This window comes from Numida meleagris, chromosome 4, assembly GCF_002078875.1.
Source record: "Numida meleagris isolate 19003 breed g44 Domestic line chromosome 4, NumMel1.0, whole genome shotgun sequence".
NCBI lineage: Eukaryota > Metazoa > Chordata > Aves > Galliformes > Numididae > Numida > Numida meleagris.
Window position 1 is genome coordinate 13,410,763 of NC_034412.1, and position 453,878 is coordinate 13,864,640.

At 37.2% G+C, this 453,878-nt stretch overlaps 3 long non-coding RNA genes across 4 annotated transcripts; all 3 read left to right on the forward strand.

Moving 5' to 3' along the window:
- Nucleotides 96,213–391,227, forward strand: LOC110398557. 2 transcript variants are annotated; one of them, XR_002438459.1, is made up of 8 exons: nucleotides 96,213–96,399; nucleotides 263,194–263,258; nucleotides 347,170–347,266; nucleotides 366,105–366,252; nucleotides 366,684–366,856; nucleotides 376,772–376,949; nucleotides 387,712–387,821; nucleotides 388,437–391,227. It is a non-coding gene; the product is annotated as an uncharacterized LOC110398557 (long non-coding RNA). The 2 variants fall into 2 exon arrangements; XR_002438460.1 differs by lacking the exon at nucleotides 366,684–366,856 and having other exon boundaries at nucleotides 388,437–391,226.
- Nucleotides 276,973–279,514, forward strand: LOC110398559. Its single transcript, XR_002438462.1, has 3 exons — nucleotides 276,973–277,226; nucleotides 278,485–278,571; nucleotides 278,663–279,514. It is a non-coding gene; the product is annotated as an uncharacterized LOC110398559 (long non-coding RNA).
- LOC110398558 lies at nucleotides 422,723–437,623 on the forward strand. The gene is made up of 4 exons (XR_002438461.1): nucleotides 422,723–423,012; nucleotides 425,267–425,331; nucleotides 430,763–430,944; nucleotides 435,972–437,623. It is a non-coding gene; the product is annotated as an uncharacterized LOC110398558 (long non-coding RNA).

Below are 453,878 nucleotides of genomic sequence, written 5' to 3' on the forward strand. Positions count from 1 at the left end.
CAGAAGCAAGGCAGAGTACCCCAAAAGGGCCACGTATACAGGAGATAAGGACTGCATAAAAAAAGGGCTCAAACCCCGTTTAGACTGCGAGCCGTTGGCGGAGCACTGACTCCCCAGCTGCCCAGCACTATTTTGCTCACTTTGCCGCTTGCTTAGTTGAATAAACTCTGTGTTGCAAATTGAGACTGATCTCATTTGTTGCGGGACTTTTATAACAGTGATAACAGCAAGGGAAGCAACTCTGCTCCCTGCCACCCTGCAGTGTCACCTTTGCCCACTCTTGCAAACCAGAGTCATGGATCAGGCTGTGAGAGGTGCTGCTTGCCCTGCACAGCAGAAGAGCCAGCACTGAGGGCAGTGGGGGCATTTCTGACCTGCCCCATCTGCCTGCTGATGTACAGGCCCCTGGGGGTAGTCTCTGCACTTTGAAAGTCCCCCTGGGTCTTTTACAGGCTTAGGAGATAGGTGGAAACAAGGTCTCCTTAATGCTGTAGGCTTGCCTGGTAAGATTACATCCTTCCTGGCAAGAAATCAGATATTGCTAAGGTCCTAGTAAGATTCGATTATTGGTTGGTAAAGATTAGAAAGAGTTTTCATGCAATGGGCGATGTCAGTCCCTGCTACGAGCCACAGTTCTCCCAGCTGTGCAGAGCACAAGGGCCTCATGGCTCACAGCAGACGAGGTGCCTGCACCCGCCTGTGTCCTGCCTCTGCCCGGGGGCTGTGTGCAGTGCTCCCTGCAGCCCCATACAGCATTTCCTCAGGCAGAGTGTGTGGGCGTTCAGTGGCAGAGCAGCTGCAAGAGCACTACAGCAGCGAGGTCTGTGGCTTTCTGTACAGATATGACTATTGTTGCAAAACATCTAATTTTACATGCACAAAACGTTTTTGCCTGTACTTAAAACTGACAGTTGTGGTGCGTATGAATGTGAACACTGGTTTTTAAAAGTAATTTTTGCTAATGTGGTCATCATTTCAAAATTCCATCTCGATGTATCATCAGAGTGATACACGCAACACCATCAGCCAGCATACCACGTTTCAAAGCAAATTATACAATGATGCGAGCGTGAAAGCTAAGCCATGCTTTATTAAAAGCCAGCTTTTATCTGAGAGAGGTTTTTCTCACTAACGGCAGAGAATGTTTGCACTGAATAAAAATAATGGTGCCTCTGAAAGTTATCTGGGCAAATTAATACTGCCAGCTTCTAGGAAGCTGTATGAGGAATTTTTTGTTTCATGTTTCTCCTCGCTAAGCTCTAATACCATTTTGTCCCACTTTGTGTTCATGCTTCTGCAATGCTTATGATTTGACCACTGAGGGCTAATCTGGTGCATAATGTATAAAGTAAAAATATTTTCATGTTATCCATTTTTATCCTAATTTAAATTCTAAAATAGCTGTTGGGCTGGCTAAATGATGGTTTACTGGCATTTCTTAACTTGTCACATGCAAGTTGGAACTCTCTATTTGTTACCCTAGACTGCTAATGCAACTGTTTGTAGTATTTTAATCACAGATTACTTCTTCCAGGAGCCATAAAGAAGCAAATATGTAGTATATGCATGCTGCCTTTAAATATAGGGGAGGTATGGCACTGAAGATGAATGATAGGAACATAATTATTTTATGCAACAAACTGATCAAAGGGAAGTTTCTGGTAAAATATCAGTTGATACAAAATTGTGCTGAGCTAAAAAAAAAATCAGCACATTTGTGAAGTCTACTGAGAGCCGATTTAAAATGTGAATTAATCTAGTACTGGCAATCATAAAAACTAAAACTAGAGAGCAGAAGAAGGAGGCTGTATCAGCATGTCAGGGCAGTAAGAAGATTAATTTTTTTTCTTCATTGTTGGATTATAAAAGTAAAACCTAGTAGTCAGCTGACTGAGTGAATGGTAAGATATTATCATTAGAAGTAATGATGGCATGAAATCCTATCACCCATTTTTGCACATCTTTCTAGTTGGGAGTATAAGTATTCAAATTTTGAAAAAAAAAAACCCGAAATATTTCTCAAAACAAAGCTACTCTATTTTTTTCCTCATCCAGTGGATACATAAATGGTTACTAATGAGGAAAAAACAAAGACTTGAAAGCATGACTTTGTCTGCAAGTCCTGGGGAATGTTATGCTATGTATTATGTATTTATTTAGGAGAATTGGAATACTTTCAAAAGCAGAGACCTATGACTTTGCTAATACTACTAATTAAAACTTCCTGTCAGGAAGCATCTCAAAACTAATTTAGAAGGACATCTAGGACTTGCTAGCACCATGCCTGCCTGTGTCACTGTGCCAGGATCGGCACTTGCTGGTGGCAATGTGATCTTGTACTTGTTTAGCAAGGGCTGCAGTGTGCAACACCCATCAGCACCGCCATTTTCTCTCTTTCTACCTGTCTTGACCTGTACAAATTAACAACAGATATCCTAGTATCAAATTAAAAAAAAAAAAATCCCATTTTATGACTTCCTGATGTTAATGAGTAAATGAGGTGAAGAGGGAAATTTTATAATTTTTAATTAATTACACTTAATAACTTCAATAAGACTTTCCAGGTATTTATTTGCTGCAGTGAAATAACCATCTTGTTTCAGCAATTTGTTTGCATTACTTTCCTCTGATAACACCGGAGGTGCTTATTTTTATGAGAAAGTAAAGTAAATGGGCTAATAGAAGCTGAGATCAAGTTCTGTATTCCTTAAAGGCCTCAGTTATATGTCCCCTGCAATGCCCGTGCGAAGTACATGTGTGTGGAGCTCAGCAGCCTCCCATTTCCTTGCTCTGAGGCCCAGTAAATTGCTGAACCCACCACTGTCACGGAATCGTAGGATATCCCAGGTTGGAAGGGACACACAAAGTTCCAACTGCTGACTCCACACAAGACCACCCGAAACTGAATACATATTTCTGACAATGTTGTCCAAATACTACCTGAACTCTGTCAGGCTTGGGCTGACCATGACCATTGCCGTGTGGCACAGTGATCCTTTCCACAGACGCCCACACCCTGCTATTCATTTTTGAAGTCATGAGGATCTGATGGCCTAAAAGCACTGAGTTTGCAGTTTCCCGTTCTGAATCAGTCTCCTGACTGCTTTTTTTAAAACTATACTACGTGGAATATCTTTCAGCTTGATATGACCATTTCATTAAATCATTATCTTTTACTGCTTGTATTAACTTCCCATTTATTTATTTTAAAGAGGGAGCAAAATGTAAGTAATTCATTTTTCTAAGGGGAAAAAATAGTTATAAGACAGGAAGAAGGATTTTGGACTTGTGTAAAACTGAAAAAAAAGGAACACTTTGTTACTCCTGACCCTTTAGTGAGGAACTTCAGAAAGAAAAAAAAAATCATGACTTTTTGTGCGCAGGGTGTTTATGTGCTTAACAGTATTCGGCTTCATAAGCTGCAATAGAAACTTCTTTTGGTAGGTCTTTCATCTCTATAAACAGCTTACTGCAGCCATCATGGTTAATTTGATTAGTAGCACTCAGACGTAAAACCAGTGAAATAGCAGCTTAAAAGCACTTTTGCAGCTAGCAACTATATTGGGAATTCTAATCTTTGTCGGAGCTGCACAGGAGGACATCTACTTCTCACATTTCTGAATGTTTCTAAACTATTTTGAACACTTCTGTGCTGCAGGAATGACATACAAAGGGTGAGAAAGATTATCACCTGACAAAGCTTTCTTGAATTAGGTCACTGGAGGCTCCTTCATTTAACAGTTGTTCTTTTTCTTATGTGCTAAAATCAGGCTTTCTGTCTCCACTCTTGCATAAGACAGGGCGGTATTTCTTGATGTGTGAACCCAGCATGTGTGACTGTGGTGTGGGAGAAGGAAAGGCAATACCTTTCTCAAATGCCCTCTAAAGGAAGGAGATCTGTATTTCTTATATCATTTAGATTCTACATATATTACAGCAGCAGCATGGCACAATGTTGTGAATTGTCTTCTCAAAGTACCAATGCCCATTATAGGTAGCATGCATTTGTTCCTTAAGTTGGGTAACATAGCAGATTTGCCTGCAGAATTGATGAAATGCCCAGATTTTTGAATTCCTATAGATTTGTAAATTGAAAATATGAAATGCAAACTGTTGTAGTAGTAAAGAAAGTGAGAGAAGAGGCAGGTTTTTACAGCTAATTAGGGGAGGCTTTTGGTACACAAGGACATTGGCATCAATTTTATGTTTGACACGTAGGTGGCAAAAGCAAATGCTGGTACATGGGAAAGGATATATTTCCTTTCTCTTCTCTGTTATGGAGGCATGGTTATAAAATTAAATTTAAAGGCTGTACCTCATTGTACTTTGCTACAGGAAAACTGAATGGAATTAGCTCTTACCATAAAATCTCCATTTTCATCAAATAATAGCGTAGTTTTAATAATCACTGGTTAGTGTGTCTGCTAAAATGATCAATAGTGAAACAGTTAAAGTGAAAGTATTTAAGCACTGCCACTTGATTTTACAGTTAAGACCTGCTGAGATACATTCAAACTGCTAGCATGAGCTGCATTCAAAAATTAAAATATACATATATTTAAATCAAAGTTTAACTTCATTGACTTGACAAATATTAGTAAAGAGAAAACTAACCAGCAGTTGATATGATGGAACAATCATGTCATCCATATGAAATGAGAATTACATATGCTGCATGGGATACCTCTTGATCCAAATAGATTTAATATACAAAGAGATGTCTTCCAGGAGCCATGTGTATCTGGGAATGATTACATGCTATGGCATTATAGAAGCCATATCTGATCAGTAATTTTGATCTGAAATTTCTCTGTTGTTTTTATGCAGTATGTCCTTTCCTTGAGTATCTAGAATTGACTTTCTAATGTTATGCGTTTAATTACTGACCTATTCGTACTTCTGTCAGCCTCGTGCCACAACAAGCATACTACTTTCCTTTCAATTTAATGTTAACTAAATCAGATAAAACAGTCAAAAGTTATGGCAAGCTTTCTTCTGATAGCATGTATGGTAGACAATATCGTTGTACAAAATGGTCATTTCAGCCTTCTTTTTGTAAGCACGTGCTGCTAGTGAAAGAAGGAATCTTGTCCTTGAGAGCTGGCTTTTCCCAACCAAAAAATTCATAATTTGGATCAATCTATTTTGTCTGAATATATTCAGAATACTTTAAATACATTCTTGGTATATACGAAAAATGTTTTGGCTATGTTTGTCTATTTATTTTAGATAAACAGGAGCTTAGAAAATTCCATCTGATTCACATGCAGTGTGCTAGCAGCAGTCAGGTGACACTACAAAACCAGAGCTTCTTTAAACAAAATATTCAAACTCTCAGATCAACTGCACTCTGTTGTCTGACTAGCAACAGCTTTAGCCTTCTCACCATTCTCTGGGAAAGCAGGAGAGTCTGAATGGATGAAAAATGGAGATCAGGTAAATAATAGTGGGACAGGGCTGTCAGAACTGGCCATGTCTTTTGAGGAGTGCCTGACTCTATTGAAATGTATGTGGAATTACACTGGTATATTATATAGTACTGAAACAAATCATTCAGTCCTAGAATCAATTTGTGGTTAAACAAAGACAGATTGTTGCATTATACTGGCCAATAATGACTACTCTATATATTTGGATTTTGCTACGCAGCTCAGTTTCAGGGGCCTGAGCAAATGACAGTGAAGCAATGTAAAATTGGATGGCTCAAAGGACTGCTTAATAGGATACAGAGCGTCTTATCTCCAAATAGTATGTGTGGGTTTAATAGGACCCAAATGTTGTGACAAACACTTATGCAGACACCAGAGCAAAGTGTCCTGATTTTTTTTAAGGAGCTACATACTCCAGTCCTACTGATGTTGATGGAACAGCAGAAGTCTCAGTTTCTTATAAATGACTTGCAGTTGCACTGAAAGATCTAATTTAGACTGTCTGGTTTTCAACTCACAGCCTTGTAGAACTCTATCATAAGACGATTTATATTTAAGACAGTGCTACCATTGCCAAGATCCCCTTAGTACCAAGAGGAATCTTGATCTATTTGGAAATCCCAGAGCTAGTTCTTCTTGTTGCTCATCAGCTGCTGATTACAGAAGTGGGCATGGTGTGGAAGGGACAGACTGTGACTTCTAACTCTCAGACTCACTGCCAGCATGAGAGGAAAGGTTAAATTTCAGAAGTCTGTAAGATGCAGCTTGCCTTTTTGCTCATACCAGGGATTCTTGGGGTCCTTGTAGACGGACAAAGTACAGTGTTGCCAGCATCCATACTTAGTAGAACAAGAGACGGTTTCTCTCCAGGATTCTTAGTCTTAGTCCTTTGTGGGTACTGACCACAGAAAAGTTAAGAGGAAAAGGAAATAAAATGTTTACCATGAACCTCAATAACAAGCTTGGGTGAATGCTGCTGCTGCTGCTGAAGAGAGATGCCATCAGACACCAGTTTTTCAAGACTTCAAAAGCTCTTTCATTAGATCACTGAAAAATTGCTGTATTGAAATATACCTGGCTCTGCTTACATAATATATCTACCTATCATAATTATGTATTGTAAAATTCAGGTTTGGCAGGTTCAGCATACTGCAAGTACATTCCTGCTTGCAAGTACATTGTGTGTTCAAAAAGTTACAAGTACAGAGAAAGAAGAACACAAAAATCTTCTTGAGAGAGTTTGGAGGATTTCATGGTTATTCTGTAAATACTGCAGAAGAGACTGATTCCCTGTCTTAAGCTGCCTACAGAGCTCATTCTCGGAAAAAAATAGTGGTACTTTAAAACTAAGTCCTAGGGCGGCACAAGCCAGCAAATTCAGGCAGCAAGCCCATCTAAGAAAGGAATTTTTTCTAATCACAGAAAGCCTGAAGATAATCCTGTGAGTATGAAAAAAAACGCTTTTTCCCTTTGCATTTATATCATGTGGAAAACCATCCTACTGAGGAGTCAAAAAAAAAAAAAATCTGACACCAATCTCTCGATCTCTCTCCCACAGACCAAGAATGGTATCCATTCCTTACTTCACCCAAGACCTCTTTCTGCAATGTTTAATGGAATCTATTGCAGTGTATTTCAATAAAAACTTATAGAAAAGCACTTGCTTCCATATTTTTCTGCTTTACAATTGAACAAAAAGCCTTTCAAAATTTTTCTCTATGCTCGTATATAAGTACTGTCTTATATGTATGTACATGCGTGCACTCATATAACAACTGCTCCCTATGTTGCACTCACAGTGTGTTGACCTGCTTCCCATTTATGAATGATGGGATTTCTGCACACAATGGGGTAAAATATGAGATTTTCTGTCATCCTGCAGAGCAGTTTTTATGAAAGGTGCTGTTTCTCAAATTGCAGTCAAAGTTTGGGAACTGCAGAAACTTTGAAGAGCTGGTAAATACCCATTTCTTGAGCAGAAATCTTTATCTTTCTGATATCTCATTTTAGTTTTTTCTGCTTCTTACAGAATGTGTCTCTGTCCCGTTTGGGTTCTATAGTTCCTAAATTGTTGCTTCTATCTGTATCTACAGTTATGCATCACAGTGGTGTCTGATTTGCAGGGAAAAAGCAGTGGCTGTGGTTTTACTTCTATTTATTTTTTTTTAAAGCAAACAATTTCCCTACTCTTACTGATTCAATCTGGGAATATGTAAATATGAGTCTAAGAAGCTTAAAGAACCTATAGGATACCTATATGAGGAGAAACTGTAGTAGCATGTATCTACGGAAATGCATGTTATCATATGCTGACCAACAACAATTTTTCAATGAAAAATGAAAGAATTTGGTTTTCCAAATTGGTTTACCGCTCCTGTAAGAGCAATGGTAAACTGGCTTTGTCTTCTGTGCATGCAGCCTTGAACATCAGTAGTCTGCAGAGGCCAGCACGCAACACCCCGAGGCACGTAGGCTGATTTTGATGATAATCTGAGGAGTGCCCTATTTAATTTACCTATTCAGTAGCAGCAGTTAGGGAGTCAAACCCAGATGAAAGTGTAATTCAGTGCTGCTTTTTTTCTGCCTTTAGAGAAAGCTGAAACAATATCCACCTGTTGCAGAGCATACTTGAACATTTTCAGTTATTATTTCTGCTCCATTTAAGGGGCTAATACCATGCTTGAGGGAAAGTATTAATCATGCACCAAGTAATACTGGAATTTGGTTAGTAGCAGGTTAGTTCTTGTTCATAGCAGATGCTCTTTGTAGCAGGGAGGCTTGGGAGGTGAATTCACAGTTAACAGAGCACTCCTGTTGCTGCAATTGTTCTTTTTTATCTTTCTCCCTAGTCAATCTGTATTACAGTCATGCAGGAGTACAGCGTGACTAACACACTTCTAAGAGAATTCTTTCTCCTTTCTGGAGCTCAGCGTGTGGAGCAGTGGCTGGCATTGTGGTGAGGGCCTTCCCCTGCACTCTGGGTGCCAGATCCCATCAGTGCCCTCCTGTGCCCTGTGGGAATCAGCATGCCACAGCCAATATGAAGGGCACCACGCAGAGCTAAGAGCTTTGCACATCCTGCTTTCCTCCTCTTTTCTGCTAAAACAGAATGTAACCAAAGTATTATTTCATTTATATAGTGCTGTCCGCAGTCTTGGCACTTCTAGCAAATGGGTACCAAAAGGAACGCTGGAAGTGATGCATTTATGCACAAGATGGATTTCCCATGGAAGTCATTGGGTAACTTCCCTCAGTTGCAGCAGGCTGAGAGAGCTGCTGTCACCAGCTCATTTCCTCTGCAATGACCCTACTCTTTCCCAGGTTGTGCCTGTTTTTATGCCCAACTTTCACAGTAATTTTTATTGTTTTTGTGTACTTTGTGTAGCAGTTAGCGGAGAAGTTTTTGTTTACGTAGTGTAAGACTTAGAAGGCATTGTGGTGTTTATCATCCATGACGCTCATTTCACATCTCATCTGTTACTCAAGGGAAATGTGAAAATAATTATATTTTTCTAGCTTATAAAATGGCTTTCAACCAACAGGAATGGCTGAGGCTATCTTCAGTCTTCTGTGTCAGTGTCATTTAACACCCAAACACTGGAAACACTTTCCTATTCTCATGGCTTTACAAGTGGCAAAGCTACAAAACTACTGCAGCTCACAAAGCCACTATATTCTCAATAGCAGTGTCATGGTTTGGGGTTGTTTCTTTTTTGCTTGTTTTTTAAACTATTGTTTTTATTTTAATATGGTATCCATGGGCTAGCTCAGTATTTTTGGATTGCCAGCCCCGCAAAATCACAATTGGCCAAATTTTGTTACACTGAGTAAAGTTCTGACTGCTGTACCTTGTTCACTGAGCAACAGCGCTGGGGTTGTTACCTGATCTCTAGTGAGTAAAGATATTTGACTGGAAGCTAATTATATTTCTTTTATTTCGCACTAGAAAAGACAAATTTTTGGAAGGAAGGGAAAAGACAAGACTGTACTGTCCCCTATAGAGGATAGTGTCAAATTGCAGCCAACATGCTGTTTAAAGATTCAGAAGGTAAATGAATTCATGCTACAAATCTCATAAGAGAGGCACTGCCATGTCAAAGCAGAGTCTAAGAATGGCAAAGTTAGGAAGTGTGTAATTTCCTAAGGAGTATTCATAACTTTCTTTGAAATGAGACAAAGACTTAGGATTTATTTATTTATTTATTTAGGATCTTCTTGAGAGCAGAATGTGTTTTAATTTTGACATAACTTCCATTGTGAATGCAGTCATTATAACCCTCTCAATTACAACTCTAGAAATGATTAGTTCCTTAGGGCAACGCTTTGATGAAGTTTGCACTGTAGTTGAAAAGTCTTAGGATAGTTCTCTGTTGAAAATTATAAGCTTCAGATTACGTATCTGGTGCAAATGTCATAATGAATATTAGGACGACCAATTTGGTTGCATACCTAAATACATTTTAACCAGTGAGCTTCAGGCTTGCCTTTATGTCTTTAGATATCTATTATACATCAAAGGGACACGAGAGTTGTGCTATGAACCAAGAATATTCACAATTACAGAAAATAAATGATGTCTACTCAACAAAATCACAGTGCAACTGATTAGAAATTAATTAAGGAATTCACTGTGAAATCCTTATAAAGACAAAACTCCCAAATTCACTGACCCAAGCTCACTGCTAGCCTAGAAGAGTAGCTTCTTGAAAGCTGAATTTATCTCAAGATTTAGATGTTAGAAGACAGCGTGAGTTTTACATGAGCAGGGATTACAGAATAAGACACTAAAATTGAGCAGGAGATATTTCTTCTCTCATTTTGGGAGTAATCTTCAGTAGTCATACTTTTTAAAGTTGAAGAAAAGACAAAGTCAGATTTTTTTGTTACAATACTAATAGGATAAAGTAGGATGCAAAAGTCATTAAGGGTTTGGGTTAATCAAGATTTCTGTCATTTATAGACAAGTTAGGCAATTACCATAAATTCAGTATAATGGGAGAGAGATCTCTTCAGATTTAAGTGAGCTATGCTCAGTGACTTTCTGGGAACATCATCCAATGAATCAAGGTCCAAATTCAGTTCACTGTAAGTATGTATCCATGTAACTATGTGAATCATGGTCAAATTGTATTGCTCCCCTTCACTCCTGGATATGTCAAACTTGTCCTTCTAAAGTGTAGATTTTCAGATGGGAAATTATCTATCAATATCTATACATTAATCTAAGACTCACAATTTTTTTTGTCATGTTTGAGGGCAACTTATTAAATGGAAGACTAACCTGAAACACGTACTAGAGAAAAAAAATAATGGAAAGTCTAGAAAGGGGTTTCATGGAACTTGTATGTCAGATTCACAGATTGTTTCAGACATTCAAATGTGTATCAATGTAGCTAACTGAAACTCAAGGGTTATGCTGGACTTAGTTTCTCTAGATGTATATGGTAGTAGTTCAAATTGTATTTTTTATATGGAATTGATCATTGCTAAAGGAGATAGTGATTGAATGCAGCGGTTACGTATGAAGACAGAAGTATCAGCTGGAGCCTATCTTCTTCAGTCAGATTTGAAATCTCATCTCCTTGATATACACAGATGTATAGTTCTTTTTTCTAGCTGATGTGTTAGTCCTAAGTTCAAAGAAACACTTTATTGCTTTTTCGTCTTACCTCTCTGAAGTGTCTCTACAGAAGGTGTTCAAACAAGGTAGTCCTGGTTTTCTGATTTACAAATGAAAACTAAGGTGTCTTCACAGCTTGTTACTTGTTCCATGCGAGACATTTGTTTAGGATATATATGCATCTAAGTGTTGGATAGGAGCATTAAGTCTATCCACAGTTTTAGACAAATGTCTTATGCATTTTTGGGGAACACGTCTGACTTTTACTCATGTATTTCGCTCTCAAGCATTTGTGTTGAATTAGTTTCAGACCTCTTACACTGCTTACTTTACTGCTTCTCCATTGCAGGACACACCTGATGACATAAGAGAAAGATTCATGCAGTCCCACATCACATGGTGGGACTGCAGCTCTGATTCCTTTCTTTACTAAGAGTCTGAACAGATAGTTTCTTTTTTTATCATTAAAATCTTTCAATACATATTTGTTTTTGCCATTTCAGATGGCTATCCTAAGTGATGGGATGTTATTATACACCTGTGGAAAACATAAAACTTGTAGTATGTTAGTCATCTATCTACAGTTCTACATAGAACATAAAGCCTTTATAAAAGGGTACTATTTATTTCTTTTGAGATCAATGTGATGCTTTTGCTGGAGTGAGAGGAATAAGTGCATAAGCCACTTTCTATAGCTGTCTTACAAAGAATAACACAGACAATTTTACATCTTAATTATTGAGTTTAACTAACTGATATCCAGAGATTTGATGGGGGGGAAAATGACATAGAATAGTTTATGGAACTTAGGTACCACAGTGGATAAATTGTGCTTCCAGTTATGTCACTGAAAATCCTTTGGAAGCCAATGAAGTTAAAGATTGTTGCATGGATGTGACTGATGGCGGGATAAGGCCTATTAACTCTGCATTAAAGAAAGGAATAATCTGAATACCTTTAATTACTGTGGCTGCCGAAAGCTGTTCCTGTGGAGTATAGAAATTAGTTTTTCTTGTTATAACTCTAACTCTCAACAGCAAAAATAAAGTAGGAAAGCCAGTTTTCTTCCTGAGTAAAGCAATATCTTTAGTTCCCATTTGCACAGAGACTGATGTTTCAGGCCCAAGCAAATAAATTAATGCATTTTTACTTAGAGATATTGCCAAAGCCTTAACCCTAAAATTATGGGACTCTCAGGGAGCAACTAACCTCCTCTATAGTTATAATAATGCTCTTTCTTTCTTTCTTTTTTCTTTTTTTTGGTAGTATTCCAAGCCTCAGAGATGCTGTAGATTCCAAAGTAAAGCATTAAGAGTATCTATAAATAGAAAATAAACCATGATACAGCTGCAATGAAAGGGTTTCTTTTTCTCGATTTTAGTGCAGGCTAAAGTTTGTGAGCTGTCTTAGTCTTTTAAAAATAAGCTTTGCAGGATTACTAGCCTGAAGTATTCAGGAAACAATTTTGCAATCCACAGGGTCTCTTCTGAGTGTTGGAGATTTTTTTTAATATAATAAAGATATTTCTGTTTTTCTGTTTCATGGAATGTATATCTCTTTTAGAGTGGAAATGGAAGTGCATATAAGAAATAGAAATACAACTATGAAATAAATTGATCTTAAAGTTTTATAATTCATTATTTTGACATCATCACACACAATAATTCAGAAATCCTGGGAAGAGGGTATCTCAAGCATCTTCTGTGAAAGGTTTACTAATTTACTTCTTCTTGATCTTCTAACACATTTTCTTAGAGGAAGTAGTTAGAAAAGTAGGTTACAACATAAACTTGCTCCTTGTATGTGAAAGTACAAGTATTATTAATTGTGTTTCACAGCTATTCGTATCATTTTCTGTCTTATTTCTTAAGTCTAAATTTTCCATAAGTAAGAAATTAAAATGCTTAGCAGTTCTCCCCTAATCGTCAGGATAATTTAGTGAATTGGTAGTGTTCAGAGTGACTGCATCTGAAATTAGGTATGTCTTTAAACAACAAAGAATCCAGTAGCATTTAACTTAAGGAATTTTGTACTTGTTATGAATTTGAAATAACTATTTTTAACAGCTGTCTTTGCAAGGCTGTGTGTTTTACAGATCTGTACGTGTACCTGGCTAACTGACCATAAGCAAAATACAATTTAAGCCTGGTCTAATTTATTCAGGCAGTTGTACTTTTCTGCTCTAAGATTCTTTTCTTGACACCTGGTTGGCAGTTAGCAGGTATTGCAGAAATAGGACATTTGAATTTTGCAGTAGCATTTGCCTTTGATGTATGTTTCTGCTGCCGCTTTCCTCATGTGGTGTTTTGTCTTTGGTTTTGGGATGGGTAGGAGCGTGGGAAAAAGTCAGCCAAGCCCTGCCAGGAATAGAACGAGCAAAACTTTGTGCAGTCCTTGTAGAGCCAGCCTGAATAACACAGCTTGTTCCTGCACAGACTGATTCCTTAGAAAAATTAGGCAGTTCAAGGCCTTTTGCACTGAAGATGGAAAAAAAACCCAATCCATTATCATGGGGTAGCCCTGTCAGACTTTGTGCTAGAACATGGATTACAATGTGACTATGCTGGAGAGACCTTGTTTATCTGGCAAAATGAGCAGAATTTTACTCACTGCGCTGCGCAGTGTTTTATCAATTCTAATACTCACAAAGTCTTCCCTATGGATCTAAATATTTATTCAATAGGATTCAGTGTGCCACTGGATGTCAGGTTTCTCATGGTTTCTGTTTTAGAATCTTAGAATCATTTTGTGTCAGTTTGGTCAAATGCAGATTTTCTCTAGCTTTCTAGTTACTGGGTATATCTGGAACCACTGAGTCATTCTTTATGCGGTTTATTTCATACTAATTTTCTTTTTTCTCTCAAATGTCTGCCCAGAATTTGCCACTTAGAGTCTTTTCTACTGACAGTAACAAAAGAGAAGATAATGGTTTTTATTACAAATGACTAACAGAAGGGTACGGGAAGGGGGTGAGGTGTAGGACTGGGAAAGAATGCTCTTGTCAGCTCAGATTCTGGTGCCTGGAAGAGAAGAGCCATGGTTATGTATTATTTCCTCAGAGGAGCCACTCTTCTCAAACAAGAATTGCTCACAGCAGAAATGCTTCTATTATGACAACAGTGATGCTGCAACTAAAAATAATTTATTAAATAGGCATTAAGCTTCAGGTCTTATCAGTTCTCATGCCAGCTAGTACATTTGAGTAGCTAAGTGGAATGTTAATATTAGACTTCTGTATATTTTCTTCGGACTCTTGAAACTAACTTTAGGCTATGGTGCGGTAGGAGATGGGAACCTTGCACTTTTATTAAAATAGTTTGTAAAGTAAGGAGAAATAGGTAAGAAAATTAAAAATCACTACTGAAAAGAGAATGAGAAGGTGAATCTATTTTGATCTTATTATGGCTTGACAAGATTTTGCATAATTGAAATATAAGATGGATCAATTGCGTTAGAGCAATTGTATTTGTGCTTTCTTACTTTACTGTAAAACTAATTATTAAAGAGTTTTTAATAAAATATTCTGTGGCAAATCCAATGTATTTTACATTGTCTTTGATACAAAATAAATAATCTCTTATGCCATAGTTTTAAATTCTTTATCACATTCTTCATTTAGACTCCAGGAAATAAATGATATTAGATTCAACTGTCTCTTTAAAATGGTTTTCTTTTCTGAATAGCTCAGGGATGTGATGAAATGCTTCCATCAGTGTTGCCTGAGTGATTATATAGAAGCTTTTTCACAACAGTGAAAGCACTTTAACTGTGATGTTCCTGGCTACCTGCTTATAATATGCCCTAAACGCTAAGTTGTCCTAACATCAGTTGAGTATTTTTCCTAATGTTGTTTATCCTTACTAAGTCTCAAAGCTGACACATTTAAAGAAAATCACCAGTTCTGAGGGTAAGTCTAAAAGATTCTTAGAAGTAATCTAAGACAGACCATTTTTCTACTAACCTAACAAGAGAGGTAGAAAAGAGATAAAACTTATTGCCAATTTCATCTCTAATTTCTCAGCCTAAGAATTTAAAAAAGCTGTGTTGATTTAGTTACTCAAACTCCACAGCTTTGTAGATTAGAGGATTTAATGGAAAGAAAAGGAAAATAGAAGTAGAAATGTATGCAGTTTGGTTTTATTCCTCTCTCTCAGGCTAATCTAAGTAAGTGTCCCATCAGGGATTTCATTGAGCATCTAATATTCAGACAGCATTAACCAGAAACTCTTTGAAAATGGAGTTTAAAAAAAAATCTTAAATTGAGGCTTCCAAAGACATTTGAATATTTGCTCTGACTGTGCTCGGTCCTATGCAGCTGCAAAGACAATCCATGTCCTGGAGAACTTGCACAGCAGATTGTCTCGGACAGAGTGTTATGTGATGGCATACTGCTGCCAACACTTGATGACAGCTTCTGTCTATAAGCAATCTCACTGACTTCAGTGAAGTAAGATGTTATTCCAAGTGAGCCACAAATGGGACATAAAGTCCTGTAAAACTGAGATATTTTTTGTATAAAGATCTTAGTTATGCTGGTAATTCTTGAAGTCTGTCAGTGTCTTTTACTTCAGATAGTTGAATTTTCCAGCATTGACTCGTATAAAGATGACGTCTTTGTAGTGCCGTATACAAAAATGGTATTTCTTGCCTCACTGTGACATTTTATTGTATATCAGCCCAAAAGGAAAATATTTCCAAAGGCATTTTATCTGCACATGGAAAATACAGCTGCATGCAGGGAAGGCTAATCAGAGACCTGTATTCTGTAAGACCAGAGCCCACTCCATCCTCTGCAGGCTCCAACCACAGAGCATCACACCAGGCTCTCCCTTTACAAATCAGCTGGGCAATTTCCTCTCAGCCAGGCCATGCAGGAACTGCCTTCTGGATTTGCTGGCTTCAACTTTCTTCTGAGGTGCCTGTGAGCAGCCACCCCAGATGTTTCATGAGCTGCATCAAGGTGCTCAGTGACAGAATCCTTCATACTGGCAGATTTGTCATTCTCATGCTGTCAGGGTCAGGCTGCTCACCAAGCTCAGGGCAAGGCGGGGGTTTCTGTCATGTAAGTTTGAATATTTGCATCTGCTTCTGATCTTTGCTCCTCTTGATACTGTATTTTGTCTTAAAACGGTCTATGGGCAAATATATGGGATGATAATTCACTATATAGAAATTCTTAATGGTGAAATCTAAAGGAAAGCACGTATGATATATGTTTCTGACCTGAAAATCTACAAAATCTGTTATAGGGAGATACAAAGTAGAAGGCAGTGTGTAAATATCCTGCAATACAATTAATCTGTCTGAGTCTGAGGAAGCTTTATGGAGGAGAAGGAGAGGATGAAGGCATGCATGAGAGCAAATGAGTGAAGCCACACTGGTGGAGGCCCATTTGGGGTTAGGAGAAAGTAGGGGACTGAGACTTGCAACACAGAAGTTCAATGGAGTAAGGGGAGGACTGGTAGAATTTGAAGATAGTTTTTACTGAGTCTGCCAGGTGAAAGAAAGATATGCAGAAGAATGGATCATCAGGAAAAGTAAGTAATACAGAACAGCAGAAAGGAAAGATAGTGGAGCTGAAAACTAAACCTGGAAGAAAAAGGATGACTGAGAAATGAAAAGTCAGCTGTTGAAAAGCCCCAGCTCATATGTGATATACCAAAGACAAGACAGCTAAGAGATCCTTAAAACAAACTCTCAGAGCAGGTGACTCAGCAGTGCAGGAGCTAAACTAAGGAAGAAGCTGAGGAATTTTGTGATAACCCAGTTGTGTGTGATGGGATCAGTGGTGCAGGTGGTGCTGCTGTGCAGGCTCTTCAGGAAGGAGGTTGATGGGATTTGCTTCTCTCCTCAATTCCTGTTCTGTGGAATCTCCTACTTTATAACTCACAAAGATAACTGAAGATGAGATTGTGACCTTGAAAATGGAAAAATAGATCAGCTGCTTGGTACAGTCCAAGAAATGCTTAATTTCTTAAGCCTGTGACTGGTGTTACATGCAACCAGTTAAACATATTGTAGGATTTGTTCCTTACTACTAAATAGCTGTAGGCCTTTGCTTTGAAATACTTACTTCATGCATGGGTTTTTTTTGTGGGTTTTTTTTTTTGTTTTTTTTTTGTTTGTTTTTTTTCTGGCCAGGCATTCTCACGAGGCTTCTACACAATCTTTTGATTGGGTTTATCATTTTCAGTAGTCTAGTTTCTGGTAGCTGACAGTAGAAGCAAAATAGAAAGCTTGTTCAGCTCCTGAATCCACCTGGCTTGTGTTGGCTATTCCCAGAGAGAAATGTCAGTGATGGGGAAAAAACAAAGTTTACTGAAATCACGGTAGCTGGAATTTACATCCTTCCAGAAAGAATGGGCATTAAGGTGTAAGCTAGCCACATACAGATGTCTCTGCCACATCCAAACAAGCTGGGCTCCTGCAACCTTGCTGAGATAGGAGGGATTCTGTGCTCATTCTAAAGTTGGATTAGAACTACTGGTGACTGAGTAGGAGACTTAGTTTAAGTAATTTCCTAATGCTGAGTTAGCACAGCAGGAATAACTGTAGTGGGCTATGGGCAAGACTAAATCTTGTTCATGCATCTTTGGCAAAGAATCCATCATCCCCGGATTAGTCAGAACTGATCAACAGTTTTCAAGATATGAATACTGAACACTTGTCACAGTCTGAATCCTAAAATTTATTTACTGAAATTATTCAGTGAATTAATTGAAGCGGTACCTTTGAGAAAATTGTGTTTTCTTGCAGGTAGTATTTGAACAGGTAAAAGTGAAATTAATTGAATGAATGATTTGATAGGAAGTAATTTCCCTGTAATAATCTAGATGTAGGAAGGTTCTATTTCTTTTTCTGATTTCACTAGGGAAAGTATGAAATGTTTCTGATGTAGAAATACATTCCCAGAGTTGCCATTATTTTCACTTTATTTAGCACTTTGCTTTGATTGTCAAACTCTTTAAAAGTGTATTCATGAAGCAACCTATAGCTGATATGCTTTTGGAGTTTGTAGAGATTATTATTTAATTAGAAATAGAAAATATTCATTTTATTATTTTTGATTGTTTCCCAGCTGTACCATATTTACGTTAGCCTACCATATGATGCTAGGAGGTGAGATTGTTTCTAAGCAATGTTTTGATGCATTAATCGAATGCAGATTTCTGCCTGATATCTAAAGTAATTCTACATCTAAAATATCATTAATATTAACAGCTGCCTAACAGTTTTAGAGAAATGAAGCACTCTGTCCTCAGTGATTAGCATAAAATTTCCATTTCCCCAATGTAATGTGTTGTGGTTTGCCTCAGAAAACAATTGTTCAGTCTTTATTAATGAACACTTACTTAGATTTAATAATTCAGCAAAACTACAATGTGTTCTGACTTGACTAGATTGAAAGTGAATGCCACATACCTCCCAGATATACCGTGTTCTGAATACAAAGGTACTTTTCATTATACAGTCTTGGTTTGACTGTAAAATATGTCCAAAATGTAAAACGAAATCCTATTTTCTTGTATATCTGTAAGGTATCTGCCAAGATGACACCTTAACAGTGACATTGGAGGAGGTATATTGTTTAAGCCTGACTGCTTTTCACCTACTTTCCTCACAAATTCTTCCTCCTCTGCAGTGGATAATGCTAGGTGGTTAGAGAAGTTTCATATTTGGAGAGATTTTGACACATTTAATGAATTCCTCCATCCCTGATGTTTTTATACAAAATATCGGCTATGGGGAGCATGTTTAGAAGTAGCTATTGGCCTTTTCCTCCTGAAATCACTAGAAATTTTACTGTCCCTCTCTGAGTTATGCTAATATGAATTCTTTTGAAGATCTCATTCTACCTGTCTGTACAGGAAAAAAAGGATTGTGGCCTACAAAGATAAAAGCTTGCTCAGAGAAACACTGGCATCTCTATATCACACTTGGGAAATTCTTATTAGTGCTGTATTATTCAGCTTTGGAGAGCAAAACCAGGTTGCTTTGCTGTCTCTGCCAAACTATCTGAGGAATCCTAGAGCAGGATAGAATAAATATCCTCAGGGCCTTTGAAAAGATCAGAGGTACTATGACTGAGATTTGAGACTGCAGTTTCCTAGGTCCTCAATTCTTGAAGCTCAAATTAACATTATTTATACTAGAAGCTTCCTCCTTCTGTGCAAACAGTTTTAATTTGTTACAACAATGCTACAGAAGAGTTGATTAAGGAACAATTAAACATCCTCTTCCCTTGCCCCTATCCTGCCTAGGATCAGTTGAATTATACTCATCCTAACTAATTGCAGCAATCTTGTGTTTGTATTTCCAACAAGACCTATAGTGAGGAAAAGCTTTTAACTGCTCTCCCACCACACAGTCCCAATTCTGCTCTGAATCTAGAATACTAACCTCTATTGTAAAGCAACACAAATAGAGAAATACTAGCATTTTAGCTTTCATTTCAGCTGCAGCTTCTGCCTGATTTGACATTATTCATTAAAGTTAATGTTTCCCTAGAGACGGTGATGTGTGCTTATAGCAGGGACCATGCTGTGGTCTGTGCATCTTTTTAGTGGATGAACTCATTCTTGTAACGTGTTATGAAAAAGGCACTGCTGAACAGGAAGTAAAATGTGTTCCTTTACCTGCATTTTCTTGGGTTTAATCTGAATAAAGATGGATATAGAAAGTTTTCTTGTTTGCTTTTAATGAAGCAAATTAGAATGATATATGTAGGTAAGGCAGACAAATGAACTGGCCTGTAGTCAGGGGTGGCTGAAACAGTCTCATGTTAGCTTTTCCATGGGCAGCTGTGGGAATGCCTTGCCTGCTGCCTGATGGCTCTCTGGAGGAAAAGTTTCTCACTGATCTGTGCAGTCCTGGCTGCTCCTAGGCCTCTTCACCCACTGTTCCCAGATTGCTGAACCGTAGATTTGTTTCAGCTTCTCTTAGCTCTAGAGTTTCTGCAAATATGACTATCAACAATTATCTAATTATGATGACTTTGATGGTGCCAAAATACTCCCTTTGGTTTAAATGTGCTTCCCAGTCATGTTCTTGCTGCCTTTGCAAAGTTCCATAGAATGGGGATGCTGCCAAGGAAGGCAGGAGCTGGGCTGGAAGTGCTGGCCCTGATTCTTGGCTTTCTCCCTGGCAAATCTGCCCTGATGCCGTGGATATGAGGTTCTGAGGCACTGCTCTGTAAAACCATGTGTATTTCCTTTTGAGAAACTAGGTAGTTTCCAAAAGCTCATCACTGATGAGGTTTTTCAATCTATTATTTGGATTCTATTTGTGTTTTCTGCAGAGCTTTTCTGCTGAAAATACATGGTAGTTGTAATTCTAGTATCGTTATCTGCTTTGAAGATAGTGCAGTAGCGTAGCTAAAGAAATTTTAATTTCCCTACTATGTTTCCAAAAGAAGCGTCATATTCGCTAACTGCAAACAAGTCAGTATATTTGTTTTTATATGCTGAATTTAAACCAAGTCAACTCTAATTGCCTTAAGCTAAGTTTCACACCAATGAAAGATACAATATTTGTGAACCATGTAATGGACAACAGAGGCCAACTTTAAATTATTAATCTTTTTTTAAGAGAAAGAGACTTCAGAGACCCAAAGAAATGCTTGAGTGAGATAAATGGGACTTGCATTTTACTGAGTTCAAAAACATTTTGCTGTTTCTGATGTGCATGTTGTTCCAATCCCATTTTTTTTCCCTTGAGTCTCAATGCAATGTTGCCACATGATAAGGAGAATGGATCATCAGACAGTGCATGAATGCTGTGAGGGGTTCAGACTCATAAAACTATGGGCATATTACTAATGGACATACATAACTTGACAGCTGTTCCACCAGCATTAACCTTGGAACATGCTGACTTGTTTAAAGCTTTCGAAATTGTAAATTCAGAGTAAAATATACAATTATTTCAAGCCCTAATTTGCCATGAGTTGTGATTTAATCATATTGTGTGTGCATAAAACAGTTCTGTAATGTTTTCCACTGACTAAGGTAGAACAAAAGACCAAAGGCTGCATTTGCCATTATGCATTAGCTTCCAGCTTCATTAAACACAAGACTTTATCTCCAGGGTGGGCCAATAGCTTATTATTCAAAGTCAAGCTAATGCCACTACCTCCGTTTTTCTATCAAATTCCATGTTTTACTGTTAGAACAAAAACAAAAACTAAGCTTCAATTTTGCAGTAAGATTTGCAGTTCCTGTACCATGAGATAAATTTTCTTGTTTATGTACAAACAACAGATTTCATTTCTGATCATTTATCAGAAAATCAAGTGTTTTTTTTTAATGTAAGTCAAAGTTCCCCAAGAATACTTGTTTAGACTTCAGGTTTTTTTTTTGTGAAGAAACAAAGCAGCCTTTGCAGGAACACTGTCTCCTGACTAGTACTGTTCTTTTGCTACCTTGGAGCTGTCACAGTCTAATGCAAGAATACCAGAATAATGCTATACTGATTATTAGTTGGAATGTAGCAATGAAAATGTACAGAAAAATGTTGCCATATGAAACATATGTAAAGGAAACAGTCAATAAATCTTTAAATGTATTTGGAAGTGAAGTGAAAAACTGAAGTGGATAAGCCATTTACTAAGGGCAAATTCAGCACTTGGTTTTGTACACCGCATGAAGCATGGGTGCAAGACGAGTGCTCGCTGAGTGCTGAGAGGACTTGCCATTGTTTCCCAGGAAACTGTGATAGCTAGGAACATTCAGATGTATGAACTTGTCACCTCATTGTATTAAAGCTCATTGCTTTAGACACGACTGTGCCTTGATAGGAAAGATCAGAACAGGACACTGATTATTTTGGTATTCCCTTAAGAAGAAACATTTATAAACTCTTAAGATTTTGGCTTTTGCCTCAGACCAGTTCCAAATGAGCTGTGAGCAAATGCTTGAGTTTCATCTTGCCGTCTGTCTCAGACTTTCATGCCAGGCCACCCAAGAGGATGCTTCGTATGTGGAGGGCTTTTTCCTAATCTCTGAACGGGTGTTTGGATGCAGAACTTGGGCTGCTCTATTTTGGAATTCAGAGCTGCATCTGCCAAGTGAGCGCTACAATGGTGTTACAGAGACATGTCTCTCAGGGAAGTTCTTGGGTACACCTTAAAGAAATTTTCAACTATTGAAATGAGCTCTCTCAATAGATTTCTGTAGGTAGGTTAAAAGTTATATGTTGGAATGCCATGTAAAATTTACTAGCCATATGAGTTGCTTTCATGAAAGATTTACTTTGCTAGATTTTTTCAATATTTTTAATTTTAATATTGCTTTCCATTCTAATAATGTATAGTCACAGAGTATCTAGGGCTTTCAGGGCACTGAAGAGCAAAGCCCTGCAAATTACAAGGCAATTAATTTTTGAATTATTTGGTAACTACAATTAGAGTTACTAAATGCTGTACATAATTGCTTCATTATATGTAAGTATGTATTTGTGAAGTAATTACTGAGTGTTACATGTCCCAGGTAAACAGTGAAAAGAGGAAGAATACACATACATGAATTTGACTGAAGATATAAAATAACCTCCAGATAAAGCCAGTCTGCTTTGAATTGCTTTCCTTTATGTCTGGATGTCAGAATTTGAATTTATTTGATATGTGCGTTTTTCTTTCTCCTAAATTAGTTAGCAAACTAGCCAGAGGGAGACTGCTGAGCCAGTCTGGTGGGTCTTTTTTGTTCATTTGTTTATTGTTTGGGTTTTTTTGATGTCGTGTTTTGTTGTTTTTTTCCTTCTTTTTAAAATACTTGTTCTCATGTCTCTCCCCTCCAAAATGTTCAATAATTACCTGAATAGTTATGAGAAATTTTATCTTTGGCAGGTATGATGTTTGAAGAACAAAGCAAGTCTGGGGCTTTAACATTTACTAGCAACAGTATAAACTTTACCACCCTCATTTTGTATCCCTCTTGGCATTATGGTAATGAATTCATTTTGCAATTACCTATTCTCATCACAAGCTTTCTCATAACAGCAAGGGAGCAGGCTGAAAGCCAGATATTTGGTAGGGAGTGCTATCCTGTGCTCTGTAATAGTAATCCTTGGCATCTTTGTTTCCCCTAAGTGGAGCTTTGGTGATAGGTTGCCAGCTTATTATCATGTGTTTTTCCTGCGATAAAGGTGTGACATCAGTGATCATACCAAAGTGGGCATGTTTGAAGGTCAGTTTTATGAGGCTTAACAATTTCTGTTATCCAGATGAGTGCAAAAAGAAATCTTATCATACTGGGACCCATGATTATACTCATGTATTTCTGCTCAAATATGAAGAAACTTCTAGGAATTTCAAGAAAGGTTGTCATAGAAATGTCATTTCACTGTCATCCCAAGTATGACCATACAGCGTCCAAGGAAGTGGGAATGTGTGAAAAAGGGAGAAGGAAAGCTTGGCTTCCTTCTCAGTTTTTCTTTAGCATCAGTGATAGGCCCTTACAAATTTTAAACCATTGTGTCTTGCAGAAATACAGCGAGATAAGAAATGTATTGTACACGTGACTTGCTAGTGGTAGACTGGAGCAGCCAACACCTCCTTTTGCTGAGAAGCTTTCTGACAGAATACACTGCAGATCTCAGACAGCATTGCTCCCCACAACTTTCAGACAGAGGTCTCAAGAGACAGAATTTATCTAATCCTTACCTGCCATACTGCTTCTGACAATGTCTCTCAGAGGTGTTTGTATTCCAGCCTATTAACTGTATTGTAACCTACAAGCACGTATTTGAGGAACACCTTGTTTCTTCCAAGGATTCAAGGCAGCTGAGCATGTGGACCTGCTGTTCCATGGGAGATTTAAATGGTCAAAGACAGAAGAAATACTGGGCAGCTTTTACCAGAGAGGCTCTAAAAGTCTTTTCTGCCTGTCCTAACACAGAAATTATAATCAGAATGCTTTTCAGAATTGGCATAGCTTTTCCTACTTGGAAAAGCACTTTTCTAGCAAAGCAAATGATTTCTTTACTACTTCAAACTGTAGCTCCTTTTGAAATGTAAATTAGTAAAATGGAGGTCTCAGTGCTGGGAAGAGCTCTGATGATTCATTTGTTATGATGTACCTCCCTGCTGTGCTATACCTAGAGCCATACAATGGATCTGCCTTGCAGAGTTCAGCTGCATCAAACAAGGGGATACCACATTTAAAAGATAAATCTACAGGGATGTGTGCTGCTGCAGTTTATGGAAATGACACCTGCAAACAGCTACAGCAATTAGCTGTTTCTGCTTTAAAGTTACAAATTAGCGAGCTTGCCATTTTATCCACTTCTTTCAGCAAAGGAGTGATATGCCACCTGAAAAGGAGTCCAGTTTTTGGCCAATGTAAATGCAGAACTAAGTGTGCAAAGAAATTTCCCATTGCTTTATCATAAATAAGAGAAAAGGAAATGATAGTGAGCGATGTGAAGCTGCTTTCCTGACACCTCAATTTCTGTAATGCCAATTATGTGGCCGTGTTGTATAATCGGAGACAATGATCATTAGTGAGTTGTAGTTAAACACTTTTGTAACATTTTTGTTTTATTTTTAAACTTGTAGAACATAGACAAAATGATTGCTCCCCTGGGAAAGCGGGCCAGCCAGCTAACAATTTTATGAAGTAAACAGCTGCTTTTTGTGAGAGTTCTTTCTTAGTATGGTAGAAATATATTATTCTTAATGTATTTCTTATTATGAACTGGAGAAAGCCCCTGCTCTAAACTGCAAAATGACGCTGGGAAGTAAAATGTTGATCTGTGAAGGTTATCGTGAGGCCTGCAAATGGCAACAGATGCTATTCTATACAAATGCATCTTCAATTTTTTCTTGGTATTTTTGAGGTACCTTTTAGATTAAGATTTCAATGCACAGCAGGCCATGGGGAGTGCTCAGGAAGGATAAACTGTTGGTCCATCAGGCACCTTGCTGTGGGTCACACTGCAGAAGCTTGTGCTCTTGCTGTTCTCCCTGCTGCTTCGGGAAAGTTTATGCACTGATTTGTGGAAATCTGGCTAATCTTGCATGGTATGGCTTTATGATGCTAGCATGTGGCAAAATACTGACTTGAGACATTTTTTTCCCCACACCTCAGGGGGAAACAGATGTCCTTGTTACCAGTGAGTGGAAGAGGCACTGCCTGTTATGTCTGTGTTAGTGTCAAGGTAAGAAGGCAGATTTGGTAACTTTTTTAGATCTAATAGCTTAGTAGAAGCACTCACTATGCTATCAAAGTATTTTTCTGTCATTCACCTCAAAGCAGTGTTAATCTAGCCTGATCAGTTAATTAAATAATCTCTCAGAATGGACCATGACAATTATTGGATGAAGCTGTAGAAGTAAGTGTACACAGTTTTGCACAAACTTGCCTATTCCTCAGCTGGTGCTGGTTAGCAGTATTTCTGAGATGATGATACTAAAAGCAGCCACTGTATTTAAGTATTTTCAATGAGGATCTCGGGCATACTTAGCGGTTATGTAGCCAAACAGGAGCTCAACTCCAGTTTCCACTGGAGTTTTTTTTAATTGTGTGGGAAACCGTACTGAAGCGACAAAGTATTGTTGTGTGGGAAGAGGAGGAGATTCCATCACATGAATTAACTAATTACTTTAGTGGGTTGGAGTGGTCTGAACCAATGGTAGACAATTTCTTTAACTTTGCAATGGTGTGGCAAGGAGCAGCATTCACCTTCTTACAGCTGTCAATGGCCATTGTACTTCTGCTTCTAATTAAAACATGAAAGGTTACAAAATAAAGCAAGCTGGGAGGCAAACCTCATGGACATAAATGGCAGACTCAGCATTTTGGTGTAATGGATCTTCTAGTGTTTTGGTGGTGTTGATGAATACTCTCTCTTTGAACTCTTAGCTAAAAGCAGAGTTTCTTAGCCCCTTCCTTTTTGGTGTGAACTGATCCAAGGTGAGAAACCTCACACGTGGACTATTGCCCTCTAAGTACCAGTTTAACTTTGTTTTCTTTGCTGATACAGTAAAAAGTACCATTACCAGTAATGTATTTTAATGTTAATCCTGTGCCTCTAAAGTTAAATCCTTCCACATACACGCAGCTTAGCCATACATGCCATATACTCACAGAAATATCTCCTCCAATCTTCAAAACGTTTAAGGACCTACATAGAGACAGTGGGAATTATGGATGTGCTTAATTTTTAACTTTTACAAATCCTATTCCCTTGCAAGCACAAATTCTCCTGAATCAGCAGATGCTTGATTATGGCTGAATTACCAGAGGGACAGCCAGTGAAAGCTGAAAAGATTATGTACAACTGAAAAGTCTTAGACTGGCATGATCCTCTGGTTGTTCCATCATATGTTGTTTGCTGTGCGACACACATGTGCTGAAGAATTTCATGAGCTGACTTTGGGTGGCTGCGGTTCGCTTTTTCAGTATATTTTTTTTGATGATGCATTAGACTGTCACAGTAAGGGTACTTTTAATTTGGTGTATGGTATCACAGTTTTGAGATGAAAGTATGGGATAGAGATAGACTAATGGACTTAAAATAACATTACTCGCTACATATTTTGCAGGATTTATCATAAGTCCCTTAAATTTCAAGATCACAAAAACCCTGAAGCAATGTTAAGTGCACTAAAACCTTTTGAAATTCAGTCCATTCTGCACTAGATGGCTTAATACTGTGACCAGCCCTTGACTCTCTGCTCTGGGTGCAATGTAAATATCTGAGTTAGTGGTAATTTACAGGTGAGTTGATCTATTTTTGTCATGTTCATTGGTTCTCATTTCTGATTCATTAATTTTTTTCTAGCTAGATACAGCTAGATACAGCTAGATACAGCTGAAATGTTAATCATAAAATCTGCAAGCCACAGAGAGCAAAGCCCCTTGAGACTGCAACAGGGAGAAAGATTTCTGCTATTCCTCTACGTGAAAGTAAAAGTGGTTTTCTTTCTGTCACTGCAAAGAAGAAAAGACTATGGAGTCTTGCTCTTGACCAGACATGTCTAAGATTGTTATTCCTGACCAGAATCTGCCCTGTCAATTAGCAGTCAGCATGGCAGATACTGTCAGGGACAGAGCTAATGCACTGTGTCATGATTATTGTACTCCTCTGAGCATAAATTGAATGGGGAATGGTTAGTAATTAGCTCAAGCTAAATAGACTCCACACTTGTCTTCTTTTGTCATTAAAGTCCAGGCTGATAATGAAAGAAGCATCAGTAATTAGCACAAAACTATGCAAGGGGTTTGACTGTGCTTCAAGAATGCTTTTGCACATACATTTTTGTTCTAATGAAAATTTGACTTGAGAAAACAATGGTCAATGGTAAGATAATTGAACATTAATATGCAATTTTTTTTAAGAAAGAAAATCAATTTAAGAATCCTTTCACTTTATGGCAAAGAATAATTAATAGAACAATTATATACAGGTTCATAGCTATAGATCTACAATGAAATAATGTATACGTGCAGCCCTCCCCCCAGCTCTCTTGGGTAGGGCAAAAGAGGGAAGAGCTTTTGCATTTTACTAATATTCCACACTCCCATTTGCAGAACTGCATTTGTGCAGCTTCTTAGAGAAAAGCTGTATTTTGAATGATTTGTGACATATAGGAATGCTTTTTGGTTTTATTTTCTTCAAGTTGATCTTCAAGAGCATAGAAAAAAAAACTAATATTCTTTTTGCCTGAAAAGATCAGAATTATGCGTATTTTCATTGACTCACAGTTCCAGGAGATACATAATAAATGTTTCAAACCGTTAAAATTGCATAGTGCAACTTTTTCTATGCATAATAATATTATAATTGTATAATTGTGAGATCTAATTTCCCATTCTCACTAGAGGCTCAGCTATCAGAAAGGTGTCCATACCGGTCCTCAGAGTTGCTGCTGGTCCTGGTCAGAATATGTTCTGCTCTTCACTATAGCCCCATGTAATAATGGGCTTGATGTGCATAGTATGAAATAGTATGTTAAGTCAAATGTTAACAATGATAATGTGGTGATAGCTAATGGTTTGAAGACTCCAGCACTCTTTCAGTTCTGGAAGCTCAGTAGAAACTTACGTCATCCTTGAGTTTCTTCTACCTCCTTTATGCTAAGCAGTAGCAAAAGCGTATGGCAAATGTTCAGCTGCATTTTGTTCCCATCTCTCCTCACCAGCAACTAAGACTTAGAGTAGAGTAACCCTGCACCTGGACCAGTAATGATGAAGCCTTAATTTCTACCTTCACAAATAGTGAATTAAGCCCTCCAAATGCAGTAGTGATATCCCAGAGGGTGGTTTAACAAGCTACGCTAACTCTGGACTGGATAAAGGCTGTTGGCAGGGCTAGTCAGTATTGTTATCAATAGGGCGGGAGGGAGTTTTGTTTCTTTTAATAATGAGCTAATTTAATTTTAGGAGTGTGAGTTCCCCTTATGTTGACATTTAGTGCATTGAAAATAAGGTGAACACTGATGCTTTGTGAGATGTTGAACTCTCCTTCCATTTACGAAGATCTTTATAAAACCCTCATTGCTGTTTCCCTTGTTCTCCTGAGTGTGTCCATAACTAATCAATAGGAACAGCCTCTGATTTCCTATATGTATCTCAGTGTCCAAAGGAATGAACTGCATTCCTGAGGTTCGTTCCTAAACGGTACTTAGGATTGGTGCTTAGTCCCAGCTGTAATTGCCTTGCGCCCTGAGTTCAGGCTTCTGAGTGCACATTGGGTGCTGCACAAAATTTCACCCAGGAATTTCTGGGTCTTGGTATTTATTGGGATTTTTTTACAATCCCTGCTTAGTTAACACCCCTCTAGGTCCTGCACAGCAAACAACTTGAAAAGAATGAAGCTTCTTTCATGTGTGAAGTCCTTTATTTGAAGAAGAGGTGGCCAAGAGCTGAGCTGTAGCTCCGAAGGAGCTACAAGAATTTTGAAATAATTAGTAAAAGTTGAATACTGTCATGGTTTTATGATTTTCGGTTATTGGTACTCCACATCATAACATCATGTAGTGAATGTACCTAGTTCTCAGAAGAGAAGGACTACTACAGTCCCCACGTTACTTTGCTCCTCTGTTACCATTTTCCAGCCTGAGGGAAAAGATAAAAGCTCGCAGTATAAAAACTTGCAGATCACGAGACTTCCCTTTTTCTGCCGTCTCTCGTCTTGGCAGCACCTCGCTCTCCAGCTGTCTTATCGTCAGTAGTAGAGTAAGGCCTACCTTGATTTTGGGACATTCTCTCTCTCTGTATTGGATTTATCAGCTTAAATTGTAGTTATTGTGTGTTGTACTATAGTGTGTTGTTTTGCATTCCGATATCTTATTTAGTAAATTAGTTTGTTTCTCCTCAGATTGTTGCCGCTGTTCTTTGCTCTCAGGGCCATCTCCCTACCCTCCCTACCCTTTTCCCGTTTCCCCTTTTCCCGGGACGTGGGCCCTTGGGTCCCCCGTCCCCTTTGTCACGGAATCGGGCCTAACGCCCGTAAAGCGTTGACAAATACTCATGCACTTTGGGGATTGCTATGTAATTCTGAAGTACTAATAGCTGTGGGCTGATTTTAGCATACTGACCATGTGCTTTAGTGCATATTTTTTTTATTATTATTGAGGGTATAATCCATGTTTCCTATCTATTTATAGTTATTCAGAACTTAGTAGGTTGGGGGCTTCACTACAAATTAAACTGAGTCAAAAGTTCTAGATGTTTAAAGCAGCACTGGAAACTTCTGTAAACTGCTTAATACTTGTTGCCCCAGCAAGACTTGGAAAGAAAGAGACATATGAAATTTTCTAGATTCCAATTTGTTTGAACACTAGGATGTCTAAATTTTTCATCCAAAGCAACACTACTTTTTTCAGGGAATGATTCAGTTAAGGTTTTGTTGTTGCTATTTTTTCTGTTCACTTGTTTTTAACTCATAAGAAAAACCCGATGATTCCTTTTTGAGATAATCTATCTGAGCTTTCTAGAGCAGTAATTGAATTGCACATTACCATCCTTGTGGATTATAACCATTGCATCCCAAACTAACATAAAAGAACATGGTGCATATTTTAGCAAAAATATTTTCTTTCTGTGCCTCAAAGCCATTGCAGCTTGCTTCTTCACTCTGATAAGAATGTTTACACTTCAGATAGCAACAACTGGTACTAAAACACATGAAGTGTACATATGCATGGAATGCAGTGCAGTAGTTTTATCTATTTTGGCAGCTTGGATCTGACAAAGCTTCCACTTTTTTTCTAAAAAGTCTATTTAAGCACACTATTCATAGAGAGATCAATAGCCTCTTCATGTATATAAACTGATGAGTATGGCTTACAAGAAAGATGTTATAGAGGAAAATTCTGGAATTGCTGATGTAAATTCATTAAAATAACCTATTTATCTGATTTTATTGATGTGTTGTAGTTATAGATCACCTTTTATTATAGAAATCCATTGCTGTTTCTATTTGAGTAATTGTTATCATTAGTTTTTGTCCCTATCCAGATGCTGTAAATCAATTCTCCAAAGATACAGAGATATTTTGGATTTAAAAGAGAAAATACTTCTGCCAGTTTGAATGATAAAAACAAAAATTTATAGCCATAGTCAATGGACAAATATTGTGATGTCTTCAAAAACACTAGAAGAAATCAGCAGGGCAAAAATGATGCTGTTGAAGACTAAACAAAGGATTTTGCAGCTTCATTGCTGTCTGCCGTCATCTCCAGCCTATTGACTTCCATTCATTCAAACCCAATAAATGTGACAAATCACCTTTAAGACTTAAGGGGTCCTCTTGGAGCTCTTATGGGATGTACATGGGATGGCAGTCCCTAGAGCTACTGCTTTGGCTGATTACATTGGCTGAAGATGCTTGGTGCCTGTGTAGAGAGGCTCATGGCTGTTTAATGGGGCTATTCTGCATGGGAAATGGATGCAGACATGCATTTGCTTCATGGCAAACCACAGACTGATTTTTCCGTTGTTATTTGTATCTCTTCCCATATCTATTCTTGCCTACGTTCTCTAGATGTGGTCACATATGTGTAGAATTATTTTTAACTTCAGAGGAGCTATTTTGACAGTGGTATTTCCCATGTGAACATATCTTTGACAAACATATCTTTAAAATAAATAAATATTTGTACCTCTGCCCTTAACATTCCCTTTGTCTGATCAACGTGCTGGTCTTCTTTCACACCAGACACAAGATTTAGATAGGCAGCACTCCATAAGAAAAGGCAGTTTGGATAAAAAATAGGAAGAATTAGCTGTCAATGATGTTTGGATTTTCACATCACTTGCATAAGCTTTTAGTGGCATTGTTTTTGTCAAATTTTTTAGGAAGATGGATGCAGAGATAATGGAGAACCGCTGGAAAGTCAGATAAAATGAGCAAGGAGTAGAATGAGTGCAATTCCATTCTCTGTGGTGTCAGTGTAGGTCAGAGTAAGTTCACTGCCTTCAGTGAAGTGTTACTTCTAGTATACAGCCATGTAAACAAGATCAGAAACTGTTCCTCTTTATTCAGGATTATAATGTCAAGATATCTCATGCGTTACATATATAAACCACCTGTCATACTAGAATAAAGTTGCTTTTATTCAGAGGATACTGATGAGTTCAAAACTACATATATTGATAAAATTTTCACAAACTATCCAGGGAGAAATGCAGGTAATACTTGTCCCCTATATTTTTGCAAAAAAAAGTAAAACTGAGACTTAAAAGAAAAAGTGATTTCTCTGAGGAAAGTATCTTGTCTACCCCTGAAGTACACTTTTTTGAAGCTGTCGGTGTATGATGTGGAATCAATGGTTTGAATAAAACATTGTGATGAATGCTGAAATGGGGAGTGATGCCATTTTTGTATTTAATACTGTCATTGGCATTATGTCACTCTTAGCCCTAAGTTGTCTTCAGAAATTTTATTCATCTGTGTGTTTGGAAAGGAAAATGGATAGAGTTCATGTCATCATGTGGAACCTTGTGTGCATTTTTAAATCCTGCCTTGAAAGAACAAGATGGTAAGGAGTGTAATGTTTAAAGTCAGTGACAGAAGAGATGTGTTTGGGTGGGTGCTGGTGCGCCCAGCTCTGCTTTGGGAGATGCCTGTTTTGCTGAAAGTGCAACTTGCCTCATCATGGATGTGGTCTATATCACGCAAAGCATAGATACGTAAATTCTGGACAACTTTTAAGCTGTGTTGAGAACTATCTGGAACAGTTTTGCAACTTGCTCTCTTCCTTAGAGGGGATGCCTTTCTTTTACAGCATATAAAATGCTAGTCTTAGATTTTGTCATGAGTTTAATACTCTGTTTATAACAGTGCAAATAAAAACAGGAAAATGTGATGGATGGTTCTAATGCTTTTATTGTGCAGTTAGAGCCTACATTAAAAAAATCTGTTTCTAGTTCGTCACTGAAAGTAGCTCTTCAGCATAGATGATTTTATAGCTATCAAGTCACTTTCCAAATTTTTATATGGGTAAATGGCTGGCAGCACCAGAAAACCTTCACACCACATAGAAAAGAATAACTGATGCTATATTAAAACAAGTAATTTTTCATGGCATCCTGGATTTTATTTTCATGTGGCTGGAAGACTGTGTAGAGGAAACAGACCTGGGGTATTGGTCAACATTCAGATGAACATGAGCAAGCAGTGTGCCCAAGTGGCCAAGAAGGCCAATGGCATCCCAGCTTGTATCAGAAATAGTGTTGCCAGCAGGAGCAGGGAGGTTTGATCTTCCCTCTCTACTCAGCCCTGGTGAGGCTGCACCTCAAGTACTCTGTTCTGTTTTGGGTTCCTCACTACAAGAAAGTTGTTGAGGCCCTGGAGCGTGTTCAGAGAAGGGCAACAAAGCTGGTGAGGTGTCTGCAGCCCTAGAAGGAGTGGCTGAGGGAGCTGGGATTGCTTAGCCAGAAGAAGAGGAGGCTCACAGGAGACCTTATCGCTCTCTATAACTACCTGAAGGGAGGTTGTGGTGGGCTAGGGGTTGGCCTCCTCTCCCATGTAACTAGCAATAGGACTTGAGAGAATGGCCTCAAGTTGCATCAGCGGAGATTCAGGTTGGATGTTAGGAAATACTACTTTTCTGAGAGAGTGGTCAGGTTCTGGGATGGGCTGCCCAGGGAGGTGGTGGAATCACCATCCTTGGAGGTGTTCAAGAAACGTTTAGATGTTGTAGCGAGGGACATGATTTAGTGGGAAATATTGGTGATAGTTGGATGGTTGGACTGGGTGATCTTTTCTGTCCTTGGTGATTCTAACTCTATTATTATATGATTCCTTGCTCAGATAATATATATTTGTGTTTAAAAGTGCCTCAATATTCAGGTATTTTGAATGGAAATAAAAGAGTGCTGATGTAATTTCAAAGTACAGGAGAAAATATTTGTATATTTAGCACTTCCACAGTTGCTTTACCTAAAATCACAGACCACTTTCTTTTGTTTCTTTTTTTGTCCATTGTCAGTTTTGATCAAAGTCATTGGAGGCAGCGGTCCGGTGCTGTTGTTTTGGTTGTCAGTTGTTTGCTTTTCCAAAAGCTTTTGATTGTAATCATTTATGAAATGGTTTGAGCACCAGGCACATGGATACAAGAATGAGGGTTGATACTCCAGATGGCATCCGCTAAGAATTTATTGTCTGATTTACTGTTTTTATTTGTCTGGCTTTGCCCAGGCCTATTTTTTTCTGATGAGATCTGACAGATGCTGGTTTATTTGAAGTGCTGAAAGATTCCGACTTAATTATTGTTTGTGTTCTCCTAGGAAAAATTTACAGGTGTTATTCTGAACAAGAAACTAAATGAATTAAAACACATATTAAGGAAAGCCTAAATAGACAATAACTAAGAAAGGATTCTTATTTTTAGCAGTATATTTTAAAATATGTTAGCTGGCTATGCTGAACTCTTAGATGGCAAAATTAATAACACTTAAATAAGTAATTGTTCAATTTTAGCTACCTTCCAGAGTAGATTAAGGCAGGTTGAATCTGAGTGAAACAGCCAGAAGAGCTGATATTCTCAGCTGTTTGCTGAGGAACAGGTATCGTGGCTATTTCTTGCTTTGCAGGAGTGATGAAACCATTCACACAGCATGCACTTTTATTAGGAGTTCATTTTTTGGACACTGATAACTCCAAATTAGGCTCTATTCATGAATTTAGCAATAGAATTAACCTCAAAGTAATACTTTTCTAATCAGGTGGGAATGGAAACAGTAAGCAGTGAGTGGTTTTAAACACTGGTTGGCCATGCTAGGTGTAGCTGGCAGCTCCTGATTCCTCAGGCATGTAAATTGGTTTGGCTTTTATAGGCTTTTACAGAACTCTGCCAGGTGACAACTGAGTCTAGCAAGTACTGAAAAATTGGACAACTCACTAGAATTTAGCAGGAACAGCTAAGAAAATGTAAAGGGATCTCCCTGGATAGACTTTTTTTTTCTTAGAGAGCTCCATTGCAGCAGTGCATGTTATCAGTTCAGTAGCAGCCCTTCCTACTCTGCAGATGTGGCAGACCCACCTGCCCCGGGTCTGTCACTTTGATGTCACAGCTGTATTTAGCCTATTGATTTTGAAGAAATGAGAGAAACTAGCAATTTACTGTGAATTGAGTGGCAGTCAGTGTTTCCTCCTTCATCATCCCCTCATGCTCACTTTTCAGAGAGCATGATTTAGGTATGCAGCAATGGGTATTGCGATGGTTAGCAGTGAATATGCACAAAATACAGGGTATGTTAAAGTGTTTAACATGATTTCCTTGGAGAATGAGTTGAGTAGAAGCTAAAATTTTCATTTTATGGCATTGTATTTAACCCACACTGACAAAATCTTTGCATTCACCCACTGACTCACAGCTCAAAACAGCCAGCAAACCTTTCAAAGGCAGCCCTTACGGTTACACTAGCAGAGGCGATAGGGCATCAAAACTGTTGGCCCAGAGCTGCAGAAGACTGACTGATTTCCCCTCATCCCTTCACAAACCTGGTTGATAGGAGCTCTACAACAGGCCAATCAACAAGAAATATTAGCACACCTAACAGCATTACAACCGTTTAGTATCTCCACCTGCACCACTTGACATTCACAGCTTCTGCTAGAAAATATGGGATAGTGTTCAAAGTATACAGGAGTTTGCAGTAGGTTCTGGTAAGCCATGCAGTTGTGGCAGCTCTTCCCAAAGTAATTTTTAGTCTAAAGGAGCTTTACACTTGCAGATTGAAACGATAAATGCCTATGTGAAAACGGAGTTGTCTGATGCCATAGGGATATATGGATGCATGTGTGGATGTACTTTAATGTCAGAACACTGTTGGTGCTTACATTCTTTAAGGTTATGGTGGGACAACAACACCAAACCTAATTTACTGAATTTTTTTCCTTACATAGAATAAAAATCAGTGGAATCCATTCTGCCTAATCACAGCCCTATATTCTTAAACTGATGAAATAATTAAGAACAGCAGTAACACACACACACACACAAAAGGAATTAATAGAGAATCTATTACGTCACAGTAGGAATTTACTGGAGGTAGGTCTTTAGGCTATCCTTTGTGTTATTTCAAGTGTCAGAATGACAGGCATCATGAAGAAATTAAAATAAACCCCAAGCAAAAGTCTATTCAGTTTAGCACATGGAAGATTTGGAGGGTACTGGGACTTTGGGGAATGTGTGGCTCTTAGGAGGCTTGTTCCTCAGTATGGTTTTGCTATGGAGCAAAAGGTCCAATTTAAATAGCTCTGGAGATGCATTATTTGAATTTATAAACTAGTTTCTGATTTTTTTTAAAAGAATATCACGGAGTTTTCCATGCCACTCTTTCATGAAAGAGAATTGTTAATCTGGACAACTAAGATTCTGGCCTTTGGAGAGGATGTTTTCAGAACAATAATTTCATCAAAACATTCTCAGTATTGTTTATGAATCTGGGAATATATGTCAGCTGAATTGTGTCTGTGCTTTTAATATTAATTGAAACAAGAATAAGAATCCGTATAGAATCAGAGAGATCAACATATCCAGATCTCCAAAAACATTAAAAAGGACACAAGGAGGAGAAAGCTGTTCAGAACAGTCCTCCTTTTCTGCTTTACTTCTATGACTTATGTATGAGCCTTTTCTTATGCTCTCAGGGGGTTTAGGAATGGTGCACAGGAAAATGTGCATTCAATTTCTAGGAAGTAACATGCTTTGTTTTTAAATTACATGACTATTTCTAAACATAATTTTTGATAAAGGCCAGTTAAATCTGCTCAGAAATTTCATCAGTGTTTTCCTTTTTTCTCTAGCCTCATCCAAGGGGAGATTTCAATAGGATTTTTTGGTCTACACAGTGTATTTGGTATAAAACTTCATTTGTGATCTCAAAAAGATGATTCCCGAGCTCTTTTAAAAGAACATATCTTGTCACGGAGTTATCTTTAGATCTATCTGTCCATGATGGGAGGATCTATCTGTGTCTGTGACAGGGGTACAGCAGGCCCCACAGACTAACTGGCCTGAAAAAGGGAGAGGGGAGGGGATGTTTGTGGTTTATGGGCTGCTTTGACCCGGTTCTGTGACTAATGGAGCAGGAGACCCACAGACCCATGCCCTGGGGAAGGGAGAAGGAGAAGGGTAGGGAGATGGACCTAAAAACAGAACAGCGGCAATGATATGAGGAGGAAAGTTAATTTACTAAATACGGTATTGGAATGCAAGATAACACAATATAATACAATATAATTGGAATTGAGGCTAATAAGAGAGTGTCCAAAACTGATGGCTTTACTCTAAGAATTGAAGGCAGGATGGCAGGGGAACATGCACTCCCACGCAGCGAAAAAAGTGAGTATCCCGTGGCTTGCAAGGAGTTTTATCTTTCCCTCTGAACGCAAAGTCCTCTGGGGTATGTAGTTCTTCTCTTCTGAGAACAAGGTACACAGAAAATCGGCAGTCCATGGAACTGGAGCATTAACTTTTTAACTCCCAGTGCACTACATGATGTTACAATGTGGAATACCGATAACAAAAATCATAAAACCATGACACTTGTTCAGGCCAGCTATCAACCGTGACTTTGTTGAATGGTTGATATTAGGTTTTTAAATATTTGAAGTAAGTTTAGTGAGAAGCCAAAACAGCATTGCTGTGAAACTATGCTGGCTTCTGGTAACAGGACCCACACATTGCTGAGAGAGAATCCAGTAGCACCACAGTACCAAACAAGAAATCTCTACACAGTTGTTTTTTATTTGTTGGCATTATGCATGAAATGAACTGTTGACTTATTGTTGGCAATTTAAATACAGTCTGGTACCAATACAGTGCCACTAAACTGACTGTTTCATCCATTCATTTATTTTTCTTGAGGTTTGGAAAGCAAACCCATGACCAGTATTTTCATTAAAGCCTTTACCTTCACACGCTGCTCTAGATCCTCCCCTCTCAGCCATGTACTGACCTGGCCACTGTTTCTACTAAAATGATCAGTTTGCTCTAGCAGGTGCTGGTGCAATTTTGGCTTGGGAAGTTTTGTACCCAACAGGTCCATCTCTCTTTCTACTAGGCTGACCAAATTCTAAATGCATACTAGCAGTATGTGGCTGCTCAGCATGGGATGCAAATTACTTGCAGAGATTATTTTTCTCCCCCCCCCATATGATCCTGACTGAGGAGCAGGCTGCTCTACAGAGCTAACGTTTATCTCTAGTCAGACTGTAGTTAAAATAGTTGCTATTTATTTCTTAAGCTTTTACCATGTTCAAATAGTCATTGAATAAGCCCAGTCAATAAAGGCTTATTCAGTTAAATTGTTGAGAGTGTAGTGGAAGCTCTTCTGGCACCTGTTGCCAAGGATGGCTCATCTCTGTATGCAGACTGCCAGAAAAAGGCAGTTTGTTTATTCATGGAGTATGAAAAACTGGCAATAGAAAATGCATTGTTGTAGCACTTTTTCTTTCAAGATGCAAGTCACAAATTTTTCACAGGTTTTAGAGTATTCTTCAAATAATATCTGAAAAATCTGCTAATGTAAAACCTGTCTTTCACTTATGCTCTGAAATATCTTTCCAGTCTCATGGTAGCATAAGGGGAGGTGTTAACGATACATTTAATCCATTATTTGCTCAAGATTTATGTGAAAGTGTAAATAAGTATCTGATACATGACAGGCACTGCTATTGAGTTTTGTAGGGAGTGGACCAAGAGTTGTAGCTCTGGATGTTTGGAACGATTTGTTTAGAGCAGATGACCTGTGGACTCTGAGCTGCACTACCACTTTGATGATGGGACAATAGACCCGCTGGCCTGGTTTTGACTCCCTGAGACCATTTTGCAAAATGAAGTAATAATTTCATATTATCTTTGCATGAAACTTACTACATCTGCCACAAAGCCTTCTTTGTGGCATAGTTTCAATAGAATGCATCAGTGGGCTGCACCTTAGAGCTCTCAGCTCAAAGTTAATTGCTATATTCCATGGAATTATTGTTCCCCTTCTCCATTTCCTCCTTTGCTCAAGTGAGTTCAAGGGTACAAAGGGGAGCAACAGTTCTGTGAAGGGAATGGAAGAGGAGTCCAAAGTAGAAGACTTAGTTGCTTCCTTCTTCCTAAACCTCCCCAACAGTGAACTCACTCATCTGGAGTTTGGAAATAAAAGATGATTAGGCTGTATATCTGACATGAAAGTTATAATCTGCTTATCTATTGTGTTTGTCTTCCTAATTTAGTTTTTTTGTGTGTGTGTGTGCTCAAATAATTATAATAAAAATGTTTTGTAACTGCTAGTTCTCTGGATTAATAATGCAGAAAGATCACAACATAATGTCTTGAGACTGCATTTTCCTCCTAGAGGCACACAGAAGTGTCAGAGCCACAGAGCTGTTCTGTTTGCAGAGTGGGAACCTGGATTAATAGGAAGCCAGTGAGCTGGGAATTCCTGCTCAGAAACAAACTGAGTGGATAAGGAAAATCACTAAGGCTTCAGCTATAAATACGCCTAATTTAAATTCACATCAGCATGAAGTTTTAAAGATTTATTTCCATAACTTGAAGTAAAAGGTGTTTGTTTTAGGGATGATTAACTCACACTGCCTTATAGGTAAGGGAAAATGGCAGGATAAGGGTAGCTTAAATTATTGGTTGGAGTATGTGTACTAAAAGTGTGAGAAAAGATTTTAGTCCAAATGTTTTTTTAGCTCCTTCTTATTAGCGTACAATTACAGATTTTGAAGATTCATCAGCATTGAGCAGGTACTGATCTTATCACCAAAATAAATAAAATTATCACAATGGTTAAACTAAATTACCCAAATTAGAAAAAAAAAAAAGGACGGACAAGAATAAAGAAACAGAATTTATAAGCTGTTTTGGAGTGAGAAGCATGTAGAACAACTGTGATTCTTAACATTTTTTAATATTGAAAGAAAAATAGAACTTTAATAAAAAAAGAATATCATCCTGAAATGTTGACGATATTATGTATACCAGCTAGAGCTCGGGCACTGGAATAGTTTACCCAGACATGATCCTGCAAATCCATCAGATCAGGTCAAGTGCTCTTGCTGAGCAGAGAATTATTTGTATGAGCTATTAGGGGGACAGCTGTTAGGTGACAGATGTCTGGGAGGGAAGATGTGCTTTCTTTACAAGGCCATTGCTTTTGAGCATTTTCTGCAAGCTTTCTTTTTAATGTGATGGCCTGTGTGTGGTTCTACACTCCAATAACTTCCAGAAAGTTTCACATTCTTAATAACTAATTTAGCAAGTTCTTGTTTTCTTTCTTTCATACATTACTAGTAAAATGCCTGATTTCCCTGCAAGACTGTTCAGAAACTAAAATGAAAAGGACACCATCATAAGTTTTTCTTCTTTTCTTAAAAAAAAAAAAAGATTGGTATTTACGAAGATCGTGGTATTTTAGATTGTGAAGACAATTGCAGTGCCTTGAATATCTGCTCTCCTTTGTCACTCCTGGATCCAAATCAGACTGGAGGCCTCGTTTCCATGGAAGCAATGCTTGTTATTAAAGATATTTCTTCTACAAACAGACTTGTCAATTCTCACGCCTTTGGTTCAAGCTTTATAGTTTCAAGCCTTATCTGGAGCTTTTATGTTCTGTCTTCTTTGATCTTCTGCCAGAAGGCTTTACATTGTAGACTAAGGTTATGATGTTTGCATGTTTTACTTCTCAGTTGCTCTGTGAACAGCAAGTAAGAGATGAAAAACTTATGCCTCACTTTCTTCCTTCACACAGCAGTATTACAAGTCCTCAAATGTGGACAAACCATATGTTTTTATTTTATTACTCTTACTATTTGCCCATTTTTCAAAGCATGAATATCTTTTGACAAGCACCTTACGTTACTGCTAGATTCCTCCCTTGCTTTCTCTCAAGAAAAAACAGTTGTGGAGGATTGAGCTGGGAAGACATTCCTCTGGAATACTTTTCATTATGAATCCTTTAAATTTGTTTATTTTTCTCAGTACAGTTTTAATATTTCTGCAGTTTGGATAGAGGAGTACAGTATACATTTTTAAGTCTGAAGGGCTCTTTCAGACTGTCAAGTCGCATGCTAGCATATAATTCTGTCTATAATATCTTTTTGTATTGCCAGAATTGTATACATCAGTTTTGTTGCCAGAATCATGCAATTCCAACAGGCTTTCAGGTTTTGACAGATGGGAATCCACCACTGCTAGTGATAAACTGTTGCAGTGGCTAATTCTCTCTATGCTTATTTGAGCTTTCCTTTGCTCATCACTCTCTTTTTATGCCTTGTACAGGCTTTACACTGTAGGTTTTCTGCCTATGTGGCTATGTATCTTGTTCTGGGGACCGTTCAGTCCTATCTGATAAACCAAACAGGTTGAACTGTTTAAGCCTCTTACTGTAAAGCTTTTCTAATACCCTAGAATCATTCCTGCTATTCTTTACATATTTTTTAATATGGTTGTACCAATCACATTCAACTGAATCATGCAGTAAATGTTTTTCAGATAGACATTATCATCCTTTTGAATTTTCTGACACTCAGTAACTGTTTGAAAGCTTGAAAAGTTTTAATAGAATTGTTCTTGCTGGAGCACAACTTAATGGTGGTTAAGTGCAAGGAGAGCCATCAGTTTTTGAGCTGAAAGAAAAATATACCTATAAAATCAATATCAATTTTATAATTGAAATGTAAAACAAATAGACATTTAACAGTTTAGAGTACAGCTAAAAAACAATCTGAAGACCTGAAGTAACTGAGATGTTCTTACCCTGAATAGTTACAGAACATTAATGGTACTTGGGATTTCCTCTTTTGGGGCAGATGGATGGATTTCTCAGCAAAACAAGGTACCTGGCAGTCGAATTTTTATTTGTTCTAAGTTTTTAAAATTTGACTCCTAGAAGTCTCATTAAAAATAGCCATAAATACAAAGGTCTCATAAAAAATAACCCATGGTAAATATTGTGAATTAGCAAACTGTTGGGATGACTTTTGCACTTTTGCAGATTCTATTCTCAAGTTTTATTTGGAGGTAATCTTCTCACCACCCTATATCTGTATCACCTCTGTATCTCAAGTTCCTCTTACATACAACTTAGAATAATACCATTTTCCCTCTAAGGAATAGCAAAAATTGGTAATTTTCTGATCAAATGACCTTAATTCTTTCATTGTCAGTTAGAAAGGCAGTTCTAATAAAAAGAAGAGCCTTAGAGCCACCCAAGGTTATTAAGATGACCAAAACAAGAAAGATTAAGTTGTGGGGAAGATAAACAAGGAAAGCTTACTGGCAGGAATAGGAAATTCCTGCTGTGAGCTGGATTCATTGAGATGTAACAGAAAAGATCTTTTGAATCAAATGTCTGAGTAGTCTGAGTCCTTTGAAGGAAGAAAAATTGCACTGGCCTTTATTGTGGTTAGTCGTGTTGATTGATCCTCATCATGACTGACTTCTGAACCAGTTTCTCAGAATGAACTTTACTACTTGAACATGAAATTCCTCACCTAACTGTGAAATCTTCTATGCTACAATTTCCTCTGATTTCCAAAATCAGAGTATTTGGTTGCCTCAAAGTATCTCCATAGCAAATCGAGATCCTGTTTTTTAATAAAGCTATCCTAATCTGTGATGTATTCCACTAGTATCCTGGTAAAGTTGTCAGTCTGTGCTTACAGAGAGTTTGGGAGCTGACTTTCTAAAACTGTTGAAGTTACACATACAGAAAGTGCCATGGTTTTTTTTGCAGATATTGCCTAAAAGTGATAAAGGGATTTTAAAAGTAATGTCTGTAGAGTTTTTAGGATACTTACAGGTTTGACTTTGCAAGTGAAAAGCAGAATTATTGTTTTTCAGGATTATTTTACTTTGATTACTAGTCTGTCTGTCTGAGAAAGAAACTTACCACACTAAGTTCACATGAGGATACTCAGCTTCAGAGAGCCTCTTATAAATACATTTCAAAATCTGATTATACACTTAAGAATGCAGAGAAGTCCATAGCAGGATTTCTAGAAGCCTCCAGGCTCATTCCATGATTAGAATCAGGTGATTATTTCAGATTCTAATTTTAGAAAAGGAACACATGCAGCTCTGTTGTTGCTTCAAACAAGTTATTGCCTGGTAGCTAGGACATCACAATTGTCTGTGAATGCTATAAGGTCTGTTGTGAGCTAAGATATCATGTTAAGCTTTAGTTTAAGAGCTTTAAACAAAAGCATTTTTTCTAACATTTAGGTGGGCACATGGGTTAGACGTAGACAATTATAATGACTCTGCTGCTAAATGCTATCTTGATTACATTCACTTGTGCATCCTTGGAAAATAATGATGTAATTATAAGCTGTTTATAATGATTACATGTACTGATAGAATGTTCTTCAAATATTCTGATAGCTTTTATTCAAATATATTTTGAATGACAGTATTTCTTTATTTAGTTGTTATTCCACCATGCAATTTGTGTAGATGAAAATAAAGCTATTTGCTAAGTGATCGAGTGAATGCAGAGGTTTGTTCTTCTGCTAGAAACTGACTTTATGATCTAGTAGGAATAAGCCTGGGCTAAAATTTGAGGAAAGAATCTCTGAAGAGATAAAAAAGATAAAGAACCATGTATGACCAAAATGGTTACAAGTCAAAAGTTCAGCCTGAGTATTTTACCCATAATTTAGTATTTCAAATGTATGAGTTCTTCTGTTTTAGACAATGGATTTTTTCAGAGAATCAAACAGGTGCCCTGTTTTTTTTCCCTTAAAAATATATATTAAATGTCTTCTTGTGTGGTTCAAGTACTCTGCTTCTTTGAGGTAAACAAGATTTCTTTCGCTCCTTATTTGCAAAAGATCTGAGTTAGATTTTATACTTCATCTTTGCTCTTTAATAAGCATTGCTGACTGGAAGCTTAAACTGAAGGTTAAGTGATCATACACAATTTTAAAAAATAATTTGGGAATAAAAGGATATAAATAGCACTTCCTTCACCTTCTCTGGTACTTTTGTTTGTGAGATACTGTTTAGGCTGATGTTCCTATTGATCTTGATGGACAGATTGGCTACTTTTGTGAGGATTAAGGATGGGAGTAAGTGAAAAAGAAGCAAATCATTTCAAGGTTAGCATTTTCCCAACCGCCATTAAAGCTACTCAGAATTTAAAGAAATTCTATAGACATTGATTATCCTTTTAAGCATCAAAGCATTTTATCCAAAAACTACGAGTCATATTTTCTGAAGTTTCTTTTTTGTTGTAAAAGGCCAAATAATTCAAATATATCTCTTTGTTTCAATGTAAGCCTATTCCTCTACTTGTAAACAAATTGCTTTCATTTTGTTTTTAACTTTTTTGTGTGTGTGGCAGGAGGGAATGGCTTATAATCTAAGATTTCTTTCTTCAAAATCTGCCTTCAAAATAAATTTTGATATAATTTTTCAAAATTAAATATTTTGATAGCTTCAGTGAGATTTTTCATATTAGTAGAATATAATACTAATCCTTCCATGTAGATTTAAACTAGCCAAACAGACAACAAAACAGGCATGTTTGTTAAACTCAAACTAGTACGAAGGTAATAGGGTAAATAATTTCTCAGATGTATAAAGAAGGAAACAAAAAAATTTTGCTGAAATAAGTTACATAAATTTGGAATTTCTACATGGTTCTGAATGTTCTCCTACAGATTGTTTCAACAGAAAGGAAGTATGGAGGTAGGAAAGAGTGGTGGCAAGTGTTAGGATTTTAGAAATATTTTCATGTGAGGAAAAGATGGTTAGGGATGGGGTCATTAGATTTAGGGAGAGATTCACAAGCTTTTCATGATGAGCTCTTCATAGCTAACAACCTAGCCTCGCTGCTTTCTTGGAATGATATTTAGGCTTCTTTTTTTTGTAAGAATTAAAGAATATTAGTGAAATGGAAATGATTACTTCAAAAAGCTATAACAACATTTTTAACATTATCTATGGACTTTTAGAATAATTGTTGCCGTTAGAATAGACTGCTAACACTTTCTAGTCTGACTTAAACTGAAAAATCACAACTGACATTTCAATAAATGATTGAAACAGTATCTTCTGCAGTTTCTGAAAAGTCTTATCTCCAAGTATTCTGCAAAGTTTTGTTGAGTGTATGATCGTGGGGCACAGAATCCAACTCATAAATGTAGTAGATAAAAAAAATACTGCGTTACCTAAACAACCTTTTACAAGCCCATGATAGGTTCCTGGTGCCTATTTTTCACAACCTGCAAGCATGGGATATCACCTAAGTAATACCAGTTTGCAGATTCTGGTTCTTTTATAGAGTGACTGTTTCCTGAAAGTTCTGTAATGTTTACTTCTACTATGACAGGAGCATACTTTTTGAAATTACACTGAATGACAGCAAAATCTGGTAGATGCGGATCTCAGGAGAGAATTTTGATGAATGTCCTTTGGGAAACATCTAGTTTCTAAAACTTATGTTCACTTCAACAATCTATTCTTTTTATTAGAAAAAGGACATTTTATTTACCTAGTATGGTAAGATAATTGTGCAGTTCGGTAATACAGAACACATCAATGGCAGGATAAACGTTTCTGAGTTTGAGTTGTAGGAAGAGCCATGTCTTCATTGAGGACTTGAATTCAGTAACTGGTCATTACAGCTCTCACTCTTCCACCCCACTTGGGTGCTGTAAAGACATTTTCCAGGCTACTTCTGGTTTTGCAAGATTAGAAAACATATCTTTCAATACACTCTCTATTGAAAAATCATCGCATTTACATTTTAATTGTTTATGTGAAAAGAATTGCTTTTATTTCAGAAAATAAATGTGAACATAAAATCTATCTTTTCCCTGAAAGGCACATGTTTGAGAAAGCTTAGAAATGGTTTAGCTTTCAATGAAAACATGCATATTATGTTTTTTACCAATTATAAAATAGAAATTTTATTCCCTTTTGAGTTAAGTATAAGATTGTTAGAAGTTTTTTACTTAGGAAATAGCAATGGAATTGGAGTATGCTCCACTGGAAGAGGCACTGCTCCACAAGGCAGCACACATTCCTGAATGACTTTGCAATCAGATGCACTTCTTGCAGTGCTATAGAAGTGGAATACTCAGAAACCAACTTCAATGTCACTGTTTCATTTGAAAAAAAAAAAAAAAAAAAATTCTAAACGCTACTAAAATACCTGCTTTGACACTGGTTTTCCACAGTCTCTAATTTATGATGTGAAATACTATTATTTTTAACGGAGCAGAAAGATTTCTTACATTAGTCCTTAGATTTTATTTTTAATATCATATTGAACATTCATAGCTGAATGAGTTTCTTTGAGCGTTTCTATTTTATCCCCTAATTTTTCCCATTTGAAGAGCATAAGTGTCCAATTTAACATCAAATTTCTCTTCCATGGTTTTAATAGCACTTAGTTTGGCACTTATGGAAATTTCATAGGTAGAACCAACCTCTGCCAGCTTCCCTAGGGTGGAAATTATAGGGTGTAGGAGAGAATAGGAAGCTATTGATGGAGAACTCCCTGGAGTGATCTCCCCATCTTACTCTCTAAAGCATATTAACAATCATTTCTGAAGTGCCACGGCTATATTCAGTGTTTTTTCCTTCTCAAATGCAAGAAGAGAAGATAAAATCTTCTGTAAAATCTCTTAATCTTAAAGCTTTGCCCTCTGAAGTCTTACTGATGGATCTGCACTGACAATTATGAGCAGTTCCAGTGAAGTTAATAAGACGCCAGCAAGCCCAATAGCATTTACAGCAGTGGAGGTCACTATTGAAGAAGAGCTGTCCTTTTCTGCAGCTGTGCAATTCTTAACACTCAGAATGTGGCAGAATATTTTTTATTATTTCTCTGCTTTTAAATTAATGCATAATTGTTGATTAAACTCAAGGTCACATGAATTCTACAGAAAATGCTCTCAGACTGTATGAATGCTGGTTTCTGTGGCAACATAATTTACGTCAAAAAAAAAAACCTTTTATTGTGAAAGTTACTGAAGCTTTTATCACCATAACCCTTGTCATGTTGTTTTAAAATTGCTTCTTATTCTTCTACAGCAGAGCGTAGTGCAGTCTTTTACTTTATCAATGCATAGAAGCTTGAGAGAAGTTACTAATAAAACGTTTGTGTTGATGGATTATCACCACTAGAAAAACATCAGATGTATGTTAATGAGCTGTCATTGCCTGCCACCTTGACAACACACTGGGGGTAGTGTTCACAGTTAGATCTTTCACTCTTCTGAAATGAGCTGGATGTTGTTCACAAGCACAAAAGTTAAAACAAACAACCATACCCACAGTACGTATGAGGGCTACTTCGAAAGTAATGCCTCCTATTTTTTTATGCTCACCCACAGTGTCAGAGGTGGATGTTGGAGGTACGGCAGTAGAGGCTGAATCTTCCCATAAATATTGCTGCACGTTGTTGCTGTGCGACAGATGGCAGTGGAGGGGCAGTCTGACTGAATGGTGTCTGACATGGAAGTGAGTATGAAGCAAAGGTGTGGAATAGAATTCCTCCATGTGGAGAAAATTGCACCTGCTGACATTCATCAGTGCTTGCTGAGTATTTATGGAGATCAAACAGTGGGTGTGAGCACCCTGAGGTGGTGGGTGATGAGCTTCAATGGTAGCGGCAGCCACATGAAAACAAGCCGTGTTCCTCAGGGCTCTGCACAGCTGTCACTCCATGAAATGAAGAGCGTCTTGATCAGCTCATCCACACAAATAGGTTAATGGTGGTGACCATATTGAAAGGAAAAACAGCTGTTTTGTGGCCGAGAAATTGCTGTATCAAATAGTGTTATTTGTTCTCTTTGTATCTGTTGTTGTTTCCATGGAAATAGGATTTACTTTTGGATCAACCTACATGCATGTATGATATTAAATATGGAGAGATAGATATCGAAGGTATCTATGTTCTTCAAGTACTAGATGATGTTTTCATTTGAATTATTTTGAAACTGCTAGGCTTACATCTTAACCAACAGTCACTGTTAAAAATGAAATTATTTCTGTTTATCTTCATGAGATGACTGCAAATAACATGGAATGAAGTCAGAAAAAAGTGAATGTCTCTATTCGATGTACTGGAGACAAGTTCTTCCCCTGCAGGTTTTTATGGATATTTTTAAATGTGTCACTTCCTGACAGTTGATGAAATAAAGTAGGTTTGTATACACAGCTTTTCCTGCAGATAATGGCAAAATTTTTTAGAAGATGGCATTTCCTCTCTACTAAGCCAGATTCATGTCATATTGAATTCACACGTATTTTATACAGCCATGATTTCATTCAACCTGGTCAGTATCTATCCCTGCTTCAGCAATGTCATTTTTGGGGGCAGTTTACTGTTCTTATTTGTCTGCTTGATATCTTTAAACCCTTTTACCCTATTTGGTGTACTGAGCTCCTGGTGTTCCTGAGCTATTCAGTTCTCCAAACACTGACTGTGCTGAGGAGGGCTATACTGGAAGACTAAGTAACATAAGCAGTTTTTTTAAAACTTGTTTTTAATATACTTACTTGCAGTTTGATAGTGTGAGCTATGCCCCTAAGTACGTGAAACTGCCAATAAGTAAAAAATTCCCATATCTCTCAGATACCAAGCACTGTTTCATCTGTGCTGTTCCTCTGAGGATGTGGCTAAGACTTTAATCTGAGATCACTTCTACATGGGCAGGACTCCTATTGCAGATCACCATTGCAATCAGCTAGAAATGAGATTTCTTTAGTGGACGTCTGATACAAACTCTACAATCACTGCTATACATACCACAATGGGAGGTCTGAACAGGTCACCTGCTTCAGCTGTCAGGAGCTCAAGTGTGAGGAAACAGATGTTAAGAATAGCTAATCAGATGCACTGATAAAGCTGTGTGAATAATTTTTTACACCTTATGCCTATGCAGAGCCTAGCTGAATTATCATTACAGAAATTCTTCTATAATTTAGCATATAATTGCATGTTCAGTCATGTCAAATATCATTCACATGGTATGACTTATGAACATAGTTTTTGCTGCTTCATATTCACATCTGTCCAAACAATGAAAACATGGCTTCTTCCTACAAGTACCACTACTAAGTCTCATCACATCTTGAAAGACGGCCTGCAAGACTGTATTTTCCTCAGTTACAGGCTGATTCTGAAGTCTCTACATGAAGAAGATGAGGTCAACAGTTTCTGACTCAAATTTGTTATTGTGTTGGTCTGCTTCACTAGATCAGTGAGGAATAGCAGGTTCATTTAATAAAATATTTAGGCCTATGTCGAATTTTAAGCAAAAGTTGCCTGATTTAAATCAATGAGATGGTATGTGTGCCCAAATACACCATTCTGGTCTATATTAATAGAATTCAATTCCTATTATTAAGGTCCAAAGTTTCTTAAGTTTCTGTTAGTGGTAGAAAGAAGCTAATCACTGGTATTCTATTGTTCTGTGGAAGGCATTCGTAAAAACTTTCTGAATAATGTTCAGAAAGTAGGGAGACTATATAAAGTACTCTTATCCTGGTAAGTTGGTAGTGCAAAAGCACAACCGCTATTCATGTTTGCTGTTCATCAGTCTGTTTGTAGACAGTTCTTTCTATTTCCTTCTTAATACCATGAAATGTTATTAATCATTTTTTTTATTACATGAAAATATAGGAACAAATTGTAAATTACAATGGTTACATGTTTTTGTTTTTTTTCTTTTTAAACATAGCATTTAGGAAAATCAGATTGTTTTCAGAAATACATAATTCATTTTTCTGGATGATAGTCACATTGCTGGATACTGAAAAATTTCTGTTAATCTTTTTTTTTTCCTAGCTAATTGGGATTTCTATGCCCTTTTCATGAAAGAATATTCCAGTCATAAATCTAGTACATCCAGGGCTTAAGTTGTGTTGTTTTTATTATTATTGTATCACTGTTTCAGTAGTTCACTTTTAGAACTGCAGACATAACTGTCAGGGAGATTTACAATGAACTGTTATCCCAGCATTTTACAGCTCAGTCTGCAATACAGTTTCTTTAAAGACTTTACCCTTATCCTCTGACTTCAGTTTAAAAATACAATTTGCGTCTTTCTGTCAATAAAAGTCTTTGGTACCATGGGATACTGGAGTAATCTGCTGTCTAGAATAACTTTTTACTTATTTTGGATAGAATTCTGAGTATCCCAACAATAATGATTAGCTGCTAAACTAGAACTTCATTGACAGAGTACGCTTCTTCCCTCCATGCTCATCTTTCTTGAGTAGTTGGGCACCAGGGGAGGTTCAGGTTGGATACTGGGAAAAATTTCTTCCATGAAGGAATGGTCAGGCCCAGGGAGGTGGTTGAATCACATCCCTGGAAGTGTTCAAGAAACATTTAGATATTGTACTAAGGGACGTGGTTTAGTGGGGAAATATTGGTAGTAAGTGAGTGGTTGGACTAAATGATCTTGGAGATCTTTTCCAACCTTGGTGATTCTATAATCCTATATTGTCTTAAGATGATCCCAGAACTGAATTCTAACCAGATGATAAAAATTTTGGACTCAACAGAGATACTGCTTTTATGACACATCATGACTTTCCACATTCCATCCTTAACTCTTTCATTTTCCAGAAATGGTCATTTTCTTTCTCTGTCTTAGAGAAACGAAGGACTTAATAACTTCCTCACCTCTTTCCAAAGATAGTACTTGTCCTTTCTGGAGATTCACTACTTGATTAACATGATCAAATTTGACTTAGAACAATCCATACTTAGCTTGAAGCTTACTGTTTCTGAATTGACTTTTGTTCCTGAAGGTTTTTTATTCCCCCCCCCTAAACAGTGTCTGCTGGTAATAAATAAATGATGTGTATTATATCCTGAAAAACTCTGCATCAGTGTAGCCTATATTACAGTAATACAGCAACAATACATAAGGCTGCAAATTAACATATAAAATATTGTAATTCAAATCTGTGAAATAGTGTTTTTTTCTCACTTGAAGTAGTTGCAGAAATAGCAAGTTAAAAGTGCAAATGTATAATTTTTGGAATTCTTTGCCAAAAAAAGTTGAATCTGTTTTGCTGATAAACTTCAGTATCTTCCTTTTTCTTTTTCTTTTTCTTTTTCTTTTTCTTTTTCTTTTTCTTTTTCTTTTTCTTTTTCTTTTTCTTTTTCTTTTTCTTTTTCTTTTNTTCTTTTTCTTTTTCTTTTTCTTTTTCTTTTTCTTTTTCTTTTTCTTTTTCTTTTTCTTTTTCTTTTTCTTTTTCTTTTTCTTTTTCTTTTCTTCTTCTTTTTCTTCTTCTGTTTTTTTTCTGTTTCTTTTTCTTCTTCTTCTTCTTTTTTCCTTCTTCTTTTTCTTTTTCTTTATAAAATAAATATATTATTATATGTATAAAATATAATTTGCTGCTAAGCTTTGACTAAATATGATTCTCTCTTTTACCCAATGTGCTTTTGACTCAAGATGATGTCAGTACATTTAAGAAGGAAGAAAAACTTAATGAGAAATTCATGAAGTATGAAGAATCCTGGGAACAAGCTTAATTTTTTCATCTTGGAGGATCTTCAGCTGACAAGGTTAAAATCATTTCTGTCATTCAAACAGGACATCAGCTTCACAGAACGTCATAGATATCAAAGACTGCAATCAGTAACATGGACTGCTTCAGAATACTAAGAAATAGTCCAGATAGGAACTCAGTACAGTACAAGACTCTTTGCTTCATTCAACAAAACTGTCTACCTTAAGAAACTGTCTCTCAGTCCATTCACTAATTTATCAAATTTTTAAAATAGTTTCTTACTCTTCTTTGTATGAAGGAGTATTTCAAAGTCTCATCTCTCAGTAATTTAGATTTTCTTTAATTTTAAGCCTTAAGGTTTCATGTTGGAATTGTATTTAACACAAGTAGTCTTCTGCCCTGATGTTCATCTTATTCTCCCATCATCTTCACCCTCTTTAAAAGAGGCAGTTATGTCTACTATTCTACCAGAACATATAAATCTTTTTTTTTAATATGAGGAAGTCTGTAATTAAGGTAGTCTTTCTATCTGCCTAAATCAGAATGATATCTTTAATAAAAATAAATGAAAGCTCACAGCCTAGTATTGTTAAAGAACAGACTCAAGACAGAAATAAAAAAAAAAATGAAGAATTAGATAGCTGTCTCTTGAAACTATGTACCTAGCTCCACATAGGTTGTAAATATCATCTCTCTAGTTGCACAAGTAAGCCTGATGGTTTGTGTGTGCTGGATGACAGAATATAAATGTTGCATAATAAAACATTGCTCTCTAAATAACCCAGGCAGACATACCATAGAAATGGGACTCTTAAGAAAGCACAAAAATTCACTTGCTGATTATTTGACTCTATTTCTTATTTCAAATAAATAACATTAAATTGTAATACCTGAATCCATATAAAAAGAGCCTTGAAATTGTAAAAGGACATTGCAATATTAGAATATTAGAATAGATTAGAAATAATTCATACTTCTGGCATGTTTTTGAGTGCTTTGTCAATTTGTTTAAACTATATCAATGCCTAAGGTTCTCTAAATCATTGCAACTATTAAACATTTTGATGATTGCTTTGATTAAGATTTGCTGAAGTCAGGGGATTTCTAGGCATTTGCTATATTATTAATAATTAAACATGGATATAAATGCAAAAACTGAAACAGTGATGGGAATCAGACAAAATTCTCTGGAGAAGATCCCTAGAAGTGTGCTAGCAAGTGCATTTGTCGGGTCAAGAATGCCTAGACTTGTGTTGTCACAAAAAAACCTCATGAGGAAATAAACAAAAAGTTCATTTTAAACATAATTTACAAAGTTAGGCAAACCTTGACTGTAATCTTATGAAACTACAGTATTAAGTCAGAATCTAAAAGCTGCTCAGCAAAGTAGCTGAGAGCACAAACCTCAGGGAAAGGGAGGTAAAAGTTGGCATGAGTCAGAAGGAAGAGGGAAAATTATCTGCAGTTTTATCCCCTTTATTATTATATAATATATATAGTGTAATATGCCAGTGCTGAATACTTACAGTGCTGGAATGAGCCATGGCTTGCACAAGAAAAGATGTGGTGAAAGTTATAGTTCTTCAACTGATTCTTGACAATTGAAGAATATGACACTTGTAAATACTTCTGCTAAAACATATTATTAGGACAATATTTTATTTGAAAAGACCTCATGGCAGAAGCAGTTTCAATAAACATTAGGAAAACTTACTAAAGATTTTAATTCAGGAACAATAAAGTAATATTGTGGGTAGCTGATTGTATGATATTGTATTTAGCGTATGATAAAGGAGACTTCGGTTGAGGTTTGATAGCTACAGTGAATCTTTGTTGTTAGTTAATAATAAACACACAAGGAAGGAATTTGTGAAAAATCCCTCAGATATCTCTCCCAGGGACTATGGAGATTCAGAGCAGTTTTTCTTCCCGGTGGGTAACTTCTATCCTTTGGGGAGGCCTTCTAAAAGACAGTCTCCTCATGCTGGCATTTTTGCCTTTGTTGACCCACTGTAACAGTGATATTTTTCAACTCTGGAATTGCAGTCTTTAGGAATTACATTCCTTTCTAAAGCCATGGATTCAGATTTGCATTGGAAGCAGGAGATTGCTGCCAGATTCTGCTGTTTGTTAATTACTGCCAGAAGCTTGTCTTAGCAGCCTGCTGAATGAACAGTCTGTCACAAACTAGATGTCCTGTTCATTATGTTTCCTTCAGGCATTGCTGGACAATTGGCAACACCTCCTCACACATCTCCTTGCTCTCCTTTTATCATCACTGCAGAAGTCACTTAATGATCTTGTCCAATGATATCTTGAAAGACGTTTTTTCATCAGATTGTAAGAACTAAGGGGAACGCAACAGATTATTTACTTATTTAGTTTAAGCACTGTTATACCTTGATCCAGAGTGTCAGATCATAAAAGAGTGTTTGTTGTAATACCTCAGCCAACTTCCTGCCCTCTCTGGTTCACTTCTCCATTCCTGGTAGGCCAAATGTTCTTTGTTAACATTCTCAGGCAGATTTGAAGATAGACTCCAGTGCAGCTGAGTGTATGTGATCACACGATGTATTTTGCCTTGTGGTTTCTTCTGTGAAATAGGGTGTATGGGAACTGTTAGGATATGGCCTTAACCAGTGATTGAGCACCTAGTGAAGGGGCATGGCCATTCCTAGGAGTACAGGGGCAGGCAATTCACCTGTGCAACCAGGAGTGAACCTTGGGTCCACCCCTCCCTAACCTCATTTAAGGGCTTGCAGACAAAAGGGAAGGATCTCTACTTGGAGATTGTCTCCTTCGGAAGTTTCCAGAGGGCCCTGATCATCAGAAAGGAGTGTGCTATGTATGTTATTTCTTTTTTGTTATTGGACTGTGAATGATATCTTTCTTGGATGACCCGAAAACTGGTCAAAGGCAACTGCATCAGCTGCCTCCTATCTTTACGTGTGTTTATTGTGATGTCCCAACACATCTTAATTCTGCCTTTCATTTCCAAAGCTGTCTAATCACAAAAGAGTGGTAATGTATGTTCTCAGTTCTAAGTATGCAAAATAAAATTTATTTATTTAGGTTTAGAATCTCCCTTGTTCCTATATTGTCCTACAACTTTTGTCTCCTTTTATTTTCTTGTTTGGTATTTTAACCAGTCTTCTGCATGAGCTAAATCTCCATGACCCCAATTACATCATACATCTTTTTAACTACCATGTGTTATATCTAAAAAAAAAAAAAAAAAAAACCTACTAATTTGTTCCTTCTGCTGCTTCTATTTTTGTAGAAAGAGCTGACTCGCACAGGCCTTGAGCTTTCCCTTTTCCTTTCCTCTTATCACCATTCCTCTAACTCACTTTTTCCTTGCTGCTGGGAGAAAGCTTTTGCTTTGTTTCTCACACGTTTTAGTTGGGTCCCTGTTGCTCAAGATTTAAGTCTTGATGAACATATACAATGTTCCATAATAATAAAAAATATTTTAGATAGCTTTTTTCTATAAAAAAAGGAAAAAAACTCATTTTCTGAAAGGTATGGCTATTGATTTCCTTTAAAAAAAAATGTATCTTGGCTAAATTCATTATAGTTCCTCTTCTTTTTCTCTTCTTCTTCTCTTTGTGTTAACCTGTTTGCCTTTCAACATACTGTTTTAAATAGATGCTGCCAATGTTTTCTTGAAATGAAATTTACTGTAACCCAGGAAATTCTCAAAATGCTTTTTCAATAAGCACCTAAATGACTTAGAAAACAAAGGACTTCTCCTTCAACCTAGTGTCTGTTAGATGTTCTTCACTGAAAGCCTGCATTCACCTCTGGCAGTGCAGTACTGCGCGAGGATACCAGGGGGTATGTCTGGCCAGTCGTGTACCTGTGTGTTATTGGTTTTCATCTCCTGAATTATATATGCTGTTCTGAACATTTGTTCATATTTTGTTACAAGGCAGGATATGAAATGTAGTGCTCTATGGAAAACATGAAAACAATTAGCAGTGCTGCAGTAAGATACATTTAATTCTAATAATAGAAGTCCTTGCTCATGAACAGTTCTGGAGATGCATAGTAGGCCTCATCTATGCATGAGTCTGTGGCTGCTCAGTATACGTTGGTTTCTAAATAGTATCTGTTGAACAGAAATCTCTCTGGGAAATGCAGCCATTGAAATGAGTGCCTTTTCCCCCCATTATCACCTCTATTCATACGTGGGGAGAGAATGCGGTGGTGACAGGGGCTGCTCTAAAGCTGCTGGGAAAAGTTTTTCATGTTTCAATTGCCATGTAGAGTCATATCAAGATTCCCAAAGCTGTCGATGTCTATCTGTACTATCTGCACACTGCACAAACAAGTAGTGAGAGTGATCCTTAAAAGCATTGTAATCTAAATAAATGGGGAAGACTGGAGAAGAAATGGACTGACATCCAAGCATCATATACAGGAACAGTAGCCAATAAAGCCTTGATCTTGCAGTAAGGCCTGCAGAATAAGGCTTTATACACTGTTTCTTCCTTTTCCTTCTTCCGTGTTCTGAATGCTCAGCAGATAAAATGCCTGCCAAGTGTTGCTGTTTTTTTTTTTCCTCCCTGTCATCTGTGACTTCTAGGGCAAGGGTATGTTTTTAATGATTGTACTTACATGTGAGTTGGTACTAGAAATCTACTATACATGGGCAAAAAAGTTTGTTTATTGAAATAAACTGAAAAAAAAAAAAGATAAAATACTCTCATGGAGTACAAGAACTGCAAAAAAGATAAAAAATGGGCTGAGGTGGAGGCAATAAGAAGCCCTAGCTGGATCTGGGAGGAGATTGCTGTTGTGAACTAAATGACATTCTTCAAGCATTTCATCCTTCTTTTGTGGGTCCAGCAGCACATCTCTGAACTGCTGCCATGGAAACTAGCATGGCTACAGAGTGCTGTAGTGTGGGCAAGGCACTGAGCGTACCAAAGTGTAGGTACCTGGAAATTCCTTAGCAGAGATATGTGTCCACTGTGGTGTTATTTGTTCTGAATTTTTCTGGCAGAGTCCTGGACTCTGTGGGATGTGATGCACTGATATATCTTGCTACTATGGCTTTACAAGCAGGGTCAGAAAAGGACTTTATTTTTTCTGAAAATTTTCCTTTTTAATTGGTTTTTGGAGACAGAGCAGCTGTATGCTCTCATGGCTGTTATCTGTCCTCTCACTGCCTGAGGTGTTCCTCTCAGTCAGACTGTAATTGTCCCTAATTCCACGTACACTTTGGTGTCCCCTGACTCTCTATGCTGCACATGGATATTCAACCATCACAGGAGGTAGGGCAGATTTGGAAGTGTGTTCTTGCATGACATTTTCCGCTGGGGACATTTACAGGGTGGTGGGAGATGTGTGGGAAATGAGAGAGGTCTTCAGTTGTCTTAGAGCAAAGAACTAGCCTGGCTAGGGGACTAGAACAGCAGTACCAAGCAAGGGCACTGAAATGACACTGTACTTACAGTGAGTTTGTTCTGAAGTCTCACGCTGTTGAGATGGTCTTTCTTTGCATTCAAAATGAGATTCTGAAATCCTAGAAAATGTTACAGTCGTGCAATTCCAAGTAATTCATAAAAGTACCACTGACAATTAATTTTGCATTATTCTGAAGTTATTTTTCATTGTTGGTGAAGAGGTAAACACAATGTAAAATAGAAACCCAGTATGCCTTTTAAAAACTCCTCTAGAGAAATGTTACAGGAAATTTTTATACAGCTCATTTCTGCAATCAGCTAAAATGACATATATTTGGATATAGATATTTTCTGTGGAGGATAGCAGCAACAACAACTTCTGTTTCTTTTTTCTACATTTCTATTTTCCTTATATGACTGTACAGGTGCAATGCAAAGGACGGGAATTCATAATTCCTCAGTACTTGATGATAAGAGTTAATGCAAATCAAATGATTTAATAACGCTTGAAAGCTCAATAACAAAAAGGTTTTCCACCATCTTTCTTGAAAGAGAAAGATTTGAAGTTTCTTCATTAATCTGGGCACATGCTGTTGATTTATTTCCTGATGGAAAAACAATCAGCTCAAAACAATTTCTTACCATTGGCAAGCTGTTTAATGGCACTTCCTTTCCAGCCCATGTTATGACAGTTCTCATGCTGCTAAGCAAAAGCCTGTTGTTATCAATTCATTATTAGTTTTCATTGAGGCCCTGGGTCAGGTCACAACCCTTATTTTTTCCAAAGACCCCATCACTATTAGTTTCTCTCCCAGAGATAAGGAAATGATGGATGAAACTTACTTACCACATTTAAATTATCAGTAGGAAATTCATCAGCCAGTCCAGTAGGGTAAAGAAATGTCATAAATTCAATAAACCACTGGCAGTATAATGGGTGCTTATATATATGAGATGCAATGAAAACAGAGATCAACCGATCAGATTTGAAAGACAGGAGCACATAAAAATGCACAGCTGTAAACTCTGAGGGAGACTGTTTGCTGTGGACAAACCTAGCACAGGGTATCTACGGTATCTATGCTGGCAGCAAGAAGAGCTGGAAATTTTATGATAGTCTTGTGGTGTAAGCAGCTGATATGGAAGTCATAAAAGAGAAGCCAAATGCTTTTAGGCTTATTTCTCTCAGGCCATAGTGACTTTCTTCTCCACTAGCAATAAAGAGAAAGATTTTTCCAAATTATGCTAACATCTTTGTGAAACAAGTATCTTCATGTAACATGAAATGCTTCTCAGTCAGTTTCTGATACCTCTGAGATTGATGAATATGTAATTCCTTACTCATCTATCAGTTCTACTGGTGTCATTATGACTATTTGCCGATGTCTCAGTACAACAAGCATTTAAGACTACAGTTGAAGTTTAACAGCAACTGACTGCTTTGCTGGATCTGGTCCAGAATGACTATTAGTCTGTTTAATGACAGATAGGCCCTCAGGGCCACTCTGTATTCTTGGTGACATTGGTAGCCTGTGGCAAGCAAAAGAAATCTTATGTTTTACTCTGAGTGAAAAAGTCAAGAAAGATTTGGTCTTTCCTAGGACTTGTGACTTGGAGTGTGACTTCAGTAGGGTTTTTTTTCTGTTTCATTGCTGATTGTGAGCCTGATAATTTCCTTCAAATCCACAGTAACTTGCAACCATTCTTGGATGTACTAAATGCTTTCTGTACAGCTGTATTCCTTTTTTTTTTTTTTTCTGTTGAAATGATAAATTGAGTTCCTGTTTTAATTGGATTCTGAGTGACATGAGTTAATAACAAATATGTTTCTGAATGTATAGACATGAACGCATATACTGAAGTTCAACAGCTAGTTAACATTAAATGGATTGGCTTCACTTAGGCCAAGGGAGACCATTTGTTTTCCTTGGGGCAACAGTGAACTTCCCCTTGGGAAGACACGTTCCTTCTTAGTCCAGAAGTACCAGTTCAAACTGAATGGGGGGAATCTCTCCCTTCCTTAGTCTCACTTTTAAGTTAGGATATTTTATGATTAAACTCATTTCTTTTTTTTTTTTTAATTAATGTTTTATATAAAATAGCTTAAATCATTGAGGCAGATATAAATGAGGAAATATTTGAGTACAGACTAGAAGGGAAACCTTACCACAGAGAATTGTTTCCTAGCAGTACCATTTTGTCATCTGTGGAGGAGTGGGAGTCCAGCATTTGTATGGTACAACTCATCCGGTGCTTTAAGTGTAAAATAATATTTGTTTTGTCCCTTCCTGGATGTGTGATTTTTGCCCTGAATCCAGAAAGACATCTTGAGATTTGTGTCTGATGATCAGTAGGTTAGGTTCCATTTAGTGGTTGTATCATATTATCTGTGCTTATAATACATAATAATACTTGTCGTAATACAAGAATAATACATCAAATGTCTTTTATCCCCATCAAAACACAGAAATATTTTAGTATGGAAACCTAGATTTGTGTTGCGTACAGATATATTCCTTAGCATAAAGACTTTGAAAAATATTACTATATAAATAAAATTTTTCCAAGGATGCTATTTGTTTTGATTATGAAATCAAACATTAGTACACAAAAACAATTGTCAAATGTAAATGTAGAAGTGCATTTTAGTAAGCGTAAAATGAAAACTTACCTTCTCATCTTTGTTCCAGGCCTGCTGGCAATATATATTTTCAAAACTGTGTACAAACCTATTCTTACAGGTTTTTTTATATCAATCTTTTTCATGAAAAACTTGAGGACAATGAATTCCCACTCAGTACTCTATTGCAAAGAACATAAGATGGGTCTTCTGTGTACTTCAAACTGATGCTGCTGTGGTGCACGGTTCAGAGAGTACCTTTACTGCGTGACTGATGCAAACTATTTCAGTCTGTACAAATTTGGGAAGAATATTTTGTGTACAGAGTTTCAGACATAAAAGCTGCTGATGAAATATTGGCAATTGCCTTGAGACCTCTTTGAAAATGTGATCTTAAGGAATTTTACACATGGAAAACATTAACAACATCCTAGCAATCAGCATGTCAGAAAGTGGGAAGGATTGTGATGGGAAAAGGGTGACTGTGCTGAACCAACCCTTCAAATACAATTTCATGCTGGGGCTGTGTGCACCATGCAGAAGGGAAAGCCATTGGATACCAGCATCCACAAGTGACCCAATCTCTTCCTGGCCTTAGAGCTAAGAGGATCATAAGTCTTATGTAGAAACACATCTGTTCTTCTCAAATCCACATATAAGTTCATTTGGAAGAGCTAAGGGCAAGGCATTTCACTTCTTTGTCCTTTCCTGATAGGCACCTTTGTGAGTGTGTGTTTGTTTGTTTTTGTTTACAATTAACACAAGAGACAGCAGATCAGTAACAACATCAACAGTATTTTCAAGGTTGTTTTTTCTACTTTGAGTGGTAACTAATCCAGAAGAGATGCCACTGAGAATCTTTGTTGTTGCTGTCTGCCTCAAATACTCAAGACATACAAGTTTATTACTCTTTGTATGAAATAGTATTCACATAAAAGTCAATAGCTAAGCTCCCATTTACATGAGGAGATTAAGGATTTATTTTCTAAGTCATCTTTTGCGTGTTTGCATCGACTATTTATAAGTTCTCAATTTTTACCAGTTTTATTATCGTTTTTGCAGTTAGATTGGTTCCACTCACAATTTAAAAAACAAAAACAAACTATAAAAACCTGTAACATGAGTCATTTCATTTCTGTTACGTTGCTTGCTCTTGAAAAAACACACTGCCAAAGAAAGCATGGAATTGCTAAGGGTAAATTTTATAACAAATCTGGAGGTCTGACCAAAGGTCTTTGCTGAATTGTATATTTCTTTTAATTTTTGTTATTTTTTTCCCCAAGAATAATGAAATCCTAGGTTTTCAGTAAATCTGCATGTTATAAAATGAGGATGGAAGGTGAGCATAGCATTCAGGTTTGCCTAACGGTTCCAATGTTATGTGTCTTTTAGTTGCCATTTCAGTTTTGAGTTGTAAAATTTCAGATTGAACTTGTTTGAATTTATTTCTATTGACAGTCCTGTCTTGAGAGGTCCAAAAATATTTAAGTTTCATCAAACTGTTCCACATTGTATATATCAAGTAAGGGAGAAAATGGCTGTCAGTTGTCCAAGTTACAGGACAGGAACTACAGGAATATAATGTACTGACAAGTTTGTAGATTGTTGAGATTTATCAGAAATTCTAGATTTGACAGTGGAGATAATGTCATGGACTAAAAGATTTTTGATATATTCATGAAAATCTTTCAGGATGATTATTATAATTATGATGGAATTATAAGCATGGCTGAATTTCCATTACTGCTCCTGTGGACAGGACAAAGAAGAATGAATATAGTTCCTGTCTTCTTCTTCCTCCATCGTTCCTTCTTAGGCTAACTGCATGAAGTAATGTTTGAACCTGTAGGCTAAGACTACAGATTTTGATCTTGATGGTGGACTCCGTGACAGGTTATTATTCTCTGGCCATGCCTCCTATCTACTGCATTTTGCAGCACTTGGGCCCCTCTGCTTTCTGAAGCTACAGCAGAAATACTGTCCTTTGATTAGAGCCAGTTTATTGAGATTTTTTCTGTAATAGAGTTTTAAGAAGAATTGGAAAGAAACTGTTTTGTTCTGTTGCACTGAATTTTGGAAATGTTTAGCTTTCCCTTGACAATATGAAATCAGCTTTCTGATGGCAGGCCAGTTAGCTCATCCTTGATTTTTCAAAACTTGTTAGGGCTCTATTCTAGCTGTGATGCGTGCCATCCTTGCTTTGAAGTTTCAGATATTGGGGATTTTGCATTTGCAAAGTAGTCACTGCTATGAATATGCTTGAGTTACTTTTCTTAGTGTTTTCACTACTTCAGTGGGAGCAGCTCTTACTGTCATTTCCACTCAGATTAAGATGTTTTAGGAGAGACAAAATAGTAGCGGTGCCATTAAACTCACTTTGTATCTGTGGGGTTTCAGGGAGAACACAATGTCAATGTAAAACATTACAAATATCTTTGTCCTTTAAGTTGGTAAATACCAGGGACTTCGCTTTTGGAAAGAAATTGCTTTTATGCATACATTTATGTTACTGTTAATAGTGTTTTCACTGTGTCAAAGGTGTATTGAATTTGTTCTATTAAAACTGTATCTCCCAAGACATGGTTTCAGTGGGAACATCTCTTGCTGTCACTTCTATTGAGATCATGATTGTTTGGAAGGCGAAAAAAAAAGAGTCATACAATTTCTGTAGGACTTGGAAAGACTACACTGTCACTAGAAAACAGCACATGAATTTCTTCTGTCTTTAACTTGTAGGGTTTTTTAAATGAATAATAATGTACATAAAAGGTGAACATAACATTTTAAATCCTGTTTAGCTTCTTCAGTTCTGTTCTTTTGAGCCAGTGCCTAAACCAACAGCAACTGTTGAGCTGCATTCAAATACTGAGACCTATTTACACATTTGATACCAAATATGCAAATTAAAGAAACAACAAAATTTACATTTGTCTTGTGTGAGACACCAATGAAGATGAGCAATAGTACAAGAGATCAGATGCAATCGTGTGATTTTGAAAGTGGAAGCACTATGAACTAAAAAAAGATATTGCATTACCCATGAATATTGTTCAACCTAATACATCATCTATTTCTTTGAAAATGTATGTTGGAAATTAATTTTACAAGATATACTTATCTCCATGTATAACTTTTATATTTTTAATTCAGAGAAGCATTAATTTCAACATATTTTCCATGTCTGAATTATCTACATTATTATCTACGTTTCGGATGTAAAGGAATATATGTCACTACACAAGAATCCTTTTCTTCTGTTTGTTTGCAAACAGAGCATTTTGCCTTAAAAAAAGGAAAATAAAACAGAACTTTTTTTTTTTCAGTAGAAATGACTTTAAACGTAGCCAAAATAGTCAAACAAAAACCTTCTTTCCTGAAGGAGGTTGCATCAGTGATGAGGTTGCTTCTAGTGCTGTTAGCTTCCCACATGGGAAATACACAAAGAAAAGTGTGTTTTTATATATTTTTTTTATGTTAAGTTCTCATATTTTTTTATAGGAAAGGAAGACACTGTTTAAGGCGAAAGAATACATTCACTTCTAATTAAATCTTTAAAATATTTTGATATTTCTCCTGTGGCATATAAATGCATATTAGTAAGGTCAAGCACACTGTTATGATGCTAAAACTTTATTACCAAGCTTATTCATATAGAAACTGTTGGGTTTTTTCGGGTCTCATGTAATCAAAGTGTGAATGTGAATAGTCTCATTTCTCTACATTTCTCTGCCTCTAGTTCATGACATCATTGATACAATCTCAACCTTAAAATAATCTGAAAGCAACAGACATCTATGCCACCAGTCATCCCCCTATCTTACATAGAACAGGAGACAATAGATTTGTAATATCGTTGGAAAATACTAACTTATTAATGATTAAGGACTGAAAAATAATTTTTTCATTCTACAAAATATATTAATTTTTGATGAGATCAGCTTTTTTCTAGCTCTGACATTTAATTTATTTATCTTTATAGATAATATGACTGGTTGAAAACATTCTTCATTTTTTGGTAGCCTCCATGGCCATGTGAATATGATACAAATGGATTAGGATTTTTAGGATTAGCTCCAAATAATTTGGAAGTGATCATAGCACTGAGACACAAATACGCATCTAATTTCTGTTGTTGCAGGTACCTAGTCAACACTAAGTTGTTGCTCTTTTTGATATGTAGTTTTGGAATTGATGGTGAACTTTTTATGTTTTTTATGTGAAGCAGGCTGAGGAAAACTGTAATTTGACTCTTTCATTTATATGGATTTGTTTATTGTTTTATTCTCAAGAACAGGTTAAATAGCACTACCAGGAGGGAATCTGACACTAGCTTCAACTGCATGCCCCTTTTCCATTCTGCTTACAAGTCATTAATGATATTGTTCTAATAGAATAAAAACAATTGTACAACTTCACAGAAGAGTCAAACAGCCCCAACTGAAAACAAAATTCAATATTTTACGCTTAGCACTTTTTATGATTTAATTCATGAGCATAGTGTTCTTTGTCTAAGAAAATCTCAGATCTAGACACGTGAAGTTAATGTAGTTATTAGAATTAGCAACTCCCATGTACTGTTGTCTTTTTAAATTTTCCACCTCGTTAACATTTGCGAATGAATATGTAATTCCAAGCCTACAGAAGTCATACTCTTTTGTCATTGAACATGTTTGCTGCTAGCAATAACTAGCTCTTCTAATGATGTCTTGCAGATAAATGAGCATTTATGCCCAAAATACAACAATATGGATAAAGAGCTGTGTAATCAATAGCTATGTTCTGAATTTCTGGGATGGTTACAGATACCTGTTCCAACTCAGTGGCATTTGCCTTAATCACTTTAGATTGCAAGTGGTTTCTAATAAGTAACATTTAGATTAAAAAGTTAATATAATACAGGGGGCCAAAGTTTTGCTCCAAAATAACAATGACCAAACCTCAAGAGAATATTCTTCTTCAGTTTAGCACATCTGATAAGCTTTATATCAGATATCACATTGCCAGGCAGAGATTTTCAGCAATGTTTTCCCAAATAATCTAGTTTGAAAGTAAGTGCAAAATAATTTCCTTTGCAATTCCTACCTGCAGTGGGCTCGGTGAGTTTTCTTCACTTGAAATGCTGGTGGGATACATTAATAAATTAATAAATACCAAGTACATATGTATATAGAATGCAGAATATAATCCCAACATGTGTAAACTATAATTCCTCCACTGTCACTGGATAAATCACACAGTCATTATTATGGGACTGTCATTTACATATTAGATTCTGAAGAGAAGCAACCAGCAGCTTCTCAGCTGTAATTTGAGCTAATGCAAAGTCGTGTTCTAGTGGAAGTGTAAAAGAACCATTTCTCAAAGCAAGGCAAATTTATAGGCACTTCAGTTAGTTAATAGTTAAATTGAATCCAGTAATTTTGTTAATGTGCACAACTGTTCCCTAATGCCATACTGATGTAATGTAGTAACATCTAATAACAGAGCATTGTAAAAATCCTTAATGGTTTACAAAACATAACTTCCTTTGTTGTCCTATGACTAATAAATTTTCTTTGAAAGCTTTTCTATGTGAGAATTGGTTTTCAGGTCTCTTAAAACTGCTGTCATCCACATGTTGCCCAGAATGCAAGTCCCTTGGAAGAGGATTAAGCACTTTGACAAACCAAAAGGAACAGTTTGACCTTTATGGTTTTGACTGTTGTTTCTTAATGCCAACACAAAGCAAAAATAAACAATATCTGATGGCACTCACATATCAGGAATGATTACAGAATGACATTATTTACACTTGACATTTTGAGTGGCAGATGGGAAAACAATTTGAATCCAGCTTTTCTTGTCAATGTTTAATTTAAAACACTTAAGCTAATAAATACAGTGCATTTTAGTTCTACAAAATAGAAATATTCTTATGCTTCTTTGGCATAAATGCTAATATTTTGACAAGAACTAAATCAGAATTGGACATGAAAACAGACCTTTTCCCCCATTTTGATACAGTGAACTTAGTTTATTATAGTGCTGATAAAAATCAGCATCTCATTGTCAAATATTCTCTGTGATGTTTTCAAAACATTTGTCTTAGTATTTTGAGGCATTTCACTGAAAAGTGCTGCAAACCAGTGGCACCAAATATTTCACATTTCAGTTAATTTCTCTGATGTATGGAAGTCAAAAGTTTTAAATTTTAATTCAAACATTAAGGAAGTCAACAGCAAGTCTGTACTGTGTGTGTGTGAACTATGTGAAGAAGAACTAATTAACTGTGTATACCTTGCACTAAGTCTAGAAGCTGCCTAGACCTGTGTCATCACTTATTCCTCCTAGCCAGGTTGCTCTTTCTGTTATTCTCACCTATTCCTGCTAATTAGGCTTGCTCTTTCTGTCAGTGTATGGATTTTTTTTTACAGGGCCTATTCTTACATAATTAAATTTCTCCCCAGTCATTTCCCAAGTGTCTTCCAAAATGTTTTGAAAGTGATTTTCCCTATATTCTGGATACAAAACCTTACCGAATACACTTTTCTATTACTTAAGCAGTGCTAAAACCAAACACTGCAAGATACAAGTATATGGATTTGGCTTGGATTGAAGCTCAGCTGAATCTGGGCCTCTGTGCAATTCTTAAAGTGTATAAGCACCTAAAAATGAAAGGAGACATTTAGTAGATTAAAAGACTCCCACTAGGACTGTCTAAGCACAGCTGAAAATCCCACAATGTCTATTTCCTTTCTCTTACCTGGTGGGACCCCCAGAATGCCTGTACAACCAGGAATACTGTACCAGTGAGAGGGGTCTTATTTAGGCAAATGAACATCTTGTATCAATACTAACTACAATAATGGAATTGTAATTGATATATACTTGATCTCAAGCTCGTCTTGTGTCATGGTTTCTTAGGCATTTTTTCTTTGATCCTTAACTTCTACCTGGAATTTCACCAAGTATAATTATATGAAATAACGTATATATGGATTATTGGAGTGTTAAGTTTGATGCAAATATACTTGAAACTGCTTGGAAGCCATCAGGAAAAGCTGAATTAAAACTCTGTGTTTCCATATTGTTCTTTTTTTCTCATTTGCCTCTACAAATGCAGGCCAATTCAGGTTTAACTGATTATAGAGGTTAAAAGAAGTTACTAATGAATAAAAAACCTGTCAAATGAATCTGATGTTTCTGTTCCTGGTAGATTCTAAAAACTATGCTATTTGCTAATTATCAAGACATTTCTTCATATTAAGTTGCCATATTTGTCTTCTAGTTAGTATCAGTGTCACATAGTTATCATACAGTCACACATTTATGATCTTATTATATGAGATGCTAGTATTTGTGTGTGTGTTTTTTTATGAAGTATTGCTCTTACAGTGCCTTTCCTTTGTTAAAAGTATTAAAGCTATTTGTGACTTTGGAAAACAAATTGTACTACTTAAGTGCACCTCCCTTTGCCACCTGCAACAAAGTTGGGTGGCAGCCTGTCTGCAAATTCCATTCCAGTTTGCCAGCGTGCACTTTACCCAGCTTTGTAGCTTGCACCTTTTCAAGGAGCAGAATAACTTAAGGCACTTCTCATACAGTCATTAATTGGTTGAGTCTAGTGGGATCTCTTCACTGACTATGTGTTAATGTTTGTGATGTGGGTCACAACTCTGCATTGCTATTTTCTCTAATTACCAGACTTCAGTGTTTTTCTCTCAGCTGAAACCCTGTGTTCTCCCAGGCACAGTGTACGTAGAGGTAGAGATATCACAAAATGAGAGGAAAAAAATAACCTAACTATCTTCATGGTCTAGAAAGGTCCAATTAACAATTAGAAGAATGTGTTGAAATAAAAATTTTACAATGCTTTTTTGACTCTGTTTTTAAACTGTTATGTTCACTGCTCAGATTTATCATTGGATTAACAAACTGCTGATAAGAACACTTTTAACACCAGAGCATTAATGGTTCTGAACACAGATGGTTTGAGTTGTTTGAAGTTGCATGAATTACTGAACTATAGTATTATTGCAAGGGTGTTAATTGTTCACTGAGCCTGGACTGGAAATACACTTCAATGCATTCTGCACCATCACTGGATGTGCAGTGATCATAAATGAATGTAGACCACTGCAAGAATGCAAAAAGTGATCTCACGCGTTGATGGATCTGTGAATGTGAAGGTTCTGCTCATTCCTGCTCCTTGCATAAGTACAGAAAAGTGATCATACAACACAGAAAGTACAGTAGGAATAAGGCAATGACATGGCTTCATTCTGAGATTCCATACTTCATAATGATTTTAAGAGAGTGAGAACAACTGACGTGGAAGAGACATACTTTATTGCAGGACTGATGGCAGTGATGACATATTTTCCCTGTGAAGCTGGCTCCCCCCATCTTCAGTATGAACTACACCAGAATTACAAGCTACAAAAGGTACAAGCTGCAAAAATGTTTATAGATGAGGACTGCATTTGAGAAGAAAGTGAAAAATGATCATGCTGCATCTGTGATCCATAGACAAATCCATAATTTATATTCCAAGGGTTGAGGCTTTTAAATAATAGTTTTCATTTATCACTGATATTATTATGTATCTACTTTGGGAGGTGTCTATATCAATCTTTCCGCTCTCTCTCTCTCCAAAGTCCTAGGGGTAGGCGTAGATTGCTGCAAGCATGCTGCCTGAATCTGGGAAGTCTACTTGGTGAAATATTATTTATTAAAACCTCTGAAGGAAAACTGGAAAATATAAATGATAGCAGCAAATAAGTAACAAAGAATTTAATGCTGCTTCTTCTACAGGACAGTTTTTTTTTTTTTTTTTTCTTTTTGTCTAGATGGATTCATGTTTTTGTAATCAGAAGCTATGAAGCTTTAGCTGACAGGAATCTATACTTTCCCCCTGCCCCCAAAAAGCATTCTGCTATCCTCAGTTGAGGTGGGGTAAGCCATACTGAACTGCCATAAGAAAACTTGTAGGTTGCATGGCATGAAAGGCACTGAGGATAATACCTGCATTTTCGTCCTTGTTTTGTACAGAAAAAAACCCTAAAATCATGCTCCCTTTTCCACCATACGTTATGTGTTTCCGTTTTTCCATTCACTGCAGATCAAGCAGGAGGTGGACCACGTGGAGAAGGTCAGTTGGAAAGTAAAGAGATCTAGAAGGAAAGTAAAGTAATGTAGAAAACATGAGTTATGAGAATATGGGGTTATTTTTTTTCTAGGAAGAGCCAATCATATCTCCTTCCCGCACAGGAAGGTACAGAAGGCCACTCTGGTGAGAAAGGGAATAATCCAAGAGATTAGGCAAAAGTAAGGTGGCAAAGATTTCAAATAGGATAAAAAAATAACTACTGGCCAAGTGAAACCCTGCTGCAGCATTTAAATGTGGAAATATGGCATTTCTGTCACTGAGACTTTCAAAAAAACAAGAGAAATAAGCATCTGTCAGAAATATCAAGGAATAGCTAATCCTTCCTTAGGGCAGGAGAATGTATTTGGTCATGTCTTAAAATTCCCTTCACTACTCATTTTTCACTGACTGTTTTAGGATTTTACAGGGAGAGTTTCAGCCCAAAGGGTATACACTAAGAAGTCCAGTGTTGTGGTTTTTGTCTGAGAATTTTTAGATGGTTTTTCTCCAGGAGTAAATGGAAAGTGTCACATGGGGAATGTCTAGTCAAATAAATGAATGTTGAGAACTACAGTGTTTTACAGATGCACACTTAGCATATCTCTGTAGAGAAGATTCCTGTGGTTGCTACAATCAATGTCAAAAATCCTATTGACTTAAGTGGTTAGAGATGAAAACCTTAAGCTACTTGGAAGATCTCAGTTAATCAATTTGAATAAAATTATTATGCTATGTGTATCCAACTAAGCAACAGATTTCTTTTCTAGAGATGTGACACTGTCATGCCAAATATCCCCCACCATTTTTAGATATTCATTTTAATCAATATTAGTTAAATTTGGCTTGAGCAAGTTATTTTGCTAGCCAGATTTTGTGAAAGATTTACCATTTTTGATGCATGCTTGCTTTATCACCCTGGTGCTTCCATTTACAGAAGAGGTAGATACAATATAAAATATTCATTTATCAATTTACTGATGTTTAAAAGCCTTTTCTCTCCTTTCCCTTTGTCCATTTGGGCTCTGCACCTCTGCCTGTTCAGCTGTTAGAGGGTGTCTCAGGGTGACCCCTACTCTTTTTTTGGGAGGCTGGCAGGGGACATCAGGAGGAGCCTGGGGCAGGTGAACCTAGGCTGGGGACCACCTCTGGGGCTTGTCCCTGTCTGCTGCTGTGCAATGGGAAGCAGGTTTGCCTGCCAGGATTTGCAGAACAACCAAGCTTTGTTGTTGTTGTTGTTGTGAGCTTGCTTCTTTCTGTTTCAGATTAAAAATATCTCTTGGGTTTGGCCATTTCTGAGGTGATACCTGCAGGAGCGAAGCAGAAGGCAGAGCATAGTCACCAGCTATGACAGCCTTCAGGTGAGAGTTCTTTCCTTTCATGTGGAGATGGCCAGCTTCTCATATGGAGAAGTTTTTTGGCCCTTGTGAGATTCAGCTGCCCCGCTGAGGAGGTGGGAATTTCTGCACCATCTTGCAGGGTAGCAATGGTGTAAGGAGCTGTGGAGAGGGTAGAGCTGCAGGGAGAAAAATGGCTATGAAACTGCAGAAGATCACACTGGCTTCTCCCTGGAGGGATGCTGTGGGCTAGTGGAGAGCTGAGCCAGAGCCTCCATGTGTCTGGGCCCTGCAAAGTAATCACTGTGCCTGTACCAGAGGCAAATCTCCAGAGAGTGGCTTGTCCCAGATGTGTAGCTGGTGTCTTAGTTTCAGGTGGGTTGAAACTTTTTACTTCAGTGTCTGGTATGATGCTGTGTTTTGGTTCTAGGAGAAAAACAACACTGGTATCACACAGATGCTTATAGCTGCTGCTAGGCAGTGTTATACAGAGCCAAGACCATTCACAGAGAAGGGCCCAAGGAGCTGGGAGGGAACATAATTAGGACAACTGACTTAAACTGGCCAAAGACATATTCCATACCATACGACATCAAGCAGAAGGAGTTTTGAAGGAGGTAGGAGTTCATCTCTCCTATTCTCTTCCACTGCTCAGGGGGCTAGCTGGGCATTGGTTGGGGGGTGGTAAGCAATTACTTGTGCATCACTTGTTATACACATTTATATATATGTATGTAATAATTGTTATCCTTTTCTCTGTCTTAGTGAATGGTTTTGTCTCAGCTCATGAATTCTTTTTTTAATTCTCTCCCCCATCCCACATAACTGTGTGGTGCTCAGCCACCTGCTGGGTTAAACCACAGCAGTCTTTGTCCTCCCTGCCTTTTGGCAGTCTGTGTACGTAGAACCAATCCTGGCAGCTTGTTGGTGTTCTGTGCTGCTTAGGTCAAATAAAAGTCTTAGCTTCTTTACTTTGCTTTTAAGGAGAAGGTAAAAGCGTATTTGCTGTCACAATGAAAGGTTGTTCTGGTAGTCTGAAGAAAACAAATGTAAAGTACATGTTTCTAGGTAGGCTTTAATGATTGTAGTGGGAGGATCTGCATTGTGTGATGGGGAAATACTTTGTGAGAGGAAGAGGCTAGTGAGGAAAACTAATGTCTTTCCTCCCTGCTTTTTTGTGTTAATCTGCACTCAATCCCAGATCTGAGTGAACCGAAGACCAAAATAGTATGAACTTGCAGTTTCTAAAGGTCTGAATCTTTGTGGGTAGACAGCTATAATCCCATATACATTTTTTTTCATTGTTAAAATATGACAGAGCACTGTTCTATTTGGAGTTTATCTCAAAATATAGCATTCCCCTGACTGCTGTATCCTACTATTCTGCATGCGAAGAAAATCTGAGGAAAATCTGTATAACTCAGCCACTTAAACCCAGCTTCTCCACAAAGTGTTACATATATATGTGGGTTGCTCCAAAAATAATGCCTCCTGTTTATTTTGTTGGAAACTACAATAGGTACAAAGAGCACAATAACACTGTTTGACAGAGCAAATTCTCAGCTACAAAACACTTTTTTTTCAATTAAGTGACCACCATTAGCTATGCATTTTTACCACTGAGATGAAGAGCCTGCATGCTGTGCACCTCCACACTAGTGGAGGTGATCCACTGTTTCTCAGCTGCTATGAAGTTGTTGCTAGGAAAATATTGCCTACATAGTCCATCTTTCATTGGCCCACACAGGTGAAGATCAGGTGCCAAATCTAGATTACACAGTGGGTGTGGTAAGATGTCTTGCTGAGATTGACAATGTGCTCCATAGTCTTCAAATTGGCATGAGTATTGGATTTATCGTGTTGCAAGAGGAAGGTTTTCTTCTTCTCTGGCGTGACTCTGGAAGTTTGAGCCTTTAACTTAGTTGGCATTGCAATGTAGTGTGGTCAGAAATGATAGATTGCTCGAGTTACAAGAAATCCAGAAGGATTGCCCCTTTCCTATCCTGAAAGACAGTGAACATCACTTCATGCACTGAGGGCTGCATCTTGACCTTTTTCTTTGATGGGAAATTCACAGGTTGCCACTCCATAGACTCCCATTTTGACTCCAGCTCATAGTGGTGACACCATGTCTCATCACTGGTAATGATGTGATCCAGGAAACTGTCATCTTCAGGCTCATATTGGTTCAGTAGGTTCTGAGAAAATTGTGTATGGTGTTATTTCTGTTCCTGTGTGAACATTTATGGGACGCACCTGGCAAAAACCGTGCAATATTCCAACATTATTACCATTGTGTCCAACACAGTTCTGTGGTAATAATCCACCAAACAGCATGGATGAGCTGATAGAGACTCTATTCATTTTATGGTATGACAGATGTGTATGGCCACCTGGAATGTGGCTTGTTTTCATCTTGCCGTCTCCACTGCTGAAATGCACCACCCACAATATCACATCCACTGTTTGGTCCCCTTGAAAGCTCAGCAAGCATCAATGAATGTCAGTGGGTGCCATTTTTCTGCATGGAGGGATTCAATTCCGCACCTTTGCTTCATATGCACTTCCGTATCAGATGCCATTCTCTCAGACTGTCTCTCTGCTCCTGTCTGTTGCACAGCAGCAACATGTAGTGGGATATTGGTGAGTATGTTCATCCTCTATTGCTATGCCATCAACATCCACCTCTGACGTTGTGGGCCAGCATAATAAGAGACATTACTTTTGGAGCAGCCCTCACATAATAACTCTGAGTCTGACTTCAATTTTTGTTGTGTCCTCTTCTGGTTCAAAGCATAATAGGTTTTAGTTATAAACTTGTATTGAAAGCTGCCTGTGCACTAAATTGGTAAAATTAGCACAGTATCTGTTATGCTATTGATCTTTTAGCATATTGTTCTAGACTTATAAATATGTTCATCTGTAATTTAAGCTTCTTATTGCTTTATTTTGAGTGTTACATTCAATCATGTTTTAAACTGGACATATTCATCTACAGAAAAGTCACTGTAATCTATAGAAATGTTCTTACTTTCAATATAACATGATAAATATTGCTGCAGAGGTATATGCTTTAAGAAAATCTAGATTACTTTCATTAGTGGTTACAAAGCTAAGTAAGATTACATTTTCTTTCATGAATTAACGGTAAAATTAGGCTTTTGAAAATACTAGGAAAAATGTAGCCAAATTTGCAAATTAGCCAAAATTTGTTTTAAAGTATTTCAAAGTAATTGACATACTCTTTAATATGGAGGTATTGTCCTCTTTGAGGATTCCCAAGGTACATATGTTGGTAGTCAGATTATCTTTTGTGCAGGTGGGAAACAAACAAAAAACAGACAACTGTAAAGTAGCACCAATTAATGGCTGATTAATGGCTGTGTGACAAGCAGGTAAAAAGAAAAAAAATTAACACTTGGAGCATCTGTTGCACAAATCCCTGGAGAAATCTAACTTCCCTGCAGACAGTGAGAGTCGTGTTGATTTGAGGGAAGGCAGACTTTCCCCTGGCCCTGTCTCTCACAGAACAGAATGACTGCAGGGGCTCTTCCATGTTCTGCAGTCCACTCGCCTGCCATTGTAAGCACTAGTGACATCTGGTATTATTCATGCTACTTGCTGCCATACACATTTTCCCATGGGTCTGCTGTTCTGATGGTCGGAATCCTATTTTGCTTGTCTGACTTTATTTTACTCCCTTTATTCAGTTCTAGATGAAACTTGCCAATCTTGAATCTATTTTGAGCTGATCTCCAATGCTTCCCTTTCCACTGTCTTTTTTTTTTAAGTGGACAACAATCACCTGTCAGTTCTGTTTTTCTGAGTAAAACAATTTAGGGATAGGCAGTTAATACTGCTGAGTAATCACTCCTAACAAGCTGACTGACTGGCAGTTTATCCGGCCTTGAATCCAGGATGCATGGGCAGAGAGAGTGTGCTGCTGTCTATATTATCCTAGGATAAGACTGCTTTCTTTGCATCGTCTTGTACTTTTCCAGTGTCTTCACTCAGTAGTGCCACTTGATTTCTTTTCTCCTACTCCCCTTCCCCCGCCCCACTCATCTTCCTTTCCAGGCAGCCCCCCAGGACCTTGGTTCCTCCACACCTGCTGCCCCATCTGGCCATGGACAGTTTGTGGTGGAGTGTTCCAGGTGGTACCTGGTTTGGAGAGAGGCAGGAGCAGGTGACCAAGGTGAAGCAGCCTCTATGGCTGCTGTTTCTGCTGTTTATGACTGAGAGTACAGGGCCAACCAAAAGTTTTATTTTACCCAAAAAGTGCAGTAGGCCAGCAAAGTGGCTTTGTAAGATGCATCCAGCTGAAGAGACATTTGTCATGCAGGCCTGCTGCAATCCTTTGAGTGTGGTTCATCCTCAGTGATTGTGAATTCCTCTGTGCTCAGATCTACCTGCTTATTGCCAGCCAGGAATGCACAGAGGTGTACAAAGCCTGGGACAGTCAACACATGCTTGGTTACAGGTTACACTACAGCATATGAGTTACCCACTGAAAACTTCTCTTTTAGTTATGCAACTTCTAAAAATGTTACCCAGAGTTTTGAAAGAGGGGCTGCATGGCTAAATTAGAAGTGGGATCCAACTGAAAGGTCGGTGTTTACTTGCTGCTTAGTAATACCCTAGACTTCTCTGACTCGAATAAGATTAGACTCATGTTTAGCTAGTTTGCTCAGCAGTTTTTGGTTTTGCATTTGCTCTACCAGATCATTTCTTTCTGTAACATGACCGTTCCGAGGAGTTGTTGTTTTTGCATTTGAGAATTGGACATGGGGGATACCAGGCATACCAGCTAGATATTTGTATTAATATCAGTTGGACAATTAAATGAAAATCAAATGAATTGATAAATCCAGCTCAATTAAATCATGTGTGTAAATATATTGTGTTTCATATTTTCAAATAGTGCAATAGAAGCTAAAGTTACAGAGTTCCTCACTCAGTTTTTGCTAGATACTTCTGGAGTGGGAAAAACAGCCCAAGGACAGCTGAGGTTCCTTTATTGGTAAAAGAGGTGCTTAGCAACCTCAGAAATCTGCAGTGAGTCTCAAGATGAAAGAATATTTCAGACTTAAGAGGAACTCCTAGTTGTTGGAACATGACTGTCATTACTTGCTTAGTAATATTTATTACTAAACATTTAGGTTTATTGCCTAGGAAACTTCAAAGGTTGTTTTGTATGACATTGCAACTGGAAGCAAAATACAAACATTTGAGTCTTAAACTGGATTCATGTTCAGTGTTTCTCCTTATGATATGGGATACATACTTTTCTGTGGAGCAATATAATGGGTTAGAGCCAGTTAGAACAGCTACTTGTCTTGAAGAAACATATATGTAGAAGAAGTGATGGCTCTATGCAGGACATTCTAAGTGGAAGAGATTCCCTCCCTTGACTGCAGCCAGTACCCTTTGATAATGCTGTGGCTGGGCAATGCTTTCTGTTTCCAGAATCTGCACATTTCTCTGTTTGCTGTGCTTGCTCAAATGTTTCTCTTAGAATTTATTGCTAATTTCAGGGCTGCCTCTTTGTCCTTTGACAAAGACCTCAGGTTTGTTAGTCCTGTTAGTCTGTTACCATGGCATTTTCTTCATTTATATTCCTTTGTGAAAGATGCTCTCGTTCATATTGAATCTTACAAACTGCATTTTCAGTTAAATGGTATTCTGCAAGGCCTGCATGTATATTTTTGCTAAACTAATTTTCTTTTTGGTTCATTGATCTCTTTAATGAAAGTCTAAGCATTTTTATAAGCCAGAACCTCATTACGCTGTACAGAGGCTGTACTTTAAACCTATTCGTTCTGTTACTGTACATTTTAATAAAACTTTATTAGATTTCTTTTCTGATGAAAGACAGCAGGAAATGTTTCCTTCATTAGAAAACTTGAGGTGTTGGGAAACTTAATGTTGCATTCTTGTTTTTAGATTAATTATGGGTTTTGTTATAGCTAGTTAATGAGCCTTCTGTGAAAGGAAATCAATTCAAATTATCTCATAGAATATCATGGCATTCACATCAAGATTATCTTTACACACCCGATCATGTGCCTCCTTTTCAATGAATAATGGTATTTTTCAGTATTGGAATTAAGGTCTTCCCATTGTAAGTATACTCATTGTATAACGAGATATTTCACCTAAATTTTCCTTCTTACAAGTGATGCTTCACTTTGCTACAGCAGCAGATGCAAATGTAAATCTACTGAAACCTATTTTCTTCTTTTAGTGAAGACTTTAAGTGGCTTCCTATGCAACATGGGGTACTGTAATCTGTACAATTATTTAGGTTGCCAGAATTCTATGAAATGAAATTCCTATTTCATAGAAATGAAAGCATTTTTATGTAACTTAATTTTATAAAATTCTGAGTAGTATCTGTAGGCAAAAGAAATTATGAGGAATTATAAATTCTGGAGGACTTGCTCAGTATGTTGAATACAATCGAAAGCTTTATTTTTCCTCCTATAACCACTGTATGTATTTGGCATACTACTGAGATCAGGAGAACATGCTTAACTGCAAGCTGCAATAGTTTTTTGTTGTGGTGGTGTTTTTCTTTCTTTCTTCTCTTTTTTTGGTTTGGTTTGTTTGCTTGGGATAAGGAGTTGTCTAGACATAAACAACTTTTTCCTCATTCTCACATTACAGTCACATTTTATTAGTATCCTGGCTTAAGTAAGAGAGGTTAGAGAACTACTTGCCTTTTCTTTCCCTGCAACCGCTACTGTGGAAGGCTACAAATCAGGAGTTCTGTCTTGCTTTCAGTTGCAGCAGTTGCTCCTTTGTTCCCAACTTAGTCGTTTGTGGGTTGTTCTTTTTTGGTTGTGTTTCTAAATAGGAAAATATTTAATAATGACTAACTCCATTTGAGCTGATTGCATAACTTTTATATAAATCTTACATATTATTCCTTGTAAAAAAAAAGGAACTGGTGATCAGGGTGCATTTAGCTACACAGACTTGTTTATCTGCAAGTAATTTGCACTAGCAAGAGCCAAATATAACTTTTTGTGTGTGTGTGACAAATAATGTTTAGCCACATGAATATATTCAGAGCCATGAAGTGGCTTGACCTTAGTCTGCAGCCAGACCCCCATCTAGTGGTTTCTCACACCACTTCCCCCCCTGCCCTCAGACTTGACTATTTCTCTGGTACTTCTGTCCTTTCTTCATGGTATTTTCCCTGAGGAGCTGCCAGCGTGCTGCTGGGCCCAGCTGTGTGGCACTGGGGCTGCTAGAGCCAGCAGTGTCTGGCCTGGTGCAGCCCCGCCCTCTCCTCACAGAGCCCCCTGAGGCCCTGCCAGCACCTGTGCACTGGCACTCAGCACAGCCTCTCCTGATGCTTGCTGCTCAGTGGTCTGTCATTAATGATCAAACCCTGTAATGTTTTTGAGCATGGAAGTTTTCCTTGCAACCACAGCCTCTTCCTCATCGTTGCTGTTGGTTTTACCAACCCAAGAGCTCTGTGTAATGGCTCTGATATAAGGCGGTTCCCAGTGTGGGTGGCAGTGCCCTGGTGCACTAGGGCTTGAGGTGGCAAACTGTCATCTAGCAGGGAAAAGAGGTGGGAAATCTACAGGTTGAGTCAGCTGATCCTTTTTGGTGAGTACCCCTCAGCCCTGCGTGGTGGTAAATATCTGCAGAGTGAAGGAGTTTGGGCCCTTTCTCAAAACACTGTGAGAGAAGGAACAATGCCACCTTGTACAGCAGTGGATATCTAGATTTCCTGGAGCCTTTCTGAGGCTTCCAACGACTGGGAGGCAAGGAAGTCTTTGGGCAAGAGGCAGAAAAAATACAGAATAGTTTGATTTTCAGCTGTGTTTTGATTAAGAAATGCATAAAGATAGTGGACTGGGTCAGATTCCACAGTAAATGTTTTCTGTACCTCCCAGAAGGCAATTTATTATTGATCTATATAGAATACTTCAGGTTTTGGTTCCTTGCAGGAGTTCTGTCACAAGTAAGGAAGTACGATTGATACAACTGCTCTAGACGTTGTTCTGAAAGATAGGCCACTACTAATTTGTTGCACAGTGAGTTTAATTCACTTCTGAAGGACTGTTATGTCTGCTAGTCAGTGATTCAGGCCAAGTGTACTGACCTCAGAGGCTTTTATTTCTAGAAAGATGTATTATGTTGTATACTGTGGATTTTAAAATACAATGACATTAGTGTGGTGACTTGAATATCATTGATGTGAATTTAATCAGAAGTGAAAACTGACTGCTCCCTCCTCATTGTTTCTGAAATTGCAGTACACAAAGTAAAGCAACAGAAGGTTTGTTGGTGTTTAGTGGTGAGTGATTAGGACTAATTATCTTCCTAATAATGTCTGGAATATTTTGGACAATATCTGTTTTGTTTATTGTTAATCTGAATTCTAGTAACTGAACTTTGGGCCATATATTCTGCTGGCTTCCTAGAGCTGCTTAATACAAAATAGGACACAAGGTCTCCTGGCTGCAGGTCATTAAGCAAATGATTAGCATTGTAAGAGCTCTTAGCAGCATGCTCAAAGTTGCAAGGCACCTTCAACTCATTCCAACTCCTTTGACTCTTTATTATCTGCAACAAATCATGTTGTCCAGACTCAGAAATGCTCTGAGTTGTGTTGAGTCTTCATTTAAAATTTAGTAAGAGCTCTACAAGATTATCATTAGTGGACTGAATTGGTCTGAAACATCCATGATTTTTGGGGTGTTTTTGTAGTCAACATTTAGTTATATGCAACCTTTTTTCTCCTAAAACGTCAAGAATTGCATGTCCTCTTGGTTTAGCATTAATTTGCAAAAAGAAAAACTTCGGATGTGGTATTTTGTTCCCATACTGAGACAATGTTCTGTATGTGCTTGTCTTTTTCCCTCCCAGCTGCTATATTTGGGAGAAGATTTTACTGAGGTTTTTATTCAAACAAGCTCATTTATCCTTTGTCTGTACTTCTGCTTGACTTGTTAAACTTACAAACACTGCAAATGCATGGCAGATAGTGTCTAATTAGCATTATTTTTAATAAGCTTTGCAGTTTTGAATCTTTTCTAGAATCATTCCGCTGCTCAGTCCAGAAGCTTATCAAAATGCACGTGATGAGACAATATCATAGAGAGCATCAGAGGCATAGTCCTTGACCCTATTCCTGCTCAGCAGTAGCTCTTAATGCTGTTAAATATTCTGTATGAATGAGAATAAGCTTAGGAAGTCTTACAGGGTACGTGGGTTAATGGATCGATACTGACCTTTACCATTACAACTGCAATTAAAGCTGCATATGAACTGAAACAAGGGGAGCGGTTTCAGTGCAAGTGGGGGAATTGAAAATAAAGATGTGCGAAGAATACTGTGAGGATGTGGATAGTTCTAAATCAAATCTGTGTTGCATGTTTTATTATTCCTTGACAATGCAAAACCTCTTAGAATAATAGAATCACTCAGGTTGGAAAAGGCCTTCAAGATCATCAAGTCCAACCCCTCTTTAGCAGTGAGCTTAAGCTGTCTTAGCATTTGCTGAATTTATAGTTTGTTGGGTTTTTTTTATATTTAGTTATTTGATTTTTATACTTGCATTTGCTGTGTACTTTAGATTAAGAAATGATGTTTAGCCCATAGAGGTCTTGCAAAAAGTTTAGCAGACTTGTTTAGCACCATAGTACTGTTTGTGGGCCATGGTAGTGTGAAAGCAGAACACACTCATTCCCTGCTACCACTGATCCTTCAGCAGGCTCCCTCCTCCAGCATGATAGCCTTTGAACACCCTTTGGTGGTCACATCTTGTGTGACCATCTATTTCAAATGTTAAAAGTTATCTGGTAATTCTGAGACATAATGAGAGAATCTTTGTTTCCAGCAGGTAGGAAATGTGCTTATTAAAATGTGACCTCTTTAGCAGCTGGAGAATGCCCAAGCATCATTGGAGGCTTCTGAATTTTTTTTACATGCTTAATGTTCTGATTCATGTTCGTGCCTGAGTTATCAGTTGTTTTATTGTGTTTCTGTTGTTGCAGTTTTTGTTTAATGAAATGGGGTAGCAATATGAGAATACAAAAGTTTCACACACTTTCTGTTAATATAACATGAGAATGAGAATCAAAACAAAAAAGAAAGTGTGGGTAGGCAGCTTGAGGATAGTCAATCTACTTTAGAATATTTTGTTCTTAAAAAAAAAAAAATCACTTTGTACCAAATCAAGTCTATCTTTAAGTGGAAAGTGTACATTTTCTGGTGGCTTTATCATTATTCCTCTTGGCCTCTCTTGACTATCTCTATCACTATGAATTACAGAAATATGCAAAGGGCTAATTCCTTATGAAGAAAGTTGAGCCACTAAGTAGCTGAATTGCATTCTGTATTTTTGAACAGTTTGGTCATAAACCCAAGAAGGCTATGCATATAACTAGAAGGGAAGAGAGGAATTCTCATCAACTCTCATGTTTAGTGCTCACAATGTATTAATTAAAGGATGAAGTGAAACTAGGAGACTTAAAGACTTGAAAGGAAATTTAATAGTATCTAGGTAGCACTAAGTGAATTGATTGACAACAGCACAGTTTTGTCATTGAATAGTGCCGTATTTTTCTACCCTGCATTGCATAGTGTTTTTAACTTCCGCAAAGGATCCCTCTCAAGGCTGCAACCCCCTTCTGATGGGAAAGCTACTGCCAGCACCAAAGTGTGCATTCTCATTTGTCCACAGAAATTGGTATGTGTGGAAGGAAAGTAAAATAAAATGTGCTTTCCAGGAAGAACTACATAGTATTTCCTTCTCAGGCAAAAATTTCTTTCTGCCCAAGATAGGTATCTGTAGCATCCTATCTCTTTCCAGTCTCTGCTACCAGCTGGGTGGCTAACATCGTATTGCAAGGCTTTGTGAGAAGCAAGCTGAAGGGCCAAAAGAGATCTTGGATGAGCTGACAGTGCAGGACGCTCCCCAGTGTGTGTGGGAGAGACAAGTAGTATTGATCTGTTTTGTGAGAATGCTAAACTTGCACTGAGCAGAAAAATCTCATTAAAGCTCCCCAAGATGCCCTTTGCAGCTATTTGTTGCTTTTTAAACATTTTCTGTACAACAGTTTTCTTTAGATTAAATGGCCTCAAGTGTAGCAGGATCAATGCAGCTATCTGGAGACTTAGTTTTGGTAAATAAAAATAATTGTAATACAGCAATAAAACCTATTTGTCATGTTACCTAGTGAAGAGCAGGGCAGAATCTTTAATTTGCTCTAAAGTGCTGAAAATCTATAATGCTATGTCTTTTGGTGATTCTTTCTACTATGCTAGAGCATGCTTTCAGTCTGGCAAATCATCTACCCAATCAAAAATGCTATTTAAAAAAAAAAATCATGTTTGAAAATAACTGCAGTTAAAGTGGGAGTGTAACCACTTGCATCTCTGCTCCATTTAAGCCAATTCTTTCTTTTTTGTTCCCTTGAATTATTACAGAAGCTCTTAAATAAACTCATGTATATTTTATGAATCACAGAATCATAGGGTTGGAAAGGAATTCTGGATATCCAGCCCCCTGCTAAAGTAGGCTCCCTGCAATAGGTTGCAGAACAGAAATAAGTGCCCAGGCACTTACAGATTTTGAATATCTCCAGAGAAGGAGACTACAGCCTCTCTGTTTTGAACACAGCCTGTTCCTGTGCCCTGCCATTCTCAATTTTTTTCCTCACATTTGTATGGAACTTCCAGTTTTCCAGTTTGCATCCATTGCCCCTTGTCCTGTAGCTGGGTACTGCTGGAAAGACCCTGACCCCATCCACATAGCACCCCCACGTAGATATTTATATGCATTGATAAAATCTCCTCACACTCTTTTCCAGGCTGAACAGTCTCAAGTCTCAGTCTTTCCTCATATGGGAGATGCTCCAGGCCCCTAATCACCTTTGTAGCCCTCCACTGGACTCTCTCCAGCAGTTCCCTGTCTGTCTTGAACTAAGAAGCCTCAAACTGGACACAGTGCTCCAGATGTGGCTTTGCCAGGGCAGAGTAGAGGGAGAGAATCACCTCCTTTGACCTTCTGCCTATGCTCTTTTCAATGTACCTCATGAATGGGGTGCATGAAGTTTTCCTTTAGATTGCTCCAAGTAAGAACAATAAAAAAAGATATTTTCTCCTTCTATATATTCCATATATATAGATATTTGTACCTGTGTCTCTCAGTAGATGTCTTATTGTGATTTAGTCTTGAAGTAGACTATTAACCAAGTTCTTAAATTGTTTCTGAAAATTGAAGTTCATGTTGAATTTGATGTATCACACACAAAATAACACAGTTGCACTGCTTTTTATCTAAAGAGTTGAAAGTACTTTGCCATTTATTATGTACTTGTAGTATTATATAGGCAGCTTTATGAAGCTCATGACCATGTTTTCAGGCAAGAGCTATCTACAGAAATCTATGCAGAAAGAGAGCATCTATACTTTTGCACTTATTTTATGGAGGATGAAGCACCCTCTGAGCAGAAGCTGACTGACAGTGCTATTTGATCTAAGTTCAGCAGTGACAGGTAGAAGTGCAAGCTGCTTGCCACTTCAATTTACATTTTTGTTCCTCATTTTGCCTAGTATGCAGACATACCTGTACAAATGCAAGCTGCCAAATCTCACTTCTCTGAGAAAACATTAGGAACAAGTAAACATCCCAGAAAAAAAGCAATTTCATTTTTGAAGCTAGTAAAACAATGGAGGACTTTGTTCTTTTAGAACCATCACCTCCAAAAACAGGAATAAGGAAAGCTTAATGCTTCCTCATTTGATCTTGTTTCTTTTTTCTGTGAATATGGCAAGCTTCTAGTAGTACTGTCCCATAAACCATCATTTTTACTTGACAGCATTTAATTGCTCACATTTCTGTCAACTTTCTGACCTTTAATTGTGCTGCTTTTGACAGCACTTAAAAATGGTGACTGCTTTTAGAGGAAACAAGAAGAAACAAGACATGCATTTCCACTTTAATTAGGATTTGTAGTGCATTAATGACAATCATGTTGTCAGAAAACTTTACACACTCGTAAGGCTGTCATGATGGGCAGTTGTTATTCCTTGTCATCTTCCTTTCTTTTTTCTATCCATAAAAGTGAAGAGTGTCCCCTGGGGTAATGTGACTCGGTGCATAGTACAGAGCTGGTTTTAATAGAGCACTGCTAGTGACAAGAGAGGAAAGCCAATGTCTAATGTTCTCATAGTCTTCATGTAGAGAGAGAGCAATGGGTAAAGTAGGATTTGTGCTAATCCCCAAATTGTGATGTGTCTGCAGGTTGCATGGTGTGCTTGAGCATCTCTTGCTCTGCGTGTATAATATCTGCCTTGGTAGATAATCTGCACAAACAACTTCTGAAGGCACAAGAGAGCTCCATGCTTGTGCTTCTGTCTGAAAGGCCTGAGAAAACACAGTTGAGGCCAACTCTGACCTGTGCAGTAGGTCTGCCTCTGCCACAGAGTGATAGCTGGTAGAGCTGAGAGTTTCTTTTCCCAAACAAGTTGCTTGGTGCTGATGACTGCTGCCAGTACACTTTGCTTTGCTCTTTCAGAGATCTTCTCAAATGCTGGGGCTCCATCTCTGTGTGATTACATGGCTGTTTGCCATGTGTTAGGGAAAAATGGGGATGAGGAGGCAGCTGCCATGGGAATAATTCACTGAGCCTACAGCTCTTCACTGTTGTCACTGGCAAACGAAAGTCTGTGTGTGAGGCTGTGAAACATGCTGATTGCTTGGTTTCTCCTTGCTCATTGTAATACTTGTCTGTAACTTGAGATTTAAGCATGTATGCACACCTGTCAGACCTTACAGAGAACACTCTACCTGGGGCTGTTGCTGATGTTCGGCTTTTTTATTCTTCCTCCTAATGCAGTACTATGTGTGGGAGTAGTTGTATGGTGTTTTTTTTTAAATTATTTATTCTGGTACATGTATCAAAGCCATAGCATCTTGTTATTACAGTCTTATTATCTATATTGTACAAGTCTTTTGAGAGCAGTCAGTTGTCAGTTCTTTGGAAGAATGTTTAGTAGTACTCTAATTATTTAGTCATATACACGTTTTTATTTGCTTGTTGTTCTTTTGCTTTTTTTCACTTTTTTAATTCCCTAAAAGCCTAACAAAAAAGTAACCAGAATTATTTACCAAATTAGTTGATGATGTGGGTTGGAGACAGAAAAAAATATTAAAGGTGGGAGTACTTGTGCAGATCAGTCTCGCTAGATTTGAATATTACATCAAGGCAAAAGCTTATCTCCCAACTGTAGTAATCTCTCTTTGTGAACTGACTCAGTGGAGGCAGGAAGGGATGAAACCTCCATTTACCTACAAGAAAAATAAATCTATTTATCTCCAAGCAAAGTATTCCTTGTAGTCTCCTGCTATAGTCCGGAAAAATCATGGTATATGAGTCAAAGGACACTTGCTGAATATTTATCAAAGCTTATCTGCTTCTGAGAGTTATCAGATGTGCACTCTCTTATCTTGGGAGTCATAGGCTTGAGTTGCTTGTTCTGGAGTTTGCCACAGAAGGGGAATGAGTTTCTGTAAATAATTACAAAACCTTTCTTAAAACCTTAACTGCTCTAGCATCTTGAGGCTGTAAAGAATACCCAATAAAAGTTGCCCCACTGTGGCCCCTTCATTTCACTCTCCTGCTGGATGTATTTCTTGTCTAATAATATCTCTGTATGCAAGGGATTACTCTATAAAGGCACATGCTTCACACACTGAAATGTAGAATAATGGTTTTATTTTTCACTGCTTTTTGTGAGAAAACGGGGAAAATTGATCTTTTTCTTGAGAATGATTCTTTAGCCCAGTGAATTATCCTCTACATTTTTCTCTCCTTCCTTTTCTTATTCTAGAAAAAACTCCCTTCATTGCAAAGTCCTTGGTAACTGTAATCAGTGTATCATCTTCATTTCAGTAGATGTACTTGGAATTCATTAGGAATTCTGGGCCATAATTGCAGTCAGCAGAGAGCTCTAATAGGTGCAAGACATCCATTGTCTGCCTTGTCTTAAGACAAGGTATCTTTTCAGTTTTTAAAACTGAATTGTAAGCTATTCTCAGAGAGGCTGAGCCTCCAGGCAAGGGTATATGATTTCAAGAAATGATCTACAGTTCTGCAAAATACTTGTGCACAGCCAAATGCAATTATCAAGATGGTTTGTGTTACTCTTAATTTGATAGTGTCTTGACATGTTTCTGCAGATATTTGTCTGAGGATTGGGTAAACATAGTAAGTCTGTTACTTCACTGCACTTTAAAGCTGTCTATATATATTCATTTAAAGATTGCCCTCTGAGTTTAATGTCTGTCTGTATCTGCTAATGTTAATTTACCTTCTAGGTTGGTGGAATTCAGAAACTGGGTTTTAAATCTGTTTTTGCCAGAATGTCAAAAATCCTATTAGCCTTACATACTATACAGATGTGCAAAAGTGATAAAAACCTTTTACAGGTGTTTTTTTATTCTTAGTGTTAGACGAACATGCTTAGAGGGACATAACAAATTATATGGAAGTGATGGATGGACAGACAATGGATGAGTGGCTCATGGTGACAGTATAAAAATGCAAAGTTCAAAAACGGCTTGCATACTAAAAATTCCTTTTTCTCCTGAGAGTTACGTCATCCCTGTTGGTTTTTTTATTTTTCCAGAATATTGGAAAATACTTTACATTATTGTGTGTACCAAGCAGTTACCTTTTAAGAGGCTGACAGTTAACCTCACAGTGACTGGAGGCAATGGCTTTATTTCCAGTTCTGAATTTGAAAAGATAGCTGATGTGCAATACAATCTCTTGACAGTGGCTACGCTGTGGTTGTAAGAAACTTGGCAGATAATTAATGATGAATTAACTCTTCTGCTTTGATCTCTCTTTGATAAGATTCTATGGGCAGATAATGACTTCTTTGGATGGATTTGCTGTTCATTTTTTCTTAAAACCTTTTCTTCACTGTAGGTATTTTAAGCTTTGCTTCTATTGTTGCCGTATCTCTGTCAGCAAAAGCTCTAGTAGAGAAGAGTGCTGTATCTGCAAGAACAATTACTTCTTAGCTCAGTAACTTTAGCTCTCATTTTGTAGACTGGTCAAAGGGCAAAAAGTGTAGTAGTGTCAGCATGCATTCTGTTTGGAAGCTCTGCAGTTCTGCTGCAGTCTCAACATTGTATCAGAAAATCATTCTGCCTGATGTTTATGACTTTTATTCTTTTGCCCTTTCCCTTCCCTTCCGTTCCCTTCCCTTTTCTTCTGTTCTTATTTAGGGACTTGGGTAGTCGCTTCAAAACCAGGGTTGTCCACCCATCTCCCTTTTTCTCTCTTGGCAAGGTTTCCTGGTATTCTCTATATCAATAAATACAGCTTTGATTTTCTTCTCTCACACACAATATTGTGGATGCAGATAGCACTATCTAAAATGATTGCAACTATTTCTCATTCTGGTGGCATATTATTTCTTCTTGGCTGTATCTAGGTTTGCAATATGACAGTCACAACATTTAAATATCATTTGTTTGAAATCTGCTATCCTGAATAGCCATGGAAAATCATGTGAGTCGCTAAAAAATAGGAGGTGTTTCAGGTACTTTATCATGCTTTTCTTCATTTAGGAAAAAGTAAAGTGGGAAGTAGAATCATATCAAATAAAAGGGCAGAATTTGCTCGATCATATCAACAACTGAAACAGCAATTGTGGCTCTTGTAGTGTGATGTAAAGCAAAATAAGTGAGGGTAATATATGGACACCTGAAGCACCCAAGAGTGCAGCTGGCTGCACTCTGGAGGATAGTGGCAAATTTTACTGTGAAATATCCCAGAAAGAAATAGAAACATAGAAGAGGATTTCTTTGGAGGAAGCCGCTCTGAAAGAGGGTTATTGTAAAATTGGTTGAGTCTGAAAATGAGCCTCTTTCTAAAGTAACATATCTGTTGCTTTAAATGGCAAGGGTCCATCTCTATTTTCATTCTTTCATTTCAACCTGATAGACTGGCTTTGCCATTTGATGTTGTAAGCTAATAGGGTGGAGCACTAATCCCCAAAGGAGTCCCTCCAGGAGCTCACCAAACTTCTGTTGAGTAGACATCTGACACTGTCTAAAGGAGACCACATCTCTTTTACTGTATGACATGAAATTATGACATAGGGGGCCACTGCATGTCTTCTAGTGCACTGAGATGAAGTAAGTTGGAGTGCAGATCGTTAAAGTAGATATTTTCTATGTAAGTCTTCTGGTAAATGTCTGTGATTTAGGATTCTATGCCCTAAATTGATGCAGAATTGTTAGAGATTACTTTTTCTTTCTTTGTATCAGAGAATCCAGCCTATTTTCATGAATTGCAGTGCTTTCAGTTCTGTTAAGAAATTGAGTCTCAGATTGCAGAAAAGTTCTTATCTGCCAGTGAAAGACAAATGTACTGACAGGGCAGAATGACTTCATCTGAACATCTTGTTTATAAGATTAATGGCAATACAAAAAAAAAAAAAAAAAAAAAAAAACGGCCAGTGATCTGGGAACAACTGATGTCCCATTCAGATGAAAACAGTTATATGAACACAGGACAAAACATAGGGCATCATTAGACAGTTCAGTTTGTTGAAATACTACTTAGTAAAATAGGAACCTTAAGAAAGCTCTGTCTTTTCCACTATAAAGTTCTTCATAACTTGCAGAGTGGCTGTAGCAAGCAGTGTTCATTATAGTAAGTTTACTTAAGGAATTGAAGTTTATTTTAATATTTACCTGGTAATGTAGAGGATACTTGAAAGTATGCCAAACTGACTTTCATTCCCAAACAGTTCTGTTGTATGTGGTGGGATGAAAAGAGCTGCCCAGGAAGCTTGAGTTCTGAGCTCTGTCCTGCTCTTTTGATTCTTCAAGATGATGTTGATTCAAAAGCTCATTAGCACAAATCTTGTCTGCAGGCAGATGGGCTTGTTCCATTCTAGAATAATATATCACTTTCATGCTTATCAAGGTGCACATTTATTTCTACAAGCATTTGTGTAGGTGAAACGTGAATGAGTGAATCGACAATTATTTTCATTCTAGAATATAATTTTCTAATCTATTGAAATGAAACTGTTCTGCAGAAAGAAACCAACTTTGAGGAAACTTTTACTGCAGGCACAGGAAACTATCTTTACAGACAGCTTCTTTGTGAAGGAAGTGAGATCCCTTTGCCACAGTTGTTGGCTGAACTGAAAGGAAGACGTATCCAATTGAATGCTGGTCCCCTGAACGGCCTTTTATCTTTGTTGGAGTGGAATTTCTAATTTTACAGAATTTGAGTTACTTTTGTCTGAACGTGAAGAAAATGTATGGAATTCCCTTACCTTCATGGCCTAAGGCAAAAGTATTTTCTGCTCACTTCTTGCAAGTCATATGTTTGATTTCAGACTCTGGATAAGGGAGAGAGGGAAGAGAGATACTAAAGGGATTGAGGCTTCCTGCTAGCTTCCCCAGTCAGGTGGCTGCTGATCACCTGCTGGGGAAGCAATGGAACCTCAGTGTCACACATACCTTTCCCTTGCATCGGCTATCACCTTCAAAGCACTGTACTGAAATATGGAGAGTGGAAAGAGGAGCAGCATGACACCATTGGCAACTGAATTCTGTTTTTGCTATCGGGACAACTCTTCTAGATGCCCTAGATCTACATATTTTACAGTATTTGGCTGAGTTTAGTGTTACTGATTATGCATCATTTCTTAATAAGAAAATCTCAGCTAGATGTATACCTAATGCTAATTTGGTTGGATTTTGAAAAGTTAATGGTCTGGAAATTGTTAGAGAGCTACTTCAGAACTAATTAGCAAGGTTAATGGCAGAGGACTTGGAATATGCAGAGGTGACTGAAAGTGAGTCTAGATTTCCAGGCATTGCTAAGGAAATGAAACAGAAATTGAAGTATAGGAGAAAAGTCAGGAAACAGAAGTCTGGCAGAAGGGCTGAGGATGACTGAATAAGACTGAACAATAATTTGTTTTTTTTAGTTAGTGAATTTGGAAGGCTTTACTTTTTACTCCTGACTATTTTTTTTTGTTGTTGTTGGCTTACTTTCACAAAGCCATCCCATTTGATTTCACATCAGAAATTCAAACTGAGTTTTAACAAATGTACCCTAAATATTTTGATACATAACTATATCAACAGAAGTTTCTTATGTGATTGTTGGTCTTTATAGTTCCATGATCAAAAATAGGTATAAATCTGCTGCATTTTTTTAACAATTTATGCCAATGGAAAAGCCTTTTCTTTTACTTATCTCTGTTCTTGTGTACTTGTAAGATGTGAAGCAAATCGCAGAATGCAAAGCAATTCTCATTTTCAGATGAGCTGCATCTATGTTTATGTACATCTAACTGCATTCAGATCTAGCAGCTGAGATGATAATCTCTATTTTTACTACATATACCCCAATGTAAGAGAGCTGTATCAAAAGTGTACAAAATTCTGTTGTGATACCTAGCACTGGAATATACAAATTATTTAAAACAGTGGTGTGGAAGGACCACTTACTTCACTGATGATACTCCAAATAGTATTCTTCCCTAAAAGGGAATGTTGAGAAATGGACCAAGGCAATAAATCAGCATGCAATCTTCAGAGGGAGCAATGACACTTGCCACTTTCAGCTTGATGGAATACAAACCAGCCGCCTGTAGGCAAATAGGCAGGCTCACAACCAATCATGTGAGCTAAGCAGGTTGCCAATATTTACTCAGCACAAATATACTTTTCAGGCAAAGTATATATTGCTTTTTTTCCCCTTGTTCATGTAGTTCCCATTAATGTCAAAGGGAACTATGTGTTTGCAAAAAGAAAATGCATCCCCTGAGGGTGTCAAGTTTTGTAAGGTAATGTTCTTCTGTTACATTTTATGCACTGCTTATTTTTATGTGTTGTTGTAATTGTTTAGTGTGTATGATTGCTTCAGAGCCTGCTGTCAGGTGTGGAATCACTGCATAAAAAGGGCTTGTGAATAAAATATTGAGAATACAGAAAAGTAGGCTCATCCTTTTAATGTCAGTAGAGGAAATGTAATATATTCAGAATTGGAACTTACCTAAAGAGCAGCAGAAACTGAGAGCTGCTTGAGAAATGTGAAAATGGAAACCCTAACTGACCAATTAAAACCTACAGTTATTGACATTTTGGTAATTCATTTAAAGTCTGTATCAGCTCTGAAACAACTGGTCCACTGGGAAGAGCGCTTATAAGGGCATCGTTGATTAAATACACTGAACCTGAGAGACCAGATTAGCAGTCATATTTCTAATTTGTAAATCAAACACACTTACAATGTAAACAACGTCTTTATTCTTGTTTTTGTGGAAACCTTTTGACATGAACTTGGAAATGCTGTTATCTGAGCTATGAGCATTATTACAAAGTAATTGTGAACCTTTTGCCTCTGTTTATACCATCAGTCAGTAAAATGGTTATTTCTCATTAATGAACAAATGATTTATTGAGCTGTAATAGTTGGACCTTGTCTTGAACCAAGCAATTAGCATTACTACTGCTACCACTTCTAGAAAACCAATGGATGGGTTTCTTTGTCACTTGTTGGCCAAGAAGATGCACTTTAAACACAGTGAAAAGGTATCTTGGGTAAGAGTTATTCTGGAGGTGAATTAATGATTGATAAAGATGATAACTAGATGGACTAGATGATCTTGAAGGTCTTTTCCAACTGTGGTGATTCTATGGTGATTCCATAACTCTTAACTTTCATAAAGGAAACTTTATAAAACCCAGAAAATTTTCTTGTTATGCAAATCCTTAATCCAGAGAATGCATGTGTGGAAGGATATTTTGAGTTAAACAGGGTGGCAGTCTCCTTTCTGTTACTAAATTCCAAATTTCCTGCTAAATTCTTTTTCCAACTTTGGGTTTCACTGAGTTGTAGCAAGGGATTTAGTTCTTCTCTGCACATGCATTTCTAAGATGAATAACTGTCTTGTCTCCTGTCCTTCTACTTGATAGCAGTTATCTTTGGTGCAAACTTGATTTACTTGTAAACCTGCTCATTTGAAGCTTAATCTACTGAACTGAGTGGTTCTACTGGGTAAATAATAGGTTAATAGAAAAGCCATATATAATGAAAATAATTTGTTTATTAAAATACAATGGTATACTCAATTCTTGGCCATGCGAGTTAACATAGCAAAATCATGAGTGATTTGGGCTCAAGTGAGGAACAATGAATGAAATCTATAGGCAAGTTTAGTCTGTGGGTCAGACTTGTGGTTCATGATTGTGGATCACCAACAGAATGTGGGGACAGCCTGGTCCATGCTGACTTACATACTTAGCTATTGCCTCTTTTCCAGTGTTTAGCATATCATAACTAAAATAAGACTCAGCCTTCTGACATGTTACCAAAGCAGCTTTTTGTGTCTGTCGCAGAAGCTCCTTATTTCATAACTTTCTTCTACGCTCTGAAAACAAAAACCATGCTGTGTCAGCACTTGTGTTCACTTGTGATGAGTTACAGATAAAAAAAAAAAAACAGTCCTGTTGTTTGGCATTGTTTGCTTGATTTTTTTTGAATGGGAGGATCAGTTCCTTTCCCCTGAAAATGTAGCAGTTCACTTTGTCTTTCAAGTGGATCTCTGATACTGTAACTAGGTCACCCAACTGGCGCAATAGGCAAGACAGCTGGCTGGCCAAGTCTGTGTATTTGGCGAGACAGTACTGCAGGTGCAGGAGTAAAAAAAACCTCATTTTCATAGTTTTCTGTGGCTGACTTCACGTCCTTGAGCTTCTTGCAAACAGCAGATATTCTTCTTCTCACTGCACACTAAAGACTAAAATCACAGTAATCCACTTATCCCTAACTTCCTGCTATAGAAATCAATTCCGTCAGAAGCCATCTTTATGTTCCTTTTCATATCAAACTGCTTTTCCATTCTTCCTCAGTAGTTCAAGAAATACTTGGATTGAATGTGAGCTGCTGAATTGATTTCAAATCAGTTTATTACTTCAGTGATCACTTGGGTTCATCACAGTGGTACTTTTCAGTGTTTAATTCAAAATAGCAATCCATAAGAATCAAATTGTTATTGCCTAGTTTGGAGGATCAGGAATAGAAAATCGAAGGGAGTATGTGTTGAGTAATCTTTTCACTGGAAATACTGAAGAAGCTTCCATCTTGAGAGAAACACAATACTCTAAATGCGTTGGCTACTCTTTTAATTTAGTATACTGGAATATAGAATATTCAGTCTCTTGTACTGCTGTTGAACTGGCCTTATCACATATGAGAACTGGATTTTCTAATTGGTGAGTTCAACACTTGAGGCTTAGGCTTACTAGAACGGCCTGTATCTTTCCAGAAGAAAGGAGTATCACTGCAATGCAAGGAAAAACAGCATCCCACTGAACAGTGAGTATGGGCTCTGCTGAGAGCAGTCCCGCAGCCCGGTGGTGCCCGGTGGTGCTAGTTGTGTTCGTCCTTACTTTGTGAAGTCTTCTGAGTCTGGTGACTAGGCATAAGCAAGTGCACAGCAGGAAGGGGTTAAGGTGAAAAAAGACCATAATATTTCAGTGTGTCAGTTGGCCTTACAGCATATAGTTTGACTTCCCTATTTGTAAAGTCCAGGACTGTGAAATTCTCCAAATGCTAAATTTTGTCCTACTTTTTCCTGGCTACAGGATTTCAAAGTTTTCACTAAATGCAGGATTTGAATTAGTTTAGTCCCAAGCATTTTTGAATCTCTTACCCAATAGAACTTCTAAAGAACCAAACTTCTGTAATCTTGTTGTACAGGTTAACTTTTTTTTTTTTTTTGCATTTGCATTTGCAGAAGAATTTTAATTGATGGCTTTAGTACGTTTGCTGGGATGTCTTTCATTCATGTTATTTTGTTCTTTCTGTAAACCTGTTCTAGCAGCTTGCTTGGAAATCTGCTTTTGTTTTGAAATGCATAAGGAAATTAGTTTCCTTTTTCTGTGTCTTTAGCATGGTGTGTACTGATTGGATAACTTATTCTAAAAATACAAGTTGAAAATGACCGATCCAGGATTCTTTTCTGTGCTGGTAAGCTGAGCTATTTAAGTTACCTTTCAGTTCCTATCCCTAAGGGAAAGAAATATCTAAGTAGTCTTTGAGCTCTGTGGATTTGTATTAGAGCATGAATTAAAGATAGATGGGTGTGAAGGAGCAGGGAATAATTTTAAGGAAAATTGTCATAGCCAAGCAAGTATATACACAGAAAAGCAAAGAGAGCTAACTCTGACTAATGAAGTTTGAAGGCAGCAATTAAACAATCAGAAATAGCAGCTAGTCCCCTGAAGAACCCATATAATCCTAAGCTTTTAAAGCTGAATTTTTTTAAACTCTGAACATGAACACTATTCCCTCCTGAGCACCCTATTTCCCTTGCATTTTATTGAATAAATAATGTGATCTCCCATTTTATATCATTCCTTGATTTATTAAATTTGTCCAAGTGGGAGATGGATTTTGGAAGATGTGGGTTGTTTAATTTGTTCCTTTTGTTTTTGAGGAAAGGAGGACTGCCTTAAATGTAGCGATAAGGACAATAGGTAATGGCCTCTTGTTGTGCTAGAGGAGGTTCAGTTTGGATATTAGGAAAAACTCCCATGTCTGAAAGAGTGGCAATGCATTGGAACAGGTTGCCCAGGGAAGTGGTGGAGTCACCATTCCTGCAAGCGTTCAAGAAAAGTGTAGATGCAACACTGAGGGACATGGGATAGTGAGCATGATGGAGATGGGTTGATGGTTGGATTAGATGATCTTGGAGGTCTTAATGATTCTATGAGTCTATGCAAGTTGCTCTGAAAATAATACCTCCTATTTATTTCCATGGAAACTACAACAGATACAAAGAATACAATAACACTGTTTGGTAGAGCAGATTCTCAGCTATTGATTGAGCTAAATTGGCTTGGCAAATAGGTCAGCTTCGGAGCAAGTGCAGTGTGGTTGGAAAGGAGGGAGAGGACAGACCCTCTCAACATCAGTGAGCTATCAGATGGTGTTAACTGCCTTACTAACTGCCTTAGTTAGCTGCCTAACAACATCCTTCTCACTGCTCAAGTAGAGAATGTAGGGTCACACCCTGCTGTATACTCAATGACTTCAGGCCATAGTCTTAGTTTTCTTCAGCAACTGGAACTGATGACTTTAAAATTATCTACTGAAGAGTCGCATGCTTGAGCTGCTCTGGAGCAAAGAGAATGGAGTCTTAAATCCATCAAGTTCATCCTGCATAGTGTTACGTAGTACTATGTAAACCAAATGTACTTGTCTTAAATGCTTGCCCATGGAGTTTTAATAGAGACTTTATAGCATTCAGATTACTGTAATAATGATACTAGAACTTGATTATCTTTATTTATAAAGCAATATTAAAAAAAACTACAAAACTCTTCATACTATGCTATAGGATGTAGTAAAAACTGAACTATACTTGTCAAGTGAGCAAAGAATATACTGCAGCGCATGTTATGCTTTTTCTACTTGTATTTGCTCACTTTTTACCATATTTAGGATATCTATGGGGCATCCCAATCATTAGCGCTAATTAAAACACTTTAATGTTGTTTTTGTGTAAATGAAATTGTCATTTCATGTGGTGATTTTTGTCTTGCAACATATGTCACCTTCCTTTCTCTGTTTGCCTTTTTCCCCCTTTGAAGGGAGGCATATAAAATGGGTAATATCTTCTGTTTCAAGGCTGTTCTTAAAGGGTCCTTTGAATACACTGTATTTTCTTAGACTGATGGGGGGGAAAAAAAAAAAAACAAAGTACCAAAACCACCAAATCATCTTGACCCTTTGAAAGCAAATTCACTGTCCAGGAAAAATAAGCAGGCAAATATAAATGTAATTTTTTCATCCTCTGATTTTTTTTTAATTTTTTAATTATCTGTTCTCATGACCTTGTTTTTTGCCCCTCTCCTCTTCAGTCACCAGGGTGCTTTCAGGGTAGGAACTGCAATATTGAGTAAGAGTAAAAATCTGGAGAGGGATTGGAGGTATTTGGGTGCTCCTCTCTCCCATTCCTATGTAAACCCCGATCCTGTGAATGTGCTGGCTTCCTCAGCTGGCAGTCCTGAAGAGCAAGTCAGGTTGCAGAACACCTCATGCAGGAGTGTGGCTGAGCCACAAGCTTGGGCAGGACCAGATACTTGGAGGTTCCAAGTGGTTACAAGAAGGAGCAGAACTGGGGTGTCGGCTGTGGCCTTGGACATACAGGTGCCTCTGGCTGACCAAGGTTTTGATCTAGTTTTGGAAATGGAGTATCTCCATGATTCGTAGGGCTCAAGTACTTTTTGAGTTTAGCCCTTGTTGGCTAACTTGCAGTGAACTAGGTCCTTCCCTGCAGGGCAACAAAAAAGCCTCTTCTAAAAATCTAGAGGTAGAATCACTACTTCAACTTGTATTGCTGGTAAAAATATTTCTAATACTTCCTTAACCCACTGATATAAAATACTTCCTTTTAACTATTAGGAGTTGGCTTTCATGCCTATGTTGTATTTGTTAATTGCATATAAGCTCATTGAAATACTACAATTCCTAAGCTGAATTTACAGTAGCGCCAGTCTACTAAAATAAATTCTAATTATTTTTAAATGGCTATGACTTGGATACATGAAACAGAATGTATTTTCAATGTCTAAATAAACATTCTGGGTATTTAGTTTTCATAAAAAAAAAAAAACCCTACCTTTGCCGTTGAGATGAGTATCATAATCTTATACATTATCAGTAAAGCAGAAATTGAGCCCTATTCCCAGCTTCCCTCCAACCTTTGCAGCACCTGTGCACAATTACTGAAGTAATTCTTTGATGCAATGCTTTTTGAAGTATAACTTGGTTACTAGATGGCTGTGGTTGTTTCAAATGGGCAATTATTTTTTATCATCATTGTAGGAATGAGGGAACAAGGTAGGCTTCCACTAAACATGTTTTCTTCTTTCCTTTTTTTTTTTCCTGTTTCATGACAGCGGTATTTAATTGTGGACAGTAAAGCTTATCCTGAACTTCTGCCTGGTTATTGCATTTCTTTACTACCAGTGAGCCATGGTGTTGGACAGCTGACTTGATGCTGCCCAGAAGAGGAGATATATTTCTTGCTTTCCTATCCCTCTCTACTTTTCTCCTTTGTTTTATGATCTCAGTTGCAGAGCTAGGGAGAGTAGCATTTTTATGGCTTGAGAAAGATGAGTCAGCTAGAAGGTACCTTAAACTCTGAAGAGAAGAAACTACATGATGTCTCTTTTAAGCTGTAGGCTAGATACTTTGGGGGTATACATGGTATTGAGAAATTTGTTACTACACAGTAATATACTTCACATTCTGGCAGCAATTTATTGAGAGAAAGGCTGCTAATGAGTTCTAGTAGGTGCTTAGAAAAGGGGAATTTTAATTTGGGGTACTATGCTTTCTTAATGAACTCTTTGTGATTTCAAGGCATAGATATTTCGAATGTTCCTCAAACATCCAGTTTCTTATTACAGCAGGACTCTTTGTTACTTCTCTGGTTTTGATGTGCTCTCGCCTTCTCTGGGTTGCTGCCCAAAACACTGGGAACTTGAGTGCAACTCCAAACAGTACAGTAAACCTGCAGGTAACACAGTAATTACAGCAACTAGAAGTCACAGCATTGTTCAGAAGATTACATAATTGCTTATTATTCCCAGGCAACTACATAAGCAAAGCAATGACCTCCTCTGGATGCATTTCGCTGTCAGCTCTCATGATTTATCCCAACCTGCTTAGGGCAGTGTTGTGGCACAGAACAGCTTTGGTCTGCACTCCCAGCAGGGCCTAGCACTGCCTGGCTATCTGCCGTGGCTCGCCAGGTGCCCTTGCCTCACACTGCTGCTGCAGGCCTGCCCCAGTGCATGAGCATCCTAAGGGGGATTTCATTCAATTTAGGCAAAGGTAGGTCTCTGAAATCACTCCCTGTTCTCAACATACCTGTTAATAAAAGTATTCAGTGAAAGATTTTAACTTAGATAAATGTTTCTGCTGGTCTGGTGCCAATTTTTTTTCTTCTGGAGTACCTAAATGTGGCCTGGACAGGGCTCATCTCCCTGCTGGATATCTGAGATATTGGAGCAGTGATGGCCATTCTCCAGCAGTAAGATGGTACTGCTGAATGAGTGAGATGGTGAGACAGTGTTAATGCTGAATACTAATGGTGAAAGGATGGCTGCGCATTCGCAAAGAGGACTGAAGTATTGATTATGTCTTCTGTGTAGGTTTTCCAGCTAGTGTTGATGTTTATGTAAGGAGTTGACTAATTTCCTGAAGATAGGAGCTTATTTATGGGTTATGGTTCTACTGTTTGTGTACAGGGGTCTTGAATAAGCTTTCTTACGTTATCAGTTTATTTTATGACAGTAGTATACTTACTAAACAGGGCAGATTTTTGAGAAATCTTGTCTTTCTCAAACCACGCTGATTCTCTTTATGGAAAGAATTGTGAGTTCTCCTTGCAGTATTCGTTATTCCTCTGTCTCCAGATACATAATTCCTAGTGCTCTTTCCAGGTACCTGTCCTACCTACTTTAAGCTTGGGCAAGTTGTTAGGGAACTCCTTAAAGCTGTGACAGAAAAAGAGTAAGAGCTCATCAAGTTTCTTTCCTGTATTGTCTTGCTCTCTTTTTTGCCAAGTCTTTGTAGTTCCAAGTTTATACAAATTTATGTGCTGTGTGAGGTGCTTGGAGGAAGTATATGCTAAGTAATAGGCCCCTTTCAGCTCAATAGATGATAAATCAAGGGATGATCTATAATGTTCATCCTATCTGAATTGCCATCAGCTGGTCTTTGTCTTGCAGCTGAGTTTCTTAACATGCCACTGGGAGCATGGCAGTGCAGGTAGAGCGCAGAGTATCTCATGGAGACAGGTGTTATTTCATGCTTTGATATTAATCACCTGAAAACAGTTGTCAATTTGCGGCATTATTCTGTTCAAATGCTGACATGAAATAAAAGTTATAGTTTTCTGTAATCTCTACATGCTGTCTCCCCTCTGCTGGGAGAGGAGGGGGTAGGTTTTGTTGTTTCAGAGCACAGTTTCTTCTCTAAATGCATCTAAATCCAATTCCTGCTTGGAAGGCTGATCATGGGAGAGGATCTTCTGGTGCCAGTCCTGGGTGTTTTCCATTTTCATAGATTCAGATGAGTTTTATGTATGACTGTGTAGATATGAAGCACTTGGAATGATTAGATTCTGTGCCCAGAACAATTAATCCAGCACAAACAGCTGTGGCCAAAGATCCTTCATGGATCTGTGATTGCGTGTTGTGAAAATGGAGATACTTTGAGTGCCTGCCTTTTATTTTTCCAGAAGAAAAGGACTTGTAAAAAGTATACTTGTTATTTTCTTCTGTTCAGAAAAGGACAAGAGTGGTTTTAATTTTTGATATTCTTATTGCTAGAGGCTGAATTTCCATTTAATAACTGTTCTTCTACACTATATTCTAATGTTGACACTAGAAATTATATTTCGGGAGAAACTGCATTCAGAAGAGAAATGAATGATTGTGCATTTCAAATAAAACTGTATTGTAAGTCTATCACTTAGCATATAACAAAGCTGTCAGTCTTTACCCAGTGCTGAAAGAGAATCATTTGTGGCAGTAATCACCGAAATCTTGGCATCTAACTGTGGCACCTAGATTAAGAGCTTTGTTAATCAGTAGAGAATAGTACTTACTTTCAGAGTCTATTCAGATCTGTTAGTAGAAACATGCTCTGAAGCTCACTGATAAAAGGGGGATGAGGTGTTTGTCCTTAAGTTGAGTATGGTATGGTCCAGTCCTTTGTGCTCTTCCCCAGTACTGTCTGGACTAGAAAGAGAAAACAATTTGAATCAGAAGGGTCCTTTACAGGCCATCTGGTCCAACTTCCCTGCAAAGAACATGGATGTTTATAACTTGATCAGGGTGCCCAGAGCCCTGTCCAGCTTGACCCTGAGTGTATCCAGGGATGGGGCATCTACCACCTCTCTGGGCAACTTGTTCCCATGCTTCACCTCACTTAACATTTAAAAAAAAAAAAACAACAAGCTTTTTTCTTGTATCCAATCTAAATATCCACTCTTTTAGACTGAAACCATTTCTCCTTGTTCTGACACAACAGATTCTGCTAAAGAGTCTGTCCCCTTTTTTCTTACAGCCCCCCCTTTAGGTATGAAAGGCAGCTCTCAGGTCTCCCCGGAGCCTTCTCTTCTCCAGGCTGCACAGCCCCAGTTCTCTTAGCCTGTCCTTGTAGGGAGGTGTTCCATCCTTTGGTCATTTTTGTGGCCCTCCTCTTGATGCACCCTAACAGGTCTACGTCTCCTGTTCTGAGGATTCCACATCTGGATGTTGTACTCCCGGTGATGTCCCACCAGCACAGAGTTAAGGGGCAGGATCACTTCCCTGGACTTGCTGGCCATGCTTCTCTTGATGCAGCCCACGATACAGTTGTATATTGAGAAGAAATGAAATCCTATTTATATTCCACTATCCCACATGAAATGACTGATGATTGTAGGCAGAAACACATGATATTCTTAGCATATGGCAGTAACAAGGTTTACTCAAGTTACATGAATTACTGATTCGTGGTTCTGAGTTATAGCTGCTAAAGTTTTTTTTTTTTTCCTGTTAGCAGCTGCAGATAACTGGCATCCAAGGGATTTAGAAAATCACAAAATAAGTCCTCTGCTTCTGCAAAATGGCCTCAATGGTTTGGAGCAATAATAAAAAATTAATATTTAATCATTACTAATCTCTCTAGGAAAATGAGAGAATGTTAAAGAACTAATGCAGGTCCTAGCCATTGTGCATTATTTAGGCAACCAAATTTAGTCAACCACACACTTTTTTCTTTTCTTTTTTTTTTTTTTTAAATGAGCTTTTATTCTTGTCTTGCTCCAGCAGAAGTTGAGGAAATGAATTGAGCACTGGGAAATAAAGTTCTGAAAAAGCAAAAGGACCATGACGGTTAAAAGTTCATGATCACCTGGGAAAATTTCTCTGAAAACCCGAGTTCTTTTCCTGGATTTCTAAAAAGGCAAATATTTAGCAGTAGCAATACTTCTTGTATTTGACAATGGTATGAACACTAGTGGAAGCTTCTGAGTCCAGAATGCAAGCAGGAAGATGGAAAATTGGATAATATTTAGGAAAAAAAACCTCTTATGCCTATTGATATTAAGGAGCTGCCTTAGATGTTTAGATATAATGCAGGACAAATATTTCAGTCACATTTGGAAAAAGTTACCTTTTTTTTTTAAGAATATAATCACACTTAAATTTGACACTACTATTGCTGTGTAAATGTTGCTTTCAGTAGCAGAGCAACAAGCAAAATTATACATTTATTTCAAGCAATTCCTTTCTTCTTCAAGAAAATAGGCAGTAAAGTAGTGGAAGAAATGCCAACGGTCAATAAACCATATCCATGGAAGTTATTGGAGCCAATAATGATGCATCTATCACAGATATACTTTTCAGCTATATCCTTCAATACTGATGATAGATAGTTATTGCTTTATTACTGAAGAATGAGAAATGCAAACTAATTTGATAGAGGGAGAGGGGAGAACAAACAAAAAATATTTCACTAAAAATGAGCCAATCTATCCAGAATTATGATTAAATATTTATTTTAATAAACTTCACTAATTAAAATAAAAGCTTTCTGATTACTGTGTTTTGCTGTATGTAGCCAATCAATGAGACTACACTATTTTGGCCTTGTCAGAACCTCAATGCTATCATGTTTGTGTAATGGAAAAAAAAGTTTTGTGCAAACTGGCACACTATATACCATAAACATGATGAGTTTTCAGCTTCTTCAGTGTTTTTATTCGGTGAGCATTAGGCTGGTTTGATTTTAGTTTCAAATAATCCACAAAGGTCACATTTAATTAAAATTTAAAATTTCCAGTTGCTGTTTGATGTTTAACTTGATTAAATAAATAACAGCAGAGTGTGTTTAACTTAATTCCTCTTTTAAGGCTGTGGAAGAATGCGGAATCCCTGTGACATCAGTTCATCTGTTAAACATTTTTTGTGATGAAGCATCCAGTTTATTTGCAGTTAAATATAGTAGAGAAGATCTTTCCATGAGTTACTCTACAAAGTCCAGTTCCACATGCAGATATTCATAAATTTACTTAAAATTGTATTTAAGCAAAGAAAAGGCACAAAGACTATGTTTTGTTTGCCTCTTGCTTAAGCATTTTTACCTCCTGAGTGCCACAGGCCATGAACATGGGATGAGAATTTAATTTATTTTCAAGAAGTTAAAATGTAAGCTATAGACTAAATCCCATTTACGATTATGGGAACAAATGTAATGCAGGTAGTGAGCCTTAAGCAAAATCATGTATTGAAAAACTCCACTATGGAACTAGTCACATTACCTGTCTTTGCCCTGGAGAGAGGATCTTATAGCTCATGGAGGCTAGGGGCAAATGTGTTCCATGTTATTTGTTATCCATTGACCTTTCTTAGGAAGATTTCACTTTATTTCTCATGATTTAGATTTTCATATGTGAATTGATGCAGAACTGAAAAGTGTGCTTAAGAAGAACTGTAACCAAGTAATTAACTTCCACCACAAGTCATTTTAAAAAACAAAATTGTTCTGCTCCAAAGAAGAGCAAGGAGGGTGAAGGGGTTTGTGTTGGGAAAGGTTTTTTTAAACTAGGAACATGGCCATTTAAATTATCACAAGGGTTATATAGATTCTGAAGCAATGTTCTAAAAGAACTCCCAGCTTGTTTTTTGGTATGATGTTTGAAAATGTAATCTCCATGCTTTACAGCCTGATCAATATGAGTGTTGCTTTTGTATTCCGAAGTCATTCCTAATCAAGTATTAATATTGAAAATAAAAGAAGAAGAAAAAAAGGAACAAAAAGCCTGCCTGAACATAAAAGGTAAAGCACCATTGTTGAACATCTTATATACACTGGTGCTCTAGAGTTATTGTGTTAAGGAATTAAATCTGTTTCTGCCAAATGATTCAATCAGTTAAGTGGATACTTTGTATTACCGTGCAAATGGAATTGTAAAATGCAATTGTCAGGTTTAGAAAGTCTAAAACACAGTATTATGAGCTTTTCCCTTCTTTCATTCACTTTTTCATTTCTTACTAATTAATTTCCTGATTAAAGTCTGAGTGATGATCTTGTTTTCAAGGTAGGACGCTGACATAAGAGCAGAGTCATGCAGGTGAAATAGATTACCTACTAAACTTGTACAGAGACTGTTTTTAGCTCATCTGGAAAAATCTTAATATATTTTAATTCTTGCTCATGGTGACTCAAATACAGAACACTAATTCTGCTGGGTTGCAAATATTTCAAATAAACTGTAGAAACACAACTAAATGTTTTCTAAATCTCAGAGGTGATTCTTCAGAGCTGTAGTTACTAATAATGGAAAATAAGGTTTAGATTTAAATGTCTTCCACATGCACAGTCCCTGACTGTCTCCACTTTTTGGCTTATTGACAGAAGAAAAAAAAAAAAAGAAGAACCCAGGACCCCTTAAATTATAACTACTTGCCTTTAGGAAAAGAAGTGCCAGCTGGGTAGTTGGTATTTTTCTGTACCAAGGCATTTATTTGTTATTTTCAGGTTTCCCTGCTGACAGTATTTATTGGCATTTAGATGTCTAAGATGAGAATTCCTGTTTTCATTCCATTTTTCTGGTTGCTGTATCTTTGTTCTGGCATCTCTTATCTGACATATTATTTACATACTGCTTTACATACAGTTCAGTGGTTATAGTTGCTGGCTCCTGACAAATTCCTGCGGTTAAATCAGGGGCCGGATTCTCCAGCTCATAATTCCTTATTTCTGTCATGCTTTACAACAGAAAACTAGCTAGCTTCAAGGCTAGGGGAAATAAATTAGGACAATTTTGCATAAAACGGAGTTCAGATTTGATTGTCCATTATATAACGATCTCCCTTACCCGTCCAAAGCATTAGGCATTTGGCGTTGATAGAGGAGAGGATTCTCAGAACGTTGCTGTAGATCTCCAGGCAGAAGTGGGTGGTAATCCTCCTGCCTAGTTTAGCCCAATCAACAATCTAAACTCAGTGATGGTCTCTTTACATATATTATTGTTTGCCCATCTTTTAAACAAAGAGAATGATCTTTCTCAGGTTTTCTGACTGAGAACAAGTAAAAAATATATATCAGCATAAGGAAGAGGACCAAAATCCCAGCTCTCTCAAGAAGCTATTCAGGATATAGCAGGGTTTTATGTGATAATATTCTGCCCACACCAGAACCAAGTGAATGACAAGATTTATGTGTTTTATACTTCAGGAATTACAATCTTCTCAAATATCAGAAAAAAATATTTTCAGGCTACAGGGAATTAAATGAATTTTTCAGCTATATAACAGGATTTTTCTTGACATGAAATTGAACTATACCTTACATTCACACAATTTATTTGTCATAGGCCTATACTTCTTTAATTTCTTATGTTTATATTTCCTGGAATTGCTTTTACAATGTATGTTTTACTGGAACTGTGTCATTTATCGAGCCTGTACATTTCAACATAGCACATAAAAGAAAAAGAGAGGGGGAAGGAGTAGGAGGAGAAGCCAAATCTATGCTGAGAAGCATGGTTACTGGATCAGCCAACTCCTACGGAGTAGTTAGGCTTTTTTTTTTAAGCTAATAACTTAATTTCCTTTTTTGTTGTTTTGACTGCCTTCAAAATGGAACTTAGTAATGTTCAGGTGTAACTGGCTTAAGAGATCTTAGTTACTTTTGAGATGTCTACCTAAGATAATTGTGGTGTTTGTTATTTCATGCTAGTTTACAACATTTTTGAAATCTTTCTTGAATCAATTCAGCTGCTGTCTGTGGTGGGCTGGGGGAGAGAGGAGTAAGGGATTTCTGTTGTGTAAAGCTGAATTCTACTTGTTGGCTAAACAGCACAGAAGCTGAGAAAAAGGTTTCTGTCTTCAGGTCTTGCTGCAAATCAGCGCAGGCTGCATTGCTTGTTCAACTGCTCACTTCATTTTACAAAGCCTAGTGTAGTGTTTGGGAATAAGACTGGCGTGGGTTTGCTTCAGTTTTGGGCAACAATTACATAAGAAAGGTTTAGTCCAAGATGGACTAACTACCTCTAAATATTGGCAATACCCCAGCCTCTCCCACCTCTGCTGACCTAGAGGTTTGAGAAGAGATCCTGAATTAACTTCTGCCAGCTGTTGGCTCTGAATGCTTTTAGCTTATAGGTTTATATACAGCCTTCCCCCTTTTCAAGAAGTGTGTGTGAAATATAGGAATAAAGGTGCTAGGACCACCGGTGTACTGTATCAATACAAACACTTTTATGAGAAAAGCTACTTAGAAGATATAATAGCATTATTATGCAGTGTCAGACCTCTAAATAAGAATGGATATTTTTTAACTCATTAGCCAATTCTGAAAGCATTCAGTAAATGTGAAAACCATGATCTATTTATTTATTTTGACTCTTCTAAAGATTGCCTTCCTCAACCATGTTTTCTCTTGCAAATAGACTGATAATGTGGCCTTTCTATGACCTTGTGGGCTAATAAACTCTGTACCCATTGCGACTTGATTAGTTAATGATACCTTGATTAAGTTAAATAAATGGGTTGGAACAATACTGTATTCAGTTAATCCTCATTTTCAGCTAATTAGTACTGCTGCTAATGCCTGTAATTCAAGATATGTTTTTGTGTTATGATATGCTATTTGTTTTAAACCGGAAAGCTAGATTTTTCAGACTCAAATGCGCTTATTAAACCAAATGAAATTATATTTTAACCTGTTAATCGGTGGCACTGGGTATGCATTTTTACACACACAGGATAATCTGTACCCTGCTAGCACATAAAGGCAAGGTTTAGCTCAGCCTTGTGGGGCTGTCCTGCATGAAATTCTCTGTAAGATCTGGGGCAGGTAATGGAATAGAATCAGCGGGGTGTGGAGAAAGGAATTCACTGCTTTGTTGGGCTGTTGCTCTCTCTAACTTTTGACTATTTGCTAGACCACAAGAAATTCAAGACAACTTCATTTTTTCTTTGTTTATCTCGTTGTTTTTTTTTGTTTTGTTTTGTTGTTGTTTTTTTTTTGTGGCTACTTCTGAGAGTGCCTGGCATTAATCATATTTTGCAAAACCCCCAAATGGTGTTATTGTGCTGGAGGTACAAATTCTTGCTAAAGATCAAGGTCGGTTAAAAATGCTGTCTCTTATTGCTTGTATTTGCTTCTGTAAAGACAGCAGTTGTTGTGCACTGTTCTAGAAGTGATAGGTGTAGAGATCTAATTCTGCTTCACAGAGAATTTCAGCATGTCAAAATCTGGCAGCACAGACAGTGGTTCTGAAGCCTTCCTTGTAGGGCAGCTTTCAGTGGAGCTCCGTAACTTCAAGATGTCAAGTTTCTTTAAGAAGTGTTTTATTTTCACATTATTATTGGATAAATTTTAATGTTAAAATACAATAATGTATGAGATGTGTAAAAACTGAAAATGCCATCAATGAAATGCCAACCTGATGCACAGTTTACAGTGAATTAGTCATTTTCTTGTTCAGAAATGCAAAAATGACAAATTTAAGCTATAAGCAATGTCTTCTTGTTGTTTGGTATGATGAGTGGTCCTAATCTCTCAATAAGCAACTTTTTCTATCAATAATGGCTTAATTCAGATGTTTACATATGATCGCTATCAGGCAATGTCAAGCGAGTGGGAGGAACTCAAAAGAAAAGACCAATTTGTACCATCTGTTCCAGAAATGTAAGCTGAGGTGATGCTGTAAAGCAGAAAGCCAAACTCTTAAGTCTGATGGGGTGATCGGTAGTTGTTTTACGTAAGTGTTAAAAGTCATTTGTTTTGTTTATGCTTGTCCTGGTTTCAGCTGAAGCAGTGTTAACAAAACACCAATGTTTGGCTGTTACTTAGTGATGGGAGCACAGCTGGGCCCCTGCTGTGGGAGATCTGCTACCATGATGGTGTTGCAACGAGGGGAGTCCAAGCCAGGACAGATGCCTGAATTAGGTTATCCCATATTATGTGGCACCATGTGGATGGCCACTGAGCTGTGGGGAGTTGGCGGGGGCAGCTGCTGCCCTGGGGTTGCTGGTGTCAGTCGGTGGGTGTTGAGGCCTTGCACTGCTGGTGGGCAGTTGTATTGCTGCTGTGCATTGGTCAGCAGGTGGTAATTGCATTGCGGCTACATATATATATATCTTGTTATCATTGCACGTTTGTTTCCATTTTCCTCTTCTATCTTAGTAAATAGCTTTTATCTCAACCCACGAGTTCTATTTTGTTTCCAATTCTCTTTCTCATCCCACTTGGGGGAAAGTGAGCAAAGGGCTGTGTGCTGTTAGCTGCCTGCTGAGCTAAACCATGACAATGCTAGATCTGAAAGCAACAAATCTCAACACAACTGTAGAAACTTTCTCTCTACTAGACTTCACCTTGCTGAACTGACATGGAAGTTTATGCATGTATAAGTAGTGTAACTTCTGTGGAGAACTATAACGAGTTATTTTGCATGTTTTTATTTATAGCAGGTGAATGTTCTCCAATTCCTGGTAATATCAATTGATACTGTGCTCAAATAATGCCCTTTTAGTGTTGATATGTTAATATATAATCTAGAAATTAGAGAACACTGCAGTGCATCCAAAAGGCCTATTGACAACTAGTGATTTTTTTTTTAGTTTGCAAGAAAAGGTTACAACTCGTTTACCAGTCAGTCTTTCCGATACCAGGGGTTTTTGCTAATCTTGAATGTTGCATTTGGTGCGTTATAGCCAAGGCAGCGTGCATGTGTCTTTTATTTACTGTTGTCTTACAGAGGTTTGCAGTAACCTTGAGAAATACTGTCATAAATCGTGCTTGAACCATGACTCTATTCTCAGTTCCTGAGAAATCTGGTTTTTATTGTCTTTCCACAACTATGTGAAGTACACTCGTATCTTTGCCTTTTGTGTATGATCTATTTTTTCTAAGTGAAGTTCACTTATTCACGTCTGATAACTATAATATGGACTTTTCATCATGAAAGTCTCTTTTTATAATTATTTTGGCATCATATAAAATATTAAAATACACAAATAACAAAAACACAGGGCTGTATTTCCAGTCCAGTGAGTCAGTTTGAGTATCTGGCCCTTTTTGAAGATACTGTTAAAAATTTGGAATTTAGACCCGTTTTTCCATCTCCTTAATATGAAACTTTATGGAAATGGCAGAGCTTATTCTAAGAAAGGGCTAATTTCTTTTGAAGAAAGGCTTAATTTCATATTCAAGGAATTAATGTCTACTTGTTGAAGAGCTGACAGTGTTGTGATTGAAGATGCTCTATTAGTTTTTCTTCCTTTCTGCATGGTTTAATAGTAAGCTTAATTACATCTTTCATTGCAGAGGTGATGCTTCATTGTCACAATTCTAGATTTAATTTACAAATTTAGGAATGTTGTCTGAGCCAGAGACCAGGCAAATATGGATAAGAAATACTGTTTTTTTTTGTTCTGATGAAAAGTAATTTTCCCTATTTTTCATTTTGCTGAAGACAAGATGTGCCTGAGTCTCCTTTAGATCATATCAGTTTAACTATTCCCATGATGCTTCTTGTGAAGCTGAGTGACCCTTTGGCTCTGAGATAGTCCAGTTTTCTTTGTCAAGGAGCACATGAACTTTCTCCTTGTGGCATGTACCTTCCTTGTTCCCTCCTTTCCCTAAATCATTTCAGCAAGGCTGGGGACTGGATGAGAAATTCTGCTGTTGTCTCATCAGTTGAGGAGTCCTGGGAAATGTTGAGAAAAAGGGTAAAAATGTGAATCAGATCTGCCTGACTCAGCATTTTGGCATGGTGTATAGAGGTGTTGTGCCAGCTCGAAACACCACAGATAAATATCTTGAACAGACATTACTAAAGGACTTATCACTATTTCACATGTAACACCACTTATCTGAGTGGAGCTCTCACTGTAGTTCTTTAGATATTTGCAAAGAATGTCAGAATTCTGACAGGGCCTGTCATACAACTGACAGTATTTTTTCTTTAAAAGAAATCCACCTTATAGCAAAACCTCAAGCAAAAAGTCACTAGTGACAAGTGCTTTTTATTTTAATAGTAATAAAAGTCTAATACAAAAATAAAACATCTATTTACAATTTTCCCTAGAATTCTAATCTTCTGTGTTTTAAATGATGAATAGAAATTGTAATGGAGGTCCTTCTAAGGAAAATGAATAGCTTCTGTTGGAAGAGAAGAAAGTGAAATAGTCTCGAATGGAGTATTTTACTTTCTGTATTTTACTGTTTCAATTAAAGCAAACTTGGAAAAGGACACTACTTGATTCACTTTGACCTGCTTCATGTAGTGAATTTTAGTAAAAAAGTTACTAATCAGTAAATAAATATATTTTCTTTATATGCCTACTTATTTTGTATATATAAATCAGCTTGTGTTCAATTTAATTGTTGTAAATAACAGAATAAATAGAAGTGAACCAACATAATACACCAATTAATTCAATGTGAATATCTTATATGAACAAAATTTTGAGATGAAAGACCCCACAGATCTTTGTCGCATTGTGTTTAATATTGGCTATAGAACTACATATAAAAATTAGTGAATATTTGTTGAAAGCAAGGAAGGAAAACAAACTCTGTTACTTCATATGAGAGAGTTCATTCAATTCAAGTATCTGCTTTTTATTTTTACAGTTTTACAGTTTTACTTTGATTATTTTGACTTTTTTTATAATGTTTTTTACCAAAAATTATCAAAATTACCTTATCCTCTGAAGTTAGTTCAATTGCACTTGAGTGCCAAGGAAATGTCTAATACTTAATCAGAAAGTACAAAAAATCCTATAGTACTGATAACTTCTTGTTTTTTGAGTCCTACTGACTGGAAACGTTTTCCCTTACTAATTGAAGCATTGCAGTGTCTTGATAGGAAACAAAGGGGATAATTAACTATTTTTGTAGCCTTTGTTATGTAAAGGTTGAGATTAAAATGTATGCAATATGTATGGCTTGTATAGTACAAGTTCATGAAAGTAAAAGAGCCTGAAGCCTCATGCTGGTCTTCCTTCCCAAATTTTCAGTTGCCTTATTTGACTTGTATTTGCTGTCTACTTCACAACATAATGTGTTATAAAACAAATTTGTTATAAAACAAATAAAAACAATAATCTGTTTTTCTTATAATGTTGTGTTACTGAAATTAAAGTAAAGCTTGACATTTTGAATTGTCTTTTTTTCTACTTTGGCAAGAAAAAGTCCTTGTCAGTAATGCAAGACATTTTCTTCACAATCTAATTAAGTAAGCAAAGTAGGTCACTCAGCATGTTTGTACCTAGCTAATACAGAAACTACACAGTCAACATATTTTCAAGCTGTGTAGCTTAACCCTTGCTCCTTGTATCAAAACTGATATTCAAGATTTTGACAAAATCTGACATATTTTAACTGCAACACCTCAAGAGAAAAGGGGATTGGCTGAGGAGAATGAATTGCTTCATACACCAGTCACAAATAGCAATGTGAATTGAGGTGCAGATATTTTTGTCAGACAGCAGTGCACGTTTAAAAATTAGAAATAAAATAAAAATATCCTGACTCCTCCTTCCCCCAATGAAAAGACCTAAGGAAAAACAATCCCTTTTGTAGATGCTTCCGCCTCTATAAGCAATATGATTGCAGTGCTGCTTTTGCTCTTATTTTGAGGGGAAGAAAATAAGAAAAAACAATTAACCCACAAATAGTAATGCATTAATTACAAACGTGGTAATAAAATAATCATACTGGTGCTCTAGAGTAACATTTGCATTTAGATAAAGCTTCCTGCTATGTACAAAAATGAATGTTTAGTAATTAAGCAAAAGCTGATGTTATGGATGTGTCCAATTTTCTTTTAAGCACAAAATTTTCACCATGTAAAGCTGCTTTATTTTTGATGCTGGAGTTTGCCAGAATCTAGAGGTAAAAAGTGAATTGTAAATTATACAAATTCTGTCAATTACTATGCATAATTTGGAGAGATGAGTAAGCCAAAAGCAATAAATAATTTAAAGTTCAGTCAGTCTAACAGAGGAGTAAACTGTGCCTGGGTTGACACTTCATGAATTGGATCCATGTTAGTTTGCGAGGTGATAATTACTAGTTTCCTGACTCATCAAAAATCTTCTAAACCAGTCAGCTGGTGCTGACACAAACATACTGCCTGCATTTGAGGTTATGCCAGTAGTTTCCCATTGTTCTGAATAAAAATTGGAAGCATTACTGTGCTAGAAATGTATTTCTCCTTTGCAAAGGGCTTCAGTCTTACTGTTTAGTCTGGAGGTTTTTGGTCGAGGTGATGATGCAAGTAACGAGCAAACAGAACCATGAAGAATGAATGGTGTGCATTAGCTCCCTGTTCAACTGGCTGTTGTGAAGTGCCACTTGTTTAAATGTAGCCAAGCACATCAGGATACAGGACAGGCTGGAACACTTAAAGATAATGTACAGCTCTATTCAAAAACAGGCTTTCCAGATAGGTGTAGATATAATTTTGAGTTAATAAAATGCATTGGACCTGAGGACTGTATTACACCTTCCTTCCATATCACCACCTTTCTGGAAAGTTGTTCATATCTTAATTTTGTAGATAGGCTTGGGATTCTATCTGAGGTTTGATACCATCCGTTGAGTGGATTCTTGTGGTTTGGAAGAGGACAATAGCGGGCTTGCCCTGGACATCATACCCATGGAATTGAATGCGTCCTTTCATTTGTTCTCTTCCCCTGCTCCATCCCTCAGCTAATCCTGCAGCAGTCCTATCTGCAAATGGTGAAATTGATAGGTGAATTGCACATGCATCTCACTGGAATAGAACATGTCAGGATTTGATACCTTAGCTTAAGATTTATACCAAGGTGAAGCTTTTCAACTATACTCAGAGGGGAACAGATGTCAGAGTGGCATAAGTTACAAGGTTGTCAGTGACAGCCTGGTGCTTGTCTTTGTGGAACAACACATTTCTTATTTTTGTTTTTTACAAACAAATGATAAGAGAATTGAAACTTCATCTGTTTACACGCTACCTAAAGAAAAAATTGTTCTCAAAATTATATGGCCATAGGATTACTTTTAAGGATCTTATAGTGAAGTTTATGAGAGAGTAGCCCCTTTAATGTTTTATAGGAGATGAATTTGTTAATTTGAATGTTTCTATGGTGTGATGTTCCTTTGATGGGAAGATATGGGAATAATTTTTGATCGTAGTATTTTACTAGATTTTACTTAGCTGAACATTTTATTGCTTATACTTTGGTTTAATTTTTTTGTACAGTTTGAATCAGAATGGCTTGGGTTGGAAGGGATGTTAAAGATCATTGAGCTCCAACCTCCTGCCATGGGCTGGCTGCCCCCCACCAGCTCAGGCTGCCCAGGGCTCCATCCAACCTGGCCTTGAGTGTCTCCAGGGATTGGGCATCCACAGCTCTCTGGGCTGTCTGTGCCAGAATTTCCTCCTAGTATCTAATTTAAACCTCCCTTTAGTTCAACTTCTCCCTCTTTTTCTAATGCTATCAGACCCTGTACATGAAGCGACAACCACTTAATTTTCTCAAAATTGTACATAATTTTCAATATTTGAGTTCCTAAAAACTCCTATAAAGTGAAAAATTAATTATACATACATCTGTAATAATCTTATTCACAGTTGCAGTCAGCTGCACTGCAGGGCAACCTTCTTAGGGTGCAATTACTGGTATTTTTTTTAAGATTTTTTTTTTCCTGTATTCTGATCTTGTTCTAAGCAAAAAAATACAGCTAGGTGGGTAAACATTACAGATAGGAGCTATGTTAGATTATTCATCGGTTTATCTTTACGTTTAACTGAAGAAAAGGAGTTGACAGGGAGAAAAAGGAAGGAACACAATTTAATAATTCTTTGTCAGATAACTATTATACTGTAACCAACAATGTCTCTCTCCAGTTCTCCAAAGAGTGCTGGGAAGAAGATTTATAAATCTGCCATAGCCAAAGTTAGCACCATTGCTACAGTGTAGGTGTCCCTGTTTGAATGGGTTTATGGAGTGTCCTGGAATACAAATGACGTTGTTTAACCTTGAACATGGTCTGATTTTACAGAATACCCAGAGAATTTTTGTATACCTTCTCTAGGTAAAAGTTGATATCTATAGTATGCTATTGCTCACTGGCAGTTTAAAGTAGTCAGGAAGAGTGAGAATCATGTACAGCTGTTGGCATGTTTCTTTTTCAAGGAGGAGTCTGGTCTGTCTTAATACGAGGTGGGGAGGAGGGGTACAAAATATCTGTCGCAGTCCTAAAATTAATGCACTCCAGCTGAGTATGACTTACTTCATTCTCCACTTCCCTCCAGACCACCAGCTAACTATAAATTGATTTTCCACTCTCCAAACTTGTTGCTACAGGATACATTTAACCAGCCATTTATGAGAACAGATCATATTAAATTTGAGATGGTCCAATTTTCAGAGTAGGAGTACTTGATGTAGTCTTCATTATTTTTTTTTCCTAGTAATGCTACTTTGTGCATCATAATCTTTTTATGACACAAAATTTCATTGGCTTTAAATGATCCTGAGAAAAACAATGCGAAATGCGGTAACATGCAGGGCATGCTAAAGCTTTACTGTGTAAGACAAAGAAAATTCTGTGGTGTTTAAAGCTGTATAAGATAAGATTTAAAAAAAAAAAAAAAAAAGTCCTGAGAATCCATAGTATTTTCTGCCTTGGTAAGGTGGCTTTCATCTCCTGCTGATTTCACTGTTTGTGTTTATTACTTTACCAATTACAGCTCAGAGCTGACTTCCAAGTAGGGCATGGCTATGTTTTTTAGGTTGGAGATGTTCTGGATGGCTGCAAGGCCAAACAGAATCTCTAGACACAGTAGATATTCCATGGGTGCAGGTCCAGAGTGTGCAGCCCATGCTGCATTTGATCAGCCTACACTAGAAGCTAAAATCTAACACAAATTCTTGTGCTCAGCATTTCTGGTGCACATTGATTGCATTTGGATGCACTCAGTTGCATACTGAGAATCATTTTTCTTATCGTGATTTATCACTTGACTTTCGGAGATGTTTCAAGTGCTTTATGGTATTGGACTAGCCTGTATTTATCATATATCAAGTCTGCATGAACACATACAGTGTCTTGGAAATGTGCCTGAATTTTTGAATGGCATTAACTGTGCTGACATGAAAGAGCTTTGTGAAGCTCTAGCAAATTACTTATCTGCTTCTTTAATGCAGATGGAATTGGAATAGTTTAAAGAGTCTTGAATATAGAATTATGGAATTGTTTGGATTGGAAGGGATCTTTAAGATCATCTAGTTCCAACCCCCCTGCTGTAGGCAGGGACACCTCCCACTAGATCAGGTTGCTCAGTCTCATCCAGCCCAGTCTTGAACGCCTCCAGGGAGGGGGCATCCACAAACTCTCTGGGCAGATATCTGAGACTGTAAAAAAAAAAAAAAAAAAAAAAACGGAGAAGTTTCTTTTCTGAAATGAATCTTTTCATCCAGAAAAAGAAGGTTGGGGGAAGAAATAATTTCCATGGTCATTTTAACTAGGGTAAGGTATTTGTGGCCGGAAAAGGTGCAGTGAAGTAGCCTGAAAGCCCAAGTTACAGACAGGGGTGGCTGAGGAGATGCTGCTCCTCTGCCTGGGATGTTGGGAGGGCAGTTTTTCAGAGAACCCTGGGGTGAGCAGTTGGAGGTGCTATCAGCTTGCTCAGCTGGTTTCACTGCAAGTGTGCCAATGCCAGTTTTTGCTACTGCTTACATTTAGCTGCCCTTGGCAGTCCCTGGTAAATTCACAGCACCTCTACTTGCAGGGCATTAAGGTCCCAGTGTTGCTTGTCTTCACAGGGAGAGAAACTTATGAAGGTCATTCTGTGAGGTGATGCATAATGGAGAAGGGAATACTTTTAGGAGGTCTTTAGAAAGCTAGGTTGTCTGCACTGCATCTCTGCAGTGCATAGAACATGGAAGTTCCACACTAGTAAATACTCATTTTAGTGTTAATTACATCAGAGAGGTTTAAAATTTTCTTTCTTAAAGAAAGAATTCCAATTAGAAAAAAATACAGTTTACCGTAACGTGAGCCATTTCTCATAGAAAACTTTCATAAATAAAATTGTTGTGAATTCTGAAAAATTAAGGAAAAAAATAATTTTCCTTGAGGATTTAGCAGTGTTTAGTGTGCTTACCAATGAAACTTCACAAATTGATATGTAGCTTTTTTTTTTTATTTAGCTATTCTAAGAAAATAAATTTAGCTGAGTAATAGTGACAGGATCTCCAGCTATTGTCTTCTAATCATTAATTTCTCTTGGACTCTGTTTAAAACAACTCCAACAGAATGTTTATTAAAACATTGCAGTAGCTTGAATTCAACTGAAAAAAAAAGTCATTTAAAACCGTGTCTGCAACTTGTTGTCCCCCACTCTAAGCCCCAAAACAGTCTTCACTTATTGAGGCATAGGTGAATGAAAGTACAATAAAATGATGGATATGGTAATCTAGAGGTATAAGAGGTAGCCTGGAAAATATGTTCACTAAAAAACTGATGTCAACCTTTTGAAATGCTGTTCGGAGGACTAACTATGGAACTGTGTGACCAGCCTGCATAACTGCAAGTGCCTGCCTCTATTTTCAGATGTTCCTGTCACTGTACTGTAGTACTGGGTGGAGGCATCTTAGCAGGTGATTCTGGCATCACTTTAAGAGAACTTGAACACTGCAGAAAAGCAAATGCAGCAGTTGCAGAGAAAGATATCTGATTTCAAATGTTATTGCAGTGAAAAACGTGCTCAAATGCTTATTGCATTCTTAAACAGAGAAATTTTGTTTACTTAAGTAGATAGACATAATTCTATTAAATTCTATTAAAGCAAATTACAGCTGAACTCTGACTTGTATGGGTTGAAGCTCTGTCTAGCAATGTATTATGTGTTCCTGAGGCATTCAGTGGGAGATCTGAACCACTGCATACAAGAACAAGTCAAAGTATATGAAAGAATCCTGCTGTGCAAGAACAGTGTTGGACCTTTGCATGAAACACTAGTCAGCAAATCAAAGCTGAATATTTGCAATTGAACAGTTCATTGATGCCACCAGTGTGATATGTAGGCAGAATAGATGCTGTCACTGGGTAAGTAATACCTTTTAACTGTGAAAGGCAAAGCCAAAATAATTTTTTTTAAAAATGGGGAAAATCCGCCATCTCTGACAAAAGTCTACGTTTGGAAATAGCTTAACATGGATGGGAAATCCTCTTGACTGTGTGGTATTTCTTAAGTTTAATTTTATTTTCTGTGGCTTTCCTGAGTTCATCTAACTTCATCAGTCTGGTTCCTGATATGCACAGGGTTTTGAGTAACTCCCGTGTTCGTGCTGATTGCCCAGTTCCAACTGTGACTTGATAGACACTATAGAGGGTGAAGAGTGTGGAGGGGGGTTGAGGTGGAGACAAAGTGCCGAGAGCAACACGAACCTCACTTGTATTTATTTTTAATGATGAGAAGAGAGCTACCTGCTACTACAGACACGGTTCAGAGTCCGTTGTACAGTGAGTATGCTGGGTAAGGGCATACTTTGGTTTGGTTTAGCTCTCTATGGAAATGTAGGTGAAGGCAAGGTTTATGTAATTCCGCTGTTCAGTTTTCTGTGCAAGGACCTTGGCCCTTACTACTTTGGTTGTGGTATTATATGAATGAAGCTGAAATAATTCAGGAAAGACTGACCCTCCTCTACAGCCAGGAATAAGAGCAGATGTTGTTACTTCCCTTATGAATGGATAAAACTCTGTTTCCTAGGAAGTAGTGATTTGGAGCTTTTTTGCAGCTCTCCACTCTTCCTAATAAATCCAGAATTTATAGTTCAAAGAACAAGTTTTATCACAGATAGCGTTTACCCTGTCTCAAGGTCTCGAAGGCTTTACATATAAAGCTTTCCAATAAACCATGAGGGGAACAGAGAACTTCTAATTTTGAAGAAGGGTTAATTAATATTACTGCATGTATTGCTATCCTATCTGAAGATAAGAGCAGGCTCTTAAATAAGGAACAGAAAGCAGAAATCTGTGTTCCCCTTAAATGCTTCCTTTGCTTGCTGCCCCATAGATGAGGGGTTTGCAAACTTGAAATTACAGAGGATCTTGAGAGAGATTGCTATTTCTCGAGTTTGCTGAGTGGACAGAAGATACGTGGTGTGGCTGTACCCTGCCCAGCCAGAAGCACAGATCCAGTGGAACGTGCTATTGTTAAGCTGCCCGATGTACAAATTACCCGTCCCAGGGTAACATAGTACTTCCACAGGAGGGGAAAACGCCTCCTAGCTTCCATCCCTTTGCTTTACTTCTTAAATACTGAGTAAATGGTAAGTGACAACTGATATTTTTTTCTGCTTCCTTACATAAACGATAGAAAACAGCCTTTCTAGGCATTCTTAGCTATTATTAATCTGTGCAATTGTAATCTTGGTAATTTTCTCCTTTCAAAGTATGGAAGACACTGAAATAACAGCCTAAGGAAGTCTGGAAATTGGGACTTGGCATTTAAAGCCTAGTCAGCTTGCACTGCTTTGTGTAGTAATTGCTAGTTAATGTAATAGCAAAACCATTACGGTGACAAAATCTTAGAGTGTATTTCTCTTTTGATGTGTAAATTAAGACTGTCAGAAAGCAGTCCCAACATTAAATAGCCCCCCCTCTTCCATTCTAGTTTGAAAACACTTCGCTTAGTCATCTGCAGCATATATTTTTTACTTGTGTCTGCCATATTCACTAGTATCATCATTCATGCAGATCGAAGATTTACAAGATTTACAAGATTTACAGGGGCTGTGAAATGTTAAGAGTTCTTCTGCCCAAGCAACTTATCTAACTGGAACAAAAAAGTGACAATTTTTAACTAAAATTCTGCTAACATTTTTTCAGCAAACCATGTGAAATTCAAGCTTTGTGGGCTTGAGTATTTGGTGCATTATCTCTTTTCAAATAATGATGCAAGATTAAAGAATTTCAGGAAAGATGATATGTTTCCAGGAAATAAAGAGTTTTCAAGATAAGCAGCTAGCCTGCTTATAGAAATTACAGAAACATCAATAAACCCCAAACAGTAACCATCTGTTTCTCCCATTCTGTAATTCTTAATTGTTTTTATTATGGTGTACACATAAAAAATATAATTATCTAGCTTATTTTTAGCTGCATGCATAAACATTGAAGGAAGCATTATATTATATTTGTTTGCTTTCTTGCTTTAGCAGAATTCTTCATAATTATATTTCTTCTACTAAAGATCTCAAGCAGCTTGTGAAAAGTCTGCATAATATTTCTTCATGAAAGAATGAAATATGTCAGAAACTGTCATTGTTCCTCTTTACGTGCCTTGTTAACATCCTTGTTCTCTTACTTCCTCCACTTCCTTTCCTATTCCTGCTATTTAAAAATTTTTTTTTTAGTAATTCATGTTTCCATAACAGTGAATCTTCCCCATGTGGTTTAATTGAACACTGGGCATCTTATTTCTTGTTAGGATGCAGTGATGACCTTGGAATGACTAGTGTGCTGTGATCCAGTTCAGTGACGCTCAGCTCTAGTTCTGTCGTATTTGGCATCTTTTCTAGCCATTAGAGTATGCAAAGTAATTTTGGGGAGGCTTTCAGGGGCTTATGTAGTCTCCTGAGCTGTTTCCTGTGAAGACGGTAATTTCATGGGATTCACATGTGCTGAAATAATGAATCAGTTCTGGAGAAGGAGAAAAACAATAACAGAACACCGCCCCAAACTCACTACACTACATTTACCAAAGCAGGGAGCTTGCAGTATTAACAGTTTAATGCCATGACAAAAATAAGTAATCATGCTGTTAATATGTGGCGCTACATCAAACGACTAACTTCATTTGGGATTAGCAAAGAAGATAGGAATTGCACTCTTCCATCTTCCACAGCACATCTCTACTTTGCTGCTCTGCTGAAGGCTGTTAGATGAGGCCTGAAACCTCAGCACTGACCTAGAGAGCATCTTGTGTAGTAGTGAGGTCTGTGTCCCATCTGGGATCTTCTGGCTGAAAGCGCCTCTGTGACTGCAGTGGTATTCTGCAGAGCTCTCCAGACAGTGTGCCACATCATCAATGTCAGCCTTGAAAGTCCGAGGTGCCATTTTTTTCTTCCCCAGCGCTTTCACTGCAGTGTGAACTGTTGGGTCCTCTGCACCGCTGCATTAAGTATGAGCAGGTGGTGGTTTGTCCCTGTGTTGCTTAATGCTGTTTCTAGGGCCTCTTTTATCAGCGTACGTAAGGTGATCATGATGAGGCAATTAAAATGAATAAGTAGCGAGTCCCACTGAAGTTGCTGACAGAAGAAGGAGGAATCCCTCCTATCAAAATTGCTTTCATAATTTGTTCTATCTACTAGAGGAATCTAAAGGTTCCATAACGCTTACAATGCTAATACAACAGCATTCAGAAATGCCTTTCTTCTCCCTCTTGGAGAAGGATAGTCATGACCTGTTGTGTACTTTTGAGAAGCAACAAAATATAGAATTGATAGAATCAGTTTATTTATCTATTGTTAAAGAGAAAGTAATAGTCTAAATTTCCAGTAAGCCTGTGGTAAATTAAACAAATCTAAATGTAAGCACCTGGTATCGTTTCTTGAAATATCAAGAGAAGAACATAAAAAACTCGTGGTTATTTTTTAGGGTAAGAGTCTGACTTGTTAGAAGGGAAACCCCCAGCTTCCCTCAGAAGATGGGGAATGCTGAGCAGCTTTTAATGCTGCTCTTTGTACTGACACCTGACTCAGGCCTGCTGTAGCTGCCTCCCTGCCCTGGGCAGTGCAGCCTGGAGCAGTGACTGAGTGCTCACAGGCTGACATGGGGCAGCACTGGGCTCTGCTCGCAGAGACTGCCCTGCAGCCCTGGATACCAAAACCTTGCCAGAAAAACCTAATACATGGCCTTTTGTGTTTTTCTCTCTATAAACACAGCAGGAATGGGAGACGATAGTTTTCATTGTAGAGATTACTTTTTTTTAATGTATTTTTAAAAAAAACCTTACTAAGTATTAGGAAAACTTTTAGTTCAATGTCTTTTTCTGCTTTAACACTCAAAAATAAATCCAGGGTAGAATGTGCATTATACTGTCTGAGATGACTGTTGGATGACTCAGTACTGCTGAGCTTAAGGTCTGCTACAGAAAATAAAGAATAATGTGATACAGAAACCTTTCCTTCCAGCTTCACGACTTGAGCAAAGCAAACCTTTTTCTTTTTTTCTTAATTGCTGTTATTTTTTTTATTTTATTTTCTTTCCTCGATACTGTTGATCTCCCCAACTCCCTTTCCTTTATTAGTAGAACAGTTGCAAAAGTCAGTTGCAAAAGAAGATTCTTGATTCTACCAGAAGAATGAATGAGAGCACTTGAAATGATTACACTGACTTGCTTTCATTTCTTCTGGTACTCTAGTAGGGGACTTTGACATGCTTTTATTTTCTGTTTTCTTAGCAGCTTTGTCAACCAAATCATGAAACCTGATACAGAGCAGGAATTAAGATGTGTATACTTCTCAACTTTTGAACCCTGCAGAAATACCTTCCATTAAATCAGCATAGTTTGAAAGGATTTAGGAAATAACGTGAAGGCTGTGCTAGTGTTTGTTATGGATTGTGCTCATAGCACCCTAGATGGTGTGAAGTTGTATAGCTTCAGTGATTACCTTGCTACTGCAGTCAAGCTACCATACCTGGCCTTATCTTCAGTTCTGTAAGTGTAGCCTGTATCTTGGTGCCATGTCTGATCTCATCAGCATTTGTTTCCCAGCTCTTTGCCCTGAGCCTTTGGGCTTCCTGCCAGGGGCTTGAGGGGTACAGCAGCCATTTGTCTGCAGGTGTGCTTGGTCAAGAATCTTGTGCTTGGCTTGGACCTGGCTGCTGCTGGTTCTGCCAGGGAAGCAGCCCTGGTTCTGCCAGTGAAGCAGCCCTTCCAGGCTCTTAAAACTCGGTAGCTAAATCTTAAGAAATATCTGAAGGGGAAAGTGGGAGAGAGTACTATGATTGTTATAATCCCTTTTCAGGCTTGCACCCACAGTTTCACCCCTTGCACAAGTAGTACTGTCTTTACGGTACCTAGCTCCAAATATTTGGAAGTTGTGGCACTTTTTAGGTTTCTAGATTTTATTTAATCCTGTTTGTTAGTGGGACCAAAGTTGACAGTCCTTCTTGGCCAGAGTACCTTACTGAAGTTTAGTGTGTAGTGCTGTGTTTTCTAGGATAATCTGATGTCACATTAATGATGTAGTAGTGTCACTTGCCATGAAGATGAAATGCAAGTTAAAAATGTATTATGCAGCTTGTGATGCCCTCTGTGTAATACTATTTCTGGAGTACCAGCGCATGCTAAAGATTTAAAAAAAAAAAAAAAAGGAAAACCAAAACCTCAAAGCACTTCAATTATTATTAATTTCATAATAATTTTATATTTTTATAATGTATTTAATGGCAGCTAAGCTGATTTTACTTTACCATTTGAATAGCACATCTGGAATGCAGCATTACCATTTCTGAGTGTTGTAAGTGAAGCAAGAGAGATTTTATTATGTCTTCTTAAAAATGCAACTTTTTTTTCTGTTGGATTTTATCCAGGTTTTCTTGACTGTCTGGAGAGTATGAGTGGAGAGATAAACTGCTTGATGTAGGTTCTGCCTATTCTTATGTGGGAGAGGGTCTGCTGCATATCGATTTCCAACTACAGTCAACAGTTCTTATGCAAACCCGGAAGAACCAAAGTGGTTTTTGAAGGGTTTCCATTTCTGTGTGCTTTCTGCTAGAGGGCTCTGTAGTCTCTTTTCTTAATTAAGTTATACCAAAGCTTGCCTGTGAGATGTGAGACACAAGCCAGAATCTCTAGCAGCATCTTCCCAGAGGCTTGCGGAGATGATTGTGGGTATGGTGAATTAACACCTCAGAAACTGAATACATCAGGCTTTTAGTTGCTCTTAAATGTGTCCCACTTATGTTTTGAGATCCAGTTTCCTGCAATCCAGAGGAGAAAATGTTGGTGCCAAATGTTTTGGAGGAGTGTAAGATTGCTGACTGGTGCTCACTGGGGAATATGCAGCTGGAGCACAGGAGTCTCCTCTCAACCCTGCACTTCTGCAGCTTTTAGTTGAGGTCCATTAAAGATGCCCGCTATAGGGTTTGGATTTCTAAAGCAGTATGAGGCTTTGTGGTTCAAGTGATGCTCCTCTCACACCTGTGACTTTTTTGGGGTGTTTTCTGAAGTGCCAGAAGCAATGGTGCTATTTGGAAGGATCTGTGTGATTTTTATTATTTTTTTCTAATTGTTTTTGAGTGTTAAATGGGAACATTATTCTGTGATTCTTGGAAGTGTGTTGATACTTTTTTTTCCTCTATTGTTTTGTTTTCGTAAATATTTAAAGAATGTCTGTCTCTCAGGTTGAACCCCACAACAGGGACAGCTGTACTGGAATCTTGGATGTTTTTGTGTGTTCTGTCAAATGTTGCAGCAGTTTTGTTTCCACATAGCCTCCAGAGGATTGCATGCCTTGCTGCTTTGATCTTTGGTTTTCACACTGTAACAGTATTGCCCTAACAAAATATTGTGGAAAAATAGTTTGGCTGATGTGATTCTGTGGTTCTGTTTTTGTTTTTTAAACAAATAAAAAGTTAATGGTTTTATTTTTTTTGACCATTCTCCTATAGCTAATAGTTACCCACAATCCACCCAGCCACCAGACCTGTGTGGTTTTCTTGAGCATCATACTCAGCCATTCCTGTTTTTCATCTTCCCCTCTGCGCAGTGAAAGGATCATAGAATCATAGAAATAGCTAGGTTGGAAAAGACCTATAAGATCATCCAGTCCAACCATCCACCTACCACCAATAACCCCACTAGACCATGTCTCTCAACACTATATCTAAATGTTTCTTGAACACCTCCAGGGATGGTGACTCCACCACCTCCCTGGGCAGCCCATTCCAGTGCCTGACCACTCTTTCAGAAAAGTAGTACTTGCTAATGTCCAGCCTAAATCTCCCCTGGCGCAACTTGAGGCCATTCCCCCTCAAATGTGTTGGCTCATGTGGCTGCTTTAATCCAGATAGGCACCACCTGAGGTAACTCATCTCACGACTGAGTGTGTGCTTTTCAAATCTTTTGTCTGCTCAGACCTGTGAAAGGGTTGATGAGCTGTTCTTATTCACAGCCCAGCTATTGTGATAGAGGATAATAGCTATTAACGTGTATACAAGCACACATGATAAGTGTGCTGGATAACAAGTGTACAGTTTGGAAAGAAGGTTTGAGGAAAGAAGAGTCTAATAGGATATTCCTATTAATATCCATAGGAAAAATAAATCCTAGTAACATCAGAATCATAGGATGTTTGAGTTGGAAGGAACCTTAAAGATCATCTTGATCCAGGACCCTACCACAGACAGGGACAGAGAGACACCTTCCACTAGAGTCAAGTAATGAAGCAAAAACTTGTGTGCAGTTACAACATTTAAAAATTTAGAATGATTAGGAATTATTTACTATGTTATTTGCAGTGGTTCCCCCTCCCCTTTAGCTTTAAATATAAGAATATTAAAAACATGGACTGATTGTTATTCACAAACGCAGAAAAAGAAGTAGAATATCTATCTGTGCTTATTAGAAGAAATAGTCAGAAACTCTAATTAGTGTGGGAGGAATTATTAAATCTACCCACGCTCCCTTTTTTTTAATTTTTTGGAATTCAATTATGCATCAGTAAATGTTATCATGCAATCACTGGCAAGGTGCTAATTAGTATTTATGAACTGCTGCTTTTTATGTCTGACCTTTTGATAATTTCCATTTGTGGAGACGATTTTAGATATACAGTGATCTTGGAGAACTGTCTCTTTTTTTTTCACCAGTTCTGAATTTCTGATACTGTTGCAGTATCAATGACTTACAGTCACTTTTAATTTTCTTTATAAAAACAGAAGCTTTAATGCACAGAAAGGTGCCCCTCCCCATACACCACTGAATTAAATGAAGATTCTTAAAGTTAGGCAAGGGAATGTATATATATCAGTGATCACTGGATAGTACTCTGAATGGCCATAAACATGCACATTCTAAAATCAAGCTTCCTGTCTTGGTGCCTAGATTGGTTTCCATTGCCTATGTAGATAATGGATGTAGGTGATATATTTACTAGTTATTTACACCCACCAATATGAGTTTGTTCTGCATTCTGATTCATTCAGAAACAGAAATCTAGTGTTTCTGAAACCCCCAAGCATCAACATGTTAATTGCCCAAGGTGACTAAAGGGTACTGTATGAGCAAGTGCAATCATAGGTCGTCTAACGTATGGATAGATGTGGCCAGTGCAGCTCAAACACTTGTTTGAATGAAGGCTTCCTCAATGGAAGAGAAACGCATTGTTGGTTTGATTTTTCTCCTTGTCCTCTTGTCCTCCTCCCTTTCTTTGTGCTTATGCTAGAGTGTGTTTTCAAGGGTACAACTCTGACAATCTGTTCTAATGTTTTACATTAAAAAAAAAAAAAAGTGAGATGGCTTTGTTTAGCTATAGAAGCGAAAAAGAAGATTCACATTTTTATTTTGTATACGAAGTTATGTATGTATTTATGTTAGATCTGTGTAAAGCGTTAGTGTCAGTGTTAAGATACCTTTTCTTGGTGCTGAATATTCACTGGTAGTTGGAGGACTTCCCCATGCCTCATGGGCAGGATTTCGGAGTGCTCATTCTCTCGAATAAACAAGCTTGTCTGGATAAGAATTGCAGAATCTTAAAGTTGAGTTACCGTGACTCATACCTCTTACATTTTGGATTTTATTGCTTGTCTATTTGACAAAGGATTATTTTCTAGTAGCCTATTTTATCTCCATTTAGGCTCTGGAAGAATTAGGTTTTTTTGGCAAAACTATGAACAGTTTTGGCATCAGAAGTTTCAGGTTAGTCAAAATGAGTTAAATTTCCCTGTTTAAAACAGTATGATGTAGTTCTCTAACAGATTGCATAGTTGCCTTGTGTGCTAGGAACATAGTGACTCCTCCATGTAGTCCATTCTGAATGAGTAGCCTTTAAGTAGGATAAATTAACCATGGATAAGGTTATTTATTGTTTGGGATTTTTTTGAGGGGGAGGGGGACTTCTGCTGCTGAGTGAAATTGGATTTAGTCATATAGTCTTTTGTCATCTGATACAACTATGCCCTTATGCACCTTTTTTCCCACTTCAGCAGTATAAAGTAACTTTGTGGAATTGACTTGATAAATATTACATATTCCATTATGTTCTAGATGTAAAATTAAATTCAAGGACAAATTATTTTTACAGTACCATTTGTCTATGTTCTGAGAGTGATTATGAAACTTATTAAATCATAATGATGCTTCAGCTAGGCAAAAGCTCAGAATTTGTAGGCCTTTTTTGGCCATAATATTGGCTCTGCTTTTAAACTGGATAGGAGGATGCATTGAATTCATGTGCCTTTTTGGGCTTGTTGTTGTTAAGATTTTTTTTGGAGCACTGTTTTTTTAAATTAAATACAGAAACCTGGCAGGAACCTACTGAGATTTAACTAACTACAATAATTCTTTGAACAACTATATAAATAAGAACTCTAACTTTTCTAGCATAGAATGCACAGTACTAATGGATAAAATCAGAAATTTCAACACACTGAGGAAATAATAGATCTGTTGCAGATTAGAAAGTACAATTTCCATTGCTAGTGATGTTGTATTAGAGAATAGTTGTCCAGCAAAGCAAATAGTTACTTAAAGCAGCAGTGAAAAGATCAACGTAACAGAGCAATTCTGTTTTCTTTTAGAATTGATGCCTTCTGACTAAATTGAAGGTTGCCTTTGGGCTTTAAATTCTGTTTTGCCACTTTAGCCAGTTGCTTAGTATCTTTTATGTAGTGCCCAAATACAGCTACTTGGTCAAATGACAAAATGCGTTTTGTCACTTCCAAGAAGAGGTTGTTCTGGCCAGTTTAATTTTGTGATCATAAGCAGAAAAATCGTGATCATCTTCAAAACTCTTTCGTTTATCTTCAATTTGGCCTGCATTGGTTTTTCTTTTACTTTCAAAAGAATTTGATTGTTATACTGCTCAGAGAAAAGTTCTCTTAATGACTTTTGTTTACACACAAAAAATACCTTTTTTTGTTGTTTTTCATTTCAGTGAACATAACAGGTAATTTCACGTGTTTGATCCCTCTTGTAATTGAGCTGTTTTAGCAGGGAGCTAAACTGAGATCCTTAATAAGCAGAGACTTCAGCTGAGTTTGCCTCTTACATCAGGAAAAGAACTAAGTAATACTAAGGAGTTGTGATAAGAGAGATAAAAGCGCCTTTTTCAAACACGACTAAAATGGCTTCATGCTAATGATTTTCAGAATTCTAGGAAAAATATTGTATCGCTACATGATAGATTTAATAAGTGGAAATATGTGGTATTAAACTGTTCATAAAAATAGAACAACTTTTTTCTATATTTGGAGAAAAATCAGTTTGGGTATTACCAAAATCAAGACAAAGTAGTGTCCTCTGTTTTACTGTAATCACTGAGCCTATTCAATAATATAATATATTTTATTCACTACATATATTATATATATAACTATATAATAATTCACTATAACAGATAAGTGCTTTTGCAAGTCACCACTAACAGACACTGTTATACGTTCCTGATGTACTATCAGCATATCGTGATTTCTTACAGCATATCATAAATGTGATGTAGTAGTTTCATGCTGGATCAAAAAGGAGAGCAGTTGTGTGCTGATAAGTTTATGGATTCTCTTCACATGTTTTGCTATGCCAAGATTGCTTATGAGGAAACTGTTACCTTTACTCAGGAGCAGGTTGTGAATGCAGATGGTACAGAAGCTTAAGGTTAATGCCAGAAGTTGTTCTTGGCTGTCTTGGAAGTTGGAGGCATGGTTGAAGAGACTGTTCTCAATAAAAAGCACTTTAGGTTCTAATGGCAAAATACAATCTCCACCCAATGAAGCAGTGCCTTTGTCTTTTGTTTTCTGCACTCTCTATTTAATAATCTTACAATGGAATTTGAACTTTCTGTAGAGCATCTAAGTCTTTTGACCTGCCTGTTCCTGTAGGCCCCCATAGATTAATCTGTGTGGCTCATTTATTTATTTATTTTATTCTGAGAGAGGGTTTTTGAGGGTGGGGAAGGTATTATAAAGTATGTTGGGAGAAATGCCTCAAATGCTTCTTGGCTTTCTGGAAGGCAAGTGCTTTTGCATGAGCTCTTTCCTGAAGATCATATTTATAGGGTGACTAAAACTGCCTCCTTTTGCCTTCAACACTGTATCTTCCACATTAAGTTTAAGTTACAATAATAAAGTAGTGTCACTAAATAATGTTAATTAATAATTAGGGGCATTCTATTGTTGGCAATTATCCCTGAAACAAGATATGAAAGTTATACTGAATCTTTCAGATGCCGTGTTTTTCTACTCTATGATGATTCTTAAAACTATGTGAGATGTGCCCATGCTAATTCACATGGTCTGCAGTTGGCATCTATCAACAAAACTGCTACCTGCACCTTTGTTTGGAGGAAACCCAGAGCAATCATAGGAAATACTTCTTAGAGGTAAAAGAGCTTAGATTTTTGTCATTCATTCTCTCTTCTAGTGATAAACTCTGCACAGTTGAATCTGTGCAATTGTATGGACTACAATTTCTTGGAGGACAGCATCAAAGATATAGGAGGAAGAAAAGGAGCTCTTCAGCCTTGGGTTTTAAATTTTCTCTTTGAGGTTTATTTCAGTTTTGAAAGATTTTTTTTGTAAAATTAAGGTACCTGTTTTTTTGTTTTAACATTTGCATGGCTTTCTCCTCTTAATGCTCATAAATTTGAAACATAGGACCTGAGACATCTCATCTCGAAGACTTCTGATCTGCTATAGAAAGCTGATTAGAAAATTAATATACATTTCCAGATTATACTCCTTTCCAGCTGATGGAAGTTAGCCACTTTGCGTCGTTGTACGGTGAGCTGGGGAAGTGAGGAGTTCAGAAAGCAGAGGAATACAGCTTGAACACATGCCTTTTGGGAAGCAGAACTGGAGAATGAATTATGATCAATGTATTGACCAGCCTGACTTAGAGCTTCCAAAGGGAAACTGAGAATAGGCTTTCTTTTGTATGCTTTGGGAATGGCTCTTACTGCTCTTGCTGTGTGCAAAGTCCTAGTTACAGCCATTTATATGAAGCCGCACATCAGCGTGATTAATCTCATGTAGCTGTGCAAGAGGGAGATGGCAGTTGTGTACAGCTGTAGTAAAAAGCCTGCATGTTTGGAGGAAATTTCATGGAATGGATTTGACCTCTGCAGCAAATGAGATGTGGAGGTCCTTGAAACTCTCATGCAGAAAAGCAGAAAGCATTCATTTCCCTCATCAAATGATATTCAACAGTTTAACTTCTTTTGCAGTTTCTAGAAGGGTAAAAGCCCTTCTATATCAATACCTTTCTATTGAGTCTTTTGTAATTTCCAAATAGTTTTAGCTGCAGCAAGACACGCATGTCATGCTGAGCTTTATAATTTTCTTCCTGAGTGTGATTGTAATGAAAAATATTAGACAAAGGAGTAGGAGGGGAGAGAAAAGGTTTTGGGAATGTGCATGTGGGCTGTAACTAGAACCCCATAGGTGAGTTAATTAGCATGGTGAGAGCCTGCCTCTCCAGCTTATTAGTAGTACTTAGCATTATGGTTTTGGTGCTTTGAAAATGCTCTTGAAATGAAGATTGCTCATAGAGCAAGATGTTGATATATTGTGTTGTTTATACATTTGGGTGCAATACTTCATAATTCCAGGAGATAGCTACTGGTGTTGTACAAGTTCATGCCGTTCCTGTGATTTCCTTTTAAACATAATTATCTCAAACTGCAAGCAAAATTCTGAAAATTAAGAAGCTGAAGGCAAGAAGGGTCTATGTTTCTTCCGTGACTGAAACTTCTCTTTAAACCTTTGTTGTGATTCAGACTCTCTTAGAAATCTCTGAGTCAATTTACTGAAGCTGGAGTCTTCGCTGATCAACTCCTACTAAATTTTGAAGCTGATGAGTAACTTATAATTTCTCTACAGCTTAGTGGCACGGTGGGCACAGCGCAAAAGGTACTATCTTTCAGTTTCTGTCCTAGGTCTGTAATGGTTTGAGGTGTTTGTTTTACCTCTGTCTCAGCACAGATCATCTTTTCAAATAAAAGCAACAAAGAGAGCATGCAATTGACTCAGTGATGATGTATTGGCCTGTATGCCACCAGCATCATCCACACGTAACTGTAATGCTGAAAACTTTTTCCTTTCTTCAGTGAGCAATATGAAGTGTAGAAAAATATCAAATAAGGTATGTAGCTTGCCTGCTTTAGTTTTTACATATAAACAAAATATACGAGCTGTAAATATTCAGGCAGTAAGATGTTTAAGTATTTTTTCCCTTTGCAGGAATTTAAAATGCTAATGAAAGATTAGGCTTCACTAACAAGCTGCCTAATATCACTTGCAATGATTTAACAAAGTGTTTTGCATCTGGAAGACACTAGAAATAAACAGCTCTTAATCCGTGGCAACAAATTAGTTCATTGTTCTTTCTGAGGTTACCTTATGATCAAGCCCTGTAAGGTCGCCGTATTTTTTTCTGGGGAGTCCATTAAGATCCACATGGATAATATTGTTAGAATAGTAAAAATGTATCCAGAAAACTACCAATAAATTCTCTACTGGTCTTGCTGTAGAATCATAGGTTGCATATTATGGTCTTCTTGGCCATATGTTGAAGCGCACTGTTAAAATGCAACTAGGCTTCCAAAGGAGTTTGATGAGTAATGAAGGAGTATGAGAGACTGAGATAATGATCTCTGCATCCACTTGGAACATCTGAAACTGAATTTGCGTTTGAAAGAAAACACACTGTCCTAAAGCCTGTTACAGCAGACTCTGAGAGTGACTTGCATGGAAGAGCTTTAGATTTTAGGATAAGCATCAACACAGGGGATTTGAATAGGACTTGCTCCAGTGGGATTGATAGATCAAAAAAGAATAGCTCGGTTTGGGTAGTGGGGGGAGAAATGGCTGTAGGATTGGGATGTGCATGTGGATATTTCAGGATGAATTTCGCAAGACAAAAAATACGTGGTAAAAGAGATCTTGCATGCTGGGGGAAGACTGCTTTTTGGATGAATTGAGAAGTTTTCTATTCCATCTTCCTCCACCCTCCCATCCTCATGCATTTCCCAAGAAAGAACAATTAAAACTTTAAGATATGATATTCAGAACCTTGAGACTTATTTGTGGAGAACCAATTAGGAAGTTCTGGGAGCATTTTGCAAAACTTCTATAAATACAGCAAAATCTAAAAGGAAATAGGTTATGGATTTTATACCAAAAATACATTGTAACTAAAAACATAGTTATATATTTTCCTGGCTTCTTGGTGCACATTATTCTCATAATTCAAAATAAAACACTGGATTTGTAGTATATGTAAAGAACTACACAGAAGATAAATACCTATTTTCATTCAATCCAGACCTTTTTCTACCTCTTCTAAATAACTTTTTCGCTTAATTCCCATTAGAGTTCTAAAATGTGTCCTTTCCTAAGTTAGCTGTTGTGGAAATGGGAACAAATAGGCTGCTGTTTGGTCTGGTGCATATGTGTACTGATTTTATTAATTATTTTCTTTATCACATTATATAAACTGGATGAAGAATGGAACTGTACAACATAGGCATACAAGATAAAGGATAATATTCCTATGTTCTCCATTGGTATCTCTGTTCTCTACTCAGAGAGAAAAGTTAATATTTTTTTTCTCCCTTTTGTGTAAACAAAATTTTTTGCTTCATGAACTTACTCTTATGTGCTTGATGTGTTTTCTAGCCAGCAAGTCATCAAAATGTGGATGTAACTGTGCACAAAAATTTCTGTTTACTTTGGCTAAGGTTATGCATGTATATAGAGCTACATAGGTCCTTGTATTGCAGTCAGTCAATATACTTGCAGCAATCTTTTTCTCTTATGTGCATGGGCACACTGGAGTAACACCAAGTGATTCTTTGTGCATATAGATGTGCTGATAGTAACAAAGAGTCCTTGCTAGAAATTATAAACCACTCAGATAGGAAAACTGACGTGACATTGTGGTGAATATCTACTTATAAAAGTAAATGGAGTGACTGTTTCATAATTCGATTTGTAATACAGACATATTAGATATTTTTTCAATGTGTACTGCAGAATTTTTCTGCTTATCTGCTATATGTATTGTCGATTCTCCTATTTTTTCCTTAGAGAAAGTTTAAAAATACAAAATAGTTAAAGGCCAGAAGTGCTGTTGATGATTTGAGAAGCAATGCAGAGAAAATATTCACCGTCAATAAATTCCTATTGACTTCAGAATACCTGCGATCGGACAAGGAGTTACTTCTTTCTCGTTGATTTTTAACCTTACTGAACCCGAATAATGGCTCTTGTTTTATTTCTTTTTTGAACTCGTGTGTATGTTTGTGGAAACTATCTCCCTGGCTGTTACTGAGTTGTAGAAACTTTTGTTTTACAGCCTTGATGTTTCACGCTGCAGAGTAGCAAGTGACATAGATCTGAATCACGTTATTTTGCCAAGTTTAAATGCTGATTTTTCTACTCTTTCAAGCTAGAGACAAACCTTAGCTTGCTCCTGTCATTTGCCATACTAAGTAAGGTTCATATGAAAAAAGCTCATTAATGTTAAGCGCAGACAGAAGTAGTACCAAACACAACTAACCATCATAAAGTAATTTTGTAGTTATTTCTTGAAGGGAGTCGGTCTTATGAGCTGCACGTGCATTTTTTTTGCATTTTTTTTTTCGTGTATGTGTTTTTAGGGAAGGGGGGAGGGATACAGCTATGTTGGGTACCTTGCTTGCTTTTCATGCAGTGTAAGGACGGGTTTATTCCCATAATTTAACAATTTAACTCGAAGTAGGAAATTGTACAATAGGTGAAAAAACCCTTCTCATGAATATTAAAAAAAAAAACAAAACTGCCATTCCTTTAGATATTTTAAATGTTACATATAAGTTAATGTTGTTTTCATTAAAAGTTTTAATTGAACCTTAACTGTTTGAATGTACAATGATAATGAATTATTAACATATTTTCCTGTAAGAGAATAGTACTTTACTGACAGAAAAGAGCATTTGGTTTGATACAGGAAATTAAATTACTTTGTGCTTGTGAGACATGTTAATTATAATGGAAGTAAAGGATTTTAATTGATCTCAATACTTGCTGTACAGAATAATTTTTTTCACTTGGATTTGGAAGACTACAAATCTATTTTCATCCTGCTTTTTATCTTTAATGTTGGCTTGAGGTTGGCTTTTTTAATTGGTTGTTTTAAACAGCTGATAAAAATTTGGTACAAACATAATTTACCATCTATTTGGCTTTCTTGTAAATGCAAAGAAATACATCAACACAATCTATAAGTTTAATGCAATGACTTGCATGAAGAAATTTTTGTTCCTTAATCTCTAGGCAGCCTTCATGCAAACTAGTGCAGCCTTAGAATCATGGAATGGTTTGGGTTGGAAGGGATCTTTAAGGTCAGTTGGTTCCAACCCCCTCTTATAGGCAGAGACACCTCCCGCTAGACCAGGTTGTTCAAAGCCCTGTCCAACTTGGCCTTGAGGGGATATCCACAACCTCTCTGGTCATTTGATGCCCTGTCCGAACTCCCTGTGTTGACTCCCAGTGTGATGGTTCTGGTTCAGGAGCAAATTTTGTGACTCCTTATGCTTAGCTGCAGGTCTCAATATGTTTACTTGGGTTTAGACCTTGTAGGATGCCATTTCGTCTTCTTAAAGTTTTGAAAGCAGTTTCAGTTCAGCTAGTCAATAGAGAAAAGAAATAGGAAATTGAGATAGTGACTAGGTAATTAGTAAATGCAGTAATAATTCAAACTGTACACTTAACTTTCTTCATTACCATTCCCTTGGTGAGGTAGGTGGCTGATTCTGCTGGGAGAAGGGAGAATGGCCAAGGTGAGAACTTCTCTTAGTAACAGTCTGTTTTCAGTTTCAGTACAGAATATGCATGTTTTCTGTTCATCACATGTACCAACCAGGCAGCACATGCCTTTCATTTTTGTCCTTTGAGTCTTATAATGTAACTCATTCTTGCTGAAAGTTCCCCCCTCTCCCAAGCCCTTTTGTGTCACAATTGTGAACACAATTTTTCTAAACTTTAGGCTATGTGGATTTAGTCCTAGTAAGCCAGATAGTTACCCCAGTACTTAAAGGAAAAGCTAGTATCTGCCTCTTTAGCCTGAGTAGTGCAGATGGATTTCTTGTTACCACAAGTTTGTATCTGTTATTGCATTCACTGAGCAGATTGTATGGACTTTTCAAGTTTAATATTGCCATATGGCATATGCAATATTTACCAAGATACCTTACGAAGGTTGAGTACTTACAATCCAAATAGCAAATTTGACTAGAAAGTGAAAAAGAAAAGAAATAGAATTCTTTTGCATTTTAGAGATGAGGATGGGATGAAAATAGAAAGCAGAACAGAAGGAAGTCATTACTATTTTCTCTGCTGTTTCTTTATCTGCCTGGGTGCAGACTGTTAGGAGAGCAGAGCACATTTCAAAGGAACTGAGTGCTGGAAACATTCAATCCTACAGTGGATGAATCTACTTTTATGGCCTAGATGGAGGCATATTTACCTATCAAAAGAAGGGATAAAGGAATTGATGGAGCTCAATTCACGAGGATTAAAAGATGTGCAATTTCAAATGTAACTTAAAAAATAATTGAAATGTGGTTAAACTACTTTCATTTGAAAACATTGTCAGGTCTCTGTATATTTTTAATCAAACACAGATATTCTACCTTCTTCAAAACTCAAATTTATCCCTAAGAAGTTCTAATAGTGAAATTCAGTCTAATGTAGACATGAGTCTGCCTGTTTGTTGTTGTTTTTTTTTTGTCATTGAAGTCCATAGGCATTGGATTATGACACTAACTGTGCGAATGTTTCGTGTTATTTATGCCTGGTTTTACCTATCCTTCCATCAATCAGAATAGCTTTACCTAGGCTGTACATGTACAATGTAGGTGACAGGAATTTTTCTTCAGTTGCATGAATGTTTTGCAGTATTTCTCCCCTGGATTGTGGCTAACACCTTAGCTTTGTTATCGTAAGGTAAATGACATTTTAGAGAGAAATACTTTATTTGCCCTTGGAGCACACTGTTTTGTAAGAATGAGGCTTTGAAATTTAGTGAAATTTAGAAATGCACATATCTGTAAGTGAATACATTGCTAGTGAATGTTCTCAGAGTTAAGTATTTCTTAGATGCTTGTTCTGTTTTTGTCCAGTCTTCCTATGTTTGTGACCTGACAGAAGAAGAAAGCTGAGGTTCAGGCTACTTTCCAGAGATTCAGTTGCGAAATTCATGCTGAATTGGGTGTTTTATTACTGAGAAATAAAAATAAAATGGGTGTTTTATCATCTGATAAACATTTAGAGATACCGCACATATGTTTTCCCACTATGACAAACATACAAAAAACAGTTGAAAAAGGGAAAGAAAAAAATAGTTGAGGTGAAAGTCTCCTTTTGGCAAGGTGAGGAACCAAAAGGATTATTCTTTCACTGAATTTGCTATGGGTTTCATTTTCCATTTAAACAAGATTTCTGTTTTTGTGCTTAATGAGGGGGAGTGAGAGGGAATTGATGATGATATGTGTTTATCAGGAATGAAGGGAATAATTTTTGCAGAAGTTAGTTAAAGAAAGTGAAGTGTCTGCTGAGAGATTAGTAAGCTGTTGTCCAGCTTGTGAATAGTTGTGTTTTATAGGAAGCATCTGGTATGAAAAAAGCAAAAGCCACATGGAAGGGTTGCACAAGTCCTTTGCTTTGCTCAGTATGAATCCCCCAACACTTTGTGTGTGGTCTTCATTTAACAAAAACAACCAAAAAAGCTCCAAATGAAATGAACAAAAAAACCAAAGCAGCTACATGATATCAATAAGATGAAATATTGCTGATAACTTAAGAAATCTCTTATTAAAGAAAAGAAGTGTTGCCAACTTGAGATAAAAAGGATCAGGAAAGGCCTTTATTGTGTTCTCCCAGAAAAAACAATTGACAGTCCAAATTTTGAAGACCTCTTTTTGCAGTAGGGGATTGTATGGTTTAGGTCTTCGGCACACTATAACTTCTGGCTTGCCAGAGATGTCTGAAGTAACAACTCTATTCCTAAATGGTGAAATTCTTAGTCAACTAAGTATTTTTTTTCAAAGATCACATTTACCGTATCTTTTGTTTAGTCTTAAAATTTACTTTCTACTGTCTTTTCCCAAAAGAGTGCATGTGTAGTTGGTTTCACAGTAGGTAGTATTCAACATCAGAAAAGCAACACAGCAAACTGATGCATAAAGTAAAAAATCATTAAGATTTTGGATTTTTATCTTTCTGGGAAAACATCATCTGGATGGTGTTTAATGTAACCTTGGTTGAAACAGGGATCATATAATATTAATAGGAGCTATATAGCTGAGAATCAGCATTTAACATACTTGTCTCATCAATCCCTTACCACAAATTCTTCATTTGTTTTTATTCTTAGCAAAAAGAAATAGAGCATTATTCAGAAACGACAGGCAAAAGCTGCCTTCTGATGGTGTTTAATCTATTCCTGTTTGCTGAGTCCTTGGCTAAGGCATTCCAGGCAGCTGAAGTCAGCCTTTGCTGAAAAAAAGACAATGTGTAATTAACACAGAAGTGTGAAGCACTGCACATTTAGTAATGCTGTCTAACAATCATTTAATGTTGAGGGGCTATGCAGAATTTCACTGTTGGGCCTGAAATTTGTGACAAAGCCAGTCTGTCCAGCTTCCTGTAGCAACTGGCAGATTAACACCTGCAACTCAGACTTCAAGAGGGAATTGTTGTATTAAGTGAACTGATGAATAATACTAGGGTTTTTTTTGTTTGTTTGTTTGTTTCTGATGTGATTTCATGTAACTATGCTTTCAACTCCTCCCAGGGAAAGAGCATTTCCCACTGTAGTTATCCTGGGAAGATCATTCTCAAATACCTGTTAAGGACCAGCCTTCCAGCTGTCCTCTAGTGAATAAAAGCTTGCAAAATCATGCAAATTTTTGTGCCAGTGAACGTTCAGAATCTCCATGCAAAGTAATACCCAATTTAACAACCAAAATAAAAATATTAATGACTGATAATATTTTAAATATTAACATTTATGAAATGTTGACAGTAAAACTCAAAGGAGAACAGTGTCCTTTGTGATCCCAGTTATTTGGTATCCATTACTCTGTCACAGATCAGACTAAGCAATCCAAAGTCAATGTATAATCATTTAGTCTAGATTAAGGACATAGGGCTTTTGTATTTGCTTACCATGCTAGAACATGCATGTTGATTACTGGTATTGAAGAATATTGAATCTTCATCTCTTTGGTTCAGACATTGATAATTGACTAGGTGTTTGTTCTGATTCCTGCTACCCAGTTTATGCAAACAAGCTCTCCAAAGTTTGTTGAGGTTATACAAAATAAAGACTGGCAGACAAAACTTATGTTGTAAATCTTATTTGAGGAGAAAAAAACAGTTCAAGCTATTTTTTGGAAGTTTCTAAATGAAACACATAGTAAGTGTCACTTAGTCAAAAGACTGGCATTATATTTTATATAAATTTTTTTCCAGTGTGACAAATGTGCTAATCTGAAGAACTGGTACCAAAACCTGTTATAATCACCGCTAATGTTTCTTCTCAAAGAATTAAATCCCTTTCAAATAGTTTTACCATCAAGTGTTTAGGAAGTGCTAGAAATCTTATAGCAACTTGACACCTTAATACCATAATAATGTGCGTTGGTATATATGCAGTTTTCCAACTACGCTTGTGTCTTGTAATGTGTTAATTTTACGTTATAAATTATGGAACGTAAGTTGTTCCTCTTAAACACTTTAAAAATATGTTTTCCAGAATCCTTTTTTTTTGCATGTTAGTATTATAGCAACCCAGTCAAGTGTTGTGGCATTAACATTTAAAGCAAGAAATTTGAAATAAAAAAGTACTAATTAATTCCATTGCAGTAAAATTTTGTTTATAAAAGCTATAAAGAAATCCTGCAATCCTGTTGTTCTACTAAGGGAGCATTGCAAGAGAAATCTGCTTTATTATAATTATAAAAATACACCCCATGAGAAACAGATGTTTTGAGAAAGCTGAAAAAATGGAGTTAAGTTTTAATGAGAACTATTGTTGTGGTTAAATAATGCATACCTCCAGCTACATAAATGTTTACATTTAGAGATTCTAAAGCCTTATGTTCCGGTGTGGGTGCAATTAAAAAGATTTTGTTATCACCAATTTAAGTAATGCTTGAAAACTAAGAATTTCAAGTTTCTTCCCTGAAGCAAGAAGCTATTCAATCGCAATAACAATGGTTTATTCCCTATTGTACTGCGTGAGCTGCATTTTGTGGCAACAACTTTTTGAAAAGAACTAACCTCCAACAACCTCAATTGCTCAAATCTTGAAATGAAGTGTTGTTTGTAACTGGAGAAATGCAAGGATCTAAGCATTTTGCAGAGCAGCGTATACTGCTCAAATAAGTAGTCATCCATACAGTACCTTATGTTGAAAGCTTGTTTTATGGACCTCATTTGGATTTGCACTTCTCTCAATCAACTCTTCTCTTTCAAGTTTTCACGTGATGTAAATATACGCTAGACACTTAACTGCTTTACCTGCAGTTCTTAATTTGGGCAGGCATCTTAGTCTTTCACTGCACAGTTTCTCCCTTTTCCCTGACTCCAGGAAGGGGCCATGCTTTTAGCTCAGGGGACTCACAGGAGGTATCATTTGCAGACTGTGGCTATGAAGCAAGCCTGGCCCACCACTGCTATGTGCATGTCCAGTGCACAGCATATGATTTCTGCTTTTGAAGACCCAACCGTAATGAATATCAAGTCCCACAGTTGTTTCTGTTAGCAAACTTTTCACTTGTTTTAATTTAAGCAAAACTGCATAATTAGTGTAGGCCAAAAGTGTCCGGAGATATCACATAAAACAGTGAATGTCTCAGGCTATCTTAATTATTGGCAAATCTACCATGGTAAATTGTAATTCAAATTGCAGAGTTCTACACAGTGAATTTTCCCCCCACACAAATCCTAGTTAGAAATGACTTCCATAATTACAGTTATACCTCTTACACAGTAAGTTCACTGTAAGCAATATGTAAAGATGGGATGCATATCTGAAGTATGCTGTTTTCTTAGAATAGGGAAGTTAGAAGCAGTATCAGAATAATACGTTAACATTTTCTGAAAAGTAGTGCTTGTCAGTCTGCTCTCTTGCATCACATACTCTGCCATTTCTTTGAATAAGTTAGAGCAGAGCAATTCAGTCTTCAGTTGCAGAAATCTCGATGGAGAAAGACCATAATAAAGGTCATATTTTTGTATACAATTAATCATAAGTGGGGAAAAAAAAGCCTCACCTCTTAATTGTCTGGAAAAGCTGGTAATTCTTCAGGGACAATGCAGTTAATTTCTTCCATTTGTGCTTTGTATTCATATTGCTATTAATCATGGAGATCATAAAACCAATGTTCCTGAAAATCTGGTAGTTAAATAAATGCAACTGACTTATGATATACATCCTAAAAAGTCTTTGGAGAGCTAAAAATTTTGTTCTGCATAACAAGTTATTATTACTGTTTCTGAGTATGCTGCTGAAATGAAGAAAAGACTGAGGGTGCAGTCTAGCTTTTCCAGGGCCTTGGATGAATTAGGTACCAATGCCTATTCCTCAGTACGAAATGTATTTATTAAGGTATATTAAAATTTGAGTCTTAACATATTCTTGGTGACTTGGTTACTGCTGACGCATTATAGCTTAGTTGATGGCTATAGGGTTGGGAATTAGGTGATTCCAGGCCAGCTCATGTCCGGATGTTTGAGTATTACACAGGGTGAGTCTAAAGCATTTTAGAGGTACTGGAATGGCAATTCAAGTAACAATTTTTTTTTAAAGAAACAATGATCATCTGTATGTTTGTTGACATGTAACTTTAGCTTTCTACAACCTGACTCCTAAAAATCTTAGAATAAAAATGTATTCAATAATTGAGTTGAATTAATGCATATAACCATTTAAATTTACTTACCACTTCATACACCTGCATTAATAACTTGTTTTGCAATGCCCTCCTCTGGATTAATTCATCAATGTAGTTGCATGACTGAAAAGGTCACAGAGGTGTACTGCAAGTGCTGAAGGTCTAAGCTGTATCACAGCTCAGAATTGGAGTACACATACAGACTCCAAATGTGCTGGATGAGACTCTCTCAATTGAAAATGAGAAAGGAAGTGCTTTCTCCAGCATGAATACTTATGAAAGACCTTGGTGATGTTATTGCTATGTCTGCTAACTTTAGGTGTATGTGAGCATTTAACCACCATGCAGCTGTTCTTTCTCCCTGTATAGTTCTTTTCATTCTCAAAATTAACACTTGTATCTTCTTTTAACCTTACGCAGTTTATTAATCAGCTGCATTCAAGCCATAAAGCAAACACCAGTCTAATTGCCTATTTTTATATCTTGCAAACCTTAAGTGGCTGCCTACTAAAGTCAAATTATTCCACTGCAAACAAAAAAGGGAGGGTGGGGAGGAGGAAATGACAAGTTCTTACTTCAGCTGCAGAAAGGAACAAGATATCTCTGTAATCAGAGGAAGATTATTTTTGAACATTCATAACGACTGTCAAAGCAGTTAGTATAACTATGCAATGCTTATTCACTTCATTCCATCAGACACTGATAACTTTGTGAAAACATGTACAGGCTGGCATTCTGATTTCGTTTTCTGTGGTGTCGTCAGGACTTTGAGGTGAATGTGTCTAAAGAATTATTCTTCCAGTGAATTTTTCAAAGAAAGCCAACCTAATTAACAGAGGGGAAAAAAATTCTTGCTAGAAAAAGCAGAGTGATATACAAACTTTTTCTCGTTCTTTCACCTGCTGAAACCTTCGGTGCTGGGTCTTTGCAAGCACATTATTATTCTTGGGTAGAGGTTCATTCAGAGACTTCCTGATCCTCACAGAGTTCCTGCCATCACCTGAGACCTGATCCCTTCAGCTGTATCATGATCCCTGCTAGAACTCTGCTCCACATCTCTTGCTGGCCACACTTTGGTGTCTCTGGATCTTTCTTCTCTTCAAGCATATTGAGTGTCTCACCAGGCAAAAAACATTTTCAGCTCTATGTTTTGACTTAGTTTCTGGATTAGACAAGTGTAATGTAAGCTTTGATGAAGAAAACTGAGTTTCTCTCACTGTCTGTGAGAAGTTTCTCACCTCCCTGGCTGGAAGGATTGGAGGTTTTGTGTTCGTGCTGTGGAAATGTAAAATTATCAGAAGATGTTTACTGGACAGATTTATCCGGTAAAAAAAAAAAAACAACAACTAACAGTAGAACTGAACTGAAACAATGAAAGGAAAATGATGACAATTACCACTAATTTCCCCTAAGATCCTCCTGGTTAAAATATTGGTGCCCAACTCAGTCTCCCGAGAGAAGCTCATGGCTTGATGTATCACTTGGTTATTCCTGCCCACTTGGGTGTAGTGGCAGGTCTTTCTGTGAAAAAGCCACATATATTTTTAATTAGGATGAGAAGCTCTCAGTCGCCTGGCAGTGAGTGAACATCCCATGCTTCCTGTTGTGCCTCTCCAGAACTGTGTGGCCTTAGCGGAGCCACCTGTCCCTCAGAACCCCAGCTGGGTGGGCAGTGCACCTTTGGGGCTCCTGTGATGGTGGGGGGTTGTAAACGCTGATCTCCGTTATCCTCAGGTCATAGACATGGTAAGTAATAAGGTGAGGAATTATTGCTCTTAACTGAGTAAGCTGCACTCAAGGGGCCCTTTCTGATTTATTTTGCGTGACTGAAAAAGAAATGAAACAATTTATTTAAAGTGGAGCCAAAAGCTTTGTTCAGCTAGGAAAGCTTTTTGCTCTGCCTGTCAAAAGCGTGGAGAGGAAATGTAATTGTGATTGCTCTGAATTACATGTATTTCAGATTGTACTTTTTTCCTAGTTATTTTCAGTCCCTGCTTAAGCTTGTAGGCTGGCATGGGCCTGTACCATGGCCTGTGACAGGGCTGGTAGTAGCCAAGCATCGTCTCTTATCTGAGGTACTGAAGGTGAGGAGCTTCCTTTGAAACTAGTTTTTTCCACCTGCTTACCCAGCACATTACTCTTAGTTTGTGCAGTTTTGAGTCAGAACTTATCCTCTTCATTAAGAATGGAACTGTCTTGTATGGCTGATGCACATGGCCTCATGCTGTGCTTGTTTATATATGTGTATTAAAAAAAAGAGCTTTTGGGGAAAGAAAGATGGTACCACTGACTTTGACTCTTTTTTAAGACTTTTGTAATAATTGCAATTTCTTTTTGTACTTGAAAATAAATACTTCTTTATAAAAGAAAAGAATAATTCCTATTGCTATGAAGTCTTATAAATCAATAGGAAGTTTGAAAACTTTGGATTGTTAACATAACCTTTTCCATTTTAATGCAATTTTGTGTATTGACATTAAATATTTAACAGAAACATTTCATTTTCCCTGTGTAAAAGTCAGTGGTGATGTCAGCCCTATTTTCACTGATGTGGCAGCTGCTCTCATCTGAACCTCACAGCATCAGGGCTGTGTAAATCTTGCTGTGTTGGGACTTAGAGTCAGTGTTCATGAGGAGAGATAAATAAAGGCAACTCAAACATTTCTTCAGAATTATTAGTTTGATTGTAGTTTATTCCTATTTTGAATGATTAACAATTTATATTTATCTGTGTCATTAACAGTTTATATGATTTTATTAGTGTCTGGGGATTTTCATGTAGTATGTAGTTTTACTAAAATTTTCCAGTTTTTTTTTTTTATTATTTTGTTGAGTCTTTTTGTCACTTGAGGAAGTCTATCCCCAGCTCGAAGAGTGCAACGTTTTTGCACAATTCCAATTAAAGCTGAAAGTAGTTGTTAGTTATAGGGAGCCTTGGGGTGCGAAGAGAAAAATGTAACCTTTAAGGCATCTTTCTGTGTCAGTTTTATTTTTTCCTTAAGAGGTAGATTCCTAATTACAGCATTGCCTTCTAAACCTGTATAATGACAGAACCCTTCAAGCTGTGTTCTGGGGAATAAAACAAGAGCAAATATACAGGTTTAATATGATTGAAACTTTTTAATAAAAAAACTCTATTTTTGCTGCTGTCATATCAGAAGGTACAGGTAACAAGATCTGTGATGCTTTCCTATGTGAGAAGTGGCTGTAGGTCCCTTGCTGCCCTGCGCTCTTAGGCAAGGCAGGTGGGTGATGGCTGGGGAAAGATACGGGGCATGTGCCCCTGTGTTTGGGAAAGGGAGCAATTCATCAGCAGACCTGGAAAGCTCTAAGTTTCACCCCAGCTCAGAAGTAGAAACTTTTTGAAATAGTAAATACTTTCCCAAGATGATCAAATAGTTCTGTTACCAAGTTGTAAAGCTGCTGACAAACAGAGATAAGTTGTGAATTCACTGCATTGCAGGACTGTAGGTGGATCAACATAAGTACATACTTTTGGCTGTTTTGATGTATTTGGCAAAAAAAAAAAAAAACCTGATGTAGCAGCTGCCTGCACCATGCTGAGCTGGAATATAGCTCATAACACTGCTTATTTCTTTCCACCATCTTGCTGGTTTGACATTGGCAATATGAAAATATTTGTCCATGTCCAAATGTAATTCTGAGAGGACAGTTGAAGGTAAGGGGAAATGTTAGTCGTATGTGAATGTAGCTAATGAGGGTGGTTCAAGTTTTCTTTAAACTGAGCTGGCAGTGCCCAGCAGGAGTGGGTTGAAAACACTCAGAATTGCATTTTAAGAATAAGAAACGAATAGCTACATTGTCTCCACCAAGCTTCATGGAAAATACAGGTATTAGTTTTGAAGTACTTTCATTTAAATATGATGGCAGTTTATTAATATAGTATAACAATTTGTCATTGAACTTTTTGTGACCTTTATAAAAAAGAAAGGTTGCTTTATCATGGAACACTAGAAAAATACTTGAGAATATGTGGCTTAAAATACCTTTTAGCTGTAGGGACCTGAAGAAGAGAAAGTATCAAGATACTGCTTTTTCATTTAAGAAGTGGAGAAGGGAAAAGATGATTTAGAAAACAAAAAGACAAAAAAAAAAAAAAAACCAGCCAACCACAAATAGAAATTATTTAACTTGTTCATTTTCTGAAAATGGCTTTTATGCAACTGTACCACATACATTGCTTCCTTTACTGCAGAATTTTAGTTTTCCTATTGAAAACATGGAGGATTCAAAGAGAATACACAACATTGCTGGAGTGGGAAAAGAAAATAATCAGGACCAAATAGAATAGTTTTTTGTGTATTAGAAGGTTTTGTTTGATCTGTTTTCTTATATTTCATTTTTTACTTTTAGGGGAAAATACACTCTCCCCACCCCTACTCATTCCATCTGTTCTGTATGGGTTGTATCCAAAATACAATTTAGCTAGGAAATAATTAACAGACAGTAATATGGGTCGTGCTTTGATGGGAAAGTGCTTTCATTTGACCTAAGCTAATTCAGAGGTTTGGATGTAGTTGATAGTCTGTGTGGTAAAACACTGATGCTGACAAGCGCTAGCACTACGTTATCTGAGACGTGGTCAGATAACAGCATGAATGAATATGGCGGAAGTGTGTAGATGACACTGTTTTAATCAAACTGAAGTTTAGCAGTCTTGAATTGTTCAGTTAAAATTTAACCACCTTTAAAAAAAAAAAAAACTAACAAAAAATTAAGACTTATTCATACCAAAACCCACATGTTTTACCTTTATAGGAAGTCACAATTCAACTATGGCATGCTTCATTGCAAAAAATGCTATTTCAGACATCAGAAATGTCATTCCCCTTTGAGCCAGTCTGCAGATGAAGAAGCACCAGTAGCTGTTCACAAGCTGATTTAGAGTTAATGCAGTCAGTTTTACTATTCTACAGTACATAAAATGTTGTCAGTGCAAAATGTTTATAACTGGTCATAATGCTGGTAAATATATTTTATGGAATATGTACTTGTGATGTGCAGAAAAAGGCAGCAGAAGAATTCTCTGTTTTATTTTGGTTTATTTTATTTTGAAATTTTAACATGATTTATAGCGTTTGACCATTAAGAACCAACAGCTCTGCTTAGATCTCAGTTATATTTATGTAAACTACAGTTTTTTGCTGTCTTTGGTAGAGTTATTCCACTGTTGCAGAACAACTTGCCAATTGTAGCTATGCCTTATGGTGCTACAGAGATGTAAAATCAGAGCCAATGAAATAAGCGTCAGACTCTTCCTGGAAATTGTTACTCATTTTTTGTCCTGCTTTTAAAAACAAACCAAACTATATGAGATATTTATATTTGTACTACATTTCTACATCCTAGAATAACAGTAATCCCTTCTGATAAAAACTGATTGTTAAGTTTACCCTAGGCTTTTTATTATACTGGTATTGAAGTAAAGGAATCAGTGCCTGGAGAGGGCTGAGTTCATAAATTTTAAGTTTCTTAACTGGTCGTTTTGTTTTAAAATATCACAAACCTTGTGATCCTCCATTAATTATTTCTTGACATCTTTTATTGTGCACATTAGCACAAGGAAATATGAGACTATGAAATTCTAAGTATGCGTAGTCCCATGAGCCCAATTTTTATTTTTTATTTTATTTTCTGTTTTTCTTTAAATAGTTCAGAAAGGCTGTCAATTAAAATTGCTGAATGCTAACTTTCAGCACTGTCAGGGCACCCAATGGCAGCTCCAAAGTTGCCTAAGTCCTACAAGACTTTCCTGATCTCTGAGGATTTTGGCATTACATTCAGAAACTGCCACAGTGGGATAGGACTCGGTTGTGAAGCTGGATTCTAACTCTCCTTCCAAGCAAAAGACAAGGAAGGAGAATAGTAGAAAATGAAAGCTGTTCTTAGCAATATTTTACTGTTCTATTACAGATGTTTCACCACAGCATATCTTCTTAGCTTGCTTTTAGGGATCCTTTGGACTGGAGAAAAGAAAATCTTTTTCACAGTGTTGGTATGATTTGTCCCTGGTGACTTCTGAAGGCACAGGTACAGAATGGCAAATAGCAGACCTGCCTTGCTGTGGATCTCTGGCTGGGAAAGTGTTGTGAGACAAATGCCTTGCAAATCCTCCTTTGTGTTAGTAGGACACTGTCAATACAAAGCTTCAGAATTACCATACTGAAAATCATATGGTTTCCTGTCTCTAGATGGTACATCATGATTATTGAGATTTGTTGTTTTGTGTCCTACTGAAGTTTAACCTATGGTGTGGATTTTTATAGGCTGCATGATGAGCTTGGGAAGCTGTTGACTCGGTATGCCAGAATAGGTTCAGCTTCGGTGTTAGGCCCTAATGATCACGGTTCTGCAAGCCTCTAATGTTTTCTTATTGCAAGGGAGCTGTTCTGGGTGAGCAATGCTGTAGCTAAGTTAGGAGGAAAAGAATAATGTAATACCAATTGTCTTGATTCTTCTCTCACAATGCGCCGTAATGTAGTAGTGTTATTAGATGTGATAATTGCAATTCTAGTTTTAGCATTGAACATATAGGATTTGTTTTACTTCTATCTTTTTTGCATCTCGCTTAGAGTGCATCCCCAGCATGATCAGTCTTAGGGAAGAATCTTGCAGTTCTTCCCCTTGCTGCTGCAGACTGCCCATGCTAGAGCTGTGAGCCACCAATTTGCCTGGACACTCAGCAGAGCAGATTTTCAGACACCCAGATATCCTAAGAGGAGAAACAGGGGTCAGTGTGGTGGTGCATGTGAGGATATTAGAAGCAATAAAAAAACAGTGCAGTTCTAATCTCAGCTAAGCTGCATCTGTGCTACAAGCAAGAGCACATATTTTCCTCTCAAATAAGTACTGCATTTTACTGTCTCTTTTCTGTATATCTACCCACTCAGTTTCATCTGAACATGATTCAGAACATACTGAAAAGATATATATAAAATATATTATGATTATTATAAGAATATATATTATAAATAAATATGTAATGGATTCATGAATTGGAACCACATCCTGAATATGCGTAATGCCCCAGGCTCTGTCTTATTCAGCACTGCTGTAAGCAGGTGGATGTTTGTGAATTCAGGAACATACATCTAAGTATCGTTGTGTTTTATCACAGCGGTGGACCTCAGAAGGTAGAAATAAATCTTTGCTAATGATAGAGCAAGACACAATCAAGACATTTAGCTTTGGCATTGTTTTTTAAGAGCCCTTAAATATGAACTTAGGAGTGTTGCTTTTTTGACTTGCGTGCTAGCAGAAGCTTCTGCTGTGTTACTTCAACTAACAGTTATTATTTTTTTTAAACCCTCATGGATATGTCTTTGCTGTGATGATGGTTTCTCAGATCTGAGTGCTAACAGGGTCTCTGTACTGATAAACACACTGTGAAGCTATGCCCTTTTTAAGTCTTATCACCAGTTTTGCCTTTTTATGCTTGGCTGGGATTTATGGGAATGCTTGCATTACACTTTTGATTCTGTTTTGTTTTTTTCTTCTGAAAAAAAAAAACCTGAACTATGTGGATTTTTCTCCCCACGAGTTGTGGAAGTTGTCTGTCCAAGCAATGGTAGAAGACTAACGGGCAGACAATGTACGTCTGCAAGCATTTTAGCTTTTGCAGAGAGAATTTTCTTGCAGTCCAATCTGAAGTTGTTACCTGCATCTGGATGTTGAATTAAAAGCACTATTGATTTTAGTTCAGTATTTTTGCAGGGAAAGGATCGGGAATAATGGCTGTGGAAGAGCCTGGATTAACTGTGGTATGAATATAAATCCTAGTCAATAGTAATGCAAGGACAAACATTTGCTTTAGGTGCCCAAGTGCCAATAAGGCTGACAATTTGACAGGTTTTTCTAGCTTTGCTCTGGTACATTTTCTTAAAATAGGAGGCATTATTTTCAGAGCAGCCCTCATAATTTGAATATTGTTGCATTAATTTTATATTTACATGTTTTGCAGAACTCAGTAGAAGACACTGTCTCAAAAAAAATAAATAAATCTGAAAATAACCAAACCATCAAGAAAACCCAAAAAACACCAAACACTCTTTCTAACTGTGTACATTTGTGGTGTTTGGCAAGTAATGCCACTGCAGTTAATCCCACTGAGTTTTAGGGATTGTAGCTACTACTATTCATTGGCTTATTTGTTGCTTGTAGTGAAAAAAAGACTGCAGTGTATCTGCACTTGTTGCTCTCCTGGCTTCGTTGTGATTTTTTTTTTTTAGTTCTTTCTTTCCTTTGAGATAGTTGCCGAATTTTTCAAAAAGAGCTGCCAGTTCAACACTAAAATCCTAATACCGCTTTTGTTGGTCGTCTTGCATCCAACATCATCTCTGTAATCAGAAGGAAACAAAAAGTTAAGTCGTTGGAGAATAATAAATTTAACTTGCTTTCTTCAGTAATCAGTTATGCATAGAGAAAGATGTAAGCAAGCAAAAATACACATTTTTAAGCATACTCTTAAAGTTGTGGAATTTGGGCATCTTTATGAAACATTACTACGAAGACTTTTCCTGACATGATCTCAAGAAACTCTTTCAACAATTCTCTCAAACCAGTCTTGGTACTTCACAAATGTTCCTTTAAACACAGCTGATTTTTAATGTAGTTTTTTTCTGCCAGACACATTTCTACACTTGCTGTGTAATGATGCAATAAATTCACCCAGGAGCTCCTTACAGTTAATAACCTGTAAAGGGCAAAGGTATTTGGACAATGCACATTAAATTAGACCTGTATCAATTACGAATAGGGTACGTTATTTCTTTTTTTTTTTCCTTCAAAGAAATATCATTTTATAGCAAAAAAGATACATTTTTACATGCTTAATTTTTACAGCCAGTGACTTCTTGGTGAATAAATAATGTGCCTTGTTCAGGAGACAAGCATCCACTCTGAACAATTATCAAAGGCATTAAGATACAATGCTAATGTATTTCATGCTTCAAAAGCTACAGCTGCCAATACTCCATAGCAATCAGTCACACTTTTTTATTTTTATTTTTTGCTATTTTTCATATATTAGCTACACGCTTGGGGTAATAACTATGACCCTGACTGCTCCCACTCTTTTAGATATATTTACTGGTTATATTGATTTCCTTAATGTTCCTTTGTGGCTATTTCATAAGAAGGCACAATTTCAGAAGACAAACAACATCTTATTTCTATTTCTGTGTAGAGTGCTTTTCTATATTTTTTTCAGGCAATTTAATGCTTTCTTTGTGTTTGAATAGAATTACATTTTTCTACCGTTGTAATCTATAAATTAGAAAGGTGAACAATAGAGCTGAAATAGATAATGGCTTTGTCTTTCATAGCCTGTCAAGTCATTCTTCAATTCTTTAATAAGCTAAGTCTGGTGATCACAATGCAAGCCCTAGTGTAAAGTACACTGTAAGAGAGACCTGTCTCCATTTATTGGAACAAATGTTTCCGCGGTTGAGGTCAGAGAGGTCTTTTGTAAATTCTTGCATATAGAGTGAATTATTTCAAAACGTGTAAAAGCAGAGATGCTGGGGTTTTCTAGGTCAAGGTATATATTATAGGTAGAATTATTTTTATTAAAGGAATTTGCATTATGTGCTACCTCCATTTAAAAGACTTAAGTTTCCAATCCTGTCTCTCTCTTGACCTTCACCCAGAATAGACTGTAATAAAAACTATTTTTAAAAGTGACAGACAGGGAGCACAGGCACTGCGGCACAACGTGAGATTACCTGTGGATTTATGAGTAGGGGGATGTTGCTGCTTTGCTTGTAGCAATGAATCTGTCCTGTGTTAATAAGCAGTATTGTCCCTGCCCTGCTGATGCTTGGGCAATGTCATTTTCATGCTCTGGGACAATGAGCTTAGCTATCTCAAAGTAAAAATGGAAAGTACAACATGCCTCAGCCCTTTCTTTTTTTTTCCTCCTAAACGATTGCATCTAAAATTAATTTCAAAATAAAAACTTTTCTCAGAAAGGGAACTCTCACCTTACGTGGTCAAAGAAAGCAACTGAGGCCTCATAAGTCTCTTACCATCTCTTATTCAGATAAGCTAGGAATAATAGACTGAATAAATATTCCATCTCAGATGGAAGAGGCTGCACAAAGCTGCTTTCCTGCTTATTTTCTGTGAAATTTGGGCTGAAAAGGGCCTTAATATCTTCTTAAGAACCAAGAAAGGGGGGAAGGGAAGGTGACCAGGATGAGACAGCGTGGTATGTCTCTTATTGTCTTTATGCTCTTTGAAATGAAGGAATGATAAATGAGGAGAAACTGCATGAAGAGAAATTAAAAGTCTATTTGCAAGTAGAAATTTTGTTGCTAAAGTTATGCTCTGAAATGCACTATTACTTATGGCATTATATTCTACCTTGATTTTGTGGTTATTGCTATAGCAGTTGTGGGTAAAACATACGTACATTTACAGATTTTAAAAAATACTTTAAAGCTGTTTTAACAGTTGACATTTTGCAAGATCAGTAAAATTTTAATACAGGTTTTTTAAACCGAGCTATTAAATTGAGATGTGACTAAAATATTTTTTTTATGCTGAAGAGAGAAAAAAACAAGTTAATGTTAGAAGTATTGCAGTATTAAAATAGTGAATTCATTTTAATTTACCTAAAATCAGAGGCTCTCACTCTCAAGAGCTACAAAGAGCTTGTAGTTTGCAACCATAGTGAAGAATACACCTTTAGGAAGGTAACTTTGCTATTAGGCAGCTACTTGTGATTTAAAGCTATCTCTGTATGTATTTGTAATTACTTACCTATGAAAAATAGTAATAATAATTAGGAAAAAAAATGGCAAGGCAAGACCAAGGTTGAATACCCACTTTCAATTTTAGAGTACATCAGTGGTTTGCTTGTTGAAATATCGTTAATTGTATTTTGGGAATGTCTGTTGGATATGCACACAGAGCTATGTTCAGAAGGTTTGACTCCATTTTCCTGGTTCCTTAGCTATTAAGGTAATAATATTTTCCAGAAAAATATCTGAATTTTCTTTTACCCAGTGGTTGGTGAATAATTTATTGCCAATTTACTACAGCTTTGCTGTCTGTGACGGCTGGTGAGTGATGCATCAGCTGTGCCCTCACTTAGGAAATGTGAAATGTATTCTCATGCTTTGAGAAATGAGGAATTATGTCTGGGTATTACTTATACAAAACAAGTCTGTGTTAAAAGGTAGTAGACATAAAAACTCCTTAGCAGCTGTATTGAACTGATTAGCTACAATTGAAAAATGGGGTAGGGGGCATAGAAACTTACAAGAGATTAGGTTTAATGTAAAGCTAATGAAAATAGAAGAGTTCTTGACTCCCATTTCACAGCTGTCTTGAAGGTCATGTTTCCTCAGAGATGAGGTATGTAAACAACAGCATCTATTAATCTTTATAGAGTGTCAGGGCAAGTGGAATAAAACAACGGAAAATTATAAATATTTTTATTATACCTGAAATTCTGCTTCCCTTCAATGCCTAAGATGGTGGAAAAAAAAAGTTAATTTTGTAGCATCAGCTGCTCACAGGTAAACAGACTAAAAAGACTAGCTGCAAGGATGATTTTATAGCACATATTGATCTTTTATTTATTAAAAAGGGGGGGAGGGGGGAGGGTAGGTGATACTTGCAACTTATATAACCTAGTAGTGTTGGCCTAGAGACTGCAGCATTATGTCTGTGTGCAGAGCCATTTGCATCATGTTGAAGCCAAATAATTTTTCTAATGTTTTTCCATCTTTGAATTATGAGTTTCTGACAGATGCCTTTGTCAGAACTAGAATTGAAGGATAACATTTTAAAACCTACCAGCCTCCATTCAGTTCCTCAGTTGCCTTGTAAGTCTTAGCTCTTTATCAACAGATGCAAAGTCTGGAGTGCCAAGAGGTTTGGAGCTTGAGTAGCACTTAGCAGTTGAGTTCACCAGCCTGTCTTAGGCCCATTAATTCCAATTTGCAGAGTAAAAGCTTTTTTGTTTATCTGGACATCCATAAAGAGTGAATGGGTCTGCAAGGGATCATAAATTGGTTGCAAAGAAAGAACAGTATTTGTTCTGGATCTCTCTGTCATATCCTATATGGTATCTTGGATGGTAAATTGTGGATAGAATCATGGAAAATATAACACATTCATCTTGGAAATGTGCATAAATAGGAGTGTTAGCTGTGACATGAGGAAAGGCATTTCTTTCACCTGTGTGTTGGTAAGACTTTCAGCAGTGGTGCTACTTATTTTTGACATTGCTCTTCAAGAAAAAGGTGGACCAAGGACAACAGGACAGATACAGGAGTAATCTTAGTTCTGATAAACTTTTTGTAAGAAGGTTAAAGAAGATGCAGGACAAGTCATCATCTTCTTTCTAAGTACCAGAAAAGAAATACAAGAAACGTTCCTCCTTACCCCCTACCCCCCAAGAAAGCCAAACCCAAATGCCCAAAAACAGACCTGTGCTGTGCGTAGGCCTGCACAGTAATTCATGATGTTAGATTACAGCAGTCAAGGAGCTGTGTATGGTGCAGACTGTAGTAACTAGTTGTGAAGGTCTGGGGCCTGAGACTGGCTATCTTGCACTTTGAAATGGCTTGTTGTGCCTCTTGGGTTGTCTGTAGTGTAGTTTGGATTGTCTGGGTTGAACAGGAAGGCAGTTTTCTATCTAAAATGGTCATCATTGCTGCACAGTCAGTCAAATGTGAGTTATCAGTCATCCATATATTAAGGAACAAGCTGGAAAAACATGTCAGGTATGTTTCAGTATCTGATGTGTTTTGAGTGAGGAGATGGCCTAGATGATCTCTTCAGATGCTTTATCTCTTTCCTGTGATTTATAAGCGCAAGATATTTTTTCAGAGTCCTTTAAGCCTAAGGTTACTCATACTGACATCAGTGTTGTGATCGTGGTATAGCTGGCTCACAGTTTATCCCAGAGGCTTGTATATTTCTTTTTATAGTTCAGTGGTGGCTTAATAGTGAGCAGAGTGAGTTTGAATCAGGGTGGAATATTGAACAATGGTATTTGTAGTAGGATTTGCAGCCTTTTTGTTTATATTTCAGTGTTTTTTTTTTTAACTTTTACTGAAACTTTGTTACTTCTTTACCAAAGCATTGGTAGAATTCTTTCTTCTTTGCTCTTCTTTGTACTTGCCTTTTACATTTGGCAGGTTGTTTCTTTCTCTAGTTGGAAGAAATAGAACAAAGCGAAAAGATAGCCAAAGAGGAAGTGAAAAAAGATAGGATAAAAGTAATAGAGATAGATCAATTGTAAACAAGGGGGTGACTAAAAAGACCCTTGCCCATCTAGTAAAAATGAAGCCATTCAGAAGAAATACAACAGAGGGCAGAAAACAAAGACAGACAGTCAAATATGGGAGATGCAAACTGTAATTTTTATCTGATTTTTCTCTCTCTCCTTCCTTTCATATGGTGACAGTGAAGCAATATGTGCTCTAAAAAAAAAGAAGCGTACATCTTGTAGAGTCCTGCAGTTCTGTGTACCGAATGATAAATGTACTTTTATCTAAAATGCACAAAGGGCTGTACTGAACTGAAGTCTTCCACTCTCTAAGTATATAGCTGCTTTGCCTTCAGAGCACGGCTAGGGTTGAGATGCTTTTTGGCCCTTGATTTCCTTTGTTCTATGGAAAATGGCTGCTTTCTCTGCGTGAGTGTTTCTGGGCTGGTCACAGTGGTGGTGAATGCAGAATCTGAACATTTGCCTGGAAGATGTGCAGGAGATCTTTTTTGATCCCACTTTCCAGTAGTTGTGGAGATGTCAGCACTAGAAAGATGTCACCCGCAGGGACAAAAGATGCATGCTCCCATAGCTGCCATTTGGTATTCGTGGGTAGCCTGGCCCTGCTTTTCTCCTCTCCTAAAAGCTGGCGTGGTAGGATAGCAAACCCTGAGGCCAGGGTTACTGTGCTAATGTTTCTGCTCCAAGATTTAAAGGTCACAAAGAAGTGAATTTCTGGAGGGGATTCTGCTTCTGCCTGCCTGTGAGGATGTTTCTTTGAGGATAGGGTGGGAGTATTTATTTTCTGTTATCATTGTGTGTTTTTAGATAATGAGCCCCAAACTTAACAATTACCCACTTCGTTTGCTCTTCATTGAAATTATCTCTGCAATGATGAGTTGGAAGGAGAAGAAACTTATTCTTACAAACTTCTATTAAAAAACAAACTAAAAAAATAAAAAGCCACATGTAACAACCAAGTTCCTACAATGGAGAAAAAATGTTTAATTTCTTTTGCTATTAATGTTTAAATCTGTGAGCGATACTTCCAGTATTTTTAAGCAGCTTTGACACAACCAGAAGTGTAAAGAAAACACAAAAGGAAGATAATGACTGCTGCACTACTGGAGCACTCGGGTAACGCCTCCTAGGACTGCTCAGCTGAGGGCAACATAGATCTAAAGATCTTTCAGAAACTGTCATTCTAAGAAGCAAAACACAAACTAGAGGGTTTTTTGTTATTGTATTTCCAAACAGAACTTCAAATGGCCACAAACGTTTATTTTCTCAATATTTTTTATTATCACTGGTATTTGTAATTATTATGCAATTTAATTTGAACAAGATTTTACATATTTTATAATTATTATTCAATTACACAATACAGTAGTATTATCGTTATCTTAGTAGCTTTTCTCTTGTTTTATTTAGAATCTGTTGTTCTGTTCCTTTTTCTTTTGTATATTTCTCATAAAAAATGGAAAAATAAAATGAGACAAAAGACCGCTCCTTTCCACCCCATTTTATCCCATGATACCCCATCAGTTTTCTCTGTTAAATCACAACTAACAGTGAGCTCTCAGGTAAGGAGTGTGAGAGAGGATGAAAGTGATTTCTGTAATAGTATTATTGAGGAAAATACCTCTGAATTGATGGCGTACAGTGGTCCAGGCTTGTGTACAGCCTGAACACTTAACTCTTGCTTTCAGTTACTCAGTTTTGTTTAGGAGAAGTTGTCATCTTTATCATGAAAACAACAACAAAACTAGAAATCTCATAGAAATAAATGGACTTAGTGCCAAGAATGCACATATAATTATAGAATTTTTTTCTACTTCACTTTATAAAGCCAACAGAAATGCTTAAGAAACCGCAACTTATTTTGGAAGGATGGATATAATTCTTGATTTTCTGTAATGGTTGTGGTAATTAATACATTTCCAGTCACATATTACCAATCTATTTAACTTGTCTTCAGTTAAAATGGCTGCTATGCTTTGTCATTTATGGTAATGGTAATTGATGACAATTAATAACAGGAGGAGACTTTGCTAGCATGTAAGACTGCATTCTAAAGTAATTTTGCTTTCCAAGCTTGAATGGTGATAGGTACTGTTTTTTTTTTTTTCCTGGACTAAAATGTTCATAAATTCTCCAGCCACTTGGAAGAAAAGGAAGCAATTCTTTTGAGTGGAAAAGAAAGCTTCCAGCATAGAACTAAAATGAGTCTAGCTGTAGAATTGAAGACATTTGAATTACTGTACTAATAAAATCTGTCTTAAAAAATTCAGGTTGAAGTGGTTATCTTAACTATGGGTTGTCGTGAAGGAAAACTAATAGCTTGGAACTAGTTGTGCAGCAGCTATATTTACCTACAAATGTATTTAAGACTAAAATTTAACACAGTTGAAATATACTCAATTAAAAAATTATGTAGAAGCTAACTTTCCCTGTTAGTTTTTCCTGTGATTAAGTGGATGACAGAAGTTGTTAAGGAATGGTTCATAAATGTATTAAGAGGAACTTTAGAAAAGTAAGGGAAAGGAATTAACAAACTTATTTGGATAGAAATACAATTTTGGTTTTGGATTTTTTTTGATGCATACAGATTTTTGCCTGATCTCCTAAGCTACTAGCTATGTCAGTGTAGACTTATTTTGAGAAATAACTTTCTAAACATTTTCTTCTTTCAAAAGACTCCTATTAAATTATGAAATATCTAAATCTTTCAGTTGTTAAATGCAGTTTAGTCCTGAGTAAGTTTCCTTAGGATAGCACAGATAATTTTAATATGTCTTGTGTTAATAGTGCTATGCTGTTTTAGGTAGCATTGATCCAACTGTGAGTACTATCTGCTGATATTTAAAAAATGGATTAATAGGCACAAAAATAATAAAGTCAAAAAAAAAAAATAAAAAATGAATGAACATGGAGAAAGATGTATCTATGCTTTGTTCCAGTAATAAAAAATAATTTTGAGTCTAATGTTATATTTTATATGCCATCTGAGTCATCTCACTGTATTTATATGCCTGTAATTTAGCCTAACGTGTACTTTCTGCATTCATCAATATAAAAAGAACCCAGTGAATGAATACCTATTATATGGAAGATCTATGGCTTAGGGACATTTTATTTTACTCATAAATTCTAATATCTGTTCTCTCTACAGTGAAAATAATGAGCATGTAGTGGTTTTGTCCGTCATTACGGAGAACTTCCTTAAAGTTGCAAGAAGGAGTCATGACTAATTGGGATTGACCCACAGATGTGAGACCAGACCAGACCTCAGTTTCCTAGCAAATGCTAGGCAGCCTTTGGACAGCATGAGAATGCTCTTTCTTTTTTCCATTCATTGTAATTTCTTTATATTTTCTTAGAAGTAGAAGGAATCAAATCAGCTTTTTATCTTGACCAGCTCTGAGTTTGGCTTTGCTCTTAAATAGAGCAGTTCATTTTTTTTAGGTTACCTTTGAACATGAATTGCTTTTGAAAAAAAAAATCATATTCTTAAGATCATTAGCAATCAAACTGAGTAATTCTTGATCGATTTTGTTGCCTAACCACCTTAGAGTTTACTGATCTAAATCATAGTTTTCTAATGATCATTGAGAGGAGATAATTGTGGCTTTAAAGTTTCTCCAATACATGTAAACCCACATATGGAAGACCCAGTAGGAGTCAGCCATCACAAGAGCTCTATAATTGCAGTCTCTATTAAGTTTGTATATCAACTCCCAATATTCTGTGAAAATGTATTCACTACATAAACAGAGAAAAGTAGGCATTCCAGTCTGAATGAAAGAAATTTAGTGCTCTAGCCTGAAAACGGTGAATGAGCTGGGTACTTAGGACTCCAAAAATCCTGTTATTCATCTTAGTACTGACAGTGTCAGTACTGAAAATAGTTATTATATTTTATTTCATATTTTTAGATCAAGCTATAATGAACTTAATGTCAGGTTACACATGCATGTGATCATACTAATTGCAGAATTCATAACTTTTGTGTGGATATTTAAAACCATATTAAAAAAAAAAAAAGGGAAGGCATTGGATAGTAGAAGACATCAAGAAAAGCGCTGGCAGACTTTGTCAGCCTTGCATGGAATATATACCTGTTCTGAATATTAAATAAGTGTACCTCGGAGAATGACTGTATTTTATTAGCTAAAAAAAAGCTTTCCTAATTGCAAATCTTACTTTACTATTTTCTATACACTTTCAAAATTAAGGTTTCTTTCCAACCTCAATTTCATTCTCTAGAAATATATATTTTATATATTATGCATATTACTCTAGGTTTTGTGTTGTCTTGAATTCAGAAGTGTTCATTCTTTCTGAGATGTTATGAGACATCTGTCCGAGGACCTGGAATGAGCAGGAAATCAAGCTCATCACTCATTTAATCTCAGATATTTGTGTCCTTAAAATTTGGCCCTATCTTCATTCACTCAAAGCTGCTTTTTTTTTTTTTTAAAGGTCTTAGAGTCCTTTATGTTCAGCAGTTCTTTGAGTAATATATTATGCCCAGAGGGGGTTGGTAAATAAATTTGTCTTCTTTTTCCACTCAACTTATGTAGATTATTACAATTATTATTTGCCTCTGTACTTGCTCTGACCTTGATCTTCCCTTCTCTCTTTCTGAATACAAAGTGGTGGTCAGTCTTTGTCCTGTTGCTGCTTCCATCAGTCATCGTGGCTCTTAATTACTACTAGTGTTCCTTTGTGTTCTTCCACAGATCACACTTAAAAATGGAATACTCTTGATTCTACACCAGAGGGCAGGTGGTTGAGAATCCTTGACAGAAAGAACATTTCACAGTTACACATTAAAAGTCTGCTCCTAAACCTTGCACTTATATTTGAAGTAAACACATTGTTCTGACAGCATCTCAGGTTCTGACATGTATGCACTTTTTTGAACCCATGTGGGCAGTACTTCTCAACCTAATTGACACACTCCTTCCTCGTCCCCTAATGCTGTCTGCCTTGTGTCACTGCTCATGCAGCCAGCAGCTGCTGATCCTCTTCTTTGTTCATAATTTTTGTGAAGGTCACTTTCTGTGGAAAGACATGCCAGCATCTGCTCTGCCAGTGTCCCCTGTTTGGTGTTCAGACACCAGTTTTTTTGCTTGTTTTATCAGCAATTTATTTTCTGCAGGAGTGATAAACAAGTCTTAATATAAGTGATGATTCTAGCTCTAAATATCAGGCAGGCTTAAAAAACCCCGCACAATTATTTGAGTGATAAGGACCATCGGTTTAATATGCAATTATTCATTCTAATTATCATTAACTAAGATGATTAGCTAATGTTACATAGGTCACATTTCTTGGTATATTACATTGAATTGTGAAAATGTAACAACTGGCATATTATCCCCAAATGCAATTAAATCAATCTGTTTGGAGAAGAAAAAAAACCAACAAATTAATTTGCCAAGATATCACAGTAGTTTCTGTATGTCTCTCTTCCAATTACAGACACCTTGTAAATACACTTTTATTTTCCTGATAGGTCTATTTTTTGAAGAAGATTTTAACTGAGGTCCAATTCTTAAAATTTATTATGGATTACAGTCAGTGATTTAGTGTTTGATGTTTAAATTGGTGACCAGTTTTCTTTGATTTCAGTACTGCTTTGATCTCTGCACTTTCATTCTTAAGCAGAACTTCTTTCCTACCCAATAGGGATGCTTAAGTTAATAAACAAGTAAATAAGGAAATTGAATTAGCTCTGTCAAAATATTATCTTAAATTTTTATCTTTTTTTTTACTGTTATTTTTTTTTCATAGAATTGTTTGAGCTAGAAAGGATCTTTAAATGTCACTTTGTGCAATTCCCTCGCAATGAACAGGGACACCAGTGCTTCACTACCCTTACTGTAAAACGTCTTTTTCTTTCATCCAACCTAGATCTCCTCTCTTTCAGTCTGAAACCATTTCCCCTTGCTCTGTCACAACACATTCTGCTAAAGAGTCTGTCCCCTTCTTTTTTATAGCCCCCCTTTAGGTACTGAGAGGCTGCCCTCAGGTCTCACTGGAGTATTCTCCAGAACAGCCCCAGCTCTCTCAGCCTGTCCTCGTAGGGAGGTGTTCCATCCTTTGGACCATTTTTGTGGCCCTCCTCTTGATGCACTTCCAACAGGTCTGTTGTTTCCTGTACTGTCCATCTAAGAGACCACCCATCAAATCCATATCTTTCCAGTTTGGAGAGAAGAATGTTGTGAGGAACAATGTCAAAAGACTCACTGAAGTCCAGGCAGATGATGTAAATGGCTCTTCCCTTTTCCATTGATGTAGTTACGCCATTATAGAAGGCCACTATGTTGGTCGGGCAGGTCTTGCCCTTGGTGAAGCCATGCTGGTTGTCCCGTATCACCTCCCTCTCTTCCACATGACCTAGCATAGCTTCCGGGAGGATCTGTTCCATGATCTTCCCTGGCACTGAAGTGAGGCTAACAGGTTGGTGAAGTAGGCTAACAGGCTAACAGTTTCCTGGGTCATCCCTTCTACCCTTCTTAAAAATGGATGTGACTGCCTTTTTTCCTGTCACCAGGGACTTCATCTGACAGCCACAGTTTGCAGGTGGAAACTAGGGACGGTGGGAAATACCTAGCACAAGCAATGATGGCTGAAGCAATAGTGCTGTTCTGTTAACCATATGTTCCCCTTTCCCATTATGGAAATAGTGGACTGGGTTTTGAAATACTTAATCAACAGCTGGTGAGCCTCAGCTTAGAGAGTGAGAACTGTGCAGATTCCTCAGCTTGGAAGTCTGAGGTATGGCTTTGTGTTCTTTACGACTCAGATGGTGTCAGAAGGACAGCCATGCATGTCCTGATGCTTTGATAATACCATGCTCCCTGGCAGCCCTGGGGACCTGGTCATTTTGATAGTTTCATTTGGTGTCTTTGTTGTGGCACTGTGTTGTTTGTGAGGTGGTATGTGGAAAACTGGTTTTAATGGACTGTCTTGAGTTTAGGTAGAAACTCGATTACTTTATTGATTTGGGAAATTAGTTGTCAAGTTAGAGATATTTTCTGTTTCAAATAGCCATTCTATTTCTAAAACAAAGTGCAAAAGGTCTAATGCTCAGTAGCAGAATAATTTCATGTAACATTTTCAACATACCAATCCTTCTCTTTGCTGCTGTTGGCTATAGACACAGTTGAGTGATCATCATGATCTTTTGAGAGGATTTTAATGTTATGTTTGAATTATGTTGTATAACCTTCAATGCACAACTGCAATGAAAGGCAATGTTTTTATATGCTGAATATATTTCTCCCTAATGGTTGCTTTTATGGAGAAGCTGGCTTCCTTCTGACAGGGTTCCACTACTCTGCTGCTGCTGTTCATGTTTTTGGAATGGAAGCATTTTCATGTTAAATTAATGAAAGCAGTGGGAGTTTGCCATTTGGTTACATCAGCGCTAGGATTTTCCTCTTGGGATTGTACCCAAACCAGTCTCACCAGTCTTTCAAGAACAATTGTTCCTTCTGATTTCATTCTTATGACAATTCTGCCACTGAAGTATCTGGAATTGTAAATGATATTCGAGGCATTACTTATAAATTGTAAAAAAGGATGCAAGTCTAGTCACATTGCTATTGCAGACTACTGTTGTAGCGGCTTTCTTCTTTTACCTCTTAGTATTACAAATGTTTATTTCCTCTTTTACTTCATTATATGAGGTGTCTGTGAAGGATGTGCACCATGAATTTTAAACAGTGCTCTAAGATCAAGTAAAAATACTCCAGTACTCCAAAAGTGGATCCAACACAAGTTTTTTAGTGGTCTGAACTAAAAGAGGGGGAGATTTAAATTAGATTTTAGGAGGAAATTTTTTACTCAGAAGGCACTGACACAGGCTGCCCAGAGAAGCTGTGGATGCCCCATCCCTGGAGGGGTTCAAGGCCAGGTTGGATGGGTCCTGGGGCAGCCTGAGCTGGTGGGGGGCAGCCAGCCCATGGCAGGAATTGGAACTGGGTGGGCTTTAAGATCCCTTCCAGCCCAAGCCATTTCATGATGCTATGATTCCATGAAATGTTCTGAAGGAAAAGTTCTTTCTTCTGTCACTAGCAGTGTAGTAAATTAGGCTTATGCCTTTCAGACTAATAGTATGCTCAGACAAAGTTGGCAAAAGAATATTAAAAAAAAAAAGTGGGTCCATATTAGCAGAGATTTATTTTCTTCTGCAGATTTACTGCTATTTAAAGCTTCTAAAGAGCATTATTAAAAACACTTCAGAGTTGCTCATATTTGAGTAAATATCCTTTTACTGCAAACACTTTGTAATTGAAGCTCTGCAACTACAAAGACTTAATATACAGGTGTTTAAACTTCTTTATTAATTTGAATACTTTTGCTTTGCACAGCCTGAATCATACACCCACTATAGCCTTTTACAACTGCTGCAATGAATCTCTCTAGTATTTTTTTCTCCTTATTTTTAGCTTTTTCATGTGCTTTTTTTTAAAAAATATAGAGCCTCCTTTTCCCATCTTTTAGCATTTTATAACACTCTTCATAAAGTGATCATAAGACTATTTATTTTTGTGGGATTTCAGTGAAAGCAAACAGCAGCAAAACTGTCTCCCTTATGTTAATTCCATCCTTTTTGATTCTGCCAGTTCTGGAAGTGCACTAATTATACAGTTCAAACTGCTTTTTTTTTCCTTTCTTGCAACTTGGAGATGTATTAAAAATAATAATGATTCCTGTATCAAGATCAAAGTAGAATCCTTCAAACATTTTGAGAAGGAAGAGGAGGAATGATAACTCATCCATCCCTGAGGGGATATTAAAAACCTTATTGATTACTGCTGAGGGACATTTGAACTTAGACCACTCTTGTCAGATGGTTTCCAACCAGCTGCAGTCTGAAATGGGAGGGGTGGTCCCCTCTCAGCATCACAGTTGTACCTGACCTGCTTCATAAGTGAATTCAGATTCATGTTGAAAGCAAAGACTGAAATACCTGTTTCACACTTCCTTTGGAAGACCAGAATTAATCAGTTCTTCATAAATTTTTCAGCTGTGAAGTCCTTGCTCCCCGACCCTTGTCATAGTTCAGTGTAGCAGAATAAACATGTAAGGAAGAAATTTATGTGTGATTTCTCCTGTGATTAAAGTATTTTACTGGTACATTGATACTGTGATGTCCAAGGACAGTGCAGTGAAATGATGGTGAATATCAACAGGATCAGTTTATTAAAAAAAAAAAAAAAAAAAAAAAAAGAAAAGGTAAAGTCTTTAATTTTCAAAGCCAATTTAAAAACAAAACAAAAAAACCCACACAAACATGAAGTAAAGGAAAGCAATGCAGAGAGGTGGGTGAGCTCTGCATAGGCGTGACTTTCTGTGAGGGGAATAGTTTATAGGTGGAGAGCTAAAGTAAAGTTATCTGCACAGGAAGTTACATAGATGACCACCATAGATTTACAGATGATACATAGATTTACATCCTAGGAATAAGGAAAAAAAAAGAGATAAATGATGTAATAAGAGGTTCTTCATATGTTGTATTTTCTGCAGAAAAAGCACTATTTATGATGACATGTAAGTATGTCAAATCTGGATACTCTTCCTGCAGGACATAGAAGTGGCAAATTTGTTTTCTAACCACACATCCCAGTTCTGCAAAGACAAATTCTTGATGCACAAAGGTAGATAAATTTGCGCCTGAATGGATGAGTTGGGGTAATTAAAATGGGTTTTAAAATAATTTAAATATACAAACTAATAAGTTAGGATTGTAATTTTCCCTCTTCATTATTCAACTTGTAGCTTGCTATCAGAGTTATCTGTCATTTGCTGGGGAAAACAAGCAAACAAAAGCCCTGTTAGCTTTGGTTTTGATGGTTCTGCAGGTAACTTTGCTAGTCCGCATTGCTGATGATGAAGCACAGGCAAAGAATCTAGGATTTATATTGAGCTGTTTGGTCACACACTTCTAACTATTAACTTTTCTTGAATATGCTTAGTTGGCTGCAAAAGTATCATTGTTTCTTGCACAAGTTGCTCTAATTTGAGCCAACTGGAACATAATTATACTATTTTATGCATAATTAGACTCTCAAGTAGCTTTTTCAGGATAAGGTTATCTCTGCAGCGCTGTATTTTGTGATCTCTCTTGGCTCCACTGCAAGACACAGGTAAAATAAGAGGGCCTCTACATTCAAGAAGTGCTGCTATTTTTAAGTTCATTAAATAACTGTTCAGGAACTTGGCTATTCCATAGTTCATTTCTTCCAGAACATTGGAATGAGAACCATATGGTGGTGATTTGCTGTACTTGCATTACTCAGGTTGCTCCATTATTTCCTTTGTGGTGTTCAATCTCTGTTAAGGCCATACTGTGAAATCTTATGAGAAGTGCCCTTGGAATAGAAATTTCCTCATTATCTCTCATGATGAAGGGTTGTGACAAAAATTATTTTAATTTCACTGCTGTCTTTGTCATTACTTTTAATTTCTCACAAATACCTAATCCAAAAACCACTCAGAATTGCCTGCACGTTCACCTTTATATTAAAGTGTACAATATGATGCTGACTTCTAAATAGTAATGTCTGTGAGCTATGGACTAATTACTTATATATTTATTTTGTTCTTTCTGAACAAATCTGCTCTTACGGGTCTAACTGAAAAAGGAAATAATTGTAAAAATATTTTGACACTGAAAAATGAAGGGGGAAAAAAATACTTCCATGCCTATGAAATTTTGAGTTTTAAGCACCTTTCTGTGCTAAATCTGGTGGAATTGCATCAATTCATTTTTCCCAGTACCATCAGTCTGAATTTGTGCTGCTTTGTTGTTAGCTACAGATATGACCTTTGAGGTCACCTTACCAGTAAAATATTTTTCTTCAGTATTTACTCATAAAGAATAGATACTGCATCTTTTTTTGAACTCTTTTACTTAAAGAAGGCTTATTGAGATTACGTATTCAGTATGCTGAATTAAATAGCAGATCCTGATTTTTTTTTAAATAGCAGTAAAAATCAAACACTTGGACTTCCATGGGATGCTTAGGCATAGAAAGAAAAATAATTGCACTATTCTGTTTCTTAATGGATACTGTGTAGATATTTGAGATCATTTTCACTGTATATCAGTGCTATTATAGTCACTTTGTATGGAAGAAATACAACAGTAAGTAAAACTGTTCTTGGTGGCACATTAAACAAACTTGTTTTCTGTGTTGTGACAAGCTTAGAAAGAAAGATTAGAAGAGACTGACATTTCTAGAATACTTTTGTTAGTTAATCATTGGTATTTCACCTTCCTACCCATCTTTTTAAGGTGCAGGGCAAATAGCTATATTTTCATTTTGTACTGTTGAGGATTGACATTTGCAGTGATGGAAGAGTCTAGCTAGCTTTAGGATTAGGGTTTGCTAGTTTTTCTGTACAATTACAAATGCAATGAACCAGCCAACAACTTACACTGTTATTTTGCAAAGTGTAAAAAAAAAAGTTACTAGAAAATGAGAATTATAGCTATTTTAGGAGATTTTAGTTTTAGATTTTAATTAACATATGTATTCAACTAAATTTAAAATGAAAAATTGAGTATAGACGTGTCATATAACAGGTAAGTGTGTTAGAGTTATACCAGCATTATAGCACAAGAACATGGTATGAAGGAATGATGAGAAACTATCTTTCAGAAATAAGACCTAAATATCTTATTTATTCTGCACAAACAATAGGATTTTTAACCGCCTTGAAAGGCTATGCTACCTTTGTGGGGGAGAGATGTGGGGGTAGCGGTGGGAGGGCTGAACACCAGACACATGTGCCCTCTGTACTGCTCAGCAGAGCTCTTGATCCAGTTCATTTCTTTCCAAATGAAAACACTCCTATGGTGCAATGCAGTGTGCTTTTACTCTGAAAAGTTGAGCTAAAATTTTGGCCAAATGTCACAGTTATGGGAGAATTTTCTCTTGACTGTTGAATCAAAGATTTTTAGTAAAATTTAGCAAACCTAACATCCAGATGGGAGTAGCTTGATACCTGGGGCATTTGGCTGACATGGGAGTGAATGGCTGTTTCAGTGGATCAGAGACAGAGGGGAGAGATCCTGGGTTTCTTCTGAATTACATCATTTTAAAAACCCAGTGTTTTGCAGGTGAGAGTGCAGTTCTCTGCTCAGTGAAGTTGTGAACAGATTCTAACCTCATCAGGGTTAGTGTTGTGCAATTGTGATTGCCTGTGGTTGAAGGCTATCGTGTTGTCTCAGAGAAACATATTTCTTTTTCTGCCAACTTAATTCTAAAGGGCTAGTAACTAGTTCAATCAGTGCCAGTTAAAGATTTTTTGTTATATAGGCTTGAACCAGCATCAGCGCTCTATGCCTCATGTGCCCTGACATATCTCATTTTTTTACAGTGGTGATGGGTATGTGAGCACTACTTACTTCTCTATATCTGCACCAGGGGAGCTGTGAAGAGATATGCAGTGGATATTTTATATTCTTATCCGGCAAAACCCTGTTCAGGAGCTAGATCTTAATGTTTAGAAGGATAGAAGGAGAGAGAAACTTTCACCTCCTAATGATAGATGTACTTATAAAGTATTAGTGTTAAAATGAAATACTTGAACTTCTGAAAAGCTCACATCACACGGAGGAAAAAGGCTCGATCTTTCTCACTGAGTACTTTTTTTTCTTTTATCAGTGGCAAAATGAATCACCATCCTTATGATTAATTGAATTTGAGATTTAAATGTACAGACACTTAAATAGGGGCCTGAGGTTCACCCAGATGGGCTGACATAAAATAGCAGGAAATTACACCAATTCGAGACTGCCCATACTCTAATTACATCTGCTATACAGTATTTAGTGTTACAGATCTCAAATCCTTGACAGAATAACAGTTTCTGAACCAGCTTTTTGCTGCCAACTAATGCACTATGTAATTCTACCTGCCTAGGATCTGTTCTTTCGAGTTTATTTCTCCTGCAGGTGGTAGGGAGATGCTGTGGCATTGCAGTTGTCCAAAAATCTCTGCAGATCCCTGTGAGCTTATTGTCTAGCAGCTGCTGATGGAAACTAATGGCACCCAACTATTTATATACCCAGCTATTATATTTTCTAATTCACTGATTTTAGCAGCAGAGAAAACTGATATCTCTGGCTGCCTGGGGCTTTGAAACCTTGAAGCTTGCTCTTGAGCGTTGCAATTCTTGACCTAGCAGCGCTAGAAATTGAAACAAAGCCTTAAAATGAAATTGTTGAAGTTGTTTTCCTGGCATAAGAGAAGAATATTGGTTGCAAATACTAGAAGGACATGTGCAAAACTGTTGATATAAAATATGATTGTTAGGTTTAGTTTCTACTTCCCCTTCTCTGACGGAATTAAAGAAGAAATAGTGTTAATTTAAATAGTATCCACAGATTGTATTAATATATATATTTATCCTCTCTAAAAATCCAGAACTATTTCTAATTATTCTGATAAACCTCTTCTTAGCTTCAGTCTCTACATTTTTCTTCAATTCTTCATGTTGCATGTGGATTTTCCTCAAATGTAATTATCTTCATTTCTCTGTACCTTTCTGACATGCTACAGTCCTCGATTTGATCTCATTAGTGAAGTCCTAATCTACCTTTGACAAAGGCAATGTTACCTGCATTTTTTCATGTCAATTAGTTTCTATGATCTTTCATCTGATATTAGTGATTTTGAAACAGGAATATAGAAAGTAATTCAAAGTACTTCTTGACAAGTGAATGAATGAGTATGAAGTGTTATAAAGCAAAATTAAGCAAGGCAGGTATTGTTTTCTGAAATTTAGATCAATTAAACACATACCTGTAGCCCATACTAGAATAGCAAGAAATATATTTTCCCCTTGTATGAATGAGCTGAGCTAAGTAATGAAAAATTTACATGAGGAAACCTTGTCAGTTCTCAACTCTGCAAATTACTTTTAGCTCATGCTAAACAAAGCCTGTTAATGAAGTTTTTATTAGCACTTCAATTGTAAAAACACAAAATATTCTTCAAGGAAATATAGCAGCTACTTCTGTGTAAATCAGAAATAATCAGGCACTCACAACTCCGTGTCTTATGTATTCTGGGAGTTCTAGTTAAATGATCAAAACCAGGAGAGCTCAAGTATTGACAATTTTTCCTGATTCCCTACTTTCAGCTATTCATCATCCATACGTCTCATATGTTTAGCAATCCATTTCTAATCCCTTCAGAAGAGAACAAAGTATATGCAACACTTATTTTTCACCAGTTTTTCTTATCCACAATGCGCGCAGACATCTGATTTGTTTCAAAGGGCTTATGTAATTTGGTTGTATGGTATGAAGATTTTTCCTTCAGGGATGTGTGTGCACTAATAAGCAAACAGCTTGCATTAGAAATAATGTAGCAAAGCATTATTTCAGTAAATGTCACAGGGTATTAAAAGGAATTAGAAACAGATAAATGGGTAGTGTAGAAGCATCTCTGAAGTTCTACTGAGAATGTTTATACAATAAAAAGAGTCACTAAGACAAGATTTGTGGCTAATATTGAGTTATTCTAATTTCCAATTCTAGTACCCTTTGGATCTCCCTTCTAAATGTCTACTGTTGAACAGTAGTGTAAGCTAACATTTTTAAACAAGAAGTTGTGTTCTGCATTCTCCACTTAACCAAGCTTTTGGAGAAATTTTCAGCTTAGAAGACACAATACAATGTATACATGACAATGAGTAAAATTGATTTTCTATGAAAATATATGCTAAAGGATAGCAGAAGAAAGTGAGCCAGATATCTGAGTCTGTGTTCAGCCCCACACCACTGGCTAAGGGTGTCACGAGGGTTTCCATCTTCCCTTGAGTCATTCCTGGAGTCCACTGAAATGGCTGGGATGGATCAGCAAGTAGCAGAACAACACAGAAATAAGCAGCCCGCCTCTGTTCTGTCTCTTTTGTAGCCAAACAAATGGTTAGAGAGTAAGTTTGCTGTGTATGAAGTTGCTTGGATGCTGTGGAATTTGAAATTTAAGTAGTTGTAAGTACCCAATTGCTGCTTTTACATTTGGCAAATAATTTTGCATTGCATTTCTCCTTTTTCCCAAGGCATTAAACTAATGCATTTGGATGCTGCAGTTCAAAAGTAAAATGAGAGACATGCTTAGAAGTCAGGAAGCTAGGTCTTTGATTTTAGTAGGTGTAAGGTTACATTAGATGAAGTCAAAATTCCTAGTGGGATACATGCTGCATTTTGTACCCAGATGACTTAAAACATGCCCTTGACTGAATGTTGCTTATCCTTTGGATCAGAGAGGGCATATTTGCAAGCTACCGACTGGTGTATTGCTGGCCTTATCAATGCATCAGTGTTTGAATTCAGAATCTCTCTCTTCAGTGGCTAAATAAAGGGATTCATAGTAAAGGCTAATGGGCTAAGCAGAAATATGAACTGTGTGATATGTGTCTATTGGGTGCCATCCAACATGGTAACTATGTAAGAAATTTAGACTAAGACTCTGCATATGAAGAAGCATTCAGTCTATATCTGGCAAGCATAATTAAACTTGGGTGGGTGTGTACTTTTGGAGTGGTGATAGACTCCCGGCCTAACTAACTGGGCCATAAATGAAATTAATGTCAGCTTTTATTTTCAGTCATCTTAATATCTTAAATATTTATTGATCACTGATCAGTGAAGAAGTAATACAATTCCCCCGAGGCATGTTATGATGCTGACACATCAGCATTATTTACAAACTGTTCAAGGCAGCTCAGCCAAAAATGTATGGGATATTAAATGACATTAAATCACAATAGGATGCAAATTAGCTTTCTCTTCTCTAGTGATTTACAAAGCTTTCACCATTTGTAAATTTTGAAAATTAAATTTCACTCTGGATCACAGAAACTACATGTTCATCTATTAACAGCAAGTACAGTTTCAAGGGCAAAGTGTGACTGAAATAATTTTTTGTTTTGTCAGGAATTCATACTTGGGAGTTCATCATTATTTCAATCAACTAGCACTTTTGAATGCAAGTTCCTTTCTTTGAGGGCTGCTTAGGTAGTATTTCTGTGTCCTTTCTGCTAGAATACAATAATGATCTGGGCTGGAAATTTGCATAGGTGTAAGGATTTTGTGAAATCAAGGTTCTTAGTGTTCTGAACAGAAATCGGAAGCATTCATTTAGTGCTAAGAGTAATGGTTCTTAGGGTTTTAAGCATAGTACTTAGTACCTTAGTGAATTGCAATGATGGTGGAATTTGTTCAATGAAATCACAGGTGTTTTGCCTCAGGAAATTCAAAGACCGTAAGTATGCAGAACGCTAAGCATTTGAGATTCATCACTTTAATCATCCACAGCTCAAATGCTTGTATACAAGATTAATGTATCTCTTTTGGATGAATCCCTCTCTGTGGCCACACTCAGAGTCTTTGCCAAGGGCTGGCATAGGGGTGTGTGGGAGGTTGAGACCAGTTACACACTTAAGGAAACAAGCTGATCCAGATGTTGTCACAAGCCTCCTTGCTGGGAGCTGGTTTTGCATGGACTTTTAAATCATTTTAGAGTGGTGTAAATGGCTTCACTTAAGAAGCCTGAAGATGGCTTAGAGGCAGCCTGTTGGCCTTCATCCTTAAACAGACTAGATTTACCCTCATTCTTGTCTGTCTGTATTTAACAAGCCATTTTGGAATAATAATATTTTGAACTTTGAATAACAATAAGACTACAGTCTCAGTGCAAATGAAAAGGGATTACTTGCACAAGAAATGTATAAAATCAGCAGTTAATTGCGAGTGAAGTTGGGCTTCTGAACTACATTGCATAGCTAAATGTCATACTCTTCTGACTAGCATCAGAGACTGCAAGGTAAACTGTTTTAAGTGGCTGCAAGAAATCCCATGTGGTTTTCTCTTTGTCTTTCCTGGGCACATCGGCCTTGATTGTTGCTCCTATTGAAAGGAGCTTCAGAAGTTATCGGAATGTGATGCGTTGTTTTTTTTCTATGAACATCTAGCAGAAGACATTGGACTAGTATGCTGCTATAAGAGGAAGCTTTGGGGAGGCGCACTGAACAGCATTAGTGCCTATTCCAGTAGACACCTAATGTTTAGAGCATCAACTTTAGCAGTCAAAAAGGATGGTATCAAACAGGGGGGCTGGAACCTTGACTGTTTGTTTCTTTGACATACAGCAGTGCAGTTTGTGAAAGCAGTGTTGTTAACTGTTTTGTTCTTTTCTGTAAAAGTATTTATGAAACCATCCAAATAACAATATTTTAAAAACTGTTTTGTATATTTTATATTTTGTGTTTGATTAAACTTTTATACAGAATACTTGCCGCATGCTATGTTTTTCCTGAGTTTCAGGAAAATGTGTTCACTGCCAAGCAGCACTGCTCTTGAAGGTTTACATCCTTTTTTACTTTCAGTTAGGGCATTTTCTACACTGATATAATATTGTTGGAATCATGTGGAATTGTAGAAGTGAATATTGTGGCAACTGCATTTAATAATGAAAGAAGAAAAAAAAGTTTAAGGAACAATAAAATAAGATAAATTACTTAAATCAGCGCTCTTGAGTTAATCTGTTACTGCAAAATATGTTGGAGAATTGGTCAAAACTTATTTTAATAAAAGGATTAAATGAGCACTGTGTGGCAGTACTATGAAATAGCACTGAGAGGCCCTTTTCCAGGTGCTGATGCTTCCTTGATACTCTGTAAAGGCATTCACCACTTTGGGACCTGAGATTACTGAGCAGTGATATAGCTAGAGAAGAATTTTTTCAGACACAGATACATAGAGCCTCTATAGTGAGATTCAATGGACTGCTATTTTATTCATATTCTCTGCATATGTGTTAACTATGAGAATGCTGTTTCATGTCATGTGTGAGGTTCACTACAAATTCAAGTATTTATAAAACACTTTGAATACTGACAAAACAGACTGTCTAACAGCTTGTGATATTATTCTCTTGACCTTCATAATCTGTATCATCTGGATGCAATATCACTCAACGGCTTCTAGGATTTATGATCCTTCCTCTTGTACAAGGTACAAGAATCTTAAAAAAAAGATGTGATGGGTTCAGCACAACTTCAGAAAAGACTTTCTTGTTCTAGACTATATTACTTTCCACTTCCTGGTGCAGGAATTACTGGATAATTTTTTCATATAGATCACAGAAATCAATGCAGAAAACTGCAATAGATCCTATGCATCCTCTGATCTTGAAATCTGAGATTCAATCACTGCAAAACATGCACTGATGAAAATTTTGCAAGTCTTCTCAGATGAAGTCTGAGAAATACTCAAATCTTATGTTTTATTTCACTTTCAGGGACAATTGGCCAATGCATGAGAAAGGAGAGTGGGAGTGAGTTAAGAGTTTGAGTTTATATGATATTTGAAACTGTAAATAATTATAAAGGAATCAGAGGAACGAATTCACTAATTTTTAGGAGGTACTTCTCTATGCTAGAGAGGCATGCTTCTGAGAACTGTCACTAAAAGTGATGTTACCATGAAGTCGCGTCAGTGCATGGAAGGTAGCTACATGTACCTAGAGAATCCAGTTGGGTCCCTGGGCCAAGTGGTGTGGCCCTAGACAGCCTTCTCTACTAAACTACTGGATTATCTGGTGGCCTCCATACCAACGCAGCCTGTTACTGGCCATGTCTTGTAGCTTTGGGATGGGAGCTGCCTCCTGTGCAAGAGCTGAGGCACGCTCACAGCTGTTCTATGAGATGCTGCTGCCTTGTGTCTCTGAAGAGACCCTCTTCCCTCCCCAGAGCTGTAGATTTTCTTCCTTTTGTAAGGAAGGAGATAAAATAAGTAACTATAGAAATGAACTGGCTGGTCAGGCTACGAATGAAGAAGATAATAGAAGTAAAAAATAGTACTACAAACTAATTAACCAGATAGTATAATTATGGGTAACATAAGTTTAATGTTCTCAATGCTCATCTGGCAAATACCCTTTCCACAGAGGTACTTAATCTCTGTAATTGATAATATGAACAAATAATTGTTTGACAGCCTTTTACCTCTATAATCAGTAATGACCGGATCAATAAAGAGAATGGGTTCTAAAAATAGAGCAACAGATCAGTTCATGTTAATATCCCTGAACTGGCACATATTTGTTAAGAGTTAAGACAATGAAAGTATTAGCAGATGAGAAAGTTTGCCTTGCCTGCTTTCAAACACAGTAGATATGCTTCATAAACACATCAGTAAGTACAGCAATAAAAGCAGATAATCACACCTGAATTGTAAAAATATTTCAGTTTTTCTGTCTGTGTAGGTGTAGCTGCAGTGAGATTAGAGGATACTTCTCTGTTCTCTGACCTGGAAGTCTCGGATGGGGAGCGAAACAAACTCCCCCATGATTCAGGAGGAAACGGTCAGAGACCTACTACTCCACCTGGACTGCCACAAGTCCATGGGGCCGGACGAGATCCACCCGAGAGTACTGAGGGAGCTGGCGGAGGAGATAGCCATGCCGCTTTCTATCTATCTGCGTTCCTGGTCAACTGGAGAAGTCCTAGAAGACTGGAGACTTGCCAATGTGACTCCCATCTACAAGAAGAGTCGTAAGGAGGATCCGGGGAACTACAGGCCTGTCAGCCTGACCTCGGTGCCAGGGAAGGTTATGGAGCAGATTGTCCTGAGGGAGATCATGCGGCATTTGCAGGACAACCAGGGGATCAGGCCCAGCCAGCATGGGTTTGTGAAGGGCAGGTCCTGCTTGACCAACCTGATCTCCTTCTATGATCGAGTGACCCGTCTGGTGGATGAGGGAAAGGCTGTTGATGTGGTCTACCTAGACTTCAGCAAAGCCTTTGACACTGTCTCCCACAGTATTCTCCTGGAGAAACTGGCAGCCCGTGGTTTGGACAGGTACACCCTTTGCTGGGTAAGGAGCTGGCTGGAAGGCTGGGCCCAGAGAGTGGGGGTGAATGGAGTTAAATCCAGCTGGCGACTGGTCACGAGTGGTGTTCCTCAGGGGTCAGTGCTGGGGCCTGTCCTCTTCAATATCTTTATTGATGACCTGGATGAGGGCATTGAGAGCACCCTCAGCAAGTTTGCAGACGACACCAAGCTGGGAGGAAGTGTCGATCTGCCTGGGGGTAGAGAGGCCCTACAGAGAGATCTGGACAGGCTGGATTTCTGGGCTGAAGCCAATGGGATGAGGTTCAACAAGACCAAGTGCCGGGTCCTGCACTTTGGCTGCAACAACCCCAGGCAATGCTACAGGCTTGGGGCAAAGTGGCTGGAAGGTTGTGTGGAGGAAATGGACCTGGGAGTATTGGTCGATGCTCGGCTGGGCATGAGCCAGCAGTGTGTCCAGGTGGCCAAGAAGGCCAATGGCATCCTGGCTTGTATCAGGAACAGTGTTGCCAGTAGGAGTAGGGAAGTCATTCTCCCTCTGTACTCAACCCTGGTGATGCCCCGCCTTGAGTACTGTGTCCAGTTTTGGGCCCCTCACTGCAAGAAAGACATTGAGGCCCTGGAGAGTGTTCAGAGAAGGGCGACGAAGCTGGTGAGGGGTCTGGAGCACAGGCCTCGTGAGGAGCGGGTGAGGGAGCTGGGATTGTTCAGTCTGGAGAAGAGGAGGCTCAGGAGAGACCTTATTGCTCTCTACTACCTGAAGGGAGGTTGTAGTGAGCTGGGGGTCAGCCTCTTCTCTCTCGTAACTAGTGACAGGACGAGGGGGAATGGCCTCAAGTTGCACCAGGGGAGATTTAGGCTGGACATTAGGAAATAGTACTTTTCTGAAAGAGTGGTCAGGCACTGGAATGGGCTGCCCAGGGAGCTGGTTGAGTCACTATCCCTGGAGGTGTCCAAGAAACATTTAGATATAGCGTTGAGAGACATGGTCTAGTGGGGTTATTGGTGGTAGGTGGATGGTTGGACTGGATGATCTTGTAGGTCTTTTCCAACCTAGCTAATTCTATGATTCTAGTGTTAGGCTGAAATTGCTTCAAGAGAGACTTGATCTTTTCTTGGTATTGTGACACTCTGGAACTTGCTCAGATTTTCACATAGATACATAGAAGAGAATTTTAGGTTGGTTTTTTTTTTTTTTACTTTAGTTAAATTTGGCCTCCGTTCAGCTGTTGAATGCGAAACCTAGTGGTGATATTTAAGAAGGCACTATTCCAGAGCTATTTTCTGCCTCCCTCTCCAGGGCAGAGATGTAATTATTATGGCTTAAGTTGGTGTGTTTTCATGGATGTGAATGGCTCATTATTACCTTTTAAAGTCATGAGTGAGAGTCAGTCCAGATCTTTAGCACTGCAATGCCATGTCCTAATCAGAAGGAAGAAAGAGTTGTGTGGAACAGAAGCTCGTGTAGAATACAGCTGAAAGGTCACTTTTTTTGTTGTTTACTTGTTTTCACAGAATAAAAAATTAACATTTTCTTTCAAGATGTGAAATCCAGTAAATTATATTTAACACAGGTGTCTATTTTCTTATGAAACATGTAATACATTTATGAATTGTTACTACTTTCATTACATTTTGTGACTGATTTGCTGCTAGTTATGTAGCATTGGACCAATCATCTGGGTGTAAATAGATGGCCATTTCAGTAGGTTATACTCAAAAGACATGCTAAGGTTGAAGGAAGCAAATATTTATTTATCAAACAGATAATTTAAAACTTCTTATGATTGGGTCAACTGTTGATGGGAAAGAGGTTGTACCTGTCCAGAAGGGATTGATACATATGGTCTAATTTAAGGGTCCACAGGAAGGCTTCCAAATTTAGATCCTTCTCTGTAAATGCAATGTGAGAGTGGAGAGTTGCAGAACTGCTAGCAGTTCTTGTGGTTAGGTATGGAAACAAAGAGAGAGATATGTTTAGTTCAATTTTGGGATATGTAGGCTATGCATGGTTTTATTTTAATCAACTTTCTCATGTCTGGCTTGCATATGTGTAAATAAAGAAACTTCGTCTGGCTTGAGTTAAAGTTAATTTAAAGGTAACTGGCTAACAAGAGAGCTCCATCCTTGTTATTGCAACAGTCCTCAAATTTGTCATCACAGATACCATTAGTTGCCTTTGCTGAGCTGTACTGGGCCCTCTTTGGGACTGCTTTTGCAGGTGTATGGGTGCAGGCAATATTTTCCAGTGGTCAGTATTTACAAAGCTGCCAAGAACCATGGCTGCTGGAAGCCTGGGAGGATGCTTTGCTGTGATAGTCAAGAGAGAATTATGAAATCATTGGGATTGGTTTAATTAAAGATGTAGAAGCCTGGTAAGAACTGCAGATGTTCAAGCTCTCTGTGTGTACTTCAAAACAAACAAAAACTTTGGCTTTCTTTGTGACAGTGATTTAATCACACTGAATTGAGAGTAAAGAGAATTAAACTGTACGTTTGGATTTATGCTAAATTTACACATGCACAACTGAGGTTTTTTGCTGTGACTTTTAGAATATTGTTTCAATATGCTTTTGGTAGCTTGGGATGTTGTGCAGTTGTGATTTGATGCTGGTTCCTTGGCATATATCTATCCCTTTGAAACTGAACATAGAATGTGAAATAGTCCTAAAACTATACTGTACTGATAAAAGATCCCGTAACGCTATGTGACATTTTACCTTGGAAAGCAGAAATTTTCAGCAGGAATGAAATGAGCTTACCTGGATTTCAGCTACCTTCACTGGAGCCTGCTGTCACCATCCCCACCGTATGAAGATTAGGAGATTTCAGGACACTGGTGTAGAAGTGGATTGTTAGCTGCAAGACCCACATTTTACAAGTGGAAAATTGGACTGATATTAAATCTGGCAGCTAACATGAATTGTTTAGATTCTAGGTTGTCAGCTCCAGGGCTTTTATTAGGATTGATAATTTGGGAGCACTTCACAACTCTGTTCAGTCATGACTGGAAAAGCCCTAAAATCATTAGAGACTCCACAAATAATAGAATAGTACTTTCTGTGATCAATTGTTTTTGTAGATAGCTTAAATAGCTATTTGAATCTAGCATTGAGACTGTTGAAGTGACCGTTGGTTTCATTAGCAGCAAGTGGATGCTCCAGAGGACTACAGTACAAACCTGAGCGTGAATAACAGTGAACACAAACTGATCTTCATTCCCAGGTCAGAAATCAACCTGATGCTGTTATTTCAGTGCTTCCAGTTATTTTTAAAACACACAGGTGGATGCTGGAGGTTGCTGCTCCTTCATGATGCCCATGGCAGCCTGGCTCCCTGTAGCTCCCTGGAGCCCTGTGAGCCCTGGGCAGCAAGTGATGCTGGTTGCTCGCATCTTCTGCTCATGCAGCAGTGCCTCCAGCCAGGGATAGAGCTTCCAACAGGCCTGGAAGCTCCATTATCTGGGGAAGGATCGTATTAAATGGCATTAAATGTGAGCTCTTTTAAGTGGCTCTGATGAAACTACCGATTTTACTGTCTGCAATGGCTGCAGCTGCCATTGCTTAGTAGCCTTGATTGCAAAAAGTACCTAGTATATTGAGGGAAAATAAAAGGCAGAAGATGGGGAGATAAATGTTTAAAAAAAGGCAGAACATTTCAGTTGGATGTTTTCCAAATGAAATTTCTTTCTTCTAATTTATGGTTGCAAGACTGATTGTAGGTAGAGAAGGGTTAGAAAAATTCTATTTTGACTGGACCTGAATTAATGTATTATTTTCCCATCAGTAGTTTACACTTTGGTCTGCTATCATTCAAAACTTCTGTATGAAATGTGGCCTGTCTCAGAATTTAATTTTAACATACACTAGCAAATTTGATAGATGTGGCTAGATTCATGTGTTTATTCAGGCAAGCTTGACTGTAAATTCCTAGTTCCTAAAGAATGAAAGCATCTGACAGAGCAAACATCTGACATCTGGACCATTGTTAAAGCTACAAAATTGTTTCTATGCACCCAGTTTAGTGATGAATATAGTTTAATGAGCCATAGAGTACTGCATTGTACAATATTAAAATTAATCTGTTTTTGTTTTATTTTACTATGTTACATAATATTTCAATTTGTCCTATTGAAGTACATAACTATCTACAGGTCTTCAGGAAGATAAACAAATAGCTTCGGAGGAAGGAATTCATAGAATCATTGAATCATTTGAGTTGGAAGAGACCCTTAAAGGTCTTCTAGTCCAAATCCCCTGCAATGAACAGGGAAATTATTTACAATAGTAAAACCCATTTACAGTGGAAAACCCCAGCCTCATCCAGAAGTCTTGCTAGACTTCTACCAAAACACTGAGGATTCAATTTTGTGTGTGTAAAATATCAGACTGCAAGATTTGAGTGATTTTAAGCAAACAGTAAGTAGATAACTCGTCATTTTCATTAAAAAAAAAAAAAAAAGCCTGCATCTTGCCACAGAGAATTTCAGTTAAAGTTGTACTATTCATATATCTTGTCTTGATAAAAACAAGAAAATGCTGTTCTTTTGATCTTTTGTTTTTGAATTGTGCTAGATTCCCAACTGGACCTCAGTGTAATCACTGATAAACATGTAATGGAAAACCCTATAACTACACGTTTACATAAATGGTGTATGTGCTTGTACCTGGAGACATTCTTACACTGTTGTGAATGTGCGTACTGGACATACAGTTATGTTCCTAAATAGAAGACACCATTAATTAATCTGATAATTATTAGTTGCAATCAAGTATACAAACATTATTTGACAGAACTTTGCTCTAACTTTTTGTCAATACCTTGAATTATTTCAGGTTTCCATTGTGAGATCAATGCACAGTAAAAATATGTAGAAAAAAATCCCTTTAGTGTAGTTCTCTTTCAGTAAACAATTTACTTTCTGAGGGATTTCCTGAGCCAAAACTGATTCCTTTACGTTTCGTAATTCTTTTTACTGTAATTTTTTTACCCAAAAAACTTGTCAGTGTCCTCTTTTAATAGCATCCTGGATCAAATTGTTCCACAGCTTATCCAGGGGTTGCATGAAGAGCCATTTTCTTCAGCTCATTTTGAAACTTCACCTTGCAGACGTGTAGTGATACTTCCAGTTCAGCTCCCAGTGATTGTAATCCAGGCACTACATACGTTTTAGCACTGAAAAACACTTGACTGATTTCTTTTAAGTGAATCTACATACTTACTTTTCTTAATCAAAGTTTGGAAATTCTACTTTACTGCACTTTCAATTCAATATTTACAAGGAAGATTTGTGATCCTGAAATTAATAGTCACATCTAAGCCATTTTGGCTTTTTACTGCCTTGGTGTTCAATTACGCTGTGATCTGATCCATTTGCTCTGAAACTGCCAGCTGCTGGGGAACTCTGCTTCTGGGATTCCCTGCTGAGTGACAGGCAGGTCTTACTCTCACCCACTTGCAGCTAAAGCATCTGGAGTGTTAAGCAGTAAGTACAACAGCCAATTCCTCCCATTCCTTCTTGTAAAACATAAAATACTCCCCCTAGAACGATTCCTTTTTCTTCTACCAAATCAGAGCAACACTGTGACCCATACTCCTTGGTTCAGATAAAAATTAGAGTCAGTAAACATAAAACACTCACATAAGCAATAATGTACCCCAGATACACATAGTCATTGTGACCGTGTTGCTTTTTAAGGCAGTGACGTCAGCTTCATAGTGCAGCTTTCAGTGCTTTTGCTAAGCTTGCCATAAAGGGAAACCAGCCATATCTGTAGATTTGTAATGGTGAGCATTGCTAAGTATATTAGTGAGCTGTAAGGATTTATGATTCTGCACATGTTGGTAACTCTGCATTAGGAATTATACTGCAAAGAATTATTGCATAGGTCATCTGAATTTATGAGAGTTGGGATAGCATGAGTTGCTTTCAACACAAGCTGTTTCAAGGAGTGACTTGCATGGGTGTATGTTTGTATTCGTGTATTTATGTGTATATTTTAATTCTTAGTCATTTGGTTATAAAAGACTCAGTTTTCTAGCAAGATCATCAATATGTATGAGGTTTCCTCAAATTAGAAAAGTCATTTCTCTCATCCTGCTGTTACGGTAGGGATTTTAAGGGTTTTGGGTTTTTTTTTGTTCTTGCATATCTTTGATATTTTCTATGACTTTAATCCATTATTGCCATTTAATATGGTAGTACAATTCCATCCTTGAATTTTGAATTAAGGCAGTGAGTACTTTTAGCAGCTTCTTGTACCTCTATCCCAGTCCATTGTTTAGCTCTGAGGTCAAAATCTCGACAGTATGGCACAAAACAGTAAAACCAGCTCAGTCATACTGAAATTGTTTGGTTCTTGCATACATGTGACTTACAGCTCTGCATATCCATGCCTGTGTTTAAGGCGTGAAATTACACAAACTGCAAAGCACCAACACTGTGCTATGTTTTTATGTGATGCGCTCTGATGCACCACTGTTGATTTTAAAGTGAAACAAATTTTGAGGATTCAGTTTCTTCTCCTTTGCCTCTATTTCCTGCATTACTTTGGCATGAACTTTGGGCCAGGTGAGTACTGATGAAATCATCAGAATGAGATGAGCTTTTAGAAGGAGGGTGGGTGCCAACTTCCATTCATAATTTCTTTCTTCTCATTCCAAGCAACTGTAGATACGGAAGAAAGGGATTAAAGTTTACTTGATTTTGTCTTCAATAAGTGCTGACTAAATAAGAACAAAAAGCTTTGAGCTTAGGCTGGAAGTGAAGAAGATGCCAATATATGACTAGGATTTGTAGGAAATAGCTCACATAAACCTAGTCCGGGATGGTTGCATGAGAACAGAAGTTACAAGTGCAGTATCACTTTTATCAAAACTAAAGCTAAATTGAGTAACTGTTAAAAGGTTGGAAGCTTTATTACCTATGAGTTTTTTCTCCTTCCCCCACTCTGCAAACTTATACCACAACAATCACAGTGCTGCATGAACCTATTTTGTTCACAAAGATATGAAAAATAGGACAAACTCACAACTGCATAGTAAAAAATGAAACTTCTGAGTAGCATTTTTCTGTTAAAAAAAAAAAAAAGTAGTATGTATAGAAGTGCTGGTGCAATGCTTATATAAATGTTATACAGACCCCTAGAAATAACGTTGTCTTTCTAACCTACCATACCTATAAGAGCTTGATATTGTGTCTCATCATGTAATTTATATACATGATCTGTGCACAGATATATTTTTATTAATAGTTATGATCATCTGTGGGTATTGTGTGTTTCTCTTCCATACCCTGTGATAAGAATCACTGTTTCTCTCAACATATGTTCTCTTCATACCTTGCTCACAGACAATCCTTGGAAGGACCGTGCCTCCCCCCCCTCTCCCCACCCCCCTTTGGCCAAGTTAAAATGTAATGAAATGAGGCAAGGGTTTTGATATACAAATATAAAACTGTGACTTGAAGTTCATTGGCACTGTGGATTGGTAGGTCTGTGTTTCTCCTGTAGTCCGTTTCTTCTCTGAAATGCTGAGAAGTAATTCCAACCCTGCTGGAAGGAACTGTGCAAATCGAAACTGCCTTGCTGCTTCACAACCACTGTGGCAATTCTAAGAAGTCAAACCTGAGAATGTGCAAAATATCAATTTATGACTCATATTAAACACACTGGTCTAATTAGAGTGATGCATATGCAAATGTAATTAGTGAGGACATGCATGGAAATAATTTAAAATTCATCTTGATAAATAATTCACTAATTCCTCTACAAGAATGACATTTGATCAGGAAGCAGTTGCTTTGAGCTGTCTTTAATTGAAGTGCCACAAACATTTGAAGAGCAATGCCTTGGTTATAGAAGTTCTCTTATCAAGAGGATGAGTGCTGAGTTCAGTTCTTACTTAAAAATAAGACTGATTAGAAGTCAGCTTTTAATGTGCACAGTGGTTTTGAAAACTTCCACAGCTACTCAGCTGTCAGAGTTTTAGAAGACAGTGTGTGTGCAGCCCCTGCATGACCAGCCAGTGACCAGAGAGCTATGTGTGGTACAACAACAGTAAAATCAACAGGAGTCTAATTATGACAGCCTGAAGCTGTTTATAATTATAATGCTTAATTAGGTGAGACACAAACATGGATAGAGTTCATTTGGTCATTGTTCTCTGCATTACTGTGTTCTGATGGGAAACACATCTCAATGCCAACCAAGTAATTAAAACAAAGTTTTAAATTTTTTATATCCTTTGGCAAAATTAAACTTTGTCATTGTTAAACTAAATGAAAAATTAATGACAACAAATTAGATATACATATTTTTTTAAAATAAAAATTTATGAAGAGCAACTCTTACTGTGGCGATGTCCAGGCTGGAGGCCTCTCGTGGCATCTCATCCCCTGCAGTGGCAAGTACTTAAGAAGAAGAATAGAAAAAGAAAAACGTTTGGTAACAATTCCCCTAGAAGACACCTGTCTATCAATTTTGTTCCTTGATTTTGAATCTTACATGCCACTGTCATTGAGGTATTTTTCCATCTTCTATCCATTTTCCTCTCCAAGCTGTATCCTGTCCCAGAGGCACTCCAATAACACAATTCCTGATTGCTGTGGAGGAAGCAGCTCTTACCTTTAGAGGCTCTCAGTACAGGGCAGTAGATAGAAAACTTTGACATAGTCCTACCAAAGGATTAGACTCCCAAACACAGTTTGATTCAGTTGAGAAAAGATGGCTTGAGCTCTGCAAAGTACTGCATACACACTCCAGTTTTCACTGTGGTGGAAAAAATTCAGAGTTAAAAGGAGAAATTAATGTACATATTCTGGATGCAGAGGGCTCTTCTGCTGCAAAATGGCACTTGCTGATTCTTTAATCTCACTTAATTGCTAGAGAGGGACAAAGGACTTTTTTTTGTTGTTTGAAATGTTGTTAGAAATGCACTGATTTACATTCTATTTTTCCCACAAACTTTTCTCATGTTACTTTGATTAAAATGTGAAGGAGCGACAATTCCGAGAACTTTTAAAAGAAATTATCACTTGAGTATCTTACTTAAAAAATAATAATAATGAATGCCAGTGCACTTCAAACCAAAAGGAAATGTTTTGCTGGAGCTGATGTGTTTTTCAGCTATAGAAGGGAAAAAAGCCATTTCATTGGTTTTATGCTGCGATGGTCACCACTCACTGGTGTTAACAGACTGAGCACAATAGTGCATTGTATGTAAAGCAGAGGTAAAAGTGCTGCAAACTGGGGCAGTTTCTGGCTCCTGGCTTCAGTATGTCAGTCGGAGTGAAGTAAAACAAAAACAGAAATATCCCTCACAGAGTAATTTGATCATTTAACTTGTCTCAGAATAGTTTATTAATATTTGTAATTGTGTGGCCATTACAACTGTAGAGTAAGAAAGTTAATAAAAATGACTTACAGTGGTGAGTAGTAATTTATTTATTTTTAAGTAACAACCCATACTGCTCATTTCTGTGCCTCAGTAGTTGTTTCTTCCTTAATGCAATTAGCATTTTTATGCTGAAAGAGGCATGTTCTTACTCAAGCCATGAATTATTGAGCAACACTAAAATAAAAAATCTGAAATATGCATGTGTACATTTCTGTATGTTTCTTGAGGCAATTAATTTTTAATTTAACAACGTCATATATTGGCAATAACTTCAGCACAGTAAGGCTATTTTGTAATTTTCATTGTCATTTAGTAAATCCACTGTAGGCTACATACTCAAGGAACTGCTTTTTGAGCCAGGTTGTTGAACTGAATTATTTTATATTTTTGTACGCTTTCCAGGATATAAGCGTAAAATGGAGTAATAAACCTGACTCAGAATAAACCATAATAAAATGAGGTAGCAGAGGATATTGAGTATAATTAACTGAGTTCCTGAGCATCAGTCTTGGAACAAATACTTAATATTTTCAGGATTGTGTTTGGCACCAAACAGGTAGTACTCTGCTGAAATTTACTAGGGGATCAAAGTTAGGAGGTATTGTTAATAGAGGAGGTGAATTTCTGGGCAAAAAATGTGGAAATGACATTAGACAAAGAAAAAAAAAAAGATGAATTTCCATAATACAGAAAATAAAATAATGTACTTGTGGGACTAAAGGGTATTCTATGTACATTAGTCTAAGTGCCCTTAATTTGAGGAAAGGAAGAGTTTGTGAGGTACAAACCGATCCTGGTATGACTGTGAGTTGCTGGTGTGATGCAGCTGTGGGGGAGAAGGGAAATTCAGTAAAAGATTGTATTGCTTAAGATCCTTGCAGGAGAATTGCTGGTGCGTTAGCTGCATGTGCAAAACTCCATTATTCTACAGGGAGTTGTATACACTGCTCTATAGAGGGTTGTACTCCTGATTGGGAGCATGAATTATTGCTGGTGAGGATTGAATGTGACCACTTGTCACAAGTGTGTGACAACAAGTGGCACACGACTTGTGTGAATGTGAGGAATGAATTTTGACCGCTTAACACCGCAGTGCCTTTGCAATTTCTTTTTTGTTTGTTAAGAATCATGTTAGGTGCTAGTGGAGCACACAAGTTTAGTAGCCAAATTCTTAAAATTCAGATTTTCATGTGGGAAATAGAAGATGCTAACCTTTTATATAAGAACACCAGAATTTTCAGGGGTCACCTGGATTGCTTTCACTTCAGGATGAAGTTTTACTTTTTTTAATCATTTCCTTTCTGAAAATCACTTAGTATTTCAAATTTCAAAATCTGTGCATTGAAGATTTGTATAATCATGTCATGTCACTTCTGACAATTTGTACTTAAGAACAATTGGTCTACTCTTTATGCCCATTAGATGATAAATATACTCCGTGCTTTTTCCTTTAAGAGTGTTGATTTTAACAATCTAGATAATTTTATATACGTATGCAATATTATGTAATAGCTTTCTTTTTATTTAAAAGGACACATGCAAATTACATTTTAATGTTTTGATTTCCCAGAAAAGTATAAAAATGTTCACTGTAATTATAAACATAATTTTCAATATTTTTCAGTATTTTTGTCTAAAGAAAACTGGAGCATTAAGCAGTGGAATAGTCATAAATGGGCATCTACAGACATTAACATCTGCTGTGTTATTTGAATACTATGGAAATATACGGAAGAGTGTGAATAGAAATAATTATACAATAATGGAAGAGATTCAGATTGTGTTTGTTTATACATGTGAACACTGTGGTTTAAACAAAAGTTGTTTATGCTAAAAATTCTTTACACATTATTATTTTCATATCAGTAAAAATAGCTTCAGTCCATGTTGACATTATTTACTTCTTTAAGCCCTATTGTGGATAACTTTCAGGAATAAATGGATTTTTATAGTTTGACTTTTGAGTCATGAAATCTAGGAGCTAACAAACATGATACATGGCCAGAGGAAGGGCAATGAAAATAAGAGAGGTGTAAGATTTATGGAGAACAGGTATGGGTCTTTGCATTTTCAACTTCAAACTTAAAGAGGAGACTTGCTATGGTTTGGGATCTAACCCTTAAGCCCATCTCCTGTCACAGGACAGATATTGTCCAAATCTGTCTTGGACCACTTTTCTGTTCAGAGCCACAATATTTCCATTTCTCTATAATGTTTAAATTGGGATTTGTTGTTGTTTCTTTTTTTAATGCTCTTTTATTCATTATAAGCCAACCAGTGCTGGACTTAATTTTGCAAGGTAAAAATTGGAGAGCTATTGCCATATCATCTCTTTTTTTTATTTTAAACTTGTGACCTATCTGACAAGTATTTGCTTTTTTTTTAATAAATATATTGTCTAATATATAGGATTTTTCAAAGTTTTTCTCTCCATGACCCTTGGTCATTTGTATTTTGTATATCCATCTTGCATATCCACTCGTTGGTGGGAATGGTATCAGAAATTCACAGAACTCAGTCCAAATGTGTTTATATTACTGCTATTGTGTGTTATTAAAGGGACTTTGGGTAAACCATTATGCAGTGAATGACGGATGTTCACCATAGTCCATTAAATATTTTTTTAACGAGGTCATTGGTCACAAATGTTATACTTTTCTTGCAAACTTTGGCTTCCTGTGTACCAGAATCTCGGGGTCCTCTATTATCAATCTTCTGAACTGTGCATTCAGGAAAACTTATCTTGACAACCTGGTATAATGTTCAGTACTCAATGAAATATGCTATTTCTTTAGGTTAGTTTTTTTTTTTTTAATGATTTGTAGAAGTTTGAAAGGCTCAGCTGGAGTTTGAAGCAATTTTCTTCAGTACAGTTGGTGCTTAATCTGGAGAAAAATGGATAAGCAAAACTTATAGGCATTTATTTTGTTAGTACTTTTCAATATTTTCAGTTGTCATAATGTCCACTATTGTCAACCAGAAGTATCTAATTCAATCATAAAAATACTGTGTTAATGCAATCTTGTTGCCTCCAAAAATGCTTTGCTTTTCTTTTTGTTTAAAAGAAGTTTTATCATAGAATATGGGAGAGAGCTGAATTGTTTTTCTCACTCAGAGATAAGCAGCAGATCAACATAATTCTTATTACATTATTCGTGTGTTCTTAGTGGGATCCTTCTGTAGTGAAAGGAGTTTTTCCAACATCTGTAAAGCTTCTTCTTGCCAACTAGAATCTGCGCAACTCTAAATCACAACTCTTCAGCAGCAATCTTAAAATACATTTGAAACATATGGATGATGAAGTATGAGAGTATGGGCCATCTGGTCATCATATGTCTGCTTTGCATGCTTGGATCAGTTTGTCAAGGTTCTCAGAACTGTTTCTGAAGGATTATTAAACAAGACAAAACCAGAAGATTGGTGCAAAGCAGTGAAAAGGTCTTGGGCCTCTTTTGGAATGTGTTTCTTCAGACTTTAGCTGTAATGTAAAATGAATATGTTTAGTGTCTCCTGCTGGATGGTTTCAGAACCATTTCCTTCTGTTTTTGTTGGCTCTGATGCACCTGAAACAAGCGTAATCCACAGGATTTACCTGCGGGCTCCTGGTGCATAGCCTTGCTCACACAGACGGGGCCCTGCCACATGGACGTGGGGAGCAAAGTACAGCTTGGTGCTGGTTCCCTTGCACTGCCTTTGCGTGTGGAGGTCTGCGTGTTTGTTGCACTTAGGCATTGACAATGTCACTTCTGCAGAAGTGCTGTTCAAATTAGTAAAGCTTGTTTAGGGTCAAAGTGTTTAAAATAGGAGGGAAAAAGTAACCCTTTGACTGCCTCAGGTAGGCATGCTTCTGCCTCTTGGTAATTAACATGAGATTTAAAACCTTCAACAATTATTTTTAACTGTGACAAGAGGAAGTTTAGGCTTACAGTTGTCTATTTCTTTTCTGTTGCTTTTTCTTTCATGGTTTCTTTTTTCCAGGAGTATGTTCTGCCAAATTTTGCCTATGTTATAGCAAACCTGTAATACTATTTGGGTAAAAAGTAGAGAGAACTGATGAAAAAGCCAAACTCTCAATTTTATGGTTTGGTATAATTTTTATATAAATATTTCTGTTTTGAGCAGCATGCGTGAGGCTGTGCTCCTTTTTCTCCTTGCCCTGCAGTCTCAGAATCCTGCGATGGCCAGAGTAGGGATTCTTGGTGCTCACTGTGGTGAAGGAAAGCAGGGTGAGGTTTCTGGAAGTGTTTTGCAGTTTAAGTCTGGGCTGGTATGATAGCACTGATTAACGCAAATTCTGTGCAATAATTAGAAGCACCACGTACCCCAAAGCTTAGAGTAAATCTAAAGTGATAAGCACTTGAATAAACTTTCTGGAAGATGATGCTTTAATAGCTTATTACTGTCTTTTTTTTTTTGTTGTTCCGCCTTTTTTAATACTCCATTGTATATTGACCTGCTGAGATTTCAAGAGAGATCTGTGACGGGACAGACCCTTTGCCATAGAGACAGTTTGTGTGAGGTCCAGCATTTTGTGTAACTTCTCAGCAATTCAGGACTGCATTTTATGTGATAAACCAACCCTCGCCTTCTAACTGTGTGGCTTGGTTTTGAACAAATACTGCACCAACCACAAAGCCAGAAGGCTTTCTCCTCACCATTTTCTCTTTGAAGTTGACTTCAGCTACAGCAGAAGCTGCAAAAGCCACGCTGCTATGTCCTGCTCCATCACATGTACCTCTGTGGCTTTTGGTTCCTGCGTCCTGCCTGCATGTTACTGCAGGCTCTTGGTGCTTGCACAGGTATTGGAGGCACCGGAGCTGCAGAGCATGCTGGCAGGCGTGGGACAGGTGGTGGGGTTGGGACGTGGCTGTGAGCAGGGCTCCTGAGCCACCGTGCTGCTGCCTTGAGTGAGGCTGGTGCCAGGATCTGGCTGAAAAATGTTCCCTGTTGTTCTCTCCATGTTTGTCAATTTATTTAGAAAAAAAGTATTTATGCTGCTGAAAGAACATCAAAAGTATTAATGGTGTTTGTGCCAGAAGTGATGAAATTGACAGTTGGGCAAAATCACTGTGCTCATTATACAGTAACCTAAAAGAAAGGAAAACCTGTTTGCAGCTCTAAATTAAGAGCAATCACTGACTGTGAGAATATGTATAAGCATTCATGTGAAATAGACAATTTCATTTATTGTTGTCTCATATTCAGATTACTTTTTTCAAATACTTCTTATTTTTCTCTGAAATAAGATGACTCCACTGATTTAGACAGTGAAGAATAATGATTGCTGTTGTAAGAACCTGTATACAATATATGGATGGCAGCACATCAGTAATTGTTTCTATTGTAACTGAACATAGTTTACATATGTATTTGAAAACTAATAGACATATAGCTCAATACTCATTTGACTTCTTGAAAATAAGCATGAATGAAATGAGATGATAATAGAAAAAAAATAGCTTGAGATCTTGCTTTTCTAAATCCTTTCAGTTCTTCACTGAATATAGATTTTTCTTTTGTAATTTCAGTTTATGACTTCAGTTTATCCACTGGAGTTGAATGTGATACTGATTGCTGAAGTCTCTCAGCCTCCAAGCATATCGTCAGTATTAACCTTGCACCTTTAATAACTTAAGACAGTCTTACTTGTAAGTCCGCTTTCTCTCAGATGCTGTACTGCCCCAGGCTAACAGCTGCACTTAGCTCAGGCATGGGGCTGAAATCCTCTTCTCTGAGTCCAGAGGGGCAACACGAACATTTTCTGTGAAGAGATTTAATTTATCCGTCCACTTCTCCCCTGAAGTCCCTTGCAGCTTCTGTTTCTTCATCCATGCAAAAAAATCACGTCTCTCCTTCTCCTCAGATCTGGCCAGAGCTATGGCTCCTTTGTCCTGGGTAGCATTAGCCTGCAGGTCAGGCTGCAGGCGAGCAGTCCCCTGACTTTTCTCCGTGTTCATGTCCTTATGGGTTTGGCAGCTGCTTGCTCCCTGCCATGCTACTTTTATCCTATTCTGTGTTATGCAATCAAAACATTAATGGAAGGATGCTTCCAGAAGCGGTAGAAAAGTAAGGATATTTTAGAAGATAGTCTGCTTTCTTTGATAATATCTCTCCCATTCTTGGCAATATGCTTTAACATTGACAGTACCAGCCTATTTATAGCTCATGCTTCAGGTTAACTGCTTTAGGTTCAAGGCTAATGGGCTGTGATAAGAAAATGGGTTTCCCAAACTCTGCTGAAATATGACACTTCTCCTTATGCACTGAGTTGTAATGCCACCGGCTAATGATACTGTAGTGAGAAGAAGCCAACTAGTTTCCTTGGAAAGGTCAGAAACATCCACAGGAGTGTTTGATTTCCTTTTCCTTTCTTCTGTGTTTCCTTCTACTAATGAGCAGGGAGTTGCTGGAATAATACGTAGGTGGATATAATTTGATGATTATTTGTGCTTATCTTGCAGTTGGTTTCTTTTTCATGATTGTCAACTTTACAAAGTATTGGATTTAAAAAAATAAAAAAAAGACTAATTCTAAATTACAAAAAAAAGAAGCCATTTATGTTCCATTACTGACAATAGATCAGATGCACTATGCTGCCTGTGATTACTTTTTTAAAATATAAAAGCATGAACATACTAAGCCACATATATAACTGGAAAATTAAGACTGAAGATGTGTATTAACAATTTAAAAATAATTCAAACGACAGAGTAAAAATAATAAAATTGATAACCTCTTTTCATAACATCTGTAACTAGTTTAATGAGGTTTTTACATTTGTTTTCTATAGTTCTGAGTTGATTATTAAGGATTTAGAATGGCAGGCAGGTGAAAGGAAGAGGTGAACAAAAGAAAGGGAAAATTCTTTAGGAGAAACATTGCGATGCTTTATGTAGGAAATCTTTTCCTGGTCAACCAGGATCTTTAATTCAAATTTGTAGTTTGCCATTCTACATGGGATGTCCGTCAGAAAGAGATAGGTAGGTGGGGGTAGAGTGGCATAACAATTGCCTGGTTAATAGCAGGTTACCACTTGCTCAGTATTATTAGAAATATTGTTCCTAACTGTGTGGCTGATTCTAAAGCAGTTTATGAGGAACCTATGTGGGTGGCATTAGATGTCCAAGTAAAAGGACATCTTTGAAAAGCCTCATGTGTCATGAAACCTCAACTTGATTTGTCGTTGATTCTTCTTTCTTGTCAAGCCTATGAGCTGAGACCCAGGAAACCAATACATGTCTCAATTGTTAGTGAAGTGTGATGTTGTAAACACTCTTATCTTTGCAGAGACCTAATAATATTAAAAAAGATGATTGATGCTTCCAGTGCATAAATGCAGAAATTAGAGATAAATCGTCTTTACAAAAATTTCATCTAGTGGAAGGTCTTGTTTGTTTGTTTGTTTATTCTAAATTGGCACTTCTCTTGGGAAATTAAAAAGATTGGTAATGCTTCTCAATACTTCAGAATAACAAATGCCTTCATCACGACAGTGACTTCCTCCGACTGTAGCAGAACAACGTTCAAGTCCCTTCTCACATAACTTTGGTTTAGGATGTGTGTTTGGGCCCTTTGGCTGCCTTCTCTAGTCTCCTACCATTCTGGCACATTATTCCACTTGGGACTTCCGAGACTAAATAAAATCTTCAAAAGCCTTTGAGAATTTTGGTGAATTTTGTTGTTGTTTGCTTTAGTTTTTGGAAAATAAGCTTCCTCTGCAAACAAGTTCCTCTTGAGGAACAGTAGTCACGAGGGAGATTTTTTCTCTTGTAGCTAATCTTCTCTGCATGGTTCTATTTGAGGTATTCCGTTGGATATGATGTAAGACTTATAATAAAGATCAGTGAAATAAACCATGAAAATGAATTACAATACATTTTGCATGACATGACACAGTAAAATTATTTTGGTATAATAATGGTGCATGGAATGTACCCTTGCATTACAAATGTATATTCAGAAAATCACAGCTATCTCCCCAGTTACTGATAAATCTAACAGAAAAGCTATGTGACAGAGAAATGTAACTTACCTGTATCAGTACTGCTTTTTTCTTACAACAGTCAGAATTTTAAATGTATTATAACCAAAACAGTGTTACAGCAGTATATTAGAAAATTGTATTTATAAACACATTCACTGGAAAAGAAATGAAAAATTTGGCTTCATAGAAGACTTCTATTAACAAACAAAGATTACTTTTCTAGCTGTAATGATCTAAAATATTACAGGCTGCAATTTTAAATATAGCTTCCATTATTTGCCAAATTTCACCTGCAGACTGGAGAAAGGGAAATTGTTGATGTGATGGGTGGATTGGACGTGACAGTTTGTAACTCAGGTGTGCAGTGAACTGGCAGCAGGATTTCCAAACTGAATAGGAAGGAATCTTTTTTGTGATCAGATTCCTAGTAGCATAATGGTGATTTAATATTGCTCAGTGATGATAAAACTGAGTACTGCTGCACCTTGTGGGAAAATGAAATTTGGTTGTTTGAACTTCACAGGGCTGTGGATTTTTTTGTTGTTTTTGTTTGTTTTTAGTTCTCAATGGTTCATGCAGGTTCTGACGTGATATTGACGGATGTGTGAGGAAGGGGTTTGGTGCACAGTAAGATGTTCCCTCGGGACAGTTTGTGTCTCAGAGGTGACGCAGCTATGCATATAAAAGATAGGATTCCTACAGCCAGGATAAGCAGAAAAAATCTTGAATCTATGATTATTTGAGTAAGTATAATAATATGCTGTGCATTCCAGGTTATGGAGATTACACAGCTGTGTAAGAAGGTAGATGTTAGGATGAAATCACAATAGAAAAACTTAAAAGAAAATGAGCAGTTATTATCTGTTTCATAGTGCAGCATCTGTCTGTTTATAATAATTTGGCCTAAAACAAATTTTCCTGTGGTTTGAGTTGGTAGATCTCTGTTTCTGTTCTGGTTTGTTTTATTCATGCTAATAGCTCCCATTTTCAGGGCTGCAGTTCCCAGTGTGGCTTTATTGTTTGTGCTTGCAGTGTGCATCAGGCCCTGGGGAGCTCCTGCAAGTTGTAAACTGCAAGTCAGGATTCAGCAGGACTGGTCTCTCTGACATGGACTTAACATGAGATGTCGTTAGATTAGTGCTAGATTACTGACTTTGAGAAAACTTGGGAAAGGATATGTCTGTCATGGCTTAGAAAAAATGAAACAAAACATGTATGCATAAAGCCTATCAGTCATTAGTGCATGCCTCATCTCAGAGAATGAGTACAAAAATTTCTTATGATAATATCCTACTGATTTTGTTAGGTCATACGTCAGTTATTGCCTATTCCATTCCTGGTTTGAGCATGCATAGTGAGAGCCAGTTCAGCCCAGCTGACTGCTTTATTGCTGATGCCTGGGATAGGAAGGAAGAAGAGCCCCAGAGTAGGCCATCGGCACCTGTCCATCTTTTGAGGCAACAAAAGCTGATGAGGAAATTGCTTATTTGCTTCCCTGAACTCAAGAAAATGAGCCTATTGACTAGGGACTTTGCTTATCTTTGTGAAATGTCCAAGCAGTAGAACTCCATTGGCTGCATCTATCTGCAGGTATTGCACAAAATCAGCATCTGACCCTCAGAACTCTTTTAAGGGACCTGCAGAATAAAGGTTGCTTTCACTTGCTTGTCTTGTTAGTTTCAAAGAAGTATGCATCAACTAATGTGTTAGCAAGGATATGCCTAAAACTGGATTTTATTTTTTAGTTGCTGAATTTTGCCCAGCTTATACTTCTGTAATTATGCAGGCAATTCCTTGTATTTTTTATTTCTGTTCTTGTAGCATAACTCTGGTTATTGTGTTGTTTGTTGTCATTTAGTACTTCTAAAGGAACACTGAAAAGTGCATTGGGTATCTTACAAATCAGGATTTGGTGAAGATGTACCTTCCTTTTAATTCTTGACTGTGTTTTGGACAGTGCTTCATGGATAACATAGTAAGTAGAGTGAGCATGGATGACTTCACCCAGTCAGTTCCCTGTTGCCTTAATAAATTACAGGATTACTTGAACAATACTTGGATGCACTCAAAATAAACTTATGAATACATACTGAAAATGAATTAAACATTTATTTTGTTAGGATAAGAGGCAGATAAGGACAATCTTCCATGGAAAAAATTGGATTGTTACTGATGGAAGTTATTTACCCATATTAACAGATGCTAGTTGATCCCACCATTCATTTCTATTTCACAGTCTGTGAAAGAGAGAGTGAAAAATGCTGTGTTTATAACAGTGGAACATGATCTATATTCAAGCAAACTCCTCAGTAAAGCTAGCATATTACTTATGCTACCTCATAGCAGCTCCACTGAAGTGGGTTAAAGCTTGCAGATTTGCTGGGGTACAATGGAGTGCACATTTTATCTTCATCGTTTTTTTTCACATAAATAAGCTCTCCAGGTCCATAAAATCAGCATGAGTTTTATTAAGCTTGAACCAACTATCAGAACTGTGAATAAGAGCAAATGATACTGTTTCTGTAACTTTCACAGGTAAACAGAAACAATGCTACACAAACAAGCTCCATTACTATATTTACCTGCAGAGTAATGTAGTGTGTCAGTGTCACTATACAGGGTTCAGGTAGTGATCACCACAGTTGTAATTACTAAATTTATAACCACCACCATTGTAGGAAAAGCTCAGCAATAGCATAGTGGAGTGAAAGACTGTGTCATTTTGTCCAACCTGCAGACAGGAGGCAACTGAAGGTTTCATCTCCTGTGGCTTTGGGGTGGATACCTGTCGGCGCTTGGTCCCGTTACAGAATTTCCCCAGTCAGTGTGGCATCAGAATAACAAGTTCTCTGAATAGCAAGTTCTCAGAATAGCAAGTTCTCTTAATAGCAAGTTCCTCTTTATTGTGTTTTACACACACCTTATATATCCTTCACTCGTAAGCAGTAAATCCACTCACGGTTAATTATCCTTAAGTTCTTCACAACAACGTAGATAACAAACAAACGGTTGCTTAACTGTCCCAGAAGTGACCACATTAGCTGTGCATACTAAAGAGTATTCTGTTTACACCTTAGCCCTGTCTCCAGACTCCGGGGGCCTCATAGAGATAAGATCTACCAGAGTCTGTTGAGCTCTTTGTTGTTAAGTCTCCCCCCACAGATATCTGCCTGATATCCGAGGCTGCGGAAAGTCTTGTTGCTGAGAAGCACTGCTGCTGCAAACCTGCTGTTCTGGAAGTTTGTGTTTCCCACCAATCTATAACGCTCGTTTGGAGGACTAGAAAAATACTAGTGTTCTGTTTAATCTCTAAGGTATCACTGCCAGCAGCCAGATTCAGAAAAATATTTAGAGAGCTTCCAAGAGAGCATTTGTAGGTTTGGGTGTGCAAGCTTAAAAGTGTTATTGTCTAGCAATGGTAGCATATGCAGATAAAGCATCTTTATCTTGAAGGGCCAAATCCTGTACTAGAGTACAGGCACTGCTGATAGCAGTGTGATAGGACAATGTATGAACATAAGGTATTGATAAACTCTAGTCAGTGCAGACTAAATCTAAATGATCTGTTTGACCGAGGTAACAATATCAACAAATCTTAAGGGCGCTTTTTTTTTTGGTACTGTATTAATTAATATTAATTAATTGTTAGTTTTAACAAAGAATGAATACTCTTTGTTAGTTAAATGTAAGCTTAGTGCTCACTTCACATCTCTGTAAATAACAACAGTATTCAGAGTTTATTTTTTAATAAAAGCTTCTGAAAGTAAAAGGACATTTTGGTACAAAGGGGAAAAACAAGTAAGTATACTGCACTTCTGCAATATTATCATTTTTTAAAATTTAAAATTATAATGTATTATTCAATGTTTCACTGTTAGAGCAGCGCAGAACAGGCATGTTTCCTGAAAACAGCAGCCAGGCTCCATTTCAAGTGTTTTGCTGAACATGTTGCTTACAGCTTTACACAGAGTCATCAGTGGGCTAGATATTCGTTTGAAGCTTGCCCTCATGTGTGTTTTGAATAAATTGCTTTTTAGAGGCCACATCAGAAAGCATATAAAATGAGATACAAGGCCCTTTGAATAACTTAGACATGCCGTAACTGAAGTGTTTGCCGGTCCAAATACAGATACATAAATAGATTCATATGAAACCACTTGCAAAATACATTTTAAATGTATTACATTTTTTTCCCAAAGGGTCATCGGGTTATGAAAATATTTCATTTATTTAGTGTGTGAATATTGAGCATTTACAGCAGAATGCATGGTATTATAATGTATCTGAATGGAAACAGAACATATAGGGATGATTCAGGCAATCAGCTCCGCTGCTGTGCAGTAGATTAATTCGTCTGAAACTGCTGATATGTACCAACTACTGCATATCCCTTATGAAAAATACATAGGCCCACCTCCTCTAAATTTATACTTTATATCTGAAGTAATGCTCAGAAAAGGACTCAAATAGTAATCCCCAAGAAAATACACAGCTGCGCACTTGCCTAAATAAGCCAGAATGCCTTGGGGTAATTAAAAACCATTGGGTTACCCGTGAATGCATACGACAAACAAGAAAATACAGACCACAAGCTGCACCCTTAATGAAGTCTCAACAAAATGGTCATGGCATGTAAAAAGCCTTTTTTCCCAGCTTAGGAATGAGGATATTTACTAGGAGTGAGTTTAGGAAAATATTCTATGGCTATTTTTTCTGCTGTTTTTTTTTGCTGAGAATAAATAAAATGCTTTAGTTACTGGTCTGTAAATCCACTTAAGAAGCACAAAAAAGTAAAAAATAAAAAAACAAAGGAATAAAAAACTGGCAACCGTCTTCCAAGAAGAGACATGGATTAAAAGGAATAACAAGAGCAAATCTCAATAAATCTCTGTGAATTTAAATATAAGGCCTCTAGCATAAAAAGTGAATGTATGCAAACAGTCAATATACACAAAACAACAATTGATACCAAGCATTTGGTAATCAGTTCTGTAGAAATTAAAGATGTCTTCCTGAATAAGTGGGCTGCTAGGACAGGAGTTTCAACAGCTCTCATAGAAGTGGTTCCCCTGTGTCAGGTAAATTACAGATTGACAGAAACCTTTTGTTTGCAGTCTAAAAGCACTTTAATATACAACTTTAAGTGCTTATGTCACAAGAGTTTATGACAAATTTTCAGAAGTCTATTTCCTTTAACACAGTAGTTAAAGTAATGTAAAGCTTCTTTACTGTAGAACTAACCATACATTAAAAACTGAACATGGTACTCAAGGTGGTGACTAAGTCACAGTTCTCCTGCTGCACAATGGCTTCAAGCTCCTCCTGTTTGTTGCCCATGCTGCATACACTGGTGTAGATGCACTTCAGCTGGGCTACTGGTCTCACCTCCAACCCTAGCATGCAGCCCCTAGGTTCATCCGTTGCTAGCCTGGTTTTATCCCATTCCCCTTCATAACTATTTAAAGGCCTCTCAATGAGTCAGAATCATTTTCACCCTTTGAGACAGTGGGACCCCATCTGTTGCCAGCCGGCCTGGTGCTGAATAAACAGCCCCAGATGAAAAAAAAAAAAAAAATTCCTCTGATGGCACCAACTTCTTAGCCATGTGTTGTTCTGGTGGGTTTTCCTGTTCCCTCAGTATTTCTCCCTTTTGCTGTAGGGACTGAGGAAAACACAGCCTGAGCTCCTGCTCCATCATCTAACTATCCCAATGCCCCAGATTCGCCCTTGCTAGCTCTTGGGCTTCTCCCTGCGACCTCATTCCTGCCAACCTGGACTACCAGAAGTGGGTAATAATCAGAGAGCCATACCAGACTGGGGACCTTCCTAGTAATGTGTTAGACCTAGGCCCCAGGGAGGCAATCCCTGGGTGTAAGGGGGTTCCCTACCACCCCGACTAGGGACCTGTTTCCACTCCTCTCTCTCTCTAAGGTGTCCTCCTTCCACCTGATGATGAGGGGGTAGAGGGTCCACTACTACTTACCTTCTGAATGGTGTCTGCACCGAACATCTGTTCTCATTTATAGCTTTCCAAAACTGAATACAGATGTCAGGGAGAACAGCTGCTGCCTTTTTCTCACACTCCTGCAGTGAGCTCATGTTCATCCATGTGGGTTAGGCCCACTCTTCCCTCTTGCCTTTGGCCTCCCTCCTCCTGGAGAGGGCCAGGCTTCTTTGCGAGGAGAGAATTAAAGGATGCCCTCACCAGTACCAATGGATCACAATGTACCACCACTAGCTGGGTGCCTGGAGAACATGAGCAGCCAATCACTAGTGATGTTACTTGTGCCCAGGCTGCCTTAAATGGACACAGCATCCCCTGCTCTTCTGCAGTAGGGTCTTAGCCAGCAGTAGGGCAGGCAACATTGTCTCCAGCCTTCACTGCTCCCAGGGGTGGGTTATTCAGGCTAAGGAAGATGCGGTCTTCCTGCAGGCTGGAAGTGGTGACTGCCCCACACTGTCTCCAGGTGCCACCAAGATCTGACATGGGGTCCCCTGAGCCTTTAACTGGGCATAGCCCTCCTCCTTCTTCCTCCACTATTCCTCCTTAGAGGTTCTGGACAGCTGAGTAAGGGGTTCATAAACAACAATCAGATTGCCAGGGGAAAGAGGATTTGCACAGAAACAGTTGTAAAGGTTCAGCTCCTCCATGTTGGCAGCTGGGTACATGCCTGCCTCTGCTCATGGCTGGATCTTCCAAAGCTCGTAAACTGCCTTTTTTTCCCAGACGCTCAGCAAAAGCTCCATGTTCAGCCAGGCCAGTATTCTTCACTACCAACTCTGCTCTAGAGAAATGGATCTCTGTTGTGCTTTAGACCAGAATCCAAACTGTTTCTCAGGATCTCCTTTCAGGTTGAGAACTTCTCTTATCTGTCACACATCATTAGCAATGCTCCATAGATACATAAACCTGCAGGGGGGGCTCAGGCAGATTAATAGTCACTCAAGGCTTGACTGCTTACTGGTCCTTGCCAGGCCTTTGTGAATTTGGAAATTTAAGCAGAAAATATCACAGAAGGAGTCTTCCTAAGGGACCCTCTCATACAGTTGAATTGAGGCTGAGGTCAGCAAGCCCTCATCACAATTTCTTCCACTTCCTCCACAAAGCACATTGGCAAAGGCAGGACAGATAGAGCCCTCTTCAAGAAGAAACATGAAGAACAGGACAGTGTGGCCTGGTGAACAGGAACACAAGAAGAAACATCTCCGTGAAAGGTTGACAGGCACTGGAGTGACAGAGAACACCCAGGCTCACCTGGCTTCCTGCTGCCTTTCTCTGACCCTTGGCAATTTGAATTTGAACAGGTCATGGAGATGGCAGAGCTTTGCAGAGATGCAACAGGCAAGTGTCTTAAGATGCAGGACAGATCCTGAGAAGAGCAAGGTCTCCTTTGGTAGAGGAAGGTGGAATCAATTTACATGTTCCTTACTCAACGTCATTCTTTAGCCATTATTGAAAATGTTGACACGTTTGTGTTTGGCAGTATTTCTGAGGTTAGCAGACTTCTTGATAAGAATATCCAAAATTATTTGCTCCTGCAAAATATGATTTCTATATTTCTCCTGCACTTGCTTTCCCATAACAAGGGAACCTGAGACGCAATACCTACATATAAACTGATGCCTAAGTTTAAGATTATGGTTGAACAATAATCATTCCTGTCAAACATCAGTTGAAAGAAGTTGAGCAGAAGACACCTGAAATCTCCGTTAGCCTCTGTCTCACTGTGGAAATAATTCACTAATTAATATAAACCAAAGCATTTATAGCTTGGATACGTCTTCCATTTCAAATCAATGTTGTTGCATTTTTTTTACATGTGAATGATGTGATAAGATCTGATTTTCTTTTATGTCCCATTTTTAACCTTAATTTACAGCAGCTCTTAGTGAAATTGAGCCCATTAGATTTGTTCTACTCAAGCACTGTTTTTCTAAAAACACATAAAAATGATTGAAGGCATGAAGTGTTCTTCCCAGCAAACAGTCTTCAGTAAACACTTAAGTCCAATCTTTAAATATGATTTAGTAAATATTGTGAATGTCACAAGTAATAGTGTCCTGCTGATCCTTAAAACTGTGCTAAGAGCCATCACACGACACAATGAACTCAATTCTGTATCCGTGAAAATGAAAGTGCTCCAGGCTTTTCATGATCCTTGGTCATTTTCCCTGTGCAGAGGCTGTTGTGACATTCATGGGTAGCTTTTCCTAATAAATATGCAGCTGAGTTTTAAAACAAAGTGATCATCCAGATTGTTAATGAAGATGTTAAACAGGACTGGAGCCAGTACTGAGCCCTGGGGTACCCTGCCTCTTATTGGCCCCAACTGGGCTGTGCTCTACTGTCTGCTGGGTCTGGCTGCTCAGCCAGTTTTGCATCCACCTCACTGCTGGCTCATGCAGCCCATCATCTTTTCATTCAGTAAATTTCAGAATCATAAGCATGCAAACCTTGCACTGATGTCTAGGACCTTGGTAGCCTGAGTGTGATGATTGCATTTGCTTTTTGAATAGGCATAATTACATCCAGGCCAGCTGCTACCTTTAACACGTTTTTTGGCACGCGCATCTCTGCATCAGAAAAGCTCCTTTCTGTTACCAGCACTTTTCCCCAAGTATCATGGTGACTGTTGTATTCACTACATGTGGAAAAATGCAAAGCATCTTGTGTAAAGATTCAGAGTCTGCAGATATTTTTTAGCCAGAAGATAGTGCTATTTTTGCAATTAAAAAAGGTAATGGTTGGAGAAGTTGAACTCTCCCAACTTCATACGCTGCTTAATATGAATCAAATCAATAAAGTGATTATTAAATCACTTTAATAAAGGTGATGAGTGTGATTAAAGCTGCAGTTGCTTTGAGTCACCGCAGAACAGATTACATTTAGCTTCCATTAAATGAAAACTGGATTTAAAGTTTTTAGCAATTACTGGGGCTTTGGAGAAGAAGCTGTAGCCATGAATGAATAAATAAAGGGATATATTTTTGTATGTTCAATTCTGGAACAGAATTTTGAATGATGCTAAATTAGTACCAAATTCAAAGACAATTTTTATTGAAGTTGTCAGGAGATTTATTTTAGAGGGAAAAAAAAATAGGAAGTTATGTCTTGAGGGAAGTCCTGAATTAGAAGTGAAGCACAAACACAACAAACTGAAGATGAAAGTGAGACTGTGCACTACACAATTATCTTGACAGAATCCTTGCAACAAATAACCCCTGGTTTTACAGTTCTCCTGGAAACTAATCTATAGATAATGCAACTGCTTGTAATGGATAAAATTAGAAGCTTTGCAGTCATTTCAACATGAAAATATTAAACACATCTGGGAATTATCTGGAATTTACAGCAGATGTAAAAGGCAGTAGTTTGATTGCTAGGGAAATAATTGACATCTGTATGATTACATTCATGATTGCATACATGAAATAGTAGCTAAATCACAGCTACTATTTCAGACTCTGCAAATTTCGGATGACATTGATACATTTTTTGCTTTTGTTTCCCTTTGGTAATGTATTTTTAGCAATTAATAAGCCTTTGAAATCTCATTTCTCCCAACCCTAAATACTGTGGCAGGAATTGTGCTGCTTCAGTGATCACGGAATGTAGCCAGTAAATGCAGAGCATGCATTTCCTAAGTGACTTGGAATGAGTTTTCAAAAGAAAACTTCTTTGTTTCCAATAGTACTACTTCTGGATGGCCAGTGATATTTGGATTCGCTACTTGTTAGAACCAATGTTTCTTTATACAAAATGCATACTTAGGTAACCTAATTCCAGAATACAGCCTCTTCTCTCTTGTAACTAGTGACAGGACGAGGGGGAATGGCCTCAAGTTGCACCAGGGGAGATTCAGGCTGGATGTTAGGAAATACTGCTTTCCTGAAAGAGCAGTCAGGCGCTGGAATGGGCTGCCCAGGGAGGTGGTGGAGTCACCATCCCTGGAGGTGTTCAAGAAATGTTTAGACATTGTGTTGAGAGACATGGTTTAGTGGGGTTGTATTGGTGGTTAGACTGGATGATCTTGTAGGTCTTTTCCAATCTTGCTAATTCTATGATTCTGTGATTCACATGTATAAATATTATAACCAGTTTGCGTGAGTGTAGGTGGTCAGTAATGCTGCTTGCTCATTGTAATGGGTTCATTGTCCTGTGTATCAAATACTGTTATTTTTAGTGATTTCAAGGGAGATTGAGATAGAAGAATAAGGGAAGGGTTTTTCTGCACAGACGCAGCTGTGCCGTAAGCCTACTAGGAGGCCCTGCTAAGTATTTGACAGGATTTTTTTTCACTCAAATGGACAGTGACTTTCAATGATTCTTCAGAGATTCAAATAAAACCAGATGGGCACTCACATCCATTGTTTTTTTACACAGTAAAGGGATATGTAGTCAATGCAATTATTGAATTATCATTTTCTTCTGCATTCTTAGGCAGGTTCAATAAAGCTAAAGCTCTGTTAATATCTGGCTTACATAGTTCTTTTTTCCTCCTTTTCCCATGACTGAAATCTAACCATTATTTGTTTTAAATTTAATCTCTTTAGCTTGTTGTTTTTACTGCTGTAACAACAATTGTTCTGTTATTGCTTGTAAAATCTCATAGGGTGGCTTCACAGCTGGAGAGGATTGGAGCACATGCATAGCTTAGCTCACTGAGGGCATCCCTATGACCTGAAAGGGCCACTGAAGGCTCTAGAGCAGCTTTTTGCTTTCAGCAGTTTCGTTCCAGAAGTGCAGCATACAAGCCTCAAAGTGCATCCTGTTATGACCATGTCAGAGACAGAGGAAGAGCGGTAGGAATGCATGGCTGCATAGAATTTCCAGATTATGGAAAAAAAAAGCAGTTTCAAGAGAAGTCTCATACAGCCCCCCCTCCAATCTTCTGGTGTATTCATCATAACTTTGATTCTGTTTCTTAGTCACTGGAAAAGTCCCTGGCTGAGTATACTGACCCAATTATTAACACCACATAAGGAGGGAATATCTCAAACTTCTGCTTGAGCATGGAGTAATTTTTATTAGAAAATATCAAAGCAATATTTTTCATAGAAAACATGAGTCAAGTTTCAGTTTTGTCTTCTTTTCCAATTCTTTTTTGTTTGTTTGTTTGTTTTGAAATATGTTTTAGTACCAAGACTTTTGTTCTTTCTCCATGTGTGGTTTGCCTGTTCCATCCAAAAGCATGCCTTTCTTTTCCAAAGCTAGAACCTAGATTAAAACAAATGCTGAAAGTGGACAAATGCTTCTGCAAATTCTGCTGATAACTGACAGCACTAGTGATAACTTGCGTTTTGACAACTGAAAACTGAACCTAAAGTGGGACAGATCTTTGAGATTAACTCTGCATGACAGTGACTAAACTGACTTCAACTTACTGGCATGTAGCTGTTATGGAATGATGTGCTGTAGTTCACATATGAGCATGACAGGTAGTTTAAATATATATATGTATTGATGATTTAGAGTTGATAGCTATTAGTAATCTTTTAGATTCTCTTTGTTGAACGACAGGATTTTCTGAGGTAAATGGCTCACACAGTGTATAACTGAGCAAAACACTCAGTGAGCCAACATCTACTTTCTTCTGGCTTGAGGTTTTGGGACTACTGTTTTTCTGAGCTTCAAACTGTGTTCCCTGACACCACATAAATTTCGTCTGAGGCTTTTCAGCAGACTTCCTAAATCACCTCTTTGTCTGCAGAGCCTCATTTGTCCTCTGGCACTCTCTTGGCTGCATTTCTGTGACTGGGTGGGCTGCAGTTCTGAGCTGGCAAATGGCACTGGGCAACTATTTGGAGGCATTGCTCAATATAGTCCTCTAGTCTCCTTCTAAAACATCTTGTACGGAGGTGGAATCAGGAGGTGGACCAATATTTCAAAGAGGCCATCTGGGATACAGAGGCTGACTACAATAGCAAATTTTTTACATATTGATTCCAACTGAAAAGACTGAAATACGAACAGCTCAACACCTTGTGCAGCCGGGAACCATCAGCTAAAACCTATTACAGAATATTGCAAAAGGTTCGTCTTATGAGCTCAAATCCAAGCACTGGAAAACCGTTTTTTGTTTTGTTTTGTTTTGTTGTTTGGGTTTTTTTTGCTGTTCTTTTAATTATTTTTTTCCCTAATTTTAGAAATTATTGAGATGATAACAAAATGACTTATGTTTTTGTAGACATTCCTAGGGTTTAATTTCCAATATATTTATGCAGCTTTGCTCAAAATATCTTCTGTACTTATAGGAATAGGGTAAATGCTTCCAAAATCCAACATGATGATTCCCGTGGCCCTTATGATGCTTTGTATGCATCTTCTATTCTCCTAGCTGATTTTTAACTTTTGGCTTCGTACATCTAAACGCCTTGTTTCATTTAGGCCATGAAGGATTTGTCCTGTACATATACAAAATAAACAGTGGATGCTCCTTCATGCACTTGCAATCTAGTTGTCTGTATACAAAAATTGCAAGTCTGAAATTTAACTGACCTCCATCATCAGCATTGCTGCACTGTGCAATTGCTTTGCTGCTAGGGATAAATGAGATCCATAGTGTCTTCCACATATTGAAGAAACCAGCTAGACCATATTCTAGCAAGATTTTAGATTTCTTCTTTACAGCTCTAGTGGGCAAAAATCATTTTTATACATAGTTACTGAATCAAGAAGCAGGAAGTATTTATTTGTATTTTAGTTTTCTTTTTTCCTTGGAGTACTTTACAGGAAGATTGTCATGGAATAAGAGACATATGAAAGTATGTTCAAAATAACTACAATCACTTGAAGAATTTAAGTTATGATAGTCAACTGGCATGGAAAATTTAATTTGCAAGATAACTGTGTATAATTAAAATACAGTTCTAGTGGGGATTAACTTCTTCACATATTATTACTTGTGTAGGATTTATTAAATTAGCAGGTAAAAATGTGCTGCTACCCCTTCCCTGTGAAATGAAAATTTGACCTACTTTTTTCCTTAAAACAATCATTGTTCTAGAACATTGAAAAAGTGAAAGAAAATAAAAAGTAGCTTTGATGAAAATATTTATTTAAGAATTAGTAATTTTTCTTATAAATATCGGTCTATATTAATTACAAAAAAAAAGAAAAAACTGTAAACTCCTTTTGATTAAAATGAGAAAACATTTCAATGGTATGTACAGATAAAAGGTCTAAAGAAAGGAGGTGGTTAATTTTAGTTTTCTTTTTAATCAATTATGAGACAAATAAAAGCTCTAATTTATTCAGCTAGTAGCTTAAATAAATTTTATATGGACAATATAGGCATTCCAACAACATACAGAGCTTGCTGCAATATTTCTAGCAAAGGCAATATAGTCCATATGTGATGCTGCCTCCAAAACGCAAGAGACATAGTTTACTTGCAGGGGGAAGCAGGTTCATTAAGAAGGGCCATCTTGTCACAGATGACATTAATTAGTTCTGACACAGTTTCCAGAAGAGCAACAAGAAGGAGTAGTTCACAAAACCAGAACATGCATTGGACTTAATTATCTTTCCTTTTGCTGTTTGTTGTTGTCAGTTCCTCAAATCAGAGCAGACCCCAAGCCAGCTCTGCCTGTTCTGCATCTTCCCTTTGAGCTGCGCAGCCAACAGCGGCTTTGCGTCTTCCCCATGGCTCATTTACTTGTTAGTTGCCACTAGGTGTTAGATTTAGCTTCTAAGGCTCTTCCAACATAGAGTTTTGCAGTAAAAAAAAATGGTGTCAAATGTCAGAATTGGGCAAAGTCATTTTAAGGGTGGAGGGATGCCTTGAAGTAGGACACAGTTGCCACAAGCTCCCTTTTAATGGGCACCTTGAGAGTGGTTGTGGTGGCCTAAGCAGGCAAGGTCACCTAGAGGTGTGTGGGGTCAGCATGGCTCATACAGATCCGACTTCTGTCCTGGGAAGCTGGTGTTTGGAACACGACTTATCAAGCCACCTGTCTGTGTAGGAATATGAAATTCCAAAATATGTAAAAGAACAAAATTTCTTCTCTCTCTACTGCAACGAATTTCTGGGCAATAATGTTTTACCATGAGCCCTGGTAATCTTTCATCTAGTCAATCAACCCAAGGTTTCATTCACTATCGGGACAGTGTAGAAGTTGAGTACAGTAAACATTGACATGTTTACAGACTGTATCCCATTCAATGGAGCTACTGCTGTGATACCGAGTCATCTTGTCACACAGATGCCTCTGAGCTGTTCTTTTTATTTAAAATTGACTATTATTTTTCAATTTTTCATTTTCCATTTTCAGTTTTATCCGAATTTTCATAATATCCCTTTCTTTCAGTGTCCTGTTTATTCATTTTCTATAGTCAATACACTGACAAAGGCATTGTTACGTTAGGCCCACTATCTTCTGATGTAAATCTGCTGCATGTCTAATTTTTGGTTTAATACATGAATGAAAGGCTTAGTCAGTTCTTGAATGAAAAGCAAACCTTGTGACTCATACTGGCGTCTAAACAGAGGACAGGCCACAGAGTAAATCATCCACATCTCACAGTAACATTGCCATTCTCCCTCTAAAAATCTCACATTTCTTCAAAGAGAGGTGCTTTGCAAGAGGCTGTGGGAAGGTAATGCCAGATGCAACTTGACGTTCATATCTAGCAGCAAAAGGTGCACCTGTATTGTTTATGAGCAGCCTCATAAATGCAACAAAGCTTTGCATCCTAAGACTTGTTTGCATCCCTGTCCCAACTGTTAACTCTGCTCATAGTGTTGTTCCAACCTGAGTGGGAGTTTGTGGTATCTGATAACAGCAAAGGGAATTAATAGTTGGAAAGTTGGAAATGTGGATTATTGTAGGTATTTTTCTATATATTGCCAAGCTGTCATATGCCAATTATTCCTCTGAAGAATGTTTGCTATTATTGTAGTTTTCTCCCCGTTATTCTGTCTGTGGTTTCTTAAATCTGCTTAAATCTCTATCAGAACTATGGACATGTAAAAACTTGGCTGCGAAGAGGTGCAGTCACGTGAGAACTGGGCTGTGCCTGGTCAGTTTCCTTACTTTTATTGTAGTCTCCTGGTATAGGCTATGTCTTCCTCTCCTTACAACAGCAACAGAGTGATATCATGAAGCAGCATTAATGGCTAATTATCAAATCTCATGTATAACTGCCTGTGAATTAGGTGTAATTCTACTCATTTTTTTCTTTGGTACTGTGGACTATAATGTTTTTTATAAACTCATTTTTCTAAATTACATTGGTAAAAGCAGGAAAGAAAGCTATTTAAAAGATATTTGGTTCATACATATGACTTTGTAATTATAGAAGAAATATCTATAACATCTACAGAATAAGAATTACCAGATTATCTAGGTGCTTTTTCAAAATAATGCTTACTTAGAATATAAAGAAATACTCATGTTAGTTTAATGGCATTTAAAATTAGCCAATGCATTAGAGACTGTTTAAGTAGGTAGGTGCAACTTAATGTCAAACTTCTGACTAGAGCATTTAAATTTAAATGTAATCCATGAAGCGATAAATGCATCTCTAATTAGCATTAATGTAACATGATTACAGAATAAACATTTGATTAGTGCATTTAAATTTCAGTGTAATAAACTTCTGAACTAATTAGTAATAAAGTGCTGTTAATGCTAGCCTTTAGATGAGATGTTTATCTGTTGTATAAAGAGAAGGTGTTTATACTTGAAACTCAAAACAGAACCCTATCCTTACCTGTGGGCGTGGATGCTAAATAGCCCAGTCAATAAGCAAAACCTTTGGAAATAACTTTCCAGTCCTCACTTGGATTATTTTTTTTTAATGCAAATTTAGTAACAGATTCAGAAGACTCATGGTTTTATAACTGACAAATGTTCAAGCTGAGAGCATGAGCAACAGCCCCAGATCCATGCCCATCACCTGGGCAGAGAGAGGTACGGAATCCCCACCTGATCAATTAGCTGAGCATCTGAATCTGCTGTTCAGTGTGGTCTGGAGGAAACGTGGTGCTATGAATAAAAGGAAGACTTGATGAAAAGCACTAGGTTGGTAGCAATATTCATGACTCCGACTGGTGATTCTTCCAACTGACTGTTAAGTCTTTGAGAGGCCTAACAATGTGAAGCCTGGAAGGAGTGAGCTGCTGGCTCACATAAATCAGCGCTGAAACGTGGACTGGGAATCTCAAAAGGCATCAGTTATTCTTTGAAAACCAAAGTGGAGGTGGCATTGTTAAAGGTTTTGACCACATTTGTTGCAGCCAATGGCTTCAGTTTTTCACTTTCCATTTTAGGTAGACTTTTGTCTGTAGAGTTGCAATTTCACATGGAATCTGTCTCATGTTGCACAGCAAGGCAGTCTGAGCTCTGTAAGAATATCCAAATACTGATTATTGAATGAAAGGAAATTTTAAAAATCACCCTAGAGAGAGTATTAGTACGATCATTTAAGAATACTGGATACTGAGTGAAAAACACTAAACAAAACACAGCATTTATTTATTATTTTGTAATTACTTTGTTCTAAAGCATAAGCTCCACACAGGAACCCCATACCATAGTGCAAACAAAGCCATTTTGCAGTTCTTCAGCCCTACACTGAGTGTCTGTTCAGAAGCATTTCAGGAACAGCACACATATCTTTCAGTACACAAAAAGCTTTCTTGGACAGCGCTCTTACTCTTTGTAAAGCTTTATCTCTTTGGTCTTAGGGGCGTTCAGAAACTGTAAGAGAAATCTTTGTTGTAGTCATTATTTTCTCACTAGCTTCTATCACTGAATGTGTTTGGATTCCCTGTTATAAGAGAAACTTATTTGAGCATTTTATTTTTGCAATATGATTTAAATCAGTTAACTAATTTAATAGAAGGAGAGAGCAATTCTTCCAAACAGCCTTTTTGGGTTCCCAGTGTCATTTGCAGTATAAAGTGTAGCTATAAATAAATCAAAGCTCTTTTCAGTGGGAAGTCAGTCTCAAGAGACAATATCTTTGTTGCCATGAAGTATTAGCTATTCTAAAGTGACTTCAAATCTGTAACAGGGAATATATAATTAGCTCATATCAAGAATATTTACAGTGGGATTGAGTTTCAGTCTATGATCTTCTGGGATAGAGGCACTTATTTACATTGCACAAGCATATATGTTGTGGATGTAAGGTTTTGTGCACTAGTTACAATAGGCTTTATAATAGCTGCAAACATTCTCATGTGTGTTCAAAATGGAGATTCTCAAAACATTAATCTTGGGTGAATAGTGAATTTCACTGTTTGTATATTCAGAACTGACTGTACTTTAAATGTACATTAAGTAGAGCTTACAGCTTTAACCTGCAGCTAAAGCAGTGTCAGTGCCAACTCTTCACTCCCACTCAAAATATTGTGTAGGTGCAGTTTTCCCACTCGTTCTTTGGATCGGTGTGAGGCACTGTCCTCTGCTGTCCTCTTTCTTCTCCATTCTCATTTTCAGAAAAATCAGTCATTTTCCCTCATCTGAATTTCCCTCATTATTTGGAATCATCAGCAAATGTGAATTCAGTGGCACCGTGAAGTAAATCAACTCAGTGGGAATGACATACCTGTTCTAGTAGCACGGTACTGTTATGTTTATCCCACCTACTCCTTGGTTATTGAGTCTTTTCATGAGTGTCAGATTTTGGATGGGGACATGGCTTTGTGCGTGGAGAATGGTTCTCACACACACGTTGGAGTCCTTGTTTTTCTGGAGTCTCAAGGCCATAGTGGAGCTCAAAGACATTATCCTATCTGCTGCCAGATAACAACTGATAGGCTGCAGAGCTGTTACACGTAAAGGGTTTGTGATTTCCTCCTGGACAGTCATTAGCGTACTGCTGACATCTGTACATTGGGCATACCAGGACAGATTCCCTGTTGAGTTTTTTTCTCCTCACTTCTTATTGGAATGGTGTGGATTTTCCTAGATATAATCTCTTTTTTTTTTAATGATACAAGTAAGAATTGCTTAGATAAAATCACATGGATAAATTAAGAACATTAAACTATTTAATAAATGAGACTATCACAGTATCAGTTTTTTCAGATGTCTTTACTTATGCACATGCTGTGTAACTACCAGATTGTTTTCAGATAATATAACTTCGGCAAGTATAAGTTCTGAATTTTTAAAACTGAAGCAATGGCAATGCATTACAATGCATTAAATATGCTACTTGTGCCAAAAATATATATTGGATGCATTTGATGTTCGGGAGTATACATTTGGATCTCATTCTATGGCCTACCACTTTTATATTCATCTAATTTATCTTTTGCTACTCTTACTATGTTAACTAATTTTGATATATTGAATTTATGTATATCCCTGCTACATTTGGACAGACGTGTTTCCTGCTTGATGCAAGACAGCTCAAGCAGGTTTTCACAGGGCAAAATCTTATATTTTAAAACATTACATTCGTTAATTTGCATATTATAGGTTGATGTTTTAGATTGCTTTTCCTTTATCAGCTTTGAACACTTGTCACAATGGATGCTGGCATGTTAAGCTGAAGATGAACTTTGGCAGCCAGATGAACTCTCCATGAGGGAGTGTTCATTGGCCTTATGTCTGCTGTGCTACTTGGGGAAAGTAGCTCCAATCTTGTATGCTGTAGGAAGATGCTTATCCTACTGGTATTTTCATGTTCATCTGTGCATTATCTCTGATCAATGAAGTAAGAATTACTGGATAAATCTGGGGAAAGTATTTTGTTATTTGTAGTTTGATTATTAAAGCTCACTCACATTTTCCAAAGCTTTTACAAAATGAATGCATTTCTGAAAATCCATACTTAGATTTTCTAATACATTTGGGTCTTCAAGACACCAAATCATACTTAGACATCATTTTGTGCAGTTATACTCAAGGCATGTCTGAATATTTGTTTAAAAAGTTTCAGTTATGTTTTAGGCAGATTATAACCTTCCAAATCAGAAACAGACTCAGCACAGTTTTTCTCTCTGTTTCTTCTTCAGTACAATTAAGATAGCAAGTGGTATGTTTATTAAAAAAAAAAAAAAAAAAAGTTGGTTGGTGGTAAAAAAAAAAAACCTAGCCCCAAGAACACAGTCTGAATTTGTCTGAAGAGTTTTCTCTGAGCCATTCTTCATTCTACTGCATTATTCAGCAGTAGAAAAGTGAACTATATCATACTGACACTTTCTATTAATTTCAGTTACATTTAAACTCAAGATCATACCACCCATAGTGGTATGTGCTTACTATTCAATGTAGGTATCACATTGCCATAGATGAGATAATGATCCAGAATACAACACTTTCTATTTAGAGATGCCAAAGTGCTTTATAAACTTCAGAGAACTGACCATCAGTGCCACTGTGCAGAGCAGCCAGTCTCTGTTTCACCACACAGGGTTCTGAGGGAGTTACTGCCCCTGCTCAGGAGTGGACATTTACCTTGTAGGCCTCAGGGGGTGTGAGTGGGGTGAGGGGTTTTCAAAGTAAAAGTTTTACTTTCTGAGTAATCTGGAACAGTGGGTTGTGATTGAGCTGCTTTTCATTCTAACTTTTTTTCCAGAGACTGGCTGGCAAAATTATTTTTGCTCTTTGTTCATTTTCTGGATGCTAAATAAAAAGAAAAAAAAAAAACAGCCTTTTTTTTTTTTCTCCTCCTCTTAACTTTTCTCTAACACAATTGGCTTTCTCCCTTGATTTAAACAGTCTTCACCTGTGCTTGCTCTTCAGCTGCTCAGCCAGCTCTTCAGGTGCCTATTGTGCAGGCTGCTTTCCACATCCAGTGGGATATCAGTGATACCATTGTGTTAATGTGCTTTAGCCTTCTGCAGTTTTTACTGCCAGATTTTCCTCCTCTGTCTGCATCTGACCTGAAATTTCTGGTGCGTTAGCAGTAAGTCAATCTACATTCAGATAAACATTAATTACTAATATTGATATTTCTTTCAAGGCTGACTCCTGGGAAGGCACTTAGGGCTGTGTCTTAAGACATTTTTTTTCTCCCTTAACTTTTGGGACATGTCTAAATACAGAGGCCAGTTGTTTTGCATCTTTCTGTTCCTCAGTGATTTGTCACAAAAAGCTGGTCACCATCTGTGATTTGTACATGCATTTATCCTGAATCTTTCATCCTCCTTTCTTCCTCCAGTTCTTCTCTAACCTTTGGTAAGCCTTGTAGCTAGCAAACAGGGCATATGGAAGAAGGTCAAAAATGGTCAAACCCTATGGTAGAGAAGGAAATAGCAGGTGCTGAATGCTAGGAGTTCATGTGAACAGGGCATGGGGTACAGAGGTAAATCTGCAGTGTTTCTGCACATACAACTCTGGCTGGACAATTTCTAGAATGCATATAGCTGGAGAAAGGAGCTGTGCCAAGACAATGACACATTTGCATGGTTTCATAAATCAAGTCAAAAGATGCTTGAGATGATGGCAGCAAGTTCTCACTGCTTTTAGCAGCACCTTCTTTTGTATTGAACCTTTTAGAAACAGTCCCTTCATCAATATATAGAACTCTTAACATGAAATAATCCTCTCTAGAGTAGCCACAAGGGAAAGATATGTCTAGGTTAGAAATGTAGAAATGCCAGAGGGTAGAAAGGCACTACAGAGGGACCTGGATAGACTGCATCGATGGGCCAAGGTAAACCATATGAGTTTCAACAGGGCCAAGCGTCAAGTCCTGTGCTTTGGTCACAACAACCCCAGGCAACCCTACAGGCTTGGGGAGGAGTGTCTGGAAAGCTGCCTGACAGAAAGGGACCTTGGTGTGCTGATGGACAGTCAGCTGAATATGAGCCAGCAGTGTGCCCAGGTGGCCAAGGAGGCCAGTAGCATCCTGGCTTGTATCAGGAATGGTGTGGTGAGCAGGACTAGGGAAGTCATCCTGCCCCTGTACTCAGCATTGTTGAGGCCCCACCTTGAGTACTGTGTTCAGTTTGGGGTGCCTCAGTACAAAAAGGACATACAGGTGCTGGAGCAGGTCCAAAGAAGGGCAACAAGGCTTGTGAAGGGTTTGGAGAATACGCCCTACGAGGAACGACTAAAGGAGCTGGGGCTGTTTAGTCTGGGGAAGAGGAGGCTGAGGGGAGACCTCATTGCTCTCTTCAAATACCTGAAAGGTGATTGCAGTGAGAGCGGGGCTGGTCTCTTCTCACTGGTGACAGGTGACAGGACAAGGGGAAATGGCCTCAAGTTGCACCAGGGGAGGTTTAGGTTGGATATCAGGAAAAACTTCTTTACAGCAAGGATTGTTAAGCACTGGAACAGGCTCCCCGGGGAGGTGGTTGAGTCACCATCCCTGAATGTGTTTAAAAACCATTTGGATGTGGTGCTCGGGGACATGATTTAGTGGTGGGTTGTTAGAGCAGTATGGTTAGGTTGCGGTTGGACTTGATGATCTTGAAGGTCCTTTCCAACCTGAGCAATTCTATGATTCTATGATAATTCTAATCTGGAGAGCAGATGTTGACTGACTGATTTATACACCCTTATAATTTCACTGAAGGTTTCCAAAGGCTGACCCTGGCCCTCAGTAGCTTGAACCTGTCTCATACTTTCACTTGCAAGAGCATCTCTGCCTCTGTGAGTCCTTTATACCTTTTGACTTCCCTGTCTAGAAAAGGTCATTTAACCGAAAAGGGGCCATTTCTTCTGGTGTTTGGTGGGGGTAGCTTTAGTATATTTGGCATACAGGCAGCTCCCATGAAAACAACCTCAGCCCCTCATTCTTTTAGTATTCAGTAAACCCAAACCAATTAGATGCATGGAACCTGAGGGGTTATTCAGGTGCTAATTAGAAGCCTCCCAGAGGACAACGCTTGTATGTATTAGTGCAGGTAAAGTGGATGCAGCTTCAGCTCCTTATTGTTGCTATTAGTTTTGTGTGAGACAGTTTGAAATAATTAGATGAAAATCCAGTAGTTAAGGAAAACAAATGTAAACCAGTGTGCAAAATTTAAAGTAATTTATGACTGAACAGCAAGCACATAGTAAAACTTGAATAGCCTTCATCGCTTTCTGTGTGAACTGAAGGTTCATGTATTTATGCTAAATGGCTCATGATAATTCTTTTCTAAAAGAGGTGGTTTGTAAGCTAAAGCAATAAGCTGAAGATCCACTTTTTTTTTTTCTACTTTTTTCCTCATTAAGTTCTTCTGAACACTTCTTTAGAGCTGTTTGCACTTTATAATTTATACTTTGCTATCGAGGTAAGTCATTTGTAAATATAGGCTTCCAGTATTTGGTGTTACTCAGATTTATGTATCACTTGAGTGGAATATTGATTCTTCTCATCTCTTTATTTTTGTAGCCTGGTTTTTAAGGATGTAAAAACGGAGGTGACATAATTTTCTGTTTTTACATTCAGGCTAAATAGAATTTCTGTACTTATGTATGTCTTTACAAGTTTGAGAATGTTCTCTAGACTTACATAATGGAAAGATTAGATTAGGGGAAAATATACTGTAGTCAAAGAAAAGTATGAAAACACATCATATTAAAGACAAATTGAGTCTCACATGTGATTACATCTTAACTTGTGATTTTATTAGTTAAGTCATTTTTTTGCTATTCATAAATTATTTGTATTTATCACTGCCCCTTACATAACTGATCAGCTGATTTAACATTTAAGATGTGCTGTTTGCCGGATCAAATATTGGAGCAGTGTGAGAAATCTCAGTGCATGTGTAAATTCTTTATATTTCATTGTCCGTTGTAATACAATTTAGTTCTTCTGGATGCCTGTGGGACTGTTTGCAATATTTCCAAGTACAGCCTGACCCAGTATGTTTTTTTTTTTATGACATACAATAAAGTGAATAGATTTTTAAGAAGCAGGAAAGGCTGTCCTTAACAGTATGTTATTAAGACAGTATTTTATTTGTGAGAGCCTTTATTTTGGAACCAGGTATTTCAGGGCATAGCTTTCTATCCTGTTAAGTGATTCCTATTTCTCTCTCTAAATATTTCTTTTTGGCAACAGTACTTTATTTGAATTTCTTTTAGAAGGCTTACTCTTGATGTGCATTCTTCTTGGTCAACCCAAACAGCTTTACCTTGAGACAGCTATTGGCAGCAGTACAAATTATCTGGCTTCTGTAATGATCCGTTAGAAGAAGAGTATGAGAATCCAGTGCAAATTAGCAATAAAAAATGCTAAAGCTATATATCACTGGCAACAATTTAGGAATAATATCTCTGCCTGAAGCAAATTCTGGCGATTCACTGGTAATTTGCTAGAAGCCTTTTAACTTGATTCTCATTTGTAAAGTTAATGGTAGGTTATTTTGCGTTGTGATTGAAAGACCCGAAATCTTAGTTATTATTTAAGAGTATTGATTTCTTAAAATGGAATTTTACCCTTATATTAAAGATCTTCCTGTCATAAATGATAAAGATAATAGTAAGAATGTCACTTCCACATACTTTAAAATACTACTCTGGTGTAGATGGTATCTTTGTTTGGCATGAGGTTAGCACCTGCTGGTTGGCAGATAGAAGAAGGCACTGCTCTCAGTTTAGAACACCTGCTTTTATGACAAAAACATAAGAACCAGTATTTTTTGCTATATGAAGTACAGGATTCCATTCTGATGCAAAGGGTTTATGCAATTTCTGCAGTCAGGACTAGGAAGACAGGCAGTTGCCTGGAATGGCAGGCTGCTAAAGGCAGCAAAATGGATGCTGTGATTTTTGCCTGTGCTGCAACGCTGCAGATCCATCTTTGTGATGAGGAGAGAGACTGCTGCAGCAGGAGGAGGCTATCTCAATACAGTCACTGTCTTTCCTGCTCTTCGTTGAGCACCACAGGGATCCAAAGCTCCAGGACTACTTTGTGGCCCACTGACCCTGGCTGAGGTTGTCTCCTTCCCATTGCTTGGCAGGAGCAACACAGTTCTGGCCCATGCTTTAACCCATACTGATAAAGAACCTTGAGCTGACTATTAATTGTGCTCTGTATATTTGTGGGGTGTACAGAGGGATGTTGGTAGTGATATAATCAAGCATCCCTTAGCACTGGGAGAGCAGGCAGTCAGGCTTTTCTCCAGCTCTGCTGATGGGCACAATGCAACTTAGAAGTAAAGTAATCTGTTGCCCGTGAGGGGAATATGTGTCCTGCTGGACCTTTACAGAACTCTTCAAGCTATATCACGGGGACCAGGGGATAAATTATTGACATGTATTTGACTAATTCTTCTATAAAAAGTCAAATATAAAACAGATAGTTTTTACATAAATGTTAAGTCTTTAGTATAATGAGCTCACACTGAATAGAATGTAGCAGAGATGTCTCTTTGTTTCATTTCACATAGGAGTTTCTGACTTAGTAATGAATTTCAGCACACTTCCACAAAGACAAATTCTGTATATGGCTCTTCTGATGCTTTTATGCCACGTGGGCATGCAAAGGTGGAAACATACAGAGGTGGAGAAGTGACTGTGAGGGTGCCAGATTAAATTGTGGTCTACAGGAGGGGCAATGGGCACAGAGGATTCCTAAACACAAGCAGTGGCACTGGATTGGGCCAATGAGCTCTCTGTGAGAACTATACTACTGTCACGATGCTGCATGGGCTTTCCAAAGGTTACCGAAATAAAATAACATCAACTGTTTGGGGGAATATATAGAGTTTGGTTTTCAAAGGTCAAATCCACTATGCCAGCTGCTTTGTTTAATTCTGCTCATTATTCACGGAATAAAATCAGTCATATCTGATTGCGGCATAATGCAATGAACTCTGTATAATGGAGTTTATTTGTGCTACAGAAGAAGGCTCATAACACTTAACATTTAAAAAATAATCAGTTCTGTGACTTGTCCCTTTCATTCATTGTCTGATATATCCATGCAAAACTTGTAGGTATGTACTTCTGTTTAGAGGTCATGAAATCACCCATTCACTGTGTGTGTTTTTCTTAAATAGTGTTAAAGGCAAACAGGGAATTTAATCACCTTCCCACTGAAATGCACTCTCACTTCCTTTTCCACAGGAAGGCATCTTCTCTGTGTGCTGTGTAATTCGTTTAGAAATACTGCAGTGAACTGAGGAATCTACGTGGTAGAAAAGGAACCTTTTCATAATGAGGCATGGTTGAAGAACTAATATTTTCTTCTCTGTTCCTGGTTATACTGCAGTAAACTCAAAATAATACTTAGCAGAATTTTTTCTCTTCTTACACAATGATAACCCCTCCAGTCTTTGTCACTGATTTCCAGTCAAGCTGACAGAAAAGTGCAAACTGGCATGAGTTGTGCATGTATATATTTATATATCTTTACTCTTGATTTCCACATTTTGATCCTTGTTAGCAGAGAGTTAATATGCAGCTGCACTTTTTAATATCTTGGAGGAAATCCTGACTTCAGTGAGGCCAAGACCGTACTCCTAAATGCAGGATGATATACAAGGAGAAAATTTGTTTGCCTTTTTTTCAAATGTTTCAGTTCTAATAGCTCTGTTTTTGTATTGCTCAAGTGTCAGCCCGTCTCTGTCAGCACTGTGGATGAGGAAGTCCATACAGCAGAGCACATCATCAGTTGGGCCTTATCTGTCTTGGGATCAGAAAAATGCTTTTTGGTTTTAATAGATTCTGAGATAATGTCATCTTAGTGGTTTTGAGAAATGAAGCGCTGAGTGAGTCCTAAAGCTGAATAGACTATTATTAATATTAGGAACTGAACACAAAATTCTGTTTTCAGTGTCCTGGAGGATGCTGCACATCCTCTTGATTCCTCGGTTCCTATAATGAATTAGCTGCTGTCAGTATAGCACACTCTGACATATGTCTCATTGAACAAAGATAAATAGTTGTGGTGGTTTATTTTGATTTTTTTTAAAAGTATTTTAGAGAATAATTTTGTCTTACATGAGCATCTGTGCACATTTTATGATAGAAAAGTATTTTGAAACATTTAAAGTACAGTAAAAGAGATTGCAAAAAAGGTCATGTGTGTCTGTTTTTCATATTTCCATCAGAAGGGAAATATTCTTACAGGCACATTTTCTGGTGTCTTATCATTTCAAATTTGTCTTTGTGTAGCCCGTTAATTAAAAAATTTGGGGAAACTTAGTAGTTCTGTAGTCAGTTTAAATGTGGAGGTTTCTAAGATGATGCTGTTAGTATCTATTGTTCCCTTGAAGTGCTACACTTCAAGGAAACAGCCAGATGCTGTTTCTATAACACACAAGGAAAGTGTCATTTTCTCCCTAGATATCTAAGTTCAGTGTCGGGAAAATTTACCAAATCTAGAAAAATGCTAAAATCCCTGAAATTAATTTATAATAAGGTACCTTCTTTTGCTGTAATGCTTTCCCCAGCGGAAGTGACTTTTTAAGCATTACAGATGGTATCAGCAGAAAAACAGTAATTATAAGGATATGTCTTAGACCCAGGAGATCTGGATTTTAATTCTGTTCATCATCTGGTTGCCCATAGGCAAGTTACTTTGCTTCCAGTTTTGTCACCTGAGACCTCTGGGTCTGATTGTGATACAGATAGAGTGGTAATAACTTTTGTAATGATTTAATAGCAATAAAGAAATGTAGTTTATCCATCAGCTCTTTCATGCACTGTGCACATTACTGCTTCTTTTACAACTGTATGCTTACATCCCTAAGTTTCTTTCCCAATATGAATTAAGACCACTGTACTTCTAAATCAGTAGATGGTCTAAACGCTTAGCTTGTATGTTTGCTTGTTTGTTTGCTTTGTGGTATTTCAGATTTTTTGCAGAGTAGCACTTGGCCCCATTTCAGCATCCTGAAAGCTTTATTTGTGCCTTTGTGTGGAGGATCTGTATTCCTCAACAGAAAATTTCAGTAGATGTTGCTGAAATAAATCTTCATGACATAATGGGGCATTTAGTTTGTATCTCCTTGGGTGAACTTTTTGTAGTAGGTAATGAGTAGGTAGCTAGAACTGGAGAATCAAAGTAATTGTTTTTTAGAGACTATGTGGAACATGTGTAGCAGCTGCTCAAAGGGTGTTGGGCTTCTCCTCCAGCACAAACCTGGAGCCCCTTGCAAGGAATGGAGCACCTGGTCCTTGGCCTCTGCTCTGCTTAGACAGGAATTAAATTATTGGCAGGAGAGCTGGAGCCTTCAGGCACCGAGCATTACAGCAAGACAGATGTAAAGCCAGAACAGCTCATGGCAGCAACTCCTGCTTGCTACCTTGCTGATTTAAATTCCAGGTGGCATCTGTTGCAGGGTCTGTGACCCGGTCAAGCAGGTGCTGTTGTGTGTTGTTTCTGCATCGCCTATACATGTATCTGGGTAAAAAGATGTGTGAAGAAAATGATGCATTGTAGTCTCTTATTTGTCTCTAAATGTCAGTGGGGTAGACTCAAGTAGCCCTTTTTAATTCCTGCGTAATCAGAATAAAAATTAAACCTTTCCTGTTCTTTCTAGACTTATAGATGGCCCTACTCACTGCCAACATTGGGTACTTTTCTTACTTTCACCATTAAAAGATTACCAAAATCTCATCAATAATTTTCAGAATTCCTTATAAATTTGGATAGAAAATTCAGAGGTTTTAGTACTCATTCCTGAATGAGAAAAATCCAGCAGTTTTAATTTTTTATAATCTAATCCTCTGAGATTTCTAACCCTTATCACCCCACCTTGTATTCTACCCTCTCTTTGTACTTGATAATGCATCACCTGGTGAAACTACCCTAATTTTCCCTCTTCTTGTGGTTTGAAGAAATCGATATGTAGGAACTTAACAGCAAAGTTTTGTTACCGTTATGCAAGGTATTCTTTATTGGTTGCGCTCAGGTATCATCAGGATAACTCTCCAAGAATGCTCCACCACTTAATTGTTCGTGAACAGGTTATATTTTCACATGTATTACATATTCATTACATTCCCAAATTCATTATCCTATCCACCCCTCAATGATTGCCTAACAGACATAGCCTTGTTTGGCAATCTTTGATGTCATCTAGCATCCACTGTCAGTCCATTATTAGTCCTGGGGGAGAGGGAATGTTGTTTACTATCTCCCAACACTCCTTTTGTCCCAAAGATTGCTGTGGAATGCAAGGACAATCAGAGAAGTCTCTGCACACACAGATAAGGAATACAAAGGTGAATGTCTTGATGCTGTCACGTTTTAGGTGAATGCCACCCGGTATGTGTGGATCCTGTTTTATAAGGACTCCACTAAACAGGCACAGTTTTCTCCGTTCTTGTTTCTTTTGCCTTGTTACAGCAGAACAGTCTTACAACGTCTCCCTTCTACAATGCTGCCAGTTATCATCCACAACATCTAAAGGCTACCGTGGTGTTGCAAGCAAGCATTAACAGAATATTTTGTGTAATTTCTTCTTCAAATCACTTGCTAGAAGAGCCCTAAAATTTCGCTGTAGGTCAGTCCAGTTGTTTGGATAGTCATGTCCGCTCAGTATGTTTCTCAGAATGTGAGAGTTAGGATGACTATCAAAGGGAAGGAGCCTTCCTCCTTTCATGGGGAAGTGAAAATACCAGGCTCTGAGTCTGTACTGACTTATGCGTGTGGCTAAACCTAAGCACATGAAATAGCTTGCTGTATCCTCTTAAGTGTCAGTCTTTCCATAATTAAAACTTTAGAATTTTTTTTCTCAAAGAGGATGATTTAAAAGTTGTCACTGTGATTAAAATCACCACTTTTGCCTTGTAAATGCGACTGGTGATCAAGAGGAAAAAAAATAGTTAGAAAACGATTGTTGTCATTTTTCACGTCAGATGTTTCCATGCTCTCAGAATGTTGCCCTTGACTTTTGGAAACAAACTTTACAACCGGGGAAGGTTATAAAGCAGGTATGTTTATTACGGCGCTGCGCCCACACACCAGGTGCAAGGGGGGTATCCCTATCCTAGCTTGCACAACGAAAGGCAGAAAACTTCCATATCTAAAGATCAAAGGCATACATATTTATAGCATCCCTGAGGGAGGGAGAGACTATGACAATTAATTCAAAGAAATCATTATAATATGCTCCACCCCAGAGTCACACCCCTTGAGCATGTGTAGTGCCTCCTGGTGATCATCTTCAGGGGTATCTCTTCCTCACTGTGTAGTCTTGACCTTGGCATGGTTGAAGAGGGTGATCCAGCTTCGGCTGGTTTTCTTCAGGATGTAGTCTCCAGTTCAGTTCCAACAACCAATCAACTACTTCTAGGTTTCCTTGTGTTGGAAATATCCAAATAATTTATCAGGACGGTATCTCTGATAAAAGCAGATTTTATTCGCAATTGCAATGGTGGGTGCCCTGCAAGCAGGCTCTCCTGCAGAAAGCAGTGTTACATCTTTTATGCCCTATTACCCGACGCTGATCTTTTCCTCCCCTGGTTTCTCATTGGCTGAGTACTTCAGGTTCACAGTCTTCCTGATGCTCAACTAAACGTACAGATACTGGTTGAACATAAATTGTTGCTAGCTAAGCTCATTTATTGCTAATTAATTAACTTCTAACACTTGCTTATTCAGCACTCGGTCATTATTTCAGGACACCTGTTCATCCTTGGATAGAGATAAGTGTGGAAGGAGGATAGAGGGGGGCATCCTGATGCCTGCTTCTTGTATCCCGACCTACCCACAGAGTGAGGCAATTTGGCCTTGTGTGGAAGCCCTGGCTTCCTGGATGTTTGACAAGTCTGCTTTTCTTTTGCTGAGGGTCTCTTATCCAAACAGAACAGCCTTACAGCATGCTTTCCAGTCCATAATACTATTCCCATACTATTCACAACTATTACAGTTTTACAAGTGAGAATTATCACATTATTCAAAACTATATTTCTAAAATATGTTACTGAAATATATGGTATTTCTACTTTTTCAAACTAGCTGTTTCTAAGGGCAAGTTACAACATATGTTGTGCTCTACCTCTTTAGATCAAGTCCCCTTTTTTGATATCTAATGCAGAAACAACATTCAATTCCTACACTTGCCCCATTAGCCCAAATCCAACTTTTATTGTTTATTTGAAACTGTATTCTAACCCTTTCCTCCCTCACCCTACATAACCAGTATTCACGTAACTGCAGAGTGGTAACAAGTAGCAGATAAAATGGTGGGGAGTGACAGGAGAACTGTATGGTGTTTCCAGCCCTCATGAAGCAAGTTTCACTTCCATCCACTTCAGCTGGTTCCCAGATTTCTCTCTAGCAAAGAGTGTCTTTTGCCATTCTTCCTCTTCAAAATATTGCTATGAATATCTGCTGAGTCAGTTATCTTACTGTCGTCTTTTTTTTTTTTTTTTTTAATTACACTCTAGTGGATCTGTTTGGTCATCTCTCATGAACGCAGTAGGTTTTATATGGATAGAAAGAAGCTTTACTTTATTTCATCAGTAACGAGTCCTTAATTTTAAATGTTGCATTTCATAAGATTTGAGGGAATGTTTCTCTTCCAGCGCAGCCACTTTTCAGAGCCTGCCTCCCAATTTGCACAAATAATTGACAGCTCATTAACAACTCAGTAGGAGCTCTGAAAGCCAACAGAGAAAAATAACTTCAGTACAACAGGGGGAACAAAGTATCTGCTCGTCAATTATGCTGAAAGTCTCCAACCAGATTTAAAATGAGATTACGAAAACAGCCTAGGTAATAAATTATATAGGCAGAGAAAATTATGCCTGCATAGGCAACTCCTGCAAGCTTTCACCAGGCTGTGCTTGGTAACTCCTTTGAAGTGTGTGGCCGTGCAGTGCTTCCTGGTTGCACTTGTTTGCAGGCTCTGCGGAAAACTGGGAGAGGGTCTGCGGTTCTTCTGCACCTGCACTGGCAATGCTGGAGGCAGGGGAAAGGCGGTTCTTTGCGCTAAACATCTGCTACGCTTTCTGTTGGATTTCATTCCACAGCTTGTCAAGTTAGTTAATTTTTATCAGGATACTGAAGCTTTAGGATAATTTATCAGTGTTGTTGCTGTTATTAGAGTGCTGGACTCAAGGAAGACTTCTTGTACATATGGAAAAGTGGTGTCCCATATGTCAGAGACAGTATCAATAGAATCTGCATCTAGCTCTGCTCCCAAATACACTGGTTTCTCTTGCTATTTGACAGTTCCTCTGTGTGTGAAATGTAATTTGATCCTCACTTCTTCCCCTGGGAAATGGACCAGCTCTGCCCACAGCCCAGCACACAACTACAGGTCCTGGCAGTTCCTGGGAGCTTCTGCCAGCAGGAACTTGCACCAGTTTTGCATTGGCGAAAGGTAATCCCATCCTGCTTTTGCTTTCCTTTTGTGGAGTTCTGTTAGTGTTGTTACACTCATGTTGAAGATTTAGTCTGGATGCTACAAAAAGGAGAAAATATTTTACTCAGAAAGAAAAGGTTTTTTGAGTAGCCTTCTGAAAAAGAAATTATGACCCTTATCAACAGAACCAAATTAGTAATTCACATGCAGTTTCATGGCAACATCCCCTCAGTTGTTAGTCTGATATGATGAACAGAAAGACATTCAAGAACATCAAGAAAAATTCAACACAGCGCTTTCTAATCTTGTAAAGAGCTTAATTACTGGCAGGCCTGAGGAGCTGCAGCCCCAGTTGCTGCCTGTGTTATTTCAGGAATTCAGCACGCCCACAGAACTTGAGCTTTGGGCCTGGGACATTTAATTCAGATGATCAGAGTACACTGGTGAGGCAAATACATGAGCAGAAAGTTGAATTTAGGGAATAGGTACTCTTTTCTTTCATTCATTTTCTGAAGTGTACTAGCAATTAAGTGCCGTTCTTAAAATAACTTATTTCCCTGGGAATCAAATGGAGATTGCAGCAGCATGTGTTTTTAGCCATGGTAAATGAAGAAAACTGTAGTTAATGATTTTATCAATATTTTATGACCTTGTTCTTTAATGTGTAATTGGTGATCCATGAGGCACTGAGTAAAGCCATTCCCATAAGCAAATATTTTGATAAATTCAAAAGGCAATGGGCTATGCAGAACGAAAAGAAATATTACTTGGAAACATAACCATTGGCACTTCTTAGAGTATTAGCATTGATTGTTTTTGTGTGGTACTTTTAATAATACAAAGACATTGAAAGGAAACCGAAGTATTTAGTCCAGGAAAAGGCTACTTTGCATGTTGAAGTGGTTTTTAAGAGGAAGGCAAAAGCAAAGTGCTTGTTCTAGAATGTAACACAGTGATTGGTGTCCTCAGCCCAGAGCAGAGGAGCTGAGGGGAGGCCTCATGGTGGCTGCAGCTCCTCACAGGGAGCGAGGGACAGCGCTGAGCTCTGCTCTGTGTGACAGCGACAGGGCCCGAGGGAACGGCATGGAGCTGTGTCAGGGGAGGGGCGGGGGCGGTTAGGAAAAGGTTCCGTACTACAGGGCGGTGGAGACGGAATAGGTTCCCAGGGCAGTGCGCACAGCCCCAAGCTGATGGAGTTCAAGAAGTGTTTGGACACTGCTCTCATGGAAGATTTGATTTTTGAGTGGTCCTGTGTGTAACTGGACTGGAGGATCTTTGAGGGTCTCTTCCAACTTGGGATATTCTATGATTAATGAATTGAAATGGTATAATGCTATTGCAGTAAAATAGTACAAAGTGGATAGTTTTCCCAGTAGTTACCAAAATTGTTTACTACATGATGATAAACAGGATAACATTTATAACTAGCTTTATACAAGGGATGCTCTGAAAGTAATGCCTCTTATTTTATTATGTTGTTCCACAGCATCAGAGGTGGATGGTGGTGGTGCAGCAGTAAGAGGCTGAACCTTCCCGCCAATAATCCCACTACGTTTCATTGTCAGATGGCAGCAGAGAGGTGGTCTGGCAGAATGATATCTGACATGGGAGTGCGGGTGAAGCAAAGATGTGGAACTGAATTCTGGCAGAAGGAAAAAAATGCTGTGATGATGGAGTAGGCAAAGAATTTGCTGCTTCTGATGCTGTCAATGAAGTAGTTTTGAATTTCTTGTATGCAGATATGTTCTAAATTAAAAACCAACAGAGCTTTACACGATTATGTATGGCATAGAGAAGTCTGGGCCTGTTCTAGTTACTTTACTTTGTATGCTACATTCTTGTCTCTACTCTTCACCAGGCAAATAGCGGTTTCTTCATTATTTTTTGTTTTCAGTCTTGCATTATTCACAAACTTCTGTGTTGAATCCCAAAGCGCAGGAAAAACTTCATCATGCATTCAAATCCACACATATATTATAAGAACATCCACTGGTGATGAGCATCATTGGCAGCTTTCACAAGCTAACATTAATTACGCACATAACTAAAAAGCACCATGACTGCGAATCATCATTTCTAATAAAAACACTGACTTCTAGTCATGGATCATTTTATCCCTCCTTGGGGCTATATATCACTCATGTCAGTAAGATATATGCTTCTGCTCATTTTACTTTTTTCATTATAGAAAGCTGTTGCTGGCTATATGCTGGTGTGTGAAGGGAAGAGGAGGAAACTGTCTCATTTGTTTTTTTGTGTGCGAGTGTCTTGGTCTACAGTGAGCTGCCAGGGTGGTTTATATGCCTATGAGCTAGCACAGAACAGCAAATGCTGAGACCGAGTCCAATGAAACAAAGTAAAGATACCAGATTACAAATATTTAGCAGTTCATTTTCTTTCTCTCAGATGCTGCAACTACTTTTTCTTTCTGACCTATTCTTTTAAAGGCCTTCTGCTTCTTCCCAATCCTATTGCATTACATCACGACTTCATGCAGTTTAAGAAAGGTGCAACAAGGAAGTACAGGGTAGATTCTGAGCAGTTGCTACACTTGCCTTCTAAAGGCAAAAGTTTTGCATAGGAGAGAGTTATATTTTTAGTATTTAGAGCTGTGACCCATCCTTCTTCTGCTCTTAGGCTTGTGGGACAGAAAGCAGCTTGCTTTTTGGCATAGAACCTTTTCCAAAGGAAGAGATTCTTTTGGTATTCTTTGAAGATGAACAGGCGTAGGATTAATTAGCTGTTCACTGAGGGCCTGCTTCCATGAGACATTTTTAGTCGAGCAGAACTTTTCCCTAGCTACTTGGGCTCCTGAACTTTGTAATGTAATATTATTTAATAAAGTGACCTCATTGAATTAATCAGTTGAGAGACAGAAATTCCAGGTTTCCCTCAGTATATCAGACAAGTCCTTTCTGTATGTTTCTTATCTATTATTTGTTTTCTTACTGTTCTAAGAATTTTAGGATTGGGCATATAGACAAGTTGTTCTAATCTCAGTGTGGAAAAATAGAGTAAAACTTCTTTATTTTCTAAGAATCAGAGTTAACAAAGCACATTTCTTACTCCTTTTTTTCATCTGTAACTTTTTACTGTAACAGTTTTATAAGATTTCCAAGTCCTCTTTGCAGTATTTACTGGTATGATCTATGTTTAGAGAAACTGTCTGCTTTAAGTTGGCGTTCGCTAAGTGTGAAGACCTCATCTGGTCCACGATCCTGGTCTAGCTTACAGAAAATGTACAGTTATTTTAAAACCTGTATGCTTTGTATTACAGCACCATTCAAGCTGTGAACACACTTTAATTGACTGTGATCCAAGCAGTTGAAAGTGGAGAGCAATGAGCAGTTAATTCCACAAATATCTGATGTTACTTATTACAAGCAGAGCTGAGGACTTAAGAAAATGTTTCCTGTTTAAACATCAGGCCCTTGAAACACATTGAAGCAATTTTTCTTATTAAAAAAAATATATATAAAACTTTGAGTTTATAAGCCTTAAGGTGGCTTAATTAAAACTGAATATAATTTCATATTATCAGAATTTAGGGCAAGAGAAAAAGAAAGGATAGGTAGGAAATTTCAGGCAATACTAAGACAAGAAATAGCTTTAAGTCTCTTGGTAATTGTAGAGTAAAACTTATCTTGTGTGTTGGCTCAGATTATTAAATGACCCAAATCTCTCTGAAGCATTGAGGTCTTAACCTAAAATTAAACATTTAACGTATGGTTAGTTCTATGATACAGTAACTTTACATTCCTTTAACTATTTTTGTTAATAGAAATAGGTCATGACTGTAGTTCTTCAAGGGCTTTTATATTAAAAACAACTGGTTTCTGTCAGTCTGTTGTACTGAAAGAATACTGTTTCTCTTAAAGATAATAGTTTGTGTTTTGCATAAGCCTTTGAATGTTCCAGGTTGCTTAATCATCTGAAAGTGAGACTCAGCTGCTGACCTTTTGTGTTTTGCCCATAGCTGGTGCCTTACATATTTAATTGCTGTGAACTTCTTCAGTTTGATAACAAGATACGTAATGAGGCATCTGGCTATCTTTGTGTCTGTGTACATAGCAGCCTCAGGAACATCTACATTTCAATAAAACTGTCTAACGATATAACTTATATATGTATCTCTAGGTATTTTCAAAGTACTTCTTTTAGTAGACTATCCTTGTTCTCCATTTCACCAGTCGTAACTGAAAATACACTTGCCTTGGACAGGGTAAATTATATTTTACTGCATTGTGTAAATTGAGATGCGTGAAAATGTCATGGTAACAAACATAACTTTTATTTGACAACTCTCAAACTGGCCTTGTGTCCTATTAGAGGCCTGCCTGTGCAGACCACAGAAAGAGTGGGTGTCCTTGCATGAGGTGACTGTTACTTTTTTGTAATTTCCAGCAGACTGAAGTAAATTGGGGTTCTGTAACATGTAAAATAACTGTCATTGAATGCCTCTCCCTTTTGGTCTTAAAAATGTGATCTTCGCATATTTTGCTGTCTGATAAGAAATTACAGTTAACAGCAAACTAGGAATTAATATTTTTGTAAAGTTTCCCACTCTGTTTTTTATAGCTTTTCTGCCTAGACATGGCTGAATATTAATGCAAATAATAGTAATGACTACCTTCATGAAGTTAATGTTTTCTTTAGTGTTTAGCATGTACACCTTTATTCTTCATAAAAGAAAGCAAGCAGACTTTTTTAGTCTACTGCCAAAAAATGTAAATCACCGTTAGAGTACTCTTTGCATTCATTGCAGGATCAAAAATTATCTTTTTAAAAACAATTTCAAAGTATTGCTCGCTTTTATTTCTGTCCCTTTTTGCCACCCAAAGTCTGTCAGTTTTATGTTCCAGAAATAATTTGTCTTTTATCTTTCCTTTTTTAGTGTTTGGTCCTTGTGAAGAATTAAAGTATCTTGCATAATTAAAAGCCGTATGCAATATGAACTGAAGTTGATTAGCTTACAGCTCTTTCTTCTGGGTTGGGTTACTGCAGCTGCTATAATTGTTAAAGGCAAAATTATAAAAAGGGAAGAAAACAGAATGCCATAATCAGTCTTCAAGCTACCAGAATAGTAAAAAGGCTTAATTGCCTTGGTTGGCTGCATCACTAATGAGTACAGTTTCATTAGAAGTTCCAGGGGCTATTTAATTACAACTGGTAACTTGTATCTGTTTCTTCCAAAAGATTACATTTCCTTGGTGCACCTCCCTGGTGAAAACCATATGGCAGACCCAGGGCTGTTACATTTGGAAACCTCAGGAGGTTAGAGCCCATTTCTGCCACCCTGATTCAGTGACTGTTTCAAATTTGGAAAACAATTTTAGATTAAGGGAGATAATTAATGCCTACACTAAAAGTTGTTTTTATCCTGCTTTGTGCTTATCCTCTTCAGAATGCCAGAATTGAGCAGGTCTGAATGCTTAAAACAATTCTTTGCTTTTGTCTTGTAACTTTTTTGGATAAAGGGAAAAAACAGATTTAAAAAAAGAGATATATAGAAATATATCTCCCAAATAAAACTGTCCTAATGTATTCACTTTTATGTTCAGAGATCTGAGCATACAAGGAATAGGAGAGCAGAACTATCCAAACATTCACAAACCAGTTCAGCATTAGATAAAATTAAGGAGGCTAATTACATGAACCCTTTTTGATCCTCTTTTAAAATATTAATTATTAATCCCCAACCCTAGTCTTCAACTTTCCCAACCCCCCCAAAATAAATTCTGACTTATTTTGCTTTTATGTAAGTAAGCTTTTTCGTTCTCCCCCGGTGTCTAGACAGACTTCTAAAATGGGTAGGTGACTTTTTTCAAATGATAATTTTATCTACAAAGTGCCTGGCATAGCTGCATTTACCAGAAAGACAGTGGTATCGGCATGATCTCAACACTCTGACTGTTAACTAAACCTCTCAGCAAATTCAGCTGGTCCTGCCATTATTCCAGTTGTTGGTTTGTTGTGGTTTTATTTGGATTTTTTCCTCCTCTAGTTGCCTGTCATCATCAGCGAAAGAGAATAAGATATTCGGCATTATCAAGAATTTTAGGAGGAGATTGCGAACCTTAAAACCATCTGTGGACATCTGTCGTGCAGTTACTTGCACCGATCTGTTACAGCCCTCTCCCTACCCAAGCCTATGTACTGTTGAAGACTATCACATTTCTGCAGGGTCTTTTGCCATGAAGAACTCATTCTCTGATCTACAGCCTGTTACTCCTTGTGCATCTCAGGGTGAATCACGTGATGGTGGTGACCATAGGCGTTGTCTCTGCCTTGCAATACAGATATCTTTGATTCTGTTACCTGTTACTCAAAGGCTTGCTGTAGCCCCCAGGGCTGCTGCAATCGTATTGGTGCTAAGAGACAGATGTGTAAGCTTTCAAAGTTGATAGATCACTTTCTTGTTTCATAAAACGAGCTCTAAGGAACACGCAGTGATAATATATCGAAAAACAATTAACAGTGAGGTTAATGACAGTGATACATTGAGCTGTGACTCCATCTGGTAAAATAACTGGTATTCTTTGAGATACATAGGATCTTTTTTTTTTTCTTCCAATAGAATTAAATGCATAACTGTTCTGCTGCTGTCTTGCGGTCTCATAGTTTTCCTTCCTTCTCTATTATGAAGGTTCAGGTTATGCCATTTTGAAGTTTTTTATGTGAGTCACTCCAAAAGTAATGCCTCCTATTTATTTCCATGGAAAATACAACAAAGAACACAATAACACTATTTGATAGAGCAAATTCTCAGCTACAGAACACTGCTTTTCAGCATAATTACCACCATGAGCTGTACATCTTCGCCAGCAATGAACAAAATCTGGCATGCCACACTTGTAAGTACCTGTTCCAGTGGAGGTGGCTCACTGTCACCACTGCTAAAAAGTACCATCCACCACCTCACTGTGCTCACATGGTTTGGTCTCCATAAACACTCAGCAAAGGTTGATGAATGTCAGTGGGGGCAGTTTTTTCAGTGGCACACCTTTGCTCCACAGGCACTTCTATGTCAGACAGACTGCTGCCATCTGTCATAGGGCAACAAAAATGTAATGAGATATTTGTGGGAAGGTTCAACCTCTACTGCTGGACCACCACCATCTGCCTCTGATGTTGTGGGCCAACATAATAAAATAGGAGGCATCAATTCCGGAGCAGCCCTTGTATATGAATTCCTCACTCACAAACTCCTCAACATTCTCAGATCTGCTCTCAGTGGTGTGCAAGATGGGGAACACAGGCCATAGCATACTGGGAGAGACTTCATGAAGCTGTCTGCATTTCTTCTTGCTCTGTGTATCATCAGTGAAACCACTGAAGGTGCAACAGTGTTTAAGCCTGTGTTTAACTTCTGCAGGTATCTCAACTTCTGAAAGCTGCATTCCTCTGTTTGTTGCCTGAGTAGTCATAATCTGTCTCTGTTTTGGTGGTTAAGAGCAGTGGCAGTGTTCAGTGGAACTAGTGTTCAGAAACAGGTCTCTGTCACCCCCAAACATATGTTCTTTGAAATCAGTCCAGTAGTTAAATTATCTCATATAGTTTTTTTCAAAATGAATACAGTGCTCCTAGGCTCTGAGTGTTTTGTTGAATTTGCCTTTGTTATGTGAGAGCTTTAGATTATACTGCAGAAACAATGTGATTAGTATCTACTTTCTGGTATGATGTGGTTTGTGCTCTCTTTTGGTGAGGGAAGACATCTAGAAGCAAAGATGGCTGGCATTCAGTAGGGTGCTCTATGATGTACTAAGATACTAATTTTAGTGTGAAAAAAGGATAATACATGAAGTTAATTTTCAAAACAGATGCCTTTAAGTTGCAACACACGTCTCTATGACACGTATTAAATTCTTCAAAATGTGACTTTTTGTTTAAAGAACCTTGCATTTTCATTTTTTGAGTGTATCTTTGAGTTGTTTTGACATTAACAGTGACATGTTTAATAGATACGAGGTACACAGTTGGTGACAGTTTTGTTGCAACTGAACTTTGGAAGAATTCATTTCTCGTTCCTTACATTCAACCTCTCAAGCATATGGTCTGTGTTTCTCAAGACGTTTTACATTAAATCTCCCGACTGAGCGCATTAAAACATGAGTTTTCTCAGATATAGAAGGCTGTAGCACAAAGCTGCTTCTATTCCCAAAGAAGTCCTGTCCCCTGGTGATACCATGCAATAGAGTATCTGTCCCTCATCTCACATTTTAGATGCATGCAATAAAGTTTTATCCTGGCAGCAAATTATTGTACTGACTACTCTATCCCTATTGTCTATGAAGCATTTATTTTCTCTTATCTTCTGTAGGGAGAGGATGCTGATCCTTGTGTAGTGTTGGGTTGATGGTAAATGTGAAAAAACATAGTCATTTTCTTCCTTGTGACACATTGAATTAAACTGCAGCGTTCAGATGTGAATTGTATTTTCTTTTGGGCACAAACTTGTCTATAATACGATCTCAGAGTTTTTTACTTCAGCGCACAGAGGGCTAATGATTAGGATATGTGCTACTTTAACTGTAAAAATTCCCAAATTGTGAAATTTAGATTGAGATTCAGATTTTAGATATAGATCTCTGTATTTAGAGATCTTGAGTTTTTCTTTCTCAGTTTGATATTTCTGCTCTTAAAAAGGTTCTGTTTGAGGTCTCACCCTTCCTGCTAGCACAGAAATGTTAATGCTTTGCTGTATAATCTTCCTCATTAACATGGTAGAATGTTATCTGTGGATTTTGTATTTTCAACCTGAAAAACATGAATTTGTAATTCTTAATGTGAGCCGTAGAGCATGGGCTTCGTGTTTGGAACTGTGCATTTCTCCATCTTTCCTGTGTGTGTCTGTCTGGAAATCCTCACAAGTGCTTCTCCTCATGAGACTGTTCTGCAGTTTGTAGGGATTCCGTGATTCTACTGCAAAAATTTACGTTACTTGTGACTTTCTCCAACAAGCAACCATTTCTATTGCATGCTCCAAGGCCAAGCTGTAGGGTTCCTTCCTTTGCCACATCATGTGTTCCTCTACTGGATGTTTCCCTTTCTCTCTCTGTTCACAAAGGCAGAAGCTCTCTGTCAGTATCCCTGGTAGAAGGGATACTGATACATAGGCGAGCTGAACCAAGTTTCCCCCCAGTGGCTGTGCATGTATTTTAAGTTCTTTCTGGAGTGAAGGAGTGTGTGCGGGAAATGACTCCTTGTATTATTCAAATGTATTCTTTGCATATTTTTTTTCTCAGTGTGCACACTGTGCACTTGTTGTTCATCAAAAATGCTGTATAGTTACCTGTCATCCTTGCTTCCTTAACCTTAAGACAGAAAGACAAAATCTGTGCTTCTGAGTAAGAATAATCTCAGTTGCATACATTCTCCTCTAATATCTTCTTTATGAGAGTGTGAAGGGGTTTTTTTTCTCCTTTCAGACTGGGAGATTCCGAGCCTGATATCAAACAACTATACCTGAAGGTATTATCTTATGAAGCTTAATCTGACTTGATTGACAGTTATAAAATCATAGCAGAAGTGATAAAAATGTATCATTTGGGGGGGGGAAAATATTTATTTTTTCCTCAAGAAATGTTTTGTTAAAGTTTTCTGTAAAACTTTGAGAACATTTTTTTTTTCTTAATGTAGGAATTCTATATCACAAAAGCAGAGATGCAGTACAGGCACTCTGGGATATGCTATCCCTCCTGCCTTGCTAGCAGTGGTTTTGGCTGACCTGCAGGCTTGCGTGGGGCTCTCCAGGCTCCTTGTCTAGGCTGAAGCCTGGCTAGAAAGGACCAGGGGCTGCTAGCCGGCCTGAGAGTGCTCTCCAAGGTGACAGCGTGGTGTCAGTGCCCACTTGTGAGTGTGGAGAGAGAAAGAAGCATGGTGCTGAAGAGGTTTCACTTCTATAGAAAGGATGGAACACACAGGCAGTGCCACAATCCAGTGAAGCAGGTATAGCCTGCTTCACTGTGTGTGTGATTTTGATGTCTTTTAGGGTCAGAATCAAGATGAAGTAGCCTTCAAACTGTTTACAGTGGAAATGAAAGATGCAGATTTCAGGCAAAGATGGCAAAAGGCAGCAAACTACCCAAGGATCTTGCTACCTACATGGCTGCGTAGGAGAAAGCAGTGAATGTACTTCTCTAACAATAGAAGACAATACCCTCAGGTGTTATAAACTAGTTTCCCATCAAAAAAGCTCCTGAGGATGAGTCAAGCACTGTTTAAAGGCCATTCTGTGCAGAAGCAGATGGCTCACTGCGCTCCTAAATTTTGCCTAGTGCAAGTGAGAAGGTCTAAATATGTCTTAAACTGCTGTGACTATTAAGCTTCACAGGCAGTCCTGCCTACCTCCTGCAAACGCTCCTTTCAAAGTCACATCGACATCTTTCCCTCAGTGTAGATGAGGGCACTGCTGAACTGCACCGACAGGCTGAGCATTTTACATAACCTGCAAAACACAGCAGTTTTGTTTGTTTTGCTATCAAAGTGACTCTATATGACAATGTGCAAAGTATGTACAGATGGCAAGAACAGTTATGTTATCAAGTTTGTTTCCTCTGCAGATGCTTGCAGAAAAATAATTCTAGCTCCCCATCTAAAAGTATAAATAAACTATGAAACAAAATAGCTTTTCCTTCCACCAGCAAACACACTTCAAAGTTTTTTTTTCCCAGAAACAAATGCATGATTAAATGGGACAAGTTTACTTCTGAAGATCACTGTATCCTTAGTCATATGCCTTTCAAATTACGTCATTTGTTTTGCCCTTGTTTTATGTGAATTAAGTGTCCTGTTATATTCATTGTTAGAACATGATTCACTAGAACACTATTCACTGCAATGAAGGACTTAGCACAAAAGGCTGATGGAAGGAAGCCTCATTTTCTTGCACATCTGTGTCTAACTGTGGGTCCTTAGGACGCTTGATCTTGGCAGAACTTACTAGGAAATCTTGTTTGTTTGCAGTTTTCCAGAGAATGTTTTGGGGTGTGCACAGCTGTGAATGCTTGGTTTGTACTAAAGGAAGCTGAAAAGCCCAAACACAAGAACCCCTCCAAAATTAATTCCAAAAAGCCCTTAATCCCTGCCCTCCAAATGGAAGAGGTTCAAGAAGGATCTAAGTTTTCTTTCTAATGAAAACTTTATTTATTTTTATACCCCTTTAAATAGACATATCAAATAAAGAGCTCCTGCTTTCGTGCTAGTGTAAGTACAGCCGTGTCGGAAAGCTTTCAAGAAAGTGGGAAAAAAAGTAGGAGTCTGCAACAGAGTTAGAACTACCAAACTTTTTTGCTGCAGAAAGAAAAAGAACAGAAAGACTGAAAATGACAATGTAATATTATCCGTGGATTCCTTATTCTGAATCCTTTTTTCCTTTTGTGAAGAAAGTATTATTTCTTGTGATTGGGAATGTTGCAGGAGCCAATACTGTGCGTAGGTTTTGTTCTGACGGAGTTGCTTTATGCTGGCACTTTGACATTCACAGTATCATAGCTGGAAAATAATTTGTGCAAAAAATGAAGGTGCAGAAGAAGAATAAAGCAGTATGAAATATCAACAGGAAACCAAAGCCTTTCACCATCTTTGTGGTGCTGCAATAAATAATACAAACAGTATTTTAAATTTTCCTTATCTGTAGTTCTCCTGTTGTATTTATCTCCCTCAACATTAAAAAAAAAATTCATTATATTTAAGATACTCATTTTTTGAGTGGCAGTGAAACATTTTCAAATTCTACTCAGACAAGCACTGAAAAATTAATGGTTATTTTTTCTTTCTTGTCATGTATAGCACAAGAGGAAAATATTCAATTTTTGTGATGAGATTCAAGAAGGGTTCTGTAAACACCTTTTCAATTCCAAGTAATTGATGAGACAAAAATACTTGATTTACTTCAAACATGATGAAAGTGAAATCCTTGTTTGATATAGGTATTTTGAAAATATCAAATCAGGGAATTGTTTGCAGAGAAGTGATATTCATGCAATTTTTGAAATAATTCAGATGATCGAGGTGCTTAATTCTTGACAGCAGCATTAAATAAATTTTTTGTTCCAGAACTTGTAACCATTACAAAATTTAAATTCTGATTTTTGCACTTGTTCTGGAAGTAAGACATATCTGAAAGATGTTAGTGTAAGTCAAGTGAATCTCACTGGAGAAAATCTCTCTCTGAAATATTAATCCTACAAGTTGAAAGCTAGAAGAGAGAGAATCCAAGATGATCGGCACAAAGCAGAGCTTTCCTCTTCTCATGTACTGATATGTTTCAGAAGCAGGATTTCCAATACCAGTTTAAAACACCAGTGGCAATAATTTGAAAAGCTGTTCATGGTAATGCATTTCTTGGCAGCTGTAAATCGTGTCCTATGCATAGTCAGGTTGTATGAATTTTATCTTCTAGAGGGAGAAAATCACAGATCAAACAACCATCAGGGACTATAAATAGGAACATCAGTGTTCAGTCTTTAATATGAGTTATATCAAGACTTGCAAGTTTGGAACAAACTGAAGCTGTGGGACTGGCTCTGGGGATTGTGTTTTCATTTATAACAAGCAGAGACACGAAAGAAATACTGAATTTAGTTCAAGAAGGGCCATTTTCACAGAATACAGAAATAGGCACGCAAGGCCAGTATCGCTCCACTGCAGTAGGGACCAATGTGTATTTTCCATTTCTTTTCATAAAATGGTAAACAAACTGCTTCCTCTTTAGGCACTTTTGGTCTAGTCAATAACCCTGCACCTTATAACACTTGATTGGGATTTTAGCAATCGCTTTGAATTTAACTACTTTAATTTTGTCCAGTGAGAATTAGAAGAGGGATTTTTGAGGAAGCAATGCTAAATCAATGAGAACATATGATATTTCCAAATAAATCACACTGTAATGTCTAATGTATGTTTCATGTTGTGTGGGTTTTGCTTTTTGAAAGAAAAGAGTGAAAGAAATATAGCTACTTGTTGTTTTTTTGTTTGTTTGATGATACTGTTTTCCTAGTTTCTTCACTTCCTTTGCTGGGTAAACTTTCAGATTTCATAAAGAGTGCACGCTCTAAAATAATGAATATTATGACTTTGTTCCACTCTTTTCTATCACCTGGTACTAATGGATACAGACAAGGAATTAAAGAGAGATTTTTCAGAAGTATACCTGTGCTTTTCCATTGTGATTTAGTGAAGTTTAGAGTTCAGATAAAAACTAAAGCGCTTTTTTCCCTTGCTTTAGTTAACGCTATAAAACAACAGAACAATTTTGACAAATGGAGTTTAAAAATAATTTAATAGACATCAGAATAACTGAATTTTCTGCATGAGCTGGATGTTGTGGACAAAAATAAGTTTTTCCAAGGTTAACTGAAAATTCTATTATTATGTGAGACAATTCTTCTTTAAATTAGAAAATTAATCGTAATGAGGAACCAAAAATTTCAAGGGATTAATTTCGTTAAATTGGTACAAATAAGGAATATAGAGAAGAAATGGCTGAAGAACTACCTGTTTTAGAAACTTGTGGTATTGTGCATGAAATCAGTGTTCTATGCACTGTAACACAGTCCTCTCCTAGTAGGATAGGCAGGCTCCTAAAATAGTCTTTTTCAATCAGCTTGTCAAAGTGGTGATATTTGCCTTAGGGGAGAAAAAATAAAGCTTGGTATATGTCTGCACGGGTTTATTGAGGAGCAGGCATCAGGTATGTAGGGCAACAAGCCTTTCAGAAGAATGTGGCAAGGCGTTGTTTTGGATATTAAGGACTATTTGATGTAGTATCATGCAGTAGCATCACCTGTCTGTGCAGTTTCATTAACAGATGGAAATAAAGTCAGCTGGGGGCTTTGAACTGAGTACATGTGAGTAGGGGAGGGAGGCGGCCTCAAGTACTGGCTGGAATGGCTGAACCTGTCTTATGATAACTGTTTTTAGTGTATTTTAGCTCTTAGTTCCTGTTGCTTGAAAATATTCTGGTATCATGTGGTGAGTATTGCGCTGCATTTCATCCCTGCTTTGCTTCATTTTTCTCTTGAAGATATATCTTTGTTTGTTTGTTTTTAATAATTTGCAAGTTGTTATTGAGCAGGGCAAGAGTTACAGTCAAGTTGTGAAGGTGTTGTTTATGCATGAACTATTCAATGGTGTGACTTCTTGATCTGATGCATATTAACTTTGTTTACTGTATTTTAAATAGCTTTCATAAGTCTAAATAAAATACAGATAGTGTGAAAGTTATTTTGATTTTTGTTTTTAAGTAAAACTCTCCTGTCTGAATTACGAGTATTTGAATTGCTGAATCCCGTAATGCTCTCCTATTCACTGTTGCACCTTCTCAGCTACGAGAGATGCAGGGAATGCTGCAAAGAAATGATCGTTGCTTGAGATTAAAAACTACCACTGGGGAGTTTAAACAAAGACTCACTCACCAGATCAAACCCACCAGTCTTTACTGTAGAAAACAATGCAGTCCTTTGTCTTTGTCTCAGCTTACTTTTCTTTCCAGCAGATTAGACAATTCCTTTTCATTGCCTTTGAAGTCTAATCATACCCTTTTCCCATTTCTCTCTTTTCATGCGCTGTTTCTGAGAAAACTGACTACAAATGATCTGGTTTACCCCAGCCCTTGGCTCACCTTCCCTTACCCTCACAATTCTGCCTTTTTATCTCTTGGCACTGGTTGTAGAAATTGATTGCCCACACCGCGCCTGATCCTATCTTCCTTTGCATCCAACTGACCTGCGCTTAACTCTTCTCCACATCTCTCCCATGCCCCTGCCTTTCCCTCTGGTATCATTCCTCTGAATCTCTGCTTTTTTGCCACACACAGCACAATGCAGAATCTCTGCAGTAAAATCTTGTGGCCTATGTGAGTACCCCAAATCCATCTTCTCTTACCACTGAGCTCAGCTGACATGCGTGTTACCATCCTTTTCCTCCAAGGTGGATTAACCTGTACAGTGTACTGCTTAGGCATCAGAGGTCTGATGTATTAGAAATGATAAGAATATCCCTATACATTCATGCCTAGAACAGCCTGTTTTCTAATGAATTCAGTAAAAAGATGAAGTGTATGTGTGCACAAAATACATACGTATTTATATTTTAAAATCTACCTTGTCTTCTAGACTGTTAGATAGGATGTATTAGCTCTGACTCTCCTGTCCTAGCTGGTACCAATTAACAGGGAACGCTTTGTCTGTGCTCTGGCACTTGGAAGGCATGTACTTTGTAGGAGAGGGTTGGTTGTTTTTTTGGTCTTCCCACACGGTCACCATCTACTTTTTTTTTTTTTTTTCCTGATCTTCCTACATATGCAAGAGCTTACCTTGCATGTGTGGGTTTCTTGCTAAGTCTTGTCTGTTCCCATGAGAAGTTCAGTACCTCCCTATTTCTGCTAGATTAGAAATCTAGACAGATGCAATTGGAAAACATAACAATAAATTGTTCAAGATCAGAGCCTTTGAAACGGTTTTAATTCCAGCCATCCTTAAATTCAGTTTTTCATCCCTTTTATCTAAAGTGCTTCCCTTGAAAAAAGCGTATTTTCTCCTCACTGAAAGGCACATACCTATGAGTAAAAAATAACATCTGTCCTCACATTTCATCAGGTTGTTGATTTTACAGATATATAAAACTTGAAGCCTGTAATTTCTTAGAGCTCTTTAATTTTGTTTTTAACAGAGTCTGCTCCATCTCTGATTTCCATTGTTATTTCACTCTGGTGATGCCTCCACGGGCCTACAAAAGCAGAAAATTAGAGATTCATTGAATGTGGAAGGTTTTTCGAAAAACAGAAATAACTATTTCCAACAGCCCCCAACAGTAACGTGCTGTTTAGATATGCCTAGGTATAAATGCAAAATATTTGTGCATGAAAGAAAATAGCTTAAGAAAGAAGTATAAGCATTTTGGATTCATCATAGTTCAGTTGTTGTCTGTGTGTTGTAAAATAAAATGTGCCAATTTTCTGCTGTTTCATAACTCTCCCTTCTGGTATGCTGCAAGAAGCTAGTGCTTTGCCTAATGTCCTACAAGGAGTCCTACTATGAAGCAAACTAACAAACTGCCTTGTTCCAGCTCAATTAAAGTGAATTTTTCTTTCTTCATAAGGGAAAAAAAAATGATGCCTGACCTTCACTAAGTAGGATTTCATAACCTTGGAATTGTGAAGAGTTCATTTAAGCACGAAGTTGTATTGAAAAACAGCCCATGGGATAAAGTTTCAGAATGTTGGTTTTTTTTACTACAGTAGTTTATCTACAAAATCTGTGCTTTAAGAGAGAAAAAGAACACTCTAGTGAAATGATAACAAAAAATCCATTATTGCATAGTTCCAAAATTTACACGTTCAGAAAACATGCTCAGCTGCTCGCTGACACTGGAATCCCTCACTTCTGATGCTACATCAAAGGGATTTGTGAAGTACAGCCAGGACTGCATGCATCTAACTGTGCTGAATGCTATGCAGAAGAGCGTGGGGCCCACATCTCTGTTCTTACAGCATGTGCTTTAGGCTGTCGGATAAAAGGGGGAGAATAATAATGTCTGTATGTTGAGCTTAAATATAGTTCCATCCTGTGAAAGGTTGCTGTATTTTGTACTTTGAGCTTGGGCAAGAAATCAATTAAAACATCAGTTTTCTTCTAACACTGTAGTCATTTCCCATTCTGCCCAACACACTGATTTGTTGGAGATCTAGGGTTTGTCACTCAGCTAGTATTTCAGTATTCTGAGATTTCTCCTGGTAGCATTCCTCCTTCAGTCCACACATATCAATTGGCTTTGCTCTCAGGTAGTATAACGTAAATGGTTACAGTGCGCTACAGGTATGTGCTTCGTGCCCAAATACTCATATATATCCTTGTCAGAAATAGGTTGATGTTGGCTGCCTCTTGACTTTGTTTTCTTATATGTACATTGAGGAATTACTAGTATATGTGTATTATATAACCCATGGAACATCTCTAAACACTTGTAATAATTTACTTTTTTTTTAGTCCTGGTTTTAAAATCTGCCTCATTTTACCTTTTCCTCGAGATGTGTCATTGATTCATTTTGTTATATCAGTTTCATTTTAAACATGGTGTATATCATTTCTTTAACGGGGAAAAATGTCTATTTTGAAACCAGGCAAAACAGGAGATATTGTTGCTTTTGCATAAGGGTGTGGTGGCTGGGGGCAATTTGTCTGTATTATATTTTATATTTTACTTTGTTCTGGATGAACCCTTAATTTCCCCACACATACTGCGTGTTTAGGTATGGCATTTTACCAATGATTCTCTCAGTAAGAGATTTTTCTGAGAGTAATTTTTTCATGAGCCTGCTCGTGAAACATTCTTATGTGACCTCCAAAGCAAAGACAAAATCTCAACTAAAATATGCATACCAAACAAGCTGCCATATGCATTTGCCTGTCCATATGATAGAGCTCATGTTTTGGCAATTTATTGCATCTCTAAGGGGTTCCTCTGACTTGCTAATAGATGGAAAAGATTCCCACAGGGTGAGGTTAACACTGCCATAGTACAACTCATGCTTGATAACAGTATGAATCAGGAAGTACCACTTAAAAGATTTAGTAAGGGAAGCTATCTAATGAAATTAACAGTATTTTCTTGTTATTAATTGTGTATCTGAAGAGCTGAGTATCCAGAGCTTGATTCTTACAGAAAATCATCAAATTGATGTTAGGACCACAGCTTCTGCTTCCTTTTGAGAGAGAATATCCTATCTGAGACTTCACCATTAAATGAATGAATGTCTAAAAGTAGGTGAAAACTAAAATGGTTCCTTATTCAAACATTTTATTTTCAGAACTATTAAATAAACAGGTAAATAAATAGAAGGACATGACAACAGAGGGGGCTGGAGGCTGGCACTTCTCCCTCCCTGCTGCTGCAGCATGGTCTGGCAGGGCTGGAGCAGCTCTGGCTTAGGGGGCATCTTTCTTCAGGTGCTTGAGTGGCGGAGGCCCCGTCGGTGCCACTGTCTCTCTGCCGTCTTCTGCCGCCAGCAGGCCTCTGGCCCAGCAGCTGCTCCCTGCACGGCCTGGGCACCTGGGCTGCTCCACAGGTGTCTCCCATTCAGATCTCCTTGCAGGGCAGGGGCAGCCAGGGCTCACCTTTTCAGGGCAGCTCCTCTCTTGCAGTGTTCAAAATAATCAGTTCAATTTTTTATTATTATTATCTTCGTTTTTATGTTTAATTATTTAAAGTAGCTCCTCATTTTAATTTATATTCTAAAATTAATAGGCCATACACCTGGGTACAGGCATTGAATGTCTGATTTAAAATTCACTATTTAATGCCACATTAAAATGCATCAGCACTGTTTAAAAAAAATAAAGTAAACACTATCTCATATGTACCTGGTCATCATGACAAATATAATAAATAATTTAAAAAATCTTAAAAACATAATTCCCATTGGGCTTTGCTTGAGTAAAGGAAAATGGTGTGGCATTTCTAGTAGTATTTGGGACAGGATAACAAACGTACCAGGAATTTAAATTTTATCTGTGCATGTGAACCCTTTTACAATGATGTTTTTTAAAATCAGTATAAATGTGAACAGATGTTGTTGATTTAACTTGGATTCAGTAACTGATCTGTTTAGCCAACACACTCAAACAGTAGTTTAATTAGCCTATTATTCACTGTTGTAGAAAAATTGTTTTTGAAAACAATTCCGTAACATGGTTATGGATAAGAACATAGAATAAGAATATTCAGAAATGAAATCGCACTGTATTTTCTCCTCATTATGAAAGGACCTATACCTCTGAGAATCTGTCCAAGGATTTGGATTTGACACTTGTGCAGTGGCCAGTATTTTGTTCCCTGAAGAAAACCACACTGGAAACAGAAATGTCTGACCGCTTGCTTTTTCAGAACCCAGCAAGCCATTAATAGGAACAATTACACAGAAAAAATAACTAATCAAAACTGACATAGCTGTGTAACAAAAAATTAGTTGAAAGAGTTGCCCTCATTTGAAAAGAGTTTTTATTCTAATTATTGTTCAAATGTAAGCAGCTCTTGTTATGTTGCCACAAATTCTGAATGAAGAAAATTAAAATGAAGTTTCAGATATCCCTTCAACCCTAAACAGGCAAGTACAAAAGTTTCTGACTTGAAGTGTTAGTAACCAAAAGGCTTCTCCAGTGGGAGTGTTATTTTGCAAGCTTAGAATTTCACCCGAGCACCAGCCATTAGAAAAGGACCTATTTACACTCTGCTCTGTCACATGGTTAGTAAATTCAGTAGCCTTATTGAGACGTGGGGAATTACTGAAGATGCAGTTTTAAACAGAAGTGATTATCTCTTGAGCTCCTGCTGACCCTGTAAGCAGAAGGATTTCTTTGCAGGATTGATTTTCCCTTCCTGTGGTGAGGATAGTCAAACTGTCTTGGCTGTGTGGAATAAATATGCCAAAGCTTTTATCTCACGGCTGAACTGATGTGAGACTCAGCAAGTTGTACCGTCTGCTCCTTTGGCCCCTAATGGTGAAAGGAGTTAGGGATCATGGAAAATGGCACTTAATGCTGTTTGCTTTTTGTTGGTTTTCACCTGGACTATCAAGGTACCTAAACTGGAACTAATCAGAAACTGTTCTTATTAATCAAAGATTTTGTCAGGAAATTGTTAATGGAGTACAGGAACATCAATTTTAAGACTTTTTGGTTTAGTCTTAGCTCAGTAATGGAGTTGTGGTCTAATTCAGTATTACCTCTTCGTTAAACTTGTGTAGAAAATTGGTGTCTGATGCTGTAAAAACTTCCGTTATACAACATAAATTCACTTGCTGGCCAACAGCCTCGTGACAGTTGTGCCTTCACACAGTTAGGTTTTCATTCAGGTGCAAAAGGTGACTCCATAGCTGCTGTTCATAGGAGGCGTGGGAGACACTGATTTGGAACAAGCTCTTTTTCTTATCTATTTTCGTGCAGTACAGCAAATTCAATGGGAATTATTCACACCCAGAAAGGCAAAAGCATGACAGATCTTTTTTTCAGGTATTGGGACGTACATGGATTTCATTTCAGACACTAGACTTCCAGTGCTTTTAGCGCAGAGTAGAGTAGATTTATTTTGTTTGTTTTCATGTGTAGAATTTGGAAGTCTCTTGGTCTCATGCTAATACTGAGCAAGGGGATTTTGTAAATGTAACTTTTTTCAACACATGACAATAGTTTTCTATTCAACATTTTTTTTCAGCTTCTGTTAGGACTGTACATGTTTGGGATTCTCTAATAAACTTTTGTTACATTATGTGACCTTCAGATTCTGGAATATATTAAGAATATATAAATTGCAGTGGGGTTTGATTCATCCATTTGTTTATGCAACATTTGCATGGGTATGTTTTGTGGATCAGCATCAGTGCTGATGTTGAAACTTTAAGACTGTGGACTAATGCTACAAAGAGAAAGTAATTTGGGCAGAAATAATATGTTGCATTGACAAATTCTGTTTAGGTTTTCTTTGCATTTTGATAAAACACAAATTGTTACACCTTCCAAGTTACGATCTCCTCTCCAGAGACTTAATTAAACCTTTGATTGGTATAGTCAATTACATAAGCATGAAAACAAATAAGAACTGAACAAATACCTGTATAGCACTAACTCATCTTGCAATATAGTTTCGTTTAGCAATAAACCTGCTTTAATAAAAATATGTATTTCAGATACCAGTAAAGCTGGTATTAGGTGGAATTTGAAAAAAGAGAAACACTTGAAAATTTGACTAGCAGCGGATAGTAAATCTTTGATACATAAATAAAAGTCTTAATCTCACATCTGATATTTACATCCTTGTCTTATAATGAAACACATTACTTGCAGCTGAATAGTGAATCTGACAACATGGTATTGTTAGCTCATTTGATTCTTTTTTCATCATCTTTCAAGTAAGTAAAGATATCTAAATGCACTATCCTCACAGCGTGTAGAGAAACAGGTCGTCTCTCTAAAGAATACCTTCCATCATTAACAATGAACATGTTTTATTAGCAGACAGTTCTTATTCATGTCAGAAAGCTCATTAAAACAATTTAATGGGCAGCAATTTAATGGAGAATGTGTCACTGTATCTCTTGTTCATACAGAAACTTTCCAGTGGCAGGGAAAAGCATACAGACTATTTTGACTATGAAAACACTTCAGCAGCTGAAATGTTACCCAGCAATTCAAACAACAATATCTGAGGCAGCTTCAGGAACAACTGAGATGAGCAGAATGAAGCTGTGTACTTCAGCATTGTCAAGGGTTCACTTGACAGCCATTCAGATTTCTCTGTTAAATTCCTTCTCTGCCTAGTCTCTTACTGCATTTACACTTCATATTAAGCAAATCTGCTTGTCCAATCCCAAAACTAGAATGTTGGCTTTAATATCTTAGTGAAGAATTTTATTTATGAGGTTACTGCTTTTGAGTTCTGGAATTGTTTTTGAAGACGTTGAGTTGAAATGTTGCCTCAGCCTGATTGTTTATCTCATGAGACTTGTCGAAGTAACATTCAAAACTGATATGTCTGGATGCCACAAGAAAATGTCAACAGACTTTCAAGTTTTCTGTTCTGTTGTGGCAATGCTCCTAGTACATAAATAGCACTACTGGTCATCAAGAATAGAGCTTAAGGAACAGAGGCATGTAAATATGGACTTCCTCTCAAAGTACCTTGTTGGGTAGCTGAGTTAAATCTTTGAAATTTTAAGCCTTTACATTTTTCATAAAGGCTGCTGAAGGAAATACATGTGTAAAACTAGTTAATTTTACAAGGTGTATGGGAACTCCTGCGTCATGGCCTGAACCACTGATTGAGCACCTGGAGGAAGGACCCAGTCAGCCCTGGGAGCACAGGTGAAGGCAATTCACCTGTGTGACCGGAAGGGGTGGAGCCTGGATCCACCCCTCATAGGCCTCATTTAAGGGCTGACTGGCACTGAGGAAGGATCTCTTTCTGGAGATCCTTCTTTGGTGGAGGCTTTTCCCTGTGAACCCAGAATCTTCTGATATGGGTGAGTGATCTACTTCCCTTCCTTTGTAATACCTTGCTATTGTGCCGGTCGTTCCACCTCTTTTTTTTTTTTTTTTTTAATGCTTTTTCCATCACACTGGTCCTTCTGATTGCTACACGAGGCATTTGTGCTCATACGGGCTAACCATAGAATTACAAGTCATCAACAAGATTAACAGACTAAAAACTTTCTATTAGGGATCCCAAATGTAGTTAAAAACAAACAAGAGAAACCCAATTTTTCCTATGTGACTGCACTGTTAAATCATTAAAAAAAAAAAATTAAAAATAGTCTTCTAAAATATTTGAATTGTCATGTCTAGCCCAGAGCTTTCAGCAAGGCCTATTGTTTGCTGTTGGTGTAGAGTCTGGACACCTCTAATGCTAAATGTTGGTGTTCTGTCTATTAAAAAAAATGCTAAATTTAAATATTACAGTTCCAGTGCTGAAGTTGATATGACTTTATATAAAATTAACATTTAAAAGAGAATAGGAAAACAGATTCTGAAATAAGTTCTGCCAAATGAATTACTCTGTGTATTAGGTAACTGTATTTCAGGAGTTATTATTTTAGATAAACTAATAAGACAAATGTCAACGAAGCCCTTTAATTATGATATACATCTATATTTATTTAAACAACAACAACAAAACCTAATCAAAATTAAGATCAGGGAAATGTCAACTGAAATCTGTAATTTGCCAGTGTGAAATCCAAGTACAGCAGCTACTTTCATGCATCACAACAGCAAAAAGCAAGGCCATATTATCAACACAGCAAAGAAATAATTCATATTGAGGATGCAACATCATTCTCTCTTCTCACCTCTGTATTTGCTAGATTAGCAGTTCAAATGGAAAAATGCTTTTAGTGGATTAAGAACCCCTGGAGGCAGTACAGGAATCCAGAGTTTCTGCTACAAGCTTTTTATCTGCTACATATTTTTCTCCATATATATATTAAACCATGGAATAACCCTTTAACCTGGAAAACATCAAACCATTTTGGTGTCCGCTCTGTGCAGTTTGACTTAATTTGGTAGCATTCCTGTCCTTTTTAAATGGTTGCATTTTCTTTCTCACCCCCAGTTGAAGCTAGATTTTTTTTGTATCTCTAAGAGGATTTGCAGCAGTTTTTATCTGTTTCATAGCACATTATAACAAATGGTATTTTATCCTGATTAAGAAATTACACATTCAAATACTATATAGGAAAAAAAGATTAATAGACTCTTAACATTTACACTTACCTGCATTTATTCAATTGTTAACAATTATAAACAATACAAATTAATTATCAGTAAAACAGAAGCATAGTCACTGTATTTAAATATTTCATTATACTGTCCAGGACAGTGAATTCATTAAGCTATGTTATTACAGCATGCGTAATATTATAAAACTAGAACTCCATTTCGTAAACCTTAAAAACTCATTGGACAACATCATTTTTAATTTGTGTGTATAATCAATTAGGTCAATGTGATGAGAATCTAGACTTGAGTGTCATAGAATCAGAATCACCACGGTTGGAAAAGAACTCCCAAGATCATCCATTGAACCATCCACCTACTACCAATACAAACCCACTAAACCACTTCCCTTAGTATGACATCTGAATGTTTCTTAAACATCTCCAGGGATTTCTTTGATCTGGCATGAGCAACTTCTGCCAGCTGCTCCTAGAATTCTTTGCCCATCTTATTTTCATCATTTGTCTTCACTAATGTGTTACTTCAGCTATTTGTTGAATATAGAATATTAACAGGGAATTTCTAATTTCAATTACTAAGTACTGAGAACTGCTTCTATAGGTTTATTCACTACCTGACTAGTGAGCAAATAATATTTTGTCATCTTTACACCTTCAGGGTGTCAGGAACCTCTTTTAATTTGTATTTCTCAAATTTCTTTCTATTTTGGCAACCTATTTTCTGTACTGGAGTGTTTATTCAAATCCTGAAGCAAGTATTTGTCCTGCTCATGATCCTTTTGTGCTTCCTTTTGAGTCTTAGAGCAGTTGAGCTTCATATGCATTAATATTATTAAAGGAAAAGTTTAAATAAAATGCTTGTATAAGCAAATTCTGAGTTACATAACCAACTGTAAAATCTGTGGTTGTGCTGAGTAGTAACATATGCCACTTAGTTCAAACAGCACTGTATAATTTGCAAATGTTACGAATGGCTAAGGAGTTCTTGCTAAGCAGTCAGATGAAGACACATTATCTCCCATATGGATACAGTTTGTTTTCCATGACCTCACGTTTCACGTCTAAGATATCAGGCCTACTTTACAGATAACAATTACATGAACAGTCAGAAAATAGGAGGCTACAAAATCTGAATTCTGCCTTAAACCATTTCCTGTGTTATTACAGATCTCTTCTAAAGAGAGGAAAATATTGCCATCTGTTGTTAGGATGGAGTTTAGAGTCTTTGAGGGCTTGTGAAAGCCCCACTTTATAACAAGTCTGGCGATGGTAAGCAACTTACATTCTTGGAGAGAGATCTGACAATCATCTTGCTGAAAAACTTGTATTTTCAAGATGTTTTAAGTGCTCTTATATCTCTTTGCAAATTTTACTAATGAAATATGTTGTCTGCTGACCTCATAGCAAGAAATCAGTTGTTTCCTTTGGAATAGAAAAAGAGCAGAAAGCAGAGATGTTCTCTATAAGAATGCCAGAAAGAACAAGTTAATTCTATTCTCATACATTTATATTCTGTCTGGTACCAGTAGAAATCTAAGAATAAACTTAAGTAGATATATGTAACTCAGTTTATTAAGTAAATTTAGTTGTTTGAACTATTTTTACAATGAACTACTTTACTACAGCATTATGTTCTCTTCTTTCCCTTTTCTGAACACTCCACCTATGGTTACAGATCACCACGATGACAAGTAGAAACAGAGGTAGATGTCCATTATGTTATTTGAATTGAAGAGGCTGTTAGATCTTAGTAACTTTTATGGTGTAAGTACTGTGGGAGAAAAACAAAAAATCACTCAGTTTTCCTGTAAAAGATTCTTTCTTGCAAATTCTGTAACCGTTACTATTGCAAACTGTTATTGCAATTCGGTCAAAAGAGAAGGAGGAACTGAATGACCTAGAATTAATTTCTGTTAAGGCCAGGCTGGGCCAGATGGTGGTCAGAATGCCAGAGTTGTTTGGACAGTGCTGTACTCTGTGTGTTGTACTTGAATTACCCTTTGGATGTGGTTGTTGATGTTCTTAGTACAAATGCATCTCTTTCGTATGGCTGTAGCAGGGTGGTAAAAAGAGAACTTATATGATAAGTAATGAATATTAACACTTACTGTTTCTACTTGCAAGGTAATTATTCTCAGATTAGCCTTCCTGCTTTTTTGATAACCATTTTGATTAAATAGAGTATTGATTTTGTATGGAATGCTTCTAGCTCCTAGCAAAGTTATTTTCCAAGCACTATCATCTGAAATTTCAGGAAAGTAACACTCAGTTTTCCAATAGTAATTACAATGCCACGTTCAAAAGCTCTGATAAAATATAGTCTTTAGATGAGACACTTTCTGAGAGTCATTACAATACCTTTAATTGCATGTGGAATAGAAAGGAACATTTGAAGCCTTTCATTTTCCTCTGTATTGGCTAAAAATAATATATTTGATGTATAGAAGAACAAAAATAGGTTTGTGTTATAAATGAACAAGACTGGGAACTGGCCATAAAAAGTAATAGAATGTACTCTGCAGTCATATTACTAATCCCAGTTTTCCAACCTCAACCTGTATTCAATTGTAGCGGTTTTTGAGAAATAATTTTGAACTTTTTTTTGTGATTATAGTGCTATAATGAGCATATTCCTTTCTTCAGAATGGGACAGATTGTTTTCATATTATTTAATTTTTGTCTTAATCAGCAAAACTGGCAAACAATGCAAAAAGTGTAATTCAGGGTAATCGAATATATAAATAAGCAAGTACATAGATTTTTGGTCTGTACTGGGACAGGTTACATCCTCATATGAAACTTTACTAGCCAGTGTACTACGTTTTGTATTTATTTGAGCATTTATAATGATTGATAGAGATTAAGTAAGGTTGCAGACAGATGAGGATATCTTTTACTGACTTGGAGAAAATTCAGTAGGTCACAGGTCTTCTGGTTCTCTCTCTTTCAGTTCCAGAGCTTATCTCTGAAAATTTACTGAAGTAAATATGTAGATTGAGAGACTTGGAACTTGAGAAATGAATTCAGAGTTGCGAGGGATGTCATGTTGGCAAAGAACCTGAGTAAATCTGAAAGCTATTCCTCAGTATAAATAGGGATGACCACTGGCCCTGAAGGTTGAGGGCCTTTGTGCAGTTTAAAACACTCTATTTCATTACTGAATACATAGTTAAATGTCCTTACTGTTGTGTGGCTTCATATGTGATAGTGTGTAGCCCCCCTCTCCTTGCTTTGCCAGAATTATGGCCTTTCAGTCCCTGCTTGACTTCTCTGTGGTGACAAAGGGTCAGCTTCCACTACGTGCTTTTGGATACCAAAAATGTAATACTTGTATTCAGCCACTGAGTAAAGTCACCACTGGTGATGTTAATAAATAAAAGAAATAGGAGTGATTTTAAAAGCAAACCGTTTACGAAAGCTGCCTGCAGTTTGGAAATCTTCCACAAAAGATCCTGACTACTAAACCAGAATGATGTAATGGTCTATTGCTTACAAGAGCTCTCACAATAGAAAAACCTGAAAAAATCAATACCTGTTTTCAGTATAGTCAAAACTTGATATATTTCATTTTGGTGAGCAGTGGTAGATTTTTTATATAAAGAAAGCAAGCAATTTCTCATGCCAAGACTAAGTACTTTTTGTTTGCCTTTGTTGCGGTGAAACAGATTAAAAACCCTGAAGTAGATAGTTCAATGTAGGCGCGAGTGACAGAAAGGAGCCACAAATCTGAGTTAACGTGTGAGTCCAGAGTAGGCTTTGTAGCTTCCAAGGGACTGAGAAAAGAGTAGAATCACATGTGAATAATAATAATAAAAATGATAAAAATAGTGAAAACTGTAGTAACAGAAAGCTGCACCTTACAAATGGTGTGGTGCATGACAGCACATTTCTACAACCTTGATGTACATCAGCCAGGAAAACTTGTTGCAGCCAGGGAGATGATCAATATTTGGTTTAGCATTTATTTAACTTTAATTTATTCATTATAGTTTTATTCCTCCTTCTGTTTTCATTCTTATTTAAAAGAAACTGTAAGCTCTTGTACAAAGCACTTATATCACACCAGTGAGATCTGGGGTATGGAGCGGGAATGTTCATATCATATATGTCAGTTTTATCTGCTCATAATCAAGTTCTATCAAACTGTGTGCTCCTGCAGACTTGTGAGCCCAGAAAGGTTCTCATCTTGTTAAGGAAAAAGAAAGGAAGAAACAAAAAACCTACAGTGTGAAACTTTCCAGTAAAAAAAAAAAAAAAAAAATCAGAAGCCTTTTACTATCTGTCTCCCTGTCACCTAGCTGAGCACTATTCATAGTAATGTGCATGTTTTTCTAATTACTGAGTGTTCTGCTCTGCTAGAGCATTTGTTGAATGTCTTCTTTCCAATCCTTTCACTGACATAAGCATGGATGCCTCATTGGAATAAGGTGAAGAGTTAGTTATCAGTCTCTGTGCGGCCTGTAACAGGGAATGTTTGATAGCTGAAGTGGTTGTAGAAATAGTCCAAGTTCTTTGCTGGAGCACCATGCAAAAAAGGTTCAATTTGGCCTAAGTGGAGGAAAAACTTTCTGTTCTTATACATTTCTGCCCTATCACAGAAAGCTAAAGAATTGGGCAACAGCTGTGCCAGTAGCCACTCTGTTGTAACTGTGTCTATTCAGCATTCGCTGCATACAATATTCAAATTTTCCGGCTAGACAAGTGAGATGAAGAACAGGTTTTGGGAATGATGTAATATAAGTCTCTGATGGCAAGGATGAGTTACAGAAATGGATGCTTTTTTTGGAGACTAATACAAGCATTGGAAAAATAAGCACATACTTCATTGCTTCACTCAGTACTGGTGTTAGGCAAATTCTGAATTTGTGCAACTCACAAAAGAAGATTAAAGTCATATTTTAAAATCGAAATGAGTTTTTCAATCCACCATTTATTAGGACACTATTAAAAGAAGGAAGGGTTTTCAAAATCAGGTTTTACTTTTGGGCACTTGCATCAACGTTACACAAATAAATATCCATGCAATGCATGGAAATTCGATAATTTTTGTGAAGACTGGTTAAGTGAAAACAAATAGCTGAAGTGCATGTGCTTTTTGTAATATTTTCTCTGTAATCCTGGACAGTACTATCTAGTTTTCGCCCAGTTCTCTTGGCTAAAATACGAAATCCATCATGTGTTTTGTGTACAGAGTAATACTGTGTGAGTGTCTCACCTAGGTGAGAAGAATGACCGCTATGGTTAAAGAATTCTCTGCCACTTCTGAAATTTCTCAAAGCAATTTGGTAGGGCTAGCTACTAGGAAATGTATTTTGATGTACTTTGAAAGAAGCAGGAGTAGGAGCTGAGTATTAAATATTCATAAATGAAACGAATTTCCTTCTATTTTATGCATGAAATTTCTCCCCCCTACTAACCTAACAGTTAAGTTTGAAGCTTCAGTGTTTATAGTTTGTTGCTCACTGTACTCTCTCTAAATTCTCACTCTGTCCAAATTCTGTGAATTTGGTATAGTTGTTTAATCTCTCAGGGGGCATTAAGATGAATTAATTAATACTAGTTAAGTCGGTTATCAGCATAGAAGACACTGTAAAGCTGGGGTTATACATATTACTGGAAAATTACATAGACTGTTAGGTGAAAATTCTATTGGACAATATATTGCCCCATGAACTTTCCATTTGAGTTGTCACTAGAGTTGTTTTTAGTAGGTCATTATACACAAACAAATGTGAGCTCTGAGAAAAGCATAAAAGCATACCTTTGCAATTCAAATGAAGAGTACCGTGTTTATAATTTCATTATTAATTTATTGCTGCATGACTTCTGCTATTTGTAAATGTCAAATACGGAAAAGAGTACTTTGATTTAACCTTCCCTGTTATAAAATAAAAGCTTTCATTCCACTGTCCTTTACTAAGTATCTCATGTCTCAGGTTACAACAGAATAGACTTAGTTCAGTAGAGAATAATCTTGATGTGAATGGAAATTGAGAAGGATGGCATTTTTTTTTAAAGCTAATTTCATACACACAAGACATACAAGCACACAGTGTTCCTAACTGAGCTTAATCAGGAGATGCTTCAAACATCCAATGATCTTATTCTCCTGCTCATTTTCTCCTCTCTTTGGAAAGTAGGCAATTCATGCAACAGACTTTATGCAACATACAGCTCTAAAGAAGGAAAACATATTTCTGTATCTCAATGTGTTACATGCATCCTGTCAACAGCATACTTTTTTGTTGCTTTTTATTAAAACCAATAAAAAAAAAAAAACAAGTTCTCACAGTGGGCTCATTGTGAATGCCAGGAAGAAAAGTCTGTCTTTCCGCTGTGAGTACACCCAGCTAGAACAGGCTGCATCTGTCTCTGCAGTCTAGTTTTCCTTTTTCTAAGTAACAATTTCTTCATTTCTCACATACACTTAAGCATTTCTTTAGGGAGGAATGCTCTCCTTAAGAGTGTATTTGGCTCTAGATACTCTAACCAAGAGTTCAGGTGAAGGTATTTGTTAGTGTCAAAAAGGACTCCTAACTGTTCCAGCTGGTTCTGGTTATTTCTGACTATACTTGACAGAAAGTTTTTCCTGAGGAGCTTTTCAAGCTAGAAAAAAGTGTTGTCTATGAGAGAGTGCTAACTGGATGAAAATGGACTGTTTTTAGAAATAGTGTTTACTTCTGGTTTTTTTCATGAAGCACTGCTGAAACCTATTAGATGACTATTTGACATTGTTAGTTTGACCATTGCATTATATAACTGAAGGGGAAAAAAAGGTCTGCTTTCAGCTCATCAAAATAAAGAATATCAACATCATCATCTGTATGTTCCTCAAAAAAATATTTCTTGGAATTGTATCTTTTTGTTGAAAGTTTCAACCTACTCTTCCACTTGAAATAAACAAAGTCAAAATATGGAAATTTAGCATAGAATGGAATTATTAAGGTGTTACCAGAATGTTAGCTGTGCTTATCCAACCAGGCATTTCAGCATTTCATTGCAAGATGACTAGCATCCACTTCACTGAACAATCCTAAAGTTATCAGAAGTATTTTGGTGCTGGTCAGGTGATCTGAGCAGCTGATAACCTCAGGCTTTTTCTGTTAGATTCCTAAATGTATTGCAAGTCTAAACTTACAGTAATGAGATATAATCTGCGAAAGTGTAAAATTATTGGTGTTTTTCTGTATTCACAAGATCTGTTATTCACAAGATGCTTGTTGAAGAAATATATTGCAGTTGTTAATGAGATTTTAAGAAAACTCACCTGGACATTTCACAGTTATCTCTTAGGAGAGTATGTTTAAAACCTTTTTTTCCTTGGACAGATGCTGTAATCAATAGAATAAAAAATGTAGAGGAAACTAGCTGTTAGAGAAGGGCTGAATTTTTTCATAATAGAAATTAATTCTTTTCTCCTAGCATACAACGCTCATCTCCATATAATTTAAAATACATTCAGTATTCTCTACTTTTTATGTACTTGAGAATGTTATAGGGTTGGCATGATAATTACGTTAAGTCAGTTGCAAACTGTTCAGTATTCATCAGTATTACCCAGTCTGCCACCTCAGCTCCTAATGAAAAAATGAAAGTTGGAATTGTCCTGTATGATCGATTACATTATCAAGATTTATTTTTAGTTGGGAGTTGCTCTGTACAGGGAGCTGAAGGCAGAGGAGCTTATACTAACCTGACTTCAATCATCTTAAAAAGGGAGGGAACAAAATTAATTCTCTTAAAGTCCACAGCAAGCTGGAATAACAGTGACAGTACTTTTGTTGGTACTGGAGCCCTGACATCCTTCTGATTTTAATTTTTTGCATACTTTGTTTCTGTAACTGATGCTTACAGCAGTCGTCATCCGGCTAGAGCTGGCTTATCAATTTGGGCAGCCAGGTTCCAGCAGGTACTAAATAATAACTGAGTCAGTCATTATCATTGGGCTGAACTAACAGCCCTGGAGGAAGACATTCTGCTTTACTACAAGGCTATTAATTGCTTACTTTCTTAACTGGTTCTGAATGCTACCTGTGAATTTCTAGCAAGCTTCTAAGGTATTGATATTTATTTTCATCTATTGACATAAACCAGCAATGTATGTTGTATATAAGCTGTATGAACTTCCTATGTTACAAAGTTAATATTCTAAAACATTATGGAGCATATTTGACCCCCTTGGAACCAGAGTACTGTGAGGGCTTCAGAGGGCAAGGGGCACAGAGGCGGGAGCTTTTCCCTCATCAGGTTAAGGAGGGTCCTCGCATCTCTGTACAGCTTGTGCCTAGGGAGAGAAGGAAGCATGCAAAGAAGAGATATTTAGGAATAAAGATTGTGGAGACATAGAATCATAGAATGGTAAGGATCATGAAGTTCCAACCCCCACCGCAGGCAGGGTTGCCAGCTACTAGACCAAGCACCAGCTTGCCTGCCCAGGGCCCCATCCAACCTGGCATTGAACCCTCCAGGGACAGGGCATCCACAACCTCTCTGGGCAGCCTGTGCCAGCACCTCACCGCCTCATTAACATATGATTAATGTATTAACATAACTTATGATTAGAGAACAGAAGAACTTCTGCTACTTGTTTGTGCTAGTGCTGTGGTGTCATTTTTTTGGTTTTGCTTTGTTTATTGTTTTGCCTTGTTTATTTTTTTGTATTTCTTTCATTGATCAAGTAAAAAGTATTTTCTAATCTGAAATTTATCAAGCAAATGAAATTCTGTAAGGTACATGTGAAAACCAGATCTGAAACTTTTCTTCTTGGCAATGTTATTCATGAATTTCAATTGAGGAAGCCCACCTCTGAAGGTACTTGAGGTAGCATTCTTAATCAAGTAAAAAAAAAAATACTTTTATCTAAACTTTCAGGTGTTTATTGACTCACTGGGCTTAAGTCTGAGTTTATTTGAATCTATGTCAATCATAGGTTGCTAATAAAAGTCAAGTATTTCAGAGTTTGTAGATAGAACATTGAGTAGAAGCGGTACCATCCAGACGAATGAAAATATTAGTTTATGTGTGATCTGCTGGTTCTAGCCCTTTGACATCTAACAGAGTATTCAGAGGAGATTTACTCTGAAACAGAAGCAACTGATGCAAGAGCTTGGAATTCTGGAATCATTTCTTTATGTTTTGAATGTAGAAGCACGTGGCTTTCAGTATAATCTGAACTCAACCTAATGACCCTTTTCACCTTAATGGTGTGAGAGGCCTTACTATAAACAAGAGTTATATAATGCGTTTAGTTTTAATTGTAGTTGCCCATTTCTCTAACTGTAATAGTATACATGGGGAGGAGGAAAGAGGAAAGTATGTGGTTAATTCTCTGATAAATTAGTTTAGATGCATATCTGTGGTACTAGGAAAGTGGTTTCGTAAGTGAAGGGAACTATGTGAAAAACCCCACGTGCAGTTATAGTTTTCTGCTGAATTTTAGAGTAAAGAAATGAGACACAATTGGATTTTTAATAAAAGATCAGATTTGTTTTTCCTGAAATGCTGTTTGCATCAGTCAATGGCTTTCCTTGTAACTGTTTGGTTATAGTACGTAATAGAGCAAATAATAGTTAGCAGACTTGTATGAAAATACAGGACAAATCAGTGTGTGATGGCATAGTGAATACCTAAGTTCCCTTTCAGGGTAAATATTTATAACGATGAGATGGAAATCTACTTAATACGAAAGAGGTAGAAATGTGTCTACCACGAATAGCAGGATTAAGGAAAGTAAAAAAAAAAAATTATACTGAACACACAGAGAACTGAAGAGCACGTACAGCATCCTATTTGCTGCAGGTAATTAAATCTTGCAAAGAAACTTGAGCAATTCATTAACTGTAAAAACTATTTAGTGGAGAGAGAAAATGACTATACTAAGATGAAGGACCAAAATGGGAGATAATTTAACTTTTTGTCCTGTAACATTGGATGTTACAGGATGTTACTGTGTTATTAGTTTATTTTTGAAACAATTTGCATAACTAATTTTCTTCAAGTGGCTTTGATATGTTAATGACAGCGCTGAAGACAGCCCTGTAGAAATCAAATAATGGAGCTGGATATGCTTGGACAGAGCCCTGGGATTGTCTTTAGAGAAAAAGCATGCAAAGCAATTTCACTTGAGCTAATAGGAATGTGTTTATAATGAGAAATAACTTGTGCTCCTCATATCTGATTTTCAAAATTGTTCAAACTTGTAATGTCTTAAATAAAATTATTTATTCAATTACTTTCCTTGTCTCTAGGACAGGAAAGTAAAAAACACATAGTTAGAAATAGCTATGTACCTGTACAGAAGTAATCAACAGACTTTTCACCATATGTGCAAGGTCCCCATGTAGTAGTAAAGGTTTTACTGTATGAGACAAGAGGGAGACAAGAGATGCTTACTGCAGGAGTATAGAGTTACTCCTACAAAAATGTAAAGAGCCTTTCAGATCAGTATATGAAGGCTATTTCAGTGTTGCACGTCTAGAAATATTGTTACTGGAGTGAAGAATTGGTAGTTGATGGGAGGGAATAGCAAGACTAATATTATCAAAAGGCATATTTTGCAACATCCTTTTTCTGATCCATATTCTGCTAAACACTAATCATCTTGCTCCTTGAGGCTTCATTTCTGTACTAAGAATTTGTATTTCTTTTTCAGAACTGAAAGAACACTAGAGATAGTTGATGTCAATTCATTTCAGGTTGTGTGCATTTTTCTTTGAATATATTTCAGGTCATTTCCAACAAAAAAACTCACAATTTCTTAGAGAAAGGAAAGTAATAAAAAAAAAAAATTGTAGATCAGTAAACTTAACTATATCCAAACAAGATAGTAGAAGCATATAGAAATAATATTTTAGAAGGATATTAATTGTCCCTGCGCCTGTGTTACACTGCTAGAGTAATCTAAGAACTGTTGCATTGCAGATGTTGGGGTCTGTCTGCCTTTTTTTTTTTTTTTTCCCCCTGGGGGAGTTTTCAGTTATAAATTCTGATGCTGACCAAAAGTCTGAGCTGGATGTCAGTATCTTACATCCCAGACCCTTCCTGTTGCTCACTGATTTTTGATGCTTTTATTCCTGCTCCACACTGCTGAGAGATACAAACTATATGCATCTGCATTTATACAAGGTTAAGTGATAAAAAGTTTGTTGTCCTCGTGAGGAAAGACTCAGAAAAGCTTGTGCAGAATTGGCCAAGCCATTTAGTGTGGCTCCTTAGTGCCCGGTGAGCATGGTCAGTAATGGAAGTTAGTGAAATAAAGTGGCCTCTTTATCCTTCCTTGTGTTTCTCAGATCATAGCTTGAAAACCAAAAAGGATTATGAAAAAGGTGGCGGAATTGGTCAGAAAACGCTGTATAAGTAAGAGAAATCAAGCAGGAGACAGTGTGCAACAAAGCACAGTGGCAGGCAAGCACAGTTACAGGACAAAGGGAAAAAAGATTGATAGAAACAGGAAGAGGTAAAGAATTGATATTAATCCAAAAGTGAGGGCTAGCAATGCATGGAACTCTCCAGGAGTCCCTGGGTTTAGGCAGAAGGACATTTGCATTTTACAAAGAAACTGATATCCCTCTTAAATGATTGATTTTGTTTTTCTTCAATTTCAGAGTTATATGGAAAAATATTTAAAAGCATCTAGCAGCTGAGAAATGCAGTAACTCTGTGTGATTGTGTGATTTTGATTTTATTTAAGAGAATTTCAGTTTACATTTAAGTAATGAGAATCTGTAGATAGACATACTGTGGCAAAATTCAAGTGTAGTGGCAGCTGGTGGGGACTGTCTATGCATCTTCCTGTTAGAGGGGAAATACTGTACATTCTTAGCATTGCCTTATTTACTGATTATTATGAAGGAATGCAGCTTAAGGCTGCACCTGCGAATGCTGGAAAAAGGTCTTCCTCCTTCCAGTCACTGTTGAATGCCTAATGCACTTCACTGTAGGGTCATGTACCTTCCCATGCTTTGTTTCTCTTACAGTGAGTCCTTAATTATAATCTTCAGAGTGAAATAACTGCAACAGGAAGAAATGGGAGTGCCCAGTCAACACAAAATATAAACAAGCATAACTTTTGTATTTCTGTAATATTGGGTTATAATGAGCCATGACACGAATTTGAATTTGTGTTTTCCAAAGTTGCTGTTCACTCACTTCTGAGAGTGCAGTAAAGATCAGAAAAGTTTTTCTTCATCTTAAGAATCGTATGCAGAGCAAGATAGAGTACAAAAGGCTTCTCTTGCCCAGTTGTTTCATTTTCTTAGTATGATCCATTTTGTAGTTTATTTTTCCATTGTCTGAAGAAAGCAGTTATGTTACTATATTTCTTAGCAGTTTGTCAGTTACACGAGGTTAATTGATTAATCATTAGCAATCTTTTTTATTCTCATCTTCTAAACTGAAATTAAGTTAACTTATGAGAATGTAAGTATTAAGATTCTTTTATCAACTTATACTATCTATACATCTGTTTCATTTAATATTTATATTATGTTCTAATTCATTTCACATACTCATTATTTTCAGTAACGCTGTTAGATTGGTTCCTTGTTCTTGTCTCGAAATCAGCACTGAGGAATGGCACTTCTGCTTTAGAAAATATTTCTGAGATGGCTCTTAATAAATAATGAAATAAAAGTTCTAAAGAAGAAGGACCCCTGTGACTTTGGAATGCTGACATAGCTGTTTATCTACGTATCAGACATGGTGGAAATGATTAGGCTTTCTTTAGATTGTCTGATAAATCAGCGAAGCATTGATTTGGAAGGTCCATTTGTCTCCTGAAGCTGAAAGATAATTCAATATCTATTGGGGGACACCTGCTCTACCATGCCAGAATAGCTCTGTCTGCTGATATGCCTTAATTATAAATGCATTCTCCAATCAGACTGACAAGTGCTAATCAAAATTTATTAAACTGAGGACTTTAGTCATAGTGAGGTAGAAAAGAAGAGAAAAAGACAAAACAAAAAGCTAGCTGTTTTATACCACCTCATTCTATGGTTAAGTATATTCTAACATAACTTTAGATGAATAGAACCTTTTTTCCTTGAATACTTGTAAGCTATTTATCAGAAAGAGAGTGAAAAAATAAACTTGGAAAGCTGCTAACTGCTTTTGAAAACTAGTAAGGAAGGAAGGATGGAAAGAATATTTTTTTAATGAGATCAAACTATGTTCTTTTAGTGACACTGATGAAGTCAGTTATGCCAATGAGAATTTAAAAATATACTCAGAATCAGAAACTTATTGAGCAGTTTGTTTAAAGTAATTATTTTACCTAATATTGACAGATTCCTAAATTCTTTCTGTTCTCTCAAAGAAAAAAGGGTCATATCCCATTCCAATTGGCTTTCAATGAGATATGCACCCTTCCCCCCCCCCAAAAAAAAAAAGTTGTTACAGAGTTTGAGTGTACTTTTCAGAGCAAGAATGTGAACAACTAAACAGGAGAGAGCTAAAATGCTGGAATATTCATACACGCAGAGAAGAAATGGTTTCATGTTTTGGAGTTTTCCTGAGTTGTCAGTTAATCAACTATTAGCATCCATGTAAATTACTCCTGCTGAGGGTGGCTTTGACAGAACAGAACTTTTTTTAGAAAATACTTGATTTTTCTTCTGGCTGTGGATTCATCTTGTGGTCATTTCTGCCATTTATTTCAACGGGAGAATGAATTGATTTCTGTTTGCATTTCTCTGAAGATATATGTTGGGTGTCCAAAATCAATGCTGGACAAATAAGTCTAATTTCCAGTAGCTAGACTTTTGGACTGTATACTTCCCTGCCAAGGAGCAAATCTACCCGTTGTCACAATTACATGTGTATCATTTCCAATTTCCTGCCTCAGTCTTACTGAGATATTAAGCTTCAGAGTTATTTTTACTCTGTCATAAGATACAAGCCTATACCTTCCATAACAGCTCAGTGTAAGAATTCCTCTATTTAGTTGTTTGTCCTCTTTTTACAAACACAGCAGAATCATTTTTTCAGCATTTCAATTAATGAGCTGTGCAGAACAAGAAGGTTCCCAGAACATTTCGTAACTGACTTGTAGAAAGTGCCGTAGAACATTCATTTCTTTGTCTATGTGCCTGCCCCTTCTCTTCCTGCAGTATTAAAAGATTTGGCTTAGATCTTGGTGAATTTTGTAGTGCCGTAGAAATAAGGGTATTTAATTCTTTTTCTGGATTTTTGTTACCTTTCCATAATTTTGGTGAATGGAAGAATTATTCGTAAAGCAGTTTGGTCTAGTTGTGAAGAAGTATGTCTGCTGAAGACAGCAGAGAAGAATCCATCTTCTCAAATAACTTTTCTTGAAGACTCTAGGAAAACAGTAAAATTTGCTGTGTTGTGCTTGTCTTTCATGTCAGAGGAAAGAGACAACTTCTTTTCAATTAAAATATAATTTGTGCTAATGTGACATTTTCATGTGAATGAGTTTTCAGAACACAGTATGTGCATACCCTAAATCAGAAACACTGAGAGAACAGTCATTTGATTGGATTTTAAGTACAGTTTGACAAGGGTTGAATCAAATAGAAGATAGCATTGCGTATGAATAGAATTGCATTAAAATCTTACTTGTCATAATAACTTCATTTAATCAGCATTAAAAGTATCTAAAAATACATACACTGACATTTAGGAAAATCTTTTTTTTTTTTTTGCTAAATCAGAAATCAGAAAATATTGCGTTAACCAGTTTGTATAGTAAAGCAAATGTAGTATTTCCTCTGGAGGTCTCAAGTATTAAGGCTTGTTAAGTATTTGATAAGCTCTTCCCATGATAACTGGTTAGTTCTGGAAAGGACACCAAAGCATCAGCTCTGTCCACATAGGTTTGCATTCTGATTCCTGCTTATGACATCTGAATCAGTTCGTTTGAAGGGAAAATGTCAGTCAACCTTCTGTTGTAGAAAAGAAAAAAAAAAAAAAAAAAGGAAAAATAAGGAAAAATGCTGTGCATGATATTTCCTGTGATATTTGATGGTATTTGACAGGAGGTGAATAACCCCAACTGGTAATTCTGAGCTCACCTGATTAGAGAACACAGATGACAAACATCAGCAAAACATCTTTGTTCCTGAAATGTGAAAATAACTGCATTTTAACTAAGTTTTGCATTCTGCCTCTGTTTGTGTAAGCTTGAATAAAATTTTAAGTTATGACATCTAAATAATTGAACATGCATTTTTCAAAATAGTAGTCCCTCTGCAACTTAATTAACATTTCTGTTTTCCCTTACAGTAGATTAAACAATTACATTCTTTGTTTCTAATTTCTAGTGCATTTGCATTTTTCTCAAAGAATCTTTGCAGTTTTACTTGCTCCAAAATAGTTCAATTTGAAGCTCACAGCAAATACTTAGAGATTTGCTTGATATTCATGTGATGTAAATGTCTAATCAAATATTATGTTGAATAACCAGTACTGGGGTCATAAATGTTAATTTTCAACTTTGAATTTTCTATTTTGAAAGGGTTTGAGTGAACAAAAACTCTATCTGATTGCAAATTAGCACAGATTTTAGATAGTTGGTTTAATGTTTGTTGGTGATCTGGTACGCAGCTTACACTCTCAGCTGCTAATGCAGATAAGCTATTCTTATATAAGTATCACTGGAGAGTGATTTAGTTTGTATTTCTGTTATTTTTACTGGTAGGAAAAGAAGTGTAGCAAAACTAAAATTATTTTCTATTATGAAGAGCCATAGACAGAACTGGAGTGAATCTCAGTATTTTCTCTAGCCTATGACAAGAAAGGCAAAGGACTCCTTAAAACCAAATGTCCTCTTGACGTAAGGGCTCCTTATGTTCATCCTGCATTCCTGCTCTCACAGTGTGATATTTCTTTGGACTGTAAAACCTGATCTTTTTTTTCCAGCAGAGGAAATAAAAGCAAGCCAAACAGAACTCTAAAAAGAAATTCTGCCAGAAAGCCCAATGGCAATAGTTTTTCTCCCCATATGATGTGACATCTTCAGAGAAAGGAGTTGAGGCGAATAAAATCTTGCTCCATAGTAAAGTTTGTGCATGACACTGAGCCAAGAGGGGATTTTTTTTTTAAATCTGTAAAGCATCCAGTAATGTCTGTACTTGATTTTTCACTTTCCTAATTCTTGTTGGTGTCTTTAGTTGTATCTGCCTTGCACCAGCGGGAGGCTGATAACCTTGATAACCAACCAGCAAACTCGAACTGAGAGGCTCACAATTTGTGATCACTAATAAGCAATGTTATTGGTGATCAGTTAATTGTGTGCCAGCTTTGACTGTGTGATGCTACCTTAATGGCAATTACATTCTCTTGTATGAACAGTTGCTTAAAGGACAAGCTGTGGCTGGGAGCTAGCAATTTCCTCATTTGTGTATATTGTGTTCTATATTTTGGTGGTAACAGTACAGTCTGCACTATTTATATTTGTGTGCATTTTAAGACAGCCCATAGAACTTAAGGGAAAAAAGTGTAATCTATGTTACACCTGATGTAACCATTTGTGTAATGTTATTTTTAGTTATATGAGTTGTGGAGGGGATTCACATTTCTTTGAACTGAAGAGAAGCCAACATGCAATAAACAGCTCAGGCAGTATTTGCTCATTGGCATGTTATAGTGCAGCATCATGCTTGTTCATCTGCCCTGCTGTGTGCTACTGATGTAGTATCACATTTTTATTTAGCCTGAGTTGCCATAGCAACCACAGTACTCATGAGATCACATTTCAATTAGGAATTTCCTAGCAATCTTGATCCAAACATGTGTGCCTTAAGTATGCAATACGCTAATCAGCCCATTGAATGCAGAAGAGATTGATAAATGTGCTGCTTTCCGGGACTTGTTTGCTTGCAGGAAGGTAAGTCCAGCCTCAGCGTATTATGGAAATCTCCTTCAATTTTGAGTATTACTGAAATAAAGCAGGAAGAGTAAAAAACAGTCTTTACCAGACAGTAGTGCAGAAAAGGAAGTATAAAGTGAGAAGTATTGCTATGTCTTCATATATGTTGGAGTCTGCACATAGTATGATGGTAACAATATGTGCTACATTTGACCGCAGGACTTACACCTCTTCTTAAGAGGGAAACAGATTTCATGGCGTGTGAGTTTAGGAGTGACTGCTGCAATATCGGAATCAGAAACCATGTAGGAGATTGTATGTGTTCCTCAGAACGAAATACCCAGTTAGGTTGTTTGCTGTGCCTTTGAAGAAGTCTAAAAATAAAGGAACACGTGAATGTTGCCACTCTGCAGGTTAGAAGGCTATCTAGTTAAAATGCAAAACCATTTATGGAAGAAAATAATTAAGAATCAGTTTGGAATTGCCTGAATTCAACTTCTTCCTCTGTCCCTTCCAGTATGCCAAACACTTCCACGTGTTAATCGTGTAACTCTTTCAACTTTAGTGTTAGCAGTGTCAGTGTACCTGTAGGTACCCAATGTGTCCTGAAATAAATAATGAACTAATTAAACCACATAAAGATCAAATTGTTTATCTTTGAGGTATGATTTTTTCATTTTATCAAGATTTTTTACAAATCCTAAAATGAAACTAAACATTTTCAACAAAACAATCTCAAACTATATCCATAAATCAGTTCAGCATTAATGCTTATTGTAGAAGAATGGAGATCGATCTAGACATCAAATACTGAGGTAACTTTCCAGTATGCTTACTTGAACATTCACTTGAAAAAAATGTTTTGGGGAGGAAGAAGCTTACATTGGAGAACTTGGAACCACTGCTACTATTCATGCAATCTCAGAAAGGAGCAGGCATGGCAGAATTCAATTTCCCAATGCAGCATAAACTGCAGAAGGTTAAAATGTCATTGCTAATTTGCTATTTAGAAACTTTTACCTTGCTGACTATAACCTAAAGTTCCACCATTTTACATTTGACTGCTGTATAACTCCCCCATGCTTTTATGCTCTTTGATCTTCAAGATGTTTAACAATTTGGGGATTTCTGAATTACAACTCGCAATGATTTCTGGATAGGGCATTGCATAAACATTTCAAGAATAATACATCTATTCTATGTAGTTCAGCAATAATTTCCTGTGCTCAAGTAATTTTGATAAACACATGTGTCTAACCTGTTTGTCTTTAAACCAGCATGAGGCACTGGCCAAAGATTTATAGCATTGTATTTCCCACTTCAGTATAGCAGAGCTTTCTTGGTAAAAAATAGTGTTAAAGTGCAGCCAGATGTTCCAGAAGGAGCATTGTACCATATCTGCTGTTAAGTACTCACGTAGAATTCGTATTCAAAGAGGAAATCAAGAAATAAGATTTGTTTATTGATCAAAACTAGGCAGAAATAGAAAAGTAATGTCTGGATCTCCACTGGATGATTTAGTTAATCCTCTGCCTGTTGTACTGAATAATGTTTTAATGATGGATACAAGTATTTCATGCTGACCTGGTTATGACACTTCATACTATGCAGTTCCAAAGTGTTATAATTCAATATCCTCTGCACAATCCATTAGCTGCTTAATTAATTGCACTAATGACATTGTCCAGTGTTTGATACTTAGCGATAGAAGATTAGGTTGAAGTAACATTCAGCCTAAAACCAATTCATATAAAAACTCACTAATATTATCCCAAGATACCATCTGCAATATGAGCAGCTATGAATATCTATGACAGACTATAATGAAAGCACTCCAGTGAAAACAGCAATTCTAAGAAATTTTTATGTAAAACAGTTATGTGCTCCTGACTATGCTATTTTATACCTTTTTTCCTGCCACTTAAACAAAAAAAAGAGAACAATATAACAAACAAGAAAGAGTTCTGAAACAGAACTTGATACTATTGCTTTCACAATATAAACTTTTTTTTCTTCTGCTTGCATGGCACACCACTCTGTCAAAGTTCAATACTGCTGCATAGTGGCAGTATGACAGCTCGTTTTCATAACTAATTCAAGAAAAAAAAGAGTATACGTAGCTTTTCTTTGTATTTGTATCCTACTTAGCATGGGGAAAAAACAAGTAGAACTTTAAATTGAACTTCATGCTCTGTATTATTCTCTCCAAACATGGACTTTGAGTGGTCAACTTCTTAAGAAATGTTTGGAACATCATGGCAAAATGGAAGTTTCTAGGATCTGACTATTCTTTAATATCAGGCTGTTTTCATTAGTTGTCAACATAAACCCTAAAACCGTGTTTTGATTACTGCAAGGGAAATGTAAAGCCAAGCTCTTATCTCCCACAGAAAGACTAAAGAATTCCTGTGGTGAAATAAAAGGTTAAATACAGACTTTTCTTCTCCAGAAAAAGAGATTGAGAGAATAATTTGGAAAAGTGCTAAATAGATATTAATGATGTTTCATATTTTGATGTTAAATGATAACAAAACCTAAACGAGAAATGTAGTATGGAGCTAGTGAATGGGTTACAGATGCATTTTAGAACAAGGAGCAGAAAACTCTTCCAGCTCTTGCTAAGGAGACTTAATAGGCTAAATCCTATGCTGGTGACTGCAAAAAGCAATGTGTATTGGCAGTTTAACTAATTCTGTGATTAGTAACTAAAAAAATAGGTGGTTAGGAATTGCATCAAGAACGTAGGCATGTATGCATGAATATGAATGTCTAAAAAATAATTTCTAAATCATAAGAAGCTTTCATCAGCATCTAGAAATCATTTTCTGATGCAGAAGAAAGCAGTTTTCCTTATGATGTTTTCTCTCTGGCTCAAAGCATTGGCTTTTATGTACAGAAAGATTTTTCCATGTTTGTTCTATCTTTATGCCACTAGGATAAAAGTAGCATTATCGTTAGTTATCTTCAGTAAGAAACTAAACATTAGGGAAGCTGTTATTAGTGTCTAATGCTTGTGTAATTACCTGCTGTTAAAACAGATGACATTTTCCCTTTTAAGTAGCTGAGGGGAAACAAAAACCAAAAAACCTGTGTGGGAGTCAGTGCCTGAGATATTTCCAACATGTGGAATGCAAGTCCAGTTTTATGAATTTGAACTTTTTTGTACTGTACAGTCTTTGAAAATATGATTTATATGCAGTTGTGTAGACAATACAAAAATTTTATATAGAAATAATTCCTTGTGTTTTGTAGAATTCAGAGTTTCAGGGTTTGTTCCTTGAAAATGGATTTTCAAGCTCTTGAATAAGCACACTTTCTTTCTCTCTTTTTTTATTTTCCACTGAGAGTGCTACTTTTTCTTTTTTCTTCATGTTTAGTTTTATAGGTGTAGTTTATGGCCATGACATGTAATGATAATCTGAATTATAAATAAATTGTTGATTTATTGGCATCCAAAGATTTTTCCATGTGTGTGAAACTTTTTCCTGTGACAGAAAACAATGTAATGAAAAATGTTCCTTCTTTCCAATTGGAAAATTTTGGAAAATGTAGGAACAGGTGTCACCAATTTTCAACTATACTGATTTGTTTAAATATGGAATTTTTTATGGCATCAATGTTGCAGAAATGCCTGTAGTTGATAGCTGGGGTTATAGGGACTTAATTTGATGTAATTTCTGCTGCTTAACACTTATTAACTTTTTTTATTCTATTTATTATTCTATTTAGGAATAAAAGAGAAAGAGTTGGGAGGTATATACCAGGCCAGACCGGAAGGAGACTAACAACAAAGTGTGAGTAGAAATCTATTCAATTTTTTGTTTGATTTTGCTTTATAATCCATCTGTGATAAGGACATGCAATACGTATTTGAAAATGGATGTTTAAAATACATAATAGGAAAAATATTTTCATTACTGCTTGAAAATCATATTTCTTTTCAGTTCCACAAATCTAATCTTCTTACGTTCTATGTTTTGTGTGTGAATAGCAGACTAGATTTCAGATCTGGAATGAATTGTTTATATATGTTTAAGGCGTTTGGGGATTAGTTGCAAAAAGAATGGGATTGCAAATCCCTGAACTCCAGCACCTTGAGTTCTATCTCCAATCTAAATCTGAATGCTGTAGAAGTCATATGTAAGAGATGGTTAAGGAAGTGAGGACCTTCCTATAGTAATCCATTAAAAAATAGTGAATGATGAGAGTTCATATGTAGCTACAAGACTTTTCTGTGGTGTAAAGAGAAAACGCTAATTTATAGGCAATGTATTTTGCTTGTTGCTGTTTTATAATCTTATTTGAAATATGTATGACTGTATTTTCCTGTCAGTGCTTGCAAAATTTGGGGAAAAAAAAGACTAGATCTTTCTATGATTTTCCTAGAAACATAGCCATTTAAGCCACTGTTAACATATTGTGGTCTCTCACTTTAAGGTTTTGTACATTAATTTTCTATGATGCTGACTTGCTGTGCTGATGACTTTCTTAGCCTACCAGCTATAGTAAACCAGGGACTTTCCAGACTTATTTTTTTCTAGAGTCAATGGCATAAATATTATATTGGGAATAAAGTTATCAAAAACTTCATACTTCATTAAATGTTTGAAACTTTATTGTAGTATGTATTCAGTCTTGTTACTGTAGTAACATCACTGAAAACTGAAATTTGACTTTGCTTGTGGAGAAGGGGATGGCTGTTTTATGAATTCAAACTATATGAAAGAATACAGAGACACACAATCACTCTGTGAGAAGCAGGTGCAATAAAAAGTGAAAGTGAAGCAAGATGGCAAAAAGTAAATCTGTTGTTTCTGAGTTTTTCCACGGCTAGAAGGGAAGAAGTTAGTTTATCAAGAATGTCTTTCCAGGCCTCCGCTATGCCAGTTGCTAAGCCTCAAAGCCAGTCGGTACGGTAAAAGAAACTTAAATTCCAGGAAGATCCATTCTTATCTGCTGTTCGAAGTATAACTGTGGTTCCTTAGTTAACTGTGAGATGAAGGCAGTTTATGAAGACAGATTAATGTAGCTGCCACCTTCTACCTTGCCAAAGTTATATGGGCAACAAGCTATGCAGAGATGAGAAACTTGTGATAAGGATGTAATTATATAGACTGCAAAGCTGACTGTCTGGGTGAGGAGGCATGGCATACTGGCCTATCCATTTCAGATAGATGTTTAGGGGCCATTTTACATCCCACAGTTAAGATGTGCCTTAAAGAATTTAATGCTGTCCTTATGACTATAACTCATACCTCTGGAACATTTGCAGTTTGTGTGCTCAATGGAAGTCCTTTAGTCCAATAATTTTAAACATTATTGAGCTAGATGCTGAAGGTTGTGGCATTTTTTTTGTTATATTAAGAAATTGAATCAAATGGATTTTTTATGTCTTCAAGAAGTCTAAATGATTCACATGCTGCACCTTTAACATGTTGTCTCAACAAGTGGGATTTCTGTTGTGTTACAGCTGGAAAAGGATATTTTTGTTTTCTTTATGTGCATTGCTATAAAGAAAAGAGCTCGTGGAAATTCACAGAAGTGAGAAAATGGTTTCATTCAATTTTATGCACCTGATATTGGTGATTGATGAAAGTCATAGAACAGAGAAGGAGGTAAAAATAGAGTTCTGAGATTTTAAGATGACATGAACTTAATGCTCCCGCTCCATTCCATCAAAACCTAACCTAACCAAAAATTTATCAGTAATGGCTGAGTCTATCCAGTGTAAGAAGTTTTACAACCTTCCTCAGCTATATATTCCATGATTTACCCGTCATACTTTGAGAAGGCTTTTCCTAATGTCTGTTTTGTGCCTTTCTTGATGCAATTTAAACCTCATTGCTTATTTTTCTTATCAGTGGTAGAGATCTCATTATCCCGTTCTATTTTGTTGTAGGCATATTTGTTATTCTGTGTCCCTTTGCTCTTCTCTGAACTTAAAGGATGATACCTAGTCATACTTCTCTGCCTTCTCACTCAGCTATAGAAAATCTGTTCCGTGATTGCATGAGCTACTTAGCTGTACATCCCAGAATTGCAGTGATTTGTATACAATATAGTCAGTTGATTGATTTTAGGTTTATTGTACAGCCCCCATTAATTATATTTTTTTCTTTTGCCTGTGATGACTTTGCAGCTGTATGACAGATAACTTAACTGTTTTATTTATGGCCAGAACCGTTGATTTTATTCGCTGCCATGTATTCTGGCCTTTTCAATGCTAGAAACTGCTTTCCTAGAATGACATCTTACAACTCGTAGTCTGGGATTTGATATTTTAATTATGTCATGGCTAAAACTGCATGATACTGACAAGCTCCTTCCCTCAGCCAGAAGATGTTCAATATGGGCTGCAGTAGCCCAGATTAAAATGACCTTGAATTCTTTTATTCATTTTGAGTCCTAATCCTCTCACGAAATTTTTCCAATGTGTCCAATTTTCTTACCCTTTTCCAAAATATTTTTAATAAGTATTTTCTGTGAACACATTTATTCATGGGTAATTTCTTCATGGGGAACAAACCTTGCGTATGTTCCCTAAAACCATTAGATATGAAAACTGTTATACTATAATCTAACAGCATTTCAATTCTGGTTATTAGAGCATTAAGATTAGTTCTGTTTTGCAATCAGAATATGAGCTTTTCTCTAGGAGTCCCAGTGCAGGTAAGGAGGCATCCCTTTTTGCCACTTGGCTGATGACAGAATAGACTACAGATCAGCATCTGAGAACAGCTCTTCGTTTTTCTTTTTTCATCCTGACTGAATTGTTCCTATCTCCCTAGAAAGTGAAATGTAGAAAGTGCCACTGCTTTGAAATGAATCCACTTTGAATTAGTATTATATTGCAGCATTTGTTTAACCAGACAGAATGTTATTTGTGTACTAGTTTTGGAGGAGGTGAAAGCACTGTTTTTGTCTGATTGTGTTTCCCCCATCCCTGACACAATAATAATTTCAGAAGAGGTACTGGCATACTTTAGCAAGTTTGCAGATCCAGGCATAACCTCCTGCCTTCAATCTTTGAAAGGTTACTGACAAAGAGGTGTTTTTTATTCTTGTGTTAATTTAAGATATTTAGTTATCTGCCTCTTAGATGTATATATTTCTGTACTTTAATTACTTGGTAACTCTAGACTTGCAAGTTTTCTGTATAGAGACTTTAAACTAGAAATGTTTATACTGAAACTATGTTAGCTGTTATATTTTAGTAGTACATACGTTCCAAATTTGTTTTATGCATCACATTTATCATTTTGCTTATGATTCAAAACACACGGATGTGTTTCCAGGGTTTCATGTAGTGTAAATAAATGTAAAACAAGCTCCTTGCACAAAAGTGATATGAAGTAATCAGCACCAGGAAGGCTAAGAAGTTAAATGATACTTGGAAGACTGTAATTAATATTAATTGTTTGCTTTCTAGAACAAGTGATTAAGCAACTCCACCTCTTTTGCTTGATATGCAAATCCAGCTGAATGGTAACATTGTATGATAAACACACTGTTAGAAAATCCACTGGTTGAATTTTAATCATCCCGTGTAGCAGGAGAGGCAGGACTTGACAGTGTGTGCAACAGTTAAAGAATTTCAGGAGCTTTTTAAAACCTGTCAGTTGTCTGTTTCCAATGATAGTAGGAAAGGAGATTGGTTTTTTGTTGTTTGTTTTTTTTATGAACTAGCTCAGAAAAGTGGAAAACAGACCTCTCCTATTCTCTTAGCCAACGCTTTTTCCCCTTGGACTTGGGAAATTGACTCACAAAGCTCCTGGCAAAATATGATTGGACCTTTAACTACTGGGAACTATATGTCGCTTTCTGTGAAGGTTTAAACTAATCCTCTGTAAAATACTATTCCTTGATTTTTGCTACTAAAAGTAATTCCCTCAAGTGACTGTAGTTCAGTTACTTTTCTCCTTTTTTTACCTTCTCACAAACTTTATAACAGACACCAAAGGCACAGGGAAAAAGATTTTTGCTTTTTTTCTTCTTTCTTTTTTAAATAGTTCCTTTGAATCTTTTTGAGTATTTTCTATTTACGATTTATTTTTATGTGGGGGGTTCTCGTGGATTAAAAGCTTGATGTGTTGTGTGCTCTCATAGCCCAGAAGGCCAACTGCATCCTGGGCTGCATCAACAAGGAGCAGCAGCAGCGTGAGAAATGGGATTGTCCTCCTCTACTCTCCCCTGCTGAGGCCCTATCTGGAGTAAAGCATCCAGGCCTGGGACCCCCAGCACAAGAAAGACGTGAATCTGTTGATTTTTAAAAGACCCTTCCAACCCAAGCCATTCTGTGGTTCTATGATTTGCAGTCTAACACTGATAGTTGTTCACGCATCTTTGTGATAGTCGCAAGGAGAAAGACTGCTGAAATCTACCTCAAACTGTCTCGTTAAGGGATCTGTCATAAATCACCTTATGTATTGAACTGTACAACCATTCTAAGTATTCCAGCCAAATGCACTGTCTGATCATAAATTTCTGTTTCTGGGTTATAGACATGCTTTTAAAAAAATACATATGAAGTTTGAGTATATTAAAAATGAAGAACAGTTTGTATATCAACTTAAAGACTAGCGTTTTTCCAAATGAAATATTTCTTGTATGGTGTTTGGACACCTTTGTTGGCCTTGTGCCAAGAGTTATAGTTTTGTTTTGAGGGTGGTGGGGAGGGCTGAACATTTTGGTATATCTTCTGAGAGGGATAACTAATTTTCCTGCTGCGGTACAAAAATAAAGTATAAATGAAATAAAGAATAAGCAGAGAGAGTCTGACTGTTGTGATTAAACCTAGAGCTATGATGCCAGCTTTTGATTTTTAACAGTGAAGCCTCAAGCTGTCCCAGTGATACAATGACCCTTTCCATTTTGAAATAGGAAAAAAAAAAAAGCTTATAAAATAATAACCTGACAATCACTGATAAGTTGTTTCCTGGTTTTGATTTCATTCCTACTGGGTGTGTATCACAGGGCTGATCAGCATGGACTTCTCTGAAGTTTCTGGAGAATAGAACTACACCCCTGGATATTCCTCTCCCTTCACCTTTTCCGTATTTCCTATTTACTATTGTACATACAAAATTCAAAAATAGGTGAGAACCTCCACTTAGCTGCCTATGAAAGCGCTGAGTTGAATTTGTTTGCCTTCATAATCAGTCTTTATTTAAACTTCTCGTCTTGGCTGGAAGTATTGGAACAGCTGTGCCACATGCTGTTATTCCTAAAAAGAGATGTCCAGACTGTCTGCAGTGGAATGGGGGAGATCCTCTAGCACTTGCCTGGGCTTTTCCAGTCATAGCAATAAAAATGAAAAGAAGTAGGTTTTTTTGCTTAACATGGTGTGGTTTTAGCTGCATTTTAGTAGCTTGCTCTGTTTGTTGTGTCAGAGTCCAGTGTGGCTCTCAAAGAGAGGAGGTGGTGTTTCAAAGGCAGTTACGTGTTTCAGCTACTAATGAAAAGATGATTGGTAGCAAATGCAGGGACTGAATCCTTGCTCTGGTTACTTGGGTTCCAGAGGGGTTTTGTATTCGACTCAGTTGCTGACTTAAATGTAGTGATCTGCTGATAGATAAGTAACACCTTATGAATTTAAACTTTGAAGGTAGGAAGAATGCATTATACCACCTAATTGGAACAATGTATGTTCTTTTTTTTCTCATGTGAATCTACCTGGAATACCTATCTTGCAACAACAGATGAAAATCAGTGATGATTGAATTCTAATTAAGAATCTAGCTGCATCACCAGTGAATGGAAAGAGTAATCAAGTTCTGCTCACATGTTATAATAGTTATTCATTCAATTTGCATATTTCCTTCATATCACTCGGTTCCCTAATTTGTTCCTTCTTTGCCTATTCCATTTGTATCAGTGTTCTTCCTATTATTTGTTTTTAATTGCGGCTATTGAAACTATTGAAATTGTAGTTTTGTCATCTTATTCTTGGCTTTGAACGTGAGCACTAGAGGTAGTTATTGCTGGTGGAAGTATTAAGAACTTCATAGATATAAAAGAACAACCTTTTTCCTTTGTGGTGCAGGATCTGAAAAGGATAGGAAAGTCCCAGTCTTTTTACTCTGAAAGCATTTGATCAGTTGTTATGAGCCTTTATGAAATTTGGTTAGTGAACAAAATGTATATGTTGAATGCAGTTTAACTTCACAAAGGGAAGGAGTGGAAGAAAAAATACTGGACTGAGTTTTTGTATTGTTTTATTTAGTTTCTTTATTTTCTTATTGTTATATAAGTATTTGTAACTGCTATAATTAGGGGCATAACTATGGGTGGATATCCCTCCTTAAAAAATATTTTGTAATATCATTATTGTTGGCATATAAAAGAAGGAATTATTTATAAGAATAAAGACATCTATGTTGTATGGTGCAGCTCCGTTCGTAGGAAGGGTTTTTATTATTCTTCAACTTCAAATAATTTTCAAATAAGAAAAACAAATGCCAAATAGTACTGTTACTTTTAAAGAGAGGCTGGTTGAATTAAAAATCTCATATGAAGTGGCTTGTTGCATACTTGCATAAGTCTCTGCAATTGCAAAGCAAAGACAAGAGATAAAAGAAATCTGGAAGGTGATACACTAATTAGAGAGTATTTCCAACAATTATTTTCTATTTCTATATCTTTTGAATATTTTTATCTATGTGTACATGAACTCAGATCGTTTATAAAATAAGTACTTAGAATTCAGTTTTCACAAATATTGTATGTCTGATACCATAGATCCTTTTGCTCTCAAACTTGCTTGGGAATGAAGGTAAGTCTAGTTTTATAGCTTGTCAGTAAATTTTTAGAGAACACTTAAAATTTAAGAGAACTCCCTTTAAGGAATATTACTCTTTTCAATATTTTTATCAATTCTGCTTGACAACTACTGGAGCAATACGAGCAGATAATTCTGGCTCAAGACAATTCTTCCCCGGGGATTTTTATTTGTTACAATATACTTATTACTTTTGGACAAAAATTATATGAATAGAATTTATCTATCCAGGCCAAGACTGGATTTGATACGGTCATTTATTTTATTATTTATAATGTTTTCTTTTGTTTTTTATTTTTTTGCCAAGGCATAAGATTAACTGGCCATCTGTCTATTTTACTACAAAGCAGTACCTGCTTCTCATTATTGGCAGTTAATTTTGTGGCAGAAATTCATTGAATATGTTCTCGTGTTCTGGTATATTGAGTGACATTCACAGAAATCTAACAAATCCAATCAGAGTATTAAAGGATACTTAGTAGAAGAAAAGTGTCATGAAAAATATTCATATTTGCCACTATTTAAAAATTGTCATTAGTGTCCTTTCATGTCATACCACTTGGCCAGATTCGTTCTGAGTATCTCAAAATACATGAGATATTTCCAGCGGAAAGATGTAGAATTGTTGGGCACAAGACTAGAATGGCTGTGAGTGATCTTGTGTCTGTTCAGTACACTAATAATATGAAAAGATTCTGGTCCCATGTGTTAAGAACTGTAGACTTGCATCTATTTTATATTAAGTCATAAATATGTCATGAAATGTCTGCTCAGAAGCAAAAGGATAACTGGAGATAATCAAGTGTTCTCTATTTAACTTCACTAAACTGACGATTTATTTAAATTCTTTTTTTTCCCAGCAAGGTCTTGAGAACATTTATCAGTGGAAAAAAACATCCATTCTAACAGAACACCCGTTTGAATTTTTCTACTATTGTAGTTTGCGACAACATTTTTTAGATCTTCCTTCTGACATTCCTTCTTTCCGTTTTGTTGCCATATTTAGCTGTGCCACACCTGTCTTTATCAGGGCAATTGTTGTACAAATTCTTATTCTGTTGAAATTATGATTTTGTTTAATAAGTTCTTCACAAAGCTACTATCAATAGTTGATTCTTTATCCTTCTTTGCCCTTTATATGTTGGCACTCCCACTTCCTTGCCATTACTTTTGAGTTTCAAATGAACCCAGAGTTAGTGTATAACAGTTTCTCTTCATCTTGCCTGACACAGATATTTCTGCAATGTACAATTCTCCTTGAGGGAGGAAGGGTAAGGGTTGCCTCTTGTATTCCTTTGTGTTAAGATCACCATTTAACCAGATGCCAAACTATATAGTGATCAGTGGTGCTTATTTTTGTTAAGCAGCATCTTCAGAGCATCTGAAAATATGTTGTGCTGCAGATTACGTTTAAGAATACCTGAGCTAACTTTAAATGTAGTAACACAAGACTAGAAGAACAAACGTAGCTCCACTTAACATAATTTTCTCTGGAGAAGACACTTATTTTCTGAACAAGTTGATATAATTTCTTCTGCTAATTGAGTTGTTCATTCTGCTAATGCACAGGGACATTCTTTCAGTCGGCTTGTGTTTGTTATGTGGTAGCATGCTTCTCTGGGGTGTAAACCAGTTGGCACTAATACTCGAAGCTGTCATGGTTAGAGTACTTTCTGCAAACTCATGCTAGACTATACAGAGCTTGGACAGATGCTTTGAATTTACAGAGCAGCAGATGGATCATAATATTGCAAGCCTGGAGAAAAGATTTCTCCTTGAGCCAACAGGGTAAGTACTGTGCATTGGTAGAGAGTCATGTGATATATTTGTGCTTTCCTTATTTTCATATTAGGATTTTGTTGTTTTACTATAAGCAAATGGGAAACAAATGCTTTTAGTACCTTTTTCTACACAGTTCAAACAATTCCCTGAGCCTTTCTGTATATTCTGGAGAAAAATGCCATAAGAGATATGCAAAACCATGCCGAAGTAGCTGTGTTACATTTTGGATGCATCTCTGCATATGCAGTATAGATATAAGGGCTTGCTCAAGTTTTTCTACTGTGTTTCTCTGTTGTGCTCTATGCACAGTCCAGTGTCTTGATCTTCTTCCTTATTGTACACAAAAGCTCATTTTATAAAGCTGATTGGCATCATAAAAGATAGGTTGCTGAATTAAAGTTGAGTCCTAGCTTGATTATTTAATTAAGAGTACAAATAAGAAATCAAAGCATATAATCAGAAAAGCAAATATAGTCTAGAAATTAAATAAAAAGATTTATAAGCCCCTGATGGAAAAACAGCTGCTCTGCTTCCATTTAGAAAGCTGCTTTAAATGCAAGAAAGATAATTTCATTATCACAAAATATTAACATAGACAAGAAATGATGTTTTAATATTTATCCTAGTTCAGAGTTTCTTTATCTTAGCTGTCATCTTGTCTCACTGAAAGAGAATAATGCTGTATGTCTAGAGAACAATAATTATTTTGTTTCATATTCTTTTCCAGTTAAAGCATGGTAGAATTAGGTTGCATGACAGAAAGAGAGAGAGAGAATGTGAAGGAAGAGATGTTGTCAAGTCACAAATTAGTGAATATTTTTGTTGTTGCTTAGTTTTTAATCCAAATCTACAGTATCGAGAGTATGCTGATTGATAGATATCTAAATCTGGTGGCAGGAGATATTTATTTCCAAAGTGTGTTTAAAAAAAAAACAAACTATAATAAAAATAAATTCCTTAGTGATAGTCATAATAAAAAAAGAGCTTGGTGTGCAGGAGAGTAATCTCATTTTTGATGTAACTTCCAGTTTTGTTCCAGTAGAAGGACTGACTCCTCTCTGCACTCGAAGTAAACATTTGTATTTCTAATATCCCAGCTGACATCCTTATATTGATATATATTACTCTGTATGAAAGGATATTTCTACAAGAAAATTGTACCCCTATGTAAATGTTGAAAAGTAGAGTTGACAGAAAATGTCCCTTGAAGCATTTTGTGTGATAGATAGTTTATCGATTGTCTTTTTGAAAACTGGTTTTTAATTTGAATTCAATTTATTTTGATTTGAGTGGATATTTGCACGGTTTAAATTTCAGTCTTAAACTTTTATATATTTGTGACAGTATATAGTCATATTCCCCCTCTCCCACCACTATCAAGTTGATCTTTCCAGAGGTATTGCAAAAGGCGTAGGAAATATTTTTTTCATTACCTTGATAATAACGCTTTTCAGGTGTCCTTAAACTCTAATCTTCCAACATTTCATGTATGCTACACACGGCAAACAGTGCCTTGGAAGTTAATTGAGTTTCACGAATTTACTCCAGCACACACTGAAACCCTGTTTACTGGATTTTTAATTCAATATGAACATGTTAAAATATAAAACTGCATTTTAACTCCTAGTCATTCTGTTATGCATGTTGTAGGCTTTCTCAATTAAGACACATCCAATTATATGTATTTAAAGATAAAAATCACCCTCAGAGGCACTGGGTGTGGAAACGGATTAAAAACTAATTAAATGTATGTCTCTGGAGATCTAAATTGCTTTCCTCTCCCACTTAAATTAGATATATGTCTAAATAAGAAGGAGATGTGAAGGTTAGTGATAACCTCAGGGTTGTTGTTTTGTATTTACTCTCAGATTGCCCAGCATTCCCTAGCCTTTTTCGTCATACAAAATTTTAACTTCTTTTTGGCCTTTTAGAGACTGAAATATGACTACATGTATTCTCTACGCTTTTATTTTTGTTAGTGTTAAATAACATACATTCCTAACAGCTATTGTGACTCCACATGCTCCCAACACTTTTATTGTTCCTAATGTTAAATAACATTAATTTCTAACAACCCTTTCCCAAATAAGGTGTGAATGTTATAATTGAAATTTTCTAGAGAAACTCTAAGCCAAATCATGAAATAGCCACTGCAACACCATCAGTGAGCAAAAGGAAAACATCAGAACTGTCAGAAAAAGTAGTTTCATTTTCCCAGATGCGGTTAAGGATATCTGCTTGGGAGTGAGTAGAATCTGCATTGATTGAATGGCTTTGCAGAGCAACCTTCATTACTGTGGCAACTAGTTTAAAATTAAATTGGACTGAAATTAAATTTATAATATGTAATGGGCCAGGTCATATGAGATTTTAAGTAGGTAGGAAGAACTGGGCATTCAGTATTACCCAGAGCCTGAACTCAATCTATGTAGCTTCTTTAAGTGGAAGATGGCATACATTTATTAAAGATCACCATTGTGTCTATACCTTGAGGAGATGATTCTATATAGTCAGAATTAGACTGAAATATTTTGAAGTGATGTTAAAAAGTGAATCTCATGCAATGAAGCATGGTGAATGACATCAAAGACCTTGTTCAGCTGAAAGTGGCAAAACCTGAAAGTACTTTTAAGATATAATGTTTCCATGCATTGGGTACAGGCTGCAAGGGAGACTGGAGAGGAATAGGGACAGGGTGGACAGCAGTTGTCATTGGATTCTGTGGAACTGAACAGAAGGTAGCTTGATCAAAGCTTGCATTGAGTTCAGAATCATTTGACTGCCATCTCGTCTATGTCCATGAAAAACAAATAGTGATTCAAGGAATCACACTCAGTATGTGTACAGAGTGCAAGTTGTTATTTTCGGAGTCAGTGTATTTATTAGTTTAAAATAAAGTCTATGAATGCTACTTGGAAACTTTTTTTTTAAAGATGACATACACAGTTTGCTTACATTATAAACAGTAACTGAAGCCTCCCTTTGATCCTCTAGGTCTGATCAAGTTTTACTTACTTGTACCGTAAGAATGTCAGCACTTTCAAAACTCTGTAGCTCAGGCCCTAGTTTAAGATCTTGATAAGACCACAGCCTAAAAATTACTGGAAATCCTCAAAGGAGCAGTGTCACTTGAAAGATTTACATTTGATTGAAATCCCAGATGGGGAAAAATTGTGTAAGAATATATTTATCCCCAAATTGCAGTCACTTTTAGTGACAGCAATGGAATCCTGCTTGGCAATGGAATCCCAGCTTCCTGATAGCTGTTTAAATTTCTCTTGGGACTAATATATTGCTATGGCATTTTAATTTCATTTCTGTACAAGATCTCTCATAAACCATTAATTGTTTTGTTTTAATGTATATCCCTATGTCAGTACCTTCTTTTTAGCTCTTTGTAGCTCAAACACTTTTTGCTATTTAGCTACTTGTGACACACAAGTACCCATTATCTATGAATACCACCAACAAAGGACAAAAAATAATACAAAAAATCTTCCTCCCTCTTATGAAGGGGGGGAGTCCTTCCTGAAGATTTAATGGATGATCCTAAAGTGCAAATCCTTGATCTTCACGTGATTAGATATGATTCCTATTGTTACTATAAGTGTAGTTTTTAATCTTATATGTAGTACTTTATGAGAATCTGTTGAACAGAAACCATACCACCATAAATTTAGCATAACAGCCTCAGGAGCAAACACTAAATAATGTTTAGTAATGGGTTTTATAATAAATTTATTGAGCTCTTTATGCATGCCTTTCACTCTTTTTCAATTCTAATGTTATAATACATCAGGACTCAAATGTTCTTCCTCATGATGCACTAGCTAGCAGACTGCTTACACAGGTTCTGGATAACTTAATCTAACACTTGTTGCAGACAATAGGAAGATTTTGTGGGTATAGTACCAGAACTTCATTGAAACATTAAAATACTGTCCCACCGCTTTTCCACATGCCTTTATTCAAGATGGACATGAATTCTTGGATGTGAGTTAGTATCTTGGGCATATGCTATCCTGCAACATAAACAAAAAGGCAAAGAGAAGGTTGTCAATGTTCCAAAAATACAGTTTATATTAGGTATAAGGACCACAAAATGAGGTATTTCAGTTGTATTTTTAAAAGTTCAGTGGGAAAGTAGTCATTCCATAAGACAGGAGGAAAGTGGTGTAATACAAAGCCTAAGCGATGCTGTTGAAAGCAAAAAGTCAAAAGTCTCTGACTCAAGTTTTTTCTGATTTCCTTGTGGTCAAGCAAGATGTATTTCTGACTCCATGAGATAAGCATGCATACATACAGAAATTATTAAGCAAGTGGATCTTCAAGCTTTCACTGTACAAATGGTTCTGGAATACATTTGTGCACAATGTTCTTTTCAAGTCTGAGAGAGATCAGGAGGACCTTTTTAAAAAACATCTGACAGTTGTTGAGAATGAAAATATCTAAGGCTTTTCTTCATATATGTGCGACCACCACTTAGGAAAAAAAAAAGATACTGCTTAAAGGTAATACTTCACATTAAAGGCCGGGGCCAGAAAGTCTGGTAAGAGAGAAGAATTTTCAGTGGGAAGTCCAGTCAGTGGATTATTTATAATTGAACTGGTTTAAAACTCAGTAAAACAGGAATAGGAACTCGTCTGCGTTAGATAACCTAGCAGGCCTTCCTTATGAAATTTCTATGATGTGTTATAGAATGTTTTGGTTTGGTGACTGAAGAACTCAGACGAGCAATTCTTACAGAACTGGTTTAAAAAAAAAATTACGTCAAATCTGCATTTAATATGAATGGCTTTGAGACTTCTCTGTACTGACAAGTTTGACAGTATATAGTTTTGGCATTAAATAGTACTTCTTTACAGTATTGTTCTATACTAACTTTTAATTTCTCCAGCCTAAATATATGTGTATTGTCTTTTCCTACAGGGGTTTGTTTCTGCCAATGCTTAAATGTAAGCTTGTTAGATGATTATTATTTTAGTGCCTGTGACAAGAAACATGAGGTGCAACAAGATTTATGTTTGAGTTTTATTTACCTTCTAATGAAAATGTCCTTGTGCTATCCTACAGAGAAAGAAAGCTGAAATTGCTCTTTATATTCTCTAAAATCAATGCCAAATGCTCATCTAAGGTAGCTGAGATTTCTGTATCTATGTTATTGCTAAATCATCCACTTCACTGGTCTACTGTCTTAACAAAGGTGAGTTTCTTAATCAGCAAATATGAAATTTTTTTACAGAATGGATTTTTTAGGAGTGTATTTCATTAATTGTGTTATAAATATGCAATATTTATTACGTATTGGTTGTATTTGATCAAGAAAAGCATCAATCTCCATATAGATGTTCAATACCTTGGTAATCAAGAGTTTAAATACAGTTGCTGAAGTAGCATTAGGTATGTATATTTATACCTGGGAAGGGGAATTTTGTACTAACATTTCTGTTAAACTGCAGTTATAAATTAGTTAATCGATTCATGAAAATTAAGTTACACATTTACTTCCTGAAGCTAGTTTTTGTCCCTCCAAAATGGAGGGAGAAAAGGTACACCTCTTAGATGTGTTTATCACAGTAATCCTGTTTCATGTGTGAGCTGTATAGTCCTTAAGTGCTGCCTCTGACTCCTTTTTTTCTTGTTGTGGCTATCACCAGATTTATAGACAGAAAGGAAGGCTGTTGCTTCATCCTGCCCATCACCCCTGACACTTCACATTTGTTTTCTGAAATATAGTTTCTACTGTTGCATTTTGTTTAGTGCTAAAAGGTCTCTAATGGGCTGATCTGTCTCCTCCTCTGCTTGTTGCCTCAAGTAATGTGAATAACAACCTCCTTAGACCTCAGAATCTCTCTCCTGACTTCATGGCAGTGCTTGGGCACCTGCAAACAGGTTTTTCAGCTCTAGTGTAGTAAATTAGAGTGCTCTGTGTTAGTAATGGAAACAAATACTAAAGGGAGTAAATTAAAACTCACAGCACAGTTATTATGATCTTGTAGGTCTTTTCCAACCTAGCTAATTCTATGATTCTATGATTCTGTTGCCCAAAGGAAAAGCTAGGACAGGTAGCAGATGCCACTCCTTCTTTGTGATTGTTTTATCAATTTCTGTAAATGTCACTGCTTGAAAACTGAGATACAGATGTAGCCATGAGCAAGGACCACTTAGCAGACTTGTGCAGACATTTGAATATGACTTATTTTCAGCATCATTTTTCAGAATAAGAGTACTCGGTGGCAGTTTAATGTAAAATATAGAATTAGATTTGGCTAAATGACCAGAACTCTGGATTTTGCTATCTCAGGTGAAGTTTCAACTGCTAATTTACAGAGAACCATGCTCTCCCTTTCCCCACGCAAACAAATCTGGAATATCTTTCTATATAGCTGTTACAATGCGAAGGTTTAAGAATGCCTCCATCAAAAATATAACCTATATCTGTGTGTCTCATTGCTGGCTAGGATGCTGGATCCAACCTTGAGAACCTTCCAGATGGACTGCTGCCTTTTACTTGAAAAAGAGAGACAAAGATGAAGTGGCTGTGAATGGTGAGAATTGGAGGCTCACCTCCTCAGGGATGGATGAGGTTCAGCTGGAGGCTCATCATGCCTATTCATGCATGTGGTTTGGTTTTTACAGTCACTGTGCCCCATCAGTGAAGTCTGTAAAGGAGACTCAGCTCCATGTGGTTGAAGATGTGCATAACCCCATAACTGTCAGTAGGACAGTATCCTGTTGGTGGGGAATGGAAAATTGGAGCCCTGGTAGAAAGAGTGGTGACTCAGGAGTGGAGGGACAAAGTGTAAGCAAGTGCTGGAATCTCCCTGAGTTTAACTACAACTATGAAACACTGTTTAAAATGTGTTTTCTTTTTCTATAGCAAGATTAATTGAAAAAGTTTAAGCGTTTCGAAATCATATTGCTTGCCTCAGGAATCTGAAATAGTAATGGTGTGTCTTTTCATAGTTATTTCAAATTGCTCGTGTATGTGTTAGCTGACATTGGCATAAGTAAATTGTTTCTCTGTGGTGTTTCATCTTCTTGGTTGTTTGGAATTCAGCTTAATTCTCAATTTGTCTGCTTTATGCAGGCATCTGTATCAGCATGAAGCTATTCACATGCACTTCCTCCCTTTCTGTGTGACACACTTCCATATGTGGATTCACATTTAACTAATATACACAGATAATTTCTTGTACCCTGTAGCTCTATTGACTATACTATTGATCCTGTACTGTCATTTAGAGTTAGGGTTTTTATCTGTTCTTATATCCTTCTGTCAGAGATAATACAATATTATAAGGATGCACTGTCTGATTTAGCAGAGAGATTTAACAGAGCAAGGCTGTTATGATATTTACATGACCTAATTATTTTACTACTATTAGTGATTTTCTGCTAACGACTCCGTCTTGTTTTTATCTTCACCAACTGCTTTAATAAAGTATTCATTATATATCGCGTTGCCACTGAACATGGTATTCATATGTCTCTAACTAAAGGAAAGGTATTTTTTTCCTCTTTCATCAGTGCTGAGACCTTTTGTGGAAGCAGTAGTGACTTCTTTTTTCCAAAGATGCGTTCACCTGCAGTGGATATGAGCAAATGAATTTTTGATTTGGTGTATTTCTTTAACTGTGTTATATTTTCTTGGGATTTGAGTCAGGTTTAGATTTACTGGATGTAGACTCAGGTCCAATTATCCAAAGGGCTTAACACTATCTGATTTCTTAATTTGCTTTTTTCTATAGGCATTAGCATCAATATTTATTTCCAAATCAGCTGTTCCTCCATCTTCCTTTTTTATTTCCATGTTTCTCTTGAACTGTTGACAGTTCCATGGTACACCAAATCTCATTTTCAATTTTATACTGCTTCTTTAATCTGAGTTAGATCCTGACTTTCTGAGATGAATCTCCTCAGTTAGAATATCAACCATACCCTGGATTATCAACAAGAATCAACTACAACAAAATGTTGACTGCAGAGTAGTAAGTAGTAAGAGCAGCTCAGAACTGACATAGCAAGATCCGAAGCTTCAAAGAATGGTGGAAGGATAGAGAGGGTCAATAACTGGAAAAAGTTTCAATGATGCACATCAGAAGTAGAAACAGAAGACTTTAGCAAGTCTTCTCTGAGGCAAGTTGTAGACTGATGTGGTGGTTTAACCTGACAAGCAACTAAACACTATGCAGCCTTTCGCATACTCCCCCTCACCCTCAGTGAGATAGCAGAGAGAACTGGAAAAAAAAAAGTAGAACTCGTAGATTGAGATGAAAACTATTTTAGTAAAACAGAAGAAGAAATCATCGCCTGCTGACTGATGCCCAGCCAGTCCCTGAGCAGCAGCAGCCCACCTGGCCAGCTGCCTGCAGTTTTACGGTTTCCTCACATGATGTCATATGGCATGGAATATCTCTTTGGCTGGTTTAGGTCAGCTGCCCTGGTTCTGTCCCCTTCCAATTCCTCATGCCCCTTTGCCCCCCTTGTGGGCAGGACAGTAGAAGAAGCTGAGAAACTAAAGTCTCTTTGGCTCTGTGCATCCCTACTCAGCAACAACTGAAACATTGGTATGTTATCAACGTTGTTCTTTATCCTAAAGCCAAAACATAACATCATACCAGACACTGTGAAGAAAATCAACTCTGTCCCAGCTGAAACAAGGGCAATTGGAGTAGATATGGAAGTTGTCTTTAGAAAGGATAAAGAACCCATGGTCATGCTAAGCCAGCAGGAGGAGTGAGGGAGTATCTTCAGCACTGAGTCTGCACTTGGGCAGTTTGCTTTGCACTTTCATAACTGGGTTATCCTTCAGCTCCTGACTAGGAAGTAGCAGCCAGTGAATATCAGTTAATACTGTGTGAGCACTGAGTGGTGGCTACTCTAGCACCTGCAATTTGTGTCAGCTGCAGCCCGTAAGGAGATTTTTCCTTTCTTCTTTTTTAATGTAAATACACCTGGAGTGCCTGGGATCAGCAAGTCTGTTTTATAGCAATTAAAATTACAAGGTTAACCTTATTTCCTGTTTACAATATTCTGTGCAGCTCTGTTATTTTTATTTTGGAAGTTATGAGCTATGTGATTAATAGCCACTTCTGTTGTTTAACTAAACGTCAAGAGGCAGCTGAAAGTATTTGGGGAAAACACCGAAAGGTTACTCAGCAAAAAAGAAAACAGGAGGGAGATATTGAAATGAGGTTAGAGATTAAGGAGAATCTAGGTATGTTCCAAACGTTATGTGAATACTTGAATAGGTTTCTGGCAAGGAGGTTGATCATGTATTTGAGGCTCATAGAACGAACCACCGGGGAATGCTAATAAAAATCTTTCTATCCAAAGTGGGATCAGAATTTAAATTATATTCTGTACTGAAATCAGGAGGCTTGGAATAATCTCTAATACTAAATAACAGCAGACAAAACCATAAATCTACAATGCATCATTTTTAATGGACCTTAATCTAAGGTCCTTTTAGGTGGTGCTGCACAACTGTACTTTATTTCAGAGTTTTTCATCCATTCTTTCCTAGGCCACCTGAAAGAACAATAGGCTATTATAGAATGAAATCTAATGATTTTGACATTGTAATGCTCAGAAACAACACAAAATGAGCTTTTCCGCAATGTGGATCACTGTTTGGATGTCTCAGTATACATTAACAAACATTTTGCAGCTTTGGTTTAACATGAAATATACTGAATACATCTTTTTCATGCAAAAATACTAATCAAATCTCTTGTTTCTTTTCAGTACCGTATTAACACAAAATAAGCTATTGTATAACCATAAATATTTTGCACTGAATATATGTAATTTCTGCAGCTTCTTATAGCAAAGAAAAGCTGTCATCATTTTTCCCCTTTATTGTTACCTACAAATACACATTTATTTTTTTTATGATGGGTTGCCTGATAATTAATGACAATATTGAAGGATGGTCATCTGATAACAAGAAGTCATTTGCTTATGTTTGCATAAGCTGTCTGCTGGAATTAAAAAGCATCTTTCCTTGCAAATCCATTATAAATGGATATAAACTAAAAGATTGGCTTTAGCTTTTCAAAGCTACCTAAGGGATTCCTGGCTTTGAAAATCTCAGCTTTAATGTGTACTGCTGTAAATGAGAACAAAACAATTTATTGCATATCAACATGGGAAGAAAAAAAAATAACGTGTGTAAATAATTTAGAAAGGCTGTTCTTTGGAGGACTAGCTATATCAGCTTTATGATAATAGCTTTTCTCTTGAATGTTGCTGGAAATGGCCACATTGTAATAACAGTTCATCTGGACCCAAGAAATGCCTATATGCTCTGATGTGCAGCCATGTCCTTTCTTAACTGGAGAGCTAGGGAAATGGGAAGATGTAGGGCCTGCTGTGAGAAAAATATTTGTGTCTTTGTTTCAGACCCTACAATGAGAAAACCTGGGAACCTGAAAGGGTCAGGAATGATAAATAGGAGTTTTTCATCAGGGTGGTGGTTTGGAGTGTACCCAGAAATAGCAGTTCTTACTGAAGGTCTTCAAAACTGTTGTGGGTCTTTGTACTGTTCTTACTTAAGTACAAATGGGATTTTAGTCATGTGTTTAAACATACTTTAACACAGCTGAAGAACTATCATAAAAAAAACTGTGAGACAGTGAAAGAAATCTGTGCATCTTTGCCATGCCATGCAGCAACCATGCTGCAAAACTAGTTGCCTTGAGTCTACCCAGTTTCTGTATTTTACCGAAGGGTAATAATTTCTTTCTTCCTCCTGTCTTCCAGCAGGAATGCATAACGAGCAAATATTACACAAATACTCATATGCCTGAAGTTAGAATTGACTGATGTATCTTCAGCAAATGCTATTTAATTTAATCTGCTGCAATTCATTCACTCCTTTTAAAAGTTCTCGTAAACTAAGCTGTTGCAACCCGATCTCTCAGAAAATCTGTTTATTAGAAGCTGCTAATTAATCTTTTCCCGCTTTTTACCTAATACTTTTATTCCATAAAGAGTAGATATTGTTTTTAGTTCTAAATGAAAATTTTCTGGATGACTGTCTTACATTATTTAGTATGTGTTAGCAAACAGGGCACCAGTTCACAGCTCAGCTTAGATTGTTGGGAATTCTAAGATTATTATTTTTTATTGCTTCCTAAGGGGTGCTTGCAGCTGCTTACATGTATGATGAAATCTGTATCTGTTCATGAGCTATGACTTCTGTGTTACAGACTAAAGCGTAGCCTGAAGAAGGCTGTTTGCTTTCCCTTTTCTGTGTTTCAGATTTTGTTGGTTTTTTTTTTCCTCTACATTTTTTCCAAGTTACAGGTGGAAGAAAAGTGGGACAAAATGTCAGTTAGTGAGGAAGAACATGTAGAAGCATAACGTGGTGTTGCCTTCTCATCCATTCTTCCCTGGACCTGTCAAACATGATACAAAACAGATGGTAGAGGCAACACGGTGCCATGGGAGAGCTTTTGATCTTTGGTGCCGACTTTCATAGCGAAACTGTCCAGTCACCTTGTGAGCAGGCACAATGCCACAGCAACAGATGAGGAGGAGTGTAAGTAGCAATATATCATATCTGTTTGTTGAGCTGAGAACGTCCAAAGGGTTTTAGGTTCAAATAAACAGCTTGCCCGCACTTGATGCGACAAAAGGACAAGAGAAGGTGATTCAGAGATATGTATGTCCTTCCCAGTTCTTTTGTTACACATTGCCTTTGGAAAACTGCTCTTTGATATAACCTAGAGCAGCATAAATATAACTCTCCTTTTAGCAAATGGATTGCTTCCCACAAGATAGATCTGTTCTACTGTCTTGTCTCACTACCTCTGATTTTAGCTTTGATGGCAAATTAAACTGTAAGTGGGATGCTTAGGAAACCACAATGTGAACATTCAGTTAAAAAAAAAAACGTTTGCCAAGCTTTTGGATTAGCCTGTCAAGTCTTATTATTCTTTGTGCACCAACTGGCACAATAAGGTTTGATTTCGTAATCAAGATTCTTTACATCTATTTCAGTGCTTCTTAGTAAAGTGCAGTGGTATTTGAGATTTGTTGGACATCTTCCTTTTATATATCTACATATGTTTTGTATTTCTAGCTTGTTGATAAGCACTGACATTCATCTTCAGATAGTCATACCGAAACAAGAGCGAAAATAATTATATCTGCCTTACATGTCATGTATTTTCAGTTAATAAGACTTTCTCAGGGATGAAAATGGAAAATTTAATAGCAGTTTCTCTAACTGAAGGTCTTTCAATCTCACATTGGTTGGTTGCATCATGATATTAAGTACTTAATGTTTTTCAGGAGCAAGAAACAAATCCATGCTTAGACAGTGGAATTTCTTACAGCTCCTGTTGTAATATTTTTCTCAACTTTGTCGTTCTAAGTATAACAGTTTTGAAGAAGTTTAAAGATTTTAAAGATTAAGTCTGTACGGTTCAGTAGAAATGTAATTTGCCTCAACAGAAATAGCTATGAATTCAAAGAATTAAACAGAATGTGAAAGCATTACAGTTAGCTTTCAAAACATTTTGTAAAAGGATGTAATTTTCAATGAAATCATGAAAATTTTCCAGAAGTCAGGGATCAAAAAGAAACACTTAAAAATCTTATTCATCTGAGAAAACTGTATTTACTCCTTTCAAAACTCCTTTCACCTTAGCACATCCAAACTGGTTCTGAGCTGCAGAATATTGAGTTTTGCTATTTTAATATGAATTTTAGCACCTTCTTAGCATCTTGGCCACCAGCTTGTGGAAACATCTAATTATTTTCATTACTTCGGTTTTCATTGAAAAGAAATTGCTTTCATCATTTGTAGGAAAATTATAAAGTGATGCTGAAACATAAAAGAAAAAAAAAGTAAATTAGAAAAAGCAGAAGTAACCTCTGCTCAAATTTAGCGTTTAGAAAGCAATATGTTTTGATGTCATTAAGTATATTATGTGAGCACCAGGATTGGTAAATCTCGTGTCCACGAAAACTGTATCAGAACTTGACAAGAGAAAGTACAGTTCCTTTCCTTTTTTCCAGTAAAAGAATAAAGAAGTTTACAAAGTTGCATGAGAATCCCTGCATGCAATGACACAGGAATGTAGATCAGTACAAAATTTTGCTTACACTTCTGTACAGAGAGAAAATCTGTTTATTCTGCAGTTAATACTCAAATTGCCCAGATAACTTTTTTTCTGTGGTATTCAGGTAAGGATGTAAATTACAGCCAGTGATTCAGCATCCTGTTCCAAGGTTACTTTCTCCAATCAGTGTTACTGCTGTTCCTTTTGCAGCCACAGACAGGAAGATGTTTTATGAGAAAGTTTAATGCTGTGAAAGCAATAAGCATAGTTTTTGTATTTCTCTTCCGGCCCTCTTTTTCAGTGCTTGCACTTCTTGCTCTAATTTCCCTATAATGTTTCTTAAGTAATCCAGGCAGGTTGTGAATAGTTCTCCAACAAGTGTGTTGAGTGTTATTAAAAACAAAAACAAAACCCAAGACACTGGCAGTAAAGCTTTAGATGAAATATGTTTTATTTTAACAAATGAGAATTCTCCAACAGAAAGCTTTCTTTTTACTCCTAAACTGGCAAGAATGCTTAGCAATATTACCTTGCCCCCATTGCTTGCAGAATGTTTTCTAAGCTTGCTCCAAAAATTTTCAATGTCGTAGATTTTTACATTCTCCTTTTTTCTGTCAATTTATTAATCAGAAGAAGCTGAAGAATTTCTCATCCTTTTTGCTGACAGTGGACTTCTCTGGTTTTAATACTGTATTTTTATTTTGTATGTTTGTGATTTCCCTAGATGTTAAAAACAAATGAAAACAAAACAAAACAAAAAAAACATGATCAAGTGATTTTCTGTTTTGATTTCAGAAGTTGGAAACCAATGCTTATTATGAACTATTCATGGTCAGCAAAGCAATATACTCAGTGCTTGGTGTCCTGCTGCTGCATGAATGATTTCTAGAATTTGTAGCCAGGTTTCATTCAGCTACTAAAGAAACTGGAACTGTAAAATGGAAAAGGGAAAAATAAATCATTCAGTAACTAGCTGAACTGTTATTCTCTTTATTCACTTCATTTTCCTTTCTATTCTGTTGTTGCAAGGCATGAAAAGTTATGCCAAGCATTTTTTTCAGCCTTAACAGCATCAGGGCAGGTAAACTCCAGAAATGCTTTCAAGCTCCTCTGCATCTGCCTGTCAAGCCCATTCTTTTGGCTAATCTGAACCATAGAGGAGATTTGTCTGCCTCTTTATTTTCAGAGGCAAATTGAGAATGGAATCTGGTGATTTTTTTTCTTGCTTATCTCTTTTCTCTTTCCTGGAAGTCCATGATTGCCAGGTAGAAGAGTTTTTCTGCTGCTGCTCTGATCCTGTTGTCTTAGCAGCAAGAAGGAGTGGTAAGGAAGGTCTCTCAGCCTCCTCGCTGTATCTTTAGACTTCTCTTTCATGTTTCAGCTGTTGTTCAACAGCCTGCAGACCTCTGGCTGTGATTGTAAGCACCTCACTTATCAGACTTTTTGACCGAGCATTTCATTGATTACTTGTACTTCCTTTTTAAAGGCTCCTCACTGGCCCAACTACATTTCTATTATGCACAGGTAATACAAGAGGAGATAAGGCATCCTCAGTACTATGTATTATGTTGAACCGAGAAATTTCTCTGCACTCTTCTGTAATCAGGTCATCTCAGTAACACCTCTTGTCCATTTAAACCTCATCTGCTTGTTCATCTCAGAAGTCCTTCACAGAACCCATTCTACCATTCTCTGGCGAATGTGCTCAATTTTGTCACAGCAGGGAAGATGTCATGAGAGGAGATGAAATCTCTTAAATATTCAGCCTCCTAATCACAATAATTCTGTCTGGAATCTGGGGTTTAAATGTATTCAGCCAGAAGTCAGATGAGAAGCAAGTTCAGTCTGCAGATGCTAATTAGCAATTAGCGATTAACTTATGGTCATGTTTTCTATCATGGCCATTTCTTTCCTCAGAAACACTGACCACAGCAGACATTCAGACATTCAGCTGAAGGAGATTTTTGTATATGACCGAGCAGAAGCTGATGAAAAGAATGAAGAGGAGAGTTGTATTGACAAGGCCCTAGTCTAACCACATGAAATCTTGCATGCAAATCCCTGTCTTTTAGGATTTTTACCTCATTGTCGCTTTACCCTGTGTGGCAACAATATATAGACACTGGTAGGACATGTTTAATGACTATTCACAAAACAGTGATGAAAAGCAAAAGGCATTGCCCTTCACATGATTATTTTGAATTTGATTTTGACGTACTCTGGAAAGGTTCTGGCTGTTGCATATGGTCTTTTTGAAAAAAAAAAAGCAAAAGTTTAGTTTACGTACTCTTAAAGATTCTAGTGCATGCACCAGCTACAAGGATTCATTTCAAAGGTATAATGCTATAAATTTGGGGTGAGGGGGCTTTGTGTCAACACTTGACGGCTCATTTTCAGGTTCAGTACCAGCACATGTGTATTTCTGTCATGGTTGTGGTTTCACCAACAACCAGTACTGATGTTTGGTCGTTGCTGAGTGATGGAAGCATGCCCTGGAGCTGAAAGGTGCTGAATTAAGCAAGGGAAAAAAAAAATCTGACAGGCAAACAGTAGAAAAATAGAGCAGATGGTTTGTTTCTATAATCGGTGAACATTATCAGTCAATCCAGCTGTAAACAGCAACAATGAGGAAGCTAAAGTAAAGTGGTAGTATTGCTGCCAGTGGAAGATGATTTCATCATTCACTTGCTAAAAATTAAATGGACTGCAGATTAATGTCAAGGGAGGAAGAAACAATCCTTATCCCAGGCTGCAAATACAACCTTTTAATTAATTCCTGAAGGAGTGACATAAGCATGCAGATACAGCAAGGTGCCATTTTCTCTTGGGGAAAAAAAAGAAATATATATATTTCTGGTACCTTTCATTTTTAATGTATCTCTGGTGAAACTTTCCTGGGAGAGATCAATGGAAAGTCAACTCTTTATGTCACTTGTTTTTTTTTTAAATATATACTTTACAAAAAAACTTTGTAATTCTAAAAGGATTTAATGTTGAGTCACTTGAAGAAAGGAATAATTACAAAACTAATGAAAAGATTGGACTGTTTTTACTTTATTCAGAAGTCTTCTCAGTCAGATCAAATGTACGCAGAGCAAACCTGTGGGGAAATGCCAGTATGTAGTTAGGTATAAGTCTGATTAGTCCAAACATGGGTTTTTTTGGTGCGTGTTTTTGTTCTGTTTTTCTTTTTACTACATCCTATGAACACATGACAATGTGAAGAAGAGAGAAGTGATGATGCCATTAGAGTTTACTTGCATGTCCACATCTAATAAACTTTGCAAGCATGAAGAGAAGCATTTGCCTGAGAAGTTTGCTGAAACAGACCTTTGGTTTCCATTCCTGAGTCTAGTAAGTATTGTAGTTGTTTAAATAAGTAATGCTTTAAAATCCTACTTAAATTAGAAATTGATTATGACAGCAATGACTGATTTGACTTTTTTTTGGCTGTATTTTTTTTCTGATAAGGTAACGTAACTCAAGATTTTAGGTAATTCACAGATAGTGAGAGTACTAAACCTCTGCTTAGAAGGGAACAGCGATCTGAAACCTCACTGAGTTGTGGTTACTTTAAAATGTCAGTTTTTGTAAGGGATTATGAAGTAATATAAAATAAAATGTGAAAAATGTGTTGGTATTATTCACCGTGTTAGTACATGCTCTACGTATGAACTTAACACACATTTATTGCTATGTTACTATTGTAAGTATTAGAAGGTGATATTTCTATTCTATAAATGTGCAGATGTAACATTTACAGTAGGTGTCCTGCCAAAAATTTGTTCAGCAAAGCAATACTAAGTCATCTATATTAGTGGTATGTAATATTCTTCAGGTACATCAGTGCTGCGGACATTGATGCTTCCTTCCCATCCTTCCACAGTCCTGCTTTCCTGGTCTCATCTTCCCTTCCCTTTGTCACTTCTGCTTTCATTTTACCTTTCCCTTGGTCAAGGCCCTAGCCCTTGGAACAGCAAAATTAAATTGTTCAGAAAACTTATATCATCTTAGATTGAATCAAAATGGCCAAACCTAACTCTCTGTAGAGGAAGGCTGACCTATCTATGCTTATAGTACTTCTATATATTAAAGTTATTTGTCTTCTGCAGATGTTGCAAGTTACTGGTTAAAGCTGAATGATTCTCCAGCCAATCTTGGGGCTGCCTAATCTTATTTTTGCTCTTAGCCATATTTCAAATCTCTGGCATTTTATCTAGCTATATTGAAAATGTAAAATAACTTCTTAGGTTCTTAAGTTTTCTTTCTTGCTCAGCTGGAAAAATTTCATTGTTCCTCTGTTATTTTCGGACTGTATTGCTGATTAAGGCGCATTTTTCACAATTTTTCTGTGTAGATCTGCTTTGTTTTTTGATATATTAACTTACAGAATACGTACAGCAATATTAATATTTTAAAAATATATACATCAGACTAGCTGTTCAGATAAAAGTAAAATAGTATGTTTTGATTTCATTTATGTCACTGTTCATAAATATGTGTAGTGACTAAGGGAAGGATTTTTTTTGAAGAAAATAAAAATGTCATATACATATTAGTGAATTCTGAACTTGTTGAAGTATGCAAAACAGAAACCTTATTCTAAAAGCTATACTCTATTTGTCACTGAAAAAAAAGGTATGGCTCATTATTTGTAAATAATGTATGAAGGATCAGCATTTTTATAACAACTTTGAACTTCATGAACTATGAATGCTGTACAGCCCAAGCACTAGTGACAGAAATATGCCAGTATAATCCTAAATAATTTAGTATAGTTTGAAAAATAAGGGTATTGTCATGCATGACTTGTGAATTGAACAAGAAGCTGCAGACAGTGAATAACTTGCTAGAAATTATTTCAGTTATTTTTAGTGCTGGTCCAAGTTTAATTTGCACATATATGTGACTTAATGGAACAGCTCAGGTGCTTAAGATTAAGTGCTTCGCTGGGTCAAGACCCTGTTTGATAATGCCTTGTCCTCAGGCTATACTAATTCATTTTCTGGCTGATTACAGTGGTGTATAAGAAGTGTGAAATTGCTTTCCATTGGAATTTCTCTCTGTGATAGTGATGTGTGCGTCTTTTGAAGGTTATCTGCTCGGGATTCATCATCTGTGGTGCAGTGAAATTCTCCTCCCCATATTACTTTCGTGAACCATGATTTATACATTTCGACTCTGTTCAGAGCTGAATAGAAGCAATAGTTTTCTGTCTCATTTTCTTGAGTTCTTGAAATCACTTTTCAAGCTGGGACATGTTTTGAGGGATTTCTGCCAAATCAGCGCTTGTATAGAGGTTGTATGAATTTGCTGGAAATTCTGTTGCTAGTGGCATAGTTAGAATGGGTTTATCTTTGAAACCTGTTACCTGAGGGGATGTAATGAGTTAATTTCCTTATCTTTCTGGATCCCAGTAAGTAAATAATTGTCAAAACCTCGTATATTAACAGTGTTTTGTTGGACCCAAGACACTTCACCATTATCATCTGTGCCTCAGGCTGAGCCAGGCTGTTTAACAGACTGAGGAGGGGAAGGGCAAAGTAAAACTCCCACCCAAACTTTTGCTGTTACATAAAAGACAGACATGAGTACTGTTTGGTTCAGCCATTTCCCAGATGTGCCAGATGATTTGCATAGCATCTGTTAGCCTTGCAGTGTGAAAGTGGGGACACAGAGACTTGTCAGTCCACACTTAGAATCTATGGATAGGGATTAAAAAAAAAATAGTTTGTCCCCAGGTGTCTTGGAGGAATCATAGTCTGGTCAGATAGGAAATTAGTTTGAGCTTCATTTCTAAATGAAATGAAAGGAAAGGCGCTTTGTTTCTAAATATTTTCATCTCTCGATGACAGCTTTTATGTTCTATGAATGATGATTGGTAGAGTCCTTTTTCACCATTAACCTCTAGCCATATTACCAGGCCAAAGTAAGGAAGCCTATGAGAAAAGATGCATAGTCAGTCCAGCTGATTGCTATTGAATACTGTAACAACTGCCAGTTGATGGCCTGTCTCTGTAATTAGGAAAAACTGGGTGTGTGCTATTCAACTCTGTACTTCTGGCTTAACTTATTTTTCTTTGAGAGGGGAATTCTCTCACAAGGAGAATAAATAGTCTGTGGAGGAATGAGAATGCAGCTGGAGTGGTTGGCTGGGTTTTGTTTTGTTTTGTTTTCCTCCAGCTGGTCTGCTGTGTGGAGAACAGGAATGGGACTGTCTGACCTGACTAGGTCTTTGAAATAAGCAGTTTGGTATGTGAGTTTGGTATGTGCTGCAGGGAGCCTACCTGATGCTTGAAAACCTTTATTTCCTGGAGATTGTGTTGAATAGTTGAACTTTAGTTTCTGAGAATGTAGCTGAATCCTAAATGGCACTACATTTCAGATCCACAGTCTCAAATGATCTAAATCTTTAGCAATTACTATCTTTCCAGTATTTGCACTGAAATGCAAACTATTGTGTATTATCAAGAAAGTGACCCTGTTTTTTGGCAGAAAAGAATCTACAAGGGCTTGGATTTCCATCCAATCTACTACCTTGTTTTCAAATAATATACTTTTGAACAGATTATTCTTTATTCTCCCTTCTTGTATAGTTTTGAAACCTTCCGTATTTTCTTATAAGGGAAAATACATCATTAGTTTCAAATTCTTCTTTTGCCTTTTATTTTTTTCATTTTCTGCTCACAAAATCAGTCAAGTATGCTAGACAGCACCTGCTGACCACTAGGAATCCAAAACTTTTTCACAATGCTCAGCAGGAGATCAGCTACTGACCAAGAATAACAGGAAATACATAATTTAAGTGCTGCATTCCTTTTGAGCTGGTATCTCTAGAATTCTGGGAGGTGGAAACTGTATTGATTTTTCCATACCTCTGTGTAAATTACAACACACTGTTATTAAACTTTCTGTAACTCCTGAAAATATGTCTTATTCGATCATCCCTTTCTTTTCTGCCTTTCTTTGTCTTGCTCTCTTCCCCCCAGCCATTTCTTCCCCTTCTTATTCACTCTTCCAAATAGTTTATTTATGCTGATGTATAAATTTAGCTATGCCCAAGTGTACATGGCCAAATCCACTACTCATGGTCATGAGATTTAGAAGCACAGTGCAGACATGTTGTTTGGAGAAACGTGTGTACAAAACCATTTTGACTTATATATGTGTCCACATATGCCATAAAAGCAGGAAACCTCCATGCAATAATGATTTCACTTGTTTAACTCAACCTAAATTGCTTGGTCTTTTATAATAAACAGGCCACACAATTCCCTTCTACATGAAAGGCCAGGGGAGAGCCTGCATACAACTTCAGGCATATTTAAGCTTTGTTTTGCTTTTAAAAATAGAAATAAAATAGTGTTTCTTGGTGCTGAATATTCAGAGCGAATAGATTACCCCATGCACCTGTAATTGTTTGTCCTCTAAACTGCTGGATAACGTGATTTGTTTGAACATGTTGGCAAAGAGTCAGATTATATTGTGAGAGAAGAGTTGAAACAAATTCTGATGTAACTCCAGTATGAGACATGAAATATATTTTGGGTTGAATGTTTTCTGTCAACCACTGGAGCAATTTTTAAAGTGATGGAAGTACTGAATATTTTGTTTTCAGATTTTAATTAGCATTCCAGTGATGTTGATGGGAGCTTATTATGCAGTTTGACTCTGCCTCTCACAGAAGACAAGTTTGTAAGATACGCTGCTGCTTTTCAGTGCTGTGCAAGAAGAGAAAAAGCTTTATCTGCCACACACACAGTGGGCTGCATCTTGCTCTCTTTAAAAAATTCTTTTTGGAGTTTGGCAATCAGAGTAGAGATGATACACAGGTCACGTCTCCAGCCACTCTGTTTTTGAGTTATGTTTTCTGAGTCTTTAGAATGATGACAAGACTAACCCAGCCTTCCCAGTGTGAAGGCATATTTAGTTCTCTGGTCTGCAAAGGTAGTCCTCAAAATATGAATTTGTTTGGCGTTTTTTTTCTTTTTTCCTTTTCTTCTTTGTTCTCCTTCAGCATTCACTTTCTCCTTGTCTAACTCCTTTCTATCTTCCGCATTACACTCTTTCTGGCTATTCAAGCATTGCAAAGGCGCTGTAAGACTTTGGTAATATTCTGTTTAAAGCGAACTCCATGTTTACCTGTCTTATAATATGCGTAGCATTGTGGACTGATATGTGCTGTAAGCTGTATTTTAATAATGGTCTTGTTTAAGTAAAGTAAAATGGCTAAATGCCCCCTTCTCTCCCATTGTATCTATACTAATTTATTCTGCTGTCTTATGTACAATATTATATGCCTTTTGTTTATGAACTATAGAAGATAATGTTCGCTATAGCAGTAAGGAAAGGGACTTTTAACTTTCATTTAATAATAAAAGCTTTAGAAACACAAGTATGTAGACATCGATCCACATATTGTATTTATATAATTGTAATCATTGTGTATTTTAAATTCTATATAATCTGAAAATCTTCTGGATTATCAATTACATGTATTTCACAGTTAGTACTTGGAATTTAAATAGGTCAATGGGACATGGACCATTTATTTTCTGACGTAGAAATTTGTACAGGGTAGTAAAATTTCAGTATAGTTCCTTCAGAGAAACACTGAACTTCAGAAATAAACTCATTTCAAATTCAAAGGCAAATAGCTTCTATCTGAGTTGTTTCTATTACAGAGGAGATGAGGAAGACATCAGAGATAAGTGTCAGTCAAATTAGGAGATCTCTGTAAAAAAAAAAAATATATATAAACATAAAATAACTAAAGCTATTTTCTTGAAAGCACTTTAAACCAACCATGTATGGACAATTCTCTGAGTCTGAAATCAACTTTTTCATCTGTGGTTAGGTATCCTCTAGCATTGTGCCTCCTTTCTGAAAAGTCAAACTTCTTAGTGTGATCCATTCACATAAAAAATAAATCTTGAAGAGTAGCATAACGTGGGAAAATATGTTTTAACTAATTTTTTTTCTTTTTTGTGAAGAGATAACTAAACATTTCAATTTCACTGGAAATACTCCTATTCTAAAAATATTTTTATCACCCCCCTTTTGGTCAAAAAATCCAAATATAGATATCTTCCATGAAATAGAAAATCCAAGAAACCTTGGTGTTTTAACACTGAAATGTTTTCCCTTAGCTTTTAATGTAATGTTTTCTTTTCCCTTTGAAAAACTGTGGAAAAACTATATATTCTTTGAACTGAAATGCTTTGTTACATTTGAAACTGACCAACAAACCACTTCAATTGCGTTGTGCTACGTTTTATTGGTTCATCTTGATTCTTGTGCCTCTTTTGCTACAAATACAAAGATGTTTGACCAAACTATAACTGTTCCGGCCCACCTTGGTTTCTTTGGAAGAAAACCACAATTTGTCAGCATACCCTAACTGTATGCACCCAAGCTAGTGGTAGGTTAATGTCAAGCATGTACACAAAAAAAAAATATCTTGATTTCAGCACTGCATTTTGACTTGGGTTGATTCATCCTATAACAGCACAATTTATTTGAATTCTTCCTCTCTTCCCAATGCCTAGAATGTTTTGTAAATTTTTAAGAAAAAAACAACACTGAATATTGACAGAGAGTTCCTCTCCGGATTATGTAAGTTTCCTTTGTCTTTTATTCAGTGTCTCTGGAGATAAAGTGGAAGACAAGAGTATTCTCTGGATATTTTTTTCAGTCAATTCCTTTATCCTGGCTTTTCTTAGGATCAGTTTTCTGTTCCAATACTTTAACACGTTGTAAGACCTCACAGGGTACGAAGTCCTTGGATTGGCTCTTAATCCCACTGAAGTCAGTGAGAGATTTTCCATCACTGACTTCTTTTTGGGAGTAGGATTTCCCACCTACCACATCTGTGAGATCTTGTATTTTGCAGAGCAACACTCCGTTATCTTGCTGGAGGGCCACAGGACAGAGGCAAATGGTGTTGACTTCCTTACATAAGTCAGAAGATTCTTCTTTATTAAAGTCAGTTATGTACAAGCTTTATTATTTTAATCTTCGAGTACATCATTCATACTAAGCATCAGTGACTGTATTTTCCTCAATTTCGTATGTGTTCTCCCATCTGGTAAATGCTAATTTACTTTTGGTGTACATTTTCTAATAAAAGAATGTCTTTCTCAGCTGCATATTATGACAAACATTTTAGGAGCAGACCATTGCATCAAAACAAAAATGCTGACAGCTACTGTTAGATTTGAGGTAAAAATTGGATAAAAAAATCAAAGAAAGAAGCATGAAACACTCATTTTAGAAAATTATTGAAGTTTCTACATAAACAGAGGTTTGATTATTAAGAAAAAAAAAAAAAGCTTGTATTGCTTGCATCAGAAATGCATGACCTGGGGATTTTTTTTCTGCTTTATATGCCTTATTAGGAACATGAGAATCATTTAAAGGTTCAGTTCCAGTGGGTAATAAAATTAGTAGAAAATGTCAAACATGAAATATTTGATTTTTTTCTTCTGTCTTAAATTGAATAATTTTTCTCTCAGAACATTTTTTTCCTTGGATTTGTTTTTGATTTTTACAGTGATCTTGACAGAAAATATTCTGTTTTTTTCATTCACAGAATCAATTTTTAAAATAAAACTATTATTATTGATGAAAATTGTCCCATGCCTTCTAAATCAGTGCATATGCATGCTCTGAAATATCTGTCTTTGTGAGCTCCATGTATCTGAAATACGCTTTATCATATATCCTATCAGGAAGCCCACACTCCCATTTACAAATCGGAAGACAGCCAATAGAGTCATCAGAACCACAATACATCGTCTGTAGCAAAAAGAAAATATTTCCAGCACAGAAGGGTTGAGGTTGGAAGGAATCTTTGGAAATGGATTATCTAGTACTACCTTCTGACCTCAACAATGTCCCCTAGAGGAGTAGTAGAATAAAGACAATGATGCAGATTGTTGTAGGTCAGGAAATCACATGAAGTCTGTCCTTCACACAGGATTGCCTACAAGGCTAGAAGTGTAAAAGATTTTTAGTAAATTGCAGCCGCAGTTGAGCACTTTATTGACTCCTCTATTTTGTGTGTCAGCATAGCAGTTCTGTGTGTTTGTGGCAAACCAGTGTTGTGAAAGTAGAGAGCCACCTGAGCTGCCCATAGATTTGTAGAGGATGACTGTGTTCAGTTCCTAGGATAAAACACAACAGAAAAAAGCAGCACAACAATGTTATGAACTAAGATTGACTGTTTCCAGCAGTTCCCTTTTATTCTTAAATGGAGGGAGTCTTTAGTGAAAAGTGACAGAGAAAATTTGGATAAAAGACTGAGTACTTCATTGTTTTCAATGAGATCAATTTCCAATGAATCTTATAAAATGAAAAGTGATAAATAAGTAGTCACCATAGCAATAGGGTGTGTACACACGTATTTGTTGAGGGAATCTTCCAACGGCAGATTGTGGGCTGTTCACAGCTGCAAACATTGGTTTATGGAGACGTATTTCATCGGTTACAGACTCTTACATAAACAAGCTGAGCAAACAAGCTGGAGCCATGTAAACCCATAATTACTCTCTCTAAATCTCTGCACTGACATACTTCTTGGTGCTGTTGGAGATATTTACAGTCCAACAGTACTTGAGGTATCATCAAGGACTCTCATCTAATGCCTGTCTTGCTCAATTTCCCACTGAAGTACTAAATAATCCTCTGCAAGAATCTTGCTTTGCTTCCTAAACTATTCTCACTCTCCTCAGTGTAGAAAAAGACTACAAATCACATTCAGAAATAGTAATGTAAGCCTTGCAGACAGAATTTATTGTACGCATCTAATTGTTTTTATCACGTTTCATTTGGGGTGCATGAGACAGGACCAAGAAGTACATGGAGTTTGGAAGACAGAGGGGATATTACACTTGTTCAGCTGACATCTAAAGTAAACATTTGCATCCTGCTTCAAAGCCTTCGGCAGTGACCTTAGTAAGCTTTAACACTATAGTATGCTTCATTTGCTGGCAGGCATCCAAGCTACATATTCACATATTCTGCAAAAATATAGCTCATAATGTCCTGCAGTACATTATAGATAGGGAAGTTGTTGTTGCTTTAAAATAATAACAGTTGAAAGACTGAAATGTAAATAGTCCTCAGCCATATAAAATTTACATTATTAAATCCTGCAGTGGTAATTTCATGTAATTCTGCTACGTGCATCAAGCTTTCTGATAGGCAATATTAGTGAAAATATCTTTGTCATCAAAACCACATTCAGTATAGCAGAAACAAGAAAAAAGAGAAAGCTTTGTATAAAATTGACATAGCAGCTGACAGATTTAGGAGTGGAAAACAAAATGACCAAATAAAATAGAAATGGTTCAGCTGCCTCAAACAGACAAGGTTTTTTCAGCTTATTATGAATTTAGACAATAATTGCCTTGGATATGGTGCTAAAATGAGACATATGGGGTTACAGGCAGAACTTATCGCAATCACCATGATCTGTAAAGGAAATGTAGGCTGAGTAGGCTGAGGCTCCACAGCAACAGAGAAAAGCGCTCACTTTCAAAAACCTTCAATGCCCAGTTATTCAAAGTGATTAAAGCTAGATTAAAATCCAGGAAGTTCACTTTTTTTTAGTGTATTAAATAAGCTAACTTCAGCATTACATGTTCTTTGTGGTCCCTATTTCACATTTCTGTAACGACTTCTCTGCCAGCTCTTGGTACAAGAATGCTAAAGACATCACTATACAACAAAAGAGCACAGAATAATAGTAATAATTAACAGTAGTATGGAGCTTTGCAGTGTGTATGCCTTCCCATGATTGGGGGAGAAATAATTCTAAGCGTCCCTGACACATTATTGGTATGTTTGGGATTCTTAGTGTTTCCATAGCACCTGACAAAAATTGAATGGGATCGGACTCTCAGTGGGGCAAAATGTTACAGCATATGCTGTGAATGCGATTGTTTCTTGCTTTAGAAAATAGAAATGTTATAAAATATTGAAGAGACTTTACATACAGTTCTGATAATAAAAGAGAAAGAGTCCAAACCCACTGTGGCTTGGATCAGGGTGAAGTTACTGATATTTTTTTTAACCAGGTTTTATGGTTTATTACAGTTTGTCATGACTGAGAATCATTTCATGGAAGTGGAATCAAATGTAGATACAGGATCGGTCTATAATTGCGAAGTATATAAATTAAATTGCTCATACTGACAAATTTTCTCTACATCCTAAATGTGTTACATCTATTTCTTTTAAAATCTAACACTACCGTGTAATGTACAATGTCTTGTAAATCAATTGGTGATCTACACAGTAGGCCATATCTTAGTGTTATTTAAATGGTTTGTCCAAGATATACTATAGGGAAAAGCAAAATAGTCTTCTGTCCCAGCAGTCGTCTTCATACTTGAAAGTGCAGATGTTCTGCTTATCTGCTGAACTGAGAAATCTCTCTGATTGCATTCACAGAAAAGTAATCTTGAAAAAAAGAGAATTTAAACATTATGATGTATATTAGGTGGTGTTTCAGTTTTTCATTTACTTGCTCTTGATTTTTATTGTAAACTTTGTAATGCATGATAAGCAGTGCCAGGATAACAGGCAGTCATGCTGTGGGAATGGATTATTGTGTTATTGTGAGCTGCAATTCATTTCCCTTCATTTGATGGGCTTTCTCAAAATTAAAAAAAATAACGGAAAAAAAAAGATTTAAGAAACTTTCATGTCTAGCACGGGCAATAAAATGGTGTAGTTCTTGCACATTTTGCTGTGTCTTTAGACAGAGCACTGAGCAAGTGGGCAGCTTGTCCCAGCAATGCCTCCAGCAGCCTGTGTTACTCCGCTGAGTCACCCAAGGAGGCCTAATTCCGATTCTCTGCTTGGGTGAGTGACAGAGGAATTTCTCACAGCTGAAGATGAAGAAGCTGAGTAATGTTTTATGTTAATTCTCTGCTCTCCTTCCTGTTTGCTCCTATGACTAATGAGTGTTTTCTCCTCAAAAGCCAAGTGTCAAAGTTGGGATGTTTTGTATGGAATTGGTTCCAAAACTCTATGGCCCAGCTTTCTCTCCCTGTGATGAGACATTGAATTTTAAAGGACAATTTTTAATTTCATCCGTTAATTTTAACTATGATAATAGTTTGTTCTCTGTAAGGCACTTTAATCTGATCATTTTCTGCCTTGTTTACATGGAGAAATTGAAGTCTAATGTTATTTGATGGCTAACTGTTAGATAACAAAATTAAAAGGCAGGTTCTTGACAGAAATTGATTTAGGATGATGCACTCAAAATAAGTATTAATTCTCATAAAATCCCCATGATTTAAGCCTAGAGCAATATAGGGAAAACTGCTCAAAGTCATTTTTTAGGATGCAAAATTGAATTGAGATCTTCAGAAAGAAGCAGGAACCAGAAGCCAGCAGCGTAGTATGTAAAGAATTTCACATGCTTTAAGGGGTGATCTCTAGTTGACTGATTTTGGGTGGGGAAGGTTGGCAAAATTTCAAATTTAGAAACGATTACTTGACTGGCTGTTTGAAATTCATCCTCCTAACAATTTTTTTTAATGACAATAAAAGGAGGAGATATTGAAGAAATTAATGGAAGTAAGAAATAAGAAAATCTAAGAGTGGTTGGTCCATTAAAAAAAAACAAACAAACAAACAATAGGGAATAGGGCAATGACAGACAATTGAAAAACCTTAAAAAATATTGTAGGCATATTAAACATTTTTTGGTGATAGATCCATGTAAAGAAGGTGGTGAATAGTACCTCACTTTGTGAACAGTATGTTTCTTCATTTATTTTCTCTTCAGTTGCAGGAGGGCTTTAATACAATTTGACCTTATTTTACACGTCCCTATATTAATCTCTAATCTCTATTTTTAGAAGTGTAATAATGTGCATTAGAGTAAAAATCCACTGTAGTATGCTTGTGATAGCTTCAGATTTATGTTTTTAATTTTTATCCAGCCTATTGCTTCTAGGAGCAAACAACATACACCAAAAACATTAAGAAAAATATGATTGTTTGCACTGAAATCAGGAAGTTGAAATTCTTGCATTTTGACAGCATATCCAAACTTGCTTGGTTCTCACCCTTTTCTGTACATCATCTATATATATTTTCTGGGCTTTTTTTTCCTGCAAAATGGGATCTGAGTGCTCTTAGATTTTATATTTCTAGTGAGAAGTGTGATGTATCTGCAGATTTTCTTCTTTTTTTGCTGCTGACAGAAATGCTCTATCTTTTGTTTAGTAAAACTTGAAAAAACTTACTTCCATGCACTACCTTCTGCATTCAGATTCTTGTCATTTTGTCCATAGTAACGGCTCAAAAATGCAATGTCTGCCAAATGCAAAACAAGATTAAAAGAAATAGAATAATAAGAGGAATATTTCATTTCATTGCTGCTTTCTCGTGAACTATTTCAATCTCCGTATATGTGCTTCACGAAATCCCTTTTCCAGATTGTTAAACAGAATGTCTATTCTTTAGGGCAACGACTTGTTCTTTTGAATATTCTCCCTTGATTGCATTATTCCTTCACCATGTAGTCTCTGGTTCTAGTGCTCTGTTTATCTCCTTAGTATGTACACATTTCATTCTGTAGCTACACCTTGGCAATGTGCTGTGCCTCATATTCACATTTTCTCTGAATGGTTTTTAAGTAGACTTCATTTTCTCCATGTGTGTTATCCAGACATACATCTGTTTCTGCCTCCACATGCAACCCTCTACTTGCACTGCCTCATCCTGTTTAGAGTATAACTACTTCAGGTCAATGACCTACCAGCACTGTATCAGGTGCATTTTTAAGTGCTGTGATTATGGTGAAGAAATAACCACTGTGTCCTGTGCAATATCAAGTGGATAGGATTTACTGGTAGTATGGTGGTGAAGGATAGCCATTTCTTTATTTTTTGGCATTACAGCAGCTGTCAATATATGGAAGGAGTCATTTAACGATTTTCACCATGGGCCTATAATCCATAACTACGTTTATAGCTGAGAAAATGTAAAAACCCAGTAGGTTTGGGCTGGAACCATTCATAAATACATACAAATGGTCTGTTCCTGCTCAGAAAAGCTATTTCATGGTGCTGTCAGATTAATGTACCCCAAAACTATAAAATGTGACAAAATGAATGTTTTTTATTCAATTCTTAGAAACTGTTTCTGTAGCGTCTAAGACACTACTAAGACATAGGCTTCAGTACTATTCCAGAAAAGTTTCTACCTTCAAACACAAAAACTGAACTGGAAATCTTTATTGTCTGAAATATTAGACTAAATCTTAAGTGTTTCTATTATATGGCAAGAGTAATAATTCTGTTTGAATCAATGATGTTATATTCTCACTTATGCAAAAAGGAGAATTTTGTGCAAGTGGAGTCACACTGATTTATAGAAGGGTAGATCTGAATCCTTTTTTTGACAGCATACAATGGAGGCAAAGTTCATGGAGATTAAACAGTTAAAGGTTTGTTTCTGTTTTCTGTTTAGTGGTGTAGATTCCAAGGTGAAACATAGCAAGGTGTAAAAGAGAGGAGAGCCACAACACTTCTCATTTCTCTCTTAGATTGCATTTGAGGAGGTTCAAAACCAAATTTCCCTGTATATGTATGAGGAGATTAATTTTCACTTAATAAGTTTTCCTGCTTTTTCTGCTGTATCAGAATGTGTGGAGGTACTCCATTTACTCTGCAGAATTATTGGAGATCTCCAAAACCCTTGAACAAATGAGCCTTCTGTACACTGTTGAAATGTATGTCAAAGAATCAAGATGTGTGACTGATGTATCTAAAACTTTGAACAGGGTGTTAGCCTACATAACTGGTACCTACAAGGAACCTGAGCTCCTTGAATTAATGTGATGCAGCTACTTTGATATAGCAGTGTATTTATTTTAAAAATAAATGACTTTTCTGTCATCATATGCATTCAGTTCAGGAACTTACAGCTGAAGCATCTACCAGTTGGTAGTTCATGTTTATATTTTCACTTCATGAAAATGGTTGTTTTTTCAAACATGTCTTCACGCAAAAATTGACCAAATATAGACTGTCTGAAATCATACAACTATTCAGTTGCAGCCAGTCAGTGTTGTATAGGAAGGGCCTGGAAAGGAAGATGCTGAATATTCCCTGAAGATCAGTTCACCAGATATGGTGACAGAGTAGCTGCTCAGAAGCAGAAGGCTGATATCTAGTGATCAGAAACAAGGGCCAGAGATTAAAGATGAAAACGAGAAAGCAGGAGAGAGCCCTTCTTTATAACAGCAGAATAAACCAAACAATATTTTTTACTGGGGGTAGGCAGAGAAGAAAGTGGTAGTAATTGATATTGCTAACCAGCTTCATTGTCTTTCAATTCTATGTTTGCTGTTTGAGAAGGTGTAGAAAGTGCCCCCAGAACAGGAGTCTCATAATAGACATCTCAGCTGAGACTTCAAATCTCCAGTTTGTCCTGCTGTAGCACAAGTTGCATTGCATTGCTTCAGAGACTGTCTTCCAATGTTGTTCAGTCAGAAGGAATTTAAACATATATGTATTCCTTAATGTGACAATATGAGACTGCATCCGCAAACTGAAAAGTAGTAATGTTTCATCAAATGAAGCAATCCTAAAATGGTTTTCTCTACATATTTCCATTAAAAAGCTTCCAGCAATAAGAGGAATAAGAGGTACTACAGTAGATGTGCTCTGGCTAATACGTATTTTTACATAGTATGCAACACATCTGAGGTGTTATCATTTTGCTTTGTGTAGTTTAGTATCTCAGTAGCTTTAGAAAAGTTGTCAGACTACATCTAGATATGGTGATTAATTTTAAGTTGTATCATCTTGATCCAGTTCTTCACTGAATAGACATGGGGCAAACAACATAAGAGAGAATCATAATAACCAATAGCAGGAACAATTTTATGATGAAGCTTTTAATATTATTTCTACTATTAATTTACTTTGTAATTAAAATTCAGGAATGGTAGTATGATAATCACTTTGCTGTGATGAGAGAATGGGGAACTCACTGCTATTTACCAAAAAGTTGCAGAACATGAGTATTGATCACTCTTCTGTAGCTATTTGTAGGTAGCCAATTGCGCCTCTTACCTTGGACTGTGAGTTGACTTCCTCTGAAATCACAGCAGGGGAAGGAGTTCTTGCTTTCCTCAGAGAGTTCATTGGCAAGAGCGGACTCTTGCTAGTGTGCTGAGGCTGCTGTTCTGTTTATTGGGTGTGCATGTAGCTCCCGGGCTACAGGAACCAGGACACATCCCCTGTGCAGAGACTGAGTACTGTTCTGCTTCACATTACAGAATGTCCTTGGCAGTGGTCTTTGCTCTAATGGCCAGAAGAGAACACTAATGTAAGCTCTTTATTTCACAAGTAAATAAGTGTGACATTTTCTCATTGCTGCAGGATTATTCACATCTGTTTCTCCCAGGATGAGATTACTGAGATGCAATTTCTAAAGAAAATCCATTTCAGATTCTGAAGCTGAAGCTAGTGCAAAATACTTCCATGTGTTCATTAATATCTACAGTGAGAAATATTAGATTGCTGCTATTTGACCTTCATTGTTGTTTAATAGGTTTCTGGATGGAAGAGGGTACTGATTGTAACACAGTTTGGTGTGTTTTGGAGTCAGCATTCTGTGTGCATTTCCTTTCTGACTGTTGTATATTAACCACAGCTGAGGTTAGCAAAAGGAAGTATTTGGAACTTCTATACTACAAATGAAAGAAAGAGAGCCAGTTTCTGCATGATATTTCCCCAGAAGAAACAGGGGTTTGGAACTTGTCTTTCAACTGTGGGTCCATGTAAAGTCATTAAAAAGAATAATAGGGAACAGGGATTTAGCAATTTCTTGGCCCTCTTTGAAGCAGCACCATCCTTTTTCTTTTGCTAATACTGTTGACTATGGCATGTGCTAAGGTGAATATTTTATGTTAGGCTGTAATTTAAACGTACAGAGTACAGGCAGAACTACGAGAAACTTCCTTTGTATTCCTATCCTCCTAATTTTTACTGTCCTTTCTCCCTGCAAAAATTTGTTAGCAATTAATTACATACTAGCTTCAATAAACTTGTCACTGGTATTAGCTGCAAGTGTTTCATTCATATACTATCTTTTCATTAATCTAGTAATATTTCTGCTATATCTCTGTTCAATTGCACTTATTTGGTGTTTTGCATTTATATACTTTCTAAAGCATCCTTTAAAGCAATTACCTTTTTCTAATCAGAGAACATAGCAGTTAAAACATCTGGTATACGTATTTCCTACTTATTAATTTTAAAGGCCTTTCCTCATGCATTTGCAACATAGCTATAATTCATTAATACATTAAAACTAGGAATATCAATTTGTATATAGGTTTGGAGATAAATATACCGGGATATGGGGCTCTGGGGATTCCATTCTTCATCTGTGCATACATTGCACTATATTGGGAAAGTCAAGAAAGTACCTCCATGGAACAGTGATGCCTTTGGTGATTTAACTGTGTCCATAGTGATTCTGTCTCTGATATTATTTGCAATAGTATAACTAAAGAGCTGTCTCTGTTCTGAAGAAATTAACCAAAGGTCAAATTTTCCCAGCTGGTATTTGAATTTCTTTTATTAGTTCCTTCTCCTTGAAATATACATTCATATGGTTCAGTGTGATATAATGATATTACTAGAGAGCTAATATATCCAGCAAGCTACCAGGTAGTCTACACGTAGTTCTTTCTATTTGGAAAATATCCTGAAGTATTTTTTAAATTTCAGGTTAATGTTCTATTCTTTTTGAAATTACGTGATATCCTTTACAGCCCCAAACGTATCATTTTAATTGTCTGGAAAGAAAGAGGTGCTTTTAAAGTAGATGAATGGATATCAGGCGTGTTTTCCATCTTTTTTCTTCTCATATATCAAGAGACTGTGGTTTAGTTGTAATGATTTGTTTTTCAGAAAGATTGCACATAATTATTTTTTTCTAATGTTCTGTGGATATTGTGGTATACTTATACAAAATTGGAAACACTAAGGGTAATGCATTGGCCAGAGGAAAATAAGGTACTAAAGTAAATGAGGATCTGGTAATGAACTGGAAAATTAAGAATTTAGATGATAAATCATTCCTTTTGCTATGACCCTGAACATATACACCTTTTGGGAAATCGTAGAGACTGAAACAAGAGCCAAAATATAAATAAAGTCTGCATCACAGCTATTCAAAATCAGATTTTTTATAATGTTACCTTATTTTAGTGAACTTCTCTGCAGAGATACTAGAAATATATCATGCTTTTAATATTAAAGTTAGATTATATTAATATTATTGTTAGATTCAAGCTTGATTTTTTCATGTAGTTAATCATACCTATGGGTAGTTAGTTCCTTCACCAGAGTGTCCATTAATGATTTAAATAGCTGCAGCTGTTTTAGAGGAAGGAATTGACAGTTTATTGTAGATTTCTTACACGTGTGTATTTTCTCCTTTGGGGACTTATTTTGCATTTCTTGCTTACCTCCAGATCCTACTGGTGTTTTCTGAAAGTTTCACAGAAGGTCTTTTGGGAAACCTTATGCATTTCCTACTGCTGGGAGCCAGAATTTAGGTTGCAATTACATAGCTGTCTTCTGTGCAAGAGTACTGAAAGTATACTACACAATAAGTGCTATGCACATTAAGTTCTGTTCAATAGTTCAAAGCCACAGCATTTAAAATTAATTCATTTCTCTCAATATTTACTCACTACCGATATAGCCTCTTTCAAGAGTATCCTCATGATTTTTACATTTCAAAAGTAGATTTGCTGACAGAGAACTGGGTTTTCAAACCTCATCAATAATGCTAAGACTGAAGTATGTGAACATCATGTCATTTCCTTCTCTTTCCTAGCTGTTCTCTTTCTCTTAGAGGTCAGTCTACGTATGGAATAAGTAGACTAAAACACCCAGCCAGGAGAAGCAAGTGTGAGCATTTTGGGTACAAGATGGTGCTTGAAATAAAGTGTCCATGATGGAATTTCACAGTGTTATTAAGATCTAGAATGGGTAATACTTTGCAGATCATTCCTTTTCAGATTATCTTTCTTTTTAGTGTATGAAAGCATTGTTCAGAAAATGAGTTACATTGTATTTCTGGGTGTGGAATATACGGAAGTGAGAGCTTTGGATTCAAATACATTTTTTTCCTGACTAATTAGAAACTTAAATGTGAATCTTGCATTCTTCTCCTCCCAGTTCAGTGCAAGTGACCAGCCTTTTATACTCTTGTATGTGACATTTGACTACCCTCAGAAAATGTTTCCATTCTGTCTAAATATTGAAATATTTGCTGTGATAACAGGAGTGACATCTTCCCCAGGTGAGTACCTGTGAAATCAGGAAGCCTTGCTTTGGAAATAAAGGATTTTAACCTTATACATCTTGGGCTCTTATGTCAAGGCAAAAGTAAAAATATGTATTTAATACTTTTGATTTTACTTTTGATAATATGTAGTTAATAGTTTTGAGCTGCATAATTCAGGAAAAAATGCAGTTCATTATGCCATCATGAAGTTAAAAATAAATAAATAAAATACTCCTTTGGTAAGGTATTACCTGAAGACAGGAAGAGGGATACTATTTTTAGGGAAATCTTCTTCATTACTTGTTTCTAGTGACAATGTCTACCTTAAATTAAAAAAAAAAAAAAAAAGCCAGAAATTCAGGTGTTGGATAAACTGTTCTCTGTGGCATTCCAGGAATGAAGAACACAGCATTTATAGGTAGCATTGTAAAGTGGCCTATTGCAATTGGGCAGTGTACACAGGTTATCAGATTTTGCTTTAATGTAGGTGAAAATTGGGCTTAGCTTCATCCCTCTAGACCTGTTCATTTTCTTGAACTAGGACTGGGCAGCTGAGCATTGTGTGTTGCAACATAATGTATGTAGGAGCAGGATAGCATACATATATAGTGTGCAATATATGTTCAATAGCATGTAGCATATGCTATTGTGATGCTATGGCATATAGCTTCATTGACTCATGTACTTCTGTTGCCCATGTAATTTTAGGGATGTCAGAGCATTTGACAAATCCGATTTAACTGAACCTCACAAGCTACTCTGAAATAAGCATTATTTTCTCTATTTTCTCCAAAATGACAAGTTTGTCTGTAGCTTCACACTTGGTGGCACTGAACTGATCAGACTGAAAGATTTTTATTTTTCTTGTTGCTTTACAAGGAGACCAGTTCTCTATTTTAACTCAGCACAGTAAGTGCTCTGGCAGCTGTGTCAGCATTACAGCAGGTGGTGGCACAAGAATGCAGATGCCTCCTGTAGCTGGGGGGCAGCAGGGTGCTTAAGCTATCACCAAAGAAATTGTGTGAAACAGCTTTTGACATGTGATAGGGTTGCTGGTTTTCTCAAAATCACATTGAAATTGGTAGCAGGAAATGGTAGGGGAGCTTAGATGTCCAAACTCTTTGCATTAGTGACAAGACTAATCTGCAGTGAGATGGAATATTGCATATGGTGTGAAGGAACATCTTGCCTAGAATTTCCATTTCCTCCTTTGTTTCCATCTGTTTCTGAAATAGCAAGTGTTTGATTTATGTTTTTTTGTTCTTTTTTCTTTATATTTTTTTCTTGCTAAATGCTGTTTCTTTCGAGAAAATCAGCAGGGTATATTTGCAACTCACCCATTAATTATCCCAATTATTTCTGAAAGGTAAAGAGCTGAGAGAAATTTAGAAAGAGGAGAGTCAATTAAAAAAGAACAACACACAAAAGCAGTTGTTATTGCTTTCCAATGCTCAGGCTTGGGAAGAAAGCCCTAGTAAGGCAGTAGGGCAGAGTGAGATTGAATACTAGTAGTATTTACCATTGTGTTTGTTCATTGCTGTACTGTTTTTGATTTTCACATGAGCAAAGCATGTCTGTTCCTTGTTTAGGAAAGGAAAAATAAAACCTTACATCACTGAAAGATAATTCTGTGTCTGGGAAGATCGAATGAAGATTGAAAAAAAAAAACCACAGTTAAAAAAAAAAGTATTTTGCAGCTGGATGAAGAAGCAGAATTAGAATTCCAGTCCTGTGGTTGCCACTCAGTGAGCTGCGCAACTGCAAGGCAGGGAAGGGCAGCCACAGATGAGGAACTAGCTCTGGCAGAAGATGTGGTGAAGGAGTGGATCACAAACAGTCCCTAAAAGGTCCTTCTGGTAACTGCAGTGGAGAGAGCAAAAATGCATTGAGGAGTGAGGGAAGATCACACACCAGATACGAAGTCTCACATTGCATATTCTGTTAAGGGAAGTCCAGAGGAAAACACAGAGAAGGGTTGGGAATTCAAGAGGAATTCATTTAAAGTGTGGCAAGGAAAGGTATTAGGATAAGCTTTCTAAAGATTAAGCAGTAGCCTAGGTTACATATGGAGCTTTTGAAATCCTCACTGTATGAGGTCTTTCAAAGTAGGTCTGAGCAGGAATTTGTAAAATATGGTCAGTGTAGCCCTGATGATATATGACTACATCCTTGAGAGATGCCGGTCCAATCTGCTGGGGGATTCCTCCACACAGGAAGGGGAAGGCACTGGCTAGAGGTGTGTCCTTTTGCGTGGAGATAGGTGATGAGATGTATAAATGCCTGCGAGTACATCTAGAAAACTGAGCAATCAGCAAGCCAAGATTGTAGAATCATTACAGTTGGAAAAGATCATCAAGTCCAGCTGAGATAGATAGCTGGGCTAGAGAGAGAACCATCAAAAACAATTATCGTTGCTGATCCTTCCCTGTGATAAAGGAATAGATTAGATCAATTCCTGAGGTGCCTTTTAGTTGTATTTTTATCAGGATTCTGAGAGTCCAAATTTTATTTTCCTCTAAAGATAATGCAGTTTGTAAACATAGTAGAATAACTACTGATCAGTGACTAGTCCAGTTGCACATCTTCCTTGGGCACTAAGGTGTTAACTTTCCAACAAATTTAAAAAAACCACCACCAAAAAAAAAAAAAAAAAAAAAAAACAGAATGGGAAATGAACAGGAGGACTTTGTTAGAGTACAGTTCCAGATGAGAATGTCAGTTTATTGCTGTGATTTTTTGTTTAGAAACACTTCCATCTCCAGCTAGATTGCCCCATAGCAATGTCTGCACTAACATTATCACTTGTACAAACAGTTCTGCATTATTCTTTTGCTAAGTTCTTATAGCAGTGTAGATAGCTTTTGTGTGGGAGAAGTCTCACTCACAGAATTGAGTCTAATTATTTTCTTACCTTTCAGTCAGGAAGATTCTCCAAGAGTTCATGCTTGTTTGCTAAAACAGCAATTTGAGTTGTCACCTTGCTTCTTACACGCTAGGTTATATCTAATATTTAAATTCATTTTCCATGTGTGAATTCTAACCAGAAATAACTCTGTCAGTACAAATATTCCTTAGCCTTAGATGCCTTACTCTGGTAAACACGTCACAGACCTCTTAAGACCTGAAAATCTCCAGAAAGTTCAGATTTCTTTCCTTACCTTTTGCTTAGATGGTTTATTCTTGCTGGAGGAAAATATCTAAATAGAACCACACCTTAGAGGGCAATACTGTTGCATGAAGAGATCAGAGGAGTATAGCAGAAAATAACCCCCCTTGCATTCCAGCTTGTCCTCAGATACCAGAGGGACGGGTGGCAGATGATCTGAGATTCTGAGTGATACCCAGTTTGGTGCTGTAAGTCCAGTTGTGTTCAATGTATGAGCAGCCACGATTACAGATTCACAAATAGTGTGCCGCCCAACTTGTTTAGTCACGTTTGAATGGGATCTCACGACCACCCTTAAGGAATTTGGCTGCACCCAGTGAGAACTTTCACATACAGGCAGGCTACATGTGGCAGCTTGACTGTACATTTCAGGCAGCAGCACTGACTGGGAACTTCTGGTATGAAAGGCTAAATGCAGTTTACTGGAAATAAACATGAATTACTGAAGTGATGGGCATAGGAATGGAGATCTGTTGTTTGCTTCAAACCCAAAAGTGCTCAAAAATGACTGATGTGTTTAGGGCAGATTGCTTTGGTATAAGTTTTATGTAAATGAAGGAGAATAGAGGAGAGAATTCCACCTTTGTAGCCACTAACTGAGAATTGGATAATGAAATACTGTATTCTAATGCTTTCCCATTTTATCTCTTACTGGTATTCATTGTTTCAGAAAAATCTGGACTAAAAGCTTTTCAAGAAATTTGTTCTGAAGCGTATTTACTGAAGTCTCCAATTACATTGCATCCTAAGCTTTGACTGGGAAAGAAGTGGAGCGGGGGGAAGGGTGGGTGGCAAGTAACTGAAATGAAATGTGCATTCTAATTACATAATGCCAGGAATGAAAATGATTTGTTATGTTGTGACTTTAAGTCTTCATTTCAGTTCCAATAAGCCTTGCATAAAAATCTCATTATTCTGAAAGAGATTTGTTATAGCAGCGTAGCAGAACAGTTTATTTTAAATGAATAAGATACAAAAATCTATCAGGAGTCTTGAGCGCACAGGACACGATTCAACAAATACGTAATTTCTTCAAGGAATCTTTCCCTGTGGAGAACAAACTCGTAAGGATTCACAAATATTCAAGCAGTACTTGCTTCTCCCTCGCCTGTGCAGGAGTGCAGGCTTTCTGTCTTCGGTGCTTGTGGTTTTCAGAACTTTCCCTGTAACATCTCTATCTTTTATGGCCTCATGAGCTTTGTGTGTGAGGAGACCACCACTGTGGTTCTGCAGAGCACCCTTTTTGCATTTAAAACAATCTGGTCTTCAGGGAGCAATTCCAGGTGTCTAACAAAAATTACTCTGTTAGACATTTTCTGTACTCTGAAAGCATATCTTTATTGTAGGAAAATAATGTTTGTAGAAATTTGATGTCCTGAGGAGTTTACACTCCATAGAACATAGTAACTGGGGAGTCTTAGTGGGCTTAAGCCTGATAATGGAACTGAGGATCAAATATGAGTAGTAGAAGAGAGAAGTTGTTGCTTATTAAGCATGCTTAATAGTCTCCTGGTTCTCAATCCATTTTTTTTTTCCCTGTTATCTTCTAAAGCTTTTGGAACATTAAAAGATACATTAATCCCTTCTACTCTACTTCCGCTATGGATGAGTCCTATGCCTGAAACTTTACAGTCCAGTCTCTTAGCACTGAGGACCCTGCTGGCGTTTTCCAAGCTGCACACTCTTATTTGGTGCCAGGAGCTGTAGGGAAAGTCTAGGGAAACTTCAGAGCTGATTATTTAACCCTTCCTGGCTCTGACAAGTAATAACCAATTCCCAGCAGATCACTGAAAGGTCTCCCACCAAGTCTTGGTCTGTTCCAGTCTCTGCCATGTTTCAAGTCACTTAATGAGAATTTTCTGCTGAGTAATATCCTCCAGCAAAACTCAAGACATCGTACAGTACTTAAAATGTTAGGCAATACCTTGCTTGAAAAAAGTAAAATCTTACTCTAAGACTAGTATCAGATTAGCTGCCTTTTTGTCCATGTAACTATAATGTCTCCTCAAGAGAGTGCCGTGCCTTCTGGAAAAGGGTTGAAGTCTGTTTGGAGTTTGGGCATGGGATTTGCTCTGAAATGTGGATAATTTTGAATGATGACTCCAAAATGTTTATCATCATGCAAATTAATAATGGCAGGGCATTTTGGTTCAGTTTACCTGTCTGGATCCATGCCTACCAAAATAAATAAACAAGAAAGACAAAAACTACAAACAAACAAAAAAACACTACCAAAACAACCATTAAAATAAAACCAACAAAACAAAAAGAAAGAGGTCTGAAGGGAAGGAATGTAGAAGGTCAGACTTTTTATTTTATTTCTGTCATTTTAGACTGTGGATTCCCTAGCAGTGTATGTATTCCTTGCAAGCAGTGTATGGTTTTGCATTGTCATTTTCAGTGTAGTAGGGGAAACCTTAACCTCTTAAACAGCATCTCATTAGCCTTACTGAATTTGGCTGCTCTTTTAGTATTAGTAGTGGATAACATCTGAAATATTTCAATTACTCCTTGTCAACGGTTTACGGGCGTTCGGCCCGGTTCCGTGACAAAGGGGACGGGGGATCCACGGGTCCACGCCCCGGGAAAAGGGAAAAGGGGAAAAGGGTAAGGAGATGGCCCTGAGAGCAAAGAACAGCGGCAACTATCTGAGGAGAAACAAACTAATTTACTAAATAAGATATCGGAATGCAAAACAACACGCTATAATACAATATAATTACAATTTAAGCTGATAAATCCAATACAGAGAGAGAATGTCCCAAAAATCAAGGTAGGCCTTACTCTACTACTGACAATAAGACGGCTGGAGAGCGAGGTGCTGCCAAGATGAGAGACAGCGGAAAAAGGGACGAGGTCTCGTGATCTGCAAGTTTTTATACTGCGAGCTTTTATCTTTTCCCTCCGGCTGGAAATGGTAACAGAGGAGCAAAGTACCGTGGGGACTGTAGTAGTCCTCTTCTGAGAACCAGGTATATCCACTACATGATGTTATGATGTGGAATACCAATAACCGAAAATCACAAAACCATGACGCTCCTTTAAAAAAAATTAGACACTGAAAAAAATGGTGTTTTCATTTTTCAGACCCTGATTTATACTGAAGGAAATAAATGTTTTGCAACACTGAAAAATACTGCCTTAGGGCAGTATTCCTCTAAAATTATATTTTTCTCAATAACTGAACACCACTACTAACATCTCCTCAACTTCTTCAGGAAGAATTTCTATCATCCAGATTTGTAGTGTTAAATGATACATGAATCTCCCTCAGCGGAGAATATTTAAAACATCAAGAAAAAATGTTTTTTACAAGTAGCTTATTTTTGCCTTTCTGTACAGCTCTCACTATGAGCAGAGACTATTTTGGTATGGCATTGTGCAAATAACATGCACACTTCCTTCACAAGAAAAGAACAAATCACAAAAATGCCATCTAGCATAGTCAACATATTGCTTATATGCTTTTAACAACTCTTATTTAACGGGAATGTATTTAAAGAACTAAAAATATTCATGCAAGAGTTCTAATACAAAAATGACCAAAAAAGCCCAAGTTATGCTGATAGCCATCACATTTTTACCACAGGCAATTTGCACGGAAGCAGTGGAGTTTAAATCCACTATCTGTTTCAGGAGCTAAATTTTCAATGCTGTATGCATGATTTTACACCTCAGTAAGGAAGATCTGTCTTTTGAATATGAACTTTATTCTGTATGTGCTATAGTTTGAACAACTGTCAGTGTTTAAAAATGCATCAATTTCTCAGTTGCTTCCTTTTCCTCGTTAAAGGCTTTAAGTCTTGCTTCAGAACCACACAGATATCTTGAGAGGTTTTAAAAAAGTCAGTGCATGACAGAATATTTTTGTTCTTGTTAAAACTGTCTTGCTAAGTAAATATTGATCAGATGCTGCAAAACCCTGTGGCAGAATTCACTGCATTTGAGAAGGAAGGAAGGAAAAAGCTGCCTCAGGCTACTGTAGTGTATAGAAATGCAATGAACAAAACAGCCGCGCACTGTGCTTCTAGCTGGGTTGCTGTTACAATAGGAGTACTTTTGAGCCAAGTCCTTTGAACACATTAAATTCTCTCTCCCTCTTGTAGGATTATTGATTGCAGTTGGCAGGAGCAGCAGGTCTGTGTGTGACATTACAGCCCTGCAGCGCTGCCAGCCCCAGTGAGAGCTGTCGCGGTGTTTCTACTGGGAGAGCTGGGCTAGGCCTGAGCACTTTGCCTAGTCTTTTTAGCTCTTATCTTCTGTGTATTGAACATCTTATCAAATCTTTCGCCACGTCACATGGAGATGTGTCACATCATACAGGTGGTTTCCCACACAAGCCTTGAGCCACACCATGCTGGGATTACTTTTCAGGGGCTCATGGAAATGGGGAGTTAAATGATCGTTCTCCGCAGAACAGGGCTGGGCTTTGCTTGTTTCCACAAGGCCCAGTGAAGAGGATTGCTCGTGTGAGATCCCTGTGAGTGAGGCAAGGAGCTGCCTCTCCCACCTCATGATCCCCAGCTCAGGGAGATCTGTGCCCAGCAGTGAGTTCAGCTGGGTGCAGGCACACCAAGGTCTGAGCTGATCAGGACTACAGAGCTGGGGGGGTGCACACCTAACATTTCTTATACGATTTATGGTGATGTCATATGAGACAGGAGAAGCATGATAATTAGTCTCTAAAATAATTGTTTACAGGCTCAGTTATTTACCTCCCCTTTCATCTTTCTAAGCTCTTTAATAAGATTTTTCCACTGAAGTCCAAGCACAGATTCTCTGTCATTGGTTGATAAATATTTTGGAAATTTTTCAGGTTCACCAGCAAAGCCTGGTGTTCATATTTGTAAGGCAGGCATATATGGGCATTCATGATAGGCTTTGGAAAAATTTGGAACCACTGAGTGCTAAAAGGAAAAATTTCTCCATCTCTTCCAAACAGATGTAGTTATGTTCAGAATTGTATAAATTATAGTGAAGAAGTAATTAGAGTTTAATATTGAGTTACAGACAAGCAGATCACCTTTGCTAAAATGCAACAGCATGAATTTCTAATATCTGTTATGTCTACCAAGCTCACATTTTTCATTTTTTTCTAATCTGTATTTTTCTCTTCTTCTAGCTGATGCCCTCTTTTCAAAACAAGACACTCACTTATCTCATCATTGAATAAGTACTTAGTACTCAGAGTCTTATTTTCTTTTCCCGCCACTATTGCCTTTGAATATTCCAAGAAAAGAATGCATCCAATTCCTACTGAGCTTTAAGGTTGGATTTCTTTCTGGTTTCTGGATCTGTTCTTTTTCCTTTTTCTTTGTTGATGTTCACCGAGCTGATGTATCTTGTTTGCTGTTTAGCTGTCTCTCTTTAAGACAAATTATATTAAAAAGAGTTCAAGATTTCATTATTAAAATCCAGCTTGTCTTCTTGCTGCAAAAGAAAGATTTTACCACAATACAAATGGTAATAGAAAAGCACTTCGTACAGTTCTATATCACAACACCATTATGACACCTAATGAGTTAACGTGTTTATACTGACATCTGGGCAGTTAAACACTATTCTTTATTGTGTGTGGCTGTCTCTGTATGAACATACGTAAACTTCAACTTAGCAGTCTCCTGTAATGGTTTTTGACTTCAAGTTTCTCCGAAACTGGCAGGTATTATGGCAGTTGGAAAAAGAGCTCTCTGAGTTTTTGATGGTGTTATGTTGCTGTTCAGGCTTTTATGGTTTTAAAATTCCAATCTTTTCCTATGATAAATCTTTCCATATTTGAAATAATTTCCTAATTTTTAATAACATGTAATCCTGAAGTCTGTAATTTAGTGGCAACAGTAAGAGAAAGTCTGTATTACAGCTTGCAAGTAAGTAAAAAGAAGATGCAGTGCATTGCATTAAAGAAAGTATTTTTGTTACATACAAACCACTATTACCTGTGCAAGACTCTTGATTTTGTTCAACCGTATATTGAAAAAGAAATCTCAATTCCATGAAAATACAAAATTTTCATTTTCCAATCATAATTTCTTATGAGCTGTCTTCTTTTCTCACCATCTTCTTCTGAAATTCCACTGTGCAGCTACTACCCAGAGCTGCCTCCTGTCTTCTTTGTGGCACATTCATCTACTGGCCATGTTTTCTCTTTTTAGGCAACCTACGGTAAATTTTAAGGGATGGTGATTTGACTTCCCTATAACATACTCTAAGTTTGCATGTAACTATTTGACATTTAAAAGACGTGTAGAGTTTTTCTCTATTCATTCTTATGTTTTCTGAAATATGTGTATTGCCCACTGTGTTCTGAGAAGCACAACTGGAGATAGCTGCTCCCCCTTGATTTAATAATGATTTTTCATTATATTTCTTAGTTCCTTAGTGACAGTGACAACTCAATCCAGTAATCATCTACAAGGGAAGAAGTACAAAAACAATATATATATATTTTTTCCAGCAGCAATCTTTACTCTAAAATACATTTGTTTCTAACTAAACATCTTTCCTGTTGGGTTCATATGCTTCATAAATCCTGTGATCGATAACTAATAATTAAACAATTGTATGCCATCAGATTACCTCCAAAGAAGGGTTAGTACTAGGAATAGCATCTGCAGTAACTAATCTGTTGTAATTATCTACAGGAAACTGACCTAAAACTTGGGACTCGTGAATTCAGATTTGTGTCTGTAACATCCAGGACTCACTTGAATTTTGAGGTAGATTTGAGCCATTTTACTTCCTCAGCCTTCCTATCACAGAATCATAGAATCATTTGAGATAGAAGGGACCCTTAAAGGTCATTTGGCCCAAATCCCCTGCAATGAACAGGGACACCTCCAGCTGATCAGGTGCTCAGAGCCCTGTCCAGCCTCATCTTGTATGTCTCCAGGGACAGGGCTTCCACCACCTCTCTGGGCAACCTGTGCCAGTGCCTCACCACCATTACCATAAAAAACTTCTTTCTTGTACCCAATCTAAATCTCCTCTCTTCTAGATTGAAACCATTTCCCCTTGTCTTATCACAGCAGACCCTGCTAAAAAGTCTGTCCCTTTCCTTTCTTATGGTCCCCCCTTTAGGCACTGAGAGGCCACTATCAGGTCTCCATGGAGCCTTCTCTTCTCCAGGCTGAAGAGCTCCAGATCTCTCTGCTTGTCCTTGTAGGAGAGGTGTTCCATCCCTTGGATCATTTTTGTGGCCCTCCTCTAGATGGGCTCCTACAGGTCCGTGTCTCTCCTGCACTGATTACTCCACATCTGGAGTACTCCAGGTGAGGTCTCACCAGCGCAGAGTAGAGGGGCAGGATCACCTCCTTCGACCTTCTGGCCATGCTTCTTTTGATGCAGATTTCTATTGAATAAATTTTTGGGGGGACCTTGTTCAGGAAAACAGGATATTAGATGATGTCAGTGATGTCAGGCTACTTTCTTCTCTTTCATAATTGTCAGAAATGAATATATTCTTCAATATCAAATCTGTGCTTTCCTGAGAGGAGTTAAGAAGAAAAGATATTTTCAGCTGCTCTGTTCAGTTTTTGTATGGTCACTGGCTGAACTCTTGAAAGTGAGCATCTTTTATCTCATTAGCTTGGTTCTCTTGAGGGAGCATTTTGTAGGTGCCCTTGAACTAAGTCACTAGCATCACTCTTACTGGCTGCAAGGTACTAGTATATCTTCTTATGTTCTCTATTTTAATTACCATTTATACAGCACAAAATTCAACTCATTTTCAGTTATTATCTGATATGGAACATATACACTAATCCCCAAGGCTGAGATCCTTGTACATTTTTTATCACTTCAAGACACAGCATGTCAGTGTTTTCTGATTGCCTTATTTTTAAGCTAAATTCAGCAAGAAATGTTCCCTGAAGATCTAAATTGTTCAGAAAGATATTGCTTTGTTATGACAACCAGGCATCCCTTCTCACCCACATGGTCCTGTCTCATTTCATATTATTGCTTTCTCTGCCTATGCTTCTTATTTCTGAAATATATGATAAAGCTTAATCTCTGGTATAAAAAGATCTTTAATTCTCTACTCCTCTTTCTTTTCATCAAATGCTTTGTGTGTGCCAGCACTTTCCTCTCATCCACAACAAAATAAAAGGTTGTCTCAGAAATGTAAAAAATATCGACTCCTTTAGAATAGCTGGGCTCAGTAACTGAGTCAAAAAATGACTTTCCTGGGAATGTCACTTAGAGCCATCTGTCCACAGAAGATGTTTTCGCTAGCCCAATGCCCAGAGCTGTGCACAGACATTGGGCCTGCTGACTCCGGTGGACGTTGGGCTGGGTGAGCTCAAGCACAGGCACATTCCCCAGAAAGTTGCTTGCTCACCTCCATGATCTGAGTCTCAATTTACTTGTGTCTAAAAAGGGAGGAAATGTTCCATAGTTATGCCTGCCCTTTCCATCCATCATTTGGATTTTTTGTAAAATTAGAAGGAATCTAGTTGTTTTGGGCACGTTACCTGCAAAATGGATGAGTAGCTTCAGGATTCAGTGTTATTTCTAAGCCTCAGGGAAGTTTAACGCTTGTTTATTGTACCTGTGCTGGCTTTCAAAGCAGCCATAGGTGTTTGGGTGCTGGCTGGTGCAATGACATTGTTGCAAATCTGCAGAGATTCAAAGATTTAAATCACCATAACTGAAAGAGAAGTCTAGGGACTCGTATTTTCCTTTCTTTTGAAAAAGATATCCTTAAGGCTATACAGTGAACAGAACAAACTTATCATTTCTATGTACTGAACCATGATATAGCAAGAATATCCTTAAGCTTTGAGAAATAGTTCTAGAAATGCATCACCGGATATTATATTAGAAAGCACACATTATAATATTCATTACAGTAGTAGAATGTGAACTGCATGTTATTGTAAAAGAAAATCCAATTTGCTGCCTACCGCCTTCAATTTGGTTTTGACAAGTACTCAATCTTTTGCTGTATTTTGCTTTCTACATTTATCTTCTTGGGCATGTTCTGTAATGTCTGCTTAGGGCAAAAACAATAATCTGTTCATTTAATTTACTGAAAAACCTCATGTACTCTCTTTGCTTACTAGGTACAACAATATGAAAACAAATCCCAGTTGCTAAAGATCCATTTGACAGTATGAAATAGATTCTGACTTTTTAATTTAGGCAAAAAGCTGGAGAGGTCATAGAAGGGATGCAAATTTACTGAGCTGTGCCATTTATTTATGAATGGTTGCAAGGGAGAGTGATCTGCAAAAGCCTGTACTATTTTAACAGTGATGGATGAACCTAACCGGGTATAAAAAGAAGTGGTGTTTGACCCTTGCAGAAATGCGTTGGGAACAATCAAGATTTTTTGACTTGGTTTAAAATCTGAGAACCTGAGTTCATCACAATTTCTGCAATTTTTCCTCAAAGTGGAACCTATTTCTAATTAAATTACAGTTTGCTATTTGGTAATTTTTCTCACTACTAATCATGGGAGGGGAGTGGGAAGGAGGATGGCAATAGGAACTCAACAAAATCTTAACACTTCTTTTCACTTGTGCTTGAAGTGATACTGTGTGATGAAAGAGAAACTCATCTTGCCAAAATTTGAGTTGTTTAGCTCTGAGGTGTGATTTGCTTTATATTCTTTCTCAATAATCACCTGAATTTGTTTAACAGTCTTTGTCTGGAAATCTCAAAAGAGAATGGTCTATCTTGCTCTTCAATATTGAAATTTGAAGGCTGGTAAAAAGGCATCTCTAATTTTCATTCTAGTTTTACCATAGATACAAGTGTGATATTTTGAATAAGCTCTTCAAATTCTCTATTTAAAAACACCTTCCATAGCCTGCTCCCCAAGACATGTCAGATTTTAGAAAATGAAGAGGTTTTTGCTATAGAGCCCACAGAATCAGGTAATCTGGCCGCTCTGACCTAGAAAATCTTTTTTTTTCTTTTTTTACCCCAATCCCACCATTTTTTTTTTTCCCAGAAAATAAATGAACAATTACAAGGATATTAAAGTTTGTTTTTACAGTACTGTTAAACATAATGTCATGTTCCATTGGACAGCATACACTGACGTACTTCCTGTTCCCTCACATTTAACAGGGAATAGCTGAAGGGTGCCCAAGTTTGGTTCATTATTTTTTTCTGGGATAAGCATACTAACAGCTATACCATGGCTTTATCAGCTTGTCAAGCTGTTTTTGTAGAATCAAATACTGCCAGAGCCTATTTGATACTTCTTAGACACCTTAAATTAACATTCTTGGTGGGAAAAGTAAGTCTGTTTGAAGACATGTTTTTGAAGAGTTTTGTTCCATAGCCAGAAATGTTTTTATGCTTAAGAAGCAAATACTGCGATCCCTGTCACAGGAAAGTTCCCACTGACTTCAAATATAATTTGCCTGAGCTGGCCTGCAGGATTTGACCATCTGCAAGCTAGTCTGTAAGATAACAGGCTTTTGATTTACTTGATATAAACGTCCAATCTGTTTTACGCTCTTGTGAGCATTTTAATTTTTCTCACTATGGCATTCATTCATTATGGAGATAGGTGTGATTTTACAAACTGTGGTGTCACATTCTGCAGCTCTGCTCTCAGGACATTTGCAACCAATTGCAGCTATTTTCATATGGCCTGAGCGTGCTCCTGAGGGTGACTTATAGCTGGCAAGCCCATCACTGTGATTCTGAACCCCACATCTACCTGCTGCATTATCCCACTTTCCCAGTATGATTTTTAGCATAAAAAATTTCTTCTGAGTCTCCACTTTTCATTTGTTGGTGTGTCCAAAGCTGCTTCCATTGTGAAAGACCTGAACATCTTGTGTCTGAAGCCTGGTTTGGATTATCCAGAAGAAAACAATCCAACTTTTCTGGCACATTTGCAGAATTAGGTACTGTAACATCAGTAAAAATAATGACTGATGATATCAATCATTAATCTGGGGACAGAAATTCCCAGACACTCGGTGCCATGTCTCCAGCATCTTCCCTTCACACGTGTCCTTACATGAAAGCTTTGTTGGATGTTCTGTGTGGAAAGGAGTCGGGGTAAGGGTGCCAGGCCCAAGGAATGCACACCAGTGCCCCTGCAGAAGTGCAGGATGGGAAAGGCATTTTTTTAATCCATTGATCCGAGAGCATTAAACTTTAGACGTCGGGATCTTCTGAAATTGCTCTAATATTAACATACTCTAAAAGAACATGATTTCTCCTGCTGCTTGTTTTTTTCAAGAATCTCTCTGCTTTGAAGTCTGAGTTATTTCCATTTCCTAGAAATTATCCAATCTATTACTTTTTTGAATAAAGTTCTTAATCCTCAACCAATATGGAAATGCATAAGAACTTCAAAACACACTCCTTGGTGATTTACTCTTGTCTGTCTTCATTCTGCATGAGCCTTTTAACAGTTCTCATCTCATCTGTTGACTTCCATCTCTGTTTGCTGTAATCTTTTTGCTACAGAGAGCTTCTCACAGTAATCAATGTTTCATATACAGCAATTGTGCAGGATAATTAAATAAAAACTCTATTTTAAACCAATTTAAATCAGACTTTCAGAAATGACAGTTGCTGCACTGTAAAACCAGTGAACAAACCCTTTCAAATACTTAAATCAATCCCAACTTCGTTTCATCTTTATCTTCAGAAAGCAATTCCTGCAAATGTCAATACTGCCCTGATAGATTAGGTGATGATATCTCCATATGTTTTAGTCTCAGAGATACACTGGTATCAGACCAATTAAATGAATATAATTGTTACTTTTCTACACGTCATAGATAGAAGCAGATTTCTGTCATGGTGCATGAGATAAGGCATGTGTTTGGCATGTATTTACTGCTGTAGTTAATTATTAGTATTAGCATAACTTGATTTCTCATATTTATTGTGTATTCGAGATGCATAGCAGCTACTACAGATTTTATCAGCTAACAGCCAGTGATGTCATATGGCCATACAGAGTAAATATATTCATATGATGGGGAGATTATTAATCTGCTTGGGTTTCTTTTGTTATTTGGTTTGTTATCTTGGGTATTTTCTTATTTGTTGCTGTTGATTTTTGTTGTTTTTATTCTACTATTGAGGCCCAGTTTGGAGCTGTGCTGTACCAGTGCACCAGCAGAGGTAATCTTTTTGCCATAATAAAAGACAGAGTGGAAAGAAATAATATAACAATAAGTTAGAGACACGCTAAATCACCAGCATGACAGAAACCATCTCTGCTGAATCCCATCTTTGAAGTCACATGCAATATACAAAATTGTTTCTTTATTTTTCTTGCTTGAGTCTGCTGTTAGCAGTCTATGAACATCAAATACATATTTCAGAGCACATATTCCCAAAGAGGCTTGCAATAAAGTGACTGCTAATGTATATTCCCAAATGATATTTGCTTAGATGCCACTAGTCATCTACAGTCCTGAGTATAGAAGTAAATATCACGCAATTATCAGTCTTGATGTTTGGCAATAGCAGTCATCTTATTCATGTATATAGGTTTTGTATTAGTAACAAATGCAGCCATAAACAGAGGCAGATCAGGAATCAGTAGCTGCCATTGCTGTGTATAGGCCATATAGCTGCTTGTCTAGCTCTGAGAACTCCCATGATTTGCAATCATTGAAAAATCAAAATCCAAATCACTAAAATAAGTAGAAAATACATAGCATTTGGATCATGTTCAAAAACTGCAGCTGGCAGAGATGGTTAATTGATCTGTAGGTTACTCCACAAAATACTAGTTATGCTTTCCACTGAAACACTTAGCTGAAGCTGTAATGTGCTTTTAATAAGACTCAGAGTTCTTACATCTAAAATGTCATTTCCAGATAGTATCATAATTTGCCTTTGCTTTTTGTGAGAATTGAAAACTGTCGCCAATTACGTTGTTTCTCAGGTAAAATTACAGCTGTGGTAGGGGATGGAACAGCTATTTCAGGGCCTATTCAGAATGTCTGGTGGGCTGAGCGGATCTCAGCTCGGATTGCTGCTTCCACATCTGCAGACAGTGTTGCAGGTGGACTGTATTAGAAATAACTGAGAAACCAAGAGTCACTGATGGCACAAAATTGTCCAGATAAATGAATCTGAGCATGACTAACCCAGATGGTATTGGTACAAGGGCCGGCTGTCTGTATAAGAGCAGATGAAAGCAAGAAGGTAATGGTAATTTGACTGTGCCCTGGTATGTTTAATACAAAAGGGAACACACAAAAATGGGGAAAAGGGCAAATGCCTCTCATAGGCTGACAAAAATCTGTGGCAATAAAATCAGTGCAGAGTGCATTGAAATTTAGTAAGGGTAAAGAAAGAAAGAGTTTCTATAAATACATTTGATGAAAAAACAGTCATGCTATGAATTAATGGGAAAGAGAGAAAATAGAAGCCAGAGAAGCATTAAGTGTCTATCTATCTGTCTGTGTGTCTTTCTGTCTATCAAAAAAGGTTAGCAGTGACCAGATACTTATGAGTCTAATAAGGTTTTAAGAAAGATCCAAAACAGATATATCAAGAACTAATAATATCAAACTGATTTGATTTTCTTCTTTGACAGACAGCTTGCCAGCTCTAAGAGTATACTGTACTGGAAATTTAGATAAAGCTTACTGTCCTGTCCACTGACATGTTCATAAGCAGTAAGGTGGCGGAAATGCCTCTAAGGTGTAGTGATACAGTCAATTTGGAAACTGTAATTGAACAGCAACAATTGACTATGTCTTTTTCTAGAAAGGTCTTAGGACATTTTCTATTTTAACATATTTCCCCTTTTCCTTTCTTCTGTTTTTCTTTTGACAGTGAAAAAAAAATGAAATAATTGTCGTTTAGAAATACACTTCTTTAAATTTAATATGCTTGCCAATGAGTCAAATTCTCCTTAGGTTGGAGACGCACAGCACAATGCATGAGATGTACAGAAAAATGTTCTCGTTGTTCAATATTAAGGAAGAGAGCAAGAATAAAAACATGGTTTTCCTCTGTTAGTTTGAGCAATTTTTGGAGGAAAAAAAAGTCTATTTATTACATTCCTACTTAATAAATATGATATGAATAACTTCGTTTTTCTTTATGTAGTTCTAATAAGCAGATTAGAGGAGGCCAGATCAGTGGGAAAAGTAAGTTGATGTTTGTGCTTTCAACAAAATGGGCTGAAGGGAAGCTGAAGCAAATCTGAGAGAGTCTGGAGGTGTCCTACTAATCTACATATCACCAAGAAAATAAGTTCTCATGCAGAAACTTTCCTGTTGCATGATTTGTATTAGTATTCCTGTCCAAATCCATAACTGCTGATTAATGAAGATTAACGTGCCTATGGCCACAAGTAAGCTTTTCATTTTGTTATTTTTGAGCTTCTCATCTTTGTGATTAATAATTTGTCAAAAGGCTTGAATTCCAGACTCAGAATACTAAATACATTAGTAATTAGAGCTCTGCAAAATAACATTGTAAACAGAATACCCAATTAGCTTTCATATATGCTGTAAAATACAAAGACCTTCCGTAGGAGGAGGACCAAAGTCATGCAAGACAGAGGGAAATGGAAATGCTTGTGCCTGGAGGCTGACACCTGACAGAAGAATGGGGTCTGCTTCTGCCCCCTTCCTCACCAGAGACATGGCCTATGCATAAGCATGTGGGAAAGGCATGTTGTTTGGGGAATGTAAGCCTCGTGTTTGGAGATGGGGAGCCTCCAGTCCAGAATGGAAAGAGAGAGAATGAAGACCAGGAGCTCAGAAACAAATGGGAAAGACAGCACCAATTATATTAAAGTCTGTAGGCAAGCTGGCGGAGAAGATATTTGCTACTTCCAGTCCCAAATTATGCACTGAATTCCCATGCTCTCTCACGTTAAAGGAATGAGCTGTTAAAGAAACAGACATTTAAATAATGTATAGCACAGTACATCTTGGAGAACAATTTTTTTTAGTGGGACTGGCAAGGATGGTTTAAGTCAATAGGGAGTTCAAAGAACAAAGCTTCCTTTCAGTCTATGCTAAGGATAAGATTGGGTGTTAGGAAGAAATAGCATCTCTCTCAGATAAAATGAGAGAGTGCTTACTTTGTACACATGATTCACAGCCAGGATGATCTGCTCCACAAAGATGATAAGCCTTACAATAGTAGTTTGTGACTCAAACTTACATTTTCTCCCATTGTCAGGGGAATAGCACTGTGTGGTGTTTGAGACAAATCCAATTGATTCAGAATTTTTGAATATTCTGAAAATCATAATCATTCATTTCAGCATAGAATGGCCATCAGCGATATCAAATTCTTTTTCCTTGGTGGCATGAAGTGATAATTCTTAGAATCCCATCTTGTGTGTTGCACAGGCCAGCGATCATAAATAACAGCTAGAGACCATCATCATAAACCGCCTTGGCTGCTGAGATGGAAACAAGAGTTTTAAATGTGAACGGTTGATTAGTTCTAAATTGGTGCTATTAAGCTGTTCTTTACATTTTGGGACTTCCTTTTTTATTCAAGAAAGTACAAAAGTTGTGCTCTTACAGTCACATTATAAATTTAGAAAAATCTGTGGAAAGAAAATGGAAATGCTTTTCCCTGAAGCCAATCTATGAATATCTAACTCACTGAAAATTCTGAGGGAATGCACTCATTATTGTCACTAATGTTATTATTGGGAAATTTGTTACAAATTCTCTCACTAAAATGCGATTTTTGCTATTTGTGTCATCCAATAGAATTGTGAGTTTTGAATGAAAATAAATTCACTAGTGGTAATTTATTTTTAAAAAGGCATCTTGGGAACAATTGTGTTCTATCAAGATTTCTAAACCAATGTTAGCATCCACTGCTACTTAGGGAAACTAAGTATTTTTCAAAGTTTTTATTAACCAAATAGTTGTGAAACTTTTACAAAAAAAGTCATAGAGCCAGTGTAACTGGAATGCTGTTATAACTGTTTGCTAACAATTGCTGAATAACTGTTCCTGCTCTTATTTTCATTTATTAATTATGTGTTTGTGAAGAAAGATGTACATTTGTTTTATTCTTTTAAAGTGGTAATTGTTTCATAGTCACCCAGTCAACACCATTTCTATGGCCTCTGGAAATGTCCAAGATAAACAAACACTGCTTAAATGTTAGCTGCTGCTTCTGGCGCTCCTCTACTTCAGAGGCAAGCTCTCAGCCAGGATGTATGCTAATTAAGGAGGAACATTAGTTATTATTTTAAGACGGAATGGACAGCTGATACTGACAGAACCTCCTTTGGACTTCAGCTAAATAAGCAGTTCTGCCTGTATGACATTTTTTTCTTTCTTTTTTTTTTTAACTTGTTTTATTTTTCAATGAAAGAAATCACAGCTGATGTTTGATATCTTGGTCAGTATTTGTCTGAGTAATTGTCACATTCAGGGTAGATTGGACATTTTACTTAACTACCTTCACTGCAGAAAAAAAAATAGATGCTGATCTGGATCCATGCAGTGAATATCTTTTGCTTGGACTTCTCCAGAGAGCTAACACATGTCTTTCCCTGATTTTTGCAGAAGATCCTGCAGTGCTGGTTATTTTCCCAGTCTCTAGGGAAGCAACTGCAATGTGCCAGCACACTGTGAGTTTCAAAGCTGGCATGGAGTGCCTGCCCTCCTGCTGAGAGGCCTTCATAAAAATAAGGTGACCTCAGTAAAATTACCCAGCAGGCCTTGGTAAAAATGAGCAGAGGAGACCAACTGTTAATATGATGATGTCAAGCACGTTTTTCTACAGTAATGTAGTTGCTAGTGCTGCAATCAAGGAAAAAAAGCAAGGAAATCTGGGAGAAAAGCTGCTTTTTCCATTTACTTCAACATTATGCCTAGACTAGAAAAATAAAAGCAAGCAAAATTAGTTTATTTAACCCTTGCAAATGCCTGTATATAACTGAAAAACTTGATGTTTCTTTCAGGGTTTTGATCTTAGCCCAACATTCTGGCAGTGCGGCCACTGCTGTAAGCAGGCTTTGGACACTGTGCAAACATGAATTCATGCAGTTCTGGTTGCAGGTTGCCCAGATTTCATAGCAAAAAAATGAAGAGATATTATGGAAGGGAGCAAGATTCCTAGGCCACTCCAAAAGTAATGCCTCCTATTTATTTCCATGGAAACTACAACAGATACAAAGAACATAATAATACTAGTTAATAGAGCAAATTCTCAGCTAGAAGACACTACTTTTCAACGTAGTCACCACCATCAGATGTGCATTTTTACCAGCAACGAACAAGAGCTTGCATGCTGCACCCATAAAAATCTTCACCAGTGGAGGTGACCCACTGTCACCACGGCTCCTCACTGGAAACACACCACCTACCTCCTCACTGTGCTCACATCCTCTGTTTGGTCTCCATAATCATTCAGCAGTCACCAGCAAATGTGAGTGGGAGCTACTGATGATATAGAGATAGATGGGCATTTGGCCTATTGCTTTCCTGGCTTTGCCTTAGACTCTGAACAGGACGTACAATCGCAGGCATACTGAAAAAAGGACTCAAGTGGCCTTCAGGCTGTTATCTCTAAATCCTTAGGTGCGTTGTGAAAATTAACCCTAAAAACTTCTCGAGAGTTATCTGTTTTTATTATGGGATCTCACTTTTATGGGAAATTGATTTATAATTAGAGAACTGAGAAGAAGTTTGAAAATCTTAACAAACATACCGAATAAAAGAATTCGAGGCAAATCTAGGTATAACGAGCACAACTATCAACTGTTTGTGCTTTGCATATGCAATTTGACTGTGGTATGTGATAGAAATACAGATGGGTGGGTGAATAGATATTTTCCTAGGCAGCTAGGAATAAACAATGATTTATCAATAAATTCTCAACAGTTGTATCTTGTTCATCTAAAGCATCATCACTTTGAGAAAGCTGAACAAATAAAATGCTTTTAACTTTGGAATAATTCAGCATTTTCAGTTCTCTCATGTATCAAAACTTTACAAAAGAGTGGAGTTTTTTTGCGTATGATTAACAGTGTATTAATAAATTAAAATTCTCACCCTACCCTTGCCCACCATGAAATGTCATTTTCTTTTGGTGTGTGTGTAAAGACTATATTAAGACTTGGAACTACATAATTGAAACTTTCTACTGCATTTAAATTTCTCTTTAATCTCCAAAATAAAACACACATGAATGGTTGCCTAACTAAATCATCTAAAATGTCGCAAAGCTAATTATAGTTAATTACAAATTGAGGATATCGCTCACATTTAAAACTAAAATTTTGTGACATCAGTATGGTAAATTGCAAATATTTGAGTGTGAAGACAATCTTTATAAAATCAAGTCATCTCAATGACAGGTTATTAATTTTTTTTAATTTTGGTATAGAGAGTATAACCTTATCAGAAATTGTTGTTTGAAGTGCAGTTTCTTGTGGATAAGGTTGACTTAACCTGTAAGGAACTCCACAGATCAGCAATGTGGGTAAGACATTTTCTACTCAGATGGCCTGAAGACTAGTCTACAATTTTCCATTCTTCAGGATATTTTCGTGTTTCATAGCCTGTTAGGAAAATCTTTTAGGAAAATATTTTTTGACTGGTTTTGTGCCTCCTTGGAATTCGTCACTGCCCAAAACAAATTGTTGTTTGTATTGATCACAGAAAAAAATCGTGTTAGAATTAATGATACGCTGAAGAGCTATGCTCTGTTCCTTCAAAAGCTGCAGTCAGGAAAAAAAGTATTTTTATTAAAAAATGTTCCATCTCATGCAGTTATTTTTTAAAAAATTATGGAATCAGACAAAAAATGCTTAAATAAAATGTCATTATGAAGATAAAGTTTCGTTTCAAAATGGCTAGAATATGAATCAAATGGATACTTAAGTAACTTTAAAGTGCATTAGATTTAGATGAAATGTTCTGTCACTGCTAAACTTTAATGTCTTGTTTAAAGAAATGTTAACTTACATTTTTCACAGTGATCTATTGTTGAGTAGATACGGATACAACGTGTTGGAAACCAAATGGAAAAGAATTGAGGAAAAAGAAAACTATTACACCTTTATATTTACCAAGAAAATTTTTGCTGATGTTTTGAATTCCAAAGATTATTTGAAGTGAATGTGCACATGGTTGATGTTAACATATTTTCTGCTTTATTGTCAAGATGTAATGGTTTTATTTATTGGTGTTTTTTTTAATCAAACATATCAAATGATTATTCAGTAGCATTTCAGCTACAGGATACATTTTCAGCATTGAATTTGGATATTGCTACAAAGCATTGTAAAATATTTTGCATTTGAACCAAAATTAATTTGATCTAATAACAAAATACAGATTCAGCTATTCCGGAATATTTAGTCAATTTCTGTATTTCAACATATGTATCAGTGATCTAGTAAATGTGACTAGTTTTACTGCTGCTGTATTTAGTTATTTAAAGTAGAAAGTACAAGAGTAACTTCAGGAGGCATTTGTAAGACTTGGTGACTGTAGGATAAAATGGTACGTGAAATTTGGTGTGAAGAATGGTCCAGTGACACAGAAGAAGAAAACTACTTGAGCTCAGCATGAAATCTTCAATTGTCATGAGCAAGATCTGGCTTCTGTTATAGATAGTATTGGTGAAAAGTATCAGCTTGGTGTTTGGTGAGATTCCAAAACAAATCACGTATGAATTACTAAGGAAGGGAGAAATAAAACATGCTATTATATCTCTCTGTAAATACAATCTTCATCCCCACCATGAATGCCGCAGTTTTCTTTGTTGTCTCACCCATCTCACAGAGGATACATTAGAATTGAGAAGGTTTAAAGAAAGGAAATAAGAGTGGTTTGTATATATGGATGGCTAAGTGGACTGGGACTTCTCATTGGAAAGAAGACAGTTGGGAAAAGGAAGCTAAACTTTTTGTTACTTTGTTAAATACAAATATTTTTAATGTGATATTTGAAAGTCCTTTATTTTCTTGTCCTTTTGACTGTTTCTGTGTTCTTTATGGCTTCACATAGGGTAAATGTAATCTACCTTGAGAACTTCATGTCGTCATAATGGTCCAGGTTCGTCTTCAGTAGAAATCTTCAGTCAAAATCCCAGTGGGATTAGATTCAGGCTATGTAAATACAGTCCTTTGAGACAAGGAAATTCATCTAAAGAGTTAAATCCTGTTCATCACAGTCAATATTGCTGTTTGCTTCAGAGGCATTTCTTATTTGAATAAGAGCATTATCCATAATTAGCAATTCCTTACAAAGCTTGCATCAATGGAGGTTCTCCATTCTTGTCTCTTGGAGGCAAAGGAAAGAATGAAAAGAGAGGAAAAAAAATTACAATAGATGCTCTTATCAGCTGGTTTAATCAGGTAAGCACTTTTCACTCTGTTTCCTTGGAAAAGAAAAACCTCACTTTTTTTAATCTTCTGACCTTGAAAGGCAGAGAACCTGGCCTGTTGTGTGACAGGCTCAAAGGATAACCTTCTCTTCATTTTCTGAGTGAAAGGATACATGTATCTGCCAAGGGAAAATCAAAGCTATTTTTTTTTAAGAGTGGGCAGGCTGGTGGGAAGTACATGGTAATATGGAAGAGCTTTGGTAGTATCTATGAGAGGTTGTAGTGCTCATTTAAGTGACATAGAAGGGAGCCCAGAATATACCCTATTCTATTCCCTGAGTACCTACAAAATGGTATGAATCTACTGTTCCTTCTTCCAATCTTCAGCTAAGAGATTTTACCTTTTGTGTAACGAAAAGGTGCATGTAAAAATGCACTCAAAATAAGCTTTATAAACTTAATATGCAGGCTGGATAAATATACCTAGAAGAATGTTTTAGGTTTTAAAGATAAAATTACTGTGAAATTTAAAAATTATGACAAAAATTTGCTCTGGAGGCTGTGTAGCAGTAGGGGGGAAGCTATTGCACTCTGAAAAAAACTTCCAGTACCCAAATCTATTGTTTGGTTATTTGGAAGAGAATAGTTTATAGAAAATTGGAAGGAGAAAATTTCAAATAAATCCTTTTCTTTGTCCTTCAAGCTATACTGAAATATCAAATTACATTTTGACCTTATCTACTTGCATTCATTTTGTTTTACTTTTGTGTGTAATTGAGGTGATAACCTCAGCTCTAAATGCCCCATGCATTTCCATCTTTTCCATTTCCTCTCTCTCTTTCCATACCTTGGTTACAGAAGGTTTGTGTGGTAGAGTGTAATTCTAATTCCACTGACCTCAGAGTTAGGATAGCTGTGCAACTTTATAGTATTTTCCTTGCTGCAAATAAATGCTGCTTGGAAAGCTCCCTCCATAATTCAACATTATAGAAGTAACAATGTTTAAATCGCAGAGTATTTTGCAAGGATTTATGATCTACTTGACAGTTTGACTCTTGGGAAGCATAAGTGAAGGGGACAAGAAAGTAGAAATGTACCTAGGGAGAGGTTGGAAGAAGTACTAGAAACAAAAAGACAAGGAATATTGCCATTGTTGATACAACAGGGAAAACAAGATGGTCTGAATACTGCCTTAGCTACTAAAACATTTGCTTTAAATATTATCTGGAGAAGCAAATTATTTTTAATAGCTACAGCTGACTCAAAATGATGTTCTGTGCCCAAAGTAGTTTCCTTTAATGTTTGTAGCTTTTAAACCCTTAGAGTCTGTTGTAATCATTAATTCTGTCTTTCTGTCTGTTACAGGATAAGTAGTTTGGGGATCAATTTTACAGCATCAAGCTAGAAATTAAGCAAAAATTTCCAGTTGTGAAAAATCTATCCCATTTGGTAAAATATTCTAAAAATCACAAACCTTCACAGTTAAAAATGCATACTTTTTCTACATGGAACTTTTGCTTCCAGACTTTCTCTAAGAAATTAATCAAAATATCATGAAAGTAGATTATGATAATTCCCTATACTTACATTCCCTACATATAAATAAATATATTTTGGGAAATGAATTTAAGCTACTTCATTCTTCCTTCTTTCAAAATACCTTAACATAAAGTAAGGCTGAAATAGACATATATTCGCAGAAGAAATTCTAAGAGTATCAACACAAATCAATTTGCTTGGAAAAGGCTTTCCTCTTTTGTGTATTACTTTTTAAAATGGCAAGCAAACCAGGAAAATGAGTTGATTTTATTGGCTTCACACAAAATGTAAGATTCTTCTTTTCATCATATAGTAGTAATTCATTGATGTTGCTCCAGCTTATGTTTAGGAAATGAAGACTTTATTTGGAGTTGTGCTTGTTTAGTTGAACAGAAGTATCACTGATCATCAGAGAATAGCTTTAAATGGAATCCAGCTTGCAGCTCAAAAATGGAGCTTGAAACAATTAAGCTAGAATTATATTTACGGAATTAAAAAAAAAAAGAAAACACGGGAAGAAACAAATAATGATTGTTGGATGGAGTTCATTGATTCCCAGTTGTAGTCTTCACATTATTTGAAAATCTTTTAAGTTGTTCCGAAATCAGCCTTCCTGTAACTTAATGGGAAAGCACAATGCACATGTATTAATTCTGTCTCACAGAATAAGACTTAGAAACCTACTTGTGAAAGCCTATAGCCTTTTCTCTGTTTTAAATGCTATTTCTTCCAGACTAAGTCAATTTGTATTTTTTACCCTGAAAAGTTCTTTCCATGGCTGAATGAAAAAACAGTTGTGGAGAAATTAGATAAGTCATTGTTCCACACCAGAGTAATTTTCTCTCTCTCTTTGTCCTTGCTGGTGCTGAGTTTTGGGTTCTTTTTTTTTTTTTTTTTTTTTTTTCCCTTCCCAAGTCTCTCAAGGTTTTTCAATTACTTTGAGGTCAAAACTTTGGATCATGAAGTGAAAAGCGTGGCAATGTATTGCTGCAAATGTCACCGCTGGGTAAACATGTGGTCTTTCTGTTACCACTAACTGACAGCTGGTGTGACAGTGTTTTCTATTTATATTTCTTAGAAAACTTGCTTTGCAAAATATTTTTTCTTTTCTATGAAAAACATTTCAAGCTTAATGTGACCACTTGGATGTTTTCTGGCCTCTGTCCTTGGAACACCTCCTACATCAGGCTTTGTTTAGAAGCCAGAAATTCATGGAATTTTGTCAGTGCAATGGCTTCAGCTGCTAATTTTCAAAGACACAGTCTTCAACTTTCCTTTTGGATCCTTTTCAAATTAACTGAAACTTTTGTGAATTAGTCTACTAGTCACAACAGAGGTTTTATGGTGGATATCAGACCTTACTATATGAGAACTATATTTTGAGAATTTGCTATTTGAAATTGAAATTACTTAATTCCTTACCTCTTTATCATACAACCAGCACTTTCCAAGTTGAAGTCATCCCTGTGTAGGCTGCGTGGTATCCTTCTGAGAAAAAGGGACATTTTAGAAAGACAGCCATCAGAGCTGACTGAGGAGGTGATAGAAAATCAGTGCTTCATACTTTTCTGGAAGTAGGGAGACAAGATGGAGATATTCCCTGGACTGTAAGGTCCTCTAACACTTAGTTTCAATTCCACCAAGTAGTTGAGTGTATAGTAGATAAGCACTTGTATTTTTGTAGGGATGCACCCACTACCTGTCTCTTTAATGTATGCACACATGATCATACTCTCTCATACACATATTCATTCATAAATGCTCCTCTAATATTTATGGGAACAAAACCAATGTTCCCAGAAGGCTGTAAGTAGTAAGAGGAAGGACGGGTAGCAGAATATTTGCTTAGGTTTATTCAGAAATGAAGAGCCTCACAGATTTGACCGAGTAACTGTTACCACATCAAGAAACACTGATCTCTTACAGGGGAGAACAGAGAGAACTGAAACATTTCAATGACAGATTAGATGAGGTACCCTTGGCTCAGTCTTGTTGGGGATAAATACCTTCTCTAGAATCCTACTTTTGTTTGCTCAAGTTATATACACTTGCAAATAATTTTGGTAGCTAATTGTTTTCTCCTTATGGGATCACTGCTAATTTAAGAAGTTTCCTATGTCCCACATAAAATTACCGTTTTGAATGACTCATTTGAAACATTTTCAGGGAACATTTTATTTGATCACCAAATGTCTAGTCTCCAGAAGGTTTATAAATCTCTGTGAGGCTCTCAGTCTTTTCAGAGGTATAATTGCAGATGAGCCCATCTGTTCTCTTTTCATCTTTGTCTTCCGTGTTTATCTACCTTTCTGATGTTTGTTCAGATATTTCTGATGTTTTGGTGTGTGGATGGCAGAGAAGCTTAGCAGCTGCTGAAAAGATGCTGGTGCTTGATATTGTCAGATCTGAAGAAAACAGTAGATTTTGAAACTTGACAAATATCTTGCAATAAATACATGAATGGCTTCAAATTCAGAGTTTGTGAACAAAAATGGTGAAACACTATAAACCCAATCTAATTCATAGGGCTAAATTCCTATACCATTTCCTGCAAGGGTAATATATGTTTTTCAAAACATCTTCATATTATGCATGACTCTTGGACATAAGCAGTAGTACTCTTTTTTTTCACTTGAAAACCAGCAGAAAACTAGAGGACAAATTCTTGACAAAATTCTCTTTTTACTTATGGTTTTCTGTATTTGAGAACATAAAAAGGCAGTTTCCCTTGCTCTTCTTCAGTGTTCTGACATTAGGGCACCTCCCATGTTTTGTTACAATATAAGTATGATTCCTATTTTACGGACTATGACATGATGTATAGAGATTAATCTCCTTGCTCAGTAACATTAGAGCTAAATGGCCTTTGTAAGACCACAATAAGAGTTTGTGTCAGGGTATTTTCCTGAGTGTAAGGATAACATCTTTGGCAAATGTTAGGCTTGTTTTACATTATTAGGGTCTAAAAGTCCTGGACTCTTTTTTTATGAGGAATGTTGACAGCTGCCTTCCTGAGGTGGCAGTTTGTTAGCTATTAAATACGTACTATTTATTAATCATTCATATTTGTAACTATTCATGATGCAGTTTGGGAATCTTCAATCCCTATCGCTGGAAGGGTGTTCTGTGAAAAGCAGTTCTATTTGCCCTCTAATTATCCACTCAAGGGCTGACTTTGGAACTGAAGTACAAGACTTGAGTTATCTCTTATTTGATCCAGAAATATGTTTGTGTTCTCATGGAGTTACTGACCAAATCTTGCCAGTCAGTCTGCTCTGCATTGCAAGGCACTGGCAGACATGCTGCAGGGCGTTACTGCATCAAGTGAACTAATCTGTGTAGCTCCCTGCTTCCTTTAGGGCTACAGCTCTTACAGCACAGTTGATTGGAATCCACAGTCCTCTGAAGTGCACTTATCACCATGGTCTGCCAACAGTCCTCAGCATCTTAAAGTATTCCTTTGCCATTGCTTTTACTACCTATAATCCTTTACAGGTGGAGAATTGAAATCTGATGGTCTATTCATTTCTCTTACCATGGATTACCCTTTTCTGTCCCAGATTGCTGCTCTCCTGGTACCTGGAGAACTTTGTTCTTGGGGTTCTGCTTCCACTCAGTGTGTGGTTCTGCAATTTGGTACATAGAAATATATAATATAAAATCAGATGAATTATAACACTAAAAAGAAACCTTTACAAGGTGTAAAGGAGTGACTGAAATACTAGAATTGCAAACCTAATTTCATAAGGATTTTCCTTTTTCATGAACAGTTTTCTATTAAGGCACAGTATCACTGTACCATGCAGCATTTAACTTTTCACTAATTGCTACTAATGACATGTAACTGCACCAGTAGTTTTTTTTTTTAATAATAGATTGAGTGATAGTTGTAACATAATTCCCAAACACAGTTATCTCCCACTTCTTTATCAAGGAAAGATGATAAAATGCATGTGATGTTTTTAACTGATGACCTTTTCATTTTTAGGGTTGGCTTATTAGCTGAAGCCAATGTTGCTGAGTGTAATACATTAGATTGATTTCTGCTTTATAAAGATATTTGTCATACTTTATAGAGTGCTTGCTTCATTCATAGTCTGCTATTCTCCTCTCTAACAATGACTTTATGAATTCTCTGTTTGTTAGAAACCAAATTGAGGCTTTTACATGCATTTTATGTTGTTGGGACACAAGATAAGGAATATCAATTAATTTGACAAGGCCTCCTGTCATGTGATAGAGTAAAAATTAGATAACAGATAGTCTCTTTCTACTGGAATGAGAGATTATAGGAAATTATTATCAATGTGCAAAGAGGATATCTAAAATAATAGGACCTCAATTGCTTCTATAATACATCACTGATTACAGATAAAATCTAAATGTTTATCTTTCTCTCTGAGAAAGTTAAATGGACTTAGAAAGTGATTGGAATTAGACTGAAATGTAGATATATATTTTTTACAGTCAACAAAAGACTTTAAGATACTCTTTTAAAAAATCACTATTTTTTCCATTAAAATGATTCATTCTACTTTAACAGATAATAGAGATGTCATTTCATTGACATCTTCTACATTTCTGCATAATGAAAATCCGACTGCAGTTTCAGCCTCCTGAAAGCTGGCCTAATGGACACCATTTGATTTAATGGGCCCTGAAACTGTCAGCTGCAGACCCTTGCAATTTGGAAAGCTGCAGAAGAGTAGAACGGGATATGGAATAAAAAGCACAATTTTTCGATACAAAATCTTGGGGTTTGTCAATTTGTCAAAGTTAAGAAGTTACCTTGCAGAATTTGTGGCTGTCAGTTCTAGTGCTCTCCACTGGAGGACAGCCTGTCATAACACCGCGCTCCCCAAACTGGAAGCAAAGCTGGAAGGAATCCGTCCTAATATTCCCCCCAGGGAGGAGAAGACAATGTTACCATTCCTAAAAGAATGCTCTGAAATGTGGGCCAGAAACATTATAGGCCTATCTGGGGTTTTCCATGAAGTCAAAACAAATGCTTTCTCCAGCTTTATTTTTTTTTCTATGATACTTGGAGATGGAAAATATCAGTAAAAATAAGAGTCTGTGCACAAAGTCCAGGAGGGTAAAACATCTGTGCAGGTTTTGGACGGATTTATTCAGAGGTTGTTGAGTTGGATGATCAGTAGAGTACTGAGATGTAAAAGTTCTTTTTTGCTGGGACTTCAAGGATACCCGAGAGAACTGAGAAGGAACTGGACAGAGATGTGACTAAATGCATTGCATGAAATCTGTTGTGCCTTCCTCAGGGTCCTGGTTCAGCCCTGACCTGTAAGAAAGACATTCACTTGGCTTTATGAGTTCAGGTAGATTCCAAGCATATCACAGTTTACTGCCTTGTGGTGCACACTTCTGTCATCACCTGAACCGTAGTTCCCCATACAGAATCCAGTCAGTCACTGTCCCAGTCCCGCAGAACAGAATCTTCTTTCCAGATTGTTGAGACACCATGTCTTCCAATTCTTTTCTGATTTTTTTTTTTTTTTTTTTTTTTTTTTGTAAAGAATAACTTTCAGTGTGCCTGGCTGTATCTTCTAGCAGTTATATTCATCAAACAACTTGCTTTAGCCTACTGTTTACTCAGCTTCTGCAGTCATTTTCTGAGAACTCATGCTCAAATTCAGAACGCATCTTAGGGGTGTGTTCAGCACTGCATCCTCAATAGATTAAAGACGGTATAATGGCTGGATTAGTTGGATTTTAGAGATCAGAATACTTGAGTTCAAATCTTAATGCAGATTTCCTCTCTGACCTTGAATAAATCACACATAATCTCAGGCTCCATTTCCTTGCCTGCAAGATGGAGGTGACTAGTGCTTTCCACTTGACAGGCTAGAACTGTAAAGACTGTGAGGTATTTCTGTAATGAAACCCATGAGTATACGTATACTCACACCTATTCACAGCCTAATGAACAAGGAGATGCAGATGGAGTCTGCTTTCTCTGTCAGCTGTGCAGATATAGGTTTAGAAGCAACATAATAGAATTGTCTTTGTAAACACCCATCCAAGTATCCCAGAACGTATTCACTCTCTTTTACACTGACAGGTAAAGATAAAATCTTAGTGCTCCTTGTGCAGACTAGGCAAGTTTTCATAATATATTTTATGTAAGAAGCATTCGTCAAATCTGGGCTAAAAATTGAATTATGAATCAAATGCATGATAAGTAAGGGGGAGAGGTCCAGCAAATGAGCTTTCAGGAGTTAAAGTTCAAATTTGGTAATTTAAGCTAAATGCTTGAGTGGTTTCATTTTATCCTACTTCTATAAACAGGGATTTATTGTTCTTTCCTTGCTTCTCCTTGTCAATGACAAGTAAAGAGTTGAAAGATTAAAATTTATCTTTAAGAGCCTCAATTCAGTAGAAAATTACACTTCAAGGCAATGAGAGACCACTAAATTCTAAAGTCACGTGTTTTTTTATTCTACTATTATTCAGTATTACACACACAGAAATTGTATGTTTGGGCTGGAGGAAAGCAATCCTAAAATGAAAAGTAATAACTTAAAGGAAAAAAAAAAGGTTGTCTAGTAGTTGAAAGGATGTCATTTTCTGCTTTGGATTTTTTATTAATATGGTCAAATTTCATAATACATACTGTCTTGACAGCACGTTCTTTAGGTTCTCAGAAATTGCGGTGGCTTACCAACACCATTTTTTATCAGTATGTCCCAGCTTCACAAAATGCACGTGGCTAAGTACAGGATGACATGGACACTTGCTGTAAAATACTGATTTTTGTCTCATCTTAGAACAACTTGACTCTATAATCTGGCATGCTGGATGTTCCCTAGCCCTGTGACAGAGGGAAGAATTTTGGGGGTGCTGCAAAGCTTCTGTTTATTGAATTTAGAGATTTATGAGACTACATTTTCTTCCTTCACCATTATTATAAAAGCTTATAAAGTTAAAAAGACATGAAAAGCGTCTATGATCTCTGTTGTTCCACAGATACATTAGCATTCAGTACAGTTCATCATCCCCCAGAATGTTCAAGTAATGTGTAAGATGTTTCTCAAAAGGGGATACATTTTTTTATTCTATCATTTTCATGTGTTGCTAGATATGCAGCGAGGAAGAGTGCTTTCTGAACTACTGAACTGAATCACAAAAAATTTTACTGCTCCTCTCAAAATATAATTAAAATGACATTGAATTTCTTTTTCAGATTGATTCTTCCAATGAATTATGATCTTTTTTAATTGGCTTGGGTTTTGGCTGCCTTATAATATACAGAGGAGGTTGTTATCAAGAAGTGTGAGAGAAGTATTTGTATTTTTGACAATCAGTGGTGCTAAAAGCCTTTGTTAGTCATAAGAGCAATTTTATCAGTTGACATCAAAAGCCAAAATCCATTTGCCTTATTTGCATGAGCAGTCCATTTTTGAAGTTAGTATGAATGTTGCTATGAAAATGCAAGCACAGTCTTGCCTGCAGGTCAAGCAAGTGAAGAAATAATACCTCAGTAGACATATATACAAAACGTCCTATTTTAGAAAATTTTGCTATGTAGAAATGTTAATCTTCCACACCATTACTGCAACAATTACCCTACAGTATGACCACCAGAAAAAGGCCATGATGGAGGTCACCAATTTTGAGTCAGAGGTAATCAGTATCTGTAGCTGTGCCAAAAACCAGTCCAAGGTAGATTCAGTCTCAAGAGACAAGATAATCTACAGGGTTTCCCTTTGTCTCTGTCAATTCAAGCATTTGTGTTTGTGACTATATATTGCTATGTGATTCAATCTTATTCTATACATATATGTCCCCATACATGGGTTTCATAATGAAACATCTTAAATTTATGGAGAAAAATTCATGGTGCTTCTTCTTCGTCTAGAATTGACAGAAATCTCACAGTGTTACCCACAAAAATGCAGTAAAATCCTGTTGTCAGTGAAGACAATTAAAAAAATCATATTTATTTCAGGAGAAGCAGATCTGGTTTACAAAACTGTTTAATAGTTCTGAAGATTACTGGGTGTCTTTCTAGCTTCCAGTTTCTGTTCTCAATTCTATTAAGACTAATTTATATTATTATTTTAAGAAAATCTGTAATATAAACATAGATTAAGATTATAGATCAGTTTGATATCTTTATTTTGTATTAATCTTTGGAAAACATGATTTTATCTGATTATCTAGTACTTCCTAAAATCTGAATCAGTTTTACCCAAAGATAGGCACGTTTTAGATGTTAGCTGCCTAGTTGCTCTACTTGCTTACACAAGCAGTCTATAAAATTTGTCATTTTCTGTTCATTTTTCATGCAGTGATGTCTGAATACACTCAGTGTTGAAAGCTGTGAGTCTTTCAAAAAAAATAAAGCTAAGTTCTAAATCTGTAGTTAGACAGCTGTGCAAACTATTCTGAACTTCTTTTATCGTCACCCAAAAAAATATTTGCATAACTCTTTGCAAGAAAACTTAGCAGAAGTGTTAGGGTATGTCCAATTCTTCTTGTTCCCAGAACGAGCATGGAGAACGCATTTCTAGACATACAGTGCATGCACAGAAACAAAAAGATATCAACATGTGGATTAGTTATGTTAATTTCGAAATTGTAGCAAAGCATTTACTTGAATCACTGTAGGAGAATGCAAGTGACATACCAAATGGAATTTAAAAACAAAAACAAAAACAAAAACAGAGCTTGGAATGCTGATTCAGCTTCTTGGTACTTTACAGTATGCTTAAAGATTACTGAATAAAATAGGCACTAATTAGATTATACATGTGCTGCTCATTGATTAAACTTTATTTGAGTCAGTGTTCTGCAATGATTTTCTCACCTCACTTGTCATATTGGCATCAGTATTAACCGTGCTGTGTGAAAAAACATATACTTTTTCTTTCTTAACCTGATTATTGGAAGCCATGCCTGTTGACATTTCATATCATGGAAGGAGGTAGCTACATGCATCTGTATTTTTTCAACCTTTATTTGTTTATGAAAACCACTGCGTTTTTTATTTGAATTATTTGGATCAACTTTCCAATATAGGAAATGTCAAAACGAAGACCTGGTCATATTAAAGGGAATATTTTGTTTCATTTCCCAGACATCTGTTGTGACCTGGACAGATATGTAACTGTGAGGGAAAAAATTTCATATTTTTAACAAATACATTTTTTCTACACCTTGCAACCAAACAATAGCAGACATTTCTTCCAACATGAAAAACTTCATCTCCAGCTCAATAGATATTCTTAGAATGCTCTGCATCACAGAGTTACTTGCTAGTACATTCCCAAAGCATTGAAAATCCATCATTTAAATGTTGGATGTTTTATATGTTGGTGCTCTTTAAAAAAACTGCCACAACTATCAGAAGAAATTGACAGGAGTGATGCTAATGAGTTGTGAGGAATTTCTGGAAGGTCCTCATAGGCTACTGGAAACTGAAAATGAAGGGAAATGTGGTCTTCTGAGCATTTTTGTTTTACTCTGCCCCATTAGGGATGCTGTCTTCTACAATAATAAGAAAACTTCCCTAGAAATCCATTTTCTAGATTTTTTATAGTAAGAAGTGTTTTTCTACTTCTTTTTAAAAGCCAAGCTTTTCTACCACCCTGGATAAACTGATGGGTTGGTCTTCGGGGCATGAACCTGGAGCTGTGATTTGTTTCTGATGAGTGCTTTTCTTAACCTACAGGACTGTATTTTTATTTTGATTTTTGGTATCTTCACCCATTTACTGTTTTTTTCATATACTTCAGTGCATGAAGTCAGTGAAAAACAAAGAAATGCTGGAAATGTTACTAATGTTGTCAATGTCTCTTTGGAGAATTATATAGGTATAGCTTTTAATTTTAATGCAGTATTTCTGCTGAATGTCATATTGCCTGACTTACTCCAGATAAGTCTGCAAAAGTATGACAGATTTAGACAAATATTCTTCTCATCCAGGCCAAGTGGCTGAGAACAATGCAAGTGGCACTGATAGATCTAAAACCCCCGGACACGTTACCTCTGCAAATGAAAGTGACATACAAGTGCAGCTACCTAGTAGCAGCTGTTGAAATGAAAACAACCTGTGCCAAACTGCAAATCAGAAAAGGCAGATCTTACTTTAAGATCTGTGCAAGATAAACTGATATGTGGTCTGAGACATATATTCTGCTTTGTAGTATGTAGTGATACATCATAGATTTGATGAAGGGTTTTGCACTGAATTGGAACCACCTTACGAAGATTGATTGTATTCTTTCATCCCAAAGTGTTTGATTACCTTTCAAGGGCTCATCTTTGACATCATTCTCATATATGCACAGCAGACGTTTGACTATCTTGCCTCTAGTAATAGTCCTGAAGAGGAAAGCAACAAATAGTGCAGAACTATAAAAGCAAGAGAGGAATTGTATTTGCCTTCCTCTTCATTCCAAAATGGTTGCGGAACCTTGCCATTTGAAGCATTCCTATACAATGTTTAATTTTAATGTTCACAGACTAAATTTGAATGTCTCTACCAAACTAGTACAAGATGCTTGTTTTGAGGGTAAGCTTCTTCCAGAAAAAAATAAATGCTTGAGACTGTGGGATGCAGAGCACACATGAACCAAGTAACTGTGTTGCCTGAGAGCAAAGCCTGGTTTCACTGCCTATGGGAACATCTAAACTAGATGAATGCACTATCTCAACTCGTGGTGTAACTGATAGCATAGAAGATATGATTTTTCAGTCATGTTAAATGCTTTTAGCTTGCGTGGAAAAGGGGATATAGTTCATTAAATACGTAGCACATGTACAGCTGCAGTGCAGACTTGTGTGCTTGCATGTTCTTTCACCTTCTTTTTCATGCACATGAATGAAAGTCTGCAGGAGATAATCCAAAAGCTTGTATGACCTTCATGCATGGTGTCCTTAAAGAGATACAGCGGCAAGACAGACTGTAATTATGTCCACAAACAAATTGGCATAAAAAGAAACCATGCAGCAAAATAATCATCATAGCTGTATATAAAGCCAAAAGAGATTCTCAAATACACATAAGATATATGAAAGTCTATATTTGAGGTTTTTGATTTCTTTATATAAAAGTCTACCTTCATTTTTATGTTTCAATCACCAAAATATCACCAGTATGCTAGAGGTCTCTATCTCCTCCTGCAGCGAGGGTATCAACCAATTCCTCTGCAACATTAGACTTGAAGCATCTGGCTTATTCTCATATTTTCCAATTCTCAAATATTTGTAAGTTTTGAAAGCCTCGCATCTTGAAAGCTGTAGCCAAAAATGCACAAAACTTCTGTGAATGTTTTTATATCCCACCTTGGAAATTCCCAGAAAGCCACCATGGATTAAGTCCTTTGTGCATGTAGACACTGTGTCGTTGGATTCTGACCACCGGCCAGTGCGAATACTGGCTCTTTCTTTGGATTTGGATCAGGCCCTTAACATTACTTTCCATTTCTAGCGAGAAGGGGCTGGATTGCCTGAAAGTTGTGGAATCTTGCCAGCTGCACGCTAATGAATGTCGCAGCTATGCTCTGTAATTAGGAAACAGAAGATTGCAATTCCATTTTCTAAAAATTCTGCCAAGGTTATTTTCCTATTATTATAACAGAAGGAAGGAATGGGTTGACAAGCTTTCTTGAAAATGTATTCACACTCTGGTTTTGAATAATGTAAATTTGTAATAGGTTTTATGCAACAGAAAAATAACCAACAAAAGATGCCAAAATAGGGTGAAAATAAATAAATTGTCATGTTGTCAGAAAGGAAAATGCATAAACTGTCTTGGATCTGGCATTAATTCTAACTTCTGTACTGTAACTCTTTTTGTGCAGCTTCCACACACACACACAAAAAAAAAAAACTTCTTGTTAGGAATAAATAGCAATCCTGAACTTAGTGATCTGATTGGTCAATTTCACTTTTTGCAGTGTTACCCTGTTGCATCTATTGCCTTGTCAAAAAACCCTGTGTTCTGCATGTGACAAAGACTGCGTATATTAATAACTTAATTATACCTCTTCCGACCCAAATTATTTTAATTACTGCAATCACAGTAGTATAGCACGTGCAATTCAGAGTAATCAACTGTTCTTGGATTACAAAAATTAAGTGTTCATATGAAATATTAAATAGGGTGAAACCTCTAGTAGAGATCTGTCAAGAAGTCAGCTATGAGATTTCCTATTCTACTGCAGTCCTTTCTGCATTTCTTGAAAGAAATGGTTTGGAAAGGATCACCATTGAGCGGTGCTGTATGATATTAAGTAGAGAATCAAACAGACCAAGTACGTTTGTGTGTTAACTGAGTATGCTCTGTGTAGCTCTAGCCTTGCCAGAAGGACCAAAAAGAAAATGAATGTGGAATCAATTTATGAGTTGAATGGCAGTGTAAGCTTGAATTTTAGCAATTTTCCAACCTATAATAAATCCAAGAATGAAAATGAAAAGTCATTCTTCATGGGAGAAATGCCAAAATAATTAGATTAACAGTATCTGTAAAAAAAGCTAGGCATCTCCTGCCTCACAGACATTTCAGAACATATGCTTATCAGCTCACTGATGAACTTGGTGCTGAGAGATCTGGCTGTTTATAAGAAGCTGTGTGAACCTCTGTGATTCTCAATGCACCAGAAGAATGCTGAAAAAGACCAAGTAAGCCTAAAAATGAACTATGGCTCCCTAATTGACTTAAATGAACTCTAAGTACCTAGGTAATTGCTGAAGAATTTAAAGAATGTTTTAAAATGATAACTTGTTATATGTGAAGTGTTTTCCCACATGGGTGGCATAAAATAGAGTTTTCTAGAAGAGTGGAGACTTGGAATTAAATATCTCCATAAAGGAGCAATCCCTATGAAGAAATCAGAATACTGAAGGCAAACTGAACCCTGGCCTTTATAATAGTAAAGTTCTAAAAGAAAGTGTCCAAATATATTACTGAGGAATTTCTCAGCTTAAATATCTTCCTTTGTGACAGAGAACTGGAACAGCAAAGCAACTGTCAGCTTGAAAAGCAATCAGTTTCCTACAACATATGCTTCATGACATGTAGAGAGTGGTACAGAAAATAAACATCATGTAGATCTTCCAAACTGAGAGAACATGCAATACAGAAATACATGCTGGTTAAGTAGATTTGTCTAAACTGTTAGTGAAGCTAAAGTTTTTCATAAAGCTCCATTTCAGGCTCCTTACTCAAAATACTTTGAAGGCTGCTACTAAAAACTGCCTTTGGAGACTGCTTCTAAACAAAGTAAGAATAATGTTCAATATCAGAAAATAAGTGTTTTGACAATTTTTAAACTTGAAACATTTTAGAAATGTTTCAAGTTTTCATTTTGCTGTGACATTTGGGAAAAAGAAACAACACAACATTTAACTACAATCAGTGTTTAAGGGGCCAGAGACAATTTTGAAAAAATATTTAATTTTGACAGAATGAAATGTTTTTTCAACTTTAAATGTGTTTTGTTTCTCACATTTACATTTGAGTAGGAAACAAAACTTCGTATGAGTATATTCAAAACAGATTTTCTCTGAGCGTGTTCAGTAACTGCACAAAATCAGAAACCCCAAATTAAAGATGTTTGTACAAACTGCTGCTGAGGGCTATGCAGAGTTGACAGAGCTTAACCTAAAATTTCCTCCCAGTATAAATGATAACAAGCCCCATAAGACTATGATTATAAGTAAATTTAAAGTAAGACTATTTTACTATTAAATGTTAATCTTTATTTCAGTGCAATCATGGCAGCCTTCTTAATTTGTTGAGAAGACTGACCTAAATAAAAAGCAAAACTTATTTCTGACTGGATGATAAATATCTGTGAGCCATATTAAAACAATCTCTAATTTTTCCAAAGAGTGCTTCTACTTTTATGTACATTTACTGCTGGTGCCAATTGAGAGTTAAAAAACTGTAAAATTTTTTAACAGTAAGAAAATGTATGTGTTTCCTAGAAAATTTAAGCTGCTTGTCACAACATTGCAGTTTTATATATTATCTTCTCTAGCATAATAATGATAATGTTGATCAATAACTTATGTGGCATGTATTTAGGCACATTGCCAAAAGCCATTATCACAAGCATTGGAGAGCAATAGGGCTAAGAAGTAGTAGTTGATTCCCTTGTCTGTTCAGCTTTCTGGCCAAGCCCCTCTCAAACCACGTGGGAGCCCCATGTCATTTCAAGAACTTCAGATCTCTCATATCACTTCTATTCACTATAGAGTCATAGAACTGTAGAATGGCTTGGGTTGGAAGGGACCTGAAGGATCATCAAGTTCCAACCCCCCTGCCACAGGCAGGGTTGCCAACTGCTACATCAAGCACTAGATCAGATTCCCCAGGATGCCATCCAACCTGGCCTTGAGCACCTCGAGGGACAGGGCATCCACAACCCCCCTGGACAACCTGTGCCAGCACCTTACCACCCTCTCAGTAAAAAACTTCCCCAACACCTAATCTAAATCTTCCCTCCTTTAGTTTAAAACTATTTATCCTTGTCCTATCACTATCTACCTGTGTAAAAAGTTAATTTCCCTCATTGTTATAAACACTTTTAAAATACTGGAATGTCTCAATGAGGTCTCACCACAGCCTTCTCTTCTCCTGGCTGAACAAGCCCCATCTCAACTTTGTTTTCAGAAAAAGTATTTTTATTTTTGCAAGTAAAATGCATGTTCTTAGGCCACTAGTTGGTTACCAAGGAACCAGTCCTACCTAAACTCTTTAAGATGTTCTTGTCTAGAAATTAAATCATAACTAAGTATAACAACCTTCTCAGTAGTCTGGTATTAACACCAATGACAGGTCAGCACATCAGTGTAATTTTGAAGTAGAATCACAGCTGGTAAGTGAATTCCGCAATACTTTCCATTTCTCATAAGCAGTATGTAAGATCTCAGAGTGTGTACAGACAGCAGTAACGCACAGGGATAAATTACTTTTTCTGAAATATGACATGCCAGTGAACTGAAACATATGATACAAGCAGCATTCCAGAGGTGACGTGTTGCCTCAGCTGTGGCAGACATTAGCAGAGTAGCTTGGAGAACAATGTGCTTTTCTCTGCATAGAGAAATCATGCTATTACAATAGCCTGCAGCCTGCTTCTGCGCTCTCTGAAGCACAGAACTCTCCATAGCACAGTTTTAACTTGTGGTTGTTATGTATTCACCAGCTGTTTAAAAAATTGTTTTTATGTTGTGACATATATTTTAAAAAAGCTTGCAAAAGAAATGTGTGGAGTGTTCAGTCCGTATTCAATCTGCTATAAACTAAGTATTACCAGAACTTCATAGATTACCAGTCTGTATTTTCTGTCTCTGAGTTAAAGGAACCAGTATAAACTGTTTCTTCTAAATTAGAAGAATATGCAGAAGTTTTGATGCAGGAATGGTATAAATACATAATTAGTGTATCTAATGAAGCCCATGAGCATTTACAATCTGTCAAACAATTTATTTGTGTGCTACTTTCACATAGTTATATGTGAATAACACATCTTAGAGGTGAATTCTCCTTTTACTTGTACTTAAGGGTTTTGGAAAAAAGTGGTATTTAACAAGAAAGGACTTAAGACAACAGGTGATGTGTTGTTACCATGTGCTGTGAGCACTGCATTGCTTTTTGGCTTCTCAGACTATCTCCATTCTGTTATTTTTCAATAGACTGTGTTTGGGTGTTGATAGACTTAAAAAAAAAAAAAGGCATAAAAATAGATTACTCTGTTTCTAGTTTATAATTTTCTGCTCTCTCTTTCATTCAGGCATGTTGCACCTGACCGATTGCTCATCAGCATTTCATAGGGACCTGATAGTACATCCTCAGCAGGCCTTGGTCAAATATTGGTAGGCAAGAGCTGGGTAAGAACTCTTGGTACAGCTTCTCCTTGCATTTACTGCATGATGAAAAGAGAATCCTTTAAGCTTTCTGCCTCCAATTTCTAACGGTAAAATGTGAAAAAATGAAGTTTACACAGTGAAAAATGCACCAGAGTACTAAGATTAAAGTATCCTGTTCAGAATCTTCTGGCCCTGTTGACTTGAGCCTGAGTTAAATGGTTACTATTGTAGCTATACAGAAATAATTATGGTATTGATGTGCTATAAAATAGTGATACTTTAAAGGGTAAATTTTGACAGAATTGTAATGGAAATGGATATCTAAGAAAAACCTTGAACTTGCCTGCAGCATAGTAAAGCAAACTCCGATATTAATTAATAAATGTAGTATTAGTAGAAGCAGCTTCTAAGTATCTCTAATATACTAACTTTCAAATTACTGATTGTTTACTTAATGTATTTCATTGCCAGTAAAACTTTCTTTTAAATAGAAGTTTATAAAGCAAATTATCCAACTGTGAAATTGGAAGCACAACTGTTTCAGCCCATCTGAATTTTTTTTTAACTATTCCCCCACAGTAATCTGGACTTGCCTTTATAGTGCCTACAACTGAAAAGGATTATCTAGTCAGAATACATCAGTATATAATAAATGTGCTTCATTTCTTCCACAGTCCTTAAAGCTGACAGCCAAAATGAATGTTTGTCTCAGCACTGGCACCACTGGTACTTTTGCAGAGACTATTTCATGGTCCATTGGACCCTAAAGGACATTGTTTTTAAAGGCGTATTATCAAAAGGAATGAAGCATACCATCAGAGTGCATATCAGCATGTATTATTAAACTTAAGGGCAATAGTATAGCTTGGTTGATATTGTAAGGCACTCTTGTCAAAATGTATTAAAACTAATCTTTATGGTTCTCAACATTTATAATGTTTTATGTCTAACTAGTAAATACAGGTCAGGAAAGGTACTTGCAGTTATCCTCTAGCTTTGAAAGAAGAAAAATGCTTTATAAACAAAGTAATTTATCATCCTTTTTGTATCCATAGAAAACTACTATTACAGCTGCAGTTATACTAATGGGCTTCCTATACAGTGCCACATTAATTAGCTGTCAGAGTAGCAAAACTCTGAATCTTATTTTGCTGATTTATGAGAAAAATGCTGCAGTCCTTTAAAAATATGTAGATTCACCATCTGGAATAATCTCTTGAAAAAATCAGCTTTTTCAGAGACATTTACTGAACTGCTCAACGTAATTTTCTGAATCTCAGAGGTCGGGAGATCATCAGAATATTCACTGGTCAAATCACAGCTATGGTAGGATTGTGTGGGCAGTGCCTAATTTGAGACAGATTACAGCAATATTCACTGGGTTACATGCTGCATAGTCCTGACAACTTAACTGTCAGATAAATTGCTGCAGTTACAGCATATGAGCAGGCCCATAAGCTGATCATATTAATGTTATGAAAATATGACACCAAAAACTAATAACGTTCTTTGAGACATCTGGACAGAAGCAAAATCTAATCTTGTCTAAAAGATCTCCATTAGCAGTAATCATTCTGTAATACGATCAACGTATTCTTGTCAAAGCAGGTAGTACTGTGCAGTATTAGTAAAACTGATTAAATGTGGCATGCTGTTCTGAAATAAACCTTCAAGGATCAGGCTCTGCTGATTACACTGGATTTGTTGGTTAAAACACATCCAGGCCATTTTCAAAATAGCTTCTTCTAGTGATTTATTCTTAGTAAGGGAGAAATATACAGTAGTAGAAAGGAAATCAAATGGAGAAGTTAGGCAATATAAAATTTGAACAGCTTAAGGAACATGAAAAAAACTTCTGAGAAGTGTTGAGCTCTTAGTACACTGATCTTTCACTTCCTCCCATCTTTTGCTTCTGATGCCTATGATCCAATTTCACGATGAACCAAAATTCCTTCAAGGATGCTCATTCTTACAGCTGAAGGATAGATACATCATGAGCACATCAGGCTGTCTACCTCTTTGTTAAAAAGACCTTGCCCTTTGGGCTAAGCCTTTGCAAGTGATGGCTGATTTGCTGCTAGTTTGTTTTGTATGATATGGTTCGTGTTCCTTGCAGGCACAAGATTTAATGATGTAAAAGATGAATAAAGCCTGACATGAAGCACCATGCATTTTTTCTCCATGTGGTTGCTGTGAGTCAGGAAAGTTCTCTGCATGATGATCAAGACCAATGCAAACGAGCTAGAATTAAGTACTGAGAGAGCACATGAATGGTTTTTTGTTGTTGTTTGTTTCTTTCATGAATATTTTTATTTAAACAGGAGTTTTGTAACATCACAGGATACTGCAGAATGCAGCTACTCTGCCACAGATATGCATTCAGCTGCCCAAGGAGCCCACAGACTGTAACTGAAATTATAGCTGAAAAGAAAAATCTACAACTGTGAACTCTCTTTTTAGGTTGTAAACAGATCCTGATAGATCTGAGGAGCTTTAGTCTGCAACACCCCAATTCCTTAAGGTTGTGCGGAGTGTTGACAGGCTGTAATTACAGCCTGTGAGTGTTTGCAATGGCTGGAAAATTACTAAGTACCTTAAGAACTGGCAGCAGCTAAGTTTCTCTAGAGAAGGAAAATGTATGAAAAGAGTTGCAACAGATAAGGATAGTGATTCCTGCTTTCCTGACTGGAGAAGCTGAGCTGCAGCTAATTGCATATCCTCAATATATGCAGATCTAAAACAGGAAAGGAAGGCAAGGCATAGTGGGAGAGACTTTGCATGGAAATAGATTTTTTTCTTGGAGCTGCAACCTGTTGTGTTGCATTTCAGAGATGGAACAAGATGGACACATCAGTGCAGCTGTAGCTGGATGAGCAAAAATGCTTTCCTCTGTATGATGAAGGGACTCAGTTAGTGAACAACTTTATTCTCTTAGAACTGAAAAAGCTTCTAAGATAATTTGAAGGATTTGTGTTGTCAAAGTTTCAAGACAAGGTGGAAAGAGCAATTGAGGAGTACTTTTATTAGGGAACTTGACAATAATTTTAGGGTGAGGACATGGAGGAGCAGACAGATGCTCAAGGAGAGAACAAATCCATTGCCACTCAACGGCAAAGGATTTGAATAAGGTGAAAAGCTTAGTTTTGAGTAAAATACCCACCCCTAGTGAAGGGTCTTGTTCCAAAGTACATGTGAAATAATTTAGTTATTTTCTGTGATGTAGAGACAAAGGCAGCAACCATCAGATAGACAAATAATGTGTTTTCAACATGCTTTTTATATTTTCCTTAACCTCACCATTTTGAAGTGAACCATATTTTTTTATTCTGTTGATGAAAGGACAGTTATTTCACTGGCATAAAGTATTTCCCAATATTTATCCTTGTAAAGTGAAAAATAGAGCTAAGCACTGGAAGGTCTCAGGAAATTAAGTTTAGTTTCTACTGGCGTGACCTTGTCTAACAGGATGGGCATCTGTATCATGATATTATAGCATCCTCATGAGAGAGATGCCTCACTTTTACAGCAGGAGAACTGCTTTCAAGGTGAAGGATGTTCAATGTTAAATCATAAATTCAACAAACCTACTCTGTCAAAACAAACAAATCCAATTTTACAGTAAAAATTGTACACTGAGTATCTGGGCTTCTGAAATGGAGATGGGCTGGTGATAAATGAGATCAGGGCAATAGATGTCAGATCCTCTGAATTATATGTGCTAGACTGAAAGTAGTACTCGACACACAATAAAGTAAACGGAAATGGGAGTTCACTCACTTATAGGAATAACTTTTAAATACCTTTTACTTTGTGTGGATGGAAATGCCTTCATTTCTCCTCATTCAGCGCCATTACACTGTCTCATGGAAGGTAATGGGGTTTGCTGATAAACCTCAAATTATTCCTGGGTCTATTCTTCCACTTCACAAGGAGTATGAAGACAGCCACTGCTCAGGCTCCCCTGTGCCATCTGCCTGATACACCTTGTAGACAAGTCCTTGCTCAGGCTTCAAGAGGAACCAGTGTTAATGTTTGAATCCATTAAATTACTTTTTAAACAATTTTCCATGATGATACAGCCCTTAAAAAGTTATCTTCACGGGGTGCATCATTTAAACATGATTTCAAAGCAGAAATAATGCTTCAGTAGTATCTTATTTGAACCAATAGCTCACTCTGTAATGAAATCTTATCTCCGTCGACATGAATGAGTACAAAGGAAGAAAGCTGTTCAAACGCTGAAGATCAAATGCCTCACTTTCTTTTCTGTCTGTACCATGCAATATTTTCCCCCTTATTGAAGCAATATATTTCAGAGGAATTAGAATTTATATACAATGAACAATGTCTTGAAATATCACCATTTTTTTAAGATTTTCACTGAGAGAACTAATGGACTGATGTTTCACTGAAAGAAGTTGAAGCAGAAGTTAAACTGAGAAAGTGCTGCATGTCAAATACCATCCTTTTTTGTACGAAAAATAATAACGCTGGATTTGACAGATATACATTATAAATACATGGGAGCAGATTAATGTATTTCATTTGAAAATTTTATCATCGGTATAAATTTGGTGAAATACGTGTTCTCAGAGATACTACATTGCACTGTACTCTGTATGTTTGTTAATGATTACACTTCATGTGGTCTTCTGATTTATAGCTATCCAGAGATGAGCTTGTGAAAGATGGGAGGCGTGCACTCACTGGCACAAACGATGGGTGGTTTGGAGATGGAGCTCACTCAGGAGTAGAATGTTAGTTTGCTGCTGTGGTGAATCATTCCTTAAAACCTCCATTACGCATGAAGGACTTTCTTTCTACTAAGGAGCTTAATGGTTTGCCTAAGTCAACATTGTTATGGTTAGCAGGGTTGCAGTGAAGAACTCGGCTGGACTTTGAGAAACTGCCCTTAGAGGGAACTGTGACTCAAACACTTATTTCTAATCTCCTTTCTTTAAAATTTATTTTAGAAACTCTCTATGTGTGTTTTCTGTAAAGGGTCTTCTGTAAGTTTTGAATGTTGAGGAAAATTCCACTGTCCCTGTCTTCCAACTAACTTCCATTTCAAATAGGATGGATTATAGTTACTTTCAACCTGGTTGGGTAAGAAATAGCAGAGACTGGTTTGACTTTCTGGCCAAATGGAGCTGCAGTTGAGCGCTAACCCCACCTGGTATGTGGGCAGGCTTTTGAGGCCAAATAGTAAAATTTGCTATAACCTACAGGTAGGAGAGACTAAGGTTTTGAAACACACCTTGATAAAGTTTAAGATAACAGGAAAGACATAGTGATGGCGGAATGTGACAGGGAGCTTGCATTTCATGTGTTGTACCACTCAAAGGTTCTGATAACCATAAGTTGCCACATCTTTATGAGCTACAGTCTAGCACTTCTGTGTGTAAGTGTATGACAGAAAGCACAAACAACTAAGTCAGGCTGTACTTGAAGATACTGAAGATTAGCCCCAGGCACGTACAACAAGAAAAAAGCTTTTAGACATTTAATTAGGCAGAGTAAAATCTGACTAAAAAGAATTTAGTCACCTGAACTCTGACTCCCATTGCTGAGAACTGCCCTATAAATTTTATGGCTGTCATTATGGTTATAGAGGGTATTCTAAACAAGTTGGTAATAAAATGGGGACAAAAAATGCCCAGGCTTTCCAAGTATCTATTCGAGCAGCAGAAAAGCTCTTAGAAGTGCCTTATATTTTGAGAAGAGCCAAAGAGTGATAATATGAAATGCATCATCTCAACTCATTGTTTTCAAGTCTGAAATATGTGTTGTTGTTTTTTAATGTACTGTTTCATTTCTGCACTACATTTTTCAAGTCAGGGTGGGCCTGACTCTCAGAGGTTAAAAATTTCAACCTTGATCTGAAAGTCCCCAAAGTTTCACTGTACTCGACTAAAAAATCTGATAGCTCTTCTATAGAGAAACATTTTAAAGCTTTCAGTCCTGTTATTTCAATCATGTCAAAATTCTTACAGTATATGCTGTGTGTGTGACAATTTAGGTCTTCTTTGAATAAAATGTAATTGTGCTATTTATGATAAAGGCAGAAGAGGTTACTGAAATTGATCTCTTATACTGGGCTTTCTAAATGAACAGAAATAAATAAGTAAAAATAGAATGTGAGGGGAAAAGAGAGAAATGAATATGATTTCCTTAGGAAAGTAGCACTCGTTACACTACCAGATGTTGAAATAATACACATTAAAATATTTTATACTAATTTAACTTCGTACCAGGAGTTCAGCTCTCTCAGTAATTAAACTGAGCCTCCCTCGGCAGACTAGTTGGACTGACATGACTAAAAAGCAGGTAATAATGGAAAGGTGCATATAATTCAGTGCCCCAAATGCTGAAAATAACTGAATTATTGAGGTAAAAAAACTTTTTATGTAATTATCATCATAAATACTTTTAGTCCACAGTTATTTGCAGTTGCTCTTGGTAAGTTTACTTTATATTAATTTTTTTAAATTATTTATTTATAAATTTGTTCAGAAATTAAGTATAAAGACTTGTTCCAGTGAAGTGAAACTATGCTAATAGAAGAACTGATTAAATTAATTGAGGGTGGTTTTTTTTGTTTGGTTCTCTAAAAAAATGATTCAGAAATCTTTTACACATTTTCATAGGATAGTCAGATGTTCAAAAATTGCAATAAACTTAACAAACTGACTCAAAAATGTAGTTATTATCTACTGCGTACCTACATAGGACTTGTTACACTACACAGTTTGGCATTTAGAATCATAGAATCCTTAGAGTTGGAAGGGACCTCTGAAGGCCATCTAGTCCAACTCCTCTGCAATGAACAGGGACACCACGGCTCGATCTTGTTGCCCAGGGCCTTATCCAGCCTCTCCTTGAAAGTCTTCAGGGATAGGGCATCAACCACAGTACTAGGTAACCTGTTCCAGTGCCTCATCACCCTCAATGTAAAAGATTTTTTCCTTGTATCTAACCTAAATCTACCCTCTCTCCGCTTGAAGCCATTTCCCCTCGTTCTATTTGCATACTTCTAAAAATCAAAGTGATGTGGGGAAGTTTCGTGTTCACTTTTAGACCCTTTATAGAACTGAGGTCTTAAAAGGTTTACCAAGCTTCATATTACTTTTTACACTAGATACTGTTATGTTGTTGTCCAAGGGATCATTTCCAATAAAAATACTCCAACTCATGTTATGTTTGAATGGAAAGGAATAAGAATTTGCATATAACCCTCTCTGTAAAAACATATTTTCCCATGTTTTGTGAAAACATCTTGTAGCATGCATGATTTTTTAATGTAGCTTTCTCTGAAGTCACTTAAAAGACAGCCATTGACTCCAAAGGGAAACAGAATTAACTCCACAGTATGCAATTGGATGTCTTACATTTAACTGACTATGTGGCATGACTTCTTTTCCATAGAAATCCACATACGGTGAGAGTCTCACACCCAAGGAATAGGGGTCACCAAGGCTGGAGGCAGTAAAGGGCCATGGCCCATGCTGAGAGCAACTGTACGGGCAGGGTGGTTGTGTTGGGCAGCAGCAGCTGGCATGTGACCAGGATAAAGCATCTTCATGGGGTTACTGCAGAGCAACATGGAGATCTGGGAGAAGTGACTGTGGGCTGGACTTAAGTGCACCAGCTTTTAGAACTTTATTAATATTCATTTAACAATGTTTATTTCTGTCTATCAAAAGAAATAGGGTGCACTTCACATTCAAGGGATGCCTGCTGCTAGAATTTTGTTTAAGACTTTTTTTCTTACTTTGACATTTGAGTCTACTGCAGTTAGAAAAAAGGTAACAAGCTTGATTGTAATGAAAATAATTTTAATGAATATATCAAGTGAGTGCAATTAAAATCTAGATACATAAATAATATGCCATCCTAATTAGAAGTGAGTTTTTCCAGAGTATGATTACTAATTTTTTTTTTTTTTTTTTGGGGGGGGGGGGGAGGGGTATTTGGTTGACTCTTTAATTGTTATTTTTTTTAAGATTAAATGAGAATGCAGGCTGCTCCTTGCTGAGAAAAGAGTATAAAAGGTTTCTTTGTTGTTGTTTTTGTTGTTGGTTGGTCTTTTTGCTTAGGAATCAGCAGATATACTATATTCTTGGTTATCTTTCATCTTTTCATTTCTTTTTAAATAGTTTGTCTACACTGCCTTCATTAATGCTCCAACTGTTTGAATTTGCTGATATTTAAAGCAGTAAGTCACTATTTCTTAACTGGTAAGTAATTGAACTGATTCAGTATATTTTATTCAGGCAGACTTCCATTTTTAGGCCTAATCCTGCAGTAAATTGTGCAGGAATCTGTATGTGAGGGGAGAGAACAAGGGAGTAGGTAGAAGAAAGATCACCCCTTTCAGAGCTGTAGAGAGGGATTTGTCTGAACAGCGCTTATGACAAGATTAAGTGTTAGCTGCTGCAGAATTTACATCAGGGCATTGGAGATCACCATTGCCAGGACATGCTCTGGTTCAATTACAGTATTGCAGAGCACATATTGTTAGGATCACATTGTTTACGTACCTTCAATCTGTGGAATTTAGTAAGAGCATAATGGTTATAAGTGATTAAGGCTTTTGCCAGTGTATCACTATGTGCTTTCTAAAGCATTGCACAAATGTGCTAATAGATCTGGATACCAAAAATCAGAATCTTAGAAGACTGTAAAACAAATTAGCATCTCACTGGAATATATTTTCTCCATTCTGTTAAAAAAAAAAAGAAGACTATTTTGAGTGATTAAAAAAAAGTATTTTAACTCAGAGAGTGGTGATGCCCTGGCACTGCTGCCCAGTGAGATGTGGGTGTCCCATCCTTCAAGGTGCTCAAGGCCAAGTTGGATGGGGCCCTGGGCAGCCTGAGCTGGTGGGAGGCAGCCAGCTCTCGGCAGCGGGATTGGAACTGGATCCTTGAAGGTCCCTTCCAACCCAACCCATTCTGTAATCCTGTGGATAATGTATAAGTACACAGTCTGCTAAGTTGCAGAAGGAAGAACTGAATTACATTGGCTGTCTGTATATACTTTCTGTTGTGAAATTGTAAAGCAAAAGGAAAAGGAAGGGATAGGCTGAAATCAAAATCAATAGTAGTAATACTGACTAGTAGGTGCTGTGGGAGTCTGAACTTTACATAGTAAATAACTGTGTGCTTTCTGTGAGGAGCCCTCAAAATGAAGTCTTGCTCTTCCATCAAAGCAAAAAATTAATAACTTGCACCCACTACCCTGAAACTCATCTCTGGGTTTTCTCCTTGAATATTCAGATCGATTCATGCAAAAGGACGTAAAAGATTATCAAAAGTAATGATCTTACATTAAACACCTTATTGATACTGAAGAAAAACTCATGGCCTTTCCTATTCACGCTGAGTGACAGCAAGTGCCTGACAGTGCTCTGCAAGGAACAGGGACAATGCACTGTACTCATGCTGTAGTACTCCCTAGCAGCACTGCCTGTGCAAAGCAGCTTAGCTTAAAAACAATGCATGTAAATAACAATTTGTCATTAAAACTGAAGTAGAGAAAGCTAAGGTTAAATGAAAAGCTTTTAAGCTCTTATCAGGATACTCATACATACTTTTCATGTTGGAAAAGCATGCTTAGACCTTGAGTAACTTATGTATTTAGTTCCCATAGTGCAGATAGATTTGATAAAAAAAAGACATCTGCTGAATAGGAATGTGGTTCATCATTTTTCTCCCAAAGTAATGACTACATATTCACCCTCTGCTGCATCACCAGCAATCTGCACGGTGTCTCCTGCGTTCCTACGTGAAGTGATAGTGCGAGTTGTTCTACTTATTATTCTTGTATCACCAACACTGAGCCTGTCTTTTTTAATGATGTATGGCCTTACCTTAGTGGTGGCTAATCTCATGATGGACTAGCTCCCTGCAGGTTACAGGCACCATTTCTGTGTCTCTAGCCAGCAGCACTTGGTGATGAATGTCTTGGGCATCCTCCCCTCACCCGTGTTGACTATGTGCACATTTACTGCAGTCTGAAATTACAGCTATAGCTTCAAAAAGAGCAATTTCCTGGCAAGGCACACTTTGGTGTCCTGTGTGCTTTACTCACCAATTAGACCATACTAAAAAAAGAATTAATTAATTCATGAGAGTGACAAAATTGAAGGGTGGCTCCTGGATGAATACAGTGAAGTTCCTCAAGTGAGAAGTGAACCCACGTTGTAACACTTATGTGTCTCAACAGTCAGTTAAAAGCCCAGACTGTCTTACGGTTCAACTACTATCTTCATCATGATGAAACATCATTTGACTGATACATGGCCAGGGAGTTTGAAAAGAAGCTCCATATAACTGGGATAACAGATTTTTTTCTAAATTACTGATGAATGGATGTCCTGAGAGCTAACTACAGTGTAAGCTTTACGATAGGGTAGAAATAGTAAATCTGGCTTAGATTTCACAGGAAGATAACTAACTTTTCCAGTAATTTAGTGCACTTAGTTACGTTCAGCCTGGAATCTTAATTGGTAACTAAATAACCATATTCTTAAAAGTCTTTCAACATCATTTACAAAACTGAAATCAGTTTTGAAGAAACAGTGTGGCTAAAACATCATTTTGTAACACGTGTTTATACTGCTATCATGAAATGCTCACATTTTGGAAGTGTGTGGCAGTAAGGCATACTGGAAAATAGTCCTCAGCATTCACCATCACAATATGCACAACGTTTTATTTTTAATAAAAATATACTACTGCATGCTGATCTCCTGCTGGCCTGCTACTCGCCATGGCCAATGTGCCACCTGTTTCATTATGGCATTACTGCTTCCAGCCAAGCACCGTGATGTACTTCTATTACCCTTTTTTGCTGAGTGTTTTCAATTCTATGGCCAGTCTGTGCCCTGATGACTCTTGAGTTTTCACTGTAAACACTTGCTGCTGGGAATACAAAATAATATTGTTCTTGTGCTCTTACTAGCTTAGAAATCAGGACTCAACTACTGCAGGTATTAAATGAAGGTATCCCGAACCTCCCCTCTTCCTGACACCAATCATATTGCGTCCCAGTGCCCATTTTTCCACAGAGCTCAGAGCTCTTTTCACGTCACTTGCACTCTGGAAGGGGAACCTCTGTGCTTAAATTTCTAGGGAGGAGAAAAAAAAAAAAAAAGAACACTGACCTGATGCAGCTGTCTGTGTGAACTTGGAGAAAGTGTTTAAAGATGTTTGGTATGATTGTTTCTTAATGGAAATAGGATGGACCACTTCAGTCTCTGAAATGCAGGAACGCTGACTGCTCTCATCCCCCAAGAAAAGCCAGCAGATAAATTACGTTAATGAAATGATTTCAGGATCATTCTTTTCCAAAACTCTTTTATAGTCACAATTTATGAACATCGATATTGATGCTTCAGCTTATGGTTGTGATCCTACAGGACTTACTTTTCTAGTACAATTCTATTAAGCAAATAACAAGATCAAGAGAGAATAAAAGTAACTGAGAGTGTTTGGGTATTTGCTTAACAAATTTTGCAAGTCTAGCAGTCAAACAAACACAACGGCAAAATCTTAAAACTGAAATTTAGCCCTTGTAATACTGCTTTTTCAAATTTCATTTCACAAATGATGTGGAATATCAATTTGAGAGGGGTTTTTTTGTGCTGTTTGTACATTTGTTTTGTATGTGTCTTTTTGGGGGGGAGAGTTATAATTGATGAGAAGACTGATGCAGCAGAAAAAAGATTTGGTGACTTCCATCTTGGCTCAGTCCTCTTTCAGGACTGTGTTGATTAATCTTGTTATTAACTCAGTTTATTGACCCTTCCTGAGTTTGCTATAGTGGTATGTGTAGCTCACAAAGATATATTTTGTGACTATATCTATAGCAGAATTGAAATATTCCCTGCTACTAATAGTCATATTTGGAAGCCACTAATCACAAAAGGAAAGATTTGGTCCAAACTGAGCATGTGTTAGTGCTGTCTGCAAAGTGACGCAGAACAGAATTGACTTGGCTGAAATGAATTTCTGTGTTGCTTTGGATTTATTTATTATTTATTTATTTTATTTATTCTGTTGTTGTTAGATAGAAGCTGAATTTCTCTTCCCCTGGTGTTTTAGCAGAGTCTGTCACAGAAGCCTATTGAAAACTCATGATGTTTGAAGACCCCACAATGTCATGCTCCAGAAGTTAGACTGTTTGACTAAAGGCATTTACTTTATTTCAGTTTCATTATCCTTTTTTGCTGAATTCTGTGGGTTTGAATATAAGTTTAATACTTTCTTTTATGAAGACCATTTAAAATACTCCAAACAGTATTGAATATGCAGGTATTCTTAAATTGAATTTTTAAAATTATTGCATTTGAAATTTTTTATTTTTATATACTCTCTGTAGTCGTACTGAAGCAGTTCATTGATCCAAGTGGCTCACACAAAGGTTTCTGCTAAAAATTCCCTTGCAATCCATAATGTACAGGGGCTTTGTAGAAGTTTGCTCATATGCATTTTAAATAAGAATTACATCTGAGACCTTCCCAGTCATTCATGTATAGCTTATAAATAGTGAAAATAATTATTCTTAATGAGGTGTTTTCTCAGATTTAGCTATCAGTTCTTTCCTCTGGCATTTTTTACATCTGGTCTTTTTAGTCCCTCATTTCTTTTTCATTGGATACTGTTTTTGTGCAGTACTGTTTCCCCTGTGATCATCCCAACTCAAAACTTCAAACTTTTCATGTGAAACTTTAATGTAAATTATTCTTTTTTGTTAGGGGAGAGCAGGGCTTGATTTAAATTAAGATTTGTGGAATTGGTTCTCCTATTTTAATTGCATCTTATGCTGAGGGTTTTTTGTTTTCATGGAGTAAATAAGAACTGCAACAATGGAGTTTAAATCTTCCAGAAATCTGCTGAAGACAGCAGTATAGAGCGCAGTTTGTTTCTGATTTAATGACTTAGAAAACCACTTTCAATTCTCATTCTCTAATGGCTTGATGGAGGAGCCCAGAAAGAGACAAGACAGTCAGACTGGAGGACATGTACAGATCTAAGCCAACTTGGACTGAGCATTTTCAATTCACAGCATTACAGGGCTGCTGTTCCTTATGTTCCCATGACAAGTTCAGGCAAGGAAGGTTGTAAAATCACACTCCTTTCCGGTTTAGTATGGTTCATGCTTCCCAAAGACCATTGGGATATTAGATTCAGTCAGACAAGGCAGAAGAGAAGTCCTGAAATAAATCATTAATTTCTCTATGTGATATAAAAAGAGTTTCTCTAGGGGTTGAGGAAAAAAGGCCACTATAATGTTATGGGATACAATGCAGAGGACCCTATATCTCTAAGGTGTAACCCAGTATGTAGAGAACGCTTTACCCTTTATCAGGCAGATACTGAACAATCAGATCCTGTATTTTTTTTTCTTTTCTGTTACAATCCCCTGCCCTCCAACGCCAGAAAAGTCATTTATTTCTTCTTTCCTGAAGTAAACATCCAGAAATCAATACTGTTTCTTTCAACTCTTCATAAGAGATATATTCCATCCCAAGTCCCTTTAAAGAAACTAATGCCAGTAGCATGACTAGTTTTCTGCTTTGAACATAAGTATTACCTCTGTGTTGTGGACTACATGGAAGAAACCTCTTGAGCACTCTTTATTTTGAATACATTTGAAAGAAACAGATGCAGTCTGACTGCAACCAATCAATCCTCAAAACTGTATATAAATAACACAATATTTTTCCATGATACTAACAATATAACCTTTACAGATTAATGTATTCATGTCTTTGCAAACAACCCTATTTATGGCTTGACCCAATTACTTTAAGAGCTCATTAATCTGAGATCTATATTGTTAGATGGGGAAGTTGAGAGTTGTCTTTAGAATCAGCTACTCATCTCCATTATTTTGGACAAATACAATCAGACTTCCCAAAGATCGATATGTAGCCGATTCAGATTTACAATTAGATCAGCACTTCTATCAGTAGTGGAGATGGTAAATGTTAAGAAAGCACAAGAATGGAAAACTCAAGAGCACTTTCAGTGCCTACTAGTGGAGTCATCTCATTTTCTGAATTTCCCAGCCGCAGAGATAAAGCTGCTGAGGTCACATTGCCACATTTTCCTGGCTGTTAGCCCCCTTCACTCTAAACTTTAGTAAATATTTCAGATAAAAAAAATGAGCACTTGCCGCACACACAAATGCAAAATACATGAGGAACTGCTGTGAAAGCAGAAGGCTGAAAGCATTCCTTTATAGTTGCTTCCTACTCCACTCTGGAGAAATGGCCAACAGAAGATGATTTTCTGCTGTTTTCTGTGCAGAACAGTTACATTTTTGATTAAAAAATAATAATGTGAAAAGCATTTTCTTTTGAATCTTCTCAGTGAAGCATAAATTAATGAAGCTTCATAAAATTGTTTGTATTAGTTCTTAATTGTATTACCATTTGTAAATAATCTTAACTACTTAAAAATGTGTATGGAGGAGGCAACCTTAAAAAAAGCTGTGATCTAGATCCTCCCTAAAGTTTTTAAACTGAGTATATCAAAACCAATATAATTGTTATTATATTTTATGTCTGAATTTGTTCAGTGTCCATTTCTGACATGAAAAAATGAATAAACCTACCAGTTGGTTTAATGCCATGGCCACATTCACATTAAATGTGATGTCTCTGATGGCAGTTGCAAGTGGGCAAATTGAGTCTTGACCCCAAGGGCTAATGTAGTCAGTGTATATGTGCAAATAAACTGAAAAGCGCTCTAGCAACACATGCATACATACACTGCAAACCCCATAACACTGAGTTCTTGCAGTGAGTCAGATCACACACAGAGGGCTTTGAAGTTTTTTGGTAAAGCCATAACTGGTCCTGTCAGACACCAGTAGCTTCATTTGATACCCATAATATTCCTACTTTGTCATGATTTGGGACAGCATTGCACAAGTGGCTAGTAAACATGACAATGAATTGTAACACAGCAATTTGAAAGAACTGAGTGTAGAGATGATTAAAATAGCAAGCTAAAAATATGAGAGAAATCAGTGTATATTTAACAATATCTTGTAAAAGCCAGCCTTATATAATGCTGGGCTGTCACAAGCTTCTTAAAAGCAGTGACATTTTAAGAAAAGCTCTGTCCATCCCTAATTACCCTGCAGAACGTTTGCTTCTCCCCATGCCCTTTTCAATCAGACTGGCATTCACAAAATAGGGAATAACAGTGAAAAATGTATGCTAGAAGAAGGAAGAAAGTTTGTAATCCCAGTTTCCAATGATGAATTGATACAAGAAAGTCTCTAGGTTATAAATTCTATATTATTTTTTTAAAATTCTTAGATTTCTTATTGGCCACGTTAGCAGTTCAGTGTTCTCCCATAGGGATATCATGATCAATAGGTTTCTGAAGACAATCAATAGATGTGGCATGTTAGACAGGATGACTTCCAGAGGCTCCTTCTAATCTCAACCATTCTGTGTTTCTGTGATATGTGAACTATTGATAAAGGGAATTTAATTAATTTTATCCCACATTAATGACAAATAGATAATTACAATTCTAGAACAAAATGCTCCCTTTCCATTTAAATATCATGAATGCCAAAAATTTTGTAGTTTAAGTAACTTCCATATATAATGTGCTTGCAAAGTGTAGGGCTCTTTGAAAAGATTGTAAATGTCTTAAAATGTTTCATTTTGAAGGAAAATTTGCCCTAGAATAAATCATGTCATTTGATGTAATTATACAGAACCAGTGCTTACTGTTATTATCTGATTATTAACCTCCACATGAGCTATTTACATCTCAGTCTTGAGTAATCAGCATAATGATTACCTGCCTGTTGTGGTAATAATTAAGTAGAAAAGCCAGCAACAAAATAATGAGATTTTTTTATATTCTTTTTAGCTCAAACATAACGAGCATGGAGTGTAATAGTGGGTCTTGAATACAATGCAATTGAGATTAATTTTTAAAACATCTGATTTTCGTCACTTAGGTATTTTGTATCAAGGGGAAACTAAAAATTTTTTGGAGCAGAGCAAACTGAAAGGTCTGACTTCATGGCATGCCAGAAGGTGTGGATGCACTTGAGCTGTGCTCATGCCAGTATTCACATGCATGCTTAACACCACAGGCTACCCAGTAGGTCCTCAGTAGTGTGAAATGTCACCCCTCTTATTCAGCTGGTGGCACTGCAGCAGTTTGCACCAAATAACCAGTAGCATCAAAAGAAAACTTTTGAAATCAGTAAGCTTCTCCATCTCAGATTTTTTCCAGCCACCTGAAGTTAAGGGTGTCCAATGTTTATTCTGATGAGGATGATGTTTTCATCTTAGAATCAGAGTAATATTATAGGGATGATTCTGGTTGCAGAGTGGTCTCCAGAGTAATATGACAGAGTTTTGCTGGCTGTGGGCACTGGAAACTAAATTCAATAATGCTCTAAGAAATTTACTGCGAGTTACTAATACTGTAAATGTGCTAGTACAGCATATGGTGCTAATCTGAAAATACTGAAGCATGAGCTCATTTTCACTTGAGTAGTCCTGTGGGATTACCACCTCAAATTCATCTGGAATCCTGCAGCTGGTATACGTTTTCGAGGATTACCTGTAAGGGTTGGTTTTGCCAACATATTAAACCATTGCTCTTTTGCATTAATGTTCTGAAATTAATCCCAAATTATAAATTTTTCACTGTTATATTATATTCTGCTTTTTTGCTCAGTATTGACATCTTGATGAGCATATAGTACACCGTAAATGATAAAAAGACTGATTATGTAAAAGAGTTGCTTTTCTGATAATAACATTCTGTTTGTTTTCTCTGAGCTTTCTGCATTTTGTTTATAGTTAACTACTATAAACTACTTTTCATTTGAAGGCAAGTCAAAGAAACACCTCCAAGCCACATTAAAGATATATACAGAAAGATTTTATCTCCATTCTTGGTAATGAGGTGCCCTGATCATGCAAATAGTTGCCACTATTGCTACTTTTTTTTAAGAAGTAATCTCATATATAACTTTCTTTTTTTCCTGCGAGAACTCTTTTCAGGTTTTCTAGCTTCATCTGAATCAGTTTTTAACTCATACCTCATGTTTTCCTTTGATGCTTCAAACATATTTACGTTGCTTAATTATATTTCTGTTTAAAATGTTCCATTGCTGTTGGTTAGTTCAGGCTTACAGATTACGGTGTACCCATGCTAATCATTTACAAATATTTTCTCTGTGCAGGCAAAAAAGTATATACTAAACATTAATAAATTATGACATAATCTTTAAAAATCAAAATCTTATTTGTTCCATTAGATCATCTTCAGAAAGGAAAAGGTTAGTCAGAAAAACCAAGCAGTCCTTGGATTAATGACATGAAGACTTTAGTATTCTTGCTTGATTTTGATTGTGACCCCTTTGAAACATTGATTGCTTCTGATCATTTTCCATCTCTGCTCCGAACCATCTCTTTCATCAGTGCTCTGAGTGCTAGATGGAACGCTCAGCAAGTCCAATACAAGTTCTCCCCTGAGGCTTCTCTCATCTGGTTTTGTTCTGTCTTTGTGTAATTTCATTTGAGTATTAAATGTTCACGTGTTTTATTTCTGTACTGATGGGCATTTGGGGATATTTTGGTTTTCTAGTGAAGAATAGTATTGAAAGCCTCAGCTGTGCAGTAATAGCATAAGCAGTTTGTGATAATTACAGCATGGCTAGTGAGGCCTATCCAGGGGTTATTGCGTGACTGGGGCCAAAAGAAGGAACAGAAGTTATTTGATGTAAACATTAGGGAATATGCACCACCGGCTCTATTATAAAGTCCTCTGATGTTGCAAATGCTTGTGTATATCTAACTTTACAAGTATGAGTAATTCACTGACAATAATGGACTTACTTGTGTCCACTCCAGACTAAATGTTTGCTTTTTCAAGAATGAAAGTTTGTGTCTATGTCCTCAGTCACAGTGCATTTCCTCAGAAGAATATCGTAACGTGCCTTTCATCTGTCAGGACAGCGATCCTTGCATAAGCCCTTTATTAGAAGAGCTATGTGTTTAAACAGAAGGGAATTGCATCTTCTCCTTTTGATGGACGCATGTTTTACAACCATGGTTAAACTCTCTGTTACTGTTTTTTAAGCAAAGTAGATAGAGATAGTTTTCCTCAATGAAGAAAAAATACGGGGCTCTGAAAATGAGTTTAAAGGACATCATTGTCTATGATGTGTGAAAGACTGGAGAAGAGAGAGTAGGCAAAGATGGGAGTAATAGTTTTTATTTCTTAACGCTATTTTTTTTAAATGGATAGTTAAAGAGGAAAATGTTTACAGACAGATTATACTCCACCAAAGCTTCAGTAGATTGAAATAAAGATGTGCTAATATCTAAGATTATTTTTGAATACTTTTTTTCTTTTAAGTATTACTCTGTCAGCTAAATATAGTTCAGATTTTTACATTTTTATAGACCATGTGAGTTCCCTGCAGGCACATTGTCTCTGCGGTGATTTATATAGTTAGAATTATAGGGGATGATAAGCATTTGCTGTTCAATAGTGTAGTTAATGCTCAGCCCCTCGGGTAACAGAGCAGCGAAGCATTTACTACTCAGTGGTAGTTCTGCAACAATCAGCAGCAGTGTGACTCTATCGCAGTACATTTACATCGATACACTTCATCCTCAGGGAATTGAGCATTCACTCAGCATAGCCTAGGGAAAACAGCGAGAATGGACCTTTTCCAGTTCTTTTGGATGGCACAACAGGAAAAGTTTATTAGTGTAACTGAATCAGAAACAGAATCACAGATGGTATGACATGAAAATTATCTAACTTTTATTTTCTCTCCTTTTTTTTTTCAACAGTTCAAAAATAAATATTTGGACTGGAAAGAGTTTGGAAAGCTGAAAATTGTGAAGGATGCAGTAGTGGCAGACCCACTGCAGTTCTGATGCAGATGCCAGTGGCTCTGTGCCCTTCCATCCCATTATTAGAAGGAACCTCCTCTCTCAGGTACCTGTATATTTTCTCAGCACAAAGGATAGGTGAGCTTACAGGTACTATAGCTATATAACACTACTGTTCAATGACTGTTATGAGAAAATAGCAAGAGCTGAATGATTCAAGCAGTAGTAGCTCTTCTCTTGCAGGTTATTTTTCTCAGTAGACATGAAAGCATTTTATAAATGAAAAGAGTACCATCTACTTATAAAAGGGAAACTCGAAGCAGAAGGAGGCTCCAGGAGTTGGCCACAGTCCTTCAGCAAGACTGTGACAGAGTGAAAATACAGCAGAGGTTCTCAGGGAGTCTCTTAATGCTTTAACTGCTGCAGTCAACACTGCCCTCTCTCTCTGAAACACACCTGGAAGCCTCAGGCAGCAGTACAGCCTGCAGCATGAATAAGGACTGACAGAGTATGTTTTTCTCTTGTACGATATGAAAGATGAGGCAACCTACAGCAGGCAAGGGGAGCTTCAGCCTAGAAAATGCAGTGAAAAAGTGTGAAGCAAGATTTCTGTAAGTACTCCATCCCCATGGATGCCTCTGTGATCGTGAGAAAAGAAGACTGTGGTGAACTGAAGAGGCATGACTCTGCTTCAGTGACAGAATCTATAGGTAATTAATATTAAACCTATACTGTGTTTTTAAGCCTGACTGGTCATACAGTAGAGAGCCAGCAAGTATAGGTGTAGGCACAGCTCAGTGCAGTCTCAGGGCAGGCAGATCTCCGTATCCATACGTTTGGTAGTATATGACAGCACCAGAGTGCCCAGCAGGCTTTGTGAGGCTTCAAGCTGAGGGCAAGGTGGGTTTCCCAAATATTCCTGTGGTATTCCTTGTGCTTATCTGCGTGCCAGTATTGAAATAGCATAAGGATATGTGAAGAGCACTGTTAAGGTCAGTGATTGAGGAAAAAAAAGAAAGGGGGTATGATTTGTGTTAGAGTTGTGGAAACAGAGCTGATGACATGTTGTGGCAGTGGTGAGAATATAACACTACCCTGTGGTTGTGAACAATTAAAAAGTAGCTTGATGCCACTGGGTCTGTTTGGGATTCAGCACACAAAAAATAGTTATAGCTGTTAAGCTTTCAAAGAGCGGGAATATGGTGAATAATTAAAAAAAAGAGGCTTCGTGGTTCGGGTAACTGACCCATTCCTTCACCTGAAGCTAAAAAATGAGCCTCTTGGAGAGAGTGGTAGTAATACCTGGATAAGTTCAGTAGTAATATCAGAAGGAAATTGAGATTAATGAAGGATTCATTACGTCAGGATTCAGAATCTCATCTCAAAAATAGGAGAGGAGCAGCTGTGGAAGGAAGATACAGTATTAACATTGTAAGTCTCAGTGCAGACATGTGTAGTACAAAGAATCTGTATGGCCTGTATGGCTTTATCTCTGATAAAGCATTTACCTCCGCTGTTACCTCAATCCTCTTTCCTGCATCACAGTATGCCTAAGGCAATAGAAGTGCACTGAGGCATAATGTGGAGTTACACAATGCAAATAAAGGCAAGGATGTCACACAGAATATATATTATAAGTGATAGTGTGTATGATTGAAAGAGTGGATGTCTCCAACTGAAAGGAAAAAATATTTCTTTAAACTTCATGAAACTAGTGAGAAATCAATGATTCAATCAGAGTAGCACTGTAGCAGATCACTTTTATAAACTGTTTCCAGAGCAGAATCACATATGGAAACAATTGTGGATAACATGCAGTAAAATACATCCCACAGAATAATCCCATTCTGGCAGAGATTGAACTAGACAGTTTAATAAGCTTTCCATCCTTAATTTCTCTCTGCCTATGGTTCTTTCAGATGAAGCCATGTAATTTTATGTCCTCTATAGCTTTGGAAATATCCAATACCTTTTGATTTACAGCTTGACCGGTGTATAACAAAGTCCCGGATGCTTGAGGAAGAAAGACACCCTAATCATAACAGCACATTTCACGTATAACACTGCCAACTCCAGACCTTCATTTATATTTATTTATTTGTTTGTTTACTGTATCTGTGGAATGAAATATACTGCTTGGAAATACCTTAGCGGCCAGACTCTCTCAGGACCTTTATTAAATCCTCATATTGCAAAAGTGAAGAGCAGTAACAGTGATGTAAAAATATGATGGGAAATACAAGGCAAGATACACAGAAACTGAATGAACTGAACCATCCTCATTTCTTAACTATGTTGTTAAGGGATGGTATCATAGCATCAAATGGGCTACACATTTTGGGTAGCTACCAAGGATTGCAGATGCTGGAGAGCCTTTTGTGGACAATATGTAACTTTTGCAGGATTGCAATATTCCACAGGATGTGGATCCAGAGAAAGCAATCCGTTTCTTTCGAGCACCTCTGAATTTCTCATCTGCATTGGTAATCATTGGCAAGCTAAATCTTCTATTAAAAAAGTCTGATACCTGAAGCCCCAGCCTGGGACTGTTGGAAAAGAGATACGAGTTTGGTCTCATCCCATATCTAATGTCTAATAGACATCTGAATCTTAAACAAGAGGAATCACTTTCTGACAGTATTGCTCTGTTAACTATTGTAGTCTTTGAAAATGGAGACACATGGGCACTTCTGTAGGCTATTTTATACCATTGTCTCTCATACAAGGAACGTCTTCAGATGACCAAGAGTAAATCTTACCCTTCACATTTCATTAGGTGAAGTCTGATGGGATGAATTTCAAATAACAACTGGAATAATTCCATATTTTTCCTGAAAAAAGAAAAAAAGTCATTTAAGAAATAGCTAGGAAGGCTGAAATCTGTGATAAAGTTGTGCTAGGCTCTAAGGCTTCAATAGCTGGCATTCTTGCTAGTCCAAATATGAGGAAAAATATAAAGCTACAAAAAATATTTATTAAAAACTTTAAAAAATACTCTCATACATGCAGGAGTACTGTTTGGAGAAGATACCTTTCAACTAGATGCTATCAGATGAGACTATTGACTGTTAAAAAGCAGCACAATAAAAGCAATTCATGTAAAATATTAATAGGGGAACTAATTAGAGAAGAGATGGAGTGAGCTGTGATTATAACTATGTCAAACCCAAAACAGGAAGAAAAATGTCCCTTCCTTCCCCCCAGCCAAGAAAAATACTTGTGTTCACTGGCATATTGAAAGCTGTACTTTACAAATGATAGTATTAGTAAGCAAATACCTGAATAGTATCTAATTAAAAATGAATACTCAGAATTTTCAACAGATATAAAGGGGAAGGGGAGGGGAGGAGGAAGAATAAGAAAGCAAAGCATTGGTTGGTTAGTAATTCTGAAAATTATGTAATTTTCTATTTCTAGTGGGATTTAAAACTGTGTAGGGACTGATAATGCATAATTGATTAGAAATCAATTTTCATTCCAGATGCAATACCAGGTTTTAGCAGAGCTTGTTTGAATATCCGAGAGGTTCTTTTTTCTATTTGAGACATGATTTTATCCACATGATTGTACCAGTAAGTTTGTTTCACTGTGAATGTCTAAAACCAGGCATAGCTGTGTTGGTTCTTCTTGAAGTAAATATGCAAAAGGTAGATTACTGGAAATATAACGCAGTTTGATTTCATCTATTTTTAAAAGTTTGCTAGGTCTTATTTAATAATCCAGCTGAACCTGGATTGGAATAATTAAATATGTCTACATAGTCCAGTTCAAAAGTAATGCCTCCTATTTATTTCCATGGAAACTACGATAGATACAAAGAGCACTATAACACTATTTGATAGAGCAAAGTCTCAGCTACAAAATAAAATTTTTCAGTGCATTCACCACCATTAGCCAATTCATGTAGATGAACTGATCGAGACGCTCTTCATTTCGTGGTGTGACAGCTGTGCATGGCTGTCTGGAACATGGCTTGTCTTTCATGCCACTGTTGCCACTACTGAAATGCACCGTCTACCCCCTTACTGTGCCAACATCCACTGTTTGGTCTCCATAAATGTTCAGCAAGCACTGATGAATGTCAGTGGGTGTTATTTTTTCCTCATGGAGGGATTCATTGAGACACCTTTGTTTCATGAGCACTTCCATTTCAGACACCATTCTGTCAGACTACCTCTCTGCTGCCATCTGTCACACAGCAACAACATGTAATACTGGGGGAGAAGTTCAGCATCCGCCTCTGATGTCATGGGCCAATATAATAAAATAGAAGGCATTACTTTCAGAGCAGCCCTTGTATTATAGGCATAATCCTATGAACTACAGGACACTCAAACTCTGTTCTAAGAAAGCAGTGAACAGTTTCTTTTAAGACTAGATTTAGATCTGGAATGTTCGTAAGCATCATCATTGTGGGGGCTGACAGCAGGGACTGCCCAAACTCACATCCAGATGTATGTGCGCAGTGGTATGGAAAGTCCTTATTCAGTGTCCTGTGGGTTTGGATCCATTTGAATGAAACTTCAAAAAACGTATAGCCAAGAAGGAAAGCCAGCTTATCCAGCCACTTAATAGCACTGATCAAAAACTTGGTGTAGGCATTATTTGAACTGGAAGTTGCCAAATAGAGATTGTATATCAACTACCGATGCCAGAAATGTGTTTACAATAACGCTGTGATACAATCAAATCAAGAATAGGAGTTTTACCTTAAGACTGATTTGAAAAGACTTCAAGAGCCGTGTTTATTGCTGAACATATCCTAGGGACACATAATCCTTAACCTCAGTTCTACTAGAGAAGCCACACTCTAACAAGCTGGAGGAACTCCACCTGGCCTCAGCATTAGGAACTTCATGGGAAAATAAAAGCGGGATGGTGTTACTTTTGTTTGATGTTCCAGCGTGAAACACTCAGAGGAGGCATGTTCAAGCAGCTGAATTAGCAGTGGAAAAACTCAGTTTACTTGCATTTACTCTCAGCTGTACCAATATGCCATTACTACATGGAATACAGTAGGCTCCAGATGTCCTCGGTGCCTGAATGTGACCCGATTGTAAATTATTCTATAAATGGCTTGGATAATGATCCAATAATATTTATTGAAAGAATACTACTTTATATGTGTGATGTTCATGCTACATATGATGTCATCTTCATGTATAGTACAGAGGGTTGGTAATTTGTACTTCCTTTTTCCAGAATAGCAGATCAGAATTTATAGTCAGGTCTCAGAATAAAGTACAACTTCAATATAAGGTAACAAATGAAAAAGACATTTGATTTGCACTTGAAAATTACATCTTTACCTTGATCACAGTACTGTCGTCCACTCATACTGCAGACTTCACTCTCCAGAGGTCCCTTCCAACCCCTACAATTCTGCGATTCTGTGAAATCATTGCATTCCAAAGAAAGTGAACTGACAAAAACATATTTATCGTGGTTGGTTTCTTTTTCTCCATATTGATGTGTTTATATTGAGTTTTATTTGTAACATCTGAAAATAGCTGAGAGAGATGTGGTTTGGATGTTCTGTGAAGATTGCTTTTTATTTTTCAGTCCTCTTAAATACTCTAGTAATATAAAACAAAGAACTCAAAACAGACTTTCCAAAAAAAAGCAGCACCTTAAGTGTTTCTTTTGAATTCAGTAATTTACTCCGACCCAACTCAAATTCAGCAAGTTCTCTAAATCTGATGGAGACTTTTCTTGCTTTAATGGTAACAACATTTGGACCTTGGCAAAATTCATATTTATAAATGAGATGCAATTATCTGGCTTCTCCTAACACCCTATGTTACTGAGCCGGTAACTGTGTCTATTTCCAGTGCAGCTGTATGTTTTACCTGTAGCATACCAACCCTGTGTACTGTCTACAGCTGATATAGACACTTCCATATTTAATGTAACCTCTTCTCCTGTGAGAGTAAGATTGATTTAAGGTGTATCTGCATCTAGAAGATATATGGGGTCTTTGACCAGACTAATCTGCAGTTCATTGTTACAACCAGACACATGTTGAAAGGTATTTTACTTACTGAAAAATTATGACTCCACAGTTTTTTCTGAGTCTTCCACATCTTAATTTTAAGACTTATTTTTCTTGAAAAGTAGAAAGTGATTATCTTAACTCAGGAATGGATGTTCTCAGTAGTCGTGCATTGGATTGTGATTAATCTCAATACTGAAATGAATTTAGAATTATAAGCTTCACTATCATGTTCAAGATGTAAGTAGAAGCAATCAGTGTGATTGCTTAAAATAGCCCATTTTCCATTCTCCAATGGGAGTAGCGTTCAAAATTCATCAATAGTGTGGGCATACGTTACTCAGCCAAGTAATCACCATAGTCTTTTTAGACAGTTAAAAGCATTAAATTTCAACGTATTGTATTAAATCCTCACTAACAGAGTCTTGGGCAAGTTTCTTATACAAAGAATATAAAACATGTTAATGAATAAGTCCAAATGCAAACTCATTAGCTTAAGACTACATAGCAGAACCATGAAAACAGCTATGTTTTTTCCCTCAGGATGACAACTTCTCAATTATAAACAGAGCACAGGAAGATATGCTTAGGAGGCAGTTCTTTCAGATGAGCTAATTAAGAATGTTCTGGCTTTTTTTGTGTGTGCACCCAAGTGAACAGCACTATTAAGGCAGAGGGAACTAGACAGTTGTTAAGTACCATTCACAGTTCGTTCAGGTGATTAAGTTTGGTTCCAAGACAATGGTTCAAACTCAGCATGAAAGCATTTAATTCAGCATAATTTTAGAAGATAAAAAAAAATATATGCAAAAAGCTCTTGAAGGCAAGTCATACCACCTAAAGGAGAAATGCAGATATCCTCTTTAAATTGAAAGTACCGATTTAGAAAAAATTAGAAACCATAGCAGATTCAGTTAAATGTTTAATGTAAGATTCAGAAACCAGTGTTCAGAATACTCTCGTCTGCTATTCAAGAAGAAGAATTTAAGTCTTTTTTTGTTTGTGCTACATTTACACTTGCAGCATCGTGTCTTTCTTATTAAATATCCATGTACCCATCAAAACAAATCCCATTGCTTAAGCTAGTCCATTATTTTCTCTTGATGTTTTGCTGCCTGACAGGAACTGATTGATATCAGTAGAATGACCTAAAGCAGTAATCTCAGCTGATGTATTCATCTGTTCAGGAGCTGAAAATATACCAATACAAACATTTCTTTTTGATAATAACTCTTTTTATTCTATCTTACGAGCAGTAATATTAACAATAAAGTAACAGAGCTGCAGATCTATAGCCTTCAGTATACAAAATTTCACTGCAGCCTTTTCCTTTGTAATATTAAAACTCCAACTGCCATTGTTGCAGGGTAAATGTCTCCTTACTCTCCTTCTGTCTGGGGTAAGTGAAGTATTTGCAATTAGGTGGAAAACTAACCAGAATATATTTTATGTGTATGCACGTCATGTGCATTACAGACATAGAAATAAAAGCAATTGATAATTCCAGGGAACGTGTCAAAAAATATGTGGGAAATTATACCATAGCTATATGTGTTCTTTTACTTTTGTTTAACATAGCAAAGTTAATTTATTCAGTCTTGTTTTATTATCCAGATGCGTATCAGTCAGATGTGCCATTAAAATGAAGTGGTTTTCAGAGTGGAAAGAAGAATAAAGTCCCATTATTTACCAGTATTCACAGATCTACTTTGCTCATAGTATTTCTAAGCATGTACTTTCTATTGGCAAAGAAAGCATTTTGACTGGCTTGAAAGCTTAATATGCTCCCATGAACTTTTTATGACTTAATCATTAGAAATAAACTGCTTCATGATCTCTGTTACTTGATGCAAGTCTATTGTTTTTTTACAGTCCACCCTGATTCCAGGAAATTGAAATGTCTCACTGGCAAACCAGCAAAAATACTTTTGCAGTCATTTAGTAGCTGCAGAAATAGCTTATCTGAATCAGGCTCTTGAAATTTAAACAATTAAATTTGGCAGTTTCCTGTTCTGAGACAAGCCGTTGTTAACTAGTGTTGATGCTAATGAGACTCGTTTCTTGTCCCTCAGTGCATGGGTGAGTGTTTGTCACTGGAATATAAATTCCTCCAGTAGCTTTTGAAACCATTGAATAGTTAGCTTAAATTGATGTCTTGCATATATTCATGCAAGTAAGTAGTAAACTTTGTGCAAAGAAGGAAGAAGTTAGTTAGAAGAAGGAGAATTAGCGTAACTTCTCTAAAGTAAAAATAATAATAATTATTATTATTAGACTGCTTTTATTATTAGGTATCGGAGTCTCTTTTGAAGGGAGATGATTCAAGCATGATGGCAAGGGAAAGTTCAGTCAGACCTTGGATCGCTGTGGAACCTGGCCATGAGATCCAAACTGGAGAGTGCCAGGGCTGCCAACCTGATCACAATTCTTATTATACTTAACAGGGATGTTTTCCAGGGGCTTCCTTGGATCCTGACAAAATTCCATGAACAGCCCCTTAGGAGCTGAAGTTCCCAATTCCTACCTATTAAAAATGGGGAATTTATCTACTAGATGCTCTCTCTTGTTTTCCTGTGATTCATAAGCTTAATAAAACAAAATGTTAGCAGATGAAAAGGAAATTGGAGTGCAATTAAATTCTTAATAGTTGAATAGTCAAGGAATTATGTAAAAAATCACCCAGGATCGTGAAAAGAGAATAAAAAGTATTATGGTGGCAAATTGCATGGATGTATGAGAGGCATTATTTCAATTCCTGAATTTATACTGTGCTCAAATTTGATGTCGGAAATTAATCCCTACTTTTCCAACTTTAACCCAATTCCTTGTTTGGCAAATATGAACTATGTGTAAGTATGCGAAAAAATGCTGCAGATTTGTTAGGTCTTGACGTCAAATTTAAAGGAAGTGATTTGCTTACCTACAGTACCTGTCACATTCTGACTTCATCCTTTCTGATGATAAAAAGTGGCAAAGGAAACTTGCTAGTCAAAATGCCAGGTTAGCTCAAAACAATGGAAGGAAATTAATTTTTTAAAATGGAAAGATAACTTTTTCTCAGCTGTGGATCTTTGTACTCTGTGGCAGAATCCTGTTAAAAATCTGAGGGAAAAGGTTCCTGAAAATGGGGAAGGTCTTCTGTCAATTGTTTGCATCCATCATTAACCAAGCTTAGGCTCCTGTCGAAGGGCTCCATATGCAGGTTTGATTTCCTTTTAAAATTACAAATCTTTTAACCTTTGTTTCTCTGCTCGTGGTTCATCTGAAGATACAAAGTCTGTGATAGAGGGCAAGTAAGGAGATAAAATGGACAAGACAAAATAGGAGAAAATAGACGAAAAAGGAGATATGGTGAAATATTGTAGCAAATTAGTACCTGCTTCCTAGAGACTTTATATGGCAACTAGAGCTGCTAACATTATTCATGTATAAAAGAAGATGTAGAAGTTTCAGAGAGCATCTGTAATAGCATAGGCCATATACTCTTCAAATAGCAAAAGTACTACTGCCCAGTAAGAGAACACCATGACAAACATTTTTCTCTTTCAGTGTAAATACTGGGGATGTGGCGAGAAAGGTAGCTAACAGTGCATAGCAAATAGTGACTCAAAATGAATATGCCAATAGCTTATTTCCAAAAGACTTTATAAATTTTGAAAAGCAAAAATCTGAAGTAGAGGTGATTTGGATATGGATAAATATTTAGATAGTAAATAGTTCCAGAAATAAATATTGTATGAAGAAAATTTTACTGAAGACCTCTAAGGATAAAGCCTAGTGAAAGCTAGAATGCCATCAGTTATTCAATTTGTTTTTGAAGTGTTGTTAATGGCTGACTGAAAAAGTGAGACATTTAGGGCTTATTCGTAATGATTCTTTTCCTTCTTGAAGTTAAATAAAAGAAAAGTTGTGTTTAGCAAAACACTTATTGACATCAAAATGATTTCTGAGTATTTAGATTTTACTTTAAAAGTAAAATACTTTAAAAGGCAAGTACTGTGAAATGACCACATTTTTTTCAATAGACATTATTCTGTTCTTATCTGTGACATTTACAGTAATTCATGACCAGTTTGTACGCTCTTGCCATCTTATGTAACTAACATAAAAATGAATGAAATCATCCAGCTAAAAACTTAGAACCTTCAGAAATAAATGAAGTTTTACTTTGAATGAATATGCTAGTGCCTGTCAGTTCTAAGGTACGCTAGTTAGATAAGATTTGGTTTTGTTCTGACAGTGTATCATTTTTAAGTGCTGGAAATGTGTAAAGCAATGCACAATGCAAGCACTACCAACAACCCTTGCCCTTTAAAGTACTTAGGTTTTCATTAGAGAAAAAATATGGTCATTAGTAGATGTGCTACTAAATATTGGCTTAGGTCTGCTGTGAGGTAGGAGAGGAGCAGTTTTGTTGTTCCACTGCAAATTCCCTGACCTGACTCATCCATTAGCTGTTTGATGTTATGGTTATTTGAATTTCATTTCAGTAGCAGCACATTAATTTTTCCGTTGGGTCTCTTATCATGATTAAGTTTTGCAGGTTGGAGAATTCAGAGCAATAATGGTCTCTACTCTTAGGATTATTTTTTTTCCTAAACAAAAGTGATCTGATAATCTCTCTTTCCTCCAGCCAGGATGATCTGTGCTACTGTATAATGATAGAAATCCTGCATCTTTGGCTATTCATGGGCCTGAGATACAGCCTACTGCAGCTGATAAGGTATAATGGACTTCAGTGATCTTCAGCACCTCTGAACTGAACACAGCGAAGACCCAACATGACCGAAGTTTCCAAGTCCAACTGTAAGGTAAACCACTGTACGAGTAAAGCACGTGTCAAATATTTTGCAGAATTCTGTGTATCTGTGTTATGTTGTTAGTTACAATGCCAAAATGCTCCCCTTTATATCTGAGGGTTCCATCCCTGCTCTAATGTAGGAAGAGAGTCTCACTGGACAATCTAATCAGGTAGAGTTGGTGTAGAAAACAAAAATTCATATAAAAAGCATTCTGAGATCTACTGAGATAATGTGAAAATGTCCACTGGAATGGGAATGGGTAGAATTTGCTTATCAAAATCCTTTATGAGGACCTATAATTTTATTTTATATATATAAATATATCTGTAGCAGAAATGTGGATTCACATTGCAGAAAGAAAGAAAGAAAAAAACCCAGTCTTTTAAACACTCTGTGACTTGCAACTAGAGGGAAAAAAAATATTTGTTTTTATAGTTATTATCCAAAAATTAAGGGAGAGAAAATTGTAAGTGGATATAACAGCTAAACATCAAATGAAACATTCCTGTTTAAGTAAGGAGTCCTGTTACTTAATCCATGTGTAGGAAAATGGCTCATGTCATTTTTCACTGGAAGCTAAGTACAATTTTGAAGCTAGTAGGTTCAAGAGATATTCCATGGTCTAGATTGTTAAATGTTAGAAGGTGTAATCAAGTAATTCAGCTAGCAGCATGCTTGGTAGAATGGGAGATGTTTGTTTAGATTCCAATTTATGGTTGTTTGTTTTATTATTTTACCCTCAGGAGAAAGCTTAAATGCTTAATACTGCTACTTTTCTAGTGCTATACAAAGCACATAATAAAACATAAGGCAACTTTGCCTAGTTTATACTAGAACTTTTAATTAAATGTTTTTTCTTTGCAAACTGAATTTAAAAACAAAAATGAGCAGTAGGAGGCTTTAACTGCACAATGTCTCTTTTGAGTTAGAGTCAAAGCTTTAATTGGTTTTATTGGAGGAGGATCGTATTGTAACCTCAGAGCCAATATTTGTAATCAGTATCGAAAGGGGTCCTTAGAACCACCAAGAAAGGCTCATGACAGCTAACACCCGAGTGCAGGGGAGTGGAGAAGTACACAAAGAACTTCTTAGAAACTATGTGATTATGTGTGAATGTTTACAGAAATCTGATGCACATGTATAGCTTAAGCATATACGTATAGCTACTGTCTGAAGGCAAGGTATTCATGATAGGTGGAGTGCATCCAGCGCTCTAATAAAGAATGCCGCCTCTTAATGCTGCACTGGTCACTGGTGTTAAGAGGTTTCTTTTCTCCTGGTTTTTCTGTGACAGTATCTTTCATTTATATCCAACGTCTTACTTAATTTGTTGAGAATTTCTACTTTGTTGTCTTGTCCCTTAAGCCTTTCCCAGATACTAACAAATTATCTCCACAGAATTGCTGTCAGAGAAAATAATTTATTTGCACTTTATGGTTTGGAACAAGGCACATCAGAAACAGTAAATACCTTTGTATTGTGTTGTGTTCTGTGAAGTGCCACCTCTGGTCCCCGGACAGATGCCTGTGCCACGCTACTGTTGTTCATGTGTTAATAGCTTTTGTGCTGTCAGGACATCCATTAGTAATCGGACAGAAGGAATACAGTTCAGTGAAAATTCAAACTCAACGAACTGAATTTGTCTTGGACTGCCCTCTTAGTGTGTTGCAATGTCTACAGTCACAATTACATTTGATTGTGTTAAAAGTGCTTACTAGGCTGAATTTTGAAGCTGTTTTGAAGCTACCTGTCCATTGCTTGGTCAAACAACACGTATAGAATATAGACATTACAGGATGAGAGTCCTTCCCTTTACTTAACTTGGAAGTCCTAGATGTATCTGTGCTTTATTAAAAACATAGCTGTGAAAATTTAAACTAGACTGAAATAATACAGGCAAGTAAAGCATGAGCCAGAGACAATAATTTAGAAGCAAGATACTCCGTCATGGGTGTTCTAGGAGCTGAACCGGGAAATATTGCCTCATTCCCCAGAAACATGAGCCTAATTCTTACCACATTCCTGACCTAATTGTGCACACTGACCAGTTCAGCTATGTTTCAGACATACAGCTAAATGTCTAGGCATGGCTGTGGTTTTCTTTGTTTTGTTCAATCTGATGTGATCTCAGTGCTTGACAGTGGACTTCTGGATGTGAACCTCATCCTCCAGCTTTTGCAATATCTGGATTTTCAAAAGATTTCTTCTGGGTCATGAACACTGTATTTCTACCGTCCATTAATATAAAATGTTTGCATCTTTATTTCTAGATGACTTATTTACTTGTTAAAAAAAATGATAGCAAAAAAATTAAAATAAAATAAATGCTTTAGAGGCTTCAGCACAAAAGCAATAACCTGGATCCCTCTAGAGGCCATTTGTGTAATATTTAGTAGGGAAAAAGAATTAAACTTGTCTCTCAATTCTCTGTCCGCAGGTAAAGGAAGCTTATCTATCTCATATTACTGCTTATTATCTTGCCAGCATGCTTCTGTTGGGTGGAGAAAGCTGTGTAATTATTGTACTTGCACTTCCTTAAACCAGTTCGTACCTTGGGCTGGGTAATGTGGCAGTTTCACTGTGCATTAATTCAAAGTCTTAATTCCTCTGTGCACGTTTCCTCAAAGATTGTTTTTTAAAAAATGAGTGTTTTATGTTAAGCACTAATCAGTGCACCAGGAGAGTGTTCCATTTGCAGTAGTGTTGCCAAGGAACTAATTAAACCGGCCAGACAAAGGGGTACTATTGCTTCCCCATGTGTGCATGTTTAAGCAGAGGCCTTTGTAGGTTTGATTACGATCTCAGGTATACTGACACAACTCTCGAGTTTGTGTGAAAAGTCAAATGACTGTAAAAGACATGACAGGCTGTCATGGTGAGGAGAACCTGCACACAGTTAGCTGAGGTGTGAGTAGTCTGAGCAGAGAGGAACAGTCCAGCACAGCAAGGAAATGAACTGAGCTTTCTAAACTCTTCTGGGATAAAAGCAATCAGAGCACAATTTTAGGAGAGCACCTCACTGATGGTGAAGCCCAGCCCTGTTGAACACTGTCTGTGAATAAGTTTCCACATCAGATGCTTTCTGGGCCTGAGAGCATTGTTACTCCAGTGGTCATTCAGGACAATCTGCTTATGGAGCTGTGCACATACATATATAACTTAAGCAACAGAGATAACCCCCATTTATCAGCAGTTCCTATGAAACAGCAGGCTGTAAATACAAGGGATGAAATGCTGGCAGTGTTCCATGATCTGTTCTGGATTGACTGAAAAACTTTGCCACAAAGCATCAAATCAATTGAGACAGCTAATCAGAAAAATCAGAATGTTTTTATAGTGATCTTGGCAAAATCAATTGAGCGAACTTTGCTGCTAGTGATGCTTGCACTTTGTATAATTTGAGTTGATGGTAGATAGGTAGTTTATGATTAATGTCCTCTAAAATATTTTTAGTTCAACTTTGGTACTCGTAGTGTTTCTCATAAAAGTTTATCATTCCTTTCTCCTTCCTGGCAGTGTTATCGCTATTATTCCACAAGATCATGTCAGGTATTTTTAATTTTTAATGAAATTAATGCCAAGAATGGTATACTTTTATACTTACTTGTGGCACAGAGCAAAATTGTTTTTGATCATTCATTACATGCAAAATATCCCGTTGTACACCATGAAATATAATTTCATCCACATGAGTGAGCACTGATGAGGTGCTTTTGAAGAAGTGTTGGATAAAATCACTATCCATGTTCAACTTTGCGGCAAAGGTGACAAGTATAATGTTATGATGAAAGATAAAGATGTGGGAGAATAGTCATAAAGTCAGTTTACAAAACAATCTACAAAAAAGCAGCATATTTTTATGCAGCGTTGCATTACCTGTGAAAAAAATCTGTATCTTGCATTCATTGTGCACTACAATATGCAAGAAACATAGGTAGATTATGCATAATCTGGCTTTGTATCTGAGCCAGTAACTATTCATGGCAGGGGAGAGATTCCAGTGGGCTTTGCATCATTCTTCACTCTGCTTCACCACTTTGCTTAAGTGCCACTTTTGATTTTTTTTTTAATATACTTGGTCATGACAGAAGTTTCATTTCAAACCAGGAAGTATATCTGAAAGGATGTGAGTCATCACCAGGTATTTTTAAGCAATGTAATTCTCTTATTCTGGGCTGATTGACCAGGTAATTGATTTGTCACTGCTTACTTTTGGCTTCTTAATTAAGTAGGAAGCAATAACTCATCTGCCAGTAAGTGGAGCTCTTTGCTAGTCCAGGGAGGTCTTCACCAGGAAAGTTTTTTCTCCTTTTCTTTTTTGTTTTACAAACTGTAAAGTTGGTATTTAGTTTTTCTTTGGCCCTTTTGCAACTTCCACATTATGTTCTACTTCTGTTGTTTATAAATCAAGCAAATTATAAATTACTTTATTTCCATGGAGATTTCTTTCCTTTTCTCTGTGACAGCCAACTGTTGCGAATATTCACCCATCCCTTAAAATAGAGGGGAGCTCTTAATACTTCACTTTTATCTTCATTTTAATTTTTTATTTTTGTAAGAAATATATCTTGGTATTTTTAATAAAAATAGTGTGGATTGCTATACCAGGGATTTGGGGAAGATGGAAGGGTTTCCCATGTTTTTCAGACTGTGGACTTGTTACCTACCAATAAACATACATTTATAGTAATGGTTCCTTAGAGTGCAGAATGTCAACCCATCTGTACCATGATGTACTTTGTGGTTTTATAAAAGGTTTACTGTGTAAGATGGTGAAGGATCTGTTTCCATGAGAATTGCTTTTCCAAGAATCAGCTATATTTTAACTTCTTTTGTACTGCAAATTACCTGAGTTAGGGAGGATTGTCAAGGAAAACATAGAACTTTCCAGTCACATATAGAGAAGTATGAAGAAAATTGTATTCATCCAAATGACATGTCAGGATTAGTTTTCTAACCTAAACTCTCAAATGAATCCTTGGTGAATATTAGACTGAACATAGAATAAAAGACTACAGGATATATGGAGCAACACACCAAGTAAACCACATGCCGGCACAAATAAACAAGACTTCAACATTAATAAAGTACATAAAGAAGGATACCTCTAAGATTAGCAAAATATTTCTAAGTATTGTTTATATACGCTGGCTATTGCTGAGTCAGCCATCTCTCTGGAGGTACCTCATTTTGTGCATGTGTGCATGCTTCAGTGCTTGCATTTGTTCCCTCTGAGCCTGCCAGCGTTGTTCCTGCCCACTAGTCCCAACTAGTATTGCCATCCTACTCCTGAAAGAGAAGCAAGACTATTGTGGCAGTAAAAACTGTTAAATGTACATCCATGACTAAATAAGGAAAGACGGGAAGGTGCATTCTCTCCTTACGTGTTCTTATGTACAGTGCAGGAAACTACCCTTTCCTCCTGTTGCAGGGGTGAATTAAACGGGGAAATTCACCTCATCTTGGAGATGACTTCTGGCAACTCCATAGCTTTGAATTGAATCATAGAACCATAGAATCATTAAGGTTGGAAAAGACCTCTAAGATCATCTGGTCCGACCATTCACCTGCCGCTAATACTGCCCACTAGCCATGTCCCTCAGTGCCACAGCTCCACATTTCTTGACCACCACCAGGGACAGTGACTCCACCACCTCCCTGTGCCAGTGCCTCACCCCTCTTTCCAAGAAGCTGTTGTTCCTAATATCCAGCCTGAACGTCCCCCAGCGCAACTTGAGGCCATCACCTCTCATCCTGTCGCTGTTACCTGGGACAAGAGGCCAACTCCCACCTCACCACAACCTCCTCTCCTGTAGAGCGTGGTAAGGTCTCCTCTGATCCCCCTCTTCTTCAGACTGAACAATCCCAGTTCCCTCAGCTGTTCCTCATAAGACTTATGCTCCAGACCCTTGAAGCTGAAAGGGAAGGGAGATTGCATCTCCAAAAAGATTTCAAAGAGTTAAGTGCCTTTTCTCATTGTTTCTGATGAATATCAATCAGTAAATTAATAGTCTTAGTCATGTTAGTAGCAACAACAACAAAAAAAAAATAGGCCAAGGAAGTAGAGAAATACACCACCATCCCCATTGTATAAGTGGAAGCATAGACTGCAAGATACATTAAGTGAATTGCTGCAAAGTTGGAAATGTATTCAGCTGTATTGTGCCCAAATTGTACTCCATCAGGCCTCTGGCTTTTGCACTTTTTGAACTTACTGATGTTATGAGCCATATGCAGCTTTCCTATTCTTTCATTGCCAGGGACAGTGTTCCTCGGAATTGCTTTGTAATCCTGTGCACTGGGAGACAGATTCAAGCAGAACTCAAAAACAGATCTGCTTAGACTAAAGTCTCAAATTCTTTAAGTAAGGGAAAATTAAGATAAAATGGAAATTCAAAGGGTTTGTAAACCAGTGACATTTGACTATGACAGTCTTTGCAAGATGTCTTTTGCTTCTCTGATTAGTGTTTTAGTCTCCACAACTTTCTGAGCTGGAGCATAGCATGCAAGTCCCAGCTTCCAGCTCAGCTGACACTGTCCCTGAAGTTTATTTAAGCCTTTCCTCCTGAATTTGCTCAGCAGCTCTCCAGAAACTATGCTACATTCTCTTTCTTTCCCCTGACCACTGACTTCTGAAAAGACTACGGTATTCAATGAAGAATGCAAAAACTTAATAGCTTCAGCGCTCCCCTTGTAGAGGGTCTTTCTCATATGGGAAGATAGAGGGGATCACTGAATCTGAAGAAAAAAGTGCTCCCTAAAAAAACAATGAGAAGGGCTCTCCAAAGCCATAGGGAAGCTGTGAAACGAAGGAGAAACCCTGTGCTCACGAGGTGAGAGTTGCTAATGCCAGCTTTCAGCAGTATCTTCACTCCCTGTAACCTGTTGTGTTTCCTGCCCTCTGCAGAAACCAAAGCTCACCTCTGCTTTCCCTCAAGGACTGATAGTTTCTCCCAGCACAAAGACCCACTTAATTTAGCTTTTAGGGGCTTTCGTTGGTGCTCTGAAGTCTCTCTTCTATTCAGAAAAAAATACTCCTGTATATATCTGCAGAATCACATCATTTTACAGCTGGTACCGCATAGCAAGACTGCATTTTAGATCACTCTCAGGCAAATCTGGCTTTTACTCCATATAAAAGAAAGGTCTCCCATTAACCACAGCTCAGTTCAGAAACATACTTAGAGACTGCTGCCTTTTAAAAGCAAGGAAGGCAGCAAATAGTTTCATTCAATCAAAACAAAGCAAAAAAAGGAGGCAACAAATCTTCACTGAAAGACCGCTGTATCAGTGCAGTAAGCCTCTGGGCTTCGGTAACTTCAACTCTTCTCAATTGTGTGTGACTTTGTTAGAGGATTCATTAGTTAAAGTTAATGAGTGCTTGCCCACAAACTCTCATCTTCATAACTAACGCACCAGCACTTGTCTCAGAACATTACAGTAACATTACATTACCCTACATAGCAAACTGTGATTTATTAGACTGTAAAACAAAAGCAATGTAAAACTTGCCTAGAATTGATCATTTTTTCCTTAAAAGAGGATGCAGCCATGCTATCCAAATCAGGATCCCAGTATATTCTATGCTTTGTACTCAGAAATACCATCTAGAGCATACTGGATTTTACAGCTGTATGTAAAAATACACTGTCAATTTACATCAGTGTCGCAGGAGGTGCCAAAACTCGTTAAGCTGAAGGGCAAACTGTCAAACAGCATATCCATAAGTCTGACCAGGGAGAAGTGTAACATTAAGTTCAGTGGAACTAAGCAGAAACTGCAAACAAAAAGTGGCTAAGCATTGTGGTGGATCGTTGCCTCTTTCTGCCATGTTTTACACCAGAATAGCACAGTTGAATTGAACTGGTAAGACAGAGAATGGAGCTGTATTTCACAGGCACCCAGTGCACATATAACTTCTTAAGACAAACTCACTTTGACTTGAGGCAGCTTTGCAGGCTTAAATAACATAGGGGATCATTTTGTAGTCTCATGTCTCTGTGCTGCAGTCAGGCCCGGAGAGGGTCTCTCAAATGTCTGAATCACTGGAGCCATCCTGAATCACTGTCCTTAAAGGAGAGGTGGTTAAGTGCGGAGTACAGAATGCTGCTTTCTGGGCAATCAGCAGTTGGAAAGGCAGCAATGCTGACAGCCCTCATTGGCATTAGCAGTCAGCACCAACATGTCTGCTCATAACTGGCTGCCAATGTAAGGGCTTGTGTGAAGTACACACCTCAAGATAGCCCGTGCCACAGGACTGAGATACGTCGCAAGAAAAGGTAAAATAAACAAAGACAGTGATTAATTATTTTGTCACTGCTCTTGTATTGTGATATGGACAGTACTCAAGTAGTTTCAATACACTGCTTTGGTAAGTAGTTTGATATATAATCATTATTTTTGTGAGTTGGGCTGTTGAGTAGGTGTAGTCTCTGCATGTGCTGCAGTTGCTGTCTGAAAGATTAATTCCTAAGTATGGCTTCTTTGTACCGTACAAACCATGGAAACAGGTAATTGGGGTCAACTTTGTTTGCCCTTTTGAAAATTTTAATGTGAGAGCTTTGAGCAAGGGTTTCTTTCTGAATCCCTTGTAAAAATAAGTTTACAGCAAACCCAATAAAGTAGCAGGCAGCATGAAAGTTAAATCACAAGGGAAAATGTAAAAGAGTTAAGTTTCTAAAAGCTTTCCAAGAATATAGTGGAGTTACAAAGAAGAGGACTGCACTGACCTCGTAAACAGTCAGGTAAAACTATTCCTGAAGAGATGCAATATCTTTGACTTCAACTCTCTGCACACATTTGGAGAGTTCTGCTGCTTCAGTGGTGGTTATGAAAACAGGTTCTTAAATAGGCAGCCTGAGATCTACCGATAAACTCAACAACAGACAATTGTTGTCTATTGCAGAGATGAGACCAAACCTGGTATTTAAATTACATGTAGTAGATCAAAGGGAGTAGGCAGGCAGCTACCTACGTCCGTGGCTGGCTGTCTTCCTTCTGTACTATCTTTTAAGCAATTTCTGTCCTATCTTTTCAGCAGTAGCAGCAGTTTGGGGAAAAGAAAAATAAAAGCAACAGAGCCTTTCTTCTTTTGGGGAACAGAGGACTAATAAATGAGCTCTTTCTGCCTTCCTAAGTATTAGGAATGCTTTCAAAGCATTCAGGGCAGAGGTGTGGCCCAAGGGGCTCGAGGGCTATGAGAAGATGGCAGCCACCTGTAAGCACCAGGCTCCGGGAGCTGCAGTCCTGCAGCTCAGCTGTGAACTGCCTCTGCCAGCAGTGCTTTGCTTCTGAGAGATGTTTCCTTTGGGACTTCTGTATTGGGATTAAAGCTTTTTGTACCTTTTATCTTAGCTTGCAGAGCTGCAACAAATTTGTAGTTAAGACTCTAAACTACCTGCAACACTGGAAAATATTAGTTCTTTTAGGCAATTTTAATGCAACTTTCTAGGGTGTCAGTGTTGCCACGGTGATGATGTAGTAGAGCAGAGAATGGTGAAATATTAGAAAATGTGTTTTGGGGCAAATGGCATGCAAAATTGCTCTTACTGCTTTTGCCCCTTCTAGATTAATTCTTGTTTTAGAGCAAGTGGCTGTTTGACTCTCTTAGTGTATATCTGTGCTTTTCTTAATGTGAGCTACAGAAACTGCAGACCTGATGCTGCAAACCTGCTTACATGGAAATCCGCACCTATTTGCATTTAATTTCCCTCTGTACTGAGTGAGTAAATGAGAGGGCATATTTGAAGGGTATATGGCATCTCGGGAGGTGTGCAGACCAGCTCCCAACATGAAATCTAAATTCATGGGCAGCGTCCAGCAATGTCAGGACACCTTTTACATGTGCAGTCAGTTTATCTCTGTGGAGTACATCTGCTGAAATGTAGGAGGACCAGACTTTTTGCAGAATTCCAGATCCACTATACAACAGTTATCTGACTCTCATACCATTCATCTAGAAATACAGTATACAATTCATGGGGAAGTGTCACTGAGAGCGATGAAAGGGCTAAAAACCCATTAGTCCCCTAGTAAATCTGCTTTGAAGATGGTTAGGTCTAATCTGATCCACTGAGCTCAGTACAGCTTTCCCCTGGGCAGACTGGATTTGCAGTGCCTCCAAGTGCAAGCACAGATCATTACTGCTGCCTCATGGGCTCAAAGAAGTGGCTCATTCAAATTCTTAGTTCTCAGTTACAGCCAGACATTCTTTTGTTTGGATTGTATTAATTTTCTTCTCTAAACTTTAAAAACATTGAAATTTTGGGAGTTAATCACCCATATTGAATTCGTGGAAGTTTTCATTCAAGAGTGACTCAAGGATGTTGATGCTGTGAAACCAGACCTGCAGTCTAAACAGAGCTCAGTTTCAAGCATCAGAATAAATCTCTATCCATCTGAGTATAACCCATGATCCTTTCCCTCCCGACACTCCAGTGTCAAATCTATCCTCTCTCCCACAGTCACCAGAAAGCCTTTGAGTCATGTGGCAGGATCTGTCATATCGTTGTCCTAAGACACATGTAATGTCGATGGGAAAAATGCTGTCACTCACTCTCAGAGTGAGTAGATTTTTTTTGTCCCTGCTCTCGTGTTGTGCTGTAAACAGTCCTCAAGTAGTTTAAATACACTGCTTTGGTAAGTAGTTGATATTTAATCATTATTTTTGTGGATTGGGCTGTTGAATAGGTGTAGTCTCTGAATGTGCTGCAATTGCTGTCAGAGAGACAGACTTTATGGCCTTAGATCTTCTGTTTGTCTTTCACTTTAGCAGGAACCCTTCACAGGGAAGGCAGCCCAGGTGTCCAGACCCAGCCGACACAGCACTTCCATTAGCTTTCCGGAAACACAACTGGTTGGAGGTCATTCATGTTTGTCTGGGTAGGTGTGTAGACAGTAACAGGCATTTGTTTGATTGACAGGCTTAGTTGAAACACCATAGTAACACAGTCAGCTTCATTTGTTTTCTGCCCTCTGAACACATGGCTAGGAATAATATGTAGTTTCAAGCTTTGGGGTTGTGCTTTTAGCTTGGTTTTTTGCTTGTTTGTTTGGATTCTTTCAACGGAGAAAAACAGCATTTATACAGTGCAGATACATTTTGAAAAACCACAATAAAATGAAAGAAAATCACAATAATTATAAAGACTGACTAAAGGTCAAAGATAGACTTGGTCAGTGTCATCACCCAAGCTTTGTAGTTTTCCTGTGGTGCGTCACAGCTCCTCAGACTTATGCTGGGCACTATTTGTCCTGTTTGCTTGATTGTCTTTCTCTGTCTCTTTCTTTTTTAAGAAGTCCTGAGTCCACAGCTGCACAAGGAAATAATATACAAACAAACATTAAGACTTTATATTAAACCCAGGGTTGTTTTTAATCTGTAGTTAGGCTGAAGTAATCAGATAGTGTGTGAAACTTCCAATTTTTTTGGAGTTGTATTATAGTGCCATTTTTTACCATTTTTAAATGTGTTTTTTATTGTGTTTTTTTTTCCAGGAAAAAAAGTCTGCAATTCCTCTATCATTGGCACAAGTGATTTAACTGGAGGATCATAGGAGTAGTTTAGCGCCTAGTACAAAAAAGCCCACTTAGACAGGTTCAGACATTGGTACATGGGCTTTGGGTTATGATGATATAGTTACTGGATTCACAGTAAGCTGGTGTTAGCTGGTATTACCTTTACATTACCCTTAACATTTTTCAGTTCCATTAATGAGGAAATACAGTGAAGATCTAGCTGTGAGGAGACTTTGGCTGAGTGTTTATTGAAATAAGAAAAACACTGGCAAAAATTTTGTCATTCTGATCGGACCAAGACTATGACAAAAAGTAGTTGATTATATAAACGATCTCATCTTGTATCATTATAAGATTATGTAGAATGAAAGCAAGCAGTTCAAAGAACTTGAATGACAGTGAGTATAGAAACTCATAAACCAATTTAAATCTTCAAACAAATAATGGGTTGTTCTGGCCTGCTCCATTCTGAGCAGTAATCAAGTAGCACTGCAACTAATCACTCTATCAGTAAGATCTATGCAAGGGGAAAGTTATGCAGGATACCTCTGACCTCCATTCACAGCCAGAAAGCTTGGGAAAGAGCTGAGCATAGGGACATCCTCACTTGTGCAACAGCAGCCAGAAGCTGGGAAAGAAGAAAATGTTGGCACAAAGCATAAAAGTCAAACTGAAGGTTCAACAAGCAAGAGCTTAAAAGTGAAAGCCAGACCCCCACCAACCACAGGGATGATACAGAATGGAGAGATGAAGCTTTTGAAGTGTGGGCTGGCTCTCTGATGGGAAGGCTGTATCCTCTCTATGCACACTTCACAGAAGAGCCTGTGGTATAGAGTGTTCTATCCATTTCTTAAATGTCTCTGCTGCTAATGAAGTTGTCTTTGGCCCAATGAAGTGAAAAGTTTCTTCTTAAAAAGGAAGACAAAGCCAACAACAAAACCAGCAACTAAAACCCACAATAATAGGATTTAAAAACAAAACCAAATGAGTTTATAGTAACAGACTGGCTGCTAACCTTCCTGTACACAGATTGTTCTGATTTATTTTTGGAATATGGCACTAAGCTCTGGATTTCTTCATGAATGCTTTGAGAATTTTACTTTCCCTGTCCTTTAGTACAGGACACAACGTGCTACAAGTCTCAGATCTTGTTTCCTTTCACTTTCTACCTTCATTTGAAAGACTTTGTCCTGCTGGCTCTTCTGCATTGTATTCCTTGGCTGTTTACAGAAGTTGTTTCTTGTGTGCCAAGCTCTTTTCACATAATGTAACTCAATCCATATGTCCACTTCATAAAATGGAATACAAATCTCTGGCAGATGCTCTCTCAACATCCGGCTGCTACTTCAGCATTTTTTGTCCCATGCATTTTTTACAAGGTTTTTGTAGCTCTGTTTTTTGTAGCAATCAGAAACAAAAGCAGCTTCTTTCCTGCTACAGATCTCAAAAAAAAAAAACCAAAAAAACATTTGAAGTCTTGGTTCCCAGTTTTTTCATTCAAAGCATGATGATAACCTGGTAGTTAAATGTTTTATTTTCCTAGTTCCTCTTGTTTTCCAAAGGAAAGCTAAAGGTTTCAAGACAAATGTCTTATTTTAAAAAGTATGGAAACTCCAGAAATTTGCCTACTGTTCCTCTGCCCTAATCCAGTTTATTTGAAGCGCAGGTGGGATTGGAAGCTTGTACTTGGTTACAGATATTCTTCTGCCTCTTACTTGATGAGCTGTGTGAGACTGCTGAAGAAGTAGTGGTGGGTCAAGTGTTGCGTTTGTCCATCACATTTCAAAGAAGCTCATCTTCTGGATGCAGAGCTCTGCCAGCTTTCTGCTTTTAATTTAGACAGAAAAACCACAGCAGTGTTCAGCTTCATACAACTCAAAGTTTATTCAGTTTCCTTATCTGAAGACTACAATTTGGTTTATATGCTTGTGACACAAAGCTATATTTTCATGCATCCTTGTTCTGTGACCAAATTCTGTAAATGGCAAAGATCAAGCAGTAAAAGGCATGTGCACAATGTACTTCTACTGCACTAACTCAGAAAAAATTAAAGCTGTAAAAACTGTCTGAGCTACAGAAAGGAGCAGTGAGGAAGTATGAGTGCTTCCAAAGATATTTAGTGAGTATGTGTGTTTATATTGTAAATTAATTTCAAACAAAAGCAATTTATCTTGTCTGAACATTCACATGGTATGTAGTACAAATTAAGTAGAAAAACAAGAACAGAATGCTTGAAAAATTTTACCTATTAAAAAGCTGCACTGGGCACTTCTCTATTTTAGGACAAGATTTAATTGGATTGTTTAAAATGCACTGGCAGGACAGTCATTTTCTTACCAGCAGGTAACAGCAGTTCCAAAAAAGGTTCTTTCTCCAATGTTGCTGCAGGAACCGTTGCTACTTAGAAACTAGCGAAGTCATTCATCAAAATGAAAAGAACAAACTGTTATATAAAGCAATAATTTTGCCAAACAAGTATTTTGAGTCTGTCTAAAGTGGATGATCAGAACATACTACCCTGTTCATTGGTAATAAAAACTTGGAAGGATACATGTCTGGCCTAGTAATTTTTTTTTCCAAGCATAAATATAATTTTCTTCTTAAAGCAATTTTTTTTTTTTAATCTTTCTGGTTATTGCAGCATTTTTCCTTATCAATGCCTAACTTATTGTCCACTGCAGCAATGCACTGAAGATGCAGAAAAGGACTGAATGCCAATGGGGTAGCTTCACAGGAGGTGTTTGTTATCTGTAGGTATGTTGCTGCTAGTAACCATGGAAAGTTGTTTAGGACGACCTCTGATCTAAGCTAAGTAATAGAATGAAAGCAAGCAAAGAGAAATTTGAGAATAGACTGATTCACATGGACAACTCAGATCTTCATGTGGTATCCTGTTAAAATACATAAAAAGTCACTAGGGAGTCATTTAAAACTCATTGGGATGTTGGAATTTGAGACTCTTGCAGAAGGTCATTTGGTAGGAGGAGGGGATCTGTTGATCTTGTATTAATTTCACATAACATAAATTGCAAATGTTATGATTCCATTAATCTTGCCATATACGAGTAGCTTTCTCAGTTCAAGTATCTAAATACTTCACCTGTACCTTTTCAAGTCAACACTGGAAATCCTTGTTCACTGGTGATAATACCACTCTTCTTGAAAATCTTAATTGAAACAGGAGGCATTTCAGAGACTAAGTCACCATCATCTGCTCTTAGCAAGTATATGAATTAAATAGATCTTTCTTAAGAAGAGGCCTATAAGTGCAGCTAAAGCAGCCAATTTTCTCCTAACATACAGTAAGTGAGGGAGAAGAAATTAGTTAGTTAGAAACTTGAGTTTGAATAAGAAGTTATTTGGTTAGAAATAATTTAATAGTCATTCAGCTACTGATTTTACACTTGTATTCCATTTCAGAGAGACTGTGGGAAAAAAAGGGGAGTACAGGGAGTAAGTAGATAGAAACACAAAGTGAGATTTAGTTGTGGATGAGTAAATACAAATACATTGAAAGCTGGAAAAATGAGGTAAGACAATATTTTAATAAGATATACTGCATATTCCAATAAGCTTGTTTTTCCAGCCTGTTATGCTCTTCCATCTATTATGCTCCGTTTGATTTTTCTTAGTCACTTTTTCTCTCTTGGTATCCCTTTATTTAAGAACACATTTTTAAGCAACACCCTGAATTACCTGTGATTCCTGCTCTCCTAAATAGATGAGGAGCCATGTCACTTTTCCTACTCTTTCATATTGTTACAGAGATGAAAGAATTATTTTCTAATTTCAATTTTAAATATTTTTAGGCTAAAGCAGTGACTGAAAACAGATTACCTCCCACATTAGTGGCAAAAAGAGAATATGATAAATTTCTTTATCATACTAGTGTCTCCTATAACATAAGCATTATAATCAGGTTGTAAATATTAAGGTATGTAAGATTTTAATTGTATTGGCTGTGTGCAAATAGAGCACTGTCAAAAGGATTTCTAAGGCTTTTCTCTCATTTGCTTGAAAAAAAAAAAAAGCCACCAAAAAAAAGGAAAGAGCTTGCTCAATTCAGTATGCATACTGGGATGCTTGGTGAGCTGCCAGGTGGCTTTCTCATGAATGATACCTTGCACTATACCCTGGCTAGAGAGAAAAATTCTTCATGTTATTTTTGGAAAGTGAGGTGATAATGAAACAAGATATTTCACTGAAGAAGCTGGAAGACATTTTGGACATTAACCCTCTTTTTTTGTTGTGGCTCTTTCTTCTGATGACCACAGGCAGGTCACACTGAGTTTTCCTTCCAAGGCATTTTGAAATTAATTTATTTTTTATATTGATTAAAAGAAGCAGAGAGAAATCCTAAATGGGTGACTTTCTAATTCATACTTGCTTGTGTATAAAAAAGCTGCGTAAAGTTGCTACTTCAAGTAAGTGCATTTGTATGTAATAAGATTACACTGGGTTGAAACTGGTGGGTAGAAATACTCTCTCCACCTCCACCTCTTTGCTGTCAGCTTTGCTCAGTGTTTGGGAGCCAGCGACCTGCAAGAGCCTCGTGGAGATATGTAGGAAGCAGCCAAGTGTCATTAGTGCTGTCTGGCTTGTACACGTCCTTCGATCCCATAGATGTAATTTAGGCAGTTCTGAACCTGCTTTTCCACAACATTTGTTGTGTCCATCTCTAATGCCTCAGGTTCATAAAATACATAATTGGTATAATGCCACCTTGAGTCTTCTTACTACTTGTTCAACCTTAGGCTGAATACAGCTCACCAAAGCTGAACTCTCTGACTGAACCTAGAAATGCTCCAATGAGTAATTTGAACTTTTTTTCTGAGTACTTTGAAAGATTATTTTCTGGTATATTGAGGAAAAAAAAACATGTTGCTTTCCTGTGCTCAGTATAATCCACCTGTGACTGTTCTTTGTATTTCCACTTGCATGCATTTAGCTTCAAATCTGCACAAAGATACTCTGTTCTAGCATAATATTTTAAGTGACAAAAAATCATTGTGCTTTTGAACTCTCTTTGACTTACCAGAAGCTCATTTAAAAATCACCAGTAGTCTGAGCTCACAAATCCAGCAAAGACTGAGGTTTTCAGCCAAGTTGTACTCAGCAAGCTCCATAGTTTTATCTGAGCTATGACAGTGCAGAAGCTACACTGACTTATAAAAGTCTATAGCCATTTGTTCATTATCAAGAAATCAAAATAGTTTGTTCATTTAAATTTAACAAAACACTGTTGCTGTCAATTCAGTTGCTTCCCAGGCCATTTCTAAATGAACCAATTTAACAAAACATATATTTGTCCTGGAGAGAACAGCCAGGAAAAAGTAAATGAACAAACAGACAAAAAGTACCAAAATCCCTTCATGCTATATAGTGATGAGGCCAGTTTGCAAGAGTGATGGATGGATTTATGAGCTGAAAGAGATGGAAGATAAAAGCACAGACTGTGAGGTCAGACCGGCTTGACTCGAATCAGAAATCTGAGGATAAATCCAAATAGATGTTTGAAAAATGTGAATTAGTGTGTAATTACCTGTACCAGAAAACACATTTTGGTATTAGTATTATGGCATTAAGCATATTAAAGAGCTTTCCTCATTTTTCTGAGTGTAATTTGAAAAGATTACAGCCATCATCACATTTATGCTGCTGTGGGGTAGTGTTTAGACATGACTTTAGAAAAATTCTCATGCATTGCTTTGCAATACTGGTGTTGTCTGCCAGTCTCCTTCTAGAACCTGACAAAAATGATTTTCATAGACATCAAAGGACTCATATATTGAGCATACAATACTTAATTAAATTTCATTTTAAGTATCATTTTACTTGAAATGTTGTTCCTGCAGTTCCCTTTCTTTGGCTACCTCTCTTCCTCCTTAGTAATAAAGACACTTGTTGTCGTGGCAGAGAAGCCAGTAGAGCCTTATGCAAACTTACAGTTTGGAACTGCATGGAAAAGTGTAGGTATTCCTGTGGATCACTGACATACTAATTGGAGATTCCATTTCTTCTCATTCTAAGTAGGTATTAGGTCTAGGAAGTAAGCTGTATTTCACTGCAATTTATCTCAGCTTTAGAAGATGAAGCATTTCTGCAATAAAATTAATCTTTGAATATGCATACTGTTGCACATGCTATTTTTTCTTATTAGAGGAATTAATTTATAGTAGCAAAAAATACCGTAAAGTATAAAAATTAAAGAGGGTACTAAAAACATGGTCTTGAAAAGGACATAAATCAGCTTAAAAACAATGATAGGTCTTCTAGTTGAGCTGTTTATTGCCATTCATTTCTCTTTTTCTTCCAAACTGCTCAGAAATGCAGTTCATTCTCTTGCAGATGGTTTATGACTTTACAAAAAAAAATTGTTTTTTTGAATGCTCTCTCTTCCTGTAGTATCTGTCTTCTAACCTGCAGTTCATCTCCATCCTATCTTGCGGACTCACAGGAAAGTTCCCCTTCTCCCAGACCTATTTCATCTCAGATACAGGTAATTACTTCCTCCTATGCTGCTAATAAGTGGCATATTCTTGTGTTTCCACTGGTTTACAAACCACAGAATACCTAATACATATTAAGCATATCAATTAATTTAACTCATGATTTCTTCTGTACTGGATTGCAGTTGTTCTGCGGAGTACATGCTGAGCTGGCACTCCCATTCTCACCACAGCTTCCGGTTTTGCTGTCAGAGCATGTGAGCGCTCTTGAGAACCCATGTGGCTCACCAGTGGGTTGGGACAATGTGTTTCCTCGTTCACGCCTCAGTCAGTGACTCTAGAAACCTCCAAGGAATTTCTGCTGGAGAAGTTATTAAAAGAGATTCCTACAGCTGGATTATAGGCATGCGTATTCTAACCGCGATTGAAGTTTAATGCAGAGATCTCTCTCCCATCTTTTTTGTATGTGTCTACAGCACAGTATACAGAGACGTCTAAAGCTTTTCCAGTGTAGTTATAAAATAAGCATGGCTTGGCTGAGACAAAATTATTCTAGATTATATTTTTTATAATTTCCGATTCTGATTAGTTGCTAAGTTTAAATATATCATCAAAATATTGTGCTTTACAGCAAGATTTTTGCATTAGATTAACTAGTAGCATGTACGTTTGCCTGTACCAATTGTAAAGGTAAATGTATATGCCAATTCATGAGGCCTCATCTGCACAGATGAGATCCTGGTACAAACCAGTAAGAACTTTTTCTGTTCTCTGCACTTTGGTTTCCAGGGAAATTAGAGCCAGGCCCACAGGGCTGCAAGATAAAGTGACCTAGCGTTGTCACTCCTGTGCCAGCTTCTGAACTGGAAAATCAGGAGTCTCAGATGCACCAAAGCACACAGACCTGCCTGAAAAAAATATATCTGGTAGTCTGAATTGGATTTTGAACTTACAGTACTTTCAGATAGGAAGAAAATCCTTGACGAGTTCTAATTAATCAGCAATTTTGTATAGTGGGTTTCAACTCTTTGCTTTTCTTTATAAATTTGGTTTTATTTGGAGCATTCGGTTCCAAACCCAAAAAGACAAGGTTGCCACTGTATTGCTTGTTATTCCTATATAGTATCAACCATCACAGACCAAAAAGAAAAATGATGATACAATATGATATTTGGGTGCAGTGATATTCAATATGATTTCAAGAGAGCTGTGTGGTTGAAGCCAGAGAAACCCGTGGGAAAGTGACTTCTAGTTCTCTAAGCTTTTCTCAAGACAGATAAAAGGATGCAGAATTTCTGGTATCAGGTTGCTAGTATCTTGAAGGACAAGAAATTATTTAAAAGTTGACACAGTTTGAGTCTTATTTAAATTCAGATGCGCTCTAAGTAGATTTTGAATGCCATGAAATCAGTGAAGTGGAATGCTTTTATGAAAATTTTCATCGATGACATTATTATTATCTAAAGAGATGACTTTATTTCAAGTACTTCTCACCTCCAGTGCCAGCGTAAAGGAGTTTCTGCCCAAAAATGGGGCACTTACAAGAGAGCTGGCAGCTGCAGATCTTACATCCTGCTCTGGGCTGCCTTTTTTCTGGATTATTTATACATTCCTCACAACTTGCAGGCAGAAAATGGCCTGCAGGTTGTAAGATGGCTACAGTTATTAGATTTTATGAAAAGAAAGCATAATGCAGAATTCAGTAAAAAGGCAGACACATGGCTTTGCTTCTTGTGCTTTGCTTTATAAACCTTGTAGAGTGACAGTGCCCAAGAATCCTGAAGGTCCGGGGACATAGAGGCTCAAAAATTTCTTTGAGGTTTGTTTTTTGTTGGACTGCCTTGGTTTGATCCATCTGCCTGGGTCTGATCTTACCCGTGACTGCATTAGACAATCATGAATCTCTGTCCTTCAGCTGAGCTGAGAGAATCTTTGCAGTGTATCAGATTTCCCTTTCCTCCTGCCCCCACCATGCAGGTCCCTCACTATTTTTAACATAAGGTAATGGGACTGCAGGAATGGGAGACAAACACTATTGAAAATAGGGTCTGTTGTATGTACTGAGGCACAAAAAGGGGTATCAGAAGAAGGTGTGAGAAAAATGTCAGAGTTGCACACATTTGCAAATCAGCAGTGTGATGGTTAACCAGCACACACAAAATAAGCTTCTTGACTTAATAATGATGTCTTGAAAATGTGCTGTAATCAGGCATGATAGTCTTGAGATGCACTTCTTTCACAACATCAGGCATATGATAAGTATTTAACTCACAGAGATACTTTCTTCCATTAAAAATGATTACTCAAGCATGGTTTTAATAATTTTTTTGAGGAAGAATGTAAACAGGAGTTAAATTCCTTATCCTTTATGTGCCCAAGAGGCTCCTTTCTGCGTCAGTCTTCGATAAGCTAAAAGGTTAGGAAGGTGTTTGAAATTGTGTTTTTAACACAGTATTGGTTTTTTTCAAGTATTCATATTTATTAAAGGAAATTAAGTACCTAACTTGAACACCAAGTCTATCTGACAGTGTAATATTGTGTCTTTATATCCTCTTCTCTGGAGTAAACTCAGACCTCCTACTAAATAAGGCAGGAACTAATTTCCTTATCAAATTGTGTGGCTCAGGCAATCAATATTTAGTTTATATTTCTTACCACTATCTTAAAGATTATTATTAAAACACATCATCTTCATGCTATTGAATGGCACAGAGTAGGTCTCTACCTTGAGAACAGACACAAATTATTAAAATCTTGTTTCTCTCCCTCCCTCCCTTTCTCTCACAGTATAACAAATTATTGTATAGATTACCAGTTTTTTACTGTTTTTACCATACTGTACTGTTTTTAATGGCTAGTTGCATTGACAGCTGTTAGTAGACTATGCAATAGCAGAACATGAAGGAGTGGAACTGCAAAAACCTTCACATCTATTTGGCTTGGATGTTTCCCACAGTTTCAGATTAGCACAGCCTCCAGTCTGTTCATCAAGAGGAAAACAAGACAACTTCTTAAAACACAGACACCAATTTCTCTGCTTATGGTGATCCCACATGCTCAGATGATGGGATTTCATTGCTGGTCAAACCCAACAGCATCAGTAATTTTGTCACACAAATAAGTGCAAAACTTCAATAAAACACACCGGTTTACTTGTTGGTTAGTACATACAAATTAGATGTGTTACAGTGCAGTTGAGACCAGCGCCTGCAGTGCTTCATGTTAATTCTCCTGAGCAACGTGGGCAACACAGACCTTGAATAAACAAGTAGAAATGGTTTGCTGAGTTTTTTGTTTCTAACAGAAAATAGAATAGAACAGACTGTATCCATTATATTACTGTGCATGCAATTTATAGGTGTACTATGGGTTTTAGTGATACTCCAACTAGTTTCTAGTATGCATTTTTATTTGCTTTAGATGTTGAGAATATATAATGAGCATGTATGGATCACTTTTTTAATTAACTTTTCATCTATCCTACCCTGACACATGTACTACTTTGCTCAGAATATTTCTTCACAATATCCTGCATAGAGTGTTTCCTTTTTCTTTAGCAGGATACGCAGGGAGAAGCTCAATGTGAAGAAAAGACACTAAATATTGACAATCAAAATAATTCAACACCTATACATGCCAGTATTATAATCATAAGTAGACATAAAGAAGTAGTAGAAATTTAATTGAACCAGTTATATCATAATTATCCTTCAACCCAAATGTACCAGGAAGGGAGTAATACTAAAACTGCTAAACCACACACTAGGAGTTTTTAAGATATTTTTAATTTAATGCAAATCTTATTTATTATAAGATCAAGACCAGTTCTAGATTGGACTAAGTCACAGGTTTAACTAAATTAAAGATTACAACATGAAGTGCTCAAGTTAGGCTCACCCTAAATAAAAGCATGTCTGGCCAGAGAGGAGATGTGAAAAAGACATTACTTTGCACTACTGATATGCTCGGCTATTACAAAGCCCTTGGGAAGCATCTGTAGCTGTTCTAAGGACACCCTGACTTTTAATAGCAAATGAAGAAATACAGAAAATGACTCAGTTGGATTTTTTGCCTCCCTAGTCTGTTCTTGTGCTTGACTTAGTTCAAGCACAACAGAGATGGAGGCCCAACGCCTCTATCATGTCAGAGAGCATTATTTCTCATCAGTCAGAATGCCGACTCTATAAAATATTCATAAAACTCTTCAAATTGAATTGGCCTTTCAAGTAATAAAAGAATACATCAAAGTAATACACAAAATGAGGAGTTTCCTCTACAGCATATGATATAAACCATAAGAATTTCTATTAAATATTTGATTATTGAAACGTAAATGAGACTTTTTCTCATGTGACAATTATGGGACTTCATACCATATGAAACTAACAAGAAAGATACTGCGTTATTGTTAATGCCTCTATTTCTTACCATCTGAATTAATAAGCATGTTTGATCTTCCTTGATTTCTTCATGCTTCATTGTTTCTATCCCTGTCAAAAGCGTACTTTTTCACTTTTCTTGTGAAATAATCTACATAATGCAAACTGACTGCTTATGGAGCACAATGAGTATTCTACCGGTAAGGAAGAAAGGGCATCATTTGATAAAAGCAGACATATTGTTGAGACAGCTACAAAACTAGATAATTTTAGCAGAGAGCAGATTTTTTTGCTGCCAGTCAGGATTTAAACAAAAGAATCATGCCGCATTTGGCAGATAATTATGCTTCTCCAAGGGAAAACGTAACACTGACTGAAAAGAGTTAAGGCCTCATTTTTCTCAGGTAATTTTGTTCTTTGAACGTATGCATCTGCCTGTTTCATGAAAAATCTGAACAATCTGTAGCAATTATTGTTCCAGGCATATAAGCAATGTTCACGTCCTCATTTTATGAGTTCTTTTTTTTATTCAGTTTCCAGAGTCCTGCATCACTTAATTTTTGCCTTTGGTCCCCAGCGCAGCAGATACCAATGTAAGAGGAGACCCATGCCACCATCCATATTGCTGGTGTGTGAGTTTGAATAGATTTCTTTAAGACATTGGTGTTGAACATTAAAATCTAAGGCTCCAGTCCTCTTCTTAATTAGAAAACTATTGAATGTCTACCTCAAGTTTACCTACCAGAGTTTTTGCATGTTTTATTATTGCCGTATTACCACAAAGAACAAGGAAGTATGGTTTTAATGAGCTTTATTTACAAATGTAACACAGCCTGACTATATTTGAATGACTCTGTAACAAATAAAACCTGTGATTTATAAAACAAATCCTTGCTCACAGCTAGTTATCATTGATATGACAGTCTGGAAATGAGAAGATCCCACGCATACCCGATTCTGCATTTATGCCCAGCACAATCTCCATTAACCTCAGAGACCTCAGACTTACATCAGTGTGAATGGCATGATTACCAAAACAGTAAAAAGAGTTGAATTTTCCCATCTATGACAGGGAGATTTTTCAAACTGGAAGCAAATTTAAGGTACAGCAACCTTCTGCAATACCTTGACCTGCTCACTCAATGTGTCCAGGCACTCCTCATATGAAAGCAGCATGTACAATTTTTCTGCTTTGCTGCACATCAAAGTGCCCTCCTACTGCAGAGGACAGCTTTCAAACCCAGAGCCCAGGTGCTTGCTGTCTGTGCCTTTATCAGAAAGGCACAGCCTTGGCTTCCCTGACATTTCTTTGTTTGAAAGTGGGAAAATAAAGCAATGGTTGTCTTGAGAAACTGTCTACAAGGTGGAGGATGTTTTGTTTCTGGCAGGATCAGGACACAGAACTTGATAACCTATAATCACCGTGCAAAATATTATATACATTTTCCATATATATAACATATAATTTTGAGTTTTATGTGTATTTTGTCTGCATGTAAATTGAGCTAAAAGAGGATTAATAATAATAATAAAGCACATTAAAATGCAGAGTTAATAGGTAACAGGGGTTGGGACAAATGCTGGCTCAGAGGGAAAGATTATTCAGACTTTACTGGGCACGGAATAGGTTCCAAGTTTGTCCCTCTAAATTAAATGATAGTCATGAAACGCATAAAGCACAAGGATATAATGAGTATGGAAGGCATTTTCCACTGAATACTAACAGCCCACAGTGCTGGAATTACAGATACAGTGAGTGGAAGGACCATTTTATCAGAAACTGATATTTTACTGTATTGCTGTCTGTGGAACAATTGTGATGTGTTATGTGCTCAGTAACTTACTGAGGATGTAGTGCCTGTACCATGCTTACCTGGTTTCATGATAGAATTTTCGTCCAATCCCACTATCATGATTAGAGCTATTCAGGAAAGTCCAGCTAAATCTGTAAATACATGTCATTTTAAGAGCAACTGTATATTCACAATTTTTCTGAAGTATTAACTGTTAATTAATGTGGGAGTCTTATACATCAGCCCAGGTCAATCCATATATACGAAGAATACACACAAGCACAGTATTAGATTAGATTTAGGTAATATTGTTCTCTTCTATTTATAAATATATATAAATAACTGTAATTGTTTAAACCATTTTTTCTTCATGAGCTCTCCATCTTACATCTCTCTATTGTTCATCTCTGCAAGCTGTGTTTCTCTTTCCTAGAAGTGTCTGCAAGTTGTATTCCCTTCTTTGCACTGTTACTGAAGCACAGATGGACTGCTTTAGCAAAGTAGCTTTATGGACTCTTACACATCTCCATATGTAACTTTCTATGTTCACAATTTTTTTCTTTTTCTTTTCCCTCACTTTTTATATTTTACTTGGCAAAAATAACATGTACTTTACTGCAAGCTATACATAAGCCTTAGACTAATGCTAACGTACTACAGAAGGCCAAATTCCAGGCTGCAATGGAAATAGGAATAAGTGTGCAGTTTAACTGACTGCCTTGGAATTACATTGGCATTCATGGCCAAAGTGCTAAGTGGAGTGAAGTTGGCTAAATTATGATATTGCCTTCTGATGCTAACCTAACTGAAATGACAACAGGAAAACAAACCAAACAAGCCCATTTTCAATCAAAAAGGCAGTAGGAAAGAACAGCAAGAAGCTGCCTGATCCCTGGAGGATGAGGATTTTGCTCATTTTATCTATTGCTTATACATTCCCAGGGACATCTTGATCAACTTCAGAGCTCTTTGCAATATGTAAAAGAGAGTATATTTCATACGATACTTCATATGTTTCCATATACTGTTTTTATATAGAATGCGCTTTTATCTGATTTTAATAGGTAAATGAGGAGATGCACAAGAAATCTAGATTTAATTAGATAGGACATACTATCACTTACTGACTGATGTAAGCAGAATACATTACGTACAGGCATTCTGTAATACTTTTCTACCCTGAGATGAGGCACAGAAACACAACGAAGTTACATTTTACACCAAAACTTGAGTTTTCCTAAAAAACACAAAAATTAAAATGTTGTAGGAAGTAGGTGTGGCATTGACAACATTTCCTTTTTTTTCTGTCTAGGGTTATTCCCCAGGATCTTCCAACTTTCACATGTATCTGTTATGTCTTTCAACACTGCCCTTTTGGACTTCCATTAATTTTATTGTAGCAGCCAAATGAAAATCCTTTATGATTCTCCTGTAACTGAGTCTTAGTGCTATTACTGCCTATGGATGTTTCCTTTCCCTACATGTATTATGCCAAATACAAGAACACAAGGTGTAGAAGTCAAAAAAGGTGGAGGTTGTCAAAAAGAGAAGGAGAGCAAGAAAATCTCTGTCCCTACGTATTCTGAAACTCCGCTACAGAATGAAATTCCTTTTTCATTTTTTAGCTCCCATGGACCATGGCCAGTGGTGACAGCCCAGAGCTCGGCACAAGCTCTTTCAGCCACTTTCCTGGGTAAGTTTTGCGGCTCAATTTGTGTCTGTACTGCTGTTGTGGGACTGAGGGGGTACCTGGCCCTTCTGATTTTCTATTGTAATTTTGCATGGGGTCAGATGCACGGAACCACTATGCTGGACACACTTGGGATAACCAGGAGTTCTACAGACGTGTTTTGTCTGTAGCAGTGCTGCAGGACATCTGGAAAACCAAAGCAAGTGTCCTGAGCTCTGAAATTCCTCCAGGACAAGAAAAAGGATGGAAACAAGTCCTTTGGTAGCCCCACATACTTCTCTCTATTGTTTATTTTTTCTTTTTCTTGGTTGGAAATGCTCATTAAACAAAAAGCTTTCTACAACACAGCTTGTTATACACAACCCTTCTATAAAATTGCTGGTTGATATTTAAATATTTCTTACTTTGTAGGAGAATAGTGAAAATAAAACCAGATCCATTAAATTCCATCTCAACAGGCCTGATTACCTCTAGCTCCTTCCACTTCCACATAGGTTTTTGATTTTCCCTCACAGCAGGCTCTTTCTAATGTTCAGGACACCTTTATTCATAGCTACAGATGTCCTTGGTTTGTTATTTATGCTACCTACAAGAATACTCTCTGCATCATAAAACACCACACTATGTTTTGATTATATATTCAAAAATTACACTGGCAAAGGTTGATAAAACACATGGGACATTGTTTGTATTTGCTTATACATCTGCAGTATCCAGCACAATGTTACCACTTCTTTAAAGTATTATCACATAAAGATTATTTGGAAGTGAATGTCATTCCTCATTTTAGTATGACACATGAATACATTTCAGCCTCACTGTCTAAGTCTTTCCAGCACATCCGTCACTACAGAATTGTGCTGGTGCCAGTGAATCAAAAACTACAGCAGCAGTTAACAAGCGATGCATTAATTAATGGCTCAAGTAGAAAGTTTTAGGAGTGATTTTTTCAGACACTTCATTCAAAAGTGATTGAGAAGGAAATGCCTTTTTAAAGTTTTTGATATAATGTCACACTAAATGAACCATAAAGAAACTATAGAAAATACATAGCTTGGAATTTATGAGAACATTTTACAGCTATTAAAGACCACACTTATAGGGCTGGATATTAAATGAAGCTGAGGGACCTTTGAAACCTGCTTTACCAGCAAGGTCATCTTTAAACATGGAAAGGAGGAAAATCAAGTCTCGTCATCACATTCATGAATCTAACAGTCTAGAATTGCTAGACAGGAGAGGAAGCAAAGGAAGCTAAAATGCTAAGAAATCACTATGCGGATCATCTTTATTCAGATGTAAGAGAAGTGCTGACTGCCAGCCAATCTATTGCAAAGACTTGAAGCAAAAGTCTTTTGAACCAGTCATGCTTAACTGCTGCTCAAAACTGCTGCTATTCACAGCCCAACTGGTGCCATGTTACTGCATCTGAGAAGATGCAAATCTTCTCTCATCAGCTATGGGAATTCTCAAAACATTATTTTTTTTTCCCGCTGGAGTATGGAAGAAACTCCTCATACATATTGAAACCATTTTATTTTCTGTCAAGCAGTTTCTGTCATATGTCATAGTAAAAGATCAAAAGCATTGCCAAAGTAGAAAAAACAACAACAACAACAACAAAACCCTAGGAGAAAAAGAAAACATTTTTAAAACATTTTCTTTTAGGAACACCATTTCTTCCACCTTTTCATCAATAAATTCAATTTCAATGAAATGGTTATTACACTTAAAAAGTAATTTTTCTTTGGTAAGACAATGTATTGACTTGGATTTGGAATCTCTGTCAGCATTTTTCCCGAAAGCTTTTTTTTTCCAAACTGAACTGCTATCATTCAAAATGACAGAAGAACCATTATCTCTGTGATAATGATGGTCGTCATTGCTTCAAAAGAGGCAGTTCTTGCTGCCCACCCCCTCCAAAAAGGCAAATCCCAAATGTTTGATTGAAAAGGAGAGCAAAGACAACTACTGATGCTTTTGGGGGGGGAATATCAGGACAGGTTCTGCCAGTTTCTAAAAAATGGAAAGCTGAAGTCTATTGGCCAAAAAAAAGTTCTTCAGTTGTGTCCTTTTTTAAGTAGATCTGTCACCTCTCCCAGCCATGCAGATTGTCACGGGAGAAGCAACACGCCTCAAAAGTACATTTGCCAATGGAGGGACAGGTAGTGGGAGAACACACCCTTTGCATTACATGGTCTAATAATCTGCGTCTGCAATACTGATCATATATTTCACATGCATTAAAGAGTGCTACTGCTTTTGTTCATGCAAAGCTAAAATGAATGTATCTAGGACAGAGCTCAAAGTTAATTAGTAATTATAATTTTTGCCACCTTTTTCTCAGACATTTTCAAGCATTGTAAGTAAGTAACACCTAGCACTAATTATTTTTATATTTTTATGTAACATTGAGTTTGCAAACCATTTTACTTACCAGTTCTCAAAGAAAACATCTTAAAGAATCTTGTAAAATTTCGGTCCAGAGCAGACTTCAGCAAAGTTAATGAGCCTTAGAAAATAAGATTTAGCCTGGCAAGGCTGCTAAAACCCTTTTAGTTATTAAAAAGAAAAAAAAATGAAAAAAGTTAATTTTTCTACTGGGTTATGTGGTTGTATTCTTCTGGATTATAGTACCTTGTGGCACCAAGAGTATGGAAGTGGCTGCAAGGGCAGGGAGGAAACTTGTCTGCTGGGGAAATACAGCCTCTGGTTGCTGCCCCTTCTGCTGCCCTCTCTCCTACCCAGAGTGCTGGGACCAGAAGGACATAAATCTCTCTTGTGAAAGATAGTAAATGTGGAACATGTGCAATTTTTTTTTTTTTCAGTATGAAAAATGGGAAAAAGGAAAAGTCTGTTTTGATTTTGCAAAAATGTTCCTGGCATGGAAAGAGATATTCTCTGTAGACCCTATTGCAAGCTAGAATAGTAGGTATTTCATCTTGAAAACAAAACAAACTAGTTCATCCATAATATAAAAGGGCAAAGTGCCAGCAACTAGAGCTGGTCGAAGATAATTAATTACTGCACTGGTGATTTTGGCACAGTATTTTGTTATAAATCAGAATGCACTCAGATCAGTCTGATCACAGGAAAACAATCCAGAATGCTAATTTTCTTTTGTAGATTGTTCATATGTTTGCATATATGTGCTTACTTCCAAATTCATATGTATCCATTTATAATATACATATATGTATATATAATGATGAAATTTTCCGGTAGAAAAGTATAGCTCTAAGTTGTAAAATGGCTTCAGACTGACTAGTCTTGTGAATAGTAGAGGCCAGTATCTTGGGGAGTCTCTGGAGCTTAATCAATACGTTCTTGCATTTTTAAAACACCACTACTGGAAGGAGGGGAGCATTCATCCCAATTGCTTGCTGTTCACCATGCAAAATTGGACTGCCCAGGGCTACACAGGGATGAAGCTGTGCCAGCTCCGCTGACCTGACATGACTGTTTGCTGTTCTTGCACTGTCACACCAGCGGGGGAGCTTGAGGACGGATGCTGATCAAGCGTGAACTCATTCCTGGGCTTCAGCTGAACCAGATCCCAGTTCAGAGGAAATCCAATAAACATAGTGTATCTCATGTATTCTGCCCATACTGTTTGCATGCCTGAATAACATGCAACAATGCTACACTTTGAAAATGATTCTAAAGCCCTTCTGTAAAAATTCTGTGAGTTATTTTTTTTTCTTTTTCTTTTTCATAATCTGTAACAGTGGATTGGAAAAAATTGCAAAACACAGCAGTAAATTTAGGAGTTTGCGTTGTTGCCATGTTACTGCTGTGTCTACACATTTATTTAGTTAGCATACTTCTTCATTTCATGAACAGACCCTATCATTGCCTATTTAAATTAAGGTCATTGCTGAAATGCAAAAAAAAACAAGAGACCAACTTACCTTTGGGGCAGGTTAACTAGTATAGTTCTACCATAAAGTTTTATTCTGTTTCGTTTTCTACTTGAATTTTTTTATTTATTTTTTTTTTACTTTCAGATATCCTTTTTTCTTCAAGACAAATGTCTGGGGAAAAACAGAAAACACCAAACTGTCACTGCATTCACTGGGCTGGACTCTCATCCAAGATGTCATTTCTCTCAAGCTGCTTGATAAGTTCCTATGACAAATGACATAAAAAGGTCACAGAACTGTCACTTCTGTATTAAAATGAAATAGCCTCTCATTTGCCAGGCTTCTTCACAGTTTTCAGAGTTTAATATCAATAAACCAGTGGCATACATATGGCACATATAAATTCAATCCATTTTGCTGTATCTAGAAAAAGGAAATGAAACTTGGCACTTTCAGTGTGTTTTCTTGATAGCAGATATTTAGAAAAATATCCAACTACAGGAAGAATTATTTATCAAACTAAACATGCTATCTATATGTAAACACCCCTACCTGTTGCAGAGATTACTTTTACATCCTCATTTTTCTCCAGTCTTGGTGGCATATTGTAGTACTTGAAGTGCTGATAAAAATGATTGGATCCTACTGGCCACAGAATGGGAAATGTCAAATAGATCAAAATTCTCAGATTAAAGTGAAAATAATTGCTGAACTTGCTGTTGTTGCTCGTACATATTTGCTTGGCAGCACAATGTTCATATTAAATAGATAAGTGTAATAGATAAATGTATCTGTAGTCCTGCTATCTCTGTCCTAAAAAGAATGCCTTACAAAATAACTGGCTACCAATGTTAGCACTCCATCTTAGTGGGTGAACGTTGTGATATTAGTCACTAAACGTCCCTCGTTTCTTTTTTGAAATCATACTTGCAGCTGTCTGTCAGCACCTAAAAAGCTATGACTCTCTGGACCATGTGAATAGATACTTAAAGGTGTGTGATAATAGATAGTGTGGGAATGGGTGGGATTCTTCAATATGTGGAAAAGGAGAGCTCACAATCCAGACTAGGAAAGTTTCCTCACCTGGAGCACAACTGAGAAATCTATCCGATAGCACAGGCCATGGGCTGTATGGTCCCTGGATCCAGCACCTTGTGTTGCAGGCAAGCCCACTAATGACCTTAGCAAACTCCATCCTAAGCTGAAGCCGAGCAGCTGCCTCCCTTTTCCTGGCTGCCATACTACACCTACACTATCTTCACATCCATAAACCACATTCCTATTTCTACTAAAATCTAAAATACTCAAACCCTCCCAGGCAGTGCATGCCATCAGTGCATGTTCTGATCATGACTGTTCAGCTGTCCCTGTAATTCCTATTTTACTCCTCTGAAGTTGTCACTGATTTTTTATTATCTTCTCTTACCAACAAACATTGCAGTTATTTCTTATTAAGCCTAGTTGGTGACATGGAGGCTAGGTAGCTCATGGTCTTTGCTGCCAGACATTAATATTGTCATGTTAGTGAGGGCCCTTTGTCATATTTCATGGAACCAATGCAGCTGTAGGATGTAGGGTTCTGAATCTTTTCTGTCGGAGTCCTTGGAAAAACATTCTGTGTTTAAGGTGTAAAGTGTTTTCCTCATTAAAGGAGTTACAGTGACAGATTCTGCTGGATCAGCTCTCTCATGTATTCTTTCTGTTACTGTTCCAGTAAGGCAGATGAGCACTCCTCTTCTTGTCAGCAATTTCTTGAAAAAAGAATCTGTGTTCCTGAATGGAAAAGTACTATACTTTTCTCAATATTTGTTCTTATGAATGCAAGCTATTTTTTTTCTCAATGAGTAGAAAGAGAAATGGAAAGAACACTTTGCTACTCCTTGGTCTGTTAAAGTAATTTATCCTGTTGCTTTTATTCATTGGCTATTGAGTTGGAAAAGTAACTTCTGGAATTTGGCAACTTACATCCATTGAAATTTGCATCAAAACTTCCACTCAGCCTAACAGAGACCAATCTGCCCCTGGATTGTATGAGAAGGTTCTCCTGCGTTTTAGCAGGATTTGGTTCCAGTCTGCTCACTAAAGGAAGCAATTGCAATCCAAGAAGAAGGAACCATGGCATTTCTTACGTCCACTGTCTCTCTGTGGAGGCAGGGCATGTATACATGAGCTACCTAAGGATGGTTAGGAACATGCCAACATAAACATCAGTAAAAACAGTGGTGAACCAGCCAGTGGACTAGGCTGACAAGAGACAAAAGTGCCAAGACTACCCCTGGCCACTGTAGAGTTATTCTGGAGGACAGTAACTGAATTACTGTTGCTGTTTTATAACCTTTAGCCGAAACCACTTTGATTCTTAAGGACTGAAAGACAGAAAATGTGACATCATGGGAAAGCCAAAAATTATAAACCAGTGAATCTGGTGTTCATACAATAAAAATTAGTAGAAACCATAAGAAAAACAGAAATAGGTCAACTAGAATGTAGAGGAGTATATGTTCCTTGGAAGAACGAATAAGTCTGTGATAAAGAAGACCCATTTGACGTAAGTAGGCTTTCCAAGTGCTCTCAAAATCTCCCTCACTGAAAGTTGAAGGATCGAAGACTGGGAAAAAAAGAGTATGAATAGAGATTGAAACCTCAGTAAAGTACTGCAGAAAAGACGCTTTGAGATGAGTTAACAGTCATTAGACTGGCAGATAAAAATGAAGAAAATAAATGTAAAATGATTAAGATGAGGAAAAACAGAAACTGTAGCCTCACATACAATGTAATGGACTGTTAACTACTACAGAATGCAGCTTACAGGATAATACATAGTGCGTGAGAACATCAACTCAGGGATCCAGAAAATGAAGCTAGAAAGTTTAGGAAGAATTAAGAATAGAAAAACTACATTTTATATGTTTTTTCAGTAAATTATGTATAAAAAAGCACTTCCATAAATCATATAACTAAGGCTAATTAGATCAGGCTTGTTTTCAATTCCTATGAGTGTGTATATCTATTTCATTTATATAATCACAAACTGCAATGTTGCTTTTATTACATCTTATATCCTCTATATTCATCTCTCCTCAAATTGATAACTCTGGATAGGAAGACCAAGGTACTTTAAATCAACTGTACAAAACTTGACTGGACATAATTTGACTGGCTCGTTGCCTTAAATATTATGTTCTCTGCATACCCTTTTGATTTTACTTCAGAAATTTCCCTTTACAGCACTCACTTTGTGATGCTTTCCCTGAGACAGGTTAATTGCTGTTTTTTTTAATTATTCTGTACTTACGTTAATGTATTTTCAATAAGATTGGAACGTGTGGAATGAACCATAGAAATGGAAAGTGAAAAAAAAATCTAGATAAATTAGCTTTTTTCATCCTGGAAGAAATGTTTACAGCATAATGTATTGCATACATATTTTGGAATACAGCACATACTCTATGGAACAGTTTATTGAGAGTGACAAATAATTAAAATAAAGCTTGATAGGGGAAAGATGTAAGCATAAGAAGGCTCATAAAAATCATAAATTCTTTATTAGATTCAATTCACACAGAAAGCCAGGCTCCTTTGTGTTATGCCCTCCTTCTGGTGTTCATACCTTGAGCTCAAAATAAAGCAAATTGAAATATTGTCATAGAATTAGGTCCCAGCCTAAAAATCTGCTACATCACTTTACTGATGGATGCCAAATAACATTATCTATAGTATAGATCAGGGTCTGTTTTGGCTTTTGCCAAGTTATTCTCTGTCTTCTCCTTGTCTTTGAAATATATTTTTTTCTTTTGGTTTATGCTGTTCTGACTGAGCCACAGCTTTTCTGTTATTTCACCATTTTGCTCTGTATTTGACCAAACTAGCTTTATTCCTTCAAAGCCCACAATTCTTTGAGCATGTTTCTTCTGAAATGAGCCCGGATAAATGCAGGAAGAAGCTTCATTGCTACTTTCAGCTGATCTAGATCATAGAATCATAGAATGGTTTGGGTTGGAAGGGACTTTAAAGATCACCTGGTTCTGGCACCCATACTGTCTTCAAGGACATCTTCCACTGGATCACTTTGCCCAAAGATCTGTTATATTACTAATGGTGTCTCCCCTTCATTTGTGTTCTCAGTATATTACTATTGAGCCTGGCCTTGTGCCATGCCAGTCCTGCTCTGGTCGCAGAAGTGAACTGACTGCAATTAAAATCCACACAAAAATCATTACTTTACTTTCAGTGGGGTTGTCTCTATGGAGTGATTGATGTTTCTCTTCAGCTACAATGTTCAGCTCTTCTGTTGTCTTTGAGTCTTTCCCTCACCGTCCCTTTGGATGTCTACAGTACTTCGAGTATTGGAGTGTTTCATAGACTTTAAAGACAGAAGAGACATTTTCACACCTTGTATACTTCAGACTTCAGGTTTCATACACAAATGTTATTGTTATTCTCAAAGTGATTGAGTTATAGTCTTAGGCATGTTTTAAGAGTTACACAATGCACTTACAGGTCCCATTGCCTTCAGCAGAATTTGTAGGCAGTACAAGACTGCAAGTGTGTTATACATCTGCTAAGCCTTACATCTGTGACTGTCCTTTGGATGTGCCATGGTGCAGGGAAGCCAGGGAACTGTCATGCAATTGCTATATCGTTAATCATGTCCATGCAGACCTGCATACCCATCTGCAGTACTCGTCAGTTGTTGGAAAAGGCACAAAACAGAAAAAGAAAAGAGATAAAATCAGACTGCAGATCTTTCAAATGCCTCAAGTCTTGAACCAGCCTCTTCTGCTGGGGTTTAGACAACTTCAATAACAAGGAACACAGAGCTAAATTACAGAGGTCAGTCAGCTGATCAGAGGTTAATTTCTAAGGTCATGTCTGAAGTGTGGTTAAAGATATTTTAGTAACTGTTCTTAAAAAGTAAGCAGTGCAAATACTGGCCATATATCCCAGTTATAACAATCTTAAAACTTAACTAACCATCTGAGCACCAGCTCCATAAGAAGTTTTTTAAATTACGTGTGAGCTCAAGACTGTGTTACTTGACACTGTAGTAAAAGAGCATAATAGCCATGGAAAGGAGTAATTATTTATTGAATTACTTAAGAAAACAAAGTCCTATAGAAAACCTATACTTTTGAATTATTCACTTTTCCATCATGTGCACAACTTCAGACTTACAGACAATAGCTGGCTTACAAACACTAGTTAAAGTATGTGGGACCTGACCAGCAAATAAAAGATGTACTCACTTCCCACATAAATGTATTCCCTTTCTCAGCTCGGATATGCAAGTTGCATATTCATAGAAATAATTTGCTATTGGTCAGTGTGTTTAGCTTTTAGAGTGTATTTACAGATACGAAGAAGCGAAGATTAGTGAAAATAACAAAACGTAGTGAAAATAAATACACCGTCAGATCATATTTCTTGTATGTGATTTCCATGTCTCAGTTCATGAAGCAGCGATGCCGCTCCAGGTTTGTGTCATGGGGAGAGAAAATCAGACTGATTGCTGGAGATGTTCTTGCACAGCTGAATATGGCAGCATGTTTTCCTGTTAGTCAGACACATTCTTCTCCTGAATCTATTCCTAACAGCCGTTCCCTTAGTTCCTTACATTTGGTGTCCTTCTTGGCTGAGGGAGCTGAAGGAGCACCTTCTGTTAGCAGCGCTGGAAAGACGGAGCAGCACGAGGGTCCGCTCCAAAATGCTTTGAGGCCAATGCTACCAGTAGAAATCTTTCTGTGCAGTGTTGCACTTGGTGTCTGTTCTTTTAGCGAGAAGCGCATTGTAATGCTCATTAGGGTCTGTAGATGTTAATTCTATTCTGGGATATAATTATGCTCTTACTTATGTTTTTGCACAATAAAAAGAATATTTTAAAATGTGCCCATATTTTCTCATGACATACATACTTATCCCATGAGCCTCATGCCTTTGACAAATGTAAACCATGTAGTATTATAATTTGATAACTTCTAGCCAGCCCACTTGGAAGTTATTTTTAACAAAAATGCACATACTACCATTCATTGTTCAAAATAAACATCCACTCTTGAACTATTATTATTTTATATTTTTATTGGGATTGAAATAAAAGTTTATACCCATCTTGCTATAATGAACTTATTTTTAGATGAAAACATATAGGCTGGAGCAGAGCAGCCAATGTATGCCTCATCTGCATGGGCTTTGTCTAAGAAAATTATTTCATGAGACTAAATGCTGTAGAAATTTCTCTGGAGGTAGGCCAGTGAAGTATTTCAAGAAGATCATTTCTCAGTTGTATGCTTGTGCCAAATCTAGTGAGATCTTTTTCAAATTAGACATAGAAAGCATTTATTTTACTACTTGTTCAAATATCTCAGAATCAAATTCAAGGATATTCCTTTGAATCCCTTTGTTTTCCTCTCCAATCATAATCATCTCTTAAGTTAAATAAGTCTCAGTGTTACTAAGGAAACCACAGCCCTCTGTTGTATGTCCCACTTAAAATTTCTGGATACCCATGAACATCTTTTGCTGGTTGAGGTAAATGCGTGGACTGCCATGTCTGCATGTCATCTCAGTCTTTCTTTATAGTGTATGGGCTTATTCCATGGGGCAGTGTGATGTTTTTGCACAAATAATCATGGTCATTCCCCAAAAGCTCTGATATCTCTGAACCTAGTTGCAGGTATCTAACATGAAACACAGGTCTGGCTTAAGACACAGTAACATCAAACATCTGTTTAATATCTCATTTTTTTTTTTCAAAGTATAGCTTGTTTTTTTCAAATGCATACAGCTAAACAAAACCAAAGAGGCCAGCAATTCCTCCATGGCTGCATTTTGATAATAGTATTTCCCTGAAAATTTAAAAATGCTTTTTCTTACATGATTACTGTTCTAATATTTTTCTTAAATGTATTTTAGTAAGCCTTTCTAAGATATTCTTTCAAAAAGGCTTTAGGGGATTTCTTAGTTCTTGTTCATTCCAGTACTCACTGTTATCAGACTGGTAAGGTTTTGTACGAGAGCTCAAACTCACCCAGAGATTAAGTCTTTATGTCTTTAGTAAAAACACTGAGTGCTTGCAGATGTTCTTGTCTTCATTTGCACCATTCTGGATCATGACTGTACATAACAAACACAGTCAAGTGAGGTACTGCCCACCTCAGACCATCTATTCCCAACTAAGGTTCACTCAACAATATCATTCTTTAGCTTTATGTCATTCTGAATCTCAAACATCAGAGAACTTTTATTTCAAACAAAATAACACATTTCTGGAGAAAGGTTTATCACTGAGACAGAAGATTGTTTGATTGCAGAGTGAACTTGGTTTCCTTTCTCTGCTTTCTACCTTCTTTCCAACACAGTAGGATGTATTCTAGAATAGAAAAGGTACTACTTTTGTGTGGGTTTTTTTTTGTCAGCATGTTGTGGTTGGTCAAAGCCTGTTATTTGGGGGCCTATTCCATGGAATTTAGCCATTCCAATGACTCTTTGTAATTTACTTTGTTCAGGAGAGATTTTCAGTCATACAAGTAGCATACAGGCACAGAATACAGAAGACCAAAATAGATGCTCTTCCAAACAGTGAGATATTTATATAGAAAGCTTACCAACAAGTGAAGTAATTGTGGGAAGAGTCCAAATATCCTACAGGGTTTCATCAGCCACATACAGCTTTAGTGATTAATGCTTTGTGCTGTTCAGAATACCTATTTTAAAAATAGAAACACAACAGAACCCACATGAAGACTAGAAACCTTTGTCCTGCAATTTTCTGGGCCTCAAAAATTCACATCTAAAATAAAATCTTAAGCAGAAAACTCTCTGTACCTTTGGAAGAACATATTGTTTCCATGCCTTTGTTGTCCTATTTCAATCTGTTGCTATGAAGATTTCACTCTGCACAAATTGCTATTCATTTGTATGATGATACTGCCTCAGTAGACCAGACGGAATAAGGTACGGGCACTGAATGTGCACTAAGCCTGTATACGTGTACAATGACTGAAAAACCCAGCAAAAGAAAGTAATCAACTCATTCTATATTCTTAACTCTGTAGTACTCTTAGGAAACATCAAGAACTAAATCTTTGTACAGGCAACTTCTATTTTGATTTTGTTCCATCTCTATGAGCAATAACGTGATTCAACACAGAGTACTGTGCAGTCAAAAGAGTCATTGCAATGTTGGCAATAGTTTGGGGCTTGCTTTTTATTTTTTCTTTTAATTCATTTATAAGATCATCTCTCTATGAAATATCATCATTACTTCCATCTCTGAATGTGAGATCTTCACATCTCTTTTTTATGTTATGTATTCCCTTTGTCATATTTAGCATTTGCAGACACCCATGTTCCAGTCCAGGTGCTATCAAGGGTGTGTAAGGCCTGTGTCTCAGAGGATGCTGGGATTGTAATTGAGTTATGGATTGCTGCTTTCTCGGGACTGAAATTTGCAGTATATATTGCATTTCTAGTCTTTGCCAGCTTAAGCAGAGCATATTATTTTTACAACCGTTTAATCAATAAGGATTGAAGTGTGAAATGAAATGTCAGTGCCTGTAGGTAAGATGGCTTTCCATCCAGCTCCAGAATGTTTTTATGGCTACTGCAGATCACTTTTTTTTTTTTTGTGTTCCCAAAGTAGATGTCTTCAAGGCACTAATTATTCAGACATAGGTTGGAAAATGGAAACCTACCCACAGTGATGACAGCTGAATGAATATGGAGTACAATGCAAATAGCTCCACATGTTAACTGAAAAGAAATAAATTCTTCCTACACATGGCAGGTTACTTTCAAGGAGATTTCACTGTTATAGCAGAATAAATCCAGTTATTCTTTCTCATAATTGAAGAAATATATTGAAGACAAGGCCAGGCTGGACAGGGTTTGGGGCAGACTGATCTAGTGGAAGGTGTCTTTGCCCATGGCAAGGGATTTGGTACCAGATGATCTGTAAGGTCAGTTCTAACCCAAACCATTCTATCATCCTATGAAATATAAAAGGAAAGGTCACCAAACTACCCTCACAGTATTTTCTGTAAATGTCATGTCTTGACCAAGGCTATGGAAGGCAGGAAAAGACAGCCACAATCAGAATTTGAACTGTCTCTGAAAATGACAGTACTTCCCCAGGCAATACCTAAGAGGAAATCTCACCCCCTGTATGTCACCACTGCCGCCCATTGTGTGTCTATATATATTTTTCTAAACCTGACATTGTCCTGTGGCTTGCTTTCAACTGTAAGATTTGACAGTGCTAATAGTGTCAACTGGACTCATTGGTTTTCACAGTTCTCTGAATATATGAGGAGGCAGGAATAGCAGTGCAGCTTTCTTCCACTGCAAAAGCATACTAACTTTAACAGTGGGAAGTTGTGCAGAGCTTGCAACCGGAGGAAAAAAAAAAAAAAAAAAAAAAAACCACAACATCTCATTTCTCCAATTTATCTCCAAATCTCCCCCTGGAAAAAAAAAAAGGCAAGAGTATAAAAAATGGAAAGGTGCCATAATTTTCTCTGTGATCTTCATAAAAGATCAAACAAATGATTAAAGAATTTAATCATTTGATTTAAAAACCTGTTGATTCACTGTAATGATGGGCATTTCCATTAGTTTTGAAAACTGTTTTTCTAGGCTTTCAATAGACGTGAGTAAACATATCTACATTTTCATTGTATTCCTAGTTGTTGGACAAAGTTTAAAATCAAGAGTTGGAAGAAGGGATGTTTGTTTGTTTGTTGTTCTTGTAAACAGAAGAGGAAATTCATATATCAGAAAAATGCCTAGAAAAGTGAGAACAGCATATACTGCCCTGTGCTGGCCTGTTCCAAGTCCTGCTGCACAACAGCCTTAAAAATATTTTCTTTCTTCTGCATGATGGGAGAAGATGGAGAATTGCCATTATGGTCTCTCACAACAGAGAGTATGGGGCAGTATCACAGTAACGTATGAGATGATAATTTCTGTTATGTTGTCATGGCCTGATATTATAGTTTTACAGGATACAATTTATTATACCTTGTCTACTCTATGGTAACTGTACAGTTGGAAAATTCACAGAAGACAAAGGAGTTCAGTCCCATGATTTTCCACACATAAAATTTAATGACTATGAAAGTTCAAACTTTTTTTTAAGACTAGGTACATCCAACACTGAGTGCATACTGCCCTATTTACATCACCTGTAGGAAAGCACTTGCTGAGTTCAGCATTTTCCTGAGAAGGTCAGTGGACTTTATAACAGTGTCTGAACACATCTCAGAAAATACTGACAATACGCCAAGAAGAGATGGAAATACCTGACTGGGAGAAGTAAGCTATGAGAAAAAAAAAATCTGTATGGTTTGAGTGAGTTCTGTGATTGGTATTGGAAAAAATATTCATGGATGGATCTGAAACCAATGAGGAAAGAATATAGTTCACATTAGAATGAAAATTTGGTTGTAATCCCAAATCTATTGAAGTCAATGGAAGAATTTATATTGGCTTCAAAGAATATTAAACTGTGGCATGGTTCCTGAGCTGCCTTTGGGTTACAGAGTCACAGGAATATATGACAAGATTTCAAACATCTGCTGAAATCATTGCTTGAATAGAAAAGTCAAGGGTGGCACGTTAAGCCATTTTCCACTTTATATAAAATCATTCTGTAGAGTGATCTTTTTTTTTTAAATAAGGTGTCAAAAATGGCTTTTGATATGTATCAAAGAAATATCTGCCTGGAAATACACATCACATTTCAAACTGGCACAAAGTCAGCATTGTGTAAGCTTCAACTTAGAAAGTTTTAGAGTTTTCTTCAGAATATCTATTCATCTAATCTCATTTATGTGATAAAAATCAACATATATACTGCATTTAAATTATTGTGACAGTCTTCTTTTATGAATGCATAAAGTACATTTAACCTAGTTTTGAAAATATATTGCATAGATTTAATTGACTGCAAATGACTTTTTTTTTCTAGGAAAGCAAAATGTGTTGTGATGTACCTTATGTGTGTTCTGCTTTAGAGTTCACTTAGTTTTATGATTTTAACATTAACCTCTCCTGGTCAGAGTTCATATGGAGTCAGGTCTCTGCTCTTAAAATAAAGGAGACTTACAAAGGGGTCAAAAGTCTGTATACAAATGCTAAACTGCATGCAGTCAGATTAAGCCCACAGTATGAGAAAAATGGGTGGCATACATAGCAACTCTGAAAAGCGAAGTAGTTTGAAACAAGGTTTTGCGTCATTCTGCTAAAGAATTGTCCTGGGTTTATATGCTGGAATTATCTGAGACAATATGAATATAAATGACTGTCAGATCTCTATTTCCTAAATATTGTTTTTCATGCTGACTTCTATTTCCTAGTTCTCTGGTGATGATGCTCCACCTTCCCTGATTTTTCCTCTGTATTTTTACAATACTTTTATCTTGCTTGTTAAGAAACATCAAAAAAAAAAAAAAAAAGGCTATCATCTTTCTTTTAATTGTTGAATTTTTAGCCTTTTTGAAAAGTCTTTTAATACCTCAAATAAATAAAATGTTATAGCTAGCAGTAGTTTATTACAAAGTCTACCTCAGCTGTCATTCCTTCCACCCCCCTTAGGTCTCTGTGGCTCTGTAGAGCCAGGCTTGCCCACCAAACTGGTTCCTCTGAGGAGAAGCAATTACTAGGCAGGCTTTTCTGTGACTAGGAGAAGATGAACTTATTTTTGTATTTATTTCATTAGCTATCATGTGCATCTCAACAGTTGCTTAGTCTCTGCAGAATTATAGGTTGTTATTAACTGTTTGAGCTTGTTTAATTCTGAAATATCCTTGGTCTGGGTCCAACTAGTCTGGGAATTCTAATCTTCCCAAGCTTTATTTAAGATCAGTGGCTGATCAGATGCGTATGATGGGAAAGGACAGTTTAACAGGAAAACCTGAGCTAGTCTTTTTGGTAAGAGCAGGACTATACAGCAGGCTGTCTGCCACTGATGTAACCTCATGATTTCACCCCCAAAAAGGCTAACGTTAAGAAAACCATCCTTTGCTTGCTCAAGCAACCACTCTGGGGAAGTGGCTTATAGCTAATTGATTTCACAAGATGCTGTACCAGAAGGCAAATCAACTGCATATGCTAAAGGAGGGCACATACTGAAAGCACTGAGTAATGTGTGAAGTTTTCTGGATAACTGATCGTGAAAAATTGAGCATCCTTTAGCACTGCAATAGCACTGGCTTATAAATGGTATTAATAAAGTCATAAGATAAATTTTTTGCAAATCATGTTTCTTTAATGGCTCATATTTTGGGTTTGTTTCTCAACTGGACTCTTTTTCATACAGAATAGCTCATTGGTCTCAAAGTAATGGTTTTAGATTACAGAATATTTCCAATGTTCTTGTGAAGTAGCCCTCCTGATCTCTGAAAATGCAGCTCCTGTGGGACATCTCATATATCGGCGCTATGAAACATAGCAAGCCAGGGCTGCTTCAGACCAATGCAGAGTGAGGAAACAGAGTTTACATGTAATTTCATGGCAAAGTACATGAGGCACATAGCATAGCAGACATCTGTTGTTTCTGACCCTGTCAGAGTGATTTATTTCCCTGAGATCTAATGAAGGAGAGATAATGAAGTCCAGTTAGATAGTCCAGATTCCTGACCATGTATTGTATAGGTAACAGGAGTACGTTAGCAATACTGCTACTTATGATAGATTTTCCAAAGTTATATTGGCATAGAACACCTATCTGAAAATGTTCTCACAAGAGATCAAAAGCCACCTTTATGATGATGTTCCGTCATGAGAGCCATCGCTGTTACACAGTCCCTGACTGCCCAGAGGCCCAGGTCTGACAGTGGCAGTGCTGCAGCCAGCAGCCAACACTGCTGAAGCCCAGTGAAACTCACACATTATGCCTCCCTCCTTCTTCACTTACATGTTAAACTTGCAATTATTTTCAGCACTTTTATAAAGCATAGGGTATTTTATTCAAAGAAAACCCAGGTTTATCCAAAGGCTCTTATAATAGCTGGCTGTTTCATTACTAGTAAAGAATCTAGGGGATTTGGCTGTGAGGAGATAACATCCTGACAGAGACAGCAAGGATTCCAGCCCTTCATCTCTGAGACTAGTTTCTTTAGACTTTCTTGTTATAGATAATTTCAGAAATGTTCCAGCAAAGACATTCTCAACCCATTAATTCTTACATATCCCACATAGCCCCTCCCATCCCCTGCCCCATTTTAAGGGGAAAATGAAAGGCAGAGTTGTTGGTTTCTCATTAAGCAGTTCTTGCACATCATTAAACCTCATCTACCTGAAAGGCTCTGTTGCACATTTGTTAATAACATGCTAACCTGCAAAATGTGTTAAAAAATAAGTTAGGTAGGTTATATATATGAAGCAAATAAATTCCAGCGTTTCAAAACATAAACTGGATGATGAATTCTGCCTATCATTTCCCCTGTTCAATGCAGCAAACTCTCACCGTTCCTACCATTATAGTTCATTATAGTCCATTGTAGTGTTGCTTTGAAGAGCTTTAAGTCGGTTCCTCTGATTGTTCATGACTCTTTTCCAAACTGCAGAAAATCAGAGTAGCTTAGAACAGGTGAATTCAGTGAAAGGAAAGGCTGGTGCACAAGTCACATGGGAAGCGTTGATGTGCTGCACTGATTTCATGGTTTTGTCGACAACTTTAGCCATCTAATATTTGTTTTGAATTCATAGAATCACAGAATCACCAAGGGTTGAAAAGACCTCCAGGGTCATCCAGTGCAGTCATCCACCTATCACCAGTATTTCCCCCTAACCGTGCCCTTCAGTACAACTTCTAAATGCTTCTTGAACACCTCCAGGGACGGTGACTCCACCACCTCCCTGGGCAGCCCATCCTAGTGCCTAACCACTCTTTTGGAGAAGTATTTCCTAATGTCCAACCTGAATCCCCCCTGGTGCAACTTGAGGCCATTCCCTCTAGTCCCATAGCTCATAAATTCATAAATTTTCTATTAAAAAAACATATATATATATTTTTAGAAATGGGACAGAAGAGGCCTGTTGTAGGCATACAAAAATATGTTTAAGATAAGTTAAACTTCAGTACTAAATTTTTTTTCAAAAAGATTCAACTTTAAAAGTGGGAACTATTTAACTAAGGTATGGAGAGATAAGCTCCCTTGTTGGTCCTTTTGAGTATTCCTCAGATGGTGAAGTATACTACAAGACTCTAATATTAAAGTAAGTAGACATCTTCCGGGAATTCCCTCTCTAACAGGAAGGTCACCTGTTGCTTCCATTACAGAGAAATGCCATATTTAAAAGTGTTAAGATCAAAGGGCTCCAGGTGATATTAGAAACAAGTGGCTGTACAATAGCAAGTGCTCAGTCTCTCAGCACTTTAAATAGACTGGAAAAAATGAGAGAGGGGAGACATGCTCCTCCTGAAAAGTGCCCAGGAGGGAGAAATTCTCCACTGATGTATTGAGCAATGGTGAAATTAAGAAAAGAAAGTCTTCACAAAACATGGATTATTTCAGTCTCATGATAAAAAAAACATTTTCATATTTCTAAAACTGCTACTCACCTGATTACATGTTAAAATAAGTGGGACTAGTTTATAGACTAAAAGAATGTTCTCTGTCTGGCAAGGTTTTGTTTTGCCTTTGCCCTGCCTCTCCATTTTGGATCTGAGACTGCTCCTTAAATTTGAGATCAGATGCCAGTTCCCCTCCTCCCAAAGGACTATGCTGGGCATAGAGGACACACATCTAATAATGATGAGTAGCTTTACGTGCATAGCTTTCCATGCAGGTATATAACATTGCTGACGAATGTAATAGTGTATACATTTCTGCTGAAGTGCTAAAATATCAGCACATTCTCTGTAGTGTGTGAGTCATAGTAGCTCCAAGGGAGTATAGCAGATGGTGCTCTGAGAGAAACAGTGTGCCGTATCTGATATATTTGGAAATAAATGAGAAACATATTCCCTATAAAGAAAACAGAACCACAATATTTTCCTGCTTTTTCTATGTGACAACATGTTGACTGAAAGGAGCAAAAAGATCACTGAAAGGTATTACATAGTACCTGCATCAGTCAGAGCTCCTCCGATGTGCTGCTTGCTCCTCCATAGTCTCAGCTTGCTCCATCACATCTTCTCCAGCATTATTCCTTGCAATCCTATTCGCATGGACAGTGTTCACCACGTTTGACTTCTCATGCAATTCCAAATATACTTCAAATACTGCAAAAATATGCTGTGGTGTTACACATGAGTAACACAAGAAGTGTGTATTAGACCCAAAGTCTAATAAAAAGACATTTTATCCAAAAAAATATGCTTTGCTGCCTTTTGAGTCACCAATATGATGAGGCAAACAATAATTGAGAATATTTTTTTAGTGATTTCAGTGACATTACTCTTCAAAAATATTGTCTGCTTGTTTAAATACCTCAACAAATGCAGTAAGAAAATCCAAGACTCTGCACAGTGTTTTAATAGATACATACTCTATTGAAGAATTACCTGATAATCATTAAAGAGAGGAAACAGGAAAACAAGGAAAGTCTTATAAGAAAGAAAAGTGTTTCTTCAGTTGTGTCTTATAGTCCTTGGCAATTCCTGCTGCAGTAAACTTTAATACTTTTGCTGGAGAAGCCTTTCAAATAACTATTTGTTTGACCTGCTCAGAGACCAGGAAGTGTCCTCTGTGTCAATGTGCTGTCCTCACTTTAATCACTGCATCCCTTTTGTGAGCTACGTAGCCCTGTTTCATCCAGTTTTCTTTAAGCCTACAGCTTCTTCTATTGATCTCCAGACTCAATAATATTCATGACCCAAGCCCTCTTCTTTAAGATGTTTTCTCCATCATGGATTAGAAACTGTAGCAGATATTGGGCTTACATAATCTGTACAGAAATCATTAGATTGTCGTTTTCTGGACTCTCTTTGTCTCAGGCATCAATGTTGTAGTGAATCTTCAAAATATTTAATGCGAGTTTTCTCTTGGCTTGTTTACAATCTGTTCCTACAGCACTTTTTTCAGAATGATGGATTCCCCATCACCTCAGTATTCCAAGTCATTAAACTCATGATTCATCCAATCCGGCATTGAGTCCCTAGAACTAATTAGGTTCAAACCCATTGCTTTAACTGTATTTGTGCCATTTTCTTCAGCCTGAATTTCTGCTTGCTAGCACAGCTCAGTAACCCTGGAATGTGACAATTTCCAGGCTTCTTTGGAGCAAAAAAAAGTTTATAAATTTTCAAAATCTACCATCACATTTATTTCAGGATTTCTAGAGGATAAACAACCTCTCTGAAGCCTTCAAGACAGTATGTCTGAGTGCACCACAACCTAAAATCTATCATAAGTAATCCATTGCTCAGGATTTTCAGGTAAATCCTCAAGTAAAGGATTTTCTCTCCACTCTTTTTGCAGTGCTGAACAGACATTAGTAGAGAATAACTGTTGTGCAAAGAGTGTTTGTGTTATATATAATCATTGTATGCATGAGCAGACAATGAAGTGGTTAATATTTCTGCTTGATACTTGTATTGTCATTAATGATTAACCTTTTATAACTTTCAGAACAGCGCTACAATGTAATAATGCCAAAACAGGAAAGGGTTACAACCAAATATTTGTGTAAAAGCTGAGGTACAGGCTCCTGATTTCAATGCACTCAACAATGCAAAGAAAATAGATGTTGAAGCACAGGTCAGCATACTCATAACAAATGAGTAAGAAGGGAAAAGACTTGACAGACCTGACTTCAAATGGCAGAAATTGAATGTGAATTCTTACGTAAAATGGTAGAAGATTCACATATGAGTGAAAATGTTAAAGCTGACACCGAAATCGATGATGTTATGTGCTCTTTACTGTATGGACTAGAAAGGTTACTGATGTAATATTAGGTAAAAGAGCAGGGAGAGTTAGTAGTTTGCAAGCTGGGTGATGTTTCCCAAAGAAAGGAATGAGATTAGGTTTGTGCTTACTTGTTCTACAATTGCCCCATTATCCTAAAGTCCTTATGTCTTTAGTATAAATGTTACAATATTTCTGTATCATATTTTGCATCAAAATAAAATAGCAAAAATCAGCCTGTGATGCCATTAAGGATCATGTTTACCAGTTTATAGACTGCTGAACTTAAGCTCAAATAAAGAGAAATTGTTTACTGAGGCTTACAGAAAGTGAATGGCAGCACTGGTAACAAATCCCAGCAGTTACATGAAGACAGTAATATTGAGAGGTCTCAAACAAAATGAGTGTCCCAGTGTTTCAAGTATATTGTTAGAAATAACAAGATGATAGGACGTGAGCTATGGAGTCAGAAAAAAAAGTCTTTCTAAAGACACAGAATAGGCCTCTTTCTCTTTCCTAATAAGAATTTCACAGATCTCATATATCACTCATCTGTACCTTGTTACATACTTTGTTCAGATGCCTCTAGCTAGATTTCAGTTGTTGACTTTTGTATTGGATTAGCTCTTTGGAAATCTCGTTTATAAAGTCTTTTCTTCTGTATTTTAGTATCTGCCATGGCAGATCATCAGAGCCATAAATGTCAAATTTGTTGTGCATAATGTCAGATCTATTTGTAAATACTTCATGCAGATGCGTGAAAATAATATCATGTAAAATTATTCCTTTGACTGCTACACTTTTTAGTAAGGTAAATAAGTTTATGTGGAATAATGTTTACTGGAAATGTAACTGGCCCTTGCTTGTCAAGAAAGGCAGTTTTTCAGATCCTTTGCAATGGGTTTGGAAATCTGTGTCCACTGGATGGAGGACACTGGTAAGGCTCAGGATACTACTTGAAAGGTGATGCAAGGATAAGACTAATGTCCTTTGCCAGCATCCAGCAGCTGTAAGCAAATACCAGAGAGAGTAAACAGTATTTTCAATAAAAAGTCTGATTTTAAAGTCTCTGTTTACATCTGTCTCACTTCTCAGTGAATTCATAAACCTCAAACCTTGTCTCTGTTCACTTTGTGCTTTTGCAAATGTACAAATTAGCAATGCCTTTGCAGCTGACAGGATTTTGGCATAAGTCACTTGGCACACAACTGTTGAGTCCATTCGTTAGGCATAAAATATGTATTAATTTTTTAAAATAGTAAATAATTTTTACACCTAGTATTAGTCATCTGAAAAAAAAAATAATACTCCTTGCTGTATTTATCTGTATAGATATAGACAGGCTTTTTTTCTTAAGCCGGAGGACTGCATTTTTTAGACATTTTTATCAATGACTATGCAAGTAAAATTGATATCACATTGGCTTAGATAATACATCTTGTATATCTCAATTTCCAATAAAAAAGTGATGCCAGCAATAATTTTAACCTTTCATAAAAGACTTCAGAAAGCACTGGTAAAGGTATTAATTAGAAATGTAACTCCTTAATGGGCAGAAAGGACTACTATTATTCCCCATTTAAAACACTTTCATATTTGTCTTCTGAAAATCCTCTCATTTAAGACACATTTTGCTATAGCCCAAGCAGCAAAAGTTTTAGATTTCTTTCTGTCAACAAGATGAAAAAATAAGGTTTGGGTTTTTTTTGTCCATACTTAATGCCAAAGAAATGCTATCCACTCATCTTCCTGTAAAAATCTCAGCTCCTGTGTCTTTTACAGAGCCATCTGCTCCTGCTAATATCCCATTGAAAATGAAGAATATATTCAGCTGCTTCTTCTATACAGTAAGTGCAGATTTTGATAAATATATGCTCTGCTGCATTTATGAGACTTTCTTAAATTCTAGGTAAATAAAGACAGACTGGAAATGAAGGTAGTCAAGTTTCAGCAGACAAAGACCTCAAGAAAAATAATTAATGAAGTGAAATTTGCCAATATACAAACTCAGAGACTGTAAATTCAGTTTAAAACACATCTTAAAAGGGTCATTAGCAAAATATATAGAAAAAAATAGGAAAAAAGAAAAAAAAAAGCAAATACCAGAACTGTATACAATAAGGATTATATAAAATTCATGCCCCAAAATGAAATGAAATGCGCGTACATTTTTCAGTAAACATTATAAAGTATAATATGGGGACAAAACTATGGTTGGCTAATGAACTGAGACTACAGGAATGAAAATTACCACATTCAAGTCCCATCCAAGGCTGAAATGTATGTATTCACACAAGGAATGTCCATCCAGAATACTGAAGGAACTGGCACAGTATCAAACCCGCTATGCTACATAGCTGAGGAAAAGCAAAAGTAGAACTTCCATTTACCTTTCTTTGGGAAAGGCTCTGTAACTGCCCTGCCACATCCCCTACTTTTTGCAGTGACAACATTTACATGACAGAGGGGCAGAACTGCTTTAAGTCTGTATTCTGCAGCAGTTTCTGGGCACATCCCAGCCAGGCAGCTGAACCACTTGTGTCCATCTGCTCTTGCATTTTAACTTTGTTTCTTCCACTCCAGACAGATTTGCAGATATGCACTGTATACTGCACCATTATAATCAGAAGAAAAAAAGCAAAAAAAATGGGACAACAAGGCTATGCAAAGCCTCAAAGGACATGGATACCACTTAACAATCAATGAAAGGCTTAAATTCAGATATTTATAAGAAGTGAAATTGCATGTATCAGTTTGAATAATTTTAGCTTTCTTGACCTTTTATTTACACAGAATATGCAGGAGATACAGCAACTTATTTTTTAAACCCACAAAACATAAGGTTTATTTCCTCCTACATAAAAAATGATCCCAGTTCATGCATTTCTATGGAAATGCAGTACTGAACTTCCTGATAAATTCTAATTCTGTTTCAGCCAACCTCTTAGAATGTTTTCCTTCACCCTTGTTGATTATGAGAAAAAACTCAAGCCAAATCTTGAGGCAAAGGAAGCAGAAATATAATAAAGCTACAAGTGGCTAGCAATTAATTTATGACATTGTGAGACTGATATACATGGACCCTTTTCCTAAAAGGGTAAAGGGTGGGAAATCAAACTACAGTGCAGGAAACTCTGAGCCTGCCCATTCATCTCTGCCTGTCCTGGCTTCAGCTGGAGGAGTTGTTTTTCTGCACAGCGTCTGGTATGATGCTATGTTTTGGCTTTAGGAGAAAAACTGTGTTGATAACATAGCAGTGTTTCAGTTGTTGCTGAGCAGGGCTGTACAGAGCCAGAGACATTTCAGTTTCTCAGCTTCTCATACTGTCCTGACAGCAAGCAGGGCAGAGGGGGCATGAGGAGTTGGAGGGACAAAAACCAGGACGGCTGACCTATACTGACCAAGGGGGTATTCCATACCGTACAACACCATGTGAGCAAACTATAAAATTGAGGGCAGCTGGCCACTGCTCAGAGACCTGATGGGCATTGGTCAGTAGGTGGTGAGCAATTGCTTTGTGCATCACAAGTTCTACCTTTTTTTCCCAATTCTCTCCCCCATCCCACAGTGGATGGTGGGGGGAAATGTGCCAGGTTAAACCACAACACTGCCCCACCTGCCACTGAATTAAAAAAATTTTCCCTGGACTACAAGCCAGTCTCTCTTTCCCCGAGAGACTTCTTTTGTGAACTGTAGCTCCATTTCCAAACTAAAGACTCAACAAAAATCACTCTCTACGTTGACTCAAGAACAAGCTGTCTGAGTTGATGGCCTTCAACTACAGTTCACAAGTAATGGTCTCTACTATGAGCCCTGTATCACATCTTCTCTCGTGGAGTTCACTGACCACACAGTTCTACATAATATTTTTCTTTTGGTCGAAGAAATGATTATACTTTCACTGAAAACAACCCATTTTTTCAAAGCCTTGTCTTTGCTGGAATCACTACCCACATAAGGACCTCCTCTGATCTCGTACATGCAAAAATATGACACTGAAATACTCCTGGGAGAGAGATGACAGGTCTGGCTTCTGCCCATTCCACTATCACAACAGTTTGCCACAACTGGAGAAACAGAAATGACAGAAAGAAAATTCAAAATAAAAACAAAAATCATTGATATTAATTTTGGAATAATCTCCATTTTCTTTACCCTTGAAATAGTAACATCACTTTTAGTAGTTGCTTCCTCCTACTTTTTTATTTAGCAGATGTTCACAGTGAGATACAGCAAAATAAAAGCAGAGCTGGCTTTCCACTTCTAGACCATATTTCTGCCTGCTTCTTCATATGGTTTTATTTTAAACTTTCTCCAAGGAAGATGTAACTTACTTTAGGGCTTACTTCAAGGAAGTTCCCTACAAGTTCCCATATGTGGCTGCTTAACCCAGAACAGCTCATCTCTGTAAATCAGCAGCAGGCCCAGCAGCAATTGCTGACTGTGTGGAGCTGATGGGCTTTGCCTATTTGCAGTGCAGTCAGCTCGCTAATGAGGAGCTGGCAAGAGGCACAATGCACCCTGGACCTCATTAAAAAGGCTTATTTTGGCCTGCTGAAACATTACCTCAGGACTTGAGCACTGGCACAGTGCTACACAGAGAGAGAGGCCCTGCCTCCCTGACAGAGGTGTTTCCTTCCGATGGCACTCAGAAGGCAGCTGTCCTCCATGTCCCTGTCACTCTTTCTTCAGATGTGACACAGTGACACTTGAATGAAAGTGGGTTCAACTCAGAGACCTGCCAGTGGCCACTGTCTGAAGCATGGGGGGACACCTGCAGAGCCTTTAAAGCTCACTTATCAAACTGCATGGACGTCCTCCTGATATAAGGGGCACGACACGAGTGGTGGGCACCCACACAGCCTGCCTTGTGCCGTGCTGCCCTCCTGGGAGCCCCGTAGCCTGCAGGAGGAAAGGCCCTGAGGCATTTACATTGCTCTAACCAAACCTCACTACTCAGTTCTCTCAGGCATGGTGGCTGTTTAAAAGTGAATGGCAGCAATTAGTACTTCCTAACCTGCTCTCGTTTTCGTCAGCTGTCATGTCCACGTTTGCTATTTTCAGCTCAGACACGCTGGCAAAAGGGATGCTTATGGAGGGAAGCTCAGTCAGTGCCAAGTCCAAAATCTCTTGAGGCTGCTGGTTGTTTTGCTTGGAGGCTCATCTCTACTATGGCCTAGCAGAAGAGTGAAAACATGACAAATCTGATTAGTCTTTCTTCAGCCCTCATGTATGTAACTTCTGCTGCTGTAAAAATGGAAAGTTGAGGCTCTGGCTGTGCAAAAATTACTTTAGAAGGGAAACAGCGACTTGAGCTGTGACAGCAGCGCTTCCAGTCAGATAGAGGAGCCAAGCCACGGTCACCCAGGCCTGCGCTGGAGCTTGGTGTGTGGTGCCTGCTGACTGCAGTGCTGGTGGCCCGTGCAGGAGGCTCTCGTGAATCTGGTGGGAGCTGGGCTGATCTGGGAAGCCCCTGCAGGAGTTTAGACTCCTGCTGTGCTGCACAGTTTCTGGGACAGGCACACAAATGCCAGCAGAAGTGGAGCTTTCCAGACAGGTTTTCATTTCTAAAACACTGGATGCAGAAGCATTTGGAAAATGGTGAAAAAAAATAGGATCTTATCTGCAGATTTTCATTAGCAAAGATTAAAAGCTGGTTTAAGTTAGCCTAATTACAGCCCTTACTTACTTATATAGCATTATACATTTCCAAGTCCATATAAGAAGCGCAGTGTCAGCTGCTTTGCCTGCACTACTACATTTGGTGTTTGGAGACCACCCATGTCCTTTGGTTAATTTGATGGGAGCTTGTTGGGCAGGCTGCCACATGGCTATCAACAAAGAGGTGGGATTTATATGAAGAGATCTATAAGAAATGCTTTTCTAAATTAGCAGTGGGTTTATTATTAGGCAGGAATATCCTGGCCATGGATCTTTAACAAGAATTGAGTTGTGGTTTTGTTCTATGTTTGTACAGAAATATGATGCACATAATTATATACTGGCAGCAGCAGCCAGCTTTTTGAGATGTCCACCAGAGGTGCTCAAGCTCAGCATTACACTGGAGCACACCTTCGCAACAGCACTGCCAGCTGTCCATGCCCTTTGAGACATTTGTTTCTCCTGCTGGCACAGTACTCTGCCATACAGCCTCCACCTCAGCCTCTATTCACATGATGGAGGTGCGGCATATTCAATATGTCCTTTGAATTTACTGCCATGAAACTGCAGTCTTATCAAGTTTTCTTTTCCTTTATTTTATTCTTTCTTAAAAAAAAAAATGGTCTTCAAATCTCTTGATTTTCAACATTTTTTTCCTCTGTTATATTGCTGCTTGTTTCTCTAATGTAAAACTCACATGTGAGACAAGCCATAAGTCATACTACTTGAATTCACCTCTCCTTACGGATACAATAGTGAGAGATTTCTTTAAAATGTAATTTTAGTCCAAAAACTTTTGACCGAGGAGGATTTAAAAAGAAAACAAAATAAACAAAAGCAGCAGAGATATCAGGTCTCTGTTACCTAATATCTCTGCGTAGCCTGAGATAACTTTGATCCCAACTCTTTCAGTTCTTTACTGGACAGAAGCTGAGACGGACTTGTTTCTACTGCTTTTGATGTTTATTTGATGAGAGACTATTTGCTTGACATAGCTACACAGAGCTTTAAGAAACACTTCAAGTTATCATTAGAAAACTGCTTTTTAGTTTCCTCTAATTTAAATAACAAGTGACCCATATTTTATGTCTGTTATCTTCATAAAATAAAAGCAAAAGTAGAAAAGTTCCATAAACTGAACTCCCTACACATGGCATCTCCCAAAAGAACTGTAAAGAGCCAATGTTTCCTGATTCCTTCTAATACTGAAGAAAATGAATGATATGAATTATGTAGGTTTCAATCCATTCTGCCTAATCACTGATATTGAAAAAAAAAAAGATAATTTATTTCAAAAAAAAAAAAAGCACAAATATTTAAAAAGGAAAGGAAGAAGGAAAGAAAGAAAGGAAGAAAAATGTATGTTGAACCATTAAATAGATCAGCTTTAGCTGGGGACCTAGAACTAAAAGTGCAAACATCTTATGCTTCGGTTACTGTCACTATCTCCCATTGGAAATGTCTACCCTTAACCATCTCCCTCAAGCAGGAAAAAAAAAAAGTAAAAAAATGTGGGCTTTTTTTGTTTTGTTTTAGCTTTGTTTCTGTGTTTATTTTTCTTTGTTTTTATTATTCAGTTGCTTAATTATTTATCTTCCATTTATTTTCTATTTCCAGCATAAATTAAAATCCATGCAGTGGATCCCAGAAATAAGTAACATCTTTAAACAGACAACACAACACACACCAGTCGGCAAGAGCTGATTTCTTTTGTTTCCATTTGTGGAGCAGCCAAATTATACACTGCAGTTTGAACAAATCTATTCATATGATTTCATCAAAGATCTTCATTTGTGGTGGTAAGTTCCACTATACCACTTGATAGGAAACATTTCTGGCTTCCGGAGGGTGAAGGAGATCACATTTCTGTAAGTGGAGTTGGCTACATGTACACTTGTTCTCTCATTGGCAAAAAACTAGTAAATGCCAAACGCACAGGGTTTGAGATTGTATATATATATTTATATATATATATATGTTAACCACAGACTTGTTTCTTCTCTAAAGGAATCAAAAAGGAGGTTGCTGGAAGCATTTTTCCACTCATTGTGATATGTTTTATAGGTCACAAGCGCTAAATTTATAGGTTCCATTTACTCTCATTCAGCAAGATTTGTTCCATAAGAAAAGTGACACTGTGCTCTTGTCTAAATACACATTCAGTAAAAAGATTTCCGCAGGCAAAGTTTAAAACTGCACAAGAAATTTGATTAAGAGATTTATCCAACATTCAGACTCAAGACTGGAGCACAGTGAGTTGTAAGAGGCACTGCAGGAGAACAGATGGAACCTTTGTTTCAGAAGCTTCATGGGGTGAAGGACATCCTGTGGTACAGGGATTCTGTCTCCATATCAATGTAGCCTAGGAAGCATCTCCTTAAGAAGCCCCTACAGCTGCTCTAGAGCCAACAGACTCAATGGCTGCATCAGCAACATGGTGGTCCTGCTTGGTCCTTAGGTGCAGATATTTGAATATGGATTTAATGAGTGTTGTCAAGACCCTAGAGCCAAATCTCCTCAAGCAAAGCCTTTGAGGAGCACCAGGATAGGGAAGGTTGCAAGAAAAGGAATTGTCCACAAGAAAATGTGTGAGGGAGCTCCAAGTGCTCCCTAACACAGAGAGGAAGTCTTGCACAGCCGTTAGATGCCAGCAGGTCCCACAAGCCAAGATGCTCTTTCAGTCATCTCTCCATGAAAAATGGACAATGAATATGGGGAAAAGTTAGTGTCTGAAGCATGCAATGTTTCTTCTTAAAAAATATTTCTTACATAGCACTGTTTATACACCAGAAAATTTTTTATCCTTACGTACAAGGTTTGACTGCCAGAAGAGTGGCTATTCAACATAAGTATTTTTCCATTAATTGTTATGAGATAAAGGATAACATCTTTTTCAACAGATAGATAGCTCATTTTTTTCCCTGAGTATTACTTTAGATTATTGGCAGCCTAACTGCTACTATTTATCAGAAAGCTAATTTGATCAATCCCAGAGCAGGCCCTCCACTGCAGGACATTGAAAATGCTGGTTTGAAGAGGTTATAAATCCATACTATGCGATCAAGCTGAAGGTTCAAGGAACAGCCACACTGAAAAATAAGTGGTTATATTCGTGCTACAGCCTTGAGATCATTTCTAAGCTGGTCCCTCTAGTGTCTGACTTATGTGCCAGAGCAGCTTACAATCTTAATAGATTTGATAAAGAAATCATACAAAATTTTATAATGTTAAGAGACCAACGTATAGACTGACAGATAAAATTTTAAAAAAATCAGAGAAAGTTATTTTTTCTGGGTCTTGAAGATGTAAAAATGTGAACTTCCCTGCAATTAGACATCCCAGGAGAGCTTTTAACCCATTTGCTTCCTGCTGTTGAAACTTCTCAAGTTTCTAACCCCTTGCATTTTCCGTTTCTTACTCCGAGAAGGTAATTATATGTGGCTTGTGTTAAAGATCACATGTTCTGGCAGTGTACCTTATTTTCTCACTGACATCTTCAGGAATATCCCTTTGTCTCCAAGACTGAAGTATAGACACAGCTGCTTGGCTTTGTAAAAGCTGTAGGAAGGAAGCATCCATGTTTGGACAGCGTTGTTAGTAACTGGCTTGCCTGCCACACAGCTCAAGTAGCAGGCTGTCTGCATGCAGTGCTAACTTCCATGTCGAAGTGTTAATTAATAGTAATGCAAAGGTCACCTCTCTACAACTGGAATTCCTCCCCTGTGGAGAAAAGCAGAGAGAATCAGTGATGCAAAAGAGCATACTAAAACCACCATAAATACAAGAAGCAGACTCGTCTATTCCCTGATTTTCTCTTTTTACAAAAAAAGAATGAACACTTTGCATGCTGGAGTACAACTTCTCACAGATTATATGCACAGACAGATCCTCTGCTGCAGAACGAGAATCTCAATTTACCTAAGAAAAATTTACTGATTTGTATTTCCTACAAAGTTTGTAAATGGGTAACAAAGAGGAAAAAGGAATGTGACAGAGCCGTTCCAACTCTTTCTGGGAAGAAACATGCAAAACAATGTACAACTCCTGCATTCACAGCCTTGCTGAGAAAAAATACTTGCAGGAGAGCAGGGCATGGAAGGTGATAACTTTGGGAATATGAAGCTCAAGATTTTGCTTAGGCTCTGAGGTCAGTTTTCTGCTGCAGTAATTTGTCTCTGGATCTGTATCCTCATATGGCTATGCTTCATCTCAGTCAAAAATTAAATCCAGGAGGATGCTGAGAGGTTAGTTCAGAATGTAATAAAAATTATGCAAGGAAGGTAACCTTCCCTGGCCTCTTCTCCTGTGCAACAGGGGCAATAAATCAGGTAGAAAATCAGAGCCCTGAATTTGTTGAAATATATGGCAGAGAAAGAGAAAACCCTTTGTGCAAGCCATTTTCCTACATGGTGAGTCAAGGAATTTATGTGCCATTAAGTGCTCAACAAAGATTGTCTCAGAGTCAAAACATAACTCCTTCAAGCACTTGTGAACAAGGAGTGAGGATCAGCCTACACAATTAAGCTTTGCTTTCAGCATCCAGTGTGCTAGACCAGTGTCCTCATATACAATGAGAAAGGAATGCTAACTACAAAGAAAGTTTATAAAGGATGAATTAACCGTTAATTAAGACAGATCTAAGTTTGAAAGCTAGATTTTCTGACACATGATGAGAGCATTGTATTACCATGGGAATGTGCATATCTACCACTCCTTACAGTTGTATGAGTGAGATAAACATGTCCAGAAAATCACTGATGCTCTCAGTCAGCACTCAAGTGATATGTGAGGACGCTCTGTGGTCTAGAGTTAGTCAAGTTATACAGTCACTTGGAGAGATATATTAGTTATAGTCCTTTAAGCAAGTCAGGGTCCCCACTTCCATAAAGCTGCTTCTCTGAATTTTGCCTGGGAGGACAAAAGCAAACGTAATTCCTCATGCACAGGAGCAGCTGAAGAGTGCTTGGATGAATCCATGGGACTGTGCCAGATATGTCTCAGTATTCAGAAACTCACAATTTTTGCACTAGGGTTTAACTTATGCAACTCTTTCTGAGTATATAGAGTCAACAACTTCATACATCTGCTGTGGCATGCGCTGGCTGTGTTACTATAGATCCTTGTATTGAATGTAGCTCTAAAGGTATCAGAGTTTCACAGGTATCAATTCTCCAGCATAATTTTTAGAAATATAAAATAAGGCAGTAATGTTTTTAACTTGGAACTCACATATCTTCAGCTCAAGAACTTTCTAAGAAAACACATGTCAGAAAAGCAAAACAAACAGCAACATAAATTCTGAGTTTATAAAATGTTCAGTGTAATTTGCAGTGTTGATAATTGTTCCAGTCCTGTTTTATGCTGCCAGAAAATATTTAAAATTACTTACATATATGTGTGATCCAGTCTGCCAGACAAAACTAGGTGCTAGATAAAGACAGATGTGAATGAGCTGTGTATTCTGTCGCTTGACTGGTAGATTGTATCATACTGAGACCAGCTGGAGTCATCTAGATGGTTCATGCAACTGTTCATATTTATCCAGAAGTTCTTAACATGTTCTTTGAAACAATACTTCTTTTCTTACTCAAAAAAAGAAATGCAGAGAAATAGAAATTATGGAAGCTCTTCTGTAAGATGCTATTGCAATCAAGGCTTGTTGCCTTTGTTTCAGTTGCACATGGAGATGGGTGGAGTGTAGCAGTAACCAGACAGAAAATAAAACAAAGCACTTGGAGCTGGCAGGCCAATACAACACACTAAAAGTTGGCAACAAAGCTTGTGAATAATTCCAGAAATAAAACAGTAGGGATTTACGCTTTGGATAAATACTACTCTGCAGTAAAAATATATGAATCTTCATCAAGAAACAAATCTAAAACAGGATTTTTTTTTAAAGAACTTCAAAATTAAATACCTCCGTTGACCAGTAACTCTGGAGTTTATAAAGAGAAGACCATCTGTTCCAGAGACCAACAACACAACCTGTGCAGCTAGGCAGCAGGACAGCAGTAGGAAATGACTTCATAGGGGCCTGTCACATCTGGTTTTAAAGCTAGTAGACTTCTACATTTTTTTGTTTTTAATGCTGCAATCTCTGTATGTCTCACAAAACCTTTTTCTCTGGCAGGATTTATGGATTAGACTTTATTTTTTTTTTAATCTATCTCTGAACAGGAATGTATATGAGTACATAAATACACCTACAGTACGGTGTATGGGTGTTCCTGCAGCTTCCTGTCACTTCTGTGAACAGCAGTCAGGGTTATATCAGCAATGGAGAAAACTTCTATCTTCATAAAAGATTGATATAAAAACTTATTACATAGACTCTCTTGATTAATTATCAGAAACCAAAACCAAACCAAAATAGTAGTCCATTAACTGAACTACATAGCTATGTTTAATTTTTGCTAGTATATATAATTGTTATCTGGACATAATTTTTGACAATTTGTAAACATTTCATTAAATTCTGAATATGCAATTCATTGACATTTTAATGAGTGCATTATTGATCCATTTATTTTTGTCAAAAATTGAGAAAACGTATAATAAAAATATTACATTGTTCCAAAATCTATTTACTAGCTCTCTCCATGGTAAGAATATCTGATACAGTACATCTAAGTGAACATATCTTAGAGAATTGTTATCATGTATTTCTGTGGGTGGTGGGAGATGCAGTTTCTGTGCTTTTCTTTAACAGCAACTTTACACAGGTCCATTACAAATATTGTGGATATTGTGCCAGGAAAACTACAATGAACTACAGTGAACCACACTGACATTTCCTTTTAAATTTCTCTCTATAATGTCTACCTAGCTGATCCCCTGGAGGGACATCCCTGTGCATCACACTTTCTTTTCAGGGCAGAAAAGGAAAACTATGACCTAAGAACTCTGAGAAACAAATGGAAAAGAATGAAAAGTCTGATCTTGTGACTCCATTCTGGTTCTTCATCCAGCACTGCTGGAGGAATTACATAGAAAGAGACAAAGTTTCTGCTGTTGCTGAGCTCCATAGAAGGAACAACAGTATCACTGAGAAGATAAAGGAATAATCTCCTTCAGCTTATGCCACAGGGGATCAGATGTAGTTCTCCCACAGTATAGGTGTGCAGGAAGAGAAACCAAGTCTCCAGTGGCACTGACGCTCCGTAATGGACTGACCACCTGTGGTCAGGTGTGGACTAAATGGAGCTACATCTTATGTTGCTAACAATACAAAAGTGAAAGAAAAGGTATTTACTAAGCTGTATCAAGAAAGAGAGTCAGAATGTGGACGGCACTGTGCACTGGAAATTTTGAGTTCTTTGATTCTGTTATACTCTAAAGGAGCTATCATGCATAAGGCAAATGTACTCTCCAGAGCTAGCTAAAAAAAAAAAAGAACAATGATGCATATTTCTTCTTTTTTGGATTCTAAATTTGAAAACTACTTTGACACTTACTGCTTATTCATTTTGAAGTGCCATAAACACTGAAATAAAATTTACACTTATTATAAACTGCTTGTTCATAACTGCTTGTTTCTCCAAGACCTCTGCATCATAAGTGCAAAGAAGTCCAAAGTCCCTGATAATCACAATGACTCGATCTGGATTTTGTATGTTCTATATTTTGAGATTAAATCTTGCTTAATGTCTGACTTTCAGGAAGCAAAAACAAGTATGAATTACACAGAATTAATTAATTACTTTCTGTATGCATGTATTTGAAAAAAAAAATGCATATCTGGGAAATAAAATTGATATAACTTTTCATTTCATTTGAAATGTAGTAGCATTATTGCTGTTCATTACACTGTGTGTCAGCAACTTGGAAAGTCAGTATGACCAAATGAAAATATAGCAACGTGCGCTACAGCTTTATTCCACCAAAATTATTGGCTCTGAACATGTACCTCTAGACTTGTAATTCTGGTAGTTTATAGGATTTTCACTTAATTTCCCTGGGGACGTGTCTCTAAATGGCTAAGTCAAGTGGGAAAGTTAAAGAATACAAAATATACCAAAGACTAATGTTTCATTTACAGCAAGAGTGGCAAAGTAGGAATGGTTATCAAGAATAAATAAATAAGAAAGATCTGGAAACATTTGAATGACCTCGTTATTGGAAATACTGCATATATATCTTGGTCCTGCATTATTATTGCATGCAGGATTTTCCCTTACACGCGCCTGATGAACTGCCACTTGTGCTTTTTCTAGCAGCACGAAGGAGTAAACACTGGTCAGCATACTTACAGCTGTACTGGGGCCTAATAGAAAAGAGGAAAATTGCACCAGTAAAGAAACCCACAGCTTTCCCTGCCACACCCCACTGCTCACCTCAGCAACTCCCCAGCAGGCATGAGTTTCCTTTTCTTGTGACAGCTAGCCCAGAACTCTCCCTTCCAGCCTTAGGACCCTGGGAAGTTACTGTGTCACCTGCTGAAGGCTGGCTTTTATACAAAGGGCCAGTGTTACAGCCCTCTTCCTAAGAAGTCCAATTTCTTGGGTATAAGCTTATGCCTTCCCTCTTACTCCCATAGGAAGTAAGGCTAGAAGAGACTTATTTAATCATCTGCTCCTTTGCTATCGAATCTTAGCAAGCTCTACCATGACAGCAAAACTCAATTCAGAGGCAGTCTGTCTAAGCAGTTAATAGTTAGCAGGCTTGTTCAAAGTAGATATTGAATTAGTTTGGGAAACTTGAAGGTCCAGTCTTACAGGATAGGGTGTATTCTGGGGGTCTTATGCTCCTCCCAGAGAAGACTAAGCCTCATCACTGCTGGATTTAGGAGGAGGTCTGCATTTACATATTCTCCTTTTCCCTTGTTAAAATTCTGATCACTATTATTGATGACAGGAATCCAACATAATGTGTGAGACAATGAACTGGGCCTGCTAAATTAAGAGCACATTAGTAATGTATCAACCAGGAGAGCTTGTATTTTTCCTGAGGAAAAGTTTTAAGTTGTTTGTTGTCCTCATCTGTTTGCAAATGGCATGTGCTATCAGTGTATCGACTGCAGTTGTTACAACATATGGATTGGCTTTAAGTGAAAGAACACTCTCTGCACATGAACTCCACTTAGAACCAAGGGTGGACAGAAAAGATCAATGTACATTCGCAATCTGTGAACCATTTTCAATCAATTTAGATGGTCCCTGGATAACGTAGATGAATATTCAAAGCTACCCTATTAAGGTTAGGCTAATTAAATTAATTTTGAGCCTCAGCTAGTGGATTTTCATAAACTACTGATATTCAAGAAAGTAGAACGGAACATTTATATTTAATTTTGATCCCAGATCTGATACTTGCAAGATGGTGCCCAAGTTGGGAAGTCCTCAGATTCCAGTCCATCTTCTGTCTCATCCCAACTCATGCATATCCCTAAAAATATTCCAGCTGTGAACCATTCAAGGACTGAGTTGCTTATTTCCACTTGTCTGTAACCAGGGCTTTAAAAAATGCTAACGCAAAAGCAAAGCTCATGCAGAAGGAATATAAAGAGAGTGGAACAGCATGACAATGTAAATTCAAGACCCCTAATTTAGCTGCTAAGTTAGACGGAATTAAATGTTTATATGGCAAGTTCTTGTTGTGCACTCAGGATATGCAGTTATGCTTACAGGCCAAGAGACCTAAGCCAAGCACTTAATTCTCCGCTATGGCCCTGCATCCAGTTTTCCTGGGTACTGAAGTTATCCAGCAGCCCCTGCAATGCTTGGATGAGCTCAATGTTCCAGCCCCTTCCCTCACAGGGTGCATCTTGGAACACGCCACAGGGGACATCCCTGAATACTGACAGCCACACTCAGCTGTTGCATCTTATAAGGCTGTCCCAACTTTTGCAAGGCACAGGAAGACAGAGAACATTTTGGCACTTGTAGAATGCAACCCTCCAAAACAGAGAAATGATGAGATTTTAAGCCTTGCCTGTCTGCCTAGCACTCAAGTAAGACACAAGCAGTAACGGCTGCGTCAGCTATAAGAAAATTCTTTCACTTGATTAATACAGAGAGGTAGTTGTTCTGCATTTGTGACTTTTTTAAATCCCAGAGTCTTTTTCGTTCTGTATTTTTCCATGCTGAAAACCAGGCAGCTCCTCAGGAAGAAAGGAGTAATGTTTCTATTTGAGAAAGTAAGTGCCTTAGAGAATGATGTGGTTTACTAGACATCAAGCACAAACCACACCGTCTTCTGTCTGAGGATTTTCAAAGTAAGCACTGGATTCCTCCTCACCACCCAAGGTACTTTGAAATGACCACGTGGCAGGATCTAAAAGAAAACGCAGAATACTATAGGATATTTTCCTGCTGATGTTCAAATATTGTGCTGCAGAGATTTCAGTGTAATAGAGAGAGAGATTATCATGAAATGGTAGCCAGGTTATGTTATGATAAATAGGCTCTTGAGTTAGGCCAAAATAAAAACAACTGAATGGTGCAGTGTGAGAGATGAGGCAGATCTCTTTGCACCTGATCCCTTCAAGGCCTAGATGTCTTTGTTTTGCCATTCAAAGTCCCTCTGATTATGCACAGAGCAGAAAAACAAATGTGGAAGCCAGACATCAGTCTTAGCAAAGTAATAATATATAATTATCAAAGATCACAGAGCAATTTCTCAGGGTGAAACAACCCAAAATGCATCTTTACTTGCATCCTCACCAGCTTCACTGGTAGTCAGCAAGTGAAATTCGATCTTATAGCTCTCAATAGATTTCTATATATTAGCATTGAAAGAAAGGATTTCATGGGTATCACAGCCTGCAATCTGCTAGAGTCTATCTTTCCCTAAAGGGATAAATTACAGAAAAGTAGTTTTTAACAAACAGGAACAAAAGATGTGAGAGTGATTTGAAATATCAGCAAGTTAATTAATGTTTTAATTCATTTTTAAAGCTGGATCTAAAAATAACCTTGGGTATTTATATACATAGACATAGTTCTAGCTAACATTATAATGTCAGAAAAATGTGGTTTAAATGAGGAAAATCTGAGCAACACTCAGGATTTATTTTCATCTATAAAAGAATTGAAATCCTGCTCATTTTTTTCTATTTCTTTTTCCAAAGCCAATGTTATCCTGACTTCTCTGGGTTTTTTTTCCTGAGTTTGTCCTTAGATAGCCTTGACAGTAGTAAAAGAAGTCAGAAGATCCAATGTTTTTTGGAAAATAACTGTTATTTCACAACTGTATCAAGAACAGAAGTCTAATTTCCCTCTGTCTCTATAATATTAAAGCCTTCATTGAGCAGAAAAAAATTGTTGATAAAATCACCACAAGCAACCCATTAAAATCTATATGAAAGTCTGTAGGGGAACTGTTAGGTCATGGCCTGCAGTAGTGATTGAGCACCTGGTGAAGAGGCATGGCTAGCCCTGGGAGTAGAGGTGCAGGCAATTCACCTGTGCAGCAGGACAGATGCACCCTGGGTAAACCCCTCCCTAAACCTCATTTAAGGGCTGGCAGCAAAGAGGGAAGCATCTCTTTTTGGAGATCACCTTCTCTCTGGAAGTTTTTGGTGAGTCTTTCCTTTGGAATAAGATAAGCTATTCTTTTCTTATTATTGGCCTATGACTAATACCTTTCAAGTGACATCCTAAAACTGGGTGGAGGCAGCTTCATTGCTTTTGTTCTCTCCAATGAAGTTAAACAACACAAGTAGTTTCCAAGAACGTGGCTCAAAGAAATGATAACATAATTTTTTTTTTAATAAATAAAAACATGAACTACGACCTGGCCCCGTTCCTGTAGATGACCTCTTGCAGGCTCCCTCCTGTGGAAGTGTTCCTGTAAGCATGACCCTCACACCTGTAGACCCCTCCACGTGACTCTCATCTCCTACTTCTAGTCAGACTCTTGCCCTCCTTCCTTTAGACAGCCACCTGCCCTTAAACTTCCTCCCTTCTGTAGACAGTCACCCTCCTTCTCTCCTCTAGACAGACAGCTGTGCCTGTAGGCGTCTTCCCTGTCCTGTAGCCAGACACCCTCCCTTCCCTGTGTGCAGACACACCTGGAGATGCAATCCAAAGGTGCTGGATGTCTAGACACCTGCCCTCTGTTAGACCGGCCTTCACTCGCATCTGGACACCATACCTGCCTTTGCTTATTAACTCCTGTCTGTTTCCTTGCCCCTGAGCTGAGATTTGCATTTCATGTTGCAGTCAAGATTTGAAATATATCAGAAAAAACTCCTCTGGACGTGGTAGAAATACATGATTTGTGTCAGCTTTTTAACTTTCATGTCTTAATCATGGATATTATCCTGAACACTTAAATATTTACTAAACTTTTGTCAAGCAGACTCAGCTACACTGAATTTCATTTGCTGAGCATACCGTCAGACAATTGTTGACATACTCTGTTCTGAATCTGAAACTATTTATCTTCATCCAAGAGTAGAATATTGTTGACATACTCTGTTCTGAATCTGAAACTATTTATCTTCATCCAAGAGTAGAATAAGCAATGGTGTTACGTACATAGAAATGCTGAAGGTTCAGATTCTCCATCCACCCTTTCTGTTTAACATTATGCACTGCTATACTTACCCTACTTCCAGATCTCATGCTTTCATGTTGTTTCCTTAAACGAAGTGTTTTTCATCTCTGCAGGCGGTCAAGGTCTGGTTGGGTGGGGCCCTCGTCAGCCTGATCTTGTCAGGGAGGCAACCAGTCTACAGCAGGGGTTTGGAACGGATGGACTTTCAGGTCCCTTCCAACCCAAGCCATTCTGTGATTTATATGGAATCAGTAACACACATACTCACGTGCATATCTATAGATCTACATCGGTAGCCACAAAACAGTACCATAAAATCAGATACATGGCTCTAGATGTTTTTAATATCACAAGGAAGTTAATTAAACTCTCCTTTAAAAATTTTTCAGACTGAAATTTTGTGTGTTATTCTCAGAGTACTTGAAATCTTAACTGACGTTCCAGGTTTGCAAACTGATGCCTTCATTGACCATAGGATAATAATTTCAAGTTTGGGGAAGGGAAAACAACAGCAATAGATTTTTATATTAAATTGAAATAAGTTTTCAAAATTTTGGTTTGATTTTGTTCCCTGAATGTATGTATGTGCACAGTGAGCAAGCCAGTTTTCCCCTACTCATGTCACAAGGTGTTTTACTGAGGGACACCAAAAGAACATGTGAAAACGTTTAAGTACTTCCCTGGAACAGAAAATATTAACAAGCAAAGTATACTGCTATTTTTCTTTTGCATGATTTCTTTTTTCCAATTTTTCCAAAAAATGCTTTCTAGTATTCTATCTAATTCCAAATGCAGCCCAATATTTTATGATGTTTTGTAGCAAATTAAGGCTACAGCAAACAGTATTTTGACATTTCTCTGCCAAACTGGCCACTGTCCAAAGAAATCCCAATATGAGTGCTTGTGCACTCCTGGGCTTTGCTTTTATTATTCTCACCATTACTACATATATGTTACCTAAAACTGAAATAGGATTGGTTATGAAATCACAGCTGGCAGTGCCATCACTCACCTATGATCTGCAAAATGTTCTGTAATAACTCTTAATACAGATAATAAGGATACCTGTTAGCTCGTCATATAGATGTTAAGCACGGATTGATTAATCAGTTATACAGAAGTCAATGATCAAAAGCCAGATGCTCATAATTTCAAAACACAAGCTCTGTACAAAGAAAGCCAAAGACCTTTAACAGCAGGGAGTAGAGTGGCCAATGTATTCATGGATTTTAATGAGAGAGTAGTGGTTGATTTAAAGGTGCCCAGTACAGAAATAATCTTACATCATGCACATTGCTTGCAGAAGCACTTAAATATTCTAATCTTCATTTAAATTTTATACACTGGAAAAAGTCTAGCATCTCACTGTAAAAGAAGTAATGGATTGAGATCTACTACACGCTTACATATTGTTAATGAATCAGATCTCTGTTGTTAATTTTTAGAGTCTGAGAAGTAGGCAGATAGATCACTTACGAAAGAAGGCAGCACTCGTGATTTTACTATAGCAAGACTATCCAAAAGCTATTCCTTGCTACATACAATCTATGAAGAAGATAGCACTGAGAGAGAAAACTCAAGGAATGTATGAAGATAAACACAAAGCCCAGAAGAAAAAATTGTTAATTCTTAATTCAGAAAACAAATGGTCCTCCCTCCCATATTTACTTTAATAAAGAACCAGGATTAGCAGTTCCTTTGTATATACACATTGAAAGATCTTGCCCTTTTAGGAAGATTACTAGGTTTTTGCCAGGTATTGCAGTTAACATGCAGTACTTTTTGCTGCTCAGTGCTATTATGAATTAGGCTTTATTACTACATCCAAATAACTGTTATTATAATTATAAAATAAATTCTCCCACTGAATATTTAAAACTGTTATTAATCTATCCAAATTCTTGGCCTTTACTAGGGCCTTTTACAGTATTTTCTGGAAAACGGTTCACTGATGTGATAGAATACCTTGCTTTATCCATTATAGCTTTGATGTTAAAGACCCAAACCTGCCCTGCCCAGGGAGATCTAAATCCAAGCATACTACCAACAAAAATGCCAGAATATTCTGTATTTCCTTCTATAGCTTGATGGAACGGGTCTTAAAAGTATGAAGAATCATCAAGGCACACAGCAAATACTGGAAAATATTATACGAGCTGTTTTGTTGAACTTGTATTTTGCTCCTGGAGGTGGCCCTTTCAAAACACAGCTGAGCATCTCTGCCAGTGCTCAGTGCCAAGGCTGGAATTGCTTATTTTGTGCACATACTTGAGTTCAAAGTTTCCAGCACTGCTGACAACGAGTAGAATTTCTTTTCAGAAAGAAATGAAAGAGAAATCCTTATTTTGGTATACCATCTGAAAGAAGAGTTTTCAAACAACCAAAAAACCAGGCACAACTTTCTAGAGTCGGAAATCTCTGTTTACGGAGTTCCTAAAGGCCAAGGGTCTACATCACTTCAACCTAACAGCATCCTGCTATTATCAGTTTTAAACGATGCTGAGTTTGTGGATTACTGGTATTAATCATGTTTGACCAAAAAGGAAACTACAGGTTATAGCCTTACGGATCCCTTATTCAATAAAGGAGTTTGGCACCACATATTTGATCCTGCAGTCGAGAACTGATTTCTGGTCACTGTTCCCAGTGGTTAGAGAATTACCCAGACACAAATGCCAGCCCCAAGGCTCTGTTCCCCTCACAATGCAAATATTTTGATCTAATAAGGTAAGGAAAATACATAAGGCTTCCACAAAAGGAAGGCAGCACATGCTCCTTAGAGTCACTGCTGGATATATTGGCTCCATGTCTGCACTGCTTTCACAAATGCGTTGAATATAAAATATTTTGATAAGATCTTTCTTCAGAAAAGACATTTCTGCTAAAAAGATGAGTAGAAACAACATAAGAAAAGGGTGTTGTGTTTTGTTTTTATTATTATTATCTGTGGATCTCTATTGGAGGCTTTATTTTCTGTCACTACAGAAATACAAAGTGTTTAGATCTTGGAAGGAGTATCAATTATTAACAAAGATGGTGAAGAAAGAGCACAATTTTTCATGACAAATTACACCATAAGCGGAGTACCGTGATCTGGCATGCTGAATTTTCATACTTCAGAGCACAAAGAGAAGAATGACTAATACATCAATTTTGGTGCTATTCCTTGACTTTTAAAAAAAAAAAAACAAAAAAAACACCACCACCACCACCTTCCTATCTAGGATCAGCCTTAACTTACCATCTTGTGAAGATGTAAAATGAAAACATCAGTCTTTCTGCTAGCCTCTAACACTGAATATCAGAGTAATAGCTATTCTCCACCAACTCATCAATCATGTTCCTATTCCATGCATACTTCTCTGATCTGACATTTTTTTAAAAAGTGCTAAACTGGTCACTTTCTCTGCTTAAGGGATTTCCCACTATCGCAGACGGTAATGAAAATTCCAAACTCTATGAAGGGTTGTAAGGGGTGCAGGGCTTTCTTCACACTGCTGATCCAGAGCTATAGATTTTAATTCCTTACCACTATTAAGGATTTGAGAATTCCTGATCATCAGCTCATCACAAAATCCCAAGTGCCAAAATCCCACAGCAAAACATCCCTAGGAGCAGCACAGCCACCTCTCCAAGAACATTCAGGTATTTATCCCAGCCTCAGAGCTTTGCATCCTTTTCTCAATTGGATAAACAAATGTCATTTATTTTGATAGGACTCTGGAACGAATCTGCTTTGATTCTACCTGTAGCAGGACACAAGCCAGCCCTGATCTAAAAGCCATCTGACAGCATAAGCATGGCCCAGAGCCCACGCTGATATCCTTGTTTCTCTTCAGGGCTTATTAACTGATAAGTGGTGCCACGCAGATGTGGTGATGCAGCTCTCAGCTGGCTCAGTGCACAAGCAGGGTGGGCTTGCAGCATCCCATGTGGGCATACCCATTGAAGGAGCAGGCTCACTGCTCTGTGAAGCACAGCTGGGTCATGGAAAGATTCATGAGACACATCTGATCAATGCCAATCTCAACCTTGTCAAAAACCAATAGCAATTTCCTTTTATTTCAGTAGTAGAGGCTGTGCTTTTTAGATGCACAAATGCTGCTTGCCACCTCACTGCTGCCCCAAGGCTCTCTGTGGCTGTGATGCTCACCTGTTGTACCACATCTCTGCTTTGCAGAGCTCTTCTCCTTATCCAAGCCCTTTGAAAATATCTAAAATTTTTGCCTGTAGTCGCTCAGTGGTCCCAGCATGTTTTGTAAAGTCGCGGAGTCCTTCACAGTAAAAAATGGCTGGAGGGGAATAAATTTCAAATAGCTTAATAATATTGAAGGGCTATGACATTGGGTGGAGACAACCTCTGTGCACCAAGGCACATGCTCACATGTGTCTTGAACACATTTCTTGTTCCTCAGGGCCAGAACTTGGAAATATCAGTTAATTTTTCAATCCTTTCAACTCCTTCACTGAATTAGACATAGACTCTGCAGATCCTGAATAAGACAACTGCTATATCCAAATAGATTTCACAACAGGTCACAACAGCAGTGAATCACAGCGCACTCCTGGCATATGTACTAAACTGCTGGAGGCCAAGTAACTGATTGAAATCAGTGAATTTATACATAAACACACACGCGTACTAAAACAAATGCTTTGCTTTGAAATGCAGTAACACTTTCCACTTGAAAATCAAACCAAGCCAGAAAGTACTGACAAGTAGTTGTCAGCTGCAAACTACTGAACTGGATACCATCCTAGCTGGTAAGTTTGGTAAGTACAGCTTTATCCAAGTACTTGTCGTCATCATTCAATGTTTGTAGAGATGTTTTCTGTAGCTTTTGATTTTTGCAAGGCTATAGAGTAAGGATCAGTAGATCTTCAGGTTTGAAGTAATACCAATCTCTGTAATAACTCTCTATCCAGTATCCCCACTGGCTTCACATTCTCCTCTAGGCTTTACCACTTGACATTTTTCATATAGAATCTTGGGATATAACTGGATCTAGTCCAGCTACTTCATGTTCTTTGGAGGCAAGGAGGAGACTGGGAAGAGTTCTGTTCTGACAGGCTATGTTTTTATGAATATCTTTCTTATTTCCATACCACATCATCCCACTTGCTCTAGATCAGCTCTCCATGTACATGTGATGCTCCAGCTTCACAGACATTTCTCAAAGGCACTGCTGCTGCTAAGAGAAGTTCCTCACTCCATTCCACATTTTGGTCATGCAAAGGCTTATCTGGTATGGATTTTTGTTCGTTTGTTTGTTTTAATCTTTTAGACCTGACTGCTCTTATCTTTACTGGGGAGTCTTTTCACCTGTAGATGTATGGATCATCACGCTTCTGTAGGATTTTGATTAAGCATTTAAAGGAGGAAAATGACTGGGACAAACCCCCTGAACTTTTACACCACATAAGCCATCAAAAAAAGAGAAAAGCATGCTTAGAAGTTATTTTATTAGCATGCCTGAACTATCTGTAAAAGCATGAAGTGTTTTTATTACTTAACCTTACTTAACAGGCAGTTCTGATTAATCTCTTAGTAAAAGTACTCACCCTTTGCTGATAACAAGGGCATTTGAAATAACCTGCACTTCTTACTGGCAAGGCCAGGATACCACAGACAGAACTGTTGTTGAGAAGACAAACAGTGATAGGTTTGAAGGCCAGACCATTTCCAGAGTGATTCTTTTTTTCCTCCAGTAAAGTATAATGATTTGAAATGTTTTTTAAACATGAGTTTGGCTCCCAATGACCCACAAAGGACATTTGCTGATCAAGAGTGAAATGGGCACAGGTCTGTTCTCCTACTTCAGTTTGAGTCTTTGCAAGATTGCTAGTTTCCCAAAACGTCAATCCACAGAGAGCTGGTTTTATGGAAACTGTATACCTCCTTCTGGCTAAACTAAAGTGATTCACACCCAAACAATCACTTCTCTAATAAAATACTAGAAGGTATCCTTTATGCATCAATCCATCATCTAGAATGCCCTGTCAAAGCTGTTTTAGTATATGTCAATATACTTTGCGTGCCTCCAGGAGGGAATAAATAAATAAATAAGGGGAAGGGTTGGCGGGGAAGGCTGTAGCTCATTCATTCCTACTTTGAACATAAAAGAAGGACTCCAAATATTCTCCTCTTGCAGAACTATGGTACTTGGCATAAAACCCACGCCTTGTTACAGACTCCTGGTTCTCACTTTCAAAAATGCTTTTAGCTTATATGACTGGGAGGGAGGGGGAAAAAAACCTTCAAAACTGTGAATTTTGTTTGAATTGGCAATGTGCTGTCTCCACGAGACCACAAAACATCTGAACTAAGATCTCTTAACCATACCATTAACTTAAATCTATGGAGTACAGGCATAAAACCTGAAAGCTCCCTCAATTTGGCTGTGGATGAGTCCGTCTCATAGAAGACACAGCTTTCAGTAAAAACCTTTGTCTTATTTATCCCTCCAGATCATTTTGGTCAATAACAATAATACTATCAACATACTTCAGTGGAAATGGGGAATTAATAGCCTGCATCTCCTTACTAAGTCTTAGCCATTTATTCTTAACTACTTTTCCCCATCCCATCTTCGTAAAGTGTTTGTGGCAATAAAGTTGGTGCCCACAATGATCATTTATAATAATTAAAAAATAAATAAATCAGAGAACAGATCAGTCCTGTTCAGCCTGCAAGGCCACAGCTGTGTTTTGCACCCAAGGCAGTGTTTGTCATCCTCCCACATACCTCCATGTCCACTGTGCTCCAGCATGATGTGTGGTGCGCTCATCTCCTTCCATTATCCCAGAGATCTGAGGTATGTAGGATGTTCCGTGTGCTTCCCAGACTGTTCTGCTGTGCTCCAGCTCTGCTCCTGCCTACTATTTCTAGCAGATTCCACTACCTGTACCTGGAAAGAAACGCTTTCATCACACATCTAAAGTATCAGACAGCATTTGAGTGCCAAACTCCCTCTGATCTGGCTTCTCAGCCACCTGGCATATCTCTTGCTTCAGTGCTCAGCTCCTCCTCCATCAGGATTCTCAGCCTCTCTGAGAACCTGTCTCCATACTGATCAGTATGTATGGAGACTACATGCTATTGTTGAACAAGAACCTTTATGCAGCTATATTTGCTATACTGCTAAGACTACTGAAAATCACCGGCACTAAAACACTCTAGCTGATATGTTGCTCTCCAAAAATTAGCTTCATATCATCAGTACAGTATTCTTCATCTGCGATCCTTGTAGCACTTTCCTCAACAGACACACACTCTTCAGTAACTCCACTATTAAAAATCATGATAGTTCTTCCCCACTACCTCCCAACATAACCCTTAACTGTGCAGCACAGTTTAGGATGAGAATCACAGAGCCACAATCTAGCATACAACTATGCCTTATTCTTCATAATATATTCTCTTTGGTCAATGATGACAAAGTGATTTAGGGCAATTATAGATTAACCACAAATCAACGACACACAAAGTCAGAATGGATGCAGACCAATGCATCAAAAAATAGCCACAGTCTTTAAGAACTCTAAATTAGTTAATTTGCTTCATTTCATTGATTCTTAAACGCACACCTCTTTTGGCAAGCCCTGTTTCTTTCAGCTGCAGCTCAATGTTGCCCTCCTGTGGGCCAAAAAAAAAGGCAAAGCTGCTGTGTTTCTTCACACCTTTGCCACCTCAAGAGACATCTGTGCATGGACATCTCCTTCCCAAATTGCAATGAAGTGAGTGCAGAAGATTCAAGTCCCTGTCAATTAAGTAAACTCGATATCTTTCCCCAGATTTAGTCACATCTGGGCTCCTTTCAGCACAAATCTGCTCTAGTTCAGCCACAGCAATAAGTGTCAGCATCTTGCCACATTAACAACCACTTACAATATGGTATTTATGCAGACTTTCTTCCAGTTGAGGGAAGCAAGGTGATGCTTTAAGTTTGCTGAAACAATGATCTGCTCTTCCCAACATTTTCAGCATGTTTGATTGGCAGAGTGAATTTGTGTCATCCTTTGCCTCCTGCCGGTACAGGTGCCCTACAATGGGGTCTTCGGTCATGATGATGCCCTTGCATAAAACATTTTTGTTTCCAGTTCCATGAAGGGCACTCCCTTGCCTACAGCTGAATTGTTTGGGGGATGGCATGCAGATAGATCAGCCTCCAGCTAGCCTTCCTCTTCCCAAAGGGAAGATAAAGGGGTAAAATTTCCCACCAACAGGAGGTAGGAAACGCTCGAAACCCAGTGACTTGTGAAACAAGGACAGCCCTTAACGACTGGGAAGCCAATAAGCAAGTTCTGCGTGCTCGGAGCCCCAGCCAGGAGATGATGGGATGGGAGAACCTGGTCTATAGAAGAAATGCATGTGCTCCTTTTCTTGTGCATGATGCAGGAATGGTGAGAGCTGAGAGTAACACAGGATACCTAAAGTTTGTTTTGCTATTTGATCTTTCAGTTCTTCTTCCCACATCAAAACCACTAGGGAACATCTCAGTCACAGCATCCACGGTGACCCAGAGCCCTCAGCAGGGCCTCACGCTGGGCTCAGCTCTGTGCCATGGTCACCACGGGCCTCAGAGAGAGGTGGTGCCACTTCCAGCCGATCCAGACACTCTCCTCCTTCCTGAGATGGTATACACGGACTTCTGGAGCAAAACTACAGTGGGCTGAGACCTCTGGGCCTTTTATTTTCACAGAAGATGGAAGTTGCCCATAGCATTGTCTGCAACTAAAAAAAAAAGAGTTAAAAATTTAGAAATTAAGTTAGTTTGACTCTACCTGTAGTCAACATGAAGCAGTAACTTGCGTAGCCATGTTACTGGTAAATGCCACATCCGAATTCAGAAATGAACTCTGTGGCTGAGCCCCGCTGATTCTATAGGCCAAACCAAAATCTGGAAGCCAAACATAACCTCAGGCTGAGGAAGCTGAGGTCAGACAATTGAGGTTTGGGTCTGTGTCTTGTTGCTACCAAGTCAAAGGTTCCCCTCTCAAAAACAGAGTGCTAATGATCAAGTGACAATCCAAACACAACCAACAAAGGAGCACCAAGAAAACATCTGGAAGCAATTCTTGTCAGAAAAGAACAGAGACTTAGCCAAGCATTTTGCTGCCAAAGAGGGGGAAAAAAAAGTATTAAAGACAAGGGGCTTTTCCCTGTCTACATTCAAAGATCATCATCAGAGTATCTGTACAGAATAAGACTCACAGAGAAAGTACATACGTGGCTAGGGGGATGAAGAAAGAAGAAACTGCTAGAAAAACAACTCCACAATAGCTAGGGAAAAGGCAGCAGTTTGAACATGCAGTCAGTTAAGCTCTACATGGTAAATAACAACCAGTGTTCATATATTTCTGTCCAACAAAGCCTGTAGGAACCCCCATTTTTCCTTACCAGTCACAAAGTTTATATGAGAAATTACTTAGAGCTAGCAGACAGAATCTGTTTTCTGAAATCTCTGTTGCTGCAATCAATCTGTTGATTAAGCATCAAGATAATGCAAAGAGTCAAATTAGTGAAAATCACTGGAAACTTTTACCCTAATATATATAGACTATGGTGGATAGAACAAATTAAAATGAATGCTGGAGACTGGCAGGCAAGAAAAATATGCTGAAGCAGAGGCAAATTTTTAAAGCAGATCTGTGAAGCTTCCAGAGTATATAACTTTGCTAGTGCTTGTTTGTAAAAGCCTGGTTTCCTGTAAAAGCACCCACTGCCTGCTTCTCATTGCTCTCCTCCCAGCTCTGGGTGACTGGGGCTCCCGAGGGTGGGGGTGGGTGCTGCTTCCCCCCATCCCTTCTCGGGGAACTTGTGGTCCTTGTCTTCTGAGATAAGCCCTAGTCTGCATCTTCCAGCTGAGGTCCCACAGGCTGCAGACAGAGGAGCCAGCACCCCTCACAAAAATTCAGTGTCCGTTCTCCACAGGAACAGCTTTTTGAGGAGCTGGTCGTGGAGTTAAAGGCACTTTAATCTACTGTCATGTTGTGTAACAGAGCAGGGGACAAATTACTGCCTCTTCACAGCCCTGCTCGAGGCAAGTTCCACAGGTTTTATTCCTCCTCTGAATCATTCATTTCAGTTCTAGCTCAGTCCTCCAGTTAAAAAGCCATTGCTGAAAGTGCCTTCATCCAAACGACAATTCAAATAAAATATGCTACCTGCAGACATTTATTTGTCCTTAACAGCACTTCCTTGGTGGATATATACTTTCTATACATTTAGGAAATGAAACCTGAGCAGAGATTTTTGAAAGGAAGTGAGATCCGAAGAGTAAACAGCTGCTTTATTAGAAGCCATAGAGCTCTTGATTTACAGGTTTCATTCACTCTGAGCTGAAGAACATCTCACATGTTTGCTGCTGTGAATGTTGGCAAGGGCTACAGACAGCAGTAGGACATTTTCATTGCTGCCCAGCGTTGTTGCCTGGGCCCAGTGCAGCAAAATGCTGACAGATCCTCTAGCAAGGTGCAGCAGCTGTGAGCTCCCACCTCTCCTGTGCTGCAGGTTGCTGTGAGGGGTCATCGGAAGGGAATCCTTCCCACCAGCCTGGCAGCCCTGGATGCACATCAGCTCTGCTTGGGATCTCCAGACTTGCCACCAACACAGGGAAGTCCTCATTGCTTAAGAACTGCTTTGTATTTTCAGAGTACCTGAATCATCCTGGCAGTAACCAGCGACTCCAGCAGGACACAGGGGAAGGCAGGAACCATGGCGTTTGTATGAACGTGCTGCCATGTGGCACAAAGCTGCTCAGCGTACGTTAACATTTGCAGCAACCTGCTTTCTTTTTAAAGAAATCTGTTCTTTTCTCCATTTTAACCTGAGTCAGTACAAGCAACCGCAGCAGTCCCTGGTTAACTTAACAGACACTTGCTATATTTTGCATTCTTAGCGAAAAGCAAGTTCTTAACTCTTTATGATCCTTTTTTTTTTTTTTTTTTTTTTTTTTTTTTTTAAGTAGGAGCAGAGCCTTATGTACTCAGCAAGCAAGATGAAGATTAAACCAGCAAAAAAATCCTTGGGGCTGGTTTAGGAGTTTCCAGCTACTACTTTTAAAATGCTATTCTCTCTCATTCTCCACATCTGAAAAGGATATTCTGCAGCATGCCGTGGTTCCATGTGGCCCAAAACCAGGTCATAATGAAGAGGGAGTTAATCCCTAATAAGATTCTACACTTGTATACTCTGATCTGCTGAACTAGTAAATTCAAATTCCAATCCAAAAATTCAGACTGGCTTTAATTACTAAGAAATGGCCTCTTCTCCTGATAATAACTTCCTCTGACAAATAAATTACACTGAAACAACTGAACTCAGCCAAGAGAAAATGTATGAGATAAAAAGAAATCTTGGCCCTATCAGAGTCAGTGGCTCATGATCTAGCCCAGAGCAGCTAAGGGAAATAAAATTATTTATTAACTATGAACCTTTATCAAACAAAATAGTCCAAGCAGTTTACAGTTTTTGGTACACAGCATTTTTCCATTTTGTCTTTCCCTCTCTAGCCTACAGACCACACAACCATAACCTACTCACTGAGAGGTAACAAGTCTCCATTTGAACTCTTTTCTTGACTAAAACGAGTAGGAAAACCTCTGCCTAGAGCTGACTATAATGGCTCTTTCTCTCTAGAATCCTTCTTGACAAAGACTGCAAAAATTGTTCTGTGGAACTTATTTTTAAATATAGATATATTTTTAAGTACACATTTATTTATTTTAAACCTGGCTTTGGCAAGGTATAACAAACATATGCATCAGTGGTCACTTAAAATATTTGATACTATTTTATTGATAGAGGACTCAAATATCCAAATAAAACCAAACAGGGCTTTGATTTTTAAGAGTAAGTAACAAGATGAAATTTACTTTCAGTTCTTGGAGATAAATTATTTTCTCTTGAACAAATAGAGGAAAGACTTAGGAAAAGGTTCCCACCTCTCTACCACATATACCATCTGAAAAGACAAATCCAACCAACATCTAGGAAAATAATAAACAAGATATTTACTCTGTCATGTATTAACACAGCCCCTATATAGTAGAAATATTCAGACAGATGTGTCAGAAGCGGTGACATTTTATTTGCATGCCCAAGAAGTGCATAAATGCCAGGGTGCAGGAGATCCGGTGCTGCACAGGGCAGTGCAGTGCTGCCCACAGATGGGATGGGATGGGATGGGATGGGATGGGATGGGATGGGATGGGAAGGGAAGGGAAGGGAAGG